This window comes from Scyliorhinus canicula, chromosome 7 (genome assembly GCF_902713615.1).
Source record: "Scyliorhinus canicula chromosome 7, sScyCan1.1, whole genome shotgun sequence".
NCBI lineage: Eukaryota > Metazoa > Chordata > Chondrichthyes > Carcharhiniformes > Scyliorhinidae > Scyliorhinus > Scyliorhinus canicula.
In genome coordinates this window covers 79,362,508-79,831,105 of record NC_052152.1, presented here as the reverse complement: position 1 = coordinate 79,831,105, position 468,598 = coordinate 79,362,508, and the positions used below count along the sequence as shown (strand labels likewise).

The 468,598-nt window shown below is 46.6% G+C and overlaps 3 protein-coding genes across 8 annotated transcripts; 1 reads left to right on the top strand and 2 right to left on the bottom strand.

Annotated features, from left to right (window-relative positions):
* Positions 1-166,406: 166,406 nt before the first annotated feature.
* On the top strand, positions 166,407-428,164 carry tab3 (TGF-beta activated kinase 1 (MAP3K7) binding protein 3). Of its 5 annotated transcripts, XM_038802253.1 has the most exons (8): positions 166,409-166,558; positions 252,927-253,122; positions 262,519-264,031; positions 268,082-268,242; positions 276,824-276,917; positions 291,141-291,233; positions 309,807-309,902; positions 321,261-323,014. In XM_038802253.1, the coding sequence occupies exons 2-8, from the start codon at positions 253,021-253,023 to the stop codon at positions 321,407-321,409; spliced, it is 2,208 nt and encodes a 735-aa protein (XP_038658181.1). In that variant the 5' UTR covers positions 166,409-166,558; positions 252,927-253,020; the 3' UTR covers positions 321,410-323,014. The 5 variants fall into 5 exon arrangements, with proteins under 5 accessions (XP_038658186.1, XP_038658181.1, XP_038658185.1 ...); XM_038802258.1 differs by lacking the exons at positions 309,807-309,902; positions 321,261-323,014 and adding an exon at positions 427,961-428,164 and having other exon boundaries at positions 166,407-166,558; XM_038802257.1 differs by lacking the exon at positions 252,927-253,122 and having other exon boundaries at positions 166,410-166,558.
* LOC119969067 lies at positions 358,535-450,816 on the bottom strand. 2 transcript variants are annotated; one of them, XM_038802259.1, is made up of 11 exons: positions 450,740-450,816; positions 428,832-429,011; positions 412,188-412,272; positions 402,523-402,698; positions 399,647-399,878; positions 396,025-396,136; positions 384,860-384,948; positions 383,870-384,004; positions 379,599-379,770; positions 370,559-370,792; positions 358,535-362,162 (listed from the first exon to the last, which is right to left on the bottom strand). In XM_038802259.1, the coding sequence occupies exons 1-11, from the start codon at positions 450,755-450,757 to the stop codon at positions 362,105-362,107; spliced, it is 1,491 nt and encodes a 496-aa protein (XP_038658187.1). In that variant the 5' UTR covers positions 450,758-450,816; the 3' UTR covers positions 358,535-362,104. The 2 variants fall into 2 exon arrangements, with proteins under 2 accessions (XP_038658187.1, XP_038658188.1); XM_038802260.1 differs by lacking the exon at positions 450,740-450,816 and adding an exon at positions 432,231-432,453.
* On the bottom strand, positions 450,762-456,248 carry LOC119969101 (uncharacterized protein DDB_G0271670-like). Its single transcript, XM_038802309.1, has 3 exons — positions 456,123-456,248; positions 450,851-451,729; positions 450,762-450,785 (listed from the first exon to the last, which is right to left on the bottom strand). Exons 2-3 carry the CDS (start codon positions 451,688-451,690, stop codon positions 450,762-450,764), a joined length of 864 nt encoding a protein of 287 aa, XP_038658237.1. The 5' UTR covers positions 451,691-451,729; positions 456,123-456,248.
* Between the last annotated feature and the right edge of the window lie 12,350 nt (positions 456,249-468,598).

The following is a 468,598-nucleotide window of genomic DNA, read 5'->3' as shown; positions in this document are numbered from 1 at the left end:
TGAGCATCAAAAATTTAGGCTGACACTCCTGTGCAGTGCTGAAGGAGTGCTGCACTGTTGTTGGTGATGTGATGCCATTTTTCAGATGAACTGTCAAACCAAGGCCTCATCTGCTTGCACAGGTGGACATAAAAGATCCCAGGGTACCATTTTGAAGACGAGCTGGGGGGTTGACCCCGGTGTCCTGGCCAATATTTCTGCTTACTCTACATCATAAAAACTCTGGTCATCATTGTGTTACTGTTTGTGGTAGTTTGCTGGTCCCCTACAGTATTAAAAGTGACTACTTCAAAAGTACCTCATTGCCTGTGCAGCATTTTGGGAAGTCCTGAGGTTGTGAAAGGCACTTTATAAATGCAAGTCTTTTTTGCTTCCTTCAATTAACAAAATCTTGGGGAAGTAGTATCAGCTGTCTTTTTGTTTGCAGTTGGTCTTATTTTCAAAATGATCATTATATGTATGTACTTTAAAGACTTTCCTAACCACCTTGAAGAAGCAGCTGAGATTTGGATCAGTACCTAACGAGCTGCAACAATGCTAAGAACAGCCACCCGCTGCAGCATTCCTATTCACCTAACAGTTTGGCAGTCTAAATTCCAGTTTCATTTCAAATTCCTCTCACTTTGAAGAACTCAGTTCTACTTAGCATTATTAGGGCAGTGACAGGACAAAAAGGAGAAAATGTGATGACAGTATTGAAGCTAGTATATTGAAGCTACCAAATGCAAACCTTCGAACAGATCGTTTAGGATGGAAACCTGACCTGGTCATATCAAGCATACCGTCTAGTGCACAGGCTTTTCACAGGCCTGTCCAACTCTATGGAGCAACAAAGTGGCTGAAACCCCTGGACTAGTCATTTACTTGCACTCTCCAAAGCCATCACTCCTTTAAGAAGCAGATCAACCATTGGACGTCAAGGGAAAGAAGAGATGGGAGGGTAAGGAGGAGAGGAATTGCTATGACTGCTGAAAGAGTGTACAGGTGCAGAGCTGGGACAGTAAAGCATTGCCTCTCTTGCTGTTCAAACACATGATTTGGGAGCTTGGTGAAGTCAGTGGTGCATGCTGGTCAACATGAGGCGGCAGCAGGTTTGTGAAAGAAGCAACTTTTCGTCGAATGGGGGCTTATTGGATAGAGCAATGCAAGCTTTTAATCCTGGAACTAGAGCAGTGTTTTTGCTATGCATGCTGGGAAAGAGCTCCCCAGCTGGGGAAAAAGTCACTGATGTGAGACACCACGGTCAAGGGCATAGGGGACAGCAAGTCCGAACCTGCACTCCCCATAGCTTGGATAAAGTCACACAACTAGATTGGCTCCTATAATAAAAGCAAAATACTGCGGATGCTGGAAAACTGAAACAGAAAATTCTGAATAAACTCAGCAGATCTGGCAGCATCTGAGGAGAGAGAAACACAATGGGTGCGATTCAGCATCGGGCACAATAGTTGAACTCCACGAACGCCCCAAAACAGGCTCTGCACCGGTCACCAACCTGATTACAAGTCACCCAACTCACTCCGCGTGGCATGATCTTGACCTCTCTTCGCTGGGTGTGATCTAGATCAGCATATTTAAATGAGTCATTAGGCTCAGTTAATTACCCAGGTACTGCTTTCACCTGGTGCCCGGGAGTCCATGGCCATGTCTGCAAGACCTCAACAAGGTGCCGTTTACAATTGATTTCCACAAACATGGACCAGGTGTGATGGCACTTCAGGAAGGGGGGGGGGGGGAATCTCGCAGGCAATTGGGGACCCCTGGATGGTCAGGGACAGGGCAGGGTAGTATACTGGACTCCTATTGATACCTTGGTGCTGGCAGTGCCCACGTTCCAGGTTGACACTGCAAGGGATCAGACACAGGGAGCCTTGCCTATTAGGGGGACAGGAGGGGGTTCCAGCAGCCTAGAGAAGGTTGGGAGTCCAAAAGGCAGGGTGACCGGGGTGGGAATGCAGAAATAGGAGCCAGTCAAAATGGCACCCTGATCTGCGAGAAGCCCGCCAGCAGTAAATCAATTAAAATGTGGCCTTCACGAAGAAAATCTCCCCAAGGCCCAAAACATCGGCAAAGTGTGCGGAGAATAGTGGCGCGAATTGCAGCACTGCACCTGCTGAGAAACAGCCCATCAAACACACACGAAAGCAGACTTCATTTTAAGTCCACTGAATCACGCCCAACATTTCAAGTCTGTATGACTTCTGTACGAGCTTCTGCATATACAGCGCAAGTAGTCATAAGCGAGAAACAATAATGGGGCTACATTCTCCCAAAATGGAACGATGTCCCCATGCCAGTGTAAAAACGCTGAAGATTCCTGGGGAAAAGTGGAGCAGTTTAAAGACCTGTAGGGGGCTAGAAGAGACTCCGAGTAGTTCACGTAACTTTAGCTGCGGATGTGGGCCCCCACATATCCGGTTTTGAGTTCGTGCATGGCGGCGGCCTCCAGCGAGATGGTGGCTTGCAACATTGTCGGGAGGTAGCACCCCATTGTCCCTCGCCTCATTAAACACCCTAACCAGCACCGGTCCCACTATCCCCGAGAACTTTTTGTAGAACTCCACTGGATACCCATCCGGCCCCTGGGCTTTACCCGACTGCATGGCCTTCAGGCCCCCCATTACTTCTTCAGCTCTAATCGGGGCCCCCAGTCCCTCTACCATCCCCCTGCCCACCTTTGGGAAGGTCAGCCCATCTAAGAAGCGCCTCATCCCCTCCGGCCCCATGGGGGGTTCCGAGGTATACAGCTTGTGGAGGCAGACATAGAAATTAGAACCCCCAATCGGCCGTGCGCCCGAAGATCTGACCATGCCAATCTGGCCCCCCTTCCCCCACGGTGTTCGATCCCCCCGCCCCCCCACCAGGGCGGCCGCGGCCACCCTGACCGGCAATAGCAGGTTAGTTCCACGCCATCGGGAACTCAGCCAGTGGGTAGCGAGGATCACTGGGCTGGCCCCAGCCGTGCGGAGTACGCTGCGATCACGCCGATTCTCGGGTCCTGCAGAATCGGGGGACCGGTGCCGGGTCCGATTGTGGCATAAAATTGGATAATCTGCCCCCGCATCAAACGTGATTTTGGCTCGGGGCTGCGGGAAATCTAGCCCATGATCTTTTATAAGCATAATTAATGTTACTGTTGATTTTGTTTCATTAATATAGATTTAAGTATGATTTTCTTAGAACAAGGTTATTGTGATGATTTTATAGCATTAGAATTGCAGATGATAGAAAGGTATGCAGAGGGGCAGGTAGTATTGAGGAAGCAGAGGGGCAGCAGGACTTGGACAGGCTAGGAGAATGGGCAAAGAAGTGGCAGATGGAATACAATGTGAAAAGTGTGAGGTTATGCACTTTGGTAGAAAGAATGGAGGCATAGGCTATTTTCTAAACGGGAAAAGGTTCAGGAAATCAGAAGCACAAAGGGATTTAGGAATCCGAGTTAAAGATTCTCTGAAGGTTAATGTGTAGGTTCAGACAGCAGTTAGGGAGGCAAATGCAATGTTGGCATTCATGTTGAGAGGGCTAGAAAACAAGAGCAGGGATGTACTTCTGAGGTTGTATAAGGCTTGGTCAGACCCCATTTGGAGTATCCTAAGGAAGGATGTTCTGGCCTTGGAAAGGGTCTAGAAGAGGTTGACGAGAATGATGCCTGGAATGAAGAGCTTGTCGTATGAGAAGCAATTGAGGACTCTGGGTCCGTACTTGTTGGAGTTTTGAAGGATGAGGGGGGGATCTTATTGAAACTTACAGGATACTGAGATGTCTAGATGGAGGACATGGAGAGCATATTTCCACTAGTAAGGAAAACTAGAACCCAAGGACACAGCCTCAGACTGAAGGGACAATCCTTTAAAACAGAGAGGAGGAGGAATTTCTTCAGCCAAAGGATGGTGAATCTGTGGAACAGATTGCCACAGAAGGCTGTGTAGGCCAAATCACTGAGTATATTTTAAAACAGAGATAGATAGGTTCTTGATTAATCAGGGGTTATGGGGAGAAGGCAGGAAATGGGGATGAGAAACATATCAGCCACGATTGAATGGCCTAGTTCTGTGCCTATTCTGGTCTTAGAGAATGTTTCAAATAAGCATGTATCCTAGCTTGATGTGAAAATGTCTATACTTTTTACAGCATGAATTGGTAATTATATTTAACTGTTGAAAATGCACATAACTATAATTCGTAGAGTGAAGGCAGCAAACTATTTGTAGTTACTATAAGTTCCCATTAACCTTTGAGAAATGTTCTGTGGTGGTAAGTGAAATTGTATGGTGTAGGACCGGCAGGTAGTCCACGGTGTCTTTTGCTTCATTTAAGTTGTCTATGGACGAAAACATTTGAAAATTGCTGCTTCATAAGAACAAATATAGGGCGTGATCCTATGGCCACACTGCTTTTGAAAAGCATGGCCATTAAAAGCTGGGAGACCCCACTCCCGGGATCTTCCCGGCTTACAACGCCTCGCGAGATTCAACACGATCTCACGAGATGTTGCGAGGTGAATCCCAGCCACAATGGGCGGGATCGCTGTTTGGCAAATTTGCACATTAGAGCGAGGCAGTTAGACTCACTCTGATGTGCAAATTCCTGAGGCTTTGGGATTCAACCCCTTTGCCTCAGAGACCTCAGACAAACGCCGTTTGGTACTGGGCTCCACAAATGGGACCAGACGGATCAGCATTCATGGGGTCTCCCAAGAGGATAGGCAGCTCCCAGCTGCATGCCCTTTGGGCAGGGTGGTGCCTTGGTAGTGCCATCTGGGGGGGGGGGGGGGGGGGGGGGGGGAGAGAGAGACCCTCTCATATCGTGTTCAGGCTTGGGGGAGGATGGGATGGAGGAGGTTGAGGATTATTTTAGGGACCTCGGAGATCGGGACACCATTTAAAAATGGCCCGCCGCTCTTTTGCGACAATGGGGAGTTCCGGCAAGCAGAGCTTCCCACAGTAACAAATGGGGCTATGTGTGACCTCGCCCCCCCCCCCCCCCCCCCTATTCACAGTGAGTCACGTTAAATAGTCCTGGTAACACGCCCACGCTAGGGGACTTTGTTCCCTTTCGAGAAGATCGTGCCCTTAACTTCCGATTCCATCATGGATTGTATCCCTACAATTTGATCTTATTCTGGTTGCTCAATGTGCAAATGAACAGTATTTAGGATGTAAGCAGCACCAAATCAGACTGACCTACTTCTGTCAGCTCACAGGCAGCTCACAGGCCATCAGTCATGTAACATAGTTTGAGTTAATTCCAGGCAAGATAACTCTTTCTTGCCATTTCTGACATTTATCTTCCCTTTAGCTGCCAAGTTTCCTGAGCCCTGGGAAACCTGGTCCACATTTACTCAGTTCAAATGGCTGCCTCATTGACATTCACTGGCCTGCCTGTCTGGACTGGGTTGCTAAACTCACACCAAACCCATCCTGGCTAAACCAAACGTAGGCACGTTTGTGGTGGGTTGTGCTGGATTTCACATTGTTTCCAATTTGATCCCCTCCCACCCATTGGGTGATGTTAAATTTAACCCCAGGTGTCTGACTGCACTATAAGAGCTGTCACCATGTATACGGAATGTGTTCATGCAAATGCAATCCTGTTCTCTGCAAAGACTGGCCTAACATGTTAGGTATAAATATTGCTATAGACCAGATAGATGGCTTTGCCATTGATAAGAATGTATTTTTGGGGACAATGCAAGTTAAATCTCCACAATGTTATTGCATTGATGTGGTGATCAAAGATATGATCTATATGCTCTTGAAGAGTCAATACAGTCCTTGAAGATATAAATTTAGACATCAACACTGTTGTCCCAGCACTATCTTTAATAAAGCTGATCGATTTCATGCCAATAGCTTGTCTATGAACCCTTGTCATTGGTAGAAACTACAGTGTAAATTGTTACTTCGATAATAATTCATTCCTTTCTATTTTGCTCTTATCTATTTATTCATCACCAGAGCTTATCTGTCAATGCCACACTTCATCCCGCATCTTCATTTTTGGATTTCAGAGTGCCCCAAGGACCCTAGCTATTCTTAGGTCACATAAGTTACAAATATGGAATCAGCTACCCATCCCTCCACTACCTCTATGCTATTAGATCGCTTGACTGACAAGACATTTTGGAAGAATTAGTACTTCCAACAGCTAAACATTTGAAAGGTCAAAGCCTTTATCTTTGGCTGTTTCTACCAAATCTGCACTTTGCCATCAGATCAGTTCTCCTTCTTGATCACCGCCTGGTGTGCCAGTTCCAATCTCCATCCTGCTCTCAGATCATGTTTGCAGAGGTGGGATGAGGGCAAAGCAGTGCTACCGACCCACCCATGGCAATAAGTAATGGTCTAATAAGACCTAAAAACAGGTAGGTCAACAGGGTTTTTCCAGTGGGCCTCCAGGTTCCTGCAGGAGGTGGAGGCCAGTTTAATTGCCTGTGGTCTCCCAGTGGTGGAACAGGGGGTGCAACACTCCAGGCTGGCCTAGAGACATTTTAGAACATAGAACATACAGTGCAGAAGGAGGCTGTTTGGCCCATTGAGTCTGCACCGACCCACTTAAGCCCTCATTTCCACCCTATCCCCGGAACCCAATAACCCCTTCTAACCTTTTTTGGTCACTAAGGGCAATTTAGCATGGCCAATCCACCTAACCTGCACGTCTTTGGACTGTGGGAGGAAACCGGATCACCCGGAGGAAACCCACGCAGACCTGGGGAGAACGTGCAGACTCCACACAGACAGTGATCCAGCGGGGAATCGAACCTGGGACCCTGACGCTGTGAAGCCACAGTGCTACTCACCTGTGTTACCGTGCTGCCCGTTTTCTGCCAGCCCCGCCTGTCTGAGGACTGAAGCAGTTGCAGGCCTCACTTCAAAGGGACTCCCCCCCGCCCCCTGCAATTCAGTGGCCTAGCTGTGGAAATTAAGGATAGTTAAAAGGAAATAGCATGGGTACTGTTGAAAATTGAAGGAAGCAGTGAACTGATTTGTATTGTTATTCATGGTAAAAAGAAAGTTAAAAAAATTAGAGTTGTGAACCTTCAGCATTTTACCTAAGATTGGACTCTGGAATTAGAGTGTGTAAGATACTGTATCACCCACCTACAAATTTCCTCCAACCTCCTGTGATATCTACGTTCCTCTAATTCTGGCCTCACAGCGGCTGGTTTAGCACAGGGCTAAATCGCTGGCTTTGAAAGCAGACCAAGTCAGGCCAGCAGCGTGGGTTCAATTCCCATACCAGCCTCCCCGAACAGGTGCCGGAATGTGGCGACTAGGGGCTTTTCACAGTAACTTCATTTGAAGCCTACTTGTGACAATAAGTGATTTTCATTTCATTTCTTGAGCATTCCTGATTTTAAGTGCTCCACCACTGGTGGCCATATCTTTAGTTGGCTCGGCCCTAAGCTCTAGAATTTCCTTACCCCTATACCTTGCTTTCCTTCTTTAAGATACTGCTTACCTACCTTTTCGACCAAACGTTTGGTTATCTGCCCTAGCATACCCTTCTGTGGTTCAGTGTCATATTTTATATGCATACACATGAATTAGGAACAAGAATAGGCCTTTCTGCCCGGTGAGCCTGCTCCTCCATTCAATAAGCTCATGGCTGATCTGATTCTAACCTGAACTCCACATTCCTGCCTACCCCCGATAACCTCTCACCCCCTTTGCTCATCAAGAACCTATCTACATCTGCCTTAAAGATATTCAAGGACTCTGCCTCAACCACCTTTTGAGAAAGAGAATTCCAGTGGATACAAGCCAAGCCTGTCCAACCTTTTTTCACAAGACAACTCACCCTTTCCTGTATTAGTTTATTAAATCTTCTCTGAGCTTCCAACACATTTAGACCTTTCCTTCAATAAGGAGTCCGATACTGCACACCAGATGCAGTCTCACCAATGTCCTGTGTAACTGAAGCATAAACTTCCTACTCTTGCATTCAATTCCCCCTTGCAATAAACAATAACATTCTATTTGCTTTGCTAATTACTTACTGCACCTGCATTTTAACCTTTTGTGAACCGTACACTAGGGCACCCAGATTCCCCTGCACCTCAGAGCTCTGCAATCTCTAACTGTTTAGATAATGTGCATCTTTCTTATTCATCCTGCCATAATGGACAACTTCACATTTTCTCACATTATACTCCTATTGTCAGAACTTTGCCCACTCACCTAACCCAATGTTTTTCAAACTTATTTTACCGGGACCCACTTTTGCGAATGGGCCAACCTTCGGGGGTCACCCCGGCTGACCTTCGAAATTCACATCCCGTTCGCTTCCTCACTTTTCCCTGAGTCTAGGCCATGATTGGGACACTAAAGCTTCCTTTCCCCAGACAAGGGAGAGAAAGAAAACCATTTAGTTTTCCTGTTCTTAATCACTATTTGGTAGCTCCTGGTGCGTTGAACTTATGTCGACATTGAGTGAGGACAGGATACTTGAGCTAACCGACCTCCAGAACGCAAAGTATCTGAATTTAAAACAGACAATACTGGAAATAGTCAGCAGATCAGACATCATTTGATGGCTGTGATGGAAGGCTATCGATCTGAAAAGTTTAGCCATTTTTTTTCACTGAACTTGGAAACGCTGCTCAAAGCTAGAAAGGTGGGTAAGAGAAAGTAAAGGCTTATGCTTATTCAGTCGTCCTGCCTCCTCTTTCTCAGCCATATGGTATCTTCCATATTCCAAGTGTTGAAACCGCTGAGGCTAGCTGAATTGTGCGATTGAATATATCCACCTTCACAGACACGTGAAATCAGCACAAGTGGGCAGGCATGTAATTAAAATAGACAGAGAGAGATGGAACTGACAGTTTTTGTGGTCAGTGGTGTGGAGGGATTAAAACAAATATGTGCAGAGTCACAAAACAGTCTGAATCCCATTTGCAGATCTTTCTAAGCGCGTCCAATGCTCAATTCTATTCAGCAATTAGAACAGAATTTCGGAAAGGACCGTATAAATTTGCCTCCGAGCCATTGTACAATTTCACCTCGATCATTTAATGCGAGTTGCTGACTCACTCCCTTAATCAATAGATAAATAAATCGATTAACTACGATATTTATGATCTTGCCAATCCTGCCCTTCAATACAGAAGTTGCCTTCCGTGCTTTTACAATTTCATAGGCTAAACAAATGCCACCTTAAACACCCTTCACTCATCAGCGGCCGGCTTTATCACATTTCCAGACAGAAATGCTGAGCACAAATTAGGGAAGGATTTAAGCTATGAAGCCCCGTTCTGTTCTCACATACAGTGGTTGACACACAATCACTTCCCCTGAGTTGCATTCACTCTAGCATGATCTTCCTGATAAATGTACATCCATCAGCTCCTATGTCCCCGAAAACAATTACAGTGCACTGAATTTACTTCTTTAAAATAATTAAAGGGACAAAATTGATAACATGAATCTGGTGCAATAAGCTAGAATTCTGAACTGTCAAATCTGTCCTCATTGTAATTGTTTAAGGAGAGGACTGAATTGATGTTTTAGGTAGTATTTTCCCTGCAGGCTTCTGAATGCTGCTGTTGGGAACCTCTGCACTAGCGGCTGATGGGCGTAACGAGTAGCAAATCGATCACGCCTCCATGACCCTTCTGACAACTCGCTTGCGACCCACCCGCAGGTCATGACCCACACTTTGAAAACCCTGGCCTAACCTATCAGTATCCTTTTGTAGCCTCCTTATGTTCTGCCGTTTTATAATGCTTCTGCAGTTGAAACATGACAGATGGCAGTAGATGGTGTATTTTTCTGGAAGCTTTGAAATTCTCATTCTACTTATAGGTCAGAGAAATAAGCTTAGATCCTTGGATGTTGTTTACTCTTTAGTATCTTGTCTGCAGTGATAACAAAGGTTTTGACCAGTAAAGCATGGATCTGGAGATAGGACTTTATGATTATTTGATTTCATTTATTGTCACATGTACTGAAGTACAGTGAAAAGTATTTTTCTGTGGCCAAGGGAACGTACTCAGTACGTACATAGACAAGACAAAAAAGAATAATCAACAGAGTACATTGACAAATGGTACATTGACAAACGGTGATTTATTATAGTGCGGAACAAGGGACCAAACAAAGCAAATACATGAGCAAGAGCAGCATAGGGCGTCATGAATAGTGTTCTTACAGGGAACAGATCAGTCTGAGGGAGAGTCGTTGAGGAGTCTAGAAGCTGTTCCTATGTCTGGATGTGCGAGTCTTCAAACTTCTGTTTCTTCTGCCTGATGAAAGGGTTTGGAAGAAGGCAATGCCTGGGTGGGAGTGGTCGCTGACAATGTTATCTGCCTTCCTGAGGCAGCAAGAAGTGTATACAGAATCAATGCACGGGTGCAAGCATGTGAGAGGAGTTGGGCTGAGTTCACCACACTCTGCAGTTTCTTGCATTCCAGCATCCTTTTATTTCCCAAAATAAAAGCTCAGTACTTGCCACTCCATTTGGTGGATATAGATGTGGCAACAATGAATCATTTTGTCTCAAGTATTTTAATTTCTCTACTTTTGTTAGGGTGCATACAAACCAGATTCAACTAGAGGAGTGAACCTTGCTGACAGGTAATGCCTGGATACACAGAAAGTTGTGCAGTGGCGATTTAAGTCCGATCAATTGCATGAATGTGTTTAACTAGCCAAGCTTTTTATTTTGAACCTTATCAGGTCACAGAAAGTACCAGGCCTGGTCCATGGCTCAATGGTCATTTTGTTCCGCATATAAAGTTAGATATATCATTAAATATATGTTAGAATCATAGAATCTACGGCACGGAGACAGGCCCTTCAGCCCAAACTGGCAAGCAAAAAGCCCATCTAAGCTAACCCCATTTGCCTACATTTGTCCCAAATCTCTCTCCATCTTTCCTGTCCATGTATCTGTCCAAATGCCTTTTAAATGTTGTCAATGTCCCTGCCTCGACCGCTTCCTCCGGAAGCTCATCCCACATACGTACCACCTGTGTAAAAATGTTGCACCTCAGGTTCCCATTGATTATTTCCCCCCCTTAACTTAAACCTATGCCAGAGAGGACGGCAGGCAGGGGGGTTGGGCCTCCCAAATCTATTATTATTACTGGACAATGAATGCTGAAAAGGTGGTGTGGGGCTGGATTCTCCACCGGCAGGATGCTCCATTTTGCCGGCAGCCTGGGGATTTCTCGACGGCCTGGGGCTGGCCCACAATGGGAAACCCCATTAACCGGCCGATGTAACAGAAATCTGGCGAATACAGCCCCTGGACTCAATTGAGGCAGCCTTTAAGCTGTGGGCGAGGTCAAGAGAGATGCAATAGGTGTGACCCAGGGAAGTGGGTTGGGAGATTTCGGAGATGGGAGGTGGAGGAGCGTTAGGGTATAAAAGGATTTGTTTCTGGGGGGCCGTTTGCGAGGCTGGAGGAGTTGGGGGAGAAATATGGAATGAAGAATGGGGAGGTATTTAGATACCTGCAGGCCCGGGATTTTGCCAGGAAGGAGGTTCAGAGCTTCCCGGTGGTAACGGCCTCCATATTGTTGGAGGAGGTATTGACGGCAGGGGGAATGGAAAGGGGGCTGGTGTCGGCGATCTATGGGAAGATTCTGAAGGGGATTAAAGCAAAGTGGGAGGAAGAGTTGGGGGAGAGTATGGAGGATGGGCTGTGGTGTGAGGTGCTCCGGAGGGTGAATGCCTCAACCTCGTGTGCGAGGTTAGGGCTGATACCGTTGAAGGGGGTGTACAGGCTGCACGTCACGGGATGAGCCGACTTTTTGAGGAGGTGGAGGATGTGTGTGAGCGCTGTGGGAGGAGCCCCGCAAACCATGTTCACATATTTGGTCCTGTCTGAAACTTCAGGGGTATTGGTCTTATTCGGTCATCTCGGGGGTGGTGCATGTTAGGTTCGAACCAGGGCCCCGAGAAGCCATATTCGGGGTGTCGGGTCAACCTGCGCTGCAGGCGGGTGTAGGGACAGATCTCTTAACCTTCACCTCGCTGATTGCTCGAAGGCAGGTCTTGCTGGGGTGGAGGTCAGCTGTTCTGTCCTGTGCCTCAGCTTGGTGGCGGGACCTGCTGGAATTTTTTGATGCTCTAGAAGGTGAAGTTCAAGTTGAGCGGGAGGATGGAATGGTTGTACAATTTGTGCGCATTGTCTATCCTGCACTTTCAAGAATTGGATGCCATCGAACATTGGGGGGGGGGGTGGTTGTTGAATGTATGGTTTATTGTTTACCATGTATGGGATGGCCATGGATTCTCTTTTGGTCTTGTTTTGTATTTGGGATGTAGGGGGAGGTTTGTATGATGAAGGGGATGCTGGTTGGGGGATTGCTATTGTATTTGTTATTGTTGGTTATCTTTTGTTGGGTGTAGATTTGATGAAAAAGTGGAAAATGAGGAGAATAAAAAATATGTTTTAAAAAACTTAAACCTATGTCCTCTAGTTCTCGATTCCCCAACCCTGGGAAAAAACTGAGTACATTAACCCTATCCATGCCTTTCATCATCTTATACACCTCTATAAGATTACCCTCAGTCTCCTACACTCGAAATACAAAAGTCCTAGCTGTTCAATCTCTCCCTGTAACTTGAGTCCTGGCAACATCCTTGTAAATCTCTTCTGCGCTCTCTCCAGTTTAATAACATCTTTCCTATAGCAAGGCAATCAAAACTGAACACAATGCTTCAGGTGCGATCTCACCAACGTCCTGTACAACTGAAACATAACTTCCCAACTTCTATACTCAATGCTCAGACTGAGGCCAGCATTCCAAAAGCCTTCCTCATTTCCCTATCTACCTGTGACTCCACCTTTAGAGAACCATGCACCTGAACGCCAAGATCCCTCTGTTCCACTATACTCCCTAAGGTCCTACCATTCACTGTGAAAGTCCTACCTTGATTTGACTTTCCAAAATGCAACACCTCACACTTACCTGTATTGAACTCTATTTGCCATTTCTCGTCCCACTTCCCCAACTGATCAAGATCCTGCTGCAATCTTTTGATAACCTTCCTCCCTATCTACAATGCCACCTATTTTAGTCATGATGTGGAGATGCCGGCGTTGGACTGGGGTGAGCACAGTAAGAAGTCTTACAACACCAGGTTAAAGTCCAACAGGTTTGTTTCAAACACGAGCTTTCGGAGCACGGCTCCTTCTTCAGGTGAAGAAGGAGCCGTGCTCCGAAAGCTCGTGTTTGAAACAAACCTGTTGGACTTTAACCTGGTGTTGTAAGACTTCTTACGGACCTATTTTAGTGTCATCTGCAAACTTACTGATCATGCATTGTACATTCTCATCCCCATTGATATGGATAACAAATAGCAATGGGCCCAGCACTGACCCCTAAGGCACGCCACTAGTCACAGGCCTCCTGTCTGACAAGCATCCTTCCATCATTATCCTCTGCTTCCTACCATCAAGCCAATTACATGTCCAATTTGCCAGCTCTCTCTGGATTCCATATCGTCTAAGCTTTCAGAGCAGCCTCACATGTGGAACTTTATCAAAGGCCTTACTGAAGTCCAGACAGACTTTGTCTACCGCTCTGCCCTCGTCAACCTTCAAATTTGTACGGCATGATCTCCCATGCATATAGCCGTGCTGATTACGCCTAATCAAACCCACAAATGCCTGTATATCTTATCCCTCAGGATCCTCTCTATTAACTTACCCACCACAGATGTTAGGCTTACTGATGTATAATTCTCAGGTTTTTCTTTGCAGCCCTTCTTAAGTAAGGGCATAATATTTGTTACCCTCCAGTCTTCTGGGACGTCACCCATAGCTAACGATGATGCAAATTTCTCAACCAGGGCTCCCGCAATTACATCTCTCGCCTCAAGTGTTCTTGGAAGTACCTGGTCAGAGCCAGGAGATTTATCCACCTTCATATATTTTTTAAAATAAAGTTAAGAGTATTCAAATTTTCTTTTACAATTAAGGGGCAATTTAGGATGGCCAATCCACCTAACCTGCACATCTTTGGGTTGTGGGGGTGAGACCCACGCAGACACTGGGAGAATGCTCAAACTCCACACGGACTATAACTATTTCACTTTTAAAGGCCTCCCACTTGCCGGAGGTCTCTATGCGTTCAAACAAGCTACTCCAATCAACCCTTGCAAGGTCTTGTCTAATTCCAAAGTTTGCCTTGCCCCAATTCGGAACCTGCACTTGTGGACCAGTTTTGTCCTTTTCCATTTTAAAATTAATAGATCTATGGCCACTGGTCCTAAAGTGGTCCCCCACCATCACCTCAGTCACTTGCCCTGCCCTATTTCCCAAGAGTTGGTCAGGTTTTGCCCTTTCCCAAGTAGGACTCTCCACATACTACCTGAGGAAACTTTCCTGGACACACTTAGCAAATTCCATCCCATCTAAGCCCTTTAAGACTACGGCAGTCAGTCTGTGTTAGGAAAATTAAAATCCCCTACTATGACAACCTACTACTCCTGCAAGTCTCCCTAATCTTCCTGCATATTTGCTCTTCTAATTCCCATTGACTATTTGGGGACAACCAAAATAAGGTCACAATCCCCTTCTGGGCAGCACGGTAGCATTGTGGATAGCACAATTGCTTCGCAGCTCCAGGGTCCCAGGTTCGATTCCCGGCTTGGGTAACTGTCTGTGCGGAGTTTGCACATTCTCCCCGTGTGTGCATGGGTTTCCTCCAGGTGCTCCGGTTTCCTCCCACAGTCCAAAGATGTGCGGGTTAGGTGGATTGGCCATGCTACATTGCCCATCGTGTCCAAAATTGCCCTTAGTGTTGGATGGGTTTACTGGGTTATGGGGATAGGGTGGAGGTGTGGGCTTGGGTAGGGTGCTCTTTCCAAGAGCTGGTGCAGACTCGATGGGCCAAATGGCCTCCTGCACTGTAAATTCTATGATTCTAATATTCTTATTTCTTAGTCCCACCCGCAAAGCCTCGCTGCATGATCCCTCAGTTATTTCATCTCTGACGACTGCTGTGATGCTTCCCTTAATCAAAAATACATCTCCCCTTCCTCCCTTTCCTCCACCTCTGTCCCGCCTAAAGCACCTGTACCCTGGAACATTAAGCTGCCAGACCTGTCCCTCCCTTAGCCATGTTTCAGTTATGGCTATAACATCCCAGTCCCACGTACCTATCCATACCCTGAGTTCAGCAGCCTTACCTGTCAGCCCTCTTGCATTGAAATAGATGCAATTTAATCCAGCAGGTTTTTCCCACTTCCTGCCATACACCTGCCTATTATGTCTATTCAGCTTGCCGTTGCTGAGGACTGCATCTCCGTTCAGCCCCTCATTTGCTTCCCTGCTGCTAAGGATCCCACCCCACTGCCAATTTAGTTTGAACCCTCCCTTGCAGCACTAGCAAATCTGCCCCCCAGTTGAAAGTTAGGGCAGGAAAAATCTTTGCTATTTTCATATTTCAGCAACATTCATATAGCATGCAGTAAGACATCCCAACTTCACAGCAACATTATCTGACATAATTCATTACCGAGCCACATAAGGAGATTTTAAGACAAGTGATCAATAACTTGGTCTACAGCCTGTGCCATAGTCTGGTAGAGTATATATTCTTTAAACCAAACAACTATGACTTGGAAACCAGTGGTGTAGTGGGAACTTTTGAGGTGCTTTAGGAAAATGTGTTGGCCATATCATTTTTAAATGTACTATTACATTATTTCCTATGTATTAATCATTTGAGTCTCCAGATGTCAGTAAAACTCGGCTTTTTAAATAAAAAATTAGTGCCAGTTGTCATTTTATTTCAAACCATGTGACATTTTGAATTATTAGTCTTCAGCATAGCTAGAATTTTATTGTGCAACAGTTTAATTAGTTAATTTTTACCTACTGGAACATGAATTAAAGAAAACTTTGCTTACTTTTGACTGAGGGAAATAGAGGGATAACTGCTTTTCTTCTTTTATATTAATAACCTAGACCTGGGTGGTCAGGGCAAGCAAGTGTTGAAAGTATTGTGAACCATGAGGAGGAGAGTGATGGAATTCAAGAGGATACAGACAGGCTGGTGGAATGGGCAGACATGGCAGGTGAAATTTAAGGTAGAGCAGTGTGAAGTGATACATTTTGGTCAGAAGAATGGGGAGAGCTGATGTAAATGAAGGGTGCAATTCGACAGGAAATGCAGGAGCAGAGGGACCTGTGTGTACATCTGCATAAATCATTGAAGATGGCGGGGCAGGTTGAGAAATAAATTATAATGCATCCTGGGCTTTTTGAATGTTTTTTTAAAATGTATTTTATTCCAAACATATTCAAAGATACAGAAACATAAATAAATAAAAGAACACTCTCCCTGCCTCACTGTTCATGGACATTCCCTTCCTCTTCACCCCCTCCCCATCCGCCTCCTCCCCCCCCCCCCCCCCTCCCCCAACACACACACACACGCCCGCAACAAACAATTCCTTAAACATGGTCATCAGGAATAGCTCCCATCTTGTCTGGAAGCCCTCAAAGCCACAACGTCGGCCTTCCTACCCTCCATCCGGCATTTCCGATACCCCAAAAATCACCACCATATGATGCGGCTCGGCCTCTACCCCCACAATATATATTTTTTTTAATAAACAATTTTATTGAGGTAGTTTTTGGCTTTGTAAACAGTTACAGACATCAACAGAAAGAAAGCAAAAAAGGCAAAAATGTGCAAACATCCACGTACATTCAATACTTCAATCGTAACATACTGCACAAGCCCGCTCCTCTCCCACCGGTACTACCCGCCATTTTATCCCTCCTACTCTACTCTACCCTGCCCCCCCCCCCCCCCCCCCCCCCGCCTCCCTTGCTGACGCTCACTCTCCCGCAAAGAAGTCAATAAATGGTTGCCACCTCCGGGTGAACCCCTGTACAGATCCCCTCAAGGCGAACTTAATTTTTTCCATACCCAGGAAACTCGACATGTCCGCAAGCCACAACTCAGTCTTCGGGGGCTTTGAGTCCCTCCACGCCAATAGTATTCATCGCATTGCTAACAGGGAAGCAAAGGCCAAAACATCGGCCTCTTTCTCTCCCTGGACTCCCAGGTCTTCCGAAACCCCAAAAATTGCCACCCCTGGACCCATCGCCACCCTTGTTATTAGCACCCGGGACATGACGCCCGCAAATCCCTCCAGTACCCCCTAAGCTGAGGGCATGCCCAAAACATGTGAACGTGGTTTGCTGCTCCTCCCGCGCACCTAGCGCATTTGTCTTCTATCCCAAAGAATTTGCTCATCCGAGCCACCGTCATGTGGGCCCGGTGAACGACCTTAAATTGAATCAGCCCGAGCCTGGCACATGTCGCGGTCGAATTTTCCCTACTCAGGGCCTCTGCCCACAGCCCGTCCTCCATTTCCCCGCCTAGCTCCTCCTCCCATTTAAGTTTCAGTTCCTCCATCTGGGACCCTTCCTCCCTCATGAGCACTTGATAAATATCAGAGACTCTACCCTCCCCTTCTTCCCCCCTAGAGACTATTCTGTCTTGGATCCCCATTAGCAGGAGGCGTGGGAAGGATGGGACCTGTCTACAAACAAAGTCCCGCAACTGTAGGTACCTAAAATCATTTCCCTTTACCAGCCCAAATTTCTTCTCCAAGCTCCTCAAACTCGCAAAGCTCCCTTCCAGGAACATATCGCCCACCCTTCCCACCCCCGCCCGCCGCCAGGCTCAAAATTTTTGGCGCCCAAACCGACGCCCCCGTCTCCCCTACATGGCTCCTCCACTGGCCCCATATCTGCAGGGTTGCCACCACTAACCCCCACAATCTTTGATAACGTCCCAAATACCCCCTCTTAAGAACCCACTCATCCCCGCCAGAGTCACACGCACCCTAAGCACCACCTGAAACTGAACCAAACTCATCTTTTTTTTAAAATAATTTTTATTCAAATTTTCAATAACAAGATACAAAAAGAAAAGAGGAAACAAACCCCCCCCCCCCCCCCCCCCCCCCCATATACACAAAAAAAAAGAAATAAATTAACACCCGCCATCAACACTAAACAAATATACACACCCCTTCAGAGACGAACCCCCCCCCCCCCCCCCCCCCCCCCGGTTGCTGCTGCTGTTGGCCTTTTTCTACCGTTCTGCCAGGAAATCTAGGAATGGTTGCCACCTCCTGAAAAACCCCTGCACCGATCCCCTTAGGGCAAATTCCACCCTCTCCAATTTAATTAACCCCACCATATCGTTGATCCAGGCCTCCACGCCCGGGGGCCGCGCATCCTTCCACTGAAGAAGAATCCTCCGCCGGGCTACCAGGGACGCAAAGGCCAGAATACCTGCCTCTTTCACCTCCTGCACTCCCGGCTCCTCTGCCACCCCAAATATTGCAAGCCCCCAGCACAGTTTGACCCTGGATCCTACCACCCTCGACACCGTCCTAGCTACGCCCTTCCAAAATTCCTCCAGCGCAGGGCATGCCCAGAACATATGGGCATGGTTTGCTGGCCTCCCTGCGCACCTGTCCTCACTCCCATAAAACCGGCTCATCCTTGTCCCGGTCATGTGAGCACTATGCAGCACCTTAAATTGTATGAGGCTGAGCCTCGCGCAAGAAGAGTTCACCCACCCCAGGGCTTCCGCCCACGTCCCCTCCTCGATATCCTCACCCAGCTCCTCCTCCCATTTACCCTTCAGCTCCTCCACCGAGGCCTCGTCCCCCTCCTGCATCACTTGGTACGTTGCCGAGATCCTCCCCTCTCCAACCCACACCCCCGAGAGCACCCTGTACTGGACCCCGCACGGCAGCAACAGTGGGAACTCCGCCACTTGCCGCCTGACAAACGCCCTTACCTGCATATATCTGAAGGTGTTCCCCGGGGAGAGCCCAAACCTCTCCTCCAACTCACCCAAGCTTGCAAACTTCCCGTCCACAAACAGGTCCCCCATCTTCCCAATACCTGCCCTGTGCCAACTCAGGAACCCGCTGTCAATTCTCCCCGGGACAAACCGGTGGTTCCCCCGTATCGGGGACCTCATCGAAGCCCCCACCTCTCCCCTGTGCCACCTCCATTGCCCCCAGATTTTGAGGGTAGCCGCCACCACCGGGCTCGTGGTATACCTCGTTGGAGGGAGCGGCAGCGGCGCCGTCACCAGCGCCTCCAGGCTCGTGCCCACACAGGACGCCACCTCCATCCACTTCCATGCTGCCCCTTCCCGCTCCATCACTCACTTGCGCACCATCGCTGCGTTGGTAGCCCAGTAATACCCACAGAGGTTGGGCAGCACCAGCCCCCCCCTGCCCTGCTCCAGGAACACCCTTCTCACCCTCGGGGTCCCCTGTGGCCACACAAACCCTGTAATGCTCCTATTAACCCGCCTGAAGAAGGCCTTCGGGATAAGGATGGGGAGGCACTGGAACAGGAACAGAAATCTTGGGAGCACCGTCATCTTGACTGACTGCATCCTATCCGCCAAAGACAGCGGCAGCATGTCCCACCTCTTAAACTCCTCCTCCATTTGCTCCACCAGCCTCATGAGGTTAAGCTTGTGCAAGGCCCCCCAGCTCCTGGCCACCTGGACTCCTAAGTGCCTAAAGCTCCTCTATGCCCTTGTTAATGGGAGTTTACCAATCCCCCTGGTCCCCTGGGTGAACAACGAACAGCTCGCTCTTCCCCATGTTGAACTTGTACCCTGAGAAATCCCCAAACTCCCTGAGAATCCTCATTACATCCAGCATCCCCCCCCACCGGGTCTGCCACATACAACAACAGGTCATCCGCATAGAGCGACACAGTGTTCCTCCCCACCTCGCACCAGCCCCCTCCAGTTCCTCGACTCCCTCAACGCCATGGCCAGGGGTTCAATTGCCAGCGCAAAAAGCAGGGGGGACAAGGGACCTGCCTCGTCCCTTGGTATAACCGAAAATACTCCGACCGCCCCCTATTCGTGGCCACACTCGCCACCGGGGCCTCATATAGCAGCTTCAACCACCTGACAAACCCCTCCCCGAACCCGAACCTTTCCAGCACCTCCCACAAGTATCCCCACTCAACCCTATCAAAGGCCTTCTCCGTGTCCATCGCCACCACTATCTCCGCCTCCCCTTCTACCGCCGGCATCATTAAAAGCCTCCGTATGTTAGTGTTCAACTGCCTCCCTTTCACGAACCCCGTTTGATCCTCGTGAACAACCTGTGGCACACAGTCCTCTATCCTCGTGACTAAAATCTTCGCCAACAACTTGGCGTCTACATTTAAGAGTGAGATCGGCCTGTATGACCCACACTGCAGGGGATCCTTGTCCCGCTTAAGGATCAAGGAAATCAGTGCCCGAGACATCGTCGGAGGCAAAGCCCTTCCTTCCCTCGTTGAAGGTCCTAACCAACAGTGGGCCCAGCAGGTCTGCATACGTCTTATAGAATTCGACCGGGGCCCCATCCGGCCCCGGCGCCTTCCCCGGCTGCATGCTCCCTATCCCTTTGACCAACTCCTCCAGCCCAACCGGCGCCCCAAGACCCTCCACCTGTCCCTCCTCCACCCTCGGAAATCTCAGCCGGTCCAGAAAACGCCCCATCCCCCCCTCCTCCAGTGGGGGTTCGGACCGATACAGTTCCTCATAGAAGTCCCTAAAGACCCCATTGATGCCTACCCCACTTCGCACCACATTCCCTCCCCTATCCTTAACTCCACCGATCTCCCTAGCCGCATCTCGCTTCCGAAGCTGGTGCGCCAGCATCCGGCTCGCCTTTTCCCCATATTCATGCACCGCTCCCTGTGCCTTCCTCCACTGAACTTCCGCCTTCCTGGTGGTCAATAGGTCGAATTCGGCCTGGAGACTACGCCGCTCCTTCAGCAATCCCTCCTCCGGAGCCTCCGCGTACCTCCTGTCCACCCTCACCATCTCCCCCACCAACCTCTCCCTCTCTCTCTGCTCTCTACTCTCCCTATGGGCCCGAATGGAGATCAACTCTCCCCGAACCACCACCTTCAGCGCCTCCCAGACCATCCCCACTCGGACCTCCCCATTGTCATTGGCCTCCAGGTATCTCTCAATACAACTTCGGACCCGCCCGCCCACCTCCTCATCCGCCAGCAACCCCACCTCTAAGCGCCAAAGCGGGCACTGGTCTCTCTCCTCTCCCAACTCGAGGTCCACCCAATGCAGGACATGATCAGAAATGGCTATCGCCGAATACTCAGTATCCTCCACTCTCGCAATCAGCGCCCTACTCATAACAAAAAAATCAATCCGGGAATAGGCCTTATGCACATGGGAGAAGAATGAAAATTCCCTGGCCCTCGGTCTCGCAAACCTCCTTGGGTCAACCCCCCCCCCCCATCTGGTCCATAAACCCCCTCAGCAACTTAGCTGCCGCTGGCCTCCTACCCATCCTGGATCGATCCAGTGGCGGATCCAGCACCATGTTGAAATCCCCCCCCATTATCAGGCCCCCCGTCTCCAAGTCTGGAATCCGGCCCAACATGCGCCGCATGAAACCTGCACCATCCCAATTCGGGGCGTATACATTGACCAGCACCACCCGCTCCCCCTGCAGCTTGCCACTTACCATCACATACCTCCCGCCGCTGTCTGCCACAACGTTTGATGCCTCGAACGACACCCTCTTTCCCACCAGGATCGCCACCCCCTGATTTTTTGCATCCAGCCCCGAATGAAACACCTGGCCTACCCATCCCTTCCTCAGTCTAACCTGATCCGCCACCTTCAGGTGCGTCTCCTAAAGCATGACCACATCCGCCTTCAGCCCCTTCAGGTGCGCAAACACGCGGGCCCGATTGACTGGCCCATTCAGTCCCCTTACATTCCAGGTTATCAGCCGGATCAGGGGGCTACCTACCCCCCTCCCCCGCCGACTAGCCATTACCCTTCCTCAGCCCGCCACGTGCCCCCCCACCCCCCACCCCCCCTCCCCGGCTCGGCCCGTTCCCCACGGCGGCAGACCCCCATCCCGACCCGATCTACCTGCTCCATCTCCCTCTTGGCCATTACAGCAGCAACCCGGTACCCCCCTCCCCCCCCGCCCCCCCTCCCCCAGCTAGGGCCCCCCCTAGCTGCATTGCTCCCTCCATTGCACTCCCGTAAGTCAGCTGACTCCTGCTGACCCCGGCCACTCCCGCCACTCCTTCGACCCCTCCCAGGGTGGGGCTTCCCCTCCTCCCCATTGCCCACCAGCAGGTTCTCCTCCTCCCCCTACCGCTCTCAGTGCGGGAAAAAGCCCGCGCTTCCCAGCTCCGGTCCCGCCCCCTTCAGCCCTCAGAGCGGGAAGAAGCCCGCGCTTTCCACCTGCCCGACCCCGCCTCCTCTGATGCCGCTCCCTTTACCGGCCTGGTCCCCTCGCGGGGCCCCAACCCCCTTCCCCGCCATCAGCCCCTCACACTACAGGTCCGTCCCCCTCCCCAAGCCCATCCGACAGACCCAAGCAAAAACAGTGCCCCACCCATCCTAAAAACAACAAAAAACCAACAATAAACAGAGAATCCCCCTCCCTCAAAATGTAGCACAGCTACACGCAAACCCCCGTACCCAACCCTCAGTTTGAGTCCAATTTTTCGGCCTGTACGAAGGCCCATGCCTCCTCCGGGGACTTGAAGTAAAAGTGTCGGTCCTTGTCGGTGACCCACAGATGCGCCGGCTGCAGCATGCCGAACTTCACTCCCTTCCTGTGTAGCACCGCCTTCGTCCGATTGTACCCGGCCCTCTTCTTTGCCACCTCCGCACTCCAGTCCTGATGGATTCGTACCTCCGCGTTCTCCCACCTGCTGCTCCGCTCCTTCTTGGCCCACCTGAGCACACACTCCCGGTCAGCAAACCGGTGGAACCGCACCAGCACTGCCCGTGGCGGTTCATTAGGCTTGGGCCTTCTCGCCAATACTCTGTGGGCCCCCCCTCCAGCTCCAGGGGCCCCTGGAAGGACCCAGCTCCCATCAGCGAATTTAGCATGGTGACCACATAGGCCCCCATGTCCAGCCCCTCCGGAAGGCCCAGGATCCGCAGATTTTTCCGCCTCAACCGGTACTCCATCTCCTCGAACCGCTCCTGCCATTTTTTATGGAGCGCCCCCACCTTCACCGCGAGGCCTAAGATCTCATCCTTGTTTTCGGAGACCTTTTGTCGGACCTTTCAGATCGCCACCCCCTGGGCCGTCTGGGTCTCCAGCAGCTTGTCAATTGAAGCCTTCATCGGCTCCAGCAGCTCCGCTTTAAGCTCCGTTAAGCAGCGCTGAAGAGCCTCCTGCTGCTCCTGCACCCACTGCATCCATGCCGCCTGGTCGCAGCCCGCCGCCATCTTGTGCTTCTTCTCTCGCACCTGCTTTGGCTTTGCTACCACTTTATTACTCGCCCCACTCCTGGTCCAGGCCATACACTGCTGGGGAAATGTTGCTGACTCCTTCCCACGCCAGGAAACGTCGCAAAAGTACCGCTGGGGGCCCTAAAAAGAGCCCAAAGGTCCGTTCCTAGCGGGAGCTGCCGAACGTGCGACTTAGCTCCGCAGAGCCGCAACCGGAAGTCAACCAAACTCATCTTCGCACACTAAGAGGTTGAATTCACTCTACGCATTGTCTCACTCCACTCATATATCCAACTCCCAGCTTCTTCTCCCATTTCTCCTTGATCCTCACCCCCTGCGCTCCTCCATGCTCCCGCAGCTACCCATATATATTTTTAAAATAAGTTTAGAGTATCCAATTCTTTTTTTTCCACTTAAGGAACAATTTAGCATGGCCAATCCACCTAGCCTGCACATCTTTATGTTGTGGAGGTGAGACCCACGCAGATACAGGGAGAATATGTAAACTCCACATGGACAGTGACCCAGGGCCGGGATCGAACCTGGGTCCTCAGTGCTGTGAGGCAGCAGTGCTAACCACTGCACCCCCATGCCGCCCAGCCACCCATATATCCCTAATCCTACCCTCCCCTTCCACATTCGGGAACAGCAACCATTCCAATAAGATGTACTTCGGCAGCTTGGAAAACGGTCTCCATTCCTTCCCCGCAAATTCCCTCACTTCCATTTACCTGAATTTGCTTCCCTTCGAAAGATCCACCTCCCGCAGCTCTCCCAGACTTGCAAACCTCATCTCCAGATATAAATTCCTCGCCCTCACCAGCCCCACCTCTCTCCACCCCAGATACATGCCATCCGTCTTCCCCGGCGTAAACCCATGGTTCCCACCACAGCGGTGATAGCACCAACATCCCCTCCATCCTAAAGTATCTCCTCAACTTGTTTCACACCCTGATCATAATCTGTACCACCGGACACTCCGCGCGCCTCCTCGGTGCCAGCGGAAGCGCTGCCATCACTGTGGCCCTCAGGATGGACCACCCTACAGAACTCCTCCTCCAACCAAAACCCATTCCAACCCCTCTCCTTCTCACCTTCTCTGCATTCGTCATCCAAATGTAGTGCAACAAATCTGGTAATGCCAAACCCCCCTTCCTGCCTCTCTCACAGACCCCTCTTCACCCAAGGTACTGTCCCCACCCATATAAACTCTGAAATCGCTGCATCCAGTTTCTGGAAAAAGGCCTTCAGAATGAAGATCGGGAGGGTCTAGAATACAAACAGGAGCATTGGCGAAACATTCATTTTTGCCACCTGGACCCTTCCCGTCAGTGTCAGGTGTAATGTATCCCATCTCCTTAAGTCCTCCGTAACCTCCTCCACCAACTTTGTTAGGTTCTCTTTGTGTATCGTTGCCCACTCCCTCGTCACTTGAACCCCCAAATACCTAAACCTGTCCCTGGCTACCCTAAATGGCAACACCCCAAAATTGGCTCCTCCACCCACCACATTCACTGGAAACACCTCACTCTTTCCGACATTGTTTATAGCCCGAGAAGGCCCCGAAATCTCCAGAATTCCCTCCAATGGGTCCAATCGAATAGCGGCAGGTCGTCTGCATACAGAGGCATCCCTGTTCCTTACTCCCCCTCACAATCCCCTGCTACTCTATTGATCCCCTACCATTGCCAAGGGCTCTATCACCAGCAGGAACAGCAGCAGCAACAGCAGGCACCCCTGCCTCTGCAACCTGAAGCTATGTGAACTCATCTTATTTGTCTGTCCACTCACCACCTGGGCCACATACAGTAGACTCACCCACGCCACGAACCTCAGTCCAAACCAAACCTTCCCAAAACCTCAAACAGGTACCACCGCTCCACCTGGTTGAAAGTTTTCTCCGCGTACATAGAAACCACTACCTCCGGTATCCATCCCTTTGATGGGGTCCTGAACACATTTAATAACAACTGCCTAATGTTACTGGAAAGTTGCCTGCCCTTCACAAAACCCGTTTGGTCTTCTGCAACTACTCCTGGAACGCAACCTTCCATCCTCCCTACCACTAACTTAGCCAATACTTTCATATCTGTATTTATCAATGATATGGGCTTGTATGAACCACACACTCAACGGGTCCTTCCCCTTTTTCGGGATTAGCATGATCGATGCCTGGGTCAGTGGTCAGTGTCTCCGGCAGCTCTCCATTCTCCAGCGCCTTGCTGAACATCCCCAATAGATGTGGTACCAGCTCCACCACAAACTCATAGAACTCTGTCGGATAACCGTCCGGTCCTGGGACCTTCTCCAACTTCATCCCTTTTATGCTATCCATCACCGCTCTCAGCCCTAGTTCTTCCTCCATTGCCAGCCTCCTCTGCTTATCCAGCCTTGGAAATTCCAGCTCATTCTAATACTTCCCCATATCCCCCCTCCCCCTCACCACCAGGATCGGCCATGAATAACTTTGTACTCCCTGAATGCCTTGTTAATCTTCCCTGGCTCTGACACCACCTCCCCCTTCCCTCTCTGTTCTCTCAGGATTTCCCTAGATGTGGCCTGCCTCCGTAGCTGATGGGTTAGCATACGGCTCACCTTCTCTCCGTATTCATACTGCACCCCCCTCACCCTCTATAGCTGCCCCACTGCCTTCTCGTCGTCAACCTATCGAACTGCCCCTCAACTTTTTTCTCTCCTTGATGGGGGCACTCAAATATTCCTGTCCACCTGGACTATCTTGTCCAACAACCGTCCATACTCTTCCCTCTTTCTCCCACCTCTGTGCGCCGTGAACAATATAACCTCCCCTGAACCACTGCCTTCAATTCCTCCCAAAATATGGCTACCAATACCTCCCCATTCTGATTCAACTCCAGTGTGGCGCATGGTCTGAGATCACGATTTCTGCATACTCTTTTCCCACCACCCCCACCAACACCGCTCAGCTCACTCCAAAAAAGCCAGTTCCGGAGTATACCTTGTACAATTGGAAGAATGAAGAGTACTCCCTCTCTCCCGAGTTCCTAAACCTCCACGGATCCACCATTCCCATCCTTTCCATAAACCCTCGAGCTCCTTTGCCATCTGCAGCTTTCCCATCAACTTAGGGCTCAACCTGTTCACCCTTGGATCCAGCACGCAATTAAAGTCCCCTCCCATAATCAACTGATGCGTGTCCAGGTCTGGAATCGCGCCCAACAAGCCCTTAATACGGGAGCCGGACAGTTGCATTGCAAACAGTTTGGCGCCCGCCGCGGTTCTCGTTTTCCACCTCTCCCGCTATTCACCGGCTTTGTTTCACTCGAGCAAGAGCACACGAGGCCGGAGAATCGCACCCCTGATTTCAGAAGCAAATAAATCAAAACAAGAAAAAACACTTGGAGGCAGTAGTTTCCTCATCATGTACACAGGTGCGATTGAATGTTCATTGTTTTCAAGCCATTGGTTTGGATACAGGTCCTGTAATACCAATAGTTAAAGCAAATGGCACAATCTGCCATGGGCAATGTTACAGACTGCATACCAGATTACAGTGCAACATCAAAAAAAACTCATTGTGTTCCGGCCTACTCATGCTCCATTCAGGCAATCCTGGACCCTGCGCTTAGGGTTTCATGTAGGTGCAACAGGTTTATACCCCCTCAAGGAGAAGGTCAAGGCTGTCCAGCATCAAAAGAATGTAAGTGAACTCAAATCCTTCCTCGGCAGAGACAATTATTACGGAAGATTAATTTCAAATTTAGCCACAACATTGATGCCATTACACCATCTATTAAAGAAACATCCACAATGGCGATGACAGGAGCCTCAGGCAGAAGCTTTTCGCTTGGTGAATCAAGTTTTGCAACCCTTGAACCTTTCAGTTCACTTCAACCCTGGGAAACAGATCGTGCTCACATGTGATGCTTCTCCTTCTGGTTTGGCAAGGCCATTGACAAAGTACCACATGGTAGGTTGTTGCAAAAGGTTAAATCTCATTGAATCCAGGGCGAGGTAGACAATTGGATGCAAAATTGGCTTGGTGACCGCAGCCAAAAGGTGGTTGTAGACGGTTGTTTTTCAAACTGGAGGCCTGTGACCAATGGTGTGCCTCAGGAATCAGTGCTGGGTCCACTGTTATTTGTTATATATATTAATGATTTGGATGAGAATGTAGAAGGCATGGTTAGTAAGTTTGCAGATGACACCAAGATTGGTGACATAATGGATAGTGAAGAAGGTTATATAAGATTGCAACAGGATCTTGACCAATTGGGCCAGTGGGCTGATGAATGGCAGATGGAGTTTAATTTGGATAAAATGAAATGAAAATGAAAATCGCTTATTGTCACGAGTAGGCTTCAATGAAGTTACTGTGAAAAGCCCCTAGTCACCACATTCTGGCGCCTGTCCGGGGAGGCTGGTACAGGAGGTGATGCATTTTGGTAGATCGAATCGGGGCAGGACCTACTCAGTTAATGGTAGAGAGTTGGGGAGAGTTACAGAACAAAGAGATCTCTGGGTACAGGTTCATAGCTCCTAGAAGGTGGAGTTACAGGTGGACAGGGTGGTGAAGAAGGCTTTCAGCATGCTAGGTTTTATTGGTCAGAATATTGATTACAGGAGTTGGGATGTCTTGTTGAAGTTGTACAAGACATTGGTAAGACCACACATGGAATACTGTGTTCAGTTCTGGTCACTCTATTATAGGAAGGATATTGTTTAACTAGGAAGAGTGCAGAAGATATTTACGAGGGTGCTACCAGGACTTGATGGTCTGAGTTGTAAGGAGAGGCTGGATAGGCTGGGACTTTTTCCCTACAGCGTAGGAGGCTTAGAGTTAATCTTATAGAGGTCTATAAAATAATGAGGCACATAGATAAGGTAGATAGTCAACATCTTTTCCAAAGGTAGAAGTGTCTAGGACTAGAGGACATAGGTTTAAAGTGAGAGGGGAGAGATACAAAAGAAACCAGAGGGGAAATTTCTTCAGACAGCAGGTGGAACAGGCTGCCAGAGGCAGTGGTATAGATGGGTACAATTTTGTCTTTTAAACTGTAGTTCGACAGTTACATGGGTAGGGTGGGTTTGGACGGATATGAGCAAAATGCAAGCAAGTAGCTTAGTGATAGAAAGTGGGCGGCATGGACAAGCTGGGCCGAAGGGCCTGTTTCCATGCTGTAAACATCTGTGATTCTATGACTCCCCTGGGCACCGCCGCTCTGGCTCTCCTGGGCGCGCCACTCTGGCTACCTCACGCTTCGCTCTGGCTCTCTTGGGCACCGTCGCTCTGGCTTCCGCGCTCTGGCTCCCTTGGGCCCCTCTGCTCTGGCTGCCTCATGCTCCAGGCCCTGGAAGTTACCTTCCCACTTTTTGTTGCTTGTCCAATCACAGGTTGGTTCAAGCTTGCATTTGCTGTCGAGAGTGCTTAGAAACAGCAAATACAGGGAGGAACCATCCTGTGATTGGACAAGCAGCTTTACAGCATTTTGCAAATATAAGTCACTTGCATGTCCAACAGATTGGATTGGATTGGATTTGTTTATTGTCATGTGTAGCGAGGTACAGTGAAAAGTATTTTTCTTTGAGCAGCTCAAACAGATCATTTAGTACATGTACATTAGTACATGCATTGAGTCAGACAAGCATACTTTACGTAGAAGGTGCCGGAGCGGTGCTCACGGTGCACTCCAGCAGCACTACGCCACTGCTGGAATATATGATCCATTGAAGCCAAGTACAGTGTGGTTCTCGGTTTCATTCTGGGTACTTTTTAAACCAACATATTGGATAGGTAAAGACAAGTTCTGGTCCACTTCAGGGAATGATTAGTGATGTTGAAACCAAGAAAAACTCAAAAACATAGCAGTTGTGAGAGGAGTATTTGATACTGCTTTAGAAAGAAATGTTGAGATGTCAAAATATGTTAAATTGCAACAACACTTTCAGTAAAGGCTGCAAGCCATTGAGGATGAATTGTTAAATTGGTGGATGGTTTAACCAATAGATTTTATATAGTTCTCCATAAATCATGACTGCATTCTTGTGAAATGATGAGAATTTGGGCATCAATCAAGACAGCAAGTTGGGCAAGCCAAGATATATAAAAAAGAGCAGGACAAAAATAAGCCATTTAATCTGCTTTGTGTCATGGGTTGAATTAGCAAGAGTTAACTGACAATACTAGCTTTTCAAACAGGATTCTCAGAAAAGCAGCAGGCTGGTCAGGTTATGATCAATGGACAAAGTTCTTAAGTGATTTAACCTCTCACTGCTGTAACATTGGTGAAGTAAACTTAAATGTCACTCAAGCAATAAATTAAAAGAAGTAGCACATCATAAGGCCAGATGGTGCACTCAGTAAATAGTGAAGCCAATGTTTGGCACAAAATACATTGGGTGCAGGTGACAGAGATGATCAGTCGCTGAGGCCTGCTGTGCACCCTTGGCACAATATAACCTCGCACAGACGCATCTGGGACACCGAGCACATATGCTGGCCTTCTGCATTTGTTACATCAAAAGCCTTTTGGGCACCTGATCTGCACAACACAGGAAACGGTGAAAATTAATATGGACTGGCTGCTACTTTATAAACTGAAGTATTTGAATGCATCTGTACATGATGGATGGGAAATTCTGCACGGTGAATACCATCAGAAACTTCGGCAAAGTGGAGAACAGAGTGCTAGCATGAAGGAAGGGAGGCCAACCAGGTGAGTTTTGAGGCGATTGGGTCTGAAGATTGAGTAAGCATTTCAACAACAGCAGAGCTAAGAAGGGAGGTGTGAAGGCGGTGGGTATGATTATCATAGAATTTACAGTGCAGAAGGAGGCCATTCGGCCCATCGCGTCTGCACAGGCTCTTGGAAAGAGTACCCTATCCAAGGTCAACACCTTCACCCTCTCCCCATAACCCCACCCAACACTAAGGGCAATTTTGGACACTAAGGGCAATTTAGCATGGCCAATCCACCTAACCTGCACATCTTTGGACTGTGGGAGGAAACCGGAGCACCCGGAGGAAACCCACGCACACACGGGGAGAACGTGCAGACTCCACACAGACAGTGACCCAAGCCGGAATCGAACCTGGGACCCTGGAGCTGTGAAGCAATTGTGCTAACCACAATGCTACCGTGCTGCCCATGTGGTTTTTAAACTTAGGATTTATATGACCCTGTTCAACCTAAAAAGGGGATTTCAATAGGTTTACAGTTGAAGACCGCTGGAGAATCATGGAACAAAAATACCAGAAAATATTTCTGCAAGAAGTGTATTGCTCCCCATTCCAAATTAACTGTCACAGCACAAGAAGACACCTACATTTTATTCATCTTATTAATGTGTGTTTAGTGGACTGCAGCTTTGTGACTATGTTTGACCCGTGTCCTCTTCCAATTCATGTGTTTTCAAAGAGAGAAAAAAAGTGAGGTGACTGACCATTGTGTATCAATGGCTCACTGGATGGACATAGTGAAGGGCATCCTTACTTTAAATCAGTCGATAACAACAGGTATTGCCTTGGTTACTGAATGCACCAATATATATTTTATGTCACAACTAGAATAGAGTAGATCGGAAGAGTCCATGTCACATTGACAGTTATCTTCCTTACATTTGCCAGCCCCCGACATTCATGCCTCAACACTTATACAGCTTGGCTCAGAGATCTGTGTGGGAGCAGAATCCTGGATGGTAATGAGATAGCCAGGAAAGAGAGATATTTGGGAAGCTCGTCCATTGGAAATATAGTCAGATAACACTTCCTACATTTAACTTAATAGTAGTTGAGATTCATGGTCAGGGACTGTCTTGTTATGTTCTTGGCGTAGCATAAGCGGCTTCTTTGATGTTCACTCTGACAAAGGAAGGTTCAGACATGGAGATAACTTCAACACGCTTATTAAACTATTTACAATTCTCCTACTCGGATTCGCCTCTCCTGTTAATCCTTTTATAGCTACTCAGACTGACGAGCCAGTCTGCTACAATCCACTAGGTGGGTGTGATGTTGAATCAACCCTGTGTCTGCATTCACTGAGTGTCTCCACTGGAAAGAGAAGGATCATGTGTGCTGTGTCCTTGATATATGGGTTGGTGTAATGCCCTCCTGTGGTAGTGTCACCTCTGTGTGTATCGCGAATGCCCATTGGTCATGTCCTATCTTACTGACCTATTGGTTGAGTGTCTGTGTGTCATGTCTCTGGTGCTCCCTCTAGTATCTCGCTGGTCTACATGTACTTACATTAACCCCTTGTGTATCTACAGTGATGCATATCACCACATCCCCCCTTTTTCCGTGTTACATATTTTCTGTACACTTAAAGAAAATTGAACAAAACAATAGGCAGATAAGCGATGCTCTGTACAAGTTATGATAACAGTCATTAAACAGTAAGTCCAACCCATATGTATGAGTCCAAAACCCATCAATTATCATGGTTGAATGTCTTTCTTGTTGGGTTAGTGAGTTGGTGATTTTGATGGTGGCATATCCTTGTGAACACCATCAGTGGCCTTCTGCATAACACAGGTGCAGGAACACAGAAAATCAGGTCAGCAGACCTGGAGCTTAGTTGAATGCTGCTGGTGCAGGCAAGTGCACCCCCAGGAAGGGTGTAAATTTAACGATCAACTTGTTTTGCCTGTTATTCACCTGAGGAAGGAGCAGTGCTCCGAAAGCTAGTGATTTGAAACAAACCTGTTGGACTTCTTACTGTGCTCACCCCAGTCCAACGCTGGCATCTCCACATCTTAAAAAAAGTGAGGTTGCTAGAAAATTTTGTAGCGTAGAAGGTACTGGGAACCTGGCTAAAGCTGCAAGGAAGAGATTCAACCATAACATCACAGCCAGCAGGAAAGTCATTGACTGGTCGCTGGTAAGTAGTTTTTATTTTTATTTTCTATTTTCTTTTCTCTTATTCTCTCTTTGCATTGTTGTAAAGTTAAGGGTTAAGGCATGGCAGGAGATCCCAGGCCCGTGTCAGGCTCCTCCTGTGCGATGTGGGAATTATGGGGCTCTTTCGATGTCCCTGACCCCTTCACATGCAGGAGGTGTGACCAACTCCAGTTCCTGTCAGACCACTTGACGGCTCTGGAGCTGCAGGTGGATTCAATTTGGATCATCCGCTATGCTGAGGAATAGCATGTTCAGTAAGTTGGTCACACCGCAGATAAGAATTACTGAGGAAGATAGGGAAGGGGTGACCACCAGAGAGAGGAAGAGTGGGAAGGCAATGCAGCAGTCCCCTGTGGTCATCTCCCTCCAAGACAGATATACTGTTTTGGATACTATCAGGGGAGATGGCTCTCCAGGGGAAGGCAGAAGCAGCCAGGTTCATGGCACCGTGGCAGTGTCTGTTGCACAGGAGGGCAGGTAAAAGATAGCAGAGCTATAGTGATAGGGGATTCAATGGTAAGGGGAATAGAAAGGCATTTCTGCTGCCGCAAATGAGACTCCAGGATGGAGTTATTGCCTCCCTGGTTCAAGGGTGAAGGATGTTTTGAGCGGCTGCATGGCATTCTGGAGGGGGGAGGGTGAACAGCCAGCAGTCGTGATGCCTTTAGGCACCAACGACATAGGTAAAAAACAGGATGTGGTCCTATAAGCTGAATGTGGGGAGTTAGAAGTTGAACTAAAAAGCAGGACCCTAAAGGTAGCAATCTAGCCATGTGCTAGTCAGAGTAGGAATGGCAGGATAGCTAAGATGAATACATGGCTTGAGGGATGGTGCAAGAGGGAGGGATTCAAATTCCTGGAACATTGTAACCAGTTTTGGGAGAGGTGGGACCAGTAGAAATTGCACCGGGCAGGACTGGAACCAATGTCCGAGGGGGAGCATTTGCGAGGGCTCTGTCCCCTAACAGTAATATGGCAGGGGGATGGGAACCAATGTAGGAAGTTGGAAAGTAAGGTGGGGGCAGAAACAAGAGACAGTAAAGGGAAAAGTAGCAGGTAGAGAAACCAAAGACAAAAAATAAAAAAGGGCGACATTACACCAGAATTCTAATCGGACAATTAATGCAAACAAAAACAAGTCTGATGGCTCTGTCTCTCAATGCAAGGAGCATTTGTCATAAGGTTGATGAGTTAACTGCACTGTCAATCATTAACAGATATGATGTAATTGAGTCATTGGGATCATGGAGACCTGGTTCCAGGGTGACCAAGGACAGGATCTCAACATCCAGGGGTATACAATATTCAGGAAAAATAGAAGGAAAAGAAAGGCAATTGGGGTGGTGTTCCTGGTTAAAGAAGAGATCAATGCAATAGTAACGCAATTAGCCTTCAGGTTGTATGGCACAGTCCAGTGAGGCAGGGGTGAGCCATGTCTCCGTGAAACAGAGCACACAGCACTCTCTTCCTTCCCTCTGAGAGGTAAGTCTATCATTACGTTCGTCCAGCTTGTTTTCAATCGCTTGGACAATTGCCAGGAGTATGCTGGGGAGAGGAGTCTTGAAAGCGCATTCTTTTCGTCTCACCTGCAGACTGCCGCGTTTCCCTCAGTCAGTGGCTGCTTCTAAATGATCGGGGATCCAATGGGAGAAGTCTGACCTTGCGAAAGGTAAGTGGTTGCGTCTGGCGGGGGGCAAGGACACTGGTTGCAATTTTGGGGTTTCCGCGAGGGCATGTTTGTGATCTGGTTGGGCCTCGGCGTTCTGAGAGGACAAGTCTACCTTGTGGCACGTTTGGATCCTCACGTGGGGTCTCCACGGCTTAAGATGTCGTTAGGTGGATTCATAGTCGACCTACAGTGCAGAAAGAGGCCATTCAGCCCAACAAGTCTGCACTAACCCTCTTGTGGTGAATGTATTCACCATAATGTATGCATGATACGTAACCTGTGACCTATGGCCTGGAAGTGGTGATATGAACTGCTTCCAGGTACTGTACTGTAACCCGGTATGGCTTCGCCTCTGGCTCCGCCCTCACCGGGGCCATACATAGGCCGGCCACCTGTGGGCGGCATTCATCTGTACTACTGACTCTGGCTAGGCAAGTTTATGACTAATAAAGCCTACTGTTCACTCGCTCTCTCTGCCTCACTGTGAATTGAAGGTATATCACCTCTTAAAGAGCACCCTACCTAGGCCCAATCTCCTGTCTGGCTCTGTGAAACAGCAGTGCTAACCACTGTGTCACCATGTCACCCCATTTGAGCATGCTAAAATTTCCCTTTGGCATCTAACAGATGTACAGGTTCAATGGGGTTATGGGGATAGGGCAAAGGACTGGGCCGAGGTAGGGGGGTACCAAATGTGCGACCACTCACTCCATGGCCGCCGCCTGAAGTCGATAGACAGATTTTTGAATCAGCAAAGGAATCAAGGGTTACGGGTTATGAGGTGGGAAGGTAGAATTGAGGATTATCACATCAGCCATGACCTAATTGAATGGCAGAGCAGACTCAATGGGCCAACTGGCCTACTTCTGCTCCTACATCTTATTGTCATGATTGATGTGACTCCAGCAAGTGTAAGTGGAACTGAATCCAGTAACCCCGAGGAGGGACTGAGTAGCATTCTGCTGCGAATTAGAGAGGTTACCAGCACTAAAGAACAGCTCTGTAAAAATGGGAAGCCTCTCTATGGCAAGGTGGCATAGTGGTTGGCACTGCTGCCTCAGAGCTCCAGGGACCCAGGTTCAATTCTGGCCTTGGGTGACTGTCTGTGTGGAGTTTACACTTTCTCCCCATGCGTGCGTGGGCTTCCTCCCGGTGCTACAGTTTCCTCCCACAGGCCAAAGATGTGTAGGTTAGGTGGATTGGCTCTGCTAAATTGGTGCTTCGTGTCCAAAAGGGTAGGTATGGTTACTGGGTTATGGGGATAAGGTGGAAGCATGGGCTTAAGTAGGGTGCTCTTTCCAAAGGCTGCTGCAGATACGATGGGCCGAATAGCCTCATTCTGCACCATGAATTCTATGATACGGTGGTTTCAGATGAAACTACATCGACTGATGAAAAACCGACTCTCTAAACAAATAAGATCTCCAGATAGGCTTTCCTTATTGAGAGACTGCACAAAGTTTTCCTCCCTTTTGATGTGCTTTTTGAAATAAATTTAGAGTACCCAATTATTTTTTTCCAATTAAGGAGCAATTTAGCATGGCCTATCCATCTGACCTGCACATCTTTGGGTTGTGGGGGTGAAACCCATGCAAACAAGGGGTGAATGTGCAAACTTGACACGGACAGTGAACTGGGCCGGGATCGAATACGGTCCTCAGCGCCGTGGGCAGCACTGCTAACCACTGTGCTGCGCCATTTTGATGTGTAACATTATAAATAGTTTTATTATTGTTGTAAAACATTCATTTAGAAACTGAAGAGGGAGGGATGTGGTGACATGCCCCCTTTGTTTGGGGAAGTAGGGAGTTATTGGGGGTCACAAGACCCACCAGGCCAATCATGGAGAAGTGATTGATCGACAGTTGGAGTCCGGGATTCTTGGAGTTCAGAAGCGCTCTTATCTCTCTGCTCTGTATAGTTATTTCCCCAATAAACCCCTTTTTGGTTTATCTGCTGGGTTGGCAGCCTGCAAACGATGCATGTTGTTAATACTGTACATATTTACCAGCAACTTGTGGCTAAAAGTATACCCTCTGAAATGTGAATTATCAGACAATTGCTGGCTAATCTGTACCACTTTACTTAGCTTCACGAGAAATACCGGGCTGGATTCTCTGACAGTCACAGCAGAGCTCCTGATGCCGCAGAGAATCAAGGATTCACCTGAAAAAGGATCGGATTCCAATGTTTCACTCCCCAGCTGCCGGTGGCATCAATATACACATCAAATTAACCCACTTGCATCCTGTTAACGGGCTGGTCACTGGATTTCCGAAGCCTGGGTGAAACGCCGGTCCTCGGGGCCAGGACTGACATGGGCGAGAATTGATGCAGGTATTCCCCAGTGCGGCACTGACGCAGTGGACCTCGTGATGGGCCAAAGGAGTGACTGTCCATCAAAGACAGTTGAGTCCTTTCTGCAGAGAAAAAGAGGAAGTGAGACCATTTAACTCTTGTCAATCATAGCTAGATGTTTACAAACATTGCTTAGTTTCACAGCTGACTACTTGAAGGGAAATGAGATTAAACAGCTGGCTGTGTGTGGAAGCTGTCAATCACAGCCTAGTGAAATCAATGTCACATTGATATGAATGAAAGCATGCAGATGAGAGGGTTTAAACCCAGCTGATGTGCTTTCCTCTTTCTAGGAATTTACAGGTGTTCTTTCGTCTGCCTGAACCAGCAACTGTATTGCACAGGAGAGTATTAAAGCAGTGATTTTCACAGTCTCTAGCCACCAGACCTCGCTATCAGGCCGCCCGCTCAAAATGGCGACCTGATAGCAGGATTCTTGATGGAGCCCTCGCAATTCCCGCCATGAGTAAATTTGCGCGTTATTGGCCTTTGCTAATATTTGGGAAAATTGTGCTTGTAGAGTCCCAATCCTTCAGACAATGGATTATTGTTGGAGATTTGAAAAATGTCAATTTTTTTTCTTCCTTTTTAACCTGTTTTTGTCTCTCTTAATCTTTTTGCCTCCCTTTATTTCTTTCTCTGTATCGGATTTGAAATTGACGCTCCCTCTCAGTCATTCCTTTGTTCACTTCTCAACCCTTAAATCTCAATGATTAAGGAAATAAACTGTTTCCCACATTGTTCACCTTGGGAGCGCTACCATTAGCTCACACTTTCACCAGATTTGTAGTCAAATATGTTTGAAGGGCGCAGAAGCTGGCCCACCATAAAATGCCCCATTCCAGCAATTCCTGGGCCATAATTTATATATTCTAACCAAATCTATTCTGTGAGCAAGATATGAATTAGCAGAAGGGAGAGGAATTTCAAATAATAATTATCCTCTAGCTTTCTATGATAGAAGCCAGCTGGTGTTCCCAGCAATATCTGATGCTTGGAATTAGTAGTAAACTAAAATGATGATGCTTATTGGTAATTGCAGATGGTATTATTTAAGTAATTTGATTTTTTAAAAATTTACCAGTTGGAACAATTGAAATGACAGCAGAACGCATTTTTGCTTTGATGATTATTATTGTGAAGTCCAAACTATTGTTTCCTCAGTTGCGGGGGGGGGGGGGGGGGGGAATACGCATTTATTATGAATTCCCAGATGTTTTTGATTGTAGCTCTTGGTATTCTACCATTGTTGCAACAGCTGTACCAGGTTTCTTTCCTTTTTTATTTCAGCTGGTAACAGTTTAACAGTTGGAGTGAACAATTCTGCACAATTTAAACATAATTTTGACAAAAAAACAAGTTGTAATCTCCACATCATCGTTCCTTGACTACAACTATCTTCTTGAATGCAAGCAGTATGAAAACTGCCAAAAACGTGGCTTTGCAAAAATATCTTGAATTTTTTCTCTATGTTGTTTGTAAAATGGAAAGAGCTTAATTGCATTTAATTTGACTATATATGAAGGTGTAGAACTGCTGTGCATTGAGTTGCACCATTTTAGTTCAATGAAAAAAGATTTGCGCCCACCGGGAGTGTGAAGGGTTCCCTGGGTCAGCCGATTTGCATATCCATTGGAGTAGTGTTTGATCCAAGTCCCTTATCAAACCAATGTAATCCACGAGGATGCATAGAGATTAGATGGACGCATAGAAAATAGATGGCTCTGGATGAACACTGCACAAGCAAACCAAGGGAGCAGCAGGTAAGGGAGGAGCTGCTTTCGATTCACTCACCTGGTGTTCAGCGAACTTCACTGCATATTTCAACTATATTTTCTGGAACTTTAGAATTGCTACCCCAAGAGCAGCTGGCACATGGACAGCCAAATAAAGCAACAGAGAATGACATGCACAGCCACAGAAGGCGATACCACATTTCACAGACCTGGGTGTTAACCCTCCTTGAAGATATCAGTCGTAATGGACTGCAGGGCGTCCATGGCAATAAGCCGGCCAGAATTGTCATTTATGTGATCTGGCATTGTGTATCAACTTTCTATCCAAGCTGCAGAAACAATATGGTGAGAATTTCATGGGCCTCGTTTGGAAAGTCAAGACAACACACAAACCACTCACCCTGGTCTTCCCTGGCCACCCCGAGTAGCAGCCCACCCTTCAACCTTTTAAAAACAACACCTATAGAACTAATTGCTCTGAGGACTCTAACTTGGGATCTTGCATTATGGCTTCACATGCCCTTGCATATGGATCTCTAAAATTCACTTCCTCAATTGAAATAGCCTGGTACTCCCATAACTGACGTCAGTCTTCCCATGCCACTTGCTAACCGCTCGTTTAGATCCACTCTTTTCAAGTGCAGACACTTTTCAATTTGACCTGTTTCAGCTGAGTCTGGCAGCTATACCTCAGAATTCTGAGCCTTAAGTAGCTCAAGAGCGGTGCAAGTGTAAAAACAGGAACTCTGAGCTGAAGTGCCATTAGTATCTATTAAAATATATTTGATGAGGGCGCTTGGTACTCAGCTGGCAATTGGGGGAATGGCCAACATATACAAAGGAACAACAGCAGAAACAACGTCTGCAACCAACTTTCATTTGTTTGGATTACATATGCACCAAGTAAACAGTCAGGAAGTTCAATCATAATATCTATATTTTAGTGTAGTTTCATATTACTTCGTTCATGAGCACAGATCCTATGCAGTTTTGTAACCTACAAGTGGGTGAGGAAGTGCTCAGGAAGCAAAAGTCATACAAACTCAAATCAGAAGCCAGTTCAATTGATATCAACAAGAAATTAGTGGAGCTAAATTGCATGACCCATAAACAGACACCCGAATCATGGTGCATGATTAACCTGTGTTCATTGGACGTAATACAGGCAGTATGGCAGATTAGCATGACTGCTGTGTGCAGCCAGTGTTCACCATGCCGTTGATTGGCTGCACAATTGAAACCCAGCTTTCTACTCCCAGAGCTACTCAAAGTCATCCTTACTGTCTCTTCCACTGAAAGTCAGCAGCCATGTACTAAAGAAATGCACACGGGTGATTAGTTTAAATTTGTATGCAATATTGCATGATTTCATTTATGAATTTGGTTTGAAATGTTTATCTTGCATTGGCTTTAATTTCAGCACTGTGCTTAAGAAAACAACTTGATTGCCAATGACGGAGGGATGGCAAGTTGTGGGGCTGTTAGTGAATGGGAAGTTGGGAGTTGAAGTTACTTGTATTACACGCGAATCAATTTTTCACATATAGCCCAGGCAGAAAGGGGCATTCTAGTTTGCTGCCTCCCTTCCTCTCTCTGCTCTTGAGCCTTCTTCTGTTTCACATTCTGTTCTTTTTCATGCTCCTACTTCTCGCTTCATGGTAATGGGGGTAGTGCAGCAGGCCACCAACCATCTTGATATAAGCTGGGCCCCTCCAAGATGTCTTCAGCATGCCATTGATCTGCTCTATCACATTGTGTGTGGAAGAACTGCTTTCATTGTAAGCATGCTATCTACATGTGTATAGTTTGTGAACCTGAGCATCCGTTATGTCATCAGTGAACAGTCCTTGTTGGTCAGTAGTTATACACTGGTTTGTTGTGGTAGTTGAAATGCAGCTGGCACAGGATGAAGACACCATTCCTGTTGCTAGGATAGCAGGCATGACCTACATGTTGCACTGCCCATAGTCATCATGTTCCAGCTGGATCTTGAAATTGTGGAAACTCTTCTGGTTCCAATACATGCCAGAATTTACATATGGAGCCCACAAAGCAATAGATGTGCAATTAATGGCAATCTGTGTCAAGAGGAAGTTTGCAAACTTTTGTGCTCACGGTGTTTGAATAGAGAGCCTTGGTAAATGCCTTTATAAAGATGATGTCCAGCCCAATTTGTCAGAATTATGCAGGAGTGCCATGGATGCCATTTTGAAACCCAAGGGGCACTCACAGAGACTAAAATTGTGCGCTACCAAGCCTAGTTTCAACAGACACAACAACAGCACCAGCACTATGAGACACTGAGAATATTGTTCTATATTTCATCACTGTACTCCACTACAAGATGAATTTGAGTTAAACTCTGACTACAGGTTGTACAGACCTGGCAACTTATACTTGGGAAATGGTTTCTACAAAAGACATTCTTCTTTTCTGACTTAATATCATTTACTTCCACAGTTAAATTTTTATGACAATATTTGTGTGAATAAATTGTGAAGCATTGCACTGGGCCTTACCCTCACCCTTAAATAGGGTCATACCAAATAACAAAAAAAAAGTTCTAAATGCATCTATTAAGTTAAATTACAAGTAAACAGAATCAGATGGCATGAAGAGATGGAAATATAGAACATAGAACATAGAACAGTACAGCACAGAACAGGCCCTTCGGCCCTCGATGTTGTGCCAAACAATGATCACCCTACTTAAACCCACGTAACCCGTATACCCATAACCCAACATTCCCCCCATTAACCTTACACTACGGGCAATTTAGCATGGCCAATCCACCTAACCTGCACATCTTTGGACTGTGGGAGGAAACCGGAGCACCCGGAGGAAACCCACGCACACACGGGGAGGACGTGCAGACTCCACACAGACAGTGACCCAGCCGGGAATCGAACCTGGGACCCTGGAGCTGTGAAGCATTGATGCTAACCACCATGCTACCGTGAGGCAAATAAATGTATCTATTATGCACAATCACAAGTAAACTGCCTAAATGTTGGAAAGATAGGGGGAGCCTAGGGGGATGGTGTAAAGTAAACAAAAGTAGGTCTTGAATTTGTGTTCAGAATATTCAGTAGTCAACTTTGTTAATGGAATGAATTTCAAATATACTTCTACTTTTGAGAGAATAGTCATTAGTTAATATTTTAAACATCTACACACTTGTTGTCTTTTTCTAATGTCTAATGATCATTTATGTAATGATTCAGAAAAGATAATGCAAAATCCACGCCTTCAACAGATTCCACCAATGTTTGCATTCCAAATTTACGCTAATTATTGTTGCTTCTAACTCTTGCAATCCAAAGTTTTCCAATTTAAAAAAAAACCCATTGAACTGATGGTAACCACGTCACATATTTCTGAAAAATGTTGTGGTATTTATTGCACTCTTAAGCACATGAGGGAAAAATGAATAGAAAGCTATGCTGATCGGATTAGATGGTGAAAGGTGGTGGAAGACTCATGTGGAGCACACGTGCCATCATAGACCAATCGGGACAAATAACCTTCTGTCGTGGAGGCTATATAATTCTATGTAATCAAGACCCTACCCAAGAATTGAATAATCACCAGACCATGGCAAACCTAAATAAATAATGTAAGCCCAAAGGGATGTATCCTGAAGAACAGTTAGAACATGCTTCACCAACTTATTTTTCAATATCATTGCAGTCTATAACAAAGAGCAGTGCAACCATTTCTGGCCATGTGCGGTAGTTTACAAAATGTAATATAATGATAAAAGTACCTCAGGAACCACATTGCTAAATACGTCTGAATTCTAAATTATCATATGGATTCTGTTCGATATCTCAAAGGACGAATTTCAGAAGCACAGGACACTGACAAAAAAATAACTGCTTTTATCAGGGATTCCGAAAGAACCATTTATTCTAGAGTGAGCGGTGAGGATCTTTCACTCAGAGGTATTGTAAATGTTAAAACAATGGAAGATGAACATCAGCTCTAAATCTGGCAGCCATTATATTATTGTTGAACAACATTTCACTTCAGTGTATTTCTTTTAGTACACCAAACCAAGAATCCCAAATATACATTATATAATTCAGAAATATCTTCAACACAAAGTCTATTTAATTTTCATTTCATATTTCCATGATGATAAATTTACAAAGTGGCAGGTTATAATATTAAATATGTCGTGCAATCCTGTTCAACAATTATGTTGACAAGAAAATTGATGGGTTTTTAACAAAAGTGTTGAGGTAAGCCTGTCATTTTAGTTCTCATATGTAAGTACATTCCTCGGCTTGAGAGCTCACAACCTGCATTTGACACCTTCAGTAGCTTTTTGAATGCTTTGTTTAAGTGCCCTGTCCATCTGTTCAATCCTGATCGGAACGAAGTGGAGTAACAAAAAAATACGATTAACCACTATGCGCAATCAGGATGTTCCACAACATCCCATTAATTTTCCATTTTTGGCCACTCATTTTCAGGCAAGCAATGGGTGACCAGTAGCAGAAAATTGCATCCTATTTCTAAATGTCATCCACTACATTCCAAATATTTTTCAACCTTATATTTCAATGAATTAATTTCTTGCAAAATGCTGGGGGGGGGGGGGGGGGGGGGGGAATGTAGGAAATGTTCTGCTCCCTCACAAGCGGGTTGGCGACAGGAGTGGCAAATTTTGAGATGTCCTAATTGCCTTTCACATCAATGTAAAGGCCTGACACAATTGCCTCTGTACCCCCACCCCCACCACTGACAATGAGTTTTTGTATGACTGAATCATCACCCACACCAACATAGGAAAGCTCATTCACGTTGGCATGAGGAGGGACTGGCATGAATTATGACTAGTTTCCCATGGCATGCACCTGGGGGGGCAGATCTCTCAGAGGATCTCAGGTGAATACCTCGCTCATGGGGAGAGGGTCATGCCAAGGGCACTACCTCAGTGGTGCTGGGGTGGGAGAGATAGTGCATGAGGTAGGGTTCTATCTGAACTTTTGTACACTTGGCGACCTTCAAAATGGCACTCTGGTCCTTAAAATACTAAGTTGCCGACAGGATGGACTCCACCTGCCCTTGTCTTTTTTTTTTAATTTCCCAACAAGACAGCAAAGAAAGCTGCCATTGGTGCAGGTGACTTCAATGCCTCTTTTCCCACCCTCCATCAGCCTTTGCCGTGAGTCAGGAAAATTCCACCACAGTCTGTGCAATTTTTCAATATCTTACACTAATCATGCTTCCAAAACTACATGAAGGAGCTTCTGGACAAATTTAGATTTTGTCTATTTCTCTTGCGAAACAGGGTTCAGAATTCAGCTCCATTATATTCAGCATTCTATTTTGCCATCAAATGAGCAGGTGCACATTTCTTGTGCTAGGCATACTGAATTTTTGATAAGGGCATTGGGGTGTAAGCATCCACCAAAAGTACGCAGATTAGGTAAATCGTGACACCATTTGCCTGCAACATTGATTTGATGCCAGTACTGCCACTTTGAAGCCTAAAGCTCCAGTTAATACATTCTATTAACCTCACCCAGCTCAATGCATATTCAGCAGCAATAAGAATCCCTGTTATAATAATGATAAGCTTTGTTATTGTCAGAAGTAGGCTTACATTAACACTTCAATTACGTTACTGTGAAAATCCCCCAGTCGCCACTTTCCGGCGCCTGTTCGGGTGTGAGGGAGAATTCAGAATGTCCAATTCACCTAACAAGCATGTCTTTCAGGACTTAATAACACAATTTAAAGGGATCATCAACTCCTTTCAGGTTAGTTGCCGAGTGATTCTTACTGGCTCTTTCTGCAATTGTATGTGTTTTCAGAGTTATTTAAGCACATACATTACAGGGCATATTTTGTCTTGATTGAGGATTTTGCACAAATCACTTGTTCCCAGGTGTGGTGCAATAAAATAAATCGCCCTTGATCTACAATATGATTGGAAAAATTAGCAGAAGCCGTATAGAACATGACAAGCTGCTAGAAGGGGGAGGAGGGGAAGAAGGGCTCTGAGCAAGAGACCCATGCACCCAGAGTCTCCAGTGAGCAATTCTCCTCCCAGAGCCTCAGTGAAGAACAGTGCATCCAAAATGAAATCTGCCATTTTCTGCAACAAAACTGCAGGCCGAGAACAGGTGACGACTGCATTATGGTGGCTATGAAGGTGATGGTGCCATGCACGCTTATACATCTGACTCTTTGATTGCTTTTTTTTTTGCTTCATTGGCTATCTGAAAGGAGAAAGGCACAAGGATAGGTTTGTGATTAGAGGAGGAGGGAAAGGAAGAGGTACACCATTGGATGAGGTTTGGGGCAAGTGGCAAATGAGACAAAGGATTATGTATGAAAATGTCATCATTATTGATGTGTTTAGGTCCATTATGGCCACTTTCCCAGTCACAACAATGATGGTGACCACAGTCTCCTCCATGGGAACATGCAGGCCTGCCTCTTAACGTCCTGTTTTATGCAGATAGCGGGATATGGCATTTAAATATGAATTTATTGATCTTCATTATTCATGTAAAATCATCGAGCTTCCTCCAGGTCTTTGGGCTGGGCTCCTGACATTGACCCACTGCAGCCATTGGCCACTATCTGCTCCCACTGCCTTCGCAAGATTTGCCTGGAAGGTTTTCTGCTTCCATGTGGATGGAAAAAGTCTCTGGTACTGCACACGTCCCTCCGCCAATGCACCCAGCACGGCAACAAAGAACCTCGGAGCCAGCTGCTCTCCCCACCACGTTGTGAAATCATTCATTGTTCTTCTTCCTCATACTGCCCTCTGTGACCATGGGGCCGGTCGACGTGAATCGGAACGCCTGAACTGACCAAGGCGTTCAAGCAATAGCTGACTAAAGTCACCAGGAAGCGGAGGGAAAACCCCGCAAACAGAGAACGACTTCACCTACCTGCACCGCCTATTGACCCAGGCCCACCCGGCTCTCAGCCACAATGAGCATCATTAACTCAACTTAAAATACACTAAAGAAAAGTTGTGAATCTTTGTGAAAAAAGACAATACAACCATAGTTTAGTTAATTTTGCGGAATGGAATGTTTCCGTTTAATTAAACAGAGCAAGGTGTTGACTGCACACAAACAGCACTGTTTCACAAAGCCTTAGCAGAGATCACTAGTTTTATGAGACAAAAGCAGAAAAATAGAGACTCACCAGTTTGACACCATACACCGCCATGATGAAAATTTGATCTAAGGCAACATTAACAAGTCTCATAAAGCAGAGGTTGAACGTTGTGACAGCAGCTAAATGCCGTCACAATGGCATTATTTGTGTTTTTAGGGAGTTTGGAATTTAGCTTCATTAAATGTGTTATACTTTATAGAGCAGGATTGAAATTTTCTTAATTATGATGAGTAACAGAATAAGGAATTAATGACTGGAAGAATTGGCCTGGCTTTGATAGTATTTTTAAAATGTTTTTTATTGGATTTTTTACACATAGTATATTGCCAGCTCAGGCTTCACGCCATGTTCTTTCTGAGCACCCTCCTCATCCTCCTCGTCAGATGAGGCCTGGTGTGCTTCCTCCAACTCCAGCATGTCGCCATTCTGGCTGAGCAATGTTGTGCAGGATGCAGGAGGCCAGCATGACGTTGGAAACCTTCCTGGCGCCATATTGGAGAGCCCCACCAGAGCAGTCCAGGCATCCGAAGCACATCTTCAGTAAGCTGATGCACTGCTCAATGAAGCTCCTGGTTGCTGCATGGGTGTCATTATAACGGGTTTCTGGGTCAGCCTGAGACCTCTGAACAGGCGTCATTAGCCATGACCTCAGTGGATAACCGTTGTCACCCAAGAGCCAACCCCTCACCCAAAGGTGTCAGGAACCTGGTGGTTGCACATCATGCACATTCAGGGAGTGGAACCCCATCCTATTGATGAACAGCATCTCCTGATGCACCAGTGCTCATGGGGGGGGTCACGCATTCCATCAGTCACCCATGGAACTGAGGCATGCCAGCAATAGTGGTGAATCCTGCTATCCTGGCATCCTGATGTGCCTGATTCAGACTGAAGATGATATAGTCCGCTGTCCGGGTGCATAGGGCATCCTCTGTCACAGCATGGATGCACCTGTGTGCGGATATTTGCGAGATCCCGGACAAGTCCCCGTACGGCCCCTGGAAAGACCCAGAGGCATAAAAGTTCATGGTGACCGTCACCTTGATGGTCACTGGGAGCGGATGTCCTCTCCAAACTCACGCGGTGCTAGGTGTGCCACCATCTAGCAATGATGGTCCATGGTCACAGTGGTTAGCTGAAGTCTTTGGTGTCACAGGCAGTCAGGCAGCGGCCCGAAGGATAGGCGCCGACGGTAGTGCCCCGATGCAGCGCCCATTCTCACCTCCTCCTTGGCCTGTTGAACGTTGATGGGTCAACTGAGGTTTGCGGGTTTCCAGATGGGCAGCTTGGGTGACTCCCAGATGACCAGAGGCTCTCTGAAAAATTGCAGGACACAGTAAGCAGTCAGCAAAGTGAACAGCCAGGGGCCTTCTTCCCTATTTACCTTCTCGCTCCCTCTCAACAGCCATGATGCCCAGGTCCTACTTGTAAATACTTGCACTGATTCACACCCGAGAGACCTCTGTCTAACAGGGGCAGAGCATTGCAGAAGTGTCGAGCATACTATGTCCAACCTGCTAATGATATTAAAATCCATGTAAATGGATATGCCGGCTCAGGCACAAACTTTGAAACCGCCGCCAGCGATGAACCGGAGCATGACATCAGGATTGGCAATGAACAGGAGACATGTTGTCAGGATTGGCAATGAACCGGAGCGTGGCGTCACGATTGGCAATGAACCAGAGCATGGCGTCACGATTGGCAATGAACCAGAGCATGGCGTCAGGATTGGCAATGAACCGGAGCATGGCGTCAGGATTGGCAATAAACCGGAGACATGTTGTCAGGATTGGCAATGAACAGGTGCATGGCTTCAGGATTGGCAATGAACCAGAGCATGGCGTCACGATTGGCAATGAACCGGAGCATGGCGTCAGGATTGGCAATGAACCGGAGGATGGCGTCAGGATTGGCAATGAACCGGAGCATGGCATCAGGATTGGCAATGAACCGGAGAGTGGCATCAGGATTGGCAATGAACTGGAGCATGGCATCTGGATTAGCGCCTAGCGCAAGCCACGATTTTTAAATTTTGCGCAATTCTCTGCTCGACCGCGCTTCTGGAGTCGCGAAGCAGAGAATTCAACTCTGCATCTTTGGAATAGAAATTTCTTCAGTCTGCTAATTTTCAGTCTTACTGGTGCAGACATTGCAGTTAGCAGCTGAAACAACTGGGACCTATGTACAGTCTTTTGGACCATAGTTTTTTAAAAATATTTTTATTCTCCATTTTCACATTTTCTTCAGAATTGACACCCCACCAACTAACAGTAAACGGTAACAAATACAATGTCAATCCCCTGACCAACAACGATCACATCCTTCCATCACCCCCCAAATAACGGCCTGCATGACAATATAAGCATCAAATAAAACTAAACCTCCCAAGGAGGAAAAAAGGAAAAGGAATCAGGAATCGCCCCTTGTCACCGTTGACATATATAGTCCACATCCCCCCCCTAACCCCTGCCTAATATTCAATGCCATCCAATCCCCAAAAGAGTACCGTGAATGGCACCCATGAATTGTAGACACCACCCACTCCCCTCCCATACTCCTCCCCTCCACTTCCTCTTGTCAACTCCTCCCCCAACTTCAGTTCCTTCCCACTACCTTTCACCCCGGCTAGACTCACCAAAACCTGTTCTACCGGGCTCCGATGGTCGCAGCCCCTCCCCCCACCTCACCCCCGTTCACTGGCCGGCTTAAACCGGCAAGCATGGAGGCCCCTGCCCGGGTCTCCTTCCCCCTTGTCCGGTCCCATGAAAACCACTTTAGCACACAACCCCAGCATACACACCCAAGCCCCAAAGAACCATCATTGCAACTGAAAGTCCCAACTCTTCCCTTGTCCAAATGTACAGCGTCGACTCATTTAGTACATACACCAACACGCAGTGAAAAAATAAAGTTACATGAGGCTGCATCGGTACACGACCCGCTCTCAGTCCCATTTCTCAATTCTGCCACAGTCCTTCTGCCTTCGCAAATTCCTCCTCCGCTTCTGCCGTCCCAAAATAAAAGTCCTTGGTTTTATAGGTCACCCTCAACTTAGCTGGATATACTATGCTGCACTGCGCCTTGCTGATGTACAGCGCTTTCTTCACCCGGCTGAAAGCAGCCCACCTCCTTGCCAGCGCCACCGTAAAGTCCTGGTATATGCGTATACCAGCTCTAGCCCACTGCACCACCCGCTTCTGCTTTGCCCAGCACAGGACCTTCTCCTTCTCGCTGTACCTATGAAAACACAGCGTCACTACTCTTGGCGGCTCACTCTCCTTTGGTACAGGCCTCCACGATGATGAGCCCGATCCAGTTCATATTGGGAGGGATCATCATCCTCCCCCAATAGCTTCGCCAACATCGTGGCAAAATACTCAGTCGGCCTCGGGCCTTCCACTCCTTCGGGAAGACCCACAATCCTCAGATTCTGCTGCATGGATTTGTTTTCCAGGTCTTCTGTTTTGGCTCGCAGACCCTTGATGGTCTCTGTCACCTTCTGCAACTCCTTCCCCATCGAGGTGAGTTGATCACTGTGCTGTGATAATATCTCTTCCACAATTCCTTCAGTGTCTCACCTTGCTCCCGTACCTCCACCACCCTCACCGGTACAATCGCCTCCTCCACCAACACTTTCACTACTGCCCCCATCTCCTTCTTCATCGCTTCCATGTGCTTTGTGAACTGTTTTTCAAGTGCCACAACAGTCACTTTGATCATTTCTTCTGCTGTGAGCGATGCGGCCTCCCCTGGTGCTCCAGCCTCCGCTTTCCTTTCAGTTCCTGCGCTGACTTTTCCACTCAGCTTTCATTAACCCCCTTTTTCACGGCGTATTTTTCCCAAGCTTGGACATTTCTCCTCCCTGTGCCTTCTTACAGCTTTTTCAGCCTCCGTTGCCCCTGGGACCGGGCGTTAAAACCCTGAAATTTCTATTCCCGAGCAGGAGCCCTCCAGTGTGCGGCTATCTCCTGCCCGCCATCATCGGAAGTCCCCTTTCTGGAGCATAGTTAAACCGAAAATCTTTAGCAGCAGACTGAGGATACAACCAGCAACAATGAAAGACTCTCTCACCTGAATCACAAATGTTCTGTAAATAACTTTTGTTGTGAAGATGAAGAAAAACCCTGGAATTATACATGGAAGTATCAAACTTTAAAAAAAGATCTGATTTGTATATTTTTTTTAAATGGTCAGAGACACAGAAGATGAGTCAGAATGTACAACTAACCACTGACAAGGGAGTTCTGAAGGCATCCAAAGACTGATTATCATCTCTGGTAAGGACAAAGGGGGATAATGACCCTCTTGTCTCCAAAACCTGGGTATAATGGCCTAGACAGGTTAGTACATTCCGTACCTCTTGGAATACACACATCTTGAGGTTAAAAGTTTGCTTGCTACCAGCTTGTGCTGTTCTGACTGTCTGTAGGTGTGTGTGTGTGTTTGCTGTGAGAAAAGCAGCTGAAAGTTTACCACACTGAAGAGAGGCAGGGCCCCTGCAAAGTTATGCAGGATTTGCAGGAACCTCTAAGACTCTCTTTCTGTGAAAGTCAATAAGGCAGCTGAAGGATCGCAACTGGAAAAGAGCTGAAATCTCTATCAAACTATCGAACGACAGGACACCTGAACTGAATAATCAACTGTTCGCCAACAGAAGTCAACTGTAGTGAAAACAATTGTTACGGCTGTAACACGATATCACCTACTCGCAACTCGAGGACTGTTCCGTATAACTTTAAAAAGTTTTGCTGACCATTGGACTTGATTCTTAGCTCCAATCTGCATTGTTCTAGATGGACATGTTTTGCCATTTCTCCTTACCTTTTTTTAGTTAATAAATGTACTTTGTCTTAATTCAAAGAAGCCTGGTGAAAGTAGGTCCTTTTTAAATGTAACTGTTGGGTCTGGAAAGGTATCCAGGGGAAAGGGAACATTGTTAGATTAAACCTGTGTTGCTACTACAGAGAGTGGGTAAACACATAGAGCCAGTCATCCCTCCTTACCTGGGATTGTGACAATTGGGAATATCCCAGCCAGGCGGTGACAAATTGAGGGGTCTCGCTCGGATGAATAACTTCGAGGGAGCCCCACCTGGGCAGGCCGTAACACTTGCCCATATTTTGTTATAGTTGTGCAGAATTATGACCATAGATACTATCTAAATCCAGAGTGAAACAAGGCAAGCCAGAACATCATTGATTCAACTCTCCAAGCTCTATTCCACTCAGAAATGTCACTCATGTTGCCTGGAATACCAGGGCCGTGGAACCATGTCAATAAAAGTTCAAGAACCTCACCAAGGCTGGCAATTAAGGGAAAGCCACTGTCCACTCTCTACATGTGCACACTCCTCACCCTCTTTAAGCATCCCTGTTAAGACAAGACCAAATTCAATATTCTTCATATCAGCGACCTAATACTACTTACGGCAATTACTTCCATGCACAATCTTAACTTCTACACTGCCACCATCACAATCTTACCTTTTGCCCCACAACTTCTCACATAACACTTGAAATACACTGCTCAGCTTCACGTCCTATCCTTACGCCATTTTCTTACAGCACCAGCAGGATAATGGCTTCCAAAGGCAGACCTCAGCAATGCTCCCACTTTTAAATGCCCCACCCACTTTCAGTGTAAGACCGTGGCGCTATTGGGCACTCACTCAACTCTTCCCATGAGAGTTGCTGAGGTTTGTAACACAGACCTTTTGTCTCCTCTGAAACACTGCACAAATAGCACCTTCCATCTCTTTTCTCTGTTCCTTAATCTCAAGAAGATAATGTTCAGCTATCCTAGTCTTTCCTGAAGATTCACAGCATGTTGTACAGGAGGAGGAAGACGATGATAAGAATGGCCGGGGCAATACTGCTCCCTCGTTACCTTGCCCAAGAAGCTGCTTCATTCTTCCACATCATTGTCTGCCCAGCCCCTGCCAACTCATAAAGTAAAGTGGCATTTACTTTCTCACTCCCAGCCAGCATCTCAACACTCCTTCATCCATAGGGAAAGCTGTAATTTGCAAGTGGCACAAAGGAATCTTGTGAGGATGTATCCCTTTTCCAATGGAGCTAAGGAGAAAATTGCCAATGACTTTGGAGATTAGGGATCCAGATCTCATGGAAAGAAGGATATCTGAGTAACATCCTGATGAGCCATCAATTGAACGCGAGACGAGTTGCTGTACAAAAGTTAGGCTTTAATAAGCTAGAACTTAGCCCTGCGGTCGACTACAATAAATGGACGACCGCCGGGCGTTCTGACTATTTATACCTCGGTATGGAGGCGTGGTTAACTCAGCCTCTCGACCAATCGGAGAGCCGTCACATGACTGGTCTCAACCAATCGGTCGAGAGGCACATGACCGACCAGGGCCAATGGTAAGCCGGTGTTCTGCACCAATGGCAGACAGCTATGCAAATCATACCACCACATTCATCCCTTGCGGAGAAAGAAGCCGGGGGGGGGGGGGGGGGGTCTGTGGTGAAGGGGGGGAAGGCCGCACGCCGGCGGGTGCCAGGTCCCGGAGGGAGACCGTGTCCTGCCGACCGTCGGGGTACTCCACATACGCATACTGCGGGTTAGCGTGGAGTAACTGGACTTGTTCCACCAACGGGTCGGACTTGTGCACCCGCACATGCTTCCGGAGCAAGATGGGTCCGGGGGTGGCCAGCCACGTCGGGAGAGGGGATCCGGAGGACGACTTCCTGGGGAAGACAAGAAGACGTTCATGAGGTGTCTGATTTGTGGCGGTACAGAGGAGTGAGCGGATAGAATGTAGGGCATCGGGGATAACCTCTTGCCATCGGGAAATAGGGAGATCTCTGGACTGGAGGGCCAGTAGTATGGTCTTCCAGATGGTACCATTCTCCCGCTCGACCTGTCCATTACCCCGGGGGTTATAGCTGGTCGTCCTGCTCGAGGCAATGCCCCTGTTGAGCAGGAATTGACGCAGCTCGTCGCTCATAAAGGAGGACCCCTGATCGCCGTGTATGTACGCGGGGTAGCCGAACAGGGAGAATATGGAGAGGAGGGCCTTAATGACAGTCTATGTGGTCATGTCGGGGCAGGGAATGGCGAAGGGGAAGCGGGAGAATTTGTCGATTACCGCCAGGAAGTAAATGTTGCGGTTGTTAGAGGGAAAGGGCCCCTTGAAGTCAATGCTGAGACGTTCGAAGGGGCGGGATGCTTTGATCAGGTGTGCGCGCTCGGGGCGGTAGAAGTGCGGTTTGCACTCTGCGCAGATGTGGCAGTCACGGGTTACTGTCCTGACTTCCGCGATGGAGAAAGGCAGGTTGCGGGCCTTAATGAAATGGTAGAGACGGGTCACCCCTGGATGGCAGAGGTCCGCGTGGAGGGAGCAGAGGCGATCTATCTGCGCGCTGGCGCAGGTACCGTGGGACAGGGCATCAGGAGGCTCATTGAGCTTCCCAGGACGATACAAGATCTCATAGTTGTACGTGGACAACTCGATCCGCCACCGTAAGATCTTGTCGTTCTTAATCTTGCCCCTTTGTGCATTATCAAACATGAAGGCTACTGACCGTTGGTCTGTGAGGAGGGTAAACCTCCTGCCGGCCAAATAGTGCCTCCAATGTCGCACCGCTTCAACTATGGCCTGGGCTTCCTTTTCCACAGAGGGGTGGCGGAGTTCAGAAGCCTGGAGAGTTCTGGAGAAGAAGGCCACGGGTCTGCCCGCTTGGTTCAGGGTGGCCGCCAGAGCTACTTCTGATGCGTCACTCTCGACCTGGAAGGGGAGGGACTCATCGATGGCGCGCATCGTGGCCTTTGCGATGTCCGCTTTGATGCGGCTAAAGGCCTGGCAGGCCTCTGACGACGGCGGGAAGGCCGTGGTTTGAATGAGGGGACGGGCCTTGTCAGCGTAGTTGGGAACCCATTGGGCGTAGTAAGCGAAGAAACCCAGGCAGCGTTTGAGGGATTTGAGGATATTGGGGAGAGGGAGTTCCATCAGGGGGCGCATGCGTTCGGGGTCGGGGCCTATCACTCCTTTACGCACTACGTAGCCGAGGATGGCTAGACGGTCGGTGCTAAACACGCACTTATCCTTATTGTATGTGAGGTTAAGGAGTTTTGCGGTTTGGAGGAATTTCTGGAGGTTGGTGTCATGGTCCTGCTGATCGTGGCCGCAGATGGTGACATTATCAAGATACGGGAAGGTAGCCCGTAATCCGTACTTGTCGACCATTCGGTCCATCTCCCGTTGGAAGACCGAGACCCCATTTGTGACACCAAATGGAACCCTAAGGAAGTGGTAGAGGCGCCCATCAGCCTTAAACGCGGTGTATTTGCGGTCACTCGCGCGGAGGGGGAGCTGGTGGTAAGTGGACTTAAGGTCCACAGTGGAGAAGACTTTGTATTTCGCGATATCGTTTACCATGGTGGAAATACGGGGAAGAGGATACGCGTCCAGTTGCGTAAACCGGTTGATGGTCTGGCTATAGTCGATGACCATCCGGTTTTTCTCCCCAGTCCGGACCACCAGCACTTGGGCTCGCCAGGGACTGTTGCTGCCCTCGATGACCCCTTCCGTCAGCAGCCTCTGTACCTCGGACCTGATGAAGGACCGGTCCTGGGCGCTGTACCGTCTGCTCCGTGTCGCGACGGGTTTGCAATCGGGGGTGAGATTAGCAAACAAGGAGGGGGGGGTCCACTTTGAGGGACGCGAGGCTGCAGACAGTGAGGGGGGTATAGGGCCGCCGAATTGGAAGGTCAAGATCTGCAGGTTGCACTGGAAGTCCAGTCCTAGGAGTGCCGGTGCGCAAAGGTCAGGGAGGACAAGGAGTTTATAATTTTTAAAACCCTTCCCTTGGACCGTGAGGTCCGCGATGCAGCAGCCGGTGATGCGGACGGAGTGCGAACCTGAGGCTAACCCAATTTTGTGTTTTACAGGATGGACAGGGAGCGCGCAGCGTCTTACCGTGGCAGGGTGAACGAAGCTTTCCGTGCTCCCGGAGTCCAGCAGGCAGCCCGTCTCGTGGCCGTTGAGGTAGATCAGCGTTGTCGTTTTGGCGAGCGTGCGTGGACGTGACTGGTCGAGCTGAATAGCCGCGAGCCGTGGAGAAAATCCATATTCGTCATTGTCGTCCGAGTAGATTCTGGAAGAACCTTGCGTGCCAGTCCCGGAAGGTGGTGCCCAGGATCCGCACGTAGAGTTGGGATCCCAAGATGGCGGCGCCCAGGACCCGCACCTGGAGTCGGGGCCCCAAGATGGTGGCGCCCAGGACCCGCACGTGGAGTCAGGGCCCCAAGATGGCGGCGCCCAGGATCCACACGTGGGGTCGGCGCCCCAAGATGGCGGCGCCCAGGACCCGCACGTGGAGTCGGCGCCCGAAGATGGCGGCACCCGTGGGGCCCTCATGGTTGAGGGGGCGGAGTTAGCGGTGCCGGCGGGCCGAACGGAGCGGCTGGGAGCGTGGGCAGAGTGGCGCGCAGGCCAGGCGCAGGGGCCCGGGTGCGGCGAGTGGAGAGTTGCACAGTGTGCTGGAGGGGCCCGGGAGGGCCCGGAGGAGAAAGAGAGGCGCACAGGCAGGGCACAGGGGCCCAGGGGTAAGGGGGGGGAGAGAATTGCGCGGCGTACTGGAGGGGCCCGGGAGGGCCCGGAGGAGAGAGAGAGGTGCGCAGGCCGGGCATAGGGGCCCGGGGGCGGGTGGGAGGGATCGGCGCGGCGTACTGGAGGGGCCAGCAAGGGCCCGGAGGGGGTATCCCTGGTCACTGCGTGGAACAGCAGTGACCGTTTTGGCCTGGCAGACGGAGGAGAAGTGGCCCTTCTTCCCGCAGCTATTACAGAGGGCGGAGCGGGTTGGGTAGCGCGGGCGAGGGTGTTTCGTGAACCCACAAAAATAGCAGCGGGGCCCCGTGGACTTGTTGGGGCGTCCCGCAGCGCAGGCCTGAGGGAGGTCGCGAGCGGCGGATGGTGGTGGGGAAGGGTGCCAGGAGGCCCAGGGTGGTGCAGAGAGTCCGTGCCTCAGGGGACATAGGCGCGGGCGTTTAAATCGGCGACCTCCAGGGAGGTGGAGAGAGTCCGTGCCTCAGTTAAGCTGAGGTCGTCTTTCTCCAGCATCCGCTGGCGGATAGCGGGGGACTGCATCCCAGCCACGTAAGCATCTCTGATCAGCAGTTCCATGTGCTCTGTAGCTGAAACTGTGAGGGAGGAGCAATTCCTCCCCAGGATAGCGAGGGCCTGGTAAAATTGGTCTAATGACTCACCGGGGAGCTGTTGTCTGGTGGCCAGCAGATGCCGGGCGAATACTCTGTTGACTGGTTTAAGAAATTGTCCATTCAGCTTAAGCATGGCCGCATCGTAATCTTTCTCTTCCTTGATCATCGCGTAGGCTGCTGTGCCCACGCTGGAGTGGAGGATGTGAAGCTTCTGTGCCATGGTGGGGGGGCTGGTTGCAGACTCCAGGTATCCCTTGAGACATGCCAGCCAATGTTGAAAAATTTCTGCAGCGTTCTGAGTTTGCGGGCTGATGCGGAGGCATTCGGGCTTGATCCGGAACTCCATCTTCAAAAATCTAGCTTATTAAATTGATGAGCCATCAATTGAACGCGAGATGAGTTGCTGTACAAAAGTTAGGCTTTAATAAGCTAGAACTTAGCCCTGCGGTCGACTACAATAAATGGACGACCGCCGGGCGTGCTGACTATTTATACCTCGGTATGGAGGCGTGGTTAACTCAGCCTCTCGACCAATCGGAGAGCCGTCACATGACTAGTCTCAACCAATCGGTCGAGAGGCACATGACCGACCAGGGCCAATGGTAAGCCGGTGTTCTGCACCAATGGCAGACAGCTATGCAAATCATACCACCACACATCCTACTTGTGTGACGACTTTGAGATCAATCTCCATGAATGTGCAGCAACTGAAAAGTGAAGCTCTTGTGTCTACAGTTATCCTTTTTGTCCTTTGCCTTCCTGGTGCGTACCAATGGAACAAATGGCAGCATCATTGTAATCTACAGTAGGTCCCCAACAAATAAGCAGTCACAGCACCTCCATCAAAACATAGGCTACAGCTCTGGAGATAACAGTGGACAACAACACCTTGCATTTACCTAGCACCTTTAACATAGTAATGTGTTCTCAAGGTGCTTCACAGGAGAATTATACAACACATTTTGACACATAGGGCTGGATTTTCCGGGGCCGACGCCGGAATCGTGTTTGGCGATCAGCCGGAGAATCCATGATTATGCCAGAATCGGGAGCGACACCGTTTTTGAGATGCTGTACCCCCTCAAAAGTAGTGTACTCAGGTAGTACACTGCACACCATAAGGATGGCCTTAGAACGTCACCTGAGGCCCTCCCCCGATGCTTCGCCCCCAATGGGCCGACTTCCCGACGGCATGGGTCGCGTGTGCTCACACCATTCGGGGACCTCGCGTGGCGGCTGCGGACTGAGTCCAGCGCCGCCACAGTCGGGGGTGGGGTTGGCGTTCTGATGGCAGTGGGACCATCGTTAGGGCTGGGGGGACTGGTGGGGGCTGGTCCTGGAGTGGTGAGGCTGGTCACAGGGGGGGCAATTTTTGGTAGGTCGGGTTTGCGCACAGCCAGCGCAATGTTGTACGGCGCCGCCGCTGCAGGCCGCCATGCGCATGTGCGGCCACTGACCTGACCATTCTCTGGCCATATCCGCAGGTTAAGCCGGGTGCTTTATGCTGTGCATCTGCGAGACCCCCACCAGACGGAGGATCGGTGCAGGGGGGGCACCGACTTTCTGGTCGGATGACCAGATGGGTCATAGATCATAGAATTTACAGTGCAGAAGGAGGCCATTCGGCCCATCGAGTCTGCACTGGCTCTTGGAAAGAGCACCCTACCCAAGGTCAAAACCTCCACCCTATCCCCATAACCCAGTAACTAGACCCAACACTAAGGGCAATTTTGGACACTAAGGGCAATTTTTCATGGCCAATCCACCTAACCTGCACATCTTTGGACTGTGGGAGGAAACCAGAGCACCCGGAGGAAACCCACGCACACACGGGGAGGATGTGCAGACTCCGCACAGACAGTGACCCAAGCCGGAATCGAACCTGGGACCCTGGAGCTGTGAAGCAATTGTGCTATCCACTATGGTACCGTGCTGCCCAAGGCTCCAGTGGACATAGCTGCAGAATCGGAGAATCCAGCCCCAACTCACTTAACACAATGGGCATAATTCTCCATTTGGGAAGCTATATTCTACCATGGGAGCTGAATTGCGCCTGATTTTCACTCACGCTGGGATGGCGGAGAATCCAGCCCAATGTTAGCGCACCTGATCAAGAGCTTGGCAAAGAGTTAAGTTTTAAGGAGCATTTAAAGGAGGAAAAAGAATTAAGAGGGGCATGCAGAATGGGGGAGGGGGGGGGGGGGTGAATTCCAGAGCTTAGAGCCTTGGCAGTTAACTCCACAAAAGGGGAGGGGTGGGCAGCAACCCTATTTTCAGGTCCGCCTGCCTGCTTTCCTGCCTATAGGTGGCTTGCTAAATCCGGCACCAACATCTGAGGAGAGAGAAACCGAGTGAACATTTCAGGTCAGAGTCCTTCCACCAGAACAGTATTGTATTCAAACTGACTGTTCATTGATCCGGTCAGTGGAGTCAGCCCCTGTAGTTGGGGTGGAGGTGAAGTGAGAGCAGGAATTGGGACCCATTTTGGATGAGGAAGTGTGGAGTCACAGAGTAAACTTCATGTGCTCCTGTGAACGGCTCAGCCTGATCCAGCTTGAGGTGTTCCATTGGGCTCACCTAACTAGGATGAGTGTTTTTTATTCCGGGGCTGGAAGATAAGTCTGAGTGATGTTCTTGAAGGCCGGCAAATCACACCCATATGTTCTGGTTGTGCCCCAAGTTGATAAGCTTTTGGGTCTCCGTCTTTAACACCAATGGCGCACTTCACTGGAAACATTTCTAAGTATATTATTGGCGGGTTTTTCAGGGAGTTTGCCGTTGGCTCTGCTGGCGAGTTCCCCACCGCTATTCAATGACACTTAGATACTTTTTTGGGCTTTGGGGAGTTTCTCAGTGGTTTAGCCCACACTTAGAATTTGTTTTACCACTGGGGAGCTGGACTCCGAGATCGTGCTGCCATTTTGAAACACCCCAAGTGAGGACACCCCGCTATAGGGTCCCTGGGGGCTCCCAGCTTCAGATCTCCCTCCAGCCCCCTTTCAACACCCCCTCCCTTCCAGGACCCCCACCCATCATTCCCCCAACCTCCCGGAGGCCCATACTTGCCTGCCCAGCAAACCCCCACAATTCAAATCCGCACCCTCGGCCCCTATTTCATGAGCATAGCCCCCCTCGGCCCCTGACCCTTGGCAGTGCCACCTGGACACTTGGGCACCCTTGCATTGGCACCCCGGCAGTGCTCCTGCCAGCTTTGCATTGCCACCTGGGCACCATGTCAGTGCCAAGGTGCCAGCTACACAATGCCAAGGTGTCCAGATGGAGGTCCAGGGAGCCAGTCTGCACTTACCCTGACCAACCAAGTGTCTCTGATGGCCCGGGAAACCCACCTGGGTACCATTCCACCTGACCCACATTTGTGTGTGGCAGCACTGATCGACGCCCTGCTGCAGCGTCCCCGGTGAGGCTGGAGAATCAAGGAGGGGTGGTGGATCCCAGGTAGGTAGGGCGTAAATAGGTTTAAGACCTACTTCTGCGAGCGTCATTTGGTCCCGCCTGTTTTGGGCGGAGTTCCGACTCCGACATCTTGTGGGACTTGGGTAAATTCCATGAGGCATGGAGGCTGTTGGGAGGCCTGCTGGAGTGCTCTCCCAGAATTCTCCAGCTGCGTCGTGCTCTCGCTTGAGTGCAACAGGACAGGAGAATCGCACCCCATGTCAGTGATTCTTAATGTTAATCTCGAGCCTTGTCCTTTGGTGGCCATTTTGGGTTGTCAAACTCAGCGGAGCTGCAAGCGGGAGTGATTGGGGATGTCCTCGCCTTTGCCTCATTAATAGCTCAGAGGCAAGTTCTGCTGAGGTGGATGTCTTCTGCTCCGCCCAATGCCTCGGTCTGGTTGGGTGACCTCATGGAAATTTTGCATCTGGAGAAGATCAAGTACAATGTCAAAGGGTCAGTTGAGGGGTTCTACCTGAAATAACAGCCATTCATTTCCTCCTTTAAAGAGTTAGGCACTGTCAACTGTTGGGGGGTGGTGTTTATAGTTTATTCATGGGGAGAGGGTTTTTTCTTTTGGATGGGATTTATGTGGTTGGTTGGGTTTTTGCTGTATTGTATTGTGTTATATCAGTTTTGTTGTGTTGCTAGTTTGTTATAAATTTGTTATAAATGGAAAATCATCAATAAAAATATTTTTAAAAATAGACTGTTCACTGACAGGGTGCTTTGTTATTCACATACAGTCACACAGGAACGGTACATTTGCCTGGTGTTGAAGTACTTACTCAGTTCATGATTACTGGGAGATAGGGTGGGTGGAATCCAACTTCTGCGGTAAGTTGTCCAGGTCACAGTCAGTCACAAAAAAATGCAAATAGCATGCAGAACAAAGAAGCTTCAATAAATGTTTCCAACCTGCTTACATAACTGTAAAAAGACTGTAGACTTTTCAAACTCACAAACTCCTCAGGAATGTCATGATTGTCTGACCTTGGCAGCTACTTCATGATAAATACCCTGAATATGACAAGTAAATTCAGAGCCATCACGCACAAGATGATATTAAAAGTCTCTCTCATTTTACAACAGTAAAATTGCAAGTGAGGGTCAAATCTAACTCCAAATCTAACACCAAGTTTAAAAAATAGCTGACAGTCAGTGCACACTATGTGGGGGAATAAATGATTCAATGAAGAAAAAGGTTAAAAGTTGAAGTCAAAGCACATATTGTTCAAGAAATACAAAACTGCATTATGAAAGTAATCTATTTTCCTCCTCCACTTTCACCATTCTAATATGTGTTCATAGTTCATCTGACCCAGAACTGTTTTGCTACAGCATTTATTTAGAGTTGCACTGGAAATATTCATGCCTTTTGTTCCTTTTACAACACATTGAACCCAATACAAGACTCTTTGAAGATTAGTAGATAGTCTAGTCTTAAGCTGTTCAAGGTCAGACAACCATCATCAAAGACCGAAAGTGAATATTTGATTAACTTGTTCAAAGAGAAGAAATTGGTTTTAAAAAGTCATTACTTTCACACATACGTTCTGAGGAAATGCAAGCCATGCACAATATCATCATCTGGAAAAAGACTGGATAACTTGGTGTTTGAGTAACACATTGATGCAATATTCCCTTGCTTCAATTGGGCCTGTTTTCAAGGTGAAGGCAAGGTGATTGCCTCAGTAACGTCCAACAAGCAGATACTGGCCATGTGCCTGTGACATTTTGTCCTCATAAAGTGTAAAAGATGCATAATTTTTTTGGATTAAATAATACGACTGGGCTATGGAAAAGACAATTTTGATTTCAATCAGTGCGATGAAACCACAATTACATTGTCAAGTAATTGAAACCCAAATAGTTATGTGCTGTGTATGTAAACATATTTCTTTCCCTCCTTCTGTGACATTTTGTTTTACATTACAATAATCAAGAGCAAGGGGATTGTCAATAACTAAAAAGAATTACATAGCAACAGCAGTAATCGCTGGCAGTAACCATGTTATCCCTTATTCAAAAATAATTGGCTATAACTCCAATGGGAGACTGATGAAATCTCACGGGAATCAGTTTGAGGTACAGCTGGAGACTGGCTTCTGAAGAATTTCAGACTGTTAAATCCGAAGGAAAGAAATACGTTGGTATAACTTAAGATCCATGTTCCTCTCTTCGTAATTTTCTTTAAATTCAGGAAAATTAGTGATGAGGAAACACGCACAATACTGCGTGAAAAGCTTAAGAATTATTTGTCCATGTTTGTCCAACTTCCAGGAGTTCCTCCAGTTTCAAAAAGGCTGGGAAAAGATGCAAAATTAAAGCCAATATTTAATCAATAATTCTTCTTAAAGACCAATTAGGCAAAAGGAGACTTTCCTATCATGACTGCACTGGCCTTTCGAAAGAGACAGCCAATCAGTCCGGCACACCATGAACTGAGGGAAACAAATGTAAAATAGGCTTGTGATAAAAATAATCGAAGACCAAGTTTAACTATAGGTTAAACTTGAAGTTAGTGATTTAAAATAGGAGAATGGTTTAGGGACAGCAGTTAAAAAAGAGAATAGTGCAGAATGAGTACTGATATAACAGCCATTGCTGGGTTATAGTCAAGCAGGAGAGGTACATCAGGCTGCCTGGGATGCTGTAGAAAAGATGTCCACTGCAATAGTGTTCACCGCCTTGGAATGACAGCATTGCAAGAGTTTGCTCATGCTCAGCTGGATGTTTATAATTGAGTGAGTCATCTGGCTGAAGAAGGCCTTCAAGGGCAGCCTACCATCCACAATACATTATCAGCACTACCAGATTACCTCATGCTACTCTCAACCTTATGCTCCCAGATTTAATGAATACCTCGGGGGTTTCCCACCTCCTCACTGAGGAGATAACAAAGCCCTATATGTGCCCAAATATGTAAATTTCAGCATGAACCAACAGCAGAAGCAGCTGATAATTTGATAACTTTCCCAAGGGTACAGGGTCTCAGTGGCTGTATGTCAACTCTATAATTGCCAGAATTATTTTCTATGTCCATGCTGAGTGGGATAAGCAGCAACTTGTGAGCAAGAGGAAGTGGTCTTTATATGAAAAAAGTGCATCCATTGCTAAATATGAAGCAGTTTGCAGGAAAGTGAAATCCATTCTAATGTAACTAGGTAACAGCTGAACATGATTTGTGATATCTGAAATTGTAAATGTTAAGTGAGTGATTATAAGCTGATGTGGTGATATGGTGTTGCATTGTGGTAGGAGGATAAATATGTGCTGTGGAGAGGGGACAATTGAGAGTGCTCATTAAGTGGACCAATTACTTTGAATTGTGATGGGCGGTTTTGCCGGGCCAAGCGCCGGAAAACTCACAGCAATTCCCGCTTGCTAGAACACTTGGAATTTTTTCTGGAGAATCACGGCCGAAGTGCTGATGCTGGGGCAGGATTCGTGGACTTTCATGACAGTAATTGGACCAATTCAACAACTTTGGAAGGGTTTGCACCGGCGCCGCGTGGAACACAATCGGTTCCAATGAAAGATGGTATGGGATTCATCGGGTCCATGATTAACACTCGGGAGGCTGACAAGCTGCAGCCACATATACATATTACAATCCCCACACACACTCATTCCAGTCAACAAGATGGCACTGGTCGTGCTGGAGCGCACCCATCCCGCTGATGGGTCGGCTGGGGCCAGAGTGCATCTGGGGGAGTGCTCTGAGGGGACACCCGTACAACCAGAGGCCCTAAGTTTACAGTGGGCAGTCAACCATGCGCACAGTTGCATGGCTGCCTGGCAGGCTGCAGCAATGGTACTCCGTGCCCGTTCATCCCAACCCTGGCCACCCTCCATTACTTCCCCTAGCCCTGACAGAAGCCTCCCAGCCATCGGCACAACCGTCAGCAAACTAAATGTTGGACATTTTCCGTACCCTCTCTCTCTCCATCAGCAACCATGATACCGGTTTCATGATTTTAAAAGCATAAGTGAACCTCGCTGTTGGGAATGCGCCCCAGTGGAGGCGGAGGACCACGGAGGTCCCGGAGAATACAGAGTTGGGCCCGCTAATGATATGCAAAATATGTTTACTGTATGTGTGTTCTGGAATGCATTGACGTCGCTGTCGAGGCGACAGAATATTGCGACATGGCGTGAAATCAGCCAACCCCATCGGGATTTTGGCATCGGAACCAATTTTCCACGCAATTGCGTTTCGTGATTCCGCCATCGGCATACAGAGAATCCCCCCAACATCTTTACCTTTACTGCCTGGGGAAAGTCATTCTTTTTCTTTGCAGCTTCCTTGGAATTATGCTGGAGATAGTGTAACGAATGGAGAATATGAGAGAGGCATAAAAGGTAAATAGAACAGAGAGACAACAGGGGGAAGGATAGCCTTGCAGTACAAAGGATATACAAAGTGTGGCAAAAAGAGGCAAAGGCAGTATTTTTTTTTCAACAGACAATTTTATTGAGGTATTTTTGGCATTGTAAACAGTAACAATATACATTAGTGTGCAGATACCAATTACAACAAACATAGTGCAAATAACAGTACCACTCTCGCAGATAGACCCGCCTATTCTGCCCCCCTACTCTACACTATTCTACCCCCCTCCGATGATCAGTTCCCCGCGAAGAAGTCGATGAATGGTTGCCACCTCCGGGCGAACCTCGATAGTGATCCTCATAATGCGAACTTGATTTTTTTCCAAGCCGAGAAAGCTTGACATGTCCGACAGCCATACATCGGTCTTTGGGGGCTTTGAGTCCCTCCAGGCCAACAGTATTCGTCACCCGGGCTATCAGACAAGCAAAGGCCACAACGTCGGCCTCTATCCCCTCCTGTACTCCCGGGTCTTCCGACACCCCAAAAATCGCCACCTCTGGACTCATCACCACCCTTGTTTTCAGTACCCGGGATATGACGTCCGAAAATCCCTGCCAGTATCCCCTGAATTTTGGACACGCCCAGAACATGTGGACATGGTTCGCTGATCCTCCCCCACATCTAGCACACGTGTCCTCCAGGCCAAAGAATTTGCTCATCCGGGCCACCGTCATGTGGGCCCGGTTATCCACCTTGAACTGAATCAGACCAAGCCTGGCACATGTTGCGGTTCCATTTACCCTCCTCAAAGCGTCTGCCCATACGCCTCCCTCCAACTCCCCACCCTCCTCCTCCCACTTAAGTTTCAGTTCCTCGGTCCCTGTGTCCTCCGCTCCCATAAGCTCCTTATAAATATCTGAGACTCTCCCCTCTCCTACCTCACCCCTGGAAATTACCCTGTCCTGGATCCCCCTTGGTGAAAGGCGTGGACAGGATGGGACCCGTCTACGTACGAAATCCCGCACCTGCAAGTACCAAAAGTCATTCCCCCTCGCCAGCCCGAACCTCTCCTCCAGCGCCCTCATGTTCGCGAAGCTCCCTTCCAGGGACAAGTCGCCCATCCTTCCCACCCCCGCCCTTCGCCACGCTCGAAACCCGCCATCCATCTTCCCCGGGACAAATCGGTGGTTGTCACATATTGGGGACCAGACCGACGCTCCCACTTCCCCCGCATACTTCCTCCATTGGCCCCAAATCCGCAAAGCCACCACCACTACAGGGCTGGTGGAGTACCTGGCCGGCGGGAACGGCAGGTAAGCTGTGACCAGGGCTGCCAAACTGGTGCCCCTGCACGAAGCAGCCTCCACCCGCTACCAAACCGACCCCGTACCCACCATCCATTTCCTGATCACGGCTATGTTAGCCGCCCAGTAGTAGTTGCTGAGGTTCAGCAATGCCAGCCCCCCCTCACTACGGTTCCGTTCCAGCATCCCCCTCTTTACCCGCGGGGACTTCCCCGCCCAAACAAATCCCAGGATGATTTTATTGATTCTTTTAAAGAAGGACCGCGGAATGAAAATAGGGAGACACTGAAAAATAAACAGGAATCTCGAGAGGATCGTCATCTTCACCGTCTGTACTCTCCCCGCTAGTGACAGCCGGAGTGCATCCCACCTCCGAAACTCGCTCCTCATTTGCTCCACCAGCCTGGACAAGTTCAACCTATGCATCTTACCCCAGTCGCGTGCCACTTGTATCCCTAGATACCTAAAACTTTCCCCTACCAGCCTAAATGGTAGCTCTATCAGCCTATTCTCCTGACCCCTCGCCTGCACCACAAACATCTCGCTTTTTGCCATGTTCAACTTGTAGCCCGAAAAGCGGCCAAACTCCCCTAGGATTTCCATAATCCCGTCCATCCCTGCCGCTGGATCTGACACATACAAAAGCAGATTGTCCGCGTAGAGCGAGACCTTGTGTTCGATCCCCCCCCCCCGACCATTCCCTTCTATCCCCTTGCCGCTCTCAGAGAAATTGCCAGCGGTTCTATGGCCAACGCAAACAGCAGTGGAGGGAGGGGGCATCCCTGTCTTGTCCCGCGGTGTAGTCTAAAATACTCAGATGTCATCCTGTTTGTCCTTACACTAGCCTCCGGGGCCTGATGTAGCAGTTTAACCAGTCCACAAAGCCCTCTCCAAACCCAAACCGTCCCAACACCTCCCATAAATAGTCCCACTCCACCCGGTCAAAAGCCTTTTCGGCGTCCATTGCCACCACTACCTCCACCTCTCTGCCCTCCGAGGGCATCATAATCACATTGAGTAACCGTCTTAGATTGGCTACTAGCTACCTGCCCTTAACAAACCCCTTTTGGTCCTCCACAATCACGTCCGGTACGCAGTCTTCGATTCTGGATGCCAGGATCTTGGCAAGCAGTTTAGCGACTACATTAATCAGGGAGATTGGCCTATAGGACCCACAGACCTCCAGATCCTTATCCCGTTTTAATATCAGCGAGATGGTGGCTTGCGACATCGTCGGGGGTAACACCCCATTGTCCCTCGCCTCGTTAAACACCCTAACCAGCACCGGCCCCAGTATACCCGCAAACATTTTGTAGAACTCCAATGGATACCCATCCGGCCCCGGGGCTTTACCCGACTGCATGGCCTTCAGGCCCCCCATTACTTCTTCAGCTCTAATCGGTGCCCCCAGCCCCTCTACCATCCCCTTGCCCACCTTTGGGAAGGTCAGCCCATCTAAGAAGCGCCTCATCCCCTCCGGCCCCGTGGGGGGTTCCGAGGTATACAGCTTACTGTAAAAGTCCCTGAACACCCTGTTCAGTCCTGCCGGGTCTCCCACCCGGTTCCCTGCCCCGTCCACTACCGTCCTTATCTCCCTGGATGCCTCCCTCTTCCTAAATTGCTGTGCAAGCATTCTGCTGGCTTTCTCCCCATACTCATACACCACGCCCCTGCGGCAAAGGCAGTATTGTACAGAAACAATACTGAACAGTATGGAAAGAAAATGTCATATGAGAATTATGCATTGAACCGCAAAGAACAGGAGACATGGGCAGCACGGTGGCACAGTGGTTAGCATTGCTGCCTACAGTGCTGAGGACCTGGGTTCGAATTCTGGCCCTGGGTCACTGTCCGTGTGGAGTTTGCATGTTCTTCCCATGTCTACGTGGGTTTTACCCCCACAACCCAAAGATGTGCAGGATAGGTGGATTGGCCACTCTAAATTGCCCCTTAATTGGAAAAAATCATTGGGTACTCTAAATTTATAAAAAAAAGAATGGGAGACATTAAAAAGTAGAATGATTGAATGGAGTAATTAGAGAATGAGACATATGCATACGCCCAGGACCAATACATATAGGGACAGGATTTTCAATTAGAGGGGAGGAGGACTGGTCGTGTTGGTGTGATTTCTTTTTTAAGAGGTTCCCCATCCAGAAGCCTGCCTGATTGGCGGGAGAGTTCCAATTGTCGAAGCTGTGGCCAATGGTGGAAGGCGCATGTGATTGTTGGAGGTAACCCAATTTTTGGAGGTGTTGTGTAGTTTCAGTTTTGTTGTATACTTTATTTAAATTATTTGCTTCATAGCAATACAAAGATGGTACTAGTTCTAAATCTACAGAAAGTTATTTAGTGCTTTAACATATTTTAATCACAAGATTTCTACACACATGTTCACAGCTCAGGCTCCTCAGGTGTTTCGAAAAGCTTCTGTTTACTTTTGCCCAGAGGATCCGCCCAGACTTAAGCAATCAAGCACAGTAAACATAAATAAGTGGACAGACTAACATAATCAAACATAGATCAGTTAAACCACTGAACATGACAAGCGGGGGTTCATCCAAGGCCGGGAGTGCTTGGTTGGTGTTGAATCATAGAGAGAGGGAGCCATTCTTTCTTGGTGGGCTGGGAAAGCACTGCATCTGCTCGGATAAAACCTGTCTCATTCACACAGCAGCCCTTGATTCCCTTTAGCTTCTGAATTTCCCAAGGCCCATGGTAGCCAGTCAGCAGCCTTAGAACTGGAAGAGAGATAAAATTTGACTTCCCATAAAAGTATTGTTGTGACACCCTAGGCTAGGGCCCAGTCAATTCCAGCTGCCTTTAACCCAGAGTTACAACACAATTGAATTAACCAATAATTCTTAGAAAAATGCCCAATAATTACAGTCACCAGGTTTGCAAATTTAAACCCAATTACTTTTTTATTTATTAAGAGAACTATAATGAAATATGCAGCAACTATAACTAGTTAACTATTATCTAATTCCTAACCACCCACTTCAACTGTCCCCCACCCTCTGTACACACACACACACGGCAAACAAACACAGTGGGGAAAAGAGGTGTGAAAATAATAAGGATCAGTATGGATCAATTTCAATTCCTTCTGCCTGGCAGGAACAGGTGTTTGCAGAAAGTAACAACACAGAACTTAGTTGCTGCCACTACATTCTGGGTCACTGCCTGACTGGTTTGTGCCTTGAGATAACATTCTGACACCCACTAGTGCTGTGATGGAGTCTGATTAACCTCTGCACCTCTGTGTCCACAATGCCAGTTGGGTGCTTACACAATTATGAAGTACGAACTAACTCCATCCACTGGGCACTTGAAAATGAGTGGCCAGGACATCAGTTCCAGAATGCAAGACAGAAGTGCTAAAGACCATTAGCAGAATCTTAGCAGGGCTTGGCAAAGTGTCAGGCTTAGACAGAAAACTGGGGTGGCACGGTAGCATGGTGGTTAGCATAAATGCTTCACAGCTCCAGGGTCCCAGGTTCGGTTCCCGGCTGGGTCACTGTCTGTGCGGAGTCTGCACGTCCTCCCCGTGTTTGCGTGGGTTTCCTCTGGGTGCTCCGGTTTCCTCCCACAGTCCAAAGATGTGCGGGTTAGGTGGATTGGCCATGCTAAATTGCCCGTAGTGTCCTAAAAAGTAAGGTTAAGGGGGGGCTGTTGGGTTACGGGTATAGGGTGGATACGTGGGTTTGAGTAGGGTGATCATTGCTCGGCACAACATCGAGGGCCGAAGGGCCTATTCTGTGCTGTACTGTTCTATGTTCTATGTAACTCTCAGTTTTACAGAATCTTGAACCTCTTTGCCAAATGAAAGTGAGTGTGTATAGTTTATGCCATCACTTTGACAGGCGGGGTATCTTCGAGCTGGCAACCAGCTCCAATCAGACCAGGATACCATCTTTAAATGGCACCCCAACCAACGCTGCAGTCTAAAGGCCCCCAACTGACATCATCGAGGTCTCGGGGGCTCTCCCCGCACTCCTCCACATTCATGCTGGCAACCACCTCCCCTCCTAACATTCATCACTGGCCAAACACCCCCAACATTCATTGTCATCAACTCTTCCCCCTTCAGTGCCTGCTCTGCCCCTGGCCTACCACACATATATGGACCTCCCCAACAGGACTCTGACTAGGGTCCACCTCTGGCACTGCCTGGCACATGTTGACACTGGCTCCTGCCACAGGTTGGCACTGCTAGGTTGGTACTGCCAGTTCAGCACTATGATCCACTACCCCCCCCCCCCCACCCACCTCCCCGAGGGCTATAATTATTTCTGCGACCCCAGAGGGAACCCCTCAACTGCCTCACGTCTCGTCCAACCTATGGTATTTAGTGAAATGGGATCATTTGGTGGGTGGCCGCTAAGTACATGAAAGTGTATTAAAACTGATTAAAGTGAGGTTCACATCCTTTGCAGGCATGAATCTCGTGACGTCGCCAGCAAGGGCGGGGGAAATTGGGAAACGCGATCTCTCCAGCGTGAATTGCGTTTGCTGATTCTCGCAAGATTTTCTACCCTCATCTCTGGTCCCACAGGTGGTGAGTGCGGCTTCGAGATTCCACCCTGTCTCTTCAAATCCAGACAACTCTTATAATTAGTTGATCCCTTAATATCATGTGCCCATGCTCATTGTGAATGTCCTGCTCCTGGGAGCATGCACAAGACATGCAAATGTAATAAATTAACAGAGCATGGTGACAGCTTTCCCTGCGGCTAATCCACATCCCTCCTTGTGTTAGCTTCTTGGAATGCAATCAGTTCTGATGGTCATGTGAAGTCTTAGCACATATTTCAACATTTATGTGTCAGAATGAAAGTGAATTTTGTGTCCCGCAAAATATGCCCTGTAGCCTTTATAGAATGCTCTTTAAGAGTAACTCACTGGGGGATTGTTTTGACTTTGAATGATATAATGGGCAATTTCACATCAGCCATTCATTACATACTTTTGCCCACATTTGAAAGCAATGGAAGTCAAAATTGGGAGAGATGTATAACAGGAGTTTTATGTTGCCTATTGTACACTATCACAAAGTCAAAATTAGCTCCATTGTCTCCTTGCATTGTTTGTTATTTCTTTGAAAATGCTGCACCTCACAAACGTATTAGTGACATGCTTGTTGAACTTCAATAGTATATAAGAGGATAGGAAATAGTATATGAACAGGAGTAGACCCATCAGCCTTTCAAGCTGCTCTGCTTTTCTACATGAGGTACCTCAGCTGCATGTCCCAAACTTTGCTCGTTTTTCATAATTCCCTGAGTAATCAACATTTATCAATCTCTGACCTGAATGTATTCATTAATAGTGGTGGCAGCCTTCTATATTGCAAGATAATGGTTTGTGCTGTGGTGATCAACTGTGACCACCTGTATTGCCTGGTGTGGCTCAGAGTCCCCATTCTGGCATGGTAGTCTCTGTCGTATTTACAGCTCACAAAGACAATGCACTGATTTAGACAATGCCGCACTAACATTCCATACCACGGAACACCAGCAGTGGCAAATGACTCTCTCAAACCTGTAAAGTGTTTGGTTTGACCATAAGCGTCAGGATGATAAATGTCAGGATGTTGCAATACCACCATCTATCAGCATTGACAATGTGACACTGGAGATTGCCTCACATATCTCAGCTCCACAATCAGTGGCAATCTGTCGCTTAATGTTGAAAACAACACAGGCATCATAAAAGCTACAGCTGTTGTGTCTGAGCCGAGTAAGAGAGTACAAAAATACAGCAATTTGACGGAGAACACCAAACTGAACATACCCAATAACTAAGCATTCATAGCTCTCTTGGCAGAGAATTCCAAATGTTTATAACCTTGTGGGTGAAGAGGTTTCTCCTCAACTAAATTCAAAGTGGTCAACATCTTATTCTCTAGTTAGCTTACTATCATATAATCGTTATCCAGTTATTGGTCATCCTTCACTGAAATGTACATGCCTCTTGAATGCATCAATTGAAGCTCTTTCCACCACACATCCAGGCGCTGCTTTCCAGACCCAAAGCACTCTTTTATTATTGTTTATTCAATGGATGAGGCCTTCACTCTTTAGGCCTGCATTCATTGTCCATCCTAAAGTGTCCTTGATAAGGTGCTTACTTGAACCACTGTAGTCCATGTGTTGTAGGTACATCCACAAAGCTGTTAGGGAGGGAGTTCTAGGAGTTTGACCCAGCGACAGTGAGGTGATATGGTTCCAAGTCAGAGTGGTGAATGATTTGGTGGTGTTCTCATGCATCTGCTGCTTTTGTTCTTTTAGATGGTAGTGGTCGTTGGTTTGGAAGGTGTTGACTAAGGAGACTTTATGAGTTTCTGCAATGCATCTTGTAGATGGTACACACTGCTGCTATTGTGTGTTGGTGGTGGAGGGAGTGATTGTTTATGGATGAGTGCCAAATAAGTCGACTTCTTAGGCCTGGATGGTGTCAAGCTTCTTCAGTGTTGTTGGAGCTGCAAGGGGAGAGGATTCCATCACACTCCTGACTTGTTGCTTGTAGATTGTGGACAGGCTCTGGGAGGTCAGGAGGTGAGTTACTTGCCACAGGATTCCTAACCTCTAACTTGCTCTAGTAGCCACAGTATTTCTATGGCTAGTCCAGTTGAGTTTCTGATTAATGATAATAACCCACAGAATGTGGATAGTGGCAGATGCAATTATGGTAATGCCATTGAATATCAAGGAGTGATAATTAAGTTCTCTCTTATTGGAGGTGGTCATTGCCTGCCACTTGTCAGCCCAAGCCTAGATATTGTCCAGGTCTAGTCGCATTTTGACATGAACTGCTTCAGTAACTAAGGAGTCCTGAATGGTGCTGAACATTGTACAATCATCAGCAAGCATCCCCACATCTGAGCTTATGATGGGAGGAAGGTCATTGATGAAGCAGCTGAAGGTGGTTGGGCCTAGGACACTCCCCTGAGGAACTCTTGCAGTTATGTCCTGGAGCTGAGGTGACTGATCTCAAACAACCAGAACCACCTTATTTTGTGCTAGGTATGACTCAAGCAACAGAGGGTCCCCCCCTCATTCCCATTGACTACAGTTTTGCTAGGACCTTGATACCATACTCAGTCAAATGTGGCCTTGATATCAAGGCAATCATTCTACCTCACCTTTGGAATTCAGCTCTTTTGTCCATGTTTGAACTAAGGCTGTAATAAGGTCAAGAGCTGAGTGCCCCTGGTGGAACCCAAACTGAGCATCTGTGAGCAGGTTATTGCCAAATATGTTCTGTTTGATAACACTGTTGATGACCCAATCCATCATTTTATTAAATGATCAAGGGTAGACTGATAAGGCGGTAATTGGCTGGATTGGATTTGTCCTGATTTTTGTGCGCAGAACACTGGTGTCACAATATAGGGGGCCATTCAAATGGGGGTGGGGATACAAGGAATGTGGTAGTGATATGGGACTGCACATTCAAGGGGTAGACACTATTCTTTAGAGCTGAAACTGGGAATTCTGAAGTTTTTATTGCCTGTCTGGTGCCAAGGTTAAGGACATTTCCTTGTGGCCTGGGAAGAACTTTAAGAAGATGGGAAACTGGATTCAAATGTTGCGGTCCATGTAAGAACCAACCACATAGCTACAACAAGGAATGGGGTTTTGATGAGAGAGTTCGAGGAGCCAGGATTAACATTGAAATGTAGAACCTAACAAGTAATAATCTCTGGATTGTCAGCTGAGGCAGGCATGAATTGGAATAGGGACAAACAGATTAGAAGGTTAACCATGTGGCTGAAAGAGTGGTGTGGGAGCCAGGGAGTTCAATTCATATGTCACTGGCACCAATATTGGGGAAAGTAGCATTGGAACAAGCTCCAATTACACCAAGCTAGAATCAATGTGCTGCCAAATCAAATAATTTGGGCAGTTGACAGGGCTTTAAGCTAATGCAGGGTTGGGGGAGTGGGTTGGTGGTAAAATGGAAGGACCCAGGAAAGACTGAGCATAAAATTGAAATATGCCAAGGCTGTAGGGCAGAGTAGTAATCTGGGTAAAAATAAGAAAAGTGGTCAGGAAGAAACAACTTAATAAAGATGAAGGAGCTTTAATGATCAAAGTGATATTAGGGAGCAATAGAAAAAAAGTTAAAACTGTAGGCATCATAAATGAACTAATAACACAGATAGAAATGAATGAGTTTGATGTAATTGCTATGACACAGATGTGATCACAGGGTCCCAATGTTGGGAATTCTAGGATTCTGAACTTTTAGAAGAGATAGACAGAGTGGAAAAGGAGAAGGGTTGTTCTGATAAAGGCTGGGATAAAGAGGATAGAGAGAAAGAATCACAGCTCAAAAAAAATCAAGATTTAAAATCAGGAGCTAAGAGACAAGAGGCAGTAGCCAATGCATTTCACTTGACGCCATTCTCATTTGGCCTCATTTCAGCCCCAGAACACTACTTCAATGGGACAAGTTCATCCAGAATAACTTGAACATTTGCTTCTGCTTTAACAGGTGGCGATCCAAAGTAGGCCATTGCTCCATGCTGTTCTTCATTGTTTTCCATTCCTCTCAATTTCTCTATTTACTCTAAAGGAGTCACCAAAACAGAATCAGAAATTGGAGTTTTGTTGATTTTTTCTTGCTCCCATTGCTTTCCTGTGCTCTGAATTCTTGATATGTATTACCTGGACTATTACAAAACAAATTCCTCCCTCTCCCCTCCAGCCTCACAAACCTAATTTGTACCTCGTCACTCAGCAATGTTTTTTCTATAAACCAAAATAACCTTAGAACAAGCTGTAATCATCATTCCTTTTGATGGTTTGAGTGTTTCTTATTTTAGCAGGGTTTCTGCATTGGCAGAATGGCAAGCAAATGAGAATTTACTATTTCTTATGCAGTCCTTTACCTTTTGTTGATTCAACAAATGTTTTTTTTTAATGTAAGCATCTTATTTGACTGATATTACAGTCAGCTTTAATGGCTTTGCGCATAGAAATATTACTGCCAGTACAAGATTTATTGAGAAACAGGTCTTGAGGTGATATTTTCTATTTAATAATTCTGAAGTGTAAGGCATCATTACCACCATCTGTAAATGTGCAGTCAGCTGAATGCAGCTGAATATTGTATGTCCATGTAAAAAGAATCATCTATCATTAAAGTGTGTATACTCCAAACCAATAATCCTTTTTAATAAATTTGTGGCAGAAAACATTTTGAATGTCCAAATAGGTTTTTTTTTCAAGAGGCAAGGCTTTCAAAAATAGGAGGATATTGTATTATATGCCTGCATGCCACTGATGTATTATGTGCATGCATGCCACTGCATTCCAAAAGGTGCTCAGCAGCACAAGATTTAACATGGGACTGGATGGCACTGCCCACAGTATGGTATGTAGGGCCACATGGTAATAGACTCCGATAGAATATTTTGGAAGCTTATCTGCATGGAGCAGCACCATGCATAACAATAACTGGGATGTGAAAACAGTTAAAGACTAACAATAAATAGTTCATGTTTAAATATCGCTGGATAACCCACCAACATCAGAAAAGCATAGGAAAATCACAGCAACAAAACCAATGGCTGCAGACAGCGCAAATAAAATTAATGGTTACTGTGTAGAAAATCTTAAAGAGGCAACAACATTTAAAGCTGCAAAGAAAAAGCAAACAACCATGGACAGAAAATTAGAAGAGCCAGGCACCGCTTGGATAAGGCAATGGCTGCTCAAAAGTGCTGTAGCATACTCTCAAGGGCAACAAGAGACTTTGGAGAGAGGGCAACGTCTGGCAAAGTGCTGAGGGCAACAAGAGACCTCAGAGAGAGGTCTGATAAACAGGAACTCCAGAAGGACAGCATCAAACGAACACAGAATGAAGAGCCAAAGGGGCCCAGAGCGAGGGAAACAACATTCAAATAAACCATAAGATGGTTGCTGACCATACGTGTGCAATGAAATGCACGAGCCTAAGGCTTTAGCGCAGTGGTTAGCACTGCTGCCTCATGGCCCTGAGTTCTAATCCGGCCCGGGTCATTGTATGTGTGGAGTTTGCACATTCTCCCCGTGTCTGCGTGGATTTCACCCCCCGCAACCCAAAGATATGCAGGGTAGGTGAATTGGCCATGCTAAATTGCCCCTTAATTAGCAAAAAGTAATTGGGTATTCTAAATTTTAAAAGAAAGAATGGAATTGCTGAGAAAAAAACTGAAAGGCTCAAATATAGATGCTGGGATTCCCTGTATCCACAATCGGGAATCCCGATCAGGAGCAGAATTAGCATATCAGCCGAAAAAGGATTTGGCGCCGGCGACAGACCTGTCCCCAGCCTCCGCGCCGCTGGACGTAGTGAGATATCTACCCCACGATGGCAAGAACATGAAAAGCAGCGATTTGCATACATTTCAATGTGATCAATAGGCTGGAAGCCCGAATCTCTGCCCCTTGAGTCAGACGGGCATGATTTGGTGAAAGTATTTACAAACGGGGCCCAGGCGCAATGGTCTTTGAGGAGGAGCAAGGGGGTAAAAAAACCTTTTAAATTATTCTGGCTCAAGGGGCAGGTACATAGATAGATAGATACATAGAAGATAGGAGTAGGAGGAAGCCTTTTTGCTCTTCGAGCTTGTTCCGCCATTTATCAGGATCATGCTGATCATCGAACTCAATAGCCTAATCCTACTCCCCATAACCTTTTACCCATTCTCCCCAAGTGCTATATCTAGCCGCCTCTTGAATATATTCAATGTTTTAGCATCAACTACATCCTGTGGCAATGAATTCCACAGTCTCACAACTATTTGGGTGAAGAAATGTCTCCTCATCTCTGTCCGAAATGATTTAACCTGAATCCTCAGACTGTGACCCCTGTTTCTGGACACACGCATAATTGGTAACATCCTCCCTGCATCTACCCTGTCTAGTCCTGTTAGAATTTTATAAGTCTCTATGAGATCCCCCCTCATTCTTCTGAACTCCAGCAAGAACAATCCCAACCTAGTAAATCTCTCCTCATATGACAGACCCGCCATCCCTGGAATCAGTCTGGTAAACCTTCGCTGCACTCCCTCGAGAGCAAGAACATCCTTCCTCAGAGAAGGAGACCAAAGCTGCACACAATACTCCAAGTGTGACCTCACCAAGGCCCTGTATTGTAACAACACATCCCTGCTTCTATACGCGAAACCTCTCGCAATGAAGGCCAACATACCATTAGCCTTCGTTACCGCCTGCTGCTGGAGCTATGGGACTAACGGGAACCGACTTGATGGCAAGGGTGTGGACTTGTGGTATACCCCTCAGGATACGGGTGCCATGGCTGAACCTCCAATTACAGACGTAAAAGTATTGCAACCAACCCCTTAGGTGCTACTTACGGGCTCCTGACTGTTGAGAATGTTGACTGTTGCCAGTATTCTAGAAAAACTCAGATCTCTTGCTCATGTAGAAACTCATCCAGCCTGTCCATTTGGATACCCTCACGTATCAGCAGTATAATCAAGGATGTGAGTGTGGCCATGATAAATAGCTGGACCACCAGGTGTTGGCGCTCCTCATTGAACTCCTTAAATGCACAGCTCATCAGCAGAGGTAGCAGGGGAATAACAGAGTCACCCCCCACTCAAAGGACATATGCACCGGTGATGTTGGAACCCTCCTTGGTACATACCCCCTCTCAGCCTCACTTGTGAGACTATTGGCTAATCCACTCCGAAGGATCAGGAGTACCCAATGGTATCACACTGTCTGAGACCATTTATCCCAGGCCAGACCCAGACCTGAACAGCTCGCTGTCACAACCTCGGTCAAACCCAGACCACACTGCAGCCAAGCTCCAGGCAAAGGCACACATCCCTCAGTTACCCCCATTTGTAGGACATGTCTGCACACCAGTTTCTTTGCATAGTCACATGCCTGCACAATATGAACGTCTCTACCGTACAACTAGCTGCCAACGTTCTGGCAGGAAGGCACAAGACTCATTCAATGAAGACACCCACAGTAGACTCCACTGGAAGAACCTCACCGAGGAGACCATGCACCACCTGTGTTATTTGATGGCTGTCTCACACTGCGGTTTCCATGGCATGTAACATTTTTGGTGAGGGGGTATGCATGTTGGACGCTTGTGTCCCCAATATGCCCTGAGGCCCCCCCCCCCTCCCCCATCTGGCCACTACCCAACACCCTGCCCCAGCCCAACCATCCCACCCATGGGACAGAGGTTCGAGGCAGATTGGACTGGTGGTGCATATTAAAACTTGTAGATCATAGATAGTTATGTGGAAGGGCACACTACACCCATGCCAACCTAAATGTCGTCTATCTTTCGGATCTTTTGTGGCCTACTGCTCCTTCTGCTCCATTCCCTGAAACTGCATATCGGGGTGGAGGTGGCTTGCTGCTTGTCCCACCGTTTGCTCTATGATGCTCTTGCCGGCCGTCCTTTGGAGGGCCTGGACCTGGATGGACCCGCCCGACTTTCAGGTGCCACAGGTGGGGCCTTTTCACCATGTTGAGCCAGCTGCCCAACAGATGCACCAGTGTCAGGTGGGGAAGGATTCCGAAGGGCTGAAGTGTTCCAGCGCTTCCCTTGTGGGAGGTGTCAGGATGCCCCCCCCCCCCCCCCCCCCCCCCCCCGGACCAAGAAACGTTCCAGCTCGCCCCCTGGCTGGGGTCTCCTTGGTGAGGCCGATAGATCCTGGTGGCTGGTTAATTCTTGCGTAGACATATAGTTAAGTGAGCTGAACTGCACACTTAACTATACAAGTCTAAACCCTGCCTATTGTGGACGGGACACAGATCGCGACATCTCGTCAGATCTCGCAGGGCATAATGACCATTGGGAATCTTGGAAGAGGCGTTTTGCGGGATTTACTGGCTGCATCCAGTCCCAATTCTGGCCTGATGCAGCTGGTAAATCATCCCCTAATTCTCTTATTCCATCAGGGGTGGTGTGGTGAATGTACATCATGTAATTCACACTGTATAGTATTGTGCCCTTGTGGGCTCTGTCTGTGAGCTTTGCGCAGCTCTGCCCACAGGGGGAGATGAAGAGCAGGAGTACAGGGCTCCACCCTCGGCTCTGCCCATGGCCCCTCCCACTACCGGAAGTATAATGTGCGGCAGCCTTGTGAGTCTGCCCTCAGTTCTTCTGGTCGCAGGCAGGCTCAGTTGTAAGTCTAGTAAAGCCACAGTTTACTTCCTATCGTGTCTCGAGTGAATTCATGGTCACATCAGTGGCAAAGGCATTATTGGCTATTATGGACCAGATTGGAGAGGACAAAGCCATTGTGATTTTTTCATCCTAGTGATAATTTTTCTTTTTCCAGGTTTATTCTCAGATTGACTTTTTTGTGCTGGGTAGATCTCTCCTGGAGGTGAAAAGCGCAGGGTATTTTGCAATTGTTATCTCAAATCGTGCCCCACATTTTGTGGATCTGGTGTTAGAGCCAGTTCCTTTTCAATGCCCGACGTGAAGATTGGACATGGCATTGTTTACAGACAAAGGATTTTACAAGTGCATATCCTCTGCCATTTGGGAGTACATTACGTTCAATAAGAGTGAGTCTATTTCACCTTCTGCATTAAGAGAGGCACTCAAGGTGATCATTAGGGGAGATCATTTCCTACACGATTGGGAGGGTGAAGCGGCAGATTCCATGCTTGAGATGGACCGCCAGTACTTGTTTGCCCCTAAACCAGAGATGCTGGCTGGTAGAAAAAAGTTGCAGACATAATTTGAGCTACTCTCAAAGGGTAAGGCGGTGAACCAGCTGTGACACTTGACGGTGAAATTCGATGAACAGGGGAGAAAGCCAGTCGCCTTTTAACGCACCAACTTAGGCGGCAGGCTTCCTCCCGGGATATTACATGGGTAAGGGTCTTGGGTGGCAGGTAGGTTTCCGGACCATTGAACGTTAATGCTGCATTTGAAGCCTTTTATTGAAGTCTTTATAGATCGGAGCCCCCAGAGGGGAGTTTGCCCATGATGGAGTTTTTGGAGGGGTTGTCCTTCCCTGTGGAGGAGAGGAAGAGAAAGGAGGAGTTGGAATCCCCGTCAAGGACATGATAAAATGTGCTGGGTTGATGCAGTTGGGTAAAGCTCCGGGCCCAGATGGATTCCCCATTGAGTTCTAAAAGAAATTTGCGGGGCAGTTGATTGCACTGATATTGGACATGTTGATGATTCCTTGTCTCAGGGGAGTATTACCAGTTACAGTGGCCTCAATTTCACTGATTTTGAAGAAGCATAAGGACCCTACAGAATGTGGGTTGTATCGGCCTCTCTTTTTTGAATGCTAATGCTAAATTGTTGGCTAAGGTTTTGACAATGCAGTTGGAGCCCTGCCTTCCAGGGGTGATCGCGGAAGAGCACAGTTTTTCTCAAAATGTTTTCATCCTCTAGAAATTGGAGGTTCACCACATTTACCCTAAACATTACAATTAAAAATGTAAAAAAAAGACACTTCAAAAATCAATTAATTGATAAAGCTTCCAAATACAACCTGCAGGCACTTTGCTTTGGAATGTTTAAAAATTAAGATTAAAAAAGTCGTCATCTCTTATTTGACGATACAGCTGCGGTGAAATCATCGTTGGCTAACTCACCATTCTTGGAGTAAGAGACTTCCACTTCATCAGCATCAAAATTCAGAAAGCAGCCAATCACTTCATTCTCCTCAAACTTTTTTCAGCTGGCTTTTAACAATGCCGGCTGCAAACGGCCTTCAAAAAGGCTGCAACCAGATTTTTAAAAATGCGGCTGCATTGCGCATGCGTGCCCGCTCATTGGTGTGCATTCCCAAAACTCTGCGCATGCGCACTGATGAGTGAACGCAAATGCGCAGTGTGACCGCATTTTTAAAAATATGTTTGTAGCCATTTTGAAGGCTGCTTGCATCTGGCATTATTAAAAGCCGGCTGCTGCGGCTGTTGCGTGTGGATTTACGTGATCGGGGGCGCCGCGACCCTCCCGACACCTGCCCGCGACGCATCCACGGGTCGCACCCCCGACTTTGACAATGCCTGCTATAGTCGGAGAGCCAGCATGATAGTTTAATGTCTACTGATGCTGCGGACTGTTTTTTCAACCCAACTTTTAGTGTCTGGTCGGCTCTCTCTGCCAACCGATTTGATGCAGGGTGGTATGGTGCCATCCTTATGTGCCAAATGACTTCATAAATTTTGTGAACACCTGGCTGGTGAAAACCGATCCATTGTCTGAAACGAACACCTCCAGGATACCAAACGAGGCAAATGAGGTGCAATGTTTTGCGATGGTTGTTGTTGAATTTGCCGAGTTCATTTTGTTGACATCCAGCCATTTAAAACTCTAAAACGGGCCTACAAAATCAACATGAAGTTGCGACCATGGTCAACCCAGCCATTCCCATGGGAGCAGCCAGTGGCACCTTCTGCCCTTGTTGGCATTCTTGGCACCGACCTACCATAGACCTATGTCTATGTCCATGTCCGGCCACCAGACATCTCCTGGTCAGCATCTTCATTTTTGAGACTCCAGGGTGCCCATGATGTAGTTCGGCCAATATAGCTTGATAGCCCTGACTCGGAACTATTACTCGTGCTCCCCATAGCAGTAGCCCATCGTCCACAGTGATCTGCTCTCTTCTGCTCCAGTAGGGGTGGAATTCCACCCGGACTGGTCTTTTCATCTCCCCTTTTGTTTTATTTTTGCTAAAACTGGGTCCATTTGTGTACACAAATAAATGTTTTGTGCTGCAACCCGAAGGGAGTCCAGGAAATGAAGTGTCACTACCGTTTCTTCTATTCTGGGTACCAATGGTCGGGTGTCTGATAATGGCAGTCTGCTTAGTGTGTTGGGGTTTGCCACATGGGTTCTCGGCCGGTGCTCCTGTTGATATTGGTACACTGCCAGTAGTAGGGCCCAGTGTTGGACCCGGCCAGAAGCTATTGGTGGCACCACTTTGTCTTCTTTCAGTAAGCCCAGCAATGGCTTGTTGCCTGTGATCATCATGAATTTCCGCCCATACCAATACTGGTGACATTTCTTCACCGCGAAGATCACAGCCAGGCCTTATTTTTTAATTTGGACATACTTTCGCTCTGCTGGTTCTAAAGTCCTGGAGGCAAACGCTGTGGGCCATTCCTGTCCGTTTTTCCCTCTGTGCCAGAACGGCCACAACACCATATGGAGACACATCGCAAGTGAGCACTCTTTCCTGGGGACATAGATGTTTGCTGAGGAGAGCTGCTGTTTGATCTTCTTGAAAGCCATGTCTTGGCACGCAGGCCATTCCCAGGCTTGCCCCTTTTTTAGTAATTGGTATAGGAGGTCCAAGATGCCTTGTTCCGTATGAGCTTTCCGTAGTATGTCACCAGTCCCAAAAAAGATCTCACCTCCTGGATTGTGGGGGGGGGGGGCATCTTTTATCCTCCTCATGCTATCCTCCAAAGAGTGTAGCCCTGACTGGTCAACCTTACCCCAGATAAGTTACTTGAGTTGCGAGAAAAACATTTTTCCCTCTTCAGGCGCACACATGCTGAAAACCTCCCAAGGACTTCCTCCAGGTTTTGCAGGTGTTCTGCCCTTGTTTTTCCCATAATGAGGACATTTCCAGGTAAATGTCAACCTGTGGTAACCCTTGTAATATATTCTCCATTGTCCTCTGGAATATCGCACAGGTTGATGATACCCCTGAAGGGAAATCTTAAGTACTGTAAAAGGCCCTTCAGGGCGTTTATCGTTGAGAATTTTTGTGACTCTACATCCAGCTTCAGCTGTAGATATGCATGGCTCATGTCCAGTTTTGAGAATAAAAGTCCTCCTGCCAGCTTTACATATAAATCCTCAATCCAGGGAATTGGGTATTTGTCCAGTTGTGAGTAGCGATTAATCGTTTGTTTGAAGTCTCTGCAAAGGCGCCCGAGCTGTCCGGCTTAAGAATAGGTTCCACAGGTGTTGCCCATTCTGCAAACTGGACCGGTTTTATTATTCCTTCACACTCCAGTCTCTTGATTTCTGTATCGACTTTCTCCCTTAACGCGAAGGGTACTGGTCAGGCCTTGTAGAATTTTGGGACTGCCTCTGGATCTACATGTAATGTCGTCTTTGCTCCCTTTATTGTTGTGAGCCTGTCTCGGAAAACCTCTGGGTATTTGCACAGGAGTTCGCTTAGGCGGCCATTTACCAGCTGGGAAATGTTTACCCAATCCAGCTGGATCTCTTTTAGCCAGTTTCATCCCAATAAGCTCGGTCCTGAACCTTCCACTACCATTAAAGGCAGCCTAACCAGTTGCTCTTCAGAAGCCACAGGTACATGTGTTGTGCCCAACACTCTCAGTGGTTCCCCTGTGTCCGTCCTCAGTTTTGCCGAGGTCCTGGTTAGGGATAAGGGTTGGAGTCCAGTGCGAATTTTATTAAATACTGTTTCCCCCATCACTGATACGGCTGCTCCCGTGTCGACCTCCATTAATGCTGGACGTCTGTTCAGGCTTATAATTAATTTAATGGGTTTTGATTTAACCATCATTACACAATTTAACTGTTCCCTGTCAGAGGTTGGTGGGGCTTCCAGGATGTGCATTCTCCTGTACCTCTGCCTACGTGCCCTTCTCCAAAATGATGGTTTTGGACTTCTATTTCTCTTCTCTGACTCCAAACTCTGGCAACAACTACATTATTTTGCTGGGCGGAAGGCTGCAGGGGCTGCCGTCTGTCTGGTCCTTATTTTCCCTTGATTGGGAGCGGTTCTGCAAGTGGGTTCCTTAGTATCCAAGTCGTTCCTGAGGGTGGCTATGCAGTTGCCCATCGCCCAGTGGTAGCCCCTTAACTCAGTTGCACGAGTGTGGGTGTCTGACTCCATCGGAGTACCCTGTAACTCATGTTCTCCACTTGCCGCATTTTCTAAGGACAAAGCCAGCTGCAATGCTTGTTTACAATCTAGCTCGTCCTCTGCTAACAGACGTTTTTGTATTGCCAAATTATTTATTCTGCAAACCAACCGGTCTCAGAGCATTTCATTTTGCATCAGGCCAAATTTGCAAACCTCTGCCAATCGCCTTAATCTTGTTAAAAAATTAGTGACTGACTCCCCCATGTCTCAGAGTGTTGAGGATAACTGGTACCTTCGCAGGATCAGAAGTGGTTTGGGTCAAGTATTCTTTTACTAAGTCTGCCAATTCCTGGAACATTTTCATATCCGGTGCCTCCGGAAAAGTGGACTGCACATAATGGCAAAAGCTGCCGCCCCACACGTGGTCAGCAGAATGACCCGGAGCTTTTCATCCAAAACTATATCATTCACCCTGAAAAAATACTTCATCCACTCTACATATTGGGCCTAGTCTTCCACTGCAGAATCAAAAGAGTCCAACTTCCCAAATAAAGGCATTTTGCCTGTCAGTGGCTTACCCTCTATATGTGGTGGCTGATAATGAGCAGGTTCCTTCAAGTTGTTCCATTTTCCTCATCACCACTGTAATATGTCCATGGAGGCAGAAGTCCCATCACCAGAATTCCTTTTATTAACAAAACTAACAGCAGTACAACAAGGTGCATTCCGCTTGCTGTCGACACTGGGAGTGCACAGGATCTGACACTCCCTATTATATACAGAGAAAGGGGTTCCATGATTGGGCCAGTAATCAGGGAACTCGTGTTCCAATTGGCCAATCTCAAAGGCCTGGTCTAATTCATTACAGAAACATTATGGGCGAAATTCTCCGCACCCGCGGAAAGTCGGCAAACGGTCGTAAAAATCGGGACCGTTTTACGACGGTCGCGAAGGCTTCATTTCCCGACCGATTCACTTCCTGGAAATGGGCTAGCAGCGCGGCCGCGTCAATTACGTGCGTGATGACGACGGAACGCGACGACGACACGAACTCGCCCATGTGACGCCGCCCGACGCCGTAAAAAGGCGCGGGCGACCACAGAATCTGTCGGGCAGGATGTCGGAGCCTAGGCGAGCTGCACCTCGCTTTATTGATGCAGACGTCGAGGCGCTGCTCGATGCCGTGGAGCAGAGGAGGGGCATCATCCGCCCGCGGAGAGGGCATCGCCAACCTGCCAGCACGGTACGCCAGGTCTGGCGTGACGTGGCTGCTGCCGTCAGTGCTGTGGGGCAGACCCCTCGCTCAGCAGAGCAGTGCCGAAAGAAGCTACACGACCTCACCAGGTCTGCCAGGGTAAGTGCCATGAGGGTGCCCCCTAGTCACAACCATCCCTCCCCCTTAATTGCCCGGGGGGGGGGGGGGGGGGGGGGGGGGGGGGGGGGGGGGGGGGGAGAGGGATTGGGGCAGAGTTATTTGAGGGTGGTTCACAAAGTTGTCACAGACCCAGCGCTCTGGCCCCGAGGAGAGATGCAATCATCTGATGACAACTTGCCCCCCCCCCCCAAACTGTGCCAGTATCAGAACGGACTTCTGATACCTACCGTTTTGTAATGATCTACCTATGTTTCCTCCCCCAACAGGCCAAGGCCGGTCATAACCACCGTGAGCGGCACAAGACTGGAGGGGGTTCGCCCAACATGCACCCCCTCAGCACCTTTGAACAGAGGGCACTGGACCTTGTTGGGGGGTCTGCCACCCGCGATATCGCGCAATGCGAGGTTGGCGGAACTGCAGCAAGTGAGACAACCCTCCCTGACAAACACCCTCCCCCCCCCCATCCTCTGTCCCTTCACACACCCTGCCCACTGGGACACCTCCCCATCCTCTGTCCCTTCACACACCCTGCCCACTGGGACCGTCCAGCGGCCTGCCGAGCAAATCGAAATAACCCGTCTCATTCTCTTCCCTAGGACGTGATGCCGAACGACCAGGGCCGTCTGGCTGCAGACGGAGACAGGAATCTGCCGCCACCTCACCCGGGGCCTCACAACAGAGGGTGCCCGATCAGCGGGCAGCCCTATCTGCCCCAACCCAATCTGCGGACCAGGACGCACAGAGGGTTCGAGGTCCACCACCACCACCAGAAATGGCCAGGGACAACCCTCCTGTCGCTGAGCGGCCCCACACCCTGGACGAGGACCTAACCATTGAGAGCGTCGGGCTTGCGGCACTGCTTTCTCCCACCACTTCCATCATCCCAGAGATACACACCCCGGCGGGCCTATTTAGTGATGAGTCTCCTGGGGCACAGTCTGGTTGGCACATCACAGATGAGCAGGTACAGCAGGTGGAGGTCGGAGCAACAGAGGGCCCGGACTCGCGGAGGCCAGACCAGGCCCAGGATGCAGCTGGCTCCCAGACGTTTTCGGAGTTCCTGGAGTTTCTCAACCCACCCGCACAGCCGATGCCTCAGGAAACCCAGGGAAACAATGACGGGATGAGGGCTTCCTTCCAGACTCTGCAGACGCTGTTAGAGGAGTCGATCCGCGTCCAAGAGCAGGGAGTGGTGCCGCTCATGGCAGAGACCCAGTCCGACACCGCACGGGTGGCATCCGCGGTGGAGGCAATGGGTCAGGTTATGCAAGACGTTGGGATTAATGTGCACGCGTCATCCTCGGCCCTGGACAGGGTTGCCCTCTCACAGGCAGCAATGTGCCAGAGCCAAACCGACATTGCCGGCACCCTACGGGCCATGGCCGAGTCTCAGCAGGTCATTGGCCAGTCGCAGCAGTCAGTCGCCGAGAGCATCAACCGCCTGACACATGTGCTGGATGGCGTCGTGCACAATCAGGTTGAGATCGCACAGTCCCTGGCGGGAATGTCTAACTCCCTGGACTCCGTCTCTGCAAACCTTCGGATCCTGGTGGATACCGTTGCAGGCCTCCAGGACTGGCAGCGCCAGGTGTCGGTGGTGCGACGGGGAACCTCCCCGCTCGCACCTCTGTCCCAAAGTGAGGCCCGGGGGCCACCGGGCTCCCCGAGGGAGGAGGAGGTTTCGGGGCCCGTCCCATTAACTCCATCACGGGACGTCCCGGAATTCTCGGCCTCCCCCCGTCCCATCCCTGGTGCATCGGGTGGGCAGCAGGCAGAGCAGGGTGGCACAATGTCACCCGAGACGCCCGCAGAGCAGCCTGGCCCATCAAGGCCGGGTCGCCCCAGGAAACGCTTGGCCAAGGAGAAACGAGTCGAGGGGGGCGATTCGCAGCAATCCTCCTCCACTCCTGCTGTATCATCTGGGGATTCACTTAGACGTAGTGGTAGGGCCCGTAAGGCAACTAAGATAGACACTGAGTAAGTTGGCACGGGTGAAGGGCACAGTTTAGTTGTAGGGGCTAGGGCACCTGTAAATAATTGTTAATATTAAACGCACTGTTCCACCTTACTTGTAATACCGTGTGATTGTTCCACAGCCACAGGAATCGTGATGGTGACCGAGTGTCGCTGGGGGTGACGGGTGGTGAAACCTCGGTGCCGGGTGTGCAGTCCCTGCCCCTACCCCCCTCCCACAGCTAGCCCACGCGGGCACGTGATGGAGTGTCAGTGACGAACTCAGCGGCCACCAAGGTGGATGGTTCAGCTATTGCCATGGGTCAGACTCTCTCTAACGATTCTGAGCTCACAGCTCTTCGCAGAGCGGGCTGTCATCATTCCACATGGCACTGATCACACCCGCTGACACAGCCATCAATGTTGTGCCATTCCGTCTGGACCCAGTGATAAGCGTCATGTCGAAGTGGAGCAGTGTACACTGAGGGGGGGGGGGGGGGGGGGGGTTGTGGTGGTGGCAGTTGTGTGGTGACCCTCTGCATGACTAGCGATGCAGGTGGTGGTTTGGTGTTCATCGGGGACGTCACATGCGATGCGTGAACCGTGCTGCCACCATGGCGTCGCGTGCCCGCCGTCCTTGCCGGGTCCGTCGTGCCGCCTCCTGGACATCACCAGCACCTGGGTCGTGTCTGCGTTCTGCGCCCGCCACTCCGCCAGCGTCCTCCTCCTCCTCCTCCTCCTCCTCCTCCTCCTCCTCCTCCTCCTCCTCTGTGCTGGCACCACTGCCACTAGCTTCTCCCTCCGCCTCCTGCAACAGGTCATCTCCCCTCTGCATCGCGATGTTGTGCAGCGCACAGCAGACCACTACATTGCGAGCGACCCTGTCGGCCTGGTACTGCAGGGCCCCTCCGGAGCGGTCCAGGCACCTGAATCTCATCTTCAGGAGGCCAAGGCAGTGCTCCACCACACCCCTGGTTGCTGCATGGGCCTCGTTGTATCGTGTTTCCGCATTGGTCTGAGGCCTCCGTATCGGCGTCATCAGCCAAGACCTCAGCGGATAACCCCTGTCACCTAGCAACCAGCCCCTCAGCCGGGGGGGACGTCCCTCAAACATCGCAGGGATGAACGACTGCGCTAGTATGTAGGAGTCATGCACACTCCCTGGGAACCTTGCACAGACGTTCATGAACCTCATGTGGGGGTCGCATACCACCTGGACATTAATGGAGTATGTCCCCCTCCTGTTTGTGAACACGTCCCTGTCCACAGCAGGCGGGCGCATGGGGATGTGAACACAGTCGATTGACCCCTGAACCCTCGGTATCCCGGCCACACTGGCAAATCCACGGGCTCGTGAGTCTTGACTTGCTCGGTCCTCGGGAAAGGTGATGTAGCGATCGGCGATGGCATAGAGGGCGTCGGTCACATCCCGGATGCACCTGTGCACCGATGACTGGGAGATCCCAGAGACGTCCCCGCTCGGAGACTGGAAGGAGCCGGTAGCATAGAAGTTCAGAGCGACCGTCACCTTGATGGCTACCGGGATCGCGTGTCCTCCCCCCGTTCCACGTGGGGCGAGGTGCGACAGGAGTTCGCAGATATGTATCACCGTCTGCCTACTCAGCCGGAGTCTTCTCCTGCAGGTGATGTCCGGCATTGTTAGGAAAGAGACCCGGACACGGTACACCCTCGGCTTTGGTCGTCGCCTCTGACGCCGTGGCTGCACCCTCACTCTCTCCTCTTCCTCTTCCTCCTCCTCCTCCTCCTCCCCCCCCCCCCCCCCCCCCATGCTGCTCGACGACTGGCAACTCCTCGGCCCTTCCCTCTGCTGCTGCAGCTGGCCCTGCAGCCACTGCGGGTTGTGGGTGTGGATGCTGCTGCATCTCCAAATCCAGTAGAGCTGCCCCAACCACTGCGCAGAACATAGCCGTTCTGTTCCCATGCATCGTGCTAACCTACAGAAGGGTGGTGGGGGGCAGAGAAACGGGACATGTTAGACGGACGTTAGTCGACACCTCGGCAGCCGCCAGCCATGGGATACCAGTGTGTCCCGGTGGCCTGGTCGCGCTGCTGACACGCGGTCAGCCTAACCCCTGGTCACTTCCTGCATCCAACGGCCAGTAAACTATGGCCTCCTCACGGGTGCGTCAGTGGCCTGTGGCCGGAAGCCACAGGGGAACCAGCGGCCGTGTCCTCGTCACCTGCACACCATGGCATGGTGGCAGACATTTTGTTACGGGGTTGGACGGCTCACTCTCTACCTAACCCCCCCCCTCCGTCGCCCCCCACTGCCCCCTCCGTCTCCCCCACTGCCTCCCCCGTCTTCCCCCACTGCCCCCTCCGTCTCCCCCACTGCCACCTCCGTCTCCCCCACTGCCTCCCCCGTCTCCCCCCCACTGCCCCCTCCGTCTCCCCCACTGCCACCTCCGTCTCCCCCACTGCCTCCCCCGTCTCCCCCCCACTGCCCCCTCCGTCTCCCCCACTGCCTCCCCCGTCTTCCCCCACTGCCCCCTCCATCTCCCCCACTGCCACCTCCGTCTCCCCCACTGCCTCCCCCGTCTCCCCCACTGCCACCTCCGTCTCCCCCACTGCCTCCCCCGTCTCCCCCCCACTGCCCCCACTCTGGACCCCCTCCCGTTCCCAGGGATGCCTTCCCCGTTGTGGCCAGACTCGAGCGGTGCGCTGAACGGTGCGCTGAACGGTGCGCAGAGTGGTGCCCTGACCTCCTCCAAGCAGTCGTCAGCCAGGCCGACTGGTTGACGAATTTAAAAAGCAGGTGTGTTTCACGACGTCCAAACAGGGCGCCATGACGTCGGGACTTCGGCCCATCCGGGCCGGTGAATAGCGGGGGGGCTCTCAGTGGCGATTCTGGTCGTGTCAGGGGCGGGAAGGAGGCGTTTGTCGGGAAACGCGACTCCGACAATTTGCGGGGTTCGGAGAATAGCGGGAGGGCGTCGGAACAGCGTCGCCGTAAAAATTTCCGACGCCCGCTATTCTCCGACCCGTCGTGAGTCCGGAGAATCTCGCCCTATGAACTCGGCGCCATGTTGTTTGTTATCCACTATTTGTAGCAATTATCTCTTTGTACCAGTGAGTTAGACTCAAAGTTCAGGTCATGAGGTGAGTAGGGTCTGGAGAGGACTGGGGACCTGTTTGTGGAAGGTAGGTTTGCTGGTTTTGAGAGCTGTTAACAAATTCCAACTCCCAAAGACTAATTTATTCAGGTATTTCCAGATTTGTGATTTCTTGCGTAAGGAGATTTCTTAATTTCCCTTGGCACCTTCGCCCTCCCTCTTGAATAGGATCTTATCACTGGCCAAGTTGGGTGTGGGCAGGATTTCAGACATTTATGGCTAGATCCTATTGGCAGAGCAGGCTTCGTTGGATGAGGTGAAGATGGAGTGGGAGGGTAAGCAGTTTTTGATGGGGGGTGTGTGGAGTGTAGCCATCTGGGATGGCCACTTACAACCAGGAACAGAGAAGCTCGCAAAGCATAGTGGGTAAAATGGACAATGCGAGATTCAGGCAGGCCCAGAGCCTGAAATGTATATTTGCGAGTGAGGAATCCAGACGGTATCGAAACCCTGACCAATTAGCATTTGATGGACCGATTAGCATTTGATGGCCCATCTCCACCAGACGAAGGACTGGCACGTGAGCGACCGGTACAGTCCCAGACATTTTGGAGCCACTGGCCCAGCGCAGCACACACTCCCGATCACTCCCGATTTGGACCAATCATGGAACCCCTTTCTCTGTATATAATAGGGAGTGTCAGATCCTGTTTTAGGGAAGCGTAAACAATGGGGTCAGTCACCGCTTGGGACACGCCCAGCCATCCAGGAACCCACCCATTTATTGGTTAGAATAGAACATAGTGATCAGGGATTACCCAATTAGTTCTGGTGGAGGCGATGACATAGGAAGCCGCACATTTGGGAGCTCCCGTTTTAAACTGACTTTTCGGCTCTTTTTAGAGCCCAAAACGGAAATTTTTCAACGTCTCCCGGTGGGAGAAGGTGTGCTGATCGACTTTCCCCGCAGTCCATGACTCGAACTCGGAGTGGAAAGGGGGAAAAAATGGCAGCAGCTCCCCAGAAAAAACGGGGGACGGAATCCAAGATGGTGGCCGGCAGAGCTCCAGAGGAGTGGAAGCAGTGGGCCCTGGAGCAACAAGCTGCTCTCCTGCGCTGTTTTGCAGACTTCAAGGCTGAGGTACTGAGCTCTCTGCAGGAAACGAACAGAAGGCTCTCGGAGATTCAGACGACCCAGGGTGCTGCCATCAAGGAGTTACAGACGCAGGCCACTGAACGAGAGGAGGAAGCCGGGATCCTCGTGAGTAAGGTGGAGGGACACGAGGCACTCCACAAGAAGTGGCAGGAACGCTTCGAGGAGCTTGATCACCGCATGAGGCGGAAAAATCTGCGGATCTTGGGCCTTGCGGAGGGGCTGGAGGGGTCGGACCTGACAACCTACGTGGCTACGATGCTGAACTCGCTAGTGGGGGCCGGGTCTTTCCATCTGCCCTTGGAGCTGGAGGGAGCACACAGAGTACTGGCCAGGAGGCCTAAGGAGAATGAACCCCCGTGTGCGGTGCTGGTGATGTTCCACCGGCTCAGTGATCGGGAGTGTGTGCTGCGCTGGGCCAAGAAGGTGAAGAGCAGCAATTGGGAGAATGGGATAGTACGGATCTAGCAGGATTGGAGTGCGGAGGTGGCTATGTGGCGGTCCGGGTTTAATCGGACGAAAGAGGTGCTTTACAAGAAAAAGATAAAGTTCGGAATGTTGCAGCCTGCGCGCCTGTGGGTAAATTATTCGGACCGGCATTATTATTTTGATTCCCCGGAGGAGGCGTGGGCCTTCGTGTGGACGGAGAAACTGGACTTGAACTAGGGGTTGGGGGTTGCGGGGTCGGTTGTAATACTTTATTGCTGGATTCTGCTGTTGATGTGTTCTCTTTTTCTGTACTTTTGCAATTTTGAAAATGAAAATTTGAAATGAAAATGAAAATCGCTTATTGTCACGAGTAGGCTTCAAATGAAGTTACTGTGAAAAGTCCCTAGTCGCCACATTCCGGCGCCTGTTCGGGGAGGCTGGTACGGGAATTGAACCGTGCTGCTGGCCTGCCTTGGTCTGCTTTCAAAGTCAGTGATTTAGCCCAGTGTGCTAAACCAGCCCCTGTGATATGGTTATTTATGGGGGTGTTGTTTTGTTATGTTTTTTTTGCTGTGGGGCACTGTTTGAGTTTTGTATCTTGCGGGGAGGGTTGGGGGGGTTTGTTGTATTCTATGTCGGGTTGGGGGTATGGAGTGGGGCTGGTATTTGGGAGCTGCGTCAGAAGGGTGTGGTGGGGCAGTGCGAAAGCGCGGGCTTTCCTCTGGTTTCCCGCGCTGCGGGGCTGGGGGGCGGAGACGATGATGGGGGGAGGCGGGGCCTTAACTGGTTCTTCCCCGCGCTGGAGCGGTGCCTGGAGGAGGGATAGATTGGGGGATGATCCCACTTTGGGAGGAGTCGGGTTATTGGCTAGGATTCCTAGCCTGGGGGGGAAGGGGGGGGGGGGGGGGGAGAGGAGAATACCGGGTTGCTGCTGGTAGGGTCAGGAAGGAGCTGGTGGGGGCTGGGGGGACAGAGGTGAGGTGTTGTCGCTGTGGGGACTGGGTCGGGCAGGGGGTGATGGCCTGGGGCGGGCAGTCGACGGGCTATGGCTAGTCGACGGGGGAGGGGGGCGGGACGCCCTCTGATCCAGTTGGTCACCTGGAATTCGAGAGGATTGAATGGGCCGGTGAAGCGGTCGAGGGTACTTGCTCATCTGAGGGGGCTAAAGGCAGATGTGGCAATGCTTCAGGAGACCCACCTGAAGGTGGCGGACCAGGTCCGTCTGAGGAAGGGATGGGTGGGGCAGGTTTTCAACTCTGGGTTGGATGTGAAGAACCGGGGAGTGGCGATTCTGGTGGGGAAAAATGTGTCGTTTGAGGCATCGGAGGTGGTGGCGGATAAGGGGGGGTAGGTATGTTATGGTTAGGGGCAGGCTACAAGGAGAGAAGGTGGTACTTGCTAGTGTGTTTGCCCCAAATTGGGACGATGCGGGCTTTATGAGGCGTATATTGGGACGGATCCCGGATCTGGAGGCGGGAGGTCTGATCATAGGGGGGGACTTCAATACGGTGTTGGATCCTTCACTGGATTGGTCCAGCTCTAGGACGGGTAGGAGGCCGGCGGCGGTCAAGGTACTGAGAGGGTTTATGGACCAGATGGGTGGGGTGGATCCATGGAGGTTTGTGAGGCCGAGGGCACGCGAGTACTCTTTCTTCTCCCACGTACATAGGGTCTACTCTCGGATAGACTTCTTCGTGGTGAGTAGGGGACTGATTCCGAGGGTGGAGGAGGCCGAGTATTCGGCCATTGGAATCTCCGACCACGCTCTGCATTGGATAGAGTTGGAGATGGGGGAGGTGCGGGACCAGCGCCCATTGTGGCGGTTGGATGTGGGGTTGTTGGCGGAGGAGGAGGTGTGTAAGAGGGTCCGGGCAAGTATTGAGGGGTACCTCGAGGTGAGTGATACGGGGGAGTTTCAGGTGAGGATGGTCTGGGAAGCCCTGAAGGCAGTGATTCGTGGGGAGCTGATATCCATCCGGGCACACAGGGAGAGGAGTGAGAGGGATAGACTGGTGGGAAAGATGCTGGAGGTAGACAGGAGGTACGCAGAGGCACCAGAGGAGGGACTGTTGGGGGAGAGACGCAGCCTGCAGGCTAAATTTGATTTGCTGACCACTAGAAAGGCGGAGGCACAGTGGAGGAAGGCACAAGGGGCAGTGTACGAACATGGTGAAAAGGCGAGTAGGATGCTGGCTCATCAGCTCCGCAAGCGGGATGCGGCTAAGGAAATTGCTGGAGTGAGAGACAAGAGTGGGAATGTGGTGCGGAAGGGGGTAGAGGTGAATGAGGTCTTCAAGGACTTTTACGGGGAACTGTACCGGTTGGAGCCAACGGGGGAGAGGAGGGGAATGGAGAAGTTCCTCGACTGGCTTTCTTTCCCGAAGGCGCAGGAGGAGCAGGTGGAGGGGTTGGGGGCGCCGATTGAGCTGGGGGAGCTAGTTAAGGGGATCGGGCAGATGCAGTCAGGGAAAGCACCGGGGCCGGATGGGTTCCCGGTGGAATTTTATAAAAAGTTTGTGGACCTAGTGGGCCCCTTGCTGGTGCGGACACTTAATGAAGCATGGGAAGGGGGGACTTTGCCCCCAACGATGTCGCGGGCGCTGATCTTGTTAATTTTAAAGAGGGACAAGGACCACCAGCAGTGTGGTTCATACAGGCCCATATCTCTCCTTAATGTGGATGCCAAGGTGCTGGCAGAGATCCTGGCCACCAGGATAGAGGACTGTGTGCCAGGGGTTGTACACGAGGACTAGACAGGTTTTGTGAAGGGAAGGCAGCTGAACACGAATGTGCGGAGATTACTGAATGTCATCATGATGCCGGCGATTGAGGGGGAGGCAGAGATAGTGGTGGCGCTGGATGCGGAGAAGGCCTTCGATAGAGTGGAGTGGGGGTACTTATGGGAGGTGTTGGGGAGGTTTGGATTTGGTGAAGGATTTATTAGATGGGTGAGGCTGCTATATGAGGCCCGGATGGCGTGCGTGGCCACGAATGGGAGGAGGTCGGGGTACTTCTGGCTTTACTGAGGGACCAGGCAGGGTTGCCCCTGTCCCCCTTGTTGTTTGCACTGGCAATCGAGCCGCTGGCGATGGCGTTGAGGGATTCAGAGAGGTGGAGAGGTTTGGTGCGAGGTGGATAGGAACATAGGGTGTCGTTGTATGCCGATGACCTGTTTCTGTATGTGGCGGACCCGGTGGGAGGGACGCCGGGGGTGATGGAGCTGCTAGCTGAGTTTGGGACCTTTTCAGGTCATAAACTAAATTTAGGCAAAAGTGAGATGTTTGAGGTGCACCCTGGAGACCAGGAGGAAGGAATTGGTAGGCTCCCGCTTAGGCAGGCAGGGGAGAGCTTTAGGTACCTGGGGGTGCAGGTGGCCAGGGACTGGGGGACTCTTCACAAACATAATTTCACCAGACTTGTAGATCAGATGGAGGAGGAGTTCAAGAGGTGGGACATGCTGCCATTGTCGTTGGCGGGGAGGGTGCAGTCCGTCAAAATGACGGTGCTTCCGAGGTTCTTGTTCCTCTTTCAGTGCCTGCCCATCTTTATCCCCAGAGCCTTCTTTAGGAGGGTGACTAGCGGTATTTTGAGCTTTGTGTGGGCACATGGGACTCCGAGAGTGAAGAGGGTGTTCCTGGAGCGAGGGAGGGATAGAGGCGGGCTGGCGCTGCCCAACCTTTTGGGGTACTATTGGGCGGCCAATGTGTCAATGGTGCGTAAATGGGTGATGGAGGGGGGAGGGGCGGCGTGGAAAAGAATGGAGATGGCGTCATGTAGAGGTACCAGCCTGGGTGCCATGATAGCGGCGCCATTGCCGCTCTCCCCTAAGAGGTTTACCACGAGCCCGGTGGTGGCGGCGACCCTAAGAACCTGGGGACAGTAGAGTCGGCATAGGGGGGAAACAGGGGGCTCGATGGAGGCTCCATTGGGTGGCAATCATCGGTTCATCCCAGGGAACAGGGATGGGGGATTGAGGGGGTGGCAAAGGGTGGGCATCAGTAAATTGAGGGACCTGTTTCTTGGCGTGAGGTTTGCGGGCCTGGGGTAACTGGAAGATGAATTTGGGCTTCCCCAAGGGAACATGTTCAGATACTTGCAGGTAAAAGCGTTTGCTAGGATTCCCTTTGCTGCCCTCGCGGGGGACGATGGACAGAGTGCTTTCGGGGGTGTGGGTCGGAGAGGGGAAGGTGTCTGACATCTATAAGGTAATGCAGGAGGTGGAGGAGTCGTCAGTGGAGGAGCTGAAGGCTAAATGGGAGGAGGAACTCGGGGAGCAGATAGAGGACGGGACTTGGGTGGATGGCTTGGAGAGAGTCAACTCTTCCTCCTCATGCGCGATGCTTAGTCTCATCCAATTTAAGGTGCTGCACCGAGCCCACATGTCCGGGACTAGGATGAGTAGGTTCTTTGGGGGTGAGGACAGGTGCACCAGATGTTCGGGGAGTCCAGCGAACCACGCCCATATGTTCTGGGTATGCCCAGCACTGGAAGAATTCTGGAAGGGGGTGGCGGGGACGGTGTCGAGGGTGGTTGGATCCAGGGTCAAAGCAGGGTGGGGACTCACGATTTTTGGAGTGGCGGTGAAGCCGGGAGTGCAGGAGGCGAAAGAGGCCGGTGTCCTGGCCTTTGCGTCCCTAGTAGCCCGACGAAGGATCTTGCTACAGTGGAAGGATGCGAGGCCCCCAAGTGCGGAGACCTGGATCAGTGACATGGCGGGATTTATAAAGTTGGAAAGGGTCAAATTTGCCCTGAGAGGATCAACACAAGGGTTCTATAAATGATGGCAGCCTTTTCTGGACTTCCTGGCTCAAAGATAGGTATCTTGGTCAATAGCAGCAGCCACTCGGCGGGGGCGGGGGGGGGGGGGGGGGGGGGGGGGGGTGTTCCTTATTGTAGTTTCTAGTATGTAACTTAATTTTGTGTTAATTTGCGTTGTTGTTGATATGCTGTGTTGTTCATGGAGGTGGGGCGAATGTTTATGATTGCTAATATTATTGTTATTTTTGGTATTTTATTATGGTTCGTTGTTGTTGTATAAATTCAAAATTTTTCAATAAAAATTATTTTTAAAAAAAAGGATTACCCAATTAGTGGGGTCCAAACTGAAGGATCGCCCAAAAGAGCGCGAAAACCCCCAAGCATAAGAAGAGAGTCCACCATTTGTTTGTCCTCCTTTGGACCTGGCGCCCCGGCAACGACCATCTCCAATCGCAGCACCACCAGAAGCAAGTCCAAGTTCAATGCTCGCTACCAGATGGATGAGTCTAGCTGAGCAGCAGTTACTTCCTCAGACTCGATAGATCCAGAATCGAACAACGGCCACTGTTCCTCTGACCTAAGCCGGGTGCCTGATGTTAAGTACAGGTTGGCTTAGTCGATAGGTATAGTTAACTAGTAGTGTTTATGTTGCATGACTAATTGTGTGTGTAGATAAAGTACCCTTGACCTTGAACTAACTAACTGGTGTTTAGCTCTTTGATCTAAAGCTGGTTAAACATTGTGGTGGTGTCATTTGATACCTGGCGATTCTGAGCATTAGAATATCGATATCCAAAGGAAGGAGGGCAACCTCATTGACAGCCACATTTACAGCAGATCCACAGAAAAGGCAACAGGAGTAAGGCTCTTCACAGGGTCAAAGCTACCTCCTCATGTACTCGACTCAGCTTGATTCAGTTAAAGGTGGTGGACAGGGCGGATCTGACCAAGGCGAGGATGAGTGCTATTTTCTTGGGGGTGGAGGATAGGTGCGAGCATTGTTCTGGGGGGCCGACAAATCATGTCCATGTGTTCTGGTCATGTCGTAAAGTTGTAAACTTAATAATAATAATAACTTCTGGATCTCAATCTTCAACACCATGTCAGGATTCTTGATATCGAATTGGAGCTTTGTCCACTGGTGGCCATTTTGGGGGTTTCGGACTCACTGGTACTGCAGACAGGGTGAAGGTGGCTTTCCTCGCCTTTGCCTCATTGTTAGCTCGGAGGCGAGTTCTGCTGGGGTGGAAGTCTTCTACTCCGCCCAGTGCCTCAGCCTGGTTGGGTGACTTAATGGAGTTCCTATATCTAGGGAAGATCAAGTACACCATTAGGGGTCGGTAGGAGGGTTCTACTTGAGGTAGCAGCCATTAATTTCCTTTTTCAGAGATTTATTCACCGTCAGATGTTAGGAACCGGTTTTAAATTTTAAATTTTTAGTTATATGTTGAAGGGTTGGGGTCAGTGGAATTTTTAAGTATTGATTGTGCTATTCTTGCATTGTACCTTCATGTATTTGGTGTATAGTGTGGTATTATTTTGTCATAGTGAAAAATGTCTTTAATAAAAGTATTTTTAAAAAGTAAAACTAAATGTCAAGTTTACAGTTTTTACTGGAACATTTCGGTTTTCTCAATGGCTCAGTTCTCTTTATGTGTCAGTGGGTTTGTCCAGTGAGTTATACAGAAATAAACTGAGACCATAGCTGCTCTCTTGGGTAGATGTGGAAGATGCTATGGCATGACTATTTGTAAAAAAATAAGGAAAATATTACCACAAAATATATGTATGTATTATTTTGGAAAACAGTAAGAAGGCATTTATTCAAATTCACGACAAAAGTATCTTGTCCGGTAACTGGGCAGTCATCATCAATGCGCTTCCCGTGTCCCTAGTTTAAAATCACCCACATGGCAATCCAAGGATGTTGTAAACCTTTGTACCAATGGAAAATATCTATCTCTTATCCTTTAAGTTCTAGAATTCGCTCTCATATTTCTTTGATTTTGAATGGATCCCGGTCTGCTTGTGTATTCATCCCAACTAGCCCTTGCACTTTTGCATTCTACATGACTTTCTCACTCATTTTACAATGAAACACTCCCTGTCTAATATTGCCACCAACTGGCTTCATAGACAAGAACATCTGTTGTCAGCACCATTTCAAAAGGGAAATGAAGGCATGCCAGTTGTTTAAGTTGTTCAGTTCCCATAAGCACGCTTTTAAAAAAATCTTTCCCCAGCACAACTTCTAGGCAAACCAACATTTTTATGCATGGTATTTGATTTAGAACTGTTTGGTTTTGCTTATTTTTCACATTATAGCAGTTTAAGGTTTTCACAGCATGTGCAGTTGTTGAGTTGAAGTGTTCGGATTAGTCCTCCTCCAAAAATTCCTTTTGCCTTTGGGGAGCGTGAGATGGAATGATCAGAGGGTTAATCAGAGGTGATTTTCACAAATCTGCTACTATCCATGTTTACGGATATTTAAACTGCCAGCACATGTTAGAGGGTATGTCCCTTCACCCCATGACCTTCACTGGGGAAGCAGTTCCTGAATAATAGATTTCTCCTCCAAACTGAGTAAGGACAGAGACAAAAGTGACAGTGGGTGCGATCTACCAGCTGTGTCCCGCCGGAACCGAGGCGAGACGTGGCCGGTAGATCCTGGAAGAGGCTTACCCTGGGATTCCCAACGGCTGTTACACCTCGCGAGACCGAACCAGATCTTGTGAGACATCACGAAGTGGGTGGGACCCAGTCTCGCATAGCTAAGTGAGTTTAAGAACCCACTTAGCCACGCCACTCCCGGATCTAACGGCAAACCAGCAGCCTTGCTGAGGAGATGCCAGCCGGGTGCTGTTCCGTAGTGGTCCCCACAAACAGGAACGAGAGAGGAGGGTACCTGGGGGGTCTCATAGGCAATCGCAGTTCCCCGGACGGTCCGCCTATGGGTAGTCCGCTTCCGGGCACTGTGCACCCTGGCACTGCTGTTGTCAGCCTGACACCTTTGCATTTAAAAATGGCATTCTGATCTCTTCCTGCACTGATGAGTTCCGCTCGCCTGAGTTCCTCAGTGTAGAAAGTGACGCAGAGTGGGAAGTGCATTAGATAGCGGGGTCATACCGGGAATTACCCCAGTAATCATGCCCAGAACGGACACTATCTTTAAAAAAAATAGATCATGCCCTACAATTACAGCCGAGAACTTTGTGTCATTGATTCATTTCAAGTAATAGGTATCAAGGCAATAAGCCTGCAGCGCATATGGCAGCAGTTCAATGATTTGGATGTGGGGACAAAATGTATTTTCAACTTTGCTGATGCCGCAAAGCAAGGTGGAAACGTGAATTGTAAGGAGGGTTCAGAGGGAGGTCAATAAGGTTTAGACAGATCTAATGAGTGGGCAAGAACATGGAGTGTTCTTGATGGAATATAATGTGGAAGAAAATATCCACTTTGGTAATGGTGGGACAGTAGGAACTGGGAGTCAGCGCGGAGATGTAAAAAGAGCGGGAGCTGAGAGTCAGAAAGGAGATTTAAAAATAGCGGGAGATGGGAGTCAGAACGGTGATTTAAAAAGAGCAGCAGCTGACAGTCAGATAGGAGATTTAAAAATAGCGGGAGCTGGGAGTCAGAGAGATTTAAAAAGAGCGGGAGCTGAGAGTCAGAAAGGAGATTTAAAAAGAGCGGGAACTGAGAGTCAGAGCGGGGATTTAAAAAGAGCGGAAGCTGAGAGTCAGAGAGGAGATTTAAAAAGAGCGGGAACCGAGAGTCAGAGCGGGGATTTAAAAAGAGCGGAAGCTGAGACAGAGAGGAGATTTAAAAAGAGTGGGAGCTGAGAGTCAGAGCGGGGATTTAAAAAGAGCGGGAGATCGGAGTCAGAGCAGAGATTTAAAAAGAGCGGGAGCTGAAAGAGCGGAGATTTAAAAAGAGCGGAAGCTGAGAGTCAGAGAGGAGATTTAAAAAGAGCGGGAACTGAGAGTCAGAGAGGAGATTTAAAAAGAGCGGGAACTGAGAGTCAGAATGGAGATTTAAAAATTAGCGGGAGATGGGAGTCAGAGAGGAGATTTAAAAAGAGCGGGAAGTGAAAGGGAAACCTCTGGACAGCAGGCCGAGTTTTAAAAACAATCCTGGAGTGATGTTATAGGAAAATCATAAGTTCATTGGATGGTAAGTAACTGCTCATTTGCATTACCTATATTAAATTGCTTTCAGATTAAAGGTAAAAATAAATATATTTTACAGGTTAGAAAGACTAAAAAACAGCTGGAAAATACAAAAAGACAAATTCAAACCAACTAAGTTGAACAGAAATGCAGGGCCAGGCAATGGGTTGTAGCTGCATGATATGGTAGCTGGTGGACCCCATTGTGGTTCCTCGTGAACACACCTGCAGCAAAGAACGAAGAACAAAAATCAAAGAAAAGTACAGCACAGGAACAGGCCCTTCGGCCCTCCAAGCCTGAGCCAACCATGCTGCCCATCTGAACTAAAACTTTCTACCCTTCCGGGGTGTCATCCAATTCATGTATTTGTCAAGGTGCCCCTTCAACATCACTATCGTCCCTGCTTCCACCAACTCCTCCGGCAGCGAGTTCCAGGCACCCACTACCCTCTGTGTAAAAAAACTATCGTCGTACCTCTCCTCTAAACCTTGCCCTTTGCACCTTAAACCTATGCCGCCTAGTAATTGACCCCACTACTCTGGGAAAAAGTCTCTGACTATCCACTCTGTCTATGCCCCTCGATCAGGTTGCCCCTTAACCCTTTGTTCCAGTGAGAAGAAACCAAGGGCGCGATTCTCCGCCCCCCACGCCGGGTGGGAGAATAGCGGGAGGGCCTCCCGACATTTTTCACGCCCTCCCGCTATTCTCCCCCCCCATGCATGTCCCACGCCATGAATCGCCGCCCGCCGTTTTTTACAGCGAGCGGCGATTCTCCGAGGCCGATGGGCTGAGCGGCCAGGCCTTCACTCCTGTTTCAACACGGCAGCAAACACACCTGCTCGCTGCCGTCGTGAAACGGGCGCCAGATGCCCGTTTGGGGCATCTGGGGGCCCAATTGGCACGGCAGTACCACGGCCGTGCCAAGGAGGGCATAGGCCCACTCATAGGCCGTGCGTCTGTAACAGATGCATTCTTTTCCCTCCGCCGCCCCGCAAGATCAAGCTGCCACGTCTTGCGGGGCGGCTGAGGGAAAAGACGTCAACTGCGCATGCGCGGGTTGGCGTTGTCCAAACTGCGCATGCGCGGCCGACGTCATCGGCCGTGTCAGCCGGCGTGACGCTTGACGTGCGGAGCCGAGCTCCTAGCCCCGCCCGGGGGGGAGAATCGGCCCCGGAAGTGGGCGTGAAGGCTGCCGTGGATCACGGCCTGTCCCACGGCAGCCTTTACAATTCTCCGCATTTGCGGAAAAATCACGCCCCAAGTTTATTCAACCTCTCCTCATAGGTAATGCGCTCCATACCAGGCAACATCCTGGTAAATCTCTTCTGCACCCTCTCTAAAGCCTCCACATCCTTCTGGTAGTGCGGCGACCAGAATTGAACACAATACTCCAAGTGTGGACTAACTAAGGTTCTATATGGCTGCAACATGACTTGCCAATTTTTATACTCAATGCCCTGGCCAATGAAGGCAAGCATGCTGTATGCCTTCTTGACTACCTTCTCCACCTATGTTGCCACTTTCAGTGAACTGTGGACCTCTACACCTAGATCTCTCTGACTATCAATACTCTTGAGGGTTCTACCATTCACTGTATATTCCCTACCTGTATTATACCTTCCAAAATGCATTACCTGACATTTGTCCGGATTAAACTCCAGCTGCCATCTCTCCACCCAAGACTCCAAATGATCTAAATTCTGCTGTATCCTCTGACAGTCTTCATCGCTGTCTGCAATTCCACCAACCTTTGTGTAGTCCGCAAACTTACTAATCAGACCAGTTACATTTTCCTCCAAATCATTTATATATACTATGAACAGCAAAGGTCCCAGCACTGATCCCTGTGGAAAACCACTAGTCACAGCCCTCCAATCAGAAAAGCACCCTTCCATTGCTACTCTTTGCCTTCTATGACCTAGCCAGTTCTGTATCCATCTTGTCAGCTCACCTCTGATCCCATGTGACTTCACCTTTTGTACCAGTCTGCCATGACGGACCTTGTCAAAGGCCATAAATGAAGTCCATATAGACAACATCCATTGCCCTACCTGCATCAATATCTTTGTGATCTCTTTGAAAAATTCTATCAAGTTAGTGAGACACGACCTCCCCTTCACAAAACCGTGCTGCCTCTCGCTAATATGTCCACTTGCTTCCAAATGGGAGTAGATCCTGTCTCGAAGAATTCTCACCAGTAATTTCCCTACCACTGACATTAGGCTCACCGGACTGTAGTTCCCTGGATTATCCTTGCTACCCTTCGTAAACAAAGGAACAACATTGGCTATTCTCCAGTCCTCCGGGGCATCACCTGAAGACAGTGAGGATCCAACGATTTTTGTCAAGGCCTCAGCAATTTCCTCTCTTGCCTCCTTCAATATTCTAGCGTAGATCCCATCAGGCTCTGGGGACTTATCCACCTTAATATTTTTCAAGACGCCCAACATCTCGTCTTTTTGGATCTCAATGTGACCCAGGCTATCTACACATCCTTCTCCAGGCTCAACATCCACCAATTCCTTCTCTTTGGTGAATACTGATGCAAAGTATTCACTTCGTACCTCGCCCATTTCCTCTGGCTCCACATCACTCCCCTGTCCTTCAGTGGGCCAACCCTTTCTCTGGCTACTCTCTTGCTTTTTAAAAAGCCTTTGGATTTTCCTTAACCCTATTTGCCAAAGTATTAGTTGCTTGAGAAGCTTCGGCACAGAGTTGATAAACTGGAGTCCAAGCTTCACACCCTGCGAAATATCAGAGAGGGGGGTAGTTACCTTGACGCTGTGTTTCAAGAGGCAGTCACACCCCTTAGATTAACTATCTTGAATTCGCCAGTCGTCAGGGGAAGGAAAATGTGACTATGAGTGAGGTAGGTGGAAGGATCCAGTTGGTAGGGTTGCAGGAGCCTCAGCCCTTCTCCTCGTCCAACAGGTTTGAGATTCTTGCTCACTGTGTGGATGAGAGTGGGAACTGGAGAGGATGAGCAAACTGTCCACAGCACCATGGTACAGGGAGCCATTAAAGTGGGGTGGTGTGAGGGGGGGGGGGGGGTGGAGGGGGGGGGGGGGGAAGAGAAAAGAAATGTAGTCATAATTGAGGATAGTATAGTTAGGGGCATAGACACTGTTCTCTGTGACCAGGATCGAGGGTCCCGAAGGTGTGTTGCCTACCTGGTGCTCGGATTCAGGATATCTCATCTGGGCTGCAGAGGAATTTGAAGTGAGAGGGGAAAGATCCAGTTGCCGTGGTTCATGTAGGTATCAACAACATAGGTAGAACAAGGATTGAGGTTCTGTCTAAAGAATACGAACAGCTAGGGGCTAAATGAAAAAGTAGAACCGAAAAGGTAATAATCTCCAGATTACTACCTGAACTGAGAGCTCAGCACGGTAGCACGGTGGTGGGGCAGCACGGTAGCACAGTGGTTAGCACAGTTGCCTCACAGCTCCAGGGTCCCAGGTTCGATTCCCAGCTTGGTTACAGGTCTGCACGTTCTCCCCGTGTCTGCATGGGTTTCCTCCGGGTGCTCCAATTTCCTCCCACAGTCCAAAGATGTGCAGGTTAGGTGGATTGGCCATGCTAAATTTCCCTTAGTGTCCAAAAAGGTTAGGTGGGGTTACTGGGTTACGGGGATGGGGTTCGCTTAAGTGGGGTGATCTTTCCAAGGGCCGGTGCAGACTCGATGGGCCAAAATAGCCTCCTTCTGCACTGTAAATTCTATGATTCTATAATTGATCCATTAAATGTCCATTTAGAAGATACATCTATTCATGAACAATCAAGGTGATGAATTCAATCACTTGATTGTTTTCCATGGTGGCATTCAACTGGATGAATAAGTTTCATAAACTATATTGCCAGATTTTCATTAGCTTAACAAAGCACAATTAAATGGTAATGTGCCATATGTGGTTCAGTTGGTAGCACTCTTGTCTAGGCGCTGCAAAGGTTAGGGGTTAAGTCCCACCCCAGGATATCAGCATAGGAATCAAGGCTGACATTCCGGTATTGAGGGAGTGGTGTTCATCCTTCGAGGTGAATCTGACCATGTCCATCATCTGTGGTCTTTGCAAAAGTTCATTGGATACATGGTAACTGGGCGGCACAGAAGCACAGTGGTTAGCACTGCTGCCTCACAACGCAAGAGGTCTAATTTCAATTCCAGCCGTGGGTGTCTAAGGGTCCTTCCTATTTGTTCCCTTATTTCCCCTTTGTATGTTTTTGCTGTATCATTTTGATCCATGGATGCTTGATGTAACTTTAAGCCACGCAGAAGAGAGAATGCGGAATTCAAAAAGTTGCAACATAGCGTCCGGTGCTAGTTTTTGAACAGCGGGATTCAGACCTTGTGGCACCCGAGAGATGGTGTGGGACACGGTTTGATTGGTTAGCTGATGACCAATGAATTGGCCGAAAGATCGTATTCTGCCCGGTAACAGGCGGTGATTGGGTCCTACCCGAGTGGGATGATTTCCAGTGACCTAAGGAAAGTAGAGTTGGGTCCTGGACCCTCAAGGAAGAATGAACTGTGAGTGCATGCTCTCCCTCTCTTTTCTCTCTCTCTCTCTCTCTCCAAAAATGCTGTGAGCTACTGTATTTCTGAATCTATAGAGGACCTGAATGAATGAATCTACAGTGAAAACCATCACAGATTGAAAATAGAAACCTCGACCAAAGTCTAGTTTGAAGGAAAGTATGCTTAAAGACAACTATCAGAAACAAAGACTCTTTATCATTTTACTTATTATTTTCACCTCTGTCTTCCTCTCAAGTTAAAACGGAGGATTAGGAATTAGATAATAGTTAACTAGTTGTATTTGCTGCATATTTTATTATACTTCTTGTTTTAAATAAAAAGTAAGTGTGTTTAAATTTACAAAGACTTTGGGCATTTTTCAAAGAATTATTGGTTAATTCAATTGTATTGTGGTTCCGTGTCAAGGGAGGCTGGGATTGACCTCACTCTAGCCCAGCATGCCATAACAGATAATTGGAGTTTGCACGTTCTCCCCATGCCTGTGTGGGTTTTCTTCGGATGCTCCGGTTTCCTCCCACAATCCAAAAATGTGCAGGTTAGGTGGATTGGCCATGCTATATTACCCCTGAGTGTTCAAAGATGTGCAGGTTAGGTGAGGTTATGGGGATAGGGTGGGGGAGTGGGCCTAGGTAGGGTATTCTTTCAGAGACTCGATGAGCCGACTGGCCTCCTTCTGCACTGCAGCAATTCTATGGTAAAAGCCAATCTGCATCTGGAAGGCTTAGCTGCAATTTGGACAGGCCACCTCTGTGAATTGAGGTTGGGATGAGTTGTTGTCTCGGAATTTCTTCCCCTTGCATTTCCTCTCTGGCATGCGTTGCTTTTGAAGGAGACCACATCCTTTTTTGATTGGTTGTATCAGATGCAGCGATCCTGGGGGAAACAATATCAAACTCTTCAGCCAGTACTGTAGAGTACTGGCTTGTCCTTGTAGAGCTTCCTTTGACCGTCATGAGAGTGCACCAAAGACCCAAACTCTCCATCGAGGATTTGTTTTGATAAGTATCATGAATTTTGGCTACATAACCAATCCAACTCATGTGTGAGGTGCCATCTCTCAGATGAGACCAGAAATTGAAGGTTCTGTCTGCCCTTTCAGGTGAACCTAAAAGATCCCATGACACTGTGTCAAAGAAGAATAGGAGCTATTCCAGGTGACCAAACCAAAATTTAACCCACAATAATTAATATCACAAATACAGATTATTTGATCATTATCAGGTTGTTATTTTTGACCTTGCTGTGCGCAAATAAGCTGCCTTGTTTTCCGCATTACAACTGTGACAATTTCAAAAGTACTTAATTGACTATAAAGCGCTTTGAGATGTTCAGTGATTATGAAAAGCGCTACATAAATGCAAATATTTTTATATAAATGCAAATATTTTTATAAGAGCTGTTTGAGGGTGCTTTTATTGATGATTAGATGTTCAATCTATTTCAAACAATAAGGTTCTTGAAATGTTAAGATTATCTGCTGAAAGGCCTTTTTAAGTACATAGAGCATGCACCAGTACTTAATATACACTTGAAATAGTCCTTACAACTATAACTGATGATTATGTACTTGAACACATTCTGAGCTCAGTGTACAGTTGATTGAATCTTCAAATCCAAATTCCTGTTATAATTCATGGTTTACCCACATGTAATAGTTTTTTAGTCTCTTTGTCAAATGTCCTTATATGACAGGCAGACTTAGCATGACTTGATCATACCTTATTCATGAATAAGTTTTATATCTCCAAACTACAGGATACCAAAATAATGGGTAGTTGTATTATATTTTTATTGTTTGACATGGGGGAAGATAATGCCATTGCTCAAATATCTTGCTTTGCACTTTCCCAGGCTCCTTATCTCACATTCCCAGGTCACCAGACTTTCAATTAGGTACCATTTCTCTAAGGGCTTGGAGCATGATAAGAATGCAGGTGTTATCTAGCTTGAGAGGCCCACTTTCAATAGAGAAAGCAAATGTGGAAATATAACTTCTGCTGTTCTTTCAATTACATATTAACTCTTTTCTACCCATGTCTCCTACCATTGCTTCTATCTTTTGAGAGCTAAACTGGAACAAGGAACAGGGGTTCCTCAAAATGCTCTAGCTTCTTTATTTTATCTGTTCAAGGACTGTAACATATAAGCCAGTTTACTATTACAGCCGCTAACTGAAGCTTTAGTTCTTTAATTAGATACATTTGGTGATATGTAGATGTATGTGTCCTTTGTGTGTGTCTTATATTTTCCACTATTTAAGGACACGTTCCCAAAATGGACTGTGAGATCAGAAATACAAGCCTTTCAGATAGAGGCCTAGGTCCAATAGAGGCCTAGTTTTCTTAGAATTAGAAGGGGGAGAAAAGAATCAGTGCGGCAATTTCCAGGTCTTCCTTAATATCTCTCAAAAATCAACATTTCTAACTTTGAATATTGTCTTGAGTTTTGGCTACTGTATCTTTTGAAGCAACATGAAAAATGAAAATCGCTTATTGTCACGAGTAGGCTTCAATGAAGTTACTGTGAAAAGCCCCTAGTCGGCTCATTCCTGCGCCTGTTCGGGGAATCGAACCGTGCTGCTGGCCTGCTTGGTCTGCTTTCAAAGCCAGACCAGACTGAAGCTTTGGCGAATCTATTTTCGCACACCCCCTTGGTCCCTCTTAATTTCTTTTTCAGTCTCCTTGCACTGTTCGTATTCAGTTTAGTTCACCATAGAATGATGAACCTGACATTTATCACAGACCTCCTTTTTCTGTCTCACTTTATTCTCAAAGGCCCAATTCTTCTGATCAGTGCCAGACACTGATCGGACAGAAAACTGCCCACTTACCTGGGTACATTGTTTCTGGCCTAACTTCCAATTCTAACTGTTCTAACTCCCTCAGAACAGGAATCTTCACAGAGAGCAGTGAAGAGAATCAGTGCAGAAAACTGGCCCCCATTTCACACCATCAGCTGTTGCACTCAGGTAAGTGTTAAAAGGTTCCAAAGCTTTTCAGTGTATTAGAGAATGACTGGGAGAGTGAATGTGTAGATGGTTGAGTTAGAAGTCGGGTCAGGAAGATAGTTGAGCCAGGTCTGGGGGTGGGGGTGGGATGCAGTCAGGTTGGAGGACATCAGTTGGGTCAGAGGGGTAATCGAGTCAGGTTGGGGGCATAATTGGGTTGTGGAGGTAGTTGGGTTGGATCGGGAATGTTAATCGGCTGTTTGGCGGGAAATCAGATAGGGGTCAGGTCGGGTGTGTGGTCAGAGGGTAGTCGGGTTGGGTCAGGTTGGTCAGGGGACAGTCAGATCTTGAAGGTAGTCAGGCGGTCAGGGGGAAATTGGGTGGTCGCGGGGCAGACAGCAATGTAGAAGGAAGTTGTGGACAGTCGGATGGTTGGGGGAGGATATAGTCAGGTGGCCGGGGACTGATATGGGAAGGCAGAGTTTTGATTGAGGAGTTACTAGGTGTTAGACAAAGTTTTAATCTGTCTACAATTTCCTAGGTAACTGTCCAGGTAAGTTGTGCAGATCTGTCCCAGGTCTCGGACTATGAATAAAAGTCATAGACATTCACTCAGGGTCCTGAGCAGCGGGCGAATTGTCCATTGGAAGGTTAAACTTCCTGGGCCATTCCCAGTTAGATCCACACATCTGGACCTCTGCAGGGCCTATTGGGACTACATCTTCAGTTGTCGAGGGAGTTACAACTTTTTTTAAAAAATGTATTTTATTACAAACATGTGTAAAAAGAACAGTAGCATACACAATAACATACTTCATAACCTTATAATCTAAAGTTTGTACAATTTTAACCCCTACCCTCCCTCTTCCCCTCCCTCACAATGAACAATTCTTGAAACATTGTCATGAACAACCCCCACCATGTTTCAAAGCCCCCCTCTAACCCCCTCAATGCAAATTTGAACTTTTCCAGCCATAGAAAATCATACAAATACCCCTACCAACCCAGTACATATCCTCCCTCCAATTCCACAAGATCCTCCACCGGGCAATTTGAGAGGCAAGGGCCACAACATCGACCCCCACCCCTTCTATGAGTTCTGGCATTTCCAGTACCCCAAAGGTCATCACCTTTTGGGTCGGGCCTGGCTTCCACCATCACAAGTTTGGACAACGTCTCGAACACCACCTTCCAGTATCTCTCCAACTTCTCACAGCCCCAGAACATATACATGTGGTTCACCGGCCTCCGCCCACACTTCTTGCACGAGTTGGCCACGCCTTGAAAGAACCCACTCATCCTTGCCCAAGTCATATGCACCCTGTGAACTACCCTGAACTGAATCAAGCTCATCCGCGAGCAGGAGGAGGTTGTGTTCATCCTGTGCATTGCCTCACAACACAGACTCCAACCTATTTTCCCCCAACTCCTCCTCCCATTTGCACTTGATCCTCACCACTTTCGCACTCTCCAATACATTGCTGCTCCCCAACTACCCATATATATCCATAATCCTTACGTTTCCCGACTCATCTGGGAGCAGCAATTTGCTCCAGTAGGATATATGCAGGCAACCTAGGCAACGTCCTCCACTCCTTTCTTGCAAAGTCCCATATATACCTAAATTCACTCCCCCTTGGCAACTCAAACCTCTCCCACAGCTCATCTAATCCTGAAAACTGCCCTTCCAGATACAAGTCCCTCACCCTTTCCAGGCCTGCCACCTCCGCTTCCTGTACATCCCATCCACCTCCCCTGGCTTAAACCTATGGTTCCCACACAGTGGCGTCAACACCAACATACCTTCCACTTGCCTCCTTAGCTGATTCCACACCGTGACCGCTGACTGTACCACTGGGCTCCCTGTATGCATCCCTGGAGCCAACGGCAGTTGAGCCATTGTGGTGAATGTGATTCACACCGAACTATAATCTGTATATACATGTGTCTGTATTGTAAGTGCAGTTGCACTACCTGTCCTCCAGGGGGAGTAGCTCTGGGAATGCTCGAGTTGTATGGGGCTTCTCCCTTGGCTCTGCCCAGGACTCCTCCCCCGGAAGCTGCTGTATAAAAGCTGAGTGCCACATGGTCAGCCGGCCAGTTCACCTAAAGTTCAACGGCTAACCGGCTGGCTCTGTTGTGAGTATATTAAAACCGCTATTCTAATCCTACAAGCACGTGTCCGTAGAATTGTTGGTTCCAACAGCCGTCACCGTGGCCCTCAAGCTGGATCTCCTATAGGATTCCTCCTCCATCCTAACCCGCTGTGACTGCCCCCCCCTCCCCCCCTCCACCACCACCATTAGGCAGTTCTAACTTTGGATGCTCTTTCTTTCCCATCGTGATGATGTGTTTAGTTTGTATCTCAACTATGTCTTCTTTTAATGCCTCCCATTTCTCATTCACTGGTAATCTTGTACATTTTGACTTGCACTGTCATTTCTTTTGCTATTTAACAAGGGCAGCACGGTAGCATGGTGGTTAGCATAAATGCTTCACAGCTCCAGGGTCCCAGGTTCAATTCCCGGCTGGGTCACTGTCTGTGCGGAGTCTGCATGTCCTCCCCGTGTGTGCGTGGGTTTCCTCCGGGTGCTCCGGTTTCCTCCCACAGTCCAAAGATGTGCGGGTTAGGTGGATTGGCCATGCTAAATTGCCCTTAGTGTCCGAAAAAAAATAAGGTTAATGGGGGTTGTAGAGTTACTGGTATAGGGTGGATACGTGGGCTTGAGTAGGGTGATCATTGCTCGGCACAACATTGAGGGCCGAAGGGCCTGTTCTGTGCTGTACTGTTCTAAAATTCTAAAAAAAACTCCTGCCCTTCTCCCTATCACAGGACATCCCTTATTGTCCTTTCCCTGCTTCCTCCACCCCCTTTTCCTGGCCTCTGTATTTACTTAGAAACTGCTCATCTGTAACTTCTCCCAGTTCTGACAGGCCATCGTGGTGAGATGTTAACTCTGTTCTCTCTCTGCAGCTGTTGTCTGATCACTGATTTCTTCTAGCGTTATTATATCAAATCTCCAACATTGGCAGTATTTTAGTTTTGTTTTAATGGCATTTAATATCGTATTTCCTTTTTGGAATTTCCAACAGACTGTTTTTACAGATGACTCCAGCTGGAAGATACAATTAGTCTGATGAATGCTGTATCAATTAACATTTTAATCACGCTGTCCTTCCATGAAAGGGTATCTTCATCAGCCAATTTATAAACATCAACTCTTGTCTGGTTCAGACAGATTGAGCATTTCTGGTCCACCAATTTGTTCTTATTGTTTTCATCTCGGGCAAATTCTCTTACGGTCCTCCAGGGGTGAAGATGCAGAACACTGCTCCAAATTGCCACAGCATGGCATTGAAGGGGCATATTAGACATTGAAATATTTGGCACACAATGAAATATCAGTTTTAGAATATTTCCAAATAATTTCAACCTGTTTTTGTTTTACTCTTGTTCGCACATTACCTAAAGATGTATTCCTGCTCCCAGGTGGAAGAAACAGAAAAGGTATTTGTGGTTTTAGTGTATGAAATTTTGCCTACTATATAACAACAATGTTATCAAATTTAATTTCAGCAGATTAATGCATCCACTGAAAAAGCCTACAAAGAAGTTCTTTGTGAAAATGTTGGGCAAAGTCCATCTGCCAATATCACACAGAATAATTTCGGGGCCAAAATTGGTCATTTCCAATTTATTTTATAACAGAACATGTCCTGTGGTAGTTTTTAAAAAGCCAAGTAGCCTCCTCTTTCTGTTCAGCACAAAAAAGTGCTGTCAGTCATCGATTGGTAGGGAAACCGGTAATCAGGTTTCAAAAATGTGGCTTCCTTTGCAATCTTCCTCCTAGCAGTATGAAACTTGCAAGTAAAAATGCTGCTTAGCTGGTCTTGACCTAACCCTCTTTTATCTTAGAAATAAATGACCAGTTTACAACACAACTGTTTACAACCTAAGACATTCAACACCTTTCTGGTACTTTGGGAAACTCAGAGCTTATTCATTGCTAATGCAGAAACTGCTGTCATTGTCTCCAAACATGATTGTGGTGATATGTCTCCACACAATTCTCTATATAGTTAGCAAAGCGACCTCCAACCAGCTGGTGGCAATACAGATCTATCACGTAATTCAAGACACCCACCAGTTGGTAGTAAGCCGTACAAGAAGACAGTCGCACTTCGTGTAGCTCCCGGAGAATTCACTGAATTCATTTAGTAGCCATCGTATGCATAGTCATTCCTTAGTTATCTTTTCCACATGTTTATTAATATATAATCTTTATAGTTAAACAACTATATATTCTGGGTACATCATTACAACTGTTATATCACAGAACACAACAATGATCACCTCACACAATTACCTCAGTAACACAATCTGGGCATCTCATGATCTTTAACCACCCCAGACCTGTTGTCAAGCAGACTTGTCACATGATACTTCCTTTTTACCTTAAATTAAAGGCACAGTTCCAAATCATTACAATCTTACAAACCTCATTATTGTAACACTAGATACTACAGGATTCCATGAAAATAGGGTGGCATGGTGTCATAGTAGTTAGCACTGCTGCCTCGTAGAATTAGGGCTGGAGAATGCCACCCATTGTCTTGGGTTGCCACCAGAGCCTCTGAGGCTGACCAGACTATTAGCAACCTTTGTGTTTTAGCTGACCCCATGATGAGCTCATACCACAAATCCACACCATCACCAAGACCACCTATTTCCATCTCCACAATGTCACCTGACTCCATACTTACCTCAACTTATCTGCTGTTGAAGCTTTCGTCAACACTTTGTTACCTCTGGGCTTAGCTTGCCAACACACCCCTGGCTGACACCATAATTCTACCCTCAAACTTGATGTAATTTAAAACTCTATTGCCCACATCCTAAATCTCAGCAGGTCGTGTTCACGCATCTACTCTGTGTTCACTAATCTACCGTGACTCTTGGTTAAGCAATGCTTCAATATTACATTTTTCATCCTTGTTTTCATATTCTTGCATGGCCTTACCCCACCACTATCTCTGTAATGACATTTTAATTTTTTCCAGCCTTAGAAATTCTGCCAGGTCCGCCAGCCAGTTGAGGTTCTAGGCAGTGCCGCCGACCTCCATCTGAGTAAAATTCACCGCCGGACTATCAGGGAGGCGAAGGCCAAGATGTCGGCTCCCTTCCCCTCAAGTAGCACTGGTTGGTCCTGATGTGTTGGGTAAGCTGGGTCTATGCGGACTGCGTTCGATGCAGTGTAGAGAGAGACAGGCTTCCAACACTTGATGAAATGCAACACAATTTTATTTAACATCGAACTATATTACATGCTTAACTGTGGGTTGACACTATGCTGAATTGACTGGAGACCCGAGGCTATCCTGACCAGACTAACTGACTACCACATGGTGTTTGTACTAGTTGCTGCTCACGAGCTCTGACTGTCTCAGAGGCTGGATCCCAAGAGAGCGGGAAAACTGGTGCCCTCTGGCTTTATAGTGGTCGTGTCCTGTCTGGTGATTGGCTGCTGTGTTCTGTGTGCTCACTGGTCATCCTGTGTGTCAATCACTGCCTGTCTGCACTCCATCATATACCTGGATGTATATTATGACATCTTCCCCCCCTTTTTAAAAAAAAATGTGTTCAGCTAATAAATATTGAGGTGCGCGTGCGTGAAGATGTGTACAGGTACTTAACTATATACAGAAAATGCTAACTTATATACACGGGAAGGTGTTTAGTGCAGATAGAGTGCAGATAAAACATGAGAAAAAAAACGATATGTACACATGTCAAAACGATCAGATAACAAGGTAATGCAACAGTCAGTCTATAAATTTAGTCTCTGTGGCGGGCAACAATTTCTGGTTGACCGCCTCAAGGGTGGGTCAGGGGCCGCCTGCACCTGGACGGGCGGGACTGCCTCCAATGCGGTGGTCGTAGAGGTCGGTAGAATAGCTGGTAGATCGGTGGCCTCGTGGCAGGGCGCACCCGGAGGAAGCAGTGTGCGAGGCGGGACGTCACAGTCGGGTGGCGGGCATGGAAGTCTGCGCAGTGCCCGCCTGTTGCACCGGAGAAAATAGCCATCATGCATGCGAACGAGATATGATCTCAGGGCCACTTGCTTGACCACCACAGCTGTTGCGGACCAGCCACCGTCAGGCAGCTGAACACAAACTCGATCAGCAGGAACCAGCTCAGGGAGATATGTGGCATGGGCATCGTATGCCGATTTGAATTGGGCCTGAGACTGCTGCATCCTCTGTATGACCGGGAAGTTGTCAAGGTCCGGAATGTGGATGGCCGGAACCATCGTTCGCAGTGTGCGGTTCATGAGGAGCTGCGCTGGGGACAGCCCAGTGGACAGAGGGGTCGCTCTGTATGCTAACAGCGCCAGGTTGAAATCAGAGCCCGGGTCAGCACCTTACACAATAATCCAACGATGTGGACCCCTTTTTCGGCCTTCCCATTCAACTGGGGGTAGTGGGGGCTGGATGTGACGTGCCGAACGTTGTATAGCCGGGCAAAATCTGACCACTCCTGGCTGACAAAGCAGGGACCTTGTCACTCATCACCGTGAGTGGTGTCCCATGTCGGGCAAAAGTTTCCTTGCTTGCCTTGATCACCGCCGCCGACGTGAGGTCAGACAGTCTGACCACTTCAGGGTAATTGGAAAAGTAGTCCACTAGGAGGACATAGTCACGTCCCTTGGCATGGAACAGGTCAACACCGACTTCGGACCATGGGGAGGTCACCATCTCATGTTGCTGTAGAGTTTCTTTAGGCTGGGCCAGCTGGGATTTTTGGCACGTAGGGCAATTGAGGACCGTGTTGGCAACGTCTTGGCTGATGCCCGGCCAGTATACTGCCTCTCGAGCTCGATGGCGACATTTCTTGACCCCCAGGTGACCCTCGTGGATTTGGCCGAGAACCAAATCTCGCATGCTCTGTGGAATCACAATTCTTTTATTTTTAAAAAAAATTTAACGTACTCAATTATTTTTTCCAATTAAGGGGCAATTTTAGTGTGGCCAATCCACCTATCCTGCACATCTTTTGGGTTGTGGGGGCAAAACCCATGCAGACACGGCGAGAATGTGCAAACTCCACACAGACAGTGACCCAGGGCCGGGATTCGAACCCGGGTCCTCAGCGCCGTAGGCAACAATGCAACCACTGTGCCACCGTGCTGCCCGTGGAATCACAATTCTGTCTAGCTTCATGAGGATGCCGTCCACCACTGTCAGATCGTCCTTGACATTGTAAAACTGGGGACACTGCCCCTTCTGCCAGCCATTCGAGAGGTGCTGCATCACCCGCTGGAGCAGAGGATCCCTGGCCGTCTCCTCACGAATTTGAATGACCCTCTCATCAGAGGCCGGAAAGTTGGAGGCACAGAATTGCACCTGCACGTCTATTTGACAGACAATGTCAGTCTGCTCACACGGTGTGGTGATAGACCTGGAGAGTGCATCTGCAACAATGAGCTCTTTGCCTGGGGTGAGGCGATCAATGTGTCCTTGAGGAGTTGTGGACCAGATTATGACATCATCAATGTACACTCGCACCCCCTCGATGCCCTCCATCATTTGTTCCATTATGCTGTGAAATACCTCTGAGGCTGAGATGATGCCAAAGGGCATTCGGTTGTAGCAGTAGCGACCAAACGGGGTACTGAATGTGCACAGCTTGCGACTGGACGCGTCCAGCTGTATTTTCCAGAACCCCTTGGAGGTGTCCAGCTTTGTGAAGAATTTGGCATGAGCCATGTCGCTGGTTAACTCTTCTCGTTTAGGTATTGGATAATGTTCCCTCATGATGTTGCGGTTTAAATCTTTGGGGTTGATACAGATTCGATGCTCCCCTGATGGCTTCTTGACGCAAACCATGGAGCTAACCCAGTCCGTGAGTTCCGTGACCTTTGATATGACCCCTTGGTCCTGGAGGTCTTGCAGCTGCTGCTTGAGGCGGTCCTTGAGGGGTGCCGGCCCCCGACGCGGTTCGTGAACCACAGGGGTGGCGTTTGGCTTCAGCAGGATTTTGTATCGGTATGGGAGTGTGCCCATACCTTCGAACATGCTATGGTATTGCGCTATGATGTCATCAAGTTGAGCCTGGAAGTTTTCATCAGGTGAGGCTGTTGCCTGTGCGGGTGACATGGTGTGGATCCGTTGTATGAGCTTCAGGAGTTTGCAGGCCCGAGCACCGAGCAGGGAAGCTCTATCGGGTCCTACCATTTCAAATCGCAGCGTCGCTTTCAATGACCTATTGGACACCCCAAGCTGTCATGAGCCACTGGCAGCAATGGCATTGCCATGCCATTGTAGTCGAGGAGCTGGCAGGCCTGTGGAAGAATGCTTGGCCTGACGCGGATGTTGTCGACATCGGGTTTCGAGATGAGGTTCGCCGATGCGCCGGTGTCCAGTTTGAACCGGATGCAAGCCTTGTTGACTGTGAGGACAGCAGACCACTCGTCGTCCGGATCAACGCTCAGGATTGGGAGGTGTTTCACAATCGTTGAGAGAGGCAGCGCATGCTTAGTAATGTTGCCCACCCGGAATGGGGATTTGAGGCACTCAGCGTCAGGATCTGGTGGGCTGTCGGGGGTCAGAGTCTGTCACGGCCTGCTGTGCTGAACGGACGCTTCTGTGCTGTGGCTGGGATCGCTGTATGCTGGGCAGTGGAGCAGATCTGCAAAGGGCTGCGTAGTGGCCAATTTTGCCACACTGGAGACAGTGTCGTGATTTTGCCGGACATTGCCGCTTTAAATGGGCAGAGCCACAATGAGGGCATGTCATGACGCCGAGGTCAGCGTGCTCCGTGCGGCAACGCACATACGCAGTGCAGTCAAACGACGTGCGCACCTGCGCAGGATGGTCGTCGGTCTCGCCGTCGCCTCGGCCGTGGCGCGCATACGCTGGAGCCCGGGAAAAGCGCGCGAAATGGCCACTGTCATCAAGACTCAGGCCCTGCATTTGTTTGATGGCCTGCACCCATTCTGCCTCATAGGGGTTTAGCCTTGCCGTTTCTGCTGCCCTGATGTGGGAGTATCGGTTGTTAGCATGCTCGTGGAGAACGCACGTTTCGATGGCGATGGTGAGGGTGAGCTGTTTAACTTTCAGGAGCTGCTGGCGAAGGGAATAGGAGTGGACCCCGAAAACGATCTGATCCCAGATCATGGAATCAGTTGTCGAGTCATAGTTGCATGACTGCGCGAGGATGCGGAGATGGGTTAAAAAGGACTGAAAAGGTTCATCCTTACTCTGAAGCCTCTGCTAGAAAACATACCGTTCAAAGCTCTCATTCACCTCAATGTCGCAGTGGCTGTCGAACTTCAGCAGGACTGTTCTAACTTTCGTCTTGTCTTCGCCTTCAGTGAATGTAAGGGAGTTGTAGATGTGGATAGTGTGGTCACTGGCTGTAGAAAGGAATAGTGCGATCTTCCTGGCATCTGATGCGGCCTCGAGGTCGGTGGCTTCAAGATACAGCTGGAACTTCTGTTTGAAAATCTTTCAGTTTGCACCGAGGTTGCCGGCGATGTGGAGCTGCGGAGGAGGGCGGACGCTGTCCATGTTACCGGATGGCTGATCGCTGGTCAAGGCAGATTATCTCAAGGTGAGTCCGTCAATTCTCAACATCCATACCTGGTACCATGATGTGTTGGGTAAGCTGGGTCTACGTGGACTGCGTTCGATGCAGTGTAGAGAGAGACAGGCTTCCAACACTTGATGAGATGCAACATGATTTTATTGAACATCTAACTATATTACATGCTTAACTGTGGGTTGACACTATGCTGACTTGACTGGAAACCTAAGGCTAGCCTGACCAGACTAACTGACTACCACATGGTGTTTGTACTAGCTGCTGCTCACGAGCACTAACTGTCTCAGAGGCTGGATCCCAAGAGAGTGGGAAAACTGGTGCCCTCTGGCTTTATAGTGGCCGTGTCCTGTCTGGTGATTGGCTGTTGTGTTCTGCGGTCATCCTGTGTGTCAATCACTGCCTGTCTGCACTCCATCATATACATGGATGTATATTATGACAGGTCCGACACCCCAAATACTGCCACCAGCAGACGTGGCTCCATTCCAATCCCCACAATCTCAGACGTGGTCTGGACGAACGAGGTCCACAAGTCGATCAATTCTGGGCAGCCACCAGATCATATGTGAGTAGTTTGCCAGCCACCTCTGGCACCAGTCACACCTATCCTCCACATCAGGGAAGAACCCACTCGTGCGCGCTCTAATCAGGTGCGCCCTATCTATCACCTTAAGTTGTATCAAGCTCAGTCTGGCTCAAGAAAAGGTAGAATTCACTGCACAAAATCTCACTGCAGAGCCCTCCCACCAGCTCGAGCTCCAATTCCTCCTCCCATTTCCTCTTTGTTTTGTGTTGTTCATTCTGGGTGAGTGTGCTTAACACTCGATTTGGCTCTGTTTCCTTACTTAGCTTTGGAGTCGCCAGGTATCGTTAAGATACCGCCACAAGTTTCAAGGTCAAGGTCAAAGCAATAAAACCATACACCAATTAGTAAGTTCAAACAAATGAGTTTATTATAATACAATTATAAACTACTCATGCACACGCTAAGGTGACTAAACTATTCCTACCACTAAATAGACCAATACTTATCTGAATAAGGAACTGCCGGATCAGGGGGACAATAGCCTCTTGCTCTGCACTGGGTCCGCTGACTTCAGGTTGGTACTGGTTAAAAGGGGTTAGGAGTGTCTATCTCTGGTAGTGATCGTTGTGAGACACTTACTTGCTGGCGGCTGCTGTCCCAAACCTCTCCTCTCTCTCGGTCAAGGTCTTCTTCGGTAAAGGCTGGTCGAGAGGGCTGGTCAAGAGAGGAGGGCTGGTCAAGAAGAACGAACTGAGTTTGGGACCTGTCTTTTATAGGTCCCAGGGCTTTGCGCCCTTTTGGGCGGACCCTCTATCTGCTGGGGATCGATTGGGTCTCTTCCCAATCGATTTGTTTGAATCCCCCCAATACTGAGGCTGTCCCTCGGCTACTGGGCGGGCCTTCAGGTGCTTTGTCTTCGAACCCCGCTGGTGCCAGGGTGTCTGGCTTCCCATACAATGTTGTAATCACTTCCCTATTTGTGTCCTTTGTCCCTGGGATTGTTCCATTACTATGCTAACTGTCCCGGAGATTGCTTCATTAGTATGCAGAATGTTCATTTCAGTGCTGTCTGCTCTCTTAGCAGACAGACTACACAGTGGCTTGTTGCAGCCTGCTTGTGCTGCAAACTTTGTCCATTTTACCCTGCAAGCTTTGCGTTCCTCCATTTTGTATTGAGGGAATGGCCAACTTCGGTGGCTACATTTGTCCAACAGGGCCCTTACTTCCTCCAGCAACCACCCATATATATTTGATACACTCCCTTCTCCAAATTCATCGTGAGGTACCATCTCATATAGGTAGTCGTGTAGGTTTCGGCAGCCAGCAGAACGCATCGACCCCCTGTGAAGGAAGTCCCATTTTTGCAGGTATCGGAATGCGCTCCCTTTCGGGATTTGAAATATCTCCATCAATTCCTCCAGCCTGCAAACCGACTGTCCACATACAGGTCCCTGAACCTCTCAACCCCCTTTCTTATCCATCCCCAATGTAATGAATCTGTGGTTACCGCACATGTTCTGTGTTGTGGCCATGGTAAAGACACACACAGAACATATAGTTATCTGACTAGTAAGATAGTTTATTAACAAAATGAACATGTGGAATGATAACTAACGGACTATAACAAACGATAACAATTAGTGAATTCAGTTAATTTTCCTGGAACTACTTTTAATGCGACTGTCCTCTCGTATGACTTACTACCAATTGCTGGATCTCTGGATCATATGATGGATCTCTCGCCACCTGCTGGTGGGAGGTCATATGGATAACTATATACATTGCTCTGCATATCACCACACTCTCTACCCTTGGAATTTACCGGGAATATCTCACTCTTGCTGAGGTTCGGTTCATAACCTGAGAAGTTTCTAAACTCCCTCAGCAGTTCCATTATATTTACTCACTCCACCTTTGGCAGCCATCTATGTCTTAAGCAGCTAAGGCCCTGATATCTGGGATTACCTCATTAAATTTCTCCCCTTCACTTTCTTCCTTTAAGACATTCTTCAAATTGTCTTTGTTCGACCAAGCTTTGGTCATCTGACCTATATGGCTCAGTGTCAAATATTTGTTTTATTAAATTTATGAAGCACCTGGGATTGTTTATAGCATTGGGGATGCTATATAAATGCAAGTTGTTATGGTAATCAGGCCTGGACGTTAAAATCAGATGGGCCTGATCGCTTCCAATCCCGGAGGCCACTGGGTCAAGTTCCTGCCCAGAATTTTAAATCAACTCAAAGCTAATTAGTGAGAAGGATTTGATTGTTTTATAGCTCAAACTTATGAGCACTAGATGGACAGGAAATATGGATAGGAAAGCTGATGATGTCATAAAACTATGAAAATAAAATGAAGCAATGTTTCTCGGTAATTTTATTTGTAAGATTATGTTGCAACAAACAAACACACTCAGCACAAGCTTTTATTAGCATAATTTATCACTAATGCCAGCAAAAGAACAAAATGTACACCACCACAAAAAATGTTGAATCTGTTATGGTACACACAACGGGCCAGATTTTGCTGTCAAAATAATGCTAAAGCTGACAATATTGAAGCAACTATTACGCATAAACATGACAATGATTGCAGGCGAGGAACAAAACCGATGTTAAATGTTAATATCAAAAAAGATGTTGGGTGCGATTTAACATAAATGAGAGAGGTCTGTGTCGGGCGTGTTTAGCCAATGCAGGAAGAGAACGGGGCGCCATTTTAAAATCTCTAGACTCCCCAGTGTGGCCTCCGGACTCCCCCAATGCAAAAACTCACCAATCGGGGGTCATCGAGCCCCCCGCACCGCACCTCATAAGGGCAGGGCACCCAAACCTGATGCCGCTTGGATAGCATGGCATTGCCAGCCTCGCACCCCAACAGTGACCTATCAGCCTTGCATTGCCACCTTGCCATCCTGGCATTGACAGAGTAGCACCTATGTGGCACTGCTAGGGTGTCCAGGTGGCATTGATGGTGTCAGGATACCATCCTGACCAGGAGCCCCCGTACGCCTGGAAGACCCTCCCCCCCTCCCCCACGTGCTGGTCCCCCTGGTCCATGTTTGTGGAGACTAGTGCTAAACGACATCCAGTGGGGTCTCTGAGGCAAGGCTGTTTGATCTCGGGCACTGGGTAGATCCTGCGTAGACATGTTCAAGTGAGAGTAACGCCTCACTAGAATGTGAGTCGGACATGATGAGACCGATAGATTTGGCCCCTTGCTTGAGTTGCACCATTCTGCCATCAGCTTCACCAGAATGGGATTTCCCATCTGCCCTCAGCCATTAACCTGAATTGATGTTGCTGAACATATGTGGTAGATATGATAAAAACCATTACAGAAAGTTATGTTTTCCCTTTTGAACATTTAGTAACTTGAAGCCAGTGGTAACAGAAGAGAGGTTTATTTAACAAAATGCACTATTCTGCTCGAGGCAGCAACTCGCTCCCAGTACAGTCCTTGCTGGGAGAACTAACCACACCAGGCCCTGCTTTGGGCTTGCTTTATGTTTGTTGGTAATGTGCTCCAGCTGGGTGGCCTTTGCCCCCTATCTGCGAAGCTTGTACTCCATGGGTCCTACGAGGAGATCAACAATGGTGTCCCCGTTGTTGTGTTCCATGATCTTGTCTTGCAATGATTCTACACAGCTGCTGGTGACTTAGCCAGAACTAGGATTTATTAATATACACGGAGTAAGGTAACGATCAGATACAGAGCAAGTTATCATAGAGTTACATTAGACTCTCCTGAAACTAGCCTTATGTGCGACTGTCCTCATGTACTCCTTACAACCTTCTGCTGGTAGCCGGATGTCACCTGACTTATATCTGACACCACCTGCTGGTGGGAGGTCACACTGCTGAGTACATGTAATATTATCTATAGGCATATCACCACACCCGTGGTCCTCGTGGGGGTTATAACAGAAGCTTAAGCATCCTTCAAACAATATGATAATTGTTATTAATTGAAAATCAATGCCTTGGGTACTGAAAATTAACTATTGGCAGTGTAAGGCTGAATACATCCCAGCCTCATTCCTTCAGTTATTAAAAGAATGTCACGTTTGTTTTTACTTCCTGTCTCTTATTTCTTTCTCGTTTAGTCCATTCTTTCTGTAGCCACCAAAGCTGGCCATTCCCTCAATACAAAATGGAGGAACGCAAAGCTTGCAGGTTAAAATGGACAAAGTTTGCAGCACAAGCAGGCTGCAACAAGTCACTGTGTATTCTGTCTGCTAAGAGAGCAGACAGCACCGAAACAAACATTCCGCATACTAATGAGGCAATCTCCGGGACAGTTAGCATAGTAATGGAACGATCCCAGAGACAAAGGACACAAATGGGGAAGTGATTGCAACATTATATGGGAAGGCAGACACCCCGGCACCAGCGGGGTTTGAAGACAAAGCACCTGAAGACCTGCCCAGTAGCCGAGGGACAGCCTCAGTATTGGGGGGACTCAAACAAATCGATTGGGAAGAGACCCAATCGATTCCCAGCAGATAGAGGGTCCACCCAAAAGGGCGCGAAGCCCTAGGACCTATAAAAGACAGGTCCCAAACTTAGTTCGTTCTTCTTGACCAGCCCTCCTCTCTTGACCAGCCCTCTCGACCAGCTTTTCCCAAAGAAGACCTTGACCGAGAGAGAGGAGAGGTTTGGGACAGCAGCCACCAGCAAGTAAGTGTCTCACAACGATCGCTACCAGAGATAGACACTCCTGACCCCTTTTTAACCTGTACCAACCTGAAGTCTGCGGACTCAGTGCAGAGCAAGAGGCCTTGTCCCCTGATCTGGCAGTTCCTTTTAAGATAAGTATTGGTTTATCTAGTGGTAGGAATAGTTTAGTCATCTTAGCGTGTGCATGAGTAGTTTATAATTGTATTATAATAAACTCATTTGTTTGATCTTACTAATTGGTGTATGGTTTTATTGCTTTGAACTTGACCTTGAAACTTGTGGCGGTATCTTAACGATACCTGGCGACTCCAGAGCTAAGTAACGAAACAGAGCCAAATCGAGTGTTAAGCACACTCACCCAGAACGAGCAACATTTCTTACCCCCTTTTTCTCTTTCCATTCCCCACTCTAATTTATACTGTCTTCTAAGTCCCTCTGCTATTTATTTCTCAATCCTTTATTTTGATTGGTTCAGGAGATACACATGGTTTCTGGATGTCCTGTTTCCCTCACTGCGATGCTATCAACTCACACCTCCAGTAACTTTGAGCAAAAATAGACTGAACTGTAGGGTGTGAGGGCAAGTCTAATTAACAGCAGACCCCCATTAGATTTTCTGCAACTGCAAAATCTGGCACAATGCTTGTCCATACTGCAGGATAAGTATTCCTAAACCAGAAATTGAAATGTTTCAAAGGGGGTTAGTGCAGCCATTAATTGTTGCTATTAGGTTTGGACATTACTGATGCTGTGAAATTGTATTAAGACAACTTTCCATGATATAACAAATAGAACTGAAGAATAGAAGTAGCACAAACATCATTCAGAAGCCATAACTTAATGAAGTCAAGGACCAGTAAGAGAATCCATATATAAAAATTTCAACAAAGAAATTGTGACCATTACTTTCTTCACAATTATAATTCAGGATTCCAATGACATTTTAAATTAATGTTCATAGTATAAAAACACTTTCTATAAGCAAATTCCAATTTCTTACAATCTCAAACTTGCAACTTTGCTCACACGAACATATGGTAGGGGGTTTTCCACCCTCCAGGTTTGGGTGTGCGGTACGGGGGTTTGTGCCAAGGGCACAGTGCTGCCTACTCCCCCTGGGTGCCCTGAGGTGGTTGTGCAGTTTTTGCCAACACTGCTGGCCGGTCCGGACGGTGTTACCCATGGCACTGACCGCCTCTGCCACCTGCGCCCAGGCATGGCAAATGACGACGGCTAGCAGCGTCCTTCACGGGCCGGGGTACAGGATCATCTGCCTCCCATCCACCACATCCAGGAGGGTCACCAGCTCGGTGTCGGTGAAGCGTGGAGCTGCTCTCCTTGCTGCCATTTTGTTGGCTGGGTGGGTGTGTGTAGGGAGTGAAGTATGTATATGCTGCTGCAACTTGTCAGCCTCTCTGAATGTCAATCGCAAAACCGGTGAATTCCGCACCATTTCTCATTGGAATTGATTGTCTCCCACGTGGCTAGCCCCTCAATAGTAGCAGAATCGGTTCGGGTGTGGCGCCAGTTTTGCTGCTGTGAAATGGAGAATCCAGCCCCAGATGTTTTGTGTAGCATGTGCCCTCTCACTCGAGCTGCCAGTTCAGGACCACCTTGCGTTTGCGGCCAAGAACCAGTCTAGGTGTTTCCTGATTGAGAACCCGAGCGTCTCCTCGCAGCTGCTGACTAGGGAAGCTTTTAAGGCGGACAAAGCGCTGTGCGCATTCTGTGGCTCTGGCTTGTTGGTTGTCGTCAGGTTAGTTGGGAGGCATCGACTGAGTAGCTCTTTCATCTCAGGGTCTTTAAGCCCAGCGGCATTGCGTCCCAGTGGCAGTGTTTTTTCAGGTTGTGTCGGTTTGGGGCCAGGGTGATCGGGATGTTAGAGTGGATTAGTCGGTGATCAGTCCAGCAGTCATCGGTTCCAGTGGTGGTGCGGGTGATGCACATGCCTTTGCGTTCACTTGCTCAGAATATGATGTAGTCTATAACACTGTAATAGTATATAGAATATATAATAGCCGGCAATACTTCCCACCACAGGGAAGGTCATCGCGCAAATCCTCCTCAACCGCATTTCCTAGTCATTGAAAAGCTCCTGCCTGAGTCTCAGTGTGGCTTCCACCCATCAAGAGGCTCATTGGACATCATCTTCAGCGTGCGACAAATCCAGGAAAATTGCAGGGGGCAGCATCAACCTTGTACATGGCCTCCTTCAATTTTGCAAAGGCCTTCGACTCTGTCAACCGTGAGGGATTGTAGAACATTCTCCTCAAATTCGGCTGCCCTCGAAAATTCATCACCATTCACCGCCTGCTCCACAATGACTAGCAAGCTGTAATACTCACCAATGGGCCACCACAGACCCAATACATGTGCAAGCTGGGGTCAAACAGGGCTGCATCATCACACCAGTGCTCTTCTCCTCTTCGTCACAACAACACTCCATCCCTCCCCACCCTGAAGCTCCCCGTTGAAATGGAGCTCACCTACTGGACAAGCAGGATACTGTTCAGCCTCCGACGCACTGAATCCAATGCGCCAATGCAGTCTTCAGACCGACTGAGGAACAGAGTGTTCGAAGACCGAGTCCTCAAAACCAGCACCAAGATCATGATATACAGAGCAGCCGTGATCCTTGCCCCAACCCTCCATACGGACCCAACTATCCCTTCACCCCCCCTCTCCCTTCAACCCCCCCAACCCGTCATTCACCACCCCCCCACTACTGTGAAGCAGGCATGCGGCTAACGATGCCCTCTCTGTGTCTCCGCAGGAGACCATCTCCCACAATTGCTGGGAGAGGGCCCAGACTGGAAGAGGGGTGCCGGTATTAAGAATCCTCACAACCTTCAGGGAATGGGTGCTGAGGGTGGCTGAGGACAGAATGGTCACCAATGCGGAGGGTGGCACACACCGCAGTGGTGAGGAACCACCTGGCCTGGCCCCATCCGGAGGACCTGTCACACGTGAGTTGTTATTGCCATACAGCCTGACCCCACTGACCACATATCCAATTTCCTGCAGCTCCTCCAGCCGACGGCGCCAGCCCATCCGAGGTGGCCCCATCCCCTGCCTCTCATGAGACTACCGCAGAGAAAAGCTCCAAATATGCCACGTGCGACACATCACAACTATCATCCCCACCCTCCACCAGTGCAGAGACACACCTCGGTGGGCAACATTAGTGGTCAAGCCTCTGGGGCACAATCTGGTGAGAGCCACACAGTTTCTGATGTATCACTGTTAACATTCAGGATAAAACTGGTAGTTCAAATTATTTCTAAACACAGTAATTCTACACAAACAGAAAAATCCCACAAGAATGTAACCGTCCAATACGCATTTGCACAATAAGGCATTGGTCTCAACAAACGTCTAGAGTCCTAAATCTTTGAAAGGGGCGGGATTCTCCGACCCCCCGCTGGCTGCCGAATTCTCCGGCCCCCCAAAATTCCCGCTGACACGAATTGCGCCACCTGCCTCGGAGAATGGCGAGGACCGGCACGACGCTGTGGGTCCCGGGGCCACCCAAATTCTCCCGGCCGGATGGGCCGAAGGTCACGTCGGCTTAAATTCAACCATCTATTTAACGGTGTCAATCAGTTGTGATGGTTGAAGTCGGCCAGCGCGGAGGTAGGTCTTGGCGTGGGGTGGCCACAGGAGAAGTGACGGCGCGGCCGCAATTGGTGGGGAGAGGGGGGCTGTGTGTGTGGAGTGTGGGTGTGTGTGTGTGGAGTGGGGAGGTGTGTATGTGTGGAGTGGGGGGGTGTGTATGTGTGGAGTGGGGGTGTGTGTATGTGTGGATTGCGGGTGTGTGTATGTGTGGAGTGGGAGGGATGGAGTCTGGGGGGTGTGGAGTAGGGGTGTGTGGAATGAGAGGGCTGTTTGGAGTGGGGGAGTGTGTGGAGTGGGGGGTGGAGTGGGGGGTGGTGTGGAGTGGGGGGTGTGTAGAGTGGGGGTGTGTGCAATGGGGGTGTGTGTGTGGAGTGGGGGTGTGTGTAGAGTGGGGGGGTGTAGAGTGGGGTGGGAGTGTGTGGAGTGGGTGTGTGTGTGGAGTGGGGGTGTGTTGAGTGGGTGTGCGTGTGGAGTGGGTGTGTGTGTAGAGTGGGGGTTGTGTAGAATGGGGGGTGTGTGGAGTGGGGGGCTGTGGAATGGGGGGGCTGTGTGGAGTAGGGGGATGTGGAGCGGCGGAGAGGTGAGGGTGAGTGCCGGGGAGGGGGGAGGGGGGTGGGTGGAGGGCGAGTGCCAGGGAGGGGGGAGGGCGAATGCCGGGGAGGGGGGCGAGTGCCGGGGAGAGGGTTGGGCAAGTGCCGGGGAGGGGGGTGGATGGGGAGGTTGTCCGCCTAGCCAGGTGCCAGCTTCCAACAGTCACGACCATGCAGCCCATGGCACCTGGCAGCGGGGAGTGGGGTGGGGGTACGGGCAATGATGACATGTGGTCTATCCCCCCCACCCCCACCCCCTGCAGGCCTTTATGTTTGGTGATCACCCAGCGATGTTGGCCGCCGTGGTGGGAGCCACACTTCTACATGTTGCCCTGGGGGAGCAGGAGGAGGAGCGTACCAAGGAGGCGGTGGAGCCGCTCAGGCTGGAGTGCCGCCCGCCTGAAAGGACAAGGAGGAGGAGGACGAGCAGGAGGAGATGGTGCCACGGAGACGCCCAATGAGGCCCCGTGTGTACCGGCCCCGCTCGTTGTACCAGGACCTTACGGACCGGGCATGCAGCAGGAGACTCCGGATGAGCCAGGAATCCATCGCGGAGTGGTCCCAAGATGGCGGCCCCCGTCCAGGATGGTGGCCCCCATGGGTCGTGCGTGGCAGGTGGCAGTGGCGATGAATCTAAGATGGCGGGCCCTGTGGGCCGCGCATGGCAGTTGGAGGATGCGTTAAAGATGGCGGCACCATGGGTCGCATGCAGCCGCCGAAATTTAAGATAGCGGCAAAGATGGCGATGCCCACGAGTCGCACATGGTGGGTGGCGCAGCAGCTGGGGGCGGCCCCGACAAGCAGCAGGCAACGCCACTGGGCCTAGAAGTTTTAGAGGGAGATCAGGCCTGGCAGGCTTTTGCAAAGTGGCCCTCCTTCGCACAGCCATTGCAAGTTACGTTCCGTGCCGGGCAGCGTTGTCTGGGGTGATTATTCTGGCCGTAAAAGTAGCACCTCAGGCCGCTGGCGTTGACGGGCTGCTGCGTGGCACAGGCCTGCGTCGCACCTGGGTCAGTTGATGGCTGCACCCACGAGGGTGTCGCGCGGTCGGAGGTGTAGGCCCCCATGTTCTGGGAGGCCACCTCCAGTGAGTTGCATTGTCTCTGGGAGGCCGAATGTCACCCCTTTTAGTAATCGCTGACGGATATAGTTCGAGTTCATGCCTGCGTAAAAAGCATCCCTGATCAGCAGCTCCGCGTGCTGGGCAGCCGATATCACCCGGCAATCACAGTTCCGGCAGAGTATACCCAAGGCACGCAGGAATTCTGCGGGTGATTCCCCAAGGCTTTGCCGTTTCGTGGCGAGGAGGTGCCTAAAATACACTTCGTTAACGGATTTAAAGTATTGTCCTTTTAGCAGTGTTATTGCCTCCGCGTACGAGGGCGCATCCCTGATGAGAAGAAAGACTCTTGGGCTCGCCCGTGCGTGGAGGATCTGCTTCTTCTGGAGGTCTGTGAAGTCTTCGGTGAAGGATGCGAGGTACGCTTTGAAGCAGCTTAGCCAGTGCTCAAAGGTTTCTGCGGCGTCGGTTGCTTGTGGGTCCAGCTCCAGGCGATCCTGCTTGCCTGATGAGTTCATCGTAAAGTTTTGTGTATTAAATTGATATGCCTTCAATAAGCACACGACGAGAGATGAATGTAACGGAGGCTTTAATACACTAAATAGCAAGCCTCCTGCCTCTGAACCCAAACTGGGTCGGAGGTGGAAACATGCCACCTTCATACATAAGCCCGATGGGAGGAGCCACAGGAGGAGCCAGCCGGGACAGGCCCAGGCATGTACAGCACAACACAATGCAATATAATGCAATACCATGGTTTACCACACAGAGGTGTCTCTGCGATGGTGAAGGGTGTAGGAGGTAGCAGTGGTGTAGTGTCATGCTCCTCATCCGACCCAAAGTCCATGGTCCCCTGGAGAGGTGGTTCTTGTCCACCTGTCCCCTGTGTGTCAGTGGAGTGTGCATCAGTGTTGTGTGCGTCAGTGCCCTGTGCGTCAGTGCCCTGTGCGTCAGTGTCCTGTGCGTCAGTGCCCTGTGCGTCAGTGCCCTGTGCGTCAGTGTCCTGTGCATCAGTGTCCTGTGCGTCAGTGACCTGGGTAGGGGTGTCCTGGGTAAGTGTGTCCTGGGTAAGGGTGTCCTGGATAGGGGTGTCCTGGGTCGGCTGCAACGGGGGCCTGTTCTTGTGGCTGCCCCCCTCGTCGCTGGTTCTGGCCCACCGGCGTTGCCGCACTCGCACGAGATGGGGGCGTCGTCTCCCTGGTGCTCTGGGTCTATCCCTGGCTCTTGGCCGCCCTGGAACGTCCTGGGGGCGTCGTATGCCTGATGGGCCGGATCTGTCCCTGTCTTGCGGCAGTCCTGGATCGTCCTGGGGGCAGTCGGCATCTGCAGGGACGGGTGCCTCGACATTTGGTCCTGCAATACACAATACAGCATGCATAGTTAGACACACAAGCGGGGATCGGGGGCAAGGGAGGATATGGGGGATAGGGGATATGGGGAACAGGGATATGGAGGATATGGAGGAAGGAGGATATGGAAGAAGAGGGATATGGGGAATATGGGGGAAGTGGATATGGGGGATGGGGAATATCAAGGAAGGGGGATATGGGGGATGGAGAATATGGGGAATATCAAGGAAGGGGGATATGGGGGATGGAGAATATGGGGAATATCAAGGAATGGGGATATGGGGGATGGAGAATATGGGGGATATGGAGGAAGGGGGATATGGGGGAAGGGGGATTTGGGGATGGGGAATGTGGGGGATATGGGGCAAGTGGATATGGGGCAGGGGGATATGGGGGAAGGGGAAAGGGGGGCAGGCCGTGGCGGGTCTCACTTGGTGGTGCGCCCCCGACCTCTGCATCCGCAACCTCCCGGTGCTCGGGTCCGCCTGCAAGTTCCAAGGCCCTCTCTTCATGAACGGTTAGTGGTCGCACATCAGCTGGACCCCCTCCAGTCCTCTCACGCTCCCAGGTTGTTGAGTGCGCGCTTCTCCTGTGGGTGGGTGGCAGGGATAAAGGACAACAGTGTTAGGCAGAGATATACATGCAGGCCAGCGGTTGTGTGTATGTTGGCAGAGGTTCACAACCCATCCTGCCACTGCAGCATGCATGGGTGGGTGCAGCCATGTCAGTTGCACCTAGGGCTGTGCCGCACATCAGAGATGGGGGGGGGGTTACTCACCCTGGCTGCCCTGACTAGGTCATTGACCTTCTCCATCTTGTGGCACTGGGCGCCTGTCCTTACTGTTACAGCCACGGCGCTGACGGCCTCAGCCACCTCCCTCCACAGGCGCTGGCTGAAGCGTGGAGCGACCCTGCGGCTGTGTCCGGCGTACATGGCCTCCCTCCTCTACTCTACTGTGTCCAGGAGCGCCTTGCTGTCCCGCTCCTGGAACCTCAGTGCTGTGCGGCGGGCAGCCATTTTGACGGTCTCCGGGGGGCGCCATCTTTTGTGCTGGGAAGCCGCGCGTCCTGGACGGGTGATGCTGTCGCGAATGGCAACACACCGCTGCTAGCCCATTCCGGGACGGAGAATTTGCGCCGTTTTGGGGGGCCCGACGCCGGAGTGATTCCCGCCATTTTTGATGGCGGGTTCAGGCCATCGCGTCGATTATCGGAGAATCCGCCTTGGGGGACGGCATGGTAGCACAGCGGTTATTTAATAAGTTGACACAAAGAGAATCATGGAACCCCAATATAGGGCCCGTACCTGAAGCGTGAATGTGTAATATCATCTCTTAACTTCATTTAATACAGAGGACATATTACTTCAATCTCTTACAAAAGGAAAGGAAACACTTTCCTGTAACTTTTTTTAAAATTTAGAGTACCCAATTCTTTTTTTTCCAATTAAGGGGCAATTTAGCGTCGCCAATTCACCTACCCTGCATATCTTTCAGTTGTGGGTTTGAGACCCATGCCGACAATGTGCAAATTTCCACAAGGACAGTGACCCAGGGCCGGGATCGAACCTGGGTCCCCGGCGCTATGAGGCAGCAGTCCTAACCACTGCAATACATTGCCGCCCTACTTTCCTGTAACTTGAAGTTTAATGTAATTCATTAATTACTGAACTTTTTCTAAAAAACATTACCAGCAAAATAACAGATTTCAGGAATGTAACTAGATTATTTGATATTATTAACTGAAAGGGAAAATAAAACACAAGATGGTAAAATTAATAATAATTTTATCAAGCAATTTTATCCACTTAACTGTTGTGTACCTTGAACCATATTAATTAATGCATCAAGTTTAGCAAGTAGCTAACAATGGGGTGCAAATTTGATTGTAATTAAAGTACTGCAAAAATAGCTTCTGGATAACTGCAAGTATATTTATGCAATTTGCTTCATTATCGTATACGCATTACAGTGACGCAGAACAAACGGTTTGAAAAAAGTACTTAAAATATTCTGAAAAACGACATTTAAAACGGATAAATAATATTCAGCAATACTGCACAGTATTTAACTGTTAATCGTTTTTTGTTTAAAAGTTCATTAATTAACATTAGCCTTTTAGAAAAACCCACCAGATGGGTAGGTATCACAAAGCTTCAACGCCAGCACCTGTTGAGGCAGCTTTCGCACATCAGAAGAAGTGCTAGTCACATTGGCTGCCAAAAATGCTTGAGCCTTTGCACCTGAAGAATTGAAAAAGACTTTGAAGCATTGTTGATATTGGGTTACTGGATGACTTCTGGAGAAATGCTTGCAGCAAGGATTTAGCATATCAACTTTAGCAAAGCAATCTTTTTGATTATTTTCCCACACCTAGAGATGCATGAGACAGATGGAGCACATTCTCAATTCTGTTTCTGCAGCTAGTTTCTTTCTGGAACAGGTCGCTAGCCTGTCGGCAGAGGCTGTAGCTTGAGCAGCGCCACTCTACATCAAGTATGGCCGACCAGGTGACTCTCCTGCTCTTACTTGCTGCCATAGGTGTACTGGAAGGATTTACAGATTGACAATCAACCTTTTTGACCACATTATGAATGCACTCTCCATAGCCATGCTGCCCATAGCCACCCTCCATTTAGCAAACCAGTACATCACTTAAATTAATAAATCATGACATTTGTAATTCATTGAAACATTTCACCAGATATTTGTGTATCACAGACAGCTATCGTTGGAAAAGATTTTTAAAAGGGTTATGTGCAGAGAGATTTTATTCCCTTCAACATTTATCCTTTTAACAGTTATAATATAAATAAGTCCGATTGTATTAAAAAATCAGGTGCCCAGCACAAAGCTTTTTCTTTTAGGTCGTGTCAGAACTTGGTGCTGATCTATCTCTTTGTTGAGAGAACTCATCACCAAGTCTTTCATCTTTTTAACAAAACACTTGAATCAGCACCTAGGTTCTGTTGCCACATTTCAGAAACAGGGGTGTGTTGTAATGAACATATAACCAAGCAATCAACCAAATCACAACAGGCAGAACTTTCATTCTGAGGAAGAGGCAGGTTTGGAGATGGTCCTGCTGACCATTTCCTACTACCAGCTGGAGTGGCATTTTCCCACCTCTGATGAATTTTCGGGAAGGCATCTTCTGGTGGGTGATGACAACTAGTGGGTGATGACAATTGCCCAACAATGGTGGCTAGTTAGATCTGTTAAAGTGCCAAATGACAGCACTCTTCACATGCCACTCTTCACATTTCAAGATAGTTGTTGGGAGAATCCCAATGTATTTGTATTGGGCTTTAATGACTAGTGGTAACCAGCCAACGGCAGACCCATTGGGCAGGATTCTTTGTTTGGGAGACAGAGTGCTGACGTTGGCGTGGGAACAGTGGCATTTTACGCCCGGAAAAACGGCACAATAGCTGTATTGATCCTCCATCTGGTGGGGGGCTAGCAGGCCAACAGCTTAGAGCCCCCGGCTTTAGCTGCGGATACGGCCGGAGAACTGCCGGGTCCATGGCCGCGCATGCGCACGGCGGCCTGCAGCAGCTGCGCCATACAATGTGGCACCGGCCGCGCGCAGACACAGCCTGCCAGATAATGCCCCCATGGGCCAGGCTTGCCATCCCTGGACCACTCCCCACCAGAGTGCCCTCGCCTCCGCCAAAGGCCCCCCTGCCCACGGAATGGCTTCCACCCGACTGTGGTGGCACTGGACTCAGTCCGCAGCCGCCATGCCAGGTTCTCGAAAAAAAATAGCATGAGTGATCCGCGCGCTCGGGAACTTGGCCCATCGGGGGCGAAGCTTCAGGTGAGGAACTCGGGTGACGTCCTGAGGCTGTCCATACGGTGTGCGGCGTACTCTGCAAGTATGCAGTTTTGAAGGGTGACGGAGCATCGCAAAAGCAGCGCCGCCCTCTATTTCGGCGCAAACAGGGATTCTTCGGCCGAACGCGATTTCGGCATTGGAGACCAGAGAATCCCGCCCATTAAGTCAAAGGTACATCCTACAACTCAACCCCGCATGGGTCCCTTGGACTATCTGTGACATAGGTCATCCTGTGGAGGGATTCCCCTCCGCAATGATGGGTTACCAGCTGTGGTCTCAGAATATTTTACACATTAACAAGTCTTCAGAGCACATTCTCACGGTCCCCTAGAAACATGACCAGTGCCCATCTCTTCCAGTGGGCCTGCCAGCCACGCACAGCCTCAACGACCTTCCTGACTGTAGAGATCACCCTTATTCAACGGGCCTCCACCAGGCTGTCTCTTAGTTGATTGCCTTCTCGAAAATCTGCTCTAGGGTCCTGCCAAGGCTACTTCCAGGTTCCCAGCCTGGAATTCAGCCCAATGTTAACATCGGGATCCTGGAACTAAAATTCAGCTCAAAATTAGCACAAAATCACCCATTGATAACCTTTAATACAACTTATGAAGAAGCAAAGGTATATGGAAATACATTTGACTTTTGATGGCAATGTAAAATCTCCTCTGATATATCTGTCCAGATTTTCATTTGAAGTCAGTGGAACTGAAAATACCAGTTTCCAATCATTTTGGTATTGTTATACACCTTCCGTAATTTATCTTCTCTCATTATGTCTTCCTTTCAAGTGCTTCTTTTGCTTTCCTTTCTCTTTCTATTTGTTGTGGTAACTTGCACAAGCTATAACAGAGATCACATAAACTGCCACAACACGGGAAACCGTAACCATCTATTAACTGTTGAGAGCTGGGATTAAGGCCATGCTGCACCTATTAGTGAGACTGAAGGGTTTTAAACATGTGAAAATGTTTTCCAATTAATAATCATCTCCAGAAAGGCTTTGCATGTTTTGGCATTGGAAACATTGATTTCCTGTCTTTCTCTGTGAGCATTTCCAGTTAAATTATTGAATTTGGCTAATCACAGAACTGCAGATTGCGTCCTGGATTGCACAATGGCCCTGGTTCCCCACTGTAACATTTAGGACGGTACCCCACTGATGCGCTTGGAAATCCCTCGAGGAAGTTCCCATATAAGGGTTTACCCAGCAATTGCCCAGAAGTGCTTACTTGCTCTGGACATTTAATAATAATAATCATAAACTTTATTGTCACAAATAGGCATTAACACTGCAATGAAGTTACTGTGAAAATCCCCTCGTCGCCACATTCCGGCACCTGTTCGGGTACACAGAGGGAGAATTCAGAACGTCCAAATTACCTAATAGCACGTCTTTGGACTGTGGGCGGAAACTGGAGCACCCGGAGGAAACCCACGCAGACACGGGGAGAACGTGCAGACTCCGCACAGACAGTGACCCAAGCCGGGAATCGTACCTGGGACCTGTGGTGATCACAAGTTAACTAGATGCAATACAACTGAGCAAACACTAGAGGGGGCACGGGAGAGCCATATAAATAGACGGGGACAGGAAGTGAGGACACACTTCACTGAGGGCAGAACTTGGAGCAGGACACAGACACAGACCCACACGCCAGCTAGGAACACTGAAGGTAACCTTAGGAAACAGCTCTGAAGAGTGAACGAACTTACAATAAAGCATCTTCTACACATTTGAGACTACGAGCTTTATTAAGACACGAGTAACAACACATGGTACCAAGGAGTGGCTTCAGACGCTTACTACAGGACAACTCAGTGGCAGATACAGAAAGCTCAAAATGGCATGGAAATCTCCTACTGGACATTTGACTTGGGAAGACATCGCTAATTCGAGGATGTGGTATGGATACCCAGATCAGCTAGACCTGACTGGCAATGTAAGAGGTATCTGGAAAAGGTTTAAACAAATGTTTGATTTGGATCTCGTAGCTAATGAGGTACAAGACGCCTCCGACAACATTAAAATAGCAATTCTCACCGCAGGGCCTGTAAATAGGAAAGTGTATAATGGATTTAAATACTCAAATGATGAAGACAGAAACAGCTTACAAACGTTACTAAACAAATTTGAAGAGTACTGTGTGAAATTTGAACAGCAAGACATACTCAGAGTCCAAACTGCACAGAGACTGAGTGATGCAAAACTTAAAAAATCACGAAAAGAACAAGAAATCGCGAATGAAAAGTACAGATCAAAAAGAAGAAATGACAAGAATTTCTCACAAAGCCAAAATGCTGAAACCCAGTCCAAATCGGGAAGAGAAGGTAACTTACAACTTTTAGAAATCCAGTCCAGATGGGACAGAAAAATCGCTGAAATCCGCAAAAAAATGGCGTCAGAGCACATTTTGCAGTCTCCGGTAAGCAAAGAACTACAAATTGCGTCTGCGCATGCGCTGTTAAAAAAATATCGCGGTGCCGATCGTTATGCGCATGCGCAGTCAAAAAAAGTTTTGGTCGCGGATCGTAATGCGCATGCGCACGCCGCGCATGCGCAATGGAAACAAAACCGCACAGTGAAGGAGGAAGGCCGATTTGCGCATGCGCAATGCATTCCTGCGCGTGACGTCATGACGTCTGAGCATCCCGACCACGCCCACTTAAAAGGGAAATGCCCGAAAATTGCAAACAAGACACTTAAAGTGGTAAACACAAATTTTCTTGCCTCAGAACACAGAAAAACGCCTGAACTTAAACCAACAGCTAAAAACAACTTGCACAACACCCTGAAAAAAGCATTCTGCACCACCCAAAGTGAAGAGAACAAAAAGAATTCCGAAACAACAAAAGATGATTTGTTTTTCAAAGATTACCTCTCAGACATGGCTGAGTCAGTCGGATATGCTTATCACAGCATCAGCGACACGGTCGCAAAGCACAACACGAACCAACTCGTGGTAGATGAATCCAACCAAGATGATTTGGTTTTCAAAGAACACTACTCAGACATGGCTGAGTCAGTCGGATATGCTTATCACAGCATCAGCGACACGGTCGCAAAGTTCAACACGAATCAACTCGTGGTAGAAGAATCCAACCAGGATGATTTGGTTTTCGAAGAATACTACTCAGACACAGCTGAGTCAGTCGGATATGCTTATCACAGCATCAGCGACACGGTCGCAAAGTTCAACACGAATCAACTCGTGGTAGAAGAAGCCAATGAAGATGAAATGGGTATCAAAGAATACTACTCAGACATGGAGGAGTTATTTGGACATGCTGATCACAGCATCAGCGACACCGTTGCAAAGCTCAACACGACTCTACTCATGGTAGATGAATCCAACACCATGATGCCATGGCAGCTCGTCGATACATTGGATGACAGCAATACCCTAGACGAAGACGATGCCACACAGAGAGCACAGGAAGACTCCACAGAGCGAGCGATGACAGGCTCCACAGTGCGAGTGATGAAAGACTCCAAAAGGGATGCAAGCAAACACTCCCTGGCGAACACCATGCATGAACAAGACCATGCAGGTAAACCCGCTGTATCTGAGCAACCGCAAGCAGACCATGAAAGTCTACCAAGCTCACAGGAACAAGAAGAAGACAACGTACATCTAACCACTGACACCATGCATGCGCAAGACCATGAAGGTCAACCTGCCATATCTGAGCAACCACAAGCAGACTATGAAAGTCTAACAAGCTCACATGAACAAGAAGAAGAAAATGCACCTCTACCCACTGCATGCGAAGACAGTGACAAGGTGATCACACTCGACGTACAGGATCACAGCGAGACTGACAGTTCTCAGCTTGTCTGTACCGAAGCACAGAGCGAAAACAGTAACAAGGTGATCGCACTCGACGTACAGGATCACAGCGAGACTGACAGTTCTCAGCTTGTCTGTACAGAAGCACAGAGTCGGGCCACCCAACAGTCCAGAGAGACAACGCCGAAAGAAACCATGCAGATTCTGACTCCAGAAGAGGAGCACCTGGAGTCCAGAGAGACCAAGCCGAAAGAAAACATGCAGATTTTGACTCCAGAAGAGGAGCACCTGGAGTCCAGAGAGACAACGCCGAAAGAAACCATGCAGATTCTGACTCCAGAAGAGGAGCACCTGGAGTCCAGAGAGACAAAGCAAAAAGAAACCATGCAGATTTTGACTCCAGAAGAGGAGCGCCAAGAATCCAGAGACACCGCGTCAAATGGAATCGAGAAGAATTTGACTCCGGAAGAGGAGCACCAAGAAAGCAAAGATGAGGAATCCAATTCTCCACAAATGATTGATGTCACCTGCACCGATGCAACATCAGATCATTCGCACCACTCTCGAGACGAAATGCTCAATGACTCAAATTATCCACTCGGGACACGAATAGAGTATAACAAGAAAAACAACAGTCAAAAGAAGCACAGCAGAAACGGGACAAACAACAGCAAGAACAAAAGCAACATGAAGCGCGACAAGACCAACAACAATAGCAAGAAGCGGCTTCCGGTTGCGGCTATGACCAGCTAAGTCGCACGTTTGGCTGCTCCTGTTAGGAAGGTGTTTTCGGGCCGATTGGAGGGCCCCTAACGGTGCTGGAACGGCAATTCCCGGTGGGGGAAGGTTCCCAGAGGAGAACCCCGTCAAATTTATGGTCGTCACCCGAAGTGGGGCAGGAAAAAAAGCAGCAGCAGCACCCCGAAAAAAGCGGGGGAAGAAATCCAAAATGGCGGCCGGCGGCGCACCCGAGGACTGGAGGAAATGGGCGGAGGAGCAGCAGGCCGTTCTCCTGCGCTTCTTCACGGAGCTGAAAGTGGAGCTGCTGGAGTCGATGAACGCGACGACCACCAGGCTGATGGGGGCACAGGCGACCCAAGAGGCGTCAATTCGGGAGCTGCAGCAGGAGATGACTGTGAGGGAGGAGGAGGCCACGGTCCTCGTGGGAAAGGTGGAGGTGCACGAGGCACTCCACCTGAGATGGCAAAACCGATTGGAGGAGATGGATACCCGCATGAGGCGGAAAAACCTGAGGATCCTGGGCCTGGCAGAAGGGCTGGAGGGGTCGGACCTCCAGGGGTATGTGGCAGAAATGCTGGGCTCACTGATGGGGGCAGGGGCCGTCCCTTCGCCCCTGGAATTGGAGGAGGCCTACAGAGTAATGGCCAGGAAGCCAAGAGCAAACGAACCCCCGAGGGCGGTGCTGGTTCGGTTCCAGCGATTCAGTGACCGGGAGAGGGTGCTGAGGTGGGCCAAGAGAGAGAGGAGCAGCAAATGGGAGAAATCGACGGTGAGGATCTTTCAGGACTGGAGTGCGGAGGTGGCAAAGCGGCAGGCCCGGTTCAACCGGACGAAGGCGGTGCTGCATGCCAAGAGAATTAGATTCGGGATGCTGCAGCCAGCGCGCTTGTGGGTGACCTACAAGGACCAGCACCACTATTTTGAGTCCCCGGAGGAGGCGTGGGCCTTTGTCCAGGAAGAAAAGCTGGACTCGAACTAGAACCAGGGGATACTTGGCGGTCGTTGCCGCTCTGGTACTTTAAGCTGGACACGTGGCTTTCTGTTGGTTGGATTTTCACTTGGCCGTATTTTTGGACCCTTTTTGTTCTCTATACCAGTTTTTTCTCTCTTTTCCTGTTATTTATAATGTTATGGTGGGAGGGCGGGGTGGGGGGGGGGGGAGTGCCGGGGGTATGTGTTTCTTGTGGGGTTTTTGGTTGTTTTGTATTTATCGGTGGGAGATCGGGGACGGGGGTGGAACTGAAGATGGAGGGGCGGGGAGGGGCAGGGCGAAAGCGCGGGCTTTCCTCTGGTTTCCCGCGCACGGGGCAGAGGAGGGAGGGGGGTGGGAGTAAGGGGCGTGGTCAGCAATGGCTCCCTTTCCCGCGCTGGAGCGGGGTCAAGGAGGGGTGGTAAGGGGGGGGGGGGGGGCGTCCCCCATGCCGGGAGGAGCCGGAGTGTGGCAGGGGCAGCCGGGTCAGCGTAAACCAGCTGACTCACGGAAGTACTATGGAGGGTGCGTCGCGGCTAGGAAGGGTCCTAGCCTGGGGGGGGAGGGGGGTGGGGGGGGGGGGGGGGGAGGGGGAGGGGGGAAGGGGGGGCCACCGGGTTGCTGCTGAAAAGGCCAGGGAGGAGAAGTTGAGGACTGGAGGGGTGGGGGGGGGGGGGGGGGGGGGCGCCATCGCCATGGGGAGCGGGTCAGAAAGGGAGGGCTGACTCGGGGCGAGCAGGGTGACAGGATATGGCTAGTCGGCAGGGGAAAGGGGCGGGCTGCCCTTCGACCCGGCTGATCACTTGGAATGTGAGGGGGCTGAATGGGCCGGTCAAGAGAACGAGAGTAATCTCGCATTTGAAGGGGCTGAAGGCGGATGTAGCAATGCTACAAGAGACCCATTTGAAGGTGGCGGACCAGGTCCGCCTGAGAAGGGGGTGGGTGGGACAAGTGTTCCACTCAGGACTGGACGTAAAGAACCGAGGGGTGGCGATCCTGGTAGGGAAGAGGGTGTCGTTCGTGGCGGCGGAGGTGGTGGCGGATAAAGAGGGTAGATATGTCATGGTGAAGGGTAGGCTGCAGGGGGAGAAAGTGGTGATGGTTAACGTGTATGCCCCGAACTGGGACGACGCTGGCTTCATGAGGCGCCTACTGGGCCTCATTCCGGACCTGGAGGCAGGGGGCCTGATCATGGGGGGGGACTTCAACACAGTGCTGGACCCCGTGTTGGACAGATCGAGTTCAAGGACGAGTAGGAGGCCGGCAGCGGCAGAAGTGTTAAAGGGGTTTATGGAGCAGATGGGAGGGGTGGACCCCTGGAGGTTTGGGAGGCCGAGGGCGAGAGAGTATTCCTTTTTCTCCCATGTCCACAGAGTCTATTCTAGAATTGACTTTTTTGTATTAAGCAGGGGACTGATCCCGAAAGTACGGGAAGTGGAGTACTCGGCCATAGCGGTCTCAGACCACGCGCCACACTGGGTAGATTTGGAAATGGGAGAGGTGCGAGACCAGCGTCCGCTGTGGCGTCTGGATGTGGGGTTGCTGGCGGATGAGGAGGTGTATAAGAGGGTCCGGAAGAGCATTGAGAGATATCTGGACATTAATGACACGGGGGAGGTGCAGGTGGGGATGGTATGGGAGGCCCTGAAGGCGGTGATCCGGGGGGAGCTGATCTCCATACGGGCACATAGGGAAAGGAGGGAGAGACAGGAGAGGGAGAGGCTGGTGGGGGAGCTTCTGGACGTGGATAGGAAATATGCGGACGCACCAGAGGAGGGGCTGCTGGGGGAACGGCGTAGTTTGCAGGCTAAGTTTGACCTGTTGACCACTAGAAAGGCGGAGAAACAGTGGAGAAGGGCGCAGGGCGCGATTTATGAGTATGGGGAGAAGGCGAGTAGGATGCTGGCGCATCAGCTCCGCAAGCGGGATGCGGCTAGAGAAATTGGGGGAGTGAGGGAGAGGGGTGGGAACATAGTGCAGAAGGGGCCAGAAGTAAATGGGGTTTTCAGAGACTTCTATAAGGAGCTGTATCGGTCAGAGCCGTCGACGAGGGGAGGGGGGATGGAGGGCTTCTTGAACAAACTGAGGTTCCCCAAGGTCCAAAAGGAGCTGGTAGAGGGGCTGGGGGCGCAGATAGGGCTAGAGGAGCTAGTCAAGGGGATTGGGCATATGCAGTCGGGGAAGGCGCCGGGGCCAGACGGGTTCCCGGTGGAATTTTACAAAACATATGCGGATCTGGTGGGCCCTGTGCTGGTGCGAGCCTTCAACGAGGCATGGGAGGGGGGGGGCTCTGCCCCCGACAATGTCGCAGGCACTGATCTCTCTGATCTTGAAGCGGGATAAGGACCCCGTGCAGTGTGGGTCATATAGGCCTATCTCGCTCCTGAATGTGGACGCCAAGCTGCTGGCAAAGACCCTGGCTACCAGGATAGAGGATTGTGTGCCAGGGGTGATACACGAGGACCAGACGGGTTTTGTGAAAGGGCGGCAGCTTAATACGAACGTGCGGAGACTGCTAAATGTCATCATGATGCCGGCAGTGGAGGGGGAGGCGGAGATAGTGGTGGCATTGGACGCGGAGAAAGCATTTGATAGGGTGGAGTGGAAGTACCTGTGGGAGACGCTGGAACGGTTTGGATTTGGGGAGGGATTTATTAAATGGGTGAAGCTGCTCTATTCGGCCCCGACGGCAAGTGTAGTGACGAATGGTAGGAGATCGGAGTATTTTGGGCTCCACCGGGGGACCAGACAGGGGTGCCCCTTGTCCCCCCTGCTCTTCGCACTGGCAATTGAACCGTTGGCGATGGCACTGAGGGGCTCAGGGGGGTGGAGAGGGCTGACAAGGGGCGGGGAGGAGCACCGGGTATCGCTATACGCGGACGACCTGCTGCTATACGTGGCAGACCCAGAAGGGGGAATGCCGGAGGTGATGGAACTGCTAGCAGAATTCGGGGACTTTTCGGGGTACAAGCTAAACTTGGGTAAGAGTGAGGTATTTGTGATACACCCAGGGGACCAGGAAGAGGGAATCGGGAGACTCCCGTTGAAGAGAGCAGGAAAGAGTTTTAGATATTTAGGGGTGCAGGTGGCAAGGAACTGGGGGACTCTCCACAAGTTGAACTTCTCTAGGCTAGTGGAACAGATGGAGGAGGAATTTAAAAGGTGGGACATGGTGCCAGCTGTCGCTGGCGGGCAGAGTGCAGTCCGTTAAAATGACGGTCCTCCCAAGGTTTTTGTTTTATTTCAGTGCTTGCCCATCTTCCTCCCTAGGGCCTTCTTCAAAAAGGTGACGAGCAGTATCATGAGCTACGTGTGGGCGCACGGCACCCCAAGAGTGAGGAGGGTCTTCTTGGAGCGGAGTAGGGATAGTGGAGGGCTGGCATTACCCAATCTTTCGGGGTATTACTGGGCGGCCAATGTATCGATGGTGCGCAAGTGGATGATGGAAGGGGAGGGGGCAGCTTGGAAACGAATGGAGAGGGCGTCCTGTGGCAACATAAGCCTGGGGGCCCTAGTAACGGCGCCATGGCCGCTCCCTCCCACGAGGTACACCACGAGCCCGGTGGTGGCGGCCACCCTCAAGATCTGGGGGCAGTGGAGGCGACACAGGGGGGAAGTGGGAGGTCTGATGGAGGCACCGTTAAGAGGGAACCATAGATTCATCCCGGGGAACATGGACGGGGGATTCCAGAGCTGGCACAGGGTGGGCATCAGGCAGCTGAAGGATCTGTTTGTAGATGGGAGGTTTGCGAGCCTGAGAGAGCTGGAGGAGAAATTCGGGCTCCCCCCGGGAAACGTGTTTCGACATTTGCAGGTGAAGGCATTTGCTAGCCGCCAGGTGGAAGGGTTCCCCTTGCTCCCCAGCAGGGGGGCGAGCGATAGGGTGCTCTCGGGGGTCTGGGTCGGAGGGGGGAGGATATCGGACATATACAAAGTAATGCAGGAGGCTGAGGAGGCATCAGTAGAGGAGCTGAAAGCCAAGTGGGAGGGGGAGCTGGGAGAGCAGATAGAGGATGGGACATGGGCTGATGCCCTGGAGAGGGTTAATTCTTCCTCCTCGTGTGCGAGGCTTAGCCTCATTCAATTTAAGGTGCTACATAGAGCCCATATGACGGGGACAAGGATGAGTCGGTTCTTTGGGGGTGAGGACAGATGTGTCAGGTGTTCGGGAAGTCCAGCGAACCATGTCCATATGTTCTGGGCATGTCCGGCACTGGGGGAGTTCTGGAAGGGGGTGGCAAGGACGGTGTCGAGGGTGGTGGGATCCAGGGTCAAACCAGGATGGGGACTAGCGATCTTTGGGGTTGGGGTGGAGCCGGGGGTACAGGAGGCGAGAGAGGCCGGAATACTGGCCTTTGCGTCCCTAGTTGCGCGAAGAAGGATACTGATACAGTGGAAGGACGCGAGGCCTCCAAGCGTGGAAACTTGGATTAATGACATGGCGAGCTTTATCCAGTTGGAAAGGGTCAAATTCGCCCTGAGAGGGTCGGTACAAGGGTTCTTCAGGCGGTGGCAGCCTTTCCTCGACTTTTTGGCTCAAAGATAGGGTGCAGAGGTCGCAGCAGCAGCAACCCGGGGGGGGGGGGGGGGGGGAGGGGGGGGGTGGCAACAACGGGTGTGGTGGGTTATTTAAGGTTGTAATGTGGACAAATTTGTTCGCAGTACATGTTTGATGTTAATTGTTGCTTTGTTTGTTTTTTGGGGGGGGGGAGGGGGGAGGGACAGCGCGCGCGGGGGGTTGGGCGGGGGGGGGATATCTGTTAAGAGGGAATATTTTGTAATAGTCTATGGTTAGGGGGGGTAAATATTTCCATGTAAAAAATCTCTTCAATAAAAATTATTTTAAAAAAAACAATAGCAAGAAGCACAGCAGAAACGAGAACGACAACAGAAAGAACAAAAGCAACATGAAGCGCGACAAGACAAACAACAAAGTCAGGCACAAAGATAGCGACAACGACAGAGACAGAGACAACAAGAACGGCAACGAAAACAACAAAGTCAGGAACAAAGATAGCGACAACACCAAAGACAGAAACGACAAAAACAGCAACACGAACGGCAACAAAAACAACAAAGTCAGGAACAACGACAGTGCCAACACCAAAGACAGAAACGACAAAAACAGCAACAAGTACGGCAACGAAAACAACAAAAACAGGAACGACAGAAACAACAGCAATGAAACAACGACTTGTACACAATGGTACTACTCGGCACATGAAGGACAATGCCACAGCACACTGCAAAACGCTGACAAGACTACAAACATGTCATGGGATGACAACGAATCGCACAAACTCACGTCTGCTCCAGAACGAGCAAGCACACCAGCATCCAAGGCGGATGAGACAATAAATCAACACCACAAGCACAGAAAAAAGTCCATGCCAGTCAACATCAGTGAGGTGACCATGCAAACACCTCGGGATGATGCATTGGGTACTTAAAATAACAAGGAACACCAACAACATTCACAGCGGACTTGCAATATCAATATCACCACGTCATCAACAACAAAAAAAGAAAAAAAAAAAGCTCTGAACAAATTCATCAAGTTTGGACTCATAAATGTTTTATTGAGATTGGACATATAACTACATTGGCTTTGTACAGTATGCAATAGCACCATCACCTGTATAGATACGCATATCATAAGTAACTGTTTTCTATAATTTTCTTTCACGATGTACAGCAAATATGTAAAGAGAAAAAGGGGGATGTGGTGATCGTAGATTGAATAGATACAAAAACAACTGAGCAAACACCAGAGGGAGAGCTATAAATACACCGGGACAGGATGTACAATTTTCTTTAACGATGTACAGAAAATATGTAAAGAGAAAAAGGAGGATGTGGTGATCACAAGTTAACTAGATGCAATACAACTGAGCAAACACTAGAGGGGGCACGGGAGAGCCATATAAATAGACGAGGACAGGAAGTGAGGACACACTTCACTGAGGGCAGAACTTGGAGCAGGACACAGACACAGACATAGACCCACACGCCAGCTAGGAACACTGAAGGTAACCTTAGGAAACAGCTCTGAAGAGTGAACAAACTTACAATAAAGCATCTTCTACACATTTGAGACTACGAGCTTTATTAAGACACGAGTAACAACACAGGACCCTGGCGCTGTGAAGCCATAGTGCTAACCACTTTGCTACCCTGCACCAGGCTGGGAACAATCCAACACAAGCAATTTAAATCGCTCAGTCCAAATGGTTCTGCCAGTTTTACCCTGATAGTTACTCTGAAAGAGTTAGAGGGAAAAAAAATCACTTCTAGCTCCAGAGTAACTGTTTAAAAAACCCTGATCCAGCACCTTGCAAGGTGCACACCTCCCACACCTGACTCAACAGGGGATATACAACACCAACTGCAACCTGTCCCAACCCACCACCCCCTCCCCTAGGCCAACCTGCTACACCCCCCACGGCCTGCCACACCCCCGACCCTGCCCCCACCACGCCGCCCCCCCCCAGGCCCAGCCCGACCCCTGCCTTGACCCCGCCCCCGACCCCCGCACCCCCTGGCCCGACCGCTGCACTCCCTACCCGACCCCAACCCTGACCCCTTGCCCCACCTGCCCGACCCCCGCACTCCCTCCCAGCTCAGTCCCTGGCCCGACCCTTGCGCCTCCCACCCCAGCCTACCCCGCCTCCGAACTGACTCGGTCCAACCTGGTGCAACCCAGTCCAATCCCCCGCTTCCTGGACTGAACCTCCCACGAACAGACTGACACTCTCGTCTTCCCGGACTAATCCACCATCTAGTCTGGTTCAACCCAACCCTCTTCCCATGCGGGAAGCCACGGTCCGCCAATACTGAGGGAGAAAGGTGCGTGCTCGGGCCTCCAACAGAACATTCTGCGCAGGCTCCAGTGCAGTGCACTTTGAATATAACCACGTCCCCTTGTGGGATATGCCCATTGAGGTAAGGCATTTAAACTGCTGCTTTGTATTGAAGAAAATAACTAACATGTTATACAACTGTTTTAAAGGTATGTTGGGGGACGGCTTGGTAGCACAGCGGTTAGCACTGTTGCTTCACAGCGCCAGGATCCCACTTCGATTCCCGGCTTGGGTCACTGTCTGTGAGGAGTCTGCATGTTCTCCCAGTGTCTGCATAGATTTTCTCTGGGCGCTCCGGTTTCCTCCCACAAGTCCTGAAAGGCGTGCTGTTAGGAAATTTGGACATCTGAATTCTCCGTCAATGTACTCGGACAGGCGGTGGAATGTGGCAACTGGGGGCTTTTCACAGTAACTTCATTGCAGTATTAATGTAAACCTACTTGTGACAATAATAAATATTAAAGGTATGTTGAAGTTTTGTATAGTTTTTGGTATGCTCTTTCTTTTGCTCTCATTCACCGAATGTGCAAACTAAGGGCGACACGGTGGCACAGTGGTTAGCACTGTTGCTTCACAGCACCAGGTTCCTGGATTCGATTCCTGGCTTGGGTCACTGTTTGTGTGCAGTCTGCACGTTCTCCATGTGTTTGCATGGGTTTCCTCCGGGTGCTCCAGTTTCCTCCCACAAGTCCGGAAAGACATGCTTGTTAGGCGAATTGGACATTCTGAATTCTCCCTCAGTGTACCCAAACAGGCGTCAGAGTGTGGAGACTAGGGGATTTTCACAATAACTTCATTACAGTGTTAATGTAAGCCTACTTGTGAAAATATTTTTTTTAAATTCAGAGTAGCCAATTCATTTTTTCCAATTAAGTGGCAATTTAGCGTGTTCAATCCACCTAATCTGCACATCTTTGGGTTGTGGGGGCAAAACCCTCGCAAACACTGGGAGAATGTGCAAACTCCACACGGACAGTGACCCAGAGCCAGGATCGAACCTGGGACCTTGGCGCCATGAGGCAGCAATTCTTTTTTTTTATATAAATTTAGATTACCCAATTATTTTTTCCAATTAAGGGGCAATTTAGCGTGGCTAATCCACCTACTCTGCACATCTTTGGGTTGTGGGGGCAAAACCCACGCAGACACGGGGAGAATGTGCAAACTCCACACAGACAGTGACCCAGAGCCGGGATCGAACCTGGGACCTCAGCGCCGTGAGGCGGTTGTGCTAACCACTAGGCCACCATGCTGCCCTATGAGGCAGCAATTCTAACCACTGCACCACCCTGCTGCCGTACTTGTGACAGTAATAAAAATATTATTATGAAGTACGGTCATCTCCTTCTGCAATACTAGAATAAGGTTTGCACTGATTTCAAAATGCTGGTCTTTGGGAGACTGGATGTCTTTGTAGCTAGCGTGGATGATCGGACGCAATATGCAGTGTATGCGATACTTTTTCAGGGTTAATGTTATAACTGGTGATGAGCAACAACAGGAATACTTTTAACTGCCTGTGCAGCCCCCGCCTTCAGCGTGATAAAAAGCTTCATGTCCCGGACTACAAGAGCTTTGAAGAGTCGGTAGTACTAGTGGCGAACCATTATGACCCAAAGCCTTCAGTCATCATTCAACGTACCAGTTTAACATGGGTGCAAGGACCCCAGGGGAGTCTGCTACTGAGTTTGAATGGGTTTGAGGAAACTAGCGGAATTTTGTGATTAAGGCCCTTCCCTTAAGACGCTGCAGTACCATTTGGTTTGTGGCGTGAATAATATCGTGACCCGACAAAAATTACTGGTCGGGCCTTTATTAGACCTTATGAAGGCCATAGAAATTTCGCTCTCAGCAGAAAGCACAGAGAAGGGAGTGCAAGAACTCCAAAGGATGGAAGTGAACAGAGTGGGCTGTACCCCTTCCGACGTTCAGCACCTCCTAGATTAAGGTCCCCGCTTTGGGGCAAACACCGCTGAGTCGAGGGTCGTGGATCGATGAACTGATGTAGGCCAGATATATCTCCTGAATCAGTAGAGGGAGACCCCAGATGATGTGGGGCGTGTGGCCGGAGACATCGCAGGGAGCAAAAGCCACAGGACAGCAAGCATCCCACCCAGGCATCAACCCAGAGCCCGGACTTTTCATTTGGAGCAGCCTGATGACGAATGCATGCAGCTGAACTCAATTGCACCACCCAAAGTTGCCCCCATTCGGATCACCATCCGAGTAAACAGTCACCCTCTCGTAATGGAACTGGACACGGGAGCCATGTCTCGGTCATAGGTGAACAAACATTTGAAAAAATTCAGTCAGGGGTGCAACTGAGTTTTCGTGATACAGAGGCAAGACTGGCAACCTACATGGGGGAAGCACTTGCCATAGCTGGGACCACGCTGATCCAGTGATTTATGGGCAACAATCTGTAAGACTGCCTTTGATTGTAGTAAATGGACAAGGCCCTCGCCTGTTTGGCCGTAATTGGCTTCAACACTGTCACCTAGATTGATGTGGAGATGCTGGCGTTGAACTGGAAGGGACGCAGTAAGAAGTCTACAACACCCAGGTTAAAGTCCAACAGGTTTATTTTAAATCACAAGCTTTCAGAGCACTGCTTCTTCATCGGGTGACTTCACCTGATGAAGGATCAGTGCTCCAAAAGCTAGTGATTTCAAATAAACCTGTTGGTCTTTGACCTGGTATTGTGAGGTCTCATACTGTATTCACCTAGATTGGCAGTGGATTTTTCAGATGGCAGGTTGGGGAAATACCCCAAAGTTTTCCAAAGCAGGCTGGGGAAAATCAAGGGAGCCATGGCAAGGGTTCATGTCGAACCGAAGCAGAAAGTAAATATTTTTGGGCCAGCCCGGTCTCCTATGCACTACTGTCGAAGGCTGAGGCAGCGCTCAGGCAACTAGAGGGCCTCGTGATCATTTGGCCCGTAAAGTTCGCCGATTAGGCAGCACCAGCTGTCCCCATCTTTAAACTGGATAAATCTGTTTGATTTTGCGGCAACTACATATTGACAGTAAATAGGGCCTCCCGATTGGATAAGTATCCGATGCCATGCATCGAGATCTCGAATGCGAAACTGGCTGGTAGTCATTCATTTACAAAGTTTGACATGAGTCCTGACTCTTTTCAGCTGGAATTGGACCCTGCGTCCAGACAATACGTCATCATAAATACCCACAGGGGATTTGTGAATACACTAGATTGCCCTCCATTGGCCTGGGCCATTTTCCACTACATCATGGAAAACATTCTGAGGAACCTGCCACATGTGGCGGTTTATTTGGATGATGTATTGGTCAGGGGTATGATGGAGCGAGAACACTTGAGCAACGTGGATGAGGTACTCCACCGCTTAGGTGTCCGTCCCAAAAGAAAGAAGTGCATTTTCCACGCCAGGGGGTTATTTACCTGGGTAACCCCGTTGACTGGGATGGACTTCACCCAGAGGAAGAAAAGATGCAAGCAATCCAACAGGCCCCATACCAGAGAACACAGCTGCACCCGTTTCTGGGGTTAGTGAATTATTACAGAAAATCCCCCCCTGGATTCACATCCTTGCTCACCTCCCTGACATGTCCTACTAAAGAAAAAGCAGCCTTGAGAGTGGAGAGCATCACAGTAAGAGCCATTTACTCAAATAAAGGCTAAACTAAATTAATCCGGCTTGTTGGCGCACAACGATTCTGCCAAACCGCTGGTAATCACGTGCGATGTCTCGCTGTATGGCATTGGCGTTGTGTTGCACACCGTATGGGCGATGGCATAGAGCGGCTGATCGCATTTGCCTCCAGGACACTGGCTATGGTAGAAAGGCTCTACACACAAATTGAAAAAGGACTGTCCGTAATTTTCGCAGCCAAATGTTCCATCAATATGTGTATGGGCGTTGTTTTACAACACTGATGGACCACAACTGTTGTTGGGACTCTTCAAGGAGCATCATAGAATTTACAGTGCAGAAGGAGGCCATTCGGCCCATCGCGTCTGTACCGGTTCTTGGAAAGAGCACCCTCCCCAAGGTCAACACCTCCACCCTATCCCCATAACCCAGTAATCCCACCCAACACTAAGGGCAATTTATCATGGCCAATCCACCTAACCTGCACATCTTTGGACTGTGGGAGGAAACTGGAGCACCCGGAGGAAAACCCACGCACACATGGGGAGGATGGGCAGACTCCACACAGACAGTGACCCAAGCCGGAATCGAATCTGGGACCCTGGAGCTGTGAAGCAATTGTGCTATCCACAATGCTGCCGTCAAAGTACCTTTGTCAAAGTGGTCATTTGGACTCGAAACTTTAGCTCTTTTCTCTCCCTACAGATGCTGCCAGACCTGCTGAGATTTTCCAGCATTTCCTTTTTCGTTTCAGATTCCAGCATCCTCAGTAATTTGATTTTATCCACCATATTGTGCTATATTGTGGTCAATACCGGTAACTGCCCAACAAGTTAAAGGCTTTTTCCACTAAAATGCTAGAATTTTGTGTTGAAGACAGAATCCTTTGTGGGACACTCGCATAGTGGTCCCACACAAGAATCAGGACTTAATACTGTGAGATCTGCATAATGGGCACCCAGGCATGTCAAAAATGAAAATGCTTGCCTGAAATTACGTCTGGGGCCAGGCCTGGATACAGAGACAGAACAGCTTGCTCAGCAGTGTGGCATTTGCCAGGAGCATAGAAGCAGCAGATCAACTGGAAGAAAGAAAAAATTGTCACACTGAAAACCATTAAAACAAAGCCGAAGCATAAAGGTCGGAGCACTTGCAAAACAGTTACAAAAACTGTGCCAAATGACTCATTCTTTAATTTCTTTAGTCCCCCCGAAGCTCCACAGCACGCAGTGCTGAACAAAAATTCTGCAGCAAAACTCGCTGCTGACTTTGAAATCGGTCACCTCCTGTGTGAACACATAATTCCGTGTACAGTGTCGTACTTTACAGGTGAAGTCTTTGCAGAAGATACTGACTCCGCTGATGACTACCATGAGGATATTTATGAAGACGATGAAGAGTGTAAAGGTTTGGAGGCTGACCGGAGGAGGATGACTATGAAATGCTCATAAGGTTGTTTTATGGGAAAGATGGCAAGCTAAGTGAGGAAGCCTGTGGTTTGGCGGGAATGACGAGGCAATCACAAGAGACATCCAGCCTGCACTGCACACCGAGGAGTGTGAAACCCCCGAGATGACGTACGCAGAGATGGAATTTGAGGTTACAGTAGCAGATACCTTCTCAGGAAAAGGATTCAGTTGCGAACAAACTAATAACGGAAGATATAGTACCCATTCTGGAGGAACTGGCTCCAGAGGCACACGGGGAATCATCGTAGGTGGATGAAATGGTTCCGGTCGTGGAATCCCCAACATGAGGCCACTCCACCGAAAGATTAGTTAGAGGAGCAGATGTTGGCATCTGTCTGAAGTTCCACGATGACGGATGATATGTACATAATAGTACAAGACAAGGATGAACCACTGGCTGTATCTGTGTGCAGCTCCACAACAACCTTTGATACTGACATCATGTTATCAGATATGGCTGTATCTGTATGCAGTTCCATGACAATGGATGATGCGTATATAATGTCACTACCTGATCTTGCTGAAAAAGATGACTTATGCATTGTAATTTCGAGTGACGAGGAGCCATCATTGGGGCTCAAGCGCAGAATGTAGAGACAGCAACCAACATTGGAGATCTGCATCCAACCCAGGCACCAGCGTGTAATGCTCTGCAGCCACCCATTGGAGGTGCAGACTTCAGCACCATCGCACGGTCCCTCAGAAGCAGGCCAACACAAGATATCTCTGCAGATGACCCACAAACTACTGCTTCCATGGCGCAGACCAGTGGCAAGATGGGCGCTCCCAGAGCCAAGGGCAAAAAGAGGAGCAGTCACAAAATCGATCTCAAAAAAACGACGAAGAGAAGAGGAGAGTGGGGATACCGTGAGTCCCATCAGTGACACCAAACAAGAACAGTAAGAAGTCTTACAACACCAGGTTAAAGTCCAACAGGTTTGTTTCAAACACGAGCTTTCGGAGCACGGCTCCTTCTTCAGGAGCCGTGCTCCGAAAGCTCGTGTTTGAAACAAACCTGTTGGACTTTAACCTGGTGTTGTAAGACTTCTTACTGTGCTCACCCCAGTCCAACGCCGGCATCTCCACATCACCAAACAAGAAGACATCGGTGCTGTGGCTGACACTCAGGATACTGAATAAGAAGACATTCGCAAGGTAGCCGACAGGCCAGAGAAACACAACAATGCAGCAGCAAAACATTTCGCAAGAAGAAATTAAAGAATCTGATGACGCAGAAGCTGAAGATGCATGAATAGCTAACAAGGGCACCGGTCTTCAGGATGCATTGCATCAAAAGGCTAGAGCACAATAGACCGGCATGGAAACCAGTCTTCCAGAAAGCTGACAAGAGCCCAGACGATCAGCCGGGTGATCCCGTCGGAGATACACAACTAGCTGTACACAAACAATACATTTAGCAGGCATATCATGTTCATTGAAGCACAGTTGAATCTGTATATACATATGCTACATGTGTTAAAAGATAATACAAATAATGTTTCTCTATATAAATATTGAACATTTCCAAAGGAAGGGGGATGTGGTGATATGCGTGTGAATAGTATTGTACGTAGTTAGCATTGCGATATCCAATCAGCTGGTGGCCTCAGACAAAGGTCACGTGATGTGGACAGGACAGTCGCACATTGGGTAGTTCCAGGAGACGTCACGGAACTCAAATAGTAACCTAGTCTGTATAGTATTCTGTATGTTATCCTTCCACGTGTTGATCAATAAATCATCATTCTAGTTAAGTCACCAGCAGTTGTGTGTGCAACATTGCAACGGCAAGATCACAGAACACAACAGCTGGGATTGGACATGGATATCGAGACTTTGGCCCAGCAGTGCTCCATCTGCGAGGAGCACCAGAAGCTCCCCACGCTGTGCTGCTGCATCCTTAGGAGTGGCCGAATACCCTTAGGCCCACATGCATGCCAGTTTTGTGGGTCCATTTACGGGCTCGATGTATCTTGTCCTGACAGATGCCCACTTAAAATGGTTGGAGGTCCACAAGATTGCAACGATCACCTCCTGGGCCACCATCAAGCAATTGCGCATTTCCTTTTCTACCCACGGAATCCCAGAGGTGCTCGTGACTGATAATGGGGGCCCCTTCATGAATGAAGAGTTTGCTGCTTTTGAGAAAAGTAACGGGATTCGCCACATACCATCCGACATTGAATGGTTTGGCAGAGAGAGCCATGCAGATGATTAAACGGGGAATCATGGAACAGGCATCTGGTTCAATGGACACGAGTGGCAAGATTTTTATTTACATACAGGACTACACCACAGTAACTGGGGTAGCCCCCGCTGAGATGTTAATGGGGTGTAGGCTTCGTACTCGGCCGCATTTGTTTCTGCTAGACATTAGTCCGAAGGTGGGTGGTAACCAAGATTCGTGGGGGCAGTGCCCAGTTCGACGTCGAACTCTTCGCCGATGTCACTGTGTTCATTCGTAACTTCAACGACAGTGCTCACTGGCTCTCTGGGATTGTCGTTTGTCAAACGGGGCCAGTCTCATACCAAGTTTAGGTCGGGGGGCAACTAATGGAACAACAGCTGGATCACATTCGCTCACCGCAATTACTCCTTCATGAAGTGCCTCGAAAGGAGCCTGCCCTGGATCCTTTGGCAACATTGAAGAACCAGCTCACTGTGATGCCTCCAGTCTCTCTCGAAGATGACATGCCCGACATTGTCTCACCAGACTCCAAAATGGAGATGCAGAGCTCGGAGGTCTCGGACGCTGATTCCGTAGCTCAGCCGTCTCCTGACGATCGCCCATCACATCGTTGCTGCCCAGACGTCGTTAAGTGGTGCAGTATACACCGACCAATACAGTGCATCAGTTCCATGAGGACACACTGGAGCCGAAGAGACTCCGACGTCATCCGCCTGCTCCTCCTTTTCCATTGCATTGCTCATTGAAGGAGTCTTTGGACTTTCGGGGGAGGAATGTAATATACCGCACGGGGCCTATGAGGTGGGAATGTTTCTCTTCCCTCTGCTCCATGTGGAGTACAAGGTCCCCAGTTAGTGGTTGGGTATCTCACTTACCCAGTGTATACATGGTCGGCCAGTAAGGTACCGACCAGAGAAGTACCCGGTAGGGCAGGCATTTTCAAAGTCGGGGTCGCGACCCGCGGGTGGGAAGGCCGGGGAGCCGTCTGTCGCGGCACTCCCTATTGTGCAAATTTGCGCGCAACAGCCGCAGCCACCGGCTTTTAACAATGTCGGCTGCGAGTGGCCTTCAAAATGACGGACACGACCATATAAAAAAATGCGGGCACACTGCACATGCATGCATGGGCAGAACCGCGTGGTTCCGTGAGCTCCAGTAAGGAAAACTGATCAGCTAGCATTTAAAGGCAAGATTTCACCCAAAATGTGAAGTTACTTTTTTTCTAACTCTTATGAATTTTTCCATTTCTGATCCCAAAACCGACTGAGCTACCAGCACCTAAGTAGCCAAATCCTGTGTTACACTGAATTACATTGAATATACTGACACATTCGGCCAACCAGCCCACGTCCACATTTTTGCTTCATTCGGAACACATTTGAGCATAAGGTATTATTCATACAGGAGAGAAAGCAAGTGGAGAAACAAAAGAACATTCTAGCCAGCCAACCAGCCCACACCTCGGAATTGAATGAAATGCAAATTGATACAGGAGCAAATACTTTATCCCTCATGTCTTTCAAAATATGAAGCAGCTACTGGTCTGGCCGAGTGGACAGAAAAGCAGCAAATGGAATACAACCCAGGGAAGTGTGAGGTGATGCATTTGGGAAGGCCAAACAAGGCAAAGAATTACACAATAAATGGGAGGATACTGAGAAGTGTAGAGGAAGGAAGGGACCTTGGAATGAATGTCCACAGATCCCTGAAGGTAGCAGGATAGGTTGCTAAGGTGGTTAAGAAGGCATCTGGGACTTCCGGTGGCATTCGCGAACGGAACGGCCTCAGCAAAGACGCTCCCGCAGGTCCACACAATTGCGTTTTTTTTCAGGGGGGTTACCCGGCGGGTTTTGAAAAAAATTAAAATCCATTCATTTTTGTCAACAGCAAACAAGGTAAGAGAAAATGGTGGCTCGCATTCTAAGCATTGTCTGGCATCTTTGAATTTGTCGATATATATGTTTCTGGAACGTACCTCTTCATTCACCTGAGGAAGGAGCAGTGCTCCGTAAGCTAGTGTTTGAAACAAACATGTTGGACTTTAACCTGGTGTTGTAAGGCTTCTTACTGTGCTCACCCCAGTCCAACGCCGGTATCTCCACATCATTCACTGAAAACAACCTTGTTAATTTCCCTGAATTATGATTTTTCTTCTGACTGCCTTGACTGGCCTTAATCCTCCCCGGCAAATTCAGAAATACTGGTGGGCGGCACAATGGCGAGCATTGTTGCCCCTTAATTGGAAAGAAATAATTGCGTAGTCTCAATTTATTTATTTTTCAATTTAAAAAAATTTTTAATTCAGAAATATCAGGTTTAATCTGGTCCTAAGGCACTGGCCCATCAATAACTAACTCTGCTGGCAGCACTCCTGTTGTACAGTGTGGAGTGGTTCTACTATCCAGAAGGAATTGTGCGATTCTGGTCTCCAGAGTTGCCCCAGACTGTTTCTTAAAACATGCCTTGAAGGTTTGGACTGCTTGTTCAAACAGCCCATTGGATGCTGGGTGGTAAGGCACAGTCCTGATGTGCTTGATACCATTTAAGGAGGTGAAAGTTTGAAACTCAGCACTTGTGAAGGCTGTTCCATTATCCAACACTATGGTTTATGGCTCCCGTGAGTTGAGAAACACTGATGCAATTTCTCAATTATGGCATGTGACATTATAGACTTTGTTTCAAACACTTCCATCCACTTTGAATGGGCATCAACAAGGAGGAAAAAGCCTCGGTGCCGAGGACCCGGTTTCCATCCAGACCCCGGGTCACGGTCCGCGTGGAGTTTGCACATTCTCCTGTTTTCCTTGTGGGTCTCACCCACACAACCCAAAAAGAAGTGCATGGTAGGTGGATTGGGCATGCTAACTTGCCCCTTAATTGGAAATAGAAGAATTGGGTACTCTGAATTAAAAAAAAACAAGAAGGGAAACATTGTGTCCAAGAATGGCCTATAAATTTAGCGTACCCAATTTTTTTTTGCCAATTAAGGGGCAATTTAGCGTGGCCAATTCACCTACCAGGCACACCTTTGGGATGTGGGGGTGAGACCCATGCAGACATGGGAAGAATGTGCAAACTCCAAATGGACAGTGACCCAGGGCCAGGATCTAACCTGGGTCCTCAGCATTGCAGGCAGCAGTGTTAACTACTGCCCGACCGAGCTGCTCAAGAATGGCCCACATAATCAACATGAAATCTGGGTTAGCCCTGCTGCCTCGCGGCACCGACGTCCCAGGTTCGATCCCGGCTCTGAGTCACTGTCCGTGTGGAGTTTGCACATTCTCCCCGTGTTTGCGTGGGTTTCACCCCCACAACCCAAAGATGTGCAGGCTAGGCGGATTGAACATGCTAAATTGCCCCTTAATTGGAAAAAAATGAATTGGGTACACTAAATTTATTTTTAAAAAATAAACACAATAAAAAATAAAAAACAAATCAACATGAAATCATACCATGGCCGGAGCAGACATTCCCAAGGGTGCAGTGGGGCTGGAGCAGGCAACGTTTATCGCATTTGACACTTTTCACAGTGCTTCGTCAGACTCTCAATATCGGCATTAATGCCAGGCCACCATTCATAACTCCTGGACAGCACCTTCACCTTAGTTATATCTAGATGGGAACCGTGCAATTTAGCTAGTAACAGCTCCCTTCCTGGTATAGGGACAACTACTTTGGTTTCCTAACGTATAATGCTGCCTTCACAACTGAATTCATCCTTTCATATAGAGTATGGTTTCATCTATTCAGAAACTGGCTCACTGGTGCCTCACTTTAGATAGCAACGGATCCCTGCTAGCCCAATGCTTGAATTACTGATCTGAAACTGGCAATCTGCTGAAGAAACTCAACACCATTTTCAGTGATACTGGGGTGTTGCTACATTCTCTGGTAAGGACAGGTGGATAAGCACATCCGCATTTGCAATGTGTATTCCAGGCTAATGCTCGATTTGATTTATTGTCATGTGTACCGAGGTACAGTGAAAAGTATTGTTCTGCGTACAGTCCTGTCAGATTGTTCCATGCATAAAAAACATAGAACATACAATAAATACACAATGTAAATACATAAACATAGATACAGACACCGGGTGAAGTATAGGGAGTGTAGTGCTACTCAGTAGGGAGTATGCTTGAAGAGATTAGTTCAGTCCATAAGAGGGCCATTCAGGAGTCTGGTAACAGCAGAGAAGAAGCTGTTTTTGAACATGTTAATGCATGTTCTCAGACACTGTATCTCCTGCCTGATGGAAGAAGTTGGAAGAGAGCATAACCCGGGCGGGAGGGGTCTTTGATTATGCTAGCCGCTTTCCCAAGGCAACGGGAGGAGTAGACAGAGTCAATGGATGGGATGCGGGTTTATGGATGGACTCCGTTGAGTTCATGACTCTCTGAGGTTTCTTACGATCTGTGACACAAGCAGATAGGATGCTTTCTATAGGGTGCATCTGTAAAAATTGGTAAGAATCAATGTGGACATGTCGAATTTCTTTAGTTTCCTGAGGACGTATAGGCGCTGCTGTGCTTTCTTGGTCGGAGCGTCGACGTGGGTGAACCAGGACAGATTGTTGGTGATGAGCACACCTAGGAATTTGAAGCTGTGAACCATCTCCACCTCAGCCCCGTTGATGCAGACAGGGGTGTGTACGATACTTTGTTTCCTAAAGTCAATAACCAGCTCTTTAGTTTTGCTAACATTGAGGGAGAGATTGTTGTCATTACACCACGTTACTAGGTTCTCTATCTCCCCCCTGTACTTATCGTTGTCTGAGATCGGACCCACTACGTTCCTGTCATCAGCAAACTTGGAGATGGAGTTGAAGCCGTATTTTGCCACATAGTTATGTGTGTATGGGGAGTATGGTAGGGGCCTTGTGGACTATTATGGAGGAGGTGTTGTTTATTCTTACTGATTGTGGTCTTTGGGTCAGGAAGTCAAGGATCCAGTTGCAGAGGGAAGAGCCCAGTCCTAGGTTTTGGAGTTTTGATATGAGCTTGGCTGGGATTATGGTGTTGAAGGCGGAGTGATAGTCAATGAATAAGAGTCTGGTGTAGGCGTCCTTGTTGTCAAAATGCTCCAGGGATGAGTGTAGGGCCAGGGAGTTAGCGTCTGCTGTGGACAAGTTGTGGTGGTATGTGAATTGCAGTGGATCAAGGCATTCTGAGAGCATGGAGTTGATGTCTCTCATGACCAACCTCTCGAACCATTTCATGAGGATAGATGTGAAGGCCACTGGATGGTAGTCGTTGAGGCATGTTGCCTGGTTCTTCTTTGGCACCCCTATTATGGTGGTCTTCTTGAAGCAGGTGGGAACCCAGAATGGAGTAGGGAAAGGTTGAAAATGTCCGTGAACACATCTGCCAGTTCGTCCGTGCAGGGTTTGAGTGCACGACCACGACCTCCGTCAGGACCCATTGTTTTCCGAAGGTTCATTTTCAAGAATGACGATCTGACTTCTGAGGCTGAGATGGTGGGTATGGGGGTGTCCAAGGCAGTTGACAATGGTTTGTTGGTTTCCTGCTCGAACCGAGCACAGAATGCATTGAGTTCATCGGGGACGGCGCGCTGTTGCCAGAGATTCTACTCAGCTTTGCTTTGTAGCCCATTATGTTGTTTAAGTCTTGCCACAACCCATGAGAGTTCATGCTGTTAACTTGTGACTCTAGCTTAGTCTGGTATATCTCTTGGCATCCCAAATGGCTTTGTGGAGGTCGTACCTAGATTTCTTGTACAGGTCAGCGTCGTCTGTCTTGAATGCCTCAGACCTGACCTTCAATAGGGAGTCAATCTCTTATTTAACCATGGTTTCTGCTTGGGGAACACACTTACTACCTTCTTTGGCACGCAATCTTCTACACATTTACTGATGAAGTCTGTGACCGTGGTGGAATACTCCTTTAGGTTGGCCGCTGAGTTCTTGAATATGGACCAGTCCACTGATTCCAAGCAGTCACATAGGAGCTCTTCTGTTGCCTCGGACCAGCATTGTATAAACTTCTTAACCGGATTCTCCCGCTTAAGTTTTTGCTTGTTTTCTGGGAGGAGCACCGTCTTGTGGTCCAATTGTCCAAAGTGAGGTCAGGGGATGGATCAGTAAGTGCTCTTGATGTTTGTGTAGCAGTGATCAAGGATGCTAGGGGCCCTGGTGGGACAGGAGATGTGTCGGTTGAAAATTGGCAGTACACACTTGAGATTGAACGTATATTCATTGGTGGACAGAATTTACGCCCAATGCTAGATTCTTGCTAATGCAATAGACAGAATAACCTCTGATTCTTTAAAATGACCCAAGAGTGGTTTGTGGTCTGTAACAATGGTAAAGTGCTTCCCATGTACTTGCTGGTGGAACTTCTTTACCCCATATACCATTGACGAATTATCTTTTTCAATCTGAGAGTAGCCTCTTTCGGCCTCTGAGAGGGTTCTCGAGACATAACGGCCGTGATTCTCCGAAAATGGGGCTATGACCCAACGCCCACCGGAAAACGGGCGCGAATCACTCCATACTTTTTTCAAAAAGTCCAGAGTGATTCTCCGACTTCAAGAGGGATAGCAGGGCCCTGGTGTGTGCCGCACAGCTCCTGCTGCCAATAGGGGCCCTGCACTTCCACCGCGGGCCCGTGCATGCGTTTTTGCACCGACCCCCTGCAACATGCCGGAGCCACACAGTAGGCCAGCGCGAAAGAAGATAGTCCCCCCTCCGGATTGCACGCGCCAGCCGATCGGTAGCCCCCAATCGCGGGCCTGGCCATCGTGGAGGCCCCCACCAGAGTCTGACTCTCCCCCCCCCCCCCCCCCCCCCACCAGGACAGCCACCTCGGCCGCGAGTCTGAGCTCCTGCCGGGTGAAACCATACGGGAACCATGCCAGTGGAACTTGGCGGGAACTCGGCCGGTCAACCGTGGAGAATTGCCTCCAGGGCCTCTTTCAATGGCAACATCCTGACCAACATCTCTCAGATCTATCATCCACCTTAGCGGACAATACTGCACCAACACCATGTGAAGATATGTCACAGGTTAACACTATGATGAAATAGGGGATTTTGGCAGGGTTTGACAGATGTCACGTCCACAGTGTTAAAAACAAGGTGGTGCCGCGGTCAGAGGTGGCGATTTGTGGAGTGTTGGAAGATCCAGGGGAACAGGGGGTGAGAGAGGCTGACGTCTTGGCCTTTGCCTCCTTGGCAGCCTGGAGACATATATTGTTAGCGTGGAGGGACTGGAAGCCCCTGAATTCAGAGATCTGGCTTAGTGACATGGCTTGGTTTCTCAGACTTGAGAAAATAAAGCTCGCCCTAAGAGAGTCAATGCTAGGGTTCGTCCGGAGGTGGCAGCCGTTTGTCGACTTCTTTGGAAAAAACTAACTGTCAGCAGAGGTGGAGGGGTAATTAAATTGTTTAGAGGAGGTGGACTTGTGAGGGACGGAGGCAGTCTTTGCACTATGTTTATATTTGTATTTGTACTGTTTACTGTTATTATTATAAAATTATAAATGTCTTTAAATGTTTTTCAAAAAAACACTGATCAATGTAAGAAATTGTTATATATTATATTTTATATTTGTGATAGTAATGTTATTTTTGAAAAACCTGGTTTAAAATAAATAAAGGCAGTGTGTCTACTAAAGCTGCAATTAAGGTCTCATAAGAATTGAGGTATCAACCCAATCGCCCTTAGCATCTCATCCGAGCCGATCTCCTCCTTACTCTCCTCCTCTACTCTCGGGAAGGACAACTTATCCAGAAATCCGTCATATCTGACACCCAGTCCGGCAGCTCCGACCTGTACAGATCTCTGTAGAACGCCTCACAATCTGCATTGACTTCTCTCGGTGTTGTTACTAAACCACCTTTCGAGTTCTTGACCTGCATTAACTCCAGAGAGGCTGCCTGCCGCCTCAGCTGGTGCTCCAACAGATGATCTGCCTTCTCCCTGTGCTCATTTACTACTCCCCTTGCACATTATAGCTTCTTCACTGCCCTTCCAGTGGACACAAGTGGACTGCAACTTGAGCCACTTCCTGGTTACATACAGCTCCAGGGATAGGAGCCTCCAAGTAGCCACGGACTGTTTCCAGGATCTCTCCTACTAACCGCCGTCATTCCTCCCTCACTGCCCTGTCTAAATATGCTTTAAATGAGATCATCTCTCCTCTTATCACCAGCTTAAGAGCCTCCCATAGTGCAGAGGGAGAATCCGATCCATTGTTGTTCAACCTGATGTACTTCTCGATGGCCACAGCTACGTAATCACAGAACCCCTCCTCAGCCAGTAGCCCGCTGGAAAAGATTTGTCTCCAGCTCACGGTCTACCAAATGTGGAGCATGATAAGCGATCACTATCCCCGAATATCCCATTTTTCTGACTCCCAGGAGCAGAGATTTATCAAACAGAAAATCTATTCTTGAGTAGACCTTATGTAGAGAACAACAAGAATTTGTGAGAAAAACAAGAATTCCCAATCATGTGGATGTAGGATTCTCCACTGGTCCGCTCCCTCCATCTGCTCCATGAAAGTTCAAAGAACTGTTGGCATCCTCGAGAAGACAGAGATTTAGGCATTAATCGGTCCATTTTTGGGTCCAAAACACAATTAAAGTCCCCGCCCAAGATCGATCTAAATGAGGGATGGAGACTAACAAACCCTTGATAAATGTTACATCTTCCCAATTGAGAGAATATAAATTCATCATAACTACCAGAGTACCTGCCAAGGACCCACTCACTATTACATACTTACCGTTAGGGTCAACCACAATCCCGGTGGTTGAAAGGCTCTCACTTATTCATCAAAATCACACCGCCTCAGGGTCTACCATCGAAGCCCAAATAAAGCATGTGAGCCACCCACACCGTCCAGAGTCTGGTCTGGTCCCTCACCCGCAAATGGATTTCCTGCAGAAGCATGCTCTCGTTTATGTTCTTTAGATGGGAAAAGACTCTTGATCGCTTCACTGGGCCACCCATTCCCTTATGTTCCAGGTGACCATCAAATTAGGGGTTTCCCACCCACCCGAGTTTCTCACCCACCCTCCCCTTCTGGAATCAGCCATTTCTACCATCAGGGATCAGCAAATAAACCTTAAAGAGGTATCGATCAAAGGACCCCCTCCGAGATGACAGCCACCCCCAGAAAAACACAAAGAATGTTCTAGAACAACCATCAGTCAGCTAATCCCTCCCTGCCTCCACCCCCTATTATTTACCCTAAATCCTTGAACTGGAACCAGTCCCACAGTTTCAGCTCCCCATCCCTCCCCAACCCAGACACTAGGCCTGGCCAAACCAGTTAGAGCTGGTTTTACTGCTGCAGCTCCTCCCCCCACCTCACTTCTGTTCGCCAGCGTTATACAGTGCTAGCATGGTAGTTCCCACCAGGGTCATGAAAGGGAGATGACATTGCCCCAAATTTGAATAAACTATTTCCAGGAAGATAAAATATAAAAATCCATCGACTATACAACACACAAGTTCCTCCATTATTCCTTCAACTAGAAAAAATAAACTTCAACAATCAATTATCAAGAACTATATACAACAAAACCCACTGTCCCCTTCAGCCCGCAACTTTTACAAGAAGCTGCAAATCAAGAGATTCCCCCATATAACGCCTCTTATTTAAATGAACCTCAGTCCATGTTTGTTGATAAAGTCCGTCACGATTGCCCACCATCTTCCAGATCATTTGTGATAAATACTCGGTGGGGTTTGTGCCCTCCAGTCCCTCTGGACCAATTTTTCAGGTCTTCAAACCTCCGATTTCAACCTTTTATTGTCATCGGCCACTACTGCAATCTCGGCCTTCAGTGATGCAAGCTGGTCCTCGTGTCCCGTTAGTGCCTCCTTGACACCTTTCAGCGCCTCGCCATGTTTTTTTTTACTGCTCCAACGGTTTTGTCGAGTTCTGGCTGGCATGACTCCACTATTGACTTACATATTTTGTCACAGATCACCTTCCACTGATTCTCGAAATGCAAGCTAATTGAATTATTTGGCCAAGGCTTTCCACGAGGCTCCCGAGATCTGGTCAGTTTCAGACTACCTGGACTTTCTTCCTTTACGTTGGGCATGGGGGGAGCCTGATCTGTTGCTCTCTGTAATTCCCTGGTGTGTAAACTCCAAAAAACAGGCAAAAATCCTTTTACGAGTTGGGTACTGATCGGAGATCCCAAAAGTGCGACGTCCACCATCCTGATGGGTATCCGGTTGAAATTTACAAAAGATTCTGTGAGTAACTACTACCAGTAATGGTAGATACGTTCAATGATGCTCTAGCTCGACGTTACCTGCCTAATACGCTTACACATACCTCCATCTCGCTTATTTTAAAGAAAGATAAGGACCCCACGGAATGTAGTTCTTTCACTGCTGAATGTGGATGCCAAGGTATTAGCTAAGGTGTTGGCTTTGCAGTTAGAGCCATGTGCCCCAGATATAGTGGTAGAAGACCAAACGGTATTTGTGAAGGGAAGGCAATTGTCGTCTAATATAGAGTCCTGAATGTTTTCCTCTCGCCTTTTTCGCCCCCGGCCAGAGGTGATTATATCTATGGATGCAGAGAAAGCATTCGACAGAGTGGAGTGGACGTACCTCATTGAGGTGCTTGGGAGCTTTGGGTCGGCAGAAATTTATTTCATGGGTGCAGCTGCTGTACACGAACCCCATGGCTAGCGTTTACACTAATGCGACAAGATCGGGATACTTTCCTCTGAGCGGGGGTACAAGACAGGGACGCCCATTGTCGCCGCTCCTTTTCATTCTGGCGGTAGAACCTCGGCCGATAACACTGAGGGCTTCTGGGGAATGGAGGGGGATTGATCGGGGGAGAAGGGAACATAGGGTGTCACTTTATGCCGATGACCTGCTCCTATAGGTCACAGATCCGGTCTCCTCTGTCGACGAGATTATAGCCCGTTTCGGGATATAAATTGAATCTGGGGAAAACTGAGTGCTTCCTTTTTAATCCCCCAGGGAGGGGAGCCAATCCCGGGGGGGGGGGGATATTAACCTTTCGCCGGGCCAGAGGTAGCTTCCGGCATCTGCATATCCAGGTGACATATGATTAGTATAGACTTCATAAGTTAAACTTTATAAATTTGTTTTATCATAAGGTAAGGCGAGACTTAATTTGCAGAGATGGAGTAGTCTTCTATTGCCTTGGCGGGCACGGTTGAAATCATCAAAATTAACATTTTGCCGTGGTTTCTATTTTTGTTCCAATGCCTTCCTATTTTTCTTGCTAAATCGTTCTTTGCCAGAGTGAACAGAATTACTTTATATGGGCGTGTAGGGTGCCGAGAATCTGCAGGGTGTACCTCCAGAAGGGCCAACAGTTGGGTGGTCTAGCACTACCCAATTTCCTCATGTATTACTGGGTGGTCAATGCGGAGAAGGTGTTGGGGTGGTACAGAGCGTCGGACACCACGTCAGAGAGGATGGAGGCAAGTTCATGTAAAGGGTCGAGCCTTTGTCACGGTACCAATCACACTCTCTCCCAACGCGATATACCTCAAAACCAGTGATGATGTCCACCTTGAAGATATGGAGGCAGTTCAGATTTTGTAAAATCCCAAGTCATATACTTAGGCCATACATAGGTCAGATGGCCCCACGGAACGTGAAAATGAAAACTACTGGGGAGTTCCTAATGCCATCAACGACAAGAGAAGTTCTGAGATTTCTGGGCACGAGTGGTTGGTTTCTACAGAAAATCTGTGCCTAATTTTAGCAGTGCTGTTGCTCCACTCCAGCTTGCCTTTTCATTGTACTCATATTGCACCGCTCGTAGCCATCATAGCTGACCCACCGCCTTCCCTATTTTCAGCCAATAGAACTGCCCCTCCAGCTTCTTCTGTCAATGACAGGGGTTCGTCCTTCATGAGCGATGAATTGCGTCAGTACCTGCTTAGCAAGGGCATCGCCTCGAGCAGGACTACGAGCTATAACCCCAGGGGGAACAGGCAGGTGGAGAGGGAGAACGCGACGGTCTCGAAGATCGTCCTTCTGACCCTCCGGTCCAGGAATCTCCCGACCTCCCACTGGCAGGAGGTCCTCCCCGACGCCCTCCATGCAATTAGGTCCCTCCTTTGTACGGCCACAAACCAGACACCTCATGATCGATTATTTGTCTTCCCTAGGGGCTCTACCACGGGGGCCTTGCTTCCATCCTGGTTGAGGACACCGGGCCCTGTCCTCCTTCAGAAGCACGTCTGGACACATAAAACAGACCTGCTGGTAGAGAGGGTCCTGCTCCTGCACTAAAACCCCCACTACGCGTTTGTCGAACACCCCGATGGCCAACAGGACATCGTTTCCCTCCAGGACCTGGCACCTGCAGGATCTACTACCACTACCACTACCACTACACCCCACCCGACCCCCCCCACGCCCTGCGCCCCTGCATCTACTTGCTTCCCGTGCCCCCTTCCACCTGTCACACGGGTCCGCAGGAACGAAGCTCGGGAAGAACCACCTCCGGAGTCCCCCCGCGGATTCGCACCGAACATCCTTCCACAGCCATCCGAAGCGGCTGCAACACCAGTGCTCCATCGGTCTCAACACACGATTCGAGCGCCAGACCGACTGAACTTTTAGACCCGTCACCCCCGCCAGACTTGATTTTTTTAACAGGGGTGAATGTGTAACCACTATAAATTCACACTGTACATTACTGTGTCCCTGTGGGCTCCATCTGTGAGCCGTTGCACGGCTCTGCCCACAGGGGGAGATGAGGAGCATGTATAGGGCTCCGCCCTTGGCTCCGCCCCCAGCAGGAAGTATAAGTGCTGCGGTCCTGCGAGTCCGCCCTCAGTTCAGTATAGTAGCAGGCAGGCTCAGTTGTAAGCCGATTAAAGCCACAGTTTACTTCAACTTGTGTCTCTGAATGAATTGATGGTCACATCACAACGTCTGCGGAAGTTCGCACTGGGGAGCAGGTTAATTACTGGGAGACCGTTGCAGTCGACTTCTATCTTACTAATGAGATGGAGATTAATGCAAATGAGGGTTAATGATATGAAAGGGAAAATGCTGGAAAATATTTGCAAGTCTGGCAGCATCTGTAGGGAGCTAAAAGAGCTAACGTTTCGAGTCCGATGACTCTTTGTCAAAGCTGTCAGCTTTGACAAAGAATCATCGGACTCAAAACATTAGAACACACACAAACAGACTCAAAAACAGCTTCTTCCCCACTGTCACCAGACTCCTAAATGACCCTCTTATTGACTGACCTCATTAACACTACACCCTGTATGCTTCATCCGATGCCAATGCTTATGTAGTTACATTGTATATCTGGTGTTGCCTATTATGTATTTTCTTGTATTTTTTTGAATTTTGTTTAATTCCCTTTTCTTCCCATGTACTGAATGATCTGTTGAGCTGCTTGCAGGAAAATACTTTTCACTGTACCTCGTGACAATGTACATGTGACAATAAACAAATCCAATCCCTACAGATGCTGTCAGACTTGCTGAGATTTTCCAGCATTTTCCCTTTCGTTTCAGATTCCAGCATCCGCAGTAATTTTCTTTTCTCCAGGGTTAATGATATGTTCGCCCTATGTGGGTGAGATCTGAAACTCATCATCAGGAGCGGGCCGGTTAGATTGTAGACTGACTCACCCTCAGAAGTAATCTCGATTTTAGTTCTTCCCGCTATTTAGCCGGCAAACAGATCCATGCTGGGCACAACGTTGTAGTTAAATCGCCCCTTTATGTTTCAAAGAGATCGGGCGAGATTCTCCCATATGGGGAGAAATCGTAAGGCTGGCGTCAAATCCGGGTGGGTTTGACGCCAGCCCCCCCCTTCCCGACCAGGAACCGATTCTGGTCCCCGGTCGGGGCTAGCAGCCCGACGCCGTAAACTCCGGCATCACGGGCTTAACGAATTTCGTTAAGCCCGCTTGCCAGAGTTAGCGCTGGCTGACGCGTCATATGACGTCAGCTGCGCATGCGCGGATTGGAACACTCCAACCCGCGCATACGCGGATGACGTCATCGCGTATTTGCGCAAAACCCGCGCATGCGCGGGCCGGGATGCACCTCAACCGCCCCGCGAATGGATACTGCGGGGCGGCGGAAGGACAAATAGTGCGCGGGCATCGGGCCCGCTGCCCGTGATCGGTGCCCACCGATCGCGGGCCCATGGCACCCTTGGCACGGCCGTGGTACTGCCGTGCCAATCGGTGCCATGGTTATAAAAAGCGAGAGTTTACGGCCGTTTTTACGAACGGCCAGACCAGGTGTGTTTGCCGTTCGTAAAAACAGCCGTAAGGGGCTGGGAACTCGGCCCATCCATCAGCTGAGAATCGCTGCCGGCCGTAAAAAAAACGGCGGCAGCGATTCGTGTCGGGAGTTGGGCGTGGCGGGGGGGAGAATAGCGGGAGGGCGTCGGAACAGCGTGGCCGTAAAATTTTACGAGCCACGCTATTCTCCGCACCGTCGGGAGTGCGGAGAATCTCGCCCATCATCTCTCATTCACCTGACCTCCAATGGGTATAAGGCTAATTTGTTCAACTTTTTTCATAACATAGGCTCTACATTGCAGGAATGAGTCCAGTGAGTCCTCCTGGTGCTTCCAGAGCAATTATATATTTTTAAATAAAGAGTCAAAACTGTACGCAGCACTTCAGATTTGTTCAACTTTATTTTCATAATTTGTTTATATGCCATTTATACGCGTGTCAAAGAAATATCCACAATCAAAATTAGATTGCAAATTAAGACAAGGTAAGACTGTTGTACAGTTCTACGTTCTGGAAGACTGCAGTAAAGTTTTAGCTGGACAAATGACAATGTGACTGGTTACTGGTGCTGCAGTTGCGGCTGCTCAGGCTGCAGGTGGCAGCACCGAGCCCGAGCGGCAGAACCGGAAGTGTTGCCGGTCGCGCCCGGAGGGGAGGAAATCTCGCGAGATTAAGTCGGGCCGCCATGTTGTATTTTGGCTCCGGCCTTTTAATAAGTTAGAGAGAGGCGGCGGAGCCGGGAGGGAGACCGGACTCGGGGGGTGGGCTGGTGGCGGCACCCTGGGGCGAATTGAGCGACCCAGGGGAGGGAGGGCCGGCAGACAGCGACTGTCTGCCCGCTGAAAGGCATGAGAGTCTGGGAGGGATGAAAGGCGGTAAGTGGAGGGAGGGTGTTTGCCTCCCATCTCTGTCTGTGTGGGGGGATTGGGGGCTTCAGCACCTCCAACAGCAGCAGCTTCAACTCCTCCCCCCCTTCCCCCGGACACATCACCCCTGACCCCGCCTCCACCCTGCTGCTCTTTCCCCCTCCTCGACACTCTGCATCCCCCCCCCCCCCCGACACTCTGCATCTCTTCCCCCCCCCCGACACTCTGCATCTCTTCCCCCCCCCCCCGACACTCTGCATCTCTCCCCCCCCGACACTCTGCATCTCTCCCCCCCCGACACTCTGCATCTCTCCCCCCCCCGACACTCTGCATCTCTCCCCCCCCCCGACACTCTGCATCTCTCTCCCCCCCCCGACACTCTGCATCTCTCCCCCCCCCGACACTCTGCATCTCTCCCCCCCCGACACTCTGCATCTCTCCCCCCCCGACACTCTGCATCTCTTCCCCCCCCGACACTCTGCATCTCTTCTCCCCCCCGACACTCTGCATCTCTCTTCCCTCCCCCCCCCGACACTCTGCATCTCCCCCCCCCACACTCTGCATCTCCCCCCCCCCCGACACTCTGCATCTCCCCCCCCCGACACTCTGCATCTCCCCCCCCGACACTCTGCATCTCCCCCCCCGACACTCTGCATCTCCCCCCCCGACACTCTGCATCTCCCCCCCCGACACTCTGCATCTCCCCCCCCGACACTCTGCATCTCCCCCCCCGACACTCTGCATCTCCCCCCCCCGACACTCTGCATCTCCCCCCCCGACACTCTGCATCTCCCCCCCCGACACTCTGCATCTCCCCCCCCCGACACTCTGCATCTCCCCCCCCGACACTCTGCATCTCCCCCCCCGACACTCTGCATCTCCCCCCCCCGACACTCTGCATCTCCCCCCCCCGACACTCTGCATCTCCCCCCCCCGACACTCTGCATCTCCCCCCCCCGACACTCTGCATCTCCCCCCCCGACACTCTGCATCTCCCCCCCCGACACTCTGCATCTCCCCCCCCGACACTCTGCATCTCCCCCCCCGACACTCTGCATCTCCCCCCCCGACACTCTGCATCTCCCCCCCCGACACTCTGCATCTCCCCCCCCGACCCTCTGCATCTCCCCCCCCGACACTCTGCATCTCCCCCCCCGACACTCTGCATCTCCCCCCCCCCGACACTCTGCATCTCCACCCCCCGACACTCTGCATCTCCCCCTCCCCGACACTCTGCATCTCCCCCCCCGACACTCTGCATCTCCCCCCCCGACACTCTGCATCTCCCCCCCCCGACACTCTGCATCTCCCCCCCCCCGACACTCTGCATCTCCCCCCCCCCCGACACTCTGCATCTCCCCCCCGACACTCTGCATCTCCCCCCCCGTCACTCTGCATCTCCCCCCCCGACACTCTGCATCTCCCCCCCCGACACTCTGCATCTCCCCCCCCGACACTCTGCATCTCCCCCCCCGACACTCTGCATCTCCCCCCCCGACACCCTGCATCTCCCCCCCCGACACCCTGCATCTCCCCCCCCGACACTCTGCATCTCCCCCCCCCGACACTCTGCATCTCCCCCCCCCCCGACACTCTGCATCTCCCCCCCCGACACTCTGCATCTCCCCCCCCGACACTCTGCATCTCCCCCCCCGACACTCTGCATCTCCCCCCCCGACACTCTGCATCTCCCCCCCCGACACTCTGCATCTCCCCCCCCGACACTCTGCATCTCCCCCCCCGACACTCTGCATCTCCCCCCCCGACACTCTGCATCTCCCCCCCCGACACTCTGCATCTCCCCCCCCGACACTCTGCATCTCCCCCCCCGACACTCTGCATCTCCCCCCCCCGACACTCTGCATCTCCCCCTCCCCGACACTCTGCATCTCCCCCCCCGACACTCTGCATCTCCCCCCCCCGACACTCTGCATCTCCCCCCCCCGACACTCTGCATCTCCCCCCCCGACACTCTGCATCTCCCCCCCGACACTCTGCATCTCCCCCCCCGACACTCTGCATCTCCCCCCCCGACACTCTGCATCTCCCCCCCCGACACTCTGCATCTCCCCCCCCCGACACTCTGCATCTCCCCCCCGACACTCTGCATCTCCCCCTCCGACACTCTGCATCTCCCCCCCCCGACACTCTGCATCTCCCCCCCCAGACACTCTGCATCTCCCCCCCCGACACTCTGCATCTCCCCCCCCGACACTCTGCATCTCCCCCCCCGACACTCTGCATCTCCCCCCCCGACACTCTGCATCTCCCCCCCCGACACTCTGCATCTCCCCCCCCGACACTCTGCATCTCCCCCCCCCGACACTCTGCATCTCCCCCCCCGACACTCTGCATCTCCCCCCCCCGACACTCTGCATCTCTCCCCCCCCCCCCCCCCGACTCTCTGCATCTCTTCCCCCCCCGACTCTCTGCATCTCCCCCCACGACATTCTGCACCCCCCCGACACACTGCACACCACCCCCCCACGACACTCTGCATCTCCCCCCCCGACACTCTGCATCTCCCCCCCCGACACTCTGCATCTCCCCCCCCGACACTCTGCATCTCCCCCCCCGACACTCTGCATCTCCCCCCCCGACACTCTGCATCTCCCCCCCCGACACTCTGCATCTCCCCCCCCGTCACTCTGCACCTCCCCCCTGACACTCTGCACCTCCCCCCCGGCACTCTGCATCTCCGCCCCCCCGGCACTGCATCTCCGCCCCCCCGGCACTGCATCTTACCCCGCTCCCCCCTCGACACACTGCATCTCCTCCCCCCCCCCCCCCCCCCCCAACACTCTGCATCCCCCCCCCCCCCCCCCCCCCCCCCCCAACTCTCTTTTGCTCCCCTATCCCCTGGACCCTCTTTGGATTTGTTTGTTGTCATGTTTACCGAGGTACAGTGAAAAGTATTGTTCTGTGTACAGACAGATCATTCCATACATGGAGAGAAAATACATAGGGCAAACATAAAATACACAATGTAAATATATAATAATTATTATTGTGTTTACATTGTGTATTTTCTAGACACAGGCATTGGGTAAAGCCTACAGGAGCGTAGTACTAAATAGAGACGATGTGTGAAGAGATCAGATCAGTCCATTAAACCCCCCCCTCTACAGATGCTCTGTTTCCTCTCCTTCCCACCCCCCTACCACGGACCCTCTACTTCTACTCCCCTTTTCTCTGCTCCCTTACTGGGCCCTTTGTCCCCTCCCCACTGTAACCTCAGCCTTGTGTCCCCCCCCCCCCCCCCCCCCCCCTTTCTCTCTCCCTTTCTCTGGACCTCCTCTCTTTCTCCACCCCGCCACCCATATCTGGAACCCCTCACTTTCCCTCCCCTCCCCTCCCCCCTCTACCCCCACGCTTCCCCTCCTCCTCTGGACTCCCTCGCTTCCTCTCCTCCTCTGGACTCCCACACTTCCCCATCTCCTCTGGACTCCCTCGCTTCCCCTCCTCCTCTGGACTCCCACACTTCCCCTCCTCCTCTGGACTCCCTCGCTTCCCCTCCTCCTCTGGACTCCCTTGCTTCTCCTCCTCTGGACTCCCACGCTTCCCCTCCTCCTCTGGACTCCCTCGTTTCCCCTCCTCCTCTGGACTCCCTCGCTTCCCCTCCTCCTCTGGACTCCCTTGCTTCTCCATCTCTTCTGCACTCGCTCCCTTCCCCATCTCCTCTGGACACCCTCGCTGTGATTGCTTGAGGGAAACATTTTGACAGTGTCTGACGATCCTCCAGTGGCACCAAATGATTTGTCTCGTACTTGTTCCATTTTGCTTTAGGTAGCTATGCTCAAAGTGTTCCCAATAACGCAATGGCTAAAATCTCATTAAAAGTGGGCTGAACTGCAGAAAAATCATGAAAATATAGGATTAAAAGGGTAATTTAGTTCCAGCCAGGTTTTCACTTCTATGAATTGTTTCTTGTTGAAATCTAGTGACTTGTGCGCTTGCAGGTGGATTTAAAAGGTGATGCTAAAATGAAGACGAGCTGGGGAGTTATTCCTAGCGTCCAGGCCAGCCTATCTAGTCATAATAACATTGGTGTCTGTTGGACCTTGCTGTGTGCAATTTGGCTGCCGTGTTTCCTATAATGACTTCGCTATAATGCACTTTGAGATGTCCTGATGTAGTGAAAGGTGCTCATGTAAAAGTCTTTCTTTATTTGACTAACAAATAAATAGAAAGTTTTCTTTCTCCCATTTTGTGATTTGATACTGATTTTGTAAAGAACATTTTAGATTATATAGAAATGTAAGTATTGTGAACAATATAATTAAAGCTAAGATTTAGCTTCAGTGGTGTGCAGCTCCTACAACCTAACCATGAAAATGATGTAGTTGGTGGGGTTGTGCACATTATGGAATACAGATAATGTATAATGCTTAAACAATTTTATTTTTTGTTTTATTAACACATTAAGCCTGATACCTGAAAAATTGCACATGCATTGCACAATAATCCTCAGAAAAAGCAATGTCAGGTTGATGTTTATGTGAGCTACTTTCTGCTGTAAATTTTTACGTTTAATTATGTAGCCAAGAGATGCATGTTATGGTCTGTGCAATCTTGGTGCAGCTCTTTTTTTTTTACATCAAAGTTGTATTGCAATGTATAAAATAACTGCTGAAGATGTTGAGTCCTGTTGACTTGAGCACAGAAACTTCAGTTGTTAACGTGAAAATGAAGATGTGCAGAACTCATAACTTTGACATGAATCCACCCCTGCGCGCCCCCCACCCCCTGCCCCGGAGTGAAACTTCATGAGTCAAATATCCCTTCTATTAACAACATTTTTCATTTGAAGAGACTTGTGATGTAATGGATGCTAGGTTTGAGGTGCTTAAATATTAAAATTTCTTCAAAACATTTCACTATCTCGCTTAAATCGTTTAGAAACCTTAAAGCTAGATGGAGTCTAGGATGTTAGGGTTGTCTTTCAGCAGCATCCAGCCTTCTCAACTGTGTTCCTGTCTGAGGACAGGTCTCGAGACAAGTTAGTATATCGTAAGACTTGGAAAAAAAAATTGATCTTCCCCTTTTGGAAAATCGAACTGTGGTATACTTCTCAAATAATTAGAATGATGTAGCACAAAGTGCCGGGGCAAGGCGGGTTCCCGGTAGAGATTTATTTTAAAAATGTGTTGGTCGACTGGTGCCGCTGTTGGTGGATGTTTGAGGTTGACCAAGGGATTCCTTCCGGAGACAAGTGAGGCAAGCTCCATCTCACTGCTAAAGAAGGAAAAGGACCTGGTGGAGTGTGGGTCGTACCGCCGATTTCATTATTAAACATGGATGCCAAGATTTTGTCGAAGGTGTTGGTGCTGAGGTTGGAAGGGTGCTTCCCGCAGGTTATTGGGGAAGAATAGATGGAGTTTGTGAAGGGTAGGCGCTTGTCCAATGTGAGGCGACTTTTGATCGTGATATTGTCGCCTGTAGTAGGGAGGTGAACACAAGGTCATTGTGGTTTTGGATGCTGGAAAGGCCTTTAATAGAGTAGAAAGGGGATTTTTTTTTTGGCAGTGTTGGAATAGTTTGGGATGGGTCAGAAGATTGTAGCATGAGTTTGGTTATTATATAAGGCACCTTAGGCTAGTGCTGGTCGCTCAGGATATTTTCAGTTGCACCGAGGAACAAGGCAGGTGTACCCTATGCCTCCCCTCATGTTCGCGTTGGCAATTGAGCCATTGGTCATTGCCGCGAGGATCTCAGATAGGTGGAGATGGATAGTAAGGAGAGAAGTTGAACATAGGATGTCGCTGTACACTGATGAAGCAATTTGGGGCCTTTTCAGTCTATATGTTGAATTGAGAGAAAAGTGAATGTTTCTCGGTTGACTGGAGGGGTCAACCTGGGGTTTACCATTTTGTCTTGCCGGTTCCCATTTTATATATGGAGGTGCAGGTGGCCTGCGATTGGGCTCGATTTCGGAAATTAAATTTTACGAGCCTGGCACAGCTTCCCTCTGTCTTTGGCTGGCAGAATTCAGTTGGTGAAAAAGAATTTCCTGCCGCAATTTCTGTTTTTTTTAATTGCTTGCTGTTTTTTTTGCCAAAATCCTTTTTTAGGGGACTGGAGAGATTGATTTTGACATTGACTTAGGCGGGAAAAGTAGCTAGGATTTAGAGGATGTTACTTAGAGGAAAGAGCAGTCGGGGATCTTGCCGTTACCAAGTCTGATATATTATCATTGGGCAGTGAACACAGAGAAGGTGCTGGGTTGGTGCGGGTATCCTGAGGCTGTAAGGGTGCGGATGGAGTCTGGTTCCTGTAGAGTGTCTGGGTTAAGGCGTTGGTGGTGGCTTTGCTACCTTTTCCTTCGGGGATGTATTCGAGGTATCCGGTTCTGGCCTTGAAACTGAAGATATGGAGACAATGTCAGCAGTACTTCAAATTGGGGGTGGTATCGAAGTTGGTGCTCGTTTGTACGAATCACATGTTCAAACCGGCATGGCTGGACCCTCGGTTCCAGGAATGGGAGGAGAAGGGGTTTGTGGTGCTGAAGGATTTATTTTTGGAGGGCTGGTTTGCGAGCTTTGAGGAGTTGGTGGAGAAATTTGGAGTTTCGCAGATGGAAACATTTAGATATTTACAGGTGCACGACTTTCCAACATTCCTGGTGGTGCCAGCTTACTCACTGGTGAGGGTTTTGTCTTTGGCGGTTCAGAGGAGGGGAGTACCTCGAGTATTTATGGGAGGCTTACAGCGGTGGAGGCACTGTCCTTGGAGGGGGTTAAGGCCAAGTGGGAGGAGGAGTTGGTGTTCGAGCTGGAAGAGGGAGTGTGGTGCGAGATTCTGTGTCGGGTGACATCATGTGCGAGGTTAGGGTTGATATAGTTGAAGATGGTGCACGGGGTCCATTGGACAAAATCCAGGATGAGCAGGTTATTTGCGGATGTGGAGGATGCAGGAGGGAAACGGCCAACCATGTACATATGCTCTGGTTGTCTCCTAAGCTCGTGGGGTTCTAGGTCTCTTTCTTGGGCACCATGTCTGCAATCCTCCAAATTGAACTGAAACCTTGTCTGCTCAGAGCCATGTTTGGCGTATTGGAGCTGCGGACTGGCATGGACTGATGGTTTGATCTTTGCCTCGCTGATTGCTCGCAGGTGTAGGTCAGCTTCTCCACCCAGTGCCTCGGTATAGTTGGGGGATCTTAAGGAATTTTTGTATCTCGAGAAAGTTAAGTACACCATGAGGGGAGCAATTGAAGGGTTTTACTGAAGATGGCAGCCGTTTAGTTTGTACTTTAAAGAGCTGGTCATCGGTAGTTGCTAGGGAGGGGGTGGGGCAGCTGGGGGGAGTTCTGTTTCGTTTTCATTGGGGGGGGGGCGGAGGAGATTCTGTTATTACCTGTCATTTTTGTTATGTATAAAATTGAAAAGATTGTCTAAAAGTATATTTTTTAAAAGAATGATGTAGCATAGGAGGAAACTATTCAGCCCCCTATTGTATGTCAGGTCAGCTCTTTGAAAGAGCTGTCCAATTAGTCTCCTTCTGGTATTTCTCCACAACTCTGCAATTTTTTTCCTTCTCTGGACTATATTGAATTTCCTTTTGAAAGTTACTACAGTATTGAATCTGCTTTAACCATCCTTTCAGGCAGTGCATTCTGCAGTATCAGCACCTTTTCTTGAAGTTGAAATTACTTGATGCAGGTGCAGCATCTAATTACTTACAACCAAGATCATAATGAAATTGACTACTTCATTCAGTTCAATCGCATCTTGCACTGAACTGAAAAAGGAAAATGTCTGCTGAAGACAGATGGTTATTTAATCAAAAGGAGCAGGCAGTTCACTTTCCCAATAGTTTTTAAAAATAAATTTAAAGTACCCAATTCATTTTTTCAAAATAAGGGGCAATTTAGCGTGGCCAATCCACCTATCCTGCACATCTTTGGGTTGTGGGGGTGAAACCCACGCAAACACGGGGAGAATGTGCAAACTCCCCACGGACAGTGACCCAGAACCGGAATCGAACCTGGGACCCCGGCGCCGTGAGGCAGCAATGCTAACCACTGCGCCACCATGCTGCCCTCACTTTCCCAATAGTGTAGTCAAGCCTTTCGTCTATCGGTTTGCTCACTCTTATTATTTTCTTCTAAAGACCGGTGACATCAATATCTGACCATGGTGCATTTGTCAACTTGCAATAAATACGTGGGTATGTTGGATTGTGATGTTCCAGTATAAACTGTAATGGAGGCCTTTTACATGTGTCTTTTTTGTGGCACAAGAGGATGGCTATTGTTCCAATGCCTTGAAGAGGGAGTCCAGGTTTGGAATCTGTACTGACAACATCCACCAAGACCGCTTTGCTGGTAATTTTTACAGTGGCTGCTGCTACTATTCCTCTTTTATCTACTTGTCTCGGTATGTAATGTCTGACTGAATAGATTATTAAATCTATTTTTTAAGAGTCCATGAAAAAAGTGGTCTATCTTTTATTTTTCATTAAAATATTATCTTTAAGATGCTTGAAAAGAATGCATGTTAATTGCCCTTTTTAATTTTTAATGAAGGTTAGGAACAGCAAACAGTTTCTGCCTTCCTGGCTTTGTCTGTATACCTGGCAGTAGTTCTAGGTTACTGGAGAAGAAGGTTGAAACTCCTAATATATATTGAAAGGATACAACTAATTTGAATTTTACCTTTTGTCATAAAATAAAGTTGAAAGAGGGAACTTGGCCATGCATGAGGTTAAATACTGGGAGTTCACTTCTGGGATTTTTATCCACAATTCAACTTGGGTTTAAAGGGCTGAAAGTTTTCTCCTGAGCTGCCAGAATCCTATGAATTTGAGCAGTCTTGGTCCAGTTCCTCGTGGACATTGAACTAATATGGCAGCAATTAACAGCCTTTGCGCAAAAGCCACAGGATGGCAGGCGTAAAGAAGAGTGTTTCATTGGTGAGTGAGACTTTCAAGTTTAGGACTGAGTTAGATCATTGGAGAAAATGAGGGGGAACTTCAATTTACACTTGGCTGTGCTATATCTGTCATGGGAATGTTTCACTGGCTATGTTTCACTTGATGAGTGACACTGGCTCCATTCCCCAGTGCCAGTGTCACTTATCAAGCAAAGCACAAAAGGTTTAAAAAAATTGTTTTATTACTATTTGTCAATACTGTAGTATGTGTTTTGTAAAGGACTTTTCCCTAACTATTAATGTCTTTTTCCTTCCCCTAAGATGTTACTTTTTTTGACACTGCATACTATTGGAGGTTTGAACATGACATGAGTAATTTCCCTATTGGACTTAATGTGGGGTTAATTGATGGTTATGTCTAAGAAATAACCCGGAGCAGTAAGGCAATGAAGATCAGAACTTGGTTCAGATACTAAACTATCAATGAAGTGTTGGATAGGAATTTTGCTCCTGCTATAACAAGCTTGTTAGTCTCTAAAATGCATACATTTTTGTTTGTGTATATCCGACAAGTAGTGAGATCTGCAGTGAATGTAAACTATGAAGTTACAATTCTTGGTTAGTGATTCAGCACACAGTAATTCTTAGTGTACTTAACCGAAGGTGGTTTAATAGTACAAGGCATTATTTGACTTGTGCGCTGACTAAATACCAGTCTATTTAATCAGCATGTTTGTATAGTAACCTTTTATGGTGATCTGGACGCACGGAATTGAGAGAAAGTATCACAGCTTTTCAGAACTCCTTTCTGTACCTTTTTAGGTTTCCCTGTAGTGAAAGGAAATGTAGTTAGGCTGCTTCAGGGTCATGGTATACGCCACTCTTTTATATTAATCAATGGTTATGCATAAATTCTCTTACTTCCCTTGCAGAGAAGTATTTCATCCTGGTGCCTTTGCTAAGATTTCAAATTTGTGGAATGGATCCAAAACCTGGACAATAAAATGTAGTAGCAGATGTAGACCATTGCGTCTGTACTGCCATTCAATGAGATCCTGACTGATTGCCTTATCCCCATAACGCTTGATTCCCTTGCTGATTAAAAATTTGTCTATCTCAGCCTTGAACATGCTTAATCTAGCGTCTACAGCCCTCAGCAGTAAAGAATTCCACAGATTTATTGCACTCTTGAGAGAGGAAATACCACCTCATCTGTCTTAAATGGCGACCCCCTTACTCTGAGATTATACCCTCTGGTCCTCTACTCTCCCACAGGGGAAAACAACCTCTTAGCATCTACCCTGTCAAGCCTCCCTGATCATCCTCTATGTCTCAATAAGGTCACCTTTCATTCCTCTAAACTCCAATGAGTACAGACGCAACTTGCTTAATCTCTCATAAGAAAATCCTTCCATACCCAGGATCAACCTAGTGAGCCTTCTCTGGACTGCCTCCACTCTGTGGCACAGCAGAGATACCAATATTGGCAAAACTGCATCAAAGGTTTAATTTTTAAGAAGATTCTTGTAGGCCCTACCAAAAAGTGTGGAAGGTGCTCTTTAAATATCATAGCATGTATATGATGTCCTTTAATTATTTTAGATGATATAGCACAAATTTCAGCATGTTACCCATCAGTCTTGCACTGTCCCTACTATTTACTGAGTAATTATATTGATTTGAAATGTTCTGAATATAAAATGGTCTGTCTTCTAAAAATAATTGTGGGTGTGTTGAGAGCCCCGCTGAAACCCGTGAGCGCCTCCAAAGCCCCGAATAATGTAAGTAACTATGTATAACCTGATGAGGACAAGTCCAGTGTTGTGTAAACAATTAATAAAGAATATTTTTTAAAATAAAAGAAACACAACAAAAGACTAATATACATCACGGCACTTAAGTATATGAATACTAGACACAGTTATCTGAAGTTACCTTGTGTTCCCAAAATATACCCACATTTCCTTGAACTAACTGAGGCACCCCTTTTCCGAAGCAACATCCAATTTTCATAATTCTATAGCCAAATTCAGTTAATAGCTTTGACACAATATTGCTTGGTAACTAAGTCTGGGAAAGCATCTCTTCCTCGTTCAGTGAAGGAACAAAACTGCATCTTTTAGAGGAGAATATAGGCAATCTGTCATGGCTCTAAACACTAGCTGGAACAGGCTTCTGTAGCTTGAATCACAGATGGAATTCGCCTATCTGGCTGTTAGGTGGAGAACTAGCCTCTTTCCCAATGAGGGTGCTAGCAGTTACAATGTTCAATTTCTTTGATATTCTCCTCTGTAGATTCTGCAGTCTACCTCACTCAAATTCCTTGCCGTTAGAACTTATCATTTGCATATCGCCACTGATTTCTGGTAAGCAATGTTTTTGATATAGCAATTCCCATCTCAATTTAATCACCTGCTAATCTTGTTACTGGGAAAATTGCATCTCCTTATTCTTCTAGGTGCCTTCTAGTGTTACTTTACTATTATTTTATTTTCATCACAAATTCACTGCTAATCTTGTGAACTTCCCACATCATTTTTGTTTTCAAATCCCTTCATGGCAGTGTCCCTCTCCATTTGGGTCCAGCATATCCACAATCCTTTAATTCTGTCATCTATTATAATCCATTGATGACCTTGCTTTCAGTTGCCTAGATCCTAATATTTGGAATTTTCTCCCCACACCTGTGACTCTCTGCATACGTTTTGTGGACAAGGTATACCTAGGCAATTTTCCACTCTTTGGTAGTTATGTGTTTTTGCTGTCCTGGAATTGCTTACGTAGAGGCAAACTGGAATGCAAGTTATCTGCACTGCGTATAGGATGTTGTCAAGGCTCATAGCATTTGCTGTATCCAATGTACTCGAGCACTTCATCAAGTTCATACTCAACTTCTATCTGCGTTATCAACATATCTCTTAATGCCCTTCGTAGCCTAAATATCTGTAGGCCTCTATCTGGAGCATTCTTGGGCTGAGCATCCATAGTTCTCTGGGATGAAGAATTTCAAGATTCCCAACCCTTTAAGTAAAGAACTTTCTCCTCATTTCAGTCTTAAATGGCTGACCCTTACTGTAAAACTGTGCATCCATGTTCTAGTTCACCAGAAAGGGAAAACATTTTGTTAACCTGTCAAACACCTTAACAATTTGTGTTTTATCGGTGGAAAGAGTTCTGGCCTACTTAATCTCTCTTCAGAAAACAATTCCCTCATCCTAGAAACCAGTCTAATGAATCTTTGTTGAATTCCCTTGAAGGAAAATATTTTCTTTAATTAAGGAAACTAAAACTGCGCGCACTACTCTGGTATGACTTCTCCAATGCCCGTACAATTGTAGTAACACTTTATCACTTTTATGCTCTAATCCCTTTGGAAGAAATGCTACCATACTATATGCCTTCTTAATTACTTGCTGTGCCTGCTCATAAAATGTCTACGGGGTATGGATATGCAGGTACCTCTGCACTGTCATTAATTTGCTGAGCAATAGCAGTAAAACTAAGTTTAACAAAACATAATAAAATGTGAGATGTCCAGCAACAGGTGGAAATCTGCCTAGACAGCAGTAAACAGTATTCAAAAGGCTCCAAATGATATGTGTTTCTCCCCAGTGAATGGTTTAGTAGAAACTGTTTACATAGATGATTGGGGAAGTTCAATGAAGTATGCATATGTTAATATATAGTCCAGGAAGTTGATGGGGGCAGCCAAATACACAGAAGACCAAATCAAAAATGAACAAAAATATAATTGGCCTGACAATCAGAAGCCAGAAAGACAGTTCACACCCAGAAGGCTCAGAAAGCAGACAAGCCAGTTTTCCAGCTCGCAGCCAGAGGGTGCATTTGTCTTTAATAATTTGTTTTTAATTGTTACACTGGGGTTTCGCTCATCCCCTCACACCAAAACAAATAAAACTCTGCACCCTAAGTTTGGATACCCTTGCAGATAATATCACTGTGCTTCGTGACAGCACATATTTTCACACAGAATATCTTGACTGAAGGCAGGCTTTTATGATGGTGGGACCTTCTCCCCAATTTTTCTTTGTTTCATGTGGCATTTGCTGCATCACGTGGTCCCATTAAGATTACTGTGCATTTGTGCATATTAAAGGGAATCTTGGTTATGCATGGACTGTTTTCACTGAGATACATTATGGATTGCTACGCAGCTGTGCACACACACCAGCTTTCAAGGGAACATTGATTTGGAGTAAGCAAAGATTTATCCTCTGATCACTTATGCCTGAATTTAGTTGCATGTGATTCAGTCTTGTCCATTGCACTCAAGTGCTGGGCTCCATTATTGAGGACTCTGATGTTGATGAAGTCTGATCCTCCTGTTAGTCATCTAATTGTCTGCCACCATTTATGACTAGATCTGCCTAATCTTCAATCTGATTCATTAGCTGTCGGATTGCTTAACTTTGCCTATAGCATGCTACTTCACTGTTTAGCATGCATGTGGTCTTGTGTTAATGCTTCACAGGAACATAGGAGTAAGCCATTTGCTGCTTTGAGCCTATGCCACCATTCAGTAAGATCATGGCTGATCTGGTTGTTGTCTCAGATCCACTTTACTGTCTGCTCTCCAGAACCCTTACCTAACAAAAATCTGTCTAACTCTGCCTTAATTAAATTGAAAGATGCAGCCCGCACTAATTTCTGGGGAAAATAATTCCATACACTAACAACCCGTTGAATCAGCCTCTGGAGATATCTATTCTATCACATGTCCTCGGGATTTTGTATATTTCACCAGGTTGGCTTGCCAGTTATGGTAGAATTAGATAAATGCTGTGCTCCAGAGGTTACAGATTATGGAGGTTTGCCATTCTGCTGCTGATACTCATGGATGACAATCTATGTGTTAAAAAAAAAGTTTCCACATGTAACCACACTTGACAACCACACGTAACAGCTTCCTAAAATACGATGGTGGGGTTTTAATCTACAGGGTTTTATTTTTCCTTCGTCTTTGATTAAAATTGCAAACTACGAATTTAAGATCTCTCAAATGTCCAAAATCAAAGGTCCCTCCTCCCCAGCCATTGGACAGCCATTCAAGCCAATGCAATTTTTCAAGGACCTGTCTGCTTTAATGGTTAAACTAAAATAGGGTTTAAGCACTTTTTAAAATATAACCATGGGTTTTAGGGATTCTGGAATATTTCAGTTGAATCCTGTATTCAAAATCTACAATAATGGTATGGCATCCCATTGCACCTCCATGGATTCCTAGTTTTGAACTGTTTTGAATCTATCCCATTCAGCATAATACTAGAGACACACAACATAATGAAAAGTGTCCTCTTTGTGAGGGCAGGACGTTATCTCCACAAAGACTGGTGGGGTGGGCATTCCCAACAATGTAGTGCAGAAGGAGGCCATTTGGCCCATCAAGTCAGCACCCACTCTCTGAAAGAGCACCCTACCCACTCCATTCCCCTACCCTTCCCCTGTAACCAAACCTGCACATCTCTGGATGCTTTAAGGGGCAATTTAGCATGGTCAATCCACCTAACCTGGACATCTTTGGACTATTGGAGGGAACCGGAGTATCTGGAGAAAACCCATGCAGATGTTGGGAGAGTGGGAAATGCCACACAGTCACCCAAGGCTCGAATTGAACCCAGGTCCCTGGTGCTGTGAGGCAGCAGTACTAGCCACCGTGCCATCCGTCAACAGACATACCAGCACCTGGCATGTGGAAAAATGAGATGCTTCAATACAGGACCAGATGCGATCTAAATAATGAAAGCTACGTGCTGTAGACAAACTTAAGTGATGCCATCAAGCAGACCAGAGCTCTTTAGTCTACCACATTTAAATGTGAATGGTGGTAGTCAATTAAGCAACTAACAGGAATAGAAACTAACTGAGCATTCCCATCTTCAATGATGGTGCCCAGAAGGTGAGTTAGAAAACAAGGCTGAAGTGTTTTCAACTGCACTTGTGAAGAGGAGGATTGGTTTTGACCTTTTTCTGAAGTCCCCACCATCCCAGAAGCCAATTCTGTTCATTCCATCTGCTTCTCCCTGGCTGTTAAGGTGACAGATCCCAGTGACAGCAGTACTAAGTGGCTGATTCATCTTGTCTTCTGAGGTGAAGCCAAGGTACTGGCCAGGTTTTTCCCTCCTGTGAGCTCTCTCCCCACCTACTGGAAGCCTAGATTGGCAGGGATGTCCTTCAGGACTTGATTGAATCAGTCAGCCAGCGGTGGTGCATCTGAACCATTATGGGTGATGGACCTGAAATGCTGTACTTGAGCAATATTTTCCCAACTTTTTCCCAGGACTCCCTTTTGCCAAATGGCTGATCTTTGGGATCGATGCGAGCTGCCATTCGCTACCCACGCCAGCCTACTTTCCCGAAACACGCAATGTTTGCTTACCTTTAATGCGAAAGGGAAGCCTGCTTGGTCCTCACTATTGCACCCCAGTCAGGTTCACAGGAGGAGAGGGTAATTCGCATATCAGGTGTAGAGTTGTCGTTTGTGCCGTCTTTGTGAGGATGGAAAATCCACTCTCAAGCATGTCGGGCGTTGTGAAGGGCAACACCAAGAAAATGCCAGTTTAACGTTCCACTGGATACACCTGGGAGATGCTCCACCAGGGTGCTGACAGCCTAATGGACTTTTGGCGTGTTTTTATTGTGCTGTCTCGGGTCAGGCACAACAGTCTTTCCATTTGGAGTCCGATGTAAGTTAATAGCTGACTCTGGGGTGTCAGCCATAAAAGGAATTCTTCACCCACCATTTCTTGGTTTCAGAATCTGAAACTTCTTTTTCATTTGCCAGTACGTCTCTGCAGATAACATACATGGGCTTTGCATCCTTATTTTCATCGGTACATATGTTAAAACCATTCCGCAAGAAATTATCTTTATACTGCTTTGTTCCTGTGTCCAGTTTTTTCTTTATAAGCTGCTAATCAGAGGCCCAGATGCTCTGTACAGAGCTAACACCGGCATTGATTTGTCTTATTATGGACTTTCCTGAGCAGTGCTCTCTAGATTCTGCTGTAATATCCTAGCCAATAGATACACTGCCTATTTGTGTCTCTCTCTGTCTCTTCCTTGTAACAAAATGATACATCTTCACAGTCTTCTTGCTTGCTAGCAGCTAGAAAATGGAAGAAGCTTTCATTTGTGATTTGGCGGCAAAAGCAAGTACGTCAATGGAAGGGGAAGTTGCGTGACCTCACTGCTGCCGCTTATGATCGGAAGATTGCATACAGCCTCATTTTGTTCTCATTTAAAAGCCAGTAGCAGCTGCCATTCCCAATTTAAATGCCGGTCATGGTCATTGGGCGCTTTACATTTTCCTTGTATACTTCCAGATTTTAAATTAAAATACCCCAACTGAACTACACCTCTCAGGTTGTCTTGTGTTGTATTTTTCTCTATCAAAACCAATAATGCTTTTACAGTACCTGTAAAGCTATCAACAGCCAAATATATGTGTATTGTATTATGCTTGCATTTTAGCATTAATAAACCCCACAGTGGTAAGCCTTTCTGGCTATATTTGTGAAAGTTGCACAAATCATGGGTTGTAATTCCTTTTCCAGCACTTTTTTTGCAGTATAACCTTTTTCCCTTGGTCAAGAACATTGACTTGCACATATGTTGCAATCATGGTAACTGTTTCTTCTATGTTCTCATGAAGTAAGAAATGTGCGTTAAGTTCCCATATTAGTTTCATTGATAGGATTACTACTGAATGTCGAGCAGCAAAATTCTATTTTCAATCCCAGATCTAAAGAGGAGGGTTGGAGGAGGATAGGTTGGGGGAGGGAGAAATTGCATTCATGCCATGCCTTTCATAACCTCGGGTTAGCCACAATTTTGAATTGTAAGCATAGGGATGGGGAAATATGTAATTTTCACACTAAGTTCTACGAAGTAACAGTGAGACAAATGTCCAGTTACACTATCGGTGCTGTTGAGGTATAAATATTGGATCGGACACCAGGAAAACTCCCTTGATTCTCTTCAATCACATGATGCTTTGGAAGTGCAGCGCTCCTGTGTGCAAGTGTTAAATATATGGCTTTGTTGATAGTGCTGAGTCAGAAGATTGTGGGGTCAAGAGTACAGAACCTAAGCTAATATTCCAGTGCTTTACAGAGGGCGTGCGGCATTGTTGGTGTTGCCAAGTTTTGTAAGTAATTAGACCAAAGCACTGTCTTGCACCATGGGTGGATGCCAAAGATCCCATGGCATTATTTGGAAGAAGCGCAGAGGAGTTCTCATTAGTTTCCAGAGCATGTTTTCTCTTGATCAACATCACTGGGGCCAACCCCAATTATCTGGTTGCTATTGTATTGCTTTTATGGACACATGCTTTGCTCTCATTGACTGTCTTAATTCCTAAACTATTAACAATGTCTAAAAGTGACTTTATTGGCTGTGAAGTATTTTGGGATGTAAAGAGGTAGTGAAAGGCAATATAGAATTTCTTTCCTATTAGTGCTCCAAAATAGGCAAGGGAAAATCCGACCAGGTTTCTTTTTATCACCACTCCAGTGGAAGTTGGTTTACCATATAAAATGTGTCTGCATATCCATTCTTTTTTTTTAATAGTAAATATTGCATAAGGAAACCAAAAATTGCATCTAAATATGTGACTGAAATGCAATTATTTTGACCTACATTTCACACAGTATCCCATGTCCATGATGCTGGAATGAACAGCAGGGAGCTGATAATCATACTTGTACCCTGATGAAGTCAGACCTGACACAGAGAAGACGGGTGGGTTTGGGTGGAGCATTAGGTCTGGGTACAAATATTTGCAACCTAATGAGGAGAAGGGGGAATAAAAGCCAAGATTGAGAGACAATGTAAAACCCTGGGAGCTGAGAAGGTTCTAAGTAACAAAATACATGTTTTTTTAAAAAAAAGCAAGTATGATGAAAAATAAGACTATTCATCCAAATTTTGCTGTAGCTGGATATCTACATAAATTAAGAAATAGGAGCAGATGTAGACCATTTGGCCGCTTGAGCCTGCTCTGCTATTCAATAAGATAATGGCTGTTCGGAAAGAATTGATGTTCCCGAGCACTGGAGTTGAAACTGCGTTTTAATTGGTTAATAGATTGCACTTATTGATGGACTGCACCAATATATAAATAATACATATTTTATATATATATATATATATATATATATATATATATACATATATAAATTCCTGTACCGGCCTCCCCGAACAGGCACCGGAATGTGGCGACTAGGGGCTTTTCACAGTAACTTCATTGAAGCCTACTTGCGACAATAAGCAATTATTATTATATTATAGGTGGCATTATTTTGTTGAAGTGATTACTGAACACCAATTTGAGTCGAAGAAAACTTGCTTCCTAGTTCTTATTATAGAGTTGCCATTGGTTTTTAACAATGGCTGTCATAATCGTCGCCTCAACTCCGCTTTTCCTGCATGTTTGCCATAGCAGAATTACAGAACCATTACAGTGCAGAAGGAGGTCATTTGGCCCATCGAGTCAGGACTTGCTCTCTGAAAGAGCATTCACCTAGACCCACTTCCCTGCCTTATTCCCGTAAACCGTACGCAGTCCTTTCAGATAGCGTAAACCGGACTTCCTTGTCAATTAAAAAATATTGGATTGGATTGGATTTGTTTATTGTCACGTGTACCGAGGTACAGTGAAAAGTATTTTTCTGCAAGCAGCTCAACAGATCAGTACATGGAAGAAAAGGGAATTAAACAAAATTCAAGAAAATACATGAGAATACATAATAGGGCAACACAAGATATACAATGTAACTACATAAGCATTGGCATCGGTTGAAGCATACAGGGTGTAGTGTTAATGAGGTCAGTCAATAAGAGGGTCATTTAGGAGTCTGGTGACAGTGGGGAAGAAGCTGTTTTTGAGTCTGTTCGTGCGTGTTCTCAGACTTCTGAATCTCCTGCCCGATGGAAGAAGTTGAAAAAGTGAGTAAGCCGGGTGGGAGGAATCCTTGATTATGCCTGCCCACTTTCCCCCGGCAGCGGGAGGTGTAGATGGAATCAATGGATGGGAGGCAGGTTCGTGTGATGGACTGGGCGGTATTCACGACTCTCTGAAGTTCCTTGCGGTCCTGGGCCGAGCAGTTGCCATACCAGGCTGTGATGCAGCCCGATTGGATGCTTTCTATAGTGCATCTGTAAAAGTTGGTAAGGGTTAATGTGGACATGCCGAATTTCCTTAGTTTCCTGAGGAAGCATAGGCGCTGTTGTGCTTTCTTGGTGATAGCGTCGACGTGAGTGGACGAGGATAGATTTTTGGTGATGTGCACCCCTAGGAATTTGAAACTGCTAACCATCTCCACCTCGGCTCCGTTGATGCTGACAGGCGTGTGTACAGTACTTTGCTTCCTGAAGTCGATGACCAGCTCTTTAGTTTTGCTGGCATTGAGGGAGAGATTGTTGTCGTTACACCACTCCACTAGGTTCTCTATCTCCCTCCTGTATTCGGACTCGGCGTTATTCGAGATCCAGCCCACTATGGTCGTATCGTCAGCAAACTTATAGATGGAGTTGGAACCAAGTTTTGCCACGCAGTCGTGTGTGTACAGGGAGTAGAGTAGGGGGCTAAGTACGCAGCCTTGCGGGACACCGGTATTGAGGACTATTGTGGAGGAGGTGTTGGTGTTCATTCTTACTGACTGTGGTCTGTTGATCAGAAAGTCAAGGATCCAGTTGCAGAGTGGAGAGCCAAGTCCTAGGTTTTGGAGCTTTGATATGAGCTTGGCTGGGATTATGGTGTTGAAGGCGGAGCTGTAGTCAATAAATAGGAGTCTGATGTAGGAGTCCTTGTTTTCGAGATGCTCTAGGGATGAGTGTAGGGCCAGGGAAATGGCGTCTGATGTGAATCGGTTGCGACGGTATGCGAATGAAGTGGGTCAAGGCGTTTCGGGAGTATGGAGGTGATGCGCTTCATGATCAGCCTCTCGAAGCACTTCATTACAACTGACGTCAGGGCCACCGGGCGGTAGTCATTGAGGCATGTTGCCTGGTTCTTCTTTGGTACCGGTATGATGGTGGTCTTCTTGAAGCAGGTGGGGACCTCGGAGTGGAGTAGGGATAGGTTAAAGATGTCTGTGAATACCTCTGCCAGCTGGTATGCGCAGTCTCCGAGTGCACGACCAGGGATCCCGTCCGGGCCCATCGCCTTCCGTGGGTTCACTTTCAGGAAGGCCGATCTGACTTCGGAAACTGTGATGGTGGGTATGGGTGAATTATGGGCTGCCGGGGCACTCGACAGCGGATTGTTGGTTACCTGCTCAAACCGAGCATAGAATGCATTAAGTTCATCGGGGAGGGGTGCGCTGCTGCCAGAGATACTGCTCGACTTCACTTTGTAGCCCATTATGTTGTTTAGTCCTTGCCACAACCGCCGAGAGTCTGTCTGTGACTCTAGCTTAGTTTGATATTCTCTCTTGCCTTGCTGCTCAGCCTTGAATATATTCAATGACTCCGCTTCCACTGCTCTCTGGAATAAAATTCTAAAGATTTACGACCCTTTGAAAGAAGAAATTCCTCCTCATCGCCGTCTTAATGGGAGACTACTTCGGAAACTGTGCTTCCTGATTTTAGATTCCCCTACAAAAGGAATCCTCTCAAAATGTGCCCTGTAAATCTTCCTCAGAATCTTGTGTTTCAATAAAATCACCTCCCTTTCTTCTAAACTCCAATGAGTATAACCCCTTCACCCAGGAGTTAACCCAGTGAACCTGCCTACATTCAAGTTCATCCCTCAAATAAGGAAATCTAGACCATACAAAAAATACCGCAGATGCTGGTATTCTGAAATAAAAACAGCAAGGTATACTAACCAGTCCAGGCAGCATCTGTGGAGGGGAAACAATAGACATTTCAGGCCTGCGTCCATTTATCAGAACAAACTGTACGCAGTAGTATTTTACTAGTAGTAGTAGGTTTGGGCTCATCAATACCCTGTACAGTTGTTGTAAGACTTCCTTACTTTTAAACTCCATCCCCCTTGAAATAAATATCAACACTCAATTGGTCTTCCTAATTACTTGCTGCACCTGCAGGCTAACATTTTGTGATACATCTATGAGGATACCCAGGTCCCTCTACTGCAGCATTATGTAATTGCCCTCCATTTAAATCTACTTTTTATTCTTCCGCTGATGTGAAACCTCGCATTTACTTGCGTTATAAAGTAAGTCCCAGTTTTAAATTGTCCCAGTTTAACAGCCTAATGTTGGTCAGTTAATGGGGTGTGTATTTGCATTTAGCATCATGAGTTTCGTTTTAAAATCATTTTGTGCAGGATCTGATGTAGGATAGTGTTATCTATTTTGCATTCTTGAGGACTGGGCTCCGCTGCTCCCTGGCCCTCCCTTTCATTGCTGGCCTTCAGTTCGTGGCCTCTGCTCTTCCCTGGCATTCCCGCCCTCACTGCTGGCCCTCTGGATTGCTACCTCTACCGTTCCATGGCCCTCTAGTTTGTGGCCGTTGCTACTGCCGGGACCCCCTCCTTGCTGCAGGCCAGCCAGCTTGTGGCCTCTCCTGCTCCCTGGTCCTCCTCCTCCAGTGGAGTGGGCTCTCCGGTTTGCAGCCTCTTAAGTTTACCTCCTGAAAATTGAGGTTGCTCACTTTGCCTCTTGCTGCTCATCTCCAGAGCCTGAGCTCACAGCGAGTGCCAAGCAGGCAAGGATATTCGGGATATTCGGAGAGAGGACGGCTCTGTGGTGACCACGAGCATTGGGGAAAGGTGGAGGCTGCGTAGGGGAGTACTGACGAGGGAGGGTCAGGGAGCAGGAGGGTTGGCGGTAAGAAAGTAGAAAGTTAGCATATTTAGCTTTGACAAGGAGTCATCTAGACGTCGGCTCTATTCTCTTTTCACATATGCTGTCAGACCTGCTGAGATTGACCAGCATTTTCTGTTTTGTTAGCATATTTCTCTTTTATATTTTTTAATGTATTAATTTCTTTACCAATGTAGGAATTTTGCAATGTAAAGTATTTAAACTTAACATTAATTATTTTAATTGTTTTTCCTGCTGAGCTGACCTACAGAACCATAACCGTTATATTGGTTTTAATTGGAAAATATGATTTGCTTAAAATTGTTCTGCCTAAGGTTGCACTTGTTCAAGAATGCAAATACAACTTTAAATGAGGACGTGCTGCACTCCATCTGTCGAATTGCTGTCCGATTAATTGACATATCTGTATCCTGTTGTAGACCCTGGGTCTTAACTTTGTTTGCCATCTATGTAGTCAAATTTACAGAAAATGCAATAAGCCAGTCCCTTCACTAAGTCATTAATATAGATTGTAAATAGTTGGGGCCCCCGCAGTGGTCTCTGTGGCACCCCTATATTTAGCGAACCTGAAAATGACCCATTTATCTTGACTATTTCTTCTTAGCCAATTCTTCATCTGTGATAACAAATTACATATAACACTGGGAACTTCAGTGTTGTGTCATAACCTTTTTGTGTGGCACTTTGTTGAATGCCTTTTCTACATCAAATTACACAGCTTCTACTGCTTTTTCTACCCTGCTTGTCTTATCCTTAAAGACCTCATTTTCAAAAAACAATGATAACTGCTCTTGATTTTATTATTTTCTATCTAAATGCCCTGCTACTACTTTGGTGATAACCGATTCCAAAATTGTTGGCATGACAGATGCTAGTCTAACTGGCCTATATTCCCTGGCTTACTGCCTCGCAGCATTCTTGAATAGATGTTACATTTTGGAAGATTACAACCAATGCATCTAATATCTCTGCAGCCACTTAACCTGGGTATGCAGATCATTAGGTCTAGGGGATTTTTCATTGTCAGCCATTTAGTCCCAGTAGTTAACTTATTACTTTTTCTTTTGTAACAATGATCAATTACATTTCTCCCTCCCATTTCCCCTACTATTATTGTGATGTTTCTCATGTCATCTACCATGAAGACTAATCCAAAGTACTTGTTCAAAGTGCCATTTCTCTTTCCCCTATGATTAATTTTCCAGCCTCATCCTGTCAGGATGCAACATTTACTTCAGCTGCTTTCTACCTTTTTATTTGTAGAAACTTTCACTGTCTTGTTTTTATATTTCTTGCTTGGCTGCTCTCATTTTCTAACCTATCCCTTTCAATTTCTTTTTAGTCATCCTTTTCTAGTTCCTAAAGTTTGGTCCATCTTCTCGTTTACCACTAATTTGGACAGCACCAATTTGATGCCTTCCTCAGCCATGGGCAGTTCACCTTTCTCATTGTCTTTCTTCCTCATTGATTATTTACAGGACAGGCTTGAGGGGCTGAATGGCCTATTCATGTTTTTATGTTCCCATCTTTGTTGAGGTTAATGTATGAAGGCATCATTGCTAAATTTGCAAATGATACAAAGATTTTATTTTATAAATTTTGAGTACCCAATTCATTTTTCCAATTAAAGGGCCAATCCACCTACCCTGCACATCTTTTGGATTGTGGGGGCAAAACCCACAAAAACACTGGGGGAATGTGCAAACTCCACACAGACAGTGACCCAGAGCCGGGATCGAACTTTGGACCTCGGCGCCGTGAGGCAGCAGGGCTAACCCATTGTGCCACCGTGCTGCCCTCTGATGATACAAAGATAGGTAGGAAAGTAAGTTGTCAAGAAAACATAGGAGGTTACAAAGGGGTAGAGATCGGTTGTGAGTGAGCAAAAATCTGGCAAATGGATTATAATGTGGGAAAATGTCAAATTGACCATTTTGGTAGGAAGAATAATAGAATATATTATCAAAATGGTCAGGGATCTGGTTGTCCTAGTGCAGAAATCGCAAAAGTTTATTATGCTGCAAGTACCTGTGGAGCATCCGTGAGTTTGAGAGCATTGTAGATGGCATGTTTAGATAGGTGATCACACCGCAGTTGAAAAAACTTGAGGAAGGAAGGTGACCACTGGGCAGTCCAAGAGAAACAGGCAGGTAGTTCAGGAATCCCCTGGGGTCTCGCTCACAAATCAGTTCCATTTTGGTAACTGATGAGGCTGGTTCCACCAGGCAGTGTCGACAGAGCTAAGCTTCTAGCACCACAACAGCCTGTCTGCACAGGAGGCGGCAAAAGAGAGGAAGAGCAATAGTAATAGGGGATTCTTTAGTCAGTGGAACAGATGGGCGTTACTGTGGCTGTCGACGTGACTCCAGGATGGTGTGTTGCCTCCTTGGTACCAGGGTCTGTAATGTCACTGGCTGCAGGGCATCTTGAAGGGGGAGGGTGATAAGGAAGAGGTCATGGTACATGTTGGTACCAATGACCGGTAGAAAGAGGGATGAGGGCTTGCATCAAGAATTCAGGGAGTTAGGCAGTAGTCTGGATTATTGCCAGTGCTAGCGAGTACAGAAATAGGAGAATCACAGATGAATGTGTGGCTTAAGAATTAGTGCAGGAAGGAGGGTTTTAGATTGCTGGACCACTGGGACCATTTCTGGTTATATTGGAATCTGTACAAGTGGGACCGGCTACATCTGAACCAGAGCGGGCCTTGCTGTTGGGTTTACTAGTGCTGTTGGGAGAAGTTTAAACTAATTCAGCAGGGGAAGGGGCACAGACTGTTCACAGAATAACACAGCATAACACAGAAAAGCAATCAAGTCAGAGGGAATACAGCGATAGTAAGTTTCAAGGGAGTAAGACAAGGCTGGATGGCTTCTAATGCCAGGAGCATGACAGATAAAACGGATGAATTAAGGGCGAGGATTGACAGGTGGAATTGTGGTATAGTAGCCAAAACGGAGACGTGGTTGAAGGAGGGGCAGGATTGGCAGCTGAACATCCCGGGATGTAGAATCTTCATGCGATAAAGAGGAGGCATTGCATTATTAGTTAAGGAGTCAGTTACTGCAGTAAGGAGAGATGGTATCTTGGAGGGGCATCAAGTGTAGTTTTGTGGGTGAATTTAGGAATAAAAAAGGGACAGCCATGTTTCTAGATGTTTATCATAGACCCCCCAGAAAGTCAGCGGGAATATGAGGTGCAAATATGTGTGCAATTCACAGGTGTGTAAAAATAATTGAGTAATTAAATTAGGTGATTTCAACTTTCCCAACATTATTGGGATAATCATTGTATTGAGGGCTTAGATGGAGTGGAGTTCTTAAAATATATACTGGAGAACCGTTTCAGCTCAATATGTAGAGGGTTCAACAAGGGACGGTGCAGTGCTGGTGGACTTAATTCTGGGGAATGAAGCTAGATAGATGGTTGATGTGTTGGCTGGGGAGCATTTTGGTGATAGGGACCACAACTTTAGTACAAATTCAGTTTGTTATGGACAAAGAAATAGACAAGTTGCAAAAAAGGTTGTGGATTGGGGGACCTTCTCAAGGTAGACTGGAAAGAGTTGTGGGGAAATCCACAGAAGAGCAGTGGGGGGCATTCAAAAGGAAGTGGAGAGGGTGTAGATAAATTGTGTTCCCTCTAGGATAATAATGAATAACCAGCTCTGGATAACCAGAGACTTTCAGAATACGATGAGAAGAAAAAGAGAGGCTTTTACCAAGTACAAGGGGAGCAAATCAACGGAGACATTGGTGGAGTACAAAAAGTGCAGGATGGAGCTTAAGAAAACAGTTCGGAGAGCAAAGAGGGGATATGAGAGCGTTCTGGCTTGGAAAAATAGGTAAAATCCCAAGATATTCTATAAATATATCAATGGGAAGAGGATAACCAGGGAAAGGGTAGGGCCCATTCAGGACCAAGGGGGAAATCTGTGGGTGGAGCCAGAGGACATTGGTAGGATTTTGAACGAATACTTCATATCTGTCACCCAAGAGAATGAGGCGGTAGATATGGATCTCTGGTAGAGAGACTGAGATTGTTGAGCAACTTGTCATTGGGAATGACAAGGTATTGGAGGTGTTGACAAGCTTAAAAGAGGATAAATCTCCAGGTCTCGAAGAAATGTGTCCCAGGTTGCTGTGGGGGGTTAGGGAGAAAATTGCAGGCCTCTGACCCAAATGTTTAATTCCTCTGGCCACGGGGGAGGTGCCAGAAGATTGGAGAACCGCAAATGTGGTCCCACTATTTAAGAAAGTGCTGTAGCGATAAACCTGGGAACTACAAACCAGTAAGACTCACGGCAATGGTAGGGAAACTATTGGAGAAAATTCTGAAGGAGAGGACCTATCTCTACTGGGAGAAGCAAGGTTTGATCAGGAATAGTCGGCACGGCTTTGTCAGAGGGAGGTCATGCCTAACGTGTAGATGAGGGTAGTGCAGTTAGAATCATAGAATCTACAATGCAGAAGGAGCCATTCGGCCCATCGAGTCCGACCAGTCCACCCGACCCTTTTAGACACAAAGGGCAATTTAGCTTGGTCAGTCCACCTAACCTGCACGTCTTTGGACTGTTGGTGGAAACCGGAGCACCCGGAGGAAACCCACGCAGACATAGGGAGAATGTGCAGACTCCTCACAGTGACCTGGCGGGGCATCGGACCTGGGATCCTGGTGATGTGCAGCAACTATGCTAACCACTGTGCCCCCAGGCTTGATGTTGTTTACATGGATTTCAGCAAAGCGTTTGACAAGGTCCCACATGGGAGACTTATAAAGAAGGCAAATGCACATGGTATACAGGGTAACTCGATAAGGTGGATTCAAAATTGGCTCCGCTGTAAGAGACAGATGGTGGTGACAGATGGCTGCTTTCGTGACTGGAAGGCAGTGTCCAGTGGTGTACCACAGGGATCTGTGCTGGTCCAGTATTGTTTGTCATTTATATAAACAATATCGATGACACTGTGGAGGGGGGGGGGGGGGGGGGGGGGGGGGGGGGGGTAGTATCAGTAAGTTTGCTATTGACAGAAAGATTGGCTGGGTGGTTAACTCAATTCCCCATTAAAGAAGAAGAAAAGAAACATGCAGCTCTCAATCCAGCTTAAAACCATCATGGAATAAAGTAATATTTGCTGTACTGATTCTTAAACTTGGCTTTGATTAGAACCCCTGCAGATACTGGCTGAAAATCTTCAAATAGCTTTTTCAACTGGGTTGTTTCAACCTCTTGTGTCCTGCTTTAAAATATTATCACTCTATCCTACTGGGACAGAAAACTGCCTTTACTTGTGGACTGTGTGGTAGCCAGATCAGATCTCAACTCTTCTCTCCAAAACGTTTTTCAAAATGCCTCTTTCCCTTGGCTCCATCCAGCACTGACATCATCTCCCCAAACTGATAACTCAATCAACTTTCGAGGGATTGAAAGCACATTAACTCCCCAGGGACTGCTCCCAGTCAAACCACAGTTCATTGGACCACTGCAGTCAATCACACTCTAACCCCAGGCTTTTCACCCTTAAATTGCCCAATACCGTCATAATCCAAGTGTCCTCCATTTGTTGCAATCTGGTGTCACGTTAAAGGGATTTCCAGGCATCCGGCAACAGTAATATCATGGAGCAGGGTGTAAGTACCCAATCGCATTCTAGTATTCTTACAGATAACAAAGCGGGAAGTAAAATGTACTGAATTTGACCACTTTAAGGACGAAAATAAATGAATGGGACTTGCACAGATAAAGGCCGAAGCTTAAAATATCATGCATGTCAAAAAAAAGTTAACCTGATTTTTTTTATCATGTAGCTTGACATTCCACAAATATATAATTTTTTAAATGTTTTAAAGTTTCCAATTTTTTTCAATGACGGGGAAATTTGGTGTGGCCAATCCACCTAGCCTGCACGTCTTTGGGTTGTGGGGGTGAGATACACGCAGGCATAGGAAGAATGTGCAAACTCCACACCCAGTGACCTGGGTCTGGGATCGAACCTGGGTCCTCAGTGCCGTGAGGCAGCAATGTGAACCACTGTGCCACCTTGTCGCCCTCATAAATATATAATTAGTGTTTTAGGGCTACTGGGGCTTTTCAGCAGTAATTATCTCACTATGCTGTTTTCAAATCCCACATTTACCTCATTCCAAAATGTGCAATTTTTTCCAAGAGCTTTTATAGTGAGTCTAATAGCATAAAAATGCAAGTTTTCATCAATGATCTACAGAGGGTCCTCACGAGTGTTATCTGGAAAAGTGTAGATCACTGCTGGAAATTCTGTATTCCAAGCTGAACTGCGCTCAAAGTTACTGTTAGTTTTAGAGGAATAATGTCACTAAGGGGCATTGGATTAAATTTGATTTATTGTCAGGTGTACTGGGGAGGCGGTGGCATAGTGGTATTGTCACTGGGCTAATAGCCAGAGACCCAGGGTAATGCTCTGGGGACCCGGGTTTGAATCCCGCCACTGCAGATGGTGACTTTCGAATTCAATAAAATAAATCCTACATTAAGTCTAATGATGACCATGAAACGATTGTCATAAAAACCCATCTGGTTCACTAATGTCCTTTACCTGGTCAGGTCTACATGTGACTCCAGACCCACAGAAATGTCCCCTCAAGAGCAATTGGAGATGGGCAAAAAATGCTGGTCCAGCCAGTGATGCGCATGTGCCACGAGTGAATTTTTTAAAAGTGAAAAGTTTTGTTCTGAGTACTGTCCAGACAGATTGTTCCATACGTGAAAAAATATAGGACAAATACACATGTGAATACATAGACGCAGGCATCGGGTGAAGCGTATTAAAGTCTATTATGTGAAGAAATTAAGTTGTCTACTGTGGATTTAAGATAGGAAATATTCCAATATTGCTTGTTCAAAAACAATTATTTGGGTGGGCATGTGAAATGTAAATGTTGTCACAGTCTTAAGAGAACCATAGGCTGCTTTCTCCTTTAAGAAAGAGCTGACTTGTAGTGATTTAACTGGGGGGCTATCATCACACCTCAGGAAAGGGGCAAGATGGAGATGGTGGGTCACCACACCTCAGGCAAGAGGGAGAAGGCGGGCCTTCATGAATAACCTCAGCCGGTACAGGAACTGAATCCGTATCAGCTGGATGTACTCTTTACGCAAAACACTTTTTCTTTCTGTACATTCATAAAGGCAATTAGAATAGTTGATCTCTATCTTGAGGTTTGGAATGCAAGGGTGATGGAGTTTTACGCTTGTGTTGTACTAAGTATTCAGATTCGATCTGGAGTGCTCTGTTTTGTGAACCAAACTCAATGAATATATTGGCCTTGGGAGTATGAAATTAAATTATGACAGCAGATTACGTAAACAAGACTTGTGTTCCCTTGAATTTGGATGATTCAGTGGTCATCTCATTGGGGTTTATGTATGGAAACAGTATTAAACTATACTGGACCAGTCTTTAATTTTTTTTAAATGTAGTGTCGGAGCCAGGGAAGATAAATGAGGCATTTCGGGAGTACTACCAAAGACTACGAGGCGGGGCCGGGGGGAGGGGGACATGGGGCTGTTTCTGGATGAGCTGGAATTCCCCCAGTTGGATAAAGGAAAGAGGCAGGCATTGGTGGAGCCCCTGGGACTGAGGGAGGTGAAGTCGGGGAAGGCCCCTGGGCCCGGTTGGGTACCCGGCGGAATTTTGTAAGGAATTTGCGATGGACTTGGCACCACATCTGTTGGGGGCATTTAATGAAGCACTGGAGAAGGAGGAATTGCCAGAGACGATGACACGGGCAGTAATCAGACTAATCCCAATAAAGGGGGAAGGATCCGCTGGAGCGTGGATTGTTATAGACCCATATCACTATTGAACTCGGATGTGAAAGTATTGGCTAAGTTGTTGGCAGGGAGGATGGAGGACTGTATCCCAGGGATGGTTGCAGAAGATCAAACCGGCTTCGTGAAGGGCAGGCAGCTTGCGAGTGACATAAGATGGCTGTAGAATGTGGTGATGAATCCGTCAGGCATTCCGGTACCGGAGGTGGTGGTGTCCGTGGACACGGAGAAGGCATTTTTTACGTCTCAGTCCATATCTTCAGTATTTCCCTGGATGCAGCCTGCTTCTGCAGCTGGTGCGCCAGCATGTGGCTCGCCTTCTCCCCATACTCTTATTACACCCCCTTGCCCTGCTCAGTTGCCCTATCGCCCTCCCTGTTGTCAGCCTGTCAACCTGCCCCTGCAACCCGTTCCTCCTCGCCAATCACTCCACGGTGGGCACCCTTGAATATTCCCTGTCCACCTTCACTATCGCGCTCACTAGATGGTCATGTTCCGCCCTCCTTTCTTTATCCGCACGAGCTGTAAACAAAATAATCTCTCCCCGGACCACTGCCTTCAGTGCTTCCCAAAAAGTAGCCGCCGCACCTCCCTATTCTGATTCAACTCCTTAATCGCAGCCCGCACCTTATCACAAAAACCTCCATCCGCCAACAATCTCGAGTCAAACCTCCACCCCGGCCTCCGCTCTCGTCACGTTCTAAACCGAATCTCCAGCCAGTGGGGTCCATAGTCCGAGTTAACTATCCCTGCATACTCTGCCCCCTCCACCCCAACCAAAATCTCCTGACTCAGTACAAAGTAGTCAATCCTTGAATACACCTTATGGATGTATGAAAAGAAGGAATACTCCCTTTCCCCCGGGTTCTGAAAGACGCTTGGGTTTACCATACCCATCCTCTCCATAAACGCCCCCCCCCCCCCCCCCCCCCCCCCCCAGCCCCCCGCTCCCTTGCCATTCATACCCTACCCATCGACCGGGGCTCGACCTATCCACCCTCGGCTCTAGGACACAGTTAAAATCTCCTCCCATGATCAACTGGTATATGGCAAGATCCAAGATTGCTACCAGCAGCCCCCTCATAAAACCCACATCATCTCAATTTGGGGCATACACATTTACCAACACTACCAGTGCCCCTTCCAATACCCCACTCACAATCGCATATCTCCCACCTGGATCCCTTACCTCCTTCGCACTCACAAATCCCATTCGTTTGCTCATTAAAATCGCCACACCCCTCTTTCTAATCAACCGCAAGTGAAAACCTGCCCGGCCCACCCCTTCCTTAACCTAACCTGGTCCTTCACATGGAGGTGTGTCTCCTGCAGAAAGACCAGCCCCGCTTCCAGGCTCCTGAGGTGAGCGAACATCCGTGACTTTTTAACTGGCCCATTCGGTTCCCGGACGTTAAATGTTACCAGCCTTACTGGAGGCTTACGCCTCCAATTCCCTCTACCGTCCATCATCTTCCCTACTTAACTCCTGCCCCATTAATTCCACCCTAAAGCTAGCCCAGCCTGGGTGGCCTCTTTCTCCGCCCTTGACCATGTTATCTCTCACCCCCTGCCACGTCGCAGGAACCCCTGCCTCCTCCCTCTTTATTCCAGTCTTTAAACTTGATTTAAATTGATTGTGCTAATAGCCTGGGTATCTGAGACCCCCAGTAATCCAGGCATCACAACACAACTGGTCCAAAATTTACCCCTTTGACCTTTAGTAACATTTATTCCTTTAAGACTAACAGTAACTTTGAGTCTGCACATACAGTTGAACTTGGAAATGCAGAATATCCAGCTCTGGTCTATAATCCTCCAGCTTGAAGTCTCCGAGATTGAAATGAAAAAGAAATCACTAACCCGCTGAAAAATCAGCCTTTTTATGCTATTAGTCTCACTATTTAGTCTCCATTGACATTAGCTGGATGATCTGCAGCTTCTGTATTGTCAGATTCTGGTACTATATGACCAATTCCTCACCCTCACTGCTCAATGTCTTGGGCTGAGTTGGGCTGAACCAGACTGTCTGTAACTTCACTGGCCCTTACTCGGCTCAGTTTCTGATCCTATATCCTCTCCACTGTAAGTAAGGTTAAGGGGGGGGTTGTTGGGTTACGGGTATAAGGTGGATACGTGGGTTGAGTAGGGTGATCATGGCTCGGCACAACATTGAGGGCCGAAGGGCCTGTTCAGTGCTGTACTGTTCTATGTTCTATGTTCTAAGACCGCATCCCTAATAACACCTGTCTGGATCCTGTCCCAACCCACTTGCTGCTGAAAATCCAGGCTTTTGCTACTCCAGACTCGGCCATTCCAAATCACTCCTGCTGACCTCCCATTTTTCACCTTCATAAAATCGAGCTAATTCAAAACTCTGCTTGTATTGCAATGAGCACCAAGTTACATTCACTGATCACTCCTGCGCTCTCTGACCTATACTGGCTCCCAGTCCACCAAAATCTCAAGTTTAAAATTCCCATTCTCAGATTCAAATCCATTCAATTTCTGTAGTCTCCTTCTGCTCTGCAAAAGTACATGCCTCTTCTTCTGGCCTCATGCACCCCCACCGCTCCTTTTGGCAGTCATGGCTTTACCATCCAGGCCTTAAAGTCTGAAATTTTCCCCCTCACTCTCTCTCTCTTTCTGCCTCTAGCTCTTGTTCTCTCAAATCCTTGCCTGATTACACTCATATAAATTGCCTTGCTGCATTAAAGGAGATATTAAAGTTATTGTGGTTGCCTAGGTGCTGATGAGATGCAGGTCTCCAGTCTAGAATGGATGTGAGCTGGACTAAACAATAAGATAACGTGCAGTAGTGGAGATTCTCCGAGGCAAACTCTCTTGAGACTGCTGAACTAAGTGCGTGAGTACCTCCATTCCAGGTGAACTGATGTTTTGACCAAATGCTCGAGGAAAACCTGGGTTGTTTTTAAAGAGAATCAGCAATGTTGGTTCCATCCTAGTAAATTGGTCAAGTACTAATTGACTTTTTTGTCTATCAATTGTGGAAATACAATGGACAATTTTACATGAATGAAAATCTATTCAGCAGTATTGGTTTAAAAAAAAAATTGAGTTATTTTTGTCACAGCTTTCACAAATCTACATTGCCATTAGCTTCTAGATTTTGTTTTTTACAATCTTCTTAATTGGTCGCAAATTGGACAACCATACTTTGTAAATTCCTGTGCATTTTCTCTGGCCATAATTAACACATTGGAAAATAGGGAATGTACTTGCCTCTTGTAGGATGCATTTCATGGTTGAGTGTTTGTTGGCAGTGTCATATATTTGAGGTTCCTTGTGGACTGCATATTTAATGGTTCAAAATTGACTTTATATTGGTAAGTGTTCTAATTTTTAACCAATAGTATTCATGTAGCAGCTTGGAAAGTAAAGTTGAAAATTATATTACTCATTATTGTCTTTCGGGTAGTTGGTATGGCCCCTTCTCTCCTTAACATCTTGGCTTGTCTGATGCCCTTTTTAGCCCTTCCACCCTGAGATTCATTCAAACCTATAAAGATATACTCCAAAAGTTGGTGTGTCAGAGAAATCCACCCAGTCATAAGCAGAGCAAGTTCTGTGCTCATGCCCAGGCTTTTTGGCCTCCCTTGTCTGTCTTAGCAGAAGCCTTTCTGAGTTTGTTTTCTGCTTCCAAGATTTATGTTACATTCCAGGACCTTGAGAGCAACAAGGATTCTAATTGAAATGAAATGAAATGAAAATCGCTTATTGTCACAAGTAGGCTTCAAATGAAGTTACTGTGAAAAGTCCCTGGTCGCCACATTCCGGCGCCTGTTCGGGAAGGCTGGCCATTATTTGTCAAGATGCCACTTAAATGTCACTATCGTCCCTGCTTCCACCACCACCTCTGGCAGTGAGTTCCAGGCACCCACTACCCTCTGTGTAAAAGAAAACTTGCCTTGTACATCTCCTCTAAATCTTGCCCCTCACACCTTAAAGCTATGCCCGCTAGTAATTGACCCCTCTACCCTGGGAGAAAGCCTCTGACTATCCACTCTGTCTATGCCCCTTGTAATTTTGTAGACCTCGATCAAGTTGCCCCTCAACCTCCGTCGTTCCAGTGAGAACAAACTGAGTTTATTCAACCGCTCTTCATAGCTAATGCAATAATCCTTCTGCAGGATATCCCTGAAGTTGTAGAAAGAGACCAGAGATGAGGTTGTATACAACTTAAGTTTCATTCATTTGCTCCCTTTGTTTCCTAGCAATTGGACATGTTTGCATTAATGAGGGCACATGTGATAGCACACAGTCCAAAGCAGTGTATTTTTGCAGAATGATGGCTAAAAGTTGGGGCCATTTAACTCTTGGAATGCCTGATAGAACATAGAACATAGAACAGTACAGCACAGAACAGGCCCTTCGGCCCTCGATGTTGTGCCGAGCAATGATCACCCCACTTAAACCCACGTAACCCGTATCCCAACAATCCCCCCATTAACCTTACACTACGGGCAATTTAGCATGGCCAATCCACCTAACCCGCACATCTTTGGACTGTGGGAGGAAACCGGAGCACCCGGAGGAAACCCACGCACACACAGGGAGGACGTGCAGACTCCACACAGACAGTGACCCAGCCCGGAATCGAACCTGGGACCCTGGAGCTGTGAAGCATTGATGCTAACCACCATGCTACCGTGAGGCCCCTGATCTTGCAGAATTCCCTCAGAAAGCCATACTCGTATAGTTGACCTAAATATAAGCTGGGAAGCTTTTTTTTTTAGCTCTTTCTCTTCAATATGTAACCTGTCAATGATTGGTAAATGGAAGTTGTGGACAGACAAGTATGAAATGCAGCATTAGCAAGTAGCAAATAGAATAATGTAGAACCATGATAACAAAGCATTTTAGAACTTGAGATGTATTTTGGAAGTGTATTGCAAGATCAGTTTCTCATTTTCTATTCCTGCACCAATTATTTTGGAATATCATCTCTATTTAATTGGTAGCTTTCTATTCCCTTTACATGCAGAAGAGGAGGAATCCCATCCATTAAGGCCACTCACTTGAGGAAGTTAAGGAAGGCAGCATCATACAAACACCTTTCTAGATCTTTGTTTTAATATTCTTCTTCAGCTGCCCCTCAGGATCGAGGATGACTGCTTCTCCAGATCAGTGGGTTCCGAGATGTTTACAATTTTTAATTGCTGACTCTGCCGCATGGGGGACAGGTAGTGCATGAAAGGTCGAATATATGGGTTGTTTGGAGGTTTGTGCACTCTGATACGTCAACTTTGCCTCTGTGTTCGTGATCACGTCAGTGTTTGGTACCTACCTGAAAAAACCTCCATTTTGGTCAGTCACAAGCCAAGGACTCTAATGAGCTGGTAGGGTTGTTCAACCTCTTCAGGATATTCAGCTGTGTTTCAGCTGTCCTCGTGTTTGATACTCCTGTGACACACGATGGGATGCTTTACAACATGGGAGCTACACATGTGAACATACGAACAAGGGTTAGGAGTTGGCCATTTGGCCCCTCAAGCCTGCTCCGTGATTTAATAAGATCATGGGTGACCTGATCGTAACCGTAAACTTGTATCCCACCTAACTCCAAGAACCTATCTATCTCTGCCTTAAAGGTATTCAAAGACTCTGCTTCCATAGCTTTTAAAGCAAGACTCCAAAGGCACTGTTTTAAATATAGAAATACCAATTGTTGACTCAAAGTTTGGATTGTGCTTTATTCATTTATGTTACTGTGTAGAAGGTTTAGAATGCCCAGTTGCATTTGTTTGCTTTCAAGCGATGTGCCTCCGCCATCTCACACAAGCATATATTTATGTTCTACCCGTACTGTCTTTTTTAAAAAAAATAATTTTTATTGGAATTTTTTGAAAAATATATATCAACAGAACAATAATAACAATAATAATAATAAACACCTCCCGGCACCCATAACAACTCATATAACAAACCCTCCCATCCCCCCCATACCCAATAAACAACAAAATAAATTGACCATAAGAAAATTGACTTAAACACTATCCCCCTAAAACCCCCCCCTCCCTCCCTCCCAGGTTGCTGCTGCTGCTGACCTACTGCCTTATCATTGAGCCGGAAAGGCTGCCACCTCCTAAAGAACCCTTTTACCGACCCCCTCGGGGCTAATTTGACCCTCTCCAGCTGAATGAATCCCGCCATGTCATTAATCCAGGTCTCCATGCTCGGAGGTCTCGCATCTTTCCACTGCAGCAAGATCCTCCGCCGGGCTACTAGGGACGCAAAGGCCAAAACATTGGCCTCTTTCGCCTCCTGCACTCCCGGCTCCACCCCAACCCCAAATATCGCGAGTCCCCAGCCTGGCTTGACCCTGGATCCCACCACCCTCAACACCGTCCTCGCCACCCCCTTCCAGAACTCCTCCAGTGCCGGGCATGCCCAGAACATATGGGCATGGTTCGCTGGACTCCCCGAACACCTGACGCACCTATCTTCGCCCCCAAAGAACCTACTCATCCTAGATCCGGACATATGGGCCCGGTGCAGCACCTTGAACTGGATGAGACTAAGCCTCGCACATGCACGCTCTAACTCTGACCCCTCCCGATATGAGGTCGTCCCCCCTCCCCCCCTCCCCTGCATCAGCTCCTTGGCACCGCTTCGGCGTGGGAAACCTGGTCTAATAACCACACCCCTCGCCACCAGCTCCACCCCCTCGTCCCGCAGCGCGGGAAACCAGAGAAAAGCCCGCGCTTTCACACTGCCCCACCCCACCAACGCAGCTCCCAAACAGCAGTCCCAACCCAACCACCAACTCCGTACAAACAAAGACACAGATCAACCACAAACCCCAGTACCCCCCTTAGAACACAAAACCATAACCCACATCGTCCAAAAGCGAGAGAAAAAACAGAAACAAACAGAATAACCCGCTACAGCATAAACAATGATACAGATATAGAAAACCTCCCACAGCCCCCAATCTCTAGTTCGAGTCCAACTTTTCAGCCTGCACAAAGGCCCACGCTTCCTCCGGGGACTTCAAGTAGTAATGCCGGTCCTTGTAGATGACCCGCAGGCGGCAACATGCCGAACTTCACCTGCTTTCCGTGGAGCACCGCCTTCGTCCGGTTAAACCCGCACTACCGAATTCTCCCACTTGCTGCTCCTCACCTTCTTGGCCCATCGCAGAACACACTCGATGGAACTGCACCAGCACCGCCCACGGGGGTTCATTCGCCTTAGGCCGCCTGGCCAGTACTCTGTGGGCCCCCTCCAGCTCCAGGGGCAGATGGAAGGATCCTGCCCCCACCAGCGAGTTCAACTTCACAGCCACATAGGCCGGCAGGTCCGACCCCTCCAGCCCCTCCCCGAGGCCCAGGATCCGCAGGTTCTTCCTCCATGACCGAAGCTCCATCTCCTCGAACCGATCTTGCCACTTTTTATGAAGCGCCTCGTGTATCTCCACCTTCCCCACGAGAGCCGAACCCACCTCCTTGCGCTCAGAGGCCTGCTGCTGCAACTCTAGTATCGCTGCACCCTGGGTTGTCTGGGTCTCCAACAGCTTACTAGTCGTCACCTTCAGGGATTCCAACAACTCTCCTTTCAGCTCCGTGAAATAGCGCAGAAGGGCCGCCTGCTGCTCCTCAGCCCACTGCCTCCACTCCTCAGGGGTTCCACCGGCTGCCATTTTGCCCATCTCCCCTGCTTTTCCAGGGGAGCTGCTGCCGTTTTTCTCCTCGCCCCACTTCGAGTCCGCACCATAAATCCCGGAGGGTTTTGCTCCAGACCCCTTTATCCACCGGGAATCGTCGAATCAGCGCCGTTTGGGGCCCTTAAAAGAGCCCACAAGTCCTATTAAAGCGGGAGCTGCCGAACGTGCTGCTTAGCTCCACATAGCCGCAACCGGAAGTCCTACCCGTACTGTCTGACTTGCAATGATTTAACTCTGATGTTAGATCTGTTAGCCACGATGGACAGCAAGGTGGCACAGTGGTAAGCAATGCTGCCTCACGGTGCCGTGGTCCCAGGCTCGATCCTGGCTCTGGGTCACTGTCTGTGTGGGGTTTGCACATTTTCCCCGTGTTTGGTGGTTTTCACCCCCACAACCCAAAGATGTGCAGTGTAGGTGGATTGGCCACGCTAAATTGCCCCTTAATTAGAAAAAATAATTGGGTACTCTAAATTTATATTTAAAAACAAACCACTATCACCTATCTAATTTCACAAGAAGAGGAGGATACTGTTCTGGAAGCAAATTAATTGATATGAAGTGTTTAATTACTTGTAAAATGCTTATGAAAATATTTAAGCATGACAATTTTCTTACCAATTTTTAAAAAGCTGCATCTTGAAGTGATATGTGACAGCCTAATTAATATTTTTTCTCCTTGCCCAAATTGTTGGTGCTGAGTTTAAAGCACTCGGTACGAAACTATCAATGATCCTTAGTTTGTGTCGTGGGGTGGTGGTGGGGAGGGGGTGGTCATAAAGTCATCGAATTGTGACATTGTTGCACAAGAAACATTTGAAATGCACCAGCTTTTGACTTAAGGAGATTGGAAATTATACTTTGGTGTGCACACAACCTCGGACTAATGAATGAATCTTTTTGTTCATTTGTATGTGTAGCTTAAAAAAGGCTTTGAACTCGTCAGCACTAGTGCCTCAGTGACTGCTACCAAAGCCATTCTGTAGAATCTATTGATGTTGAAGTGCAATGTGCAAGTACATTCCCTGTGCACTAAGAATGGAGTTTCTGCTAGCAATGCAGAATAATCCTTCAGAACTGATGACTTTAAGATTTTCAATATAATTGTGTTCTATTTTGGATTGATTACCTGTGTTACAGTAGAATGAACACGTGCTGCAGTTAACCTGATTCTCACTAAGCCTGCAGTGTGTCCCATTGTCAGACGATTTAACTAAATGGCAGGTCTGTCAGTGTTACTCAGTGAGTCAGAGTAATTGTTGGAATATGAGGTGAAATGAGAGAGCCCTGCACGTGGATCCTAAGAACTTAGAAAAGAGCTTTTGAACCATTGTGAAGCTGGTATGCTTTTGTCCTCTTCCCTCACTGATGAACTCCAGAATGATATTTGCCTCGGCCTCATTCCCAGAATGGATGTAACCTTTAGTTCCAATCTGGGTGTGCACACATTGCTTGAAGAATGACACTGGTTCATTGGGGGAAATGAACAATTTGTGTTGTTGCTCTATTTATTTATCTCTGTGTTTATCAAGCCTTTCCCTTGTATCGATCAAATGACCACACAACCAGTTAGTTAGTTCAAAAGATGGTTTATGTACATACTACGAGTTATACTACACCTACCAGCTCCGATAACCAAACTTAACTTCAGGGCGACTGGCACTATGCAAATGGATAAGGCCTTTATTTGGATTTCACTTGGCTGGTTCGAAGAAAGTGGTTCTGTCTCTACTGGGCTCGTCCGTCAGGTAGCGATCGTTGGGCTTGAACTTAGCTGGCTGTTCTTGCTGCAATTGGGTCAGGCACAGGCTGGATCCAAGAGAGACAGAACACATGGCTGCGTTCTCTTTTATCCCCCTGGGATTTTGCGCTCTTTGGGGCGGTCCTTAACCTTGGCCCAATACTTCGACAGGGCTCTGATCACTCTCTTCGATTTTGGCCAATAAAGGAGCGGGTGCCTTGGTAGCTAGGAGGGTTCTTAGCGGGCATTGACCTTGGCAGTTGTGCTTTCTGAGCAAGGGAGTAGCGCCGATCAGTCTGTGGCTGTACCGGTTGCTTGATTGGTGTTCTATTGTCCTGCAAAAATAGGCCATTGAAATGTAAACTAGCGGGGGTTTCGGTCAGGCCTGGTTACCTGTGTTTTTGATCCTGAACGCAAAGCGTGCTGGATCACAATGTTCATCCTTGGTGGACCGGTCGCCCTTGGTCAAGGCAAGGTTCTACTCTATCTTATGGTTTGGGACATTTATCTAATATTCATAATTCATAAATTAATTCATCTTTACCTGTTACTATAATTTACATTACTATAACTTTAATTTATCTGCACAGTTGATCTCTAGCTAACACTATCTAGGCTACTCTCATGATGCTGGTGAATATCAAAGCACTTGTATTCAGTACAAAATTTAAAACAGCAGCATCACATTTCTACTTAATCCTAATAAAGTTAAAGGTACATGGTTTATTTTTAGCAGCGATTGTTACATAAGTTCAATTTTGTTGAATTCCAAAGAAGGGGGCTCGGACTGTATACATCAGGGAGCAGGAGGCTTTTGCTCGCCATTTACGGAGTTGGAACTGTAGGTTATTGCAATTACTAGAAGGGCCTCTACTATGTATGAAAGGGGGTTCCATTTGGCAATGTTTTCGTACAAGGTGGCGGTTTCGATGTCTGACTTTGGTTTAGTGTCCGGGCTGGTGGTGGTCTGTGGGTGGTAGTGTTTGGGGCTGGTATGGGGTTTTTGTAACAAAAGTTTGTTGTGTGCGCAGTTGCAGAAGTCCAGCGATGATCCAAATGCATGTTAGTAATCCTTGCTTCATCCTGTGTTGTCTGTTTTCCATGTAATCCTGGGGATGCAAGCATAGTATCTATTATTATCTTTGGTTAATATCTTGTTTTATTAGTCTTTCTCGCCTTACTCCAATTACTCGTTATAATTGTCACCATGTGTGACTCCCTCATTTTTTTTTGAAATACCATTTTGGAGAGACAAGAAATGCAAGTTTTTAAAGTACAGAGACTCTCGCAGCTTGTGGTCAATGCGGGGAGTGGTCGGACAATTTCTTCGACCAGTCTTTCTTTACTTGCAGCCAGTGGTGGTTGAGGCTGATCTTAACTTGCCGAATTTCAGGCCGGCCTGTTTTATAGCTTTTCATCCCAGGGCTCAGAGGTAGTTTGCGTGTAGCAGCGTGTATAGCAGCAGTGAGCAGCAACCAATTGTGTAATATGTGTAAATAGCGTGTGGGGAACGACCAGGGGGGCCGCGGGAAGTAAAGTAAAGAAGGGGTGAGCGTACAGAACGTGGCAAAATACATTCTTTAAACCATAACCAAAGAGAGAGTAGAGAAGGTGAAACTAAGCCCTGCCAAAGGCAGAGTGTATGAGAACCATTCCAGAGCATATGAAGTGAAGGGAACATGAGGTGCGTGTGGGCTGCTGCGGGAGAAGAATGGATGGAATCCCCGGGTAGGGTGTGGGTTAGTGCCGTTAGTCCACTACCCGAGCTTAACTGACCAGATGAATTTGGGGTCCTCTGGTAGGGCGGGGAATAAGTGCCGTGATTCCCGGTGGACACCTATATAGCACTGGCCCCGCATCTGCGGGAGATGTTCAGTGATTCGTTGTTGAGAGGGGCCCTGCCACCCACACTGGCACAGGCCTCTATATCGCTGATCCTCAAAAAAGGTGAAGACCTGACTGAGTGCGGGCCTTACAACCCAATCTCACTCCTAAACACTGACGCTAAAGTCCTCGTGAGGTGACGGCAGAGTTGTGTGCCAGAGGTAGTCAAACCGGAAGATCAAACCGGATTTGTCAAGGGCAGACAGCTAATGGCGAACATCAGATGCCTGTTGAACATGATTTTTGGCTCCACCCGGGAGGAGACCCCAGAAGTGATCATTTCTCGATGCAGTGAAGGTCTTTGGCAGAGTCAAATTGAGGTACCTCAAGGAGACGCAGGAACGGTTTGGGTCAGGGTTCACCTTGTGGGGGGAAACAGCAGTCCCATGGTGAGCATACGGACAAACACCACCAGCTTTGAATTATTCTGGCTGCACAGTGGCACGAGGCAGAGATGCCCACTGTCCCTGCTGCTGTTTTTTCCGGTAATTGAGCCACTGGCTATTTCTCTCTGGTTGTCGAAGGAGTGGAAGGGCATCGGAAGGGGAAGCAGAGCACAGAATCTCACTCTATGCAAATGACCTACTCCTCTATGTCTCAAACTCCTCAGCCAGCATGAAAGGAATAATGGAACTCCTAAGCGAGTTCGGAACTGTCTCGGGTTACAAACTTAACCTGAGCAAGAGTGAAATCTTCCACATTTAATCCCAGGGAAGAAGAGAGCTGGGGAAACTGCCATTCAAACTGGTCCAAACCAAATTCTGATACCTAGGGATCTAGGTAGCCCATGACTGGACACTGATCCATAAGTGGAATCTGTCGAGCCTAGTGAAAGAGGTAAAGAGACACCTGCGGAGTTGGGACTGTCTTCCATTCTCCCTGTCGGGAAGAGTGCAGACAATAAAAATATACATGCAGCCAAGATTCCTCTTCCTATTCAGATCCCTCCTGATCTTTATCCTAAACTTTCTTCGCCAAAGTAGATAAACTAATTATGTCATTTGTGTAGGCGGGGGAAAAAAATCCCAGGATCCATAAAGTATCTTTCAAAGAAGGAGGAATATGGAGGGCCTGGCCCTGCCAAACTTCCTATTCTACAAGTGAGCGGCAAATACAGAAATGGTGCAAGGGTGGATGAAGGAGGCTGAATGGGTGCGAGTGGAGGAGACTTCTTGTATGGGGGCATCCCTCGGAGCTCTGGCCACAGCCCAACTGCCATTTTCCCCCAGCCAAGTACTCGAAAAACCCAATGGTGGTGACCATGCTAAAGAATTGGAACCAGCTCAGGCTCAACATTAATCTTGGTGCAATGTCCTCTATGACCCCCCCATCTGCAAAAACTATGAATTCATCCTGTCGACAATAGACGCCTCTTTAAAATGTGGAGAGAGGACGAAGGGGTACTGAGAGTAGAGGACTTCTACAAAGTAGCAACCCTGGTGGACTAACAGAAAAGCTCCAGCTCCTGAAAGGGAACGAGCTTCGATACCTGCAACTGAGGAACTCTCCACAAGGAAACCGCAAGTTCTTCCAGCTACCCGGACGCACCATACTGAACGGACTGACGGCTAACATTGGGCGAATTAGGGGATGGTAGCTGTGCTGACATGTACGGAAGGCTGCTAGAGGAGTAAAGGGCCCCACAGGAGGAGACCCGGGTAAAGTGGGAAGAGGAGCTGGGCATGGAGATAGGGGGAGGACTCGGGATTGAAGCACGGCATAGGGTGAACTCCACCTGCTGTGCAAGGCTGCGCCTAACACAGCTAAAAGTAATGCACATGGTGCACCTGACCAGAACAAGCATAAGTGGAGGTGGAAGACAAATGTGCACGGTGCCAGGGAGGCCTGGCCAACCACACCCACATCTTGTCTTTTCTTTGAAGGGTGCAAACTAGATAGAGGAAAAGGAGGGGGGGGGGGAGGGGGGGAAGGAGAACTAGATGGGGGGAAAACAGCCAGGCAACAAGGAAAGCGAGTACAGAGGGACCAAAGGATACTGAAGGGGGGAAAAACATTGATGCTTCCAAGGCAACTAATAGATTATGCCCTTGTGGTCTCAAACACACCCCTGGTATATTTTAATACCATGGGGCAACATATATATAGTTAATCATATGGTTGTTGTAGCCGACTATTGGGAGTTTACTGCTAATATGTCTTGTGTTTCTGCATACATTTCCTGTGTGTTCTTGCCTTTTCTGTTTTTATCATAAATACAAATGAAAATCAATAAATATACTTTAAAAAGAGCAAAAGGAGTCTCATAAAATGAAGCCACCTGTCTACATTTGTGCTAAAGCCAATCAGTGCAATTTAAATAGACCACCTGTTTTTTGCTATAGTATTTGTTTTGTCTCACAAGCTTATTTCAAGTTTTCTCTTTTATTTATTCTTTTTCTTTTATTACTATGGGGTTTTCCCTTGTTTTCCATATATGCTTGATAAAACTAATATAAATTTTGACCACTTGTATAGCAAGAGATCTAAATTATTTATGACCCCGGTTAGAAGTGACGTAATTGTAAAATGGAATGATATGGAGGGAAGATTCACCTGTAATAAATGAAATGGAAATAAAAACATTTTAAAAAATTAATGCCATGTTTAAATTCTTCATTACTTCCTTACTGTTGTACTCCAAGCCCTATTTATAGCACCCGAACATAGGAATAAGAGTAGGCCATTGAGCCCTTTTACCATATCCTGCCATTCAATGAGATCATGGCTGATCTGTGACCTAACTGTCTACTGTCTATACCTGCCTTTGGCCCATATTCCTTAAGATTTTTGCTGAACACCAATCTATCTATCTCCGACTTAAAATTAACAATTGGCCAAGCTTCAACTTGTGTTTGTGGGAGAGAGTGCCAAATCTCTACCACTCTTTTCTTGAAGAAGTTACTTCTAACACGTGATAGTGAGATGAGGAATAGGGAGAGAGAGCAATTAAACACGTGGCTACAGGGATGGTGCAGGCAGGAGGGATTCAGATTTCTGGATAACTGGGGCTCTTTCTGGGGAAGGTGGGACCTCTATAGACAGGATGGTCTACATCTGAACCTGAGGGGCACCAATATCCTGGGGGGGAGATTTGTTAGTGCTGTTTGGGGTGGTTTAAACTAATTCAGCAGGGGCATGGGAACCTGGATTGTAGTTTTGGGGTACGGGAGATTGAGAGTATAGAGGTAAGGAGCACAGATTTGACTTCGCAGGAGGGTGCCAGTGTTCAGGTAGGTGGTTTGAAGTGTGTCTACTTCAATGCCAGGAGTATACGAAATAAGGTAGGGGAACTGGCAGCATGGGTTGGTACCTGGGACTTCGATGTTGTGGCCATTTCAGAGACATGGATAGAGCAGGGACAGGAATGGTTGTTGCAGGTTCCGGGGTTTAGGTGTTTTAGTAAGCTCAGAGAAGGGGGCAAAAGAGGGGGAGGTGTGGCGCTGCTAGTCAAGGACAGTATTACGGTGGCGGAAAGGATGCTAGATGGGGACTCTTCTTCTGAGGTAGTATGGGCTGAGGTTAGAAACAGGAAAGGAGAGGTCACCCTGTTGGGAGTTTTCTATAGGCCACCTAATAGTTCTAGGGATGTAGAGGAAAGGATGGCGAAGATGATTCTGGAAAAGAGCGAAAGTAACAGGGTAGTTGTTATGGGAGACTTTAACTTTCCAAATATTGACTGGAAAAGATATAGTTCGAGTACATTAGATGGGTCGTTCTTTGTACAATGTGTGCAGGAGGGTTTCCTGACACAATATGTTGACAGGCCAACAAGAGGCGAGGCCACATTGGATTTGGTTTTGGGTAATGAACCAGGCCAGGTGTTAGATCTGGAGGTAGGTGAGCACTTTGGAAACAGTGACCACAATTCGGTGACCTTTACGTTAGTGATGGAAAGGGATAAGTATACCCCGCAGGGCAAGAGTTATAGCTGGGGGAAGGGCAATTATGATGCCATTAGGCATGACTTAGGATGTGTTGGTTGGAGAAGTAGGCTGCAAGGGTTGGGCACACTGGATATGTGGAGCTTGTTCAAGGAACAGCTATTGCATGTTCTTGATAAGTATGTACCAGTCAGGCAGGGAGGAAGGGGTCGAGCGAGGGAACCGTGGTTTACCAAAGAAGTGGAATCTCTTGTTAAGAGGAAGAAGGAGGCCTATGTGAAGATGAGGCGTGAAGTTTCAGTTGGGGCGCTTGATAGTTACAAGGAAGCGAGGAAGGATCTAAAGAGAGAGCTGAGACGAGCAAGGAGGGGACATGAGAAGTCTTTGGCAGGTAGGATCAAGGAAAACCCAAAAGCTTTCTATAGGTATGTCAGGAATAAAAGAATGACTAGGGTAAGAGTAGGGCCAGTCAAGGACAGTGGTGGGAAGTTGTGTGTGGAGGCTGAGGGGATAAGCGAGATACTAAATGAATACTTTTCGTCAGTATTCACTCAAGAAAAAGATAATATTGTGGAGGAGAATGCTGAGACCCAGGCTATTAGAATAGATGGCATTGAGGTGCGTAGGGAAGAAGTGTTGGCAATTCTGGACAAGGTGAAAATATATAAGTCCCCGGGGCCGGATGGGATTTATCCTAGGATTCTCTGGGAAGCCAGGGAAGAGATTGCTGAGCCTTTGGCTTTGATTTTTAGGTCATCATTGGCTACAGGAATAGTGCCAGAGGACTGGAGGATAGCAAATGTGGTCCCTTTGTTCAAGAAGGGGAGTAGAGATAACCCCGGTAACTATAGGCCGGTGAGCCTAACGTCTGTGGTGGGTAAAGTCTTGGAGAGGATTATAAAAGATACGATTTATAATCATCTAGATAGGAATAATATGATTAGGGACAGTCAGCATGGTTTTGTGAAGGGTAGGTCATACCTCACAAACCTTATCGAGTTCTTTGAGAAGGTGACTGAACAGGTAGACGAGGGTAGAGCAGTTGATGTGGTGTATATGGATTTCAGTAAAGCGTTTGATAAGGTTCCCCACGGTCGGCTATTGCAGAAAATACGGAGGCTGGGGATTGAGGGTGATTTAGAGATGTGGATCAGAAATTGGCTAGTTGAAAGAAGACAGAGAGTGGTAGTTGATGGGAAATGTTCAGAAAGGAGTTCAGTTACGAGTGGCGTACCACAAGGATCTGTTCTGGGGCCGTTGCTGTTTGTCATTTTTATAAATGACCTAGAGGAGGGCGCAGAAGGATGGGTGAGTAAATTTGCAGACGACACTAAAGTCGGTGGAGTTGTAGACAGTGCGGAAGGATGTTGCAGGTTACAGAGGGACATAGATAAGCTGCAGAGCTGGGCTGAGAGGTGGCAAATGGAGTTTAATGTGGAGAAGTGTGAGGTGATTCACTTTGGAAAGAATAACAGAAATGCGGAATATTTGGCTAATGGTAAAATTCTTGGTAGTGTGGATGAGCAGAGGGATCTCGGTGTCCATGTACATAGATCCCTGAAAGTTGCCACCCAGGTTGATAGGGTTGTGAAGAAGGCCTATGGTGTGTTGGCCTTTATTGGTAGAGGGATTGAGTTCCGGAGCCATGAGGTCATGTTGCAGTTGTACAAAACTCTAGTACGGCCGCATTTGGAGTATTGCGTACAGTTCTGGTCGCCTCATTATAGGAAGGACGTGGAAGCTTTGGAACGGGTGCAGAGGAGATTTACCAGGATGTTGCCTGGTATGGAGGGAAAATCTTATGAGGAAAGGCTGATGGACTTGAGGTTGTTTTCGTTAGAGAGAAGAAGGTTAAGAGGTGACTTAATAGAGGCATACAAAATGATCAGAGGGTTAGATAGGGTGGACAGCGAGAGCCTTCTCCCGCGGATGGAGGTGGCTAGCACGAGGGGACATAGCCTTAAATTGAGGGGTAATAGATATAGGACAGAGGTCAGAGGTGGGTTTTTTACGCAAAGAGTGGTGAGGCCGTGGAATGCCCTACCTGCAACAGTAGTGAACACGCCAACATTGAGGGCATTTAAAAATTTATTGGATAAGCATATGGATGATAAGGGCATAGTGTAGGTTAGATGGCCTTTAGATTTTTTCCATGTCGGTGCAACATCGAGGGCCGAAGGGCCTGTACTGCGCTGTATCGTTCTATGTTCTATGTTCTATCTCTCCTGAATAGTATAGCCCTAATTTTTAGACTATGCCCCCTAGTTTTAGAATCGTTAACTAGTGGTAATAATTATCTTTATCTACCTTGTCTTTCCTTGTTAATATCTTGAATATTTTGATCAAATCATCCCTTAGCCTTCTAAACCCCACCCACCCCACCCCAACACCCAGGTATCTTTTTAGTAAACCTACGTTGCACTCCCTCCCAGGCCAAAATATTCTTCCAAATGTGTGGTACCCAGAACTGTTCACAGTATCACAGTACTCCCAAGTCAGCTCTAATCAGGGTTTTGTATAGATGCAGCATAACCCCTGTGTCTGTGTGCCAATCCTCTGCATTCCATTAGCCTGTTTGATTATTTTTTGCACCACTTCCTCGCATTTTAAAGACCCCCCGCACCTGACTCTTTGGACATCTGCTGTACCTAACCTTTGTCTATTTAGAAATAACTCTCCTTTATCCTTTTTTGGTCCAAAATGGATAACTTCACACTTGCTTATGTTAAATTCCGTCTGCCACAAATTTGCCCATTCACCTAGTCTGCTAATATCTCCTTGCAATTTTATGCTATCAGCCAGGCTGTATAAAATGCCACCTAAGCGTATCATCTGCAAATTTGGATATATGACTTTCTATGCCGTCATCCAAGTCATTAATGAATAATTGAAGCCCCAACACAGATCCTTGTGGTACACCACTAGTCATTCCCTGCCAATTTGAGTAATTACCCATTATCCCACTTTGCTCTTGCCACTCAACCAGTTTCCTAACTATGTTAATAATTTGCCCTCAAATCCGTGGGCTTCCACCTTCGTTAATTGTCTCTTATGTGGGACTTTATCAAATACCTTTTGGAAGTCTATGTAAATGACATCCAAAGACATTTCAATGTCCACTACCGTTGTCACCTCCTCTCAAAATTCAATAAGATTAGTCGGGCATGACTTTCCCTTCACAAATCCATGCTGGCTGTCCATGATTTTTGACGGTTTTCAGTTACCCCATCCCTGATTATAGACTCCAGCAATTTCCCCACCACAGACGTTAGACTAACTGTAATTCCTGGGTTTTTCCCTTTCACCCTTCTTAAAAAGTGGAGTGACGTGTAATTTTCCAATCCAGAGGGACTGAATCTAGGGAACTGTGGAAGATTATAGTTCGGGCATCTACAGTGCGCTCTCCTACTTCCTTTAACACCCTCTGATGGAACCACTCAGATCCTGGGTATTTAGTTTTAGTTCCATTAATTTCCTGGTTAGTGAAGCTGTACTTTATGTTAATTGTATTAAGTCCCTGTTCTCTATCGACTATTAATTTTTTCAGGATTTACGGCAAGTTATCCTCTTTCTACTGTAAACACCAAGGCAAAGTAACTGTTTGACATGTCTGCCATTTGCCCATCATCACTGACAATATCTCCATTTTCAGCTTTTAGTGTGTCAACACTGCTCTTCACCACCCGCTTTCCCTTCATATAACTACAAAATTTTGTATTGCTTTTGATGTCCTTTGCAAGTTTCCTTTCGTAATCCCTTTTAGTAGCTCTTGTAAGCTGCTTTGTGCCCCTTAGCTGGTCCTTGTACCTATCTCATTCGTCCGGATCTGTGCTATGTCTTGCATTTTTGTATGCTCTTTTAGTTTTATGCTGTCCCTAACCTCTTTACTCATCCATGACTTTTTTGTGTGAAGCAGAGCCTTTTCCTCTCTGGGGCGTATATACTTGCTCTGTATCTCATTAAATGGTTCTTTAAATATTTCTCTGTGATCTGCAGTCGTTTGAATCAATAACGGATCTCTCCAGTTTACTTTGGACAGTCTCTGCCTCATCCCATTAATGAGAAGATGCCGGCATTGGACTAGGGTGAGCACAATAAGAAGTCTTACATGCGCTGCAGGAAAGGATGTCCCGAAGGGTGGTACATTGGCGAGACCATGCAGACTCTGCGACAGTTCACTTTCAAATGCTACACTGAATTCAATCATGTTGTGTTCACTATTTGATACGTGTTTATGCACAGTTAGACTGCTAATTTATTTATGCTCATTACTCATAACTAAATCTAATATTGCCTGTCCCCTTGTTGCATCTAGAAGATATTGCTGCAGGAAACTATTCTGGACAAATTTCAGAAATTCACCAGCTTTCTGACAGTTGCTTGTCTGTCGCTCCCAATCTATGTGTTGAAATCCGCTATTAATACTACTGTGTCTTTGCTACATATTTGGCTGATTTCTGCCTTCTGCAATCTAGCACCTTAACTGCTATCAGGGAGTCGATACACAACACCATTACAGTTTTAGAACCTTTCTTGTTTGTCAGTTCGACCCTGGATGCTTTCTCCTCACCTCACCATTGTAGTAACTGTTTTAATGGCTTTATTTCCCTACATGTATATTTGTACCGAACTATATATTTGAAACCCTAGGTATCTACTTTTCATTCCACTCTTCACTTTTTGTATTCCGTGTACGATGTATGACCATACAATTACTTGTCACCATTAAACTGCTCTCTGCCAATTCTGTTAAATGGGCATAGAACTGAAGATGGTAAGATTAGGAAAGGGAGATGAGTTTTAAAGAGGAGAGGCAAAGAGGCTTGGGCAGAATCCTGGGACAAGGGTGAGGGAGTTGAGATAGCTACAAACATGACTCAGTGTAGGGAGTATGAAGAGAGAGATGTAGGCTTCACAAAACACCAGCAATGACGGAGATTGTGATGCTGGAGAAGGCCGCGGGAGTGTTAAGCCATAAAGGTATTGAAACAGGTGATTTCAATTGAAAGCAAAGGTGTTGAACTAGTTTTCAGTCTTTGAAAGAGATGAGCAGGTGGAAAATTTTACACACTTAAAGTCAGGATACATTAGATCAGTTTGTAGCATAAGTATGAAAAAACAGCTAAAGGCTACACGATGAAATACAATTGAAAATTAGGAAATTGAGTGTCACTGGGGCTGATGGGAACAGTCAGCACAGATTTATGAATTCAGCATGTGCTTGACTAATTTCATTGAAATTTTTGAGGAGCAGGCCATAATCACTTATCTAACTGATGCTATGCATCACATATCCAAGGCCCCTATCCATTATTTTCCTTGCAATTCTCGATGCATCAAAATTTGTTATATTTAATTTTCTTTACCTCGCATCTGAGTTTGTGTTCTGAGTGAAGACACTCTTGGGCATTGTATTCGTTCCATATTGTCAATGTGGGGAAATAACCATTTGCATCTACTGTATTTCCATCTTTAATCATCCCACCATTCCATAGTTTATCCTTAATATTGTGGACTTTAATTTTCAGTTACTTCTGTGGGGCTTCATCAAACATTGTGGAAGTTTGAGATATGAAAACCATGCTATTTTATTTTTCTAGTATTAGATTATTTGACATTGGCCTAAAAGGTATGATGCAAGAGTATGTTGTAATTCGCAAACTGTGGTGAGAGCAATGTCAACTGTGGTGAGGGCAATGTCAAATTAGCAGAGTGGGCTGTTGTGTAGATTCTGAGAATTTTCAGCAGAAGTGGTAATCATTTCTTCCATTGTGTTTGTGATTCTCCGAATGAACTCGCATAGTGTCATTGATAAGAACAGGAACAATTCATATCTCTTGATATCCTTATTGAGCAAAAAATTATTGTTCTTAGCTTGAAAATTTTAATTTACTCAAAGTCAGTGTTTTAGGAATGTGTGTTTGGGAATTCTACTTTTATGTGAAAACATAGTTCCTGATTACACACAACTGGCCTAGCACTAATTTTAAGATTATGCGCCTTATGATCTGGATTTTCTCAGAAAGTATGTTCCCTGTATCGACCCTTTGAAATATCTTATTTTAAGGATCTTGATTTAGATCATCTTAAAGGAATTAAAATAAAATTTGTTACGCCTGTCGTCATAATTTATCCCTTCTAAGGCCTAGTATTCTGGTGAGTCTGCACAGTACCTCTTTGCCATTTGTCCAAGGCTCTGAACAATTGAAGCATGTTTTCCTCACTTTCTTATTCTAACTTTCTTGAAGAACATTCTCCTAGCCTATTTGATTACTTCTGTGCCTGTGCACTGGCTTTCTGTGATCCTTGTACATGGGCACAAATCCCTCTGCTCTTTCACAATTTCTAGTTTCTTAGAATTATTTGTCTTTCTTAGATGAAACGTTGAGGACCTCGCACAGCCTCTCCTGAACACTCTGCCATTATTTTGCACATTCTGTTAATCTGTCGACATCCCTTTGTAGCTTCCTTCTGCTAACTAAACAAGTTATCTGTAACTCCTAACTCCGGGTGACCTGCAAACTGGAATATAGAACTCTATTCTTAAAACAGGTCATTGCGATTGCTAAAAAGCTGAAGGCTCACTACAGACTTTTAGGAACACCATGGGCGGGATTCTCCAATGATGGGGCTATGTCCCCATGCCAGCGTGAAAACCGGCGCCAATCACTCCATCAACGGTTCCCGAAACGGAGGAATTCTCCCCTTCCTCGGGGGCTAGGTCGGCGCCGGAGTGGTCCCCGCAGCTCCAGCCGGCGTGGAACGGCCTGCGTATTTCTGTGCATGCGTGCTACGGCCGGCGTATTTCCGTGCATGCGCAGGGGTTCATTCTCCGCGCCAGCCCCTGGGCAATATGGCAGAGCCTAACCAGGGCCTGGCGTGGAGTAAAATAGGCCCCCACGGAACCAGCCCACCCGTTGATCGGTAGGCCCCAATCATGGGCCAGGCCACCGTAGAGCGCCCCCGCAGACTCGCCTTCCAGGTCCACACCGGTGGGACTTGGCCAAACTCGTCGGTCACTCGGCCCATCGGTGTCCGGAGAATCGCCGGGGGAGCCACTGTCAACAACCCCAACCGGCGCGGTGAGAATCAGCACCAGAGAATGTGGAAGCCAGCGGCAGGGCGCGATTCTCGCGTCCACCCGGGGATTCTCCGACCCCGCGCTGGGTCGGAGAATCCCGACCCATATTTCACATCATAAGAATCAATTACATCCCTTTTATCCCTATTATTTCCTGCCTTGGAACCAATTGCCGATCTATGTCACAAGGTTACCTCAAATCTTATTCTGTCTTCTAGTTTGGGGAAATCTCCCATTAAAAGGGCAGCGCGGTAGCATTGTGCAGGGCAGCGCGGTAGCATTGTGCAGGGCAGCGCGGTAGCATTGTGCAGGGCAGCGCGGTAGCATTGTGCAGGGCAGCGCGGTAGCATTGTGCAGGGCAGCGCGGTAGCATTGTGCAGGGCAGCGCGGTAGCATTGTGCAGGGCAGCGCGGTAGCATTGTGCAGGGCAGCGCGGTAGCATTGTGCAGGGCAGCGCGGTAGCATTGTGCAGGGCAGCGCGGTAGCATTGTGCAGGGCAGCGCGGTAGCATTGTGCAGGGCAGCGCGGTAGCATTGTGCAGGGCAGCGCGGTAGCATAGCATTGTGCAGGGCAGCGCGGTAGCATTGTGCAGGGCAGCGCGGTAGCATTGTGCAGGGCAGCGCGGTAGCATTGTGCAGGGCAGCGCGGTAGCATTGTGCAGGGCAGCGCGGTAGCATTGTGCAGGGCAGCGCGGTAGCATTGTGGATAGCACAATTGCTTCACAGCTCCAGGGTCCCAGGTTCGATTCCGGCTTGGGGTCACTGTCTGTGCGGAGTCTGCACATCCTCCCCGTGTGTGCGTGGGTTTCCTCCGGGTGCTCCGGTTTCCTCCCACAGTCCAAAGATGTACAGGTTAGGTGGATTGGCCATGGTAAATTGCTCTTAGTGTCCAAAATTTCCCTTAGTGTTGGGTGGGGTTACTGGGTTATGGGGATAGGGTGGAGGTGTTGACCGTGGGTGGGGTACTCTTTTCCAACAGCCGGTGCAGACTCTATGGGCCGAATGGCCTCCTTCTGCACTGTAAATTCTATGGTTCTATGAAAACCACACTGTTTTATCCACTGATTAATCACCTTTACTAAAATCCCTTCCTGCTGCAGTGACTTGAGGCTTTTTACCTGCTTTGCTATCCCCCTTTGGTAGTTTCAAAAGATTCAGTGGACTGGATTATTTACCTCCCAACCACCCAATTTACAATTGAGTTCCGAAGAGTCAGTTGACACAATGTTAACTCTGTTTCACTCTCCATTGATGCAACAGGTTATTCCAGTATTTTCTATTTTAATTTTAATTTCCAGCATCTGGAGAATTTTGCTTCAACATTTGCTCAATTTATAGCCCATCTATATTGTTTACTGTATTATATCCACTCCGTATGTATTTGTGTACAGAACACTTATTCGATAACTGTTTCCACCCTGTCCATGTACCCTGCTGGACTTTATCTTACGCCACAAAGTCTGTCTTTTAACCAGGATTTTTTAAATACTACTGCAGCAGATATATACACACTCTAACCCAGGCTTTTAAAATATAACTGCAACAAATATACATAACACAATATTATACCATTTTCATACATTCATCGCAATAGTTACTAGTTACGTGATTTATTCCATTCTCACCTTTTTCATTCTCCAGACATGAGTTCCATGTCAAAGGATGTTTGGAAAAGCTGTGGTCAAAATCTCTGCTAATTCCTCCGTGATTTTCTTTTTTACCCATTTCTTTTTTTTTCCCTATTAAGGGGCAATTTTAGCATGGCCAATCCACCTAGTCTGCATAACTTTGGGTTGTTGGACCCACACAGACATGGGGAGAATGTGCAAACTCCACACGGACAGTGGGCTGGGATCGAACCTGGGTCCATGGCACCATGAGGCAGCAGTGCTAACCATATTTCTCCTTGATTTTCATTGAGCATTCTATCATGCATTACATTAGTAATCTCTTTCACTTTGGGTTCAATCAGCATTTTCAGCGCTACTCCCTTATATAGGTATCCCAAATTGTTCCATCTCCACTCGTATTAGTTTACTTCATTCTCACTATTGCAGTTTTCTGTGATAATGGAACCTGCATGCTCATTTGCTATCTCCCTCCATCTGTCCTCTCCCTCATCCAATTTGCATTTTCTATTAGTCCTATCTTTTCTGTAAGGCGTGATCAGATTTTACTTTTCCTCCATTTTTTATATCTCTTAACTTTTGTATTACTTATTATCTGCACATTTGTTAAATGCTTTTTTTAAATCTCAATTCTCCTTGGTGGATAGAGCAATGGCATAGATTTAAGGTAAGGGGCAGGAGATTTAGGGAGGATCTGAGGAAAAGCTTGAACAGCCGGTGGATGGTGAGAGTCTGGAATGTGCTACCTGAAAGGTTGGAGGCAGAGACCCTTGTAATATTTGAAGTATTTAGATGTGCATACACTAATTTAAATTTCTCTCTCAAGGATCTTTCAGTTTGATCACGAGTCGTCTGATGAAAGGGCATTGACCTGACATGTTATCTGTTTCTCGTTGCACAGATGTTGCCATGTCTGATCTATGCTCGAACAATTTATTGGCTGAATTAATTCCATTGTTTGTGTACTACTTCCTTTGCAAAGTTTTCTTTCCAGTTTATCTGGTTAATTCCCTTTTTTTTAATCTTGCTGAAATGGAAGGTGACAATTCAACGCAGAGAACTGTAAAGTATATTGATAAATGTAGTAAAAGAAAGTATAATATACCCTAAAATAGTAACATTCTCAATCACATGGAAAAATGCTCACCGTAAGCATGTGTGTCGACCTTGAAAACTATGCAGTTACAAAAGGCCATGCAGGGTTCTGAGTTTTGTATTTTATGCCATTGAATTTACAGACAATTTGGCCATGTTGAATTTGTGTAAGAAATTAGCCCACAGCTCCAGTATTGCGTAAGGTTCTGACCATGCCATTACCAAAAAGATATTGGAGCCATACATAGAAAGGGTACAGTGAAAATTCATCCACTGATATCAGAGGTAGAAGTGGCGCTAAAAAATTTTGAATCTGAAACAGAAGCTTGAGGGAATATCTGATTAAGGTTTCTAAAATTATGAAAGGCTTTGAGAAGCTAAATAGCAAAAATAAAGTCACTGCCCAGTGAATTGATATGGGAGTAAAACTTGGGACTGTTGCTCGTAGACTGAAGAGAGTAATTAGATTCCTTTTCCCCCTTCACAGAGGGGCAGGTGTGTTGTTGCCTATTCAGCTATCCCCAGTGACTCTGGGAAGAATTAGCTCAATTTCTAGGTAAATTGCACAGAGGCTGAGACCTCATAAAGATCCTTAATTTCTACCCATTTTGCATGTGTTGATCATGTTACAAACCTTGGGCGCGATTCTCCGCAAATGCGGAGAGTCGTAAAGGCTGCCGTGAAACTGGCCGTGTTTCACGGCAGCCTCCGCACCCCCTCCCCGGACCCGACTCTTCCCCCCCCCCCCCCCCGGTCGGGGCTAGCAGCGCGGCCCCGTGAAGCACGGCATCGCAGGCTTAGCGACCGTCGCTAAGCCCGCGCGCCAAGGGTCACGGCGGTTGTCGCGTATGATGACATCAGTCGCGCATGCGCGGATTGTACGGCTCCAACCCGCGCATGCGCAGATGACATCATCACGCATATGCGTCAAACCCGCACATGCGTGGGCAGTCATGCCCCTCCACCGCCCTGCGGACTGATCCTGCGGGGCGGCGGAGGAACAAAGAGTGCGCGGGTTTCGGACCCGCTGCCCGCGATCGGTGCCCACTGATCGCGGGCCCATGCCACCCTTGGCATGGCCGTGGTGCGGCCGTGCCAATCGGTGCCTTGGTTGTCGGGAACGGCACTTTGCGGCCGTTTTCACGAACGGTGAGAGCAGGTGTGTTTGCGTTCGTGAAAACGGCCGTAAAGGCCTGGGAACTTGGCCCATCGGCTAGGGGAGAATCGCTGTTCACCGTAAAAAAACAGCGAGCAGCGATTCGTGTCGTGGGGCGGCCGTGGGGGGGGGGGGGGGGGGGGGGGGGGGAATAGCGGGAGGTCGGGAAAAATGTCGGGAAGGCCGTCCCGCTATTCTCCGACCTGCTATTCTCCGACCCGTCTTAGGCAGCGGAGAATCGTGCCCCTTATTTCTGGTTAATGTTTTCTTTTTCTGCATAGCTGTTGTTAGCATCTTTCCAGTTTGAACAGTAGTAAATTGCCAGAATGGTTATGAGGGTAGGAGGAGAGCCCAGTGGGAGGCAGTTGATAACTGGCACATGAACATCCTGAAGCCTGATCTCCAACACTAAAATAATTGACTCAGTGCCAAAACAATGAAACCGAATATTTACAAGTCAAACCTCAAAAATCAGAAGCTTGGGGAGAGGCCAAAATGAACAGGAGAAAGGTTTCTGACTTTGAATCTCTCCGAAAACTATTTTTTTTAAAGCACTATAAATAGAGAGGCTGTAATGTTGGGTTTGTCTTTCAGCATTGAAGGTTCTGAACTTGTTAGTGGTAGCTTAGCAGTAAGTAACTAGACCTATTTGTAGAAATAGAACTGGAGGATCCATCACTGCTCATACCTGCTGACTCCCAAATGGCAGTCCGAGTGAGATAGTACCTAGAAGCATGGTTGGTGATACCCAAAAAAGTGCACAATGTTTGTATAAATTGAAATCAGAGGTGCTTGTTACTCCTTCTAATCGGTATTAAGTATGAAAATTGTCCCTTGACATTGGAAAGCATCTCGTGTAACAATTAGGCAAGCCCTTGGAATCAATAATTTAAGGTCAAATTAGTGAGCATTTGGAAATACATTGGTTGATTGAAGAAAATCAGTATCTATATTTGCCTTTAAGTGAATGTTTTTGAAGTGACTGGGTAGATAAAGGAATGCAGTGTACATGGATTTTCAGCTGTTTGCTAAAATATCTAAATGATTTGCTTGCAAAATTCATGCATATGATTTTGAGGAATTCTAACAACATAAATACAGAGTTGGTTGATGATTTTGTTCAGCCAATTCCTCCTCTTTTGCAACAAGTATGAAAATGATAAACTGTTTCTGCTAGAAAGCTGGGAGTTGAAATATATGTATTGCAGACTACACTCCGGTATTCTATATATTTAAAGAAACAGCAAGACCCATACATACAAAAGGAAGTATCACCAAATGCACAGATTCTAATCCCTTTTTCAAAAAAAAGTTTCCTTTTTCATCTCCGTAAAACTTAACCTCGGCACGGCCACACATGGTTAGCCTTGCTGCATCACAGCGCTAGGAACCTGGGTACAATTCCAGCCTTGGGTGACTGTGTGAAGTTTCTACTACTACTCCAAAGCTACTTGGGTTTATCCAGGCGCTCCAGTTTCCTCCCGCAGTCCAAAGATGTACAAGTTAGGTGGATTGGCCGTGCTAAATTGTCCTTAGTGTCCAGGGACGTACTGGTTAGGTTGCGGGGATAGGGTGGGGGAGGGTGCCCTTTAGGGGGTCAGTGTAGACTCAATGGGCTGAATGGCCTCCTGCAGGAATTCTATGATTTTCTAGCCTCCATAATTCTGATTTCAGTCCAGCTGACTGATTAATCCAGCCTCTTCCCTAATTCATCTAAATATACTAATTCAAATGCTCGTTTGTGGTAAACCACTGTTGCACCTATATTAGGTGATGTATGGTAGGACCTGTACTACAAGTACGTCGGTAGTCCCTGCCTGCTGGCTCCACCCAGTAGGCAGAGTATAAATGTGCGTGTCCTCCATGCTGTAGCCATTTCGACAACTACTGTGGGAGGCCAGGCACCTTAGAGCAATAAAGCCTCAGTTGTATCCAATTCTCGTCTTTGTGCAATTGATCGTGCATCACCGTTCTCCTCTTTATGGACCAGGATATTTAAATTGTTGAAACAGACTGTAGCTGAGTTAAATGGGTCAGATGAAATGAACCAGCAGGTGATTTATGGCCCAGTTAAAGGAACTTGTGGGCCATATTTGGCCTGCAAGTCACATGTTGGATATCCCCAACTTGATTTTAAGTTTGTGCACACTGGACCATGTGGAGTAAAATACAGTACAAGTATATTTTCCACAAATGCTTAAATTTGAACCCTGCTTTTTGAACAGTCTTTAATCAATGACCATAGCAAGTCACCTAGCATCTGTTATTGATGGTTGATAAGTAAGGTACACATTATCACTTAACTGGCAAACCCTTTGAATGAGCATTGCAGAATGTTGGCACACCCACATGTTGAATAACTATATTCCAGTTGAAAGCTGGAAGCACTTGTTTATTGGCAATAGTTTGATATGTATAGTACATGAGATGAAACCATTTATTCTTTTAAGGCTCGAGCAGCAATAAAAAAGCATGGTATTGAAAGAAAGGGAGACTAGAATATGAATGAATGTGAGCAAACAAAAACTGCCTGTGAAAGCTTCTACAAATAGTTTTTAAAAAATGGTTGACTAAGACAAATATGGGTCTTTTACAGACAATTTATAATGGCCCTAGAAGAATCATAGAATTTACACTGCAGAAGGAGGCCATTCGGCCCATCGTGTCTGCAGCTGCCCTTTGAAAGAGCACCCAACTGAAGCCCGTGCCTCCAATGGCAGAGAAGTGAAATGCTTGTTTGTGTGTCTTTTCACAGAAGAAGGTACAATAAATCTCCCAGAATTCGCGATCTAAGGAACTAAGGAGAAGGAGGAATTGAAGGAAGTAGAGAAGGTTGTAATGGAGAAAGTAATGAGATTGAAGGTTGATTAATCCCTGGGACCTGATGGTCTAATAAATTAACTAACTATATCCCTCCCATTTTAGCTGCTGACTGTGGTTAATTCCTTAAAGTGAGATATAAATGAATGTCACCTTTTTATGAAATCGCTCCTCATTCCCTCTTCAACTAAATTTACCTTCTCTAGGCTTAGAAACACCATTAAATCTGCCAAACATATTAAAGGCACAGGGTCGAGAAACTGAACTCCGAACCAATAAGATCCACCTCCTTGCCACAAGCGAGGCAAATCCGACACCCCGAATATGGCTCCCAGGGTACTGGGTTCTAGGTCCAACTGTAGTACTGCCGACATGATGCTGAAGAAGATGTTCCAGAATTTCCTAAGTTTCCAACACGACCAAAACCTGTGTACATGATTGGCCAGCCCCCTCCCGCATCTGTCACAAATGTCCTCAACCCCTTCAGTAGGTTAGTGGAGTACTGTATAATGTGGAGGGCTGTTGTAGGCTGCAAAGAGATATTGATAGGATGCAGAACTGGGCTAAAAAGTGGCAGATGGAATTTAACCCTGATAAATGTGCGGTGATTCATTTTGGTAGGGCAAATTTGAACAGGGTCAACGGCAGGGTTCTGAAAAATGTGGAGAAGCAGAGAGATCTCGGAGTTCATCTCCATAGATCTCTGAAAGTTGCCACCCAAGAGGATAGAGCCGTGAAGAAAGCCTCTAGTGTGTTAGCATTTATTAACAGGGGGATTGAGTTTAAGAGCTGTGAGGTTATGCTGCAACTGTGCAAAACCTTGGGTTAGACCATATTTGGAGTATTGTGTGCAGTTCTGGTCACCTCATTATGGGAAGGATGTGGAAGCATTGGAAAGAGTGCAAAGAGATTTACCAGGATGCTGCCTGGATTGGAGGGTAGGTCCTATGAGGAAAGGTTGAGGGAGCTAGGACTTTTCTCATTGGAGCGAAGGAGGATGAGAGGTGACTTAATTGACGTGTATAAGATGATGAGAGGGATAGATAGAGTGGAAGTTCAGTGACTTTTTCCACGGGTCGATGTAGCTGTTACAAGGGGGCATAACTATAAGGTTCATGGTGGAAGATATAGGAGGGATGTCAGATATTGGTTCTTTACTCAGAGTAGTTGGGGCGTGGAACGCACTCCCAGCTATGATAGTGGAGTTGGACACTTTAGTAACTTTCAAGCGGTTATTGGATAGGCATATGGAGTGCACGAGAATGATTGGGAGTAGGTTGATTTGATCTTGATTTCAGACTAGTTCGGCACAACATCGTGGGCCGAAGGGCCTGTACTGTGCTGTATAGTTCTATGTTCTAATAGTTAACCTGCACATTTTTGGACTGTGGGAGGAAACCGGAGCACCCGGAGGAAACCCACGCACGCATGGGGAGAACGTGCAGACTCTGCGCAGACATTAACCCAAGCCGGGAATCATCGAAGTCTTCTGAATCTTGAATTGGACATTCAGATTTTGTATTTATTTGGGAAACTTTATTTTTTGTCAACCTTATTGCTTGTTTTAAAATGATCTTTGCACAAATTGCTTTCTTGAGTCTTTACAAAGTATACCTTGGAAATTAACTGATTGGCTAGGGTACTCTGGTTAAAGCCAGAATATAAAATGCCTTTACATATTTGGGGACAGAAACTATATATTAAGATGGCATGCAGTTAATTGTATATGGCGATGACTGATGGGGTTGTGCAATCTTGAGTAGCAAATTAAAACTTACTGAGTTGGCTAAGTTTTAGACTTCTCTGCCAGTTGTCATTTGCAAACTCACAGTCCTGCAGCAGCACATAACTGGCGTCTCAAGCTCATGAGTAAGAGCCGGACTGCAGAGTCAATTTAGTTGCAAATTAAAGCGCTGCAGTGAAATAGCATTAAAAATGTAGTGGCAGAAGGGATTTGAGAAACTTGCAAAATATTGGCATATTTAGTACTATTTATGAGATGTATTCAAAAGATTCATAGTCAAATGTTTTTGCAATAGGTGTAGCTTCATATCTCTTGCCTGTAATGTTTTTTGTGAGGTTTAGCTCACTGGGCTAAATCGCTGGCTTTTAAAGCAGACCAAGCAGGCCAGCAGCACGGTTCGATTCCCGTACCAGCCTCCCCGGACAGGCGCCGGAATGTGGCGACTAGGGGCTTTTCACAGTAACTTCATTGAAGCTTACACGTGACAATAAGCGATTTTCATTTCATTTTTCATTCAACTGACGGGAATTTAGGCATAAGACCTGATCAAACACAACAAAGAACCCCACAAGTCAGAAGGTTGGCTCCAGGTATTTGGGGACCATACAAATTATGTTTGAAGAGATTTCTGTCTTAATGAAATGTCAGTGGTGAGCATATCAGAAAACGGAAATCCTCTACCCCTTTAGGGAAAGGTCAAAAGAATGCATCACCAACAATTAATGTGTCTCAAGTGCCTTTTAATGTAGTAAAACATCTAAAAGTGCTCAATAATGAGCAATTATTAAACAATCAGTTATGACAGTAACATTGCTTTCTCTTCCCCGTTAGACAATATTTACCCCACGCACGCACACTAATTTTATAGCTGGTAAAAGTGAAGACTTCTCAAATTACAATTGTGCAAAATTGTTTTATTCTTGTTTACAAACATGTGCTAAATATCTACAGTAATGCACTGAATATGCCCCAGAACCTAATGTTTGGATCTGCCCGACTGAGCGTAATTATCCCACTCATGTGCTTTTTTTGGCAATAGTTTCTATTGCAGTGCATCCAACAAATTTTCTTTGAGCATGTTTATTGGAATGCGGCAAGACTAGTTTATGCCAGTGTGCACTGACTGACTGCATTTAAGTTAAGCGTACATTTTGAAAGCTTAGTTTGACATTTTGCAGCTGTACAATTTGTATACATTTTGACAAAGGAAATTATTTCTGTTAAGTTGATAATGATTCTCTCTAACAACGTAGAGGCACCATGAATATATAAGTAAGATTCATTTTTGAGCCAATTGGGACATGGACAACTGAGCTTTTCTTTTTAAAAAAAACACACCCTAGCGTGCTTTAAATAGTCACCAGAACATACCTGCACCTTTTGTTCTGCGTTTGTCCAAAAATTAACAAAACCTGAAGGGCATGTGAGAATAATACTGAAGCCATTAAATAATGCAGCCATTGGCCACTATTAATAATTCTGGATACACCTCAGTCCCTTAACCCCACACATAAGCACGTGCAAAAAGTTTCAGTTCCCATTTTGAAGGTGTTGAATTTTGACGAACTAGTGGGCAATCAAGGGCTGTTATTATCTTGGATGAGATCGGTAGTAAGGAATCATCTATGCATATATATGGAGATGTTAATAACACTGTTATAGGTCCTAGAAAGGAAGAAGAAAACAGTTTTACAGACAGAATAGCTGTTAATAGTTCTGCTACAATTACATTATGCAACACTTGGAAAATTGCTGTTTGTAATATCAACAATACGAACTTTCAGAAACATAAAGGTGTTTAATAGAGCTCGTGTAATGCGTTCATTAAGTAAGGAAAACTGTAAAGTAAGTTATTTGCCGCATTGGATCCAGCCAAAAGTGGGGCACTGACCTTCACTGAAAGTATCGTCCACCAGAGAACCATACAAACCGTTGGGATGTTTCCCCCATCGTCCACCAGAGAACCATACAAACCTTTGGGATGTTTCCCCCATCGTCCACCAGAGAACCATACAAACCTTTGGGATGTTACCCCCCCATCGTCCACCAGAAAACCATACATACCTTTGGGATGTTTCCCCCATCGTCCACTAGAGAGCCATAGCTACCTTTGGGATGCTTTCCCAACTCCACTTTCCAGCTGTGGCCTATGGAGAACTGCTCCTCCCCTTTATCACCACTCCATTGTCAGGATGTCCCTTGCCACAAGTGAAGGAATCATTGAGCAGTCAACCAAGTGCATTCCTGCAGTTTAGCCTCTGTTCTACAGGCTCCTGCCCGCAGTCAGAGCTGCTTCATGGAAGGTTCACAAACGTATTCAACATAACATCTTATTCCTGGTACCTGTTCTGTTTATTATGACTCTTGGGTTAATATTTAAAATATTTCTTGAGATTCTTGTGTGCTGCTTTGAAGTGTGGATGAGTGGTGTTGAGCATGATGGGATCTAATGTGACTGAAATAGGACTTGTACCTCTGGGGTTAAGGGCTCGATGCACTGAAAACCAGACTTTAAAAAGTGTGTTCTTGGGACGTGGGTGTCGCAGGCTAGGTCAGCATTTATTACCTATCCCTAGTTGCCCTTGACGGGACAGTTAAGAGTCAACCACATTGCTGTGGATCTGGAGTCATATGTAGGCCAGACCAAGTAAGGATGGCAGATTTCCTTCCCAAAAGAACATAGTGAACTGGATGGGTTTTTAGCAACAATTGACAATGATTTCATGGTCATCATTAGACTTTTAATTCCAGATTTTTTTATTGAAGTCAAATTTCATCATCTGCAGTGGCAGGATTTGAACCTGGGACCGCAGTGCATTGCCCTGGGTTTCTGGATTGCTAGTCCAATGACAAATGAAATGAAAAATGAAATGAAAATCGCTTATTGTCACAAGTAGGCTTCAGATGAAGTTACTGTAAAACTCCCCTAGTCGCCACATTCCGGCACCTGTTCGGGGAGGCTGATACGGGAATTAAACCCACGTTGCTGGCCTGCCTTGGTCTGCTTTAAAAGCCAGCTATTTAGCCCTGTGCTAAACCAGCCCCTAATGGTTACCACTATGTCACCACCTTCCTGTGCAAATCGGATAAATAACCACCCCACCATCCAGTGGCAGAACTAGAATGGAGAGTAGTATGAAAATATACCCGAATGACTCTTGCCTCCTGATGATGTAGCAAGTGAATGGCATCTGATGGATCTTTTAAATTCCACCACCCCATTCTGGATAAGACTGCTGGAGGGGTTTCAGTCAGAAAGTCTCTATGCTGCACATATTCTCATCATTCACGTTGTTCACGTGAGCATATGACACAACTCTCAATTCACATTCACCAAGGCCTGAGTTACCGAGCCAACTATTGGAGTACGAGTCCAATTCTGATGCAGCTTGCAGTACCATACATTTGTAAAAGCATGCATGCTTCCCCTATGATGATGTGCACCGTTTATCTCAACAAATTGCAGTGAAATACCTGAGCAACATATGCCTCTCAGTGCGCAAAGTTTGGATACTGGCATGAGCTCTGAAGCCACTTCATGGGAGCCTAAATTATCTCTCCATCTGAGTGTTTCTATCCACTTCAAGGAGGCACGGTTGGATTATCATGATGCTCACTAACAAGTGTTTCTTCTTTTCAAGCCACTAGAGTCCCTAAGGAGCAATTTAGTGTGTCCATTCCACCTACCCTGCACATGCTTTCGGTTGTGGGGGTGAAACCCATGCAGACACGGGGAGAATGTGCAAACTCCACACGGACAGTGACCCAGGGCCGGGAATCGAGCGCGGGTCCTCAGCGCCTTAGGCAGCAATGCTACCATTGTGCCACGTGCTACCCTGTCTTTCTGTCAATTTTAATATTCATGAAATAAAAGTAGAAAACATTGAAAATAGTGCGCTAGGCAGCATCTGTGGAGAGAGAAACCAGGGTTAATGTTTACAGTCAATTTTCAGCATCACAGTATTTTGCCTTTGTAATATTACGCTCCTGTATCTGCTTGAATGAGAAAAATAGCACGGACATAATCAAGCTATTGTTGTGATCCCAGCTGATGCTACTCTGGGACAAGTCCGATCCCAGGCTGGAACCTGGCTTGATCCAGACTTTTATTTTGTTCAGAGACGTGGATGAATAAAGTCACAGGACTGCAGATGAACTTTAACAAAATAATATAACATTTATTAAACAAGGAAAGAGTAGTTATAATACACCACTTCACCCCAGCTTTATAGACATACAGATATATAAAGATAACACAAGTTACAATATAATCTTGTACTCCAATGTTCTCAGTAAGCACACAGTCCATGTAAACCAATAGACAAACTATAGTCCGGCACCTCACACTCTGAAACTAAGTGACAAATGCCACCCAATACAACTTCTGCATATTTTTCACCTCTTCCCACCCAGCCCTGGATGGTTGTCACATTGTGATCCAACTGGTCTCGCTGGAGCTCTGTCTCCTGTACAGGGTTTCCAAATTTCACTCTCGAAGAACATTTTTTGGAAACTTCTCTCACACGAGCCTTCACCAAGGACCCACCTCCAGGATTTCAACCTCTCCTTTCAATATTTATTTTCCCTGGAGCACCACGTGTAATAAAGCTTCCACACAGAATCAAAATACTTGAGGGACAAGAGAAAATGAATTTAGAAGTATTCTCATTGCAGAGGGATTATTAAATAAAAAAGGCATAGACGACTTCTCTTCTCCCCCTCACAATCTTTCTTCTCCCTTGTTAGTCACCTGGCCAAGGAATGAAGGAAGAGAGTCGGGTGGGGGTGGGGGGCTGCGCGGAAACAGCCTTGGCAGATGATAGGAGGCTGAGAACAGGGCTGCAGAGGGAGGACCTGACAGCAGGGTCAAAAGTTCACAGGTCAGAACCGGGAGAAGCACAGGCGAACGAGTTGAGCAAGTGTACGTCCAAAGGGGGGGGGGGGGGGGGGGAGGGTAGGGTAGGGACAGAGGCGAGGTGTCCACATGTAATGCCTCCCTTCCCTGTCTTGTCTATTTTTGCTGGGGCTGTCACATGTAAATAATTTGACACGGAAATTTGTAATATGGAACATGGCGACGAGGAAACATGTAAACAATTAAAAGGGGGGTTATTCGATATCAGAGGGGGGCTGCTGTGATATGTAAATATGTGGACTTTTTGTAAACTTTGTTTAAAAAAAAAAATCTCAATTTAAATATTTTGAAGAAAGGCATTACTACAAATATTTATGTTGAAATATCTAGGGTTATGTGAATCTTAATGGTAATGCAATATAAAGTCTAAACAATAAAAATGATAGTATGATACAGCACAGATTGAAACCATTCGGCCCTTCATGTCTGTTTTAGCTCTCGTCAATAATGCCCCCTTATGATGAAGGGGCCAGAATTTCTTTGTTGAGTACTTATTAAGTTAATATTTTGAGTTGATCACATTGGATATACAGCACTTAAATAGGCCATGCAGCCCAACCAGTTCAAGGGTGCCCTTTCATCTTTCTTCATCCGTGCCTGGCATTGTAATTCTTCTCCTTTTCCCTCCATCCTTGGCTAGCTTCCTCATTACATGCATCTGTGCTATTTACTTCCACTTAAATGCATCAGTACTGTTTGTTGTTTCAACCACTTCCTATGATAGTGAGTTAGTTCCACATTCCTGCCATGCTTTGGGTAAAGGCATTTCTTCTGAATTCCCTCCAGGATTTCTTGTGGACAATATTGACCACATCAAAGCTTTACCTGAGAAACTGGTCATTGTAACCTACTGTAAAGTAATGCGTTCTGTAGAAAGAAGACTGAGTGAAAACCTACTATAAATATGTATCTTCATGTGTACATTTATTTTAACAAAAGACCACCAGCCAACAGTGTGGCACTCCCTTAAAAACTAACCGTCAGTCTTGTGCTCAAATCTCAATGGGGCTTGACCTCAGAACTTTAACTCTTGAGGCATGAATTTTTTTTATTGGTGCAGATTTTTTTTCAATTTTAGATAAATGCCTTGAGAACTGAATGGATTGGGATAGATCCTAAATTGGTATTTCCATTTTTATGGAGTGGTCTTATTACCCAGTTTAGTGTTATGCATGTCAGAGTTTCATTTAAAAATAATGAAAGAGTTGCCTATATATTTAGTGAAGTTGAGGCCTTTTGCACTTTGCCACTCTGTGGATACAATACTTAGAACATAGAAGATACAGTGCAGAAGGAGGCCATTCAGCACTTAGAGTCTGCACCGACCAACTTAACCCCTCACTTCCACCCTATCCCCGTAACCCAAATAACCCCTCCTCACCCTTTTGGACACTAAGGGCAATTTAGCATAGCCAATCCACCTAACTTGCATGTCTTTGGACTGTGTGAGGAAACCGGAGCACCCGGAGGAAACCCACGCAAACACGGGAAGAACGTGCAGACTCCGCACAGACCGTGATCCAGCAGGGAATGGAACCTGGGACCCTGGCGCTGTGAAGCCACAGTGCTAGCCACTTCTTCGACCGTGCTGCCCACTGTCGTGAAATATGCAGTTTGGCTATTTCATGATGTTGAAGGTGGTACATAAATGCAGTTGTTATCTGCACCCCAAGCTCCTTACTATGTTCTGGCCGTTACTCGTGATGACACTAGGAAGTCAACAGTCTTTGTGGAGTGCAAACAGGAAACTTGCATTTCAAAATAGCTGCCAGCTTGCATGCTGTATTTTGCTTTGTAACTGGACAATTTTCCTTTGTATAATGTGTTCGCTGGTGACCTGAAGGCCCATGGTTTTTTCAGAAATGTGCTTTATGATGGGAAGTTTGTTCAAAATCCATTTTGGGCAGAAAAGAATTAAAATATATGGAGTACTAAACTGGTAGTTTTATTGGATATACCTTGCTATGTATTTATCAGCCAGCTTGCTTTCAGCATGACCTTTGCATACCCTTTTCAAATTATTCATTATTGACATTTCATAATGACTTTTTAAAAATTTGCAGTTTTCATTTTATCACAATTGTGGGAAATAAGCCCCTGCTCCAGAAATATTCACATGGTGTATTTTAAAAGCATGTAATATTTTATTTTTATAATACCCTGAGACAGAATGTTAGTATGCCTGTGAAGAAATGTTGGAGTCATTTTTCAGTCTTTGGAAAAGATTTTTGATCAGTTTCTCTGCAAACTTTGCAATCAGAAAATTACATTTCTGATTCTGGGCCATGGATTATCTTCAGGGGGCTTGAATGATTTGCTTTCCCATAAATATAAAGAGAAAACTTCGAGGATTTACTTCAGTAAATAGTTCTTGCTAATATCAAAAAAACATACCATTCTGATAATTTATGAAACTTTTGCACTAGTTTGTAGTTGCACTTGGGTTAAATCCTTACCTGCTAAAGCATTATGTATACATTGTGCAACATTTATTGCAACTGTTCCTTTAGATTGCTTTATCATCTGATTGATAGCCTACATCTGTCAATGGATTAGAGGCCAAAAATGTCTTCAGTTCAGACTTAAGAACTTGGAAATGATGCATTAGCTTGCTTATAATTTTATTTTGCTTTCATGTAATATAATTTGGGTAAAATCAATATGCTACAAAATCACAATTTTGGAATTCAAGTGGTTTTGCATAAGATTGTAATATTTGGTATTTTGTACCTGCTTGTCTTGTGACAAGCTATTGTTTTCTCCAATTAAAAAAAAACATTTTAGTGAAATTACAATCTCTTATTGGCACGAGTAGACTTCAATGAAGTTACTGTGAAAAGCCCCTAGTCGCCACATTCCGGCGCCTGTTCGGGGAGGCTGGTACGGGAATCGAACCGTGCTGCTTGGTCTGCTTTCAAAGCCAGCGATTTAGCCCAGTGTGCTGAACAGCCCCATCACTAAACAGTGATGTGGTGCTTTGAAGAAATATCTTTCAAGCTGAACCTGCAAATATGGCAATAACCATTTTGGTTCGTATTCAGCCTTCTAAAGATTGCTGTACTTAAGTTCAGCATGGTAGTGTGACTTGAAGAGAAGGGAAATTAAATGAAAATCGCTTATTGTCACAAGTAGGCTTCAAATTAAGTTACTGTGAAAAGCCCCTAGTCGCCACATTCCGGCGCCTGTTCGGGGAGGCTGGTACGGGAATTGAACCGTGCTGCTGGCCTGCCTTAAAAGACAGCGATTTAGCCCAGTGTGCTAAACCAGCCATGGAGGAAGAGGAAAGAAAAGAACTGTAGATGCTGCCCAATACCTGACCATGTACTACTGTCCTTCCTCCTTGGTGAAGGAAGCATAACATCCTTTTCTGGAGAAATAGAACCACCCTCGTGAACCATATGATGAAAATTATTTTAATAATTTTGGAAAGAAATTATCAGCATAGAAGCAGAGTTAATGGCCAGTCAGGATTTGGACCAAGAAAGGAACAAGGGGCATCTTTGATTTGAGAGCAGTCATTGAAGGATACCTGGAAGTGCAAATAACAGTGTATTATTTTTATAAACTGTGTAGTGCTTAAACAAGCTAGTAATTGACAAAAGGATAATTCAGAATTTCTATTGGAATCGGTCAACGATGATGAAACAAACTTGAGAGCAGCTTGCCAGGCTGCTTCCCGATCAATAGAGGAGTATGCTAGGAATTTATTGTATCCCCAAATGTTCAAGCTGTATGCTGTAGACTGAAACTATCTATAAAGACAAAGACCTACCAGTTTACAACATTGGTGGGTTGAACATCAACAACTCGAGATACGCAGCAGACAATGCACAAATTGCAGTCAGAAGAGGCACTACAGGAAGTCTATTTTAAAAATGAAAGCGAGGAGTGTGGAACATGGATTCAAGAATGAATGTGAAAGGGGGCAGCATGGTGGCACAGTGGTTAGCATTGCTGCCTCACGGGGTCGAGGTCCCAGGTTCGATCCCGGCCTTGGGTCACTGTCCGTGTGGAGTTTGCACATTCTCCCCGTGTTTGCGTGGGTTTCACCCCCACAACCCAAAGATGTGCAGGGTAGGTGGATTGCCACATTAAATTGCCCCTTAATTAAAAAAAACGAATTGGGTACTCTCAATTTAAAAAAAAATAAAATAAAAAAATAAGAATGAATTGAAAAAGACCAATACAATAATGATAAAACAGAGAACAAATCCTAGAAATGAAAATTGAGGTAAATGGACAAGTCCTGAAACAAATGAAAAGGTCCATGTACCTTGAATAGATTACCTCCGACAATAGTAAATGTGATTGAGATGCGGAGGAGAATTGAGAGCGCAAGCGCACTTTTTGCCAACATCAAAAAAAATCTGAATCTTGGAAAAGAATACTGAGATGCGACAGTCATCTGTGTCATGTGCCTCTGAGACATGGCAACAAACAGTGGCTATTGGCATCCCAAATGCATTTGAGAGGTAGACATAGAGGAGGATGTTCTGCAAATGCTACACCCACAAAAGCTAATGAGAAACAGCTGGAAATGGCCAGAGAAAAGAGGAAATTAGTGCATAACATCAAAGAGAGAGAGAGATGCAATATTTTGGTCACAGAATAGACAGACAATTGTTGGAAAGAACGATTGATGAAAAGTGAATGATAGAACTATATACAGTCAGTTATATCTATGTGAAATGCATAAGGGCACAGGACAGAACAAAGTGAAAAGTCAACCTTCTGAGGATAAGGTGACAGCAATGAATGAGCAAAGCAACCACCCATCCTTGGCAGACATGCATTTTGCATAATATGGTCATAGAATCATAGAATATACAGTATAGAAGGAGGCTATTCAGCCCATCAAACCTGCGCTGGCCCTTGGAATAATCCTACCTAACCTTTTGGACACTTAAGGGGCAATTTAGCATGGCCAATCCACATAACTTGCACATCTGTGGATTGTGTGAGGAAACAGGAGAACCTGGAGGCAACCCATGCAGGACAGGGAAAATGTGCAGACTCCGCACAGACAGTGACTCGAACCGGGAATCGAACATGGCCCCCTGGCGCTGTGAAGTAACAGTTCTATAACCACCGTGCTACTGTGCCGTCCATTTTTTTCTTGTCCTGGTCTATGGGGCAACCCAAGTGACCTCAAACCCGCTTCCCAAGCCCCAGTGCACTGTGGGAGGGTCCCTGGCCCAGGCTGTCACTTTCAGGGTGCCCAGGAGCCCTCCGATCCCCTGAGAGATCCCACGAGTGCCATTCCGTCTGGTCGCCGTTTGTGGAGACCAGTACTGAACAGCACTTGCCTGAGCTGTCTCGGGTCTAAGACCTGAGGTATTTCATTGTTAAGCAAAGCATGAGTGCGTGTCCAGGGTTTTGTACAAATCAACGTCTACTTTTTATCAAAAATAAATCTGGTTTGATTTATTACTGTTAGCCCAGAAGTGCTCTAACAATTAAAACCTGTTGTAATTGTGTGCTTTTCCTCATAACTAGTAGCCCAGATTTGAGAAGTAGAGCTGGCTATTGTTGAGCAGTGCTGCTTGATTCAGTTCCTTAATTCAATAGACTGCCACCTTCCCAAGATTAAAAAAAGATCAGTTAGCTTACTCTGGTACAAAATAATATAAATGTTCAGTTCACATCTCGGGAATCTGGATTAACTAGGATTTGTAGCAATTATAATAATTGGCCACCAATTCCACTTGTTTGTTTTAACGCCCTTTTATAACTTTGTTTGAAGCTCTATATTATCCCCAACTTTTTTCTGTAGTTGCCTCCCAAGTTTGAGGTTTAATTTTCATTATATTCTTGCATGTGAAAACTTGTATGATGAGGAAGTACAATTCTGTTCTGTGCAATTAAAAAAAAACATGTACATGGACTTGACTGTGCAACTTAATTCTAAAAATAATTCAGTGGCAGGAAACAGTTTTTCAGTGTACATTTTTGCATGTAGGATTTACACTGCTGTAAGATTCAAGATTGTTTGCAAGCAGTTGTTAATTCTTGGCCTCCCTCCTGAATAAGTTGTATCAGAGTGCTTGAATTGTTTACAAGTCCCAATTTCTATCCAGTGTGACACAAATAAACTATCCTCCTCGGCCTGCCTACAGTCTTTACATGTTTGACTGCACCATCCTCTTCAAATGCCTCTCCATTGCCATTCAACTGGATACGATTGTACTGACTTCGTTCTATTCTTACCTAAATCATCTACACCAACTTTTATTCACACTCACTATTGTTACGACTCCCTGGGATAGTGCACGGTCAATTCCAGCCTCACTTAACCTGGAATCGCAAAATAATTGAAATAAGTAATTATTGGAAAGACACGCAAAGTCTTTGACCCTTGACTGCCCAATGTCTACAGTCGCCAGGTTTTTAAAGTTTTATTAAAAAACTTTAAAGTACCCAATTCTTTTTTTCCAATTAAGGGACAATTTTAGTGTGGCTAATCCACCTACCTGCACATCTTTGGGTTGTGGGGTGAGACCCTTGCAGATACGGGGAGAATGTGCAAGCTCCACATGGACAGTGACCCAGGTTCGGGATCAAACCCAAGTCCTCGGCGCCGTGAGGCAGCAGTGCTAACCACTGCGCCACCGTGCCGACCCAGCTTCTTAAAGTTGAATGCAATTAATTTTATTAATAACAATAACTGTAATTAAATATAGTAAGAAGTCTTACAACACCAGGTTAAAGTCCAAAAGGTTTGTTTCAAACACTAGCTTTGGGAGCACTGCTCCTTCCTCAGGTGAATGAAGAGGTATGGTCCAGAAACATATATATAGGCAAATGTAAAGATGCCAGACAATGCTTAGAATGCGAGCATTTGCAGGTAATTAAGTCTTTACAGATCCAGAGATAGGGGTAACCCCAGGTTAGAGAGGTGTGAATTGTCTCTCGCCAGGACAGTTGGTAGGATGTCGCAAGCCCAGGCCAGATTGTGGGGGATGAATGTAATGCGACATGAATCCCAGGTCCCGGTTGAGGCCGCACTCATGTGTGCGGAACATGGCTATAAGTTTCTGCTCGGCTATTCTGCGTTGTCGCACGTCCTGAAAGCCGCCTTGGAGAACGCGTACCCTGAGATCAGAGGCTGAATGCCCTTGACTGCTGAAGTGTTCCCCGACTGGAAGGGAACATTCCTGCCTGGTGATTGCCGTGCGATGTCCGTTCATTCGTTGTCGCAGCGTCTGCATGGTCTCGCCAATGTACCATGCTTCGGGACATCCTTTCCTGCAGCGTATGACCGAGTCGCACGAGTATGTACCGCGTACCTGGTGGGTGGTGTTCGCGCGTGTAATGGTGGTATCCATGTCGAGGATCTGGTACTGAGTCGGTTGTGTCCCGTGATGTCTTTTGAGTGCGGCCTCAACTGGGACCTGGGATTCATGTCGCATTACATTCATCCCCCACCATCTGGCCTGGGCATGCAAAGTCCTACCAACTGTCCTGGCTTGAGACAATTCACACCGCTTTAACCTGGGGTTACCCCTATCTCTGGATCTGTTAAGACTGAATTACTTGCAAATGCTTGCATTCTAAGCATTGTCTGGCATCTTTGAATTTGTCTATATATATTTTTCTGGAACATACCTCTTCATTCACCTGAGGAAGGAGCAGTGCTCCAAAAGCTAGTGTTCGAAACAAACCTGTTGGACTTTAACCTGGTGTTGTAAGACTTCTTACTGTGCTCACCCCACTCCAACGCCGGCATCTCCACATCATGTAATTAAATATGCAGCAAATACAACATTGACTATTATCTGATTTCTAACCCCTCTCCCCTGCCCCTTTAGCTCACCCCCACTCTACCTGCACTCAAAAGGCAAACACGGGACACAACCAACAGAGTACCCTTCGTCGTCCAGTACTTTCCCAGAGCGGAGAAACTACGACATCTTCTTAGCAGTCTTCAACACATCATCGATGAAGATGAACATCTTGCCAAGGTCACCCCCACACCCCCACTACTTGCCTTCAAACTACTGCGCAACCTCAAACAAACCATTGTTTGCAGCAAACTACCCAGCCTTCAGAACAGCGACCACAACACCACACAACCCTGCCATGGCAATCTCTGCAAGACGTGCCAGAAGAGGGGTGTAAAAATAATAAGTAAAAAGGATAATAGCCTTTGTTTCAGATGGTTGTCTTCCAGCACACCTTCCTACAATCTAGGCTTTTGGTTTGAAGTTTCTGCTTTCAGCCTGTAATGATTTTCACTGTAGATTCATTCAGGTCTCTTCAGTTTTAAAAATACAGCAGCTATTCAGCTTTTCTGGAGAAAAAAAGAGAGCATGAGAGCAGCTTCTTTCCACCGAGTGCAGGACCTGACTGTGCTTTCCTTGGTTCTCTGAAAGATCGCCCCATTCAGGTAGGATCCAATCACTGTCTGTTACCAGGCAGAACACTGCCTTTTGGCCAATTCATTGGCTGCCAGCCAAGAGACCCACCGACCGACTTCTTGGGTGCCAAAAAGCATGTGTTGTCGGAAGGCAAGCACAGTGCAGTGTACTATGTTGTAACATTTGAGTTCCTGACTTCCTCTGTTCGATACATCTATTAAACGTCCATAGATCAAAAATGATAACAGCAAAACAAAAAAAGGAAAATAAGGACATGAACTGAAAGGGCCCCTATTCTGTCCCAAGGGATCTATCGTGGATCCTCCTATTTCTGATAAGGCAGCAACTTCTGAATACAGAACATCAACTTCCACATGTACATTGAAGACCTCACCACCCAATGTTCCCTTCAATTTATTTCAATCCACGTACAGAATTAATGTTGTCTTGTGCACCCCTATCAAGGTAATATACCGATATGCACCACTAATAGAAACTAAAAAAATAAATTATATTTTTAAAAGTTACAGAAGGTTTGTAAGGTGGGAGAAGCAAGGGATATTAAAATGAGGGATAATTAAGAAGGTGCACTGTTTGCAGTTTAATTTAAAATCAAAATTTTATCTCTGCAAAATTTTGCGGAGCTTTTTAGAATCTTCGCTTCTCTTCCTTTAAGGCAAAAAAACAAAATTGGTTTTCTTGACATGGGAAACAAAGTATTTTATCATTCATGTACGGGATAAATATTTGTGCTTTATGTTTGAAATTAGATTATGGGAGGGATTCTCCAGTCCCTCAGCTGCGTGTTTCTTGGCGTGCTGTTTGCTGGCGGCAGGATTCTCTCTTCCCGGTGTTTGTCAATGGGATTTCCCATTGAAGCCACCCCTCGCTAATGGGAAACCCGCGGACAGCAGTGCGCTGCCTGCAGGAAAAGTGAATCCTAATGGCTGGAGAATTCTGGCTATGGGTATATCTCAACTTGATGGTGTGTTTTTTTTTCTACCTAGCCTCTTTATGGAATACAAAATATACAGATTCCCTGTGACATACTATTGAACATTTTTCCTTTTATTTTGACATTTTTTGATATAGGAGACCACAAATCACTTTCATTGGAATGAGATTCTGAGCCAGTAGTTGCCAGTCTAAATGATGGGGCCGATAAATGTCCCTGTCCAAGAACTTCTTTCTCTTCAGTATATAAACACTTGAGTGATAAAGGCAGAAGTGTGAAATGTGATCCCTTTTAGCATGTCCAGGTGATTTTCTTTCCATCTCTCCCCTCTTGCCATTTCTGCAGCCATCTTGTTTTTGAACATTCCTGCTTTTGGGTCCCTATTCACACTTGGCTCCTGACCACCAAATTTTCCCTCCAGTCCTCAATATTAGAGGAAATTCTCAACACTTCCATCTCCTCACACACTGTCGCACTTCATTTGCAATCAACTGGCAGAATTACCTCCTAAACCCAACCTTTGACCTGTCAAATTACAATCCCATTTCCAACCTTTGTTTTCTTTGCAAAGTCGTTCGTTGCCTTGCCATCTCCAAAGTCAGTATACATCTTCTGCACAACCCCACATTGGAACCTCTCCAAAAAGGTTGTAAGATCGCAGTGCCAGGGTCCCAGGTTCGATTCCCGGCTTGGTTCACTGTCTGTGCGGAGTCTGCATGTTCTCCCCACGTCTGTGTGGTTTCCTCCAGTGCTCCGGTTTCCTCCCACAGTCCCAAAAGATGTGCTGTAAGGTAATTTGGACATTCTGAATTCTCCCTCTATGTACCCGAACAGGCGCAGGAATGTGGCGGCTTGGGGACTTTCACAGTAACTTCATTGTAGTGTTAATGTTAGCCTACTTGTGACAAAGATTATTATTATTAGTAAGTTTGACCACAGCAGTTTGTGTTGTAACTGTGGTGCACTATCCCTCATTAGGGGGCTCACTACATGCCCTCTCCTTTGTTGCCATCTGAGTGTGATGGCAATGTCCTTCAACAGATAATTAAATTATGATGATGACTTGGTTTGACTGTTGGCCAATAAACTGGCACGGAAGTACTGGGCTTTACGAGACAGACAAACAGAGGGGTGAAAAATCCCCTAGTCGCCGCACTCCGGCGCCTGTTCGGGTACAGTGAGGGAAAATTCAGAATGTCCAATTCACCTAACTGCGCATCTTTCAGGACTTTTTGCACTGGATTTTTAGAGATTTCATTATAGAGAGCGAAAATCAGAGATGCTTCTCCAGCTTCTGAGCTGAAAGTGAAACTAAAACAACCTAGTCTTAGTGGGGGGGAGAGAAACATTCCAGATAAATCACAACCAATCACCACCGGTTGCCGGCAAACCCCAATATTTGTAACAGCAAAAAAGCGGGGGGGGGGGGGGAAACAGGGTTGTCGTGTGGGAGCACCTTTAAGAAATGGGTGTTTATAAATGGGTGTGTACTGCGGTTCTCTCTGCCATCAAAAGACTATCTCTTGATCATTTGGTGAATTCAGAATTATAAATGTTTTCAGTAGTGACTTTAACCTGATGTGCTTCTGTTAAAGGTTTTGTTTCTAAGTCAAAAGGAAAGCTTAAAGGATTACTTCGTGTTGAATTTTCTGGGGGTTGTATTTGAATTAATGGTTGCTAAGATGTTCACTATGTTTTAAAGAGGTTAACTTGAGTTCATAGAATAAACATTATTTTGCTTTAAAAAATACTTTTCCCTTTCTACTGTACCACACCTGTAGAGTGGGCCGTGTGCTCCCCATACCACAATCTAGAAAAAGCTGTGGGTCAGGTGAACTCCATGATACACTTTGGGGTTCTCTAAACCCTGGCCCATAACAGAGTTTAAACAGAAGGATCCTTATAACTATTGAGAACAACCCAGCTTCTGCACAATCATCACATAACTGAACTCCCTCAACCCTGGTATCATTCTAATAAACGTCCCCATCACCCTCTCTTTCTTGAATACATGTATAAAAGCAATGAAGGAAAGCTCCTTAATCGATGCAACAAATTTCAGAACCGTTTATGCATTTCCTTTGTATATAGGAGCAACCCGGGTTGCCACCTTGTGTGTCATCTGGTGCACGTCACGTACAGGTTTATTAAGTCAGCTGCTATAAGCAGACTGGCAAAGGTGTATGTGACGTCATGAAATAACCACATACTAACTTGGTACACACTTCTAGGACCCCCTTCAATACAGCTTTGAATGCTTGCTTTTAATATTTGAATGCATTTAAGTAGTACAATACACTGGGTGAGTTTTACTTTCTTTTGAGGTCTGTGGAGTTTTAATTCTCTCACATTCAGAGTTAGTACAGGTAGATGTTTCACTATGGCCTTTGAATGTTGATGTTGGTGAAGGTAAACCTGTACTCCAGGTAACCCTTGCTGTACTGTGAACCTGTTTTGTGAGTATCAATTATTTCCCACCAAACCAGTTCCATACTTGCTGTTCTTTGTTGTAAAGGTTGCCATGTACGTGTTTTGAGAAATGAGCACAATTATCGCTGTTGCTAATCTGAGACTGAAGTCTAAGTAACCCAGCAAGATTTCCCGCATAAATGGCAGTCTCGAATGCAAACTGTTATTGGGAAATGAACAGGCAATGGAAATAATTAATAAAAACTGTAGTGTGGCATTTACTGTTGAAGTGAAGATGTTTTTGAATGGAGCAGTAGAAGTGTGCGTGCATCGTGAAACCTAAATGTCCTGGTTTTGCTGTCACTGCAGGTGGTGTTCTGCATTGTTAATCTTCAGAGTTGGAACTGTTTGTAGTAGACCAACCTGGGTTGCCTAGATGTGATGCTTGCCGAAAGTGACTTTGGTTCTTATCCTGAGTTGGATGATTTTGTATTGGATGCAAACATGTTATCCCTCCCTAATTCTTTTTTCTGGCTAAAAATTTCACACTGTTGGTTCGAATGCATGTGCAGCTTCAAGTATCATAAATAAATCTGAGCATGTGTGAAGTTGTTGAAATAGATGGTCAGTGTTGACTGCTGTATATTTGATTTGGAATGGCATCTTCAGTTAATTAAATATTGCAGGTGTTGTGACTGACAGGAGAAATAAAATAGCGTGCCTCTGAATGATTAGAAATGTAGTTTCTTCTGGATGACCTTTTTGAGGCCATGTCCAAGGTTGTCAGAGTCGAGATGTGTGATGGAACCCTATCCATCTGTGGCAGTCTTCGGGTGTCAGATCATCCAGAGCTCTGGTCAGGCAAGGGAGCAGACGCTTTTGTCTTCGCCTCACTGATTGAGAGATGGAGACTTCTGCTAGGCTGGAAGTTGGCAGCACTACCTAGCGTCTCGGAGTGGATCTCAGACCTGACCGACACAGAATTCTCGATCAGGGGGTCGGAGGGGAAATTTCACGGCACTTGGAAGAAGTTCACGAACCTCTTTGAGGACCTTCTTGCAACCAGCATCTAATGGGGGAGTGGGGATGGGAGAACACCACCGGCACAGAAGGGAGTGGATGAGAGATGGGCAAGGAGGCCATCAGCCTCCTAAGGGAGGGTGGGCGCACACAGACCCTCCCCACACATGCAAAACCGGGGAGGCGGGTTACCCTAAGTCCTCTCGAGAACACAATATGGGAACAGAACTCCCCCATCAAAACGAGTGCATATATAAAGAAAGTCAAGACTTCTGACATGGACTGTAAATATTAATGTAAATAACAATGTGAGCACGGGAACATTGGTCACAAGGCAAAGTGACAACTGTTTATACAGATGTATATTGTTTCCTCGTTTATTTGTGTGTGTATATATGTTAAAATTCAATAAAAATATTTTTAAAATAGTATTTTCATAAGCTCCAATACCAAGCTTGCTACTTCATACTCTCTGAGTATCTACCGTATCCATGCCCTTCACAATCTTGTACACCTCAATTATTTCCTTTTTTACTAAGTTTTAATGTGATGTGGCCAAAGTTTGATTAAGATTTTGTGTTTGGAATCAGCAAACTAAATTGCGGAATTTGTCAGTTTTTACCTCCTGAGAACAATTAAAATGCAACTTGCTGGAATTCTGAGGGTAGTTGGGAGCATATGGTAATTACAATGACTGAGTCAACCAGAAGAAATTATTGTTTTTAATTCCAGATGTTTGCCAATTTGTCATCTTAATCTATTGATTTAGCTCTTTTTTTCCTCTGGCTATTTACAGCATAGATTTGGCATTTTAAAAAGATCTGCTTGTCAAACGAACAAAACTTCATTTGAGTGTGTTCTATAATTTTTGATTTGCTTGACAAGATGAGACAGAATCACAGAATAATGCAGTGCAGAAGAGACCCTTCAGCCCATCTTCTGTACCAACGCATGAATGACACCTGACTTGCTTACCTAATCCCATTTACCAGCACTTGGCCCATAGCCTTGAATGTTATGACGTGCCAAGTGCTCATCCAGGTACTTTTTAAAGGATGTGACGCAACTCGCCTCTACTACCCTCCCAGACAGTGCATTCCAGACTGTCACCGTTCTCTGGGTAAAAAGGCTTTTCCTCAAATCCCCCATAAACCTCCTGCCCCTCACTTTGAACTTGTGTCCCCTCGTAACTGAACCTTCAACTAAGGGGAACAGCTGCTCCCTATCTACCGTATCCATGCCCTTCACAATCTTGTACACCTCAATCAGGTCGCACCTCAGTCTTCTCTGTTCCAGCGAAAACAACCCAAGCCTGTCCAACCTCTCTATAACTTGAATTGCATACTCCTTGTCAAATTACTCCTAAAGTGTATCACCTCACACTTTTCAGGGTTATATTCCATCTGCCACTTTTCTGCCCATTTGACCATCCCGTCTATATCTCCTGTAACCCAAGACACACCTCACTTAACCACTTGGCCAATCTTTGTGTGATCCGCAAACTTAAGTGATCCTACCCCCCACATTGTCATTCATATAACCGACAAATGACTAACAATAGGGAACCCAGTGCAGATTCCTGTGGTAAGCGACTGGACAGTCACTAAAGCAGCCTGTCATCAGCCATTTAGCCTACAGCTAAGCCAATTTTGAATCCACCGTATCAAATTACTCTGCATCCCATGTGCATTTGTCTTCTTTAGAAGTCTCCCATCTGGACCATATCAAAGGCTTTGCTGAAATCCATATAAAGTACATCGACTGCACTACCCTCATCTACACGCCTGGTCACATGCTCAAAAAATTCAATCAAATTTCTTGGGTCTGATCTCCCTCTGACAAAGCCATGCTGATTATTCCCGATCAAACCTTACCTCTCCAAGTGGAGATAGATTCTCTCCTTCCGAATTTTCTCCAATAGTTTCCCTACCACTGACATGAGACTCACTGGTCTGTAGTTCCCTGGCTTATCACTTGCTGTCTTTAGCACTGTGGAATAATGAAGATATAATTTGTGCAAACTTGCATCTCAACTTAGGTTAGGTGGGTTGGCCATGCTAAATTGCCCGTAGTGTCCTAATAAAAGTACGGTTAAGGGTTGTTGGGTTACGGGTTGTTGGGTTACGGGTTGTTGGGTTACGGGTTGTTGGGTTACGGGTATAGGGTGGATACGTGGGTTTGAGTAGGGTGATCATGGCTCGGCACAACATTGAGGGCCGAAGGGCCTGTTCTGTGCTGTACTGTTCTATGTCTATGTTAACTCCATGTTTTAACCCTGTCTAATTATAGTTCCATTTAAACTCCACAGTAATTTAACTGCCGGCATTAACCAGACATGTGAACTCATTCCCATTGTACCCACTTCTGGCCTAGGGGGTCTAGGCTTTGAAGACTATGCAGAAGAGATTGACTGGAATGGGTCCAGGGGTCAGGGATTATAATTACGTGGAAAGACTGGAGAAGCTGGGCTTCCTCAGTAGAGAGGCGACTGATGCATATGGGATAGGGAAGTGAGCCGCACCTCAAAATGTGCAGAGACCGCACTTACACAATGACTGGAATGAGTGATGCTAGCCACATTGTGGGAGACATCTTCATTCCGTACGAGATACAGGCATAAAGGCATGACTAATGTGTTCAGTGATGTCCCTTGAGCTGGCTCTGTGTGAGATCCCTATGGATGTGTGATGGGTGTGTGAGTTGAGAGTGATGAGGTGAGTGACTTCTGTAATTTTGTCTTTTAAAAAGCTTTTGGGCAGTTATATGGGTATTGAGGGATATAGGATATAGAGGGATATAGGCCAAATGCGGGCAGTTGGGACGAGCTTAGTGTTAAAAACTGGGCGGCATGGACAAGTTGGGCTGACGGGCATCTTTCCATGCTGTAAACCTCTATGACTCTACGATTAAAAAGAGATTTGATTATGGATTCTCCTGTGCTTTGGTTAAGTGTTTGCCAATTATTCACTGTCGAGTTTGGCATCGCCTCAACGTGATGTAAATCTTGATTTGCACACCCAATTGCAAATATTACATATGGAGCCATTGTTGGTGGGATAGGTGAAGGCACTTTGTGGTGTGCTGTTAATATTTGCAACCAGCTCTGCATGCCACACTTAGGAAGAATGCGAAGACTTTGGAGAGAGTACAGAAACTATTCATGAGAATAGTTCCAGGGATGAGGAACTTCAGTTGTGAAGATAGATTGGAGAGGTTAGGGCTGTTTTCCTGCGGGGGTGGGGTTGGATATTTGGTAGAGGGATTCAAAATAATGATAGGTCTGGGCAGTGTAGAGAGGGAGAAACTATTCCCACTTGTGAAGGTATCTGGAATGAAGGCGTGCCAATTTAAAGTAATTGGCAAAAGTGCTGTGAGAAACATTTTCAGGCAGTGTTAAGGTCTTCTGTAGTTGGAAGCAGATTCACTCAGCATTCAAAAGGCTGTTACTGAAAATTAAGAATGTGTGCAGGATTACGGGAGAAGGTAGGAGACATTTGGACAGCTGGTGCAAACAGAATGGGCTGAATGGCCCCGTTTTGCAGTGTATTAATTGGAATATTCTTTGCACCCATGTCCTGTAGGGACCTGAATCTTCTCAAATGACGGGGTTGCTCAATGTCAGAGACTTCTTCATTCTGTCTCGGATTGTTTTTCTTTCATGTATTGGGGTACAAGTTACGAACTTTAAGATTGGCTTCCAGAATGCCTTTGTACCTGAGTTTGGCTGCCCTCTGGTGTGGGTTCCTCTGCTCAACTGGCTGTGTAATAGTTGCTCAGTGGGATCCCTCCATGTGAACCTCATGACTAACTCAGCAAATCTGGCCTTTGATGCGCATGCTCTTTAGACCAGGTACGTGGCACCTTGTGGAAGTGTTTGTAGTATTGGGCTCTTTATTTCTGGGATAATGTAACTATGCTCGAAACAGTTCAGAGCAGCTTTACTAGACTAATACCAGGAATGGGCGGGTTGTCTTTGCAGGAAAGGTTGGAGAGGCTAGGTTTGTATCTACTATGAGAAGAGTAAGCGGTGACTTGATCAAAACCTTTAACATCCTGAGGGGTATTGGCAGGTGGATGTGGAAAGGATGTTTCCTCTGAGAATCTAGAACTACAGGTCACTTTTAAAATTATAGGGTCACTCATTTAAGACCTATGAAGAGAAATTTATTTTCTGAGGGTTATGAGTCTCTGGAACTCTCCCTCAGAAGGCAGTGGAAGCAGAATCTTTGAATATTTTTAATGCGGAGTTAGATAGATTCTTGATTAACAAGGGGGTGAAAGGTTATCTGGGGTAGGCAGGAATGTCGGGTTGAAGTTTCATTCAGGTCAGCCATGATCTTATTGAATGGCAAAGCAGGCTCAAAGGGAAAAGGAGCCTTATTCATATGTTCGGGATTTTATCCTGCCTCTTGATGTTTCAGGTGGATCTTGTGTTGGAGGTGGAATTCATTTGGTTGTTTTTATGTGATGCCGGTAGGTTGCCCATGCCTCTCAGCCATTGAAAAGTGACTGGAGAACTACCGCTTGGTGGACTTTTATCTTTGTTTTGCGACAAGTTCCATGTCCTGTGCAAAACCTCGGAGTGAGATTTGATAGAAGTATTCAAAATCATGAATGTTTATGATCAAATAAAGAAAACTGAAATGTTTCCAGCTAATTGGTGAAAAAGCTAAAACAGATATGAGGAAAAATTTGTTTTTACAATGACTAAGTAGGATTTGGAATATACTCAGTATGGTGGTGGTCACTCGCAGCTTTTGTAAGGAATTGGATAAATAACTGAAGAAGAAAAAGATTGTTGGGATATGAGGAATAGGACTAACAGGATTGCTCTTCGAAAGAGCTCACTCACGTGGGCCAGACGATAGCCTGCTCGACCAAACTATTCAATTTGGTTCTATGATCATCAGTTGTTTTGCAAACTGCTATTTTTGTGGGAGAGGAACCTGAGTGACACTTCACTGGAAAGGATTTGTTGTCCTGCCAGTTACAATGTGAAGTATTTGATATTTAGTTGCTGTAAATTGAGTAAATGCTGTAGTATAAAATGTCTCAAGTGAAGATAAATTATTGATTTGCCCCAAGACAGTATGGAAGTAACAGGTGCAGTTCAAGGTAATTTAAAAGTATCACAGAAGGATCATAAACTTAATACTTATTGTTTCTGCAGCTACATGGAACCTAAGTATTAAGTAAGTTTAGCAAAAGCACTTGGTAGTACTAATTTTTGTTTCATTCTATAGTCTAGCTTCCTGCTACATATACCTCCAATTGTGGCCATTTGACATTTGTCCTTCTGTAAGCCGACAATGGACAGTTGTTTGCAAGCAGTTGAACATCTAATGGATGCTAGGATTCCACTGAACATGTGGAAAAACTACAGCACACTTACAGATTATTTTTTGAATAAAATTATTTCTGCTGTTCCATAATCGCTGTAGTACTATACTTAAAATGATGAGAGAATTTTCACAAAGTTTGTGCATTATTTTGAATGTGCAGTTTATACAAACCTATTACTGAGATTGGACACCTTTAAACTGTCCTTGTATACATTTCCTTTGATGAAGGTCCACAAAGGCTACAGTATATGCCCTTCTTGGGCCTGAGGTCACCACCAAAATATAAGAAAGAAGTAACAATGCCCTCTAGTGTATTGGCAGCAAGTTACTTGGAAGAGGTTGTTACAAATTGGCTTATATAAAATCTGATGGAGGTAGATTGCAATGTAAAGCCCTACCACAAGGTTTTGAAAGTATTGGCTTTGTAATCCCATGTATCACTATACTCATTAAAAATAATATGAAGAACTAGCTGTCAGTTAGCAATAATTAGTGTGTGCAATTTAATAATAATCTTTATTAGTGTCACAAGTAGGCTTACATTAATACTGCAGTGACGTTACTGTGAAAATCCCCTCGTCGCCACCCTATGGCGCCTAATGGGTTACACTAAAGGAGAATTTGGAATGTCCAATTCACCTGACAAGCCCATCTTTCGGGACTTGTGGGAGGAAACACACGCAGACACGTGGAAAACGTGCAAACTCACACAAACACTGGCCTAAGCCGGGAATCGAACCCTGCTACTGTGAAGCAACAGTGCGATCCAATATCCTAAATATGCATGAATAGCGTTATTTTTTCTTTCAACTTAACATTACCAGAACGTGAAAATGCTTTGCTGCTTGTACTGCTTTGATACTAAAGTCAACATTGTGTCTCTGTTATATAAATCTGAAATGAGTGAGTCTTTATTAGACCATAAGACATAGGAGCAGAATTAGGTCGCTTGGCCCATGCCTCTGCTCCGCCATTTAATCATGGCTGATATTTTTCTCATCCCCATTCTCCTGCCTTCTCTATATAATCCCTGATCCCCTTATTAATCAAGAACCTATCTATCTCTGTCTTAAAGACACTCAGTGATTTGGCCTCCACAGCCTTCCGCAGCAAAGAGTTCCACAGATTCACCACCCTCTGGCTGAAGAAATCCCTCCTCATCTCTGTTATAAAGATTGTCCCTTTAGTAGCACACGTGGTTAGCACTGTGGCTTCACAGAGCCAGGGGTCCTAGGTTTGATTCCCTGCTGGGTCACTGCCTGTGCAGAATCTGCATGTTCTCCCCGTGTCTGCGTGGGTACCTCCCACAGTCCAAAGATGTGCAGGTTAGGTGGATTGGCCATGCTAAATTGCCCTTAGTGTCCAAAATTGCCCTTAGTGTTGGGTTACTGGGTTGTGGGGTTATGGGGATAGGGTGGAGGTGTGGATCTTGGGTAGGGTGCTCTTTCCAAGAGCCGGTGCAGACTCGATGGGCAAAATGGCCTCCTTCTGCACTGTAAATTCTATGACATAAATTCTGTAACACCACCGAGGCAGCAGTGCTAACCACTGCACCACCGTGCTCGTATGAGGATTGGTTCTCAAATTCTTCATTCCAGGACCATTCTTGTGAATCTCCTCTGGACCCTTTCCAAGGCCAGACCGTACTTCTTTAGATGCTCATAGTACTCCAAATGGGGTCTGACCAGAGCATTGTACAGCCTCAGAAGTATTCCTGCTCGTATTCCAGCCCTCTCGACATGAATGCTATCATTGCATTTGCCTTCCTAACTGCCGACTGAACCTGCACGTTAATCTTAAGAGAATCTTGAACAAGGACTCCAAAGTCCCCTTGTGCTTCTGATTTCCTATGCATTTCCCCATTTAGAAAATAGTCTATGCCTCCATTCCTCCTTCCAAAGTGCACAACCTCACACTTTTCCACATTGTATTCCATCTGCCACTTCATTGCCCACTCTCCTAGCCTGTTCAAGTCCTTCTGCAGCCCCCCTGTTTACTCAATACTACCTGTCCCTCGACAGATCTTTGTATCCTCTGCAAATTTAGAAACAGTGCCTTCAGTTCCTTCTTCCAGATCATTAATGTATATTGTGAAAAGATGTGGTCCCAACACCGATCCCTGAGATACACCACTAGTCCCGGGTTGCCATCTGAAAATTACCCCTTCATCCCCACTCCGTCAGTCAGCCAATCCTCTATCCATGCCAGGAGGACGGCACGGTAGCACAGTGGTTAGAACTGTTGCTTCACAGCTCCAGGGTCCCAGGTTTAATTCCCGGCTTGGGTCACTGCCTGTGTGGAGTCGGCACTTTCTCCCGTGTCTGCGTGGGTTTTTCCGGGTGCTCCGGTTTCCTGCCACAAGTCCCGAAAAACATGCTGTTAGGTGAATTGGACACTCTGAATTCTCCCTCTGGCCGAGCAAGCGCCAGACTGTGGCGACGAGGGGCTTTTCACAATAACTTCATTACAGTGTTAATGTAAGCCTACTTGTGACAATAAAGATTATTATTATCTTACCCGTAACACCATGGGCTCTAACAGTCTCCTGTGATGGTCTCCTATTATTGTAACTAATAATTAACCAAGAAGAACCGCTTCCAAAACAAGTCTCCAATAATAACTTGCCAGGTAACGTAATGGCTTTTTTCTGAGCTGCAAGTCTCTGCATCTGTGAATGTATAGTATCTTTTATGCACATTGTAATGTTTCAATGGCTGTACACATTTAAATTGCGTTGTAGAGTTAACAAGCATTGCTTTTCTGTAGTTGCTCAAAGCTTGAGATTCTAGAGATATTTAAAATAACCAAATTTGTTTCTGCATCATTTACCTTGTTACTTTAGATAATTCAGCATTTTCCTAAGAATGCTTAGCATCCACTAGATAAGGGAAGAGCCTTCAACACATTTAATGCCTGCTAAGTATCATACAAGTTACTGCACTCTAAATGCTCCAGAATGAATTACAATTGGAGAGATTTTGCCTTGATGGACATAAGTACAAGTGTATTAATGATCTATTAGGGTGCAACTTATTTAGGGTCCTTACATTCTATGAATGTATATGCCCATAATACTAGAGGAGTTGGGGGTAGCCTGTGTATTTGACTAGCAGTAAAACTCAGCTGTGTTATCCGTTCCTCAGATTTTCACTTTATTTCGTCTTTCTCTCTGTACAGAAAATGCCAGAAGGGTCGGAGGACTGTAGGCACTGGCAGGCCCATTGACATCCATCCCCTGTAACTGTTCCAGTAGATCCATCCAATCCTGACAATGGCGCATGGCATCCAGCAGATTGATATGCAGATGCTGCATGACCTCCGGCAGCGCTTCCCTGAGATCCCAGAAGGAGTGGTGTCTCAGTGCATGCTGCAGGTACTGTGTTTAAAATAGGACCCATCAGCTGCTAAATATGTTTTTATTTTGAAACAGCAGCAAAGTAAAAGCTTGATGTAGTCATGTGTTCTTTGTGCTGCTTTAAATTATTGCATAGATAATTACAAATTACCTCCAGCTATGGCTTGACAATTGCTTGTCCCCAACCAATTGTCTGACATTGTAACCTGACACATTTGCAACATGCCGAATGTATATAATTTGCACTGAAAAGAACAAAATACTTGGGATAATTTTCAACAAGAATGGACGTTTATGCACTTGTGTAAAAGGAACAGTCAGCCAAACAGATGAAGAAAAAGCTCAATAAAAATAAAAGATGCCCAAACTCTGGGAACCACAAGGAGTGTGTGTATTTGAGGTGGAAGAAAACCTCAAAGGGTGAGTTCTGTCAAGTACAACATACTTTCACTGTTCTTACAGTTTCACAAGAGTGGTGAATGTTAGTTTGTTTCTAACTTTAAGTTTACAAAGTAGCAATATTTCAAGGAGACTTGTAAGAAAAATATTGGGGATTATTTGCAATGCAATTTCTGAAATGTGTCCAATGTGAAAGATTTTCAAGTGCATTTTATAAGGCTGCTAACATTATGAATACTTATAATTAACATTACCTATGGCAGGTGAGATATATCCCAAATACAAAGGAGGTTTTGCAGCACTTGCAGGTTAAACCAAGTTAATGTTTCAGGTTGATTACCTTTCATCGGAACTAGGGAAAGTTAAGAGATGTAACAGGTTTTAAGCAAGTACACTGAGACAAAGAAAGAACCGGGAAGGTGCGTGATGTGGTTGAAAAGCAGAACCATGAAATGATAAAGGGATGATGATGCAAAGCAAAATTAGATGATAATGGGGGCAGGTAAAGAAACAAAAGATGCCAGTTGGAGATACAAATTGAAAAAGCATAATCATTACCAACTACTGTCAAAAGTAGTTTATTTTTCCGAGGAATATATATTCTTAATTGCTGAAGAATTCCAAAGAGGACATTTGGTATTGATTATGGCCATGAAGAAGTCACTAGGCACAAATGTAGTTCTGCAGGATGGAAAATGGTGTCAATTTTGCACTACTGGCTCCATGGCTCAAAATCAATTCATGACTCTCTTGAGAAGAAATTCCTTATCTATGTTTTTATTGGGCTACATCATATTCTGAAACTCCCTCCCTAGTTCCAGATTCACTCATGAGAAGAAGCATTCAACATCAATCCTACCAATCCCCCTCTTGGGTTTCTTCAAACCAATGATTATAGGCCCAAACTGTTCAACTCATCCTTACACTGCTGTATCACAGCGCCAGGGACCTGAGTTCGATTCTGACCTTGGGTGAGTGTCTGTCTGGAGTTGGCATGTTCTCCCTGTGCATTTGCGTGGGTTTCCTCTGGGTGATCTGGTTCCGTTCCACAGTCTAGAGATGTGCAGGTTAGGTGAATTGGCCATGATCAATGTGCAGGGTTATGGGGATATGGTGGGGGAATGCGCCTGGGTAGAGTGCTTTTTTGGAGGGTGAGTGCAGATGCAATGGGCTGAATGGCCTTCTTCTGGACTCTAGGGCTTCTGTGGGTGTTGAGGGAAAAATAATAAAGCTATTTGGCTGTAGTGTACTTCACCCTCACTCATGAGAGACCAGACAAAGACTCTTGGATTTAAAAACTAGCCTTTATTTACAAGCTGTAGCGCAGACTATCGGCATGCTAATTAGGACACCAAAAAAGCCCAGATTCAAGAATAGTACAATTATATTTTGAGATTTGATTACAGGAAATTAGAATATACCAATCATTTGTTCCTGATTATCTATGCCCAATCATGACTATTGATTAAGGTTGCATCATGCATAGTACAGGAGTAAACTTAACTAATCACATGGAAGGTCAGCATGCTATCATTGCAGAAGCACACATGTTGTCTTGCAATAACTGATATCGGTGGCTCAATATCTGGTTGTAGCCATTAAATCATCTCCCTTTTACTATTAGTAGATTTACTGGGGCTATCACAATGGTATCTTGTTACACATTGTAGAATAGACCTTGAATTGTAGCATATGCAGTTTCTCTGCCTGAAAACTGGCTTCTCAGAAACACATGGTGTCCTTGTAATATCTGTTACACATAGCAATTTGCTAGTCTGAAATTGAGGAATTCAGCTTCTCCAGTAAAATGGTGGAACTGTAGGTTTTAAAATGGTTGCAGTATACACTCTTGTATCTAAGGATGCCGAAGTTGTTTTCTTCGGTAGGGAAGAGAAACCCCTCATCCCAACAATCAAGCCAGTGAACCTTCTCTGAACTGCTTCCAATGCAAGTATATCCCTACTTAAGGTGTCCAAACTGTACCCTGTATTCTAGATGTGACCTTATCAATGTCCTATACATTTGTAGCAAGACCTCCATACTTTTATGCTCCCCTCCCCTTGAACATTCAATATTCAATTTTTGTTCCCAATGTGCCTGCAAACTAACTTGGGATTTATGTACAAGAACACCAAGGTCCCTCAGCATCTCTTCTTTAATATTCTGCTTTTCTGTTATTTCTGCCAAACTGGACAACATCACATTTTTCCACGTTATGCTTCTAGCTGCCAAATCTTTGTCCAACTCGTGTTCTCTTTAGAACTTTACCACCCACTTAACTTCATATTGTCAGCAAATGTGGCCACAACAGTTGGTCACTTCAGCAAAGTTACTAGTATGGGTTGTAAATAGTTGAGGCCCCTGCCCTGATCCCTGTGCCATTCCACTTGTTACAGTGTACCATCCTGGAAATTACACATTTAATCACTGTTAATCAGCTAGTCCTCTATCCATTCTGATATGTAATCCCCAAAACTATAAGCTCCTATCTTATGTAGGAACCTTTCATATGATACATTACAAAATCCCTTTTCGAAATCCAAATGCACTACATCTACTGGTTCCCCTTTATTCATCATAGAACAGTACAGCACAGAACAGGCCCTTCGGCCCTCAATGTTGTGCCGAGCCATGATCACCCTACTCAAACCCACGTATCCACCCTATACCCGTAACCCAACAACCCCCCCTTAACCTTACTTTTATTAGGACACTACGGGCAATTTAGCATGGCCAATCCACCTAACCCGCACATCTTTGGACTGTGGGAGGAAACCGGAGCACCCGGAGGAAACCCACGCACACAGGGGGAGGACGTGCAGACTCCACACAGACAGTGACCCAGCCGGGAATCGAACCTGGGACCCTGGAGCTGTGAAGCATGTATGCTAACCACCATGCTACCCTGCTGCCCCGAGGTATCATGCTTGTCACATCCTCAAGAACTCGAATAAATTTGTCAAATAGGATTTCCCTTCCAAAAAACAATACTGATTGTATTAAGATTTTCTAAATGCCCTGCTCCTACCTCCTTAATAATGTATCCTAGCACTTAACTTGTTAATGTGATAGGACATACAGATGGACAATTAACTTAACAGCATTAAACTTGAGTGTTGTATATCAGTCAAAAATGTGGGCCATTAAGTTTACAGTGAATTAAATTAAATTAGCAAAGGGATACTGAGAAAGGGGATCACAAGCTAGGCCAGCATTTGATGTCCATCCATAATTGCCCTTGAGAAAATGATGGTGAGCTGCTGCCTTGAACCACTGCAATCAGTGTGGTGTAGGTACACGAGAGTTCTGTTGGACAGGATGTTTCAGGTCTTTGACAGTGCCGGTGAAGAAACGATGAAGAAGTTGCAGTCAGGGTGGTTTGTGGCTTGGCAGCAAGCACGTGTCTAATGTCCTGGTCCTTCTAGGTGGTAGAGGTTGCAGGTTTGGTAGGTGCTATATAAGGAGCCTTTGACAATTGCTGCAGTGCATCTTGTAGACGGTACACGCGGCTGCCACTGTTTGCTGGTGATGGAGGGATTGAATGTTTGTTGATGGGGTACCAATCAAGTCGGCTGCTTTGTCCTGAATGGTATCAAGCTTCTTTGAGCAAGGTTCAAGCTATACTCATCCAGTCATGTGGAGTCAATTGCATCTCACTCCTGACTTGTGCTTTGTAGATGGTGGACAGGCTTTGGGGAGTCAAAAGCTGAGTTGCTTGCCACAGGATTCCCAGACTCTGACCTCTTGTTGCCATAGTATTTATATGGCTAGTCCAGTTTATTGTCAATGGTAACTCCAGGATGTTGATAGTGGGGGATTTGGAAATGGTAACACCATTGAATATCAAAATTTTTCTCTCTTGTTGGAGACCGTCATTTGCCTGGCCCTTTTGTAGCGTGAATGTTACTTGCCACTTATCAGCCCAAGCCTGGATGTTTTCCGGGTCTTACTGCAGATGGGCATGGATTGCTTCAGTATCTGAAGTCGTGAATGGTACTGAACATTGTGCAATGGGTGAACATCCTCAATACTGACTTAATAATGTCATTGAAGCAGCTGAAGATGGTTGGGCCTAGGACACCATTCTGTGGAACTCTGCAGTGATGTCCTGGGGCTAAGATGATTGGCTTTCAACAACCACAACCATAACCATCTTCCTTTGTACTGGGCATGACTCCAACCAGCAGTTTTCTCCCCAATTCCTGTTGATCCAGTTTTGTTAGAGCTACTTGATTTCGTACTTGGCCAAATGCGGCCTTCATGTTGAAGGCAGTCACCCCTGCGACACCCTTTTGTCCATGTTTAGATCACGGCTGTCAAAAGGAGTTAAAAAAGATGCAAGATATATATAGCAAGAACAGTAGAATACATGCCAGTAGAAGATCCTCCAAAGCATTACAATGCACTGACAGTAACAGTCTTAGAATGTTGCTTCTAGGTTTTATCACAATGCTACAGCAAAGATTTCCATGTATTAGGAAGGATATTGTGAAGGAATTACTTAAAGATAAGTTTAAGAAACATTATCTTATTGTCTTGTGAGAAGATAATTAAATGCGGACCTTATCCAAATTAATAGTGCAGGTAAGATATCTCAGCTACATAGATACAGAGATACATAGAAGATAGGAGCAGGAGGAGGCCTTTTGGCCCTTCGAGCCTGCTCCGCCATTCATCGCGATCATGGCTGATCATCCAACTCAATAGCCCAATCCTGCTTTTTCCCGATAGCGTTTGATCCCATTCTCCCCAAGTGCTATATCCAGTCGCCTCTTGAATATATTCAAAGTTTTAGCATCAACTACTTCCTGTGGTAATAAATTCCACAGGCTCACCACTCTTTGTGTGAAGAAGTGTCTCCTTATCTCTGTCCGAAATGGCTTACCCTGAATTCTCAGGCTGGGACCCCTGGTTCTGGACACAACTATTATTGGTAACATCTTCCCTGCAGCTGCCCTGTTTAGTCCTGTTAGAATTTTATACGGCTCTATGAGATCTCCTTCTTCTTCTTCTTCCCCCCCCCCCCCCGCCACCGCCACCATATATTGTGAATAGCTGGGGTCCCAGCACCAACGCATAATGATGATTTAAAAGTAGCAGCAGAGTATATAAATTGAAAAACATCATTTTGAACATTGGAAGCTCGAAAGGTTTGGGTGATTTCCAGACAGGATACTGAAGGAAGCAGGTTGCTGTTCAAATACAATTGGATTTAGTGGTAGACTAAACTGATTCTCATAGCCTGTTCTGATATTAGACTTATGCACTCGGGTACCCCACAGAATGCTGAACATTTATTGGAATAAGCTTGTTGAACAATCAATGAGAGAGCCTTTAAAAATTAATACAAAAACACAATATAACAGAAGTAATTGTGTAAATGCATCATTTATTTGGATTCTTTAGATACTGAAGTTACAAACAATGGATTTAATCTTAACTCTCCCAAAAAGGGTCTGTTATGGTTGGAGCAGAGGTTAAAATTCAAAAAATTGAAATCAAATCCAAGCTCGTCTGTTTTTAATGAAGTTGGGATGAGGAGAGGGGCAAGTGACAAAATCTGCTCACAGGCGATGGATCTATCATTTAAACATTATAAGAAGCTGCATGCCTTCATTTTAATAGACCCTCTATTTTTGTCTTCTATTTGTTAGGTTCGGGCGGGGGGGGGGGGGGGGGGGGGGGGAGGAGGAGAGAGAGAGAGAGCTCTGTCAGTAAACTTGGAAAATAAAAGGAAGTGAGAGAAGCTGAGTTAGAGATAATTATCTTTCAGCACTGCTTGTGGGCCAGGAGGAGGAATATTTCCTTTGGGTCCAACACGCTTCCCAGTCAGTCTTCCTGCTTCCCCACCAGCAATTGCATGCAACCCCATTCTTGCCCTCAAACGACCATCACCAAACCTACCCGCTCTTCTCAGTTATGGCCTTGTGCTGTAGGCTTCCTGTCCTGACTGACCTGTAAGTCAGTCATTCAGACTTTTGGCAGGTGAGAAACCAAGAAAAATAATTTTTAAATGTCCTGGAATTAAATATTGCTGGATGTTCAGGGAAATCCATTCTGATCTCAAAACAGCGAGGCCATCCCCTCTCCCACCCATTGCAGGAATGCCCCTTGGGGCTAAAACCCATGCTAGTGTTGTTATTACAAGGCACTGACGTATTTTTGTTGCTGTTATTGACTTAACAAAAATACTTACATTCAAGAAAAGTATTTGTATGGGAGTGCAATGTATGATTATAGTCTGTGTAGCAAAAAGTCTGCAATTAACTAAGTTATAGTCCTGTAGATGTGTTCATTAAGTTTTTATACAAATGGTTTTAATAGATTAACTCATAAGAGATGTTTCGAAGAAATGTAATGTATATCAAAACCATAAGCACTGCAAACTTATATATAGTTGAGTTTGAAGTTGGCCATATTGAGTTACGTGTGTGCTTCTGATACGAGGAAATTTCGCAGAATATTTTGCAGGATTAATATGAGATATTGTACCAGTAATCATGTGATACGGAAGTTCATTCTGACTGATCCTTCACATAGCAGAGTGTACATATATCTAGTGCATAGTTTATTGTGCCCTCCTGTGGAGGGAGAAGGAATTTTTATCCTGATCTCAGTATGAAGAACTCTAGCATTGGGAGAGATTACATTTAATTTCCTTTTTGCAGCATTAAGTATTTAAAAGTACCCAATTCATTTTTTTTCAATTGAAGGGCAATTTACAGTGGTCAATCCACCTACCCTGAGTAGGGTGATCATTGCTCGGCACAACATTGAGGGCCGAAGGGTCTGTTCTGTGCTGTACTGTTCTATGTTCTATCTTTGGGTTGTGGGGTTGAGATCCACACAGACACTGGGAGAATGTGAAAACTCTGCAGACAGTGACCCGGAGCCGGGATTGAGCCGGGTTCCCGGTGCTGTGATTCAGCAGTGCTGACCACTGCGCCACAGTGCCGCCCTTGAATTAAATATTTCTGATTAGCATAGCTTCAGCCAGGTAAAGTTTATTAATTCCCCTAATAAATGAACTTTGGTCTTAAGTAAGGACTAAATACTGCACCAGTGTGTTATTTTCTAATTCCACACCCAAATGTCCTCTGTGTAAAACCTCCCGTTTCATACTGGATAGTGTGTAATTTGTGCCGAGGAATCCTGCATATACCGGCGTTTGAATGAAAATTGCCCACCAATAAACTCCTTCCATATTGATTTGCTGATAAATGATCCAGGAATCATTGGAATCTGGGTCTGAAGGGCTAAAACTCTGTGTTGTCACCTAGATTTGTTTCAATTTCATTGAATTATCTATGCATGCCCCTCTCCACCATAGCCAAATTTTGCTTCCTGAAATGCTGTAGTATATCACATGCACTAGAAGGATAAAATGCAAAGTACGAAGAACATCAATTTTGATTTGTTAAATGATAACAATTTAGAAAATTATTTTTAATTGATTTGTACACCAGAATATCAACTTGCACATTTTTGCTTGGAGCCAAGACATATTGTTATGATTTACAGGCCAGGCATTCGACTTTACATTGTTTAATACAGTTGCAGTTCAAGATTTACATTAGGTTTTCTTCTAAACTGAATTTCAGTAAGTTGAACATTCTGCAGAAACTATATGACCAAGTACTTTGTTCCTTTGCAGAGGTTGTGTTTCTCAATGGTGCAATGAGGCAGTGCACCTCATGGTAAGGTACTTGAACCATACAGATTTACAGTTCCAGGTTTGATTCGTAGCTTGGTGAGGGGAGGAAAATGTACAGGATACTTACTACTAATTGTTATCTTGTGAACTCATTTTTTAAAAGTGCTTTCTGAGATGGAACTTGGCTGTGATTATCCTTGTGGATGAATAGTCTGCTAGTATTTACTGTTTCTATCAAATGTGAAGGATGGCTTTTAGAGAAAAAGTTAGCTGTCATTTGTTTTCCTTAGGTTCAACCTTTAGAAAAGTATAAGTGTATAAGGTGCATGTTAATGTCTATTTGAGTGAAAGTGTATTTAGGTCAAGTCCTGCCGTTTGTGGCTTCCTCTTTCACAAATTTGCTTATTCGTGCAAAAGTCTTTGTGCACCACATCACCCATTGTGTGCCCAAATGTTCAATTGTCCATGGTTTAAAAAGTTAAAAATTGAAGCCATCTTCAGAAAATGCCAAAAAAAACAAAAACACCTGAATTTTTTTCAAGAAGGTGTCCCTGACATGTTTCCTGCAGTAGAAAGTGCACACTGCATGCGCCGGCATGTGGGTGTTCCTTTTTAATTCTTGATTGCTGTCCACCTCCACGCTTTGTGACAATTTCTTTCTTGTTTTATTAAACAACTTGTCCAGTAAATTCCTCGGAGTTTATTAAAAACAGAGATTTAATTGCCTTTGATCCTTTATATATGTATAACTTTTGGATGGCTGGAACCTATCACATTGACTCCATTTGTAAAGTAAGTTCGTCGCTCACGATTTTGCCATTTGCGAGGTTTTGCGGGAATGTAATACCCACAAATGGTGAGACTTTACCTGCATTCTTTGGTTATTGGTAAACCACGATTCAAGACTGTCCCCAGCTTATGAGGCCTTCAGTTATACGTGACAATTTTTTTAACAGCAAACAATCTTCTGTCCTCCACCAGCCAACTTTGGCTTTTCAAACCAGTATTTGTACATTCCACTCGTGCAAAAATATCACGAGTGGCTTCCCCCCTTCGTGCTTAATCTGTGCTGCCTTCAAATGACTGTGCTGTTGAACATGCACAATTGCAAGTCCACTTCCCATTTCTGATACTCAACTCTTCCTCACTACTTTGTCAACAAGAATCACTCTTCCTCATCATGGCACTGCATTTTACTTTTAAAACCCCACTGTTTTTGAAATTTATTACATTGTTGGATTCTCTTCCTCATTGGATTCATATTAAAATTGTGCATGGTTGAAACTTTCCACATGTTAAAATATGAGTTTCAATAATGCCATCTTAACATTAACATTTTTTATTTCTCTTTTTCAATTAAGAATAACAGTAACCTGGAAGCCTGTTGTTTGGCCCTTGCCCAAGAGAGCAACAAATACCTTTATGGGGAGTTCCACAACCCTGATGACGCCAGAATGAGCAGGAACCACATGCTGCAGATTAATCTGGGTATCCAGCCACCAGCAACATACCAGGCAGGGGATGGGGGTCAAATCAACGGGGGTCGAACGCTGGTCCATAGCACAAGTGATGGCCATATTGATCCTCAACGTGGAGGTGGTAAACAACTTGTGCGATTAATACAGGAGCCGCATTCTGCCCCTGCAATTGTAGCCAATCCATCTGGCTACAACCCTTTCTTTGTAGGCGACCAGGGACGAAATACAGGTACGCCTCCCCCGCCATCTCAACAGCCGACTTCCCTTCAACCAAGCATGAACGCATCACCTATGCAAGGTGTCTCTCCAACATATCAGCCTATACCTCGATACACAATGAATCCTATCACCGTAACCGTGTCACAGAATGTGCCATCTGGTCAGACTGCTCCTACTGCTTTGCACATACATGGTGGTCCATCGCAGATGCAGAATACTCCCTATGGGATTGGTAATTCTATTTACATTAGGCCAGCATCTGGACGACAGACCCCTCAGAACACAGCTTGGACTTCGAGCCAGTGCCCACTTCCACAGTATAATCATCATCCTCCACCTGTTTATCAACCGCAGCAGACCTATCAGCCTTCTCAGTATTCTCCCAAACAGCCTCAGCTTCCTCAGCAAGCATTTCGATCGCCACCCCCATCACAGTTCAGCTCACCCTACAGTTCTCCACAGCATCAGGTACAAGCCAACCAACAAGGTCATCAGACTTCCCATGTCTTCCTGCCTATTAGTTCCCCTACAATGACACATCTCCCGTACCAGCCTCCACAGAACTACCAACAACAAAGCAGTCAATCATTGTCATACATCCCTTATTCTGTGTCTGGATTGTCTAAAGGTCCAATGAAAAATCAGATAGAAATCAAATTGGAAACACCCCAAAGATCTGGTGCCACCATTACACGAAGTTCATCCCCTGTAAGCAGTCAACCTGCTTTACGGAGTCAGCCTACGCTTTATATTGCTACCAATTCACCTTCCAGCTCACCGTCAAGAGGAATGTCGGGACAAATGAGTGTTGTTCAACCGCAGCCAGTATATAGTGTACCACCCACGTATATTCACCATCAACCATCACGACCCAGGTCTACAACTGCTGGCAGTAACCAAGTGAACTCTCCTCGTGTGGTTGTAACGCAGCCAAATACTAAATACACCTTCAAAATTACAGTATCCCCAAACAGACCCCCTTCAATTTCACGAGGGGTGGCATCGCCTACTTTTGACCCTGGGAGCATCTTGAATTTAGTCGATTGCCATGGCGAGCATCCTGGAGCCCCTGAACCGATACAACCAATATCGGCAGTAACGGGATCCAGTGTCAAACGAAATGAGGAGCAGCGGCGAACATCAAGTTCAGGATCAGATGACTATGCTTACACTCAAGGTATTGTACACTGTCTCAAAAGTTTGGTATTTTTATGTATTGTATTGCGGAAACTCAGGTTTAATTGCTGTTTTATGTCTCATACAGTTTAACCATGCATAAGAGATAAGTCAATGCGATTTAAGACTTTTTGGATATGTGCTGCTGCTATCAGCCTCGATAGTTTGTTTATTGTAAGTTGGGAATCAAATTCATTTGCTTGTCGTAGACTATGTTATTTCTGCACTTTGAACTAAGCTGCATAATGCAGTTTAGTAACAATGTAAGGACAAAATGTTGGGTCGCACTTAAAAATTAGTTTGGATCCCAAACTTAATTGAGATAATAAGCAGTTTGTGTTCATGCGTTGTCCAAACTGCTGTGAAGAGGTTACCTGATTGTGTGATAAAATTAAATATAGCTTAATAGGAACAGTAAGCCATTTCAACCCCCTGAACCACCTCTGACATTGAATCAGATCCTGGCTGATCTGTACCTCAGTTCCATTTATTTGCCATTGCTCCATGCTTACCAAACAACTGTCAGGTGTGTTTTTGAAGCGAGGATGCTTAAAATTGCCTGCGATATTCTGAATCTAACCATGTCAATGACTTGACTATTGGAAACACGTTTGTTTTATATTGAAATGGATAATTTGAAAACTCTTACAAAGCAAGTTTGATGATTTACCCTCTTCTTCGAAAGGAAATTTATACATTGGAGAAAGATCAGAGAAAGTAAACAAGGGCTATTCTAGGACTTTATAAAAGAAGACAGGATTCAACTTGTTTTTGTTGAAGAGAAGATTGAACGGGAAATCTTGTTCAATTATTTAAAATGTGCATAATTTTGAACACATTATTTGGCTGTGATTTCAGAATTAAAGGCAGAAAGACACAAAAATTGGAAGAAATGCATGTGGTTTGGAAAATGAGTTTGCTCAACAGAGTGTCTTCTTATTCCTTGTCTTGTGTTCTGCTTTAGTCTGACTCCCAAAATAGACCATCTTTTGAATTTCAGCCTTTTATTCCACTGAAGCAATTGTCAAGATTGTAGCTATAAAATAATGAATTTGAGGTACCCACCCAAGCTTTTTTTAAATCATTCTTTCTGCTTTGTGGCGCCCATGAGCAATTGAATTTGTTCTACTTGACGATGAGGAAAAATATCAACTCTTAGTGCTAAAGTTATGAGTAAGTAAACAGATATTTTCTTGTAGAATAAATTTAATTTCTTTTCAGTTTGTTGGAGTGGTTTCTGCATTGCACTTGGCTAAGGCTACAGATGTGGAAGTCGGAATAGTAACCCGATTATGGAATAAAATGTGCAGGTTAGGTGGATTGGCCATGATATGTTCCCCCTTAGTGTTCAAAGTTTAAGTGGGGTTATCGAGTTTTAGGAATAGGATAGGGGAGTGGGCCTAAGTTATGGTGCTCTTTTGGAGGGTCGGTGCAGCCCGATGGGCTGAATAGCCTCCTTCTGCACTCTAGAGATTCTATGAAAATGTCTCACTTGAATATAATCTTTTATTATCATCACAAGTAGGCTTACACTAACACTACAATGAAGTTACTGTGTCAGTCTCCTAGTTGCCATATTCTGGCACCTGTTCAGGTACATAGAGGGAGAATTCCGAATATCCAATTCCTCTAACAAGCATGTAATTCAGGACTTGTAGGAGGAAACCGGAGCACCCGGAGGAAACCCACGCAGAAATGGGGAGAACGTGCAGACCCTGATCCAAGCCGGGAATTGAACCTGGGATGCTGGCGCTGTGAAGCAACAGTGCTAACCACTGTGCTACCGTGCCGCCCTACATATCATGCACCCAACATCACCAAAAAGCAGGAATCGTAGCTAACTGTATGCCAGTTAGAATCATTAAAACTCCATTTATTAATCCAGATGTTGGCTATATAATTACAATATTTCCATTCTAAATTGCTGATGTCATGCCAATACTGTAGATTTCCAATAATGGTTCAGCGAGATCTCCCGGGATCCCATAACAAACCATGATTATGTTTGAGAAAGTGCTCGAAATCTCTTTAGTTTAACAAAAATTGAGGCAGTTACAGCTCCTTAGAAAATTGCAATGGCTTGCACAGCTGTTAAATGGGGGAAATATTTCAAATTTGAGACACCCTAAATTTGTTTTTAAAAGATTTGCATCGAAAAGGAAGGTAAAATAAACTTATCTATTAAAATTTAGATTACCCAATTATTTTTTCCAATTAAAGGGCAATTTAGTGTGGCCAATCCACCTACTCTGCACATTTTTGGATTGTGGGGGCGAAACCCACGCAGACACGGGAGAATGTGCAAACTCCACACCGACAGTGACCCAGAGCCGGGATCGAACCTGGGACCTCAGCGCCGTGAGGCAGCTGTGCTAACCACTAGGCCACCGTGCTGCCCTAACTCTTTAGATTAAAACCCCATCATTGTAATTTGATAAGCTGCAACTTTCTGTTGTGCAGTAGAGTTGACTTGCAGAAGCTTCTTTTCTAAAATATTTTGGGTGGGATTTTCCATGCACCCCCACAGCGTGTTTCGCGGAGGCAGCCTGCCATTATCCAGCAGCGGGATCTTCAGATCAATGGGGTTTCCTGTTGTTAGTCCCTTGCGCCATCCTCAAAGGCCCAGGATACTCACGGGATTTGCTGTCTGTGAGATTTATAAATCCAGTGGAATTATAAATGATTAGGACTTATCCATTCCCATAACTGTCAACTATTACATGTATACTGTATCAATAATAATTTCAACTACAATATCAGAAGCCTTGCATTCTGTTAAATACTTTAAAATATTTCTACACAAAGGCCATAAATTTGACTTCACTATAATTAACTTTGCAAAACTATTAAATCTGTTCAAGCTAATTTGTGATTTGCAAAAGAAGTGATGTACTTAAACAAAACTTAGTTTTAACACCGCTTAATTTGTGCGGGAACGAGCGGAATATTTTGGCACCTCACTTAGCATCGTATACTCTCTCAAGTGTGGGGCAAGCATACTCAATAGCAACATTAAAAATTGGGTACATTTGTAAATATAAATATTTATAGGGCTGTGGGGAAGGTACAGGAGAATGGAACTAATTGGAAAGATCCAATGAAGAACTGGCAGAGATGTGATGGTCTAAATGGCCTCTTTATCTTTCTATGATTCTACATTGACTATACATTGTTTTACTGCTTAGCTCGGTTGTCATGTGGCTAGGTTATAATGCTGTGCTTTGTTTTCTGATTATTACTAAGCTACAGTAAGCTATATATATATATATATATATGCTATTTCTGTTAGATGTTTGAGAGAATTAATACTTAAATACAGGATCATAAATTCAGACACAAATCAGATGATTGGTGTTGAAACTAAGTTTTCATTTTAAAGTATGCCACTTTATTTCATTTCATTTTCATATTTAGCAAATCACAAATTAGCTTGAACAGATTTAATAGTTCTGCAAAGTTAATTATAGTGAACAGTCAAATCTATGGCCTTTTTGCAGGAACATTTTAAAGTATTTAACAATGCAAGGCGTCTGATATTGCAGTTGAAATTATTATTGATACAATATACATGTAATAGCTGACAGTATATCGTTATGGGAATGGATAAGTACTAATAATTTTATAAATCCACTTTACCTCATGTGCAAGAATTGCTGTCTTTGCATCTTTGTGACGCTGATGCTTATCAGTGCTATCAGTAAAGAGGGTTATGAATAATCTGCTGAAAGTAAATTCTTCTCTCTACACAGTGAACCTTTGGCATGTACATTCAGGGTCGATCTAAAGTGCAATGTTTTCATCTCGGATTTCCTTGTTTTTCTGAGTGTTTGAGTCACTGAAGAATCATTTTGAATTGGGCCACTAGTTTTTGTTTTCAGTTTGTTTGGGGGGAGAAGAGAACACTGATGGAACACTAGGAGTTTAGCTAGAGTTTATCTAACCTGGTTTAATCAGTGCTGTTTCTGTTCCCAGTAATGGTTGCAATACTCGTCCGTCTGAATTAGATGTCCGTTTTTCTGTTCTGTGACTGATTTTTGGAATGTGTCTTTAGCGCTTTTGCTCCATCAGAGAGCTCGAATGGAGCGATTACTAAAAGAACTAAACTTGGAAAAGCAAAAGCTGGAGAAGCTGAAGGCTGAGGTTAATGAGATGGAATATGATTTAATGCAACGACGGCTGAGGAGAGTGAACTCCAACACATCAATACCTACAGTAAGGCCACTGCTTAAAATACTGTTTACTTGGGAAGTAAATAATTTGGCCATTTAGGCTTGGTGACTTTATGTGTGTCTTTTATATCTTAAGCTAAGTCATCTAAGTCGATATGTCATGTATGATACCCTTTAGAGGTCATCAACTCCTGCTTGTGAAGCCATTCTATTTATATTGCAGGGCAGTTTCACAGTAGCACTGTTATTGCACCCTGCCCATCCTCTCTCCGTGATTCAAAGCTAAGCTGCTACTGAACTCACTAATTGATTTAGTATCATTGAGTTACCATCCAGAATCATGAAGATGCGTATTCCTCCTCTGTCTCTTCGCCCTGATAGGCCATTGTACCTGTTAGTGTTGCCCTTTACAGACAGAGATCTAATGTGACACGCCTTCAATAACTTTTTTTTAAACAATTCATTTTGCAGATAGAATTAACAAGTTTTCCGATTTGTGCATTGAAATGGGTAGGAATGAAGGCATCAAAAATTAAATCTTTTTCCTCTTAATCTTTTTAAGCTGTTAACATTTCTGGTAGCCACAGTATTTTAAAAAAATATTTTTGAGTTTTCACACTTTGTATCCAACAATTTGCAAAATGCTAAAGCAACACGTATATTCACAACAGAGGAGCATCCCAACAACAACTGTGGCCTTGCCCCCCCCCCCCCCCCATTAAACAGGCTTACTTTTCTTACATATTTGATATTCTTCAGCATGGCTAAGACTCGAATATACAAACTCGTATGTACAGTTGTATGGGTCGTTAAGTCTCCAAGTGTTCTGACATTCCAGGTGATGACTATCCTGATGAGTTTCTGTTGTTCCCCTACTCAACTGGTGGATGTGCCCCTTCACTCCAGGGTTTCCCTTTGTTTCTGGGTCAGCTGTTTGGGGTTCCTGGCATTGATGTTATTGCTGCCGTCATGTGCGACCCATTGTGGCCATGTTCTCCCCCCTCCGGCCATACTTCCTCGTGTTGGCTTGTCCGATAGTGCAGTGCCAACCAACCCCCCCCCCCCCCCCCCCCCCCCCCCCCCCCTCCTCCTGGTTTTTCTTTGCCTATCTTTGCATTTTATCATTCTCACCCCCTCCTTCCTGGGTCACAAAGTCAGGTCGAAAGTGAGGCAATTTTGTCCTGTACAGTTGTCCTTTTCTGCTCTTTAGACAGAGTTTGTTTCTACTGTTGCCGCTCCCTTCCCAGCCCCAGTGTCTGTGCATGACCCTGTCAGCCTTGGCCGGGGTGGTGAAGTGGTGTTCCTTCCCCTAGAAGGTTACCCACTGTTTGACCGGTTACAGCCCACTCTTCTAAAGAGCCGCCTTTGTTTAATTCAGCATGGCTCTTGGCCAGGTCTGCCACAATGTACACTTTGATCGAGTGCACTTCCCACTGGCAGGGCCATGTGTGCCTTGCCCAGTTTAGAATCTTCTGGTCTTGGTACCGGTGACGCTCTGACGGCTCTTGGTTGTTTTCACGCTTTAGGCTATGGCCTGAGTGACCTGTGGACTCTGTCTATCTCTGGGGTTTTAGGAAAGCTCATCCTCCCGACCAGCTTACCCAGCATCTGGGCCACATACTCCATGGGGTTCCTGCCCTCGATACTCACTGGCAGCCCCAGAGCGAAGAGGTTTTAGCGGGTCAACCAGTTCTCCTAGTCCTCTATCTTCCCCTTCAGTGCCCCTTGCATCACCACCAAACCTCCTATTGCGTCTCCACGGAGGCGAATTCAGTTGCTCTGGTCGGCCTCCGTTTTCTCCGGTTCGCTTGATAGTCGCCTCGTGTGCCTCCAAACGCTGTTCTGTCTTTTCCAGCACACTTTGAAGGAGGCCAGGGAGTCCGTGACCACTGCCTTAACCGTTGCCATAATTTGGAAATTGATGGTGTCCCTGTGTTTTCGTAACTCCTGAGTCAGGAGGTCCATCCACTCGCTTATCGGTGGGTAGTCCGCCATGAGCCCTGGTGACCCAGCCTGCTTGGGTGTGCCCGGCTCCAACTCGTCATGCGTGCTTGCCGACGTCCCGTTCCTCTCTTCTAGTCTTTTACCGATTTTACCATCCCTTCGGGTCTTGGAGGTATACATGGGTATTTCTTCGTAGTTGTGGTGGTATTGGAAAGGGGTTGGGCGGGGGTGGGAGGGGGAGGGCGGTTTCTACAGGTTTAGTGGCCTATTTTTGTGCTAAAAGTGCCAATTCTCAGAGTTCCCCGAGGAGAGACACCTTTCCTGTTCTCTAGTTCAGTTTCTGATCAATGGTAACCCCCAGGATGTTGATTGTGGGCGACTCCATGATGGTATTACCATTTAATGTCGAGGAACAGTGGTTAGATCCCCTCTTGTAGGAGTTGGTCATTGCCTGGCACTTGTGTGGTGCAAATGTAATTTGCCAGCCCAAGCCTGGGTATTGTCCAGCTGTTGCTGTATGTGGACATGGACTGCTTCATTATCTGAGGTGTCACGAATGGTGCAGAACATTGTGCAATCATCTGCGATCATCCCCACTTCTGACCTTATAGTGGAAGGGAGGTCTTTGATGAAGCAGCTGAAGATGGTTGGGCCTAGGATGCTCCCCTAAGGAACTCCAGCAGTGATGTCCTGCAACAGTGATGTTTGATCTCCACCCACCACAATCATCTTTCTTTGTGCCAAATGTGACTCCAACTAGCAGAGAGTCTCCCCCCCCCCCCCCCCCCCCCCCCCCCCCCCCCAAAACCCAGATTCCTATTGACTCCAGTTAAGTTAGCGCTCCTTAATGCCATACTTGGTCAAATGCTGCCTTGATGTCAAGGGCAGTCACACTCTCCTCGCCTCTGGCAGTCAGCTCTTTTGTCCATGTTTGAACCAAGGCTATAATGAGATCAGGAGCTGAGTAACCCTGGTGGAACCCAAACTGAGCATCCATGAGCAGGTTATTGCTAAGTTAGGGCCGCTTGATAGCACTGTTGATGACTTCTTCACTTTGCCGATGATGGAGAGTAGACTGATAGGGTGGTTCTTGGCTGGGTTGGATTTGGGCAATTGTCCACATTGTCGGATAGATGCTAGTGTTGTCGTTGTACAGGAACAGATGCTGTATCCGATTCCAGCATCCGTAGTAATTTGCTTTTATCCAGGAACAGCTTGGCTAGGGGTGCGGCAAGTTCTGGAGCACATATGCAGCACATATTGAGTACTATTATCGGAATATTGTCAGGGTCCATAGCCTTTGCAGTATCCAGTGCTTACAGCGTTTCTTGGCACAGTAGTTGGCACTGCTGCTTCACAGCGCCAGGGACCCAGGTTTAATTCTGACCTTGAGTGACTGTGTGGTGTTTGCACATTCTGTGTCTGCATGGGTTTCCTTCAGGTGCTCCTGTTTCCTCCCACAGTCCAAAGATGTGCAAGTTAGGTGGATTGGCTGCGCTAAATTGCCCCTTAGCGCCCAAAGCTTAGGTGGGATTGGTCAGAGGGTAGGTGCAGACTCGATGGCTGAATGTCTTCCTTCTGCACTGTAGGGATTCTATGATCTTATTTCAAGTGAGGTGAATCATATTGGCTGAAGGTGCTGGGGACCTTTGGAGGAGACTGAGATGGATGATCCACTCTACACTTCTGGCTGAAGATTGTTGTGAATGCTTCAACCTTGTCTTTTGCACTAATGTGCTGAACTCCTCCATCATTGAGGATGGCTGTATTTGTGCAGCTGCCTCCTCCAGTGAGTTGTTTAATTGCCCTCCACCATTCATGGCTGAATGTGGCAAGACTGCAAAGCTTGGATCTGATGCGTTTGTTGTGGAATCGCTTATTACTTGCTGCTTATGCTGTTTTGCATACAAGTAGACCTGCGTTGTAGCTTCACCAAGTTGACACCTCATTTTTGGGTATGCCTGGGGTTGCTCCTGGCATGCTCTCCTGCACTCTTCATTGAACCAGGGTTGATACCATGGCTTGGTGGTCATGGTAGAGTGGGGGATATGCCGGGCCATGAGGTTGCAGATTGTGGTTGAGGACAATTTTGCTGCTGTTGATGGCCCATAGCACCTCAGGAATGCCCAGTCTTGAGTTGCTAGGTCTGTTGAAAGTCTATCCCATTTAACTGAACTGAAATGTAATTTAGCCAACGAGTCAGTTAAGCTTGGATGATGGTGAATGGGCACATTCAGCATCTGGAATTAGAAACCTGACTTGGGTGAAATCCTCTTTGCAACACCGTATCGAGGTTTTGGGGATTAACACTTCATTAACTCTGCTTAAAATTACTTTTTGTTAAGTGATTAGTAGAGAGTATTGCAAATGTTGTATCTGCACGACCACTTTGAGTAAAGTTATTGGATTAAAACGATAGGCAGACCATTACTGAATGAAACCATGTTATTACCTGGTCTGCGGTATATAATGGGTAAAGTAGAAATTAATTATGTACAAAGACAAAAGGAAACGGTTTCAAATTAAATCTTTTTGTGTGCAGATGTGGAATTATTATTCATACATAAATTATAAATGAATCACTGGGATGCAAAGATGCTTGATCCAATTCATAGAATCACTCCAGTACAGAAGGAGACCTTTCAGCCAATCGAGTCTGCACCAACCCTACCAGGCGCATCCTATGTGTGCCCATTCCCCTGCCCCATCCCTTTAACCCCACCCTTTGGACAATTTAGCACAGTCAATCCACCTAACCTGCACATCCAATGCTGGACCAAGTTGCTGCTCAGTCAATACCTTTGTCTCCTGGAAAAAGTGTTCAATATTACTTCCATTTAAACCGAAGTATTGCATTGGTATGCAGTAATCTTGGGGATTTGGCTTCCAATAACAGGAAAAAGGCATCAAATGTTTGGGAATATCATTTTCGGGGCAGCTTTCCAAAATGGCATCCCGATCTGCGAGGAGGCTTTTCTGTTGGCTCGCCAGCAGGAAATGACTCAGTTCGGCCTTGACAGAAACTCCCCATGGCCAAATTGTCGTTAAATAGAAGATGTTTCTCTGCGCTGCAGCCACCGAGAAAGACTAGACTAATTGCGCCCAAATGGGTGATTCTTTGTACAATGTGTGCAGGAGGGTTTCCTGACACAATATGTTGACAGGCCAACAAGAGGCGAGGCCACATTGGATTTGGTTTTGGGTAATGAACCAGGCCAGGTGTTAGATCTGGAGGTAGGTGAGCACTTTGGAAACAGTGACCACAATTCGGTGACCTTTACATTAGTGATGGAAAGGGATAAGTATACCCCGCAGGGCAAGAGTTATAGCTGGGGGAAGGGCAATTATGATGCCATTAGACATGACTTAGGATGTGTTGGTTGGAGAAGTAGGCTGCAAGGGTTGGGCACACTGGATATGTGGAGCTTGTTCAAGGAACAGCTATTGCATGTTCTTGATAAGTATGTACCAGTCAGGCAGGGAGGAAGGGGTCGAGCGAGGGAACCGTGGTTTACCAAAGAAGTGGAATCTCTTGTTAAGAGGAAGAAGGAGGCCTATGTGAAGATGAGGCGTGAAGTTTCAGTTGGGGCGCTTGATAGTTACAAGGAAGCGAGGAAGGATCTAAAGAGAGAGCTGAGACGAGCAAGGAGGGGACATGAGAAGTCTTTGGCAGGTAGGATCAAGGAAAACCCAAAAGCTTTCTATAGGTATGTCAGGAATAAAAGAATGACTAGGGTAAGAGTAGGGCCAGTCAAGGACAGTGGTGGGAAGTTGTGTGTGGAGGCTGAGGAGATAAGCGAGATACTAAATGAATACTTTTCGTCAGTATTCACTCAAGAAAAAGATAATATTGTGGAGGAGAATGCTGAGACCCAGGCTATTAGAATAGATGGCATTGAGGTGCGTAGGGAAGAAGTGTTGGCAATTCTGGACAAGGTGAAAATAGATAAGTCCCCGGGGCCAGATGGGATTTATCCTAGGATTCTCTGGGAAGCCAGGGAAGAGATTGCTGAGCCTTTGGCTTTGATTTTTATGTCATCATTGGCTACAGGAATAGTGCCAGAGGACTGGAGGATAGCAAATGTGGTCCCTTTGTTCAAGAAGGGGAGTAGAGATAACCCCGGTAACTATAGGCCGGTGAGCCTAACGTCTGTGGTGGGTAAAGTCTTGGAGAGGATTATAAAAGATACAATTTATAATCATCTAGATAGGAATAATATGATTAGGGACAGTCAGCATGGTTTTGTGAAGGGTAGGTCATGCCTCACAAACCTTATCGAGTTCTTTGAGAAGGTGACTGAACAGGTAGACGAGGGTAGAGCAGTTGATGTGGTGTATATGGATTTCAGTAAAGCGTTTGATAAGGTTCCCCACGGTCGTCTATTGCAGAAAATACGGAGGCTGGGGATTGAGGGTGATTTAGAGATGTGGATCAGAAATTGGCTAGTTGAAAGAAGACAGAGAGTGGTAGTTGATGGGAAATGTTCAGAATGGAGTTCAGTTACGAGTGGCGTACCACAAGGATCTGTTCTGGGGCCGTTGCTGTTTGTCATTTTTATAAATGACCTAGAGGAGGGCGCAGAAGGATGGGTGAGTAAATTTGCAGACGACACTAAAGTCGGTGGAGTTGTAGACAGTGCGGAAGGATGTTGCAGGTTACAGAGGGACATAGATAAGCTGCAGAGCTGGGCTGAGAGGTGGCAAATGGAGTTTAATGTGGAGAAGTGTGAGGTGATTCACTTTGGAAAGAATAACAGAAATGCGGAATATTTGGCTAATGGTAAAATTCTTGGTAGTGTGGATGAGCAGAGGGATCTCGGTGTCCATGTACATAGATCCCTGAAAGTTGCCACCCAGGTTGATAGGGTTGTGAAGAAGGCCTATGGTGTGTTGGCCTTTATTGGTAGAGGGATTGAGTTCCGGAGCCATGAGGTCATGTTGCAGTTGTACAAAACTCTAGTACGGCCGCATTTGGAGTATTGCGTACAGTTCTGGTCGCCTCATTATAGGAAGGACGTGGAAGCTTTGGAACGGGTGCAGAGGAGATTTACCAGGATGTTGCCTGGTATGGAGGGAAAATCTTATGAGGAAAGGCTGATGGACTTGAGGTTGTTTTCGTTAGAGAGAAGAAGGTTAAGAGGTGACTTAATAGAGGCATACAAAATGATCAGAGGGTTAGATAGGGTGGACAGCGAGAGCCTTCTCCCGCGGATGGAGGTGGCTAGCACGAGGGGACATAGCCTTAAATTGAGGGGTAATAGATATAGGACAGAGGTCAGAGGTGGGTTTTTTACGCAAAGAGTGGTGAGGCCGTGGAATGCCCTACCTGCAACAGTAGTGAACTCGCCAACATTGAGGGCATTTAAAAATTTATTGGATAAGCATATGGATGATAAGGGCATAGTGTAGGTTAGATGGCCTTTAGATTTTTTCCATGTCGGTGCAACATCGAGGGCCGAAGGGCCTGTACTGCGCTGTATCGTTCTATGTTCTATGTTCTAAAACTTGATATTTTTTTCTGATTAATCGTGCCTCCTTATTTCAGCTTGCATTATTGGAGAAATGGTTCTTTCAAATAGTTCACATTGAATATTGTACTGGGTTTTTTTTTCTCCATTGAAAACAACCGAGGATTTCCTTTCAGTTACATTTGAAGTTCTGGAAAAGTTAGGTTGAAGCAAATCGATGAGCATCAGGGATTTTACTTCTTGCTCAGTTGGTTCCTTCACCTGTGCTATCTGATGATGATCTGACTGCTACACTTGAGATGCATTGGGCGCGATTCTCCGCAAAGGCGGAGAGTCGTGAAGGCTGCCACAAAATCGGCCGTGTTTCACGGCAGCTTCCGTGCCCCCTCCCAGGACCCGATTCTGCTCCCCGGTCGGGGCTAGCATCGCGGGCTTAACGAATTTCGCTAAGCCCGCGCGCCAAAGTTAGCGACGGCTGGTGCATATGATGACGTCAGCCGCGCATGCGCGGATTGGACGACACCAACCCGCGCATGCGCGGATGACGCCATCCACGCATATGCGTCAGACCCGCGCATGCACGGTCCGTAATGCCTCTCAGCCGCCCCGCGGACTTATCCTGCAGGGCGGCGGAGGGAGAAAGAGTGTGCGGGAATTGGACCCGCTGCCCGCGATCGGTGGGCACCGATTGTGGGCCCATGCCACCCTTGGCACGGCCGTGGTGCGGCCGTGCCAATCGGTAGCATGTTTGTGCAGAACGGCACTTTGCCACCGTTTTCACGAACTTGTATAGCAGGTGTATTAAAATTCGTGAAAACGGCCGTAAAGGCCTTGGAAATCGGCCCATCGGCCAGGGGAGAATCGCTGCTCGCCGTAAAAAAAACGGCGAGCAGCAATTCGTGTCGGGGGGGGGGGGGGGGGAGAGAATAGCGGGAGGGCATCGGACCAGCGTCGCCGTAAAAATTTGCGCCGCCCGCTATTCTCCGCCCTGTCGTGAGTGCGGAGAATCGCGCCCATCATCTTTGCAACAGCTGCTGATTCGAAGTGTGCAGTAGTAATCTGATATGTCTGGTACTTGTGTGACTTGGACCAATATTATCCAAGGGCATCTTCATCATTTATTGTCTATCAAAAATCTGAGTACAGCAGTGAACTGAATTGTTTTAATTTTTAACAGTTTGGTACTCAGTTTTCTTCTTTTTGTCTTCACAGCCAGAGGAGATGACTAGATTCCGAAGTCTAAACAGACAGCTTCAAATAGACATTGACTGTACTTTAAAAGAAATTGACCTTGTGCAGTCCAGAGGTTTGTGATCTTTACTGCATTTCATGAGGGCAAGGGATATGTGAACTTGGGTTTTCATGCATACTCTTCATTGCAAGTTACAATTGATGCTTGATAACTTAAGCAAGCTTTAATGAAACTGTTCTTGCACCTCTAACTTGCAAGGTTGTGTATATTTTCAATGTAGTATATGAATATGTAACACATGTTTACTTGCAAACACATTTCTCCTGCTTTAAAAGAAGACTGAAATTTTTGCTCAGTCAGCATTGTAAAGGAAATACTTAACCTTTTCAGGTATATAAGCTTTTCTGAGAATAGGGAGAATATCGCGGCAGTACCGAAAGGGGATATATCCGAGGGTTCACCCACTTGAGTCTTTGAGTAGAACTGAAAAATAAGACTGGAGAGATCACTTTGATAGGATTGTACTGGAGGCTCCCAAATTGTCAGCGGGAAATTGAGGAGCAAATGTGTAAGGAGAATTCAGATAGCTGCAAGAAAAATAATGTGGTAATAGATTTTATGTTTCCCAACATTGACTGGGGCAGCCATCGCATTAGGGGCTTGGATGGAGAGAAATTTGTTGAGTGTACTCAGAAATTTCTCATTCAGTATGTGGATGGCCTGACAAGAGAGGGGGCAAAACCTTGACCTCCTCTTGGGGAATAAGGAAGGACAGGTGACGGAAGTGTTAGTGAGGGATTACTTTGGCACCAGTGACCATAATTCCATTAGTTTTAAGATAGCTATGGAGGATGATAGGACTGGCCCAAAAGTTAAAATTCTACATTGGGGCAAGGCCAATTTTGATGGTATTTGACAGGAGATTTTAAAAGTTGATTGGGGGGAGTCTATTGACAGGCAAAGGGACAGCTGGTAAGTGGGAGGCTTTCAAAAATGTGTTAACCTAGTTTCAGGGTAAGCATATTCCTCTTAGAGTGAAGGGCAAGGCTGGTAGAAGTGGGGAGTCCTGGATGACTCAGGACATTGAGGCCCTGGTCAAAAAGAAGAAGGAGGCATATGACATGCATAGGCAAATGGATCCCTTGAGAAGTATGGAGGTTGTTGGAGTAGAGTTGAGAGAAAATCAGGAGGGTAAAAAGGGGATTGCTTTGGCAGATAAGGCAAAGGAGAATCCAAAGATCTTCTCCAAATACATAAAGAGCAAAAGAGTAACGAGGGGGAGAGTGGGCCTCTTAACGATCTACAAGGTCATCTATGTGCGATCCACAAGAGATGGGTGAGATCCTAAATGAATATCGGTGCTGGAACTCTTAAAGCACACCAAGGTAGGTAAATCCCCGGGACCTGATGAAATGTACCTCGGGACGTTGTGGGAGGCTAAGGAGAAAATTGCGGTCCCATAGCAGAGATATTTTAATCATCGACAACCACAGGTGAGGTGCCTGATGATCGGAGGATAGCAAATGTTGTGCCTTTGTTTAAGAAGGGCTGCAGGGAAAAGCTTGGGAAGTATAGACCGCTGAACCCAACGTCTATGGTGGGTAAGTTATAAGAAGGTGTTCTGAGGGACAGGATTTACAGGCATTTAGACAGGTAAGGGCTAATTAGGGAAAGTCAGCATGGCTTTGTAAGGGGAAAGCCATGTCTCACGAATTTGAGTGAGTTTTTTTGAAGGGGTAACCAAAAAGGTAGATGATGGCAGTGCAATCAACGTTGTCTACATGGACTTTACGAAGGCTTTGACTGAGGTACCACATGGTAGGTTGTTGATTAAGGTTAAATCTCACAGATCCAGGGTGAGGTAGCCAATTGGATACAAAATTGACTTGACGACAAAGGTTGGTTGTAGAGGGTTGATTAATGGCAGATTTATACTAGAAAGTATGTAGTGTGGTAGCCAAAGGAAACTTTATAGATAAGGCGGGGTGGAATTCTCCCAAAGAACACTAAATATATGTATGTGGCGTGGCTGTGATTCTCCCAAGGAACGACTGTCATTTCAGGCAGGAAATTTGGTGAGAATCCTTTTGGCTGTTCTGGCACGATTCCCATCACAGCGCACCCACACCAAGTCATTTTCTTTGGAGATTGTTATTGAATCCTCCCAAACGTCTTTATGGATCTAAATATGCCAGCAAGACCAGTTCCTCGGAGATCAGGGCATCATTTTTAAAGGTACGTTGAAAATTCTCTACAACCCCCACTCACTGACATTGTGACCTCAACAGACGTGGGCCACCAGGTTGCATCAGGTGCCATGTGCCGGGAGCATTATGCTCCGTTAGGCGCCTGGCACAAACTCTATTTAGGGGCTCTTCCCCCATTCTCCGGGAATAGTGGGAGATGAACCGGGTTCAACGGAGCATTAGAATTGCACCCATAGTTTCTACGAAATGCCTGAGCCTGAAAGCACTGTGTTGCGATTCTTTGCATCTCAGGTTGTTAACTTGTGTTCAGAAAGAAAGAGAACTACCAAACACAGTTAATTTCTCCAGCAGAAAGTTGGCGATTTTTGTAATTACTTGAAATAAACCCGGCCTTAAACTGAGAACCTTTATTATTCATAAATTTCCTAGAATCCCTGCATTGCAGAAGGAGGTCATTTGGCCCATCAAGTCTGCGCTGGCCCTTCGAAAGAGCACTTACTTAGGCACACTCCCCCGTCCTATTCCCATAACCCTGTGGATGACCGTGGCCAGTCCATATAACCTGCACATCTTTGGACTGTGGGATAAAACCAAAGCCCCCGGAGGAAACCCATGCAGGCACAGGGAGAACATGCAAACTCCACACAGTCACCCAAGGCCGAAATTGAATTTAGGCCTCTGGGCACTGTAAGACTGCCATTCAAGATGAAGTCCTGGGAATACCGTGTCCATTTTGGCCATTCCTACAGGATGATCAGAATGCAGACAGCCCCTCTTTCAGATTATGGTGGACACATTATTTTGGGTTCATCCAGGTGAAAAATATTAATGAGTGAATGGAACAGTTTTCCATTTGTAACACAAAATATTTCTAATCAAATCTAATCCTAAACTGGGTAATACTCATTCCATTCTGCCCAATGGTGCATCTGTTTACAGTAATTTTCTAATTATTTTACCACTATGTTGTATAGTCTGTGAACCTGTGCTTACTGGATTGAATGTTACTGTAGTACTTTAAAGACTTGTTTCATTCTCCAAAGTAGATAGTTAGAGCAAAGACAATGAGAAATAAGGTAAAAGGAGTTTGAATACAACTTTTTTTAGGACTAAAGGTGATGCATGATGTGAATAATTAAACTAGGCAGAGCAAATCAAAAGACAAAGTGAGAAAGCATTGGATAGAAATTATATTTCAAGCAAAATTATTCATGCTTAAGTTCCTTTAATTGAAAAATGTGTGTGGATATTTTGGTTTTGAAATGTAATACTGTAATAAAACTGCTTATGGACAAGTCAGGTTTAAAGTTTTATTTTAGGGTCACATTGGAGAAGTAGACAAATCTAGCGAACTTAATCAGACAGGAATTCCCTGATATTGCAGTACCTTCCAATTAATTTGAAAGGTTCACTTACGGAAAGGGTGTAGAATTCAGGTGACCCTCTCTGATTGTGGGAAAAATGACATCCATAGTCTGGCATATTTTTGTTCCAGATTGGTGACTCTCTGCTAGCAGTGCAAGCTTGCATGCTGTGCTAACAGCAACAATATGCACCAAATAGGACATTGCACTGTTCTATGAAAGAAAATAATTAATTCCCAGGTGTGTTCTGTTTGAAATGATGGTGATAATGTGGTGGGATGGTTGTTGAAAGGCTGTTTGGCATTGTGTTATTTTTATGCTTTGCTTTGTCTCAGTTATATTCTGTTGCAGCTATGTTCTGTGTCAGCATTGCTCCACCTACCTGCCCCACCCCACCACTAATCCTCCTCCCTTGGCCAAGTTTGGGGGATTACCAGGATAGGGCAGGGGAGTGAGCCTTGGTAGGGTGCTCTTTTGGAGGGTCGGTGCAGACTCAATGGTCAAATGGCCTCCTTCTGCACTGTCGGGATCCTAAGTAATTGTCACAAATCATGCACGCTCTGTTGATGAAGGTTTCCTATTTTCCATATGAACTGTTCATTGGGTCTAAAAGCTTTTTATCCTTTGTATATTTTTCTCCCCTTCTGTTCTCCCCAGGCGACTGACCAATTGGCTGTTAAGCCTCCTGGATCTTGCATAGTAGCCATTATGCACTCTTGAAACTAGGCAGCTGCAGGAGCATCAAAGCTGAACCAAATTCTGTCCTTTATTCAAAACAATATCTCACATGGGTGCTGAAATGGGAATCCTGGGCAATTGAGTGGCCTGATGATGCTTTGGTTAACATCAGCTAATCTGATGCAGGCTTGGTCTCAGATCTAAGATTTTGCTGTTATATCCTAGGTGATCACTGGTAATATCATGTAACTGCCAAGAGACTTATGTGCTGAAGTAAAGGGCTAATCTCGTTTTCAATCATTGTATTTGGTCCTTCTTTTGTTTGAGCATAGAATCCCTACTGTGCAGAAGGAGGCCATTCGGCCCATCGAGTCTGCACTGCCCCTTGGAAAGAGCACCCTACATAAGCCCACACCTCCATCCTACCCCTGTAACCCAGTAACCCCATCTAACCTTTTGGGACACTTAAGGGGCAATTTAACATGACCAATCCACCTAACCTGCACATCTTTGGACTGTGGGGGGAAATTGGACCACCCGGAGGAAACGCAGACACGGGAAGAAGGTGCCATCTCCACCCAGACAGTCACCTGAGGCCGGAATTGAACCTGGGTCCCTGGAATCATAGAATCATACAATTTACAGGGCAGAAGGAGACCATTCAGCCCATCGAGTCTGCACCGGCCCTCGGAAAGAGCACCCTACCCAAGAGAACGTGCAGACTGCGCACAGACAGTGACCCAAGCCAGGAATCGAAACTGGGACCCTGGAGCTGTGAAGCAATTATGCTAACCACTGTGCTACCGAGCTATGAGGCCGATAGCCACTGTATTGCCGATTAACCTGCAACCGTGGCATTGTCAGCAAGTTTGATGATGATGACCTCCCTGTTTTTATCACTTGAGGCCTATGGTTCAAATAATCTTTGCAGGTCTGCATGACATTACTTTCCATGCAAATCAGACTTACTTTCCTTGCAAATCGCACTGTTCAGTATCCACTGCTTTTTTTTTTGTCTCCCCCATCTGAACTTCATTATTGCATCTTAAGAAATTATCATGCTTTCTATCTTAACTTTACTTTGAGATAACTGTCTGTGGAGTTTGCACGTTGTTCCTGTGTCTGCATAGGTTTCCTCCGGGTGCTCCGGTTTCCTCCCACAGTCCATAGATATGCGTGTTGGGTGAATTGGCCACCCTAAATTGCCCCTTGGTGCCCAATGGTTAGGTGGGGTTACAGGGATAGGGCGGAAATTGGGCCTAGCTGGGGTGCCCTATCAGAACAGGGGCCGGTGAAGACTCGATGGGCCGAATAGCCTCCTTCTGCACTCTAGGGATTCTATGTTTCTAAGTCTTGAAATGAAGATGGCCTGTAGTTCCTTTTACAGGGGCTGGTTTAGCACAGTGGGCAAAGACAGCTGGCTTGTAATGCAGAACAAGACCAGCAGCGCGGGTTCAATTCCAGTACCAGCCTCCCCGAACAGGCACCAGAATGTGGCGACTCGAGGCTTTTCACAGTAACTTCATTGAAGCCTACTTGTGACAAGCCATTATTATATCATTATTATTATGGTCCACTGAAGAAATAGAGCCTGGAGGTTAGGATCATGAAAGTGCTGTGGTTTACTGCTTGCAGTGGCAGGATTCATCTGTTTCACTCCAGGCGAGGTGCTAAAAAAGCTTCCTGTAATGAAAACTTGGTTTGATTCCACATATAGAAAGGTAAAGGCCTGCCTGATTTCTCTACCTGCTGATGATTCTCAGGCAGGGGCCTGTTCCTTCACTAGTCTGTATCTTTCTTCCCCGGCTGTTCCAAAAATGTCTCATTAAATGTCCTGGTCTGAAAATCTAGTTTCTATCATGTGACCAGCGTGTTTCTGGCCATCATCTGCTCAAATGCTTTCTGACACCTAAGCCATTGACACACAGCAGGGTTTGAGTTTCACCCATTCAAATATCGTTTTTCACACCAATTCTTTTAAATTCCACTTTGAAGCTGAAAAGCCTCGAGCAGTATTACGAACCAATTTTTAAAAATTATTTGGATAAAGGCCGCTGTTACTCAGAGAAAAGATCTGTTGCATTTTAATGACTTCTCAAGGAGATGTTATGAAAATTCATTTGCATTCTAATGTTTTGTCCAGACATGAAATTAGCTCCAATTCCTTGTGTGGTTCGACAGGAAAGAAACTTCATCAGATCCTTCAACTCCATTTTATTTTATAAGTGAAACGTCAATTTTGAATATATATCCATAAAGCCAAGAGTTTATTTGCATTAGCTTGACATCGTTTTTTTAGCGTTTTTTAAGTCTTGTTGAAAAAGGATTCCAGATGTTTTGGTCTGGGGGAGCCACACGATTTTGCAGCAGCTGCTGGCGAAATTGGGGGTGGTGGTATGACAAACCCATGACCGTGTTGTCTGCATGTGTATAGGGTAGATGTCTGTAGTGAATTTCTGACATTATAAAAGTCTGTACAGTTGAGTTGAAGGGGAGGAAGGGGGCTTCATTGGAGGGGATAAATCATACATGGGAGGACTTGGGTGAGGAGGTCCGTGCCGGAACATGGAAAGCAGCCCTGCAGAGGGTGAATGCGTCCTCGTTGTGTGTGAGGTTAAGCCGCATCCAGTTTAAGGTGGCACATAGGGCCCACATGACAGTAGCAAGAATGAGCCTTTTTGTTTTTGAAGGGGTGGATGATAGATGTGTACTGGGGGGAGAGGGCTGCCGTGAACCATGACCACGTGTTCTGGACGTGTCCAAGTTTGGGGGGTTCTGGCATGGGTTCTCTGACATGATATCCGAGATTCTGGAGGTGGGGTTGGGGATGGCCCAGAGTCCGGAGGTGGCGATATTTGGCATGTCAGAAGATCCAAGGTGTCCAGGTGAGGAGAGAGGCCGATGTATTGGCCTTTGTCTCCCAGATCGCCCGGAAACGGATCTTGTGGGACTTGGAGCTGCTGAAGGCGGGGATATGGGTAAGTGACCTGGCAAAATTCCTGCATTTGGAGAAGGTCAAGCTCATTTTACAGGGGTCGGAGGAGCGGATCACCCGGAGGTGGAAACCATTCATTGATTTCTTCCAGGTGACGGGTCAGCGGGGGACGGGGTATTTGGGAAGCTGGGAGTAGGGGGGGTGCAGGGAGATGAGAGGGAAAAATTAGGAAGGGTGTTGGTATCAGGGGATGGTCTTGGAATCCATAGAATCCCTACAGTGCTCAAGGAGGACATTCGGCCCATTGAGTCTACACCAGGGGTGGGCAAACTACGGCCCGCGGGCCGCATGCGGCCCGCCAAAGGTATTTCTGCGGCCCACCAAGTCATTAAAAAAAAAAAAAAAAAAAAAATTTTCTAAAAAAAATTTTTTTTTTTTTAATAAATTTTTTTTTAAAGGTTAATGGGTGGGGGGGCTGTTGGATTACTTACTGGCATAGGGTGGATACGTTGACTTGAGTAGGGTGATCATTGCTTGGCACAACGTCGAGGGCCGAAGGGCCTGTTCTGTGCTGTACTGTTCTATGTTCTATATGAGGCGCCCAGAATCATAACCGGGTGAAGTAATTATTTTACTTAATATACTATGCGGCCCTTTGTGAATTGTGAATTTCTGAATGCGGCCCTTGCACGGAAAAGTTTGCCCACCCCTGGTCTACACCGACCCTCTGAAAGAACACTCATAATAATAATCGCTTATTGTCACAAGTAGGCTTCAATGAAGTTACTGTGAACAGCCCCTAGTCGCCACATTCTGGCGCCTGTTTGGGGAGGCATGTACAGGAATTGAACCCGTGCTGCTGGCCTGCTTTGGTCTGCTTTAAAAGCCAGCTCTTTAGCCCCGTGCTAAACCAGCCCCTAGGCACACTACCCACCCTAAACCATAACCCCACACATTAATCATGGCCAATCCAACTAACCAGTACATCTTTTAAGCGCAGGGTGAAACCCACACATAGGAAGTCCACAGTCACCCAAGGCCAGAACTGAACCCGGGGGTCCCTGGTGCTGTGATGCAGCAGTGCTAAACACTGCCACCATGGTTCACTTACCCCTTTTTGGCACTGATTGTTTAATCTGTGTGCGCCAAATCCCGGTGATGCTAATAGAAAGCTTTGTTGAAATTGTAAAGCTCTTAAAAATCGTTACTGAAGAAAGTAGACCAGTGTGTGGTTTGAAACAAGAACCGGCTGTGCTTCATTCTTGCAAACACTGACATTTTCTTACAGCTTTGGAAGTCCCTGTGATTTCTCCCACTTAAAAACAAACTCATAATTATATAATGGGCAAGTTCAAAATAGAAGTGTGATAGGTGATGGGGTGCAGTTCTTCAACTAAGCTGGACTTTTGGCATCAACATTTGCAGACAACACATATGGGGACATAGGAAGGAATGTATGAACCTTCATTATTAATAAATTATGGAAAGGACTCCAGTGCACAAAGATTGATAAGATAGATGATGTGGAGATGCCGGCGTTGGACTGGGGTGGGCACAGTAAGAAGTCTTACAACACCAGGTTAAAGTCCAACATGTTTGTTTCAAACACTAGTTTTCGGAGCATTGTTCCTTCCGCAGTGCTCTGAAAGCTAGTGTTTGAATCAAACATGTTGGACTTTGACAAGATAGATGTGTGACGATTGGAACATGTTAGGAAAATTGAATTAGAAATGTAGTGGGCAATTTAAGGAATAAAAGCCCAGGGTTAGAATGTGTTTGTTTTTAAAATAATTCTGCTCTGCAGGGCCTGGGTAGTTTTGGATGCCAGCAGGTGAAATTGACAAAGGAATGTATTTTTCAGACTGGGCAAATGCATAATGGTTTGCCTGGGGAACTCCCTGGAGAGTTAATGTACTTTTCAGCCAGCAGAGGTAATTTTTTTTCAGCTTGGGGAGATGAGGTCATTGCTGGCTGGAGCCAAGGAAGGCAGAGACATTTTGAAAGAGTTGGTGGAGAAGCATTGGGAGAGAGGATTTGCCTTTTGATCTACTTGATGCGGAGTCCACAACTCTCCCACAATAAGATGGATTGAGATCTGTAAATTTCTTGTTTAATGGAAAATTGAATGGTTTAGTGTTTCAGGTGTAAATTGTAAGCTGTTCTTTTTGGAGTGAAGTTAAAGCCAGTTTAATATTGTAATTTTAACAAAGTTTTGTTCTAAAAATAACCACACCCTATTTCTTTTTGCAAACACTCCTGGAATGAATCATTCTTGCCGCAAAGTCTTTCAAATAAACTAAAATATTTGGTTTTCGGTCCAGTATCTTAACTGTTACGATCTGGTCAGGGATCTTAATGGATGTCAGCCGATCGAAGGAGAAATATAAGGTTATTTCTACACTTTGGGTAGAAGAGCAAAAGGACATATGCACCACATGATAAAACCTGATGTATTACTCATTTATGAACAGCGTCTGATCTCTAGTAGTGGGAAAATAGAAAGCTTCCTATCAATCCAACAAGTTCCTGGGAAGCACAATACAAGTGGAAGTATAATTCATTATGCCATTGAGATTGATTTATTTATTTCTCTCTCTCTCTCTCTGGCACACTCTCTCTCGCACGCTCCTTCTTGCTCTCTCAATGCCCTCTTTCGCTCTCACTCGCTCTACCCTCTTTCCCCCTCTCTTTCCCCTCTCACTCTCTCTTCTCCCCCCCGTCCCCTCTCTCTCTCTCTCTCTCTCTCTCTCTCTCGCTCTGCCGCCCGCCCTCGCCCACTGCCGCCTGCCCTCGCCCACTGCCGCCTGCCCTCGCCCACTGCCGCCTGCCCTCGCCGCCTGCCCTCGCCCACTGCCGCCCGCCCTCGCCCACTGCCGCCCGCCCTCGCCCACTGCCGCCCGCCCTCGCCCACTGCCGCCCGCCCTCGCCCACTGCCGCCCGCCCTCGCCCACTGCCGCCCGCCCTCGCCCACTGCCGCCCGCCCTCGCCCACTGCCGCCCGCCCTCGCCCACTGCCGCCCGCCCTCGCCCACTGCCGCCCGCCCTCGCCCACTGCCGCCCGCCCTCGCCCACTGCCGCCCGCCCTCGCCCACTGCCGCCCGCCCTCGCCCACTGCCGCCCGCCCTCTCCCACTGCCGCCCTCTCCCACTGCCGCCCTCTCCCACTGCCGCCCTCTCCCACTGCCGCCCTCTCCCACTGCCGCCCTCTCCCACTGCCGCCCTCTCCCACTGCCGCCCTCTCCCACTGCCGCCCTCTCCCACTGCCGCCCTCTCCCACTGCCGCCCTCTCCCACTGCCGCCCTCTCCCACTGCCGCCCTCTCCCACTGCCGCCCTCTCCCACTGCCGCCCTCTCCCACTGCCGCCCGCCCTCGCCCCCTGCCCGCCCGCCCTCGCCCACTGCCGCCCGCCCTCGCCCACTGCCGCCCGCCCTCGCCCACTGCCGCCCGCCCTCGCCCACTGCCGCCCGCCCTCGCCCACTGCCGCCCGCCCTCGCCCACTGCCGCCCGCCCTCGCCCACTGCCGCCCGCCCTCGCCCACTGCCGCCCGCCCTCGCCCACTGCCGCCCGCCCTCGCCCACTGCCGCCCGCCCTCGCCCACTGCCGCCCGCCCTCGCCCACTGCCGCCCGCCCTCGCCCACTGCCGCCCGCCCTCGCCCACTGCCGCCCGCCCTCGCCCACTGCCGCCCGCCCTCGCCCACTGCCGCCCGCCCTCGCCCCTGCCGCCCGCCCTCGCCCACTGCCGCCCGCACTCGCCCACTGCCGCCCGCCTTCGCCCACTGCCGCCCGCCTTCGCCCACTGCCGCCCGCCTTCGCCCACTGCCGCCCGCCCTCTGCCACCCGCCCTTGCCCTCTGCCAACCGCCCTTGCCCTCTGCCGCCTGCCGCCCGCCCATGCCCGCTCGCCCATGCCCGCCCTCCTGCCCGCCCATGCCCTCTCTCCCGCCCGCCCATGCCCTCTCTCCCGTCCGCCCATGCCCTCTCTCCCCGCCCGCCCATGCCCTCTCTCCCGCCCGCCCATGCCCTCTCTCCCGCCCGCTCATGCCCCATCTCGCGCTCGCCCATGCCCCCTCTCCCGCCCACCCATTACCCCTCTCCCGCCCGCCCATGCCCTCTCGCCCGCCCATGCCCTCTCTCCCGCCCGCCCATGCCCTCTCTCCCGCTCGCGCCCATGCCCCATCTCGCGCTCGCCCATGCCCTCTCTCCCGCCCGCCCATGCCCTCTCTCGCGCTCGCCCATGCCCTCTCTCCCGCCCGCCCATGCCCTCTCTCCCGCCCGCCCATGCCCTCTCTCCCGCCCGCCCATGCCCTCTCTCCCGCCCGCCCATGCCCTCTCTCCCGCCCGCCCATGCCCTCTCTCCCGCCCGCCCATGCCCTCTCTCCCGCCCGCCCATGCCCTCTCTCCCGCCCGCCCATGCCCTCTCTCCCGCCCGCCCATGCCCTCTCTCCCCGCCCGCCCATGCCCTCTCTCCCGCCCGCCCATGCCCTCTCTCCCGCCCGCCCATGCCCTCTCTCCCGCCCGCGCATGCCCTCTCTCCCGCCCGCCCATGCCCTCTCTCCCCGCCCGCCCATGCCCTCATCTCCCGCCCGCCCATGCCCTCTCTCCCGCCCGCCCATGCCCTCTCTCCCGCCCGCCCATGCCCTCTCTCCCCCCCCCGCCCATGCCCTCTCTCCCGCCCGCCCATGCCCTCTCTCCCGCCCGCCCATGCCCTCTCCCGCCCGCCCATGCCCTCTCTCCCGCCCGCCCATGCCCTCTCTCCCCCCCCCCCCATGCCCCTCTCCCGCCCGCCCATGCCCTCCCGCCCGCCCATGCCCTCTCAGTCCTCCCCGCCCGCCCTGCCCTCTCCCGCCCGCCCATGCCCTCTCTCCCGCCCGCCCATGCCCTCTCTCCCGCCCGCCCATGCCCTCTCTCCCCCGCCCGCCCATGCCCTCTCTCCCGCCCGCCCATGCCCTCTCTCCCCGCCCGCCCATGGCCCTCTCTCCCGCCCGCCCATGCCCTCTCTCCCGCCCGCCCATGCCCCTCTCTCCCGCCCGCCCATGCCCTCTCTCCCGCCCACCCATGCCCTCTCTCCCGCCCATGCCCTCTCTCCCGCCCATGCCCCCTCTCCCGCCCATGCCCTCTCCCGCCCGCCCTGCCCTCTCTCCCGCCCGCCCTGCCCTCTCTCCCGCCCGCCCATGCCCTCTCTCCCCTCCCGCCCGCCCATCCCCTCCTCCCGCCCGCCCATGCCCTCTCTCCCCCCGCCCCGCCCTCTCTCCCGCCCGCCCATGCCCTCTCTCCCGCCCGCCCATGCCCTCTCTCCCGCCCGCCCATGCCCTCTCTCCCGCCCGCCCATGCCCTCTCTCCCGCCCCGCCCATGCCCTCTCTCCCGCCCGCCCATGCCCTCTCTCCCGCCCGCCCATGCCCTCTCTCCCGCCCCGCCCATGCCCTCTCTCCCGCCCGCCCATGCCCTCTCTCCCGCCCGCCCATGCCCTCTCTCCCGCCCGCCCATGCCCTCTCTCCCGCCCGCCCATGCCCTCTCTCCCCGCCCGCCCATGCCCTCTCTCCCGCCCGCCCACGCCCTCTCCCGCCCTCTCCCGCCCGCCCATGCCCTCTCTCCCGCCCGCCCACCCCTCTCCCGCCCGCTCTCCCGCTCGCCCTCCCCCTCTCCCGCTCGCCCTCCCCCTCTCCCGCTCGCCCTCCCCCTCTCCCGCTCGCCCTCCCCCTCTCCCGCTCGCCCTCCCCCTCTCCCGCTCGCCCTCCCCCTCTCCCGCTCGCCCTCCCCCTCTCCCGCTCGCCCTCTCCCCGCTCGCCCTCCCCCTCTCCCACTCGCCCTCCCTCCCTCCCTCTTGCTCGCCCTCCCTCCCTCCCTCTTGCTCGCCCTCCCTCCCTCCCGCTCGCCCTCCCTCCCTCCCGCTCGCCCTCCCTCCCGCTCGCCCTCCCTCCCTCCCTCTTGCTCGCCCTCCCTCCCTCCCGCTCGCCCTCCCTCAGCTCGCCCTCCCTCAGCTCGCCCTCCCTCCCTCCCGCTCGCCCTCCCTCCCTCCCGCTCGCCCTCCCTCCCTCCCGCTCGCCCTCCCTCCCTCCCTCTCGCTCGCCCTCCCTCCCTCCCTCTCGCTCGCCCTCCCTCCCTCCCGCTCGCCCTCCCTCCCGCTCGCCCTCCCTCCCTCCCTCTCGCTCGCCCTCCCTCCCTCCCTCCCTCTCGCTCGCCCTCCCTCCCTCCCTCTCGCTCGCCCTCCCTCCCTCCCTCTCGCTCGCCCTCCCTCCCTCCCTCTCGCTCGCCCTCCCTCCCTCTCGCTCGCCCTCCCTCCCTCTCGCTCGCCCTCCCTCCCTCCCTCTCGCTCGCCCTCCCTCCCTCTCGCTCGCCCTCCCTCCCTCTAGCTCGCCCTCCCTCCCTCTAGCTCGCCCTCCCTCCCTCTCGCTCGCCCTCCCTCCCTCTCGCTCGCCCCCCCCTCCCTCTCGCTCGCCCTCCCTCCCTCTCGCTCGCCCTCCCTCCCTCTCGCTCGCCCTCCCTCCCTCTCGCTCGCCCTCCCTCCCTCTCGCTCGCCCTCCCTCCCTCTCGCTCGCCCTCCCTCCCTCTCGCTCGCCCTCCCTCCCTCTCGCTCGCCCTCCCTCCCTCTCGCTCGCCCTCCCTCCCTCTCGCTCGCCCTCCCTCCCTCTCGCCCTCCCTCCCTCTCGCCCGCCCTCCCTCTCGCTCGCCCTCCCTCTCGCTCGCCCTCCCTCCCTCCCTCCCTCTCGCCCTCCCTCCCTCTCGCTCGCCCTCCCTCCCTCTCGCTCGCCCTCCCTCCCTCTCGCTCGCCCTCCCTCCCTCTCGCTCGCCCTCCCTCTCGCTCGCCCTCCCTCCCTCTCGCCCGCCCTCCCTCCCTCCCTCTTGCCCTCCCTCCCTCTCGCTCGCCCTCCCTCCCTCCCTCTCGCTCGCCCTCCCTCCCTCTCGCTCGCCCTCCCTCCCTCTCGCTCCTCGATCCACCTTCACCATGCCTCACCCAAGCCCAATCTCCTCCTGTTCCCCACATGTCATGACTCCGTTCCCCTGTGCCCCCTGCACCTCTCCTGCCCCATCCCAAACCCGAGCTCCATAATTAAACTGTTGTTTGCCGGGGTTCAGTTATTTGTGCTTGTTTGAAAGCGATTTTAAAAGTTACTTTGAAATCTTCTTCCTTAATTCTTTCATTTGTGTTCATTTCAGGGAACTTTGACCCAAAAGCCATTAATAATTTCTATGACAACATGGGTCTCACTGGCCCTGTAGGAGCTGTTCCCCCAAAGCATAGCAAAAAAGGTAAGTTATTATCAGATGCTCCATGTTGAGTATTGTTCTTGATGTTTATTTTCTTACAAATGTGTTGTTGACTGTTTTGCCTTCTAATCTCTAGGGATAGCACTATGGATTAGAAAATGCTCATTCTAATTATTAAGTCCCTTGCTACATCCATGAGAAAATGCAATATACCTCTGTTCATCTTTCTGATTCACCATCTACACCCAAATAACATCAGGGAAGTAACTCTTGGATAGCATTGTAGTGGAAGTAGCCTCCATTCAATGAGAACATTCTCTTAATCGAATTGACGGAATAAAATTCAGTCTCCTTGCCTGTCCTTGAACTACATAAAATACATGAAACAGCAGGTTGTTTCATTGCAATTTAAATTTACTAGATGTTGGGGAGAAGGTGAGGTTATTTACAAAAGCCTAATTTATGAATACAGTTTAATCCAGTAAGAAAGTAATATAAAGCTCCTTATTAGTCCAGTTAGACCTTTGATTGGATCTGTAACTATATTTTAAATGTGTGAAATAGACGTGAGTAAAAATTATAAAGTGTATAATTTTTGCAACATTTTGAGACAACAGTTTGGCTCCAGACCATGAAAGAACAATCAACCTTATTGAAAAAGAAATCTATGCACTGTCTTTGCAAAAGCTTATGGATTCTTCCCCATTGTTTTTTGGTTGAATATTCTGTGTGCTAATGACCGTCAGATCCCTTTGATGTTTTGGTGCAAATTCATCCCTTCATGTTACTGATTGATCAGTGCATTTTGTGGTTTTTGTCATGGTTACCGTGGCAAAAACACCTCAGTTTTGGAGCTCTCCATCTGATTGCTTTTTAAGCTTTTATTGTGATCTACAAGAGTCCTTAGTAAAGCTATGCTAAATAAACCTCCACATCTCAGTTATATATTTCCTGAAATCAGATACCTAACACCGGACATTGTATTTCCACTGCAGCCTAACCAGTGATTTTTACGGGTCTCTATTAACTTCTTGCATCTGTGCTTGATGTCCCTATGTATAAAATCTAGAACCTCAAACTTTTTTCCCTTGTTTTATTAACTTAGCCTTTCAATTTTCAAGTTTTGTAATTTTGAATCCCTGTCTGTTTCTCCTTTTAAAGTTTTATCAATTAGTGTGTATGCCCTCTTGGTTATTCTTTCCAAAATGAATCTCATCATATTTATCGTCATTAAATTTAAGCTAATGTCCATGTTTTTACTCTCGATAATCCTAATAGTACGTTTGATAAATAACCTTCATCCCTATTTTTCTATCATCTGTATCATCCTATTGTGCATCCCTAGTTCACATCCGTTACAGAAGAATGGATCCCTGTCACCAACAATTTCTATATTGACAGACTTTCCTGTCATAAGGATGTATCCTATTTTCGTTAACACAGTTGTACCCTTACCCAGCCTCAGCCCTTTCACATGCTTTAAAACCTGCCCTGTTTAGAAATCTATTCTTGGACGCTTTGTCATGAAGCATGCTAATGTTATCTGCGAGGGTATCCCAGCTTGGAACACTGATTTGAGTGAGGGTGTATAGTTTTGTTTTGGTGTGAGGAGATAAATGAAACTCCAGTGAGAGTAAGCAGCCTAGTCGTCATGTAACAATTATTAAAGACTATTAATTCAGGTAAAGAAAAGACACATACACATGAACAGGACTACTCTACGACAATTAAGTATACGATTTGCTAAACACACAACCAGTTTATGCAGGACATGCCCATTGTTCCTAAATATCTCTGTGATCCCTGAAAGTGGCAGCACAGTAGCATAGTGGTTAGCACAGTTGCTTTGCAGCTCCAGGGTTCCAGGTTCAATTCCCGGCTTGGGTCACTGTCTGTGCGGAGTCTGCACATTCTCCCGTGTCTGCGTGAGTTTCGTCCTGGTCTCTGGTTTCCTCCCACAGTCCAAAGAGATGCGGGTTAGGTGGATTGGCCATACTAAATTGCCCTTAGTGTCCAAAAAAAGGTTAAGTGGGGGTTACTGGATTACGGGGATGGGGTAGATATGTGGGCTTGAGTAGGGTGCTCTTTGTAAGGGCTGGTGCAGACTCAATGGGCTGAATGGCCTCCTTCTGCTCTGTAAATTCTATGACTTCTCTTTTAGCCTTCCCCGTTTCCAAAACAACATCCAAATTAAATAAATGTTAAAACCAGCTTAAAGATACCACACAATTCAGGGATGGTACTCCAGTCTGGGAAACGCCTTGTCCTGGTCCAGTGAAGGTATTTAAACTACCTTTGCAAAGGTTCTCCATGCTGCCTTGGTTCTATGACTTTGGCGGCTGTTAGATGTTAAAACTTGGCCTGCAGGCTTGGTGGCCAGGAACTGGTTTCTCTGCTTCTGAGGCTGCTAGGTGTTAACTGGCCTGCCTTGCTTCTGAGGGTCTGGCCAATTATACCTTTGTCCCACTTGATTTTGCTTTTTGTGTATTTGGCTGTCTGCCCCCATCAAATTCCTCAACTCTATTATCATATGTATACTTTTTTTATATATAAATTTAGAATACCCAATTATTTTTCCAATTAAGGGGCAATTTAGCGTGACCAATCCACCTAACCTGCACATCTTTGGGTTGTGGGGGTGTAACCCACGCAAACACGGGGAGAATGTGCAAACTCCACACGGACAGTGACCCAGGGCCGGGATTCGAACCCAGGTCCTCAGCGCCGTAGGCAACAATGCTAACCACTGTGCCACCGTGCTGCCCTATCATATGTATAGAACATAGAACAGTACAGCACAGAACAGGCCCTTCGGCCCTCGATGTTGTGCTGAGCAATGATCACCCTACTTAATCCCACGTAACCCGTATACCCGTAACCCAACAATCCCCCCATTAACCTTACACTACGGGCAGTTTAGCATGGCCAATCCACCTAACCCGCACATCTTTGGATTGTGGGAGGAAACCGGAGCACCCGGAGGAAACCCACGCACACACGGGGAGGACGTGCAGACTCCACACAGACAGTGACCCAGCCGGGAATCGAACCTGGGACCCTGGAGCTGTGAAGCATTGATGCTAACCAGTATACTTAATTGATCTTCTCAATCGTCTAGATAATCTGGCAGATGGAATACAATGTTGACAAATGTGAGGTTATCCATTTTGGTAGGAATAACAGCAAACGGGATTATTATTTAAATGATAAAATATTAAAGCATGCTGCTGTGCAGAGAGACCTGGGTGTGCTCGTGCATGAGTCGCAAAATGTTGGTTTACAGGTGCAACAGATGATTAAGAAGGCAAATGGAATGTTGTCCTTCATTGCTAGAAGGATGGAATTTAAGACTAGGGAGGTTATGTTGCAATTGTATAAGGTGTTAGTGCGGCCACACCTGGAGTATTGTGTTTAGTTTTGGTCTCCTTACCTGAGAATGGACGTACTGGCACTGGAGGGTGTTCAGAGGAGATTCACTAGGTTAATCCCAGAGTTGAAGGGGTTGGATTACGAGGAGAGGTTGAGTAGACTGGGACTGTACTCGCTGGAATTTAGAAGGATGAGGGGGAATCTTATAGAAACATATAAAATTATGAAGGGAATAGATAGGATAGATGCTGGCAGGTTGTTTCCACTGGCGGGTGAAAGCAGAACTGGGGGGCATAGCCTCAAAATAAGGGAAAGTAGATTTAGGACTGAGTTTAGGAGGAACGTCTTCACCCAAAGGGTTGTGAATCTATGGAATTCCTTGCCCAGTGAAGCAGTAGAGGTTCCTTCATTAAATGTTTTTAAGATAAAGATAGATAGTTTTTTTGAAGAATTAAGGGATATGGTGTTCAGGCTGGAAAGTGGAGCTGAGTCCACAAATGATCAGCCATGATCTCATTGAATGGTGGAGCAGGCTCGAGGGGCCAGATGGCCTACTCCTGCTCCTAGTTCTTATGTTCTTATGTTTCCACTCATAATCTATTCACATCTGATTCTTATCAAATGCCTTCTAACCTCATTACTGTGAGAGACTCATCTCATCCGGCCTTTTGAATACAGGCTACTACTGTCTCAAGGCAGATTTCTACCTGTTGCTGGACAGGTCGCATCTCATTATGTTTTGTTAAATTTGTTTTACTGCTGTCGCCAGGCAATTTCATGACAACTTCTAAATTTCAAAGTTACTGTATATTACAAAATGCTGATTGGTGGGGGAAGGACACTAGGATGAAGAATTAGAGAGGAGATGCGAGTTGTGCAAAATACTACCAGAGACAAACTGCAGTAGTAAAGAGTAGTTAAGAAATGGAGATCATGACTTCCGGTGTGCATCATGGAGTGAGTGATCACACAGAGGCAGCTCCTGCCTAAGGTTACAGAAAAGAGCTATTTTTTAAGAAACACGGGTTGGAATTTCGATGAAAAGGCGTAGGTGAATGTTCGAGGAGTACTTTCCCCCAGGAATAGTATGTTTCTTGGTTATCAGACCCTCAGAAACAGTGCAAGATTTGTCTGAAGCAGCAGCAAACAAAAGCCTCTGCAAGCATGCAAGTGGGGGAAGGGCCAGCTTAGAGGTCTCAAGCTGACTTGAGGGCCTTTATGAAAGCTGAATTCTAGCAGCAGAGGGAAGAACTGTGAAAAGATCTCTCCAAGGCCATTGAAGAAGCGGAGACGGACTTCCGGTAGTGGTGATGCGGAGCTAAGCCGCACGTTCAGTGGCTCCCACTATTTTCTGACTTTGGGGCTCTTTTAAGGGCTCGTAGTGGTGCTGTTTGGACGTTTCCCTGTGTGGGAACACTCCTTCTCAGATTCTCCACCGGTGGATGGCCTGGGCTAGGAGTGGAGCGGTCAGAAAATTGGCTTTGGAGACTTCCAGTTGCGGCTATGCGGTGCTAAGCCGCACCGCAGCTCCCGCTACTTAAGGACTTTTGGGCCGATTTGAGGGCCCAAAACGGCGCTGTCTCGACGAATCCCGGTGGGGGAAGGTGTCTAGAGGAGCATTCCCCATAATTTATGGTGCTTACCCGGAGTGGGGCAAAGGAAAAAGCTGCAGCAGCTCCCCAAGAAAAGCGGGGGAAGAAGGACAAAATGGCGGCCGGCGGAACACCCGAGGACTGGTGCAGTCCGTCAAAATGACAGTTCTCCCGAGGTTCTTGTTCCTTTTTCAGTGTTTGCCCATCTTTATCCCTAGGGCCTTTTTTAGAAGGGTGACTAGCAGCATCATGAGCTTTGTTTGGGCGCATGGGACCCCGAGGGTGAAGAGGGTCTTCTTGGAGCGGGGTAGAGATGGGGGGGGGGGGGGGGGCTGACGTTACCCAATCTCTCGGGGTATTATTGGGTGGCCAATGTGTCGATGGTGCGTAAGTGGGTAATGGAGGGGGAGGGGGCAGCATGGAAACGGATGGAGAGGGCATCCTGTGGAGATACAAGCCTGGGGGCCCTGGTAACGGCGCCGTGGCCGCTCCTTCCTACGAGGTATACCACGAGTCCGGTGGTGGCGGCTACCCTCAATATTTTGGGGCAGTGGAGGCGACATAGGGGAGAAGTGGGGGGCTCGATGGAGGCTCCGTTAAGGGGGAACCATAGGTTAGTCCCGGTGAACATTGATGGGGGATTGCAGGGTTGGCACAGAGCGGGCATCAGACAGCTGAGGGACCTGTTTATTGATGGGAGGTTTGCGAGCCTGGGGGAGTTGGAGGAGAAGTTTGGGCTCCCCCCGGGGAACATGTTCAGGTATCTGCAGGTAAAGGCAGGTGGAGGGAGTCCCTTCGCTTCCCGCGAGGGGGGTGAGCGACAGGGTGCTTTCGGGGGTCTGGGTCGGAGAGGGGAAGATATCTGATATCTACAAGGTTATGCAGGAGGCGGAGGAGGCGTCAGTAGAGGAGCTGAAAGCTATGTGGGGGGGGGGAACTGGGGGAACAGATCGAAGACGGGACATGGGCTGATGCCCTGGAAAGGGTTAATTCTTCCTCCTCGTGTGCGCGGCTTAGCCTCATCCAATTCAAGGTGCTGCACCGGGCCCACATGACTGGGACAAGGATGAGTAGGTTCTTTGGGGGTGAAGACAGGTGTGTCAGGTGCTCGGGGAGTCCAGCGAACCATGCCCATATGTTCTGGGCATGCCTGGCACTGGAGGAGTTCTGGAAGGGGGTGGCGAGGACGGTGTGGAGGGTGGTGGGATCCAGGGTCAAGCCAGGATGGGGACTTGCGATTTTTGGGGTTGGGGTGGAGCCGGGAGTGCAGGAGGCGAAAGAGGCCGGTGTGCTGGCCTTTGCGTCCCTAGTAGGCCGGCGAAGGATCTTGCTACAATGGAAGGATGCGAGACCTCCAAGCGTGGAGACCTGGATCAATGACATGGCGGGTTTCATTAAGCTAGAGAAGGTCAAATTCGCCCTGAGAGGGTCGGTACAAGGGTTCTTTAGGCGGTGGCAACCTTTTCTCGACTTTCTGGCTCAACGATAGGGTACGGGGACAGTAGCAGCAGCAACGAGGGGGGGAAAGGGGAGGGAAAAGGTGGGGGGGGGAGGAGGGAAAAGGTGAGGGGGAGGGAAAAGGTGGGGGGGGCGGACGATGACCATGTTTGTTTATTTAATTTAAATTAATTTAAAAGTTCTTTTGTTCATTGGGGTTGGGGGAGTGGGGGATGTGATACATGCGTCGATACGGTCTGGGGGTGTTACAGTTATTATGGGTTATTTTGTTGCATTTCATTGTTTGTCGTTATGTTTTATATTTTCTGTAAAAAATTCCAATAAAAATTATATTTAAAAAAAAAAGAAATGGAGATCATGCAAACAAGGGGGTTGTAAAGCAAGCAGCAGGCCAAGATATTTGGGATGCATTATGGCAAAATACTGAATAAGGAAATGTTGGGAAAAGTCAGCAGGTTTTGCAGCATCTATGGTGAGAAAAACAAGAATTGAATGTTTTGAGTCTACATAACTCCTCCTTAGAGAAGAAGAGCAGTAGAAATGTGATAGATGTTATGCTATTGAAGAGAAGAGGTGGACCAAAATAAGTCAGGGATAGGCTAGATCTCAGGAGAGATTGAATGACAAAGATGTCATGGACTCAAGAAAAAGGTAGTGGCAAGGCAGGCATTATTAGTGGAAGAACATTTGGAAACAGTGATCGTAACGTTATTAAGCTTAGATTAGTTATGAATATGATGACAAAATTAAGTGTGAAAATAATCAGCCAGAGGAGCAATAATTTCATTGAGTTGCGAAGAGTTCTTGCCATGGTATATTGGAATCAAAAGATTGGCCAGGAAAACACTCAATGAACAATGGGAAGCATTCAAAGGTAGTGTGGGGGTGGTGGGGAGAGAAAGGACATCCTAAATGAGAGCTCCATGGATGACTAAAGAAAAATATTTAAATCTAACAAAGAGGCTTATACATGTTGGGTTCATAATTCAGTAGCGAACCAAGCTAAATGCAAAAGTAATGGGGAAACTGAAAAAGGAAATGAAGGGATGAGAGAGCATGTGAAAATAAACAAGCATGTAACCTAGAAGGGATCCCAAAAGTATTTTATAAACATAACTTTAAAAAGATAGTTTTAAACAAAAGGGTACTGTGAATTAGGCTTGTGGAGGCAGAGTCCACGGATGAGGTGCTAATTAGCCATCTGCATCCATCTTTTCTAAAGTAAAGGACTTTTGTTTATGAACTCCCAAAAAGCATTTAATAAAGTACCTCATAAAAAAACTTTTTAACAAAATTAAATTCAGTGGCATTCAAGACGGTGGCCACATGGGTATGAAATTGGTGCTGAACTTGTTCAAAGTAATGGTTTGACCCCAGTTGGAAATTGTTCGGTTCTGCACACCACATTTTATAAAGGAGGCCAAGCAAGGCCCTAAGGGGGCGACATTTATGAGAATGTTACCAAGGAATAAAGACCTCAGTTATTAGAAGGAACTGGGATTGTTCTCGTTGGAGCAGCGAAGGTTAAAGAAAAGTTATTCAAAATCATGAAGGGACCTGATGCAAACTGTGTCCATTCCAAATGTACATTTTTCTAGTTGCTACTCAACCTAAGTGCAGCTTGATTAAGCAACCAAAGCTGGGTTTATGCTAAAGCATTTTTAATCAGTGTCAATCCACTACCTGAGTAGAAACAGAAAATTCTGGATAAATTTGGCATGTCTGACAGCATATGTGGAGAGAAAGAGTTAATGTTTCAAGTCTAAATGACCCTCCTACAGAACTGAGTAACTTGATTTTAAAACCCTGCAAATGACTTGTTTAAAAAACACCAGTGAAAGAAAGGCTGGTTATTGGGCCGTTAAATGGGAAGCATGGTAGTACAGTGGTTAACACTGTTGCTCCACAGCGCCAGAGTCTCAGGTTCGATTCCCGGCTTGGGCCACTGTCTGTGCGGAGGCTGTACGGTCTCCCCATGTCTGCATAGGTTTCCTCCGGGTGCTCCTATCCCCCCCCCATAAGTCCCGAAAGGCGCGCTGCTAGGTAATTTGGACATTCTGAATTCTCCCACCGTGTACCCGAACAGGCGCCGGAATGTGGTGACTGGGGCATTTTATGGTAACTTCATTGCAGTGTTAATGTATGCCTACTTGTGACAATAAAGATTATTATAACTCTTTTTCTTTCTTTCTTTTTTTCTTATAACTTTAGAGTACTCAATTAATTTTTTCTAATTAAGGGGCAATTTAGCGTGGCCAATCCACCTAGCCTGCACATCTTTGGGTTGTGGGGGGCGAAACCCACGCAAACACAGGGAGAATGTGCAAATTCCACACGGACAGTGACTCAGCCGGTATCGAACCTGGGACCTCGACGACGTGAGGCAACAGGGCTAACCCACTGCCCTACCATGCTGCCTATAAGATTATTATAATTAGCGGATGCAGATTTAAGGGAATTGACAAACGAATAGTGGCGACATGAGGGGGAAAAATATTGTTTTGCACAACAGGTTGTTACGATCTGGAATGCATTGTCTGAAAGGGTGATGAAAATAGCTTTCAGAATAACTTTCACAAGGGAATTGGATCGCTACATGAAGGGGGTACATTTAAGAAGACTGAATTGTTCTTTCAAAGAACTGGTGCAGAGGTAATGTGCCAATCAACGCCAGCTGTGCTGTTCCATTATTTGATTCTTTGGTGTCACTCACAAAACAAATTGATTTCTTATAGCATGCTTGTTATAACTAAATATCAAACAAAAATTACTAGTTACAATTGTGTTTACACTTGTACAGTTTGTTGACTTAAAACTGCTTGTCACTTAATCATATTTAGTGCTATCATTCCTTTATAAATCATTCAAATGTCTTATGCAAAGCTTTTGTTAGCCATTTTTCACTCCACTTTCAGATGGGCCAAACACATTTTTGAACAAACAAATTCATTTCACAATAACTTTCAATTTATAAACTGAATTGTCCTTTGCCCCTTAAAGCTTTAGATTTTACCTGTAAACCTTAACCTACTGAAAATCCAGGCATTCTGATTTCTCTAGCTACATTTGTTTCTTTACAACTTTTTTTTACTCCAATATTTTTACCCCAATAAGGACTTGCATAACAACATACAATCAATCAATAACAAAATAAACAAAATACAAACCTCCTAATTTGAGATTTTTTTTCTCTTATTTCCATTAAACTGTTCCCCTTTTCCCTCGCCCCTCATCCCCTATTCCCCCTCCCTTTTCCTGCTGGCAACTAATAGATCTGTAAATAGAGACTAGAACAGCTCCCATCGTGCCCAGAATTATTCTTCTGAGCCACGAAGGACAAACTAAATTTTCTCAAGTTTAAGGAATTCCGCAAGATCCCCCAACCATGTTGTCATTTTTGGTGGTTCTTCTGGCTTCCATTCTAATAAATTTGCCTCCGGGCGATCAATGTGGCAAAGGCCGCCACATCGGCTCTTTACAGTCCTTATCAAGCTGCACAAAATACCAAAGCGTGGCATGTAAAAGTTCTGTTTTAAGAGCATTCGGCAATTCTGATGCAAATTGTTCCTCTCTGATAAAACTCATTCACGGAATGCACCATCTGTCATGAACGAAGGCAAATGTGCATTGTTTTAAAACGGAACTTTAAAAAATGTTTAAGAATATATTTTAGTGGTAGGTAGATCCATTTTGATTAAAAAGCTGGAAGTGCTGTTTCAAGCATTTGTGATTAGTGGCAATCCATCACCCGAGTGACCTGATTTTAAATTACTGAAAATGACTTTTTTTTTTAAAAAGCATACAAACCATTTGCTAGTTATATTGGTGTCAGTTCTGTTGTAAATTGAAAAAGTCTAAAAATTTTAAAACATCACGAAGTCGACAGCTTAATTTTTAGGGCCTTTGTGAAGGCATGCAAATATCATTGAGCAAAAGTCTCATCAGTGAATAATTTGCCTGGTTGGGGGAGGGGAGTCAGTTTTGCTTATAATGCAATATTTTTTGAATAGCACAAATGCTTGTGGAGATTTGATTTGCCCTGAAAGTAATTCTTTCTTGAAATTAATTTAGGTTGTGTTGGACACATTGATTTCTGAAAAACTAGCACAGCCTAACAAACCCTTGGTAGGATGTCTGTTCTTTTTCTTCTTGGGCAGTCCCTCAGGGTCAAGGATGACTCTTCCACTTCAGGGGGGTGGGTCCTACGGTGGTTGAATAGTCCAATCCTGGATCTGCAGACTCTGCCGCAGGTTTGGCAGGTGGTGTTTGATGATGTGGGTGGATGTGATGCTCTGAATTCTGCATGCTCTTTCCACTGCTTACACTTGCCCTCCGTGTGCTCCACCCTGTGACGCTCCAGGTGATTGGCGCCTTCACGAATGCTTCTTCTCCAGTTTGTGTGTTCTCAGGCAAAGGATTCCTACATGTCGTTGGGGATATTGCATTTATTTTGGGAGACTTTCTGAGTGTCCGTGTAGCGTTTCTTCTGCCCTCCTAGTGATCGCTTGCCATTGCGAAGCTCTGAGTAGAGCACTTGTTTCTGGAGTCTTCTGTTGGGCATGTGGGCAATGTGGCCCGCCCATCGCAGCTAGTCGAGCATGACCAGTGCCTCAATACTGGGGATATTAACCTGGGTGAGGAATCTTACATTGGTACGCCAATCCTGCCAGTGGATTTGCAGGATTTTGTGGAGGCAACATTGGTGATATCTCGCCAGGAATTTGAGGTGTCTGCTGTATATTGTCCATGTTGCTGATGCCTACAGGAGGGCGGGGCTACAGCTGCTCTATATACCATGAGCTTGGTGCTGGATTTGAGGTCTCGGTCTTCGAATACTCCGTTCCTCGACTGTCCGAAGACTGCACTGTTGCATTGGAGTCGATATTGGATTTTGTATTCAATGTCTGCTCGCACCAAGAGACTCCTGAGGTATGAGAAATAATCCACATTGTCCAAGGGCTCACCATGGATCTTGATGGTTGGGGGACAGTTTTGAGTGGCAAGAGCGGGCTGGTAGAGAACCTTTGCTTTTGGATGCCAAGTCTGAGGCCGATGAATATATTGACAGTGTGCACATACTCTGGTGTTGTCTGCATTTTGCAACTCCATCAAGAAGTTGGGGTGGTCTCGGTTCTGGCCTGGAAGTGTAGGAGGTTAAACAGTTCCCCGCTTGTTCGTTAGGTTACCTCCACTCCAGCAGGGAGCTCCTGGGTGATGGGGTGGAGTGTTGCTGTGAGAAAGATGGAGAGGAGCGTTGGTGCTGTGACGCAGCCCTGTTTGAGCAAGTTTGCACACTTATTGGGTCTGTGGTGGTTCCGTTAGTGAGAATCATGGCTTGCTAGTCATTGTGGAGCAGGCGGAGAATGGCGACAAATTTCTATGGGCTGCTGAATTTGAGAAGGATACTCCACAATCCCTCATGGTTGACGAGAGTTGAAGACCTTTGTGAGATCGAAGGAGGTCATGTACTGAGGTTTATACTGCTCCCTGCACTTTTCTTGGATTTGTCGTGTGCTGAACTTAATGTCCATTGTGCCTCTTGATGGGCGGAAGCTGCACTGCGACTCGGAGGAGCTCTTCAGCCACTAGGGGGTGGTGGTTGAGGAGGGTTCTCGCAATGACCTTTCCCATGATGAAGAGTAGAGAATTCCTTCTGTAATTTTTGCAGTCAGACCTGTCTCCTTTCTTGAAGATGGTCACAATTAAGGCGTCTCTGAGATCACCTGGGCATGTTCTCTTTGTTCCAGACAAGGGTGATGAGATTGTGGATTCTTGTCAGCATGCCTCTCCTCCACATTTTAATACTTCTGCAGGGATTACATCTACACCAGAGGCCTTGTTGCTTTTCAGCTGTCGGATGGCTTTTTCAACCTCACGAAGAGCTGGGGTTGGGCTGCGTTGTGTCGATCGTGGAAATTTGATTTGCCTTGAATATAATTTTTGCTTCAAATTCATTCAGGTTGCACTGGGCACATTGGTTTAAGGTAAATTACACTGAATAACTAGCACAGCCTAACAAATCTTTTGATAGGATAATGTCTGAAGGTGTTTAATGGTAGTAGCTAATTATTCTTAAATAAGAGACAACAGCAAAGAAGACCTGCAGTTGGAATGTAAAATGCTCAATGCACTGTTGCTAATTTGCAACGTGTGCTTTACACTTAATTGCTCTGTTTTGTAACCTTTGCTCTAGAGTTGCCAAGTACCTTTATGATACCACCACGAGGTTCAAGTGCTGATCAATAACTCTATACACCAGTTAGTAAGTTTCAGATCGAAACACATTTATTATATACACAGTCAATCGCTACTCATGCATAAAATACTACCCTCTAGACTATCTCTAACACTAAAAGGCCAATACTTAGCTTTGGAAACTGGCCCACCAGGTCAGGGGAACAAATGGCCTTTCATTCGATTTTGAGTCTGCAGGCTTCCAGCTGGTATGGACTAATGGTTAGGAGCGCCTATCTCGTAGCGTGTGTTGACTGGACACTTACTTGGTTGGTGCAGCTGCTAGGCAGGTCACGGTCAAGGGTTGTTTCGAGCTGCTGAGAGACCCTGCCAAGAAGGATGAATTGAACTTGGGGACTCTATTTTATAGTCCCCAGGGGTTTTGCGCCCTTTTGGGCGGTCCCCGGACTTGGTTCTAAGTGATTGGACAAGGGATTGATTTCTCCAATACTGGAGCTGTTCCCTGATTGCTGGGCGGTTCCTATGTGTCTGTTGGCCTTCCTTTGTCCTGGCTCCCGCTGGCGCCGGGGAGTCTGGTTTAGTCTCGATTACTCTTAATGTTTCCAATTGTTCCCGGGGATCGCTCATTAATATGCAGATAGTTGCTGGTTTCAGGTCTGTCTGGGTTTCTGCAAGTCCTAATACACAGGAAACCTTGTACCCGCTTGTTTCCCTGTGCCTGACTGAATTTCCCTGCGTTCTTAGCGGGCATCCATTTTGGAGTCGGGTAGTGGCCAACCCAGGTGGCTTTGCTTTGGGAAAGGAGAATAATTCTAACTTATTAGAGAGTCCAATATTTGGCCTAGCTCTTCTGCTCTTATAAAACCTATTACGTGACTCAAGCAATACCATGGGAAACTTTAAATATAATGCGTCTGGTTGTGCTTCCTGCCTCAAGTGGTGGGTGCTGTGATCTGTAGCTTAAAATTTGGACCAATCCACAAAGCGTATATTTGAAACAGTAAGGTATCACAAATTACAATGGGAGTGAACAAACTACCAGTGACGAGCTTTCGATATTAAGAAAGAAATTTTATTTCTATAGCAACTATAATTTACTTGGGGTATTTCCAAATGTGTCAAAGCATAAAATTACCAAATACTGTGTAATCACGATAATTAAGTCACCCAAATACATCTTGTATCATATGGTGTAATTCAGCTATCATTATCAAATAACATCTTGAGCATTACCACCGACGATATCTGGCTATATCTTGACAATAACTTGCAATTATGTAACATCTTTAAAATGATTTCAATTAAAACTTTGAGATGAATCCTCACAAATAGATATACAGATGACAAAAAGCTTGGGCAAAACGGTAGGTTTTAAGGAGTGTCTTAAGCAAAATAAGCGAGGTGGAAAGGTTTGGAGAGAAAGTTCCAGAATTTGGACCTTGGCAGCTGAAAATGCACCTACCAATAATGTAGCAATTCAAATGTAATTGTGGTTGCAATTGGGTCTGTGAGGAGATTGGAGATGGGCAGAGGCAAGGCCACAGTCAAATTTGAAATAAAGGATATGAATTTTAAAATGCAATGTCAGCCACCATTACATAAGATGTAATGGTGAATGAGAAAGGGGCAGCAAAGGTTTGAATGAACTCCAGTGAATGTAGAGTAGATTAAGGGGATCGGGGGTTAATTTTAAAATAATTTTATTAATCTTTGATGTCACACGTAGGCTTACATTAGCACTGCAATGAAGTTGCTGTGAAAATCCCCAATTGGGAGAAGGCAGGAAAATGGGGATGAGAAACATATCAGCCATGATTGAATGGCAGAGCAGACTCAGTGGGCCAGTGGCCTAATTCTGCTCCTAAATCTTATGGTCTTATGGAAGATGAGAGCTTTGGAATAGCCAGATTTAGAGAGTGCACAGATGAGGGTTTCAGCAGCAAATGAGATGGGGTGAAGACAGAAATGGTCAGCACTGTTGGTGAGGAGGCACATATGTATTTTGGAAACTCATGCCTGGGCCAAATATCAACATGTGTGCTTCAGCCTCAAACTGTTGTCAAGGAGAAGGATACAGATAGTGGCAGAAAACAGTTCCTGTTTTGGGGAGATGCAGCCTATGAATGCCAAATAGGAAGAGGCCACAGGTATATTGTTGGACTCCAGAGGTAATGCTACGGGAGCAGGGGACTAATTAGCAGAGGAGTAAGCACGTCTAGAACATCATACTTAAGATATCACATTTTCGGTATCTCAATTTTTTGAGAGACATCAATTTGATGTTTATGAAACAAACAAGCTGGTGCTGCAGCAGAAGAAAATCTCAGTGGGAGGGTAAAAAGCAAACCAGTCAATTGCCCAGTATGGTTTCAAAATCATTCACCTTTTTTTCTTTTGGCTAACTATGCAGTTGTTGACCATGCAATTTCATAAGAGACTTTTCAAACAGTATTCCATATTAGCCACGAGCGACATTGAATTTATTACATGGGCATCTAATTTAGCTCAAAGCCCACGGTTCTTGGTGTAGAAGCGTCCTAGTCTTGTGAAGAGGCCCTGAGCAATGTCACTGGAAATATTTTTTTTAAATACTGAATTTTACTGCTGCTCGACTTATCCAAAACTGCTGCAAAATGGTCTCAGCACTCTATTTTCTAATGGACTGGCCTTAGTCAGAAGTTGTGCTATATTTGTACTTTAGCACTGGCTGCTTGGTAATGGACAAGTCATAATGAATCCTGTGAATTTTCACCCAACTTGTCACAGTTCTTTATGCTTGGGGTATCTTCCTTGATAAATCCATAGTGAGAACTGGAACTGTAGAAGACTGGATAAGGTCTGAGGTTTGGGATTCGTGAGCCCTTGCATTATTTTTTTTCCAGATGTGAGGAAGTGGTTAGCAAGTCAATTTTAGGATTTTTAGTGTTTTCTGTTGGATGTTAATGTAGGGATTTTTGTGTTGGTTTCTACTCATTAATTGGTTTATTTTTAAAGAATGGGATGTCCATTGAAAGTGTCTGCTTTGGCTCAGTGGAAATACTTTGCCTCAGAAGACTCAGCACACTATCCAGGCTGACCTTTTAGTACAGGGTGAGTACTGTGCTGCCAGAAGTACCCTCTTGGGGTTTTTAAACAGATCCCACCTTCCTGCTCAATTGGACTAAAGGTCCCATATGGCATAGAGTTCTTCTGTCCTAGCCAATTTTTACTCCTTGTCTCTTCCTTTGACACTCAGTCAGCATTTGTGAGTGTGGCATTAAGAAGCGAGAACAAAATTGACCTCTGTGCATTGGGGTGAGGTCGGGTGGAACTCTCCACTGGCTGGAGTACAAGAAGGATGCATTCTGCCATGGAACAGAGAGCCAAGTTTTAAACCTGTATTACTACTTTCCCCACACATTGAAATCATGATTTTATTTCAGTCCTCAAGTACTGAAAACTGATGCTCTTTTGCTGAAGTAAAGAAGAATGTGAGAATATCCCAGTCACTCTTTACTTGAACTACCTGTTGGGCACAGGAGGTGATATAGATAATTTGGCTCAAATATTACAAGTGGATTCCTTATTCAGCAAAATGTGTGGCATAAATGGAGAAGCAGAATGAGAAAATAAAGCTTGGAAGGGAATTTCCATGTAAAACCTCTGTGCTGTGTTGCTAAAAATTTTAAGTCTACTTGGAGAAAATTAACATTTGCATCGTTCCAATTTAGTTCTTGGTTACAAAATTGAAATCTTGAAGTCAGATTTCAAAACTGTATTGATTTGGATTAAATCATCTCTTATTTGTTGGTGTATTTGAATTGGAGGTGGAATAATGGCAATCTGTTCCAGTTGTTGTTATAGCTTAATTGTGCAAAGATAGATATATTACTGATCAAAAATGGGTGTATGGAATATGGGCAAAAGGTGGGGAGATGTATTTGAGACAAGGATCAGCAGTGATCTGATTGAATGGCAGAGAAAGCTTGAAGGACTGAATTGCCTACTTCTGCTCCTAATTCCGATGTCAAGATGTTGCAGGGTGAGAATTGAACATTAGTATCATTTTTTTAAAACTAGTTTTAAAGCTGAGCAACCTTTTAAATTAAATTTGAGCCTTTTTCAAAAAGAAAAACTTATTCCTTTCTTGAAGTTACAAAGCTAATGTGCAGAGTGGACAGGGCAAGCCTATAATCCATCTTCTTGCCTGCTCCAAAAAACAATTTAAATTGAATCCAATTCATGGTCCCCACAAGAGAGATATGGTGGTTAGCATCAATGCTTCACAGCTCCAGGGTCCCAGGTTCGATTCCCGGCTGGGTCACTGTCTGTGTGGAGTCTGCACGTCCTCCCTGTGTGTGCGTGGGTTTCCTCCGGGTGCTCCGGTTTCCTCCCACAGTCCAAAGATGTGCGGGTTAGGTGGATTGGCCATGCTAAATTGCCCGTAGTGTAAGGTTAATGGGGGGATTGTTGGGTTACGGGTATACGGGTTACGTGGGTTTAAAGGAGGGTGATCATTGTTCGGCACAACATCGAGGGCCGAAGGGCCTGTTCTGTGCTGTACTGTTCTATGTTCTATGTTCTATATGCAAGATCCAAGCTGATAAGAAAATGCATTGCACCTGATCTTGGGCTTGATCTGGCCGTTGGTCTTCACAATTGAAGTATATATTTTTTGAAATTATGCATTTTCAAAACTTGGCATTGACATTCAAACACCTGTGTAGCCGGAACTTTCTGAAGCTTATGAATACAGCCTGTGGAATACAAAAGAGTAGAATCTTGGCTTCACAATCTAACAGTTCAATAGGCATCCATCCATTAACAGGAGCTTATTTCAATAACTATTCGTCCTGTTTTGCAATCCCAGATCAGACCCCAACAGTGGCTAGGATACTGGACCAAAACGCCAATATTTTTGTTTATTTGTAACACTGAGCGAAAAGAATGATTCACTCCAGGAGTGATTACATGAAAAAAAATTAGGCTTTGCTATTTCTAAAACAAAACTTTATTATAAATATATTAAACTTTTTAACTTCAAACCCAAAAAGAGCAGCTTATAATTAACATTAAACACCACTACTCAATTTTCCTTTAAAAACAAGAACATAAATATGCAGCTCTCAATCTATCTTAAAATTAGCATGGCATAGAGAGTACCACTTGCCTTCTGGATTCTGCTAGAACCCTTCAGACTCTGGCTGTGTCTTCAAAAAGCTAGTTCACCCAGCGTGTTTGTTTCTTCCTGGTCCCCAGATAACACTGCTCTGCTTTACATATTACATGTTATTATTCTTTTATATCTATCCTACTATGGGAGAATTGTGGCTCTGGTTTAGGCAGATCAGAATTAAGCGTCTCCAAAACTCTCAGCCTCTCTGCATTCCTGGGCTTCACCCAGCATTGACCTAATCTCCCCAAGCTGAAAAACAAATTATCTGCAGGCTGCAAAGCACGTTAACTTCCCAGGGACTTCCCCAATCAAACCATATTCCTTTGATCAATTTCACCTGTTTCCTAGATGTTCCCAGGCCTTTACAAAACATAATCCTTTTTAAAAGCGTGGCCACTGCAGTCAAACACAATATAACCCCAGGCTTTTAACCCTTAATAATTGTCCCAATATTCCTAAAATCCTTCATTCGTCACATAAGGTCCATTATTCTTTGGGGGAGCGATGTTCTTGATGCCAAACCTGGGGACATACTTCACAGCAAAACTGAATAACTTGGAAACTATTTTCTCACCTTAGTGCTATCCCATCAATGATGTCTGTGCAGGATTGTCTGTGCATGAATCTTTGGGTTTCATGAAGGTGCCAGCTGCTCTATGTTTTGTTGGATTTCTTTCATTCAGTAGTTTACCCTAATGGTGTGAAATGGCTCGATAAATGCTTAAGAAATGTGCTTTATGTATTGTATCTAGTTGTGGCGTCTTACATGTGTGTTGGGGTTGTATTGTAGGTTTTTAGAGGTTTGCCCCTTTATCCCTCTCAATCTTCATGACTTGTCTTGTACAGACCCTTCAGATACTCTAGAGAGAAAAGCAAGGAAAATTAGTGTGACTTCAAAGTTAAAGAAGGACTCCTCTGATTTCCAGGCTGCTCCAGCTGAGGGTGGGTACTTCCGTGAATGTCAGCTGACTACCAGATTGGAGTAGATATTCACAGTTCATAAAGCAAAAGGACCAGTCCAAAATGTTTTTTTAAAAACTACTTGTTCTTGATTTTTATCTTTCAGACTTTGAACATTCTATAGCACCTTTCATTAATGTTGTCTAATTCTTCAGACTGTCATTGCTTTTAATATTCTATATTTTAAGATGCTTTGGCTCATTGGCCCCAGAAGAAACCAGTGTTGTTGACTCTATTTGAAGTATTGGCTCTAATGTTTCATGTGGAATGTTGTGCCTGCTAATTGTATAGTTAAACATAGTAATGATTTAACTTGAAATCCTGTTTACACTTGTTTTAATAACAATGCATTCCTTTGTCCAATCTTCGTTGAAAGGAGTCTTGCTCTTTGGAGGATCTAATGGGATTTTCATGGTACATTGTTCATAAGATTTCATAGTGTCATAGATCCTGGCTACTAATGATTTTGGACAGAGCTTTTCTTATTTTGATCTCTAATTTCTTACCTGCAGCGTTAGGCTGAATTTTCCTCGGTCCATTGGAGGAAAAATGAAGCTGATACATAACTGTTTCAATTGATAGTCTAATTGTCCAGGAAATGTCAAAACTAAAATTCTCATGCAACATAATATTACCAATGTTAAATATGTTGCAAATGTAGTTTGGATTTGACAGTCATTTGTTTATACTGGGAGGAAGAGTCAAACAATAAAAATTAACCATTTTTTTTCAATGGCAGCACGGTGGCGCAGTGGTTAGCCTTGCTGCCTCACGGCGCTAAGATCTCAAGTTTGATCCCGGCTCTGGTTCAGTGTGTGTGGAGTTTGCACATTCTCCCCGTGTTTGCGTGGGTTTTGCCCCCACAGCCCAAAGATGTGCAGGTAGGTAGATTGGCAACGCTAAATTGCCCATAAAAGAAAAATTGGAAAAAGTGAATTGGGGGCTCTAAATTTAAAAAACAATCAACCAATTTTTTCCTAAACTATATGGTGAGATTGTCATGGGGAAAAGAGTTGTGTATGCAGTCTACTGCCAAGCAAATATTTTTGAACTATAAAATTTGAATTATTCAACACCTGAATTTCTGAATGCGAACAACATAGAATTTAGTACTTTACTAATAAAAATGTAGTCAGGCAATGTGAATTCAGCAAATTTGAATTGAGTAGACTTTTGAAACTACTGAATAGTTTAATTTAAGATTTTGAAATGTAGGAAGTTGGGAGTAGAGAATGCCTGAATTTGCATCCTGATCTTCACCGAAGTCAATATATTGCTGCTTTCCTGCCCACATATTCATCTAAACTACTCCCATTAGTAATATTTCACATCAACACTAAACAGAAATAAAAAGGAAAAATACTGTAAATACTCAGGTCAGACAGCAAATGTGGAAAGAAACTGAGTTAACATTTTGAAACATGAGCGATTTCTCTCCCCAGATGCTGCCTGACTGACTTGAGTATTTGCAACGTTTTTTTTTTGTTTTTACTTCTAATTTTCAGCATCTACAGAATTTTACTTATGACACTGAACAACATTTCTTTCTGCCATCCGATTAGTTGAGTGCTTTTAGACATCCTAAAGATGTGAAAGATGTAAGTGCACTTTTTTCCCTTTGCGGGTAGCAATGTCTTCAAGTCACCTTGGCTCTATTCTTCAGGGTGCAATTCCTAATCCGACAACTCTCATTCGCTGACTTTGGGTTTGAGAAGCCTTTTAATCACTGACCCAGCGATTGAAAAGAGGATTTAATCACAGGCTATTGGAAACCAACACTGACTCAACATTGACTCTACTCCCTTTGTGAAGTGGTTTAATTAAAAGTGCTGAATAAATGGAAGTTGCAATTAATCAGATTGGCTAAGATCTATGTGGGTGACACTTCTGACTTGGTAGACATGTTTAGCATATTGCTCAAATACTGAGATGTGCGTAGCAAATTTGTGAAGTCGGCTTCCTGTAAAGAAAATTAAGTTCATGATGCATGTCATTAATATGCAAATTGGCCAACATGTTCAGAGGAAGAAAAGATGCACTATGAGTTGACTCCCCAGCACGTGGTCGATTTATGCCACCTGACTTTTGCCTCATGTAAACAGCATGTCACCTGCTTCCCTGTTAATTTTATGCACTTTCTGCATTTGCACATTAATTGCCCATCAATAGCGCTGTAGTAAATTAAAGCTTATAATTAAGTCTAAAGTTCCCTTTAAGCATGTAATTATGCTAATCAATCTCTACCTGTTTCCAACAAAGGAACAATTAAAACTGCTGAGTCTCATTCCTGTACATAGGAAGTTTTATTTTTCTTCACTTTTTTTCTCTTTTATCCACTAATCTTTCCTTCCCTCTCCATTTTTTTTCTGTATCTGATTTTGATTCTCCTCTTCCTCCAAGGTGCCTCTTTCTTTCCCAATCCTTGAATCTCTTTGTTTTGGCATTGTTGGTTCCAGACTAAATGCCCTCACTGTGCCATTATCAATTCACACTTCCAGCAACTTCCACTGCATTTTATTCTGCTAAAAGGCACAGGAAAAAGTCTCATTCCAGGTGCATGCTGCATGATGTCCATTGTTTTTCAAAATGTTAGTTACAGCATGATTTGTTTGAATTCTCTAAAACAGAGATTCCATCTAATTATAGACCATTTAACAATGCATCCTCTATTATATCTGTAGTTAGTGGCAGAGGAGTATGTCTCTGTCTGACAGCAGAAGATCGGCTGAAATTGTCAACTCTGATTAGTAGTTTAACCATAGATTACTTGGAAGAAAAGTAAATATGATGCAGCTTTTTTTGTTAAGAATACACTGGACTAAAGTTGCCATGGAACCTCTTGTGTGAAGCAGTTCCTTAGAACCTGGGCAATTGTTCAAAATTGATGACTACGAATATACAAAGTCCCTGTTTAAAATTGACCCGTTCTACATCCTCAAAACCTTGCTGAAAATAATGCAGACCCCCCCAATCCCCATCGATCTGTGGGAACCTCTTGCCTGAGACCTCACACACTGCTGAAACAACTGCGGGGTGATGGTTGGGGGGGGGGGGGAGGAAGAGAGAGAAAGAAAGAAGAGAGGGCCGCACACCTCCTGGTGGAATATGCCTCTGCAAAGATGAGATGGAGGTATTTGTTGAAGTTCATCTCAAGCAGCTCTGTAATGGAGGACTCTTGTGCTCTGCGGGTTGTTCCCAGGGGCCCACCAAGACAAACATCAACTGATGCTGGAGGATCGTCAATTCAGTGAAAGGCGCTCTTTGGTCTGCTTGGAACTTACTGATCACCTTGTGCAAAGAATTGCCCTCGACTGAATGTTGCCGATGAGTACATTCCAAGGTCCAGGACTACGTGCTGAGGGGTGCACTCAAGCTTGATGTAGCCGCCGCCAAGGCACCTTGGGGAAAGGCCTTGTAGACTGAGGGGTTGGTAACCATGTAAAACTGCTCAGACTGTGTGCTTAACCCTTAACCGTATTTTATTGTATTGAAGCACCTCGGAGTGCAACATGACCAATGTATATAGTTTGAACAGAATTGTAATATGTACCAAAAATATTGAAATATTTGTAATGTTCTCATTACTGAATTGAAGCATCTCTGAGTGCGTCTTGATCTCTGGAGAAAATGTGAATATCATTGCACTTTCTTGTTGTGACAATTTGAAATGTTTTCTGATGTCTCTTCCAGGTATTTTATCAATAAAATATATTTTTGCAAAAGAAATCTCATGCTCGAGACCGCCCAAACTGGAGAAGAAGCATCTGTGAAGGTGCCAACCATGTTGAGCATCAACAGCAGGCCCAGGTGGAGGCCTTGCAAGCACAAACAGCAGAAGCAGTGTACCAAAATTCATGTTTGCCTCTTATCTGCCTCATCAAACACTACCTGTGGCAGAGTGTGCAAATCCAGCATTGGACCTTTTCGTCACTGTAAACTCTCAATCCCCAAGTGGAAGAAAGTCATCCCCAAACCGGAGGGACTACCCGAGAAGAAGTCGTCTAATTTTAAATTGCCCTGTTTTGAGCCATCCCTCTTTATCACAGATTTAAAGTAGGGTCACTTGGCATCGGAACTTTCATTTCTTTAGTGTCAGGCCCACAGAGCACCGCCTGGCCCAATCTGACCATTTTGAAGTCCCTCTCATGCTCACTGACCCTCTTTGCTGCTCTCTGCCCCCCTCCTCCTGATCTTCCCATTTGCAGGTCTTCTCATTCCCTCGCACAGATATGATTTGGAAAAGGGAAGTGGGCAACAGCGAGCGGGTTGAGCAACAAGAAGGAGTTGACATATTTCTTAACTATTAAAATAAAATGTAAAAATATATTTCATTTACTAATATAAGATTTAGGAATGTGCAGTGTTTCAGATTGCAGGATATAATGTTCCAAATTTTTCTAAGAAATGTCCACCGAACCGAACTGCAGCTTTTACGTAGGCTGTATTGGGAACATCTGATTTACTTAACATTGTTTCATTTAAACTTACACTTTTCAGGAACTCAATTTTCAGCAAGAAATTACTCAAAATAGTTTTGAGTTCTTGTCAGGATATCAAGAAAAGTCAGTACATATCAAGTTTCTACAACATGTCTTTCCACTCCAGCAAAAATACTGGACAATCTCAGCAGGTCTGACAACATCTATGGAGAGAGAGAAGGGAGCTAATGTTTCATGTTGGATGACAGTTTGTCAAAGCTTTGACAGTCATGCAGACTCGACGTTAGCTCCCTGCTCTCTCCACTAGGAGACCTGCTGAGATTGTCTGGTATTTTCTGTTTTTATTTTCGATTCCAGCATCCGCAGTAATTTGCTTTCATCCAAGTATTTCGGCTCCTTTTGCAACTGACTGAAGTACTCGGCATTGAGTTTTAATTTTTGTTTTGTTTTTTGCATTCTGGATTAAACTTCTTTTGAAAAGATGCTTTTTTTTTGAATTCAAGATTAAAATGCTTTTCTAGATTTAATCCACCATGACACAGCTAAATATACTGCTTTCTCTACTTCGCCCCAAGAGTGTGTATATTTCTCTACAATTTTTTACACCAGTCTTGACTTAAACTTTAGTACTTTGTGCTGTGGAACTGTAGCCACGAGAGGCAAGGTTAAGATTACCAGACTTGTATCATGTCTACAGCATTCCTATGTTGTAACCATATTTCATATTGTAGATTGCTGTCAAATCCAGATTTGTATGTTGCTACCCATTGCACTATTGTTCTCCTCTATCTTTCAATAGCAATTTGCCTATTTTATTAACTTTCGTAATCATGAAATGCAGCGTGCATTTGTGTTCAGATTCTAGCTTTTTAACGAGAAAAAAATATATAGGAGCACCAAGGTATGATTGATGTAACACTCTATTTCTTCGTTACAGGTTTGATTTATATAGGTCAGTAGCAATGATTATGTTGGATTAGGAAGCAATAGGGAAAATTGCCTTGATGGTGGTTGAAAAAGAATTTAGTACTGTTTTTATTGGAAATTCTAGTGCCTTGAAGAATAAAATTGCCACGTTCTAGGTAAAAGGAAAGTAGTTTGAAGTAGTCAGCGTGGATTTCAAAAGGAATAAGTGTCTTTAATTAATCTCAGAATGGAGATGGGATAGTGGCATTGTTACTGGATTAATGACCCAGAGACCCAGGGTAATGCTCTAGGGTTCAAATCCTACCACCATAGATGGTGGAATTTGAATTCAATAAGAACCTGGAATTAAGAATCTAATGACCATGAAACCATTCTTGATTGTCGTATAAAAACTCATCTGATTCACTAATCTCCTTTAGGGAGGAAACTCCAATCTCCTTACTTACTCTGGCCTACATGTGACTCCAGACCACAGCAATGTTGTTGACTCTTAAGCCTCTCAAGTTGTATCAAACTGCTAAAAAGTCAGGAAGGAATGAAACAGGACAGACACCCAGGCATCAACCTAGGAACTGGAAACAGCAGTAAATTGTTGGCCCTGCAAAACCTCCTGTGGGCGAAATTGAGAGCTGCCTCACAAACTATTCAAGACTGGCATAGTTGTTCCAGACACAATCATCACCATCCCTCAGTATGTCCTTTCTGTCTGGGAGGATAGATCCAGCCAAGGTGACGGTAAAGTGGTATAAATTCAGGAGGGAGTTGCCTGGGAGTCCTCAACATTTACTCTCTGCTCCATGCAATCTCATGGCATCAGTTCAAACATGCACAAGGTAACCTCCTGTTGATTACCATGTGGTGCAGCAACACCGCCCCCAACCTCAGATGATGAATCATGTTGAACGCCACTTGGAGAAAGCACTGAGGATGGCAAGGGCACAGAATGTACATTGGGTGAGGGATTTCAACATCCACCACCAAGAGTGGTTTGTTCACGCCACTAAAGACCAAGCTAACTTAGTCCTAAAGGACATTGCTGCTGCACTGTGTCTGCAACAGGTGAGGGAACCAATAAGTGGAAAAAACTTACTTGACCTCATTCGCCAATCTGTCTGCTGCAAATGCACCTGTCTGTAAAATTATCGGTGGGAGTGACCACCGCTCAATCCTTGTGTTCTGTGCTAAATAGGATAGATTTCAAACAGATCTAGAAACTCGAGGTGCCATTGGCCATCAGCAGTAGAATTGTACTGAACCACAATCTGTAAACTAATGACTTGGCATATCCCCTACTCTACCATTACCACCAAGTCAGAGGATCAACCCTGGTTCAATGAGCGGTACAGGAGGGCATGCCAGGAGCAACACCAGCCATATCGAAAAATGAGGCGTTAGCCGGGGAAGCCACAACACAGGATTACTTCTGTGCAGACAGCATAAAGCAGCAAGTGATAGACAAAGCTGAGTGATTCCACAACCAATGGCTAGAGTTGCCAGTTTTTCAGCCGATTCAAATAATTTGAGTGATATCAAGAAATTGTTGAATGCACTGGATACTGAAAAGGCTATGCTCCGTGACAATATTCCAGCAATAGTATTGAAGACTTGTGCTCCAGCACTTGCCACATCCCTAGCCAACCTGGTCCATCAGAGATCAGACAGCAATGTGGATATTTGTCCAAATATGCCCTGTGTGCTCAAAGGAAAATCCAACCAATTACCGCCCCATCAGTCTGCTCATCAGTAAAGTGATTCCAAAGAGGGATATGGGCCAAATGCAGGCAAATGGGATTAGCTTAGATGGGTTTTTTGGTTCGCATGGACCAGTTTGGGCCAAAGGGCCTGTTTCTGTGCTATTGATTCTATGATGGAAGGGGTCTTCTTCAACACTGTCAAGTGGCACTTGCTTAGCAATAACTTGCTCAGTGACACTTTTTGGTTCCGCTAGAGTCATCCTGACTTCATTATAGTCTTGGTTCAAAAATGGGCAAAAGAGCTGAACTGTATAAGTGAGGAGCGAGTCTCTGCTCTCTATATTAAGGCCGCATTTAACCAAGTATGGCAGAATGGTGCCCTAGCAAAACTGGATTTAATGGGAACCAGGGGGTGAGTAGATCTCTTGGCTGTTTGGAGTCATACCTAACACAGGAAGATGGCTATGGTTGTTGGAGGAATTGGCATACAGCTTCATTTGACTCCTTAACAAATTGATAACTTGAGACTGACGATTGTCCCAGGTACGAAAAATATGTTCCTTTGTGTTGGGTGTCTTGGTGCCAGGGCCAGTGCAAAGGCGTTTGATGTCCTAGGTGAACTTCCAGCCTACTGCACACATTTTTTTCCTTTACAATCCTAATGAAACCATGTTGCCAAATGCATAAACCTGCCATGGGATTACTGTTAAACATTTAATGCCAATTGCATTGATAATATGAGTCTACCCCAATCCATTCACTTGTGATTTTTCTTTTCTGCAGCCTCACCATACAGAACTTTATCTGGCCGTGTGCTGCCATTTCAAGATAATTGCAATCCTAAAAATCAATTTTCTGGCCGTAATCCAAATTGTACTGCGAAGCTGTTGATTTTATGGTTTCAAACACAACCAACTCTAAGGGGCTGGTTTAGCTCACTCGGCTAAATCGCTCGCTTTTAAAGCAGACCAAGCAGGCCTGTAGCACGGTTCGATACCAGCCTCCCCGGACAGGCACCGGAATGTGGCGACTAGGGGCTTTTCACAGTAACTTCATTGAAGCCTACTCGTGACAATAAGCGATTTTCATTTCATTTCATTTAATTTCCCCTTGCTCCTAAAGAATCCTGGCTGTTTCTCATTTTCATGTTTATATCTTAATCTGACTAATTTGACATTGTGCTGAGATTCCCGAACCCCTTTATGATCATATGGAACAGAAAATCCAAACGGGAAATTGACCATTATTCTGGTACAAATAATAAATTTTTTTAAAGACCCTGAAGTACTTCCACCTGACTAGAAATTGCTGCAGAAATTGTGATAACAAAGAATCTTGAAGCTCAAATATCCATAAAGAAAGATGCTGCACTGCATCATAGTCCAACAAATGAATATGCAGGCAGCTAATTTTACAATTAGCACAAATTTTAATGCAGTGTTAATCTAAATTATGGCAGAGGTTATTGCCATTTCTTTGGAGATCTCAAAATTGTATCAGACGTCTCCACTTAGATGAATGCTGCACAAAGACGATAAGCATTTGAAATTGAAAAGCTATCTTGCTGCCACACTTTGATTTTTCTGTATAAAATTTAATTTAAAATGTTTGTTTCATTTCTGAATCTGTTATTAAATGCAGTCGCATTTGCTTCTATTGTGCTAATTTGTCCCGTGCTACATTTTGGAACAGAAATTAAACATACTCTATTGAGTTTAACAATAGAGACTCTTCAAGCCAATTCAAAATAGTTTAAATCTTTATTATGGAAGAGCATTTCATGAAATCTGCATTATATTAAATGTTTGATAATAGCGCATTGCAACTAAAAAATGCCACAATTTTCACCTAATTAATCGGTGTGGTGTCCCAGAGAAGGAAGACTAGTTTTTGACCCATTATAATCACTTTGCCCCTCCTTCATTTCTTGAATGCAATGCACCTGGCTCATATCCATAAATTCTTTGTTATGAGATGTCCAAGGGAAGTGCTGAGCAAGGTCAGACCCTGTTCCCCTATCTTGCCCACTGTGTAATTCCTGGCAATCATGTTTAAAAACACTAAATACAAGTCGTTTAAATTCAATCTCTTGTGCAATACTGCTAGTAATAGTGTTTCATTGCAACTTGCTTACAGTTCACCCCGCCCCCTCCCCCAAGTTTTCCTGGCTACACCGTGAAGCATTTAGAAAGTCTGTATTTTTATTTATTTGCTTCTGTCCTCTGTGTTTAAAAAAATTAATATTTTTTCACTTATGCTGAGCGCTTTTTCTTATTTGTTCGTGGAATGTGGCTATCACTAGCAAAGTCAGCATTTATTGCTCATCCATAATTACCCCAGAGAAAATGGTGGTTGAACTGCTGCAGGTCTTGTGCTGCAGCTGCAACCACATTGCTGTTAAAAGAGTTCCAACATTTTGACTTGGCAAAAGTGAAGGACTGCCAATATATTTTCAAAATGTGTGACTGAGAGAAGAACTTGCATGTGGTGGTCTTCCCATGTGCCTGCTGCTCTACTAGGTTGGAGAGGGTCTGGAGTTTGAAGGCTTGCTTTTGAAGGAGCCTTGGCGAGTTGCTGTGCATCTCATAGAATCATAGAATGGTTTGGCCATCGAAGGATGCCATTCAGCCCAGGTCAACTCTCTTGAGGACACTGTCCTGGCCTTTCCCTGTACTCCAGCATTTTTCTGTTCGGGAGCTTATCCAATTTTGAAAGCAAGAGTTTGCTCTGCCTCCACCAGACTCTCAGGTAGTGCAATCCAGAGCCTAATCCGCTGACAAAAGGTTCTCCTCATGTCGTGTTGCTTATTTTGCCAATCACCTTAAATTGGAGACCTCAACCCATCTACCATCCAAAACAGTTTCTTCCTATCAACTCTGTCTAGACTTCTCATTATGATAAACATTTCTATCATATTTCCCCTCTACCTTCTGTGCTCTCAGGAGAACAACCTCAGTTTCTCCATTAATTCTTGTAACTGAAGTCTCATCTCGGAATCGTTTCCGGTAAACCTTTTGTGCACCCTCTATTAAGCCTTCACATCTTCCCTAAAGTGCGTTTCCCAATTTGGGTACTATTCGATTGAAACTCAACCAGTGTTTTTTAAAGGTTCATAATTTTTTTTCTTTTTTACTCTATGCTTCTAATCAACCTGCCCTGCCACCTTCCCTGCCCTGCCACCTTCCCTGCCCTGCACCCATAACCCAAGAATCTCTTTCTGCACCTCTGAGAATTGTGTCTTTTAGTTTCTAATGCTTCTCCTTGTTCTTCCTACCAAAATGTATTACTTCACACTTCTCGGCATTAAGTTTAATCTGCCATGTGTCTGCCCGTCTATGCCCTCTTGAAGTTCTGTCACTATGCTCCTCACAGTTCACAAGGTTAAGGGGGGGGTTGTTGGGTTACGGGTATAGGGTGGATACGTGGGTTTGAGTAGGGTGATCATGGATCGGCACAGCATTGAGGGCCGAAGGGCCTGTTCAGTGCTGTACTGTTCTAAGATTCTAAGATCTAAGATAACAGTTCACAATACTTCTAAGTTTTGCATGATCAAGTCCTCACAATTTAGATCCTTCAACACTGTCCAGGCAATGTATTTTGAACCCACCTATATTTTTTTTTCCCATGTGTGTGGCGACTCAAGTGCTGAAGTACTGGTACACCACACTGAGCTAAATTCTGACTGCACAGATTAGTTTCAGTTATCTGTGGACAGCCACATCCCTTTTGGGTTAAAATCCAAGTACAGAGGTAAAAGAACTGTACTAATCAACTAACACAGTCTGCAGTTGATGCACTTTAACCAGCATCTTGATGTACAATAAAAAAAACTCTGACCTATCTTTCTGTCTATATTGTATTGTTGATTTTGTTTCATAAAATATTAGCTGAAAGTTTTTTAAATTCTTAATTTTGCCACCTTATTTAGTGACTCAATTTTTAAACTCAACACAGAAAATGAGATGTTTCTTCAATTCTCCATAGGATTATTTTTTAAACTTTAAATCTAGCAGAGTAACTGACAGTATTTCATTATGAAAAGGAATTGCAAGCATACTTTTTGAGACAAATGAATGCACATTTTTGGTAATTCTGCTTGTGCAGATGCTTGAGGTTATGGATGAAAAACTTGAACTTGTACAACATTTTCTTATTTTTTTTCTTAGAACTTAAGTTATTTGTACTGATTAACTATATTCTGAATCAAAAACAATTGATGATATTCAAGATTGTGTTTGAAATTACCATTATGTCTGAACTTAACTTTACTTGTATTGCAGAAGCTGGTCCAGTCATGGCATATAGCCCAAGACCTCATCAACGTGATGAGGATTTTGAAGGTGCTCCTTGGAATTGCAACAGCTGCACCTTTCTGAACCACCCAGCACTGAACCGGTGTGAACAGTGTGAAATGCCGAGGTATACCTGAACCTAAGTGGGCTTGCACTTGCCAATAAGCAGGATCCTGCAGCTTTGGGGGCTGCATGGGGGCTGAACACTTGTAAACCATCTGTCGGGCCTTATCTGCTGCAGCTAAATTCACAATGCAATCATGGCTGTCTACATCACAGTAGGAATGCTAAACTTTAAACAGCATCTTGTCGCAGTGATGTTTCTTTATGTGATGCACTCGGTAAACATTCAGCTGCCAAGAAGGTGGTCTGCAGTGAAGCTGACCATGGTTACCACCTCTAGGTCTGTGGATCGCAAGTCGGGAAGATGTTTTGATGCTCTTCCTTTGAACGGTGTTTCCATAGGATGAATTCTGTTGCCTACATGAAAGTCTATCTGCAAAAAAAAAAATAATGATGTTCATCATGAAGGATTCTGGTTGTTTTCAGTTGGGTTGGATTGTCCCTTGTGCTACATCTGTTAATTGTTAGCATATTGACTCAGTCTTGCAGGCAAAAGGGACTGCCGTGACACTACAGTAGGGTAAAAGACTTGAGTTACTTGTAATTGCTGCTTTCTTCAGGGTAATTGCAATCTTTACACGAATCAGTTATATATTAAATTTATGAGACTGTCATAATGGACAGATGATGAGATGCCTTTTGTGTGTTCTAAAATACAATCATAATCAAGAATCCCTTTTGCTTGTACTGTGTCCTTGGATCTACATCACTGACACTGGTGAATAATTGAGTCTTTGCAGATCAGAACAGTGCTGCATGCTCTTTATTAGGGAAATGATTTTAGGCTGTGGGCCCTCCTTCAATTTTAAAAGTCATGTGTGCTTTTTAATTTCTTTTTAACAAAGCTTCCTTTAGGCCTTGCTCCATAACTGTACAGCAAACCTATGCCAAAGGCAAGTATTCCACAACCTGCTCAAGACTTGCACCCACCCATTCTCGTGAGGAGTGGTTCTGCTACTTAAGCAATTCCTGAGCTTCCACTCTGTAAAGAAATCATCTTGTTTACAGCACAAAAGATATGTTTTGTACACCACCTTCTCCATGTAGGTGCATTTAGTAATCAATAGCTCTTTAATGAGAGTAAGTTTGCACATCACTAAGAAACCAGCCTGTACTAAAATTTGCTAAACGCAGCCTGAAAATAAATGGTCGCACACTGCAAATGTAAAAGAGAACTGTTGGAACTTTTTTTCATTCGCAAAAGAATGAAACTTGCTGGACCCACAAATCAAAGTTCATTATGAACTTGCTGGTACTTTTATGCATACAATGTTATAATGTATTATTAAAGGTGATGTTTAGTTCAAATGCTTCAGGTTGCTATAACTATAATAAAGTACTTGTTCTTTGTGAAATCACATTTGTTGGGTCTGGACAGCTGAATGGGAATAAAGTTTGTGAGTGAATAGGATGTTTGTGTTCTACACATGAAGCACCTATCTTTGTATGGTTCTGCTCTCTACAATTTAAATAATTGTTTAACGTATGATCTCGTCTGAAGTTTTAGCTGGAGGCAAAATTGTGCAAAGGCAAATAGGGACAGTGCATGTATGGTACATATATGAACATTCTGGTGGCCGCAATATTTTACAAATAAAGTCACAAAGTGAAGAAAAAAAGCTTACTTGGTTTACTTCGGAAGCAGTGAAGCATTAAACATTTTTTTTAGCAATGTCAAGTGTGTTGCAGCCTGAAAGTGAATAGTACAGCATTGTGTAAACTTTATTCCTTCCCATACTAAGTTTGATATGGTTGAAGACTCACCACAAAAGATGTCATTGCTACCTATATTTCAAAGATCAGAAACGATTATGGCTATTTTGTGAGGGCCACGAAGAATCCAGCACGAGTCTTCAGGATACAAAGAAATAACATTTATTTACAATAACATACATATATACAACAGCAGCAACTTCCCTTGCAGCTAACTCCTCTCTGCTGGTTCCAAACTGGCCAGCTTTATTTATGCAGGGAGTCTGCTAATGATTTCTCTCCCCCCCCTCCCCCTCATTGGGGAAGCTCATACTCCCACAGGATTGTGGGATTGTCATTAGTCCCCAGCCAGTGGTAAGCAGGTAGGTTATAACAGGCTAACATTCTTCAATAGCAGTAAGTTGGTATGTTGCCCTTGATCTTTTAGAAAACAGGGGCTGGATAAGCACAGTGGGCTAAACAGCTGGCTTGTAATGCAGAACAATGCCAGCAGCGTGGGTTCAATTCCTGTACCAGCCTCTCCGAACAGGCGTCAGAATGTGGTGACTAGGGGCTTTTCACAGTAACTTCATTGAAGCGTACTTGTGACAATAAGCGATTATTATTAAAGTACAACTTCTTTAACGTTGTGGAAAAACTGAATGTAGGAAATTACTCCAAAGGACAGTAGGCCCAGGCCAGTGAAGGAGAAATTTAGGACTGATATTGGAGAAATCTAAACAAATACCATTCAATATGATGAGTGGTTTGGCAGATAGAGGACCCCACTAAAACTCCAATAAGTACTTCCGTAATATTAAAATGGGGCTCGTTTAGCACAGGGCTAAATCGCTGGCTTTGAAAGCAGGCCAGCAGCACGGTTCAATTCCCGTACCAGCCTCCCCGAACAGGCGCCGGAATGTGGCGACTAGGGGCTTTTCACAGTAACTTCATTTGAAGCCTACTTGTGACAATAAGCAATTTTCATTTCACCCCAAGATTTACCCTGAATAGCTACAGCTCTCAACTTCATTAATAGTCTGCAAGGTCAAATTTTTAAATGCCTTTTGAAAATACAACACACTGTGGCTCTGGGTCACTGTCCGTGTGGAGTTTGCACATTCTCCCCGTGTTCGCGTGGGTTTCATCCCCACAACCCAAAGATATGCAGGGTAGGTGGATTAGCCATACTAAATTTCCCCCTAGTTGAAAAAAAAGAATTGGGTACTCTCAATTTATAAAAAAAACTTGAAGGATTTATTGGTTTTGAGACCTTTTTAGTCTGCTTATGATTCCATATTATTGACTTGTTTTCCTTCATTATCTCTGTTCCAGAGAGGCTTGCACCTTATTTGTAGGAAATAATCATTCTGCTCCCAATTTCTAACTATGCACCTCTTCTCTGATTGACTATTCTTTTGACGCACTGAAGAAAATGCCTGTATGTTTTTCCTTTACAACTATCTTGGTCTTTTTTTTTTCAGCATGCTTCTATGTTCATCACAATGAACTTGTTTCTCTCTCTAGGATTTGTAGAGGTAATTTTTCTTTATATAACCTTTGCCTTTTGTTTCATCTAGGGTCACGCTTGTTTAGTCTGAGCTTGCTGTGTAGTTATGCGTGCTCAGTACTATTGCTTTAACAGGATTCCACTTGTCCTGTACTGTCATATTGAACAAGGTGTCCAGTTATCTCCGAGTGACCCTTTTGATGTTACATATCTGACTTCTCATCTGCAAAGGGATGTTGACAGGGTAACTGAGCATGCAACAAGGTACAGAGTATCATGTGGGAAGTGTGAGATAGTACACTGATGTGGTAAGAAAATAAAAGCAAGTGGGGCATGGTGGTGCTCTCCTGTTATCCTGCTGCTCGGAGACTGAGGCTGTCAGATTGTCCCCGTGCTGAGCTATCCGGCGAAGGCAACAAAAGCAGAAATTTATTTTAAAAGGTGTAAAACCTCGAAACATTGATGCTCAGAGCAATTTGGGTCTATCTATACAAGGAACACAAAGTTGGCATGCAATTACACGAAGCAATTAGGACTACTAATCTCGCATTAATCCTGTTTACCAGCACTTGTCCCATATCCTTGAATGTGAGGCTGTTTCAAGTGCTCATCCAAATACATTTTAACGGTTGACGTTTCCAGTCTCCACTACCTTCCCAGGCAGCACATTCCAGATTCTCACCATCCTCTGAGTAAAATTAATTTTTTGCAAATCCCCGTCAGAATCTCCTGCTCCCGACCCAAAAATATGCCCCTGTGATTGACCCCTCAACCGAGGGGCTGATTTAGCACAATGGGCTAAATAGGTGGCTTGTAATGCAGAACAAGTCAGCAGCGCGGGTTCAATTCCCGTACCGGCCTCCCCAAACAGGTGCCGGAATGTGACGACTCGGGGCTTTTACAGTAACTTTATTGTGACAATAAGTGATTATTATTAGCTACTTCCTATGTACCCAGTCCAAACCCCTCAAAATCTTATACACCTCAGTCATCTACTCCCTCAGTCTTTTCTGCTCTAAAGAAAACAATCCAAGCCTATCCAGTCTTCCCTTATCGCTCAGATGCTCCATCTCAGGCAACATCCTGGTGAATCTCCTCTGTGCCCCCTCCAGTCCAGTCACCTTCCTATAGTGAGGTGACCAGAACTGCAGACACTACTCCAGCTGTGGCCTAGCCAATGGTCTGTACAGTTCCGACATAACCTCCTCGCTCTTATATTCTATGCCACGACTGATAAATCAAGTGTTCCAGATGCCTTTTTAACTACCCTATCCACCTGCTCTGCTTATCTTCAGGGACCTGTGAACAAATACCTCACAATCCATCTGTTCCTCTGAGCTTCCACTGTCCTGCCATTCATTATTTACTCCCCTGTTTCTTCTTCCAAAGTGCATCACTTTGCACTTATCAGGGTTAAATACCATCTGCCATTTTTCTGCCCATCTGACCAATAATCTATATTTTCCTGTAACCTATGACCCTCTTCACTCTTAACCACCCTACCAATCTTGGTTTCATCTGCAAACGTACTTGTCATTCCCATCACTTTCTCATCTATCATTTGTAGGATATATCAAACAATAAGGGATTTATTGTTCCCTGTGATACACCGCTGGTCACCGGCCTCCAGTTACTCAAACAGCCTTCTACGACCACCCTTACATCCTATTATAAAGCTAGTTTTGGATCCATCTCGCAAATTTTCCTTGAATTCAATGTGCTTCAACCTTCTCAATCAGTCTGCCACGTGGGAGCTTGTCAAGGGCTTTGCTAAAATCTTTATGAATTACATGAACTCCTCTCCCTTCATCCACACACTTGGTAACTTTGTAAAAAAATTCTATCAAACTTGTTAGGCATGAGCCCCCCTCTGACAAAGCCTTGCTGCCTATCCCTAATCAAGCCTTGCCTTTGCAGGTGGAAATTAATTCTTTCCTTCACAGTTATCTCCAATATTTTCCCTGCCTCTGACGTGAGTCTCACCGGTCTATAATTCCCTGGTTTATCTCTACCACCCTTTTTGAAAGTGGAACAACATTAGCTGTTCTCCAGTTCTCTGCCACTTCCCTTGTAGCCAGAGGAAATAAAAACTTGCACCAGAGCCCCTGCAATTTCCTGCCTCGCCTCCCAAAACAGGATGGAATGCAATTCATTCAGCTTGGGGATTTGCCTACTTTTAAGCCCATGATAGCCTCCGATACCTTCTGACTTCCTATGTCAAACTGCTCAAGGTACCCAGTCACATTTCCTGAATTCTGTGCCTACATCCTCCTTCTCATTGGCCTGAGACTAATGAGAAGTATTCATTTACCATAGATAACAATAGAAACAGGAGGAGGCCATTTGGCCCTTTGAGTTTGCTCCACCATTATGATCATGGTTAATCATCAATTTCAATTTCACCATCATGACCCCCGTCTTCCTCCCCCCCCCCAGACCATTGATTCCTTTAGCCCCAATAGCTGTATCTAACACCCTAGTATTGTCCTGCAGCTTCACACACAGATTGCTCCCTTGGTCTCGAATGAGCCTTACTCTTTCCCTGGTTAACTTCTTGCCCTTAATGTATTTATAGAATATCTTCGGTTCTCCCTAATCTTATTCGCAAAAACTTTTTCATGCCCCATTTTTGCTCTTCTAATTGCTTTCTTAAGTTTCCTCCTGCACTTGCTATATTTCTCTTGGGCTGTAGTTGAATTTCTTCCTTTAGACTTGCTAAAAGCCTTTCTCTTCCTCCTTATCCAATTCTGGATTATCCTAGACATCCAGAGTCCCTGAACATATTGCTCCTACATTTCCCCCTATGGGGAACATTTTGGACCTGTGCTCTTTCCCCATTTCCTTTTTCATACATCATAGAATTTACAGTGCAGAAGGGAGGCCATTCGGTCCATTGAGTCTACACCGGCCCTTGAATGAGCACCTGACTTAACCTCCACCCTCTCCCCATAAACCAATAACCCCACCTAACCTTTGGACACCAAGGGGTAATTTAGATGACCGACCGACTTAACCTGCACAACTTTGGACTATGGGAGGAAGCAGGAGCACCCGGAGGAAACCCACACAGACACTGGGAGAATGTGCAGACTCCACACAGACTGTGACCCGTGCTGCCCCACTTTGCCCTCCACTGCTCTTCTGTAGATTTTCTTGCAAGAAGCAATTCCCAGTCAACTTTGGCCAGATCCTGCCTTATTTTAATAAAGTCTGCCTTGTCCCAATCCAAAATCGTCTTTTGCAGGTCATCTTTTTCCTTGCCCATTACAAACTTGAACACAATGTGTTGTGGTCGCTATTACTAAAATGTCCCCCCACTGTCACATTGAACACTTGTCCAGCTTCGGTCCCCAGAACCAGATCCAGCACTGCTCCATCTCTTGTTGGACCTTCTACATATTGATATAAGAAAATCCACTGAATACATTTCAAGAAATTCACCCCCTCTAAACCCTTTACAATATGACTATCACAATTTATCCTGGGGAAGTTGAAATCCCCATATACACCAAAGCGGATGACACAAAGATTGGCCGGGTATTTAACAGTGAAGTTGAATGTCTTGGGTTACAGGAAGATATAGATGGGATGGTCAAATGGGCAGAAAAGTGGCAGCTGGAATTTAACCTTGAAAAGTGTGAGGTGATACACTATGGAAGCAGTAATTTTACAAGGAAATATTCAATGAATGTCCTGACACTGGGAAGTTCTGTCGAACAAAGGGACATTGGCGTGTTTGTCCATAGATCTCTGAAGGCAGAAGGGCAAGTTAATAGGGTGATGAAAAAGGCATATGGGATACTTAACCGTTATCAGTCGAGGCATAGATTACAAAAGCAGGGAGGTCACGTTGGAGTTGTATAGAACTTTGGTGAGGCCACAGCTTGGGTACTGTGTACAATTCTGGTTGCCGCATTCGAGGAAGGATGTAATTGCACTGGAGGGGGTGCAGAGGCAATTCACCAGGATGTTGCCTGGGATAGAACATTTTCAGTTATGAAGAGAGGGTTGAATAGGCTTTGTTTGTCTTCGCTGGAGCAGAGAAGACTGAAGGGCGACGTGATTAAGGTGCACAAGATTATGAGGGGATAGGGAGCAGCTGTTCCCTTTAGTTGAAGGGTCTATTGTGAGGGGATACAAGTTCAAGGTGAGGGGCAGGAGGTTTAGGGGGGATTTGAGGAAAAACCTTTTTACACAAAGCGTGGTGACGTGTAATGCACTGCCTGGGAGGGTGGTAGAGGCAGGTTGCCTCACATCCTTTAAAAAGTACCTGGATCAACTCTTGGCCTGTCATAACATTCAAGGTTATGGGCCAAGTGCTGGCAAATGGGATTAGGTAGTCAGGTCACGTGTCTCTCATGCGTCAGTGCAGACTGGATGGGCCAAAGGGCCTCCTGCACTGTATCATTCTGTGAAATTGTCTACATATCTTCTACTCTATTTCCCACTGACCTTTTGGGGGCCTATAATACACTCCCAGTAATGCGGCTTCTGCCTTTGTATTTCTGTGTTCTACCCATAAAGCCTTGTTTGAACACCCTTCCAAGATATCATCTCTCCTCATTGCAGTAATTGATTCCTTAATTAATAGTGCGACACCACCTTCCTTTTTACACCCTCCTCTCTCTCTTTCTCTCCTAAAGATCCTGGGCGGGATTCTCCGCCTTGCCGGCACCCGGATGTTTCCCGACGGTGCAGGGCTGCCCCACAATGGGAAACCCCATTGACTGGCTGGCGAAACGGAGAATCCCGCCGGCAGGACGGGGAAGAAATGTGGTGTGGCAGGACGAAGAATCCAGCCCCCTGGATCCCAAAATGTTAAGTTGTCAGTCCTGCCCTTCCTTTCCCTTAACACTGTTACTGTGATGGCAGCAATGTCACAATTCCATGTGTCAATCCACGCACTTAATTCATCAGTCTTACCTATTACACTCCTAGCATTAAATTAAAGGCCATCCAGCCTTGTCTTATTCTCTTGACAATCAACATAGCTGAACTCCTTCTGACTTGCTCCTTTACTATAGCATGAGATGTCTCTATTTTAGTAATACCCTGTGTCTCCCCCTCCCCTCCCCTCCCCCCCCTCCCCCCCTCCCCTCCCCCCCTCCCCCCCTCCCCCCCTCCCCTCCCCCCCTCCCCCCTCCCCTCCCCCTCCCCCCTCCCCCCTCCCCTCCCCCTCCCCCCTCCCCTCCCCCTCCCCCCTCCCCTCCCCTCCCCTCCCCCTCCCCCTCCCCTCCCCTCCCCTCCCCTCCCCCTCCCCCCTCCCCTCCCTCCCTCCCCTCCCCCCCTCCCTCCCATCCCCCTCCCCTCCCCCCCTCCCCTCCCTCTCCCTCCCCTCCCTCCCCCCTCCCCTCCCTCCCCCCTCCCCCTCCCTCCCCTCCCTCCCCCCTCCCCCCTCCCCCCCTCCCCCCCTCCCCTCCCTCCCCCCTCTCCCTCCCCCCTCTCCCTCCCCCCTCCCCTCTCCCCCTCCCCTCCCCTCCCTCTCTCTTGGACGCACGGTAGCACAGTGGTTAGCATTATTGCTTTACATCGGCAGGGTCCCAAGATCGATTCCCGGCTTAGGTCCCTGTCTGTGCGGAGTCTGCACGTTTTCCCTTTGTCTGCAGCAACTCTTGAGACACACATTCATCTGCCCTATTTTCATACTTCTATACTCACTAGCATGTGGCACCGGGATAATCCAGAGATTAGAACTGTTGTGCCTGTCTGAACCACAGTGTGTCTTAACCCATATACGGTAGACAAATGACTATGAGACGTAGTTTATAAAACAGAACAATATTTATTCACGCGCAACAATGGTTATTGGTTATTCAATCACACACCCAATCATAGGTTACACTATGCACCAATAGTTCCAAGACCTTAACTTAATTTGGCAGTGATCGACAAATGCTATGCAGATATAGGCCTGTTATCTGTAGTCTGGACTTGTCATGTTGTTCGTTGGTTATCAACCTGGTTCTCTCCTTGTGGTGATATGCATCACTGTAAATACACAAGGGGATAATTAAATACACTACGGCTAAGTAAACACTAGAGGGAGCACCAGAGATGTCATGACATGCAGACATACAGCTAATGTATATCCTAGGGGGTGCTTTTGCTAACACTGTTGGGGAGGTTTTAAACTAATGTGACAGGGGGATGGGAATCCGATTAGGCAGTGTGAGGTCAGTAAAGACGCAGCAACTAAAGCCAGTAAGGTACTAGATGATAAACTCATTGTGACTAAGGGGAGGAGTAGACAGGGAAGAGATGATGAACACAAAGGGACAGGTGGTCTGAGGTGCATTTGTTTTAATGCGAGAAGTGTAGCAGGTAAGGCAGATGAATTTAGGGCTTGGATTAGTAACTGGGAATATGATGTTATTGGTATTACTGAGACTTGGTTGAGGGAAGGGCAAGATTGGCGCCTAAATATCCCAGGGTATAGATCAGGGGTGGGCAAACTACGGCCCGCGGGCCGCATGCGGCCCGCCAAAGGTATTTCTGCGGCCCACCAAGTCATTAAAAAAAAAAAAAATTTTTTTTTTTAAAATTTTTTTTTTTTTTGTTTTAATTTTTTTTTAAAGGTTAATGGGTGGGGGGGCTGTTGGGTTACTTACTGGTATAGGGTGGATACGTTGACTTGAGTAGGGTGATCATTGCTTCGCACAACGTCGAGGGCCGAAGGGCCTGTTCTGTGCTGTACTGTTCTATGTTCTATATGTGGCGCCCACAATCATAACCGGGTGAAGTAATTATTTTACTTAATATACTATGCGGCCCTTTGTGAATTGTGAATTTCTGAATGCGGCCCTTGCACGGAAAAGTTTGCCCACCCCTGGTATAGATGCTTCAGGAGGGATAGAGAGGGAGGTAAAAGGGGTGGAGGAGTTACATTACTAGTCAGAGATGATATCACAGCTGTGATTAAGGACGGCAAGATGGAGGATTCGAGCACTGAGGCAAGAGCTAAGAAATAGGAAGGGTGCAGTAACATTTTGGGACTTTACTACAGGCCTCCCAAAAGTGAGCGTGAAGTAGAGGTACAAATATGTAGACAGATTATAGAAAAATGTAGGAGCAATTGGGTGGTCGTGATGGGAGATTTTAACATCCCCAACATTGAATGGGACTCATGTAGTGTTGGAGGTGTAGATGGAGCAGAATTTGTAAAGAGCATCCAGGAGAGTTTTTTAGAGCAGTATGTAAATAGTCCAACTCTGGAAGGGGCCATACTGGACCTGGTATTGGAGAATGATCCTGGCCAGGTGGTTGAAGTTTCAGTCGGTGATTACTTTGGGAATAGCGATCACAATTCCATAAGTTTTAGAATACTCATGGACAAAGACGAGAGTGGTCCTAAAGGAAGAGTGCTAAATTGGGGAAAGGCCAAGTATAACAAAATTCGGCAGGAGCTAGGGAATGTGGATTGGGAGCAGCTGTTTAAGGGTAAATCCACATTTGAAATGTGGGAGTCTTAAGGAAAGGTTGATTAGAGCGCAGGACAGACATGTCCCTGTGAAAATGAGGGATAGAAATGGCAAGATTAGGGAACCATGGATGACGGGTGGAATTGTGAGACTAGCTAAGATGAAAAAGGAAGCATTCATAAAATCCAGGCGACTTAAAACTGATGAAGCTTTGGAGGAATATCGGAAAAGTAGGACAAATCTCAAAAGCGCAATAAAGAGGTCTAAAAGGGGTCATGAAATATCTTTGGCTAACAGGGTTAAGGAAAATCCCAAAGCCTTTTATTCGTATATAAGGAACAAGAGGGTAACTAGAGAAAGGATTGGCCTACTCAAAGACAAAAAGAAGAAATTTATGCGTGGAGTCAGAGGAAATGAATGAGATTCTTAATGAGTACTTTGCATCGGTATTCACCAAGGAGAGGGACATGACGGATGTTAAGGTTAGGGATGGATGTTTAAATACTCTAGGTCAAGTAGGCATAAGGAAGGGGGAAGTTTTGGGTATTCTACAAGGCATTAAGGTGGACAAGTCCCCAGGTCCAGATGGGATCTATCCCAGGTTATTGAGGGAAGCGAGGCATGAAATAGCTGGGGCCTTAACAGATATCTTTGCAGCATGCTTGAGCACGGGTGAGGTCCTGGAGGACTGGAGAATTGCTAATGTTGTCCCTTTGTTTAAGAGGGGTAGCAGGGATAATCCAGGGAATAATAGACCTGTGAGCTTGACGTCAGTGGTAGGCAAACTGTTGGAGAAGATACTGAGGGATAGGATCTATACACATTTGGAAGAAAATAGACTTATCAGTGATAGGCAGCATGGTTTTGTGCAGGGATGGCCATGTCTTACAAACCTAATAGAATTCTTTGAGGAAGTGACAAAGTTAATTGATGAGGGAAGGGCTGTAGATGTCACATACATGGACTTCAGTAAGGCATTTGATAAAGTTTCCCATGGCATGTTGATGGAAAAAGTGAAGTCGCATGGGGTTCAGGGTGTACTAGCAAGATGGATAAACAACTGGCTGGGCAACAGGAGACAGAGAGTAGTGGTGGAAGGGAGTGTCTCAAAATGGGGAAGGGTGACTAGTGGTGTTCCACAGGGATCTGTGCTCAGACCACTGTTGTTTGTGATATACATAAATGATCTGGATGAAGGTATAGGTGGTCTGCTTAGCAAGTTTGTAGATGATACTAAGATTGGTGGAGTTGCAGATAGCGAGAGGGACTGTCAGAGAATACAGCAAAATACAGATAGATTGGAGAGTTGGGCAGAGAAATGGCAGATGGAGTTCAATCCAGGCAAATGCGAGGTGATGCATTTTGGAAGATCCAATTCAAGAGCGGACTATATAGTAAATGGAAGAGTCCTGGGGAAAATTGATGTACAGAGAGATCTGGGAGTTCAGGCCCATTGTACCCTGAAGGTGGCAACGCAGGCTGATAGAGTGGTCAAGAAGGCGTACAGCATGCTTGTCTTCATCGGACGGGGTATTGAGTACAAGAGTCGGCAGGTCATGTTACAGTTGTATAGGACTTTGGTTAGGCCACATTTGGAATACTGTGTGCAGTTCATGTCGCCACATTACCAGAAGGATGTGGATGCTTTAGAGAGGGTGCAGAGGAGGTTCACCAGGATGTTGCCTAGTATGGAGGGTGCTAGCTATGAAGAACGGTTGAGTAGATTAGGATTGTTTTTGTTGGAAAGATGGAGGTTGAGGGTGGATCTGATTGAGATCTACAAAATTATGAGAGGTATGGAAGGGTGGATAGCAACCAGCTTTTTCCAAGAGTGGGGGTGTCAATTACAAGGGGTCACCATTTCAAGGTGAGAGGGGGAAAAGTTTAAGGGAAAAGTGTGTGGAAATGTTTTTACGCAGAGGGTGGTGGGTGCCTGGAACGCTTTGCCAGCGGAGGTGGTGGGGCGGGCACAATAGCATAATTTAACATGCATCTAGACAGATATATGAACGGGCGGGGAACAGAGGAAAGTAGATCCTTGGTAAATAGATGACAGGTTTAGATAAAGGATCTGGATCGGCGCAGGCTGGGAGGGCCGAAGGGCCTGTTCCTGTGCTATAATTTTCTTTGTTCTTTGTAATGAACACATAGAATAGGACACGACCAATGAGCAGTCAAGACACCCAGAGGTGACACGACCACAAGGGGGCATTACACAACCCATATATAATGACAGGCACACATGCTCTGTCTCTTTCCACAGGCGACACTTAGAGAGTAGGATAGAGGCAGATCAGAAGCATCACACCCACCACGTGGCTTAGAGCAGACTGGTTAGTTAGACTGAGTTACTATAGCAAGATTAGCAGGAGAGTCGAACTCATAGAGAACTGTGCTAATGGTTCAATAAATCACATTGAACTTACTTCAAAGTCTGGAGTATCTTTTGGTTAAAGCTGCATCGAGTTGCAGCCTGTGTTATCCCAGAGTACATAACACAACACTTCTGGCTCTGGTCTTCCTTCTGATGGTAGCATGGATGGTCTCCTTCATTGGCCGGTGGAAGTCACCATTGTTAATTACTGCTGCCCCAAGAGAAAGAATGAATCTGTGCAGTAACGTTTATTCTATTTGAATTTTGTGACTCTTTTGGTGGGCAGTCTCTGGGTCATTTGTCAATCAATTGATCAGGGGTCGATCAGCCTGATCGATCAAGTCCAATCAGGGGCTGCCACATCAATTTTAGGGTGGGCACTCAGTGGCTATGACTGAAAGTGTTGAAATCATGTAGACCTTTCCAAATTGTGTCTGGTAAACAAGTGTGATTAACAGGACAGTTCTATTGATCCTGGGGTGGCCTGGAGATGGCCTTTTGCTTGTCGTTCGCAATAACCTGTGAAATCGTTTGAAGTTTGCAAAGCCTGGGCTGCAACTTTGTTTGATCTGTTCTGTACCCTGCTTGTCCATAAAACCTGACCACTTTTCCAAACATCCCTTGCTGGACACCATTTTAGGTGGCCACAGAACCTTAGAGGTCCTGCATTTTAACCTGCTGCCTAGCTCCCTGAATTCTTGATGCAAGACCTCATCCTGCATTCTACCTATACCACTGGTACCAACATGTACCACAATCTCTGACTTTTCACCCTCCCCCTTTTGGATGCCCTGCAGCCGTTCAGTGATATCTGTGACCCAGGGAGGCAACACACCATCCTGGATTCTCGCCTTTGGCCGCAGAAACACATTTGCTCCCCTGACTAATGAATCCTCCATTACTATTGCCCTTCCTTTCTTCTTCCTCCCTACCTGTACAGTCAAGCTGTTTGTGGTGTCAGAACCCTGGATCTGATTGCATTCCTCTGAGGTACCAGCACCCTCATCAGCTTCCAAAATAGAATACCGATTTGTGAGCGGGACCCAGGGCAAACTACATGCCTGTTCTTCTTGGACTGCTTGGTGGTCAATCATTTTCTTTTTTCCTCTTGTCCCCTGAGCTGTGGTGAGAGAACCTCTCTAAACATGCTATCAACATAACACTCAGCCTCGCGGATGCACCAAAAAATGCTCAAGCTCCGAAACCCAGAGCTCCAGTTTCTGCAGCTGGGAGCACTTCTCACACATGTGACCATCTAGGACACTGGTAGGGTCTGTGACTCCCCACATGTGACAGGCTTCAGATTCCATTTGGCTGTCCTCACCTGACCTGTCTTAAACGAGACATAGAATAAAGGTTGGCAGAACTGGTTCCTGGGAGGAGAGGGTTGTCCTCTGATGAGTAAATTGGCCCCACAAACTCTAGAGTTGAGAAGATATAGATATAGATATAGAGAAATACAGCACAGAACAGGCCCTTCGGCCCACGATGTTGCGCCGAACTTTTGTCCTAGGTTAATCATAGAATTTTGGACAATTTTTCATGGCCAATCCACCCAACCTGCACATCTTTGGACTGTGGGAGGAAACCGGAGCACCCGGAGGAACCCACGCAGTCACGGGGAGGATGTGCAGACTCCACACAGACAGTGACCCAAGTCGAAATCGAACTTGGGACCCTGGAGCTGTGAAGCAATTGTGCTATCCACAATGCTACCGTGCTGCCCTTAAGAAGTTAACCTACACTCCCTTATTCTACCCTAATCCAAGTACCTATCCAATAGCCGCTTGAAGGTCCATAAATTTTCCGACTCAACTACTACCACAGGCAGTGCATTCCATGCCCCCACTACTCTCTGGGTAAAGAACCTACCTCTGACATCCCCTCTATATCTTCCACCATTTATCTTAAATTTATGTCCCCTTGTAATGGTGTGTTCCACCCGGGGAAAAAGTCTCTGACTGTCTACTCTATCTATTCCCCTGATCATCTTATAAACCTCTATCAAGTCGCCCCTCATCCTTCTCCGTTCTAATGAGAAAAGGCCTAGCACCCTCAACCTTTCCTCGTATGACCTACTCTCCATTCCAGGCAACATCCTGGTAAATCTCCTTTGCACCTTTTCCAAAGCTTCCACATCCTTCCTAAAATGAGGTGACCAGAACTGCACACAGTACTCAAATGTGGCCTGACCAAGGTTTTGTACAGCTGCATCATCACCTCACGGCTCTTAAATTCAATCCCTCTGCTAATGAACGCTAGCACACCATAGGCCTTCTTCACAGCTCTATCCACTTGAGTGGCAACTTTCAAAGAACTATGAACATAGACCCCAATAAGCTGTCTGCTCCTCTACATTGCCAAGAACCCTACCATTAACCCTGTATTCCGCATTCAGATTTGTCCTTCCAAAATGGACAACCTCACACTTGTCAGGGTTAAACTCCATCTGCCACTTCTCAGCCCAGCTCTGCATTCTATCTATGTCTCTTTGAAGCCGACAACAGCCCTCCTCACTATCCACAACTCCACCAATCTTCGTATCATCTGCAAATTTACTGACCCACCCTTCAACTCCCTCATCCAAGTCGTTAATGAAAATCACAAACAGCAGAGGACCCAGAACTGATCCCTGCGGTACGCCACTGATAACTGGGCTCCAGGCTGAATATTTGCCATCCACCACAACTCTCTGTCTTCTATCGGTTAGCCAGTTTGTTATCCAACTGGCCAAATTTCCCACTATCCCATGCCTCCTTACTTTCTGCATAAGCCTACCATGGGGAACCCTATCAAATGCCTTACTAAAATCCATGTACACTACATCCACTGCTTTACCTTCATCCACATGCTTGGTCACCTCCTCAAAGAATTCAATAAGACTTGTAAGGCAAGACCTACCCCTCACAAATCCGTGCTGACTATCCCTAATCAAGCAATGCCTTTCCAGATGCTCAGAAATCCTATCCCTCAGTACCCTTTCCATTACTTTGCCTACCACCGAAGTAAGACTAACTGGCCTGTAATTCCCAGGGTTATCCCTATTCCCTTTTTTGAACAGGGGCACGACATTCGCCACTCTCCAATCCTCTGGTACCACCCCTGTTGACAGCGAGGACGAAAATATCATTGCCAACGGCTCTGCAATTTCATTTCTTGCTTCCCATAGAATCCTTGGATATATCCCGGGGGACTTGTCTATCCTCAAGTTTTTCAAAGCGCGCAACACATCTTCCTTCCTGACAAGTATCTCCTCAAGCTTATCAGTCTGCTTCACGCTGTCCTCTCCAACAATATGGCCCCTCTCGTTTGTAAATACTGAAGAAAAATACTTGTTCAAAACCTCTCCTATCTCTTCAGACTCAATACACAATCTCCCGCTACTGTCCTTAATCGGACCTACCCTCGCTCTAGTCATTCTCATATTTCTCACATATGTGTAAAAGGCCTTGGGGTTTTCCTTGATCCTACCCGCCAAAGATTTTTCATGCCCTCTCTTAGCTCTCCTAATCCCTTTCTTCAGTTCCCTCCTGGCTATCTTGTATCCCTCCAGCGCCCTGTCTGAACCTTGTTTCTTCAGCCTTACATAAGTCTCCTTCTTCCTCTTAACAAGACATTCAACCTCTCTTGTCAACCATGGTTCCCTCACTCGACCATCTCTTCGCTGCCTGACAGGGACATACATATCAAAGACACGCAGTACCTGTTCCTTGAACAAGTTCTACATTTCACTTGTGTCCTTCCCTGACAGCCTATGTTCCCAACTTCTGTACTTCAATTCTTGTCTGACAGCATTGTATTTACCCTTCCCCCAATTATAAACCTTGCCCTGTTGCTCGCACCTATCCCTCTCCATTACTAAAGTGAAAGTCACAGAATTGTGGTCACTACCTCCAAAATGCTCCCCCACTAACAAATCTATCACCTGCCCTGGTTCATTACCAAGTACTAAATCCAATATGGCCTCCCCTCTGGTCGGACAATCTACATACTGTGTTAGAAAAGCTTCCTGGACACACTGCACAAACACTACCCCATCCAAACTATTTGATCTAAAGAGTTTCCACTCAATGTTTGGGAAGTTGAAGTCGCCCATGACTACTACCCTGTGACTTCTGCACCTTTCCAAAATATGTTTCCCAATCTGTTCCTCCACATCTCTGCTGCTATTGGGGGGCCTATAGAAAACTCCCAACAAGGTGACTGCTCCTTTCCTATTTCTAACTTCAACCCATATTTCCTCAGTAGGCACATTCCCCTCGAACTGCCTTTCTGCAGCTGTTATACTATCTCTAATTAACAATGCCACCCCCCACCTCTTTTACCATCCTCCCTAATCTTGTTGAAACATCTATAACCAGGGACCTCCAACAACCATTTCTGCCCCTCTTCTATCCAAGTTTCTGTGATGGCCACCACATCGTAGTCCCAAGTACAGATCCATGCCTTACGTTCACCCACCTTATTCCTGATGCTTCTTGCATTAAAGTATACACACTTCAACCCATCTCCTTGCCTGCAAGTACTCTCCTTTGTCATTGTTACCTTCCCCACTGCATCACTATGTGCTTTGGCGTCCTGACTATCGTCTACCTTAGTTGCTGGACTACAGATCCGGTTCCCATTCCCCTGCCAAATTAGTTTAAACCCTCCCGAAGAGTACTAGAAAACCTCCCCCCCAGAATATTGGTGACCCTCTGGTTCAGATGCAACCCGTCCTGCTTGTACAGGTCCCACCTTCCCCAGAATGCGCTCCAATTATCCAAATACCTGAAGCCCTCCCGCCTACACCATTCCTGCAGCCACGTGTTCAACTGCACTCTCTCCCTATTCCTAGCCTCGCTATCACGTGGCACCGGCAACAAACCAGAGATGACAACTCTGTCTGTCCTGGCCTTTAACTTCCAGCCTAACTCCCTAAACTTGTTTATTACCTCCACACCCTTTTTCCTACCTACATTGTTGGTACCAATGTGCACCACGACTTCTGGCTGCTCACCCTCCCACTTCAGGATCCTGAAGACACGATCAGAGACATCCCTGGCCCTGGCACCCGGGAGGCAACATACCTTTCGGGAGTCTCGCTCGCGACCACAGAATCTCCTATCTATTCCCCTAACCATTGAATCTCCTATTACTATTGCTATGAGAAGTGATCTATTGAATCATAAACTCTGAAGGGCTTGAGAGAATGATCACTGAGAGATGGTTTCCACTGGCTGTGGAATCTAAACTACAAGGGGCGCAGTCTCAAGATAAGAATTCAATCATTTAGAATCAAGATGAGAATTCATTTCACTCAGGGTTGTGGGTGATCTGACGTTTAGTATATTCAAGGCCGAGATCAATAGATCTTTAGTGCCTGAGGGTATTGCAGCAAATAGAGAGCAGGCAAGTAAGTGGAACTGAGGCAGAAGATCAGTATATAGATATCAGAGCAGGCTCGAGTGCCTTAAGGTCTACTGCACCTTGCTCTTACGTTCTTTGAAATTTATGAATCTCTGAATGTAATGTTGCTGTGGTTGCTCCTCTCCAGCAGCACGAGTTCCATTTTCCAAATGATGTCTGGACCATTAATTTGTACCAGTTCAAATAACTCATTTTGGGCGACACGGTGGTGCAGTGGTTAGCACTGTTAACTCACGGCGTGGAGGACCTGGGTTCGATCTCGGTCCTGGGTCGCTGTCCATGTGGATCCTGCACATTTTCCTCGTGTCTGCATGGGTCTCACTCCCACAACCCAAAAAGCTGTGCAGGGTAGGTGGATTGGCCACACTAAATTGCCCATAATTGGAAAAAAAAAAGAATTGGGTACTCTTAAAATTAAAAAAAGAAGTACCGTTTCTTCTCTACTGCAATGCTGAAGCACAAGCTTTACAATTCTGATGCAATTTATTTTGGGCTTCTCATTTTATTTCATTGAAATCTCCAAGAAAAATGGATTTCCCTTTCTCCTGCCATTCTTTCCTCTTCATTGAGCAAATGTTTGACCTCTTTTTGTCCGGGTACTCTGAAGAATGTCCCTTACGGTTAACTTTAAGAAGTCTTACAACACCAGGTTAAAGTCCAGCACCAGATTGGACTTTAACCTGGTGTTGTAAGACTTCTTACTGTGCTCACCCCAGTCCAACGCCGGCATCTCCACATCATGGTTAACTTTAAGACAGAAGTATTGACAAAACGGAGCGTTAATTATTTGTGTTCAGTGATTTGTTTACCCCAATGTGAAAGTAGGAATTACTTTCTTCTCCACTGGAGAATGTGACAAAGGACATTCTCCTTTTATAATAAAATTCACTCTGGCTTAGATAACCCAACCTCATCTTCCTGTGGCATAGGCACAATTTGAGAATCTGATTTGTGACCAATGCTAGGGATTTCATTGGAGCTGGAAATAACCGCAGACTTGGAATCATGTATAAGATGCTTCATGACCAGTGCAGCTTGTGGGAACCGTCTATATGATCATAAATGTTTTACTCGATGACCAACAAAGATCCTTTTTAGTTGTGATGTGACGCATGGAGTAGTGGGACTAAATAATTGTGCACTACCCCACCCAATCCCAGTCGTAACAGTAGGTATTCTTTAGGGTATAATTCCCTAGACCTACCTCACAATTGTTGGTGTGGGGTTTCAGTGGGAACTATCCATACCATTCAATTCCGATTTTGAAGTCTAAGCTGTCCAATCAGAAGGCAGAATAGAGGTTGGCGGTGGATGGGTTAGTTGTAGCTTTTGATGCCAATGGCTAACGGTATGGTAAGTAAACTTGTTTATCTGACTGTGAGAGAGCTTTCTCTCTTGCTTCCTAGAATAGGAAAAGACAACTTGAAGACCCTGGACATCAGAGGCAAAAACACAGAAACCCCTGGCTTTGGAGAAGTCATGGTTACTTCTGAGTGAAAGCAGCAACGTTTTTGAATTTTCTGAATATTGGACGTTTAGATTTAAAAGCTGATTGCAGAAAATGCTCTTAGATTCAGTTTGGTCTCATGTTAACCTCATTGAAGTAGCTGCACAGTTAGGAACCATGACATTGGCCACATGACAAAGTTACTGTCTTAAATGTCATGAATGTAGATCCCATAATGGTCACTCTGCATGCTGTTCTTTGCTGGTATACATGATTAAGAAGTTGAATTTCTTTTTCTGATTTGCTTCAGCTTATTTAGCAAGCTAGTTGAAGCACTTGTAGAAATGGGGAGGAGTTCGGGTATAGTTATATCTCAAACAGAATGTAAAGATTGTGATTCTCCCAAAAAATGACTGTGCATTTGGGCGAGTTTGGTGGGGTGTTTCCCGCCGACTTTTTGGATGAGATCCAGACCTGGATTCACCCACACTTGGCTATTGTTTTGGGCCTTGGGGAGATTCTACCCCATCTAGCTCACACTTTCATCGGTGGGGAGTGTCATAATATACATCTATGTATATAATGGAGTGCAGACAGGCAGTGATTGACACACAGGATGACCAGTAAGCACACAGAACAGAGCAGCCAAGCACCAGACAGGACGCTGCCACTATAAAGCCAGAGGGCACCAGTTTCCCCGTGCTCTCGGGATCCAGCCTCTGAGACAGTCAGAGCTCGTGAGCATAGCATAGTGCAAACACCATGTGGTAGTCAGTAAGTCTGGTCAGGCTAGCATCAGGTCTCCAGTCAAGTCAGCATAGTGTCAACCCACAGTTAACCATGTAAAATAGTTAGATGTTAAATAAAACCGTGTTGCATCTCATCAAGTGTTGGAAGTCTGTCTCTCGCTACACTGCATCAAGCGCTGTCTACATAGACACAGCCTGCCCAACACATCAGGGAGCTAAACCTGCTGGTGAGACCGGCTCCTCAGATTGGGGTGCCATTTTGAAAGGGTGCCCAAATTTCTAAGTGAGGTTAGATTGGAGCGGTTGGGACTATTCTGGAGAGAAGCGGGCTAACAGGAGATTTGATAGTTTCGTTCAAAGTCATGAGGGGGGCTGGACCGAGTAGATAGAGTGGAGAGAAACAGTTCGGCTCATAAAAGGATCAAAAATGATATGGCACAAATTTAAAGTGAATGTGTTTTTAAAAAAAGTTTTTTCACACAATGGGTGGTTTGCGCCTGGAATGCCACTGCCCGGAAGTGTGGTGGAGGCAGGTTCAATCAAGGCATTCAGTGTATGATTATTTGAATAGAAATAACGTGCAAGGTTATGGGGAAAAGGCAGGGGAATGACACCAAGTCATAATGCTCATTTATTGGACTTGAAGTTCAGTCTAGAAGATATGTAATTGAAGAATTGGGTGCTGTTCAAAGAGCTTATGTTGACTTTGTTTGGAAGTGTAGAGAGCCGAGGACAAACAGGTCAGAGTGGGAGTTGAGAATAAATTAATAAAGTGACTAGAAGCTTGGGGGTCATAATTGTGAATGGATGGAGGTGTTCCAGAAAGCTGTCTCCCAATCTGCATTTAGTCTATCCAGTGCAGAGGAGACGCCATTGCGAACTTCACAGATAACTGTAACTGAACACGTCGAGGACCCTACCAACCATGTTGAGGGAAGTCCCAGGTTAAAGAAAAAAGAGGACATATCAAAAGTTCGTCTGGAAGATGGAATCATCAGAACAAATGTGGAGAAATTGGGAGAATGGACTGGAACATAGAACAGTACCGCACACAACAGGCCCTTCGGCCCTCGATGTTGTGCCGAGCAATGATCATCCTACTCAAACCCACGTATCCACCTTATACCCGTAACCCAACAACCCCCCCCCCCCCCCCCCACCTTACTTTTTAGGACACTACGGGCAATTTAGCATGGCCAATCCACCTAACCCGCACATCTTTGGACTGTGGGAGGAAACCGGAGCACCCGGAGGAAACCCACGCACACACAGGGAGGACGTGCAGACTCCGCACAGACAGTGACCCAGCCGGGAACCAAACCTGGGACCCTGGAGCTGTGAAGCATTTATGCTAACCACCATGCTACCGTGCTGCCCGAGTCCTTGAAGGAAGCAGGGTGTAAGAAAATGTAGTAAAGGTAGCTGTGAGAGTGGGCTTACTGTGGATGTTGGTGAATAGCCTACCTGCAGACATAGGAATAGAGAAGGTGAGGAGCAGAAGGGAAGAGATGGTCAAACCAGTATCATCCTCAATATTTTAATTTTGTAAGATCATCTTAAAGATAGGCTGACTAGTCTTCTGAACCACTGTTTTGAAATTTTACATTGATGCTGTACGCCCGTGTATTTCAAACTCTTTCTCCTGGCAACCACTTTTGCCAACTGACCAGCCTTCAGGATCCTCGTTGGCCTTCCTTTGCGACCCACCCCAGCCGACCTTTGCAACAGACTATCTTTGCTTACCTTTAATGCAACAGGTGAGCCTGCTTGGCCCTCAGGATCACACTCCAGTCAGGTTCACAGAAGGAGAGGACAATGCACTTGTCAGGTGCAGAGTTTAGCCGGTTCCTTTGTGTTGTCTTCATCTTTGTGAGGACAGAATATCCAACCTCGCACATGTAGGTCGTTGTGAAGGGCAATACCAACAAAATGCTTGATTTACTCAGCACTGGATACTCCTTGGAGAGACTACTCCAGAATGCTGACAGCTGCATGGACATAGTGTGTTTTTAATGTGCTGTCACAGGTGAGGTTCAGTCTCTTCATTTAGAGTCAGCTGTAAGTTTTTTTTTCTAATAAATTTAGAGTAGCCAATTATTTTTATTTTTCAATTACGGGGCAATTTAGTGTGGTTAATCCACCTAACCAGCACATCTTTGGGTTCTGGGAGTGAAACGCACGCAGACACAGAGAAAATGTGCAAACTGCACACGGACAGTGACCCAGGGCCGAGATTCAAGCCCGGGTCCTCAGCGCTGTAATCCCAGTGCTAAGCACTGCACGACATGCTGCCCTTGAGTAAGCTGTAAATTAATAATTTACTCTGGAGTCTCAAACTCAAGGATTTTTCACCCACCTCTTCTCTTTCAAAATCGGAAACTTCTCCTCTGGAAAGTAGCAACAAAAACTGTTGATCAGTGCAGCCAGATGCAACTAAATAAGGCTTGCCAGTCTATTGACAGTTCCCTTACCAACATTGTTTTCTTCAATGTGTCATAACAGTTTTGTGGAACATGTGGTAGTTTTGTCTTTGTTCTCGCACTTGCCAAACTTTCAATTACTTCTGGAAAACATCTATTTCTTCACGGTGCCAAAAACAATCATCATCCTTCCCATGCAATTTGAAGTTCAGTTCGTTTAGAATGGAAAAGATGTCTGCAAGGTAAGACAAAGTTAGCATCCAACTCTCATTTACTAGTACTTTGCTGCATATAGCACACATGGGCTTTGCATCCTGATTTTCACCCGTTGTCTATGTTTATGTATTTTCATTATGTATTCTGATGTATTTATCGCATGTTCTATGTTTTCATGTATGGGCGACCTGCCTAGACTGTACGTGGAACAATACTTTTCACTGTACCTTAGTACAAGTGTCAATAAATCTAAATCCATTTTAAATCTAAATTTGCATTCGCACAATTAACAAAGCCATACCTCAAGATATCATCTTTACACTCTTTTGTTGCCGATTTCAGTTTCTTCTTAGGCTGTTTGGCAGAGGCCCTTGAGCTCTGTATACACCTCACACTAGCACTGCTTTGTCCTGCCATGGACTCTCCTGTGCAGCTCACTGCTTTGTCCTGTTGTGGACTCTTCAGAACAGCTCACAGTAGCTCTGCTTTGTCCTCTTGCTCACTCTCCTGAGCAGCTCACAGTAGCATTGCTTTGTCCTGTCATGGACTGTCCTGAGCAGCTCTCTCCAGATTCATTTGTGAGATCCTGGCCTGTTTGTGTCTCCGTATTACAAAATGATCCATCTTCAGTTCTTCACAGTCCTGTTGCCTTGCTTGCTGGCAGCTAGAAAATGGAGTAATCTCTCCTTTGTGATTTCGCTCCAAAAGCATGGATGTACAGGGTGCGTGATGTCAGTGTATGAGCCAGGCACTTGACCTCTCTGCCGCCGCATCTGGTGGGAAGACTGCATCTTTCGCATTTAAAGGCCAGTCGTGACCAGCATTTTCAACTTAAAAGTCGATTGGGCTGTTGGGTGTTTCTCCTGTGATCGGGAACGCCGTGACCAATTGTCTTGCGGGGTTTCCGCACACAGTTTGAAAAATGGCTGTCCGCCATTCGTGTTGCTTCAGGGGCAGGACTCTAGTGATGTCTTCCTTTTAGACATAACGTTGTAATGTCAGTTCTCAATTGCTACTTTAGGTAATTGCCTACTTTCTGAGGGCATATGTGAACCCAATGCAAACCGCAGCCAACTTATCATCCTTTGTGTAGCTTCTTTCTCCCCTGATATGACCAACCTTCACTCCAGGGCTGGAAAACATGGCCCATCCGCAGTTCTACTGTTTCTCCGGCATGTTTACTGTTTTCCCGACTTTCACAGCCGTGAGCACTTTGGATCAGACTGGCGGCAGAACAGGATTTCACAGACCTGACACTGCTAGATTAAAATTCATTCAGTGACAAACAACAAAAACATTTTGCACCATCTTAATACAGGAGTAATGTGGGTAATATAAAGCAGCAAATTGAAGAATAGAAAGGAAACATAGAACATACAGTGCAGTAAGAAGGCCTTTCGCCCCATCGAGTCTGCACCGACCCACTTAAGCCCTCACTTCCACCCTATCCCTGTAACCCAATAATCCCTCCTAATGTTTTTGGACACTAAGGGCAATTTTTTTTTTTTTTTTTTAATTTAGAGTACCCAATTATTTTTTCCAATTAAGGGGCAATTTAGCGTGGCCAATCTACCTATCCTGCACATCTTTGGGTTGTGGGGGTGAAACCCACGCAGACACGGGGAGAATGTGCAAACTCCACACGGACAGTGACCAAGGGCCGGGATTCGAACCCGGGTCCTCAGCGCCATAGGCAGCAGTGCTAACCACTGTGCCACCGTGCTGCCCCTAAGGGCAATTTATCATGGCCAATCCACCTAACCTGCACGTCTTTGGACTGTGGGAGGAAACCAGAGCACCCGGAGGAAACCCATGCAGAAACGGGGAGAACGTGCAGACTCCGCCCAGTGACCCAGCGGGGAATCGAACCTGGGACCCTGGCTCTGTGAATCCACAGTGCTATCCACTTATGCACCATGCTGTCCATAGACACTCGGGCAACATCTCCAGAGTTTTCTGTTTCCGAGTTGCAGGATCAGCAATATTTTTCTTGTCTCTTTTGTGAATTGTTAAAAGTGGCTCTTTGATAATTTAGTCATTATTAAAATATTAAGAGGGGGAAGTATTAAAATGTGTACATTTCCTACAAGTCCATGTTTTGGGTGCAGCAGAGTGACGTTTGCGTGGGCCAGTGCGCGTGCACAGGTGGTCATTTGTACTTGGCAGGAGACGATGTGAAAAGACAAACTTTCGCAATGCCAAAAATGTTCATCCCATCTGACTTCCACTGGGTGGCGCTATTGAATTCTCGCAAAAGTATAGCTTAAATTTTATACAGCCTTATGAAACCAAATCAATACCATAGATATTAATCTTATTACCAAGAACTTCATTCTGCCGTGATTCAATTTAATAATTTATAACCAATATTATATATATCCCCTTCCTAGCTGAGTTCTAAATCTGTGTTTTGCAAAACAAGGTGGTCATGAACATGCAGGGTAATCGTGTTTACATCAACTTTGTATTGCATTGAATAGTGCAAATTGGTTGCATTCTGTCAGAAATTTGCGTTCAAATCCAATACTGTAGCATGTAAGTGAATTCAGATGTTTGCTGCTGTTGGGCTAACTTTGTTTAATTCTGTTTTGCTTCTTGTGCTCTCCACATCTTAAATCAGCAAAAAAGCGACTGGATCTCACTGCATGCAAGTTAGAATCATTAAAACTCCATTTATTATCCAGATCTTGGCTATATAATTGTAGTACTATTTTGTTTTAAACTGCTGGTGTCATGCCAATACTTAAGATTTTGATTTAAGGATTCAGCTGAAAATAGCCCTGGATCCCATAGCAACCCATGGTTATGTTTTAGAAAGTGCATCAAATCTCTTTTTTAGTTTAAACAAAATTGAAGCCTAGAGCTCCTTTAGAAAATTGCATTGGCACACAGCTGTTCAATGGGGCGAATAATACCTTTTGATTTCTGAAATTTGACAGGTCCTGAATTTGTAGTTTGTTTTTTTAAATTGCATTGAAAACAAAGGAAAAATAAATCTTGTAAATTAAAACCCCATCATTGTATTTTGGGAAGTGGTAACTTTCTGTTGTACAATGGAGGTGATATGTGAAATTTTTATTTAACCCGTTGTGTACTGCCTGAAGGATATCCAACAACAACATTTAAAATTGGGTACTTTTGTAGCTAGAAGTATTTACAGGGCTATGGGGAAAGAGCAGGGGAATAGGACAAATTGGAAAGATCTATTGAAGAATCAACACAGGTGTGGTGAAGTGGCCTCTTTCTGTGCCATATCTTTCCATGATTCAATTGTTGAACTCTACAGTAGCCAGTGGTTTCATAGAAGAGAGACCATCATTGCCCCGACTTGACTCTCCCTGACTCCCCTGCTCTTTCCCTGCAGCCCTGCAAATCTTTCCTCGACAAATAATTATGAAATTCGCTTATGAAATTCACGATTGTTGGGGTGGCACGGTGGTGCAGTGGTGAGCACTGCTGCCCCACAGCGCTGAGGATCCGGGTTCGATCCGGTCGCCGAAATCGCATTCGGCGATTGGCCGGAGAATCAAAGTTCCTGACCAAATCGGGGGCGGTGCCGTGTTTGCGATGCTCCACCCCCTCCAAAGCAGTGTATTGGCAGCCTCAGGACACTGGCTGAGGCCCGCCCCCCGATGCTCCGCCCCAGGCTGGCCGAGTTCCCGACGGTGTGGTTGCGTGTATTCTCATCCGTCGGGAACTCGGCGTGGTGGCTGCGGACTCAGTCCAGCGCCGCCAGAGTCGAGGGATGGCCGATCAGCAGGCAGGGGGGACTTTATCAGAGGCTGGGGGCACTGTTGGGGGGGGGGGTTGGTCTGGGTCGCGCTAGCTGGCGAAAGGTGGGCACTATTTCGCAGGCCGGGCCCGCTGCGGCGAAGCCATGTTGCACAGCATGGTCATTGCAGGCCGCCACCATGCGCATGTGCGGCTACAGACCCGGCAATTCATTTTTAAAAATATTTTTTATTCTCCTTTTTCACATTTTATCCCAAATTTACATCCACCAACAATAGACAATAATCAGTAACAAATGTGTCAATCCCCATATCAATAACAATGATCCCATCCTCCCACCAAACCCCAAACATTGGCCCGCATGTTCGCACAAACAAATGACAAAAAGGAATTAGGGATCAGCCATAGTCGCCATTAACACACACAGCCACCCTCCCACCCAGCCGCCCCAACTAATGTTTGATGTTATCCGATTCTTGAAAGTGCATAATGAAATAATGCCCATGAATTGTAGAACCCCTCCATCCTTCCCCTCAGTTCAAACTTAACCTTCTCAAGAGGCAAGAATTCCAACAGGTCCACCTGCCACGCCAGGGCACAGGGTGGAGAGGTTGCTCTCCAACCTATCAGGATCCGCCTTCAGGCGATCAATGAGGCGAAGGCTACAACATCGGCCTCCGCACCCGTTTCCAACTCTAGCTGGCCCGACACCCTGAATATGGCCTCCCGGGGGCCCGGGTCCAGTTTCACGTGCACCACTTTAGAAATTACCCTGAAAACCTCCTTCCAGTAACCCTCTAGCTTTGGACAGGACCAGAACATATGAACATGATTAGCGGGACCGACCCCCCCAGCAACGTTCACACACATCTTCTACTCCTTCGAAGAATCGGCTCATCCTCGCACTTGTGAGGTGTGCTCTGTATACCACCTTCAGCTGTATCAGCCCCAACCACACGCATGAGGTGGAGGCATTCACTCTCCGGAGCACCTCACACCAGAACCGCTCGTCCATATCCTCTCCCAACTCTTCCTCTCTTCCTCCCACTTTGCTTTGATCCCTTTCAGTGGTGCCTTCTTGTCTTCCAAAATAGCTCTGATAACCGCTGACACTACCCCCTTCTCCAGTCCCCTTTTTGTCAGCACCTCCTCCAGCAATGTGGAGGCCGGCTCCACCAGGAAGCTCTATCTCCTTTCTGCAAAATCTCAAACCTGCATGTATCTAACCATTTCCACTTGCTCCAGCCCATACTTCGCTTCCAGCTCCTTCAATCCTGCAAACCGACCCCTAAGAAACAAATCTTTTAGTGTCTTAATCCCCTTCTCCTCTCATTTCCGAAAATTTCCATCCCACTTCCCTGGCTCAAATCTGTGGTTCCCCCGAATCGTCATTTCCCTTGACCCTGCCCCAACCCGAAGTGTTGGCGAAACTGCCTCCAAATTCTCAATGAAGCTATTATTACCGGACTCTTTTTAGTATTTCCCCGGGGCCATTTGGAGCGGCGCTGTTGCTAGTGCTTTCAATCCCAACTCCCTGTACAAACTCTCCTCCATTCTGACCCACTAGGAATCAACCCCTCTGACCTTCTTCACATTCGCCGCCTAGTAGTACTGTAGTACATCAGGTTCGGATGACCCAAACCCCCTGCCTGCCTTCCCCTCTGTAGCAGCACCTTTCTAACTCTGGCCACCTTCCCTCCCCATATGACGAAGTAATCATTCCCTCAATCTCTCTGAAAAAAGCCTTTGGCAGGAAAATCGGCAGGCATTGGAAAATAAACAGAAATCGCGGCAACACGTTCATTTTAACCGCCTGTACCTGACCCACCAATGACAGAGTTAGACAGACCCGGCAATTCTCTGGGCCATATCGGCAGCTAGAGCTGGTGGCTCTATACTGCCTTGCTGCTAGTCCCCAGCCAAAAGGAGGATCAGTGGCCATTTTACGCCATTTTTTTCTGTCATATAACGCCACCCTTCCCACGCACGCGGGGTGACATAGCCTTAAAATCAGAGAATCCAGCCAAGGTTTTCTGTTATACCAGTGATGAAAAAATAACATTGCCAAACTGGGATTTAATGCAGAAGATATTGGGAGATTTGGTCTGCGGTTGTTAATGCAGGAGTGCTACGTGAAATCTGTTCAAACATTTGATGATTTTGGTTTTATTCTCCCCTATAGAATGGGTATCAATCTTTGGTTACTGAGTGTGAATTGCATCATTGTAACATCCATTAGGTCTAATTTCGTGCTCCTGGGGCGTGCCATGTGGGAGTACCTTTAAGAAATGGGTGTTTATCAAATAACTGTAGTGGGTGTACCTTAAGAAATGGGTGTTTATCAAATAGCTGCAGTGATGTCAGTATGGGTGGAGCTGGGCTGTCTGTCTGTTTTTACTTTCGTTTTGGAGCTGGCAGCTACAGTGTGTATTTAGTTTCGTTTTCAGAGTTGGAGCTGCATCCAGCCAAACAAGGTGTCATTTTGATCTCTCTGTATGAAAAGAATGTCTTCAGATCACTTGCTAATTTAAAAGTGATAACTGCTCCGAGTAGAGAATTTAAATCAGCTGTCTTTGTTAAAGAGGGTATTTGTCTTATGGATTTTGCTAGGAAAGGTTACGGGTTACTTATAGAGTACTGTATTCTTTGGGGGGAGTATTTGAGTTGATAGTTGCTAAGATGTTTACTGTGTGTTTATAAAATCTTAACCGGATTCATAGAATAAACATTGTTTTGCTTTAAAAGTACTTTAGCTCTCTGTTGCATCACACCTGTAAAATGGGCCCTTGTGCTCCCCATAACCAAAATCTATTAAACGTTGTGGGTCAGGTGAACTCCATGATACGCTTTGGGGTTCTGTAAACCCTGGCCCGTAATAGGCGGGATTCTCCGTTTTTGAGACTAAGTGTTGACACTGACGCAGAATTTGTCAACTTTCAGAACAGCAAAATTGGCATTGAACATGGATCGATTAAGCAATTGTGGAGGGGCTAGCACCAGCACAACGTAGAACACAATTGATTCCAATGAAGAACGGTGCGGGATTCGCCAGGTCCGCAATTGATACTCGGGAGGCTGACAAGCTGCAGCTGCATATTATAATAATAATAATAATCGCTTATTGTCACAAGTACACTGCTACACAAATATCGAACACGCCTACCACTCTATCGCCCGCCCACACTTGGGCAAATCTGACCACAAGGGAGCTCCTGCTCCCGGCTTATAAGCAGAAACTGAAGCGGGCGAATCCGTCAAAGAAAGTCGTGCATTGTTGGTCTGAGGAATTGGATGATCTCCTTCGGGACTGCTTAGAGTCAGTGGACTGGTCAGAATTTAACAACTCTGCGACCAGCCTGAATGAGTACGCTATTACAGTAACTGAATTCATTAGTAAGGGTGTAGAAGACTGTGTGCCAAAGAAGCAAATTTGCGTGTTTCCCAACCAGAAACCCCGGATGAACAGGGATATCCACTGCTTGCTGAAGTCTAGGTCTGAGGCGTTAAAGTCAGGGGACCCTGACCTATACAAGAAAGCCAGATATGATCTAAAGAAATCCATCAAAGATGCCAAAAGACAGTATCGGACCAAGTTCGAGACCCAGGCTAGCCGCAAGGACCCCCACCGTCTATGGCAAGGTCTGCAAGACATGACGGGCTGCAAGATGAAGGCATGTAAAATCGCCAGCTCCAATGCACTGATGAGTTCAATTCATTCTATGCACGCTTTGAGCAAGAGGTCAGTGAGAATCAGCTCTCCACCCCAGAAGCCACTGATGAACTTGTATCTGAGATCACTATTGCAGACATCAGAGCAGCCTTCTCAAAGGTCAACCCATGGAAAGCTACTGCCCCGGATGGGGTACCCGGACGAGCACTCGGGTCTTGCGCGGATCAGCTGGCGGGGGTATTCGCAGACATCTTCAACCTCTCTTTACAACAATCTGAGGTCCCTATCTGCTTCAAAAAGACGACCATCATCCCTGTACCAAAAAAAGGCCAAGCAGCGTGCCTTAATGACTATCGTTCAGTGGGTCTGACGTGCATCATCATGAAGTACTTGGAAAGGTTAGACATGGCACAAATCAACTCCAGCTTCCCAGATTGCCTTAATCCACTACAGTTTGCCAACCTCTGCAACAGGTGCACAGCAGACGCCACCTCCATAGCCCTGCACTCTACCCTGGAACACCTAGATAACAAAGACACCTATGTCAGACTCCTATTTATTGACTACAGCTCAGCCTTCAATACCATCATTCCTACGAAACTCATCTCCAAACTCCGTGGCCTTGGCCTCGGCTCCTCCCTCTGCGACTGGATCCTGAACTTTCTAACCCACAGGCCACAATCAGTAAAGATAGGCAACAACACCTCCTCCATGATCATCCTCAACAGTGGTGCCCCACAAGGTTGTGTCCTCAGCCCCCTACTATACTCCTTATACACCTATGACTGTGTGGCCAAATTCCCCTCCAACTCAATTTTCAAATTTGCTAATGACACCACCGTAGTGGGTCGGATTTCAAACAACGATGAGACAGAGTATAGGAATGAGATAGAGAATCTGGTGAACTGGTGCGACGACAATAATCTCTCCCTCAATGTCAACAAAACTAAGGAGATCGTCATCGACTTCAAGAACCGTAGTGGAGAACATGCCCCTTCTACATCAATGGGAACGAAGAAGAAAGGGTCGAGAGCTTCAAGTTTTTAGGTGTACAGATCACCAACAACCTGTATTGGTACCGCCATGCCGATACTAGAGTTAAGAAAGCCCACCAACGGCTCTACTTTCTCAGAAGACGAAGGAAATTTGGCATGTCAGCTACGACCCTCACCAACTTCTGCAGATGCACCATAGAAAGCATTCTTTCTGGTTGTGTCACAGCTTGGTATGGAGCCTGCTCTGCCCAAGACCGCAGGAAACTACAAAAGGTCGTGAATGTAGCCCAGTCCATCACGCAAACCAGCCTCCCATCCATTGACTCTGTCTACAATTCCCGCTGCCTCAGAGAGGCAGCCAGCATAATTAAGGACCCCACGCACCCCGGACATACTCTCTTCCACCTTCTTCCGTCAGGGAAAAGATACCAAAGTTTGAGGTCACGTACCAACCGACTCAAGAACAGCATCTTCCCTGCTGCCATCAGACTTTTGAATGGACCTACCTCGTATTAAGTTGATTTTTTCTCTACACCTAGCTATAACTGTAACATTATATTCTGCAGTCTCTCCTTCCTTCCTTATGCACGTTATGCATTGTTTGTACAGCATGCAAGAAACAATACTTTTCACTGTATACTAATACATGTGCCAATAATAAATCAAATCAAATCAAAAAGTAGGCTTCAATAAAGTTACTGTGAAAAGCCCTAGTCGCCACATTCCGGCGCCTGTTTAGGGAGGCCGGTACGGGAATTGAACTCGCGCTGTTGGCCTTGTTCTGCATTATAAGCCAGCTGTTTAGCCCACTGAGCTGGCGGGGCCTAAATACATAGCTGCTAGACTGGGACTGCAGTAGGTGGTGAGGGAACCAACAAGCAGAAAATACATACTTGACCTCATCCTCACCAATCTGCCTGCCGCAGATGCATCTGTCCATAACTTTATCGGTAGAAGTAACCATTGCACAGTTCTTGTGGAGACATAGTCTCACCTTCACTTTGAGGATACCCTCCTTCATGTTGTGTGGCACGACCACCATGCTACATGGGATAGACTGCAAACAGATCTAACAACTCAACACTGGGCATCCATGAGGTGTTGTGGGCCATCAGCAGCAGCAGAATTGTATTCAACCACAATCTGCAACCTCATGGCCTGGTATTTCCCCCACTCTACCATTACCAGGGGATCAACCCTGGTTCAACAAAAAGTGCAGGAGAGCATGCCAGGAGCAACATTAGGCAAACCAAAAAATTAGGTGTCAACCTGGTGAAGCTACAGCACAGGATTACTTGTGCGTCAAACAGCATAAGCAGCAAGTAATCGACAGAGCTAAGCGATTCCATGACGGACGCATTCGATCTAAGCTCTGCAGTCCTGTCACATCCAACCGTGAATGGTGGTGGACTATTAAATAACTCACTGGAGGAGGAGGCACCGCAAATATCCCCATCCTCAATGATGGAGGAGCCCAGCACATCTGTGCAAAAGACAAGGCTGAAGCATTCGCAACAATCTTCAGCCAGAAGTGCCGAGTGGATGATCCATCTCGGTCTCCTCCGGAGGTCCCCAGTATCACAGATGTCAGTCTTCAGCGAATACGATTCACTTCGGGATATCAAGAAACAGCTGAAGACACTGGATACTGGAAAGGCCCTGACAATATTCCGGCAATAGTACTGAAGACTTATCCAGAACTTGCCATACTCAACAAAGAAGTCATCAACAGTGCTATCTGCAGGCGCTTACTCAGCAATAACCTGCTCACAGACATTCAGTTTGGGTTCCGCTGGCGTTACTCAGCTGCTGATCCCATTGCAGCCTTGGTTCAAACATGGACAAATGGCCTGAGTGCCAGAGGTGAGAGTATCTGCCCTTGACATCAAGGCAGCATTTGACCAAGTATGGCATCAAGGAGCCCTAGCAAAACTAGATGGGAATCATGGGAAAACTTTCCGCTGCTTGGAGTCATATCTGGCACAAAGAAAGATGATTGTGGTGGTTGGAGGGCAATCATCTCAGCTCCAGGACATCATTGCAGGAATTCCTTAGGGTAATGCCCTGGGCCCAAACGTCTTCAGCTTCTTCATCAATAATCTCCCTTCCATCAGAAGGTCAGAAGTAGTGTTTGCAGGTAACTGCACAATGTACTGCACCATTCGCGACTCCTCAGTTAATGAAGCAGTCCATGTCAAAATGCAGAAAGATCTGGACAGTATCCAGGCTTGGGATGACCAGTGGCAAGTTACATTTGCACCACACAAGTGCCAGGCAATGACCATCTTCTACAAAAGAGGATCTAACCATCGCCAATGACAGTCAATGGCATTATCATCGCTAAATCCCCCCTAATCAACTCCCTGGGGGTTACCATCGATCAGAAACTGAACTGGACTAGCCATATTAATACTGTGGCTACCAGGACAGGTCAAAGGCTAGGAATCCCACGACTAGTAACTCGCCTCTTGATTCCCCCAAAGCCTGTCCACCATCTACAAGGCATAAGACAGGAGTGTAATGGAATACTGTCCGTTGGTCTGGATGAGTGCAGCTCCAGCAACACACAAGAAGCTCAACACCATCCAGGACAAAGCAGCCTGCTTGATTGCTCCCTCTTCCACAAACATTCAAACCCTCCACCATCGATGAACTGCAGTAACTCACCAAGGTTTCTTAGACAAAACGTTGCAAACGCACAACCACTACCATCCAGAAGGACAAGAGCAGCAGATACCTGGGAACCCCACCACCTGGAGGTTCCCCTCCAAGTTACTCACCACCCTGACTTGGAAATACATCGCCGTTCCTTCACTGTCGCTGGGGTAAAATCCTGGAACTCCCTCCCTAACAGCACAGTGGGTGTCCCTACACATCAGGGACTGCAGCGGTTCAAGAAAGCAACTCATCACCACCTCTTCAAGGGCAACTAGGAAAGGGTAATAAGTGCTGCTCTAACCAGTGACACCCACATCCCGTAAATTAATATTTTTTAAGTTCAAGAGGGAAGCACACCACCTTCACAAGGGAATTAGAGGTGGGAAATACGTGCTGGCCTGGCCAGCAATGCCCACATCCTATGAATTTGTGATTAATTTTTTTAAAATTTGTACTTCCTGTTGGGAGTGCTGAAAATATTTCTATTATTTTTGTTTGAACTTTTTAGATCTCATTAAAGAATTGGTGATACCAACTGAGGGGAAATCACACTGAACTACAATAAGACTAAATTAAATGGATACTCAATTGTTCATTAGAGACACACGTTTATCGCACTGATGTACTTCTAAGCCTTGACTTAATTTCTGCTCTCAATTTGTCAAGTCTCAGCTTCTTTACCAAGACCGATGTGAAGGTCGAGGTGACAATTGATTCCTGCTTCGAAATGATGCTGTTCTCAAGCAGAAATACAAACAGCCCAATTTACATCATCACTGGTGCATAATTGTTGCAAACACCTTCACCCTTGAGCCAGGAACAAATGCTGTAGTTTAGATGCTATCGAAACTTCAGTATCTTGACCAAGTTACTGCTCTCTGTAATTATTGGCAGTGTTTTAACTGTGGGGTTTCAAAAAGAGCAGGAAAAGTGGGTAATTTTCTAACCTGAGCAATTATTGTTATAATGGGTCAATTTTTAACCCTGCGAGAAACCATAGAACTACTATAGCACAGAAGGAGGCCATTAGGCCCATTGAGTCTGCCCTCTGAAAGTGCTCCCTACATAGGTCAACTCCCCCGCCCTATCCCCACAACCCCACCTAACCTACACATCCCTTGGACATAAAGGGGCAATTTAGCACGGCCAGCACACCTAACATACGTATCTTTGGACTCTAAGGGACAATTTAGATGCTCAGTGCACCTAACCAGCACATCTTTGGACTGTGGGAGGAAACCAAAGCAGATACGGGGAGAAAGTGCAACCTCCACACAGTCACCCAAGGGCTGAATTGAACCCAGGGCTCTGGCACTGTGATGCAGGAGTGTGCCACCGTGCCGCCTTATGCAAGACCAGATGCAAAGTTAAAATCACCCATGAGCCTTGGCTGTCGAGACCCTGCTCTCTTCTCCATGGGTTCCAATTTTAACCGGCTCTTCGAAACAGGCAGAAAGAACACCAAATGATGCCATTAAGCTTGTTTAAACAGAAGACGATGATCAGAAAGCTAATCAATTGTAAGGAAAGTCAGGGCCAGATGAGTCTTTAAAAAATGCAAGTGATTTTACTTTATTGGACTTTCCTCTCGGGATGGGAGGAGCAGGATGACCTGATTATGATGCTGTTCTAAACACTTTCCTGGCAATTTACCCGAGTATTATTAATTGTTTCTTCGGTCTCCAGAAGTGGCCTCCTGCTGCCGACAGTCCACCAGTTTCAAGCGGGAATCTGGGAGAGCTGATGCAGATACGGCCCAGAAGGTGACATTTCCCAGGCTGCCTGGACCTGCATGGTTTTCAACCCACGTTAGTGCTGCCCCAAGTTAAAATTGGCGGTAATGTTCTTAATAGCAGATCATAGATTAAATATGATGTGGAGATGCCGGCGTTGGACTGGGGTGAGCACAGTAAGAAGTCTTACAACACCAGGTTCAAGTCCAACATGTTTGTTTCAAACACTAGCTTTCGGAGCACTGCTCCTTCCTCAGGTGAATGAAGAGGTATGTTCCAGAAACATATATATAGACAAATTCAAAGATGCCAGACAATGCTTAGAATGCGAGCATTTGCAGGTAATTCTGTCTTTACAGATCCAGAGATAGGGATAACCCCAGGTTAAAGAGGTGTGAATTGTCTCAAGCCAGGACAGTTGGTCGGATTTCGCAAGCCCAGGCCAGATGGTGGGGGGTGAATGTAATGCGACATGAATCCCAGGTCCCGGTTGAGGCCGCACTCGTGTGCGGAACTTGGCTATAAGTTTCTGCTCGGCAATTCTGCGTTGTCGCGCGTCCTGAAGGCCGCCTTGGAGAACGCTTACCCGGAGATCAGAGGCTGAATGCCCTTGACTGCTGAAATGTTCCCCGATTGGAAGGGAACATTCCTGCCTGGTGATTGTCGCGCGATGATCAGGACGCGCGACAACGTTGAATCGCCGAGCAGAAACTTATAGCCAAGTTCCGCACACAAGTGCAGCCTCAACCGGGACCTGGGATTCATGTCGCATTACATTCCTCCCCCACCGTCTGGCCTGGGCTTGCGAAATCCTACCAACAGTCCTGGCTTGAGACAATTCACACCTCTTTAACCTGGGGTTACCCCTATCTCTGGATCTGTAAAGACTGATTTACCTGCAAATGCTCGCATTCTAAGCATTGTCTGGCATCTTTGAATTTGTCTATATATATGTTTCTGGAACATACCTCTTCATTCACCTGAGGAAGGAGCAGTGCTCCGAAAGCTAGTGTTTGAAACAAATATTTTGGACTTTAACCTGGTGTTGTAAGATTTCTTACGTAGATTAAATAAGTATGGAATGAGACATGAAATCTTGACAAAACAAATCTGAAATGGCATTGAATGCACTTCCTTTATTGACTTAGAAAAAACACTGCATCGCAATTATCTAATAATAAATCATTTGCACACAGTTCATACCTAGGATTCATTTAGACAATTTAATCTAAATAAAAAGAGATTGTGACAGACACAACATATATATAAAAATATGGAAAACATCACCCAAACGATAATGGTTTGCACACAAAGTGCCTGAGTTATTTCAAGAATCATTTCTCCAGGATTTTATTAATCGGCTGTTAAACTGAATAAACCCGATGATAGTATGTGGGAATAATTTCAGCTGCACACATGCTCTCAATTTACTTATACAGTGTCATGATTATGAGCAACATTGCATTCCTAGTACAAAACCGTAATGACAGAAACCACCTTTTGGGCATGTTGCATTTTCTTTGTAAATATAGTCTGTAGGCATGGATCTTTTCAATGGGGATTGAAAACGGAACAATGTTTAGGACCTTAAGCTTATGCTGATGGTACAGTATTAACGCATGGTATCACACAAATATGTTTATTGTAGCTGACATTCAGCGATCAAACTGAAGCCTCACCGATTCTGAGGAAATCAACCATGAACCCCTGATAGATTCAATTGCCAGGAAAGGCTACAGTCAGGGCATTGTGATATACATTTGTTCTTATTCACTCTGAATAGTTTATCAGGATCAACACAAAGTATCTCACACAAAATTGCTGTCTGTAGAAGGAGAATTTGGCTTAATGTTAGTTTACTGGGAACTTAAATTGTTTGCAACAGAAAATACACAGTAGTAACTCGGCATCTGGAAAAAACTGTCAGCATTAAATACTGCTGAGTCTCATGCACCTTTGCCTATGAAAAATCAGGACATAGCAAAATTCCTTCAGTGTTCAGTAATGATGGTATGTATAGGTATGGGGAGCTGTGGACTCTGCAACTCCATCTGGTCCGGGAGGTGTGCAACAGTAGATATGATCACACACCACAGAATGGTCATGCCAAAATATGGAGTGTAACACATGCACGTAATGGGTGAATATTGCTGTAACCATCAGGAGCTGAGTATTAAATTGATTACAGGTAGGCTATCAATTCAGAAACTGAAGAGAGTCAGGGCGTCTGCTAGAGGCAGGACGCAAGGGGTATTGCTGAGAAGATTCAACAGTTATGGGCATCAGACCAGGCAGATGAAGAAATGACAAGTTAAAATCCAAACAAAAGGGGTAAACTTATCCAAATAGCTCTTTAAAAAATACCCTTGGTAAAAATTGTTTATTTGAAGATTAATTAGGCAAGAAATGTGCTGCCTGCAACATTCCATTTGATCGACTATGGGGGTTATTTTTTTTAAAAAGTGTAATCAACATTCAAGGCACTTGATTGGTTAACCATTGACAAATATTATGAAGTAAATCATCAGTCACAAACTTATTTCATATCATGCTTGCTTTCATCCTACAGTAGTTATTTCTCATTCATATACTGAACTGGCAGTGTTTTAGGATTGGGGAGGAGGAATCGGGAGTGGTGTTTTGAGAAGGGGGGAGGGAGTAGTGGAGCAGTGTTTTAGAATGGATAGGGGGATTGATGTTTTAGGCTGGAGAGGGCCTCTGAGATGTTTAGCTGGGGAGGAGATATGGTGCTTTAGAACACAAAAGGGTACTAGAGGGAGTGAAGTTTTAGGGTGACAAAGATTGGAAAATAGCAGCATTAGCTTGAGCAAAGGGGAGAAACTGTCAAGGTGAAGTACTAGCTTGAAATAGGAGATTGGAGGGGTAAACAAGTGTCAGCTTGAAGGGAGTTTGTGGATGAAGAATGGCACGTTGAATGAAGGCTGGGTGGAAAGGCTGAATGTTAAGTACCAATTTGAACTAGTTGGAGGGTGTTGCACGAATGAAGTTTATAGGACTATTATATTTTAGGACTATAATTTTCGGTTTATAAAAGTGTTAGCATTTGGGACTGTATTTTTAAATTTAGGGAGCTGAATTCTCCTGTCGGGATGCTCCATTTTGCCGCCAGCCCGGGGGTTTCCCGACGGTGTAGGGTTGCCCCACAGTGGGAAACCCCATTGACCAGCCGGCGAAACGGAGCATCCCACCGGCGGGGTGGAACAGAAATCTGGAATGGCGGGACGGAGAAAGCCGGCCAGGGTAAATAAAAGGGGTCATGTGATATAGCCTGGAGTCCACATGACAGTAAACCTGGATGGTTGCTAAAAGATCAAAGAAAGATACAGATTGTTTAATTGCAAGAAGGTGCCAAATATTTACACTTCCCGTACCAGCCTCCCCGGATAGGCGCCGGAATGTGGCGACTAGGGGCTTTTCACAGTAACTTCATTGAAGCCTACTCGTGACAATAAGCGATTTTCATTTTCATTTCATTTCAATTACAGCTATTTCTAAGTCCACAGTGAGTGCAGATGGGAGAGTTCCAGTTTGGCCTTGTTGGGTCTACAGCCAACTGAGGGCGAAAGAGCAAAATACATAGTCAACCAGGCCTGCACCTTAAGCAGAGAAAGTTGATTCTTTTGTTCACATAGAATGTAGATGGAAGCTAACACCCAATTTAAAGACCAAGTTGGTGGGCAAAAAGCAAAGCTGGAGGGTTTACCTAGGTGGAGCTAGAGGAAGAATCCCCAGGAAAAGTCTTACTGTGGAAGATAGTATTGGAAAAGGAAAAGAACAGAAGTAAAATGCAATTCGGAGCTGCAAATCATTAAAGGGACCCAGTAACATAACAAAATTGTTGTTTTGGTTGTCATTAAAAGCTGAAAAGGGCAAATTTTGTTCAGTAGTTTAAAGTATCTGTTACTTACAAAAATAAAGCAGTGTTTAATTAATAGTGTTCTTTATGTATTTGTCACAATAAAAGTTTTAAAACATGAAATCTTGTGTGTTCTCTCGGCTAATATCTGGGAAGTTCAAATTTCTCTTTGAAAGTTATCAGTCTCTGTGGAGAGGGTAGAATAACAAGGGGTAGAATGTCAGATGTGAGAGGTGTCTCAGGAATTGGTTGACACATTTTGTTTAAAATGAACCAGCATAAGACTTAATATATTCAGCATTTTACAGGGAATTTTGCTCCTGGTTCCACTTAGATACGCATCACCAATTTTATGCCTTCTGATTTCATGTACTTATGGGTTTCACCTCTTATACAAGAAGGACTGTTGAATATGACTGCAGCTTACATTACAATGCCCAAATAATTGTTTATTTTTACACATGATGGTTTATAATCAGGGCTATTCTTGAGTTTGCAGTCAGTGTCCACTTTTTTGCTCAATTTTTAGTTTGGTATTTATGAGGTTTACATAAAAACAATTCTGTCTAACTCTGATCAAATCTAATTCTTCCACAAATTGAATTAACTTAATCACTGGGAATTCTTGCAAAATAAACCTTATATTAAAAAGAGAGATTTTACTAAGTCCAGTCACTATATTTACATCTTTAAGATGATAAAATTAGATGTGCAGAATCACTTTGTTCCACAAAGAGAAGGCTCCTTGCTTGCGAGTGAAAGGGTGCTATCTCAGACAGGTGGTCACATCACAAGCAATTTTCCCTTTTCTACTCCCAGGCCATAATAACTTTATTGAAGTTCACAAATACACCTTTGTTCAATTTGCTGTGAAGAAAGCAGAAAATTACAGTTAAACTATTGGGATGATTGCAGTAATGTTTACATTTCTTTGGAAGTGTTAGCCACTGCCACAAAAGTTCCCTCTCGAATTTCTTCACAGATGTAAAATACTAGATTTCTTTGCATACATTAAGGGCGGGATTCTCTCAGCCCGGGGCCGGAGAATCCCCACGACCAGCGCGAATCGCGCCACACCACACTCTGACGCTGGCACGCGATTCTCCGCAGAGCAGAGAATCGGTGCCATTGGCGCCAGTGTGGTTGGCGCAGCGCCAGTCGGGGGCTATGCGGCCCCCCCCCGTCGATTCTCGGCCATCATAAAAAGCCGAGTCCCACCGGCGCCGCCGGCGGGAACTCTGCGTGGAAGGGTTGGGGGCGGCCTGTGGGGGGAGGGGGGTCCGGAGGGGAGGGCCCCGGGGGGGCCTCCGATGTGGCCTGACCCGCGATCGGGGCTCACCGAACGTCATGCCGGCCTCTCTGGCTGGGGGCCTCCTTTATTCCGTGCCAGCCCCTGTAGTCCTGCACCATGTTGCGTCGGGGCCAGCATGTTGAAGGAAGCCACTGCGTATGCGTGCGTTAGCGCCGGTGCCACTGAGCATGGACGGATCCCGCGGCACCCAGTTGACGCCGGGATCAGCAGCTGGAGGGGCGCAAACATTTCCAGTGGCGTGCTGGCCCTCTGTAAGGGCCAGAATTGCTGATCCTGAGGCCGTGTTGACGGGGTCGAGAAACGCAACGGCGTTTCCGATGGCGTCAACCCTTAGGGCAGGATTCTGTGATCCTGAGGTTAAGTGTTTACACACAGGCCCTCACTGTCTTCAAAGTAGCTATTGTGCTTTCACATACTAAACTGGACCACTAGCATCAGTGAAATGATGCATGTTGAATGAAATATTGTGCATCAAATCATACAGATATTTGTTTCAATTAAAAGTTAGAATTGTGTTTCATGTCTACTCCCACTTACTCCATATCAACTGGGATGATGGTAGAGTCGGAATTCATAGAATTATTCATAGAATTTACAGTGCAGAAGGAGGCCATTCGGCCCATCGGGTCTGCACCGGCTCTTGGAAAGAGCACCCTACCCAAGGTCAACACCTCCACCCTATCCCCATAACCCAGTAACCCCACCCAATACTAAGGGCAATTTTGGACACTAAGGGCAATTTATCATGGCCAATCCATCTAACCTGCACATCTTTGGACTGTGGGAGGAAACCGGACCACCCGGAGGAAACCCACGCACACATGGGGAGGATGTGCAGACAGTGACCCAAGCCGGAATCGAACCTGGGACCCTGGAGCTGTGAAGCAATTGTGCTATCCACAATGCTACCGTGCTGCCCCTCCTAGGACAGTCACTATAGGACACTCACTAATCAGAGAGGCTGCCTCTTTTTTAATACCAAGATCTTGCAGGCTTCTACCACTATTAAGGGGATCGCCATCATGCAGACCTATCATCGTAACTTATTGGATCTACAAACATTTGCACAAACTGGTTCACCCTTCAGCCTGGTAAAAATGACACCCATCTGAACAATGTATGCAAATATTTGACATAGAATTGGAAAAACATCATGAGGTATGGTCCCCATTCTGTGTTACCAGCACTCCTGTTCTGCAGGATTATCTATTGACTGAAGGTACCGTAATTCTCTTTTTAAAATACATTTAGAGTACCAATTAATTTTTTCCAATTAAGGGGCAATTTAGTGTGGCCAACCCACCTACCCTGCATAGCTTTGGGTTGTGGGGGCGAAACCCACGCAAACAGGGGGAGAATGTGCAAACTCCACACAGACAATAACCCAGAGCTGGGATCGAAACTTGGACCTCGGCACCATGAGCCAGCAGTGCTAACCACTGTGTCATTCTGCTGCCCAGGTACTGTGATTCATATGGCCACTATCAGGTCCTCAATACTTGATAATGAAATGTGCATGAATCTCATAGTACTTAACTACTGTATTGAACAGTGTGTGCAACTTGTACTAAAGGTCCTAGTTCTAAGTTTAGTTTACGCTAACATTACAACTTTTAACTAAGTTATTGCCAGCAGTATCATTGTTAGATTTATAAGATTATGTTTTGGGACTGGGTCTTTAACTTAGGGTCAAATGAAGAGGGTCATGTGATCTATTCTGAACTCTGCCTGACAACAGGCCTGGATGACATAGTTTTTTTAAAATAAATTTAGAGTACCCAATTATTTTTTCCAATTAAGGGGCATCCCAGAGCCGGGATTCGAACCCGGGTCCTCAGTGCTGTAGGCAGCAATGCTAACCACTGTGCCACCATGCTGACCCTGGATGACATAGCTGCTGAAAATTAAAGGGTGGCCCAAATTGTTTTGCTGAGCAGAAAGTGTAAGGTTTGCACATGGAGACAACAGTCGCAGCACTGTGGTCTCTCAAGTCACAGGAAGGTATTGAAAATGCCAGGTTGTAATGAGCATTTCTAACTGGATACTAAACCCATGTAATTTAGTTTGCTACAGTACAAAGTTGGGTTTTGAGAGGGGAAAATTACAGAGGAAGCCATTGTCAGAGTGGGTCACTAAATATCACAAAGTTAATCTGCCAGGATTCGAGAAAGAGAGAACAACTTAAAGGTCAAATGTCTCTGTGGTTCACTGCATAGGAATGTGGGTTGAAGCTTGTGCTCAGATTATAAAGAGCAAATTCATGAGGAGTTAAAACCAGGCTGGAAGTTTTGCCTCGCTTGTGTTGGAGAGAATCACCAGGAAAAAATCAGTTCTGGGTTACAGGCTGTGAAAATAAAAAATGGAAGTAAACTCTCATGAACTAAGAATCACTTTGAACTTTTTCTGGGAGAAAAGGACAAGAAAAATGTCTAACTATGAAGTGGGTTTTTCGGTCATGTTAACAAGAAAAGGGGAAAGTTCTTGTCTGTATTTTTAAGTGTAAATTGACTACCAAAATTATTGTTCAGTCAATTGTTCTTTTAAGGCTGTTCATTGCAGTAAAAGTCTTAAATCGTAAAAACTTGTCATTCTTTCAACTATTAATTGGAAGTTCGAATTTCTGTTTTAAAAGCTTTTTAAAATAAATTTAGTGCTCAATTCATTTTTTCCAATTAAGGGGCAATTTAGCATGGCCAATCCACCTACACTGCACATCTTTGGGTTGTGGGAGCGAAACCAACGCAATCACGGGGAGAATGTGCAAACCCCACATGGACAGTGACCCGGAGCCGGGATCGAACCTGGGACCTGGCAGCAGGGCTAACCATTGCGCCACCGTGCTGCCCTCTTCTGTTTTAAAAGTTATCGATCCCCATGGGGATCATAACACCTGATTATATATTATATTTTCATTGTCACCTTATATGACTAATATAACATATTCACTTGTGGATGGATGCTGTTACCTCAAGTGCTAACATATCAATTAAAATAAAAACCTCAAGCCTCATACAATTTAAGGTGCTGCATAGGGGACAAGGATGAGCCGTTTTTTTGGGAGCGAGGACAGGTGTATTAGGTGCTCTGGGGCCCAGCAAACCATGTCCACATGTTCTGGGCATGCCCAGTGCTGGGTGAATTTTGGAAGGGTGTAGCAAGGACAGTATCGAGGGTGGTAGGATCCAGGGTCAATCCAGGCTGGGGACTCGCAATATTTGGGGTTGCAGAGGAGCCGGGAGTGCAGGAGTGCGAAAGAGGCCGGTGTTCTGGCCTTTGCGTCCCTAGTAGCCCGGCGGAGGATTCTTCTTCAGTGGAAGGATGCGAGGCCCCCAAGCGTGGAAGCCTGGGTCAACGATATGGCGGGGTTTATTAAATTGGAGAGGGTGAAATTTGCCCTAAGGGGCTCATTGCAGGGGTTTTTCAGGAGATGGCAACCATTCCTAGATCTCCTGGCAGAACGGTAAAATCAAAAGGTCAGCAGCAGCAGCAACCCGGGGGGTGGGGGGGGGGTTGTCTCTTTGATTTTGTTTCAGTTGAATCTTTGCCAACGATGGCCGTTTATTTATTTTTTCTCTTTTGTATACACGGGGGGGGGGGGGGGGTTGTTTTTGTTCTTAGAATTTTCTGTTACTGTTTTCTTTTTTGTGAAAATGTGAAAATTTGAATAAAAATTAATTTTTTAAAAAAATAAAATAAAATAAAAACCTCTTCTTCATTAATGTGATTTTGGAGAATTTAATAAGGGTCATTATGGAGCTATCATGGTTAGTTGTTTGGACTGAATGCTTCATGCCAGAACAGTCACTCCAGGTAATATCAGTAAAGACAATTCCATTCCATCTTCCAAATTTATTCTAAGAGTGGTTTATGGGAAAGTATGAGAAACGTGCAGCTCCAGACTAAGGTAAGTAAAATGGAATGTAATCCGACAGTGATTGCTACTCCACAGAAGATTCAGCCCAAAGTACTATGAACCCCTATGAGCAAATAGTCATTAATAATTTGTGGGTATTGTTATTGCTGTGTATTCAACAAACTACCTTCTCGTAACTTAAAAGCAAAACACTGTGGATGCTGGAAATTTGAAGTTAAAACATGAGAACTGGAAATACTCAGATCTGGCAACATCTGCGGAGAGGGAAACAGAGTTCATATTTTTGAGGCCAATATGACTTCTTGTGAATGGTAGAGTCACTGAGATGCTGCCAGACCTGCTGAGGTTTTCTAGCACTCGTGTTTTTATTTTTTTTTATAAATGTTTTTATTCAGTTTTCGTATTTTATATTGAACAAATTACAAATTGTTAGGAGAGAGAAAAAAAAAAACAAACAAAAACAAACACGCAAAAATTAACATACATATTTACAGGTAAGCATCTTCGTAGTAGTAACTGCGCCCCCCCCCCCCCCCCCTCAACATGTTTATTTAGCTTGGTTTTGGGCCTTAGCTAGCCATCGAACCCCCGTAACGAACCTGTAGCCCCCCCCCCCCCCCTCCCGCTACCTTCCCCCGACTATTCTTCCTCTTGTACATTGGCCACAAATAGGTCCCGGAACAGTTGCATGAATGGCTCCCACGTTCTGTGGAAGCCGTCGTCCGACCCTCGGATGGCAAATTTGATTTTCTCCATTTGGAGAGATTCCGAGAGGTCGGACAGCCAGTCCGCAGCTCTGGGCGGTGCTGCTGACCGCCAGCCAAACAGGATTCTACGGCGGGCGATCAGGGAGGCAAAGGCAAGGGCATCCGCCCTCCTCCCCAGGAATAGATCTGGCTGTTCTGAAACCCCGAAGACCGCCACTATCGGGCATGGCTCCACCCTCACTCCCACCACTTTGGACATTACCTCGAAGAAGGCTGTCCAGTACTCCACGAGTCTGGGGCAGGACCAGAACATGTGGGCGTGGTTGGCCGGGCCTCTTTGGCACCGTTCACATCTGTCTTCCACCTCCGGGAAGAACCTACTCATACGGGTTCTTGTTAAGTGGGCTCTATGTACCACTTTTAGTTGCGTCAGGCTGAGCCTTGCGCACGTGGAGGTGGAGTTGACCCTATGCAGTGCTTCGCTCCAGAGTCCCCACCCGATCTCCATCCCCAGGTCGTCCTCCCATTTCCTCCTTGTTGCGTCCAGTACGGTGTCGTCCCTATCTACCAGTCGGTCATACATGTCACTACAGTTCCCTTTCTCTAGGATACTTGCGTCCAGTAGGTCTTCCAGTAGTGTCTGTCGTGGCGGTTGTGGGTACGTCCTTGTCTCCTTTCGTAGGAAGTTTTTGAGCTGCAGGTACCGTAGCTCGTTCCCCCCAGCTAGCTGAAATTTCTCTGTCAGTTCGTCCAGTGTTGCGATCCTGTCGTCCGTGTATAGGTCCCTGACTGTCAGTGTCCCCCCGTCCTGCCTCCACCTTTTGAAGGTGGCGTCAGTCAGTGCTGGTGTGAACCTATGGTTGTTGCAGATGGGAGCCCTGTTCGACATTTTGGTCAGGCCAAGTTGCTGCCGCAGTTGGTTCCAGGATTGGAGGGTGGCTGTCACCACTGGGCTGCTGGAGTGTTTTTTGGGTGGGGATGGGAGTGCTGCCGTGGCGAGGGCCCGGAGGGAGGTTCCCATGCAGGAGGCCTCCTCCGCACGCACCCACTCAGCCTCTGGCTCCTGGATCCATCCCCTTACTCGCTCGGCTGTTGCTGCCCAGTGGTAGAATTGTAGATTCGGGAGGGCTAGCCCTCCCCTGGTTTTTGTTTTTTGTAAGACCTTCTTTGGGATCCTAGCATTTTTACCCCCCCATACGAACGCCATGATGAGTTTGTCCAGCGCTTTGAAAAAGGCCTTGGGGATGTAGATCGGAATGGATCTAAACAGGAAGAGGAACCTGGGCAGTACGTTCATTTTGATCGTCTGAACTCTCCCCGCGAGGGAGAGCGGGAGTGTGTTCCATCTTTGCAGGTCCTTTTTAACTTCCTCCGTCAGGCTGGTGAGGTTCCATTTGTGGATCCCTTTCCAGTCATGGGCTATTTGGATCCCCAGGTAGCGGAATTTATGTCGGGCTTGTTTGAACGGCAGCCCCTTTAGTGCTGCCCCCCCCCCCCCCTTGCGGGTGTAATGGGAAGATCTCACTTTTGCTCATGTTGAGTTTGTAGCCCGAGAAGGCTCCAAACTCTTTCAGGAGCGCGATGATTCCGTCCATGCTGCTTTGTGGGTCCGAGATATAGAGGAGCAGATCATCCGCATAGAGTGAGACTCTGTGCTCTCTACCTCCCCTTCGGATCCCCCTCCAATTTTTTGCTGCCCTGAGCGCGATTGCTAGCGGTTCGATTGCTAGTGCGAACAGCAGCGGGGACAGTGGGCATCCTTGTCTGGTGCCCCTGTGCAGCTGGAAGTATTGGGAGTTGGTATTGTTGGTCTGTACACTCGCCATGGGAGCGTTGTACAGGAGCTTTACCCAAGCTGTGAACCCTGTTCCAAGCCCGAACCGCTCCAGTACCTCTATGAGGTATATCCATTCGACTCTGTCGAAGGCCTTTTCTGCGTCCAGGGAGACGATCACCTCTTGTGTTCTCTCCCCGGAGGGGGTCATTATCACGTTCAGCAGGCGCCTGATGTTCGCGGTCAGCTGTCTACCTTTGACAAAGCCCGTCTGGTCCTCTGTGACCACCTCAGGTACACAGTCTTCTAGCCTTTTGGCTAGGATTTTGGCCAGTATTTTGGCGTCTGCATTCAGCAGAGATATGGGTCTGTATGACCCACATTCCGTTGGGTCTTTGTCTTTCTTAGGTATCAGCGAGATTGAGGCCTGTGCTAACGTGGGTGGCAACGTGCCCCTAGCTAGCGAGTCTGTGAACATCTCCCGCATGTGCGGGGCCAGCGCTGTCGCAAATTTTTTGTAGAAGTCCGCCGGGAATCCGTCCGGTCCCGGCGCCTTCCCCGCCTGCATGGAGCTAATGCTCTCCATGATCTCTCCCAGTGCTAGTGGTGCTTCCAGATCCCGTTTTCTGCCCTCTCCCACAACTGGTATGTTCAGTCCGTCAAGAAACCGGTTCATCCCAGCCTTCCCCGTTGGGGGCTCTGAGGTGTACAGCTCTTGGTAGAAGGCCTTGAAGGTTTTGTTAATCTTCTCTGGTTCTGTTTCCAACGTGCCTCTGGTATCTCTGATTTGCGCAATTTCTCTGCTGGCTGCCTGCTTTCTCAGCTGGTGGGCCAAAAGGCGGCTGGCTTTGTCTCCGTGTTCGTATAGGGCCCCGCGTGCCTGGCGGAGTTGGTGTACTGCTTTCCTGGTGGAGAGCAGGTCAAAGTTCCTTTGTAATTCTTTTCTCTCCGCCAGGAGTTCTACAGTCGGGGCCTCGGAGTATTTATGGTCTACCTCCAGTATGGAGTCGACCAGCTTCTGCCTAGCCACCCTTTCCTCCCTATCTCTTTGCGCTTTGTAGGCTATGATTTGCACTCGTGTTTTTATTTCAAATATTTCTTAATGCTGTTTTACAGAAGTTCACCAAAAATATGAAGCATATGATCATAGAATGCAGAAGGAGGCCACTCAGTCCATCGTGTCTGCACCAACCCTCTGAAAGAGCACGCTACCTAGGCCCATCTCCCACCCTATCCCTGTAACCCCAACTAACCTACACATCTTTGGACACTAAGGAGAAATTTAACATGGCCAATCCACCTAACCTGCACAACTTTGGGCTTGGGAGGAAACCGGAGCACCCGTAGGAAACACACGCAGTCACGGGGAGAACGTGTAAACTCCACAAAGTTACCCAATGTCAGAATTGAACCCGGATCCCTGGCAATGAAGCAACAGTGCTATCACTGTGCCACAGTGCCACATGTGATGTGGGTGGTGAATATTTTTCTAAGGCTTTATATCTACTTCTTAAAGAATAGCAAAGGTTTTTAGTGAAACATGCACACTTTAAATAAATCTAAATTCAGATTAAAATGTAGGAAGGCTAAATTTACCAAGTGAAATAACGAACTCCTTCAAATGTTCCATTGTGTCGCCCTACTTCATCACCTTCCAGTTCTGTACCTACGTATGCTTCCTGTCGACCTGGTAGGTGACCCAGGTATTTTATCACTCCTTTGCTGATTTTTCCTGCAGGCCGGGAGAATTTAATTAGATGTCCAATTTTCAGATCTGCAATATCCCTGGGAGCAAATGGACGTCGGGGCAGCACTGCCTTATCAATGGACCTGTTTTTAAAAAAGAAAATATTTTGCTTAAAACAATTGCAATTGTGCTTCAACCACTTCAAAGTTCAGGAGGACTGAGTTGCAGAGTAGGTTAAAACACTGTTCTTTCAACTTTTGGCCTTCTACAGTCATTGTTTTAAGCAGCGTAAGTGGAATGCTACTCCAGATCTTAGCCATGCCACCCACATCTCCCTGGATGTACTCGTAGCAAACCTCAAATTTCTTTTAAAAACTACCATTTTTTAGTAAGGCTACATACTGAACCTTTCAAGATGGTTATGTTTCAAAATAACTCCTTTAACGTAAACAGAACGTTCTGAAAAGGAGGATGGTGGAGACACGATAAAAAAATTCAACCCTGAGACATGCCCGTATGTTTTGGTTGCTACGGGGAGATAAACCTGAACCAAAGTCATTAATATGTCGGGTGTCAGTTTGACACCTTTTCACAGCATCTCATAGAAAAAGCAACTACGGTTTGAGACATGGCGATTAAAAAAAACTACTGCTGTGGCAAAGCAGGTAGACTAGTTTTGTGTTTAAGGACACTTGTGAGAGTTCAGTTTCTGTTAGAAAGGAAGGGAACAGTCGGAACTCTTGAAGCTTTAAGTAACAGTGAGTCACCATGGTATGCCTTGTTAGTGGTAATTGGACCTGGAAAACTCAAACAGGTAATGAAACAATTGTCACAGGACACCGAAAGTTTCGACCTGGCAAGTTGGGGAGAAGTGAACCTTTTAACAATGGGACTGCTGCTGGAGAGTGAGAAAGCTGTCTTTTTCTTTAGTTTGATGTCTTAGTGGCCTGTTAGATAAAGTTTCATCCATGTTGATTTTTAGTTTGTTAAAGTCATAAAATGTAAAATCTTGTTTGATTCTCTCGATTGGTTCCTGGGAAATTAATCTCTTTTTTAAGATTAACTGTCTTTATGAGGGTCATGACTCCTACCCATGCACCAAAGTCTAAAATCAGATGTAGATAACTTGATTGCTGATATGCAATTACGGTTAATACTGCACAGAAAGGACGTTCGGCAGCTCCCGCCAGGAACGGACTCTTGGGCTCTTTTTAGGGACCCCAGCGGTACTTTTCAACGTTTCCCAACGTGGGAAGGAGTCAGCAACATTTCCCCAGCAGTTTATGGCCTGGACCAGGAGTGGGGCGAGTAAGAAAGTGGTTGTAGCGCCAAAGCAGAAGCGAGGGAAGAAGCACAAGATGGCGGTGGGCTGAGACCAGGCGGCATGGATGCAGTGGGCGCAGGAGCAGCAGGAGACTCTCCAGCGCTGCTTCAGGGAGCTTAAAGCGGAGCTGCTGGAGCCGATGAAGGCTTCAATTGATAAGCTGCTGGAGACCCAGACGGTCCAGGGGGTGGCGATCCGAGAAGTCCAACAAAAGGTCTCCGAAAGAGAGGACGAGATCTTAGGCCTCGCAGTGAAGGTGGAGATGCACGAGGCACTCCATAAAAAATGGCAGGAGAGGTTCGAGGAGATGGGGAACCGGTTGAGGCGGAAAAATCTGCGGATCCTGGGCATGCCGGAAGGGCTGGAGGGGTCAAACATGGGGGCCTATGTGGTCATCATGCTAAATTCGCTGATGGGAGCTGGGTCCTTTCAGGGGCCCCTGGAGCTGGAGGGGGCCCACGGAATATTAGCAAGAAGACCCAAGCCGAATGAGCCGCCACGGGCGGTGCTGGTGCGGTTCCACCGGTTACCGGGAGTGTGTGCTCAGGTGGGCCAAGAAGGAGCGGAGCAGCAGGTGAGAGAACGCGGTGGTACGGATCTACCAGGACTGGAGTGCGGAGGTGGCAAAGAAGAGGGCCGGGTACAATCGGACGAAGGCGGTGCTGCACAGGAAGGGAGTGAAGTTCGGCATGCTGCAGCTGGCGCGTTTGTGGGTCACCTACAAGGACCGACACTTTTACTTTGAGCCCCCGTAGGAGGCGTGGGCCTTTGTGCAGGCCGAGAAGTTGGACTCAAACTGAGGGTTGGGTGCGGGGGTCTGCATGTAACTGTGTTATATTTTGAGGGGGGAGTTCTCTGTTTAATGTTGGTTCTTTGTTGTTTTCAGGGCGGGTGGGGCACTGTTTTCTGCTTGGGTTTGTTGGATGGGCTTGAGTAGGGGGGCGTACCTGCAGTGTGGGGGGCTGATGGTGTGAACGGGGGTTGGGGCCCCGCGAGGGGACCGGGCCAGTAAGGGGACCGGGCAGGTAAGGGGACCGGGCCGGTAAGGGGACCGGGCCGGTAAGGGGAACTGCTTTAGAGGAGGTGGGGTCGGGCAGGTGCAAAGCGCAGGCTTTTTCCCGCGCTGAGGGTTGAAGGGGGCGGGGCCGGAGCTGGGAAGCGTGGGCGTTTTCCTGCTTGAGAGCGGGAGGGGGAGGAAAGCCTGCTGGTGGACACTGGGGAGAAGGGGAAGCCCCACGCTGGGAGGGGTCGGAGGAGTGGCGTGAGTGGCCGGGGTCAGCAAGAGTCAGCTGACTTGCGGGAGTGCAATGGAGGGAGTAACGCAGCTGGGGGGGTCCTAGCTGGGGGGGGGGGGGGGAAGGGGGGCATGGCGGGTGGGCGTGGCGGGGGGGTACCGGATTGCTGCTGGAATGGCCAAGAAGAAGCTGGAGTATGTAGAGGAGGTCGAGATGGGGGTCTGCCGCCGTGGGGAACGGGCTGAGCGAGGGGCACGTGGCGGGCTGAGGAAGGGTAATGGCTAGTCAGCGGGGGAGGGGGGATGTGGCCCCCTGATCCAGCTGATAACCTGGAATGTGAGGGGACTGAATGGGCCGGTCAAACGGGCCCGCGTGTTTGCGCACCTGAAGGGGCTGAAGGCGGATGTGGCCATGCTTCAGGAGACGCACCTGAAGGTGGCGGATCAGGTTAGATTGAGGAAGGGATGGGTGGGCCAGGTGTTTCATTCAGGGCTGGATGCAAGAAATCGGGGGGTGGCGATCCTGGTGGGAAAGAGGGTGTCGTTTGAGGCGTCGACTGTTGTGGCAGACAGTGGCGGGAGGTATGTGATGGTAAGCGGCAAGCTGCAGGGGGAGCGGGTGGTGCTGGTCAATGTATACGCCCCGAATTGGGATGGTGCAGGTTTCATGCGGCGCATGTTGGGCCGGATTCCAGATTTGGAGGCGGGGTGCCTGGTAATGGGGGGGGGGGATTTCAACATGGTGCTGGATCCGCCACTGGATCGATCCAGATCCAGGACAATCCAGGAGGTGTTGAGGGGGTTTATGGACCAGATGGGAGGGGTGGATCCATGGAGGTTTGCGAGGCTGAGGGCCAGGGAATTTTCATTCTTCTCCCATGTGCATAAGGCCTATTCCCGGATTGATTTTTTCGTTCTGAGTAGGACGCTGATTGCGAGGGTTGAAGATGCTGAGTATTCGGCGATAGCTATTTCTGACCATGCCCCGCACTGGGTGGACCTCGAGTTGGGGGAGGAGAGAGACCAGCACCCGCTTTGGCGCTTGGAGGTGGGGCCTCTGGCAGACGAGGAGGTGGGCGGGCGGGTTCGAGGATGTATCGAGAGGTTCCTGGAGGCCAATGACAATGGGGAGGTCCGAGTGAGGACGGTTTGGGAAGTGCTGAAGGCGGTGGTTAGGGGGGAGTTGATCTCCATTCGAGCCCACAGGGAGAGGAGAGAGCAGAGAGAGAGGGAGAGACTGGTGGGAGAGATGGTGAGGGTGGACAGGAGATACGCGGAGGCTCCAGAGGAGGGATTGCTGAGGGAGCGGCGTAGTCTCCAGGCTGAGTTCAACTTGTTGACCACCAGAAAGGTAGAAGCTCAGTGGAGGAAGACACAGGGAGCGGTGTATGAATATGGGGAGAAGGCGAGCAGGATGCTGGCGCACCAGCTCCGTAAGTGGGATGCGGCCAGGGAGATCGATGGAGTTAAGGATAGGGGATCGAATGTGGTGCGAAGAGGGGTAGACATTAATGGAGTCTTCAGGGACTTTTATGAGGAACTGTATTGGTCCGAACCCCCAGCGGAGGAGGGGGGGATGGGGCGCTTTTTGGACCGGCTGAGATTCCCGAGGGTGGAGGAGGGACAGGTGGAGGGACTGGGGGCACCGGTTGAGCTGGAGGAGCTGGTCAAAGGGATAGGGAGCATGCAGTCGGGGAAGGCGCCGGGGCCGGATGGGTTCCCGGTCGAATTCTATAAGATGTATGCAGACCTGTTGGGCACCCTGCTGGTTAGGACCTTCAACGAGGCAAGGGAAGGGGGGGCTCTGCCTCCGACGATGTCTCTGACGCTGATTTCATTGATCCATTAAGCGGGACAAGGATCCCCTGCAGTGTTGGTCATACAGGCCGATCTCACTCTTAAATGTAGACGCCAAGCTGTTGGCGAAGATTTTAGCCACAAGGATAGAGGACTGTGTGCTGCAGGTTATCCATGAGGATCAAACGGGGTTCGTGAAGGGGAGGCAGCTGAACACTAACATACGGAGGCTCTTGAATGTTATAATGATGCCGGCGGTAGAAGGCGAAGTGGAGATAGTGGTGGCGATGGACACGGAGAAGGCCTTTGATAGCATTGAGTGGGGGTACTTGTGGGAGGTGCTGGAGAGGTTCGGGTTTGGGGAGGGGTTTGTCAGGTGGGCGAGGCTGTTATATGAGGCCCCGGTGGCGAGCGTGGCCACTAATAGGAGGAGGTCGGAGTATTTTTGGTTATACCGAGGGACGAGACAGGGGTGTCCCTTGTCCCCCCTGCTTTTTGCGCTGGCAATTGAACCCCTGGCCATGGCGCTGAGGGAGTCGAGGTACTGGAGGGGGCTGGTGCGAGGTGGGGAGGAACACTGAGTGTTGCTCTATACGGATGACCTGTTGTTGTATGTGGCGGACCCGGTGGGGGGAATGCCGGAGCTGATGAGGATTCTCAGGGAATTTGGGGATTTCACAGGGTACAAGCTCAACATGGGGAAGAGCGAGCTGTTCGTTGTACACCCGGGGGACCAGAAGGAGGGGATTGGTGGGCTCCCACTAAAAAGGGCGGAGAGGAGCTTCAGGTACTTGGGGGTCCAGGTGGCCAGGAGCTGGGGGGCCTTGCAGAAGCTTAACCTCACGAGGCTGGTGGAGCAAATGGAGGAGGAGTTTAAGAGATGGGACATGTTGCCGCTGTCTCTGGCGGGTAGGGTGCAATCAGTCAAGGTGACAGTGCTCCCGAGGTTTCTGTTCCTGTTCCAGTGCCTCCCCATCCTTATTCCGAAGACCTTTTTCAGGCGGGTTAACAGGAGCATTACGGGGTTTGTGTGGGCGCACGGGACCCCGAGGGTGAGAAGGGTGTTCCTGGAGCGGGGCAGGGAGGGGGGGGGGCTGGTGCTGCCCAACCTCTGTGGGTACTATTGGGCTGCCAACGCAGCGATGGTGCGTAAGTAGGTGATGGACGGGGAAGGGGCAGCATGGAAGAGGATGGAGATGGCGTCCTGTGTGGGCACGAGCCTGGAGGCGCTGGTAACGGCGCCGCTGCAGCTCCCTCCAACGAGGTATACCACAAGCCCGGTGGTGGCGGCTACCCTCAAAATTTGGGGGCAATGGAAACGGCACAGGGGGGAGGTGGGGGCCTCGATGGGGTCCCCGATACAGGGGAACCACCGGTTTGCCCCGGGGAGAATTGATGGCGGGTTCCTGAGTTGGTACAGGGCAGGTGTTAGGAGGTTGGGGGACCTGTTTGTAGACAGGAAGTTTGCGAGCCTGGGTGAGCTGGAAGGGAAGTTCGGGCTCCCCCCGGGGAACACCTTTAGGTACATGCAGGTAAGGGCGTTTGTCAAGCGGCAGGTGGCGGAGTTCCCTCTGTTGCCGCTGCGTGGGGCCCAGGACAGTGTGCTCTCAGGGGTGTGGGTTGGAGAGGGGAGGATTTCGGCAGCGTACCAAGTGATGCAGGAGGTAGACGAAGCCTCGGTGGAGGAGCTGAAGGGTAAATGGGAGGAGTAGCTGGGTGAGGAGATTGAGGAGGGGACGTGGGCGGACGCCGTAGAAAGGGTGAACTCCTCCTCTTCTTGTGCAAGGCTTAGCCTCATACAGTTTAAGGGGCTGCATAGGGCTCACATGGCCGGGACAAGGATGAGCCGGTTATTTGGGAGCGAGGACAGGTGTATTAGGTGCTCAGGGAGCCCAGCAAACCATGCCCATATGTTCTGGGCATGCCCAGCGCTGGGGGAATTTTGGGAGGGAGTAGCAAGGGCAGTGTCGAGGGTGGTAGGATCCAGGGTCAAACCGGGCTGGAGGCTCGCAATATTTGGGGTTGCAGAGGAGCCGGGAGTGCAGGAGGCAAAATATTTATTTTTTTAAAAATACTGCATAGTCAGAAGTCTTAGAACACCAGGTTAAAGTCCAACAGGTTTGCTTCAAATCACTAGCTTTAGGAGCACTGCTCATTCCTCAGGCGAATGAAGTGGTATGTTCCAGAAACATATATATAGACAAAGTCAAAGATGCAAGACAATGCTTAGAATGTGAGAATTTGCAGGTAATTAAGTCTTTACAGATACAGAGATAGAGGTAACCCCAGATTAAAGAGGTATGAATTGTCTCAAGCCAGGACATTTGGTAGGATTTCGCAAACCCAGGCCAGATGGTGGGGGATGAATGTAATGTGACATGAATCCCAGGTCCTGGTTGAGGCTGTACTCGTGTGCTATAAGTTTCTGCTCAGCGATTTTATGTTGTTGCGCATCCTGAAGGCCGCCTTGGAGAACGCTTACCTGGAGATCAGAGGCTGTATGCCCTTGACTGCTGAACTGTTCCCCGACTGGAAGGGAACGTTCCTGCCTGGTGATTGTCGCGCGATGTCCGTTCATCCGTTGTCGCAGCGTCTGCCTGGTCTCGCCAATGTACTACACTTCGGAACATCCTTTCCGATGTGTTGAAAGATGCCCTTGTACGAACAGGATATGGCGCTTGACTCATCGATCGACAGTTCCAACACGCCACAGCAAAAAGCCGCACCGACCTCCTCAGAAGACAAACATGGGACACAACCGACAGAGTACCCTTCGTCGTCCAGTACTTCCCCGGAGCAGAGAAACTACAACATCTTCTTCGCAGCCTTCAACACGTCATCGATGAAGATGAACATCTTGCCAAGGTCATCCCCACGCCCCCACTACTTGCCTTCAAAAAATCGTGCAACCTCAAACAAACCATTGTTTGCAGCAAACTACCCAGCCTTCAGAACAGCAACCACGACACCACACAACCCTGCCATGGCAATCTCTGCAAGACATGCCAGACCATCGACATGGGTACCATCATTACACGGTAGAACACCACCCACCAGGTACGCGGTACATACTCGTGCGACTCGGCCAACGTTGTCTACCTCATATGCTGCAGAAAAGGATGCCCCGAAGCGTGGTACCTGTTGGACTTTAACCTGGTGTTGTTAGACTTCTTACTGTGCTCACCCCAGTCCAATGCCGGCATCTCCACATCATCATTAATACTGCAGATATTTATTGTTGCACACTGTTAATCCATTGTCTGGTATTGTGCATCAAATGCAATTTGAAATACTTCATTTTCACTATTTTCTTTAATAATGAAGTAATGGTACATAATGGTTTAATTTAGATTTGCCTGCATGTTAAGTGGTTGCATTTCATTTTAGATCTGCAAATTTTTTAAACCACAATGTTTTTGTTTCATATTTTTGCTCACTGTGACTTGTTTATGAACCGAGATAATAAATATTGTGCAATGTTTCTACTCAGTTCCTGAACCCCGACTACGAGACCAACTTGATTGTCTCTGGATGGGAAATATTAAATATGTTGCGCTTATTTGAGAGTGTGCTAAGGCCCTTTTTACTGGGGTATAATCCCCTTGCATAAGTAAAGTTATTATTTAATGAGCCAATTATATTATTCATAATATGCATAATATCCTAAACGTGACAGTTAGGCCCGTCAGTAACATTTTAGCTGAAGAATTTAGCCCGGCTGCCGATATTAAACGATAAATGATTAAACGAGAATTGCGGGCCCAATTAGAAAAGTGATGGCGGGGTCCCTACTCTACAAAAGTAAAAATTTATGTATGTTTATATTTCGTGTAGTATGCTCGTCTTTAACCAAAAAAAAACATTAAATGCTTGATATACTAAAATTTTGAAACTTACTTACCCGGGCGGAAGGATTTGGCGGCGCAGGGCTGAAGGATTTGTCGACGGTAATGCGGTGCGTTCCCCAAAAGTAAAAACTACCCTATAGTTCCTCTTAGAATACAGAAAAGGCTTCAAACGGTAACTCTGTCGCCGCTGGCGCGGGGCCCCCTTAAGGTGCGGGGCCCAATTTGATGAAATTGGTCAAATAGGCTTAAAACCGGCCCTGACAAGGTGACTTGCAGGTGACAACTGTGCAGATATCTATTAGCTGATCAGCTTGGTGGGACCTTGGAGCAGAAATTTCAGATCATTTTCAATTTAATTGTTGGGGCAGTAGTATGCTGGAGCAGAATACCCACGCACTATGGAATGTATTTGAACTTCAATTCATTGAAATCAATAGAATCAGACAAGTTCTGTAAAGAAAATGAAAAATGAAAATCGCTTATTGTCACGAGTAGGCTTCAATGAAGTTACTGTGAAAAGCCCCTAGTCGCCACATTCCGGCACCTGTTCGGGGAGGCTGGTACGGGAATTGAACCGTGCTGCTGGCCTGTCTTGGTCTGCTTTAAAAGCCAGCGATTTAGCCCAGTGAGCTAAATGAACTCCTACTACCAGGGTAGATGATCTGACACATTGAAACAAAATATGAAAAAAAAACATATTTTCAGAGCTCTCTGAATTCAATTGCCAAAGACTTTTCCTCACTAACCTCATTGATTTTTTTCTGTTGGAATAGATGCTCAAAAAAACAGGCGATGAAGGTGTGGATTTGCAGGGGGTTGAACTGGAGTACTGGGTCTTTGGAAACTGATGGTGACCATTGCTCTGACTGATAGATGACATATCATCATCGCTCCCCCCATCTAGATCAAAGAGACTACCTTGAAAGGAGAGAAAAAATTGTTAGCTTTTTGCAAACTCTACCATGCTGGGCCAAGGTTTAATTTTGACTATAAATCCCAGCTGAAAGCCTTGTTAACTCATTCTCATGAAAAGCCTCTGTACTAATGTTATAGTAAAATGTCAAGCTGATGGTCACAAGCTGAATTAACAACATAAACAATCTGATTCTGAATCTATACTCCCAGTTAATTGTGTATAAAACAGTACACTGAAAACATTTTGCAGATAAATACTGGATACCACTAGAGTGTATTGAAAGTGTTTGTTCATTATATATGACGGTTGTGAAAATATTAACAGTTTTTATAGATTTCCCAAATGCATATTTCAATAGTCTCATGACTTGCAATGCCTTCAATCACTTTTAATTCTATTCATCTATTATTTTGCATTTTTTGATAATCTTAGAGATTTCAAAGCCATGCAAACTGGATAATGTGTAACCCCAACCCACCCCATCAAATCTTACAAATAAAGTTTAAGATGTCTTGCTTAACAGATGACCAGCTTTGAATATCTGCCTGATTTAAATGTTGTTGTTTTGCTATAGAGAGAGGATTCTGCAAAGTTTCCCTTCAGCAGTTTAAGGCAGTGAAAGTGTATGTTTTCCCACCCTTCCGTTGTGCAGCTTTAACCATGGGCAGCCTGGTAGTACGTTCTCATATATGCTCTCATGATGGAAGAAAAACAGAAGGAAGAGAAAGTGACAGAGGCATTCACCATAAGACCTCATCAAAGGAGAAGAACAGTAATTAGGGAGTACCTGTCTGCCAGAGACTACAAACTATGCCATTCCTCAGTGATGTCTCAGAAGAGGTCCACTTAAGGAGACAATGGTTCAGTTGTCAGGAAAATATTGGTGCCATGGAAATACCAGGGAAATCTAGGAATTTGGGATATTTTCTTCTGGTAATGTTCTGGTTATATATTTTGATACTGTGGGGAAGTATAATGCAGGGACAGAGTGACTGTGTGAATGGAACTAGTGCATTTGATATGTTGATGAGCTTAGCAGCACTGGAAACAGATGTTTGCCTAAGGCAATTTAGTCACAATGGGGCTCACAGCATAGATTTAAATACGTTGTTAAAGTTTTAAAAAAGGGATACAAGTTGTGAAGAGGAGTATCATAGGTTCATCAATTGAGTATACTTTGCTGAATCAGTGCAATGTTTTTACACAAAGTTTGAATCACTGCTTTTGCTCTTGTATATACAAACAAAAACATTTTATTTTCCTATAAAATTATGCTGAATTTGATGGGATAAAAAGGAAGAAATTGTTTCCCTTGACAAGAGGGTCTACGACTTGAAGTCACAGGTTCTAGGTAATGACAAAAGAAGGGACATGTGCAGAATTATTTTTAGTCGGCAAGTATGATGGAGAGTGCACTGCCAGAAAGGGAGGTGGAAGCATGTTTGGTATGAACTTTCAAAATGGAAGTGCTTAAATACTTGATGGAAAATTATTTGCAGGGCTCTGTGGAAAGTCCAGGAGAGTGGGACTAATTGGACAGCTCTTTCAGGAGACTGCACAGCCACAATGGGCCAAATGGTCTCCATCAGTTCTGAATGATCCTATGAAAAAAGTCTCCTAAGTAATTAAAATATCCCTTTTCGAATCTCTTGCCAAGAATTTTAGTCAATACACCTCAGTTGATTCATGCAGTCTGAACAAGAATAAAGTGCTGAGCGTTTAACTTACTTGCTGGAGTTTTTTGAGGAGGTAACAGAAAGGGTTGATGAGGGTATTGCTGTTGATGTGCACTTGGATTTTCAGAAGGCTTTCGATACAGTGCCACACAACAGACTTGTGAGAAAGTAATAACTCATGGAATAAAAGGGGCAGTAGCAACACAGATGCAAAGTTGGTTGATTAACAGTAAGTAGAGAGTAATGGTCAATGGATGTTTTTTGGACGTGAGGAAGGTCTGTAATGATGTTCCCAGGTGTCGGTATTGGGACCCTTGCTTTTCCTGATATTTATTAATGATCTAGATCTTGATGTGCAAGGGACAATTTCAATGTTTGTGGATGATACAAAACTTGGAAGTATTGTCAACTGTGAAGCAGGCAGTGTCAAACTTCAAAAGGATATAGACAAGGTGGTGGAGTGGGCAGATAGGTGGCAGATGAAGTTCAATGCGGAGAAATGTAAGGTGATGCATTTTGGTAAGAAGAACATGGAGAGATAATATAAAATAAGGGGTAAAATTCTAAAAGAGGTGCAGGAGCAGAGGGACCTGGGTGCATATGTGCATAGATTATTGAGGTGGCAGGACAAGTGGAAAGAGCAGTTAATAAGCATATGGTATTCTGGGCTTTATCAATAGGGGTATAGAGTAAAGGGCAAGGAGGTTATGCTGAACTTTTACAAGACACTAGACCTCAGTTGGAATATTGTGTACAGTTCTGGGAATCACACTATTGGAAGAATGCGAACACATTGGAGAGCGTGCAGAAGAGGTTAACAAGAATGGTTCCAGGGATGAGAAACTTCTGTTATGAGGATCGGTTGGAGAGGTTGGGACTGTTCTCCTTGGAAAGAAAAAGGCTGAGAGGAGTTTGATAGAGATGTTCAAAATTATGAAAAGGCTGGACAGAAAAGATGGGAAGAAACTGTTTGTAAAAAGGTCAAGGATGAGAGGACACAGATTCACGGTGATTTGCAAAACAAGTAAATGCAATGTGAGAAGAAACTTTTTCACACAATGAGTGGTTTGGGTATGGAGTGGAGCAAGCAGGTTCAATTGCGGCATTCAGGCTTACTTGAATAGAGACAATAAGCAGGAGTATGGGGAAAAGGCACAAAGCCATAATACTCATTTGGACGGGGCAGCACGGTGGTGCAGTGGGTTAGCCCTGATGCCTCACAGCGCCGAGGTCCCAGGTTCGATCCCGGCTCTGGGTCATTGTCCATGTGGAGTTTGCACATTCTCCTCGTGTTTGCGTGAATTTCACCCCCACAACCCAAAGATGTGCAGGGCAGGTGGACTGACACATTAAATTTCCCCGTAACTGGAAAAAAATGAATTGGGTACTCTAAATTTATAAAATTAAAAAATAATACTCATTTGGAGAGCTGATGCAGACACGATGGATCAAAAGGCCGCCTTCTGTGCCATAAGAATTCCGAGAAAGACAATGGGAGTAATTCTCCGATATTTATCCAGTTATAAGGTTTCTGAAAGTCAGAGCTGTCTTTCATCAATGATCAAAGGCACAGTAGCAGAATTCTTGGAAAGATTGTGAGCCTGGTTTCTCAGTCCCTGCTCTCCCAAAAGCAACTTAAATCAGCATTTAGAATTTGCAGCTAAATAACATAATCAGATCCCAAAGATAACTGATCTCCAGGCATTCATGTTGAGCTATCATTAGAAAAGATAGATTCCGTTTTAACTTTAGCACTTTTTCAGGACTGTATAAAAGAAAATTCAGAAATATTCCCATTTTGCCACAGTGGCAGACCAAATAAGGCAAGTTGACCTCTTTTGTAGCTACAGACCACCCTTTTCTGTACTGATTAAATGGGATTTCTGTTCCATAACAATGCCAGCTGAGAACTGGTGATGTTTCAATTCATATAATTTAAAAAAGAAATACTCGGAAGCAAGGAAATTTAAGAGTAGAATAAATTAGGAGTCTGCACGTCCTCCCCCTGTGTGCGTGGGTTTCCTCTGGGTGCTCCGGTTTCCTCCCACAGTCCAAAGATGTGCGGGTTAGGTGGATTGGCCATGCTAAATTGCCCGTAGTGTCCTAATAAAAGTAGGGTTAAGGGGGAGGTTGTTGGGTTACGGGTATAGGGTGGATACGTGGGTTTGAGTAGGGTGATCATGGCTCGGCACAACATTGAGGGCCGAAGGGCCTGTTCTGTGCTGTACTGTTCTATGTTCTATGTAATAGGGAGAGATGGGACAGACCGCAGTCATTAATTTGGTGAATATATCCTTAGCTTGGCATGAAACAATGGCAATAGTTTATTTGAATATCAATGTGCAGTCCATCAATTAAACAGCTTGGAAATATTGCAACAAAGCCAAGCTGTTTGTTTCTCAGTGAAACACACGCTAGTAAATACCTCCACGGTGATGCTTGTTTGACTTTGAGGCTTTATTAAAGGTCCCATTGTGGCAGGATGCAAGGAGAACCTCTGTGCTGTCACTATCGACTGAAACTGGAGAAGCATTACTTGTAGCCCTGTTTTTGTCTTCTTCTGTGGGCAGGAAGCACAGCAGTTCAGAGTGAGGCACATGTCGCTGTGTTAGATACACACATGTAATCTGATACAGTTCGATACCGAGGGACCAAAAACAACGCAAGTTTATTCTCCAAAGATCTCCTTGTGGGTTCTCCTGGTTGGCTGTTGTAACATCGGTGGAAGATCGGCAGAAACGTGTTTAAGCATTTATCTGAGATTTCTTTCAACCTTCTACTGAAATTACGGCAGCCATGCAGGAGAAACCCTGAGGAAATGGGTCAAAGAAAGGGAGCAACAAACTGGTCTTGGTTCAGATGTTAAGTTAGAATACAAAAAGAGGCAAATTTTGAAGGAGATTATATAAAACGAACGAGAAAACGTGTGCTCTGTATGTCTGCACATATTCAGATCTTCGATTGTGCATTTTTATTTGAAGAGACAAATCTAACCTAAATTGCATTCAGTTCAAACCGACCTCTGAAACTTGACTGAATCAGACCGTCAAAACCTAAAGACATGTCAGACTGCAAAACTAATTTCACAGCAATGTATTAATTTCTCACATTGTTGTTGCAAAGAAGAATCTGGCCACAAATAACCAAACGTAGTGTGATATCATGCCTGAGATTAGTGGCGTTGCACCTTGTTTGGAAACTGATAGATATGACACCAAATTGAAACTTGTGTCCTCGCTATAAGTGGTTAAAATATTGTAAGTTAAGGTTCATCTCCTTTCCCGTTCATGTATTATATTGCACATAAAGAGGCTTAATCAAGTGTAGTTAATTGTCTGTGAACATCTTTCTTAACTGCTGTTCTAATTTCATTAGCCTTCAGAACAGTACTAACTTATAAGCAATATGAATTTACCATCCCATGTGGGGAGCCTTTGATCGAAGGTCACTCCCTCGCGTGATTTGGTTGGACTATTTTTCTCTTCAACGTTGAAATATTCAAATCTGTCCAACAGTTTTGGAAACAAATTGAGATAGTCAGTTAATTTGTCTGCCAATGAAAATAAACAATTTCTATCACCCTCTCAAGGGACGTAAGCGCAGTTTGATTTGGCCTTGATGTAACAATAGCATATCTTGCGAGACAGGACACTTAGGCTGATACTGTGTACAGACTTGCCCACTAACACTCCTGATACCTCCTGACAGATGCTGCCAACTGGACTGCGTCTCAGTTATGAGCTCAGTATTCCACAGTCAGTTAATCTGCAGGCCAAAATACTATTCAGCAATAAAAAAGTGACAACCTACCTTCTTCCATTAATATTAAGAGGCAACCGAAGTAAGATGTTAGAGGGGGAAACAAAAATACATTTGAAGTGGGTTTTGAAAATTTGGTGTGAATTTTTTAATTCCTGACTTACACAAGAGTGGGGGAGCCCAGCAATATATCAACACATTTGTCAGCAGCTTTTTAATGCGACCACTGCATCATACTTTCAGGTTTCCTATTTCAGCAGAACTATTTTAAAAGGACCCAGCGAGGACTGGACTGCAAGTGTGGTGGAGGTCCTTGGGCAGAACGGGAAGCTGCAGAACTGGAGGCCCAACAGAGCAAGGCAGCAGCACAAGCTTCGGCGATGCATCTCTGGATTTGATCCCATGTGTTTTAAGGGTTCAGAGGCAGATTCTGTTCTCTGAAGCTGGGAGGAAGAGGCTTGCCTCGAAAAACAGGCATTCATGGTCGGATAAAAATAAAATACTGTGGACGCTGGAAATCTGAAATAAAAACTGAAAATGCTGGAAAAGCTCAGCAGGCCTGAAAGCATCTGTGGAGAGAGGAACAGAGTTAACGTTTTGAGTCCGTATGACTCTTCTTCGTTCATGGTTGGAAGGGCTGAGGTAGCAGCAGTGCGTTGCTCCCACACTCTCGGATACAGTATCACTAAGCGGTGCAATGACCTTATCACAGCACAAAAGGTGAGCAGCACAGGACGTTCAACTATATTGTAAAGTGCCTCTTACCCCAAACCAACTCACTCTACCTCCACAAGCCTCCTTCTGCACCTCATTCCTGATAACAACACACCATGCAGGTGCCTCCATTCCTCTCTGTTGAGCCACCTCCTTAAAACCCATCTGACCACCCAACCTGACACTCACCTTCAGCTTACTGAGTGCCAGATCACTCCCTCACAGTGATCCTCCACAAAAGTCCTTCCACCTTCTCAATATATTCTACTTCTCACACCCTTAGGACTCTTCTTTCTCTTCTTGGAGGAAAAGTGTACAGAGCACAAAGGTGAGGGAACATCTGGAGGTAGCCGTTCAGTTATCTCCACTTTAACATCTACAGAGGTGATGATGGATAGAAACCATTTTTCATCATGGAGATGGAGGTCTCCCACCTACCTGGTAATAGAATTCAATGTCATGCAGCGACATGGTGTAAACTCTCACTCCTATTGAGCTGATGTCAGAAGGCAAATAAATATGATGATCTGCACAATGATGTCCCAGCACGCTGTCACCTCTTCAGTTCTAATTCATGTTTTTTTTTAGCTCTGCAGGTCCATCAGGAGCTGGTGTCAGTGGAGCGAAAGACTCTTTAAAGAAGATCACTCACTCGGAGGATGTAATGTCACACACGTCATGCACATCTTCCAGCAGCTCACATGCACATACCCCATTGGGACTGCCAAGACAGATAGCTGGCAGGCAGCACAGTGGCGCAGTTGTTTAGCCCTGATGCCTCACGGCGCCGAGGTCCCAGGTTCAATCCCGGCTCTGGGTCACTGTTTGTGTGGAGTTTGCACATTTTTCCCTATGTTTGTGTGGGTTTCACCCCCACAACCCAAAGATGTGTAGGCTAGGTGAATTGGACACGCTAAATTGCCCCTTAATTGGAAAAAATGAATTGGACATTTGCTACCAGGGAGGCAAAGGCCAAGACGTCCGCCTCGTACGCCCCCTGAACTCCCGGTTCTTCCGACACTCCAACGATCGCTATCGACTCGGACTCGGCACCACCCGTGTTTTTAGTACCATGGACATTGCCTTAGTAAAACCCTGCCAAAACCCTCTAAGCTTCGGGCATGCTCAAAACATGTGTGTGTTGTTCCTCGTGTCTTAATAAAGCTCGCAGTCTCAAGTGTGGAGAAGATGCTTTATTGTGAGTTCGTTCAGTTTCCAGAGCTCGACCTAGAACTACCTTCCAGTGCTAACTACCAGCTTTGCTTGCTGTGTGTCCTGCTTACCAGCCCGCCTGCTGTGAAGAGTGTGTCCTCACTTCCTGTCCTGATCTATTTATATGGCTCTCCCGTGCTCCCTCTAGTGGTCGCTCAGTTGTGTTGCATCTGGTTAACTTGTGATCACCACATCCCCTTTTTCTCTTAACATATTTTCTGAACATCGTTAAAGAAAATTGTACATCCTGTCCCAGTGTATTTCTAGCTCTCCCGCTCGTGTTTGCTCTGTTGTTTTTGTATCTGGTCAATCTACGATCACCACATCCCCCTCTTTCTCATTACATAGTTTCTGTACATCATTAAGGGAAATTATACAAAACAGTAACTTATGATATGCGTATCTATACAAGTGATGATGCTATTGCCGTAGTTAACAAAGCCAATGTATTTATATGTCCAAACTTAATAAACACATTTATGAGTCCAAACTTGATGAATTTGTTCAGAGCTTTTTTTTTTTTTTCTTTTTGTTGTTGATGACGTGGTGATATTGATATTGCAAGTCCGCTGTGAATGTTGTTGGTGTTCCTTGTTATCTTAAGTACCCAATGCGTCATCCCGAGGTGTTTGCATGGTCACATCACTGATGTTGACTGGCATGGACTTTTTTTTGTGCTTGTGGTGTTGATTTATTGTCTCATCCGCCTTGGATGCTGGTGTGCTTGCTTGTTCTGGAGCAGACGTGAGTTTGTGCGATTCGTTGTCATCCCATGACATGTTTGTAGTCTTGTTATCGTTTTGCAGTGTGCTGTGGCATCGTCCATCATGTGTCAAGTAGTGCCATTGTGTACAAGTCGTTGTTTCATTGCTGTTGTTTCTGTTGTTCCTGTTTTTGTTGTTTCCGTTGCCGTACTTGTCGCTGTTTTTGTCGTTTCCGTCTTTGTTGTTGTCGCTATCTTTGCTCCTGACTTTGTTGTGTTTGTTGCCATTCTTGTTGTTTCTGCCTCTGTCGTTGTCGCTATCTTTGTGCCTGACGTTGTTGTTTGTCTTGTTGCGCTTCATGTTGCTTTTATTCTTGCTGTTGTCGTTCTCGTTTCTGCTGTGCTTCTTGCTATTGTTGTTTGTCTTGTCGCGCTTCATGTTGCTTTTCTTCTTGCTGTTGTCGTTCTCGTTTCTGCTGTGCTTCTTGCTATTGTTGTTGGTCTTGTCGCGCTTCATGTTGTTTTTGTTCTTGCTGTGTTTCTTTTGACTTTTGTTTTTCTTGTTATACTCTATGAGTGTCCCGAGTGGATAATTTGAGTCATTGAGCATTCCGTCTCGCGAGTGGTGCGAATGATCTGATGTTGCATCGGTGCAGGTGACATCAATCAGTTGTGGAGAATTGGATTCCGCATCTTTGCTTTCTTGGTGCTCGTCTTCTCGCGAGTGGTGCGAATGATCTGATGTTGCATCGGTGCAGGTGACATCAATCAGTTGTGGAGAATTGGATTCCGCATCTTTGCTTTCTTGGTGCTCGTCTTCCGGAGTCAAAGTCTTCTTGATTACATTTGACGCGGTGTCTGTGGACTCTCGGCGCTCCTCTTCTGGAGTCCAAATCTGCATGATTTCAGTTGACGTGGTTTCTCTAGACTCTTGGTGCTCCGCTTCTGGAGTTAAAATCTTCATGATTTCTGTTGATGTTATCTCACTGGACTCCAGGTGCTCCTCTTCTGGAGTCAAAATCTGCATGGTTTCTTTTTGTTTGATGTCTCTGGACTCCAGGTGCTCCTCTTCTGGAGTCAGAATCTGCATGGTTTCTTTCGGCATTGTCTCTGTGGACTGTTGGGTGGCCCGACTCTGTGCTTCTGTACAGACAAGCTGAGAACTGTCAGTCTCACTATGATCCTGTACGTCGAGTGCGAGCACCTTGTCACTGTTTTCGCTCTGTGCTTCGGTACAGACAAGCTGAGAACTGTCAGTCTCACTGTGATCCTGTACGTCGAGTGCGAGCACCTTGTCACTGTCTTCGCATGCAGTGGGCAGAGGTGCATTGTCTTCTTCTTGTTCCTGTGAGCGTGTTGGACTTTCATAGTCCGCTCTTTCTTCTTGTTCCTGTGAGCGTGTTGGACTTTCATAGTCTGCTCTTTCTTCTTGTTCCTGTGAGCGTGTTGGACTTTCATAGTCCGCTCTTTCTTCTTGTTCCTGTGAGCTTGGTAGACTTTCATAGTCTGCTTGCGGTTGCTCAGGTACAGCGGGTTTACCTTCATGGTCTTGTTCATGCTTGGTGTCCGCCCGGGAGTGTTTGCTTGCATCCCTGTTGGCGTCTTTCATCACTCGCACTGTGGAGCCTGTCATCGCTCGCTCCGTGGAGTCTTCCTGTGCTCTCTGTGTGGCGTCGTCTTCGTCTTGGGTATTGCTGTCATCCAATGTATCGACGAGCTGCCATGGCACCATGGTGTTGGATTCATCCACCATGAGTAGAGTCGTGTTGAGCTTTGCAACGGTGTCGCTGATGCTGTGATCAGCATGTCCAAATAACTCCTCCATGTCTGAGTAGTATTCTTTGAAACCCATTTCATCTTCGTTGGCTTCTTCTACCACGAGTTGATTCGTGTTGAACTTTGCGACCGTGTCGCTGATGCTGTGATAAGCATATCCGACTGACTCAGCTGTGTCTGAGTAGTATTCTCCGAAAACCAAATCATCCTGGTTGGATTCTTCTACCACGAGTTGATTCGTGTTGAACTTTGCGACCGTGTCGCTGATGCTGTGATAAGCATATCCGACTGACTCAGCCATGTCTGAGTAGTATTCTTTGAAAACCAAATCATCTTGGTTGGATTCATCTACCACGAGTTGGTTCGTGTTGTGCTTTGCGACCGTGTCGCTGATGCTGTGATAAGCATATCCGACTGACTCAGCTATGTCTGAGTAGTATTCTTCGAAAACCAAAGCATTTTGGTTGGATTCATCTACCACGAGTTGGTTCGTGTTGTACTTTGCGACCGTGTCGCTGATGCTGTGATAAGCATATCCGACTGACCCAGTCAGGTCTGAGAGGTAATCGTCGAAAAACAAATCATCTTTTGTTGTTTCGGAATTCTTTTTGTTCGCTTCACTGTGTGTGGTGAAGGCAGCTTTTTCCAAGGTTTTGTGCAAGTTGTTTTTTACTGTTGGTTTAAGTTCAGGCGTTTTTCTGTGTTCTGAGGCAAGAAAATTTGGTTTTACCACTTTAAGTGTCTTGTTTTCAATTTTCGGGCATTTCCCTTTTAAGTGGGCGTGGTCAGGATTCTCAGACGTCATGACGTCACGCGTAGGAACGACTTGCACATGCGCAAATCGGCTTTCTTTCCTTGTGCGGTTCGGTGTCCATTGCGCATGACGGTCCGCGACGAAGACTTTTTTTGACTGCGCATGCGCGGCTTGCGCATGCGCATAACGATCGGCGCCGCGATCTTTTGTAAACTGCGCATGCGCGACTTCCGGTTCAGGCGCATGCGCGACTTCCGGTTCCGGCGCATGCGCAGACGCGATTTGTAGTTCTTTGCTTACCAGAGACTGCAAAATGTGCTCCGACGCCATTTTATCGCGGATTTCAGCGTTTTTTTCTTTCTAAAAGTTGTAAGTTACCTTTTCTTTCCGATCTGGACTGGATTTCAGCGTTTTGGCTTTGTGAAAAATTCATGTTATTTCTTCTTTTTGATCTGTACTGTGCATTCGCGATTTCCTGATCTTTTTGTGATTTTTTTAAGTTTTGCATCACTCAGTCTCTGTGCAGTTTGGACTGTGAGCATGCCTTGCTGTTCAAATTTCTCACAGTACTCTTCAAATTTGTTTAGTAACGTTTGTAAGCTGTTCCTGTCTTCACCTTTTGAGTGTTTAAATCCATTATACACTTTCCTATTGACAGGCCCTTCGATGAGAATTGCTATTTTAATTTTGTCTGAGGCTTGTGCTACATCATTAGCTATGAGATAAAAATCGAACATTTGTTTAAACCTTTTCCAGACATTTCTTACATTACCAGTCGTGTCCAGCTGAGGTGGGTATCCATGCCACATCCTCGAATTAGCGATGTCTTCCCCAGTCAAATGTCCAGTAGGAGATTTCCATGCCATTTTGTGCTTTCTGTATCTGCAGCTGAGTTGTCCTGTAGTAAGCGTCTGAAATCACTGCTGGTACCATGTGTTGTTCCTCGTGTCTTAATAAAGCTCGCAGTCTCAAGTGTGGAGAAGATGCTTTATTGTGAGTTCGTTCAGTTTCCAGAGCTCAACCTAGAACTACCTTCCAGTGCTAACTACCAGCTTTGCTTGCTGTGTGTCCTGCTTACCAGCCCGCCTGCTGTGAAGAGTGTGTCCTCACTTCCTGTCCTGATCTATTTATATGGCTCTCCCGTGCTCCCTCTAGTGGTCGCTCAGTTGTGTTGCATCTGGTTAACTTGTGATCACCACAATGTGGACATGACTTGCTGGGCTTCCCGCGCACCTCGCACACCTGTCCTCTACCCCAAAGAACTTGCTCATCTGGGCCACTGTCATGTGTCCCCAGTGGACTACCTTGAATTGTATCAGCCTAAGCCTGGCACATGATGAGGATGTATTAACCCTGCTTAGGGCATCCGCCCATCAGACCCGCCTTTATCTCTCCTCCTAGCCCGTCTCCCACTTGCCCTTAAGCTCCTCCACCAGAGTTTCCTCCTCCTCCGAAAGCTCCTGGTAAATATCCGATACCACCTTCTCTCCCATTGAGGTACTGGAGACTACTTTATCCTGTATGCCCCATGGCAGCAGCAGCGGAAAGGCCGGAACCTGCTTTCTCAGGAAGTCTCGCACCTGCAAATACCTAAACCCATTCCCTGCTGGCAATTTAAATTTATCTTCCAAGGCTTTCAAACTGGGGAAACTTCCGTCTATAAATAGATCCCCCCTCATTCTAATTCCTGCCCTTTGCCATCTCCGGAATCCACCATCCAGCCTACCCGGTACAAACCGATGATTATTATAAATCGGGGTCCTAACCGATGCTCCCTCCCCTCTCTTATATCTGCACCATTGCCCCCAGATCCTCAGAACCGCCACCACCACTGGACCTGTGGAGTATTGGGCCGGCGAGAACAGAAGAGGTGCCATTATCAGTGGTCCCAAACTTGTGTCTTTGCATGACGCCGCCTCCATTCGCTCCTACACCGACCCCCCCCCCGCCCACTACCCACTTCCTAATCATGGCTATATTAGCCGCCCAGTAGTAATTGCAGAAGTTAGGCAGCACCAACCACCCTCCCCCCGACTGCGCTCTAGCAACACTTTCTTCGCTCGCGGGGTTTTACCCACCCGTACAAATCCCGAAATAACCTTATTCACCCAATTGAAAAAGGCTTTTGGGAGGAAGATGGGGAGTCACTGAAAGACAAATAGAAATCTGGGGAGGACCATCATTTTCACTGTCTGTACCCTCCCCGCCAGTGATAGCGGGAGCATGTCCCATCTTTTAAAGTCCCCTTTCATTTGTTCTACCAGCCGGGATAGGTTTAACTTGTGCAGTGCCTCCCATTCCCGGGCCACCTGGATTCCCAGATACTGAGAGCTCATCCCTACCATTCTAAGCGGCAGCTCTCCCAGTCTCTTCCCCTGTCCTCTTGTCTGGATTGCGGACATCTCGCTTTTCCCCATGTTCAATTTATACCCCGAAACATTCCCCCAGGATTCACATTACTTTCCCCATCCCCTCCAACGGGTCTGACATATACAAGAGCAGGTCATCTGCGTAAAGCGAGACCCGGTGCTCCACCTCCATCCCTCCCCCACCCCGAACCAGCCCTTTTCAGTTCCTAGAGGTTCTTAACGCCATGGCCAATGGCTCTATGGCCAGAGCAAACAGCAAAGTGGAGAGGGGGTACCCTTGCCTCATCCCTCCGTGTAGTTCAAAATTCCCCAACCTCAGCCGGTTCGTACGCACACTTGCTACTGGTGCCTGATAGAGCATCCGTACCCAGTCAATAAAGCCCTCACCAAACCCAAACCTTATAGTGGTAATTTCACTCCACCCGATCAAAAGCCTTCTCCGCTTCCATCGCTACCACCTCCACCTCCTCTCCTTCTGAGGGCATCATAATAACATTTAAAAGCCTTCGTACATTGGCCTCGAGTTGTCTGCCCTTTACAAATCCTGTCTGGTCTTCCCCTATCACCCCCAGAACACAGTCCTCTATCCTTGTGGCCAGTATCTTAGCCAGCAGTTTGGCATCCACATTCAGTAGAGAAATCGGCCTGTATGACTCGCTTTGCTCCGATCCTTCTCCCGTTTCAGGATCAGTGAAATCAAGGCCTGCTACATTGTTGAGTGGAGGACTCCCTTCTCTCTTGCTTCATTAAATGTCCTCACCAGCAGTGGGCTCAATATCTCTGAAAACTTCTTATAGAATTCCACCGGATAGCCGTCAGTCCCCGGGGCCTTGCCCGACTGCATGACCTTCAGCCCCTCGATTATTTCCTCAATCTCAACTGGGGCTCCCAGCCTTTCCACCAGACCCTCAGAAACTTCAACTGATCCCAAAACTGCCTCATCTCCTCCATCCCAGCCAGGGTTTCCGACTCATATAATTTACTATAAAAGTCCTTAAACACCTCATTCATCCCCACTGGATCCAGGACAGTATTCCTGCCTCTACTCTTTACTTTCCTTAACTCCCTGGCCGCCTCCCTTTTCCTGAGCTGGTGCGCTAACATTCTGCTTGCCTTTTCCGCGTACTCATAAATCTCCCCCTTGCCTTCCTCAACTGTTCCACCGCTTTCCCTGTAGTCAACAGCCTAAACTCCGCCTGTAACCTCCGCCGCTTCCTCAGTAGCCCTGCGTCCAGGGCCTCCGAGTATCTCCTGTCCACCTGGGGTATCTCCTCCACTAACCTATCCCTCTCAGCCCGTTCCACCTTTACTCTGTGGGCCCGTATCGAGATTAATTCCCCTCTGACCAATGCCTTCAAAACTACCCAAACCATCCCTGCAAAGACCTCCTGCGTATCATCTGTTTCCAGGTAGTTCTGAGTGGACTTGTTAACCCGCCCACAGATCGTTTTGTCGGCTAGCAACCCCACAACCAGTCTCCACAGCGGGCATTGCCTTCTCTCCACACTAACCCCATAAATCCGCTCAGGTTATGTGACTAAGTCTGGGATCTTACCTAACACCCGCCTCATAAATTCCGTATCGTCCCAATTTGAAGCATATATGTTCACGAGTACCACCCGCACCCCCTCCAGCTTCCCACTTACCATTATGCACCTACCCCCCCTTGTCTGACACGATTCTCCCTGCCTCGAATGCCACTCGTTTATTGATCAAGATCGTTACTCCCCTGGTCTTTAAGTCCAGCCCTGAGTGGAATACTTGTCCAACCCACCCCTTTCTCAATCTCATCTGGCCTATAACCTTTAGGTGTGTCTCTTGTGGCATTGCCACGTCTGCCTTCAGCCCCCTCAAATGCACAAACACACGAGCCCTCTTGACTGGCCCATTCAACCCTCTGACATTCCATGTAATCAGCCTGGTCGGAGTGCTTCCCGCCACCCCCCATACCGACTAGCCATCACCCTTTTTAGGCCAACCTCTAGCCCGCGCCCTCCGCCTCCTCGAGGACCCCCTCGGGCATTCGCTGTTCCCGACCTCCCATTTTTCCCCTGTCGGCAAAGCAGCTCCCCCCCCCCCCCTAGCAACAGCACTAGAAACCTAACCCCCCAAGTCAACCTCCAGCTCAACACCTGCTCGCCCCTCACTGTGCTTCTGTGAGTCAGCTGACAGATGCTGACTTGATAGCGCCCGCCCCCATGGCACCAAGCAGTCTGTCTCCCCATTGTGCTCTGCCCTCTCCCCCCACTTGGACAAACATATTAAAAACATCACATTCCCCAGTAAACAAACATCAGAAAAAACAGTGACGAAACAGCCATTTTAGAAAAAAAACACCCCAAAACAGAAGCACCCCAAAACAGAAGCACCCCAAAACAGGACCACACCCTCAAACCATCAAAACAGCCCCTTATTACACATAACACTACTTATACAGCCCAGCACAACAAATCGCCACCACAGTACTCTCCGAGGCTTCAGTGTCTTTTAGTTCGCCTCCAGCCTTTTTCCTTTAATAAAAGTCCATACTTCGTCTGGTGTTTCGAAGTAGAAGTCCCGTTCCTCATGTGTGACCCACAGGCGGGCTGGGTACAGCATCCCGAACTTCACGCCCTTCTTAAAGAGGGCCGTTTTTGCCCAATTAAACCCAGCTCGCCTCTTGGCCAAATCCGCGCCCAGGTCCTGATAAATGCTCAGCTCACAATTTTTCCACTTGCTGCTCCGTTCTTTCTTGGCCCACCGCAGAACGTGTTCCTTGTCCAGGAATCGGTGAAAGCGTACCACCATCGCCCTGGGCGGCTCGTTCGCTCGGGGCTTCTTCACAGGGGCTCGATGCACTCTATCCACTTCCAGGGGCCGAGGGAACGCCTCAGCCCCCATCAACTTCTCCAACATGTCCATCACATAAGCCCTCGTATCCGATCCCTCACTGCCTTCAGGGATGCTGACAATTCTAAGATTCTGCCTCATGGACATGTTCTCCAGGTCCTGCAGCTTCTCCTGCATTCTTTTCTGGCGGTGGATCATCATCTCCACCTTGGTCTCCAGCACGGTTATGTATTCCGAGCACTTAATATTTTTAAAGAGTCGACCCCACCCTTCCTACAGGTTTGCTGTACTATAGGTCACACTGAGCTTAAAGGGGGAATCCAGTGGGTTCCTGACATGCTGCCAATTTCATCACTTTTAACCAGCCACCCACTCACAAACACACCCATCTCGTCAGGGTCACAACCAAAGAACCGTCATCCTGTACATCGTGGCAGACATTGACAAGCACTTTCTTTCTTTACCTGAGTTGTGAAGATGGGGAGGGTCCCTGGAGTTGGGATGGAATAGACTGTAGGACAGGCTCTTGTTTCTTTTTAGGCTGTTCTACCTTCTGTGCTGATATTGCACCACCACCTAGCAATCCAAAGACACATAAATTATTCACCAAAAGAAATGAGGAGTCCTGAAAATTAAAACAGTAGCTTTAATAATACAGAACCAATTGGGTCAGATCACTCATTCTTAATGCCAGTGTTGTAAATTTTCAATGTTCGATGGAATACTAATAATATACAATGAAAAATGTATCAAAACAAATAGGAACTTAAACCTTTGGATCACAACACACTATTCAACTTATATGTAGAACACTGTTCTCAAAGGTGTATAAAAGGTCACCACATCAAATGTCCTTTGAAATTGGGCGTGTTTAAAACCTTTTAACAGATTTACCAACTCACTTACACAGAGGATAAAGATAATTCACACAAAACATTAAGAGTCGATTAGTTTGAAGCTTGCAATCCAAATCCTGTGGAAAAATTATTCATTAGCCATATTCCTTTATTGGGCTTATTTTTTTCCATATCAATGCATTGGGCAGCTAACTGACAATGCAATTACTTGTATTGATTTTAACAGCAGTTTCATGTATTGTAGGGTAATAACACTGGTTTCTAAAATGTAATGTAGAGAAGTTAAACAATATTTCCATTATATGTAATTTGAAATTGAGAATTTGCCTATGAAATATATTTATTCGACTTTGAAATAAATATCCATTGTGCTTATTTCCAGTGTTTCCACAATTCTCAATGCAGTTCATCTGCTACATTCACATAACAATGAAAAGCCATTGTATGGTAACAGTTCACTTATATTTGACAGTTCATAGGTCTTCTAGTATTTCCAATATATATTCATACTTATTCCGAGTTCTCTTGACAAAAATATTTTTATGGTAAAGGTATCTTGAGATGTCAATATTTTTATAATTACAACCTTCTCCTAAATACCTAATTTTGTGACAGATGTGATTTAACGGCCTCATCGCGCCCAACTTGGTAACACGATGAGGCTGTTGAATCTCGCAAGAGGCCTCTCTCAAGATTCACAACGCTCAAAATGTCCCGTGAGATTCAACCGAATCTTGTGAGACGTCGTGATCTGGATCTCGCCCTTGCCATTAGGCTCATTTAACTATGTCTGCACCAAGTTCTCCCGGTGCCCACCTTGCCTGGGAGAACACACCAGAGCGCCCTTTAGCACTGGTTTCCACAACCGTGGACCAGGTGTAACGACACCTGGGGGGGTCTGCCAGGCTACTAGAGACCTCCGGGTGGTTGGGGACAGGGAAGGGTGGTACCCTGTCACTCCACAGGACCTGGGCACTTTGGCATTGCCAGCCTGGCACCCTGGCAGTGCACCCTTGCATTGCCAGGGTACCTGGATGGCACTGTCAGGCTGGCAGTGCCAAACTGCCTAAGTGCCCGGTTGCCCGTGGCAGGGATTGGGCCGGGGGGGGTCAAAAGATCGTGGCGGCATCTTAAAATGTTGCACAATATTTAGGTAGTTTTCCTGCATTGGCGGCTGAGCTCATCAGCGCAAAAAATGATGGAAGTGCGGCCTTCACAGGGCGTTCCCCGTCAAGGCTAAAAATACAAAAATATAGTAAAGTGCCGTTAAATAACGGTTAAATAGCATTAACACCCCTTTAAACACACCCAAAACGGTACTCTGTTTTTGTCCCATTAAATCTTGCCCGAAATGACTATCTTGATAACATAGTGAGTAAAGAAACTTTCCAGTGTGGCATCAGGCCTACGGAGACATTGAGTATGTGTCAAGTTAGTTGACCTCAGCCTTGACAGCAGTTCATCTTAGAGAAGGGATTTAAAAATCAACCAAACCTCCTGCTCTTGATAATAATATCTGCTACATAGTATTTGTGTGGACATTGGGTGAAAAATGAATTAAGTGCAACTATGATATCTTTAGTACCTTGGCTCACAAATGATGAATGGTCAACTTGAGTAAGACACTAAAGTGCTGTGGAGTGTTATGAACTATTTTAAAGTAATGCTTTTCGGAAAGAAGAAATTATGGTTGGAAAGGAGCAATTAAAAGGTGAAAATGAGATTAACATTGTGAAAGCTGTTCAGACATTTGCAAACAGCAAGTCATTAATACTGCGTTAAATCTTGTCCTTGCTCTTATGATGTTAACCGTGGTATCGCCAAACTATCCCTACCATTGAAATTACCATTGTTGCTTTGCAGTAGTATAAGAGGGAATGGGCTTTCTAGTCCGTGTATTATCACATATTTTGGATGTCCCCAGGCTTTTCAGTACTAATTAATGACTGTCTTATCGCTGTTCTTGCACAGGCAGATAAGGTAATCAATATGTGTGCACAGCAAGATCCCATTAACTGTGAGCAAATAATTACTTTTGGCAATGATCATTGAAAAAAGAATGACGGCCCAGAAATCAGGACCTCTGCTTATTTACAAATAAGCATCTCCTGCAGCCAGGCAGAGGTATTTAGGTTTAACACCCCACCTAAAATGAGTCACCTGTGATGATGCAGCACTCTATCAGTACAGAAACATGAATCTAAATTACCCTTTCAAGTCTAATGCCACCTGAATGCGCACAACCTCTGACCCGGAGGTGAATCAACCTGACATAGTCGAACCAATCAGTGATGTCCAGACCTAACAATTTCTTAGAATTTTCATTGGTGCCATATAAATTAGACGGGGTCTCAGTTGTGGCTTGGTTGGCAACAAGCTCCCCTCGGAGTCAGCATGTTGCCAGTTTGATCTCATGCCAAGACTTGAGCATGGAATCCAGGTGAGAACATAGAACATAGAGTGCAGAAGGAGGCCATTCGGCCCATCAAGTCTGCACCGACCTACTTAAGCCCTCACTTCCACCCTATCCCGTAACCCAATAACCCCTCCTAACCTTTTTCTTTTGGACACTAAGGGCAATTTATCATGGCCAATCCATCTAACCTGCACGTCTTTGGACTGTGGGAGGAAACCGGAGCATCCGGAGGAAACCCACGCAGACACGGAGAGAATGTGCAGATTCCGCACAGCCAGAGACCCAGCGGGGAATCAAACCTGGGACCCTGGCGCTGTGAAGTCACAGTGCTATCCACTGCTACCGTGCTGCTGTGAGCATGTCAGTGTAGTACTGAGGGAATGCTGCATTGGTCGGAGCTCTTGTCATTTGGAGGCCACGTCTGCTCTCTCATATAGGTGGCATATAGGATCCCAAGGCACTAGTTTAAAGAAGAGCAGGAGAGTTCTTCCCAATGATCTGGTCAATATTTATCCTTCAACCAACATCACAAAGAAATATATGGTCTGGTCGTGATCTGTGGGAGCTTGCTGTGAGCAACTCAGCTGCCATGTTTCCTATATTACAATAGTGACAACACTTTACTGATACTTCATGAGCTATAACATGTTCTGGAACATTCTTGTGTCATAAAAAATGCAATTAAACCCTAAATTTTACTTACAAATAGCAATTAATAACATTCACAGTCCTGTTATATATAATAATATTGTTGACCATTTTTATTCACTATATCAACAGTGCTGCAAGGGTCTGAGAATTTTAAAATCGTACCCCTTTTGATAGCTTCGACATTCGTTTTCTTCAAGCTTTTCTTCGAGAGCCACCCGCGCTGTTGCTTGAAATCCCACAGGGCTTCTTTCAGTTGACGGTTTTCTTCATCAAGTCTGTGGTTGGCTTCTCGGAGTTTTCGGGATTCATTCCGTAGTTGTTGAATTTCATCCAGTAAACCAAAAGTGTTGTCTTCCAAAATATGTCGGGTTGGGTCAGAATGCAATCTGTTAATCTGAGAGTGTTGGAACCAGAGTAAATTAATGGGCCATGCTGATAAACCACACACACATTGGCATTCGAGTCACTGAGTTAATGAAAGTGGTGCTGTTGATGCTGTGTATAATTCTGTATAGGTTTTCAGATTGGGATCTCTGGGGTTTCTGTTTGCTATCAGGCACTTGTATCTGTTGACATACGAGCACATTATTGCAGTTGATCTTTCATCTGAAAAATGTTTTCCGCAATGATGGAGTGTTTTTTGCTTTGGGCAGCTTATATTGTCAGAGGTTAAGGAAAAATGTTCCCTGGCAAACGTGGCAATAGTTACACAGCGAGAGGTTTGAAAACCACAAAATATAGTGGAAATATGAAATATAACTGAGGGAGATCACTTCAGACTAAATATCGTGATACAATGCAAGAAACAGAAATAGCCACTAGATGGAGTCTGTGTACTAATTTTTAAAAAAAATTTAGCGTACCGAATTAATTTTTCCAATTGAGCGTGGCCAATCCACCTAAGCTGCACATCTTTGGGTTGTGGGGGTGAAACCCACGCAGGCACGGGGAGAACGTGCAAACTCCACACGGACAGTGACCCAGGGCCGGGATTCAAATCCGGGTCCTCAGTGCCGTAGGCAGCAATGCTAACCACTGAGCCACCGTGCTGCCCTTCTGTGCACTAATTTAACAATTATTTTATATTTAATTGAAATATAAAATGAAAACCCCCCTGAAAATGCTGAAACTGCACAGCAGGTCAATCAGCATTGAGAGCAGCAGAATCCTTGAGATAGGTTCCATTTAGCTTATCTGTCTGGAACAGATGTTGACTCCTTGCACAATTAGCATTTTTCAATTTTATTTAATGTTTCCAACGAGCCTGATTTTCTTTTGGATGTCTCTTGATAATAATACATCATTTGCATCTAATGGGCAAATAATACATGCTGGATTGCTGATGTATGGGAAATAACCTATGGTTTTCATGTGCCACAACCTATTCAATTCAATTATTTAGTCAACCTTTTGTTCCCGCATTTTAAAGGCATCAAACCTGCCTGACCCACAAGGAACGAGTTGAATTTGTATAGTTTCAGCAAAAACAAGAAAAGAGCTACATGATATATGCCCCCACGGAGTCAGGAAATTACCCCTTAAAGGCAATTTAATCACATTGTACTGGGAAAGGAGAGGAGAAGGGGCAAGTTCAGTTGCTCACGCAGAAACCCAGCATAGACTTGGTGGACCAAATGGCTTCCTCCTTTGCTGTAACCACTCTATGATTTCAAGCTTTTATTTTAGACCTCGGCCTTACATTCTTGGCCTTTTCTCTGGGATTGCTGGTTGCCTCTTTTGGTGTTGCCAGTGGCAGTCCATCTGGGAAACTGCCAGATGTGGAGTTCTCAGTGGGATCCCACCATCAGCTCAGCCTGCATTACAGTGACCCTCCCAATCACAGAAGATGGATCAGGATCATTGTGCTGGTGGTTGGGTGTGGGGTAGGGGAGGCAGGGATCAGTCAGGCACAACATTATATTTTACAATTTCCTATGTAGACTCCTCTATACTGCTTGAAAGGACTGGGGTAAAGTTCCTCTTGTGTGTTAGTGTGAAATGTGTAGTGAGGCAAAATGGGTATTTGGGCCAAAAGAGAAAATGCTGGAAAATCTCAGCAGGTCTGGCAGCATCTATACGGAGAGAAAAGAGCTAACATTTCGAGTCCAGATGACCCTTTGCCAATTATTAAGCAACATCATTCAAAAACAGGTCAGAATTCACATGGACACCGATGACAACCACCTCACCACCGCCTCTTTGACAAAGGGTCATCCGAACTCGAAACATTTGCTCTTTTCTCTCCGTACACATACTGCCAGACCTGCTGAGATTTTCCAACATTTTCTCTTTTGGTTTCAGATTCCAGCATCCGCAGTAATTTGCTTTTATCTATGGGTAATTGGGCATTGGGAACCCGTCTTACATTCTGCCTCATTTTGTTTTCCAGCACTTAGAAAGATGAATGGGCTGAAGCGCAAAAAGGACTGCTGATGTGCTTTATTGTTCTGACTCAACATGTACTCAGGTCCAGTTCCATAAGTTGTAGTTATTCCCCAGTTCTTCAAACAAGTGACCATTAATCATATTTAAGATTTGTTGGTGACAGGCGTCAGGCTACTCAGCAACACAAGTTATCATACCCAATTCTGATCTTGCTTTCCTACAATTCTATTGAATGGGGCAGCAGGGTAGCATGGTGGTTAGCATAAATGCTTCACAGCTCCAGGGTCCCAGGTTCGATTCCCGGCTGGGTCACTGTCTGTGTGGAGTCTGCACGTCCTCCCCCTGTGTGCGTGGGTTTCCTCCGGGTGCTCCGGTTTCCTCCCACAGTCCAAAGATGTGCGGGTTAGGTGGATTGGCCATGCTAAATTGCCCGTAGTGTCCTAATAAAAGTAAGGTTAAGGGGGGGGGGTTGTTGGGTTACGGGTATAGGGTGGATACGTGGGTTTGAGTAGGGTGATCATGGCTCGGCACAACATTGAGGGCCGAAGGGCCTGTTCTGTGCTGTACTGTTCTATGTTCTAATTGTTGTTTTAGTAATGATGATATTTTAAAATGTTATCTAGTTAGTCTCAGTAATTCTTAAAATTGAACACCTTATCTTTAAGGTAGTCACTCTCTTCCTTGGCATCCTGCAGTTCTTCTGCATGTTTCGATCTTAGTTTAGTTATTTTGCCTCTCAGTTGGGAGATTTCCTCATCAGCTTTGGTGAGTTCATTGACAGCACTATCATTGGCCTCCTGGAGATCCTTGAGATAACTCTTTAGGTCCTCTGAAAAAACAAGTACTTTAATTGTGAACAGGAAATAAAAACAATTATGAAGTAACATCATCCAGAAACAGGTCAGAATCCACATGGACAGCGATGACAACCAGCTCCACCTCACCACCACCTCTTTTAACCCCAGTCGTGCCTCTGATTTCATAGAATCTTAGAATTTACAGTGCAGAAGAAGGCCATTTGGCCCATCGAGTCTGCATTAGCCTTTGGAAAGAGCACCCTACTTATGCCCACACCTGCACCCTATCTTCATAACCCCATTAATCTTTTTTGGACACTAAGGGGAATGTAGCATGGCCAATTCACCTAACCTGCATATCTTTGGACTGTGGGTGGAAACCGAAGCACCCGGAGGAAACTCACGCAGACACAGGGAGAAAGCACGGTGTCACATTGGGTATTACTGTTGCTTCACAGCTCTAGGGTCCCAGGTGTGATTTCCGGCTTGGGTCACTGTCTGTATGGCGTCTGCACATTCTCCCCGTGTCGGCGTGGGTTTCCTCCGGGTGCTCTAGTTTCCTCCCACAAGTCCCAAAAGACGTTCTGTTAGGTAATTTGGACATTCCGAGTTCTCCCTCTGTGTATCCGAACAGGCACCGGAATATGCCGGCTAGGGGCTTTTCACAGTAACTTCATTGCAGTGTTAATGTAAGCCTACTTGTGACAATAAAGATTATTATTTAAAAATTAAAGTGCAGACCCAGATTGTTCACTACCTTCCAGTCACATATCTGCTCCATCACCAAGACGTCCTACTTTCACCTCTCTAACATCACCTGTCCACCCCTGTCTCAGCTCAATGTTGCTGAAATCTTCATCTATGTATTTGCTACCTGTAGACATGACCACACTCTCCTGGCTGACCTCCCACATTTCACTCTTTGTGAAATTAAACTAACCCAGAACTCTGCTGTTGTATCCTAACTTGCATCATGTTATATTTAACCATCATCTTTGTGTACACATTGGCTCCCAGTCCAGCAATGCCTCAATTTTAATTTTTTTTCTGATCGTTTGTTTCAAATCTTTCCATAGTCTTGTCCTTTCCTATATCTGTAATCTCTTCCAGCCTACAGCCCACCCTCTGAAATGTCTGTGCTCCTCTAATTCTGGCCTCTTGCACATTCTGTACTTTTACCAATCCCCCTTTGCGGTGGTGCCTTCAGCTGCTTGGGCTCTCGGGTCTGGCATTTCCTCCTGTTCTCTCTTCCTTTAAGATGCTCCGTCAAAGTTGCCTCTTCGGCCTGACTTTTGGAAACCTGTTCTCCACATGTTTGAGATTCTCCTTTAAAAACAGTTCCCACTGTTGTGTTATGTAATTTGGAATAACACAAGCTGCCACTTGATGCAGTTTTGAGTCAAAGATGCTCCAGACTTTGAAGTGAGTTCAGTGTGTTTTATTGAACAATTAGCACAGTTCTCAATGAGTTTGACTATCTGCTAATCTAAATGTAGTAACTCAGTCTAACTGAACCAGCCTTGCTCTGAGCCCCGTGCTGGGGTGTGATGCTGAGGATACACCCTGTCTCACTCTGTAGATGTTGGTCTGTGGAAAGGCGGGGTGTGAGTGCCTCATCCGTTTTATAGTGAGATAACACCCCGAGTGTCCTGACTGCTCATTGGTTGTGTCCTATTCTATGTGTTCATTAGCTGCATGTTTGCATATCATGACACCCACCGCTCCACATGCATTCCACAATAATTTGTGAACTCCCTCCCCTGTGCCTGTGCCTGTATCAGAGGAAGGAGCTGATAACTTGAGGAAATTCAGACCTGCGATGTACAAGCAGGAACATTTAAGAAACATAGTTATCCACACCCATTGATTAGCAGAAGGTGCCGGTTTGAAATGTTTCTGTCAATGACAAATTACCAAAATAAAAGTTATGTTTTTTAAATATCTGTTATCTCCATTTTGGTTATTATTTTAAGAGCCTTGAGGAGGGCCTGAAAATGAAGGAATTTTCATGACATCAACCAAGGCGATTGTTCGAAACTGTGCCCCTTACATGTCACTGCTCACTGCTTCTAGCCCTTCCAAGAGCAAAGGGGAGACATTCACATTTTAAAATTTACTCACTGCCCAATTTTTGACAAACTGTCAAAATTTGTCTTTGAAATGATGTGTTTTTAGATTGATGCATGAAGGTGCTCCTATAGGTTCACTACAAGTGCAGGGTGATTTTTCCAGCCACCGGCTTCATCCCCATTGATTTGGCTTAGGCATCTGAAGGGGAGACGCACGGACCCTTTATAATGGATTTCTGTTCAAACTGCGCTATTCAAATTGACACTTTCAATTGACTCCTTGGATGAGATTAAATGATTCACAGATAAAACATGGGTGAGCTGCAGTTAAATGGAAAATGTAACATTAAGAGTTGAATGACTCTTCATGGGGTTCTGAAAATGTGTCATATGGACAACCTTCCTGACAGTATGCACAATGAAAATCCAATTAAGTGCTCACATTTCAGGGGGCACCTCAAGCTGTATGACTTACTGCTATCATCTGAATTCTGAATATAGCAACTGATGATTATTCCTCTGATGACTGAGTTTATTGAACTTTAAAGAGAATGAGGAATACAGAGCAAATTCACAGCTCACTAGATTTCTTTCACTCAATTACTTAGATGTCTCTCTCTTCTTAATGCTGAATTACCAAAATATGTGAAAAAAATCCAAATATTGGGTGGGGTGAGGAACAATTTTTGCACCACGAGGGTTACCTTCAAATATTTCTAAAATCCAACGCTGCAATACTTGTACTTTTGTACAATCTAGTCGTCATTTCCCCCCCATCCCCCCGAATATAATTTAATTGATTCTATCCAGATTGTGCTGAACATCAACAATAACTACTTTGTATGTTGTACGAGAGGTCATTGGGTTTCAGTTTTCAAAATAATAACTTGAATTGCAGAATGTGTTCCAAAACACTTTTATCCAATTCTGTGGCCTTGAAGTGTGTCACAGACCTTCATTCAAGGCTGTTTTTCAGTTGTACATTATGATTCTGAATTGTCAGCTTTTCCTGAATCTGTTTGTCAAGTACTCTGGGTATTGTAAGTTGGTGTATATGAAAACACTAAATGTAAAATCTAAGGTCCCAAAGGTCCATGCCCATTTCAGTGTACTTCCAATGTTTAAAGGGAGACAGTAAAGTGAACCATCTTTAGCTGTCATGCCAGGTCTCATCCTTCCCTTGAGAGTTTTCATTTTGACTGCCTTAGTGAAGATTGAAGTACGGGTCATGGAATCTGAATGTTGGGGTTTCTGCACCCAACGCAGTGAACCCTGTAGTATGGTCAGTAGGCCAGGCTTACCTCATAACTGGGTGAAACTGGGAACGCCATGGGGCTCCGAAACAGAATCTAGGACTAGATTTCTAAAGCGGAGTTCTAGTTTTAAGAATGTGTTTTTCTACTATTGCCCCCTCGCCATTGAGTTTTTTTCCATGTCGAAGAGGAGACATGAAATCACCCTGCTCCTTGAAATTCTGACCTTCCCGGTGTGGAAGAAGTCTTCAGTGTGACACATGAACTAATCAGGGGCCCCTGCTTCTTCCACAAATCTGGAAAACTCCACTTGGCACAACCGCTGAGATCCCCAGTGGACATGATTTTTGCATTGCCCATGCAAAAAAAAAAATGGAGAGAGCATGAAAAATAGCAGCAAGCAAGATTAAGGAAAACCTGAGGATGTTTGACCAGTATATAAAGAGCAAAAGGATAGTTAGGGAAGACATCCGGTGGCATTTGCGAATGGGTCGGTCGCATCGAGAGAAGCTCCCGCCGGTGGCCACTATTTGTGGCGCTTTCAAGGGTTTCTCCGATTGTTCGCTCTCTCCCCCCCGATTGTTGTCGGCCTTTGGGGCCGTCCTGGGCATCAAACGGGTTTGAAAACCGGCGAGGAACTCCGCAAGGGTGTCGGGTGGCTGAAACTGAGGCGTGGGGGTGGAGCCAAACAGAGAGCGAGGCGGCAGGCCCGAAGTCAGGGCGCGATGTAGTGGAGATGTTCCACATCGGGTGGCTCCCGCCTAGAATGTTTTAAGAAGACTGAAGTCTAGTCCCAGGGGATTTTTTGAGGAATACAAAAAAGAAGAGAAAGATGTTTGAAAGAAAGTTTTGAAAAAACTTTTTTTTTCTTCTTTTTCTTGAAGGAACAATTTTAAAATTTTTTTTTTTAAAGTTTGAAGAAGGAAAGAAGGGGGAAAAAAAGGAAAAATAATAAGTCGATAAAGGATGTGAAAAGCAGCGTCGAAGAAGGGAGGAAACGTGGACTCACCGTTTAATGAGAGGACCAGCAAAAGCGCTGACAAGATGGTGGATGCCTGACCACATGGTGGGGCTGCACTGCTTACGGTGGAAAAAATGACTGAGGTGATGGCTGTGGTGCTGGAAAAGCAGTTTGCGAGGCATATGGAGGCTTTGAGGAAGAAGATGGCGGTCGCATTGAAGTCAATGGTAGAGGAGGCAATCGCCCCGGTGAGGGTAGCTGTGGCAAAGACATTGGCCGAGGTGAGAAAGCAAGGCGAGAAGATGAAGGAAGTGGAGGAGGCCGTGTCGCAGCACAGCGACCAGCTCACCTCGATGGGCGACAAGCCGCAGAGGGTGGTGGAGGTCAACAGAGGACTCCGAGCAAAGCTCTAGGACTTGGAGAACAGCTCGAGGCGGCACAATTTGAGAATTGTGGTCTTGCCCGAAGGGACAGAGGAACCAAGGCCAACAGAGTACTTCGCTAAGAGGTTGGCGGAGTTGATGGGGGAGGGAGAGAACCTCTCCCGGTACGAGCTGGACCGAGCTCATCGGTCATTAAGGCCGACAAGAGCAGTAATTATCTGCTTCTATAAGTACTGCATGAAGGAGAAGTTGTTCAGCTGGACGAAGCAGAAGCGCGAGGTGCAGTGTGATGGTGCTCGAGTTCGGATTTGCCAGGACTTGACGGTGGAGCTGGCAAAAAGACGAGCGGCGTTCGGGCGAGTGAAGGCGGCACTGTACAACAAGGGAGTGCGATTTGGTATGGTATACACGGCGAAGCTGAGGGTGACGTACAACGCCAAATACTTTTATTTTGAGACAGTGGAGGCGGCTGAGGCATTCGTGAGGGCAGAAGGCTTGGGACAGACATGAGGAGCGGAGCTGGAAGAGAGACTGTGGACTGTGATTGGGGAGCTGGAAAATGTATAAATGCTATGGGCGCGATTCTCCGCCCCCCATGCCGGGTGGGAGAATAGCGGGAGGGCCTCCCGACATTTTTCACGCCCTCCCGCTATTCTCCCCCCCCCATGCCCAACCCACGCCCGACCCACGCCACGAATCGCCGCTCGCCGTAAAAAACGGCGAGCGGCGATTCTCCAAGGCTGATGGGCCGAGCTGCCGGGCCTTCACGCCCGTTTCAACACAGCAGCAAACACACCTGCTCGCTGCCGTCGTGAAACGGGCGGCAGATGCCCGTTTCGGGCATCTGGGGGCCCGATTGGCATGGCAGTATCACGGCCGTGCCAAGGGGGGCATAGGCCCTTGATCGGTGCCCACCGATCGCGGGCCATGCGTCCGTAACGGACGCACTCTTTTCCCTCCGCCGCCCCGCAAGATCAAGCCGCCACGTCTTGCGGGGCGGCTGAGGGAAAAGACGGCAACTGTGCATGCGCGGGTTGGCGTTGTCCAACCTGCGCATGCGCGGCTGACGTCATCGGCCGCGTCAGCCGGCGTGACGCTTGACGTGCGGCCTTGACGACCGTCGTCAAGGCCGCGCCGCCGTGACGCACGAGGCCGTGCTCCTAGCCCCGCCGGGGGGGGGGGGAGAATCAGCCCCGGAAGTGGGCGTGAAGGCTGCCGTGGGTCACGGCCTGTCCCACGGCAGCCTTTACGATTCTCCGCATCTGCAGAGAATCTCGCCCTATAACTTTCTTTTCATTGACATGATTGTAATTTACCTCACTTCACATTGTTACAGAGTTCAAGTTATTGGTTGGATTGATTGGCATTCTGTGTTGCGATGGTTATATCTTATTTTAGTGAATTGTATGGGTCGGATTGTTGTTTTTGTTTTTTTCACTGGGACTGAGTGGGAGGGGACAGTATACCTTGGGGGGGAGGTGGTGGGGAGCCACCCGCGCTAGCTAACTAAAGTCGGCTAGTGAACGGGGGTGAGGTAAAGGGAGGGTTGCGGACATTGGAGCCTGGTTAGCAGGTTTCGATGGGCATACGAGGCGAGCGAGGGTGGGGGGTAAGGGATCGATGCTGGGAGATGTTTTTTCGAGAGGAAATGTAGGGGAGGATTTTGGGAGGGGGGGGAAAGGGGTTCGATGTTAATAATGGATAGGGCCGCATCAGGCTCATGGGGCAGGGCCCGGTGGTATGATGATAGTGGATAAGAAGGGTGGGCCGGTGAGAGAGCCCCAGTTAGGATAGTCACGTGGAACGTGAGGGCGGTCAAGAGGTCAACGGTGCTTGCACATCTTAAAAGTTTGAAAGCCGATGTAGCAATGCTGCAGGAGACTCACTTGAGGGTGAAGGACCAGGTGAGACTTTAAAAGGCCTGAATTAGTCAGGTGTTTCACTCTGGGCTCGAGAGGTAGCGGTAATGGTCAGCAAAGGTGTTTGTTGGGCTAATGGTTGAAATGGGAGGGGTGGGCCCTTGGAGGTTTCTGCACCCGAGGGAACTCGAGTACTCATTTTTCTCAGCAGTCCATAAGGTATACTCGTGGATTGACTTTTTCGTGGTGGGGAAGGCTTTGCTGGCTGGGGTTAAGGGGTCGGAATACTCGGCAATTGCAGTGTCAGATCATGCTCCACAATGGGTGGATATGGTGTTGGAGAAGGGGGTAGCTCAGAGGCCGGGATGGAAACTGGATGTGGGCTTTTGGGGGACCAAAGGTTCTGTGACAAAATTGAAACGGTAATTAAGGAATATGTAGGTTTCAACTGTACGGATGAGGTGTCGAAGGCACCAGTCTGGGAGGCTCTAAAGGCGGTGAGGGGTGAGGTGATCTGGTTTAAGGCCAGGGTGGACAAAGAGGAGAGGTTGGAGTGGCAGAAGGTAATAGATGAGATGTTGGAGGTAGATAGGAGTTATGCAGAAGATGGCGACCCAGCAAAATTGGAATAAAGGAAGGAACTACAGGCCAGCTTTGACCGACTATCTACCAGGAAGGCGGTGCGCCAACTGAGGCGAGCAAGGGATGCAGTTTACAAGCGTGGAGATAAGTGTTATGGGCCTATACGACCCACACTCCATTATGTTCGCAGGTCAGCTCCGGAGGGAGGCAGCGGTAAGGGAAATTGTTCAGGTGAGGGACAGGGCAACTAAGTTTGTGGTGGCTCCGGATCTGATTAACAAGGTTTTTGAGGAATGTTATGAGAGGTTGTAAAGATCAGACCACCTGGGGGAGACCGGGAGATGCAGGAATTTCTAGATGGGTTGGAGTACTCGAGGTTAGGGGAGGTAGACAGGGCTACATTAGAAGCAGCGATAGTGGAGCAGAAGATAAAAGATGCGATTGGGAGGATGCATTCGGGGAAGGTGGCAGGGCCGGATGGGTTTCCAGTGGAATATGATAAAAAATGCAAGGATAAGCTGGCACCCCTGATGGTGGGGATGTTTGAAGAGGCGATAGGGAAGGGGGTGTTGCCACAAACTTTGGGGCAGACATCGATTTCCCTGTTGCTAAAAAAAGCTAAGGACCCGACGGAGTGTGGGTCGTATAGGCCCATATCACATTTGAATTGTGGACGCAAAGGTATTGGCGAAAGTACTGGCGGGTCGGCTGGAGGAGTGCCTCCCGAAGGTGGTAGGTGAAGATCAGACGGGATTTGTGAGAGGGAGGCAGTTCTTTTCAAATGTTAGAAGGGTTTTGAACGTGGTTATTGTCATAATATATACCAATATACTGGGTTTCCTCCGCGTGCTCCGGTTTCCTCCCACAGTCCAAAGATGTGCGGGTTAGGTGGATTGGCCATGCTAAATTGCCCGTAGTGTAAGGTTAATGGGGGGATTGTTGGGTTGCTGGTATGGGGTGGATGCGTGGTTTTGAGTGGGGTGATCATTGCACGGCACAACATCGAGGGCCGAAGGGCCTGTTCTGTGCTGTACTGTTCTATATCATGGTGCAGACACGCACTGATGGACACACACAGGGACCAATCAACATGTACAAACACCGCAGCCAATCACCAGTTAGAATACACACACTATAAAGGCAGAGGGCACCACGGTTCCCGCTCATTCTGGATGCTGCCTCTGAGTGTAACAGGAACTTATTCAGCCCAGCACGGACTCACAACACGTGCTGAGAGAATCAACTGGTTCGGACAAGGCTAAGGTCTCTAGTTCAAGTTAGCAATATTTACACCCACAGTCATCATGTGTTAGTTAGTTAGAAGTAGTTAATAAAATTGATTTGAACCTTCATCTGTGTTGGAAGTGTCTGTTCATCTCTCAAGCCTACACAAGCCAACACATCAGTTATGGCACCGGCGGAGGGGAAGGAAACAGAGGTGATTGTGGCATTGGACGCTGAGAAGACGTTTGACCGGGTAGAATGGGTACTTGATGGCAGTTATGGAGCGGTTTGGGATTGGACCAAGATTTGTGAACTGGGTCAAGCTACTAAAAAAGGAGCTAAGGGCAAGTGTCCGCACAAACAACATCAGCTTGAGATACTTTTCTCTCCACCGTGGGACTAGGCAGGGATATCCTATGTCACCCCTGCTTTTGCACTCGCGATTGAGCCGTTGGCCATCGCATTAAGAGGTTCGGGGGTATGGAAAGGAATAGTGCGGGGAGAGATAGAGCATAGGGGGTCCTTATATGCCGATGAGCCAGCCCTGGCGAGTTCCAGATCACGACGTCTCTTGAGGTTCAGATGAATCTCGAGAAATATCTCACGTGTCGCGAATCTCACGAGAGGTCTCGTCGCATCACCAAGTCGGACCCGATGAGGCTGTTAAATCGCGCTCTATCATTCTATGGTTCAAGGCAATTAATTATTTTTAGTTGACTTGCCTGACAAATCTTGAAGGTGAACAAATCTTCACTATGCGTAGGAGATGTACTTGATTGACCATCTGATGGGACACCTGACACTGTGAAGTGCCAGGGGCCCCTTAAAATTCTGTTCACTACAGACATCCGAGACTGGACACGCCACCTTTGGGCAGGATGATAGTCTGTAAGCCACCTACGCCGCCAATTTGCGACAATTAATGTAATATCAGGCACACACAATAGAAGAACCGGACGTCCGAATGGTGGCGACTTCCTGGTGCAGAACCCACGGTCAGCTAACGACCGTATTATTCAGCCTGACAAATGTGCTAAATAAATATAAATTATTGTCGCCCTCAGCATGCAGTAACCAATATTGGTTGGGACTGAAGACAGGCCATGCGACACTCCTTTTTAAAATGTAAGGAAAGGTGTACACTTCATGTATCCAAAACTATATGTGGAGTAAGTGGATGGACATCTTACCAATTCGTTTCTGTAGCACTGCAGCTGCAGTGGTGTTAGTATCACTTGTATCTCCTTTCACCTTGTCTTCTACAGCTCTGGCAGTCTAAGTAGTTAGAATAATGAAAAATCAGGTTAAAAACTTTTATAATTTCACCTAATGCATTCAGTCCCTAATTTCACATAGTTAACCATTTCTATTCAAACTGAAGGTCATGGATCACTTGTCAACTGGCATTAGTCTTTACTGAGGGCATTTAGAAAATGCCAGGATGAACAAGTGGATCAGATAAATCCTGTTTAAAATTGCGCCTGTTCAGCAGCATAAATTTAATGGTCAAAGCTTTGTTTTTTGTTGGTCATATTTTCTGAGCAAATATTAAAGTAAGGCCTAATTTCAAATCCAGATTAAAAGGCCTAACTGACGCCATAGAAAGTGCTTGTACCAAGAGCACATATCCAGGGTGATAACTAGGCTTCGAGTTCTCATTATGTTGACTGAGTATTTGCATATATCCTCTGTCTTTAAATTTTTTTTAGAGTACCCAATTATTATTTTTCCCCAATTAAGGGGCAATTTAGCGTAGCCAATCCACCTACCCTGCATATCTTTGGGTTATGGGGATGAGACCCACACAGACACGGGGGAAATGTGCAAACTCCACATGGACAGTGACCTGGGGCCGGGATCGAACTCGGACCTCAATGCCGTAGGCAGCAGTACTAGCCACTGCGCCACCATACTCCATACAAACTCTGTCATATTGTTTCAATTCCCGTACCAGGTGAGGTTAGTCATGAAGGTGTGGCTTCTCAACCTTGCTCCTGAGGTGTAGTGGTCCTCAGATTAAATCACCACCAGTCAGCTCTCCCCCTCAAAGGGGAAAGCAGCCTATGGTCATCTAAGACGATATTATTTTCCAATTAAGGGGCAATTTAGTATGCCAATCCACCTATCCTGCACATATTTTTGGGTTGTGGGGGCGGGGGAACCCAAGCAGACACGGAGAGTATGTGCAAACTCCACACGGACAGTGACCCGGGGCTGGGATCGAACCTGGGTCCATGGCATTGTGAGGCAGCATTGCTGACCAGTAAGGACGATTTTAAGTATAAATGTAGACATTGGAACATATTAAAAATGTTGATGCATAGATGTAGAAAAAACTTGGCCAGAGGAAGTAAGGTTTTGTAGAATCCCTTTTAGCATTTGTACATATGCCAGAATTCCCTCATGTTGATCAAGATTATTGATATTGGTGGTGCATAGATGGTGTTCTCTCCAACAATCCCAGACTACAGTCTTTGAAAGTGAATTCCCAGAGCACGCCAGCTATTGCTGTAAAAAGGGGAGGTGTCCACATCCGCTCCGCTCCTTTGGACATTGCCGCTGGAATCGTGGATGCGCTTTTGTTCTTCAGTCTCACCCAGCCTGAGTCAGGAAGGTCAGGCGAGACAAGTGGCAATCGCCACTGATTGCCATGTCAAGGGAGTTATGGGCATAGTCAGTTGGCTACCCAGATAGTAGTATTTGAGTGATGTAATATGCTGGATATTCATGTATATCTGTGCATTTCAGTATCATTCCTAAATCTTTTTGAATAATATCACAATACCACAATGCAATTTTCTGCTTTTAGCTGTTCTTACATTTAGTGGTTTGTACAGAAGAATCATAGAATCATAGAATTTACAGTGCAGAAGGAGGCCATTCGGCCCATCGAGTCTGCACCGGCTCTTGGAAAGAGCACCCTATCCAAGCCCATACCTCCACCCTATCCCCATAACCCAGTAATCTCACCCAACTCTAAGAGCAATTTTGGACACTAAGGGCAATTTAGCATGGTCAATCCACCTAACCTGCACATCTTTGGACTGTGGGAGGAAACCGGAGTACACGGAGGAAACCCACGCAAACACGGAGAGAACGTGCAGACTCTGCACAGACAGTGACCCAAGCCGGGAATCAAACCTGGGGCCCTGGAGCTATGAAGCAATTGTGTTAACCACTATGCTACCGTGCTGCCTCTACTTGTGTATCATTGAAAAAAAGAGACATGTCGAAGCTTTCCTTCTTGCACTCATCAGGACACTTTGCAAGAGTACCAGTGTAAAGAGAAAACAACAATTTATACATATGAAAAGAGAATGCTGATTAGTTGGCTACAGCCTGTGCTCCCATTCACATTTGAAATGGAGCAGTATAATTAACTCTCTTTCCCGGACATACTAATTGGTAAATTTGCCAGGGGAACACAGTCTACCCAATGCTTACTTTCACTGGTCAATACACACAGTGGGTTTCTTACTGTTCCATATGTTATAAGATTGGTCCTACCAGAAACCTTGGAAATAGGGCCTGAGCTATTTGCTCAGCATGCAAGCTTGATGCTGAAGTAGGGCACATCAAAGCCACCTTGCAGGGTAATAGTTACCCAGATACGGTCATTATACCATGTTGTTTATCACACAAACTCATGAACGGGCCTAAGGTCATCATTTTCGACACTGAAAAGTCCAGTCTACCTCAGATTACTCCGGAAGGGTAAGGTATCTCAAAATTTGAGCAACTATTATGCAGCCACAACGAGTGGTACTCACTGTTAGGAATGGGTTCAGAGACATTCCAATTACATATCATATTGATGTTAAGTATCCAATAATTGACACTGATTATATAAAGATGTTGCAGGTGGCACTTGAGGTAGTGATAGATTTTTGTATGGAGCGTGTTCAAGGAAAATAAAGGTGTTTGGGAAAGCAGCAGAACCCTTGACTTTTTACTCGATAGCTGCCAAAAATGAATACTCGCCACTAACACAATGCTGCCATCGACACAAAAAGACATTCAGCCTATCATAGAATCATAGAATTTACAGTGCAGAAGGAGGCCATTCGGTCAATCAAGTCTGCACCAGGCCTTGGAAAGAGCATCCTACTTAAGCCCATACCTCCACCCTATCCCCATTACCCAGTAACCCCGCCCCTTTTTGGACACTAAAGGCAATTTATCATGGCCAATCCACCTAACCTGTACATCTTTGGACTGTGGGAGGAAATCGGAGCACCCGGAGGAAACCCACGCAGACACAGGGAGAAGGTGCAGATTACACAGACAGTGACCAAGCCGGGAATGTGAAGCAACAGTGCTAACCACTGTGCTACCGTGCCACCCATATTGCACAAATTAGTGATGTGGTATCTGAATTTCAGCACCATTGTGACGCTAGGTATGTAGACCGTCTATCCCAATGACTGGCGAATTGTATCAAACAGCATGTCATTGCTACTGTTCACAATAGGCAAGGTACAGACCGGATCCAACCAGCCTGTGCTTGCAAGACTCAAAGCACAGTGTCTAATATTAGGTGTGATTCTGCGATTGCACAACATTTGCTAAATAATCCTCAGTGTGCTAAAAATTACACTGACAACCAATTTAAGATTGTCAGCTAGGCTTGCAGAGTGGCGCAATTGCACATACTGGAAGTTACATATATTTGTTCTTTGCAGGCAGAAAGAACATGTACACATGCTGTGCATGTTTCAGCTAATCAAAATAAGCCATTCGCTGATTTGTTCCCCAGAGCAATGCCTTGACCAATCAGGGTCAGGTTGCCTGATCTAAATTTCAAACAATGTTTGGCAGTTATCTCTCTGTCACCATCAACTGGTGCATTCTCCATGGAAATACAATTAGTGTCCACTTGCCAACCAATCAGTATTCTCTTCTCATCCAGAATAAATTGTCGTTTTCTCCATTTCATGGCATTCTTGCAAAGTGCCCTGATGAGTGCAAGACAAAAAACTTCAACGTGTCTCTATTTTCAGCAATACTCATGTTCTTACATTGTTGCCACAAGGAAATGCCTTGGAATTGTGACTAAAAATCTCATAGAAGCCTTGTTGTTCACAGCCCTGCACTTAATTTCTCCTTCCTGCCACTTTTGAGGGGAGTTTCCTGGAATGGATGATTAGCCTTGTGCGTACTGTTGCTGCAGACACAGAAGATTGCCCCTTTCTGTGCTGTTTGCACATGTGCATTTCCTGCGTGTCTTATTTTGAAACCAAAGTGTCTTGTCTGAACCCCGCTGGAATGCACCACTTCATTGCTAGAGGTGGGGATCATTGCAGCGAACAAAAAATAGCCTAGAAACTCCATTGTTCTCGTGATAGCAACAAGGGAGGGAGAGAGGAGTGAGCCAGCGAGAGAGAGAGAGTTAACATACACTGCTAGAGGGAGTCAGAGGATGAGGACGCAAATTTGAGAAATAGCTATAAAAATTGGGCAGAGAGAGAAATAAGAGAGGAAAATCATGACCCATGGAATGAGAAACATAAACTGGGTGAGGAAGGGAGAGAGAATCAAACTTAAGGTGAAGGAGAATTACAGCAGTCTGTTATAGAACATAGAACGATACAGCGCAGTACAGGCCCTTCGGCCCACGATGTTGCACCGACATGGGAAGTCAAAAACTAAAGGCCATCTAACCTACACTATGCCATTATCATCCATATGCTTATCCAATAAACTTTTAAATGCCCTCAATGTTGGCGAGTTCACTACTGTTGCAGGTAGGGCATTCCACGGCCTCACCACTCTTTGCGTAAAAAACCTACCTCTGACGTCTGTCCTAAATCTATTACCCCTCAATTTAAGGCTATGTCCCCTCGTGCTAGCCACCTCCATCCGTGGGAGAAGGCTCTCACTGTCCACCCTATCTAACCCTCTGATCATTTTGTGTGCCTCTATTAAGTCACCTCTTAACCTTCTTCTCTCTAACAAAAACAACCTCAAGTCCATCAGCCTTTCCTCATAAGATTTTCCCTCCATACCAGGCAACATCCTGGTAAATCTCCTCTGCACCCGTTCCAAAGCTTCCACGTCCTTCCTATAATGAGGCGACCAGAACTGTACGCAATACTCCAAATGCGGCCGTACCAGAGTTTTGTACAGCTGCAACATGACCTCATGGCTCCGGAACTCAATCCCTCTACCAATAAAGGCCAACACACCATAGGCCTTCTTCACAACCCTATCAACCTGGGTGGGAGTCAGTGAATTGAATTAGTTTTGGGTTTTGGTTTTATTTAATGTTATTATTTGTGTTTTGTAAAAAGCTATAAACGTGTACTGAAACTTTGGTTAACATATCAATAATGCTTTTGCTGAATTTATTTGATGTTTACCATTGTGCCAAGTACTGTAAAAGATCCAGAGGTATTTTTTATTTATGTGTTTCCTATTCTGAAATCTTTCTATTGTGTATGAGTCCTCGTTTAATTTAGAAAGTATGATATTCAGCGCACTATAAAACAAAAGTCCGCTATTGTTCGGGGCTTGGTGATAATCAAATACATCCCTAAAGTAATTGTAATAACCTTTCCAAACAGCGAGGAAATGTCATGTGATTATGACACCATTAATTGTGTCACATGATTAAATATCCAGTAATATGAACTTCTGGTGGCGGCCATGGAGTGAGTGGTCACACACAGGGCTCTAAGGCATTTGTTTGGGCACATTATACCCGTTAGCGGGGTAGTTCCGACAGAAAAGTGGAGCAGAAGAAATAGAAGAGAGGTTTTCCCCAAGATTGGCATGTCTACTGGCTACCAGACCAGGTAGAAAACAGTTAAAGACCTGGCTAAGGAATTGGAGGGGACCTGTGGCACAGCAACAATTTTGTGAATGGCGGAGGGGGGAACGGTCGTCGTCAGTGGGAAAGTCCCAGATGGAGCAGGTGATGGCCTTCATCAAGGAGGAATTTCACCAGCAAATGAAGGAGATACATGGTGACTGGTCGAAGGCTATTGTGGGAGTACAAGGATCGCTGGACAGGTGGAGAAGTGCCTCGAAGTGCAAGGGGCTATGATACATGAGGTAAAGAAGATGGTGTTCAACCAGAGTGATGGGATTGTGTCCTTGGAGGCGGAGGTGGGGATCTTGGGGGATCTACGTAAGTCACTGAGGGTGGAGGTGGAGGAGCAGGAGAACAGGTCCAGGCGGCAGAACTTGCAAATTGTGCATCTGCCAGAAGGTGTGGATGGAACGAGCAGTATGAAGTATGTGTCGAGGATGCTTGCTGGGCTGGTAGAGGTGAAGGTGCTAGACAAGGCCCCAGAGGTGGGCCGGGCCCATAGGGCCTTGAGGCAGAAGCTGAGAGTGGGGGAACCGCAGCGGGCAGTGATTATGCGGTTGCACAAGTTTGTGGAGAAGGAGAAGATTCTGAGGTGGGCCAGGGCAGAGCAAGACTGAATGGGGGGGGGAATTGTGTCTGGATATATTAGGACATTGGTGCGGAGCTGGCGAAGAGGTGTGCGGGATTTAACAGGGCTACAGCTGTGTTGTCTGGACAGAATATTCGGTTTGGGGTGCTGTACCCGGGAAGACTTTAGGTTACGTTCGTTGGCTGGGAGTACTACTTTTGAGATGCCAGAAGAGGAAAATTACTTTATAAGGGACCAAAAACATGGGAAGAACTGAGAATTGGTGAGAGATGGAGGAGCTAAATCTGCGGAAGTTGGGTGTTATGGGTGTTTTGTGTTGCCGGAGGGTGGGAATTTTTTCGGGGAGTTGTAAATTCGTAAGGGGGTGATCACCGCCTTGCCTCCTTCCACATTTTGTTGTGTTTTTTTTTCCGGAGGAGGTAATTTGTGATTTTGAGTGCTTTTCTTTATGGGGAAAGGGTGTGTATGGTGGGGCCCTTTGGGTGGGGCTTTCATGGGCATTCAGATGGGAAAGGAGCCGGTTGTATAGGCTAAAGAGGAGCCGGTGGGTGGATGGGTGGCCTTCGAGCGGGAGTTGCCATGCTAGCAATTAATGCTAGTGAACGGAGGTGAGGTGGGGGAGAAGGTTGTGAGAGGTTTACTAGTGAAGGGGGGATAGGGGGAGGGGGATTGCGACGTGACAGAGTTGGAAGCTGAGCGTGGTCATGGGCGGTGAGGGGGACCGTCTTGGATGAGGGGAATGGAAGCGTCAGCCTCCAGGAAGAGTCGTGACGTGGAACGTCCAGGGGCTAAGTGAGCCGATTCTGAGGTTCATATAGGCAGGGAAGTTGGGTGGGTAAAGAGGGCTCTGTTGCAGAGGCAAAGACAGAAAGTGGGGTTGGCGCACCCGAACTTGCTGCACTATTATTGGGCAGCGAATGCGGAGAAGGTGAGGGGATGGTGCGGGGGTGGTGTTAGGGAGTGGAGTGGGTCAGGAAGAAAGAGGGGTACTGTAGGAGATCCAGTCTGAAGGGCCATGGTGATAGCCCCACTGCCGTTAGCTCTGGGGAAATATACGGGGAGCCTGGTGTGCAGTCGATGGTCAGAGTATGAATCAGCTGAGGTGACATTTTAAGTTGGAAGGGATGTCTGCGTTGACGCCACTGGGTGGGAACCACAGGTTCAAGTCGGGGTAGACGGATGGGATGTATGGGAATTGGAGCGAGGTGGGACTTGAACTCGGAAGGGAAGTTTGCGGGTCTGGATGAGTTGCAGGAGAGATTTGAGTTGCCGAGGGCGAGTGAGTTTAGATATATACAGTTGCAGGACTTTGTGCGAAAAGAGTGGAGGGTGTTTCCCAGGTTGCCGGAATATACTTTATTGGAGCAACTGCTGCTCCCGGATGAGTTGGGGAGGGTAGAATTGGGGATATATATGGGTGGTTGGGGAGCAGGGTGGGACGCAAGTAGTGAGGATCAAGAACAAATGAGAGGAGGAGTTGGGTAGGTAGGCTGGGGACTGTGGTGTGACGCGATGCGGAGCACAAACTCAACCTCCTCCTGTGTGAGGACGAGCTTGATTCAGTTTAAGGTGGTGCAAAGGGTACGCATGATTCATGCGAGGACGAGTGGGTTCTTCCAGGGGGTGGCAAGAAGTGTGGGTGGGGGCTGGCGAATCTGCAAGAAGCTGGAGAGATGGTGATCTAAGATAGTGGGGTTGGAGGTCAAGCCTGTGATGACTTTTGAGGTGCTGGAAGTGCCGGAGCCTCTGGAGGGAAAGGGGGCCGATGTCGTTGTCTTCACCTCTCTAATTGCCCGGCGAAGGATCCTGTTAAATTGGAGGTCAGATACGCCAAGGGAGTGGCAGCCTCGCTGGGGGACTTGTAAGACTTTCTCCAGTTGGAGAAGATTAAGTTTGAGTTGAGGGGGTTAGCGGAGGACTTTGAGATGCGGTGGGGGCTGTTCATGACTCTGTTTGAGGAATAGTTCATTGCAAGGGGGTGTGTTGAAGGGGAGGGGAGGGGATGGGAGGGGATAAAAGGGGAAAAAGGTACAAATTGTGGACTGTGATTGTATGGAGTATGTATTTTATATGTTGTTATTTTTACACATATTTGGAATAAAGTATATTTAAAACAAAAATATCCAGGAATATGTCAAACTAGAGTTGGCAATTCCACCTGCATTAGAACATAGAACAGTACAGCACAGAACAGGCCCTTCGGCCCTCGATGTTGTGCCGAGCAATGATCACCCTACTCAAACCCACGTATCCACCCTATACCCGTAACCCAACAATCCCCCCAACCTTACTTTTAAGGACACTACGGGCAATTTAGCATGGCCAATCCACCTAACCCGCACATCTTTGGACTGTGGGAGGAAGCCGGAGCACCCGGAGGAAACCCACGCACACACGGGGAGGACGTGCAGACTCCGCACAGACAGTGACCCAGCCGGGAACTGAACCCGGGACCCTGGAGCTGTGAAGCATTTATGCTAACCACCATGCTACCGTGCTGCCCTAGGTAACTACAAGAAATAACAATAATTCAATATTCAGTTTTTAATTAGTTACAAATATTTTATTATAGTCCTGTTTGTTAGACTTCTATCAAATATCAAAATGCTCATTGCTCAGCTGATAAATCCCATCATAAAGTCCAAAATAGCACAGGCTACTAAATAGCTGTTACCTTGATGATAAGGCTGGTGCAGCAGAAGCAAGGTTTAGACAACTTGGATTTAAGCCAGAATTCTTAACACACCCACAGGCAGTATCAGCAACTGCCACATGGAAGATAAACAATGAAACATTGGGTTTCAATGCAATTCATAATTGCAGATAAGACTTCAGTGTATACTTATCAGGCTGAAGTTTCAATTTGCTAATAGAATATTCAACCTTACAAATAATTTACAGCTTGTTAATAAAAGACATTTGCCCCATCTGTCATCCAACATATTAATCCACAGAGTGAACTAATCCAGGAGGACCAAGAAAGTCCCAGCTCTGATTCCTGGCCTGTAACAATTTAGCTGATCTAATCTTATTGTGAAATTAGGGGTGTTTCAATACACCTCAGCGCTTGATTTCCAGAAGGAAGGAATTAGATTGGATAGTGTTCCTGCTTTCGATTGCTAGCCAGCATTTTTTTTTACCAGAAACAGATATCAAGACAGGGTAGAATCATCTATGATGCCTTCACAATTTGGTTGACAATGGCAGTGAAGGCTCAGACATTAATAACTATGAGGTTTAAAATCGGTCATGTCATTCTCCACATAAAAAAAAAGTAAGAAACTTGGCAGAAAAAAAGTTGAAGAATCACATTTTATTTTCAAATAAAATTAGTACCAAAATCAAAGACCAAATATATTGCAAAATTAATGTCCTGCATTTTGTTCCTTTTTTGGGATGCGGATGGTCATTGTTCTCTGAAACTGACCGCAACTTTAGGATATTGGCCAGGCACAAGTTAGAGTGGGAATTCTGACTTTGCAGTCTGTCATTCAATATTTCACCATAGGCAGCACTGTGGTTGCCCAACCCCTAAGCCAATAATAATCATTGAAATCAGTGAGAACTTCAGCTTTCCTGCCCCCACATCACGATTAGAAACCCCATTTAAAAGGTTACTTCGGATTCAATCATGTGTTTTTAATGACAACATGATTAATTTGAGGGCAGCACGGTAGCATTGTGGATAGCACAATCGCTTCACAGCTCCAGGGTCCCAGGTTCGATTCCGGCTTGGGTCACTGCCTGTGCGGAGTCTGCACATCCTCCCCGTGTGTGCGCGGGTTTCCTCCGGGTGCTCCGGTTTCCTCCCACAGTCCAAAGATGTGCGGCTTAGGTGGATTGGCCATGATAAATTGCCCTTAGTGTCCAAAATTGCCCTTAGTGTTGGGTGGGGTTACTGAGTTATGGGGATAGGGTGGAGGTGTTGACCTTGGTGAGGGGGTAGGGTGCTCTTTCCAAGAGGCGGTGCAGACTCGATGGGCTGAATGGCCTCCTTCTGCACTGTAAATTCTATGTAATAAAATTTGATGCATCATAGAATTGTTACGGTGAGAAGGAGGCCATTCGGCCAAATGTATGTACATCCGCTCTCTAAACGAGCATTGTGGCTTAGTGCCTGCCATTCCCCTGTCTTTACCCATAGCCCTGTACATTGTTTCTATGCAAATAATCATCTAATGCCCTCTTGAATGCCTCAATTCCAGACAGTGCTTTCCGGATCGGAAATATTTGTGTGAAAAAGGCTTTCCTCACATTTGCTTCTTTTGCAAATCACGTAAAATCTGTGCTCTCTATTCTTGTTTCTTTTACGAGCAGGAAAAATTTATCACTTTCGATTCTGCCCAGCCCCAACATGATTTTGAATATTTCTATCAAATATCCTTCCAGGCTTCTCCTCTCCAAGGAGAACAGCCCCAACCTTTCCAATCTATCCTCATAACTGAAGTTTGTTATCCCGGGAACCATTCTTGTAAACCTCTTCTGAACTCTCTCAACGTGTTCCCATCGTTGCTAGAGTGTGACGCTCAATCATAGAATCGACAGTGCAGAAAGAGGCCATTTGGCCCATCAAGCCTGCACCGGCCCTCGGAAAGAGCACCCTACTTAAGCCCACGCCTCCACCCTATTCCCGTAACCCAGTAACCCCACCTTCCCTTTCTAGACACTAAGGGGCAATTTAGCATGGCCAATCCACCTAAACTGCACATCTTTGGACTGTGGGAGGAAACTGGAGCACCGGGAGGAGATCCACGCAGACGCGGGGTGAATTGCAAACTCCACACAGAGCTATGAGGCAGCAGTGCTAACCACTGTGCAACCATGCATCCCAATAGTGTGGTGAACAACTGACCTTGATCTGAGAAAATAGTTTTATAGATGTGGAGTGTTGTTAAATGATTACTTAGCAGATTTTTGTATGCTAATTTTTTTAAACAACTAAAAAAATATTATTTCTCAGCACCTTTTATTTTCATCCCATGGGTATATCCCAATTTCTATTGTGCTGTAAGATATTTTAAAGTGATTTTAGTTTTTAGTACACTTTGTTTCCATAACAGATGCCTTAAAATTCTTTAATGTGATTGGCTGCTTGGACAGCCTGACAACATCATTCCAGTTCCATGCTGGGTATGTCCAGTAAAGAACATTGCAATTAGCCACTCTATCAATGTACAGAGATAGAGGCTAAATATTCACCAGAGATATTAGTAGGTTTCTCAGTGGCACTTACTTGATGGTCAGGGCCAAGCAACCTTGCTTCACCCTGACCACAAAATCTGGACTGATGTGAACCTGGAGGGCAATTTTGTTTACTAAATGCAAATAATACAAGACAGATACTTCACTTTAAATATCATGGGAGGCTTTATGTCTGTAACTATTAATTTTAGCAATATTTTGATTTAGCTGCTAAATATTCCTTCGGTGACTTTTCTAAAAGTCTGCATAGTTTTATGATCTATTGTGTTATATATTGCTTTTGTGCCATTAAGATTACAACTGTGTACCTATTTAAAATATCGCAATGAAATATACTTGAGTGTGGCAGACTCACTTACATCATGAAGGACGTCTTGTGGCACAGTAGGTAGTGCCTCTGCCTCTCAACCAGAAACTATGGGTTCAAGTCTCACACCAGGACTTAGCCCCACAAGGAGTGTTCATGACATGGTTCAAACAGACAACACTTACCCACAATTTCTCAGAGGACTTTAAGTGTGTGTGACGTTACAAAACAAATATTCACCATTCTTGAAGTTTTATGTGTAGAAAGGGGGTTATTGTCTGTGCCAGCTCTTTGGGAGAACAATCCTAAAACTAACCCACTGCACCCAAACTCTTTCCTCACCCCTAGGTTTTCTGATGCTTCAAATCATTTTCAAATTTTCCATTAAAAACTGCAACAATCTCCGGCTAAAGTCTCTGCCCCTTGACGCCAGAAATGCGAACCTCAATCGGCAGGAAAAGTGGATGACCGGCTAAAATCGAGGTCTGCGCCCGGTGGCGAAAAGAATGCCATGCGGTCCGTCGCTGGCGGCAAATAACTAGGTTTATACCCCGCACTGGCACCGGCATGCAAAACCAACATTTACATGTCATTAATAATAATAATAATCTTTTTTAGTGTCACAAGTAGGCTTACATTAACACTGCAATGAAGTTACTGTGAAAATGCTCAAGTCGCAACACTCCGGTGCTTGTTCGGGTACACTGAGGCAGAATTCAGGATGCCCAATTCACCTAACAAGCACAACTTTGGAGACTTGTGGGAGGAAACCAGAGCACCCGAGGAAACCCACGCAGACACGGGGAGAACGTGCAGATCCGCACGAACAGTGACCCAAGCCGGGAATTGAATCTGGGTTCCTGACGCTGTGAAGCATCAGCGCTAACCACAGCGGGTTGGACGCGGTGTGCTCCGGGCTTCTGCCCTCTCAGTCTGAAATCAGACGTGCGCGGTTTACTACAGATATTTATAAGTAGGACCTGAGCACCATGGCTGCTGAGGGAGAGGAAAGAAAGTGTTAAAGATTGTAGCGCTTGCTGGGGGGTGGTGGGCAGGGTGGGGGGAGTAGCCGGGACTGACTTGGTTGACTGATCCTTGCATTCAGGATGGAGGGCATGGAGGAGGGGTTCTGGTGGGAGGTGTTCCGGAGAGTGAATGCGCGAGGTTGGGGCAGATACAGCTGAAGCTTGTATAAAGGGCACACCTCACAAGGGCAAGGATGAGGGGCAAAATTCTCCCCTACCCGGCGGGGCGGGGGGTCCCGGCGTAGCGGAGTTGCGCCAACCACTCCGGCGTCGGGCCTCCCCAAAGGTGCGTAATTCTCCGCACCTTTAGGGGCTAGGCCCGTGCCGGAGTGGCTCCCGCTCCACCAATGGCGCCAAAACTGGCGGCAACGGCCTTTGGCGCTACGCCGCCCGGCATCGGGCTGGCTGAAAGGCCTTCGCAGGTCCGCGCATGCGCCGGGGCATCAGCGGCCGCTGACGTCACCACTGGCGCATGCGCGGTGGAGGGGGTCTCTTCCGCCACCGCCATGGTGGAGGCCGTGGCGGCGGCGGAAGAAAAAGCATGCCCCCACGGCACAGGCCCGCCCGCCGATCGGTGGGCCCCGATTGCGGGCCAGGCCACCGTGGGGGCACCCCCCGGGACCCCGGGGGCCCGCTCGCGCCGCCAATCCCGCCGGCACAGAAGTGGTTTAAACCACGTCGGCGGGATTGGCCTGTCAGCGGTGGGACTTCGGCCCATCGCGGGCCGGAGAATCGCCGCGGGGGGGCACGCCGATCGGCGGGCCGTGATTCCTGCTCACGCCGATTCCCGGGTGGCGGAGATTTCCGGCCACAGCGGGGGCGGGATTTACGCCGGCCCCGGGCATTTTCCCGACCCTGCGGGGGTTCGGAGAATTCCACCCAAGCTGGCTCTTTGAGGAGGTGGGGGGGGGGAGGCCATATTCGGGGTGTCGGACCAGCTGGGGTTGGAAACGGGTGCGGAGGCAGATGTGGCCTTCGCCTCGTTGATCACCCGTAGGCAGATCCTGTTTTGTGGAGGTCAACCTCTTCACCCTGTGATCTGGCATGGCAGAGGGGCCTGCTGAAATTCTTAACTCTTGAGAAGGTGAAGTTTGAATTGAGAGGAAGGATGTAGGTTTTCTACAATTCATGGGCGTTATTCATTATGCACTTTCAAGAATTGGATGACATCGAACATTAGCAGGGGGTTGGGGGGAGGCGGGGACTGTGTATGTTGATGGTGACTATGGGAGATTCCTGATTCCTTTTTTATTTGATGTTTGTGTTGACATGTGGGTTATTTTTTGGGTTGGTGGGAGGATGGGATTGTTGTTGTTGCTAAGGGGTTGACATTGTATATGTTACCGTTGATTGTTGGTGGGTGTAAATTGTGAAGAAAATGTGAAAAAGGAGAATAAAAAATATATTTTTAAAAAGTGGACCAATTAACGTTGAATAGCGTTCCCGGCCTCGCCGGGCAGGGCGCTGGGAAGTTAATGGCAGTTCCCGCTTGCTACCACACTTAGAAATCTTTCCAGAGAATCGCGCCCTAAGTGTCGTTAGATAGTGGTGGAGAACGCGCCAGCACAGCTGGCAGGAAACCTCGAACAAAACCCACCACAAATGATATTTCGAAGTTTTGCCGTTAAATTACGCCCATGGTGTGCACTTTTGGTCTTCATACTTAAGGAAAGGTATTCTTGAAATGGAGCCATACAGTAAATGATCAGTGGATTGGTCCCTGAGATGAGAGTGTTGTCCTCTGATGAGAGACTGAGTAAATTGCGTCCATAGTCACTGGTGGAGGCAATTAGAACTTGGGGCACAGACTCAGAATAAGGGGTTGATCATTTAGAACTGAGATAAGGAGACATTTCTTCACTGAGTGGGTTGTGAAGCAGGAATTTACCATGGCAATTTGATACACACCTTAGCAAATGTCCTCCAGAGGTACTAATTGTGTTATAGTGGTGTTATCTGATCGCTCAAACAATCCAGGAGGCTTTTCAATAGCAGGATTAGCAATAGTTTATAAAAATAAAAGTTAAGGAGCACTAGCCAGATAGGCTTTGGTGATTTGTACCTCAGAATTGTAGTCTGGGTCCTAGGTGTGTCACACAGTATTTCAATTTGAAAATTGCCAGTGGGCTCCAACCTGTAATAGATGTGGCACTTTAACCTCTCATCTCAGGACCTTACCCAAGATGATTCCTGTGATTCAACCACTCGCTGGATTAATGCCCTGACCTTGAGGGCAGCAATACTTTTCTTAATTATCTTTACTTCTCTTTCTGATCATTGATAAGGTCTAATTAAGAGCGCACAATGCAAACCTGTTTTGATCCAACTGCATTATCTCCTAAGCGCTCAAATACAACAAGCCTTTTATGGTGTAGAGTAATTCTTTGTCACTGGTGTAGCACAGCCAATTAACTCTCTTTAGTTGATGCTGTAATGCTACCAGGTGGATGCTGTGTTCTTTCAGTTGTACAACAATTATAACTGGAAATCAATACAAGGCTGTTTTGTAATTTCAAACCTATTCCCAAAGTATTGAAAAAAATGTGCAAACTGTAGTTTGCTTCTTTTTGGCCTCTCAAGTTGTTTTAAATCATTCACAGTTATTCGCGATTTAACTCCTTGGCTATAGGATATCAGCCAACTACTAACTGAGCATTGGCATTTGAGAGGTTTGCAAACAGCACTCATTCTTACCGGTTTAGTCAGAGTAGTACAATTATACCTGGAGTACAGTTATTCCACAGTGACACAGATGATCTGCGATGAAATGATTTCAGTAATTCAATTTACTGTTTGAGACGCTGGAGTTTTTTGAACCTTGTGTCTTCCTGGTCGCTCCTCATGACTGACTCCTGTTAACTGATCTTTTCCCTTTTTGTATCACCCAATTTATTGCATTGTCATCAGCTGACCCTTCCTTCCACCGCTTCATTTCCCAAATGCTACCCTCTCCACTCAAAAACACTGGTAAACATGATTCCGTGCTTCCTTATTCCTCTCTTGACCTACTGTGTTTATCTCTATTACAGGTAACTCTCTGTGAATCTGGAGGAAAGTCCAGTCCTGGAAAATTGGGTTTTGAGTCGGGGACAGATGGCAATGCCAACCGGCCAGCAGTGGAGCAGGTTATATTTGTGGGCCCTAGAGGAGCCTTCCTGCTGATTCCCCTAAAATGCTTTGCGCCCCAATAGTCCCTGTTCATTTAAGTGTTGATGTAAGCCTACTTGTGACACTAATAAAGATTATTATTATTATTATTAAGCCACTCAATGTTGATATAAGTGGGCAGAGCATATGTGGTGCGTACTCGGCAATCATTTTGCTTGGTATTTTACATATGTCACAGGAACAAATTGGTACAATAAAAGTAGTTTTGTCTGGATCGAACAGGTGGCTTCTCTGGCCACTAACATAAAGGTTCCTATCAAAATGGCAGCAACTGGAAGGCGAGCATAAGCCAGGCTATAAGTAATCCAGCAGTCACTATGGTATGTCAATTACATTTAATTAAATCCAGAGGAGGACATCAATTGAGGTTTCACTTAAGAACATATAAAGAGACACTTAGTGAAACTGTGTGTGGTTGAGTTAGGAGGTGTGTGCTTATAATGTTTAACTCTGCAAGTAAATAAGATTGAATAAAGATGGTCTCCAGTATTATCTTTCATCAACTGGCTTTCTGAAATAGAATACCACATATATCAAACAGCCACAGTAAAGGCACATCCTGATACATTTATTTCTCCTGAATTTCTTTAACTCTGATGTATAAAGAAAATGGAGAAAGATGTGCTTTCCAATTCTTCTTTGAAACTTGTATTTTCTTCACATGTATGAAATCCTTATTTAAGCATCTGTGCATTCATGAATAACGAGAGAAATTGATAACAGAAAAGCTACCTCCATCTGAAGTCTTTTATTTGTTGACATTACTAAACACTGTTCTTCCAATAGTTGCTTGTTGGTGAGCTGAAGTTTCTTCAGTTCTTTGTTGAGCTGATTGAGATCCTCATCTTTTTCAGCCAGGAGTGCTCTCAGTAGAGCCATGTGGCTATCTTGGGTTACACCCATTTCTGTAGCCTGAAAGTAAAATAAAATGTATTTTACATTTAAAATAAAATAAATCTATTTTTAAAAATGTTGACAATTATGGGCAACATATCCGAAAATTGTAGGGTCCAAATTTTTTCAGTTCAATATAACTTCAATATTTGGCAACAATGGTCTCCTGAATCAGAAGATTGTAGATTCAAGCCTCACTGGAAATCCAAGCCGATAGTTCAGTGAGATACTGAGGGAATGTTGTATTATAGAATGAGGCATTTGACAAAGATTTTGTTTGCCTTTCAGATCATTGAAATCTTTGGGATTAAAGGAAAAGTGTTAGGATGGACACAAAACAGGAAATGGGGATAATGGTGAACAGTTGTTTTTTTTGGACTGGGAGGAAGGTGTATAGTGATGTCCTCATAGAGTTGGCACTGGACCAGCTGCTTTATATCAATAATCAAGATTTGGTTGTGCAGGGAATAGTTTTACAATTTGTAGATGACACAAGTGCTTGTTAGGTGAATTAGACATTCTGGATTCTCCCCATGTGTACCCAAACAGGTGCCGGAGTGTGGCGACTAGGGGATTATCACAGTAACTTCATTGCAGTGTTAATGTAAGCCTACTTGTCAGAATAATACAATTTATTATTATTACTTGGCAATACTGTGAATTATGAGGGTCTTGATAGACTGCAAAAGAACATAGACAGGCTGGTGGAATGGACAAACATATGACAAATGAAATTTAATGCAGAGAAGTGTGAAGCGATACATTTTGGTAGGAAAAATAAGGAGGCAATATAAAATAAAGGATACAACTAAAAAGAGGGTGCAGGATCATGGTGACATGGGGGATGTATGTGCACAAATTGTTGAAGATGGCAGGGGGTTGAAGAATATCGGAATATAGGAATTAGGAGCAGAAGTAGGCAATTCAGCCCTTTGTTCCATCCAGCCTATCCTTTCTGAATACTGAGTACTATTGGACATTCAACTCCCAGTCTCGGTCCTCCTGCAACCACATTTCAGTAATCCCCACCAAATCATACCCATTTGCCTCTATTTGTGCCGTCAGCTTATTCCAAACACTGCGTGCATTTAGATGCAAGGTTTTTAAATATGTTCTGTTGAATTGTCTTTCCCTTGCAGGATTTTCTTGTGCACTACATTTTTCACACATTCTGACCTCCTTTATTAATCGCTGATAACACTCAGCCTCATTCCGCAATGGATTAAAAGGTAAAAGGGGGAAAATAGTTTAAAAGGTATATGGGGATCTGAGCTTTATGAATAGAAGCATAGAGTGTAAAAGCAAGGAGGTTATGATGAACTTTTATAAAACTGTAGTTCAACATCAACTGGAGTACTGTGTCAAATTCTGGGCACCACACTTAGGTGGGATGTGAAGATTTACTTGGATTGGTTCCAAGGATGAGAGAGGTCAGTTACTTGAATAGATGAGAGAAGTTGGTGTTATTCTTCTTAGAGAAGGGAAAGTTGAGGGAAGATTTGATAGTCATGTCAAAGTCAATGTTGATAGTCTCAAGAGTCATAGGGCGTCAATTTAAGGCAAGTGGCAAAAGAACCAACGGTGACACGATGAAAAAAATATGTGCCATTTTTATCCAGCATGTGGTTAGAAACTGGAATGCAGTACCCAAGAGTGGGCTGGAGGCAGAGATGTGGAACAGGCAGAGTAGTGGGATCCGCTGAATTGTTCATAGAGCACCAGCACAGACATAATGGGCAGAATGGTCTCCTTTTGTGCTGTGACCATTCTATGATTCCAAAATGTAAACGCTCCCATAGCATAATTGGAAGAGCAATGGACCTCTCAGATTCCTGGCTAACATTTAACTCTCAGTGAACATCACTGAAAGAGGTTAACTGGTCAATTGCACAACTTGGCTGTAAACATTTTCCTACACAAAAGTAGCAACAGTGTACTTTTGGGAATAGCCCAGTAAGGGGAATAGCCCAGTAAGGAGTAAGGGAATAGCCAACGTTCCTGTTTCTACCACTGTCCCTGCTGAAAAGTACATTGACGTCAAATAGATGCTGAGTGACGCTTTGCTGTGCAACATCGATTAAAGAGACATCTTCTAAGGTTTGCCGGCCGTGAAATAGCACAGCGTGAGGTTCAAAAGATTTGTTCACAACAAGAGGCAGCGATTATCCATCACAGCCAAAAATCTGAGAATCCCATGTTGCACATAGTGTGAAAATAGTGCCCATATCAAAATGCACAAACTGAGATGATGGAATGTAATTAGTGCAATACCTGTAATCACAGCTGCCTCACCAGTATTCTCCCTCACCAAGTTTTAATTGACTTTACATTTTTTAATATTTGCCAAGAATGCAGTTGGCCATTTACTTTCCCCACATGGAATGTAAATTTCAGATCAATTTCACACAGTGAGGCAAAAGGAAACTGCAGCTTCAAAGCATCAAGTAAAGAGTCACCAGTCACAAATGTGACTTTCTGAAGAAGAGTTATCTATGACTGGAAATCTTAACCCTGTTTCTCTCTCCGCAGACACTGCCAGAATTGCCATGTAATTCCAGAACTTTCTGTTCTTAGTTCAGATTTCCATGATCTGCAGGATTTTGCCAATATTTCCATGGCCACATTCACTTTAATTTTTTTGTTCTTTTAACAAGAAACTTTGCACATGTCTGGAGCTGTTGAGCGGTTCTGTGGAAAATATGTAGGTCGGTACAAGTTCATCATAGTTAAAGCTTAATTTAAAAGGATTGAATTCACAGAGCAGGCAGGTATGTATTACCTGAGCTACTTTCATTTCTTGCCTCATTAATATTTGCTATTTCCCAGTCATTCCAGAGTTCCTTTGTTCAATTTTTACAACAAACCTAAATAGGTTATGGCTTATTAAGTTATGGCTGAAAACCTCTTTAAATGATCGATGATGCTTCCTTCGAACACATCAACAACCTCCCAGCAATGGTTCTAAGATGTATTATAGTTATTACGAGGTTCATCAGAATAAAAATGTTTCTTGAAATCAGGTGGTCTGCCATTTCCGAACAAAGAGGGCTTTGCTGCTATATTGCAAAGCGCACAGCTGTTTCTGTACTGAGGCACCACACACAATGCAGAATAACAGGCACACAGTGTATGGGTAAACACTGAATACTACTCCTCCCTGCAGAAGCCATCTACATAATTCAAGATGAGGATGATTATGGCTCACGTACAACAGCATGATGCAATTCAATAATTTACCTTCATGTTAATTCGTCTCAGCCTTCGATTGTAACACTCAGTTTCTTCACAGTAACCGTAAGCCTTCAGGCTGACATTTAACAACAATCCGTTTCCCTGTACATCAGAGCCTGTGCCTCAGCTGTGCTTTAACATTGGTGTCAGCCACATTGTAAGCTACAATTCATCCGTCATTCTAAAGAAGACGGTTTTGTCATGAGTACCTCAAACAATACACTGCCATTCATCTTCCAATCACATTGCTTCTCCTGATTTGTCACTCCCAGCATGCACATAAAAAACAAACAGGAATAATTGGCAGGTTTTGTGCTGTCTGCAATGTGCTCCACTCAAAAAAAAGCACCCAATTACATCCATTCCTTATCGCTCGGGCTCAATTCATTAGGCATCACACCAGCTTAAAGCATTCTCTCTGGTTAGTTTTAAAATCGAACATTTTCTAAATCAGTGCATACAGCAAGGAGGAAAAGATGGTTTCGTTGATCCACTAAACAAATTGGTAGAGCTTTGAAAAAATACTATAGACAAAAGAAGCAATTTAATTGGATTGCTAACGGACGTACATTTTTATCAACAAAGAGCAACAGAGATTAAATAAGGGTGGAATTTTGCAAAAATGGCAAATTGTCAATCTCGGCGTAGAAACCGGCATGGTTCACGGCAGCCCCAGCCGTGCGATCCGGCCAGCAATTTTTAGGCACTTGAGAGAAAAAAATGGCGCATGTGAAAAATACCATACTTGAGGCACAAAGGGTCATCTGAGCACTTTGATCAAGGGGTGCTGCATTTAAATGGTTCCACAGCACTTGCTCTCATTCAAATCAGAAGGATGGCAGCAAACAAGCCTGCTCCTCGATTCATAGAGGGGGCCTTCACCCATATGTTGGATGGCGTGAAGGAGAGATGGGCAATAATATACCCTCAGGCTGGCAGGAGACCATCCAGCACGATAACAAATCCTGCCTGGGAGACAGTCGCAGCACTGGTCTGTGCGTGGGTTTCCTCCGGGTGCTCCGGTTTCCTCCCACAGTCCAAAGATATGCAGGTTAGGTGGATTGTCCATGATAAATTGCCCTCAGTGTCCAAAAAGAAAGGTTAGGTGGGATTGCTGGGTTATGGGGATAGGGTGGAGGTATGGGCTTGAGTCGGGTGATCTTTCCAAGGGCAAGTGCAGATACGATGGGCCGAATGGCCTCTTTCTGCACTGTAAATTCTAAGATTCTATGAATGCCGCAAGATGAACAACTTACTGTGTTCTGCCAGGGTAAGTGCTCCCTGTCTAGTCTTTGCACTCCCCCTTGCCGTCACTCCTTAGAATGTCACCTGGACCCAAATGCTGTCACCTAGCAGGGACCTAGCACTTGACATCCCACCAGCTTCCTTTAGCCCCTAGCACTCATGTTTACACGCGGTACTCACACATGCCAGGCATCATCGTCATCTGACCTGCCTGGCGGCCCCATTAGTATTCCTGCAGGAGAAGCCTGCTCACAACCGCTGTGAGCTAGAGAAGACAGGTGGTGGGATGCCCGAGCAGAAGATCCTGACTACTTTGAGGAGAGAGTCCTGGAGCTCGAATGGGAGGGGCAGGAGCGGACATCTGCTGAGAGTGAGGTGGGCCTGCTGCGGAAAAGTGGCGAGCTCAAGTGAGTTTGGTGTATCCATGACCATTGACCTTGCAGGAACATCACCCCAGTCAGCCTGGCCTGTCCATCAGCAGTGTCCCTTTGCCCACCCACGACATCTCCTTGGAGGAGATGTTGGAAGTGGACACTGAAGAAGCGTCATGGTTATCACCCACAGCATACACCAGTGCAGAGACATAAACCTCACTGTGCAATCTTCACAGGCGGGCTTCTGGGTCACTCCCTGATCAGCTCAACATCAGGTGGAGGCTGGAAGGTCCCAGGATTTGGAAAGTCAGAGGCCTGCTGGATCCCAGGACTCAGCCATGTCCCAGCCAGGTGCAGTGCCTCTGGGCATGTTCGTCCTTCAGCTGCTTGAGTTGCAAAGGCAGGGTTAGGAATACCAGGAGGGGGTATCAGCAACATTCCTGTGACTGAAAGGATAAATGGGTAAATGCCACAGCCTTCTGCCGAAGGAGATGTTGCCAGCACTGCTTGGCACCCAGGCCAACACTGCAAGCGTGGCATCTGGAGTAGAAATTCTGAGGCAAGAGGTCAGACCATGGCGGGAGAACTCCGAGGCATTACTCAATCCCTGAGGACCATGGCTGAGGGCAACAGCATGGTTCAGACAATGGCGGGCCTCCAAGACTGGCAGCGCCAGATGACACTGAGGCTGCTGCAGCTGGCTCCAGCTGCTTCTCCATCCCATGTAGTAGCCCAGGGGCCCACAAACACTCAGCGGGAGGCGGATCCACTGGAGAACAGCCTAGGGCCCTCTACCCAGGAGACACTGGGAATGACCAGACAATCTGAATCTCCCCTTCTGCAACTCAGGCACAGCGAGCAGAATAAGGTGATGCTACAACAGTAGTGACACCTGTGAAAGTAGGCCAGGGCCCTCTGGGACTTAGCCCTCCACAGGACGTCTGCCAAGGGCATCTCAGGTAACAGGGCATGGAAGGCAGCATTTAGTTCTATACGCTGCCTTCCTCCAGGTTTAGGGTGTCAGTAGCATCCAAACTGCATTGATCTTTTCTGCCATGTCGACAATAAAGGAATTCCCCTATGAGGAATGTGTAGATAGTTTGTATTGCCAATCAGAGATCCTTCAAGTCAGCACTGATATACGGAGTTTGTCCTGCCACCATCACTTACCAATCTAACTAGCCTGAACAACAGAAGCGGAGAGGTAGAACAACACATGCAGCAACCAGGATGCGATTGTGACTTCCTGCTGTCTCCTTCATAATTTCTCATGCAGGAGAGACTGCAGTTTCATATGGTTGCAGTGTCGTGCTGTTCCAGATATGCCTGAACTTAAACGAGTGGATGATCAGAATAACATTTGTGTAGTGGAGGCCTTGTTGAGAGTTGAAAGGGGCATAAGAGTTTAGATAAACTCAAGGCTAGTTTTGTGACTTTTATTAAAACATTGACACATCAGCTTGACCTCTTTCTGCTCCACTTGCACGTAAACATTCCCTCAAACCAATATGCACCCTACCACTTGACCACACAATACGCATGTCCCAATATGCCTTTACAAATAGTCATCAGTTCAGTGAACAAGTTAGCACTGAATAAATGTTTTCTTTCTTGTATAACTGCAATTCATGTGGTATCTCTAGCTCTCCTACCCCTGCGCACCCTTGTTCCCCCCCCTGTAATTTACCCTCAGGCTCCTCAGCGGACTCTTCCTTCTCTGAGGACACATACCACTCCCTGAGGCACTCCTCGTCCTGCTGTGCAGCCAGGTTATGGAAGGCACAGCGGGCCATGACAATGCTGGAGACCTTCTGTATTGTAGGGCCCCACCGGACCTGCCAAGGCAACGGAACCTCATCTTCAACATGTCGAAGCACTGCTCGATAACAGTTCGGGTCGCACTGTAAGCTTCATTGTACCTGGTCTGCGGTCTCCACACTGGTGTCATTAGCCATGGCCTGAGGGGATAACCCCTGTCCCAAGGAGTCATCCCTGTAGACACGGGTGTCCTTTGACAATTCCAGGGATCTGCGACTGGTCGAGCATGTAGTTCTCATGCATGCTCCCTGGAAAATGGGCACAAACATGCATGCCATGCATCTGTTGGTTGCACACCCGATGGACATTGAGGGAGCAGAACTCCCTTGTGCCACGCTCATAGAGTGTGACATGGGTAAAGTCCATCACTCTCTGCACCAGGTCAGCTATGTGTCCAAACCCTGTAGCCCTCTCATCCTGTCAGGCCTAGTCCAGGTCAAAGTGGATGTAGTCCACCCCATGCATACAATGTTCCCTCACCTCATGGGTGCATTTAAGGGTGGATGCCTGTGAAATACCACATGAGGTCCCCTGTGGAGCTCTGGAAGGACCCCATGGCTTAGAGGTTGAGGGCTGCCGTGACCCTGAAGGCCACAGTGAGCGGGTGACTTCCGCTGCCTATTGGCGCTGAGTCTGCAAGAACATGGCACAGGTACTGCACAATCTCCTTCGTAAAGTGGATCCTTTGACAGCAGATGGTGTCAGACAGCTCCATGAAAGCCTTACGAGTCTGGTAGATGCTTGGGTCTTCGTTGGTGCCTCTAGGCCTCATGCATGGCTGGTGTGGCCTCCATCCCTAAAGCTCTCTGGTCTTGTTCTTCAGGGTCTCCTCTACGCAGCACAGTGATTAGTAAGATACCAGCTCCACCCTGATATTGGTCGGATATTTGCAAAGGATGAAAGAGAGAGAGAGCAAGAGCACGAGAGAGAGCAAGAGCACGAGAGAGAGAGTTCACTACTTATGCTATAACATATGCTATGTTGGGGAAGTGGCTCATTCAGTGGTGAGTCATGTGATTCACTTTGGAAAGAAAAACAGGAATGCGGAATATTTGGCTAATGGTAAAATTCTTGGCAGTGTGGATGAGCAGAGGGATCTCGGTGTCCATGTACATAGATCCCTGAAAGTTGCCACCCAGGTTGATAGGGTTGTGAAGAAGGCCTATGGTGTGTTGGCCTTTATTGGTAGAGGGATTAAGTACCGGAGCCATGAGGTCATGTTGCAGCTGTACAAAACTCTGGTACGGCCGCATTTGGAGTATTGCGTACAGTTCTGGTCGCCTCATTATAGGAAGGACGTGGAGGCTTTGGAACGGGTGCAGAGGAGATTTACCAGGATGTTGCCTGGTATGGAGGGAAAATCTTATGAGAAAAGGCTGATGGACTTGAGGTTGTTCTCGTTAGAGAGAAGAAGGTTAAGAGGTGACTTAATAGAGGCATACAAAATGATCAGAGGGTTAGATAGGGTGAGAGCCTTCTCCCGCGGATGGAGGTGGCTAGCACGAGGGGACATAGCCTTAAATTGAGGGGTAATAGATATAGGACAGATGTCAGAGGTAGGTTTTTTACACAGAGTGGTGAGGCCGTGGAATGCCCTACCTGCAACAGTAGTGAACTCGCCAACATTGAGGGCATTTAAAAGTTTATTGGATAAGCATATGGATGATAATGGCATAGTGTAGGTTAGATGGCCTTTAGTTTTTGACTTCCCATGTCGGTGCAACATCGTGGGCCGAAGGGCCTGTACTGCGCTGTATCGTTCTATGTTCTATGTTCACTAGTGACATCATCAGTCAGGTGCATAGGCTTTAGGCCCAGTCTTTGTATTTAATCTTGTGAGAGTGCACTGCACAAGATAAATAAAAACCCGACTTGTTGAGTTACGGTAATCCGTGAGTTGTACATGTTTTGGGCAGCACAGTGGTTAGTACTGCTGCCTCACAGCTCCAGGGTTCAATTATGCCTCGGGTGGCTGTCTGTGTGGAGTTTGCACTTTCTCCCATGTCTGGATGGGTTTCCTCCGGGTGCTCTGGTTTCCTCCTACAGTTCAAAGATGTGCAGGTTCGGTAAATTGGTCATGCTAAATTGCCCCTTAGTGTCTTCCATCGCCCATAAACGTTCCAGTCATAGGCCTCCCTCCCCCTTCCCATTTGCCACTGGACCATCCTTCCCCCCACCCCCTCGGTGTTTTGGGAGACCGGCCTGATGAGCCCATGGGCATGGCCTTCTCCAGCTGCGGTTCCCGACCTGTCACACAGCAGCCAGCCTGTGCATTTGGCCAGTAGGAGTGCGGGAGGTGGGGCTACAGGATGCAGAGAAGGTCCAGCCATTAATTTCAATCAGATGACAGTGATTTGGCTCATACCAGGTTCGTTGTCGGTTTTTGGGATTGTTGCACCCTTTATGTTTCCCTATAAATGTAATAGTGGGACCTTTGGTTCAGGCGGAACCTTATTGAGCAGCATTATTTTCAAACACTGAGGGTATGAGGAATATATTTTGGTAGCGTTGAACAGCAATAATGGTAGAGATGGGGCAACATGGTGGCACACTGCTGCCTCACAGCTTCAGAGTCCCGGGTTCAATTCCGGCATCGGGTTACTGCTTGTGTGGAGTTTGCACATCCTCCCCATGTCTGCGTGGGTTTCCTTCGGGTGCTCCACTTTCTTCCCACTGTCCAAAGAAGTGCAGGTTAGGTGAATTGGCCATTCTAAATTTTCCTCTGTGTTCAAAAGGTCAGGTGGTGTTACTGGGTTACAGGGATAGGGTGGAGCTGTAGGCTTTCCAAGGGCTGGTTGTTATGGGCCAGGGTTTAGAGAACCCCAAAATGTATCATGGAGTTCACCTGACCCACGACTTTTAATAGATTGTGGTATGGGGAGCACACAGTCCCCATACAGATGTTGTGCAACAGAGCTTTACAGTACTTTTAAATTAAAACAATGTTTATTTATGAAACCAGTTCACACTTTATAAACCCACAGTAAACATCTTAACGACTATCAACACCAATAAATCCCCAAAGAATACAGTACTCGATAGAATATCTGGAAGACAAAAGACCCTTTTTAACACAGAGATCAGCTTTAAATTCACTATTGAGAGCAATCAGCACTTTGAAATCACCCAATTGATTTGGAGACAATCTTTAGTTTGCAGAGAGATCCTTATGCAGCTCCTTGCTTTGCCTGCAACTATCCAGTTCTCAAAACAAAACCACACCCTGTAGCAAACAGCCTAAAATGAAAGTAAAGCAGACAGTCAGCCCAGCTCCACCCACTCTCTGACATCACTGCAGCTCTCTAATAAAACACCGATTTCTTAAAGGTGCACCCACTACAGCTATTCGATAAACCCCCATTTCTTAAAAGGTACTCTCACATGACACGGTGCAGACTCGATGGACCTAATGGCCTCCTTCTGCGCTGTAAATTCTAGAATTCTATAATTCTATCGGGGCAGCACGGTGGTGCAGAGGTTAGCACTACTGCCTCACAGCACTGTAAGAAGTCTTACAACACCAGGTTAAAGTCCAACAGGTTTGTTTCAAACACGAGCTTTCGGAGCACGGCTCCTTCTTCAGGTGAATGGAAAGGCTTGTTCCAGAAATGTTTATATAGACACAGTCAGAGATGCCCCGGAATGCGAGCACCTGCAGGCAATCAAATCATCAAAGATGCAGAGAGAGAGGTAACTCCAGGTTAAAGAGGTGTGAATTGTCCCAAGCCAGTTCAGTCGGTAGGCCTCTGCAAGTCCAGGCTTGTTGGTGGGGGCCGAATGTAATGCGACATGAATCCCAGATCCCGGTTGAGTCCGCATTCATGCGTGCGGAACTTAGCTATAAGTTTTTGCTTAGCAATTTTGCGTTGTCGCGTCTCCTGAAGGCCTCCTTGTAGAATGCTGACCCGGAGATCAGAGGCTGAATGTCCTTGACTGCTGAAGTGTTCCCCAACTGGAAGGGAACAGTCCTGCCTGTTGATAGTCGCACGATGCCCGTTTATTCGTTGTCGCAGTGTCTGCATGGTCTCGCCAATGTACCACGCTTCGGGACATCCTTTCCTGCAGCGTATGAGGTAGACTACATTGGTCGAGACGCACGAGTATGCGCCGCGTACCTGGTGGGTGGTGTTTCCACGTGTAATGGTGGTGTCCATGTCGATGATCTGGCATGTCTTGCAGAGATTACCCTGGCAGGGTTTTGTGGTGTTGTGGTTGCTGTTCTGAAGGCTGGGTAATTTGCTGCAAACAATGGTTTGTTTGAGGTTGCGCGGTTGTTTGAAGGCCAGTAGTGGGGGTGTGGGGATGACCTTGGCAAGATGTCCATTCTCGCTGATGATGTGTTGGAGGCTGCGAAGAAGATGTCGTAGTTTCTCCGCCCCAGGAAAGTACTGGACGACGAAGGGTACTCTGTCAGTGGTGTCCCGTGTTTGTCTTCTGAGGAGGTCCCTTCCAGTTGGGGAACACTTCAGCAGTCAAGGACATTCAGCCTCTGATCTCCGGGTCAGCATTCTACAAGGAGGCCTTCAGGAGACGCGACAACGCAAAATTGCTGAGCAAAAACTTATAGCTAAGTTCCGCACGCATGAATGCGGACTCAACCGGGATCTGGGATTCATGTCGCATTACATTCGGCCCCCACCAACAAGCCTGGACTTGCAGAGGCCTACCGACTGAACTGGCTTGGGACAATTCACACCTCTTTAACCTGGAGTTACCTCTCTCTCTGCATCTTTGATGATTTGATTGCCTGCAGGTGCTCGCATTCCGGGGCATCTCTGACTGTGTCTATATAAACATTTCTGGAACAAGCCTTTCCATTCACCTGAAGAAGGAGCCGTGCTCCGAAAGCTCGTGTTTGAAACAAACCTGTTGGACTTTAACCTGGTGTTGTAAGACTTCTTACTGTGCTCACCCCAGTCCAACGCCGGCATCTCCACATCATCACAGCACTGAGGACCCGGGTTCGATCCTGGCCCTGGGTCACTGTCCGTGTGGAGTTTGCCTATTCTCCCGTGTCTGCGTAGGTTTCGCCCCCACAACCCAAAGATGGACAGGATAGGTGAATTGGCCCATTATATTACCCCTTATTAGGAAAAAATAATTGGGTACTCTAATTTTTTTTATAAATGGTAGCGATGAACTTTACAATGGTTGAAAAACTGGGAGATAAGCCAATATTTTCAATTAAAAAAAAATATTTTCTGCATTGCTCTCCCAAAAATTGAATTAAATTGTTATTTAGTTTATTGCTGCTTGTTAAGAGATTATAATAGCCTTTTCACTGTGGAAAATTACGGGCGTGATTCTCCGCACCCGCAGGAAATCGTGAGGCTGGCGTCAAAAACGGGCGGGTTTGACGCCAGCCTCCGCCCCCCCGACCGGGAACCGATTCTGGTCCCCGGTCGGGGCTAGCATCCCGCGGCCGTGAACTCCGGCATCGCGGGCTTAACGAATGGATACAGCGGGGCGGCGGAAGGATAAAGAGTGCGCGGGGTAAGTACCCGCTGCCCGCGATCGGTGCCCACCGATCGCGGGCCCATGGCACCCTTGGCACGGCCGTGGTACTGCCGTGCCAATCGGTGCCATGGTTCCCCAGATCGGGACTTTCCGGCCGTTTTTACGAACGGTCAGACCAGGTGTGATTGACGTTCATAAAAACGGTCGTAAAGGCCTTGGAAATCGGCTTATCGGCCAGCTGAGAATCGCTGCTCGCCGTAAAAAAATGGCGGGCAGCGATTCGTGTCGGGAGGCGGGCGTGGGGGGGGGGGGGGAGAATAGCGGGAGGGCGTCGGACCAGCGTGGCCATAAAAATTTACGCCGCCCGCTATTCTCCGCCCCGTCGTGAGTGCGGAGAATTCTGCCCTACAATAATCAGATTGGAATTAATTTACACGTAGAGTTGGAGTTATTCACTGATGGAACATCAAAACTCTTAAGCGGAGTATCCATTCAACATTTAGTAACGGCAAAATGGAGTCAGTCAAATAACATACAGAAACGTATTTATTAACACTGTAGTGACCCAGTTGAAAGTCCTTTCTCTCGATTGGTCGGTACATTCTTGCCGAATGTATATACAATGTAACCCTACCCCGTTGTTAGTGGGAGAGTTCATACACTTTGAGCCACACGGGGAAGATTGGCAATCTTGCCCCATGAGTGTCCCCGCAAGACTGAACACACTCTCAGGGACAGCTGAGGACAACCAAGAATATGAGAAGACGAAGAAGTTTGAAGAAGCTGCTGATGAAGACACAACAAATCTTGATGGGTGGCGAGTGACGCAGGCGTTTTGGTCGGCATAAGTCACCTCCTAGCGGAGGAACTGGAGTAGTTAGCGTACACTGAGCTGAAGAACAGCGTTTGCAGTTGGATTGAAGTGGTGGAGAACCAACACTCCATTATTCTACCCTAATCCATGTACCTATCCAATAGCCGCTTGAAGGCCCCTAACGTTTCCGACTCAACTACTTCCACAGGCAGTGCATTCCATGCCCCCACTACTCTCTGGGTAAAGAACCTATCTCTGACATCCCCCCTATATCTGCCACCATTCACCTTAAATTTATGTCCCTTTGTAATGGTTTGTTCCACCCGGGAAAAAAGTCTCTGACTGTCTACTCTATCTATTCCCGTGATCATCTTATAAACCTCTATCAAGTCACCCCTCATCCTTCTCCGTTCTAATGAGAAAAGGCCTAGCACCCTCAACCTTTCCTCGTAAGACCTATTCTCCATTCCAGGCAACATCCTGGTAAATCTCCTTTGCACCTTTTCCAAAGCTTCACCTTCCTAAAATTAGGTGACCAGAACTGCACACAGTACTCCAAATGTGGCCTGACCAAGGTTTTGTACAGCTGCATCATCACCTCACGGCTCTTAAATTCAATCCCTCTGCTAATGAACGCTAGCACACCATAGGCCTTCTTCACAGCTCTATCCACTTGAGTGGCAACTTTCAAAGATCTGTGAACATAGACCCCAAGATCCCTCTGCTCCTCTACATTGCCAAGAACCCTACCGTTAACCCTGTATTCCGCATTCATATTTGTCCTTCCAAAATGGATAACCTCACACTTGTCAGGGTTAAACTCCATCTGCCACTTCTCAGCCCAGCTCTGCATCCTATCTATGTCTCTTTGAAGCCAACAACAGCCCTCCTCACTATCCACAACTCCACCAATCTTCGTATCATCTGCAAATTTACTGACCCACCCTTCAACTCCCTCATCCAAGTCGTTAATGAAAATCACAAACAGCAGAGGACCCAGAACTGATCCCTGCGGTACGCCACTGGTAACTGGGCTCCAGGCTGAATATTTGCCATCCACCACCACTCTCTGTCTTCTATCGGTTAGCCAGTTTGTTATCCAACTGGCCAAATTTCCCACTATCCCATGCCTCCTTACTTTCTGCATAAGCCTACCATGGGGAACCTTATCAAATGCCTTACTAAAATCCATGTACACTACATCCACTGCTTTACCTTCATCCACATGCTTGGTCACCTCCTCAAAGAAGTCAATAAGACTTGTAAGGCAAGACCTACCCCTCACAAATCCGTGCTGATGATCTCTAATCAAGCAGTGTCTTTCCAGATGCTCAGAAATCCTATCCCTCAGTACCCTTTCCATTACTTTGCCTACCACCGAAGTAAGACTAACTGGCCTGTAATTCCCTGGGTTATCCCTATTCCCTTTTTTGAACAGGGGCACGACATTCGCCACTCTCCAATCCTCTGGTACCACCCCTGTTGACAGCGAAGACGAAAAGATCATTGCCAACGGCTCTGCAATTTAATTTCTTGCTTCCCATAGAATCCTTGGATATATCCCGTCAGGCCCGAGGGACTTGTCTATCCTCAAGCTTTTCAAAACGGCCAACACATCTTCCTTCCTAACAAGTATCTCCTCGAGCTTACCAGTCTGTTTCACACTGTCCTCTCCAACAATATGGCCCCTCTCGTTTGTAAATACTGAAAAAAAATACTTGTTCAAGACCTCTCCTATCTCTTCAGACTCAATACACAATCTCCCGCTGCTGTCCTTGATCGGACCTACCCTCGCTCTAGTCATTCTCATATTTCTCACATATGTGTAAAAGGCCTTGGGGTTTTCCTTGATCTTACACGCCAAATATTTTTCATGTCCTCTCTTAGCTCTCCTAATCCCTTTCTTCAGTTCCCTCCTGGCTGTCTTGTATACCTCCAGCACCCTGTCTGAACCTTGTTTCCTCAGCCTTACATAAGTCTCCTTCTTCCTCTTAACAAGACATTCAACCTCTCTTGTCAACCGTGGTTCCCTCACTCGACCATCTCTTCCCTGCCTGACAGGGACATACATATCAAAAACACGCAGTACCTGTTCCTTGAACAAGTTCCACATTTCACTTGTGCCCTTCCCTGACAGCCTATGTTCCCAACTTATCTACTTCAATTCTTGTCTGACAGCATTGTATTTACCCTTCCCCCAGTTGTAAACCTTGCCCTGTTGCACGCACCTATCCCTCTCCGTTACTAAAGTGAAAGTCACAGAATTGTGGTCACTACCTCCAAACTGCTCCCCCACTAACAAATCTATCACCTGCCCTGGTTCATTACCAAGTACCAAATGCAATATGGTCTCCCCTCTGGTCGGACAATCTACATACTGTGTTAGAAAAGTTTCCTGGACACACTGCACAAACACTACCCCATCCAAACTATTTGATCTAAAGAGTTTCCACTCAAAATGTTTGGGAAGTTGAAGTCACCCATGACTACTACCCTGTGACTTCTGCACCTTTCCAAAATCTGTTTCCCAATCTGTTCCTCCACATCTCTGCTGCTATTGGGGGGCCTATAGAAAACTCCCAAGAAGGTGACTGCTCCTTTCCTGTTTCTGACTTCAACCCATATGACCTCAGTAGGCAGATCCCCCTCAAACTGCCTTTCTGCAGCTGTTATACTATCTCTAATTAACAATGCCACCCCCCACCTCTTTACCATCCTCCCTAATCTTGTTGAAACATCTATAACCAGGGACCTCCAACAACCATTTCTGCCCCTCTTCTATCCAAGTTTCCGTGATGGCCACCACATCGTAGTCCCAAGTACCGATCCATGCCTTAAGTTTACCCACCTTATTCCTGATGCTTCTTGCATTGAAGTATACACACTTCAACCCATCTCCTTGCCTGCAAGTACTCTCCTTTGTCAGTGTTACCTTCCCCACTGCATCACTACGTGCTTTGGCCTCCTGAATATCGGCTTCCTTAGTTGCTGGACTATAAATCCGGTTCCCATTCCCCTGCCAAATTAGTTTAAACCCTCCCGAAGACTACTAGAAAACCTCCCCCCCAGGATATTGGTGCCCCTCTGGTTCAGATGCAACCCGTCCTGCTTGTACAGGTCCCACCTTCCCCAGAATGCGCTCCAATTATCCAAATACCTGAAGCCCTCCCTCCTACACCATTCCTGCAGCCACGTGTTCAACTGCACTCTCTCCCTATTCCTAGCCTCACTATCACGTGGCACCGGCCACAAACCAGAGATGACAACTCTGTCTGTCCTGGCCTTTAACTTCCAACCTAACTCCCTAAACTTGTTTATTACCTCCACACCCCTTGCCCTACCTACGTTGTTGGTACCAATGTGCACCATGACTACTGGCTGCTCACCCTCCCCCTTCAGGATCCTGAAGACACGATCCGAGACATCCCTGGCCCTGGCACCCGGGAGGCAACATACCTTTTGGAAGTCTCGCTCGCGACCACAGAATCTCCTATCTATTCCCCTAACCATTGAATCTCCTATTACTATTGCTTTTCTATGCTCCCCCTTCCCTTCTGATCGCCAGAGCCAGACTCAGTGCCAGAGACCTGGCCGCTGGGGCCTTCCCCCGGTAGGTCATCCCCCCCAATAACATCCAAAACGGTATACTTGTTTTGAAGGGGAACGGCCACGAGGGATCCCTGCACTGTCTGGCTGTTAGTTTTCTTTTCCCTGACTGTAACCCAGCTACTCTTGTTCAGTACCTTGGGTGTGGCTACCTCCCTGTAACTCTTCTCGATTACCCCCTCTGCCAACCGGATGATCCGAAGTTCATCCAGCTCCAGTTCACTAACACGGTCTCTGAGGAGCTGGAGTTGGGTGCACTTCCCGCAGGAATAGTCAGCGGGGACACCAGTGGTATACCTCACCACCCACATCCTACAGGAGGAGCATGCAACTGCCCTAGCCTCCACCCCCTCTTATTTTACAGAATTAGCTGCCCCGTAGACCAACTGGACCTCCGCCCTCCGACTCTGCTTCCAGTCAGCTGTACTCTAAACTCCTGGCTCCCTTCACGCTCTTTGATAAATATAGGAAATGAAATGTAAGGAGCACTTTACTCCCTCCTCCCCTAACTCCCTCAGTCACCAAACTCTCACTGAGGCACTCAAATGCAACCAGTTCAGCACTCCCTCAGTCACCAATCTCTCACTGTAGCACTCAAATGCAACCAGTTCAGCACTCCAGTGCAAACAAAGTCTTCACTGTAACTTGCTCAGATTTATACTGTGACTCTAGCCTCTGAAAACTGGCCTATTCCAAATAACTAATTAACAAGCTCCAGCTGCAAGTACCTACACTTAGAACCTTGTTTAAAGCTGATTCAAAATTCACCTTCTTATAGACCAAACAGTAACTTTTAAGTTAATTAACTAAATAAAAGAAATACTAGACTTTAAATAAAAATGAACCCTTATACTCCCTCAGTCACCAAACTCTCACTGTAGCACTCGAATGCAACCAGTTCAGCACTCCAGTTTGTTTCGAACCACTAGCTTTCGGAGCGCAGCTCCTTCGTCGGGTGAGTGCTGTGCTCTGAAAGCTAGTGATTCGAAACAAACCTGTTGGACTTTAACCTGGTGTTGTAAGACTTCTTACTTTGATTCTAATGCCATGGTTCTTGTTACAAATATGGGGCGAAATTCCCTGACCCCCAGCAGGGTCGGAGAATCGCCTGGGGCTGCTGAAAATCCGGCCCCCGCCGTGGCAGAGATTCTCCGCCACCCGGGAAGTTGTGGCGGCAGGAATCTCGCCACTCCGATTGGCGAGGCCCCTGCGGTGATTCTCCGGCCCGCGATGGGCCTAAGTCCCGCCACTGGGAGGCCTCTCCCGCCGCTGAGGTTTGAACCACCTCTGGTAACAGCGGGATCAGCGGCGCGAGCGGGCCCCCGGGGTCCTGGGGGGGATTGGGGGGTGATCGGACCCCGGGGGTGCCCCCACGGTGGCCAGGCTCGCGATCGGGGCCCCCCGCTCAGACTCCGGGCCAGTGCCCTGGGTGCACTATTTCTCTTCCGCGGCCGCCATGGCCTCCGCCATGGCGGAAGTGGAAGAGAAACCCACATCGCGCATGCGCCGGTGGTGACATCACCGCCGGCACATGCGCCGACCGGCGAAGCCTTTCGCGCCAGCAACGCTGCCGGGGGCGCCGGTTTTTTGCGCCAGTCTTCTGGTGCCAACCGCTCCGGCGCGGGGCTAGCCCCCAAAGGTGCGGAGAATTCCCCACCTTTGGGGAGGTCCAGCCCCAGAGTGGTTGGCGCCACTCCCCTACGCCGGGACACCCCGTCACGCCAGGTAGGGGAGAATCCCGCCCAAGGTTAGAATATGCATAATGAGCATGAACCAGGTAAAGGAATAGGCTAAGTGGTGCAAGTTTTTTTTAACTGGAATTCCTTAATGGTATAATTTCACGAGAAACTAAGTTAATGGAATAAGTCAGCCTGAACAGGAGCTATTGCTGGTTAAATGCACATAAATAAGCACTCCAAAACTGTCAGGCATTTCATTTAACCTGGTTTAATTAGGATGGCTGCAGGTTAATTGGCATGCAGGAATAGAAATCACTTCAGGAATTACTAGGGTTTAGCAGTCTGAAAAGTAAATACAGATGGATTGAATGACAATATTGGGCATAAGTAAATGATAATAGAATAGATATGAATAATTGAAATTCTGACGATCAGTTTGATGGACAGATGCTCCATGGGAGGATAGGACTGATCAGGGAAACCAACTTGAGATTAATTAAGGGAAGGATGGTGTAAACACAGAACATAGAACAGTACAGCACAGAACAGGCCCTTCGGCCCTCAATGTTGTGCCGAGCACTGTCCAAAACCAAGATCAAGCTATCCCACTCCCTGTCATTCTGGTGTGCTCCATGAGCCTATCCAATAACCGCTTGAAAGTTCCTAAAGTGTCCGACTCCACTATCACAGCAGGCAGTCCATTCCACACCCTAACTACTCTCTGAGTAAAGAACCTACCTCGGACATCCCTCCTATAACTCCCACCCTGAACCTTATAGTTATGCCCCCTTGTAACAGCTGTATCCACCCGAGGAAATAGTCACTCTATCTATCCCCCTCATCATCTTATAACCCTCTATTAAGTCACCTCTCATCCTCCTCCGCTCCAAAGAGGAAAATCCTAGCTCCCTCAACCTTTCCTCATAAGACCTATCGTGCAAATCAGGCAGCATCCTGGTAAATCTCCTTTGCACCCTTTCCAATGCTTCCACATCCTTCCTATAGTGAGGTGACCAGAACTGCACACTATACTCCAAATGTGGTCTCACCAGGGTCATGTATAGTTTCAGCATAACCCCACGGCTCTTAACCTCAAGCCCCCTGTTAATAAACGCTAACACACTATAGGCCTTCTTCACGGCTCTATCCACTTAAGTGGTAACCTTCAGAGATCTCTGGACATGCACCCCAAGATCTCTCTATTCCTCCACATTCCTCAGAACCCTGCTGTTGACCCTGTAATCCGCATTCAAATTTTTTCTACCAGGCCCAATAAGCCCATCTACCAGGGGATTTGTCAACCCAAAGGTTTTTCAAAATTGCTAATACATCCTTCCTCAGAACATATACCTCATCCAGCCTACCCACCTGTATCACACTCTCATCCTCAAAAACATGGCCCCTCTCCTTGGTGAACACTGAAGAAAAGTATTCATTCAACGCCTCTCCTATTTCTTCTGACTCCATGCACAAGTTCCCACTATTGTCCTTGACCGGCCCTAGTCTCACTCTGGTCATTCTTTTATTTCTCACACAAGAGTAAAAAGCCTTGGGGTTTTCTTTGATCTGACCCGCCAAGGACTTCTCATGCCCCTTCCTAGCTCATTCCTTGCTACCTTGTAACCCTCAAGCAACCCAACTGAACCTTGTTTTCTCATCCTTACTTACAGTTCCTTTTTCCTCTTGACAAGACATTCAACCTCTTTTGTGAACCGTAGTTCCCTCACACGGCCATTTCCTCCCTGCCTGACAGGGGCATACCTATCAAGGACACGCAGTATTTGTTCCTTGAACATGCTCCACTTTTCATTTGTGCCTTTCCCAGACAGTTTCTGTTCCCATTTTATGCTCCCCAATTCTTGCCTAATTGATGTGACCATCAATTCACACGACACGTGGTTAGAAGTGAACAGTGGTTTTAATTGTCTTACAACAGAGCCTGCCTGTGACAAGATGAACTCCAGATGAACTGGCAGGCAGGCTCTCAGCATCAACCTTTATACTTCCGGTTAGGGGGAGGAGCCGTGGGTGGAGCCAAGGGTGGAATGCTACTGCTCTCCAATGCCAATGCTACTCCTCCACCTCTTTTACCACCTTCCCGACTCTTACTGAAACATCTATACCCCGGAACTTCCAACAGCCATTCCTGTCCCTGTTCTAACCATGTGTCCGTAATGGCCACAACATTGTAGTCCCAAGTACCAATCCACGCTCCAAGTTCACCTACCTTATTCCGGATGCTCCTTGCATTGAAGTAGACACACTTCAACCCACCTTTCTGCCTGCCGGTACACTCCTGTGACCTTGATACCCTCCTCAGTACCTCACTACTCTCAACACTGGCTTCTGGACTACAGCTCGTTTTCCCATCCCCCTGACAAATTAGTTTAAACCCCCCCGAAGTGCCATAGCAAATTCCCTCCCAGGATATTGGTGCCCCTCTAGGCCAAGGACCAAGTGATCAAGGACAAAGTACATGCAAAGGTACAAGAAGTTAATGGCAGGTGGATAACAGAAAAGGCATCGTTTAGACAAAGAACTGAATTCTTTATTAGGTATTTCATAATAAGGAATATCTTCATTAGCAAAACAAACCCTGAATGGGGAGTTTGCATTCAGTTTTCGGGAGACAGGATCAGCGGCAGGAGCGGGAAAAATCACGGGAGTCCTGAAACACAGTTTACGATGACAGATTTCCCATTCCAATTGTCCACCACATAACAGCAATCCCAATGTTCAACGTTAGGAAACCCTAATCAATGCATTTAAAAATAATTATACCACATCGCTCCCCCTCCTCCTCCCACCCCGGTTAGATTGTCCATTCACGTTAGCATGCCCTGAGTCATGACAGGTTAATCACGATGTGTATCTAGCGATTTCTTTCTTTTCCTCATCTTTGCTTTTTTTTTACATTTAATTACTATTCTAAGTTATACTTCCTGCTTTAGATTCAGCTTCTCACCATGACAATTCTATAAACTGACTGGTCGAAGAGACACATTGTTGCTTGCCCAACTCCCAAGCAGCATAGATTCCCTCTGGAGGGCACAACATTGTGAAGGATCTCCAGTAATCCTAAATTGTGATGGAAAATCCCATGTAAAGTAAGGAAACTCGTCCCTGAGGACCCAGGTTTGATTCCGGCCCCGGATCACTGTCTGTGTGGAGTTTGCACATTCTCCCCGTGTCTGCGTGGGTTTCGCCCCCACAACCAAAAAGGTTGTGCAGGACAGGTGAATTGGCCACACTAAATTGCTCTTAATCGGAAAAACAAAGAATTGGGTACTCTAAATTTATTTTTAAAAATGTTTAAATTAAGGAAACTCTAGATGTAATGAAGAGCAAGGACTGTTCCTTCCCTGCTGACTGCAAAATCTCAGCTATTATTGTTAAAAGTAAACCAAAAATATTGAAGAATACATCACAATTGTGTGCTCCTCCTGGGAAGCTCAAATTTGATTTCAAAGAAAAATCGTTAATTAGCAATTTTAAGGTCCGAATGTGTGAGACTTCACTTACCTCAGCTTGGTTAGACATGTTGTCACTGGCCTGTGGTATACTGTGCCTTGAGGGATTACTGGGGTCTGCACAATGACTTATTTGTTCTGACCCCAGTGTTCTGCCTTCCACCAGTGATGCAATAGACGCTGATGATGATGATGATGATGATGAAGATGATGAAGAAGAGGAAGAAAACTGGGACACTGAACTCTCAATCTGTTTGCCAATCAACTGTTCAAGGTTTTCTCTGCAAGGTACGGTCTGCAACTGAAACTTTGTGTCATTATGGCTTTCTCTAGGATAATGCTCTGATTGTGACTTCCTTGGACTGGAGTGATCTGCACAACAGCTTCTTCCCGCTGATGTGTCAGATAATTTTTCAGGATTCTGTAAAACAGATGGAACTTGCTTCTCCAGGGCTATGCTACCTGTGGTATCAATGCAAGTGTGATGGCTAGAAGAGGTTTTAACATCAAGCTCATCTCCGATAACGTTACCTATTGTCTCTGATTCAATTTGTTGTTGATGTGTCCCTGCATGTTTTACATTACTTTGTTTAACCATCTGATGCAGACCTGATGGTTGATTTTCTAGTTCTTCAGGATTACAACGATATAAACAGTGAGGCAGAGAAACATTCTCTGCAGAAGCACCCTGCTCCATTTGGAGTTGCTTGAATTTCTCTTCTTCATTAATTGTGCAGCATTGAGAAGTCTGGTTGGATGCGAATCTGGGGCAGGTGCTGCTGTTCATGCTGATTCTCCTCTTTCCAGGTCCATCACCATTGCTATCTGACTCCTGTCTGTTAGAACCTTTTGTTTTTTTGTTGTGATATTTCAGATTCCTCCTCAGGTTCTCAGTGTTGTTCTTTTGTGGCTGATGCAGAGTCAATGTTGCTGAAATGAAACCTGGGGAAAGTGGAGGACTATCAGGCATCTCTCGAATGGTGACTTTCTGGGAAGCTGCCATAATCACACAAGATGTTACCGTAGCAGTATGATAATTCTTCTAAATTGTGAAAGAAAGAAAAGTCATATTGTTTTGCTGCAGTCAAAGAAACAGCAAAATCAGTCTTTCTGCACTGAACACATTTCAGTGGGGCAATTGTGCGGAGAAAACATCGATGATCAAAGGGCAAAGTGCCACATATATGAGCAGCAACAAATTATGTGCAGTGGAGTATCAATGCAGTCCATCTCCATGCCTGCAGGGAACTCTGCCGCCAGTCATGTCAACAGTCTGAGTAAACAATGCACTGAATTTATCTTAATTTAATCTGTTTCAAGGTTAACACTCAATATATTGGAGGCAGTTGAGGAGCACTTTAAACTGGGGGTTGGGTCAGGGGAGATGCCGATTCGGGGGAACCATAGGTTTGAGCCAGGGAAGCTGGACGGGAGGTTTCAGAGATGGGAGGGAGGGGGTTCAGGGTATTAAAAGACTTGATCCTGGGGGGACATTTTGTGAGGTTGGAAGAGTTGGGGAGAAATATGGGCTGGGGCAAGAGGAAGGGTCTTTACTGGGAAGGAGGTTCTGAGCTTCCCGATAGCGCGGCCCCGTCATTGACGACAGGGGGAAGGGGGTGGTGTTGGTGATCTACGGGAGAATTTTGGGGAAGGACCGGGGGGGGGGGGGGGGGGGGGGGGGTCCATGGAGGAGATTAAAGCCAAGTGGGAGAAAGAGTTGGGAGAGGCTATGGAAGATGGTTTGTGGTGTGAGGTGCTCCGGAGGGTGAATGCCTCAACCTCATGTGCGAGGTTGGGGTTGATACAACTGAAGATTATGTACAGGGGGTACCTCACAAGGGCGAGGATGAGCCAACTCTTTTGAGGGAATGGAGGACATTTGTGAGTGTTGTAGGAGGGGCCTCGCAAAACATGAACATATGTTTTGGTCCTGTCCGAGGCTGGAGAAGCATTGGAGAAAAGTTTTCAGTGTTATCTCAGGGTTGGTGCATGTGAACTTGGAACCAGGGCCCCTAGAAACCTTTATTGGGGTGTCGAACTGGCCAGGGCTGCAGGCAGGGGCAGGGGCAGATGTTTTAGCCTTCGCCTCGCTGATTGCCCGGAGGCGGGTCCTGTTGGGATGGAGGTCAGCTTCTCTGCCCTGGGCCTCAGCTTGGTGGGGGGATATCTGACTCTCGAGAAGGTGAAGTTTCAGCTGAGGGGGATGAAGGAAGGGTTCTACAATTCATGGGGACTGTTTATTATGCATTTTTGAGAATTGGTTGCCATTGAACATTAGTGGAGGGGGAGGTCAGAGGTTATTGTTCTTTATTATAGTGCTTACTGATTGATTGTTAATTTTCTTTTTGACTTGGAATGTACAGGTGATGTTTTGGTCTGTATACTGAATGGGGTGCCTTTTGGGGGATTGGTATCGTATTTGTTGTTATTTGTTTTCCTTTGTTGTTTCTTTGATGAAAATGTTGAAAATGAGGAGAATAAAAATATTTTTAAAAAAAGACTCAATATTGCCAGATTTGAGGACTGACAACATATCAGGATCTCCAAAGCTCTTCCTACACATTCGGGACATCAACAACTGAATAATGAAGCTGTACTGATGTGTTATAAAAACAGTGTAGAACTTTTAACTCATTCTCCATGGGGTGATTATTTGGAGATTTTGGTGGCTGATAAACATCTCTCAATTCTTCATGTCCTATCTTACCCCCCCTATCTCACTTTCCCAGGTTAGCTGGCACCCACAATGGATGTAAAGTAAAAATGGAATAACAAAGTGATTTAACCAATCCTGCCTTAAGACAATGAAGAGTTCAGAAGTGGATCGTCAGATGAACTTAACCTCAGAAAATACTTATGGAACCTGTATGACCATTCACCAAAAACTGGGAGAAGTGACTCAGGCCAATAAGCCTTCCACTTATCTAAACACTTTCCTTCAGTCAAGGGAAGGATCTCTGGATTATACCAAAGAGGGGGGGGGGGGGGTCAGTAGATCAATCAGTTTGCATGTGGAATGTCCCCTGTTGAAATGATACAGCAGTCAGAGGTGCAGCTAGAAGGGATCAAGGCAAAGTGGGAGGGAGAGTTGGGAGAGCATATGGAGATATGGAGGAGGGGTTCTGGTGTGAGGTGTTCCGTGGGATGAATGCCTCCACCTCGTGTGCAAGGTTGGGGCTGATACAGCTGAAGGTGGTATATAGAGCACCCCTTACAAGGGCAAGGATGAGCCGGCTCTTTGAGGGGCTAGAAGATATGTGTGAATGTTGCGGGGGGTGGGGGGTGGGTGGGGGGCTGCAAACCGCGTTCATTTGTTTTGGTCCTGTCCAAAGCTGGAAGATTACTGGAAGGAGTATTTTAGGATAATCTCTAAAGTGGTGCACGTGAAACTGGACCCGGGCCCTTGGGAGGCCATATTCGGGGTGTTGGACCAGCCGGGGTTGGAAACGGGTGCAGAGGCAGATGTTGTAGCCTTCGTCTCTTTGGTCGCCCGAAGGCGGATCCTGATGGGATGGAGAGCAACCTCTCCACCCTGTGCCCTGGCGGGGGGACCTGCTGGAATTTTGACTCTTGAGAAGATAAAATTTGAACTGAGGGGAAGGATGGAGGGGTAGTACAATTCATGGGCGTTATTCATTGTTGCACTTTGAGAACTGGATTACATCGAACATTGGGGGTTGCTGGGAGGGTTGGGGTGGAAGAAAGATTGTGGGCGAAATTCTCCCCCTCCCACGACGGGTGGGAGAATAGGGGGAGGGCCTTCCCGACTTTTTTGACGCCCTCCCGCTATTCTCCCCCCCCCCCGCCGAAATCCCGACAAGAATCGCTGCCGCCGTTTTTTTACGGCTGGCAGCGATTCTCAGCTGTTAGAAGGGCCGAAGTCCCAGCCCTTTACGACCTTTTTACGAACGGCAAACACACCTGGTCCTGCCGTTCGTAAAAACGTCGTGACAAACTCGCAAAAAATAACCATGGCACCGATTGGCACGGCAGTACCACGGCCGTGCCAAGGGTGCCATGGGCCCGCGATCAGTGGGCACCGATCGCGGGCAGCGGGCCCGATGCCCGCGCACTATTTGTCCTTCCGCCACCCCGCAGTATCAATACGCGGGGCGGCTGAGGGGCAACCCGGCCCGCGCATGCGCGGGTCTCGCGCAAAAACGCGATGACGTCACCCGCGCATGCGCGGGTGGAGTCTTCCCACCTGCGCATGCGCGGCTGACGTCATATGACGCGTCAGCCGGCGCTAACTCCGGCAAGCGGGCTTAACGATTTTCGTTAAGCCCGACTTGTCGGAGCCTCCGACCTCGGGCTGCTAGCCCCGACGGGGGACCAGAATCGGTCCCCCGTCGGGAAGGGGCGCGCTGCCGTAAAACCCGCCCGGGTTTTACGGCAGTTTTACGATTTCTCCCGTTTTGGGAGAATTTCGCCCTGTATGTGTTAATGGTGACTATGGGTGATTCCTGATTCCTTTTTGTCATTTGTTTATGTTAACATGCGGGCTAATAGAACATAGAACATAGAACAGTACAGCACAGAACAGGCCCTTCGGCCCTCGATGTTGTGCCGAGCCATGATCACCCTACTCAAACCCACTTATCCACCCTATACCCGTAACCCAACAACCCCCCCCCCCATTCCTTTTTGTCATTTGTTTATGTTAACATGCGGGCTAATAGAACATAGAACATAGAACAGTACAGCACAGAACAGGCCCATCGGCCCTCGATGTTGTGCCGAGCCATGATCACCCTACTCAAACCCACTTATCCACCCTATACCCGTAACCCAACAACCCCCCCCCTCACCTTACTTTTCAGGACACTACGGGCAATTTAGCATGGCCAATCCACCTAACCCGCACATCTTTGGACTGTGGGAGGAAACCGGAGCACCCGGAGGAAACCCACGCACACACGGGGAGGACGTGCAGACTCCGCACAGACAGTGACCCAGCCAGGAATCGAACCTGGGACCCTGGAGCTGTGAAGCATTTATGCTAACCACCATGCTACCGTGCTGCCCGTGTTTGGGGGTTTCGTGGGAGGATGGGATCGTTGTTATTGATATGGGGATTGACATTACATTCGTTATTGATTATTGTTCATTGTTGGGTGTAAATTTGGGAGAAAACGTGAAAAAGGAGAATAAAAAGAATATGCAGAAAATGTACTTTTATGCAAAAGGAAAAAATGAGGTTATATTTATTTGTAGAATTTAACGCTTTCTCAAGACAATTTTTCGGTGCTAAGATTTACTGCTCAGCAACAAACAGAATGCAGCATCAGGATTTACTGACTCTGGTGAATAAATTTGTCATTAAGGTAAAGAGAAAGAACTGAAATGTAAATGTGTTAAAAAGATTAAATAAATCTATAATACATGTGCAGCAGATAATGGATGGCCTTCACAACTACTGATCTTAGGTTACTTACTATTGAATGTGTCTCAGGTGACTTTTTCAATTCAGAGTCTGAAAATAAATCCTCGCAGTAAGTTGTTTTAATAATGCTGGCTATGAAATGTTTAAGTCGGACTGAACATGCATCAATTTTGCTATTCCCAAGAGAAAGTTTGGAGAAGGTTTCTGCGGGTTGCTAGGTTTTGGTATTACCATTACCCCCAGATAATTCAAGCGGGACGTTGATTCCGGTAATGGAGAGCATGTCTTCTGGATAGGTCTAGGGATGTTTTACATGATTGAGAATTCCTCTGAATTAGCCAAATTCGTTGACCTTTTCAGAAACATTGGTTCCATAGGTGAAGTAGAATATCATCAGAACACTCCAACATTTTCTGTTCAGCTACTTCCTTATCCTATGGATGCTCAAACCCACTCTGAGGTTTTCTACCAGGGTCAAGAATACGAAGAGGTGCTGGAAGTAAGGGGACTAGGTAGTGGAGGATGTGGGGTAGGAGGGGGGGGAGCAGGAAACCTTTTGAAGTGAAATGCTAGGCACCTGGAGGCCACCATTGATGTAGGATCAGTGTACAGAATTTTAATCCACGTTTGGAATATATCATTAAAAGTCATTAATCTGAGTAAAGCCAGAGAGAATTCCGTTTGTCTTCTCAAAGCAACAAAATATTTTTTATTTGTATGTCTATGCACTTTGGAAGCAGGCTATGTAAATAGTGAGTCCTGGAGCTTTCCTGGACTGCACATTTCGCATTCTTCATTGGACCTCCTTCGCTGATATCAAAGTCCAGTGCATATGGTTGGTTCCATCTGGGTGAAACAGGAGAGGGGAAGTTTTGCAAGTTGGTGAAATATACAAGTTAAACATGGGAACGGATAATTGGGCCACATGAGTTTGTGTCAGTGTTAACCCTCCGTACAAGCAGACTATTAGTTAAGCATCCTATGCTTTTTCTGCATTACAACTTCAAAAGTGCCTCATTTGATGGAAAGACTTGAGGCCATGAAAGGAATGTTTTAAAGTCTTTTTTGAAGCAATTTTCTTCGGCACTTTGTTTTTATTTCAGATTTCCCGCATCTGCAGTGTTTTGCTTTAATTTGACAACTCCAGCTGGATTACTGCTTTGCTACACTTCCAGTAATGCCGTCGCTCATTCTGCCTCTGCATCATTATCTCTGGAGTTCCCAAAATCTCTACACTTGACACCATCAGCCCACCAGCACCCACAAATGAAGGACCTTCCAGCTCAATCCCACTGTAACGCCAAGGTGACTATGGTATAAATTGGGTCAGAAACTGGATACACTGGAAGTTTCTGTGGGACCTCGTAGTTGTGGAGCTTACAGTCACCCCAAAATACGTTGGGATGTATCGACTGGGGTGGGAATGTCAGGCTGGATTGACACGCGATTGACATGAGACTCATGGTAACAACCTAACCACATAATAGAGGACTGTGCTTCAGACTAATCCAGAGACAACTCGCATAGTGCTCACCACCCCAATCCCCACCAAAGAAATGTTAGTCCTGAGCTGACCCATGTTAAAGGAGCTCAAATGTCTGTTAATTATCTTTTTAATTATCTTTTTAAATAGTTTAAGTCGGACTGAACATGCATCAATTTTGCTATTCCCAAGAGAAAGTTTGGAGAAGGTTTCTGCGGGTTGCTAGGTTTTGGTATTACCATTACCCCCAGATAATTCAAGCGGGACGTTGATTCCGGTAATGGAGAGCATGTCTTCTGGATAGGTCTAGGGATGTTTTACATGATTGAGAATTCCTCTGAATTAGCCAAATTCGTTGACCTTTTCAGAAACATTGGTTCCATAGGTGAAGTAGAATATCATCAGAACACTCCAACATTTTCTGTTCAGCTACTTCCTTATCCTATGGATGCTCAAACCCACTCTGAGGTTTTCTACCAGGGTCAAGAATACGAAGAGGTGCTGGAAGTAAGGGGACTAGGTAGTGGAGGATGTGGGGTAGGAGGGGGGGGAGCAGGAAACCTTTTGAAGTGAAATGCTAGGCACCTGGAGGCCACCATTGATGTAGGATCAGTGTACAGAATTTTAATCCACGTTTGGAATATATCATTAAAAGTCATTAATCTGAGTAAAGCCAGAGAGAATTCCGTTTGTCTTCTCAAAGCAACAAAATATTTTTTATTTGTATGTCTATGCACTTTGGAAGCAGGCTATGTAAATAGTGAGTCCTGGAGCTTTCCTGGACTGCACATTTCGCATTCTTCATTGGACCTCCTTCGCTGATATCAAAGTCCAGTGCATATGGTTGGTTCCATCTGGGTGAAACAGGAGAGGGGAAGTTTTGCAAGTTGGTGAAATATACAAGTTAAACATGGGAACGGATAATTGGGCCACATGAGTTTGTGTCAGTGTTAACCCTCCGTACAAGCAGACTATTAGTTAAGCATCCTATGCTTTTTCTGCATTACAACTTCAAAAGTGCCTCATTTGATGGAAAGACTTGAGGCCATGAAAGGAATGTTTTAAAGTCTTTTTTGAAGCAATTTTCTTCGGCACTTTGTTTTTATTTCAGATTTCCCGCATCTGCAGTGTTTTGCTTTAATTTGACAACTCCAGCTGGATTACTGCTTTGCTACACTTCCAGTAATGCCGTCGCTCATTCTGCCTCTGCATCATTATCTCTGGAGTTCCCAAAATCTCTACACTTGACACCATCAGCCCACCAGCACCCACAAATGAAGGACCTTCCAGCTCAATCCCACTGTAACGCCAAGGTGACTATGGTATAAATTGGGTCAGAAACTGGATACACTGGAAGTTTCTGTGGGACCTCGTAGTTGTGGAGCTTACAGTCACCCCAAAATACGTTGGGATGTATCGACTGGGGTGGGAATGTCAGGCTGGATTGACACGCGATTGACATGAGACTCATGGTAACAACCTAACCACATAATAGAGGACTGTGCTTCAGACTAATCCAGAGACAACTCGCATAGTGCTCACCACCCCAATCCCCACCAAAGAAATGTTAGTCCTGAGCTGACCCATGTTAAAGGAGCTCAAATGTCTGTTAATTATCTTTTTAAATAGTGGGCAAACTGCTGTATTCAGCCCCGAACCACTTACCATTTAATGGGTAACATGTCAGGGCTGGGAAGGAAGATGGTGACCCCACCCCTGAAAACAAGCCCAGTGAGACCATAACGTTCAACCTTGGGTTTGGTCATTTGTTCCATTTTGTTTTGACCGGAAAGGAAACCCAGGAACCCTTTCTATCGAGATTAATGAACACACAAGAAAACCACATAACTTTTCTTCAAAAATATTATCTACATAATTCTTAGATTTGATTCAATTCTTTTAAAATAATCTGCTAACGTTTCAAGTATTAAACTTAAACATACCTGTTTGATACATAAACACTTCATACTTTCATCAGTTGTTATATGGTAAGTTATTTAGTTTTTGATTAAAATGAACTTACCTTAAATCTTATTCCTACTCTAGGCACTGGTCAGAAATGACTGCCCAAATTTGCCCCGCAGCTGAGTGTTTACTCAGACTGTCATAGATAAGACTTATTTTCTCTGTTGTTACTGAGCTACACTGCTATATTGCAGCAATAGACTCATTTCAGCTTCCATTTCCCTCAAGGCACAGCCAAGCAAATGTGTTCCACTCCCTTTTATTCCGTTGTCAGTTACAATGAAAACAGCACAAGTTTGTTGATAAGCATTTTCCAGTCTTTAAAGTTTCTGTGGGCAACAGATTGATAAACAATGTGGCACGCATGAACTTGTCGACTAGATTGCGGTGCCATATGAGCCTAACTACTGGCTGGCACCATTCCACAATTAATCCATCCTATTGCATATTATATTACGCAAGCGCTTGGTAGGGGGTGAAGCCTAGACTTACCCACTAATCAAGTTTTAAGATTATATACTACCTGACAAATTCTACTTGAATGTGAAGCAACATGAAGCTTTTGTAACTAATCGTAGAATTGAAAATTTTGAGCTAGAATCATAGAATAATAAAGCAGAGGTGATCAAGCTCATAACACCCATCAGGTCTTTGAAAGAGCTATCCAGCAATTCTAACCCCATGCAATGCTTTCCCTTCAAGTATTTATACAATTCCTTTTTGAAACTTAAGGGTCGGGATTCTCCCTTCTGGGGACTAGGTCCCCACGACGGCAGGAGAACCGGTGCCAACTACTCCGGCGTCAACAGCCCCCGAAAGTGTGGAATTCTCTGCACTTTCGGGGGCTAGGTGGACGATGGAGGGGTTGGCGCCGCTCCTGCTGATGCAGAAGGGACGGTGCGAGTTCACGCATGCGTCAAAGGGCTGGCGTGATCTCGAGCATGCGCGGAACCACCGGCATGATTCATGCATGTGCAGACTGGCCTGTGTATGTTGGCACATGCTAAATTCTCTTCTCCATGCCTGACATGGTGGAGCCCTACAGGGCCAATGCGGAAGAAAGGAGTACCCCCACGAAACAAGCCCACCCGCAGATTGGTGGGTCCCGATCGTGGGCCAGGCTACTGTGGGGCCCCCGCATGGGGTCGGATCCCCCCTTATCCCCCCCCCCCCCCCCGCTGACTTATCTGCCAGGTCCCACTGGTATGTGAGTTGAGTGATTCACGCTGGCGGGACTGGCCAAAAATGAACGGCCGCTCATTCCATCGGGACCTGGAGAATCGCCAGGGGGGCTGCTGCAATCGGCCCCCGACCGGCGTGATGGGAATGCTGCCCGCCGCCCGAAAGATGGCGCCAGAGAACATGGCAGCCAGCGTCGGGGCGGCAGGTCGGGATTCGCTCCGCCCCTTGGGGATTCTCCGACCTGGCGGGGGGCCGGAGAATCCCACCCATTAAATTTGATTTCCCGGTTTACTAATTTTAGGAATAATCGTGGATTTTACCTCGACCGCCTTTTAAATAGTTCGGTTTGAGAGTCTGTGAGGTCGTTAAAATTTTTATTTAATTACTACGTGATCACTAGGTGAAGGTTGTAGTGTTGACAAAGCACAGCAAGCAGTGTTTAACAAACAAAGCTAATTTATTTCACTATACTTAATTAGATTTGAACATTTCCTCAGGAATGAGATAAATAAATAATACACTACACTTCTACAATACTAGACTATGCTATCAGCTAAATAATCTCATATCTACTCAGTCTGGCTCCCTTCCACTCTCTCCTAGAAGTCAAGGAGGCATGTGATATTTATATGGTTGCTCTATAGCACCATCTGGTGACTAGAGTAGTAACATTACATTAACCCTTTATGTTCCTTACAATATCCACATATTGCGACAGGGATATGCTGTACCTCTGCCACACTGTTGATAAATAATTCTACATTCCAATTAAAGAAATTAATCGAATCATGAACAATCCAGATCAAAATTTAAACTTGTGTTCTTTTTAGAATTTAGAGTACCCAACTCATTATTTTTTTCAATTAAGGGGCAATTTAGCATGGCCAATCCACCTACCCTGCACATCTTTTGGGTTGTGGGGGCGAAACCCACGCAAACATGGGGAGAATGTGCAAACTCCACACGGACAGTGACCCAGAATCGAACCTGGGACCTCAGCACCGTGCGGTAGCAATGCTAACCACTGCGCCACCGTGCTGCCCCCAAACTTGTGTCTTGATACCTGCTTATACCATGGAGGGTTCACTATAACTACCCGGTCACCTTCCTTATAAAAAAAGCAAGATTGAAATGTCTCACTGGCCCTACCAATAACGTAATTTAGGTTGATGAGCTGGGGGAAAGAAGCTAATCAAATTAGCAAAAATAAGTTTGGACAAAACTTTTAAAAAGTTGATGCACACAATAATTATGTAAACTGGAATATTTATAATGCAGTATGGTTCCCAAATAAGCTGCTAAACAAAGGAGGGCAGGAACTGACTGTATAATAGGAAAATAAAAATAAATGAAAAATAGAAAAATGTAATTATAAATGCTTTGCTGCTTTTGTTTGAAATTACATGATTGGAGAAGTAAAAATCACCAATTTCATAATAGCACTGACGAAAAGAAATGTATAATTGCTGGCAGCAGGGTGGCTTAGTGATTAGCTCTGCTGCCTCACGGTGCCGAGGACCCGGGTTCGATCCTGGCCCCGTGTCACTGTCAATGTGGAGTTTACACATTCTCCCAGTGTCTGCGTGGGTCTCACCCCCTCAACCCAAAGATGTGCAAGCAGGTGGATTGGCCATGCTAAATTGCCCCTTATTTGAAAAATGCAATAATTGGGTACCCTAATTTCATTTAAAAAAGGAATGTATAATTGCCTGTGCGACAACAGAAAGTGTATGCAAATGAAATATTTTTAGTGGCATTTTTCAGTTTTAACAGTATGGTGCCCCTGGTTGTTACATATAGTCACTTCTTATTTACAGAGATTTTTTTACGTGTTCCCTTCGTCTGTCCCCCCCTACACCCCCTCCCTTTTCGTTGTTGGTAGTCCCCCCCCCCCCCCCCCCCCCCCGAGTACTGACTTCTGCCCTGGGTGTCACACACTGTGCTTCGCTCCTTTCTACTGTGGTTTTTGTTGTCCTTGCTGGGGTTGGGGGTTCAAGCCCCGCCCCTTTCCCCCCTTGTTTTGTTGTGACTCCCCTGGGTTCCCTCCTCTCCCCTTGCCCCCTCTGATCCTCTCCATTGTGTGTGCTCTTATTTGCTTTCCTCCACCCTACTTCCCCCTCTTCCTAGTTGCTGTTGGCCTCGAACAGGTCTTGGAATGGGCCGATGAATGGCCCCCACGCTTTGTGGAAGCCCTCGTCCAACCCTCAGATGGTGTAGTTGATCTTCTTCAGGTGGAGAAATTCTGACAGGTATGCGAGCCGTTCTGCAGCTGATGGTGGTGCTACTGATCGCCAGCCGACAGGATTCTCCGGCATGCGATTAAGGAATCAAAAGCCAGGGAATGGCCCTTTTCCCCCGTATGTAGTTCTGGCTGGGCCGATATACCGAAGACTGCCACTCTCGGCACGGCTCCACTCTCCGCCTACAACCTTGGACATCGCCTCGAAGAAGGCTGTCCAGGACCTGACAAGTCTGGGTCCAGCCCAAACATGTGGGTATGGTTGGCCGGGCATCCCTGGCACCGTTTGCATTTATCCTCCACCTCCGGGAAGAACCTGTTAATTTGAGTTCTGCTTGGGTAACCACTTTAAACTTCATGAGGTTTAGCCTAGCAGAGCAGATGGAGTTGACCCTACTCAGTGCTTCGCTCCAGAGTCCCCAACCCACTTCTGTACCCAGTTCGTTCTCCACTTTTGCCTGGCTCCGTCCAGTGGTATTCTTGCCCTTTCCAGCAACCATCAATAGAATTTCCCAGAGTCCCCCCTCCTTACTATCCATGTTTATTAGCTCCTCCAGTAACGTGTCTCTCAGGGTCCTAGGGTACCTTGCCATGTCCTTGCGGAGAAAATGTTTAATGTGAAAGTGCCCATGTTCCTGTCCTGTCAGTAGTTCCAGGTCTTCTGTCAGTTCACCCAAGGTTATGAGTCTGTCCCCTATGTAAAAGTCCATGTTAGTATCCCATCCATCCTGTCTCCATTTTTTAATGGTGGCATTGAGCATGGCTGATGGAAATTTGTGGTTGCTGCAGATAGGGGCCATGGAGGACATCTCGGTTAGGGCTAAATGTGCTTCATTTGGTTCCATGTCTTCAATGTGGCTACCACCACTGGGCAGGATGTGTATTTCATCGGGTGGAGGGGCGAGAGAGATGGGAGCGCTGCGATGGCGGGAGTCCGGAGGGTTGTTCCCCTGCAATGGACTCACCCATTCCGTGTTGGGTTCTCGTATCCATCCCCTCACCCTCTCAGCTGCGGCTGCCCAGTGGTAGTATTATAGTTTTGGTAGGGCCAGATCGTCCATATTTTACTTCCTTTGAAGTGTTGACCTTGGGTTCACCCCCAAAAGCCATGATCATTTTGTCAATATTATAGGCAAACACCTTGGGGATGAAGATTGGTCTGGACCTAAACAGGAAGAGGAACCTCGGCAGTACGTTCATCTTGATTGTCTGCACCCTCCCCATCAGGGAAAGCGGGAGTGCATCCTATCTCTAGAAGTCCTTTTTAACTTCCTCCACTAGACTGGTCGGATTCCATTGTGAATCTGTGTCCAGTCATGGGTTATCCTGATCCTCAGGTAGCGGAATTGGTTTTGGGCTAGTTTGAATGGTAGTCCCTCCAGGTCAGTCCCTCCCCCATTCAGTTTCACTGGGAATGCCTCACTCTTGCCCAGGCTGGGTTTGTAGTCCAAGAAGGCTCCAAACACTTCCAGGAGCTTCACAATTACTCTCAGGCCATTCTGTGGGTCCGAGACATAGAGGAGCAGGTCATCCGCATAGTGCGACAGTGTTAGCTGCCTCCTCTTTGGATTGCCCTCCCAGCCTTTCGTGTCTTGCAGTGTGTGTAAATGAAATATTTAAAAACACAAGATATGAGTGTTAAAATATATGAGCTGAGGTCGAAAGATAAGCCAAAAATTAATTAGCAAATTTGCTTTTGCATCAATTATTTATATGAGAAAGGTTTACTCCACAGAAATGTGCTTTTCATTCATGGCAAGCCGCAGTTGAGGGGCTAGTTTAGCCAGCTAAACAGCTGACTGGAATGCAGAACAATGCCAGCAGTATGGGTTCAATCCCCGGAACGGCCTCCCCGAACAGGCGCCGGAATGAAGCGATTCGGAGCTTTTCACAGCGACTTAATTGAAGCCTACCTGTGACAATAAGTGATTATTAGATTTTCATTAACAACATTAGGTTAAATCAGTAACACAGATGGGGTGCTTTATATCTTTATTAAATTGTTAATTAAATTAATCAGTGCAAGCTTTAAATAAAACATTTTTACATAGAAATCAACATCTCAAATAAAAAATCCGGAAACAATTTTTGTTTTACAAATAGTCACTTTTTTCCTCTTTGATTAACTGGTTTCCCCAACTTTCACTTAGAAGGTATTTTTCAGAATAGCTAGTATGTATAAATATATGATTTACAAGTAATCCATATTCTATTCATTCCTATGAATAACTTTCAATGACATGAGAACAATGATGCTAATTCATAACTTGTAACATTCATAAGTATTGATGAGAGTATCGTATTATTCGGATAATCTTGACAACTGATCAAATTGAATGAAGAGGTTCAATTGTACACTGCATTATCATGCAGGGTAATGGCTGAGTAAATTGAAATATATGGGTGAGATTCCCTGGCCTGCCCCATGGCGCATTTCCCATCGCTGTTAATGGGATTTCCCTTTGAATCTACTCCATGCTGTCGGGAACCTGAAGTGGGATGCGCCGGAGATCCCGTTGACATATTTAGCTGGGCGATCTTGTCCACGCTGTTGGCTAATTTTATAGTGCCTTAAGGAATAGCCATTCTTCTAGGGTGCACCTCCTTCTCTTCAGCGGCATTATGAGAAAGATTTGATTGTACTTCAGAAAAATGGGATTTAGTGTGATACAAACATTTAAGCACCAAAGGGAAATTTAATGAAATATTCTTAAATCAACTAATCATATTCCTGAACAGCAGCATCAATTGGATTCATTGATATCCTCATAACATCGTGGGCCGAAGGGCCTGTTCTGTGCTGTATTTTTCTATGTTCTATATCCAATTTGTGCTGAAGTGGTGACGCTAAAGGTCAATTCTAAAATATACCACCCATTACCCCAAGATCCAATCACCCTTGGAAGCTGTAATGTGTAAATCGGAGTCGATGCCAAGATTCTGCATCGATTAAATGGGTTTGTTTTTAAAAAACGGGCATTCGGGGAAAGATGTATTTGACTGCTTTACCAGGTTAGCAGTCATACTTTAACCAAAAGAGAAAATGCTGGAAAATCTCAGCAGGTCTGGCAGCATCTGTAGAGAGAGAAAAAAAGAGCTAACGTTTCCAGCCCAGATGACCCTTTGTCAAAGCTGCAGTACTGTATTGTGAAGCATAACGAAGAGCAAAGAATATATGGAGCAGCCATTATGGCAGCTGTTAAAATAGGGCATTATTACGAAATACTTTGCTTATATCGACAAGTTATATCTATTATGTTGTATGATTTTAAGAAATACAGAAAATTTTGTTCTCATGGGTTTATAAAAAGTTGTTGCAACTCAGATTTAAGGTAGCTTCCAAATATTCTGAAATCTAAAATGGCCAGAATGTCAGTCTAATAGCTCAATATTTTATCCAGGCATTATTTTGGTTGTGGAGGTGAGAGCCAATATGGCGTTTTGTGGCAGTTTATAGTTATGTATACTAAAGGAGGCAAGGATTCCAGATAATGTATTAACACTGCCAATTTTTATTAGCATTGGGTTCCTTTTAACAAATATTAAGATAATCTGTGCTTTCATCACACATCAAATATTATTGTTGCTTCTGCCATGATTGATCAACAGCCCTATAATTCAAAAGGAATCAGAGTTGCACAAAGAATTAGAACTGTGTGTTCTTGAGGTCTTTGTTGGATTTCTGATTGACTGTTCAGATTAAAAAACTCGAAATAGCTGGCATTATATGACCTGCAAGAACTATCTGTTGCATTATTTATAACTGCAAAAGACGAAAGCTTGGAAAAAGGTAATTAACTTTTTGTATGTACTTTCAAGACCTTAATGTTTACATTCATGCTGTTGTACGATACATGCATAGTATAATGATTTCCGAATATTAACTTTGCTGATTAATTGAGGGTTTGGAAGAGGATGGTGAAACTAAGTCTGCAACTTCCGAAAACCCGTCAGAATGGCAATTCTCCATCGATTTAAAAATAAATGTTTTTTGTTAACACAGAAACTCCAGCTTTGAGTCACTGTTATTGGATGGTGTTCCTTGATTAAATTAAAGACATGTCGGCTACCATTTTTCCTGACTTAAATTCTAATTCATATATTATCATTTTTATTTCTGTTGGGCCTCTTTAAATTTTCTTGTGAACCCTAGAGGGCCAGAGAATCCTGGTTGAGAACTAGCTCTCATTCATTTTTTAAAATAAATTTAGAATACCCAATTCATTTTCTCCAATTAAGGGGCAATTTAGCATGGCCAATTGACCTCCCCTGCACATCTTTGGGTTGTGGGGGCGAAACCCACGCAGACACGGGGAGAATGTGCAAACTCCTCACGGACAGTGACCCAGAGCCGGGATCGAACCTGGGACCTCGGCGCCGTGAGGCAGCAGAGCTAACCCACTGCGCCACCGTGCTGCCCTTAGCTCTCATTCATTAGGCTCATTGCCTCAACTCTGGTTAAAATAAGTGATTTTTTTTGACTGTATTGAGAAAGAATAATCTTTGCTAATTTTATATGTGCCAATTAACAATCACCAGTATCTACACTTCAAACACTCTGCATTAAATTTGCTCAGGGCCATACCAAGTTTTAATATCTCAAAACTAACTGTATCACATGTTCCTACCTTCAAAATTGATGCTGGAGGGCGGCAGTGGTTGGATAAACTGCCTCACAGTGTCAGGGACCCGGGTTCAATTTTGACCACTGGTGACTGTATGGAGTTTTGCACTTTCTCCCCGTGTCTGCGTGGATCTCCTTCGGGTGCTCCGGTTTCCTCCCACAGTCCAAAGATGTGTAGGTTAGGTGGATTGGCCAAGCTAAATTGCTCCTTATAGTGTCCAAAAGGTTAGGTGGAATGCCTGTGTTATGGGAGCAGGGTGGGGACCTGACCCTAGGTAGGGTGCTCTTTCAGAGTGTCGGTGCAGACTCGATGGGCCGAATGGCCTCCTTCTGCACTGTAGGGATTCTACGATTATATGAATTTCAAGATGCACATTAATTTTGTTGTGGAAATATATGCTACAACTTCTTTCCCGCTGCCCCATTCTGTCTCTCTATTTAGGTTTTCACTTCTAAATATTCTTAATTCCAAACCCTCCTTTTATTTAACTGTCATTTACTTCATCATTTAAGCAGACACATTATCATAAAGGATGCTTCAGCAGGGCAATAAACTGATCTATTGATGATAAATCAACCCTCCCACAATCACCAGCATCTGGAAAGAATCAGTATTAAAACAAATCAGTGAAAAATAAACAGTTTCAGCGTGTGCAAAATTGCAAGTCCTGGGGTGGAATTCTCCGCTCCCGGGAAAAATCAGGAGGGGCGTCGTGGACTCGGCCGAGTTTCACGATGGCATCGGAGGCCGCTCCTCACCCCCTATTCTCCCCTCCCGGTGGGGCTAGGAGCGGCGCTCCGTAAATCTCGTCCGCGGGGGCGACGCGCCGAGAATGACGTGGCTGGCGCGCCTAATGACGTCATCCACGCATGAGCAGGTTGGCTGGCTGCAACCCACGCATGCGCGGTGGCCGTCTTTCCCCTCAGCCGCCCCGCAAGACGTGTCAGCTTGATCTTGCAGGGCGGCGGAGGGGAAATAGTGCATCCGATTTGGACGCCAGCCCGACGGTTAGTGGGTACCGATTGTGGGCCTGT

Excerpts from the sequence above, each read along its gene's own strand:
- tab3 (XM_038802253.1), top strand. The coding sequence starts at position 253,021 with ATGGCGCATGGCATCCAGCAGATTGATATGCAGATGCTGCATGACCTC. Across the intron at positions 253,123-262,518 it reads TGTCTCAGTGCATGCTGCAG|AATAACAGTAACCTGGAAGC; the intron begins GTACTGTGTTTA and ends TTTTCAATTAAG. Across the intron at positions 268,243-276,823 it reads CCAACACATCAATACCTACA|CCAGAGGAGATGACTAGATT; the intron begins GTAAGGCCACTG and ends TTGTCTTCACAG.
- LOC119969067 (XM_038802259.1), bottom strand. Across the intron at positions 412,273-428,831 it reads ATAAAAGACTTCAGATGGAG|ACTGCCAGAGCTGTAGAAGA; the intron begins GTAGCTTTTCTG and ends CTAACTACTTAG. Across the intron at positions 379,771-383,869 it reads AAACAAGCATCACCGTGGAG|GTAGTCTCTTTGATCTAGAT; the intron begins GTATTTACTAGC and ends TCTCCTTTCAAG.
- LOC119969101 (XM_038802309.1), bottom strand. The coding sequence starts at position 451,690 with ATGGCAGCTTCCCAGAAAGTCACCATTCGAGAGATGCCTGATAGTCCT. Across the intron at positions 450,786-450,850 it reads CAGCGTCTATTGCATCACTG|GCACAGTATACCACAGGCCA; the intron begins GTGGAAGGCAGA and ends TAATCCCTCAAG.